The sequence below is a fragment of the Equus caballus genome, chromosome 29 (genome assembly GCF_041296265.1).
Source record: "Equus caballus isolate H_3958 breed thoroughbred chromosome 29, TB-T2T, whole genome shotgun sequence".
NCBI classification, from domain to species: domain Eukaryota; kingdom Metazoa; phylum Chordata; class Mammalia; order Perissodactyla; family Equidae; genus Equus; species Equus caballus.
In genome coordinates this window covers 5,211,247-5,756,410 of record NC_091712.1, presented here as the reverse complement: position 1 = coordinate 5,756,410, position 545,164 = coordinate 5,211,247, and positions in this window count along the sequence as shown.

The window sequence follows — 545,164 nt, the reverse complement described above, 5'->3', positions numbered from 1 at the left end:
CAGGGAGGTGGTACCGGTGAGTTGAGCAGGTGGTTCCGGCGTGCTCAGCAGGTGGTTCAGGCGGTTCTGGCAGGTGGTATCCGTCTGTTCGGGGTGTGGTTCCAGCATCTCATGCACATGGTTCTGGCACATCTGAGATGTGGTTCCGGCCGGCCCGACAGGTGTTTCCACAGTGTCCGCCAAGTGGTACTGGCGTAGTTGGCAGGTGATTTTGGCATGACCGGCAGGTGGTTCCAGCAAGCCCGGCAGGTGATTCCGAAGAGTTCCCCAACTGGTTGTGGCGTAGCCGGCAGGTGATCTTTGCGTGTCCGGCAGGTGGTTCTGGCGAGTCGAGCAGGTGGTTCCGGCGTGCTCGGCAGGTGCTTCCGGGGTCATTGGCACGTGGTTCTGGCATATCTGAGAGGTGGTTCCGGCATGCCCGGCAGGTGATTCCGGAGTGTCCGCCAAGTGGTTCTGGCATACCCAGCAGGTGATTTTGGCGTGTCAGGGAGGTGGTACCGGTGAGTCGAGCAGGTGGTTCCGGCGTGCTCAGCAGGTGGTTCAGGCGGTTCTGGCAGGTGGTATCCGTCTGTTCGGGGTGTGGTTCCAGCATCTCATGAACACGTTTCTGGCACGTCTGAGATGTGGTTCCAGCCGGCCCGAGAGGTGTTTCCGCAGTGTCCGCCAAGCGGTTCTGGCGTAGTTGGCAGGTGATTTTGGCATGACTGGCAGGTGATTCCAGCAAGCCTGGCAGGAGATTCCAAAGTGTTCACCAACTGGTTGTGGCGTAGCCGGCAGGTGATTTTTGCGTGATCGGCAGGTGGTTCTGGCGAGTCGAGCAGGTGGTTCCGGCGTGCTCGGCTGGTGCTTCCGGGGTCATTGGCACAGGGTTCCGGCATGTCTGAGAGGTGGTTCCTGCATGCCCGGCAAGTGATTCCGGAGTGTTCGCCAAGTGGTTCTGGCATAGTCGGCAGGTGATTTTGTCATGTCCGGCAGGTGCTTCAGGCGAGTTGAGCAGGTGGTTCCAACGTGCTTGGCAGGTGCTTCCGGCGTCTCCGGCACGTGTTTCTGGCACATCTGACAGGTGGTTCCGGCATGCCCGAAAGGTGATTCCGGTCTGTCCGGTAGGTGGCTCCAGCCGGGACGGCATGTGGTTCTGGTACGTCTCAGAGGTGGTTGCGCATGCCCAACAGGTGATTCCGGACTGTCCGCCACATGGTTCTGGCACGTCTGAGAGGTGGTTCCGGCATGCCCGGCAGGTCATCCCAGAGAGTCCTCCAAGTGGTTCTGGCATAACACGCAGGAGATTTTGGCGTGTCTGGCAGGTTGTTCCGTTGTGCTTGGCAGGTGGTTCAGGCTTGGCCGGCAGGTGGTTCCAGACTGTCCAGGACGTGTTTCCAGCTTCTCCGGCAGGTGGTTCTGGTACGTCTGAGAGGTGGTTCCGCCATGGCTGGCAGGTGATTCCGGACCGTCCCCCAGGTGGTTCTGGCATAGCCAGCAGTTGATATTGGCCTGTCCGGCAGGTGGTTCCAGCGAGTCGAACAGGTGGCTCCGGCGTGCTCGGCAGGTGGTTCCGGTCTGTCCGGGAGGTGATTCCGGCGTGTCCGGCACGTGCTTCCGGCACGTCTGAGAGGTGGTTCCGGCATGCGCGACAGGTGATTTCGGAGTGTCCGCCAGGTGGTTCTGGCGTACCCGGCAGGTGATTTTGGCGTGTCCGGCAGGTGTTTCTGGCGAGTCGAGCAGGTGGCTCCGGCATGCTCGGCAGGTGCTTCCGGCGTCTCCGGCACGTGGTTCTGGTGTGTCTGAGAGCTGGTTCCGGCATGTCCGGCAGATGATTCCGGAGTGTCCGCCAAGTGGTTCTGGCATACCCGGCTGGTGATTTGGGCATGTCAGGTAGGTGGTTCCGGCGAGTCGAGCAGGTGGCTCCGGCGTGCTCGGCAGGTTGTTCAGACGGGTCTGGCAGGTGTTTTCCGTCTGTTCGGGGTGTGGTTCCAGCATCTCATGCACATGGTTCTGGCACGTCTGAGAAGTGGTTCCGGCCGGCCCGACAGGTGTTTCCACAGTGTCCGCCAAGTGGTACTGGCGTAGTTTGCAGGTGATTTTGGCATGACCGGCAGGTGTTTCCAGCAAGCGTGGCAGGTGATTTCGATGTGTTCCCCAACTGGTTGTGGCGTAGCCGGCAGGTGATTTCTGCGTGTCCGGCAGGTGGTTCTGGCGAGTCGAGCAGGTGGTTCCGGCGTGCTCGGCAGGTGCTTCCGGGGTCATTGGCACGTGGTTCTGGCATATCTGAGAGGTGGTTCCGGCATGCCCGGCAGGTGATTCCGGAGTGTTCGCCAAGTGTTTCCGGCGTAGCCGGCAGGTGATTTTGCATGTCCAGCGGTCGTTCCGTCGGGTGGAGCCGGTGGTTCCGGCGTGTCCGGCAGGTGGTTCCGGTCTGTCCGGCAGGTGGTTCTGTGGTGTCCGGCACGAGGTTCAGTCTGAGGGGCTGTGCCGGCATGCCCCTCAAGTGATTCCGGCTTGTCCCCGAAGTGGTGCTGGTGTAGCGGGCAGGTGATTTTGGCGTGTCCGGCAGGTGGTTCAGGCGAGTTGAGCAGGTGGTTGCGACGTGCTCGGCAGGTGCTTCCGGCGTCTCCGGCACGTGTTTCTGGCACATCTGACTGGTGGTTCCAGCATGCCCAAAAGTTGATTCCGGTCTGTCCGGTAGGTGGTTCCGGCGTGCACGGCACGTGGTTCTGGTACGTCTCAGAGGTGGTTGCGTATGCCCAACAGGTGATTCCGGACTGTCCGCCACGTGCTTCTGGCACGTCTGAGAGGTGGTTCCAACATGCCCGGCAGGTCATTTCGGAGAGTCGTCCAAGTGGTTCTGGCGTAGCCCGCAGGTGATTTTGGCGTGTCCGGCAGGTGGTTCCGCCGTGCTCGGCAGGTGGTTCAGGCATGGCCGTCACGTGGTTCCAGTCGGTCCAGGACGTGTTTCCAGCTTCTCCGGCAGGTGGTTCTGGTACGTCTGAGAGGTGGTTCCGCCATGGCTGGCAGGTGATCCCGGACTGTCCCCCAGGTGGTTCTGGCATAGCCAGCAGTTGATATTGGCCTGTCCGGCAGGTGGTTCCAGCGAGTCGAACAGGTGGCTCCGGCGTTCTTGGCCGGTGGTTCCGGTCTGTCCGGTAGGTGTTTCCGGCGTGTCTGGCACGTGCTTCCGGCACGTCTGAGAGGTGGTTCCGTCATGCGCGATAGGTGATTCCGGAGTGACCGCCAGGTGGTTCTGGCGTACCCGGCAGGTGATTTTGGCGTGTCCGGCAGGTGTTTCTGGCGAGTCGAGCAGGTGGCTCCGGCATGCTCGGCAGGTGCTTCTGGCGTCTCCGGCACTTGGTTCTGGTGTATCTGAGAGCTGGTTCCGGCATGTCCGGCAGATGATTCCGGAGTGTCCGCCAAGTGGTTGTGGCATACCCAGCAGGTGATTTTGGCGTGTCAGGGAGGTGGTACCAGTGATTCGAGCAGGTGGTTCCGGCGTGCTCAGCAGGTGGTTCAGGCGGTTCTGGCAGGTGGTATCCGTCTGTTCGGGGTGTGGTTCCAGCATCTCATGAACACGTTTCTGGCACGTCTGAGATGTGGTTCCAGCCGGCCCGACAGGTGTTTCCGCAGTGTCCGCCAAGCGGTTCTGGCGTAGTTGGCAGGTGATTTTGGCATGACTGGCAGGTGGTTCCAGCAAGCCTGGCAGGTGATTCCAAAGTGTTCACCAACTGGTTGTGGCGTAGCCGGCAGGTGATTTTTGCGTGATCGGCAGGTGGTTCTGGCGAGTCGAGCAGGTGGTTCCGGAGTGCTCGGCTGGTGCTTCCGGGGTCATTGGCACGGGGTTCTGGCATGTCTGAGAGGTGGTTCCTGCATGCCCGGCAAGTGATTCCGGAGTGTTCGCCAGTGGTTCTGGCATAGTCGGCAGGTGATTTTGGCATGTCCGGCAGGTGGTTCAGGCGAGTTGAGCAGGTGGTTCCAACGTGCTTGGCAGGTGCTTCCGGCGTCTCCGGCACGTGTTTCTGGCACATCTGACAGGTGGTTCCGGCATGCCCGAAAGGTGATTCCGGTCTGTCCGGTAGGTGGCTCCAGCCGGCACGGCATGTGGTTCTGGTACGTCTCAGAGGTGGTTGCGCATGCCCAACAGGTGATTCCGGACTGTCCGCCACATGGTTCTGGCACGTCTGAGAGGTGGTTCCGGCATGCCCGGCAGGTCATCCCAGAGAGTCCTCCAAGTGGTTGTGGCATAACACGCAGGAGATTTTGGCGTGTCTGGCAGGTTGTTCCGTTGTGCTTGGCAGGTGGTTCAGGCTTGGCCGGCAGGTGGTTCCAGACTGTCCAGGACGTGTTTCCAGCTTCTCCGGCAGGTGGTTCTGGTACGTCTGAGAGGTGGTTCCGCCATGGCTGGCGGTGATCCCGGACTGTCCCCCAGGTGGTTCTGGCATAGACAGCAGTTGATATTGGCCTGTCCGGCAGGTGGTTCCAGCGATTCGAACAGGTGGCTCCGGCGTGCTCGGCAGGTGGTTGCGGTCTGTCCGGTAGGTGATTCCGGCGTGTCAGGCACGTGCTTCCGGCACGTCTGAGAGGTGGTTCCGGCATGCGCGACAGGTGATTTTGGAGTGTCCCCCAGGTGGTTCTGGCGTACCCGGCAGGTGATTTTGGCGTGTCCGGCAGGTGTTTCTGGCGAGTCGAGCAGGTGGCTCCGGCATGCTCGGCAGGTGCTTCCGGCGTCTCCGGCACTTGGTTCTGGTGTGTCTGAGAGCTGGTTCCGACATGTCCGGCAGATGATTCCGGAGTGTCCGCCAAGTGGTTGTGGCATACCCAGCAGGTGATTTTGGCGTGTCAGGGAGGTGGTACCGGTGAGTCGAGCAGGTGGTTCCGGCGTGCTCAGCAGGTGGTTCAGGCGGTTCTGGCAGGTGGTATCCGTCTGTTCGGGGTGTGGTTCCAGCATCTCATGAACACGTTTCTGGCACGTCTGAGATGTGGTTCCAGCCGGCCCGACAGGTGTTTCCGCAGTGTCCGCCAAGCGGTTCTGGCGTAGTTGGCAGGTGATTTTGGCATGACTGGCAGGTGGTTCCAGCAAGCCTGGCAGGTGATTCCAAAGTGTTCACCAACTGGTTGTGGCGTAGCCGGCAGGTGATTTTTGCGTGATCGGCAGGTGGTTCTGGCGAGTCGAGCAGGTGGTTCCGGCGTGCTCGGCTGGTGCTTCCGGGGTCATTGGCATGGGGTTCTGGCATGTCTGAGAGGTGGTTCCGGCATGCGCGACAGGTGATTTCGGAGTGTCCGCCAGGTGGTTCTGGCGTACCCGGCAGGTGAATTTGGCGTGTCCGGCAGGTGTTTCTGGCGAGTCGAGAGGTGGCTCCGGCATGCTCGGCAGGTGCTTCCGGCGTCTCCGGCACTTGGTTCTGGTGTGTCTGAGAGCTGGTTCCGGCATGTCCGGCAGATGATTCCGGAGTTTGCGCCAAGTGGTTCTGGCATACCCGGCTGGTGATTTGGGCATGTCAGGTAGGTGGTTCCGGCGAGTCGAGCAGGTGGCTCCGGCGTGCTCGGCAGGTTGTTCAGACGGGTCTGGCAGGTGTTTCCCGTCTGTTCGGGGTGTGGTTGAAGCATCTCATGCTCATGGTTCTGGCACGTCTGAGATGTGGTTCCGGCCGGCCCGACAGGTGTTTCCACAGTGTCCGCCAAGTGGTCCTGGCGTAGTTGGCAGGTGATTTTGGCATGACCGGCAGGTGGTTCCAGCAAGCCCGGCAGGTGATTCCGAAGTGTTCCCCAACTGGTTGTGGCGTAGCCGGCAGGTGATTTTTGCGTGTCCGGCGTGTGGTTCTGGCGAGTCGAGCAGGTGGTTCCGGCGTGCTCGGCAGGTGCTTCCGGGGTCATTGGCACCTGGTTCTGGCATATCTGAGAGGTGGTTCCGGCATGCCCGGCAGCTGATTCCGGAGTGTTCGCCAAGTGTTTCCGGCGTAGCCGGCAGGTGATTTTGCATGTCCAGCGGTCGTTCCGGCGGGTCGAGCCGGTGGTTCCGGCGTGTCCGGCAGGTGGTTCCGGTCTGTCCGGCAGGTGGTTCTGTGGTGTCCGGCACGAGGTTCAGTCTGAGGGGCTGTGCCGGCATGCCCCTCACGTGATTCCGGCTTGTCCCCGAAGTGGTGCTGGTGTAGCGGGCAGGTGATTTTGGCGTGTCCGGCAGGTGGTTCAGGCGAGTTGAGCAGGTGGTTGCGACGTGCTCGGCAGGTGCTTCCGGCGTCTCCGGCACGTGTTTCTGGCACATCTGACTGGTGGTTCGGGCATGCCCAAAAGTTGATTCCGGTCTGTCCGGTAGGTGGTTCCGGCGTGCACGGCACGTGGTTCTGGTACGTGTCAGAGGTGGTTGCGTATGCCCAACAGGTGATTCCGGACTGTCCGCCACGTGCTTCTGGCACGTCTGAGAGGTGGTTCCAACATGCCCGGCAGGTCATTTCGGAGAGTCGTCCAAGTGGTTCTGCCGTAGCCCGCCGGTGATTTTGGCGTGTCCGGCAGGTGGTTCCGCCGTGCTCGGCATGTGGTTCAGGCATGGACGTCACGTGGTTCCAGTCTTTCCAGGATATGCTTCCAGCTTCTCCGGCAGGTGGTTCTGGTACGTCTGAGAGGTGGTTCCGCCATGGCTGGCAGGTGATCCCGGACTGTCCCCCAGGTGGTACTGGCATAGCCAGCACTTGATATTGGCCTTTCTGGCAGGTGGTTCCAGCAAGTCGAACAGGTGGCTCGGGCGTTCTTGGCAGGTGGTTCCGGTCTGTCCGGTAGGTGTTTCCGGCGTGTCTGGCACGTGCTTCCGGCACGTCTGAGTAGTGGTTCCGTCATGCGCGGCAGATGATTCCGTAGTGTCCGCCAGGTTGTTCTGGCATACCCGGCATTTGATTTTGGCGTGTCCGGCAGGTGTTTCTGGCGAGTCAAGCAGTTGGCTCCGGCATGCTCGGCAGGTGCTTCCGGCGTCTCCGGCACTTGGTTCTGGTGTGTCTGAGAGCTGGTTCCGGCATGTCCGGCAGATGATTCCGGAGTGTCCGCCAAGTGGTTCTGCCATACCCAGCAGGTGATTTAGGTGTGTCAGGAAGGTGGTACCGGTGAGTCGAACAGGTGGTTCCGGCGTGCTAAGCAGATGGTTCACGCGGTTCTGGCAGGTGGTATCCGTCTGTTCGGGGTGTGGTTCCAGAATCTCATGAACACGTTTCTGGCACGTCTGAGATGTGGTTCCGGCCGGCCCGACAGGTGTTTCCGCAGTGTCCGCCATGCGTTTCTGGCGTAGTTGTCAGGTGATTTTGGCATGACTGGCAGGTGGTTCTAGCAAGCCTGGCAGGTGATTCCAAAGTGTTCACCAACTGGTTGTGGCGTAGCCGGCAGGTGATTTTTGCGTGATCGGCAGGTGGTTCTGGCGAGTGGAGCAGGTGGTTCCGGCGTGCTCGGCTGGTGCTTCCGGGGTCATTGGCACGGGGTTCTGTCATGTCTGAGAGGTGGTTCCTGCATGCCCGGCAAGTGATTCCCGAGTGTTCGCCAAGTGGTTCTGGCATAGTCGGCAGGTGATTTTGGCATGTCTGGCAGGTGGTTCAGGCGTGTTGAGCAGGTGGTTCCAACATGCTTGGCAGGTGCTTCCGGCGTCTCCGGCACGTGTTTCTGGCACATCTGACAGGTGGTTCCGGCATGCCCGAAAGGTGATTCCGGTCTGTCCGGTAGGTGGTTCCAGCCGGCACGGCATGTGGTTCCGGTACGTCTCAGAGGCGGTTGCGCATGCCCAACAGGTGATTCCGGACTGTCCGCCACATGGTTCTGGCACGTCTGAGAGGTGGTTCCGGCATGCCCGGCAGGTCATCCCAGATAGTCCTCCAAGTGGTTCTGGCATAACACGCAGGTGATTTTGGCGTGTCTGGCAGGTTGTTCCGTTGTGCTTGGCAGGTGGTTCAGGCTTGGCAGGCAGGTGGTTCCAGACTGTCCAGGACGTGTTTCCAGCTTCTCCGGCAGGTGGTTCTGGTACGTCTGAGAGGTGGTTCCGCCATGGCTGGCAGGTGATTCCGGACCGTCCCACAGGTGGTTCTGGCATAGCCAGAATTTGATATTGGCCTGTCCGGCACGTGGTTCCAGCGAGTCGAACAGGTGGCTCCGGCGTGCTCGGCAGGTGGTTCCGGTCTGTCCGGTAGGTGATTCCGGCGTGTCCGGCACGTGCTTCCGGCAAGTCTGAGAGGTGGTTCCGGCATGCGCGACAGGTGATTTCGGAGTGTCCGCCAGGTGGTTCTGGCGTACCCGGCAGGTGATTTTGGCGTGTCCGGAAGGTGTTTCTGGCGACTCGAGCAGGTGGCTCCGGCATGCTCGGCAGGTGCTTCCGGCGTCTCCGACACTTGGTTCTGGTGTGTCTGAGAGCTGGTTCCGGCATGTCCGGCAGATGATTCCGGAGTGTCCGCCAAGTGGTTCTGGCATACCCAGCAGGTGATTTTGCCGTGTCAGGGAGGTGGTACCGGTGAGTTGAGCAGGTGGTTCCGGCGTGCTCAGCAGGTGGTTCAGGCGGTTCTGGCAGGTGGTATCCGTCTGTTCGGGGTGTGGTTCCAGCATCTCATGCACATGGTTCTGGCACATCTGAGATGTGGTTCCGGCCGGCCCGACAGGTGTTTCCACAGTGTCCGCCAAGTGGTACTGGCGTAGTTGGCAGGTGATTTTGGCATGACCGGCAGGTGGTTCCAGCAAGCCCGGCAGGTGATTCCGAAGTGTTCCCCAACTGGTTGTGGCGTAGCCGGCAGGTGATCTTTGCGTGTCCGGCAGGTGGTTCTGGCGAGTCGAGCAGGTGGTTCCGGCGTGCTCGGCAGGTGCTTCCGGGGTCATTGGCACGTGGTTCTGGCATATCTGAGAGGTGGTTCCGGCATGCCCGGCAGGTGATTCCGGAGTGTTCGCCAAGTGTTTCCGGCGTAGCCGGCAGGTGATTTTGCATGTCCAGCGGTCGTTCCGGCGGGTCGAGCCGGTGGTTCCGGCGTGTCCGGCAGGTGGTTCCGGTCTGTCCGGCAGGTGGTTCTGTGGTGTCCGGCACGAGGTTCAGTCTGAGAGGCTGTGCCGGCATGCCCCTCACGTGATTCCGGCTTGTCCCCGAAGTGGTGCTGGTGTAGCGGGCAGGTGATTTTGGCGTGTCCGGCAGGTGGTTCAGGCGAGTTGAGCAGGTGGTTGCGACGTGCTCGGCAGGTGCTTCCGGCGTCTCCGGCACGTGTTTCTGGCACATCTGACTGGTGGTTCCAGCATGCCCAAAAGTTGATTCCGGTCTGTCCGGTAGGTGGTTCCGGCGTGCACGGCACGTGGTTCTGGTACGTGTCAGAGGTGGTTGCGTATGCCCAACAGGTGATTCCGGACTGTCCGCCACATGCTTCTGGCACGTCTGAGAGGTGGTTCCAACATGCCCGGCAGGTCATTTCGGAGAGTCGTCCAAGTGGTTCTGGCGTAGCCCGCAGGTGATTTTGGCGTGTCCGGCAGGTGGTTCCGCCGTGCTCGGCAGGTGGTTCAGGCATGGCCGTCACGTGGTTCCAGTCGGTCCAGGACGTGTTTCCAGCTTCTCCGGCAGGTGGTTCTGGTACGTCTGAGAGGTGGTTCCGCCATGGCTGGCAGGTGATCCCGGACTGTCCCCCAGGTGGTTCTGGCATAGCCAGCAGTTGATATTGGCCTGTCCGGCAGGTGGTTCCAGCGAGTCGAACAGGTGGCTCCGGCGTTCTTGGCCGGTGGTTCCGGTCTGTCCGGTAGGTGTTTCCGGCGTGTCTGGCACGTGCTTCCGGCACGTCTGAGAGGTGGTTCCGTCATGCGCCATAGGTGATTCCGGAGTGACCGCCAGGTGGTTCTGGCGTACCCGGCAGGTGATTTTGGCGTGTCCGGCAGGTGTTTCTGGCGAGTCGAGCAGGTGGCTCCGGCATGCTCGGCAGGTGCTTCCGGCGTCTCCGGCACTTGGTTCTGGTGTATCTGAGAGCTGGTTCCGGCATGTCCGGCAGATGATTCCGGAGTGTCCGCCAAGTGGTTGTGGCATACCCAGCAGGTGATTTTGGCGTGTCAGGGAGGTGGTACCAGTGATTCGAGCAGGTGGTTCCGGCGTGCTCAGCAGGTGGTTCAGGCGGTTCTGGCAGGTGGTATCCGTCTGTTCGGGGTGTGGTTCCAGCATCTCATGAACACGTTTCTGGCACGTCTGAGATGTGGTTCCAGCCGGCCCGACAGGTGTTTCCGCAGTGTCCGCCAAGCGGTTCTGGCGTAGTTGGCAGGTGATTTTGGCATGACTGGCAGGTGGTTCCAGCAAGCCTGGCAGGTGATTCCAAAGTGTTCCCCAACTGGTTGTGGCGTAGCCGGCAGGTGATTTTTGCGTGATCGGCAGGTGGTTCTGGCGAGTCGAGCAGGTGGTTCCGGCGTGCTCGGCTGGTGCTTCCGGGGTCATTGGCATGGGGTTCTGGCATGTCTGAGAGGTGGTTCCTGCATGCCCGGCAACTGATTCCGGAGTGTTCGCCAAGTGGTTCTGGCATAGTCGGCAGGTGATTTTGGCATGTCCGGCAGGTGGTTCAGGCGAGTTGAGCAGGTGGTTCCAACGTGCTTGTCAGGTGCTTGCGGTGTCTCCGGCACGTGTTTCTGGCACATCAGACAGGTGGTTCCGGCATGCCCGAAAGGTGATTCCGGTCTGTCCGGTAGGTGGTTCCAGCCTGCACGGCATGTGGTTCTGGTACGTCTCAGAGGTGGTTGCGCATGCCCAACAGGTGATTCCGGACTGTCCGCCACATGGTTCTGGCACGTCTGAGAGGTGGTTCCGGCATGCCCGGCAGGTCATCCCAGAGAGTCCTCCAAGTGGTTCTGGCATAACACGCAGGTGATTTTGGCGTGTCTGGCAGGTTGTTCCGTTGTGCTTGGCAGGTGGTTCAGGCTTGGCCGGCAGGTGGTTCCAGACTGTCCAGGACGTGTTTCCAGCTTCTCCGGCAGGTGGTTCTGGTACGTCTGAGAGGTGGTTCCGCCATGGATGGCAGGTGATTCCGGACCGTCCCCCAGGTGGTTCTGGCACAGCCAGCAGTTGATATGGGCCTGTCCGGCAGGTGGTTCCAGCGAGTCGAACAGGTGGCTCCGGCGTGCTCGGCAGGTGGTTCCGGTCTGTCCGGTAGGTGATTCCGGCGTGTCCGGCACGTGCTTCCGGCACGTCTGAGAGGTGGTTCCGGCATGCGCGACAGGTGATTTCAGAGTGTCCGCCAGGTGGTTCTGGCGTACCCGGCAGGTGATTTTGGCGTGTCCGGAAGGTGTTTCTGGCGAGTCGAGCAGGTGGCTCCGGCATGCTCGGCAGGTGCTTCCGGCGTCTCCGGCACGTGGTTCTGGTGTGTCTGAGAGCTGGTTCCGGCACGTCCGGCAGATGATTCCGGAGTGTCCGCCAAGTGGTTCTGGCATACCCAGCTGGTGATTTGGGCATGTCAGGTAGGTGGTTCCGGCGAGTCGAGCAGGTGGCTCCGGCGTGCTCGGCAGAGTGTTCAGACGGGTCTGGCAGGTGTTTTCCGTCTGTTCGGGGTGTGGTTCCAGAATCTCATGCACATGGTTCTGGCACATCTGAGATGTGGTTCCGGTCGGCCCGACAGGTGTTTCCACAGTGTCCGCCAAGTGGTACTGGCGTAGTTGGCAGGTGATTTTGGCATGACCGGCAGGTGGTTCCAGCAAGCCCGGCAGGTGATTCCGAAGTGTTCCCCAACTGGTTGTGGCGTAGCCGGCGGGTGATTTTTGCGTGTCCGGCAGGTGGTTCTGGCGAGTCGAGCAGGTGGTTCCGGCGTGCTCGGCAGGTGCTTCCGGGGTCATTGGCACGTGGTTCTGGCATATCTGAGAGGTGGTTCCGGCATGACCGGCAGGTGATTCCGGAGTGTTCGCCAAGTGTTTCCGGCGTAGCCGGCAGGTGATTTTGCATGTCCAGCGGTCGTTCCGGCGTGTCGCGCCGGTGGTCCCGGCATGTCCGACAGGTGGTTCCGGTCTGTCCGGCAGGTGGTTCTGTGGTGTCCGGCACGAGGTTCAGTCTCAGAGGCTGTGCCATCATGCCCCTCACGTGATTCCGGCTTGTCCCCGACGTGGTGCTGGTGTAGCGGGCAGGTGATTTTGGCGTGTCCGGCAGGTGGTTCAGGCGAGTTGAGCAGGTGTTTGCGACGTGCTCGGCAGGTGCTTCCGGCGTCTCCGGCACGTGTTTCTGGCACATCTGACTGGTGGTTCCGGCATGCCCAAAAGTTGATTCCGGTATGTCCCGTAGGTGGTTCCGGCGTGCACGGCACGTGGTTCTGGTACGTCTCAGAGGTGGTTGCGTATGCCCAACAGGTGATTCCGGACTGTCCGCCACGTGCTTCTGGCACGTCTGAGAGGTGGTTCCAACATGCCCGGCAGGTCATTTCGGAGAGTCGTCCAAGTGGTTCTGGCGTAGCCCGCCGGTGATTTTGGCGTGTCCGGCAGGTGGTTCCGCCGTGCTCGGCAGGTGGTTCAGGCATGGCCGTCACCTGGTTCCAGTCTGTCCAGGACGTGTTTCCAGCTTCTCCGGCAGGTGGTTCTGGTACGTCTGAGAGGTGGTTCCGCCATGGCTGGCAGGTGATTCCGGACCGTCCCCCAGGTGGGTCTGGCATAGCCAGCAGTTGATATTGGCCTGTCCGGCAGGTGGTTCCAGCGAGTCGAACAGGTGGCTCCGGCGTTTTTGGCAGGTGGTTCCGGTCTGTCCGGTAGGTGTTTCCGGCGTGTCTGGCACGTGCTTCTGGCACGTCTGAGAGGTGGTTCCGTCATGCGCGACAGGTGATTCCGGAGTGTCCGCCAGGTGGTTCTGGCGTACCCGGCAGGTGATTTTGGCGTGTCCGGCAGGTGTTTCTGGCGAGTCGAGCAGGTGGCTCCGGCATGCTCGGCAGGTGCTTCCGGCGTCTCCGGCACGTGGTTCTGGTGTGTCTGAGAGCTGGTTCCGGCATGTCCGGCAGATGATTCCGGAGTGTCCGCCAAGTGGTTCTGGCATACCCGGCTGGTGATTTGGGCTTGTCATGTAGGTGGTTCCGGCGAGTCGAGCAGGTGGCTCCGGCGTGCTCGGCAGGTTGTTCAGACGGGTCTGGCAGGTGTTTTCCGTCTGTTCGGGGTGTGGTTCCAGCATCTCATGCACATGGTTCTGGCACGTCTGAGATGTGGTTCCGGCCGGCCCGACAGGTGTTTCCACAGTGTCCGCCAAGCGGTTCTGGCGTAGTTGGCAGGTGATTTTGGCATGACTGGCAGGTGGTTCCAGCAAGCCTGGCAGGTGATTCCAAAGTGTGCCCCAACTGGTTGTGGCGTAGCCGGCAGGTGATTTTTGCGTGATCGGCAGGTGGTTCTGGCGAGTCGAGCAGGTGGTTCCGGCGTGCTCGGCTGGTGCTTCCGGGGTCATTGGCACGGGGTTCCGGCATGTCTGAGAGGTGGTTCCTGCATGCCCGGCAACTGATTCCGGAGTGTTCGCCAAGTGGTTCTGGCATAGTCGGCAGGTGATTTTGGCATGTCCGGCAGGTGGTTCAGGCGAGTTGAGCAGGTGGTTCCAACGTGCTTGGCAGGTGCTTCCGGTGTCTCCGGCACGTGTTTCTGGCACATCTGACAGGTGGTTCCGGCATGCCCGAAAGGTGATTCCGGTCTGTCCGGTAGGTGGTTCCAGCCGGCACGGCATGTGGTTCCGGTACGTCTCAGAGGCGGTTGCGCATGCCCAACAGGTGATTCCGGACTGTCCGCCACATGGTTCTGGCACGTCTGAGAGGTGGTTCCGGCATGCCCGGCAGGTCATCCCAGAGAGTCCTCCAAGTGGTTCTGGCATAACACGCAGGTGATTTTGGCGTGTCTGGCAGGTTGTTCCGTTGTGCTTGGCAGGTGGTTCAGGCTTGGCCGGCAGGTGGTTCCAGACTGTCCAGGACGTGTTTCCAGCTTCTCCGGCAGGTGGTTCTGGTACGTCTGAGAGGTGGTTCCGCCATGGCTGGCAGGTGATTCCGGACCGTCCCCCAGGTGGTTCTGGCATAGCCAGCAGTTGATATGGGCCTCTCCGGCAGGTGGTTCCAGCGAGTCGAACAGGTGGCTCCGGCGTGCTCGGCAGGTGGTTCCGGTCTGTCCGGTAGGTGATTCCGGCGTGTCCGGCACGTGCTTCCGGCACGTCTGAGAGGTGGTTCCGGCATGCGCGACAGGTGATTTCGGAGTGTCCGCCAGGTGGTTCTGGCGTACCCGGCAGGTGATTTTGGCGTGTCCGGCAGGTGTTTCTGGCGAGTCGAGCAGGTGGCTCCGGCATGCTCGGCAGGTGCTTCCGGCGTCTCCGGCACGTGGTTCTGGTGTGTCTGAGAGCTGGTACCGGCATGTCCGGCAGATGATTCCGGAGTGTCCGCCAAGTGGTTCTGGCATACCCGGCTGGTGATTTGGGCATGTCAGGTAGGTGGTTCCGGCGAGTCGAGCAGGTGGCTCCGGCGTGCTCGGCAGGTTGTTCAGACGGGTCTGGCAGGTGTTTTCCGTCTGTTCGGGGTGTGGTTCCAGCATCTCATGCACATGGTTCTGGCACGTCTGAGATGTGGTTCCGGCCGGCCCGACAGGTGTTTCCACAGTGTCCGCCAAGTGGTCCTGGCGTAGTTGGCAGGTGATTTTGGCATGACCGGCAGGTGGTTCCAGCAAGCCCGGCAGGTGATTCCGAAGTGTTCCCCAACTGGTTGTGGCGTAGCCGGCAGGTGATTTTTGCGTGTCCGGTAGGTGGTTCTGGCGAGTCGAGCAGGTGGTTCCGGCGTGCTCGGCAGGTGCTTCCGGGGTCATTGGCACGTGGTTCTGGCATATCTGAGAGGTGGTTCCGGCATGCCCGGCAGGTGATTCCGGAGTGTTCGCCAAGTGTTTCCGGCGTAGCCGGCAGGTGATTTTGCATGTCCAGCGGTCGTTCCGGAGGGTCGAGCCGGTGGTTCCGGCGTGTCAGGCAGGTGGTTCCGGTCTGTCCGGCAGGTGGTTCTGTGGTGTCCGGCACGAGGTTCAGTCTGAGAGGCTGTGCCGGCATGCCCCTCACGTGATTCCGGCTTGTCCCCGAAGTGGTGCTGGTGTAGCGGGCAGGTGATTTTGGCGTGTCCGGCAGGTGGTTCAGGCGAGTTGAGCAGGTGGTTGCGACGTGCTCGGCAGGTGCTTCCGGCGTCTCCGGCACGTGTTTCTGGCACATCTGACTGGTGGTTCCGGCATGCCCAAAAGTTGATTCCGGTCTGTCCGGTAGGTGGTTCCGGCGTGCACGGCACGTGGTTCTGGTACGTCTCAGAGGTGGTTGCGTATGCCCAACAGGTGATTCCGGACTGTCCGCCACGTGCTTCTGGCACGTCTGAGAGGTGGTTCCAACATGCCCGGCAGGTCATTTCGGAGAGTCGTCCAAGTGGTTCTGCCGTAGCCCGCCGGTGATTTTGGCGTGTCCGGCAGGTGGTTCCGCCGTGCTCGGCAGGTGGTTCAGGCATGGACGTCACGTCGTTCCAGTCTTTCCAGGATAAGCTTCCAGCTTCTCCGGCAGGTGGTTCTGGTACGTCTGAGAGGTGGTTCCGCCATGGCTGGCAGGTGATCCCGGACTGTCCCCCAGGTGGTACTGGCATAGCCAGCACTTGATATTGGCCTTTCTGGCAGGTGGTTCCAGCAAGTCGAACAGGTGGCTCGGGCGTTCTTGGCAGGTGGTTCCGGTCTGTCCGGTAGGTGTTTCCGGCGTGTCTGGCACGTGCTTCCGGCACGTCTGAGTAGTGGTTCCGTCATGCGCGGCAGATGATTCCGTAGTGTCCGCCAGGTTGTTCTGGCATACCCGGCATTTGATTTTGGCGTGTCCGGCAGGTGTTTCTGGCGAGTCGAGCAGTTGGCTCCGGCATGCTCGGCAGGTGCTTCCGGCGTCTCCGGCACTTGGTTCTGGTGTGTCTGAGAGCTGGTTCCGGCATGTCCGGCAGATGATTCCGGAGTGTCCGCCAAGTGGTTCTGGCATACCCAGCAGGTGATTTAGGCGTGTCAGGAAGGTGGTACCGGTGAGTCGAACAGGTGGTTCCGGCGTGCTCAGCAGATGGTTCACGCGGTTCTGGCAGGTGGTATCCGTCTGTTCGGGGTGTGGTTCCAGAATCTCATGAACACGTTTCTGGCACGTCTGAGATGTGGTTCCGGCCGGCCCGACAGGTGTTTCCACAGTGTCCGCCAAGCGGTTCTGGCGTAGTTGTCAGGTGATTTTGGCATGACTGGCAGGTGGTTCTAGCAAGCCTGGCAGGTGATTCCAAAGTGTTCACCAACTGGTTGTGGCGTAGCCGGCAGGTGATTTTTGCGTGATCGGCAGGTGGTTCTGGCGAGTGGAGCAGGTGGTTCCGGCGTGCTCGGCTGGTGCTTCCGGGGTCATTGGCACGGGGTTCTGTCATGTCTGAGAGGTGGTTCCTGCATGCCCGGCAAGTGATTCCAGAGTGTTCGCCAAGTGGTTCTGGCATAGTCGGCAGGTGATTTTGGCATGTCCGGCAGGTGGTTCAGGCGAGTTGAGCAGGTGGTTCCAACGTGCTTGGCAGGTGCTTCCGGCGTCTCCGGCACGTGTTTCTGGCACATCTGACAGGTGGTTCCGGCATGCCCGAAAGGTGATTCCGGTCTGTCCGGTAGGTGGTTCCAGCCGGCACGGCATGTGGTTCCGGTACGTCTCAGAGGCGGTTGCGCATGCCCAACAGGTGATTCCGGACTGTCCGCCACATGGTTCTGGCACGTCTGAGAGGTGGTTCCGGCATGCCCGGCAGGTCATCCCAGAGAGTCCTCCAAGTGGTTCTGGCATAACACGCAGGTGATTTTGGCGTGTCTGGCAGGTTGTTCCGTTGTGCTTGGCAGGTGGTTCAGGCTTGGCCGGCAGGTGGTTCCAGACTGTCCAGGACGTGTTTCCAGCTTCTCCGGCAGGTGGTTCTGGTACGTCTGAGAGGTGGTTCCGCCATGGCTGGCAGGTGATTCCGGACCGTCCCCCAGGTGGTTCTGGCATAGCCAGAATTTGATATTGGCCTGTCCGGCAGGTGGTTCCAGCGAGTCGAACAGGTGGCTCCGGCGTGCTCGGCAGGTGGTTCCGGTCTGTCCGGTAGGTGATTCCGGCGTGTCCGGCACGTGCTTCCGGCACGTCTGAGAGGTGGTTCCGGCATGCGCGACAGGTGATTTCGGAGTGTCCGCCAGGTGGTTCTGGCGTACCCGGCAGGTGATTTTGGCGTGTCCGGCAGGTGTTTCTGGCGAGTCGAGCAGGTGGCTCCGGCATGCTCGGCAGGTGCTTCCGGCGTCTCCGGCACTTGGTTCTGGTGTGTCTGAGAGCTGGTTCCGGCATGTCCGGCAGATGATTCCGGAGTGTCCGCCAAGTGGTTCTGGCATACCCAGCAGGTGATTTTGGCGTGTCAGGGAGGTGGTACCGGTGAGTCGAGCAGGTGGTTCCGGCGTGCTCAGCAGGTGGTTCAGGCGGTTCTGGCAGGTGGTATCCGTCTGTTCGGGGTGTGGTTCCAGCATCTCATGAACACGTTTCTGGCACGTCTGAGATGTGGTTCCAGCCGGCCCGACAGGTGTTTCCGCAGTGTCCGCCAAGCGGTTCTGGCGTAGTTGGCAGGTGATTTTGGCATGACTGGCAGGTGGTTCCAGCAAGCCTGGCAGGAGATTCCAAAGTGTTCCCCAACTGGTTGTGGCGTAGCCGGCAGGTGATTTTTGCGTGATCGGCAGGTGGTTCTGGCGAGTCGAGCAGGTGGTTCCGGCGTGCTCGGCTGGTGCTTCCTGGGTCATTGGCACAGGGTTCCGGCATGTCTGAGAGGTGGTTCCTGCATGCCCGGCAAGTGATTCCGGAGTGTTCGCCAAGTGGTTCTGGCATAGTCGGCAGGTGATTTTGGCATGTCCGGCAGGTGGTTCAGGCGAGTTGAGCAGGTGGTTCCAACGTGCTTGGCAGGTGCTTCCGGCGTCTCCGGCACGTGTTTCTGGCACCTCTGACAGGTGGTTCTGGCATGCCCGAAAGGTGATTCCGGTCTGTCCGGTAGGTGGCTCCAGCCGGCACGGCATGTGGTTCTGGTACGTCTCAGAGGTGGTTGCGCATGCCCAACAGGTGATTCCGGACTGTCCGCCACATGGTTCTGGCACGTCTGAGAGGTGGTTCCGGCATGCCCGGCAGGTCATCCCAGAGAGTCCTCCAAGTGGTTCTGGCATAACACGCAGGTGATTTTGGCGTGTCTGGCAGGTTGTTCCGTTGTGCTTGGCAGGTGGTTCAGGCTTGGCCGGCAGGTGGTTCCAGACTGTCCAGGACGTGTTTCCAGCTTCTCCGGCAGGTGGTTCTGGTACGTCTGAGAGGTGGTTCCGCCATGGCTGGCAGGTGATTCCGGACCGTCCCCCAGGTGGTTCTGGCATAGCCAGCAGTTGATATTGGCCTGTCCGGCAGGTGGTTCCAGCGAGTCGAACAGGTGGCTCCGGCGTGCTCGGCAGGTGGTTCCGGTCTGTCCGGTAGGTGATTCCGGCGTGTCCGGCACGTGCTTCCGGCACGTCTGAGAGGTGGTTCCGGCATGCGCGACAGGTGATTTCGGAGTGTCCGCCAGGTGGTTCTGGCGTACCCGGCAGGTGATTTTGGCGTGTCCGGCAGGTGTTTCTGGCGAGTCGAGCAGGTGGCTCCGGCATGCTCGGCAGGTGCTTCCGGCGTCTCCGGCACGTGGTTCTGGTGTGTCTGAGAGCTGGTTCCGGCATGTCCGGCAGATGATTCCGGAGTGTCCGCCAAGCGGTTCTGGCATACCCGGCTGGTGATTTGGGCATGTCAGGTAGGTGGTTCCGGCGAGTCGAGCAGGTGGCTCCGGCGTGCTCGGCAGGTTGTTCAGACGGGTCTGGCAGGTGTTTTCCGTCTGTTCGGGGTGTGGTTCCAGCATCTCATGCACATGGTCCTGCACGTCTGAGATGTGGTTCCGGCCGGGCCGACAGGTGTTTCCACAGTGTCCGCCAAGCGGTACTGGCGTAGTTGGCAGGTGATTTTGGCATGACCGGAAGGTGGTTCCAGCAAGCCCGGCAGGTGATTCCGAAGTGTTCCCCAACTGGTTGTGGCGTAGCCGGCAGGTGATCTTTGCGTGTCCGGCAGGTGGTTCTGGCGAGTCGAGCAGGTGGTTCCGGCGTGCTCGGCAGGTGCTTCCGGGGTCATTGGCACGTGGTTCTGGCATATCTGAGAGGTGGTTCCGGCATGCCCGGCAGGTGATTCCGGAGTGTTCGCCAAGTGTTTCCGGCGTAGCCGGCAGGTGATTTTGCATGTCCAGCGGTCGTTCCGGCGGGTCGAGCCGGTGGTTCCGGCGTGTCCGGCAGGTGGTTCCGGTCTGTCCGGCAGGTGGTTCTGTGGTGTCCGGCACGAGGTTCAGTCTGAGAGGCTGTGCCGGCATGCCCCTCACGTGATTCCGGCTTGTCCCCGAAGTGGTGCTGGTGTAGCGGGCAGGTGATTTTGGCGTGTCCGGCAGGTGGTTCAGGCGAGTTGAGCAGGTGGTTGCGACGTGCTCGGCAGGTGCTTCCGGCGTCTCCGGCACGTGTTTCTGGCACATCTGACAGGTTGTTCCGGCATGCCCGAAATGTGATTCCGGTCTGTCCGGTAGGTGGTTCCAGCCGGCACGGCATGTGGTTCTGGTACGTCTCAGACGTGGTTGCGCATGCCCAACAGGTGATTCCGGACTGTCCGCCACATGGTTCTGGCACGTCTGAGAGGTGGTTCCAACATGCCCGGCAGGTCATTTCGGAGAGTCGTCCAAGTGGTTCTGGCGTAGCCCGCAGGTGATTTTGGCGTGTCCGGCAGGTGGTTCCGCCGTGCTCGGCAGGTGGTTCAGGCATGGCCGTCACGTGTTTCCAGTCTGTCCAGGACATGTTTCCAGCTTCTCCGGCAGGTGGTTCTGGTACGTCTGAGATGTGGTTCCGCCATGGCTGGCAGGTGATCCCGGACTGTCCCCCAGGTGGTTCTGGCATAGCCAGCAGTTGATATTGGCCTGTCCGGCAGGTGGTTCCAGCGAGTCGAACAGGTGGCTCCGGCGTTCTTGGCAGGTGGTTCCGGTCTGTCCGGTAGGTGTTTCCGGCGTGTCCGGCACGTGCTTCCGGCACGTCTGAGAGGTGGTTCCGTCATGCGCGACAGGTGATTCCGGAGTGTCCGCCAGGTGGTTCTGGCGTACCCGGCAGGTGATTTTGGCGTGTCCGGCAGGTGTTTCTGGCGAGTCGAGCAGGTGGCTCCGGCATGCTCGGCAGGTGCTTCCGGCGTCTCCGGCACTTGGTTCTGGTGTGTCTGAGAGCTGGTTCCGGCATGTCCGGCAGAGGATTCCGGAGTGTCCGCCAAATGGTTGTGGCATACCCAGCAGGTGATTTTGGCGTGTCAGGGAGGTGGTACCGGTGAGTCGAGCAGGTGGTTCCGGCGTGCTCAGCAGGTGGTTCAGGCGGTTCTGGCAGGTGGTATCCGTCTGTTCGGGGTGTGGTTCCAGCATCTCATGAACACGTTTCTGGCACGTCTGAGATGTGGTTCCAGCCGGCCCGACAGGTGTTTCCGCAGTGTCCGCCAAGCGGTTCTGGCGTAGTTGGCAGGTGATTTTGGCATGACTGGCAGGTGGTTCCAGCAAGCCTGACAGGTGATTCCAAAGTGTTCAACAACTGGTTGTGGCGTAGCCGGCAGGTGATTTTTGCGTGATCGGCAGGTGGTTCTGGCGAGTCGAGCAGGTGGTTCCGGCGTGCTCGGCTGGTGCTTCCGGGGTCATTGGCACGGGGTTCTGGCATGTCTGAGAGGTGGTTCCGGCATGCGCGACAGGTGAGTTCGGAGTGTCCGCCAGGTGGTTCTGGCGTACCCGGCAGGTGAATTTGGCGTGTCCGGCAGGTGTTTCTGGCGAGTCGAGCAGGTGGCTCCGGCATGCTCGGCAGGTGCTTCCGGCGTCTCCGGCACTTGGTTCTGGTGTGTCTGAGAGCTGGTTCCGGCATGTCCGGCAGATGATTCCGGAGTGTGCGCCAAGTGGTTCTGGCATACCCGGCTGGTGATTTGGGCATGTCAGGTAGGTGGTTCCGGCGAGTCGAGCAGGTGGCTCCGGCGTGCTCGGCAGGTTGTTCAGACGGGTCTGGCAGGTGTTTTCCGTCTGTTCGGGGTGTGGTTGAAGCATCTCATGCTCATGGTTCTGGCACGTCTGAGATGTGGTTCCGGCCGGCCCGACAGGTGTTTCCACAGTGTCCGCCAAGTGGTCCTGGCGTAGTTGGCAGGTGATTTTGGCATGACCGGCAGGTGGTTCCAGCAAGCCCGGCAGGTGATTCCGAAGTGTTCCCCAACTGGTTGTGGCGTAGCCGGCAGGTGATTTTTGCGTGTCCGGCGTGTGGTTCTGGCGAGTCGAGCAGGTGGTTCCGGCGTGCTCGGCAGGTGCTTCCGGGGTCATTGGCACGTGGTTCTGGCATATCTGAGAGGTGGTTCCGGCATGCCCGGCAGGTGATTCCGGAGTGTTCGCCAAGTGTTTCCGGCGTAGCCGGCAGGTGATTTTGCACGTCCAGCGGTCGTTCCGGAGGGTCGAGCCGGTGGTTCCGGCGTGTCCGGCAGGTGGTTCCGGTCTGTCCGGCAGGTGGTTCTGTGGTGTCCGGCACGAGGTTCAGTCTGAGAGGCTGTGCCGGCATGCCCCTCACGTGATTCCGGCTTGTCCCCGAAGTGGTGCTGGTGTAGCGGGCAGGTGATTTTGGCGTGTCCGGCAGGTGGTTCAGGCGAGTTGAGCAGGTGGTTGCGACGTGCTCGGCAGGTGCTTCCGGCGTCTCCGGCACGTGTTTCTGGCACATCTGACTGGTGGTTCCGGCATGCCCAAAAGTTGATTCCGGTCTGTCCGGTAGGTGGTTCCGGCGTGCACGGCACGTGGTTCTGGTACGTCTCAGAGGTGGTTGCGTATGCCCAACAGGTGATTCCGGACTGTCCGCCACGTGCTTCTGGCACGTCTGAGAGGTGGTTCCAACATGCCCGGCAGGTCATTTCGGAGAGTCGTCCAAGTGGTTCTGCCGTAGCCCGCCGGTGATTTTGGCGTGTCCGGCAGGTGGTTCCGCCGTGCTCGGCAGGTGGTTCAGGCATGGCCGTCACGTGGTTCCAGTCTGTCCAGAACGTGTTTCCACCTTCTCTGGCAGGTGGTTCTGGTACGTCTGAGAGGTGGTTCCGCCATGGCTGGCAGTTGAACCCGGACTGTCCCCCAGGTGGTTCTGGCATAGCCAGCAGTTGATATTGGCCTGTCCGGCAGGTGGTTCCAGCGAGTCGAACAGGTGGCTCCGGCGTTCTTGGCAGGTGGTTCCGGTCTTTCCGGTAGGTGTTTCCGGCGTGTCTGGCACGTGCTTCCGGCACGTCTGAGAGGTGGTTCCGTCATGCGCGACAGGTGATTCCGGAGTGTCCGCCAGGTGGTTCTGGCGTACCCGGCAGGTGATTTTGGCGTGTCCGGCAGGTGTTTCTGGCGAGTCGAGCAGGTGGCTCCGGCATGCTCGGCAGGTGCTTCCGGCGTCTCCGGCACTTGGTTCTGGTGTGTCTGAGAGCTGGTTCCGGCATGTCCGGCAGATGATTCCGGAGTGTCCGCCAAGTGGTTCTGGCATACCCAGCAGGTGATTTTGGCGTGTCAGGGAGGTGGTACCGGTGAGTCGAGCAGGCGGTTCCGGCGTGCTCAGCAGGTGGTTCAGGCGGTTCTGGCAGGTGGTATCCGTCTGTTCGGGGTGTGGTTCCAGCATCTCATGAACACGTTTCTGGCACGTCTGAGATGTGGTTCCAGCCGGCCCGACAGGTGTTTCCGCAGTGTCCGCCAAGCGGTTCTGGCGTAGTTGGCAGGTGATTTTGGCATGACTGGCAGGTGGTTCCAGCAAGCCTGGCAGGTGATTCCAAAGTGTTCCCCAACTGGTTGTGGCGTAGCCGGCAGGTGATTTTGGCATGACCGGCAGGTGGTTCCAGCAAGCCTGGCAGGTGATTCCAAAGTGTTCACCAACTGGTTGTGGCGTAGCTGGCAGGTGATTTTTGCGTGATCGGCAGGTGGTTCTGGCGAGTCGAGCAGGTGGTTCCGGCGTGCTCGGCTGGTGCTTCCGGGGTCATTGGCACGGGGTTCTGGCATGTCTGAGAGGTGGTTCCTGCATGCCCGGCAAGTGATTCCGGAGTGTTCGCCAAGTGGTTCTGGCATAGTCGGCAGGTGATTTTGGCATGTCCGGCAGGTGGTTCAGGCGAGTTGAGCAGGTGGTTCCAACGTGCTTGGCAGGTGCTTCCGGCGTCTCCGGCACGTGGTTCTGCTGTGTCTGAGAGCTGGTTCCGGCATGTCCGGCAGATGATTCCGGAGTGTCCGCCAAGTGGTTCTGGCATACCCGGCTGGTGATTTGGGCATGTCAGGTAGGTGGTTCCGGCGAGTCAAGCAGGTGGCTCCGGCGTGCTCGGCAGGTTGTTCAGACGGGTCTGGCAGGTGTTTTCCGTCTGTTCGGGTTGTGGTTCCAGCATCTCATGCACATGGTTCTGGCACGTCTGAGATGTGGTTCCGGCCGGCCCGACAGGTGTTTCCACAGTGTCCGCCAAGTGGTACTGGCGTAGTTGGCAGGTGATTTTGGCATGATCGGCAGGTGGTTCCAGCAAGCCCGGCAGGTGATTCCGAAGTGTTCCCCAACTGGTTGTGGCATAGCCGGCAGCTGATTTTTGCGTGTCCGGCAGGTGGTTCTGGCGAGTCGAGCAGGTGGTTCCGGCGTGCTCGGCAGGTGCTTCCGGGGTCATTGGCACGTGGTTCTGGCATATCTGAGAGGTGGTTCCGGCATGCCCGGCAGGTGATTCCGGAGTGTTCGCCAAGTGTTTCCGGCGTAGCCGGCAGGTGATTTTGCATGTCCAGCGGTCGTTCCGGCGGGTCGAGCCGGTGGTTCCGGCGTGTCCGGCAGGTGGTTCCGGTCTGTCCGGCAGGTGGTTCTGTGGTGTCCGGCACGAGGTTCAGTCTGAGAGGCTGTGCCGGCATGCCCCTCACGTGATTCCGGCTTGTCCCCGAAGTGGTGCTGGTGTAGCGGGCAGGTGATTTTGGCGTGTCCGGCAGGTGGTTCAGGCGAGTTGAGCAGGTGGTTGCGACGTGCTCGGCAGGTGCTTCCGGCGTCTCCGGCACGTGATTCTGGCACATCTGACAGGTGGTTCCGGCATGCCCGAAAGTTGATTCCGGTCTGTCCGGTAGGTGGTTACAGCCGGCACGGCATGTGGTTCTGGTACGTCTCAGAGGTGGTTGCGCATGCCCAACAGGTGATTCCGGACTGTCCGCCACATGGTTCTGGCACGTCTGAGAGGTGGTTCCGGCATGCCCGGCAGGTCATCCCAGAGAGTCCTCCAAGTGTTTCTGGCATAACACGCAGGTGATTTTGGCGTGTCTGGCAGGTTGTTCCGTTGTGCTTGGCAGGTGGTTCAGGCTTGGCCGGCAGGTGGTTCCAGACTGTCCAGGACGTGTTTCCAGCTTCTCCGGCAGGTGGTTCTGGTACGTCTGAGAGGTGGTTCCGCCATGGCTGGCAGGTGATTCCGGACCGTCCCCCAGGTGGTTCTGGCATAGCCAGCAGTTGATATTGGCCTGTCCGGCAGGTGGTTCCAGCGAGTCGAACAGGTGGCTCCGACGTGCTCGGCAGGTGGTTCCGGTCTGTCCGGTAGGTGATTCCGGCGTGTCCGGCACGTGCTTCCGGCATGTCTGAGAGTTGGTTCCGGCATGCGCGACAGGCGATTTCGGAGTGTCCGCCAGGTGGTTCTGGCGTAGCCGGCAGGTGATTTTGGCGTGTCCGGCAGGTGTTTCTGGCGAGTCGAGCAGGTGGCTCCGGCATGCTCGGCAGGTGCTTCCGGCGTCTCCGGCACGTGGTTCTGGTGTGTCTGAGAGCTGGTTCCGGCATGTCCGGCAGATGATTCCGGAGTGTCCGCCAAGTGGTTCTGGCATACCCGGCTGGTGATTTGGGCATGTCAGGTAGGTGGTTCCGGCGAGTCGAGCAGGTGGCTCCGGCGTGCTCGGCACGTTGTTCAGACGGGTCTGGCAGGTGTTTTCCGTCTGTTCGGGGTGTGGTTCCAGCATCTCATGCACATGGTTCTGGCACGTCTGAGATGTGGTTCCGGCCGGCCCGACAGGTGTTTCCACAGTGTCCGCCAAGTGGTACTGGCGTAGTTGGCAGGTGATTTTGGCGTGACCGGCAGGTGGTTCCAGCAAGCCCGGCAGGTGATTCCGAAGTGTTCCCCAACTGGTTGTGGCGTAGCCGGCAGGTGATTTTTGCGTGTCCGGCAGGTGGTTCTGGCGAGTCGAGCAGGTGGTTCCGGCGTGCTCGGCAGGTGCTTCCGGGGTCATTGGCACGTGGTTCTGGCATATCTGAGAGGTGGTTCCGGCATGCCCGGCAGGTGATTCCGGAGTGTTCGCCAAGTGTTTCCGGCGTAGCCGGCAGGTGATTTTGCATGTCCAGCGGTCGTTCCGGCGGGTCGAGCCGGTGGTTCCGGCGTGTCCGGCAGGTGGTTCCGGTCTGTCCGGCAGGTGGTTCTGTGGTGTCCAGCACGAGGTTCAGTCTGAGAGGCTGTGCCGGCATGCCCCTCACGTGATTCCGGCTTGTCCCCGAAGTGGTGCTGGTGTAGCGGGCAGGTGATTTTGGCGTGTCCGGCAGGTGGTTCAGGCGAGTTGAGCAGGTGGTTGCGACGTGCTCGGCAGGTGCTTCCGGCGTCTCCGGCACGTGTTTCTGGCACATCTGACTGGTGGTTCCGGCATGCCCAAAAGTTGATTCCGGTCTGTCCGGTAGGTGGTTCCGGCGTGCACGGCACGTGGTTCTGGTACGTGTCAGAGGTGGTTGCGTATGCCCAACAGGTGATTCCGGACTGTCCGCCACGTGCTTCTGGCACGTCTGAGAGGTGGTTCCAACATGCCCGGCAGGTCATTTCGGAGAGTCGTCCAAGTGGTTCTGGCGTAGCCCGCAGGTGATTTTGGCGTGTCCGGCAGGTGGTTCCGCCGTGCTCGGCAGGTGGTTCAGGCATGGCCGTCACGTGTTTCCAGTCTGTCCAGGATATGTTTCCAGCTTCTCCGGCAGGTGGTTCTGGTACGTCTGAGAGGTGGTTCCGCCATGGCTGGCAGGTGATCCCGGACTGTCCCCCAGGTGGTTCTGGCATAGCCAGCAGTTGATATTGGCCTGTCCGGCAGGTGGTTCCAGCGAGTCGAACAGGTGGCTCCGGCGTTCTTGGCAGGTGGTTCCGGTCTGTCCGGTAGGTGTTTCCGGCGTGTCCGGCACGTGCTTCCGGCACGTCTGAGAGGTGGTTCCGTCATGCGCGACAGGTGATTCCGGAGTGTCCGCCAGGTGGTTCTGGCGTACCCGGCAGGTGATTTTGGCGTGTCCGGCAGGTGTTTCTGGCGAGTCGAGCAGGTGGCTCCGGCATGCTCGGCAGGTGCTTCCGGCGTCTCCGGCACTTGGTTCTGGTGTGTCTGAGAGCTGGTTCCGGCATGTCCGGCAGAGGATTCCGGAGTGTCCGCCAAATGGTTGTGGCATACCCAGCAGGTGATTTTGGCGTGTCAGGGAGGTGGTACCGGTGAGTCGAGCAGGTGGTTCCGGCGTGCTCAGCAGGTGGTTCAGGCGGTTCTGGCAGGTGGTATCCGTCTGTTCGGTGTGTGGTTCCAGCATCTCATGAACACGTTTCTGGCACGTCTGAGATGTGGTTCCAGCCGGCCCGACAGGTGTTTCCGCAGTGTCCGCCAAGCGGTTCTGGCGTAGTTGGCAGGTGATTTTGGCATGACTGGCAGGTGGTTCCAGCAAGCCTGACAGGTGATTCCAAAGTGTTCAACAACTGGTTGTGGCGTAGCCGGCAGGTGATTTTTGCGTGATCGGCAGGTGGTTCTGGCGAGTCGAGCAGGTGGTTCCGGCGTGCTCGGCTGGTGCTTCCGGGGTCATTGGCACGGGGTTCTGGCATGTCTGAGAGGTGGTTCCGGCATGCGCGACAGGTGAGTTCGGAGTGTCCGCCAGGTGGTTCTGGCGTACCCGGCAGGTGAATTTGGCGTGTCCGGCAGGTGTTTCTGGCGAGTCGAGCAGGTGGCTCCGGCATGCTCGGCAGGTGCTTCCGGCGTCTCCGGCACTTGGTTCTGGTGTGTCTGAGAGCTGGTTCCGGCATGTCCGGCAGATGATACCGGAGTGTGCGCCAAGTGGTTCTGGCATACCCGGCTGGTGATTTGGGCATGTCAGGTAGGTGGTTCCGGCGAGTCGAGCAGGTGGCTCCGGCGTGCTCGGCAGGTTGTTCAGACGGGTCTGGCAGGTGTTTTCCGTCTGTTCGGGGTGTGGTTGAAGCATCTCATGCTCATGGTTCTGGCACGTCTGAGATGTGGTTCCGGCCGGCCCGACAGGTGTTTCCACAGTGTCCGCCAAGTGGTCCTGGCGTAGTTGGCAGGTGATTTTGGCATGACCGGCAGGTGGTTCCAGCAAGCCCGGCAGGTGATTCCGAAGTGTTCCCCAACTGGTTGTGGCGTAGCCGGCAGGTGATTTTTGCGTGTCCGGCGTGTGGTTCTGGCGAGTCGAGCATGTGGTTCCGGCGTGCTCGGCAGGTGCTTCCGGGGTCATTGGCACGTGGTTCTGGCATATCTGAGAGGTGGTTCCGGCATGCCCGGCAGGTGATTCCGGAGTGTTCGCCAAGTGTTTCCGGCGTAGCCGGCAGGTGATTTTGCATGTCCAGCGGTCGTTCCGGAGGGTCGAGCCGGTGGTTCCGGCGTGTCAGGCAGGTGGTTCCGGTCTGTCCGGCAGGTGGTTCTGTGGTGTCCGGCACGAGGTTCAGTCTGAGAGGCTGTGCCGGCATGCCCCTCACGTGATTCCGGCTTGTCCCCGAAGTGGTGCTGGTGTAGCGGGCAGGTGATTTTGGCGTGTCCGGCAGGTGGTTCAGGCGAGTTGAGCAGGTGGTTGCGACGTGCTCGGCAGGTGCTTCCGGCGTCTCCGGCACGTGTTTCTGGCACATCTGACTGGTGGTTCCGGCATGCCCAAAAGTTGATTCCGGTCTGTCCGGTAGGTGGTTCCGGCGTGCACGGCACGTGGTTCTGGTACGTCTCAGAGGTGGTTGCGTATGCCCAACAGGTGATTCCGGACTGTCCGCCACGTGCTTCTGGCACGTCTGAGAGGTGGTTCCAACATGCCCGGCAGGTCATTTCGGAGAGTCGTCCAAGTGGTTCTGGCGTAGCCCACAGGTGATTTTGGCGTGTCCGGCAGGTGGTTCCGCCGTGCTCGGCAGGTGGTTCAGGCATGGCCGTCACGTGGTTCCAGTCGGTCCAGGACGTGTTTCCAGCTTCTCCGGCAGGTGGTTCTGGTACGTCTGAGAGGTGGTTCCGCCATGGCTGGCAGGTGATCCCGGACTGTCCCCCAGGTGGTTCTGGCATAGCCAGCAGTTGATATTGGCCTGTCCGGCAGGTGGTTCCAGCGAGTCGAACAGGTGGCTCTGGCGTTCTTGGCCGGTGGTTCCGGTCTGTCCGGTAGGTGTTTCCGGCGTGTCTGGCACGTGCTTCCGGCACGTCTGACAGGTGTTTCCGTCATGCGCGACAGGTGATTCCGTAGTGTCCGCCAGGTGGTTCTGGCGTACCCGGCAGGTGATTTTGGCGTGTCCGGCAGGTGTTTCTGGCGAGTCGAGCAGGTGGCTCCGGCATGCTCGGCAGGTGCTTCCGGCGTCTCCGGCACTTGGTTCTGGTGTGTCTGAGAGCTGGTTCCGGCATGTCCGGCAGATGATTCCGGAGTGTCCGCCAAGTGGTTCTGGCATACCCAGCAGGTGATTTTGGCGTGTCAGGGAGGTGGTACCGGTGAGTCGAGCAGGTGGTTCCGGCGTGCTCAGCAGGTGGTTCAGGCGGTTCTGGCAGGTGGTATCCGTCTGTTCGGGGTGTGGTTCCAGCATCTCATGAACACGTTTCTGGCACGTCTGAGATGTGGTTCCAGCCGGCCCGACAGGTGTTTCGGCCGTGTCCGCCAAGCGGTTCTGGCGTAGTTGGCAGGTGATTTTGGCATGACTGGCAGGTGGTTCCAGCAAGCCTGGCAGGTGATTCCAAAGTGTTCACCAACTGGTTGTGGCGTAGCCGGCAGGTGATTTTTGCGTGATCGGCAGGTGGTTCTGGCGAGTCGAGCAGGTGGTTCTGGCGTGCTCCGCTGGTGCTTCCGGGGTCATTGGCACGGGGTTCTGGCATGTCTGAGAGGTGGTTCCTGCATGCCCGGCAAGTGATTCCGGAGTGTTCGCCAAGTGGTTCTGGCATAGTCGGCAGGTGATTTTGGCATGTCCGGCAGGTGGTTCAGGCGGGTTGAGCAGGTGGTTCCAACGTTCTTGGCAGGTGCTTCCGGCGTCTCCGGCACGTGTTTCTGGCACATCTGACTGGTGGTTCTGGCATGCCCAAAAGTTGATTCCGGTATGTCCCGTAGGTGGTTCCGGCGTGCACGGCACGTGGTTCTGGTACGTCTCATAGGTGGTTGCGTATGCCCAACAGGTGATTCCGGACTGTCCGCCACGTGCTTCTGGCACGTCTGAGAGGTGGTTCCAACATGCCCGGCAGGTCATTTCAGAGAGTTGTCCAAGTGGTTCTGGCGTAGCCCGCATGAGATTTCGGCGTGTCCGGCAGGTGGTTCCGCCGTGCTCGGCAGGTGGTTCAGGCATGGCCGTCACGTGGTTCCAGTCTGTCCAGGACGTGTTTCCAGCTTCTCCGGCAGGTGGTTCTGGTACGTCTGAGAGGTGGTTCCGCCATGGCTGGCAGGTGATTCCGGACCGTCCCCCAGGTGGTTCTGGCATAGCCAGCAGTTGATATTGGCCTGTCCGGCAGGTGGTTCCAGCGAGTGGAACAGGTGGTTCCGGTGTGCTCGGCAGGTGGTTCCGGTCTGTCCGGTAGGTGATTCCGGCGTGTCCGACACGTGCTTCCGGCACGTCTGAGAGGTGGTTCCGGCATGCGCGACAGGTGATTTCGGAGTGTCAGCCAGGTTGTTCTGGCGTACCCGGCAGGTGATTTTGGCGTGTCCGGTATGTCTTTCTGGCGAGTCGAGCTGGTGGCTCCGGCATGCTCGGCAGGTGCTTCCGGCGTCTCCGGCACGTGGTTCTGGTGTGTCTGAGAGCTGGTTCCGGCATGTCCGGCAGATGATTCCGGAGTGTCCGCCAAGTGGTTCTGGCATACCCGGCTGGTGATTTGGGCATGTCAGGTAGGTGGTTCCGGCGAGTCGAGCAGGTGGCTCCGGCGTGCTCGGCACGTTGTTCAGACGGGTCTGGCAGGTGTTTTCCGTCTGTTCGGGGTGTGGTTCCAGCATCTCATGCACATGGTTCTGGCACGTCTGAGATGTGGTTCCGGCCGGCCCGACAGGTGTTTCCACAGTGTCCGCCAAGTGGTACTGGCGTAGTTGGCAGGTGATTTTGGCATGACCGGCAGGTGGTTCCAGCAAGCCCGGCAGGTGATTCCGAAGTGTTCCCCAACTGGTTGTGGCGTAGCCGGCAGGTGATTTTTGCGTGTCCGGCAGGTGGTTCTGGCGAGTCGAGCAGGTGGTTCCGGCGTGCTCGGCAGGTGCTTCCGGGGTCATTGGCACGTGGTTCTGGCATATCTGAGAGGTGGTTCCGGCATGCCCGGCAGGTGATTCCGGAGTGTTCGCCAAGTGTTTCCGGCGTAGCCGGCAGGTGATTTTGCATGTCCAGCGGTCGTTCCGGCGGGTCGAGCCGGTGGTTCCGGCGTGTCCGGCAGGTGGTTCCGGTCTGTCCGGCAGGTGGTTCTGTGGTGTCCGGCACGAGGTTCAGTCTGAGAGGCTGTGCCGGCATGCCCCTCACGTGATTCCGGCTTGTCCCCGAAGTGGTGCTGGTGTAGCGGGCAGGTGAATTTGGCGTGTCCGGCAAGTGGTTCAGGCGAGTTGAGCAGGTGGTTGCGACGTGCTCGGCAGGTGCTTCCGGCGTCTCCGGCACGTGTTTCTGGCACATCTGACTGGTGGTTCCGGCATTCCCAAAAGTTGATTCCGGTCTGTCCGGTAGGTGGTTCCGGCGTGCACGGCACGTGGTTCTGGTACGTCTCAGAGGTGGTTGCGTATGCCCAACAGGTGATTCCGGACTGTCCGCCACGTGCTTCTGGCACGTCTGAGAGGTGGTTCCAACATGCCCGGCAGGTCATTTCGGAGAGTCGTCCAAGTGGTTCTGGCATAGCCCGCAGGTGATTTTGGCGTGTCCGGCAGGTGGTTCCGCCGTGCTCGGCAGGTGGTTCAGGCATGGCCGTCACGTGGTTCCAGTCTGTCCAGGACGTGTTTCCAGCTTCTCCGGCAGGTGGTTCTGGTACGTCTGAGAGGTGGTTCCGCCATGGCTGGCAGGTGATCCCGGACTGTCCCCCAGGTGGTTCTGGCATAGCCACCAGTTGATATTGGCCTGTCCGGCAGGTGGTTCCAGCGAGTCGAAGAGGTGGCTCCGGCGTTCTTGGCAGGTGGTTCCGGTCTGTCCGGTAGGTGATTCCGGCGTGTCCGGCACGTGCTTCCGGCACGTCTGAGAGGTGGTTCCGGCATGCGCAACAGGTGATTTCGGAGTGTCCGCCAGGTGGTTCTGGCGTAGCCGGCAGGTGATTTTGGCGTGTCCGGCAGGTGTTTCTGGCGAGTCGAGCAGTCGGCTCCGGCATGCTCGGCAGGTGCTTCCGGCGTCTACAGCACGTGGTTCTGGTGTGTCTGAGAGCTGGTTCCGGCATGTCCGGCAGATGATTCCGGAGTGTCCGCCAAGTGGTTCTGGCATACCCGGCTGGTGATTTGGGCATGTCAGGTAGGTGGTTCCGGCGAGTCGAGCAGGGGGCTCCGGCGTGCTCGGCAGGTTGTTCAGACGGGTCTGGCAGGTGTTTTCCGTCTGTTCGGGGTGTGGTTCCAGCATCTCATGCACATGGTTCTGGCACGTCTGAGATGTGGTTCCGGCTGGCCCGACAGGTGTTTCCACAGTGTCCGCCAAGTGGTACTGGCGTAGTTGGCAGGTGATTTTGGCATGACCGGCAGGTGGTTCCAGCAAGCCCGGCAGGTGATTCCGAAGTGTTCCCCAACTGGTTGTGGCGTAGCCGGCAGGTGATTTTTGCGTGTCCGGCAGGTGGTTCTGGCGAGTCGAGCAGGTGGTTCCGGCGTGCTCGGCAGGTGCTTCCGGGGTCATTGGCACGTGGTTCTGGCATATCTGAGAGGTGGTTCCGGCATGCCCGGCAGGTGATTCCGGAGTGTTCGCCAAGTGTTTCCGGCGTAGCCGGCAGGTGATTTTGCATGTCCAGCGGTCGTTCCGGCGGGTCGAGCCGGTGGTTCCGGCGTGTCCGGCAGGTGGTTCCGGTCTGTCCGGCAGGTGGTTCTGTGGTGTCCGGCACGAGGTTCAGTCTGAGAGGCTGTGCCGGCATGCCCCTCACGTGATTCCGGCTTGTCCCCGAAGTGGTGCTGGTGTAGCGGGCAGGTGATTTTGGCGTGTCCGGCAGGTGGTTCAGGCGAGTTGAGCAGGTGGTTGCGACGTGCTCGGCAGGTGCTTCCGGCGTCTCCGGCACGTGTTTCTGGCACATCTGACTGGTGGTTCCGGCATGCCCAAAAGTTGATTCCGGTCTGTCCGGTAGGTGGTTCCGGCGTGCACGGCACGTGGTTCTGGTACGTCTCAGAGGTGGTTGCGTATGCCCAACAGGTGATTCCGGACTGTCCGCCACGTGCTTCTGGCACGTCTGAGAGGTGGTTCCAACATGCCCGGCAGGTCATTTCGGAGAGTCGTCCAAGTGGTTCTGGCCTAGCCCGCAGGTGATTTTGGCGTGTCCGGCAGGTGGTTCCGCCGTGCTCGGCAGGTGGTTCAGGCATGGCCGTCACGTGGTTCCAGTCGGTCCAGGACGTGTTTCCAGCTTCTCCGGCAGGTGGTTCTGGTACGTCTGAGAGGTGGTTCCGCCATGGCTGGCAGGTGATCCCGGACTGTCCCCCAGGTGGTTCTGGCATAGCCAGCAGTTGATATTGGCCTGTCCGGCAGGTGGTTCCAGCGAGTCGAACAGGTGGCTCCGGCGTTCTTGGCCGGTGGTTCCGGTCTGTACGGTAGGTGTTTCCGGCGTGTCTGGCACGTGCTTCCAGCACGTCTGACAGGTGGTTCCGTCATGCGCGACAGGTGATTCCGGAGTGTCCGCCAGGTGGTTCTGGCGTACCCGGCAGGTGATTTTGGCGTGTCCGGCAGGTGTTTCTGGCGAGTCGAGCAGGTGGCTCCGGCATGCTCGGCAGGTGCTTCCGGCGTCTCCGGCACTTGGTTCTGGTGTGTCTGAGAGCTGGTTCCGGCATGTCCGGCAGATGATTCCGAAGTGTCCGCCAAGTGGTTCTGGCATACCCAGCAGGTGATTTTGGCGTGTCAGGGAGGTGGTACCGGTGAGTCGAGCAGGTGGTTCCGGCGTGCTCAGCAGGTGGTTCAGGCGGTTCTGGCAGGTGGTATCCGTCTGTTCGGGGTGTGGTTCCAGCATCTCATGAACACGTTTCTGGCACGTCTGAGATGTGGTTCCAGCCGGCCCGACAGGTGTTTCCGCAGTGTCCGCCAAGCGGTTCTGGCGTAGTTGGCAGGTGATTTTGGCATGACTGGCAGGTGGTTCCAGCAAGCCTGGCAGGTGATTCCAAAGTGTTCCCCAACTGGTTGTGGCGTAGCCGGCAGGTGATTTTTGCGTGATCGGCAGGTGGTTCTGGCGAGTCGAGCAGGTGGTTCTGGCGTGCTCGGCTGGTGCTTCCGGGGTCATTGGCACGGGGTTCTGGCATGTCTGAGAGGTGGTTCCTGCATGCCCGGCAAGTGATTCCGGAGTGTTCGCCAAGTGGTTCTGGCATAGTCGGCAGGTGATTTTGGCATGTCCGGCAGGTGGTTCAGGCGAGTTGAGCAGGTGGTTCCAACGTGCTTGGCAGGTGCTTCCGGCGTCTCCGGCACGTGTTTCTGGCACATCTGACAGGTGGTTCCGGCATGCCCGAAAGGTGATTCCGGTCTGTCCGGTAGGTGGTTCCAGCCGGCACGGCATGTGGTTCTGGTACGTCTCACAGGTGGTTGCACATGCCCAACAGGTGATTCCGGACTGTCCGCCACATGGTTCTGGCACGTCTGAGAGGTGGTTCCGGCATGCCCGGCAGGTCATCCCAGAGAGTCCTCCAAGTGGTTCTGGCATAACACGCAGGTGATTTTGGCGTGTGTGGCAGGTTGTTCCGTTGTGCTTGGCAGGTGGTTCAGGCTTGGCCGGCAGGTGGTTCCAGACTGTCCAGGACGTGTTTCCAGCTTCTCCGGCAGGTGGTTCTGGTACGTCTGAGAGGTGGTTCCGCCATGGCTTTCAGGTGATTCCGGACCATCCTCTAGGTGGTTCTGGCATAGCCAGCAGTTGATATTGGCCTGTCCGGCAGGTGGTTCCAGCGAGTCGAACAGGTGGCTCCGGCGTGCTCGGCAGGTGGTTCCGGTCTGTCCGGTAGGTGATTCCGGCGTGTCCGGCACGTGCTTCCGGCACGTCTGAGAGGTGGTTCCGGCATGCGCGACAGGTGATTTCGGAGTGTGCGCCAGGTGGTTCTGGCGTACCAGGCAGGTGATTTTGGCGTGTCCGGCAGGTGTTTCTGGCGAGTCGAGCAGGTGGCTCCGGCATGCTCGGCAGGTGCTTCCGGCGTCTCCGGCACGTGGTTCTGGTGTGTCTGAGAGCTGGTTCCGGCATGTCCGGCAGATGATTCCGGAGTGTCCGCCAAGTGGTTCTGGCATACCCAGCAGGTGATTTTGGCGTGTCAGGGAGGTGGTACCGGTGAGTCGAACAGGTGGTTCCGGCGTGCTCAGCAGGTGGTTCAGGCGGTTCTGGCAGGTGGTATCCGTCTGTTCGGGGTGTGGTTCCAGCATCTCATGCACATGGTTCTGGCACGTCTGAGATGTGGTTCCGGCCGGCCCGACAGTTGTTTCCACAGTGTCCGCCAAGTGGTACTGGCGTAGTTGGCAGGTGATTTTGGCATGACCGGCAGGTGGTTCCAGCAAGCCCGGCAGGTGATTCCGAAGTGTTCCCCAACTGGTTGTGGCGTAGCCGGCAGGTGATTTTTGCGTGTCCGGCAGGTGGTTCTGGCGAGTCGAGCAGGTGGTTCCGGCGTGCTCGGCAGGTGCTTCCGGGGTCATTGGCACGTGGTTCTGGCATATCTGAGAGGTGGTTCCGGCATGCCCGGCAGGTGATTCCGGAGTGTTCGCCAAGTGGTTCCGGCGTAGCCGGCAGGTGATTTTGCATGTCCAGCGGTCGTTCCGGCGGGTCGAGCCGGTGGTTCCGGCGTGTCCGGCAGGTGGTTCCGGTCTGTCCGGCAGGTGGTTCTGTGGTGTCCGGCACGAGGTTCAGTCTGAGAGGCTGTGCCGGCATGCCCCTCACGTGATTCCGGCTTGTCCCCGAAGTGGTGCTGGTGTAGCGGGCAGGTGATTTTGGCACGTCCGGCAGGTGGTTCAGGTGAGTTGAGCAGGTGGTTGCGACGTGCTCGGCAGGTGCTTCCGGCGTCTCCGGCACGTGTTTCTGGCACATCTGACTGGTGGTTCCGGCATGCCCAAAAGTTGATTCCGGTCTGTCCGGTAGGTGGTTCCGGCGTGCACGGCACGTGGTTCTGGTACGTCTCAGAGGTGGTTGCGTATGGCCAACAGGTGATTCCGGACTGTCCGCCACGTGCTTCTGGCACGTCTGAGAGGTGGTTCCAACATGCCCGGCAGGTCATTTCGGAGAGTCGTCCAAGTGGTTCTGGCGTAGCCCGCAGGTGATTTTGGCGTGTCCGGCAGGTGGTTCCGCCGTGCTCGGCAGGTGGTTCAGGCATGGCCGTCACGTGGTTCCAGTCTGTCCAGGACGTGTTTCCAGCTTCTCCGGCAGGTGGTTCTGGTACGTCTGAGAGGTGGTTCCGCCATGGCTGGCAGGTGATTCCGGACCGTCCCCCAGGTGGTTCTGGCATAGCCAGCAGTTGATATTGGCCTGTCCGGCAGGTGGTTCCAGCGAGTCGAACAGGTGGCTCCGGCGTTCTTGGCAGGTGGTTCCGGTCAGTCCGGTAGGTGATTCCGGCGTGTCCGGCACGTGCTTCCGGCACGTCTGAGAGGTGGTTCCGGAATGCGCGACAGGTGATTTCGGAGTGTCCGCCAGGTGGTTCTGGCGTAGCCGGCAGGTGATTTTGGCGTGTCCGGCAGGTGTTTCTGGCGAGTCGAGCAGGTGGCTCCGGCATGCTCGGCAGGTGCTTCCGGCGTCTCCGGCACGTGGTTCTGGTGTGTCTGAGAGCTGGTTCCGGCGTGTCCGGTAGATGATTCCGGAGTGTCCGCCAAGTGGTTCTGGCATACCCGGCTGGTGATTTGGGCATGTCAGGTAGGTGGTTCCGGCGAGTCGAGCAGGTGGTTCCGGCGTGCTCAGCAGGTGGTTCAGGCGGTTCTGGCAGGTGGCATCCGTCTGTTCGGGGTGTGGTTCCAGCATCTCATGCACATGGTTCTGGCACGTCTGAGATGTGGTTCCGGCCGGCCCGACAGGTGTTTCCACAGTGTCCGCCAAGTGGTACTGGCGTAGTTGGCAGGTGATTTTGGCATGACCGGCAGGTGGTTCCAGCAAGCCCGGCAGGTGATTCCGAAGTGTTCCCCAACTGGTTGTGGCGTAGCCGGCAGGTGATTTTTGCGTGTCCGGCAGGTGGTTCTGGCGAGTCGAGCAGGTGGTTCCGGCGTGCTCGGCAGGTGCTTCCGGGGTCATTGGCACGTGGTTCTGGCATATCTGAGAGGTGGTTCCGGCATGCCCGGCAGGTGATTCCGGAGTGTTCGCCAAGTGTTTCCGGCGTAGCTGGCAGGTGATTTTGCATGTCCAGCGGTCATTCCGGCGGGTCGAGCCGGTGGTTCCGGCGTGTCCGGCAGGTGGTTCCGGTCTGTCCGGCAGGTGGTTCTGTGGTGTCCGGCACGAGGTTCAGTCTGAGAGGCTGTGCCGGCATGCCCCTCACGTGATTCCGGCTTGTCCCCGAAGTGGTGCTGGTGTAGCGGGCACGTGAATTTGGCGTGTCCGGCAGGAGGTTCAGGTGAGTTGAGCAGGTGGTTGCGACGTGCTCGGCAGGTGCTTCCGGCGTCTCCGGCACGTGTTTCTGGCACATCTGACTGGTGGTTCCGGCATGCCCAAAAGTTGATTCCGGTCTGTCCGGTAGGTGGTTCCGGCGTGCACGGCACGTGGTTCTGGTACGTGTCAGAGGTGGTTGCGTATGCCCAACAGGTGATTCCGGACTGTCCGCCACGTGCTTCTGGCACGTCTGAGAGGTGGTTCCAACATGCCCGGCAGGTCATTTCGGAGAGTCGTCCAAGTGGTTCTGGCGTAGCCCGCAGGTGATTTTGGCGTGTCCGGCAGGTGGTTCCGCCGTGCTCGGCAGGTGGTTCAGGCATGGCCGTCACGTGGTTCCAGTCTGTCCAGGACGTGTTTCCAGCTTCTCCGGCAGGTGGTTCTGGTACGTCTGAGAGGTGGTTCCGCCATGGCTGGCAGGTGATTCCGGACCGTCCCCCAGGTGGTTCTGGCATAGCCAGCAGTTGATATTGGCCTGTCCGGCAGGTGGTTCCAGCGAGTCGAGCAGGTGGCTCCGTCGTTCTTGGCAGGTGGTTCCGGTCTGTCCGGTAGGTGATTCCGGCGTGTCCGGCACGTGCTTCCGGCACGTCTGAGAGGTGGTTCCGGAATGCGCGACAGGTGATTTGGGAGTGTCCGCCAGGTGGTTCTGGCGTACCAGGCAGGTGATTTTGGCGTGTCCGGCAGGTGTTTCTGGCGAGTCGAGCAGGTGGCTCCGGCATGCTCGGCAGGTGCTTCCGGCGTCTCCGGCACGTGGTTCTGGTGTGTCTGAGAGCTGGTTCCGGCATGTCCGGCAGATGATTCCGGAGTGTCCGCCAAGTGGTTCTGGCATACCCGGCTGGTGATTTGGGCATGTCAGGTAGGTGGTTCCGGCGAGTCGAGCAGGTGGCTCCGGCGTGCTCAGCAGGTGGTTCAGGCGGTTCTGGCAGGTGGCATCCGTCTGTTCGGGGTGTGGTTCCAGCATCTCATGCACATGGTTCTGGCACGTCTGAGATGTGGTTCCGGCCGGCCCGACAGGTGTTTCCACAGTGTCCGCCAAGTGGTACTGGCGTAGTTGGCAGGTGATTTTGGCATGACCGGCAGGTGGTTCCAGCAAGCCCGGCAGGTGATTCCGAAGTGTTCCCCAACTGGTTGTGGCGTAGCCGGCAGGTGATCTTTGCGTGTCCGGCAGGTGGTTCTGGCGAGTCGAGCAGGTGGTTCCGGCGTGCTCGGCTGGTGCTTCCGGGGTCATTGGCACGTGGTTCTGGCATATCTGAGATGTGGTTCCGGCATGCCCGGCAGGTGATTCCGGAGTGTTCGCCAAGTGTTTCCGGCGTAGCCGGCAGGTGATTTTGCATGTCCAGCGGTCGTTCCGGCGGGTCGAGCCGGTGGTTCCGGCGTGTCCGGCAGGTGGTTCCGGTCTGTCCGCCAGGTGGTTCTGTGGTGTCCGGCACGAGGTTCAGTCTGAGAGGCTGTGCCGGCATGCCCCTCACGTGATTCCGGCTTGTCCCCGAAGTGGTGCTGGTGTAGCGGGCAGGTGAATTTGGCGTGTCCGGCAGGTGGTTCAGGCGAGTTGAGCAGGTGGTTGCGATGTGCTCGGCAGGTGCTTCCGGCGTCTCCGGCACGTGTTTCTGGCACATCTGACTGGTGGTTCCGGCATGCCCAAAAGCTGATTCCGGTCTGTCCGGTAGGTGGTTCCGGCGTGCACGGCACGTGGTTCTGGTACGTCTCAGAGGTGGTTGCGTATGCCCAACAGGTGATTCCGGACTGTCCGCCACGTGCTTCTGGCACGTCTGAGAGGTGGTTCCAACATGCCCGGCAGGTCATTTCGGAGAGTCGTCCAAGTGGTTCTGGCATAGCCCGCAGGTGATTTTGGCGTGTCCGGCAGGTGGTTCCGCCGTGCTCGGCAGGTGGTTCAGGCATGGCCGTCACGTGGTTCCAGTCTGTCCAGGACGTGTTTCCAGCTTCTCCGGCAGGTGGTTCTGGTACGTCTGAGAGGTGGTTCCGCCATGGCTGGCAGGTGATCCCGGACTGTCCCCCAGGTGGTTCTGGCATAGCCAGCAGTTGATATTGGCCTGTCCGGCAGGTGGTTCCAGCGAGTCGAACAGGTGGCTCCGGCGTTCTTGGCAGGTGGTTCCGGTCTGTCCGGTAGGTGTTTCCGGCGTGTCTGGCACGTGCTTCCGGCACGTCTGAGAGGTGGTTCCGTCATGTGCGAAAAGGTGATTCCGGAGTGTCTGCCAGGTGGTTCTGGCGTACCCGCAGGTGATTTTGGCGTGTCCGGCAGGTGTTTCTGGTGAGTCGAGCAGGTGGCTCCGGCATGCTCGGCAGGTGCTTCCGCCGTCTCCGCCACTTGGTTCTGGTGTGTCTGAGAGCTGGTTCCGGCATGTCCGGCAGATGATTCCGGAGTGTCCGCCAAGTGGTTCTGGCACACCCAGCAGGTGATTTTGGCGTGTCAGGGAGGTGGTACCGGTGAGTCGAGCAGGTGGTTCCGGCGTGCTCAGCAGGTGGTTCAGGCGGTTCTGGCAGGTGGTATCCTTCTATTCGGGTGTGGTTCCAGCATCTCATGAACACGTTTCTGGCACGTCTGAGATGTGGTTCCAGCCGGCCCGACAGGTGTTTCCGCAGTGTCCGCCAAGCGGTTCTGGCCTAGTTGGCAGGTGATTTTGGCATGACTGGCAGGTGGTTCCAGCAAGCCTGGCAGGTGATTCCAAAGTGTTCACCAACTGGTTGTGGCGTAGCCGGCAGGTGATTTTTGCGTGATCGGCAGGTGGTTCTGGCGAGTCGAGCAGGTGGTTCCGGCGTGCTCGGCTGGTGCTTCCGGGGTCATTGGCACGGGGTTCTGGCATGTCTGAGAGGTGGTTCCTGCATGCCCGGCAAGTGATTCCGGAGTGTTCGCCAAGTGGTTCTGGCATAGTCGGCAGGTGATTTTGGCATGTCCGGCAGGTGGTTCAGGCGAGTTGAGCAGGTGGTTCCAACGTGCTTGGCAGGTGCTTCCGGCGTCTCCGGCACGTGTTTCTGGCACATCTGACAGGTGGTTCCGGCATGCCCGAAAGGTGATTCCGGTCTGTCCGGTAGGTGGTTCCGGCGTGCACGGCACGTGGTTCTGGTACGTCTCAGAGGTGGTTGCGTATGCCCAACAGGTGATTCCGGACTGTCCGCCACGTGCTTCTGGCACGTCTGAGAGGTGGTTCCAACATGCCCGGCAGGTCATTTCGGAGAGTCGTCCAAGTGGTTCTGGCATAGCCCGCAGGTGATTTTGGCGTGTCCGGCAGGTGGTTCCGCCGTGCTCGGCAGGTGGTTCAGGCATGGCCGTCACGTGGTTCCAGTCTGTCCAGGACGTGTTTCCAGCTTCTCCGGCAGGTGGTTCTGGTACGTCTGAGAGGTGGTTCCGCCATGGCTGGCAGGTGATCCCGGACTGTCCCCCAGGTGGTTCTGGCATAGCCAGCAGTTGATATTGGCCTGTCCGGCAGGTGGTTCCAGCGAGTCGAACAGGTGGCTCCGGCGTTCTTGGCAGGTGGTTCCGGTCTGTCCGGTAGGTGTTTCCGGCGTGTCTGGCACGTGCTTCCGGCACGTCTGAGAGGTGGTTCCGTCATGTGCGAAAAGGTGATTCCGGAGTGTCTGCCAGGTGGTTCTGGCGTACCCGCAGGTGATTTTGGCGTGTCCGGCAGGTGTTTCTGGTGAGTCGAGCAGGTGGCTCCGGCATGCTCGGCAGGTGCTTCCGCCGTCTCCGCCACTTGGTTCTGGTGTGTCTGAGAGCTGGTTCCGGCATGTCCGGCAGATGATTCCGGAGTGTCCGCCAAGTGGTTCTGGCACACCCAGCAGGTGATTTTGGCGTGTCAGGGAGGTGGTACCGGTGAGTCGAGCAGGTGGTTCCGGCGTGCTCAGCAGGTGGTTCAGGCGGTTCTGGCAGGTGGTATCCTTCTATTCGGGTGTGGTTCCAGCATCTCATGAACACGTTTCTGGCACGTCTGAGATGTGGTTCCAGCCGGCCCGACAGGTGTTTCCGCAGTGTCCGCCAAGCGGTTCTGGCCTAGTTGGCAGGTGATTTTGGCATGACTGGCAGGTGGTTCCAGCAAGCCTGGCAGGTGATTCCAAAGTGTTCACCAACTGGTTGTGGCGTAGCCGGCAGGTGATTTTTGCGTGATCGGCAGGTGGTTCTGGCGAGTCGAGCAGGTGGTTCTGGCGTGCTCGGCTGGTGCTTCCGGGGTCATTGGCACGGGGTTCTGGCATGTCTGAGAGGTGGTTCCTGCATGCCCGGCAAGTGATTCCGGAGTGTTCGCCAAGTGGTTCTGGCATAGTCGGCAGGTGATTTTGGCATGTCCGGCAGGTGGTTCAGGCGAGTTGAGCAGGTGGTTCCAACGTGCTTGGCAGGTGCTTCCGGCGTCTCCGGCACGTGTTTCTGGCACATCTGACAGGTGGTTCCGGCATGCCCGAAAGGTGATTCCGGTCTGTCCGGTAGGTGGTTCCGGCGTGCACGGCACGTGGTTCTGGTACGTCTCAGAGGTGGTTGCGTATGCCCAACAGGTGATTCCGGACTGTCCGCCACGTGCTTCTGGCACGTCTGAGAGGTGGTTCCAACATGCCCGGCAGGTCATTTCGGAGAGTCGTCCAAGTGGTTCTGGCGTAGCCCGCAGGTGATTTTGGCGTGTCCGGCAGGTGGTTCCGCCGTGCTCGGCAGGTGGTTCAGGCATGGCCGTCACGTGGTTCCAGTCTGTCCAGGACGTGTTTCCAGCTTCTCCGGCAGGTGGTTCTGGTACGTCTGAGAGGTGGTTCCGCCATGGCTGGCAGGTGATCCCGGACTGTCCCCCAGGTGGTTCTGGCATAGCCAGCAGTTGATATTGGCCTGTCCGGCAGGTGGTTCCAGCGAGTCGAACAGGTGGCTCCGGCGTTCTTGGCCGGTGGTTCCGGTCTGTCCGGTAGGTGTTTCCGGCGTGTCTGGCACGTGCTTCCGGCACGTCTGAGAGGTGGTTCCGTCATGCGCGATAGGTGATTCCGGAGTGACCGCCAGGTGGTTCTGGCGTACCCGGCAGGTGATTTTGGCGTGTCCGGCAGGTGTTTCTGGCGAGTCGAGCAGGTGGCTCCGGCATGCTCGGCAGGTGCTTCTGGCGTCTCCGGCACTTGGTTCTGGTGTATCTGAGAGCTGGTTCCGGCATGTCCGGCAGATGATTCCGGAGTGTCCGCCAAGTGGTTGTGGCATACCCAGCAGGTGATTTTGGCGTGTCAGGGAGGTGGTACCAGTGATTCGAGCAGGTGGTTCCGGCGTGCTCAGCAGGTGGTTCAGGCGGTTCTGGCAGGTGGTATCCGTCTGTTCGGGGTGTGGTTCCAGCATCTCATGAACACGTTTCTGGCACGTCTGAGATGTGGTTCCAGCCGGCCCGACAGGTGTTTCCGCAGTGTCCGCCAAGCGGTTCTGGCGTAGTTGGCAGGTGATTTTGGCATGACTGGCAGGTGGTTCCAGCAAGCCTGGCAGGTGATTCCAAAGTGTTCACCAACTGGTTGTGGCGTAGCCGGCAGGTGATTTTTGCGTGATCGGCAGGTGGTTCTGGCGAGTCGAGCAGGTGGTTCCGGCGTGCTCGGCTGGTGCTTCCGGGGTCATTGGCACGGGGTTCTGGCATGTCTGAGAGGTGGTTCCTGCATGCCCGGCAAGTGATTCCGGAGTGTTCGCCAGTGGTTCTGGCATAGTCGGCAGGTGATTTTGGCATGTCCGGCAGGTGGTTCAGGCGAGTTGAGCAGGTGGTTCCAACGTGCTTGGCAGGTGCTTCCGGCGTCTCCGGCACGTGTTTCTGGCACATCTGACAGGTGGTTCCGGCATGCCCGAAAGGTGATTCCGGTCTGTCCGGTAGGTGGCTCCAGCCGGCACGGCATGTGGTTCTGGTACGTCTCAGAGGTGGTTGCGCATGCCCAACAGGTGATTCCGGACTGTCCGCCACATGGTTCTGGCACGACTGAGAGGTGGTTCCGGCATGCCCGGCAGGTCATCCCAGAGAGTCCTCCAAGTGGTTGTGGCATAACACGCAGGAGATTTTGGCGTGTCTGGCAGGTTGTTCCGTTGTGCTTGGCAGGTGGTTCAGGCTTGGCCGGCAGGTGGTTCCAGACTGTCCAGGACGTGTTTCCAGCTTCTCCGGCAGGTGGTTCTGGTACGTCTGAGAGGTGGTTCCGCCATGGCTGGCGATGATCCCGGACTGTCCCCCAGGTGGTTCTGGCATAGACAGCAGTTGATATTGGCCTGTCCGGCAGGTGGTTCCAGCGATTCGAACAGGTGGCTCCGGCGTGCTCGGCAGGTGGTTGCGGTCTGTCCGGTAGGTGATTCCGGCGTGTCAGGCACGTGCTTCCGGCACGTCTGAGAGGTGGTTCCGGCATGCGCGACAGGTGATTTTGGAGTGTCCCCCAGGTGGTTCTGGCGTACCCGGCAGGTGATTTTGGCGTGTCCGGCAGGTGTTTCTGGCGAGTCGAGCAGGTGGCTCCGGCATGCTCGGCAGGTGCTTCCGGCGTCTCCGGCACTTGGTTCTGGTGTGTCTGAGAGCTGGTTCCGACATGTCCGGCAGATGATTCCGGAGTGTCCGCCAAGTGGTTCTGGCATACCCAGCAGGTGATTTTGGCGTGTCAGGGAGGTGGTACCGGTGAGTCGAGCAGGTGGTTCCGGCGTGCTCAGCAGGTGGTTCAGGCGGTTCTGGCAGGTGGTATCCGTCTGTTCGGGGTGTGGTTCCAGCATCTCATGAACACGTTTCTGGCACGTCTGAGATGTGGTTCCAGCCGGCCCGACAGGTGTTTCCGCAGTGTCCGCCAAGCGGTTCTGGCGTAGTTGGCAGGTGATTTTGGCATGACTGGCAGGTGGTTCCAGCAAGCCTGGCAGGTGATTCCAAAGTGTTCACCAACTGGTTGTGGCGTAGCCGGCAGGTGATTTTTGCGTGATCGGCAGGTGGTTCTGGCGAGTCGAGCAGGTGGTTCCGGCGTGCTCGGCTGGTGCTTCCGGGGTCATTGGCATGGGGTTCTGGCATGTCTGAGAGGTGGTTCCGGCATGCGCGACAGGTGATTTCGGAGTGTCCGCCAGGTGGTTCTGGCGTACCCGGCAGGTGAATTTGGCGTGTCCGGCAGGTGTTTCTGGCGAGTCGAGAGGTGGCTCCGGCATGCTCGGCAGGTGCTTCCGGCGTCTCCGGCACTTGGTTCTGGTGTGTCTGAGAGCTGGTTCCGGCATGTCCGGCAGATGATTCCGGAGTTTGCGCCAAGTGGTTCTGGCATACCCGGCTGGTGATTTGGGCATGTCAGGTAGGTGGTTCCGGCGAGTCGAGCAGGTGGCTCCGGCGTGCTCGGCAGGTTGTTCAGACGGGTCTGGCAGGTGTTTTCCGTCTGTTCGGGGTGTGGTTGAAGCATCTCATGCTCATGGTTCTGGCACGTCTGAGATGTGGTTCCGGCCGGCCCGACAGGTGTTTCCACAGTGTCCGCCAAGTGGTCCTGGCGTAGTTGGCAGGTGATTTTGGCATGACCGGCAGGTGGTTCCAGCAAGCCCGGCAGGTGATTCCGAAGTGTTCCCCAACTGGTTGTGGCGTAGCCGGCAGGTGATTTTTGCGTGTCCGGCGTGTGGTTCTGGCGAGTCGAGCAGGTGGTTCCGGCGTGCTCGGCAGGTGCTTCCGGGGTCATTGGCACCTGGTTCTGGCATATCTGAGAGGTGGTTCCGGCATGCCCGGCAGCTGATTCCGGAGTGTTCGCCAAGTGTTTCCGGCGTAGCCGGCAGGTGATTTTGCATGTCCAGCGGTCGTTCCGGCGGGTCGAGCCGGTGGTTCCGGCGTGTCCGGCAGGTGGTTCCGGTCTGTCCGGCAGGTGGTTCTGTGGTGTCCGGCACGAGGTTCAGTCTGAGGGGCTGTGCCGGCATGCCCCTCACGTGATTCCGGCTTGTCCCCGAAGTGGTGCTGGTGTAGCGGGCAGGTGATTTTGGCGTGTCCGGCAGGTGGTTCAGGCGAGTTGAGCAGGTGGTTGCGACGTGCTCGGCAGGTGCTTCCGGCGTCTCCGGCACGTGTTTCTGGCACATCTGACTGGTGGTTCGGGCATGCCCAAAAGTTGATTCCGGTCTGTCCGGTAGGTGGTTCCGGCGTGCACGGCACGTGGTTCTGGTACGTGTCAGAGGTGGTTGCGTATGCCCAACAGGTGATTCCGGACTGTCCGCCACGTGCTTCTGGCACGTCTGAGAGGTGGTTCCAACATGCCCGGCAGGTCATTTCGGAGAGTCGTCCAAGTGGTTCTGCCGTAGCCCGCCGGTGATTTTGGCGTGTCCGGCAGGTGGTTCCGCCGTGCTCGGCATGTGGTTCAGGCATGGACGTCACGTGGTTCCAGTCTTTCCAGGATATGCTTCCAGCTTCTCCGGCAGGTGGTTCTGGTACGTCTGAGAGGTGGTTCCGCCATGGCTGGCAGGTGATCCCGGACTGTCCCCCAGGTGGTACTGGCATAGACAGCACTTGATATTGGCCTTTCTGGCAGGTGGTTCCAGCAAGTCGAACAGGTGGCTCGGGCGTTCTTGGCAGGTGGTTCCGGTCTGTCCGGTAGGTGTTTCCGGCGTGTCTGGCACGTGCTTCCGGCACGTCTGAGTAGTGGTTCCGTCATGCGCGGCAGATGATTCCGTAGTGTCCGCCAGGTTGTTCTGGCATACCCGGCATTTGATTTTGGCGTGTCCGGCAGGTGTTTCTGGCGAGTCAAGCAGTTGGCTCCGGCATGCTCGGCAGGTGCTTCCGGCGTCTCCGGCACTTGGTTCTGGTGTGTCTGAGAGCTGGTTCCGGCATGTCCGGCAGATGATTCCGGAGTGTCCGCCAAGTGGTTCTGGCATACCCAGCAGGTGATTTAGGCGTGTCAGGAAGGTGGTACCGGTGAGTCGAACAGGTGGTTCCGGCGTGCTAAGCAGATGGTTCACGCGGTTCTGGCAGGTGGTATCCGTCTGTTCGGGGTGTGGTTCCAGAATCTCATGAACACGTTTCTGGCACGTCTGAGATGTGGTTCCGGCCGGCCCGACAGGTGTTTCCGCAGTGTCCGCCATGCGTTTCTGGCGTAGTTGTCAGGTGATTTTGGCATGACTGGCAGGTGGTTCTAGCAAGCCTGGCAGGTGATTCCAAAGTGTTCACCAACTGGTTGTGGCGTAGCCGGCAGGTGATTTTTGCGTGATCGGCAGGTGGTTCTGGCGAGTGGAGCAGGTGGTTCCGGCGTGCTCGGCTGGTGCTTCCGGGGTCATTGGCACGGGGTTCTGTCATGTCTGAGAGGTGGTTCCTGCATGCCCGGCAAGTGATTCCCGAGTGTTCGCCAAGTGGTTCTGGCATAGTCGGCAGGTGATTTTGGCATGTCTGGCAGGTGGTTCAGGCGTGTTGAGCAGGTGGTTCCAACATGCTTGGCAGGTGCTTCCGGCGTCTCCGGCACGTGTTTCTGGCACATCTGACAGGTGGTTCCGGCATGCCCGAAAGGTGATTCCGGTCTGTCCGGTAGGTGGTTCCAGCCGGCACGGCATGTGGTTCCGGTACGTCTCAGAGGCGGTTGCGCATGCCCAACAGGTGATTCCGGACTGTCCGCCACATGGTTCTGGCACGTCTGAGAGGTGGTTCCGGCATGCCCGGCAGGTCATCCCAGATAGTCCTCCAAGTGGTTCTGGCATAACACGCAGGTGATTTTGGCGTGTCTGGCAGGTTGTTCCGTTGTGCTTGGCAGGTGGTTCAGGCTTGGCCGGCAGGTGGTTCCAGACTGTCCAGGACGTGTTTCCAGCTTCTCCGGCAGGTGGTTCTGGTACGTCTGAGAGGTGGTTCCGCCATGGCTGGCAGGTGATTCCGGACCGTCCCACAGGTGGTTCTGGCATAGCCAGAATTTGATATTGGCCTGTCCGGCACGTGGTTCCAGCGAGTCGAACAGGTGGCTCCGGCGTGCTCGGCAGGTGGTTCCGGTCTGTCCGGTAGGTGATTCCGGCGTGTCCGGCACGTGCTTCCGGCAAGTCTGAGAGGTGGTTCCGGCATGCGCGACAGGTGATTTCGGAGTGTCCGCCAGGTGGTTCTGGCGTACCCGGCAGGTGATTTTGGCGTGTCCGGAAGGTGTTTCTGGCGACTCGAGCAGGTGGCTCCGGCATGCTCGGCAGGTGCTTCCGGCGTCTCCGACACTTGGTTCTGGTGTGTCTGAGAGCTGGTTCCGGCATGTCCGGCAGATGATTCCGGAGTGTCCGCCAAGTGGTTCTGGCATACCCAGCAGGTGATTTTGGCGTGTCAGGGAGGTGGTACCGGTGAGTTGAGCAGGTGGTTCCGGCGTGCTCAGCAGGTGGTTCAGGCGGTTCTGGCAGGTGGTATCCGTCTGTTCGGGGTGTGGTTCCAGCATCTCATGCACATGGTTCTGGCACATCTGAGATGTGGTTCCGGCCGGCCCGACAGGTGTTTCCACAGTGTCCGCCAAGTGGTACTGGCGTAGTTGGCAGGTGATTTTGGCATGACCGGCAGGTGGTTCCAGCAAGCCCGGCAGGTGATTCCGAAGTGTTCCCCAACTGGTTGTGGCGTAGCCGGCAGGTGATCTTTGCGTGTCCGGCAGGTGGTTCTGGCGAGTCGAGCAGGTGGTTCCGGCGTGCTCGGCAGGTGCTTCCGGGGTCATTGGCACGTGGTTCTGGCATATCTGAGAGGTGGTTCCGGCATGCCCGGCAGGTGATTCCGGAGTGTCCGCCAAGTGGTTCTGGCATACCCAGCAGGTGATTTTGGCGTGTCAGGGAGGTGGTACCGGTGAGTCGAGCAGGTGGTTCCGGCGTGCTCAGCAGGTGGTTCAGGCGGTTCTGGCAGGTGGTATCCGTCTGTTCGGGGTGTGGTTCCAGCATCTCATGAACACGTTTCTGGCACGTCTGAGATGTGGTTCCAGCCGGCCCGACAGGTGTTTCCGCAGTGTCCGCCAAGCGGTTCTGGCGTAGTTGGCAGGTGATTTTGGCATGACTGGCAGGTGATTCTAGCAAGCCTGGCAGGAGATTCCAAAGTGTTCACCAACTGGTTGTGGCGTAGCCGGCAGGTGATTTTTGCGTGATCGGCAGGTGGTTCTGGCGAGTCGAGCAGGTGGTTCCGGCGTGCTCGGCTGGTGCTTCCGGGGTCATTGGCACAGGGTTCCGGCATGTCTGAGAGGTGGTTCCTGCATGCCCGGCAACTGATTCCGGAGTGTTCGCCAAGTGGTTCTGGCATAGTCGGCAGGTGATTTTGTCATGTCCGGCAGGTGCTTCAGGCGAGTTGAGCAGGTGGTTCCAACGTGCTTGGCAGGTGCTTCCGGCGTCTCCGGCACGTGTTTCTGGCACATCTGACAGGTGGTTCCGGCATGCCCGAAAGGTGATTCCGGTCTGTCCGGTAGGTGGCTCCAGCCGGGACGGCATGTGGTTCTGGTACGTCTCAGAGGTGGTTGCGCATGCCCAACAGGTGATTCCGGACTGTCCGCCACATGGTTCTGGCACGTCTGAGAGGTGGTTCCGGCATGCCCGGCAGGTCATCCCAGAGAGTCCTCCAAGTGGTTCTGGCATAACACGCAGGAGATTTTGGCGTGTCTGGCAGGTTGTTCCGTTGTGCTTGGCAGGTGGTTCAGGCTTGGCCGGCAGGTGGTTCCAGACTGTCCAGGACGTGTTTCCAGCTTCTCCGGCAGGTGGTTCTGGTACGTCTGAGAGGTGGTTCCGCCATGGCTGGCAGCTGATTCCGGACCGTCCCCCAGGTGGTTCTGGCATAGCCAGCAGTTGATATTGGCCTGTCCGGCAGGTGGTTCCAGCGAGTCGAACAGGTGGCTCCGGCGTGCTCGGCAGGTGGTTCCGGTCTGTCCGGGAGGTGATTCCGGCGTGTCCGGCACGTGCTTCCGGCACGTCTGAGAGGTGGTTCCGGCATGCGCGACAGGTGATTTCGGAGTGTCCGCCAGGTGGTTCTGGCGTACCCGGCAGGTGATTTTGGCGTGTCCGGCAGGTGTTTCTGGCGAGTCGAGCAGGTGGCTCCGGCATCCTCGGCAGGTGCTTCCGGCGTCTCCGGCACGTGGTTCTGGTGTGTCTGAGAGCTGGTTCCGGCATGTCCGGCAGATGATTCCGGAGTGTCCGCCAAGTGGTTCTGGCATACCCGGCTGGTGATTTGGGCATGTCAGGTAGGTGGTTCCGGCGAGTCGAGCAGGTGGCTCCGGCGTGCTCGGCAGGTTGTTCAGACGGGTCTGGCAGGTGTTTTCCGTCTGTTCGGGGTGTGGTTCCAGCATCTCATGCACATGGTTCTGGCACGTCTGAGAAGTGGTTCCGGCCGGCCCGACAGGTGTTTCCACAGTGTCCGCCAAGTGGTACTGGCGTAGTTTGCAGGTGATTTTGGCATGACCGGCAGGTGTTTCCAGCAAGCGTGGCAGGTGATTTCGATGTGTTCCCCAACTGGTTGTGGCGTAGCCGGCAGGTGATTTCTGCGTGTCCGGCAGGTGGTTCTGGCGAGTCGAGCAGGTGGTTCCGGCGTGCTCGGCAGGTGCTTCCGGGGTCATTGGCACGTGGTTCTGGCATATCTGAGAGGTGGTTCCGGCATGCCCGGCAGGTGATTCCGGAGTGTTCGCCAAGTGTTTCCGGCGTAGCCGGCAGGTGATTTTGCATGTCCAGCGGTCGTTCCGTCGGGTGGAGCCGGTGGTTCCGGCGTGTCCGGCAGGTGGTTCCGGTCTGTCCGGCAGGTGGTTCTGTGGTGTCCGGCACGAGGTTCAGTCTGAGGGGCTGTGCCGGCATGCCCCTCAAGTGATTCCGGCTTGTCCCCGAAGTGGTGCTGGTGTAGCGGGCAGGTGATTTTGGCGTGTCCGGCAGGTGGTTCAGGCGAGTTGAGCAGGTGGTTGCGACGTGCTCGGCAGGTGCTTCCGGCGTCTCCGGCACGTGTTTCTGGCACATCTGACTGGTGGTTCCAGCATGCCCAAAAGTTGATTCCGGTCTGTCCGGTAGGTGGTTCCGGCGTGCACGGCACGTGGTTCTGGTACGTCTCAGAGGTGGTTGCGTATGCCCAACAGGTGATTCCGGACTGTCCGCCACGTGCTTCTGGCACGTCTGAGAGGTGGTTCCAACATGCCCGGCAGGTCATTTCGGAGAGTCGTCCAAGTGGTTCTGGCGTAGCCCGCAGGTGATTTTGGCGTGTCCGGCAGGTGGTTCCGCCGTGCTCGGCAGGTGGTTCAGGCATGGCCGTCACGTGGTTCCAGTCGGTCCAGGACGTGTTTCCAGCTTCTCCGGCAGGTGGTTCTGGTACGTCTGAGAGGTGGTTCCGCCATGGCTGGCAGGTGATCCCGGACTGTCCCCCAGGTGGTTCTGGCATAGCCAGCAGTTGATATTGGCCTGTCCGGCAGGTGGTTCCAGCGAGTCGAACAGGTGGCTCCGGCGTTCTTGGCCGGTGGTTCCGGTCTGTCCGGTAGGTGTTTCCGGCGTGTCTGGCACGTGCTTCCGGCACGTCTGAGAGGTGGTTCCGTCATGCGCGATAGGTGATTCCGGAGTGACCGCCAGGTGGTTCTGGCGTACCCGGCAGGTGATTTTGGCGTGTCCGGCAGGTGTTTCTGGCGAGTCGAGCAGGTGGCTCCGGCATGCTCAGCAGGTGCTTCCGGCGTCTCCGGCACTTGGTTCTGGTGTATCTGAGAGCTGGTTCCGGCATGTCCGGCAGATGATTCCGGAGTGTCCGCCAAGTGGTTGTGGCATACCCAGCAGGTGATTTTGGCGTGTCAGGGAGGTGGTACCAGTGATTCGAGCAGGTGGTTCCGGCGTGCTCAGCAGGTGGTTCAGGCGGTTCTGGCAGGTGGTATCCGTCTGTTCGGGGTGTGGTTCCAGCATCTCATGAACACGTTTCTGGCACGTCTGAGATGTGGTTCCAGCCGGCCCGACAGGTGTTTCCGCAGTGTCCGCCAAGCGGTTCTGGCGTAGTTGGCAGGTGATTTTGGCATGACTGGCAGGTGGTTCCAGCAAGCCTGGCAGGTGATTCCAAAGTGTTCACCAACTGGTTGTGGCGTAGCCGGCAGGTGATTTTTGCGTGATCGGCAGGTGGTTCTGGCGAGTCGAGCAGGTGGTTCCGGCGTGCTCGGCTGGTGCTTCCGGGGTCATTGGCACGGGGTTCTGGCATGTCTGAGAGGTGGTTCCTGCATGCCCGGCAAGTGATTCCGGAGTGTTCGCCAGTGGTTCTGGCATAGTCGGCAGGTGATTTTGGCATGTCCGGCAGGTGGTTCAGGCGAGTTGAGCAGGTGGTTCCAACGTGCTTGGCAGGTGCTTCCGGCGTCTCCGGCACGTGTTTCTGGCACATCTGACAGGTGGTTCCGGCATGCCCGAAAGGTGATTCCGGTCTGTCCGGTAGGTGGCTCCAGCCGGCACGGCATGTGGTTCTGGTACGTCTCAGAGGTGGTTGCGCATGCCCAACAGGTGATTCCGGACTGTCCGCCACATGGTTCTGGCACGTCTGAGAGGTGGTTCCGGCATGCCCGGCAGGTCATCCCAGAGAGTCCTCCAAGTGGTTGTGGCATAACACGCAGGAGATTTTGGCGTGTCTGGCAGGTTGTTCCGTTGTGCTTGGCAGGTGGTTCAGGCTTGGCCGGCAGGTGGTTCCAGACTGTCCAGGACGTGTTTCCAGCTTCTCCGGCAGGTGGTTCTGGTACGTCTGAGAGGTGGTTCCGCCATGGCTGGCGGTGATCCCGGACTGTCCCCCAGGTGGTTCTGGCATAGACAGCAGTTGATATTGGCCTGTCCGGCAGGTGGTTCCAGCGATTCGAACAGGTGGCTCCGGCGTGCTCGGCAGGTGGTTGCGGTCTGTCCGGTAGGTGATTCCGGCGTGTCAGGCACGTGCTTCCGGCACGTCTGAGAGGTGGTTCCGGCATGCGCGACAGGTGATTTTGGAGTGTCCCCCAGGTGGTTCTGGCGTACCCGGCAGGTGATTTTGGCGTGTCCGGCAGGTGTTTCTGGCGAGTCGAGCAGGTGGCTCCGGCATGCTCGGCAGGTGCTTCCGGCGTCTCCGGCACTTGGTTCTGGTGTGTCTGAGAGCTGGTTCCGACATGTCCGGCAGATGATTCCGGAGTGTCCGCCAAGTGGTTGTGGCATACCCAGCAGGTGATTTTGGCGTGTCAGGGAGGTGGTACCGGTGAGTCGAGCAGGTGGTTCCGGCGTGCTCAGCAGGTGGTTCAGGCGGTTCTGGCAGGTGGTATCCGTCTGTTCGGGGTGTGGTTCCAGCATCTCATGAACACGTTTCTGGCACGTCTGAGATGTGGTTCCAGCCGGCCCGACAGGTGTTTCCGCAGTGTCCGCCAAGCGGTTCTGGCGTAGTTGGCAGGTGATTTTGGCATGACTGGCAGGTGGTTCCAGCAAGCCTGGCAGGTGATTCCAAAGTGTTCACCAACTGGTTGTGGCGTAGCCGGCAGGTGATTTTTGCGTGATCGGCAGGTGGTTCTGGCGAGTCGAGCAGGTGGTTCCGGCGTGCTCGGCTGGTGCTTCCGGGGTCATTGGCATGGGGTTCTGGCATGTCTGAGAGGTGGTTCCGGCATGCGCGACAGGTGATTTCGGAGTGTCCGCCAGGTGGTTCTGGCGTACCCGGCAGGTGAATTTGGCGTGTCCGGCAGGTGTTTCTGGCGAGTCGAGAGGTGGCTCCGGCATGCTCGGCAGGTGCTTCCGGCGTCTCCGGCACTTGGTTCTGGTGTGTCTGAGAGCTGGTTCCGGCATGTCCGGCAGATGATTCCGGAGTTTGCGCCAAGTGGTTCTGGCATACCCGGCTGGTGATTTGGGCATGTCAGGTAGGTGGTTCCGGCGAGTCGAGCAGGTGGCTCCGGCGTGCTCGGCAGGTTGTTCAGACGGGTCTGGCAGGTGTTTTCCGTCTGTTCGGGGTGTGGTTGAAGCATCTCATGCTCATGGTTCTGGCACGTCTGAGATGTGGTTCCGGCCGGCCCGACAGGTGTTTCCACAGTGTCCGCCAAGTGGTCCTGGCGTAGTTGGCAGGTGATTTTGGCATGACCGGCAGGTGGTTCCAGCAAGCCCGGCAGGTGATTCCGAAGTGTTCCCCAACTGGTTGTGGCGTAGCCGGCAGGTGATTTTTGCGTGTCCGGCGTGTGGTTCTGGCGAGTCGAGCAGGTGGTTCCGGCGTGCTCGGCAGGTGCTTCCGGGGTCATTGGCACCTGGTTCTGGCATATCTGAGAGGTGGTTCCGGCATGCCCGGCAGCTGATTCCGGAGTGTTCGCCAAGTGTTTCCGGCGTAGCCGGCAGGTGATTTTGCATGTCCAGCGGTCGTTCCGGCGGGTCGAGCCGGTGGTTCCGGCGTGTCCGGCAGGTGGTTCCGGTCTGTCCGGCAGGTGGTTCTGTGGTGTCCGGCACGAGGTTCAGTCTGAGGGGCTGTGCCGGCATGCCCCTCACGTGATTCCGGCTTGTCCCCGAAGTGGTGCTGGTGTAGCGGGCAGGTGATTTTGGCGTGTCCGGCAGGTGGTTCAGGCGAGTTGAGCAGGTGGTTGCGACGTGCTCGGCAGGTGCTTCCGGCGTCTCCGGCACGTGTTTCTGGCACATCTGACTGGTGGTTCGGGCATGCCCAAAAGTTGATTCCGGTCTGTCCGGTAGGTGGTTCCGGCGTGCACGGCACGTGGTTCTGGTACGTGTCAGAGGTGGTTGCGTATGCCCAACAGGTGATTCCGGACTGTCCGCCACGTGCTTCTGGCACGTCTGAGAGGTGGTTCCAACATGCCCGGCAGGTCATTTCGGAGAGTCGTCCAAGTGGTTCTGCCGTAGCCCGCCGGTGATTTTGGCGTGTCCGGCAGGTGGTTCCGCCGTGCTCGGCATGTGGTTCAGGCATGGACGTCACGTGGTTCCAGTCTTTCCAGGATATGCTTCCAGCTTCTCCGGCAGGTGGTTCTGGTACGTCTGAGAGGTGGTTCCGCCATGGCTGGCAGGTGATCCCGGACTGTCCCCCAGGTGGTACTGGCATAGCCAGCACTTGATATTGGCCTTTCTGGCAGGTGGTTCCAGCAAGTCGAACAGGTGGCTCGGGCGTTCTTGGCAGGTGGTTCCGGTCTGTCCGGTAGGTGTTTCCGGCGTGTCTGGCACGTGCTTCCGGCACGTCTGAGTAGTGGTTCCGTCATGCGCGGCAGATGATTCCGTAGTGTCCGCCAGGTTGTTCTGGCATACCCGGCATTTGATTTTGGCGTGTCCGGCAGGTGTTTCTGGCGAGTCAAGCAGTTGGCTCCGGCATGCTCGGCAGGTGCTTCCGGCGTCTCCGGCACTTGGTTCTGGTGTGTCTGAGAGCTGGTTCCGGCATGTCCGGCAGATGATTCCGGAGTGTCCGCCAAGTGGTTCTGGCATACCCAGCAGGTGATTTAGGCGTGTCAGGAAGGTGGTACCGGTGAGTCGAACAGGTGGTTCCGGCGTGCTAAGCAGATGGTTCACGCGGTTCTGGCAGGTGGTATCCGTCTGTTCGGGGTGTGGTTCCAGAATCTCATGAACACGTTTCTGGCACGTCTGAGATGTGGTTCCGGCCGGCCCGACAGGTGTTTCCGCAGTGTCCGCCATGCGTTTCTGGCGTAGTTGTCAGGTGATTTTGGCATGACTGGCAGGTGGTTCTAGCAAGCCTGGCAGGTGATTCCAAAGTGTTCACCAACTGGTTGTGGCGTAGCCGGCAGGTGATTTTTGCGTGATCGGCAGGTGGTTCTGGCGAGTGGAGCAGGTGGTTCCGGCGTGCTCGGCTGGTGCTTCCGGGGTCATTGGCACGGGGTTCTGTCATGTCTGAGAGGTGGTTCCTGCATGCCCGGCAAGTGATTCCCGAGTGTTCGCCAAGTGGTTCTGGCATAGTCGGCAGGTGATTTTGGCATGTCTGGCAGGTGGTTCAGGCGTGTTGAGCAGGTGGTTCCAACATGCTTGGCAGGTGCTTCCGGCGTCTCCGGCACGTGTTTCTGGCACATCTGACAGGTGGTTCCGGCATGCCCGAAAGGTGATTCCGGTCTGTCCGGTAGGTGGTTCCAGCCGGCACGGCATGTGGTTCCGGTACGTCTCAGAGGCGGTTGCGCATGCCCAACAGGTGATTCCGGACTGTCCGCCACATGGTTCTGGCACGTCTGAGAGGTGGTTCCGGCATGCCCGGCAGGTCATCCCAGATAGTCCTCCAAGTGGTTCTGGCATAACACGCAGGTGATTTTGGCGTGTCTGGCAGGTTGTTCCGTTGTGCTTGGCAGGTGGTTCAGGCTTGGCCGGCAGGTGGTTCCAGACTGTCCAGGACGTGTTTCCAGCTTCTCCGGCAGGTGGTTCTGGTACGTCTGAGAGGTGGTTCCGCCATGGCTGGCAGGTGATTCCGGACCGTCCCACAGGTGGTTCTGGCATAGCCAGAATTTGATATTGGCCTGTCCGGCACGTGGTTCCAGCGAGTCGAACAGGTGGCTCCGGCGTGCTCGGCAGGTGGTTCCGGTCTGTCCGGTAGGTGATTCCGGCGTGTCCGGCACGTGCTTCCGGCAAGTCTGAGAGGTGGTTCCGGCATGCGCGACAGGTGATTTCGGAGTGTCCGCCAGGTGGTTCTGGCGTACCCGGCAGGTGATTTTGGCGTGTCCGGAAGGTGTTTCTGGCGACTCGAGCAGGTGGCTCCGGCATGCTCGGCAGGTGCTTCCGGCGTCTCCGACACTTGGTTCTGGTGTGTCTGAGAGCTGGTTCCGGCATGTCCGGCAGATGATTTCGGAGTGTCCGCCAAGTGGTTCTGGCATACCCAGCAGGTGATTTTGGCGTGTCAGGGAGGTGGTACCGGTGAGTTGAGCAGGTGGTTCCGGCGTGCTCAGCAGGTGGTTCAGGCGGTTCTGGCAGGTGGTATCCGTCTGTTCGGGGTGTGGTTCCAGCATCTCATGCACATGGTTCTGGCACATCTGAGATGTGGTTCCGGCCGGCCCGACAGGTGTTTCCACAGTGTCCGCCAAGTGGTACTGGCGTAGTTGGCAGGTGATTTTGGCATGACCGGCAGGTGGTTCCAGCAAGCCCGGCAGGTGATTCCGAAGTGTTCCCCAACTGGTTGTGGCGTAGCCGGCAGGTGATCTTTGCGTGTCCGGCAGGTGGTTCTGGCGAGTCGAGCAGGTGGTTCCGGCGTGCTCGGCAGGTGCTTCCGGGGTCATTGGCACGTGGTTCTGGCATATCTGAGAGGTGGTTCCGGCATGCCCGGCAGGTGATTCCGGAGTGTTCGCCAAGTGTTTCCGGCGTAGCCGGCAGGTGATTTTGCATGTCCAGCGGTCGTTCCGGCGGGTCGAGCCGGTGGTTCCGGCGTGTCCGGCAGGTGGTTCCGGTCTGTCCGGCAGGTGGTTCTGTGGTGTCCGGCACGAGGTTCAGTCTGAGAGGCTGTGCCGGCATGCCCCTCACGTGATTCCGGCTTGTCCCCGAAGTGGTGCTGGTGTAGCGGGCAGGTGATTTTGGCGTGTCCGGCAGGTGGTTCAGGCGAGTTGAGCAGGTGGTTGCGACGTGCTCGGCAGGTGCTTCCGGCGTCTCCGGCACGTGTTTCTGGCACATCTGACTGGTGGTTCCAGCATGCCCAAAAGTTGATTCCGGTCTGTCCGGTAGGTGGTTCCGGCGTGCACGGCACGTGGTTCTGGTACGTGTCAGAGGTGGTTGCGTATGCCCAACAGGTGATTCCGGACTGTCCGCCACATGCTTCTGGCACGTCTGAGAGGTGGTTCCAACATGCCCGGCAGGTCATTTCGGAGAGTCGTCCAAGTGGTTCTGGCGTAGCCCGCAGGTGATTTTGGCGTGTCCGGCAGGTGGTTCCGCCGTGCTCGGCAGGTGGTTCAGGCATGGCCGTCACGTGGTTCCAGTCGGTCCAGGACGTGTTTCCAGCTTCTCCGGCAGGTGGTTCTGGTACGTCTGAGAGGTGGTTCCGCCATGGCTGGCAGGTGATCCCGGACTGTCCCCCAGGTGGTTCTGGCATAGCCAGCAGTTGATATTGGCCTGTCCGGCAGGTGGTTCCAGCGAGTCGAACAGGTGGCTCCGGCGTTCTTTGCCAGTGGTTCCGGTCTGTCCGGTAGGTGTTTCCGGCGTGTCTGGCACGTGCTTCCGGCACGTCTGAGAGGTGGTTCCGTCATGCGCCATAGGTGATTCCGGAGTGACCGCCAGGTGGTTCTGGCGTACCCGGCAGGTGATTTTGGCGTGTCCGGCAGGTGTTTCTGGCGAGTCGAGCAGGTGGCTCCGGCATGCTCGGCAGGTGCTTCCGGCGTCTCCGGAACTTGGTTCTGGTGTATCTGAGAGCTGGTTCCGGCATGTCCGGCAGATGATTCCGGAGTGTCCGCCAAGTGGTTGTGGCATACCCAGCAGGTGATTTTGGCGTGTCAGGGAGGTGGTACCAGTGATTCGAGCAGGTGGTTCCGGCGTGCTCAGCAGGTGGTTCAGGCGGTTCTGGCAGGTGGTATCCGTCTGTTCGGGGTGTGGTTCCAGAATCTCATGAACACGTTTCTGGCACGTCTGAGATGTGGTTCCAGCCGGCCCGACAGGTGTTTCCGCAGTGTCCGCCAAGCGGTTCTGGCGTAGTTGGCAGGTGATTTTGGCATGACTGGCAGGTGGTTCCAGCAAGCCTGGCAGGTGATTCCAAAGTGTTCACCAACTGGTTGTGGCGTAGCCGGCAGGTGATTTTTGCGTGATCGGCAGGTGGTTCTGGCGAGTCGAGCAGGTGGTTCCGGCGTGCTCGGCTGGTGCTTCCGGGGTCATTGGCACGGGGTTCTGGCATGTCTGAGAGGTGGTTCCTGCATGCCCGGCAAGTGATTCCGGAGTGTTCGCCAGTGGTTCTGGCATAGTCGGCAGGTGATTTTGGCATGTCCGGCAGGTGGTTCAGGCGAGTTGAGCAGGTGGTTCCAACGTGCTTGGCAGGTGCTTCCGGCGTCTCCGGCACGTGTTTCTGGCACATCTGACAGGTGGTTCCGGCATGCCCGAAAGGTGATTCCGGTCTGTCCGGTAGGTGGCTCCAGCCGGCACGGCATGTGGTTCTGGTACGTCTCAGAGGTGGTTGCGCATGCCCAACAGGTGATTCCGGACTGTCCGCCACATGGTTCTGGCACGTCTGAGAGGTGGTTCCGGCATGCCCGGCAGGTCATCCCAGAGAGTCCTCCAAGTGGTTGTGGCATAACACGCAGGAGATTTTGGCGTGTCTGGCAGGTTGTTCCGTTGTGCTTGGCAGGTGGTTCAGGCTTGGCCGGCAGGTGGTTCCAGACTGTCCAGGACGTGTTTCCAGCTTCTCCGGCAGGTGGTTCTGGTACGTCTGAGAGGTGGTTCCGCCATGGCTGGCGGTGATCCCGGACTGTCCCCCAGGTGGTTCTGGCATAGACAGCAGTTGATATTGGCCTGTCCGGCAGGTGGTTCCAGCGATTCGAACAGGTGGCTCCGGCGTGCTCGGCAGGTGGTTGCGGTCTGTCCGGTAGGTGATTCCGGCGTGTCAGGCACGTGCTTCCGGCACGTCTGAGAGGTGGTTCCGGCATGCGCGACAGGTGATTTTGGAGTGTCCCCCAGGTGGTTCTGGCGTACCCGGCAGGTGATTTTGGCGTGTCCGGCAGGTGTTTCTGGCGAGTCGAGCAGGTGGCTCCGGCATGCTCGGCAGGTGCTTCCGGCGTCTCCGGCACTTGGTTCTGGTGTGTCTGAGAGCTGGTTCCGACATGTCCGGCAGATGATTCCGGAGTGTCCGCCAAGTGGTTGTGGCATACCCAGCAGGTGATTTTGGCGTGTCAGGGAGGTGGTACCGGTGAGTCGAGCAGGTGGTTCCGGCGTGCTCAGCAGGTGGTTCAGGCGGTTCTGGCAGGTGGTATCCGTCTGTTCGGGGTGTGGTTCCAGCATCTCATGAACACGTTTCTGGCACGTCTGAGATGTGGTTCCAGCCGGCCCGACAGGTGTTTCCGCAGTGTCCGCCAAGCGGTTCTGGCGTAGTTGGCAGGTGATTTTGGCATGACTGGCAGGTGGTTCCAGCAAGCCTGGCAGGTGATTCCAAAGTGTTCACCAACTGGTTGTGGCGTAGCCGGCAGGTGATTTTTGCGTGATCGGCAGGTGGTTCTGGCGAGTCGAGCAGGTGGTTCCGGCGTGCTCGGCTGGTGCTTCCGGGGTCATTGGCATGGGGTTCTGGCATGTCTGAGAGGTGGTTCCGGCATGCGCGACAGGTGATTTCGGAGTGTCCGCCAGGTGGTTCTGGCGTACCCGGCAGGTGAATTTGGCGTGTCCGGCAGGTGTTTCTGGCGAGTCGAGAGGTGGCTCCGGCATGCTCGGCAGGTGCTTCCGGCGTCTCCGGCACTTGGTTCTGGTGTGTCTGAGAGCTGGTTCCGGCATGTCCGGCAGATGATTCCGGAGTTTGCGCCAAGTGGTTCTGGCATACCCGGCTGGTGATTTGGGCATGTCAGGTAGGTGGTTCCGGCGAGTCGAGCAGGTGGCTCCGGCGTGCTCGGCAGGTTGTTCAGACGGGTCTGGCAGGTGTTTTCCGTCTGTTCGGGGTGTGGTTGAAGCATCTCATGCTCATGGTTCTGGCACGTCTGAGATGTGGTTCCGGCCGGCCCGACAGGTGTTTCCACAGTGTCCGCCAAGTGGTCCTGGCGTAGTTGGCAGGTGATTTTGGCATGACCGGCAGGTGGTTCCAGCAAGCCCGGCAGGTGATTCCGAAGTGTTCCCCAACTGGTTGTGGCGCAGCCGGCAGGTGATTTTTGCGTGTCCGGCGTGTGGTTCTGGCGAGTCGAGCAGGTGGTTCCGGCGTGCTCGGCAGGTGCTTCCGGGGTCATTGGCACCTGGTTCTGGCATATCTGAGAGGTGGTTCCGGCATGCCCGGCAGCTGATTCCGGAGTGTTCGCCAAGTGTTTCCGGCGTAGCCGGCAGGTGATTTTGCATGTCCAGCGGTCGTTCCGGCGGGTCGAGCCGGTGGTTCCGGCGTGTCCGGCAGGTGGTTCCGGTCTGTCCGGCAGGTGGTTCTGTGGTGTCCGGCACGAGGTTCAGTCTGAGGGGCTGTGCCGGCATGCCCCTCACGTGATTCCGGCTTGTCCCCGAAGTGGTGCTGGTGTAGCGGGCAGGTGATTTTGGCGTGTCCGGCAGGTGGTTCAGGCGAGTTGAGCAGGTGGTTGCGACGTGCTCGGCAGGTGCTTCCGGCGTCTCCGGCACGTGTTTCTGGCACATCTGACTGGTGGTTCGGGCATGCCCAAAAGTTGATTCCGGTCTGTCCGGTAGGTGGTTCCGGCGTGCACGGCACGTGGTTCTGGTACGTGTCAGAGGTGGTTGCGTATGCCCAACAGGTGATTCCGGACTGTCCGCCACGTGCTTCTGGCACGTCTGAGAGGTGGTTCCAACATGCCCGGCAGGTCATTTCGGAGAGTCGTCCAAGTGGTTCTGCCGTAGCCCGCCGGTGATTTTGGCGTGTCCGGCAGGTGGTTCCGCCGTGCTCGGCATGTGGTTCAGGCATGGACGTCACGTGGTTCCAGTCTTTCCAGGATATGCTTCCAGCTTCTCCGGCAGGTGGTTCTGGTACGTCTGAGAGGTGGTTCCGCCATGGCTGGCAGGTGATCCCGGACTGTCCCCCAGGTGGTACTGGCATAGCCAGCACTTGATATTGGCCTTTCTGGCAGGTGGTTCCAGCAAGTCGAACAGGTGGCTCGGGCGTTCTTGGCAGGTGGTTCCGGTCTGTCCGGTAGGTGTTTCCGGCGTGTCTGGCACGTGCTTCCGGCACGTCTGAGTAGTGGTTCCGTCATGCGCGGCAGATGATTCCGTAGTGTCCGCCAGGTTGTTCTGGCATACCCGGCATTTGATTTTGGCGTGTCCGGCAGGTGTTTCTGGCGAGTCAAGCAGTTGGCTCCGGCATGCTCGGCAGGTGCTTCCGGCGTCTCCGGCACTTGGTTCTGGTGTGTCTGAGAGCTGGTTCCGGCATGTCCGGCAGATGATTCCGGAGTGTCCGCCAAGTGGTTCTGGCATACCCAGCAGGTGATTTAGGCGTGTCAGGAAGGTGGTACCGGTGAGTCGAACAGGTGGTTCCGGCGTGCTAAGCAGATGGTTCACGCGGTTCTGGCAGGTGGTATCCGTCTGTTCGGGGTGTGGTTCCAGAATCTCATGAACACGTTTCTGGCACGTCTGAGATGTGGTTCCGGCCGGCCCGACAGGTGTTTCCGCAGTGTCCGCCATGCGTTTCTGGCGTAGTTGTCAGGTGATTTTGGCATGACTGGCAGGTGGTTCTAGCAAGCCTGGCAGGTGATTCCAAAGTGTTCACCAACTGGTTGTGGCGTAGCCGGCAGGTGATTTTTGCGTGATCGGCAGGTGGTTCTGGCGAGTGGAGCAGGTGGTTCCGGCGTGCTCGGCTGGTGCTTCCGGGGTCATTGGCACGGGGTTCTGTCATGTCTGAGAGGTGGTTCCTGCATGCCCGGCAAGTGATTCCCGAGTGTTCGCCAAGTGGTTCTGGCATAGTCGGCAGGTGATTTTGGCATGTCTGGCAGGTGGTTCAGGCGTGTTGAGCAGGTGGTTCCAACATGCTTGGCAGGTGCTTCCGGCGTCTCCGGCACGTGTTTCTGGCACATCTGACAGGTGGTTCCGGCATGCCCGAAAGGTGATTCCGGTCTGTCCGGTAGGTGGTTCCAGCCGGCACGGCATGTGGTTCCGGTACGTCTCAGAGGCGGTTGCGCATGCCCAACAGGTGATTCCGGACTGTCCGCCACATGGTTCTGGCACGTCTGAGAGGTGGTTCCGGCATGCCCGGCAGGTCATCCCAGATAGTCCTCCAAGTGGTTCTGGCATAACACGCAGGTGATTTTGGCGTGTCTGGCAGGTTGTTCCGTTGTGCTTGGCAGGTGGTTCAGGCTTGGCCGGCAGGTGGTTCCAGACTGTCCAGGACGTGTTTCCAGCTTCTCCGGCAGGTGGTTCTGGTACGTCTGAGAGGTGGTTCCGCCATGGCTGGCAGGTGATTCCGGACCGTCCCACAGGTGGTTCTGGCATAGCCAGAATTTGATATTGGCCTGTCCGGCACGTGGTTCCAGCGAGTCGAACAGGTGGCTCCGGCGTGCTCGGCAGGTGGTTCCGGTCTGTCCGGTAGGTGATTCCGGCGTGTCCGGCACGTGCTTCCGGCAAGTCTGAGAGGTGGTTCCGGCATGCGCGACAGGTGATTTCGGAGTGTCCGCCAGGTGGTTCTGGCGTACCCGGCAGGTGATTTTGGCGTGTCCGGAAGGTGTTTCTGGCGACTCGAGCAGGTGGCTCCGGCATGCTCGGCAGGTGCTTCCGGCGTCTCCGACACTTGGTTCTGGTGTGTCTGAGAGCTGGTTCCGGCATGTCCGGCAGATGATTTCGGAGTGTCCGCCAAGTGGTTCTGGCATACCCAGCAGGTGATTTTGGCGTGTCAGGGAGGTGGTACCGGTGAGTTGAGCAGGTGGTTCCGGCGTGCTCAGCAGGTGGTTCAGGCGGTTCTGGCAGGTGGTATCCGTCTGTTCGGGGTGTGGTTCCAGCATCTCATGCACATGGTTCTGGCACATCTGAGATGTGGTTCCGGCCGGCCCGACAGGTGTTTCCACAGTGTCCGCCAAGTGGTACTGGCGTAGTTGGCAGGTGATTTTGGCATGACCGGCAGGTGGTTCCAGCAAGCCCGGCAGGTGATTCCGAAGTGTTCCCCAACTGGTTGTGGCGTAGCCGGCAGGTGATCTTTGCGTGTCCGGCAGGTGGTTCTGGCGAGTCGAGCAGGTGGTTCCGGCGTGCTCGGCAGGTGCTTCCGGGGTCATTGGCACGTGGTTCTGGCATATCTGAGAGGTGGTTCCGGCATGCCCGGCAGGTGATTCCGGAGTGTTCGCCAAGTGTTTCCGGCGTAGCCGGCAGGTGATTTTGCATGTCCAGCGGTCGTTCCGGCGGGTCGAGCCGGTGGTTCCGGCGTGTCCGGCAGGTGGTTCCGGTCTGTCCGGCAGGTGGTTCTGTGGTGTCCGGCACGAGGTTCAGTCTGAGAGGCTGTGCCGGCATGCCCCTCACGTGATTCCGGCTTGTCCCCGAAGTGGTGCTGGTGTAGCGGGCAGGTGATTTTGGCGTGTCCGGCAGGTGGTTCAGGCGAGTTGAGCAGGTGGTTGCGACGTGCTCGGCAGGTGCTTCCGGCGTCTCCGGCACGTGTTTCTGGCACATCTGACTGGTGGTTCCAGCATGCCCAAAAGTTGATTCCGGTCTGTCCGGTAGGTGGTTCCGGCGTGCACGGCACGTGGTTCTGGTACGTGTCAGAGGTGGTTGCGTATGCCCAACAGGTGATTCCGGACTGTCCGCCACATGCTTCTGGCACGTCTGAGAGGTGGTTCCAACATGCCCGGCAGGTCATTTCGGAGAGTCGTCCAAGTGGTTCTGGCGTAGCCCGCAGGTGATTTTGGCGTGTCCGGCAGGTGGTTCCGCCGTGCTCGGCAGGTGGTTCAGGCATGGCCGTCACGTGGTTCCAGTCGGTCCAGGACGTGTTTCCAGCTTCTCCGGCAGGTGGTTCTGGTACGTCTGAGAGGTGGTTCCGCCATGGCTGGCAGGTGATCCCGGACTGTCCCCCAGGTGGTTCTGGCATAGCCAGCAGTTGATATTGGCCTGTCCGGCAGGTGGTTCCAGCGAGTCGAACAGGTGGCTCCGGCGTTCTTTGCCGGTGGTTCCGGTCTGTCCGGTAGGTGTTTCCGGCGTGTCTGGCACGTGCTTCCGGCACGTCTGAGAGGTGGTTCCGTCATGCGCCATAGGTGATTCCGGAGTGACCGCCAGGTGGTTCTGGCGTACCCGGCAGGTGATTTTGGCGTGTCCGGCAGGTGTTTCTGGCGAGTCGAGCAGGTGGCTCCGGCATGCTCGGCAGGTGCTTCCGGCGTCTCCGGCACTTGGTTCTGGTGTATCTGAGAGCTGGTTCCGGCATGTCCGGCAGATGATTCCGGAGTGTCCGCCAAGTGGTTGTGGCATACCCAGCAGGTGATTTTGGCGTGTCAGGGAGGTGGTACCAGTGATTCGAGCAGGTGGTTCCGGCGTGCTCAGCAGGTGGTTCAGGCGGTTCTGGCAGGTGGTATCCGTCTGTTCGGGGTGTGGTTCCAGCATCTCATGAACACGTTTCTGGCACGTCTGAGATGTGGTTCCAGCCGGCCCGACAGGTGTTTCCGCAGTGTCCGCCAAGCGGTTCTGGCGTAGTTGGCAGGTGATTTTGGCATGACTGGCAGGTGGTTCCAGCAAGCCTGGCAGGTGATTCCAAAGTGTTCACCAACTGGTTGTGGCGTAGCCGGCAGGTGATTTTTGCGTGATCGGCAGGTGGTTCTGGCGAGTCGAGCAGGTGGTTCCGGCGTGCTCGGCTGGTGCTTCCGGGGTCATTGGCATGGGGTTCTGGCATGTCTGAGAGGTGGTTCCTGCATGCCCGGCAACTGATTCCGGAGTGTTCGCCAAGTGGTTCTGGCATAGTCGGCAGGTGATTTTGGCATGTCCGGCAGGTGGTTCAGGCGAGTTGAGCAGGTGGTTCCAACGTGCTTGTCAGGTGCTTGCGGTGTCTCCGGCACGTGTTTCTGGCACATCAGACAGGTGGTTCCGGCATGCCCGAAAGGTGATTCCGGTCTGTCCGGTAGGTGGTTCCAGCCTGCACGGCATGTGGTTCTGGTACGTCTCAGAGGTGGTTGCGCATGCCCAACAGGTGATTCCGGACTGTCCGCCACATGGTTCTGGCACGTCTGAGAGGTGGTTCCGGCATGCCCGGCAGGTCATCCCAGAGAGTCCTCCAAGTGGTTCTGGCATAACACGCAGGTGATTTTGGCGTGTCTGGCAGGTTGTTCCGTTGTGCTTGGCAGGTGGTTCAGGCTTGGCCGGCAGGTGGTTCCAGACTGTCCAGGACGTGTTTCCAGCTTCTCCGGCAGGTGGTTCTGGTACGTCTGAGAGGTGGTTCCGCCATGGATGGCAGGTGATTCCGGACCGTCCCCCAGGTGGTTCTGGCACAGCCAGCAGTTGATATGGGCCTGTCCGGCAGGTGGTTCCAGCGAGTCGAACAGGTGGCTCCGGCGTGCTCGGCAGGTGGTTCCGGTCTGTCCGGTAGGTGATTCCGGCGTGTCCGGTACGTGCTTCCGGCACGTCTGAGAGGTGGTTCCGGCATGCGCGACAGGTGATTTCAGAGTGTCCGCCAGGTGGTTCTGGCGTACCCGGCAGGTGATTTTGGCGTGTCCGGAAGGTGTTTCTGGCGAGTCGAGCAGGTGGCTCCGGCATGCTCGGCAGGTGCTTCCGGCGTCTCCGGCACGTGGTTCTGGTGTGTCTGAGAGCTGGTTCCGGCATGTCCGGCAGATGATTCCGGAGTGTCCGCCAAGTGGTTCTGGCATACCCAGCTGGTGATTTGGGCATGTCAGGTAGGTGGTTCCGGCGAGTCGAGCAGGTGGCTCCGGCGTGCTCGGCAGAGTGTTCAGACGGGTCTGGCAGGTGTTTTCCGTCTGTTCGGGGTGTGGTTCCAGAATCTCATGCACATGGTTCTGGCACGTCTGAGATGTGGTTCCGGTCGGCCCGACAGGTGTTTCCACAGTGTCCGCCAAGTGGTACTGGCGTAGTTGGCAGGTGATTTTGGCATGACCGGCAGGTGGTTCCAGCAAGCCCGGCAGGTGATTCCGAAGTGTTCCCCAACTGGTTGTGGCGTAGCCGGCGGGTGATTTTTGCGTGTCCGGCAGGTGGTTCTGGCGAGTCGAGCAGGTGGTTCCGGCGTGCTCGGCAGGTGCTTCCGGGGTCATTGGCACGTGGTTCTGGCATATCTGAGAGGTGGTTCCGGCATGCCCGGCAGGTGATTCCGGAGTGTTCGCCAAGTGTTTCCGGCGTAGCCGGCAGGTGATTTTGCATGTCCAGCGGTCGTTCCGGCGTGTCGCGCCGGTGGTCCCGGCATGTCCGACAGGTGGTTCCGGTCTGTCCGGCAGGTGGTTCTGTGGTGTCCGGCACGAGGTTCAGTCTCAGAGGCTGTGCCATCATGCCCCTCACGTGATTCCGGCTTGTCCCCGACGTGGTGCTGGTGTAGCGGGCAGGTGATTTTGGCGTGTCCGGCAGGTGGTTCAGGCGAGTTGAGCAGGTGTTTGCGACGTGCTCGGCAGGTGCTTCCGGCGTCTCCGGCACGTGTTTCTGGCACATCTGACTGGTGGTTCCGGCATGCCCAAAAGTTGAATCCGGTGTGTCCGGTAGGTGGTTCCGGCGTGCACGGCACGTGGTTCTGGTACGTCTCAGAGGTGGTTGCGTATGCCCAACAGGTGATTCCGGACTGTCCGCCACGTGCTTCTGGCACGTCTGAGAGGTGGTTCCAACATGCCCGGCAGGTCATTTCGGAGAGTCGTCCAAGTGGTTCTGGCGTAGCCCGCCGGTGATTTTGGCGTGTCCGGCAGGTGGTTCCGCCGTGCTCGGCAGGTGGTTCAGGCATGGCCGTCACCTGGTTCCAGTCTGTCCAGGACGTGTTTCCAGCTTCTCCGGCAGGTGGTTCTGGTACGTCTGAGAGGTGGTTCCGCCATGGCTGGCAGGTGATTCCGGACCGTCCCCCAGGTGGGTCTGGCATAGCCAGCAGTTGATATTGGCCTGTCCGGCAGGTGGTTCCAGCGAGTCGAACAGGTGGCTCCGGCGTTTTTGGCAGGTGGTTCCGGTCTGTCCGGTAGGTGTTTCCGGCGTGTCTGGCACGTGCTTCTGGCACGTCTGAGAGGTGGTTCCGTCATGCGCGACAGGTGATTCCGGAGTGTCCGCCAGGTGGTTCTGGCGTACCCGGCAGGTGATTTTGGCGTGTCCGGCAGGTGTTTCTGGCGAGTCGAGCAGGTGGCTCCGGCATGCTCGGCAGGTGCTTCCGGCGTCTCCGGCACGTGGTTCTGGTGTGTCTGAGAGCTGGTTCCGGCATGTCCGGCAGATGATTCCGGAGTGTCCGCCAAGTGGTTCTGGCATACCCGGCTGGTGATTTGGGCTTGTCATGTAGGTGGTTCCGGCGAGTCGAGCAGGTGGCTCCGGCGTGCTCGGCAGGTTGTTCAGACGGGTCTGGCAGGTGTTTTCCGTCTGTTCGGGGTGTGGTTCCAGCATCTCATGCACATGGTTCTGGCACGTCTGAGATGTGGTTCCGGCCGGCCCGACAGGTGTTTCCACAGTGTCCGCCAAGCGGTTCTGGCGTAGTTGGCAGGTGATTTTGGCATGACTGGCAGGTGGTTCCAGCAAGCCTGGCAGGTGATTCCAAAGTGTTCCCCAACTGGTTGTGGCGTAGCCGGCAGGTGATTTTTGCGTGATCGGCAGGTGGTTCTGGCGAGTCGAGCAGGTGGTTCCGGCGTGCTCGGCTGGTGCTTCCGGGGTCATTGGCACGGGGTTCCGGCATGTCTGAGAGGTGGTTCCTGCATGCCCGGCAACTGATTCCGGAGTGTTCGCCAAGTGGTTCTGGCATAGTCGGCAGGTGATTTTGGCATGTCCGGCAGGTGGTTCAGGCGAGTTGAGCAGGTGGTTCCAACGTGCTTGGCAGGTGCTTCCGGTGTCTCCGGCACGTGTTTCTGGCACATCTGACAGGTGGTTCCGGCATGCCCGAAAGGTGATTCCGGTCTGTCCGGTAGGTGGTTCCAGCCGGCACGGCATGTGGTTCCGGTACGTCTCAGAGGTGGTTGCGCATGCCCAACAGGTGATTCCGGACTGTCCGCCACATGGTTCTGGCACGTCTGAGAGGTGGTTCCGGCATGCCCGGCAGGTCATCCCAGAGAGTCCTCCAAGTGGTTCTGGCATAACACGCAGGTGATTTTGGCGTGTCTGGCAGGTTGTTCCGTTGTGCTTGGCAGGTGGTTCAGGCTTGGCCGGCAGGTGGTTCCAGACTGTCCAGGACGTGTTTCCAGCTTCTCCGGCAGGTGGTTCTGGTACGTCTGAGAGGTGGTTCCGCCATGGCTGGCAGGTGATTCCGGACCGTCCCCCAGGTGGTTCTGGCATAGCCAGCAGTTGATATGGGCCTCTCCGGCAGGTGGTTCCAGCGAGTCGAACAGGTGGCTCCGGCGTGCTCGGCAGGTGGTTCCGGTCTGTCCGGTAGGTGATTCCGGCGTGTCCGGCACGTGCTTCCGGCACGTCTGAGAGGTGGTTCCGGCATGCGCGACAGGTGATTTCGGAGTGTCCGCCAGGTGGTTCTGGCGTACCCGGCAGGTGATTTTGGCGTGTCCGGCAGGTGTTTCTGGCGAGTCGAGCAGGTGGCTCCGGCATGCTCGGCAGGTGCTTCCGGCGTCTCCGGCACGTGGTTCTGGTGTGTCTGAGAGCTGGTACCGGCATGTCCGGCAGATGATTCCGGAGTGTCCGCCAAGTGGTTCTGGCATACCCGGCTGGTGATTTGGGCATGTCAGGTAGGTGGTTCCGGCGAGTCGAGCAGGTGGCTCCGGCGTGCTCGGCAGGTTGTTCAGACGGGTCTGGCAGGTGTTTTCCGTCTGTTCGGGGTGTGGTTCCAGCATCTCATGCACATGGTTCTGGCACCTCTGAGATGTGGTTCCGGCCGGCCCGACAGGTGTTTCCACAGTGTCCGCCAAGTGGTCCTGGCGTAGTTGGCAGGTGATTTTGGCATGACCGGCAGGTGGTTCCTGGAAGCCCGGCAGGTGATTCCGAAGTGTTCCCCAACTGGTTGTGGCGTAGCCGGCAGGTGATTTTTGCGTGTCCGGCAGGTGGTTCTGGCGAGTCGAGCAGGTGGTTCCGGCGTGCTCGGCAGGTGCTTCCGGGGTCATTGGCACGTGGTTCTAGCATATCTGAGAGGTGGTTCCGGCATGCCCGGCAGGTGATTCCGGAGTGTTCGCCAAGTGTTTCCGGCGTGGCCGGCAGGTGATTTTGCATGTCCAGCGGTCGTTCCGGCGGGTCGAGCAAGTGGTTCCGGCGTGTCCGGCAGGAGGTTCCGGTCTGTCCGGCAGGTGGTTCTGTGGTGTCCGGCACGAGGTTCAGTCTGAGAGGCTGTGCCGGCATGCCCCTCACGTGATTCCGGCTTGTCCCCGAAGTGGTGTTGGTGTAGCGGGCAGGTGATTTTGGCGTGTCCGGCAGGTGGTTCAGGCGAGTTGAGCAGGTGGTTGCGACGTGCTCGGCAGGTGCTTCCGGCGTCTCCGGCACGTGTTTCTGGCACATCTGACTGGTGGTTCCGGCATGCCCAAAATTTGATTCCGGTCTGTCCGGTAGGTGGTTCCGGCGTGCACGGCACGTGGTTCTGGTACGTCTCAGAGGTGGTTGCGTATGCCCAACAGGTGATTCCGGACTGTCCGCCACGTGCTTCTGGCACGTCTTAGAGGTGGTTCCAACATGCCCGGCAGGTCATTTCGGAGAGTCGTCCAAGTGGTTCTGGCGTAGCCCGCAGGTGATTTTGGCGTGTCCGGCAGGTGGTTCCGCCGTGCTCGGCAGGTGGTTCAGGCATGGCCGTCACGTGTTTCCAGTCTGTCCAGGATATGTTTCCAGCTTCTCCGGCAGGTGGTTCTGGTACGTCTGAGAGGTGGTTCCGCCATGGCTGGCAGGTGATCCCGGACTGTCCCCCAGGTGGTTCTGGCATAGCCAGCAGTTGATATTGGCCTGTCCGGCAGGTGGTTCCAGCGAGTCGAACAGGTGGCTCCGGCGTTCTTGGCAGGTGGTTCCGGTCTGTCCGGTAGGTGTTTCCGGCGTGTCCGGCACGTGCTTCCGGCACGTCTGAGAGGTGGTTCCGTCATGCGCGACAGGTGATTCCGGAGTGTCCGCCAGGTGGTTCTGGCGTACCCGGCAGGTGATTTTGGCGTGTCCGGCAGGTGTTTCTGGCGAGTCGAGCAGGTGGCTCCGGCATGCTCGGCAGGTGCTTCCGTCGTCTCCGGCACTTGGTTCTGGTGTGTCTGAGAGCTGGTTCCGGCATGTCCGGCAGAGGATTCCGGAGTGTCCACCAAATGGTTGTGGCATACCCAGCAGGTGATTTTGGCGTGTCAGGGAGGTGGTACCGGTGAGTCGAGCAGGTGGTTCCGGCGTGCTCAGCAGGTGGTTCAGGCGGTTCTGGCAGGTGGTATCCGTCTGTTCGGGGTGTGGTTCCAGCATCTCATGAACACGTTTCTGGCACGTCTGAGATGTGGTTCCAGCCGGCCCGACAGGTGTTTCCGCAGTGTCCGCCAAGCGGTTCTGGCGTAGTTGGCAGGTGATTTTGGCATGACTGGCAGGTGGTTCCAGCAAGCCTGACAGGTGATTCCAAAGTGTTCAACAACTGGTTGTGGCGTAGCCGGCAGGTGATTTTTGCGTGATCGGCAGGTGGTTCTGGCGAGTCGAGCAGGTGGTTCCGGCGTGCTCGGCTGGTGCTTCCGGGGTCATTGGCACGGGGTTCTGGCATGTCTGAGAGGTGGTTCCGGCATGCGCGACAGGTGAGTTCGGAGTGTCCGCCAGGTGGTTCTGGCGTACCCGGCAGGTGAATTTGGCGTGTCCGGCAGGTGTTTCTGGCGAGTCGAGCAGGTGGCTCCGGCATGCTCGGCAGGTGCTTCCGGCGTCTCCGGCACTTGGTTCTGGTGTGTCTGAGAGCTGGTTCCGGCATGTCCGGCAGATGATTCCGGAGTGTGCGCCAAGTGGTTCTGGCTTACCCGGCTGGTGATTTGGGCATGTCAGGTAGGTGGTTCCGGCGAGTCGAGCAGGTGGCTCCGGCGTGCTCGGCAGGTTGTTCAGACGGGTCTGGCAGGTGTTTTCCGTCTGTTCGGGGTGTGGTTGAAGCATCTCATGCTCATGGTTCTGGCACGTCTGAGATGTGGTTCCGGCCGGCCCGACAGGTGTTTCCACAGTGTCCGCCAAGTGGTCCTGGCGTAGTTGGCAGGTGATTTTGGCATGACCGGCAGGTGGTTCCAGCAAGCCCGGCAGGTGATTCCGAAGTGTTCCCCAACTGGTTGTGGCGTAGCCGGCAGGTGATTTTTGCGTGTCCGGCGTGTGGTTCTGGCGAGTCGAGCAGGTGGTTCCGGCGTGCTCGGCAGGTGCTTCCGGGGTCATTGGCACGTGGTTCTGGCATATCTGAGAGGTGGTTCCGGCATGCCCGGCAGGTGATTCCGGAGTGTTCGCCAAGTGTTTCCGGCGTAGCTGGCAGGTGATTTTGCATGTCCAGCGGTCGTTCCGGAGGGTCGAGCCGGTGGTTCTGGCGTGTCAGGCAGGTGGTTCCGGTCTGTCCGGCAGGTGGTTCTGTGGTGTCCGGCACGAGGTTCAGTCTGAGAGGCTGTGCCGGCATGCCCCTCACGTGATTCCGGCTTGTCCCCGAAGTGGTGCTGGTGTAGCGGGCAGGTGATTTTGGCGTGTCCGGCAGGTGGTTCAGGCGAGTTGAGCAGGTGGTTGCGACGTGCTCGGCAGGTGCTTCCGGCGTCTCCGGCACGTGTTTCTGGCACATCTGACTGGTGGTTCCGGCATGCCCAAAAGTTGATTCCGGTCTGTCCGGTAGGTGGTTCCGGCGTGCACGGCACGTGGTTCTGGTACGTCTCAGAGGTGGTTGCGTATGCCCAACAGGTGATTCCGGACTGTCCGCCACGTGCTTCTGGCACGTCTGAGAGGTGGTTCCAACATGCCCGGCAGGTCATTTCGGAGAGTCGTCCAAGTGGTTCTGCCGTAGCCCGCCGGTGATTTTGGCGTGTCCGGCAGGTGGTTCCGCCGTGCTCGGCAGGTGGTTCAGGCATGGACGTCACGTCGTTCCAGTCTTTCCAGGATAAGCTTCCAGCTTCTCCGGCAGGTGGTTCTGGTACGTCTGAGAGGTGGTTCCGCCATGGCTGGCAGGTGATCCCGGACTGTCCCCCAGGTGGTCCTGGCATAGCCAGCACTTGATATTGGCCTTTCTGGCAGGTGGTTCCAGCAAGTCGAACAGGTGGCTCGGGCGTTCTTGGCAGGTGGTTCCGGTCTGTCCGGTAGGTGTTTCCGGCGTGTCTGGCACGTGCTTCCGGCACGTCTGAGTAGTGGTTCCGTCATGCGCGGCAGATGATTCCGTAGTGTCTGCCAGGTTGTTCTGGCATACCCGGCATTTGATTTTGGCGTGTCCGGCAGGTGTTTCTGGCGAGTCGAGCAGTTGGCTCCGGCATGCTCGGCAGGTGCTTCCGGCGTCTCCGGCACTTGGTTCTGGTGTGTCTGAGAGCTGGTTCCGGCATGTCCGGCAGATGATTCCGGAGTGTCCGCCAAGTGGTTCTGGCATACCCAGCAGGTGATTTAGGCGTGTCAGGAAGGTGGTACCGGTGAGTCGAACAGGTGGTTCCGGCGTGCTCAGCAGATGGTTCACGCGGTTCTGGCAGGTGGTATCCGTCTGTTCGGGGTGTGGTTCCAGAATCTCATGAACACGTTTCTGGCACGTCTGAGATGTGGTTCCGGCCGGCCCGACAGGTGTTTCCACAGTGTCCGCCAAGCGGTTCTGGCGTAGTTGTCAGGTGATTTTGGCATGACTGGCAGGTGGTTCTAGCAAGCCTGGCAGGTGATTCCAAAGTGTTCACCAACTGGTTGTGGCGTAGCCGGCAGGTGATTTTTGCGTGATCGGCAGGTGGTTCTGGCGAGTGGAGCAGGTGGTTCCGGCGTGCTCGGCTGGTGCTTCCGGGGTCATTGGCACGGGGTTCTGTCATGTCTGAGAGGTGGTTCCTGCATGCCCGGCAAGTGATTCCAGAGTGTTCGCCAAGTGGTTCTGGCATAGTCGGCAGGTGATTTTGGCATGTCCGGCAGGTGGTTCAGGCGAGTTGAGCAGGTGGTTCCAACGTGCTTGGCAGGTGCTTCCGGCGTCTCCGGCACGTGTTTCTGGCACATCTGACAGGTGGTTCCGGCATGCCCGAAAGGTGATTCCGGTCTGTCCGGTAGGTGGTTCCAGCCGGCACGGCATGTGGTTCCGGTACGTCTCAGAGGCGGTTGCGCATGCCCAACAGGTGATTCCGGACTGTCCGCCACATGGTTCTGGCACGTCTGAGAGGTGGTTCCGGCATGCCCGGCAGGTCATCCCAGAGAGTCCTCCAAGTGGTTCTGGCATAACACGCAGGTGATTTTGGCGTGTCTGGCAGGTTGTTCCGTTGTGCTTGGCAGGTGGTTCAGGCTTGGCCGGCAGGTGGTTCCAGACTGTCCAGGACGTGTTTCCAGCTTCTCCGGCAGGTGGTTCTGGTACGTCTGAGAGGTGGTTCCGCCATGGCTGGCAGGTGATTCCGGACCGTCCCCCAGGTGGTTCTGGCATAGCCAGAATTTGATATTGGCCTGTCCGGCAGGTGGTTCCAGCGAGTCGAACAGGTGGCTCCGGCGTGCTCGGCAGGTGGTTCCGGTCTGTCCGGTAGGTGATTCCGGCGTGTCCGGCACGTGCTTCCGGCACGTCTGAGAGGTGGTTCCGGCATGCGCGACAGGTGATTTCGGAGTGTCCGCCAGGTGGTTCTGGCGTACCCGGCAGGTGATTTTGGCGTGTCCGGCAGGTGTTTCTGGCGAGTCGAGCAGGTGGCTCCGGCATGCTCGGCAGGTGCTTCCGGCGTCTCCGGCACTTGGTTCTGGTGTGTCTGAGAGCTGGTTCCGGCATGTCCGGCAGATGATTCCGGAGTGTCCGCCAAGTGGTTCTGCCATACCCAGCAGGTGATTTTGGCGTGTCAGGGAGGTGGTACCGGTGAGTCGAGCAGGTGGTTCCGGCATGCTCAGCAGGTGGTTCAGGCGGTTCTGGCAGGTGGTATCCGTCTGTTCGGGGTGTGGTTCCAGCATCTCATGAACACGTTTCTGGCACGTCTGAGATGTGGTTCCAGCCGGCCCGACAGGTGTTTCCGCAGTGTCCGCCAAGCGGTTCTGGCGTAGTTGGCAGGTGATTTTGGCATGACTGGCAGGTGGTTCCAGCAAGCCTGGCAGGAGATTCCAAAGTGTTCCCCAACTGGTTGTGGCGTAGCCGGCAGGTGATTTTTGCGTGATCGGCAGGTGGTTCTGGCGAGTCGAGCAGGTGGTTCCGGCGTGCTCGGCTGGTGCTTCCTGGGTCATTGGCACAGGGTTCCGGCATGTCTGAGAGGTGGTTCCTGCATGCCCGGCAAGTGATTCCGGAGTGTTCGCCAAGTGGTTCTGGCATAGTCGGCAGGTGATTTTGGCATGTCCGGCAGGTGGTTCAGGCGAGTTGAGCAGGTGGTTCCAACGTGCTTGGCAGGTGCTTCCGGCGTCTCCGGCACGTGTTTCTGGCACCTCTGACAGGTGGTTCTGGCATGCCCGAAAGGTGATTCCGGTCTGTCCGGTAGGTGGCTCCAGCCGGCACGGCATGTGGTTCTGGTACGTCTCAGAGGTGGTTGCGCATGCCCAACAGGTGATTCCGGACTGTCCGCCACATGGTTCTGGCACGTCTGAGAGGTGGTTCCGGCATGCCCGGCAGGTCATCCCAGAGAGTCCTCCAAGTGGTTCTGGCATAACACGCAGGTGATTTTGGCGTGTCTGGCAGGTTGTTCCGTTGTGCTTGGCAGGTGGTTCAGGCTTGGCCGGCAGGTGGTTCCAGACTGTCCAGGACGTGTTTCCAGCTTCTCCGGCAGGTGGTTCTGGTACGTCTGAGAGGTGGTTCCGCCATGGCTGGCAGGTGATTCCGGACCGTCCCCCAGGTGGTTCTGGCATAGCCAGCAGTTGATATTGGCCTGTCCGGCAGGTGGTTCCAGCGAGTCGAACAGGTGGCTCCGGCGTGCTCGGCAGGTGGTTCCGGTCTGTCCGGTAGGTGATTCCGGCGTGTCCGGCACGTGCTTCCGGCACGTCTGAGAGGTGGTTCCGGCATGCGCGACAGGTGATTTCGGAGTGTCCGCCAGGTGGTTCTGGCGTACCCGGCAGGTGATTTTGGCGTGTCCGGCAGGTGTTTCTGGCGAGTCGAGCAGGTGGCTCCGGCATGCTCGGCAGGTGCTTCCGGCGTCTCCGGCACGTGGTTCTGGTGTGTCTGAGAGCTGGTTCCGGCATGTCCGGCAGATGATTCCGGAGTGTCCGCCAAGCGGTTCTGGCATACCCGGCTGGTGATTTGGGCATGTCAGGTAGGTGGTTCCGGCGAGTCGAGCAGGTGGCTCCGGCGTGCTCGGCAGGTTGTTCAGACGGGTCTGGCAGGTGTTTTCCGTCTGTTCGGGGTGTGGTTCCAGCATCTCATGCACATGGTCCTGCACGTCTGAGATGTGGTTCCGGCCGGGCCGACAGGTGTTTCCACAGTGTCCGCCAAGTGGTACTGGCGTAGTTGGCAGGTGATTTTGGCATGACCGGCAGGTGGTTCCAGCAAGCCCGGCAGGTGATTCCGAAGTGTTCCCCAACTGGTTGTGGCGTAGCCGGCAGGTGATCTTTGCGTGTCCGGCAGGTGGTTCTGGCGAGTCGAGCAGGTGGTTCCGGCGTGCTCGGCAGGTGCTTCCGGGGTCATTGGCACGTGGTTCTGGCATATCTGAGAGGTGGTTCCGGCATGCCCGGCAGGTGATTCCGGAGTGTTCGCCAAGTGTTTCCGGCGTAGCCGGCAGGTGATTTTGCATGTCCAGCGGTCGTTCCGGCGGGTCGAGCCGGTGGTTCCGGCGTGTCCGGCAGGTGGTTCCGGTCTGTCCGGCAGGTGGTTCTGTGGTGTCCGGCACGAGGTTCAGTCTGAGAGGCTGTGCCGGCATGCCCCTCACGTGATTCCGGCTTGTCCCCGAAGTGGTGCTGGTGTAGCGGGCAGGTGATTTTGGCGTGTCCGGCAGGTGGTTCAGGCGAGTTGAGCAGGTGGTTGCGACGTGCTCGGCAGGTGCTTCCGGCGTCTCCGGCACGTGTTTCTGGCACATCTGACAGGTTGTTCCGGCATGCCCGAAATGTGATTCCGGTCTGTCCGGTAGGTGGTTCCAGCCGGCACGGCATGTGGTTCTGGTACGTCTCAGACGTGGTTGCGCATGCCCAACAGGTGATTCCGGACTGTCCGCCACATGGTTCTGGCACGTCTGAGAGGTGGTTCCTGCATGCCCGGCAAGTGATTCCGGAGTGTTCGCCAAGTGGTTCTGGCATAGTCGGCAGGTGATTTTGGCATGTCCGGCAGGTGGTTCAGGCGAGTTGAGCAGGTGGTTCCAGCGTGCTTGGCAGGTGCTTCCGGCGTCGCCGGCACGTGTTTCTGGCACATCTGACAGGTGGTTCCGGCATGCCCGAAAGGTGATTCCGGTCTGTCCGGTAGGTGGTTCCAGCCGGCACGGCATGTGGTTCTGGTACGTCTCAGAGGTGGTTGCACATGCCCAACAGGTGATTCCGGACTGTCCGCCACATGGTTCTGGCACGTCTGAGAGGTGGTTCCGGCATGCCCGGCAGGTCATCCCAGAGAGTCCTCCAAGTGGTTCTGGCATAACACGCAGGTGATTTTGGCGTGTCCGGCAGGTGGTTCCGCCGTGCTCGGCAGGTGGTTCAGGCATGGCCGTCACGTGGTTCCAGTCTGTCCAGGACGTGTTTCCACCTTCTCTGGCAGGTGGTTCTGGTACGTCTGAGAGGTGGTTCCGCCATGGCTGGCAGTTGAACCCGGACTGTCCCCCATGTGGTTCTGGCATAGCCAGCAGTTGATATTGGCCTGTCCGGCAGGTGGTTCCAGCGAGTCGAACAGGTGGCTCCGGCGTTCTTGGCAGGTGGTTCCGGTCTTTCCGGTAGGTGTTTCCGGCGTGTCTGGCACGTGCTTCCGGCACGTCTGAGAGGTGGTTCCGTCATGCGCGACAGGTGATTCCGGAGTGTCCGCCAGGTGGTTCTGGCGTACCCGGCAGGTGATTTTGGCGTGTCCGGCAGGTGTTTCTGGCGAGTCGAGGAGGTGGCTCCGGCATGCTCGGCAGGTGCTTCCGGCGTCTCCGGCACTTGGTTCTGGTGTGTCTGAGAGCTGGTTCCGGCATGTCCGGCAGATGATTCCGGAGTGTCCGCCAAGTGGTTCTGGCATACCCAGCAGGTGATTTTGGCGTGTCAGGGAGGTGGTACCGGTGAGTCGAGCAGGTGCTTCCGGCGTGCTCAGCAGGTGGTTCAGGCGGTTCTGGCAGGTGGTATCCGTCTGTTCGGGGTGTGGTTCCAGCATCTCATGAACACGTTTCTGGCACGTCTGAGATGTGGTTCCAGCCGGCCCGACAGGTGTTTCCGCAGTGTCCGCCAAGCGGTTCTGGCGTAGTTGGCAGGTGATTTTGGCATGACTGGCAGGTGGTTCCAGCAAGCCTGGCAGGTGATTCCAAAGTGTTCCCCAACTGGTTGTGGCGTAGCCGGCAGGTGATTTTTGCGTGATCGGCAGGTGGTTCTGGCGAGTCGAGCAGGTGGTTCCGGCGTGCTCGGCTGGTGCTTCCGGGGTCATTGGCACGGGGTTCTGGCATGTCTGAGAGGTGGTTCCTGCATGCCCGGCAAGTGATTCCGGAGTGTTCGCCAAGTGGTTCTGGCATAGTCGGCAGGTGATTTTGGCATGTCCGGCAGGTGGTTCAGGCGAGTTGAGCAGGTGGTTCCAACGTGCTTGGCAGGTGCTTCCGGCGTCTCCGGCACGTGGTTCTGGTGTGTCTGAGAGCTGGTTCCGGCATGTCCGGCAGATGATTCCGGAGTGTCCGCCAAGTGGTTCTGGCATACCCGGCTGGTGATTTGGGCATGTCAGGTAGGTGGTTCCGGCGAGTCGAGCAGGTGGCTCCGGCGTGCTCGGCAGGTTGTTCAGACGGGTCTGGCAGGTGTTTTCCGTCTGTTCGGGTTGTGGTTCCAGCATCTCATGCACATGGTTCTGGCACGTCTGAGATGTGGTTCCGGCCGGCCCGACAGGTGTTTCCACAGTGTCCGCCAAGTGGTACTGGCGTAGTTGGCAGGTGATTTTGGCATGATCGGCAGGTGGTTCCAGCAAGCCCGGCAGGTGATTCCGAAGTGTTCCCCAACTGGTTGTGGCGTAGCCGGCAGGTGATTTCTGCGTGTCCGGCAGGTGGTTCTGGCGATTCGAGCAGGTGGTTCCGGCGTGCTCGGCAGGTGCTTCCGGGGTCATTGGCACGTGGTTCTGGCATATCTGAGAGGTGGTTCCGGCATGCCCGGCAGGTGATTCCGGAGTGTTCGCCAAGTGTTTCCGGCGTAGCCGGCAGGTGATTTTGCACCTCCAGCGGTCGTTTCGGCGGGTCGAGCCGGTGGTTCCGGCGTGTCCGGCAGGTGGTTCCGGTCTGTCCGGCAGGTGGTTCTGTGGTGTCCGGCACGAGGTTCAGTCTGAGAGGCTGTGCCGGCATGCCCCTCACGTGATTCCGGCTTGTCCCCGAAGTGGTGCTGGTGTAGCGGGCAGGTGAATTTGGCGTGTCCGGCAGGTGGTTCAGGCGAGTTGAGCAGGTGGTTGCGACGTGCTGGGCAGGTGCTTCCGGCGTCTCCGGCACGTGTTTCTGGCACATCTGACTGGTGGTTCCGGCATGCCCAAAAGTTGATTCCGGTCTGTCCGGTAGGTGGTTCCGGCGTGCACGGCACGTGGTTCTGGTACGTGTCAGAGGTGGTTGCGTATGCCCAACAGGTGATTCCGGACTGTCCGCCACGTGCTTCTGGCACGTCTGAGAGGTGGTTCCAACATGCCCGGCAGGTCATTTCGGAGAGTCGTCCAAGTGGTTCTGGCGTAGCCCGCAGGTGATTTTGGCGTGTCCTGCAGGTGGTTCCGCCGTGCTCGGCAGGTGGTTCAGGCATGGCCGTCACGTGGTTCCAGTCTGTCCAGAACGTGTTTCCACCTTCTCTGGCAGGTGGTTCTGGTACGTCTGAGAGGTGGTTCCGCCATGGCTGGCAGTTGAACCCGGACTGTCCCCCAGGTGGTTCTGGCATAGCCAGCAGTTGATATTGGCCTGTCCGGCAGGTGGTTCCAGCGAGTCGAACAGGTGGCTCCGGCGTTCTTGGCAGGTGGTTCCGGTCTTTCCGGTAGGTGTTTCCGGCGTGTCTGGCACGTGCTTCCGGCACGTCTGAGAGGTGGTTCCGTCATGCGCGACAGGTGATTCCGGAGTGTCCGCCAGGTGGTTCTGGCGTACCCGGCAGGTGATTTTGGCGTGTCCGGCAGGTGTTTCTGGCGAGTCGAGCAGGTGGCTCCGGCATGCTCGGCAGGTGCTTCCGGCGTCTCCGGCACTTGGTTCTGGTGTGTCTGAGAGCTGGTTCCGGCATGTCCGGCAGATGATTCCGGAGTGTCCGCCAAGTGGTTCTGGCATACCCAGCAGGTGATTTTGGCGTGTCAGGGAGGTGGTACCGGTGAGTCGAGCAGGCGGTTCCGGCGTGCTCAGCAGGTGGTTCAGGCGGTTCTGGCAGGTGGTATCCGTCTGTTCGGGGTGTGGTTCCAGCATCTCATGAACACGTTTCTGGCACGTCTGAGATGTGGTTCCAGCCGGCCCGACAGGTGTTTCCGCAGTGTCCGCCAAGCGGTTCTGGCGTAGTTGGCAGGTGATTTTGGCATGACTGGCAGGTGGTTCCAGCAAGCCTGGCAGGTGATTCCAAACTGTTCCCCAACTGGTTGTGGCGTAGCCGGCAGGTGATTTTTGCGTGATCGGCAGGTGGTTCTGGCGAGTCGAGCAGGTGGTTCCGGCGTGCTCGGCTGGTGCTTCCGGGGTCATTGGCACGGGGTTCTGGCATGTCTGAGAGGTGGTTCCTGCATGCCCGGCAAGTGATTCCGGAGTGTTCGCCAAGTGGTTCTGGCATAGTCGGCAGGTGATTTTGGCATGTCCGGCAGGTGGTTCAGGCGAGTTGAGCAGGTGGTTCCAACGTGCTTGGCAGGTGCTTCCGGCGTCTCCGGCACGTGGTTCTGCTGTGTCTGAGAGCTGGTTCCGGCATGTCCGGCAGATGATTCCGGAGTGTCCGCCAAGTGGTTCTGGCATACCCGGCTGGTGATTTGGGCATGTCAGGTAGGTGGTTCCGGCGAGTCGAGCAGGTGGCTCCGGCGTGCTCGGCAGGTTGTTCAGACGGGTCTGGCAGGTGTTTTCCGTCTGTTCGGGTTGTGGTTCCAGCATCTCATGCACATGGTTCTGGCACGTCTGAGATGTGGTTCCGGCCGGCCCGACAGGTGTTTCCACAGTGTCCGCCAAGTGGTCCTGGCGTAGTTGGCAGGTGATTTTGGCATGACCGGCAGGTGGTTCCAGCAAGCCCGGCAGGTGATTCCGAAGTGTTCCCCAACTGGTTGTGGCATAGCCGGCAGCTGATTTTTGCGTGTCCGGCAGGTGGTTCTGGCGAGTCGAGCAGGTGGTTCCGGCGTGCTCGGCAGGTGCTTCCGGGGTCATTGGCATGTGGTTCTGGCATATCTGAGAGGTGGTTCCGGCATGCCCGGCAGGTGATTCCGGAGTGTTCGCCAAGTGTTTCCGGCGTAGCCGGCAGGTGATTTTGCATGTCCAGCGGTCGTTCCGGCGGGTCGAGCCGGTGGTTCCGGCGTGTCCGGCAGGTGGTTCCGGTCTGTCCGGCAGGTGGTTCTGTGGTGTCCGGCACGAGGTTCAGTCTGAGAGGCTGTGCCGGCATGCCCCTCACGTGATTCCGGCTTGTCCCCGAAGTGGTGCTGGTGTAGCGGGCAGGTGATTTTGGCGTGTCCGGCAGGTGGTTCAGGCGAGTTGAGCAGGTGGTTGCGACGTGCTCGGCAGGTGCTTCCGGCGTCTCCGGCACGTGATTCTGGCACATCTGACAGGTGGTTCCGGCATGCCCGAAAGTTGATTCCGGTCTGTCCGGTAGGTGGTTACAGCCGGCACGGCATGTGGTTCTGGTACGTCTCAGAGGTGGTTGCGCATGCCCAACAGGTGATTCCGGACTGTCCGCCACATGGTTCTGGCACGTCTGAGAGGTGGTTCCGGCATGCCCGGCAGGTCATCCCAGAGAGTCCTCCAAGTGTTTCTGGCATAACACGCAGGTGATTTTGGCGTGTCTGGCAGGTTGTTCCGTTGTGCTTGGCAGGTGGTTCAGGCTTGGCCGGCAGGTGGTTCCAGACTGTCCAGGACGTGTTTCCAGCTTCTCCGGCAGGTGGTTCTGGTACGTCTGAGAGGTGGTTCCGCCATGGCTGGCAGGTGATTCCGGACCGTCCCCCAGGTGGTTCTGGCATAGCCAGCAGTTGATATTGGCCTGTCCGGCAGGTGGTTCCAGCGAGTCGAACAGGTGGCTCCGACGTGCTCGGCAGGTGGTTCCGGTCTGTCCGGTAGGTGATTCCGGCGTGTCCGGCACGTGCTTCCGGCATGTCTGAGAGTTGGTTCCGGCATGCGCGACAGGCGATTTCGGAGTGTCCGCCAGGTGGTTCTGGCGTAGCCGGCAGGTGATTTTGGCGTGTCCGGCAGGTGTTTCTGGCGAGTCGAGCAGGTGGCTCCGGCATGCTCGGCAGGTGCTTCCGGCGTCTCCGGCACGTGGTTCTGGTGTGTCTGAGAGCTGGTTCCGGCATGTCCGGCAGATGATTCCGGAGTGTCCGCCAAGTGGTTCTGGCATACCCGGCTGGTGATTTGGGCATGTCAGGTAGGTGGTTCCGGCGAGTCGAGCAGGTGGCTCCGGCGTGCTCGGCACGTTGTTCAGACGGGTCTGGCAGGTGTTTTCCGTCTGTTCGGGGTGTGGTTCCAGCATCTCATGCACATGGTTCTGGCACGTCTGAGATGTGGTTCCGGCCGGCCCGACAGGTGTTTCCACAGTGTCCGCCAAGTGGTACTGGCGTAGTTGGCAGGTGATTTTGGCGTGACCGGCAGGTGGTTCCAGCAAGCCCGGCAGGTGATTCCGAAGTGTTCCCCAACTGGTTGTGGCGTAGCCGGCAGGTGATTTTTGCGTGTCCGGCAGGTGGTTCTGGCGAGTCGAGCAGGTGGTTCCGGCGTGCTAGGCAGGTGCTTCCGGGGTCATTGGCACCTGGTTCTGGCATATCTGAGAGGTGGTTCCGGCATGCCCGGCAGGTGATTCCGGAGTGTTCGCCAAGTGTTTCCGGCGTAGCCGGCAGGTGATTTTGCATGTCCAGCGGTCGTTCCGGCGGGTCGAGCCGGTGGTTCCGGCGTGTCCGGCAGGTGGTTCCGGTCTGTCCGGCAGGTGGTTCTGTGGTGTCCAGCACGAGGTTCAGTCTGAGAGGCTGTGCCGGCATGCCCCTCACGTGATTCCGGCTTGTCCCCGAAGTGGTGCTGGTGTAGCGGGCAGGTGATTTTGGCGTGTCCGGCAGGTGGTTCAGGCGAGTTGAGCAGGTGGTTGCGACGTGCTCGGCAGGTGCTTCCGGCGTCTCCGGCACGTGTTTCTGGCACATCTGACTGGTGGTTCCGGCATGCCCAAAAGTTGATTCCGGTCTGTCCGGTAGGTGGTTCCGGCGTGCACGGCACGTGGTTCTGGTACGTGTCAGAGGTGGTTGCGTATGCCCAACAGGTGATTCCGGACTGTCCGCCACGTGCTTCTGGCACGTCTGAGAGGTGGTTCCAACATGCCCGGCAGGTCATTTCGGAGAGTCGTCCAAGTGGTTCTGGCGTAGCCCGCAGGTGATTTTGGCGTGTCCGGCAGGTGGTTCCGCCGTGCTCGGCAGGTGGTTCAGGCATGGCCGTCACGTGTTTCCAGTCTGTCCAGGACATGTTTCCAGCTTCTCCGGCAGGTGGTTCTGGTACGTCTGAGAGGTGGTTCCGCCATGGCTGGCAGGTGATCCCGGACTGTCCCCCAGGTGGTCCTGGCATAGCCAGCACTTGATATTGGCCTTTCTGGCAGGTGGTTCCAGCAAGTCGAACAGGTGGCTCGGGCGTTCTTGGCAGGTGGTTCCGGTCTGTCCGGTAGGTGTTTCCGGCGTGTCTGGCACGTGCTTCCGGCACGTCTGAGTAGTGGTTCCGTCATGCGCGGCAGATGATTCCGTAGTGTCCGCCAGGTTGTTCTGGCATACCCGGCATTTGATTTTGGCGTGTCCGGCAGGTGTTTCTGGCGAGTCGAGCAGTTGGCTCCGGCATGCTCGGCAGGTGCTTCCGGCGTCTCCGGCACTTGGTTCTGGTGTGTCTGAGAGCTGGTTCCGGCATGTCCGGCAGATGATTCCGGAGTGTCCGCCAAGTGGTTCTGGCATACCCAGCAGGTGATTTAGGCGTGTCAGGAAGGTGGTACCGGTGAGTCGAACAGGTGGTTCCGGCGTGCTCAGCAGATGGTTCACGCGGTTCTGGCAGGTGGTATCCGTCTGTTCGGGGTGTGGTTCCAGAATCTCATGAACACGTTTCTGGCACGTCTGAGATGTGGTTCCGGCCGGCCCGACAGGTGTTTCCACAGTGTCCGCCAAGCGGTTCTGGCGTAGTTGTCAGGTGATTTTGGCATGACTGGCAGGTGGTTCTAGCAAGCCTGGCAGGTGATTCCAAAGTGTTCCCCAACTGGTTGTGGCGTAGCCGGCAGGTGATTTTTGCGTGATCGGCAGGTGGTTCTGGCGAGTGGAGCAGGTGGTTCCGGCGTGCTCGGCTGGTGCTTCCGGGGTCATTGGCACGGGGTTCTGTCATGTCTGAGAGGTGGTTCCTGCATGCCCGGCAAGTGATTCCAGAGTGTTCGCCAAGTGGTTCTGGCATAGTCGGCAGGTGATTTTGGCATGTCCGGCAGGTGGTTCAGGCGAGTTGAGCAGGTGGTTCCAACGTGCTTGGCAGGTGCTTCCGGCGTCTCCGGCACGTGTTTCTGGCACATCTGACAGGTGGTTCCGGCATGCCCGAAAGGTGATTCCGGTCTGTCCGGTAGGTGGTTCCAGCCGGCACGGCATGTGGTTCCGGTACGTCTCAGAGGCGGTTGCGCATGCCCAACAGGTGATTCCGGACTGTCCGCCACATGGTTCTGGCACGTCTGAGAGGTGGTTCCGGCATGCCCGGCAGGTCATCCCAGAGAGTCCTCCAAGTGGTTCTGGCATAACACGCAGGTGATTTTGGCGTGTCTGGCAGGTTGTTCCGTTGTGCTTGGCAGGTGGTTCAGGCTTGGCCGGCAGGTGGTTCCAGACTGTCCAGGACGTGTTTCCAGCTTCTCCGGCAGGTGGTTCTGGTACGTCTGAGAGGTGGTTCCGCCATGGCTGGCAGGTGATTCCGGACCGTCCCCCAGGTGGTTCTGGCATAGCCAGAATTTGATATTGGCCTGTCCGGCAGGTGGTTCCAGCGAGTCGAACAGGTGGCTCCGGCGTGCTCGGCAGGTGGTTCCGGTCTGTCCGGTAGGTGATTCCGGCGTGTCCGGCACGTGCTTCCGGCACGTCTGAGAGGTGGTTCCGGCATGTGCGACAGGTGATTTCGGAGTGTCCGCCAGGTGGTTCTGGCGTACCCGGCAGGTGATTTTGGCGTGTCCGGCAGGTGTTTCTGGCGAGTCGAGCAGGTGGCTCCGGCATGCTCGGCAGGTGCTTCCGGCGTCTCCGGCACTTGGTTCTGGTGTGTCTGAGAGCTGGTTCCGGCATGTCCGGCAGATGATTCCGGAGTGTCCGCCAAGTGGTTCTGCCATACCCAGCAGGTGATTTTGGCGTGTCAGGGAGGTGGTACCGGTGAGTCGAGCAGGTGGTTCCGGCATGCTCAGCAGGTGGTTCAGGCGGTTCTGGCAGGTGGTATCCGTCTGTTCGGGGTGTGGTTCCAGCATCTCATGAACACGTTTCTGGCACGTCTGAGATGTGGTTCCAGCCGGCCCGACAGGTGTTTCCGCAGTGTCCGCCAAGCGGTTCTGGCGTAGTTGGCAGGTGATTTTGGCATGACTGGCAGGTGGTTCCAGCAAGCCTGGCAGGAGATTCCAAAGTGTTCCCCAACTGGTTGTGGCGTAGCCGGCAGGTGATTTTTGCGTGATCGGCAGGTGGTTCTGGCGAGTCGAGCAGGTGGTTCCGGCGTGCTCGGCTGGTGCTTCCGGGGTCATTGGCACGGGGTTCTGGCATGTCTGAGAGGTGGTTCCGGCATGCGCGACAGGTGAGTTCGGAGTGTCCGCCAGGTGGTTCTGGCGTACCCGGCAGGTGAATTTGGCGTGTCCGGCAGGTGTTTCTGGCGAGTCGAGCAGGTGGCTCCGGCATGCTCGGCAGGTGCTTCCGGCGTCTCCGGCACTTGGTTCTGGTGTGTCTGAGAGCTGGTTCCGGCATGTCCGGCAGATGATTCCGGAGTGTGCGCCAAGTGGTTCTGGCATACCCGGCTGGTGATTTGGGCATGTCAGGTAGGTGGTTCCGGCGAGTCGAGCAGGTGGCTCCGGCGTGCTCGGCAGGTTGTTCAGACGGGTCTGGCAGGTGTTTTCCGTCTGTTCGGGGTGTGGTTGAAGCATCTCATGCTCATGGTTCTGGCACGTCTGAGATGTGGTTCCGGCCGGCCCGACAGGTGTTTCCACAGTGTCCGCCAAGTGGTCCTGGCGTAGTTGGCAGGTGATTTTGGCATGACCGGCAGGTGGTTCCAGCAAGCCCGGCAGGTGATTCCGAAGTGTTCCCCAACTGGTTGTGGCGTAGCCGGCAGGTGATTTTTGCGTGTCCGGCGTGTGGTTCTGGCGAGTCGAGCAGGTGGTTCCGGCGTGCTCGGCAGGTGCTTCCGGGGTCATTGGCACGTGGTTCTGGCATATCTGAGAGGTGGTTCCGGCATGCCCGGCAGGTGATTCCGGAGTGTTCGCCAAGTGTTTCCGGCGTAGCCGGCAGGTGATTTTGCATGTCCAGCGGTCGTTCCGGAGGGTCGAGCCGGTGGTTCCGGCGTGTCAGGCAGGTGGTTCCGGTCTGTCCGGCAGGTGGTTCTGTGGTGTCCGGCACGAGGTTCAGTCTGAGAGGCTGTGCCGGCATGCCCCTCACGTGATTCCGGCTTGTCCCCGAAGTGGTGCTGGTGTAGCGGGCAGGTGATTTTGGCGTGTCCGGCAGGTGGTTCAGGCGAGTTGAGCAGGTGGTTGCGACGTGCTCGGCAGGTGCTTCCGGCGTCTCCGGCACGTGTTTCTGGCACATCTGACTGGTGGTTCCGGCATGCCCAAAAGTTGATTCCGGTCTGTCCGGTAGGTGGTTCCGGCGTGCACGGCACGTGGTTCTGGTACGTCTCAGAGGTGGTTGCGTATGCCCAACAGGTGATTCCGGACTGTCCGCCACGTGCTTCTGGCACGTCTGAGAGGTGGTTCCAACATGCCCGGCAGGTCATTTCGGAGAGTCGTCCAAGTGGTTCTGCCGTAGCCCGCCGGTGATTTTGGCGTGTCCGGCAGGTGGTTCCGCCGTGCTCGGCAGGTGGTTCAGGCATGGACGTCACGTCGTTCCAGTCTTTCCAGGATAAGCTTCCAGCTTCTCCGGCAGGTGGTTCTGGTACGTCTGAGAGGTGGTTCCGCCATGGCTGGCAGGTGATCCCGGACTGTCCCCCAGGTGGTCCTGGCATAGCCAGCACTTGATATTGGCCTTTCTGGCAGGTGGTTCCAGCAAGTCGAACAGGTGGCTCGGGCGTTCTTGGCAGGTGGTTCCGGTCTGTCCGGTAGGTGTTTCCGGCGTGTCTGGCACGTGCTTCCGGCACGTCTGAGTAGTGGTTCCGTCATGCGCGGCAGATGATTCCGTAGTGTCCGCCAGGTTGTTCTGGCATACCCGGCATTTGATTTTGGCGTGTCCGGCAGGTGTTTCTGGCGAGTCGAGCAGTTGGCTCCGGCATGCTCGGCAGGTGCTTCCGGCGTCTCCGGCACTTGGTTCTGGTGTGTCTGAGAGCTGGTTCCGGCATGTCCGGCAGATGATTCCGGAGTGTCCGCCAAGTGGTTCTGGCATACCCAGCAGGTGATTTAGGCGTGTCAGGAAGGTGGTACCGGTGAGTCGAACAGGTGGTTCCGGCGTGCTCAGCAGATGGTTCACGCGGTTCTGGCAGGTGGTATCCGTCTGTTCGGGGTGTGGTTCCAGAATCTCATGAACACGTTTCTGGCACGTCTGAGATGTGGTTCCGGCCGGCCCGACAGGTGTTTCCACAGTGTCCGCCAAGCGGTTCTGGCGTAGTTGTCAGGTGATTTTGGCATGACTGGCAGGTGGTTCTAGCAAGCCTGGCAGGTGATTCCAAAGTGTTCCCCAACTGGTTGTGGCGTAGCCGGCAGGTGATTTTTGCGTGATCGGCAGGTGGTTCTGGCGAGTGGAGCAGGTGGTTCCGGCGTGCTCGGCTGGTGCTTCCGGGGTCATTGGCACGGGGTTCTGTCATGTCTGAGAGGTGGTTCCTGCATGCCCGGCAAGTGATTCCAGAGTGTTCGCCAAGTGGTTCTGGCATAGTCGGCAGGTGATTTTGGCATGTCCGGCAGGTGGTTCAGGCGAGTTGAGCAGGTGGTTCCAACGTGCTTGGCAGGTGCTTCCGGCGTCTCCGGCACGTGTTTCTGGCACATCTGACAGGTGGTTCCGGCATGCCCGAAAGGTGATTCCGGTCTGTCCGGTAGGTGGTTCCAGCCGGCACGGCATGTGGTTCCGGTACGTCTCAGAGGCGGTTGCGCATGCCCAACAGGTGATTCCGGACTGTCCGCCACATGGTTCTGGCACGTCTGAGAGGTGGTTCCGGCATGCCCGGCAGGTCATCCCAGAGAGTCCTCCAAGTGGTTCTGGCATAACACGCAGGTGATTTTGGCGTGTCTGGCAGGTTGTTCCGTTGTGCTTGGCAGGTGGTTCAGGCTTGGCCGGCAGGTGGTTCCAGACTGTCCAGGACGTGTTTCCAGCTTCTCCGGCAGGTGGTTCTGGTACGTCTGAGAGGTGGTTCCGCCATGGCTGGCAGGTGATTCCGGACCGTCCCCCAGGTGGTTCTGGCATAGCCAGAATTTGATATTGGCCTGTCCGGCAGGTGGTTCCAGCGAGTCGAACAGGTGGCTCCGGCGTGCTCGGCAGGTGGTTCCGGTCTGTCCGGTAGGTGATTCCGGCGTGTCCGGCACGTGCTTCCGGCACGTCTGAGAGGTGGTTCCGGCATGCGCGACAGGTGATTTCGGAGTGTCCGCCAGGTGGTTCTGGCGTACCCGGCAGGTGATTTTGGCGTGTCCGGCAGGTGTTTCTGGCGAGTCGAGCAGGTGGCTCCGGCATGCTCGGCAGGTGCTTCCGGCGTCTCCGGCACTTGGTTCTGGTGTGTCTGAGAGCTGGTTCCGGCATGTCCGGCAGATGATTCCGGAGTGTCCGCCAAGTGGTTCTGCCATACCCAGCAGGTGATTTTGGCGTGTCAGGGAGGTGGTACCGGTGAGTCGAGCAGGTGGTTCCGGCATGCTCAGCAGGTGGTTCAGGCGGTTCTGGCAGGTGGTATCCGTCTGTTCGGGGTGTGGTTCCAGCATCTCATGAACACGTTTCTGGCACGTCTGAGATGTGGTTCCAGCCGGCCCGACAGGTGTTTCCGCAGTGTCCGCCAAGCGGTTCTGGCGTAGTTGGCAGGTGATTTTGGCATGACTGGCAGGTGGTTCCAGCAAGCCTGGCAGGAGATTCCAAAGTGTTCCCCAACTGGTTGTGGCGTAGCCGGCAGGTGATTTTTGCGTGATCGGCAGGTGGTTCTGGCGAGTCGAGCAGGTGGTTCCGGCGTGCTCGGCTGGTGCTTCCGGGGTCATTGGCACGGGGTTCTGGCATGTCTGAGAGGTGGTTCCGGCATGCGCGACAGGTGAGTTCGGAGTGTCCGCCAGGTGGTTCTGGCGTACCCGGCAGGTGAATTTGGCGTGTCCGGCAGGTGTTTCTGGCGAGTCGAGCAGGTGGCTCCGGCATGCTCGGCAGGTGCTTCCGGCGTCTCCGGCACTTGGTTCTGGTGTGTCTGAGAGCTGGTTCCGGCATGTCCGGCAGATGATTCCGGAGTGTGCGCCAAGTGGTTCTGGCATACCCGGCTGGTGATTTGGGCATGTCAGGTAGGTGGTTCCGGCGAGTCGAGCAGGTGGCTCCGGCGTGCTCGGCAGGTTGTTCAGACGGGTCTGGCAGGTGTTTTCCGTCTGTTCGGGGTGTGGTTGAAGCATCTCATGCTCATGGTTCTGGCACGTCTGAGATGTGGTTCTGGCCGGCCCGACAGGTGTTTCCACAGTGTCCGCCAAGTGGTCCTGGCGTAGTTGGCAGGTGATTTTGGCATGACCGGCAGGTGGTTCCAGCAAGCCCGGCAGGTGATTCCGAAGTGTTCCCCAACTGGTTGTGGCGTAGCCGGCAGGTGATTTTTGCGTGTCCGGCGTGTGGTTCTGGCGAGTCGAGCAGGTGGTTCCGGCGTGCTCGGCAGGTGCTTCCGGGGTCATTGGCACGTGGTTCTGGCATATCTGAGAGGTGGTTCCGGCATGCCCGGCAGGTGATTCCGGAGTGTTCGCCAAGTGTTTCCGGCGTAGCCGGCAGGTGATTTTGCATGTCCAGCGGTCGTTCCGTCGGGTGGAGCCGGTGGTTCCGGCGTGTCAGGCAGGTGGTTCCGGTCTGTCCGGCAGGTGGTTCTGTGGTGTCCGGCACGAGGTTCAGTCTGAGAGGCTGTGCCGGCATGCCCCTCACGTGATTCCGGCTTGTCCCCGAAGTGGTGCTGGTGTAGCGGGCAGGTGATTTTGGCGTGTCCGGCAGGTGGTTCAGGCGAGTTGAGCAGGTGGTTGCGACGTGCTCGGCAGGTGCTTCCGGCGTCTCCGGCACGTGTTTCTGGCACATCTGACTGGTGGTTCCGGCATGCCCAAAAGTTGATTCCGGTCTGTCCGGTAGGTGGTTCCGGCGTGCACGGCACGTGGTTCTGGTACGTCTCAGAGGTGGTTGCGTATGCCCAACAGGTGATTCCGGACTGTCCGCCACGTGCTTCTGGCACGTCTGAGAGGTGGTTCCAACATGCCCGGCAGGTCATTTCGGAGAGTCGTCCAAGTGGTTCTGCCGTAGCCCGCCGGTGATTTTGGCGTGTCCGGCAGGTGGTTCCGCCGTGCTCGGCAGGTGGTTCAGGCATGGACGTCACGTCGTTCCAGTCTTTCCAGGATAAGCTTCCAGCTTCTCCGGCAGGTGGTTCTGGTACGTCTGAGAGGTGGTTCCGCCATGGCTGGCAGGTGATCCCGGACTGTCCCCCAGGTGGTCCTGGCATAGCCAGCACTTGATATTGGCCTTTCTGGCAGGTGGTTCCAGCAAGTCGAACAGGTGGCTCGGGCGTTCTTGGCAGGTGGTTCCGGTCTGTCCGGTAGGTGTTTCCGGCGTGTCTGGCACGTGCTTCCGGCACGTCTGAGTAGTGGTTCCGTCATGCGCGGCAGATGATTCCGTAGTGTCCGCCAGGTTGTTCTGGCATACCCGGCATTTGATTTTGGCGTGTCCGGCAGGTGTTTCTGGCGAGTCGAGCAGTTGGCTCCGGCATGCTCGGCAGGTGCTTCCGGCGTCTCCGGCACTTGGTTCTGGTGTGTCTGAGAGCTGGTTCCGGCATGTCCGGCAGATGATTCCGGAGTGTCCGCCAAGTGGTTCTGGCATACCCAGCAGGTGATTTAGGCGTGTCAGGAAGGTGGTACCGGTGAGTCGAACAGGTGGTTCCGGCGTGCTCAGCAGATGGTTCACGCGGTTCTGGCAGGTGGTATCCGTCTGTTCGGGGTGTGGTTCCAGAATCTCATGAACACGTTTCTGGCACGTCTGAGATGTGGTTCCGGCCGGCCCGACAGGTGTTTCCACAGTGTCCGCCAAGCGGTTCTGGCGTAGTTGTCAGGTGATTTTGGCATGACTGGCAGGTGGTTCTAGCAAGCCTGGCAGGTGATTCCAAAGTGTTCCCCAACTGGTTGTGGCGTAGCCGGCAGGTGATTTTTGCGTGATCGGCAGGTGGTTCTGGCGAGTGGAGCAGGTGGTTCCGGCGTGCTCGGCTGGTGCTTCCGGGGTCATTGGCACGGGGTTCTGTCATGTCTGAGAGGTGGTTCCTGCATGCCCGGCAAGTGATTCCAGAGTGTTCGCCAAGTGGTTCTGGCATAGTCGGCAGGTGATTTTGGCATGTCCGGCAGGTGGTTCAGGCGAGTTGAGCAGGTGGTTCCAACGTGCTTGGCAGGTGCTTCCGGCGTCTCCGGCACGTGTTTCTGGCACATCTGACAGGTGGTTCCGGCATGCCCGAAAGGTGATTCCGGTCTGTCCGGTAGGTGGTTCCAGCCGGCATGGCATGTGGTTCCGGTACGTCTCAGAGGCGGTTGCGCATGCCCAACAGGTGATTCCGGACTGTCCGCCACATGGTTCTGGCACGTCTGAGAGGTGGTTCCGGCATGCCCGGCAGGTCATCCCAGAGAGTCCTCCAAGTGGTTCTGGCATAACACGCAGGTGATTTTGGCGTGTCTGGCAGGTTGTTCCGTTGTGCTTGGCAGGTGGTTCAGGCTTGGCCGGCAGGTGGTTCCAGACTGTCCAGGACGTGTTTCCAGCTTCTCCGGCAGGTGGTTCTGGTACGTCTGAGAGGTGGTTCCGCCATGGCTGGCAGGTGATTCCGGACCGTCCCCCAGGTGGTTCTGGCATAGCCAGAATTTGATATTGGCCTGTCCGGCAGGTGGTTCCAGCGAGTCGAACAGGTGGCTCCGGCGTGCTCGGCAGGTGGTTCCGGTCTGTCCGGTAGGTGATTCCGGCGTGTCCGGCACGTGCTTCCGGCACGTCTGAGAGGTGGTTCCGGCATGCGCGACAGGTGATTTCGGAGTGTCCGCCAGGTGGTTCTGGCGTACCCGGCAGGTGATTTTGGCGTGTCCGGCAGGTGTTTCTGGCGAGTCGAGCAGGTGGCTCCGGCATGCTCGGCAGGTGCTTCCGGCGTCTCCGGCACTTGGTTCTGGTGTGTCTGAGAGCTGGTTCCGGCATGTCCGGCAGATGATTCCGGAGTGTCCGCCAAGTGGTTCTGCCATACCCAGCAGGTGATTTTGGCGTGTCAGGGAGGTGGTACCGGTGAGTCGAGCAGGTGGTTCCGGCATGCTCAGCAGGTGGTTCAGGCGGTTCTGGCAGGTGGTATCCGTCTGTTCGGGGTGTGGTTCCAGCATCTCATGAACACGTTTCTGGCACGTCTGAGATGTGGTTCCAGCCGGCCCGACAGGTGTTTCCGCAGTGTCCGCCAAGCGGTTCTGGCGTAGTTGGCAGGTGATTTTGGCATGACTGGCAGGTGGTTCCAGCAAGCCTGGCAGGAGATTCCAAAGTGTTCCCCAACTGGTTGTGGCGTAGCCGGCAGGTGATTTTTGCGTGATCGGCAGGTGGTTCTGGCGAGTCGAGCAGGTGGTTCCGGCGTGCTCGGCTGGTGATTCCTGGGTCATTGGCACAGGGTTCCGGCATGTCTGAGAGGTGGTTCCTGCATGCCCGGCAAGTGATTCCGGAGTGTTCGCCAAGTGGTTCTGGCATAGTCGGCAGGTGATTTTGGCATGTCCGGCAGGTGGTTCAGGCGAGTTGAGCAGGTGGTTCCAACGTGCTTGGCAGGTGCTTCCGGCGTCTCCGGCACGTGTTTCTGGCACCTCTGACAGGTGGTTCTGGCATGCCCGAAAGGTGATTCCGGTCTGTCCGGTAGGTGGCTCCAGCCGGCACGGCATGTGGTTCTGGTACGTCTCAGAGGTGGTTGCGCATGCCAAACAGGTGATTCCGGACTGTCCGCCACATGGTTCTGGCACGTCTGAGAGGTGGTTCCGGCATGCCCGGCAGGTCATCCCAGAGAGTCCTCCAAGTGGTTCTGGCATAACACGCAGGTGATTTTGGCGTGTCTGGCAGGTTGTTCCGTTGTGCTTGGCAGGTGGTTCAGGCTTGGCCGGCAGGTGGTTCCAGACTGTCCAGGACGTGTTTCCAGCTTCTCCGGCAGGTGGTTCTGGTACGTCTGAGAGGTGGTTCCGCCATGGCTGGCAGGTGATTCCGGACCGTCCCCCAGGTGGTTCTGGCATAGCCAGCAGTTGATATTGGCCTGTCCGGCAGGTGGTTCCAGCGAGTCGAACAGGTGGCTCCGGCGTGCTCGGCAGGTGGTTCCGGTCTGTCCGGTAGGTGATTCCGGCGTGTCCGGCACGTGCTTCCGGCACGTCTGAGAGGTGGTTCCGGCATGCGCGACAGGTGATTTCGGAGTGTCCGCCAGGTGGTTCTGGCGTACCCGGCAGGTGATTTTGGCGTGTCCGGCAGGTGTTTCTGGCGAGTCGAGCAGGTGGCTCTGGCATGCTCGGCAGGTGCTTCCGGCGTCTCCGGCACGTGGTTCTGGTGTGTCTGAGAGCTGGTTCCGGCATGTCCGGCAGATGATTCCGGAGTGTCCGCCAAGCGGTTCTGGCATACCCGGCTGGTGATTTGGGCATGTCAGGTAGGTGGTTCCGGCGAGTCGAGCAGGTGGCTCCGGCGTGCTCGGCAGGTTGTTCAGACGGGTCTGGCAGGTGTTTTCCGTCTGTTCGGGGTGTGGTTCCAGCATCTCATGCACATGGTCCTGCACGTCTGAGATGTGGTTCCGGCCGGGCCGACAGGTGTTTCCACAGTGTCCGCCAAGTGGTACTGGCGTAGTTGGCAGGTGATTTTGGCATGACCGGCAGGTGGTTCCAGCAAGCCCGGCAGGTGATTCCGAAGTGTTCCCCAACTGGTTGTGGCGTAGCCGGCAGGTGATCTTTGCGTGTCCGGCAGGTGGTTCTGGCGAGTCGAGCAGGTGGTTCCGGCGTGCTCGGCAGGTGCTTCCGGGGTCATTGGCACGTGGTTCTGGCATATCTGAGAGGTGGTTCCGGCATGCCCGGCAGGTGATTCCGGAGTGTTCGCCAAGTGTTTCCGGCGTAGCCGGCAGGTGATTTTGCATGTCCAGCGGTCGTTCCGGCGGGTCGAGCCGGTGGTTCCGGCGTGTCTGGCAGGTGGTTCCGGTCTGTCCGGCAGGTGGTTCTGTGGTGTCCGGCACGAGGTTCAGTCTGAGAGGCTGTGCCGGCATGCCCCTCACGTGATTCCGGCTTGTCCCCGAAGTGGTGCTGGTGTAGCGGGCAGGTGATTTTGGCGTGTCCGGCAGGTGGTTCAGGCGAGTTGAGCAGGTGGTTGCGACGTGCTCGGCAGGTGCTTCCGGCGTCTCCGGCACGTGTTTCTGGCACATCTGACAGGTTGTTCCGGCATGCCCGAAATGTGATTCCGGTCTGTCCGGTAGGTGGTTCCAGCCGGCACGGCATGTGGTTCTGGTACGTCTCAGACGTGGTTGCGCATGCCCAACAGGTGATTCCGGACTGTCCGCCACATGGTTCTGGCACGTCTGAGAGGTGGTTCCTGCATGCCCGGCAAGTGATTCCGGAGTGTTCGCCAAGTGGTTCTGGCATAGTCGGCAGGTGATTTTGGCATGTCCGGCAGGTGGTTCAGGCGAGTTGAGCAGGTGGTTCCAGCGTGCTTGGCAGGTGCTTCCGGCGTCGCCGGCACGTGTTTCTGGCACATCTGACAGGTGGTTCCGGCATGCCCGAAAGGTGATTCCGGTCTGTCCGGTAGGTGGTTCCAGCCGGCACGGCATGTGGTTCTGGTACGTCTCAGAGGTGGTTGCACATGCCCAACAGGTGATTCCGGACTGTCCGCCACATGGTTCTGGCACGTCTGAGAGGTGGTTCCGGCATGCCCGGCAGGTCATCCCAGAGAGTCCTCCAAGTGGTTCTGGCATAACACGCAGGTGATTTTGGCGTGTCCGGCAGGTGGTTCCGCCGTGCTCGGCAGGTGGTTCAGGCATGGCCGTCACGTGTTTCCAGTCTGTCCAGGACGTGTTTCCACCTTCTCTGGCAGGTGGTTCTGGTACGTCTGAGAGGTGGTTCCGCCATGGCTGGCAGTTGAACCCGGACTGTCCCCCATGTGGTTCTGGCATAGCCAGCAGTTGATATTGGCCTGTCCGGCAGGTGGTTCCAGCGAGTCGAACAGGTGGCTCCGGCGTTCTTGGCAGGTGGTTCCGGTCTTTCCGGTAGGTGTTTCCGGCGTGTCTGGCACGTGCTTCCGGCACGTCTGAGAGGTGGTTCCGTCATGCGCGACAGGTGATTCCGGAGTGTCCGCCAGGTGGTTCTGGCGTACCCGGCAGGTGATTTTGGCGTGTCCGGCAGGTGTTTCTGGCGAGTCGAGGAGGTGGCTCCGGCATGCTCGGCAGGTGCTTCCGGCGTCTCCGGCACTTGGTTCTGGTGTGTCTGAGAGCTGGTTCCGGCATGTCCGGCAGATGATTCCGGAGTGTCCGCCAAGTGGTTCTGGCATACCCAGCAGGTGATTTTGGCGTGTCAGGGAGGTGGTACCGGTGAGTCGAGCAGGTGCTTCCGGCGTGCTCAGCAGGTGGTTCAGGCGGTTCTGGCAGGTGGTATCCGTCTGTTCGGGGTGTGGTTCCAGCATCTCATGAACACGTTTCTGGCACGTCTGAGATGTGGTTCCAGCCGGCCCGACAGGTGTTTCCGCAGTGTCCGCCAAGCGGTTCTGGCGTAGTTGGCAGGTGATTTTGGCATGACTGGCAGGTGGTTCCAGCAAGCCTGGCAGGTGATTCCAAAGTGTTCCCCAACTGGTTGTGGCGTAGCCGGCAGGTGATTTTTGCGTGATCGGCAGGTGGTTCTGGCGAGTCGAGCAGGTGGTTCCGGCGTGCTCGGCTGGTGCTTCCGGGGTCATTGGCACGGGGTTCTGGCATGTCTGAGAGGTGGTTCCTGCATGCCCGGCAAGTGATTCCGGAGTGTTCGCCAAGTGGTTCTGGCATAGTCGGCAGGTGATTTTGGCATGTCCGGCAGGTGGTTCAGGCGAGTTGAGCAGGTGGTTCCAACGTGCTTGGCAGGTGCTTCCGGCGTCTCCGGCACGTGGTTCTGGTGTGTCTGAGAGCTGGTTCCGGCATGTCCGGCAGATGATTCCGGAGTGTCCGCCAAGTGGTTCTGGCATACCCGGCTGGTGATTTGGGCATGTCAGGTAGGTGGTTCCGGCGAGTCGAGCAGGTGGCTCCGGCGTGCTCGGCAGGTTGTTCAGACGGGTCTGGCAGGTGTTTTCCGTCTGTTCGGGTTGTGGTTCCAGCATATCATGCACATGGTTCTGGCACGTCTGAGATGTGGTTCCGGCCGGCCCGACAGGTGTTTCCACAGTGTCCGCCAAGTGGTACTGGCGTAGTTGGCAGGTGATTTTGGCATGATCGGCAGGTGGTTCCAGCAAGCCCGGCAGGTGATTCCGAAGTGTTCCCCAACTGGTTGTGGCGTAGCCGGCAGGTGATTTCTGCGTGTCCGGCAGGTGGTTCTGGCGATTCGAGCAGGTGGTTCCGGCGTGCTCGGCAGGTGCTTCCGGGGTCATTGGCACGTGGTTCTGGCATATCTGAGAGGTGGTTCCGGCATGCCCGGCAGGTGATTCCGGAGTGTTCGCCAAGTGTTTCCGGCGTAGCCGGCAGGTGATTTTGCACCTCCAGCGGTCGTTTCGGCGGGTCGAGCCGGTGGTTCCGGCGTGTCCGGCAGGTGGTTCCGGTCTGTCCGGCAGGTGGTTCTGTGGTGTCCGGCACGAGGTTCAGTCTGAGAGGCTGTGCCGGCATGCCCCTCACGTGATTCCGGATTGTCCCCGAAGTGGTGCTGGTGTAGCGGGCAGGTGAATTTGGCGTGTCCGGCAGGTGGTTCAGGCGAGTTGAGCAGGTGGTTGCGACGTGCTGGGCAGGTGCTTCCGGCGTCTCCGGCACGTGTTTCTGGCACATCTGACTGGTGGTTCCGGCATGCCCAAAAGTTGATTCCGGTCTGTCCGGTAGGTGGTTCCGGCGTGCACGGCACGTGGTTCTGTTACGTGTCAGAGGTGGTTGCGTATGCCCAACAGGTGATTCCGGACTGTCCGCCACATGGTTCTGGCACGTCTGAGAGGTGGTTCCGGCATGCCCGGCAGGTCATCCCAGAGAGTCCTCCAAGTGTTTCTGGCATAACACGCAGGTGATTTTGGCGTGTCTGGCAGGTTGTTCCGTTGTGCTTGGCAGGTGGTTCAGGCTTGGCCGGCAGGTGGTTCCAGACTGTCCAGGACGTGTTTCCAGCTTCTCCGGCAGGTGGTTCTGGTACGTCTGAGAGGTGGTTCCGCCATGGCTGGCAGGTGATTCCGGACCGTCCCCCAGGTGGTTCTGGCATAGCCAGCAGTTGATATTGGCCTGTCCGGCAGGTGGTTCCAGCGAGTCGAACAGGTGGCTCCGGCGTGCTCGGCAGGTGGTTCCGGTCTGTCCGGTAGGTGATTCCGGCGTGTCCGGCACGTGCTTCCGGCACGTCTGAGAGTTGGTTCCGGCATGCGCGACAGGTGATTTCGGAGTGTCCGCCAGGTGGTTCTGGCGTAGCCGGCAGGTGATTTTGGCGTGTACGGCAGGTGTTTCTGGCGAGTCGAGCAGGTGGCTCCGGCATGCTCGGCAGGTGCTTCCGGCGTCTCCGGCACGTGGTTCTGGTGTGTCTGAGAGCTGGTTCCGGCATGTCCGGCAGATGATTCCGGAGTGTCCGCCAAGTGGTTCTGGCATACCCGTCTGGTGATTTGGGCATGTCAGGTAGGTGGTTCCGGCGAGTCGAGCAGGTGGCTCCGGCGTGCTCGGCACGTTGTTCAGACGGGTCTGGCAGGTGTTTTCCGTCTGTTCGGGGTGTGGTTCCAGCATCTCATGCACATGGTTCTGGCACGTCTGAGATGTGCTTCCGGCCGGCCCGACAGGTGTTTCCACAGTGTCCGCCAAGTGGTACTGGCGTAGTTGGCAGGTGATTTTGGCGTGACCGGCAGGTGGTTCCAGCAAGCCCGGCAGGTGATTCCGAAGTGTTCCCCAACTGGTTGTGGCGTAGCCGGCAGGTGATTTTTGCGTGTCCGGCAGGTGGTTCTGGCGAGTCGAGCAGGTGGTTCCGGCGTGCTCGGCAGGTGCTTCCGGGGTCATTGGCACGGGGTTCTGGCATGTCTGAGAGGTGGTTCCTGCATGCCCGGCAAGTGATTCCGGAGTGTTCGCCAAGTGGTTCTGGCATAGTCGGCAGGTGATTTTGGCATGTCCGGCAGGTGGTTCAGGCGAGTTGAGCAGGTGGTTCCAACGTGCTTGGCAGGTGCTTCCGGCGTCTCCGGCACGTGTTTCTGGCACATCTGACAGGTGGTTCCGGCATGCCCGAAAGGTGATTCCGGTCTGTCCGGTAGGTGGTTCCAGCCGGCACGGCATGTGGTTCTGGTACGTCTCAGAGGTGGTTGCACATGCCCAACAGGTGATTCCGGACTGTCCGCCACATGGTTCTGGCACGTCTGAGAGGTGGTTCCGGCATGCCCGGCAGGTCATCCCAGAGAGTCCTCCAAGTGGTTCTGGCATAACACGCAGGTGATTTTGGCGTGTCTGGCAGGTTGTTCCGTTGTGCTTGGCAGGTGGTTCAGGCTTGGCCGGCAGGTGGTTCCAGACTGTCCAGGACGTGTTTCCAGCTTCTCCGGCAGGTGGTTCTGGTACGTCTGAGAGGTGGTTCCGCCATGGCTGGCAGGTGATTCCGGACCATCCCCTAGGTGGTTCTGGCATAGCCAGCAGTTGATATTGGCCTGTCCGGCAGGTGGTTCCAGCGAGTCGAACAGGTGGCTCCGGCGTGCTCGGCAGGTGGTTCCGGTCTGTCCGGTAGGTGATTCCGGTGTGTCCGGCACGTGCTTCCGGCACGTCTGAGAGGTGGTTCCGGCATGCGCAACAGGTGATTTCGGAGTGTCCGCCAGGTGGTTCTGGCGTACCCGGCAGGTGATTTTGGCGTGTCCGGCAGGTGTTCCTGGCGAGTCGAGCAGGTGGCTCCGGCATGCTCGGCATGTGCTTCCGGCGTCTCCGGCACTTGGTTCTGGTGTGTCTGAGAGCTGGTTCCGGAATGTCCGGCAGATGATTCCGGAGTGTCCGCCAAGTGGTTCTGGCATACCCAGCAGGTGATTTTGGCGTGTCAGGGAGGTGGTACCGGTGAGTCGAGCAGGTGGTTCCGGCGTGCTCAGCAGGTGGTTCAGGCGGTTCTGGCAGGTGGTATCCGTCTGTTCGGGGTGTGGTTCCAGCATCTCATGCACATCGTTCTGGCACGTCTGAGATGTGGTTCCAGCCGGCCCGACAGGTGTTTCCACAGTGTCCGCCAAGTGGTACTGGCGTAGTTGGCAGGTGATTTTGGCATGACCGGCAGGTGGTTCCAGCAAGCCCGGCAGGTGATTCCGAAGTGTTCCCCAACTGGTTGTGGCGTAGCCGGCAGGTGATTTCTGCGTGTCCGGCAGGTGGTTCTGGCGATTCGAGCAGGTGGTTCCGGCGTGCTCGGCAGGTGCTTCCGGGGTCATTGGCACGTGGTTCTGGCATATCTGAGAGGTGGTTCCGGCATGCCCGGCAGGTGATTCCGGAGTGTTCGCCAAGTGTTTCCGGCGTAGCCGGCAGGTGATTTTGCACCTCCAGCGGTCGTTTCGGCGGGTCGAGCCGGTGGTTCCGGCGTGTCCGGCAGGTGGTTCCGGTCTGTCCGGCAGGTGGTTCTGTGGTGTCCGGCACGAGGTTCAGTCTGAGAGGCTGTGCCGGCATGCCCCTCACGTGATTCCGGCTTGTCCCCGAAGTGGTGCTGGTGTAGCGGGCAGGTGAATTTGGCGTGTCCGGCAGGTGGTTCAGGCGAGTTGAGCAGGTGGTTGCGACGTGCTGGGCAGGTGCTTCCGGCGTCTCCGGCACGTGTTTCTGGCACATCTGACTGGTGGTTCCGGCATGCCCAAAAGTTGATTCCGGTCTGTCCGGTAGGTGGTTCCGGCGTGCACGGCACGTGGTTCTGGTACGTGTCAGAGGTGGTTGCGTATGCCCAACAGGTGATTCCGGACTGTCCGCCACGTGCTTCTGGCACGTCTGAGAGGTGGTTCCAACATGCCCGGCAGGTCATTTCGGAGAGTCGTCCAAGTGGTTCTGGCGTAGCCCGCAGGTGATTTTGGCGTGTCCTGCAGGTGGTTCCGCCGTGCTCGGCAGGTGGTTCAGGCATGGCCGTCACGTGGTTCCAGTCTGTCCAGAACGTGTTTCCACCTTCTCTGGCAGGTGGTTCTGGTACGTCTGAGAGGTGGTTCCGCCATGGCTGGCAGTTGAACCCGGACTGTCCCCCAGGTGGTTCTGGCATAGCCAGCAGTTGATATTGGCCTGTCCGGCAGGTGGTTCCAGCGAGTCGAACAGGTGGCTCCGGCGTTCTTGGCAGGTGGTTCCGGTCTTTCCGGTAGGTGTTTCCGGCGTGTCTGGCACGTGCTTCCGGCACGTCTGAGAGGTGGTTCCGTCATGCGCGACAGGTGATTCCGGAGTGTCCGCCAGGTGGTTCTGGCGTACCCGGCAGGTGATTTTGGCGTGTCCGGCAGGTGTTTCTGGCGAGTCGAGCAGGTGGCTCCGGCATGCTCGGCAGGTGCTTCCGGCGTCTCCGGCACTTGGTTCTGGTGTGTCTGAGAGCTGGTTCCGGCATGTCCGGCAGATGATTCCGGAGTGTCCGCCAAGTGGTTCTGGCATACCCAGCAGGTGATTTTGGTGTGTCAGGGAGGTGGTACCGGTGAGTCGAGCAGGCGGTTCCGGCGTGCTCAGCAGGTGGTTCAGGCGGTTCTGGCAGGTGGTATCCGTCTGTTCGGGGTGTGGTTCCAGCATCTCATGAACACGTTTCTGGCACGTCTGAGATGTGGTTCCAGCCGGCCCGACAGGTGTTTCCGCAGTGTCCGCCAAGCGGTTCTGGCGTAGTTGGCAGGTGATTTTGGCATGACTGGCAGGTGGTTCCAGCAAGCCTGGCAGGTGATTCCAAAGTGTTCCCCAACTGGTTGTGGCGTAGCCGGCAGGTGATTTTGGCATGACCGGCAGGTGGTTCCAGCAAGCCTGGCAGGTGATTCCAAAGTGTTCACCAACTGGTTGTGGCGTAGCTGGCAGGTGATTTTTGCGTGATCGGCAGGTGGTTCTGGCGAGTCGAGCAGGTGGTTCCGGCGTGCTCGGCTGGTGCTTCCGGGGTCATTGGCACGGGGTTCTGGCATGTCTGAGAGGTGGTTCCTGCATGCCCGGCAAGTGATTCCGGAGTGTTCGCCAAGTGGTTCTGGCATAGTCGGCAGGTGATTTTGGCATGTCCGGCAGGTGGTTCAGGCGAGTTGAGCAGGTGGTTCCAACGTGCTTGGCAGGTGCTTCCGGCGTCTCCGGCACGTGGTTCTGCTGTGTCTGAGAGCTGGTTCCGGCATGTCCGGCAGATGATTCCGGAGTGTCCGCCAAGTGGTTCTGGCATACCCGGCTGGTGATTTGGGCATGTCAGGTAGGTGGTTCCGGCGAGTCGAGCAGGTGGCTCCGGCGTGCTCGGCAGGTTGTTCAGACGGGTCTGGCAGGTGTTTTCCGTCTGTTCGGGTTGTGGTTCCAGCATCTCATGCACATGGTTCTGGCACGTCTGAGATGTGGTTCCGGCCGGCCCGACAGGTGTTTCCACAGTGTCCGCCAAGTGGTACTGGCGTAGTTGGCAGGTGATTTTGGCATGATCGGCAGGTGGTTCCAGCAAGCCCGGCAGGTGATTCCGAAGTGTTCCCCAACTGGTTGTGGCATAGCCGGCAGCTGATTTTTGCGTGTCCGGCAGGTGGTTCTGGCGAGTCGAGCAGGTGGTTCCGGCGTGCTCGGCAGGTGCTTCCGGGGTCATTGGCATGTGGTTCTGGCATATCTGAGAGGTGGTTCCGGCATGCCCGGCAGGTGATTCCGGAGTGTTCGCCAAGTGTTTCCGGCGTAGCCGGCAGGTGATTTTGCATGTCCAGCGGTCGTTCCGGCGGGTCGAGCCGGTGGTTCCGGCGTGTCCGGCAGGTGGTTCCGGTCTGTCCGGCAGGTGGTTCTGTGGTGTCCGGCACGAGGTTCAGTCTGAGAGGCTGTGCCGGCATGCCCCTCACGTGATTCCGGCTTGTCCCCGAAGTGGTGCTGGTGTAGCGGGCAGGTGATTTTGGCGTGTCCGGCAGGTGGTTCAGGCGAGTTGAGCAGGTGGTTGCGACGTGCTCGGCAGGTGCTTCCGGCGTCTCCGGCACGTGATTCTGGCACATCTGACAGGTGGTTCCGGCATGCCCGAAAGTTGATTCCGGTCTGTCCGGTAGGTGGTTACAGCCGGCACGGCATGTGGTTCTGGTACGTCTCAGAGGTGGTTGCGCATGCCCAACAGGTGATTCCGGACTGTCCGCCACATGGTTCTGGCACGTCTGAGAGGTGGTTCCGGCATGCCCGGCAGGTCATCCCAGAGAGTCCTCCAAGTGTTTCTGGCATAACACGCAGGTGATTTTGGCGTGTCTGGCAGGTTGTTCCGTTGTGCTTGGCAGGTGGTTCAGGCTTGGCCGGCAGGTGGTTCCAGACTGTCCAGGACGTGTTTCCAGCTTCTCCGGCAGGTGGTTCTGGTACGTCTGAGAGGTGGTTCCGCCATGGCTGGCAGGTGATTCCGGACCGTCCCCCAGGTGGTTCTGGCATAGCCAGCAGTTGATATTGGCCTGTCCGGCAGGTGGTTCCAGCGAGTCGAACAGGTGGCTCCGACGTGCTCGGCAGGTGGTTCCGGTCTGTCCGGTAGGTGATTCCGGCGTGTCCGGCACGTGCTTCCGGCATGTCTGAGAGTTGGTTCCGGCATGCGCGACAGGCGATTTCGGAGTGTCCGCCAGGTGGTTCTGGCGTAGCCGGCAGGTGATTTTGGCGTGTCCGGCAGGTGTTTCTGGCGAGTCGAGCAGGTGGCTCCGGCATGCTCGGCAGGTGCTTCCGGCGTCTCCGGCACGTGGTTCTGGTGTGTCTGAGAGCTGGTTCCGGCATGTCCGGCAGATGATTCCGGAGTGTCCGCCAAGTGGTTCTGGCATACCCGGCTGGTGATTTGGGCATGTCAGGTAGGTGGTTCCGGCGAGTCGAGCAGGTGGCTCCGGCGTGCTCGGCACGTTGTTCAGACGGGTCTGGCAGGTGTTTTCCGTCTGTTCGGGGTGTGGTTCCAGCATCTCATGCACATGGTTCTGGCACGTCTGAGATGTGGTTCCGGCCGGCCCGACAGGTGTTTCCACAGTGTCCGCCAAGTGGTACTGGCGTAGTTGGCAGGTGATTTTGGCGTGACCGGCAGGTGGTTCCAGCAAGCCCGGCAGGTGATTCCGAAGTGTTCCCCAACTGGTTGTGGCGTAGCCGGCAGGTGATTTTTGCGTGTCCGGCAGGTGGTTCTGGCGAGTCGAGCAGGTGGTTCCGGCGTGCTCGGCAGGTGCTTCCGGGGTCATTGGCACGTGGTTCTGGCATATCTGAGAGGTGGTTCCGGCATGCCCGGCAGGTGATTCCGGAGTGTTCGCCAAGTGTTTCCGGCGTAGCCGGCAGGTGATTTTGCATGTCCAGCGGTCGTTCCGGCGGGTCGAGCCGGTGGTTCCGGCGTGTCCGGCAGGTGGTTCCGGTCTGTCCGGCAGGTGGTTCTGTGGTGTCCAGCACGAGGTTCAGTCTGAGAGGCTGTGCCGGCATGCCCCTCACGTGATTCCGGCTTGTCCCCGAAGTGGTGCTGGTGTAGCGGGCAGGTGATTTTGGCGTGTCCGGCAGGTGGTTCAGGCGAGTTGAGCAGGTGGTTGCGACGTGCTCGGCAGGTGCTTCCGGCGTCTCCGGCACGTGTTTCTGGCACATCTGACTGGTGGTTCCGGCATGCCCAAAAGTTGATTCCGGTCTGTCCGGTAGGTGGTTCCGGCGTGCACGGCACGTGGTTCTGGTACGTGTCAGAGGTGGTTGCGTATGCCCAACAGGTGATTCCGGACTGTCCGCCACGTGCTTCTGGCACGTCTGAGAGGTGGTTCCAACATGCCCGGCAGGTCATTTCGGAGAGTCGTCCAAGTGGTTCTGGCGTAGCCCGCAGGTGATTTTGGCGTGTCCGGCAGGTGGTTCCGCCGTGCTCGGCAGGTGGTTCAGGCATGGCCGTCACGTGTTTCCAGTCTGTCCAGGATATGTTTCCAGCTTCTCCGGCAGGTGGTTCTGGTACGTCTGAGAGGTGGTTCCGCCATGGCTGGCAGGTGATCCCGGACTGTCCCCCAGGTGGTTCTGGCATAGCCAGCAGTTGATATTGGCCTGTCCGGCAGGTGGTTCCAGCGAGTCGAACAGGTGGCTCCGGCGTTCTTGGCAGGTGGTTCCGGTCTGTCCGGTAGGTGTTTCCGGCGTGTCCGGCACGTGCTTCCGGCACGTCTGAGAGGTGGTTCCGTCATGCGCGACAGGTGATTCCGGAGTGTCCGCCAGGTGGTTCTGGCGTACCCGGCAGGTGATTTTGGCGTGTCCGGCAGGTGTTTCTGGCGAGTCGAGCAGGTGGCTCCGGCATGCTCGGCAGGTGCTTCCGGCGTCTCCGGCACTTGGTTCTGGTGTGTCTGAGAGCTGGTTCCGGCATGTCCGGCAGAGGATTCCGGAGTGTCCGCCAAATGGTTGTGGCATACCCAGCAGGTGATTTTGGCGTGTCAGGGAGGTGGTACCGGTGAGTCGAGCAGGTGGTTCCGGCGTGCTCAGCAGGTGGTTCAGGCGGTTCTGGCAGGTGGTATCCGTCTGTTCGGTGTGTGGTTCCAGCATCTCATGAACACGTTTCTGGCACGTCTGAGATGTGGTTCCAGCCGGCCCGACAGGTGTTTCCGCAGTGTCCGCCAAGCGGTTCTGGCGTAGTTGGCAGGTGATTTTGGCATGACTGGCAGGTGGTTCCAGCAAGCCTGACAGGTGATTCCAAAGTGTTCAACAACTGGTTGTGGCGTAGCCGGCAGGTGATTTTTGCGTGATCGGCAGGTGGTTCTGGCGAGTCGAGCAGGTGGTTCCGGCGTGCTCGGCTGGTGCTTCCGGGGTCATTGGCACGGGGTTCTGGCATGTCTGAGAGGTGGTTCCGGCATGCGCGACAGGTGAGTTCGGAGTGTCCGCCAGGTGGTTCTGGCGTACCCGGCAGGTGAATTTGGCGTGTCCGGCAGGTGTTTCTGGCGAGTCGAGCAGGTGGCTCCGGCATGCTCGGCAGGTGCTTCCGGCGTCTCCGGCACTTGGTTCTGGTGTGTCTGAGAGCTGGTTCCTGCATGTCCGGCAGATGATACCGGAGTGTGCGCCAAGTGGTTCTGGCATACCCGGCTGGTGATTTGGGCATGTCAGGTAGGTGGTTCCGGCGAGTCGAGCAGGTGGCTCCGGCGTGCTCGGCAGGTTGTTCAGACGGGTCTGGCAGGTGTTTTCCGTCTGTTCGGGGTGTGGTTGAAGCATCTCATGCTCATGGTTCTGGCACGTCTGAGATGTGGTTCCGGCCGGCCCGACAGGTGTTTCCACAGTGTCCGCCAAGTGGTCCTGGCGTAGTTGGCAGGTGATTTTGGCATGACCGGCAGGTGGTTCCAGCAAGCCCGGCAGGTGATTCCGAAGTGTTCCCCAACTGGTTGTGGCGTAGCCGGCAGGTGATTTTTGCGTGTCCGGCGTGTGGTTCTGGCGAGTCGAGCATGTGGTTCCGGCGTGCTCGGCAGGTGCTTCCGGGGTCATTGGCACGTGGTTCTGGCATATCTGAGAGGTGGTTCCGGCATGCCCGGCAGGTGATTCCGGAGTGTTCGCCAAGTGTTTCCGGCGTAGCCGGCAGGTGATTTTGCATGTCCAGCGGTCGTTCCGGAGGGTCGAGCCGGTGGTTCCGGCGTGTCAGGCAGGTGGTTCCGGTCTGTCCGGCAGGTGGTTCTGTGGTGTCCGGCACGAGGTTCAGTCTGAGAGGCTGTGCCGGCATGCCCCTCACGTGATTCCGGCTTGTCCCCGAAGTGGTGCTGGTGTAGCGGGCAGGTGATTTTGGCGTGTCCGGCAGGTGGTTCAGGCGAGTTGAGCAGGTGGTTGCGACGTGCTCGGCAGGTGCTTCCGGCGTCTCCGGCACGTGTTTCTGGCACATCTGACTGGTGGTTCCGGCATGCCCAAAAGTTGATTCCGGTCTGTCCGGTAGGTGGTTCCGGCGTGCACGGCACGTGGTTCTGGTACGTCTCAGAGGTGGTTGCGTATGCCCAACAGGTGATTCCGGACTGTCCGCCACGTGCTTCTGGCACGTCTGAGAGGTGGTTCCAACATGCCCGGCAGGTCATTTCGGAGAGTCGTCCAAGTGGTTCTGGCGTAGCCCACAGGTGATTTTGGCGTGTCCGGCAGGTGGTTCCGCCGTGCTCGGCAGGTGGTTCAGGCATGGCCGTCACGTGGTTCCAGTCGGTCCAGGACGTGTTTCCAGCTTCTCCGGCAGGTGGTTCTGGTACGTCTGAGAGGTGGTTCCGCCATGGCTGGCAGGTGATCCCGGACTGTCCCCCAGGTGGTTCTGGCATAGCCAGCAGTTGATATTGGCCTGTCCGGCAGGTGGTTCCAGCGAGTCGAACAGGTGGCTCTGGCGTTCTTGGCCGGTGGTTCCGGTCTGTCCGGTAGGTGTTTCCGGCGTGTCTGGCACGTGCTTCCGGCACGTCTGACAGGTGTTTCCGTCATGCGCGACAGGTGATTCTGGAGTGTCCGCCAGGTGGTTCTGGCGTACCCGGCAGGTGATTTTGGCGTGTCCGGCAGGTGTTTCTGGCGAGTCGAGCAGGTGGCTCCGGCATGCTCGGCAGGTGCTTCCGGCGTCTCCGGCACTTGGTTCTGGTGTGTCTGAGAGCTGGTTCCGGCATGTCCGGCAGATGATTCCGGAGTGTCCGCCAAGTGGTTCTGGCATACCCAGCAGGTGATTTTGGCGTGTCAGGGAGGTGGTACCGGTGAGTCGAGCAGGTGGTTCCGGCGTGCTCAGCAGGTGGTTCAGGCGGTTCTGGCAGGTGGTATCCGTCTGTTCGGGGTGTGGTTCCAGCATCTCATGAACACGTTTCTGGCACGTCTGAGATGTGGTTCCAGCCGGCCCGACAGGTGTTTCGGCAGTGTCCGCCAAGCGGTTCTGGCGTAGTTGGCAGGTGATTTTGGCATGACTGGCAGGTGGTTCCAGCAAGCCTGGCAGGTGATTCCAAAGTGTTCACCAACTGGTTGTGGCGTAGCCGGCAGGTGATTTTTGCGTGATCGGCAGGTGGTTCTGGCGAGTCGAGCAGGTGGTTCTGGCGTGCTCCGCTGGTGCTTCCGGGGTCATTGGCACGGGGTTCTGGCATGTCTGAGAGGTGGTTCCTGCATGCCCGGCAAGTGATTCCGGAGTGTTCGCCAAGTGGTTCTGGCATAGTCGGCAGGTGATTTTGGCATGTCCGGCATGTGGTTCAGGCGGGTTGAGCAGGTGGTTCCAACGTTCTTGGCAGGTGCTTCCGGCGTCTCCGGCACGTGTTTCTGGCACATCTGACTGGTGGTTCTGGCATGCCCAAAAGTTGATTCCGGTATGTCCCGTAGGTGGTTCCGGCGTGCACGGCACGTGGTTCTGGTACGTCTCATAGGTGGTTGCGTATGCCCAACAGGTGATTCCGGACTGTCCGCCACGTGCTTCTGGCACGTCTGAGAGGTGGTTCCAACATGCCCGGCAGGTCATTTCAGAGAGTTGTCCAAGTGGTTCTGGCGTAGCCCGCAGGAGATTTCGGCGTGTCCGGCAGGTGGTTCCGCCGTGCTCGGCAGGTGGTTCAGGCATGGCCGTCACGTGGTTCCAGTCTGTCCAGGACGTGTTTCCAGCTTCTCCGGCAGGTGGTTCTGGTACGTCTGAGAGGTGGTTCCGCCATGGCTGGCAGGTGATTCCGGACCGTCCCCCAGGTGGTTCTGGCATAGCCAGCAGTTGATATTGGCCTGTCCGGCAGGTGGTTCCAGCGAGTGGAACAGGTGGTTCCGGTGTGCTCGGCAGGTGGTTCCGGTCTGTCCGGTAGGTGATTCCGGCGTGTCCGACACGTGCTTCCGGCACGTCTGAGAGGTGGTTCCGGCATGCGCGACAGGTGATTTCGGAGTGTCAGCCAGGTTGTTCTGGCGTACCCGGCAGGTGATTTTGGCGTGTCCGGTATGTCTTTCTGGCGAGTCGAGCTGGTGGCTCCGGCATGCTCGGCAGGTGCTTCCGGTGTCTCCGGCACGTGGTTCTGGTGTGTCTGAGAGCTGGTTCCGGCATGTCCGGCAGATGATTCCGGAGTGTCCGCCAAGTGGTTCTGGCATACCCGTCTGGTGATTTGGGCATGTCAGGTAGGTGGTTCCGGCGAGTCGAGCAGGTGGCTCCGGCGTGCTCGGCACGTTGTTCAGACGGGTCTGGCAGGTGTTTTCCGTCTGTTCGGGGTGTGGTTCCAGCATCTCATGCACATGGTTCTGGCACGTCTGAGATGTGGTTCCGGCCGGCCCGACAGGTGTTTCCACAGTGTCCGCCAAGTGGTACTGGCGTAGTTGGCAGGTGATTTTGGCATGACCGGCAGCTGGTTCCAGCAAGCCCGGCAGGTGATTCCGAAGTGTTCCCCAACTGGTTGTGGCGTAGCCGGCAGGTGATTTTTGCGTGTCCGGCAGGTGGTTCTGGCGAGTCGAGCAGGTGGTTCCGGCGTGCTCGGCAGGTGCTTCCGGGGTCATTGGCACGTGGTTCTGGCATATCTGAGAGGTGGTTCCGGCATGCCCGGCAGGTGATTCCGGAGTGTTCGCCAAGTGTTTCCGGCGTAGCCGGCAGGTGATTTTGCATGTCCAGCGGTCGTTCCGGCGGGTCGAGCCGGTGGTTCCGGCGTGTCCGGCAGGTGGTTCCGGTCTGTCCGGCAGGTGGTTCTGTGGTGTCCGGCACGAGGTTCAGTCTGAGAGGCTGTGCCGGCATGCCCCTCACGTGATTCCGGCTTGTCCCCGAAGTGGTGCTGGTGTAGCGGGCAGGTGAATTTGGCGTGTCCGGCAAGTGGTTCAGGCGAGTTGAGCAGGTGGTTGCGACGTGCTCGGCAGGTGCTTCCGGCGTCTCCGGCACGTGTTTCTGGCACATCTGACTGGTGGTTCCGGCATGCCCAAAAGTTGATTCCGGTCTGTCCGGTAGGTGGTTCCGGCGTGCACGGCACGTGGTTCTGGTACGTCTCAGAGGTGGTTGCGTATGCCCAACAGGTGATTCCGGACTGTCCGCCACGTGCTTCTGGCACGTCTGAGAGGTGCTTCCAACATGCCCGGCAGGTCATTTCGGAGAGTCGTCCAAGTGGTTCTGGCATAGCCCGCAGGTGATTTTGGCGTGTCCGGCAGGTGGTTCCGCCGTGCTCGGCAGGTGGTTCAGGCATGGCCGTCACGTGGTTCCAGTCTGTCCAGGACGTGTTTCCAGCTTCTCCGGCAGGTGGTTCTGGTACGTCTGAGAGGTGGTTCCGCCATGGCTGGCAGGTGATCCCGGACTGTCCCCCAGGTGGTTCTGGCATAGCCACCAGTTGATATTGGCCTGTCCGGCAGGTGGTTCCAGCGAGTCGAAGAGGTGGCTCCGGCGTTCTTGGCAGGTGGTTCCGGTCTGTCCGGTAGGTGATTCCGGCGTGTCCGGCACGTGCTTCCGGCACGTCTGAGAGGTGGTTCCGGCATGCGCAACAGGTGATTTCGGAGTGTCCGCCAGGTGGTTCTGGCGTAGCCGGCAGGTGATTTTGGCGTGTCCGGCAGGTGTTTCTGGCGAGTCGAGCAGTCGGCTCCGGCATGCTCGGCAGGTGCTTCCGGCGTCTACAGCACGTGGTTCTGGTGTGTCTGAGAGCTGGTTCCGGCATGTCCGGCAGATGATTCCGAAGTGTCCGCCAAGTGGTTCTGGCATACCCAGCAGGTGATTTTGGCGTGTCAGGGAGGTGGTACCGGTGAGTCGAGCAGGTGGTTCCGGCGTGCTCAGCAGGTGGTTCAGGCGGTTCTGGCAGGTGGTATCCGTCTGTTCGGGGTGTGGTTCCAGCATCTCATGAACACGTTTCTGGCACCTCTGAGATGTGGTTCCAGCCGGCCCGACAGGTGTTTCCGCAGTGTCCGCCAAGCGGTTCTGGCGTAGTTGGCAGGTGATTTTGGCATGACTGGCAGGTGGTTCCAGCAAGCCTGGCAGGTGATTCCAAAGTGTTCCCCAACTGGTTGTGGCGTAGCCGGCAGGTGATTTTTGCGTGATCGGCAGGTGGTTCTGGCGAGTCGAGCAGGTGGTTCTGGCGTGCTCGGCTGGTGCTTCCGGGGTCATTGGCACGGGGTTCTGGCATGTCTGAGAGGTGGTTCCTGCATGCCCGGCAAGTGATTCCGGAGTGTTCGCCAAGTGGTTCTGGCATAGTCGGCAGGTGATTTTGGCATGTCCGGCAGGTGGTTCAGGCGAGTTGAGCAGGTGGTTCCAACGTGCTTGGCAGGTGCTTCCGGCGTCTCCGGCACGTGTTTCTGGCACATCTGACAGGTGGTTCCGGCATGCCCGAAAGGTGATTCCGGTCTGTCCGGTAGGTGGTTCCAGCCGGCACGGCATGTGGTTCTGGTACGTCTCACAGGTGGTTGCACATGCCCAACAGGTGATTCCGGACTGTCCGCCACATGGTTCTGGCACGTCTGAGAGGTGGTTCCGGCATGCCCGGCAGGTCATCCCAGAGAGTCCTCCAAGTGGTTCTGGCATAACACGCAGGTGATTTTGGCGTGTGTGGCAGGTTGTTCCGTTGTGCTTGGCAGGTGGTTCAGGCTTGGCCGGCAGGTGGTTCCAGACTGTCCAGGACGTGTTTCCAGCTTCTCCGGCAGGTGGTTCTGGTACGTCTGAGAGGTGGTTCCGCCATGGCTTTCAGGTGATTCCGGACCATCCTCTAGGTGGTTCTGGCATAGCCAGCAGTTGATATTGGCCTGTCCGGCAGGTGGTTCCAGCGAGTCGAACAGGTGGCTCCGGCGTGCTCGGCAGGTGGTTCCGGTCTGTCCGGTAGGTGATTCCGGCGTGTCCGGCACGTGCTTCCGGCACGTCTGAGAGGTGGTTCCGGCATGCGCGACAGGTGATTTCGGAGTGTGCGCCAGGTGGTTCTGGCGTACCAGGCAGGTGATTTTGGCGTGTCCGGCAGGTGTTTCTGGCGAGTCGAGCAGGTGGCTCCGGCATGCTCGGCAGGTGCTTCCGGCGTCTCCGGCACGTGGTTCTGGTGTGTCTGAGAGCTGGTTCCGGCATGTCCGGCAGATGATTCCGGAGTGTCCGCCAAGTGGTTCTGGCATACCCAGCAGGTGATTTTGGCGTGTCAGGGAGGTGGTACCGGTGAGTCGAGCAGGTGGTTCCGGCGTGCTCAGCAGGTGGTTCAGGCGGTTCTGGCAGGTGGTATCCGTCTGTTCGGGGTGTGGTTCCAGCATCTCATGCACATGGTTCTGGCACGTCTGAGATGTGGTTCCGGCCGGCCCGACAGTTGTTTCCACAGTGTCCGCCAAGTGGTACTGGCGTAGTTGGCAGGTGATTTTGGCATGACCGGCAGGTGGTTCCAGCAAGCCCGGCAGGTGATTCCGAAGTGTTCCCCAACTGGTTGTGGCGTAGCCGGCAGGTGATTTTTGCGTGTCCGGCAGGTGGTTCTGGCGAGTCGAGCAGGTGGTTCCGGCGTGCTCGGCAGGTGCTTCCGGGGTCATTGGCACGTGGTTCTGGCATATCTGAGAGGTGGTTCCGGCATGCCCGGCAGGTGATTCCGGAGTGTTCGCCAAGTGGTTCCGGCGTAGCCGGCAGGTGATTTTGCATGTCCAGCGGTCGTTCCGGCGGGTCGAGCCGGTGGTTCCGGCGTGTCCGGCAGGTGGTTCCGGTCTGTCCGGCAGGTGGTTCTGTGGTGTCCGGCACGAGGTTCAGTCTGAGAGGCTGTGCCGGCATGCCCCTCACGTGATTCCGGCTTGTCCCCGAAGTGGTGCTGGTGTAGCGGGCAGGTGATTTTGGCATGTCCGGCAGGTGGTTCAGGTGAGTTGAGCAGGTGGTTGCGACGTGCTCGGCAGGTGCTTCCGGCGTCTCCGGCACGTGTTTCTGGCACATCTGACTGGTGGTTCCGGCATGCCCAAAAGTTGATTCCGGTCTGTCCGGTAGGTGGTTCCGGCGTGCACGGCACGTGGTTCTGGTACGTCTCAGAGGTGGTTGCGTATGGCCAACAGGTGATTCCGGACTGTCCGCCACGTGCTTCTGGCACGTCTGAGAGGTGGTTCCAACATGCCCGGCAGGTCATTTCGGAGAGTCGTCCAAGTGGTTCTGGCGTAGCCCGCAGGTGATTTTGGCGTGTCCGGCAGGTGGTTCCGCCGTGCTCGGCAGGTGGTTCAGGCATGGCCGTCACGTGGTTCCAGTCTGTCCAGGACGTGTTTCCAGCTTCTCCGGCAGGTGGTTCTGGTACGTCTGAGAGGTGGTTCCGCCATGGCTGGCAGGTGATTCCGGACCGTCCCCCAGGTGGTTCTGGCATAGCCAGCAGTTGATATTGGCCTGTCCGGCAGGTGGTTCCAGCGAGTCGAACAGGTGGCTCCGGCGTTCTTGGCAGGTGGTTCCGGTCAGTCCGGTAGGTGATTCCGGCGTGTCCGGCACGTGCTTCCGGCACGTCTGAGAGGTGGTTCCGGAATGCGCGACAGGTGATTTCGGAGTGTCCGCCAGGTGGTTCTGGCGTAGCCGGCAGGTGATTTTGGCGTGTCCGGCAGGTGTTTCTGGCGAGTCGAGCAGGTGGCTCCGGCATGCTCGGCAGGTGCTTCCGGCGTCTCCGGCACGTGGTTCTGGTGTGTCTGAGAGCTGGTTCCGGCGTGTCCGGTAGATGATTCCGGAGTGTCCGCCAAGTGGTTCTGGCATACCCGGCTGGTGATTTGGGCATGTCAGGTAGGTGGTTCCGGCGAGTCGAGCAGGTGGTTCCGGCGTGCTCAGCAGGTGGTTCAGGCGGTTCTGGCAGGTGGCATCCGTCTGTTCGGGGTGTGGTTCCAGCATCTCATGCACATGGTTCTGGCACGTCTGAGATGTGGTTCCGGCCGGCCCGACAGGTGTTTCCACAGTGTCCGCCAAGTGGTACTGGCGTAGTTGGCAGGTGATTTTGGCATGACCGGCAGGTGGTTCCAGCAAGCCCGGCAGGTGATTCCGAAGTGTTCCCCAACTGGTTGTGGCGTAGCCGGCAGGTGATTTTTGCGTGTCCGGCAGGTGGTTCTGGCGAGTCGAGCAGGTGGTTCCGGCGTGCTCGGCAGGTGCTTCCGGGGTCATTGGCACGTGGTTCTGGCATATCTGAGAGGTGGTTCCGGCATGCCCGGCAGGTGATTCCGGAGTGTTCGCCAAGTGTTTCCGGCGTAGCTGGCAGGTGATTTTGCATGTCCAGCGGTCATTCCGGCGGGTCGAGCCGGTGGTTCCGGCGTGTCCGGCAGGTGGTTCCGGTCTGTCCGGCAGGTGGTTCTGTGGTGTCCGGCACGAGGTTCAGTCTGAGAGGCTGTGCCGGCATGCCCCTCACGTGATTCCGGCTTGTCCCCGAAGTGGTGCTGGTGTAGCGGGCACGTGAATTTGGCGTGTCCGGCAGGAGGTTCAGGTGAGTTGAGCAGGTGGTTGCGACGTGCTCGGCAGGTGCTTCCGGCGTCTCCGGCACGTGTTTCTGGCACATCTGACTGGTGGTTCCGGCATGCCCAAAAGTTGATTCCGGTCTGTCCGGTAGGTGGTTCCGGCGTGCACGGCACGTGGTTCTGGTACGTGTCAGAGGTGGTTGCGTATGCCCAACAGGTGATTCCGGACTGTCCGCCACGTGCTTCAGGCACGTCTGAGAGGTGGTTCCAACATGCCCGGCAGGTCATTTCGGAGAGTCGTCCAAGTGGTTCTGGCGTAGCCCGCAGGTGATTTTGGCGTGTCCGGCAGGTGGTTCCGCCGTGCTCGGCAGGTGGTTCAGGCATGGCCGTCACGTGGTTCCAGTCTGTCCAGGACGTGTTTCCAGCTTCTCCGGCAGGTGGTTCTGGTACGTCTGAGAGGTGGTTCCGCCATGGCTGGCAGGTGATTCCGGACCGTCCCCCAGGTGGTTCTGGCATAGCCAGCAGTTGATATTGGCCTGTCCGGCAGGTGGTTCCAGCGAGTCGAACAGGTGGCTCCGTCGTTCTTGGCAGGTGGTTCCGGTCTGTCCGGTAGGTGATTCCGGCGTGTCCGGCACGTGCTTCCGGCACGTCTGAGAGGTGGTTCCGGAATGCGCGACAGGTGATTTGGGAGTGTCCGCCAGGTGGTTCTGGCGTACCAGGCAGGTGATTTTGGCGTGTCCGGCAGGTGTTTCTGGCGAGTCGAGCAGGTGGCTCCGGCATGCTCGGCAGGTGCTTCCGGCGTCTCCGGCACGTGGTTCTGGTGTGTCTGAGAGCTGGTTCCGGCATGTCCGGCAGATGATTCCGGAGTGTCCGCCAAGTGGTTCTGGCATACCCGGCTGGTGATTTGGGCATGTCAGGTAGGTGGTTCCGGCGAGTCGAGCAGGTGGTTCCGGCGTGCTCAGCAGGTGGTTCAGGCGGTTCTGGCAGGTGGCATCCGTCTGTTCGGGGTGTGGTTCCAGCATCTCATGCACATGGTTCTGGCACGTCTGAGATGTGGTTCCGGCCGGCCCGACAGGTGTTTCCACAGTGTCCGCCAAGTGGTACTGGCGTAGTTGGCAGGTGATTTTGGCATGACCGGCAGGTGGTTCCAGCAAGCCCGGCAGGTGATTCCGAAGTGTTCCCCAACTGGTTGTGGCGTAGCCGGCAGGTGATCTTTGCGTGTCCGGCAGGTGGTTCTGGCGAGTCGAGCAGGTGGTTCCGGCGTGCTCGGCTGGTGCTTCCGGGGTCATTGGCACGTGGTTCTGGCATATCTGAGATGTGGTTCCGGCATGCCCGGCAGGTGATTCCGGAGTGTTCGCCAAGTGTTTCCGGCGTAGCCGGCAGGTGATTTTGCATGTCCAGCGGTCGTTCCGGCGGGTCGAGCCGGTGGTTCCGGCGTGTCCGGCAGGTGGTTCCGGTCTGTCCGCCAGGTGGTTCTGTGGTGTCCGGCACGAGGTTCAGTCTGAGAGGCTGTGCCGGCATGCCCCTCACGTGATTCCGGCTTGTCCCCGAAGTGGTGCTGGTGTAGCGGGCAGGTGAATTTGGCGTGTCCGGCAGGTGGTTCAGGCGAGTTGAGCAGGTGGTTGCGATGTGCTCGGCAGGTGCTTCCGGCGTCTCCGGCACGTGTTTCTGGCACATCTGACTGGTGGTTCCGGCATGCCCAAAAGCTGATTCCGGTCTGTCCGGTAGGTGGTTCCGGCGTGCACGGCACGTGGTTCTGGTACGTCTCAGAGGTGGTTGCGTATGCCCAACAGGTGATTCCGGACTGTCCGCCACGTGCTTCTGGCACGTCTGAGAGGTGGTTCCAACATGCCCGGCAGGTCATTTCGGAGAGTCGTCCAAGTGGTTCTGGCATAGCCCGCAGGTGATTTTGGCGTGTCCGGCAGGTGGTTCCGCCGTGCTCGGCAGGTGGTTCAGGCATGGCCGTCACGTGGTTCCAGTCTGTCCAGGACGTGTTTCCAGCTTCTCCGGCAGGTGGTTCTGGTACGTCTGAGAGGTGGTTCCGCCATGGCTGGCAGGTGATCCCGGACTGTCCCCCAGGTGGTTCTGGCATAGCCAGCAGTTGATATTGGCCTGTCCGGCAGGTGGTTCCAGCGAGTCGAACAGGTGGCTCCGGCGTTCTTGGCAGGTGGTTCCGGTCTGTCCGGTAGGTGTTTCCGGCGTGTCTGGCACGTGCTTCCGGCACGTCTGAGAGGTGGTTCCGTCATGTGCGAAAAGGTGATTCCGGAGTGTCTGCCAGGTGGTTCTGGCGTACCCGCAGGTGATTTTGGCGTGTCCGGCAGGTGTTTCTGGTGAGTCGAGCAGGTGGCTCCGGCATGCTCGGCAGGTGCTTCCGCCGTCTCCGCCACTTGGTTCTGGTGTGTCTGAGAGCTGGTTCCGGCATGTCCGGCAGATGATTCCGGAGTGTCCGCCAAGTGGTTCTGGCACACCCAGCAGGTGATTTTGGCGTGTCAGGGAGGTGGTACCGGTGAGTCGAGCAGGTGGTTCCGGCGTGCTCAGCAGGTGGTTCAGGCGGTTCTGGCAGGTGGTATCCTTCTATTCGGGTGTGGTTCCAGCATCTCATGAACACGTTTCTGGCACGTCTGAGATGTGGTTCCAGCCGGCCCGACAGGTGTTTCCGCAGTGTCCGCCAAGCGGTTCTGGCCTAGTTGGCAGGTGATTTTGGCATGACTGGCAGGTGGTTCCAGCAAGCCTGGCAGGTGATTCCAAAGTGTTCACCAACTGGTTGTGGCGTAGCCGGCAGGTGATTTTTGCGTGATCGGCAGGTGGTTCTGGCGAGTCGAGCAGGTGGTTCCGGCGTGCTCGGCTGGTGCTTCCGGGGTCATTGGCACGGGGTTCTGGCATGTCTGAGAGGTGGTTCCTGCATGCCCGGCAAGTGATTCCGGAGTGTTCGCCAAGTGGTTCTGGCATAGTCGGCAGGTGATTTTGGCATGTCCGGCAGGTGGTTCAGGCGAGTTGAGCAGGTGGTTCCAACGTGCTTGGCAGGTGCTTCCGGCGTCTCCGGCACGTGTTTCTGGCACATCTGACAGGTGGTTCCGGCATGCCCGAAAGGTGATTCCGGTCTGTCCGGTAGGTGGTTCCGGCGTGCACGGCACGTGGTTCTGGTACGTCTCAGAGGTGGTTGCGTATGCCCAACAGGTGATTCCGGACTGTCCGCCACGTGCTTCTGGCACGTCTGAGAGGTGGTTCCAACATGCCCGGCAGGTCATTTCGGAGAGTCGTCCAAGTGGTTCTGGCATAGCCCGCAGGTGATTTTGGCGTGTCCGGCAGGTGGTTCTGCCGTGCTCGGCAGGTGGTTCAGGCATGGCCGTCACGTGGTTCCAGTCTGTCCAGGACGTGTTTCCAGCTTCTCCGGCAGGTGGTTCTGGTACGTCTGAGAGGTGGTTCCGCCATGGCTGGCAGGTGATCCCGGACTGTCCCCCAGGTGGTTCTGGCATAGCCAGCAGTTGATATTGGCCTGTCCGGCAGGTGGTTCCAGCGAGTCGAACAGGTGGCTCCGGCGTTCTTGGCAGGTGGTTCCGGTCTGTCCGGTAGGTGTTTCCGGCGTGTCTGGCACGTGCTTCCGGCACGTCTGAGAGGTGGTTCCGTCATGTGCGAAAAGGTGATTCCGGAGTGTCTGCCAGGTGGTTCTGGCGTACCCGCAGGTGATTTTGGCGTGTCCGGCAGGTGTTTCTGGTGAGTCGAGCAGGTGGCTCCGGCATGCTCGGCAGGTGCTTCCGCCGTCTCCGCCACTTGGTTCTGGTGTGTCTGAGAGCTGGTTCCGGCATGTCCGGCAGATGATTCCGGAGTGTCCGCCAAGTGGTTCTGGCACACCCAGCAGGTGATTTTGGCGTGTCAGGGAGGTGGTACCGGTGAGTCGAGCAGGTGGTTCCGGCGTGCTCAGCAGGTGGTTCAGGCGGTTCTGGCAGGTGGTATCCTTCTATTCGGGTGTGGTTCCAGCATCTCATGAACACGTTTCTGGCACGTCTGAGATGTGGTTCCAGCCGGCCCGACAGGTGTTTCCGCAGTGTCCGCCAAGCGGTTCTGGCGTAGTTGGCAGGTGATTTTGGCATGACTGGCAGGTGGTTCCAGCAAGCCTGGCAGGTGATTCCAAAGTGTTCACCAACTGGTTGTGGCGTAGCCGGCAGGTGATTTTTGCGTGATCGGCAGGTGGTTCTGGCGAGTCGAGCAGGTGGTTCTGGCGTGCTCGGCTGGTGCTTCCGGGGTCATTGGCACGGGGTTCTGGCATGTCTGAGAGGTGGTTCCTGCATGCCCGGCAAGTGATTCCGGAGTGTTCGCCAAGTGGTTCTGGCATAGTCGGCAGGTGATTTTGGCATGTCCGGCAGGTGGTTCAGGCGAGTTGAGCAGGTGGTTCCAACGTGCTTGGCAGGTGCTTCCGGCGTCTCCGGCACGTGTTTCTGGCACATCTGACAGGTGGTTCCGGCATGCCCGAAAGGTGATTCCGGTCTGTCCGGTAGGTGGTTCCGGCGTGCACGGCACGTGGTTCTGGTACGTCTCAGAGGTGGTTGCGTATGCCCAACAGGTGATTCCGGACTGTCCGCCACGTGCTTCTGGCACGTCTGAGAGGTGGTTCCAACATGCCCGGCAGGTCATTTCGGAGAGTCGTCCAAGTGGTTCTGGCGTAGCCCGCAGGTGATTTTGGCGTGTCCGGCAGGTGGTTCCGCCGTGCTCGGCAGGTGGTTCAGGCATGGCCGTCACGTGGTTCCAGTCTGTCCAGGACGTGTTTCCAGCTTCTCCGGCAGGTGGTTCTGGTACGTCTGAGAGGTGGTTCCGCCATGGCTGGCAGGTGATCCCGGACTGTCCCCCAGGTGGTTCTGGCATAGCCAGCAGTTGATATTGGCCTGTCCGGCAGGTGGTTCCAGCGAGTCGAACAGGTGGCTCCGGCGTTCTTGGCCGGTGGTTCCGGTCTGTCCGGTAGGTGTTTCCGGCGTGTCTGGCACGTGCTTCCGGCACGTCTGAGAGGTGGTTCCGTCATGCGCGATAGGTGATTCCGGAGTGACCGCCAGGTGGTTCTGGCGTACCCGGCAGGTGATTTTGGCGTGTCCGGCAGGTGTTTCTGGCGAGTCGAGCAGGTGGCTCCGGCATGCTCGGCAGGTGCTTCTGGCGTCTCCGCCACTTGGTTCTGGTGTATCTGAGAGCTGGTTCCGGCATGTCCGGCAGATGATTCCGGAGTGTCCGCCAAGTGGTTGTGGCATACCCAGCAGGTGATTTTGGCGTGTCAGGGAGGTGGTACCAGTGATTCGAGCAGGTGGTTCCGGCGTGCTCAGCAGGTGGTTCAGGCGGTTCTGGCAGGTGGTATCCGTCTGTTCGGGGTGTGGTTCCAGCATCTCATGAACACGTTTCTGGCACGTCTGAGATGTGGTTCCAGCCGGCCCGACAGGTGTTTCCGCAGTGTCCGCCAAGCGGTTCTGGCGTAGTTGGCAGGTGATTTTGGCATGACTGGCAGGTGGTTCCAGCAAGCCTGGCAGGTGATTCCAAAGTGTTCACCAACTGGTTGTGGCGTAGCCGGCAGGTGATTTTTGCGTGATCGGCAGGTGGTTCTGGCGAGTCGAGCAGGTGGTTCCGGCGTGCTCGGCTGGTGCTTCCGGGGTCATTGGCACGGGGTTCTGGCATGTCTGAGAGGTGGTTCCTGCATGCCCGGCAAGTGATTCCGGAGTGTTCGCCAGTGGTTCTGGCATAGTCGGCAGGTGATTTTGGCATGTCCGGCAGGTGGTTCAGGCGAGTTGAGCAGGTGGTTCCAACGTGCTTGGCAGGTGCTTCCGGCGTCTCCGGCACGTGTTTCTGGCACATCTGACAGGTGGTTCCGGCATGCCCGAAAGGTGATTCCGGTCTGTCCGGTAGGTGGCTCCAGCCGGCACGGCATGTGGTTCTGGTACGTCTCAGAGGTGGTTGCGCATGCCCAACAGGTGATTCCGGACTGTCCGCCACATGGTTCTGGCACGACTGAGAGGTGGTTCCGGCATGCCCGGCAGGTCATCCCAGAGAGTCCTCCAAGTGGTTGTGGCATAACACGCAGGAGATTTTGGCGTGTCTGGCAGGTTGTTCCGTTGTGCTTGGCAGGTGGTTCAGGCTTGGCCGGCAGGTGGTTCCAGACTGTCCAGGACGTGTTTCCAGCTTCTCCGGCAGGTGGTTCTGGTACGTCTGAGAGGTGGTTCCGCCATGGCTGGCGATGATCCCGGACTGTCCCCCAGGTGGTTCTGGCATAGACAGCAGTTGATATTGGCCTGTCCGGCAGGTGGTTCCAGCGATTCGAACAGGTGGCTCCGGCGTGCTCGGCAGGTGGTTGCGGTCTGTCCGGTAGGTGATTCCGGCGTGTCAGGCACGTGCTTCCGGCACGTCTGAGAGGTGGTTCCGGCATGCGCGACAGGTGATTTTGGAGTGTCCCCCAGGTGGTTCTGGCGTACCCGGCAGGTGATTTTGGCGTGTCCGGCAGGTGTTTCTGGCGAGTCGAGCAGGTGGCTCCGGCATGCTCGGCAGGTGCTTCCGGCGTCTCCGGCACTTGGTTCTGGTGTGTCTGAGAGCTGGTTCCGACATGTCCGGCAGATGATTCCGGAGTGTCCGCCAAGTGGTTCTGGCATACCCAGCAGGTGATTTTGGCGTGTCAGGGAGGTGGTACCGGTGAGTCGAGCAGGTGGTTCCGGCGTGCTCAGCAGGTGGTTCAGGCGGTTCTGGCAGGTGGTATCCGTCTGTTCGGGGTGTGGTTCCAGCATCTCATGAACACGTTTCTGGCACGTCTGAGATGTGGTTCCAGCCGGCCCGACAGGTGTTTCCGCAGTGTCCGCCAAGCGGTTCTGGCGTAGTTGGCAGGTGATTTTGGCATGACTGGCAGGTGGTTCCAGCAAGCCTGGCAGGTGATTCCAAAGTGTTCACCAACTGGTTGTGGCGTAGCCGGCAGGTGATTTTTGCGTGATCGGCAGGTGGTTCTGGCGAGTCGAGCAGGTGGTTCCGGCGTGCTCGGCTGGTGCTTCCGGGGTCATTGGCATGGGGTTCTGGCATGTCTGAGAGGTGGTTCCGGCATGCGCGACAGGTGATTTCGGAGTGTCCGCCAGGTGGTTCTGGCGTACCCGGCAGGTGAATTTGGCGTGTCCGGCAGGTGTTTCTGGCGAGTCGAGAGGTGGCTCCGGCATGCTCGGCAGGTGCTTCCGGCGTCTCCGGCACTTGGTTCTGGTGTGTCTGAGAGCTGGTTCCGGCATGTCCGGCAGATGATTCCGGAGTTTGCGCCAAGTGGTTCTGGCATACCCGGCTGGTGATTTGGGCATGTCAGGTAGGTGGTTCCGGCGAGTCGAGCAGGTGGCTCCGGCGTGCTCGGCAGGTTGTTCAGACGGGTCTGGCAGGTGTTTTCCGTCTGTTCGGGGTGTGGTTGAAGCATCTCATGCTCATGGTTCTGGCACGTCTGAGATGTGGTTCCGGCCGGCCCGACAGGTGTTTCCACAGTGTCCGCCAAGTGGTCCTGGCGTAGTTGGCAGGTGATTTTGGCATGACCGGCAGGTGGTTCCAGCAAGCCCGGCAGGTGATTCCGAAGTGTTCCCCAACTGGTTGTGGCGTAGCCGGCAGGTGATTTTTGCGTGTCCGGCGTGTGGTTCTGGCGAGTCGAGCAGGTGGTTCCGGCGTGCTCGGCAGGTGCTTCCGGGGTCATTGGCACCTGGTTCTGGCATATCTGAGAGGTGGTTCCGGCATGCCCGGCAGCTGATTCCGGAGTGTTCGCCAAGTGTTTCCGGCGTAGCCGGCAGGTGATTTTGCATGTCCAGCGGTCGTTCCGGCGGGTCGAGCCGGTGGTTCCGGCGTGTCCGGCAGGTGGTTCCGGTCTGTCCGGCAGGTGGTTCTGTGGTGTCCGGCACGAGGTTCAGTCTGAGGGGCTGTGCCGGCATGCCCCTCACGTGATTCCGGCTTGTCCCCGAAGTGGTGCTGGTGTAGCGGGCAGGTGATTTTGGCGTGTCCGGCAGGTGGTTCAGGCGAGTTGAGCAGGTGGTTGCGACGTGCTCGGCAGGTGCTTCCGGCGTCTCCGGCACGTGTTTCTGGCACATCTGACTGGTGGTTCGGGCATGCCCAAAAGTTGATTCCGGTCTGTCCGGTAGGTGGTTCCGGCGTGCACGGCACGTGGTTCTGGTACGTGTCAGAGGTGGTTGCGTATGCCCAACAGGTGATTCCGGACTGTCCGCCACGTGCTTCTGGCACGTCTGAGAGGTGGTTCCAACATGCCCGGCAGGTCATTTCGGAGAGTCGTCCAAGTGGTTCTGCCGTAGCCCGCCGGTGATTTTGGCGTGTCCGGCAGGTGGTTCCGCCGTGCTCGGCATGTGGTTCAGGCATGGACGTCACGTGGTTCCAGTCTTTCCAGGATATGCTTCCAGCTTCTCCGGCAGGTGGTTCTGGTACGTCTGAGAGGTGGTTCCGCCATGGCTGGCAGGTGATCCCGGACTGTCCCCCAGGTGGTACTGGCATAGACAGCACTTGATATTGGCCTTTCTGGCAGGTGGTTCCAGCAAGTCGAACAGGTGGCTCGGGCGTTCTTGGCAGGTGGTTCCGGTCTGTCCGGTAGGTGTTTCCGGCGTGTCTGGCACGTGCTTCCGGCACGTCTGAGTAGTGGTTCCGTCATGCGCGGCAGATGATTCCGTAGTGTCCGCCAGGTTGTTCTGGCATACCCGGCATTTGATTTTGGCGTGTCCGGCAGGTGTTTCTGGCGAGTCAAGCAGTTGGCTCCGGCATGCTCGGCAGGTGCTTCCGGCGTCTCCGGCACTTGGTTCTGGTGTGTCTGAGAGCTGGTTCCGGCATGTCCGGCAGATGATTCCGGAGTGTCCGCCAAGTGGTTCTGGCATACCCAGCAGGTGATTTAGGCGTGTCAGGAAGGTGGTACCGGTGAGTCGAACAGGTGGTTCCGGCGTGCTAAGCAGATGGTTCACGCGGTTCTGGCAGGTGGTATCCGTCTGTTCGGGGTGTGGTTCCAGAATCTCATGAACACGTTTCTGGCACGTCTGAGATGTGGTTCCGGCCGGCCCGACAGGTGTTTCCGCAGTGTCCGCCATGCGTTTCTGGCGTAGTTGTCAGGTGATTTTGGCATGACTGGCAGGTGGTTCTAGCAAGCCTGGCAGGTGATTCCAAAGTGTTCACCAACTGGTTGTGGCGTAGCCGGCAGGTGATTTTTGCGTGATCGGCAGGTGGTTCTGGCGAGTGGAGCAGGTGGTTCCGGCGTGCTCGGCTGGTGCTTCCGGGGTCATTGGCACGGGGTTCTGTCATGTCTGAGAGGTGGTTCCTGCATGCCCGGCAAGTGATTCCCGAGTGTTCGCCAAGTGGTTCTGGCATAGTCGGCAGGTGATTTTGGCATGTCTGGCAGGTGGTTCAGGCGTGTTGAGCAGGTGGTTCCAACATGCTTGGCAGGTGCTTCCGGCGTCTCCGGCACGTGTTTCTGGCACATCTGACAGGTGGTTCCGGCATGCCCGAAAGGTGATTCCGGTCTGTCCGGTAGGTGGTTCCAGCCGGCACGGCATGTGGTTCCGGTACGTCTCAGAGGCGGTTGCGCATGCCCAACAGGTGATTCCGGACTGTCCGCCACATGGTTCTGGCACGTCTGAGAGGTGGTTCCGGCATGCCCGGCAGGTCATCCCAGATAGTCCTCCAAGTGGTTCTGGCATAACACGCAGGTGATTTTGGCGTGTCTGGCAGGTTGTTCCGTTGTGCTTGGCAGGTGGTTCAGGCTTGGCCGGCAGGTGGTTCCAGACTGTCCAGGACGTGTTTCCAGCTTCTCCGGCAGGTGGTTCTGGTACGTCTGAGAGGTGGTTCCGCCATGGCTGGCAGGTGATTCCGGACCGTCCCACAGGTGGTTCTGGCATAGCCAGAATTTGATATTGGCCTGTCCGGCACGTGGTTCCAGTGAGTCGAACAGGTGGCTCCGGCGTGCTCGGCAGGTGGTTCCGGTCTGTCCGGTAGGTGATTCCGGCGTGTCCGGCACGTGCTTCCGGCAAGTCTGAGAGGTGGTTCCGGCATGCGCGACAGGTGATTTCGGAGTGTCCGCCAGGTGGTTCTGGCGTACCCGGCAGGTGATTTTGGCGTGTCCGGAAGGTGTTTCTGGCGACTCGAGCAGGTGGCTCCGGCATGCTCGGCAGGTGCTTCCGGCGTCTCCGACACTTGGTTCTGGTGTGTCTGAGAGCTGGTTCCGGCATGTCCGGCAGATGATTCCGGAGTGTCCGCCAAGTGGTTCTGGCATACCCAGCAGGTGATTTTGGCGTGTCAGGGAGGTGGTACCGGTGAGTTGAGCAGGTGGTTCCGGCGTGCTCAGCAGGTGGTTCAGGCGGTTCTGGCAGGTGGTATCCGTCTGTTCGGGGTGTGGTTCCAGCATCTCATGCACATGGTTCTGGCACATCTGAGATGTGGTTCCGGCCGGCCCGACAGGTGTTTCCACAGTGTCCGCCAAGTGGTACTGGCGTAGTTGGCAGGTGATTTTGGCATGACCGGCAGGTGGTTCCAGCAAGCCCGGCAGGTGATTCCGAAGTGTTCCCCAACTGGTTGTGGCGTAGCCGGCAGGTGATCTTTGCGTGTCCGGCAGGTGGTTCTGGCGAGTCGAGCAGGTGGTTCCGGCGTGCTCGGCAGGTGCTTCCGGGGTCATTGGCACGTGGTTCTGGCATATCTGAGAGGTGGTTCCGGCATGCCCGGCAGGTGATTCCGGAGTGTCCGCCAAGTGGTTCTGGCATACCCAGCAGGTGATTTTGGCGTGTCAGGGAGGTGGTACCGGTGAGTCGAGCAGGTGGTTCCGGCGTGCTCAGCAGGTGGTTCAGGCGGTTCTGGCAGGTGGTATCCGTCTGTTCGGGGTGTGGTTCCAGCATCTCATGAACACGTTTCTGGCACGTCTGAGATGTGGTTCCAGCCGGCCCGACAGGTGTTTCCGCAGTGTCCGCCAAGCGGTTCTGGCGTAGTTGGCAGGTGATTTTGGCATGACTGGCAGGTGATTCTAGCAAGCCTGGCAGGAGATTCCAAAGTGTTCACCAACTGGTTGTGGCGTAGCCGGCAGGTGATTTTTGCGTGATCGGCAGGTGGTTCTGGCGAGTCGAGCAGGTGGTTCCGGCGTGCTCGGCTGGTGCTTCCGGGGTCATTGGCACAGGGTTCCGGCATGTCTGAGAGGTGGTTCCTGCATGCCCGGCAAGTGATTCCGGAGTGTTCGCCAAGTGGTTCTGGCATAGTCGGCAGGTGATTTTGTCATGTCCGGCAGGTGCTTCAGGCGAGTTGAGCAGGTGGTTCCAACGTGCTTGGCAGGTGCTTCCGGCGTCTCCGGCACGTGTTTCTGGCACATCTGACAGGTGGTTCCGGCATGCCCGAAAGGTGATTCCGGTCTGTCCGGTAGGTGGCTCCAGCCGGGACGGCATGTGGTTCTGGTACGTCTCAGAGGTGGTTGCGCATGCCCAACAGGTGATTCCGGACTGTCCGCCACATGGTTCTGGCACGTCTGAGAGGTGGTTCCGGCATGCCCGGCAGGTCATCCCAGAGAGTCCTCCAAGTGGTTCTGGCATAACACGCAGGTGATTTTGGCGTGTCTGGCAGGTTGTTCCGTTGTGCTTGGCAGGTGGTTCAGGCTTGGCCGGCAGGTGGTTCCAGACTGTCCAGGACGTGTTTCCAGCTTCTCCGGCAGGTGGTTCTGGTACGTCTGAGAGGTGGTTCCGCCATGGCTGGCAGGTGATTCCGGACCGTCCCCCAGGTGGTTCTGGCATAGCCAGCAGTTGATATTGGCCTGTCCGGCAGGTGGTTCCAGCGAGTCGAACAGGTGGCTCCGGCGTGCTCGGCAGGTGGTTCCGGTCTGTCCGGTAGGTGATTCCGGCGTGTCCGGCACGTGCTTCCGGCACGTCTGAGAGTTGGTTCCGGCATGCGCGACAGGTGATTTCGGAGTGTCCGCCAGGTGGTTCTGGCGTAGCCGGCAGGTGATTTTGGCGTGTACGGCAGGTGTTTCTGGCGAGTCGAGCAGGTGGCTCCGGCATGCTCGGCAGGTGCTTCCGGCGTCTCCGGCACGTGGTTCTGGTGTGTCTGAGAGCTGGTTCCGGCATGTCCGGCAGATGATTCCGGAGTGTCCGCCAAGTGGTTCTGGCATACCCGGCTGGTGATTTGGGCATGTCAGGTAGGTGGTTCCGGCGAGTCGAGCAGGTGGCTCCGGCGTGCTCGGCACGTTGTTCAGACGGGTCTGGCAGGTGTTTTCCGTCTGTTCGGGGTGTGGTTCCAGCATCTCATGCACATGGTTCTGGCACGTCTGAGATGTGGTTCCGGCCGGCCCGACAGGTGTTTCCACAGTGTCCGCCAAGTGGTACTGGCGTAGTTGGCAGGTGATTTTGGCATGACCGGCAGGTGGTTCCAGCAAGCCCGGCAGGTGATTCCGAAGTGTTCCCCAACTGGTTGTGGCGTAGCCGGCAGGTGATTTTTGCGTGTCCGGCAGGTGGTTCTGGCGAGTCGAGCAGGTGGTTCCGGCGTGCTCGGCAGGTGCTTCCGGGGTCATTGGCACGGGGTTCTGGCATGTCTGAGAGGTGGTTCCTGCATGCCCGGCAAGTGATTCCGGAGTGTTCGCCAAGTGGTTCTGGCATAGTCGGCAGGTGATTTTGGCATGTCCGGCAGGTGGTTCAGGCGAGTTGAGCAGGTGGTTCCAACGTGCTTGGCAGGTGCTTCCGGCGTCTCCGGCACGTGTTTCTGGCACATCTGACAGGTGGTTCCGGCATGCCCGAAAGGTGATTCCGGTCTGTCCGGTAGGTGGTTCCAGCCGGCACGGCATGTGGTTCTGGTACGTCTCAGAGGTGGTTGCACATGCCCAACAGGTGATTCCGGACTGTCCGCCACATGGTTCTGGCACGTCTGAGAGGTGGTTCCAGCATGCCCGGCAGGTCATCCCAGAGAGTCCTCCAAGTGGTTCTGGCATAACACGCAGGTGATTTTGGCGTGTCTGGCAGGTTGTTCCGTTGTGCTTGGCAGGTGGTTCAGGCTTGGCCGGCAGGTGGTTCCAGACTGTCCAGGACGTGTTTCCAGCTTCTCCGGCAGGTGGTTCTGGTACGTCTGAGAGGTGGTTCCGCCATGGCTGGCAGGTGATTCCGGACCATCCCCTAGGTGGTTCTGGCATAGCCAGCAGTTGATATTGGCCTGTCCGGCAGGTGGTTCCAGCGAGTCGAACAGGTGGCTCCGGCGTGCTCGGCAGGTGGTTCCGGTCTGTCCGGTAGGTGATTCCGGTGTGTCCGGCACGTGCTTCCGGCACGTCTGAGAGGTGGTTCCGGCATGCGCAACAGGTGATTTCGGAGTGTCCGCCAGGTGGTTCTGGCGTACCCGGCAGGTGATTTTGGCGTATCCGGCAGGTGTTCCTGGCGAGTCGAGCAGGTGGCTCCGGCATGCTCGGCATGTGCTTCCGGCGTCTCCGGCACTTGGTTCTGGTGTGTCTGAGAGCTGGTTCCGGAATGTCCGGCAGATGATTCCGGAGTGTCCGCCAAGTGGTTCTGGCATACCCAGCAGGTGATTTTGGCGTGTCAGGGAGGTGGTACCGGTGAGTCGAGCAGGTGGTTCCGGCGTGCTCAGCAGGTGGTTCAGGCGGTTCTGGCAGGTGGTATCCGTCTGTTCGGGGTGTGGTTCCAGCATCTCATGCACATGGTTCTGGCACGTCTGAGATGTGGTTCCAGCCGGCCCGACAGGTGTTTCCACAGTGTCCGCCAAGTGGTACTGGCGTAGTTGGCAGGTGATTTTGGCATGACCGGCAGGTGGTTCCAGCAAGCCCGGCAGGTGATTCCGAAGTGTTCCACAACTGGTTGTGGCGTAGCCGGCAGGTGATTTCTGCGTGTCCGGCAGGTGGTTCTGGCGATTCGAGCAGGTGGTTCCGGCGTGCTCGGCAGGTGCTTCCGGGGTCATTGGCACGTGGTTCTGGCATATCTGAGAGGTGGTTCCGGCATGCCCGGCAGGTGATTCCGGAGTGTTCGCCAAGTGTTTCCGGCGTAGCCGGCAGGTGATTTTGCACCTCCAGCGGTCGTTTCGGCGGGTCGAGCCGGTGGTTCCGGCGTGTCCGGCAGGTGGTTCCGGTCTGTCCGGCAGGTGGTTCTGTGGTGTCCGGCACGAGGTTCAGTCTGAGAGGCTGTGCCGGCATGCCCCTCACGTGATTCCGGCTTGTCCCCGAAGTGGTGCTGGTGTAGCGGGCAGGTGAATTTGGCGTGTCCGGCAGGTGGTTCAGGCGAGTTGAGCAGGTGGTTGCGACGTGCTGGGCAGGTGCTTCCGGCGTCTCCGGCACGTGTTTCTGGCACATCTGACTGGTGGTTCCGGCATGCCCAAAAGTTGATTCCGGTCTGTCCGGTAGGTGGTTCCGGCGTGCACGGCACGTGGTTCTGGTACGTGTCAGAGGTGGTTGCGTATGCCCAACAGGTGATTCCGGACTGTCCGCCACGTGCTTCTGGCACGTCTGAGAGGTGGTTCCAACATGCCCGGCAGGTCATTTCGGAGAGTCGTCCAAGTGGTTCTGGCGTAGCCCGCAGGTGATTTTGGCGTGTCCTGCAGGTGGTTCCGCCGTGCTCGGCAGGTGGTTCAGGCATGGCCGTCACGTGGTTCCAGTCTGTCCAGAACGTGTTTCCACCTTCTCTGGCAGGTGGTTCTGGTACGTCTGAGAGGTGGTTCCGCCATGGCTGGCAGTTGAACCCGGACTGTCCCCCAGGTGGTTCTGGCATAGCCAGCAGTTGATATTGGCCTGTCCGGCAGGTGGTTCCAGCGAGTCGAACAGGTGGCTCCGGCGTTCTTGGCAGGTGGTTCCGGTCTTTCCGGTAGGTGTTTCCGGCGTGTCTGGCACGTGCTTCCGGCACGTCTGAGAGGTGGTTCCGTCATGCGCGACAGGTGATTCCGGAGTGTCCGCCAGGTGGTTCTGGCGTACCCGGCAGGTGATTTTGGCGTGTCCGGCAGGTGTTTCTGGCGAGTCGAGCAGGTGGCTCCGGCATGCTCGGCAGGTGCTTCCGGCGTCTCCGGCACTTGGTTCTGGTGTGTCTGAGAGCTGGTTCCGGCATGTCCGGCAGATGATTCCGGAGTGTCCGCCAAGTGGTTCTGGCATACCCAGCAGGTGATTTTGGCGTGTCAGGGAGGTGGTACCGGTGAGTCGAGCAGGCGGTTCCGGCGTGCTCAGCAGGTGGTTCAGGCGGTTCTGGCAGGTGGTATCCGTCTGTTCGGGGTGTGGTTCCAGCATCTCATGAACACGTTTCTGGCACGTCTGAGATGTGGTTCCAGCCGGCCCGACAGGTGTTTCCGCAGTGTCCGCCAAGCGGTTCTGGCGTAGTTGGCAGGTGATTTTGGCATGACTGGCAGGTGGTTCCAGCAAGCCTGGCAGGTGATTCCAAACTGTTCCCCAACTGGTTGTGGCGTAGCCGGCAGGTGATTTTTGCGTGATCGGCAGGTGGTTCTGGCGAGTCGAGCAGGTGGTTCCGGCGTGCTCGGCTGGTGCTTCCGGGGTCATTGGCACGGGGTTCTGGCATGTCTGAGAGGTGGTTCCTGCATGCCCGGCAAGTGATTCCGGAGTGTTCGCCAAGTGGTTCTGGCATAGTCGGCAGGTGATTTTGGCATGTCCGGCAGGTGGTTCAGGCGAGTTGAGCAGGTGGTTCCAACGTGCTTGGCAGGTGCTTCCGGCGTCTCCGGCACGTGGTTCTGCTGTGTCTGAGAGCTGGTTCCGGCATGTCCGGCAGATGATTCCGGAGTGTCCGCCAAGTGGTTCTGGCATACCCGGCTGGTGATTTGGGCATGTCAGGTAGGTGGTTCCGGCGAGTCGAGCAGGTGGCTCCGGCGTGCTCGGCAGGTTGTTCAGACGGGTCTGGCAGGTGTTTTCCGTCTGTTCGGGTTGTGGTTCCAGCATCTCATGCACATGGTTCTGGCACGTCTGAGATGTGGTTCCGGCCGGCCCGACAGGTGTTTCCACAGTGTCCGCCAAGTGGTACTGGCGTAGTTGGCAGGTGATTTTGGCATGATCGGCAGGTGGTTCCAGCAAGCCCGGCAGGTGATTCCGAAGTGTTCCCCAACTGGTTGTGGCATAGCCGGCAGCTGATTTTTGCGTGTCCGGCAGGTGGTTCTGGCGAGTCGAGCAGGTGGTTCCGGCGTGCTCGGCAGGTGCTTCCGGGGTCATTGGCATGTGGTTCTGGCATATCTGAGAGGTGGTTCCGGCATGCCCGGCAGGTGATTCCGGAGTGTTCGCCAAGTGTTTCCGGCGTAGCCGGCAGGTGATTTTGCATGTCCAGCGGTCGTTCCGGCGGGTCGAGCCGGTGGTTCCGGCGTGTCCGGCAGGTGGTTCCGGTCTGTCCGGCAGGTGGTTCTGTGGTGTCCGGCACGAGGTTCAGTCTGAGAGGCTGTGCCGGCATGCCCCTCACGTGATTCCGGCTTGTCCCCGAAGTGGTGCTGGTGTAGCGGGCAGGTGATTTTGGCGTGTCCGGCAGGTGGTTCAGGCGAGTTGAGCAGGTGGTTGCGACGTGCTCGGCAGGTGCTTCCGGCGTCTCCGGCACGTGATTCTGGCACATCTGACAGGTGGTTCCGGCATGCCCGAAAGTTGATTCCGGTCTGTCCGGTAGGTGGTTACAGCCGGCACGGCATGTGGTTCTGGTACGTCTCAGAGGTGGTTGCGCATGCCCAACAGGTGATTCCGGACTGTCCGCCACATGGTTCTGGCACGTCTGAGAGGTGGTTCCGGCATGCCCGGCAGGTCATCCCAGAGAGTCCTCCAAGTGTTTCTGGCATAACACGCAGGTGATTTTGGCGTGTCTGGCAGGTTGTTCCGTTGTGCTTGGCAGGTGGTTCAGGCTTGGCCGGCAGGTGGTTCCAGACTGTCCAGGACGTGTTTCCAGCTTCTCCGGCAGGTGGTTCTGGTACGTCTGAGAGGTGGTTCCGCCATGGCTGGCAGGTGATTCCGGACCGTCCCCCAGGTGGTTCTGGCATAGCCAGCAGTTGATATTGGCCTGTCCGGCAGGTGGTTCCAGCGAGTCGAACAGGTGGCTCCGACGTGCTCGGCAGGTGGTTCCGGTCTGTCCGGTAGGTGATTCCGGCGTGTCCGGCACGTGCTTCCGGCATGTCTGAGAGTTGGTTCCGGCATGCGCGACAGGCGATTTCGGAGTGTCCGCCAGGTGGTTCTGGCGTAGCCGGCAGGTGATTTTGGCGTGTCCGGCAGGTGTTTCTGGCGAGTCGAGCAGGTGGCTCCGGCATGCTCGGCAGGTGCTTCCGGCGTCTCCGGCACGTGGTTCTGGTGTGTCTGAGAGCTGGTTCCGGCATGTCCGGCAGATGATTCCGGAGTGTCCGCCAAGTGGTTCTGGCATACCCGGCTGGTGATTTGGGCATGTCAGGTAGGTGGTTCCGGCGAGTCGAGCAGGTGGCTCCGGCGTGCTCGGCACGTTGTTCAGACGGGTCTGGCAGGTGTTTTCCGTCTGTTCGGGGTGTGGTTCCAGCATCTCATGCACATGGTTCTGGCACGTCTGAGATGTGGTTCCGGCCGGCCCGACAGGTGTTTCCACAGTGTCCGCCAAGTGGTACTGGCGTAGTTGGCAGGTGATTTTGGCGTGACCGGCAGGTGGTTCCAGCAAGCCCGGCAGGTGATTCCGAAGTGTTCCCCAACTGGTTGTGGCGTAGCCGGCAGGTGATTTTTGCGTGTCCGGCAGGTGGTTCTGGCGAGTCGAGCAGGTGGTTCCGGCGTGCTCGGCAGGTGCTTCCGGGGTCATTGGCACGTGGTTCTGGCATATCTGAGAGGTGGTTCCGGCATGCCCGGCAGGTGATTCCGGAGTGTTCGCCAAGTGTTTCCGGCGTAGCCGGCAGGTGATTTTGCATGTCCAGCGGTCGTTCCGGCGGGTCGAGCCGGTGGTTCCGGCGTGTCCGGCAGGTGGTTCCGGTCTGTCCGGCAGGTGGTTCTGTGGTGTCCAGCATGAGGTTCAGTCTGAGAGGCTGTGCCGGCATGCCCCTCACGTGATTCCGGCTTGTCCCCGAAGTGGTGCTGGTGTAGCGGGCAGGTGATTTTGGCGTGTCCGGCAGGTGGTTCAGGCGAGTTGAGCAGGTGGTTGCGACGTGCTCGGCAGGTGCTTCCGGCGTCTCCGGCACGTGTTTCTGGCACATCTGACTGGTGGTTCCGGCATGCCCAAAAGTTGATTCCGGTCTGTCCGGTAGGTGGTTCCGGCGTGCACGGCACGTGGTTCTGGTACGTGTCAGAGGTGGTTGCGTATGCCCAACAGGTGATTCCGGACTGTCCGCCACGTGCTTCTGGCACGTCTGAGAGGTGGTTCCAACATGCCCGGCAGGTCATTTCGGAGAGTCGTCCAAGTGGTTCTGGCGTAGCCCACAGGTGATTTTGGCGTGTCCGGCAGGTGGTTCCGCCGTGCTCGGCAGGTGGTTCAGGCATGGCCGTCACGTGGTTCCAGTCGGTCCAGGACGTGTTTCCAGCTTCTCCGGCAGGTGGTTCTGGTACGTCTGAGAGGTGGTTCCGCCATGGCTGGCAGGTGATCCCGGACTGTCCCCCAGGTGGTTCTGGCATAGCCAGCAGTTGATATTGGCCTGTCCGGCAGGTGGTTCCAGCGAGTCGAACAGGTGGCTCTGGCGTTCTTGGCCGGTGGTTCCGGTCTGTCCGGTAGGTGTTTCCGGCGTGTCTGGCACGTGCTTCCGGCACGTCTGAGAGGTGGTTCCGTCATGCGCGACAGGTGATTCCGGAGTGTCCGCCAGGTGGTTCTGGCGTACCCGGCAGGTGATTTTGGCGTGTCCGGCAGGTGTTTCTGGCGAGTCGAGCAGGTGGCTCCGGCATGCTCGGCAGGTGCTTCCGGCGTCTCCGGCACTTGGTTCTGGTGTGTCTGAGAGCTGGTTCCGGCATGTCCGGCAGATGATTCCGGAGTGTCCGCCAAGTGGTTCTGGCATACCCAGCAGGTGATTTTGGCGTGTCAGGGAGGTGGTACCGGTGAGTCGAGCAGGTGGTTCCGGCGTGCTCAGCAGGTGGTTCAGGCGGTTCTGGCAGGTGGTATCCGTCTGTTCGGGGTGTGGTTCCAGCATCTCATGAACACGTTTCTGGCACGTCTGAGATGTGGTTCCAGCCGGCCCGACAGGTGTTTCGGCAGTGTCCGCCAAGCGGTTCTGGCGTAGTTGGCAGGTGATTTTGGCATGACTGGCAGGTGGTTCCAGCAAGCCTGGCAGGTGATTCCAAAGTGTTCACCAACTGGTTGTGGCGTAGCCGGCAGGTGATTTTTGCGTGATCGGCAGGTGGTTCTGGCGAGTCGAGCAGGTGGTTCTGGCGTGCTCGGCTGGTGCTTCCGGGGTCATTGGCACGGGGTTCTGGCATGTCTGAGAGGTGGTTCCTGCATGCCCGGCAAGTGATTCCGGAGTGTTCGCCAAGTGGTTCTGGCATAGTCGGCAGGTGATTTTGGCATGTCCGGCAGGTGGTTCAGGCGGGTTGAGCAGGTGGTTCCAACGTTCTTGGCAGGTGCTTCCGGCGTCTCCGGCACGTGTTTCTGGCACATCTGACTGGTGGTTCTGGCATGCCCAAAAGTTGATTCCGGTATGTCCCGTAGGTGGTTCCGGCGTGCACGGCACGTGGTTCTGGTACGTCTCATAGGTGGTTGCGTATGCCCAACAGGTGATTCCGGACTGTCCGCCACGTGCTTCTGGCACGTCTGAGAGGTGGTTCCAACATGCCCGGCAGGTCATTTCGGAGAGTTGTCCAAGTGGTTCTGGCGTAGCCCGCAGGAGATTTCGGCGTGTCCGGCAGGTGGTTCCGCCGTGCTCGGCAGGTGGTTCAGGCATGGCCGTCACGTGGTTCCAGTCTGTCCAGGACGTGTTTCCAGCTTCTCCGGCAGGTGGTTCTGGTACGTCTGAGAGGTGGTTCCGCCATGGCTGGCAGGTGATTCCGGACCGTCCCCCAGGTGGTTCTGGCATAGCCAGCAGTTGATATTGGCCTGTCCGGCAGGTGGTTCCAGCGAGTGGAACAGGTGGTTCCGGTGTGCTCGGCAGGTGGTTCCGGTCTGTCCGGTAGGTGATTCCGGCCTGTCCGACACGTGCTTCCGGCACGTCTGAGAGGTGGTTCCGGCATGCGCGACAGGTGATTTCGGAGTGTCAGCCAGGTTGTTCTGGCGTACCCGGCAGGTGATTTTGGCGTGTCCGGCAGGTGTTTCTGGCGAGTCGAGCTGGTGGCTCCGGCATGCTCGGCAGGTGCTTCCGGCGTCTCCGGCACGTGGTTCTGGTGTGTCTGAGAGCTGGTTCCGGCATGTCCGGCAGATGATTCCGGAGTGTCCGCCAAGTGGTTCTGGCATACCCGGCTGGTGATTTGGGCATGTCAGGTAGGTGGTTCCGGCGAGTCGAGCAGGTGGCTCCGGCGTGCTCGGCACGTTGTTCAGACGGGTCTGGCAGGTGTTTTCCGTCTGTTCGGGGTGTGGTTCCAGCATCTCATGCACATGGTTCTGGCACGTCTGAGATGTGGTTCCGGCCGGCCCGACAGGTGTTTCCACAGTGTCCGCCAAGTGGTACTGGCGTAGTTGGCAGGTGATTTTGGCATGACCGGCAGGTGGTTCCAGCAAGCCCGGCAGGTGATTCCGAAGTGTTCCCCAACTGGTTGTGGCGTAGCCGGCAGGTGATTTTTGCGTGTCCGGCAGGTGGTTCTGGCGAGTCGAGCAGGTGGTTCCGGCGTGCTCGGCAGGTGCTTCCGGGGTCATTGGCACGTGGTTCTGGCATATCTGAGAGGTGGTTCCGGCATGCCCGGCAGGTGATTCCGGAGTGTTCGCCAAGTGTTTCCGGCGTAGCCGGCAGGTGATTTTGCATGTCCAGCGGTCGTTCCGGCGGGTCGAGCCGGTGGTTCCGGCGTGTCCGGCAGGTGGTTCCGGTCTGTCCGGCAGGTGGTTCTGTGGTGTCCGGCACGAGGTTCAGTCTGAGAGGCTGTGCCGGCATGCCCCTCACGTGATTCCGGCTTGTCCCCGAAGTGGTGCTGGTGTAGCGGGCAGGTGAATTTGGCGTGTCCGGCAAGTGGTTCAGGCGAGTTGAGCAGGTGGTTGCGACGTGCTCGGCAGGTGCTTCCGGCGTCTCCGGCACGTGTTTCTGGCACATCTGACTGGTGGTTCCGGCATGCCCAAAAGTTGATTCCGGTCTGTCCGGTAGGTGGTTCCGGCGTGCACGGCACGTGGTTCTGGTACGTCTCAGAGGTGGTTGCGTATGCCCAACAGGTGATTCCGGACTGTCCGCCACGTGCTTCTGGCACGTCTGAGAGGTGGTTCCAACATGCCCGGCAGGTCATTTCGGAGAGTCGTCCAAGTGGTTCTGGCATAGCCCGCAGGTGATTTTGGCGTGTCCGGCAGGTGGTTCCGCCGTGCTCGGCAGGTGGTTCAGGCATGGCCGTCACGTGGTTCCAGTCTGTCCAGGACGTGTTTCCAGCTTCTCCGGCAGGTGGTTCTGGTACGTCTGAGAGGTGGTTCCGCCATGGCTGGCAGGTGATCCCGGACTGTCCCCCAGGTGGTTCTGGCATAGCCACCAGTTGATATTGGCCTGTCCGGCAGGTGGTTCCAGCGAGTCGAAGAGGTGGCTCCGGCGTTCTGGCAGGTGGTTCCGGTCTGTCCGGTAGGTGATTCCGGCGTGTCCGGCACGTGCTTCCGGCACGTCTGAGAGGTGGTTCCGGCATGGGCAACAGGTGATTTCGGAGTGTCCGCCAGGTGGTTCTGGCGTAGCCGGCAGGTGATTTTGGCGTGTCCGGAAGGTGTTTCTGGCGACTCGAGCAGGTGGCTCCGGCATGCTCGGCAGGTGCTTCCGGCGTCTCCGACACTTGGTTCTGGTGTGTCTGAGAGCTGGTTCCGGCATGTCCGGCAGATGATTCCGGAGTGTCCGCCAAGTGGTTCTGGCATACCCAGCAGGTGATTTTGGCGTGTCAGGGAGGTGGTACCGGTGAGTTGAGCAGGTGGTTCCGGCGTGCTCAGCAGGTGGTTCAGGCGGTTCTGGCAGGTGGTATCCGTCTGTTCGGGGTGTGGTTCCAGCATCTCATGCACATGGTTCTGGCACATCTGAGATGTGGTTCCGGCCGGCCCGACAGGTGTTTCCACAGTGTCCGCCAAGTGGTACTGGCGTAGTTGGCAGGTGATTTTGGCATGACCGGCAGGTGGTTCCAGCAAGCCCGGCAGGTGATTCCGAAGTGTTCCCCAACTGGTTGTGGCGTAGCCGGCAGGTGATCTTTGCGTGTCCGGCAGGTGGTTCTGGCGAGTCGAGCAGGTGGTTCCGGCGTGCTCGGCAGGTGCTTCCGGGGTCATTGGCACGTGGTTCTGGCATATCTGAGAGGTGGTTCCGGCATGCCCGGCAGGTGATTCCGGAGTGTCCGCCAAGTGGTTCTGGCATACCCAGCAGGTGATTTTGGCGTGTCAGGGAGGTGGTACCGGTGAGTCGAGCAGGTGGTTCCGGCGTGCTCAGCAGGTGGTTCAGGCGGTTCTGGCAGGTGGTATCCGTCTGTTCGGGGTGTGGTTCCAGCATCTCATGAACACGTTTCTGGCACGTCTGAGATGTGGTTCCAGCCGGCCCGACAGGTGTTTCCGCAGTGTCCGCCAAGCGGTTCTGGCGTAGTTGGCAGGTGATTTTGGCATGACTGGCAGGTGATTCTAGCAAGCCTGGCAGGAGATTCCAAAGTGTTCACCAACTGGTTGTGGCGTAGCCGGCAGGTGATTTTTGCGTGATCGGCAGGTGGTTCTGGCGAGTCGAGCAGGTGGTTCCGGCGTGCTCGGCTGGTGCTTCCGGGGTCATTGGCACAGGGTTCCGGCATGTCTGAGAGGTGGTTCCTGCATGCCCGGCAAGTGATTCCGGAGTGTTCGCCAAGTGGTTCTGGCATAGTCGGCAGGTGATTTTGTCATGTCCGGCAGGTGCTTCAGGCGAGTTGAGCAGGTGGTTCCAACGTGCTTGGCAGGTGCTTCCGGCGTCTCCGGCACGTGTTTCTGGCACATCTGACAGGTGGTTCCGGCATGCCCGAAAGGTGATTCCGGTCTGTCCGGTAGGTGGCTCCAGCCGGGACGGCATGTGGTTCTGGTACGTCTCAGAGGTGGTTGCGCATGCCCAACAGGTGATTCCGGACTGTCCGCCACATGGTTCTGGCACGTCTGAGAGGTGGTTCCGGCATGCCCGGCAGGTCATCCCAGAGAGTCCTCCAAGTGGTTCTGGCATAACACGCAGGTGATTTTGGCGTGTCTGGCAGGTTGTTCCGTTGTGCTTGGCAGGTGGTTCAGGCTTGGCCGGCAGGTGGTTCCAGACTGTCCAGGACGTGTTTCCAGCTTCTCCGGCAGGTGGTTCTGGTACGTCTGAGAGGTGGTTCCGCCATGGCTGGCAGGTGATTCCGGACCGTCCCCCAGGTGGTTCTGGCATAGCCAGCAGTTGATATTGGCCTGTCCGGCAGGTGGTTCCAGCGAGTCGAACAGGTGGCTCCGGCGTGCTCGGCAGGTGGTTCCGGTCTGTCCGGTAGGTGATTCCGGCGTGTCCGGCACGTGCTTCCGGCACGTCTGAGAGTTGGTTCCGGCATGCGCGACAGGTGATTTCGGAGTGTCCGCCAGGTGGTTCTGGCGTAGCCGGCAGGTGATTTTGGCGTGTACGGCAGGTGTTTCTGGCGAGTCGAGCAGGTGGCTCCGGCATGCTCGGCAGGTGCTTCCGGCGTCTCCGGCACGTGGTTCTGGTGTGTCTGAGAGCTGGTTCCGGCATGTCCGGCAGATGATTCCGGAGTGTCCGCCAAGTGGTTCTGGCATACCCGGCTGGTGATTTGGGCATGTCAGGTAGGTGGTTCCGGCGAGTCGAGCAGGTGGCTCCGGCGTGCTCGGCACGTTGTTCAGACGGGTCTGGCAGGTGTTTTCCGTCTGTTCGGGGTGTGGTTCCAGCATCTCATGCACATGGTTCTGGCACGTCTGAGATGTGGTTCCGGCCGGCCCGACAGGTGTTTCCACAGTGTCCGCCAAGTGGTACTGGCGTAGTTGGCAGGTGATTTTGGCATGACCGGCAGGTGGTTCCAGCAAGCCCGGCAGGTGATTCCGAAGTGTTCCCCAACTGGTTGTGGCGTAGCCGGCAGGTGATTTTTGCGTGTCCGGCAGGTGGTTCTGGCGAGTCGAGCAGGTGGTTCCGGCGTGCTCGGCAGGTGCTTCCGGGGTCATTGGCACGGGGTTCTGGCATGTCTGAGAGGTGGTTCCTGCATGCCCGGCAAGTGATTCCGGAGTGTTCGCCAAGTGGTTCTGGCATAGTCGGCAGGTGATTTTGGCATGTCCGGCAGGTGGTTCAGGCGAGTTGAGCAGGTGGTTCCAACGTGCTTGGCAGGTGCTTCCGGCGTCTCCGGCACGTGTTTCTGGCACATCTGACAGGTGGTTCCGGCATGCCCGAAAGGTGATTCCGGTCTGTCCGGTAGGTGGTTCCAGCCGGCACGGCATGTGGTTCTGGTACGTCTCAGAGGTGGTTGCACATGCCCAACAGGTGATTCCGGACTGTCCGCCACATGGTTCTGGCACGTCTGAGAGGTGGTTCCAGCATGCCCGGCAGGTCATCCCAGAGAGTCCTCCAAGTGGTTCTGGCATAACACGCAGGTGATTTTGGCGTGTCTGGCAGGTTGTTCCGTTGTGCTTGGCAGGTGGTTCAGGCTTGGCCGGCAGGTGGTTCCAGACTGTCCAGGACGTGTTTCCAGCTTCTCCGGCAGGTGGTTCTGGTACGTCTGAGAGGTGGTTCCGCCATGGCTGGCAGGTGATTCCGGACCATCCCCTAGGTGGTTCTGGCATAGCCAGCAGTTGATATTGGCCTGTCCGGCAGGTGGTTCCAGCGAGTCGAACAGGTGGCTCCGGCGTGCTCGGCAGGTGGTTCCGGTCTGTCCGGTAGGTGATTCCGGTGTGTCCGGCACGTGCTTCCGGCACGTCTGAGAGGTGGTTCCGGCATGCGCAACAGGTGATTTCGGAGTGTCCGCCAGGTGGTTCTGGCGTACCCGGCAGGTGATTTTGGCGTATCCGGCAGGTGTTCCTGGCGAGTCGAGCAGGTGGCTCCGGCATGCTCGGCATGTGCTTCCGGCGTCTCCGGCACTTGGTTCTGGTGTGTCTGAGAGCTGGTTCCGGAATGTCCGGCAGATGATTCCGGAGTGTCCGCCAAGTGGTTCTGGCATACCCAGCAGGTGATTTTGGCGTGTCAGGGAGGTGGTACCGGTGAGTCGAGCAGGTGGTTCCGGCGTGCTCAGCAGGTGGTTCAGGCGGTTCTGGCAGGTGGTATCCGTCTGTTCGGGGTGTGGTTCCAGCATCTCATGCACATGGTTCTGGCACGTCTGAGATGTGGTTCCAGCCGGCCCGACAGGTGTTTCCACAGTGTCCGCCAAGTGGTACTGGCGTAGTTGGCAGGTGATTTTGGCATGACCGGCAGGTGGTTCCAGCAAGCCCGGCAGGTGATTCCGAAGTGTTCCACAACTGGTTGTGGCGTAGCCGGCAGGTGATTTCTGCGTGTCCGGCAGGTGGTTCTGGCGATTCGAGCAGGTGGTTCCGGCGTGCTCGGCAGGTGCTTCCGGGGTCATTGGCACGTGGTTCTGGCATATCTGAGAGGTGGTTCCGGCATGCCCGGCAGGTGATTCCGGAGTGTTCGCCAAGTGTTTCCGGCGTAGCCGGCAGGTGATTTTGCACCTCCAGCGGTCGTTTCGGCGGGTCGAGCCGGTGGTTCCGGCGTGTCCGGCAGGTGGTTCCGGTCTGTCCGGCAGGTGGTTCTGTGGTGTCCGGCACGAGGTTCAGTCTGAGAGGCTGTGCCGGCATGCCCCTCACGTGATTCCGGCTTGTCCCCGAAGTGGTGCTGGTGTAGCGGGCAGGTGAATTTGGCGTGTCCGGCAGGTGGTTCAGGCGAGTTGAGCAGGTGGTTGCGACGTGCTGGGCAGGTGCTTCCGGCGTCTCCGGCACGTGTTTCTGGCACATCTGACTGGTGGTTCCGGCATGCCCAAAAGTTGATTCCGGTCTGTCCGGTAGGTGGTTCCGGCGTGCACGGCACGTGGTTCTGGTACGTGTCAGAGGTGGTTGCGTATGCCCAACAGGTGATTCCGGACTGTCCGCCACGTGCTTCTGGCACGTCTGAGAGGTGGTTCCAACATGCCCGGCAGGTCATTTCGGAGAGTCGTCCAAGTGGTTCTGGCGTAGCCCGCAGGTGATTTTGGCGTGTCCTGCAGGTGGTTCCGCCGTGCTCGGCAGGTGGTTCAGGCATGGCCGTCACGTGGTTCCAGTCTGTCCAGAACGTGTTTCCACCTTCTCTGGCAGGTGGTTCTGGTACGTCTGAGAGGTGGTTCCGCCATGGCTGGCAGTTGAACCCGGACTGTCCCCCAGGTGGTTCTGGCATAGCCAGCAGTTGATATTGGCCTGTCCGGCAGGTGGTTCCAGCGAGTCGAACAGGTGGCTCCGGCGTTCTTGGCAGGTGGTTCCGGTCTTTCCGGTAGGTGTTTCCGGCGTGTCTGGCACGTGCTTCCGGCACGTCTGAGAGGTGGTTCCGTCATGCGCGACAGGTGATTCCGGAGTGTCCGCCAGGTGGTTCTGGCGTACCCGGCAGGTGATTTTGGCGTGTCCGGCAGGTGTTTCTGGCGAGTCGAGCAGGTGGCTCCGGCATGCTCGGCAGGTGCTTCCGGCGTCTCCGGCACTTGGTTCTGGTGTGTCTGAGAGCTGGTTCCGGCATGTCCGGCAGATGATTCCGGAGTGTCCGCCAAGTGGTTCTGGCATACCCAGCAGGTGATTTTGGCGTGTCAGGGAGGTGGTACCGGTGAGTCGAGCAGGCGGTTCCGGCGTGCTCAGCAGGTGGTTCAGGCGGTTCTGGCAGGTGGTATCCGTCTGTTCGGGGTGTGGTTCCAGCATCTCATGAACACGTTTCTGGCACGTCTGAGATGTGGTTCCAGCCGGCCCGACAGGTGTTTCCGCAGTGTCCGCCAAGCGGTTCTGGCGTAGTTGGCAGGTGATTTTGGCATGACTGGCAGGTGGTTCCAGCAAGCCTGGCAGGTGATTCCAAACTGTTCCCCAACTGGTTGTGGCGTAGCCGGCAGGTGATTTTTGCGTGATCGGCAGGTGGTTCTGGCGAGTCGAGCAGGTGGTTCCGGCGTGCTCGGCTGGTGCTTCCGGGGTCATTGGCACGGGGTTCTGGCATGTCTGAGAGGTGGTTCCTGCATGCCCGGCAAGTGATTCCGGAGTGTTCGCCAAGTGGTTCTGGCATAGTCGGCAGGTGATTTTGGCATGTCCGGCAGGTGGTTCAGGCGAGTTGAGCAGGTGGTTCCAACGTGCTTGGCAGGTGCTTCCGGCGTCTCCGGCACGTGGTTCTGCTGTGTCTGAGAGCTGGTTCCGGCATGTCCGGCAGATGATTCCGGAGTGTCCGCCAAGTGGTTCTGGCATACCCGGCTGGTGATTTGGGCATGTCAGGTAGGTGGTTCCGGCGAGTCGAGCAGGTGGCTCCGGCGTGCTCGGCAGGTTGTTCAGACGGGTCTGGCAGGTGTTTTCCGTCTGTTCGGGTTGTGGTTCCAGCATCTCATGCACATGGTTCTGGCACGTCTGAGATGTGGTTCCGGCCGGCCCGACAGGTGTTTCCACAGTGTCCGCCAAGTGGTACTGGCGTAGTTGGCAGGTGATTTTGGCATGATCGGCAGGTGGTTCCAGCAAGCCCGGCAGGTGATTCCGAAGTGTTCCCCAACTGGTTGTGGCATAGCCGGCAGCTGATTTTTGCGTGTCCGGCAGGTGGTTCTGGCGAGTCGAGCAGGTGGTTCCGGCGTGCTCGGCAGGTGCTTCCGGGGTCATTGGCATGTGGTTCTGGCATATCTGAGAGGTGGTTCCGGCATGCCCGGCAGGTGATTCCGGAGTGTTCGCCAAGTGTTTCCGGCGTAGCCGGCAGGTGATTTTGCATGTCCAGCGGTCGTTCCGGCGGGTCGAGCCGGTGGTTCCGGCGTGTCCGGCAGGTGGTTCCGGTCTGTCCGGCAGGTGGTTCTGTGGTGTCCGGCACGAGGTTCAGTCTGAGAGGCTGTGCCGGCATGCCCCTCACGTGATTCCGGCTTGTCCCCGAAGTGGTGCTGGTGTAGCGGGCAGGTGATTTTGGCGTGTCCGGCAGGTGGTTCAGGCGAGTTGAGCAGGTGGTTGCGACGTGCTCGGCAGGTGCTTCCGGCGTCTCCGGCACGTGATTCTGGCACATCTGACAGGTGGTTCCGGCATGCCCGAAAGTTGATTCCGGTCTGTCCGGTAGGTGGTTACAGCCGGCACGGCATGTGGTTCTGGTACGTCTCAGAGGTGGTTGCGCATGCCCAACAGGTGATTCCGGACTGTCCGCCACATGGTTCTGGCACGTCTGAGAGGTGGTTCCGGCATGCCCGGCAGGTCATCCCAGAGAGTCCTCCAAGTGTTTCTGGCATAACACGCAGGTGATTTTGGCGTGTCTGGCAGGTTGTTCCGTTGTGCTTGGCAGGTGGTTCAGGCTTGGCCGGCAGGTGGTTCCAGACTGTCCAGGACGTGTTTCCAGCTTCTCCGGCAGGTGGTTCTGGTACGTCTGAGAGGTGGTTCCGCCATGGCTGGCAGGTGATTCCGGACCGTCCCCCAGGTGGTTCTGGCATAGCCAGCAGTTGATATTGGCCTGTCCGGCAGGTGGTTCCAGCGAGTCGAACAGGTGGCTCCGACGTGCTCGGCAGGTGGTTCCGGTCTGTCCGGTAGGTGATTCCGGCGTGTCCGGCACGTGCTTCCGGCATGTCTGAGAGTTGGTTCCGGCATGCGCGACAGGCGATTTCGGAGTGTCCGCCAGGTGGTTCTGGCGTAGCCGGCAGGTGATTTTGGCGTGTCCGGCAGGTGTTTCTGGCGAGTCGAGCAGGTGGCTCCGGCATGCTCGGCAGGTGCTTCCGGCGTCTCCGGCACGTGGTTCTGGTGTGTCTGAGAGCTGGTTCCGGCATGTCCGGCAGATGATTCCGGAGTGTCCGCCAAGTGGTTCTGGCATACCCGGCTGGTGATTTGGGCATGTCAGGTAGGTGGTTCCGGCGAGTCGAGCAGGTGGCTCCGGCGTGCTCGGCACGTTGTTCAGACGGGTCTGGCAGGTGTTTTCCGTCTGTTCGGGGTGTGGTTCCAGCATCTCATGCACATGGTTCTGGCACGTCTGAGATGTGGTTCCGGCCGGCCCGACAGGTGTTTCCACAGTGTCCGCCAAGTGGTACTGGCGTAGTTGGCAGGTGATTTTGGCGTGACCGGCAGGTGGTTCCAGCAAGCCCGGCAGGTGATTCCGAAGTGTTCCCCAACTGGTTGTGGCGTAGCCGGCAGGTGATTTTTGCGTGTCCGGCAGGTGGTTCTGGCGAGTCGAGCAGGTGGTTCCGGCGTGCTCGGCAGGTGCTTCCGGGGTCATTGGCACGTGGTTCTGGCATATCTGAGAGGTGGTTCCGGCATGCCCGGCAGGTGATTCCGGAGTGTTCGCCAAGTGTTTCCGGCGTAGCCGGCAGGTGATTTTGCATGTCCAGCGGTCGTTCCGGCGGGTCGAGCCGGTGGTTCCGGCGTGTCCGGCAGGTGGTTCCGGTCTGTCCGGCAGGTGGTTCTGTGGTGTCCAGCATGAGGTTCAGTCTGAGAGGCTGTGCCGGCATGCCCCTCACGTGATTCCGGCTTGTCCCCGAAGTGGTGCTGGTGTAGCGGGCAGGTGATTTTGGCGTGTCCGGCAGGTGGTTCAGGCGAGTTGAGCAGGTGGTTGCGACGTGCTCGGCAGGTGCTTCCGGCGTCTCCGGCACGTGTTTCTGGCACATCTGACTGGTGGTTCCGGCATGCCCAAAAGTTGATTCCGGTCTGTCCGGTAGGTGGTTCCGGCGTGCACGGCACGTGGTTCTGGTACGTGTCAGAGGTGGTTGCGTATGCCCAACAGGTGATTCCGGACTGTCCGCCACGTGCTTCTGGCACGTCTGAGAGGTGGTTCCAACATGCCCGGCAGGTCATTTCGGAGAGTCGTCCAAGTGGTTCTGGCGTAGCCCACAGGTGATTTTGGCGTGTCCGGCAGGTGGTTCCGCCGTGCTCGGCAGGTGGTTCAGGCATGGCCGTCACGTGGTTCCAGTCGGTCCAGGACGTGTTTCCAGCTTCTCCGGCAGGTGGTTCTGGTACGTCTGAGAGGTGGTTCCGCCATGGCTGGCAGGTGATCCCGGACTGTCCCCCAGGTGGTTCTGGCATAGCCAGCAGTTGATATTGGCCTGTCCGGCAGGTGGTTCCAGCGAGTCGAACAGGTGGCTCTGGCGTTCTTGGCCGGTGGTTCCGGTCTGTCCGGTAGGTGTTTCCGGCGTGTCTGGCACGTGCTTCCGGCACGTCTGAGAGGTGGTTCCGTCATGCGCGACAGGTGATTCCGGAGTGTCCGCCAGGTGGTTCTGGCGTACCCGGCAGGTGATTTTGGCGTGTCCGGCAGGTGTTTCTGGCGAGTCGAGCAGGTGGCTCCGGCATGCTCGGCAGGTGCTTCCGGCGTCTCCGGCACTTGGTTCTGGTGTGTCTGAGAGCTGGTTCCGGCATGTCCGGCAGATGATTCCGGAGTGTCCGCCAAGTGGTTCTGGCATACCCAGCAGGTGATTTTGGCGTGTCAGGGAGGTGGTACCGGTGAGTCGAGCAGGTGGTTCCGGCGTGCTCAGCAGGTGGTTCAGGCGGTTCTGGCAGGTGGTATCCGTCTGTTCGGGGTGTGGTTCCAGCATCTCATGAACACGTTTCTGGCACGTCTGAGATGTGGTTCCAGCCGGCCCGACAGGTGTTTCGGCAGTGTCCGCCAAGCGGTTCTGGCGTAGTTGGCAGGTGATTTTGGCATGACTGGCAGGTGGTTCCAGCAAGCCTGGCAGGTGATTCCAAAGTGTTCACCAACTGGTTGTGGCGTAGCCGGCAGGTGATTTTTGCGTGATCGGCAGGTGGTTCTGGCGAGTCGAGCAGGTGGTTCTGGCGTGCTCGGCTGGTGCTTCCGGGGTCATTGGCACGGGGTTCTGGCATGTCTGAGAGGTGGTTCCTGCATGCCCGGCAAGTGATTCCGGAGTGTTCGCCAAGTGGTTCTGGCATAGTCGGCAGGTGATTTTGGCATGTCCGGCAGGTGGTTCAGGCGGGTTGAGCAGGTGGTTCCAACGTTCTTGGCAGGTGCTTCCGGCGTCTCCGGCACGTGTTTCTGGCACATCTGACTGGTGGTTCTGGCATGCCCAAAAGTTGATTCCGGTATGTCCCGTAGGTGGTTCCGGCGTGCACGGCACGTGGTTCTGGTACGTCTCATAGGTGGTTGCGTATGCCCAACAGGTGATTCCGGACTGTCCGCCACGTGCTTCTGGCACGTCTGAGAGGTGGTTCCAACATGCCCGGCAGGTCATTTCGGAGAGTTGTCCAAGTGGTTCTGGCGTAGCCCGCAGGAGATTTCGGCGTGTCCGGCAGGTGGTTCCGCCGTGCTCGGCAGGTGGTTCAGGCATGGCCGTCACGTGGTTCCAGTCTGTCCAGGACGTGTTTCCAGCTTCTCCGGCAGGTGGTTCTGGTACGTCTGAGAGGTGGTTCCGCCATGGCTGGCAGGTGATTCCGGACCGTCCCCCAGGTGGTTCTGGCATAGCCAGCAGTTGATATTGGCCTGTCCGGCAGGTGGTTCCAGCGAGTGGAACAGGTGGTTCCGGTGTGCTCGGCAGGTGGTTCCGGTCTGTCCGGTAGGTGATTCCGGCCTGTCCGACACGTGCTTCCGGCACGTCTGAGAGGTGGTTCCGGCATGCGCGACAGGTGATTTCGGAGTGTCAGCCAGGTTGTTCTGGCGTACCCGGCAGGTGATTTTGGCGTGTCCGGCAGGTGTTTCTGGCGAGTCGAGCTGGTGGCTCCGGCATGCTCGGCAGGTGCTTCCGGCGTCTCCGGCACGTGGTTCTGGTGTGTCTGAGAGCTGGTTCCGGCATGTCCGGCAGATGATTCCGGAGTGTCCGCCAAGTGGTTCTGGCATACCCGGCTGGTGATTTGGGCATGTCAGGTAGGTGGTTCCGGCGAGTCGAGCAGGTGGCTCCGGCGTGCTCGGCACGTTGTTCAGACGGGTCTGGCAGGTGTTTTCCGTCTGTTCGGGGTGTGGTTCCAGCATCTCATGCACATGGTTCTGGCACGTCTGAGATGTGGTTCCGGCCGGCCCGACAGGTGTTTCCACAGTGTCCGCCAAGTGGTACTGGCGTAGTTGGCAGGTGATTTTGGCATGACCGGCAGGTGGTTCCAGCAAGCCCGGCAGGTGATTCCGAAGTGTTCCCCAACTGGTTGTGGCGTAGCCGGCAGGTGATTTTTGCGTGTCCGGCAGGTGGTTCTGGCGAGTCGAGCAGGTGGTTCCGGCGTGCTCGGCAGGTGCTTCCGGGGTCATTGGCACGTGGTTCTGGCATATCTGAGAGGTGGTTCCGGCATGCCCGGCAGGTGATTCCGGAGTGTTCGCCAAGTGTTTCCGGCGTAGCCGGCAGGTGATTTTGCATGTCCAGCGGTCGTTCCGGCGGGTCGAGCCGGTGGTTCCGGCGTGTCCGGCAGGTGGTTCCGGTCTGTCCGGCAGGTGGTTCTGTGGTGTCCGGCACGAGGTTCAGTCTGAGAGGCTGTGCCGGCATGCCCCTCACGTGATTCCGGCTTGTCCCCGAAGTGGTGCTGGTGTAGCGGGCAGGTGAATTTGGCGTGTCCGGCAAGTGGTTCAGGCGAGTTGAGCAGGTGGTTGCGACGTGCTCGGCAGGTGCTTCCGGCGTCTCCGGCACGTGTTTCTGGCACATCTGACTGGTGGTTCCGGCATGCCCAAAAGTTGATTCCGGTCTGTCCGGTAGGTGGTTCCGGCGTGCACGGCACGTGGTTCTGGTACGTCTCAGAGGTGGTTGCGTATGCCCAACAGGTGATTCCGGACTGTCCGCCACGTGCTTCTGGCACGTCTGAGAGGTGGTTCCAACATGCCCGGCAGGTCATTTCGGAGAGTCGTCCAAGTGGTTCTGGCATAGCCCGCAGGTGATTTTGGCGTGTCCGGCAGGTGGTTCCGCCGTGCTCGGCAGGTGGTTCAGGCATGGCCGTCACGTGGTTCCAGTCTGTCCAGGACGTGTTTCCAGCTTCTCCGGCAGGTGGTTCTGGTACGTCTGAGAGGTGGTTCCGCCATGGCTGGCAGGTGATCCCGGACTGTCCCCCAGGTGGTTCTGGCATAGCCACCAGTTGATATTGGCCTGTCCGGCAGGTGGTTCCAGCGAGTCGAAGAGGTGGCTCCGGCGTTCTGGCAGGTGGTTCCGGTCTGTCCGGTAGGTGATTCCGGCGTGTCCGGCACGTGCTTCCGGCACGTCTGAGAGGTGGTTCCGGCATGCGCAACAGGTGATTTCGGAGTGTCCGCCAGGTGGTTCTGGCGTAGCCGGCAGGTGATTTTGGCGTGTCCGGCAGGTGTTTCTGGCGAGTCGAGCAGTCGGCTCCGGCATGCTCGGCAGGTGCTTCCGGCGTCTACAGCACGTGGTTCTGGTGTGTCTGAGAGCTGGTTCCGGCATGTCCGGCAGATGATTCCGGAGTGTCCGCCAAGTGGTTCTGGCATACCCGGCTGGTGATTTGGGCATGTCAGGTAGGTGGTTCCGGCGAGTCGAGCAGGGGGCTCCGGCGTGCTCGGCAGGTTGTTCAGACGGGTCTGGCAGGTGTTTTCCGTCTGTTCGGGGTGTGGTTCCAGCATCTCATGCACATGGTTCTGGCACGTCTGAGATGTGGTTCCGGCTGGCCCGACAGGTGTTTCCACAGTGTCCGCCAAGTGGTACTGGCGTAGTTGGCAGGTGATTTTGGCATGACCGGCAGGTGGTTCCAGCAAGCCCGGCAGGTGATTCCGAAGTGTTCCCCAACTGGTTGTGGCGTAGCCGGCAGGTGATTTTTGCGTGTCCGGCAGGTGGTTCTGGCGAGTCGAGCAGGTGGTTCCGGCGTGCTCGGCAGGTGCTTCCGGGGTCATTGGCACGTGGTTCTGGCATATCTGAGAGGTGGTTCCGGCATGCCCGGCAGGTGATTCCGGAGTGTTCGCCAAGTGTTTCCGGCGTAGCCGGCAGGTGATTTTGCATGTCCAGCGGTCGTTCCGGCGGGTCGAGCCGGTGGTTCCGGCGTGTCCGGCAGGTGGTTCCGGTCTGTCCGGCAGGTGGTTCTGTGGTGTCCGGCACGAGGTTCAGTCTGAGAGGCTGTGCCGGCATGCCCCTCACGTGATTCCGGCTTGTCCCCGAAGTGGTGCTGGTGTAGCGGGCAGGTGATTTTGGCGTGTCCGGCAGGTGGTTCAGGCGAGTTGAGCAGGTGGTTGCGACGTGCTCGGCAGGTGCTTCCGGCGTCTCCGGCACGTGTTTCTGGCACATCTGACTGGTGGTTCCGGCATGCCCAAAAGTTGATTCCGGTCTGTCCGGTAGGTGGTTCCGGCGTGCACGGCACGTGGTTCTGGTACGTCTCAGAGGTGGTTGCGTATGCCCAACAGGTGATTCCGGACTGTCCGCCACGTGCTTCTGGCACGTCTGAGAGGTGGTTCCAACATGCCCGGCAGGTCATTTCGGAGAGTCGTCCAAGTGGTTCTGGCCTAGCCCGCAGGTGATTTTGGCGTGTCCGGCAGGTGGTTCCGCCGTGCTCGGCAGGTGGTTCAGGCATGGCCGTCACGTGGTTCCAGTCGGTCCAGGACGTGTTTCCAGCTTCTCCGGCAGGTGGTTCTGGTACGTCTGAGAGGTGGTTCCGCCATGGCTGGCAGGTGATCCCGGACTGTCCCCCAGTTGGTTCTGGCATAGCCAGCAGTTGATATTGGCCTGTCCGGCAGGTGGTTCCAGCGAGTCGAACAGGTGGCTCCGGCGTTCTTGGCCGGTGGTTCCGGTCTGTACGGTAGGTGTTTCCGGCGTGTCTGGCACGTGCTTCCAGCACGTCTGACAGGTGGTTCCGTCATGCGCGACAGGTGATTCCGGAGTGTCCGCCAGGTGGTTCTGGCGTACCCGGCAGGTGATTTTGGCGTGTCCGGCAGGTGTTTCTGGCGAGTCGAGCAGGTGGCTCCGGCATGCTCGGCAGGTGCTTCCGGCGTCTCCGGCACTTGGTTCTGGTGTGTCTGAGAGCTGGTTCCGGCATGTCCGGCAGATGATTCCGAAGTGTCCGCCAAGTGGTTCTGGCATACCCAGCAGGTGATTTTGGCGTGTCAGGGAGGTGGTACCGGTGAGTCGAGCAGGTGGTTCCGGCGTGCTCAGCAGGTGGTTCAGGCGGTTCTGGCAGGTGGTATCCGTCTGTTCGGGGTGTGGTTCCAGCATCTCATGAACACGTTTCTGGCACCTCTGAGATGTGGTTCCAGCCGGCCCGACAGGTGTTTCCGCAGTGTCCGCCAAGCGGTTCTGGCGTAGTTGGCAGGTGATTTTGGCATGACTGGCAGGTGGTTCCAGCAAGCCTGGCAGGTGATTCCAAAGTGTTCCCCAACTGGTTGTGGCGTAGCCGGCAGGTGATTTTTGCGTGATCGGCAGGTGGTTCTGGCGAGTCGAGCAGGTGGTTCTGGCGTGCTCGGCTGGTGCTTCCGGGGTCATTGGCACGGGGTTCTGGCATGTCTGAGAGGTGGTTCCTGCATGCCCGGCAAGTGATTCCGGAGTGTTCGCCAAGTGGTTCTGGCATAGTCGGCAGGTGATTTTGGCATGTCCGGCAGGTGGTTCAGGCGAGTTGAGCAGGTGGTTCCAACGTGCTTGGCAGGTGCTTCCGGCGTCTCCGGCACGTGTTTCTGGCACATCTGACAGGTGGTTCCGGCATGCCCGAAAGGTGATTCCGGTCTGTCCGGTAGGTGGTTCCAGCCGGCACGGCATGTGGTTCTGGTACGTCTCACAGGTGGTTGCACATGCCCAACAGGTGATTCCGGACTGTCCGCCACATGGTTCTGGCACGTCTGAGAGGTGGTTCCGGCATGCCCGGCAGGTCATCCCAGAGAGTCCTCCAAGTGGTTCTGGCATAACACGCAGGTGATTTTGGCGTGTCTGGCAGGTTGTTCCGTTGTGCTTGGCAGGTGGTTCAGGCTTGGCCGGCAGGTGGTTCCAGACTGTCCAGGACGTGTTTCCAGCTTCTCCGGCAGGTGGTTCTGGTACGTCTGAGAGGTGGTTCCGCCATGGCTTTCAGGTGATTCCGGACCATCCTCTAGGTGGTTCTGGCATAGCCAGCAGTTGATATTGGCCTGTCCGGCAGGTGGTTCCAGCGAGTCGAACAGGTGGCTCCGGCGTGCTCGGCAGGTGGTTCCGGTCTGTCCGGTAGGTGATTCCGGCGTGTCCGGCACGTGCTTCCGGCACGTCTGAGAGGTGGTTCCGGCATGCGCGACAGGTGATTTCGGAGTGTGCGCCAGGTGGTTCTGGCGTACCAGGCAGGTGATTTTGGCGTGTCCGGCAGGTGTTTCTGGCGAGTCGAGCAGGTGGCTCCGGCATGCTCGGCAGGTGCTTCCGGCGTCTCCGGCACGTGGTTCTGGTGTGTCTGAGAGCTGGTTCCGGCATGTCCGGCAGATGATTCCGGAGTGTCCGCCAAGTGGTTCTGGCATACCCAGCAGGTGATTTTGGCGTGTCAGGGAGGTGGTACCGGTGAGTCGAGCAGGTGGTTCCGGCGTGCTCAGCAGGTGGTTCAGGCGGTTCTGGCAGGTGGTATCCGTCTGTTCGGGGTGTGGTTCCAGCATCTCATGCACATGGTTCTGGCACGTCTGAGATGTGGTTCCGGCCGGCCCGACAGTTGTTTCCACAGTGTCCGCCAAGTGGTACTGGCGTAGTTGGCAGGTGATTTTGGCATGACCGGCAGGTGGTTCCAGCAAGCCCGGCAGGTGATTCCGAAGTGTTCCCCAACTGGTTGTGGCGTAGCCGGCAGGTGATTTTTGCGTGTCCGGCAGGTGGTTCTGGCGAGTCGAGCAGGTGGTTCCGGCGTGCTCGGCAGGTGCTTCCGGGGTCATTGGCACGTGGTTCTGGCATATCTGAGAGGTGGTTCCGGCATGCCCGGCAGGTGATTCCGGAGTGTTCGCCAAGTGGTTCCGGCGTAGCCGGCAGGTGATTTTGCATGTCCAGCGGTCGTTCCGGCGGGTCGAGCCGGTGGTTCCGGCGTGTCCGGCAGGTGGTTCCGGTCTGTCCGGCAGGTGGTTCTGTGGTGTCCGGCACGAGGTTCAGTCTGAGAGGCTGTGCCGGCATGCCCCTCACGTGATTCCGGCTTGTCCCCGAAGTGGTGCTGGTGTAGCGGGCAGGTGATTTTGGCATGTCCGGCAGGTGGTTCAGGTGAGTTGAGCAGGTGGTTGCGACGTGCTCGGCAGGTGCTTCCGGCGTCTCCGGCACGTGTTTCTGGCACATCTAACTGGTGGTTCCGGCATGCCCAAAAGTTGATTCCGGTCTGTCCGGTAGGTGGTTCCGGCGTGCACGGCACGTGGTTCTGGTACGTCTCAGAGGTGGTTGCGTATGGCCAACAGGTGATTCCGGACTGTCCGCCACGTGCTTCTGGCACGTCTGAGAGGTGGTTCCAACATGCCCGGCAGGTCATTTCGGAGAGTCGTCCAAGTGGTTCTGGCGTAGCCCGCAGGTGATTTTGGCGTGTCCGGCAGGTGGTTCCGCCGTGCTCGGCAGGTGGTTCAGGCATGGCCGTCACGTGGTTCCAGTCTGTCCAGGACGTGTTTCCAGCTTCTCCGGCAGGTGGTTCTGGTACGTCTGAGAGGTGGTTCCGCCATGGCTGGCAGGTGATTCCGGACCGTCCCCCAGGTGGTTCTGGCATAGCCAGCAGTTGATATTGGCCTGTCCGGCAGGTGGTTCCAGCGAGTCGAACAGGTGGCTCCGGCGTTCTTGGCAGGTGGTTCCGGTCAGTCCGGTAGGTGATTCCGGCGTGTCCGGCACGTGCTTCCGGCACGTCTGAGAGGTGGTTCCGGAATGCGCGACAGGTGATTTCGGAGTGTCCGCCAGGTGGTTCTGGCGTAGCCGGCAGGTGATTTTGGCGTGTCCGGCAGGTGTTTCTGGCGAGTCGAGCAGGTGGCTCCGGCATGCTCGGCAGGTGCTTCCGGCGTCTCCGGCACGTGGTTCTGGTGTGTCTGAGAGCTGGTTCCGGCGTGTCCGGCAGATGATTCCGGAGTGTCCGCCAAGTGGTTCTGGCATACCCGGCTGGTGATTTGGGCATGTCAGGTAGGTGGTTCCGGCGAGTCGAGCAGGTGGTTCCGGCGTGCTCAGCAGGTGGTTCAGGCGGTTCTGGCAGGTGGCATCCGTCTGTTCGGGGTGTGGTTCCAGCATCTCATGCACATGGTTCTGGCACGTCTGAGATGTGGTTCCGGCCGGCCCGACAGGTGTTTCCACAGTGTCCGCCAAGTGGTACTGGCGTAGTTGGCAGGTGATTTTGGCATGACCGGCAGGTGGTTCCAGCAAGCCCGGCAGGTGATTCCGAAGTGTTCCCCAACTGGTTGTGGCGTAGCCGGCAGGTGATTTTTGCGTGTCCGGCAGGTGGTTCTGGCGAGTCGAGCAGGTGGTTCCGGCGTGCTCGGCAGGTGCTTCCGGGGTCATTGGCACGTGGTTCTGGCATATCTGAGAGGTGGTTCCGGCATGCCCGGCAGGTGATTCCGGAGTGTTCGCCAAGTGTTTCCGGCGTAGCTGGCAGGTGATTTTGCATGTCCAGCGGTCATTCCGGCGGGTCGAGCCGGTGGTTCCGGCGTGTCCGGCAGGTGGTTCCAGTCTGTCCAGCAGGTGGTTCTGTGGTGTCCGGCACGAGGTTCAGTCTGAGAGGCTGTGCCGGCATGCCCCTCACGTGATTCCGGCTTGTCCCCGAAGTGGTGCTGGTGTAGCGGGCACGTGAATTTGGCGTGTCCGGCAGGAGGTTCAGGTGAGTTGAGCAGGTGGTTGCGACGTGCTCGGCAGGTGCTTCCGGCGTCTCCGGCACGTGTTTCTGGCACATCTGACTGGTGGTTCCGGCATGCCCAAAAGTTGATTCCGGTCTGTCCGGTAGGTGGTTCCGGCGTGCACGGCACGTGGTTCTGGTACGTGTCAGAGGTGGTTGCGTATGCCCAACAGGTGATTCCGGACTGTCCGCCACGTGCTTCTGGCACGTCTGAGAGGTGGTTCCAACATGCCCGGCAGGTCATTTCGGAGAGTCGTCCAAGTGGTTCTGGCCTAGCCCGCAGGTGATTTTGGCGTGTCCGGCAGGTGGTTCCGCCGTGCTCGGCAGGTGGTTCAGGCATGGCCGTCACGTGGTTCCAGTCTGTCCAGGACGTGTTTCCAGCTTCTCCGGCAGGTGGTTCTGGTACGTCTGAGAGGTGGTTCCGCCATGGCTGGCAGGTGATTCCGGACCGTCCCCCAGGTGGTTCTGGCATAGCCAGCAGTTGATATTGGCCTGTCCGGCAGGTGGTTCCAGCGAGTCGAGCAGGTGGCTCCGTCGTTCTTGGCAGGTGGTTCCGGTCTGTCCGGTAGGTGATTCCGGCGTGTCCGGCACGTGCTTCCGGCACGTCTGAGAGGTGGTTCCGGAATGCGCGACAGGTGATTTCGGAGTGTCCGCCAGGTGGTTCTGGCGTAGCCGGCAGGTGATTTTGGCGTGTCCGGCAGGTGTTTCTGGCGAGTCGAGCAGGTGGCTCCGGCATGCTCGGCAGGTGCTTCCGGCGTCTCCGGCACGTGGTTCTGGTGTGTCTGAGAGCTGGTTCCGGCATGTCCGGCAGATGATTCCGGAGTGTCCGCCAAGTGGTTCTGGCATACCCGGCTGGTGATTTGGGCATGTCAGGTAGGTGGTTCCGGCGAGTCGAGCAGGTGGTTCCGGCGTGCTCAGCAGGTGGTTCAGGCGGTTCTGGCAGGTGGCATCCGTCTGTTCGGGGTGTGGTTCCAGCATCTCATGCACATGGTTCTGGCACGTCTGAGATGTGGTTCCGGCCGGCCCGACAGGTGTTTCCACAGTGTCCGCCAAGTGGTACTGGCGTAGTTGGCAGGTGATTTTGGCATGACCGGCAGGTGGTTCCAGCAAGCCCGGCAGGTGATTCCGAAGTGTTCCCCAACTGGTTGTGGCGTAGCCGGCAGGTGATCTTTGCGTGTCCGGCAGGTGGTTCTGGCGAGTCGAGCAGGTGGTTCCGGCGTGCTCGGCTGGTGCTTCCGGGGTCATTGGCACGTGGTTCTGGCATATCTGAGATGTGGTTCCGGCATGCCCGGCAGGTGATTCCGGAGTGTTCGCCAAGTGTTTCCGGCGTAGCCGGCAGGTGATTTTGCATGTCCAGCGGTCGTTCCGGCGGGTCGAGCCGGTGGTTCCGGCGTGTCCGGCAGGTGGTTCCGGTCTGTCCGCCAGGTGGTTCTGTGGTGTCCGGCACGAGGTTCAGTCTGAGAGGCTGTGCCGGCATGCCCCTCACGTGATTCCGGCTTGTCCCCGAAGTGGTGCTGGTGTAGCGGGCAGGTGAATTTGGCGTGTCCGGCAGGTGGTTCAGGCGAGTTGAGCAGGTGGTTGCGATGTGCTCGGCAGGTGCTTCCGGCGTCTCCGGCACGTGTTTCTGGCACATCTGACTGGTGGTTCCGGCATGCCCAAAAGCTGATTCCGGTCTGTCCGGTAGGTGGTTCCGGCGTGCACGGCACGTGGTTCTGGTACGTGTCAGAGGTGGTTGCGTATGCCCAACAGGTGATTCCGGACTGTCCGCCACGTGCTTCTGGCACGTCTGAGAGGTGGTTCCAACATGCCCGGCAGGTCATTTCGGAGAGTCGTCCAAGTGGTTCTGGCATAGCCCGCAGGTGATTTTGGCGTGTCCGGCAGGTGGTTCCGCCGTGCTCGGCAGGTGGTTCAGGCATGGCCGTCACGTGGTTCCAGTCTGTCCAGGACGTGTTTCCAGCTTCTCCGGCAGGTGGTTCTGGTACGTCTGAGAGGTGGTTCCGCCATGGCTGGCAGGTGATCCCGGACTGTCCTCCAGGTGGTTCTGGCATAGCCAGCAGTTGATATTGGCCTGTCCGGCAGGTGGTTCCAGCGAGTCGAACAGGTGGCTCCGGCGTTCTTGGCAGGTGGTTCCGGTCTGTCCGGTAGGTGTTTCCGGCGTGTCTGGCACGTGCTTCCGGCACGTCTGAGAGGTGGTTCCGTCATGTGCGAAAAGGTGATTCCGGAGTGTCTGCCAGGTGGTTCTGGCGTACCCGGCAGGTGATTTTGGCGTGTCCGGCAGGTGTTTCTGGTGAGTCGAGCAGGTGGCTCCGGCATGCTCGGCAGGTGCTTCCGCCGTCTCCGCCACTTGGTTCTGGTGTGTCTGAGAGCTGGTTCCGGCATGTCCGGCAGATGATTCCGGAGTGTCCGCCAAGTGGTTCTGGCACACCCAGCAGGTGATTTTGGCGTGTCAGGGAGGTGGTACCGGTGAGTCGAGCAGGTGGTTCCGGCGTGCTCAGCAGGTGGTTCAGGCGGTTCTGGCAGGTGGTATCCTTCTATTCGGGTGTGGTTCCAGCATCTCATGAACACGTTTCTGGCACGTCTGAGATGTGGTTCCAGCCGGCCCGACAGGTGTTTCCGCAGTGTCCGCCAAGCGGTTCTGGCCTAGTTGGCAGGTGATTTTGGCATGACTGGCAGGTGGTTCCAGCAAGCCTGGCAGGTGATTCCAAAGTGTTCACCAACTGGTTGTGGCGTAGCCGGCAGGTGATTTTTGCGTGATCGGCAGGTGGTTCTGGCGAGTCGAGCAGGTGGTTCTGGCGTGCTCGGCTGGTGCTTCCGGGGTCATTGGCACGGGGTTCTGGCATGTCTGAGAGGTGGTTCCTGCATGCCCGGCAAGTGATTCCGGAGTGTTCGCCAAGTGGTTCTGGCATAGTCGGCAGGTGATTTTGGCATGTCCGGCAGGTGGTTCAGGCGAGTTGAGCAGGTGGTTCCAACGTGCTTGGCAGGTGCTTCCGGCGTCTCCGGCACGTGTTTCTGGCACATCTGACAGGTGGTTCCGGCATGCCCGAAAGGTGATTCCGGTCTGTCCGGTAGGTGGTTCCAGCCGGCACGGCATGTGGTTCTGGTACGTCTCAGAGGTGGTTGCACATGCCCAACAGGTGATTCCGGACTGTCCGCCACATGGTTCTGGCACGTCTGAGAGGTGGTTCCGGCATGCCCGGCAGGTCATCCCAGAGAGTCCTCCAAGTGGTTCTGGCATAACACGCAGGTGATTTTGGCGTGTCTGGCAGGTTGTTCCGTTGTGCTTGGCAGGTGGTTCAGGCTTGGCCGGCAGGTGGTTCCAGACTGTCCAGGACGTGTTTCCAGCTTCTCCGGCAGGTGGTTCTGGTACGTCTGAGAGGTGGTTCCGCCATGGCTGGCTGGTGATTCCGGACCATCCCCCAGGTGGTTCTGGCATAGCCAGCAGTTGATATTGGCCTGTCCGGCAGGTGGTTCCAGCGAGTCGAACAGGTGGCTCCGGCGTGCTCGGCAGGTGGTTCCGGTCTGTCCGGTAGGTGATTCCGGCGTGTCCGGCACGTGCTTCCGGCACGTCTGAGAGGTGGTTCCGGCATGCGCGACAGGTGATTTCGGAGTGTCCGCCAGGTGGTTCTGGCGTACCCGGCAGGTGATTTTGGCGTGTCCGGCAGGTGTTTCTGGCGAGTCGAGCAGGTGGCTCCGGCATGCTCGGCATGTGCTTCCGGCGTCTCCGGCACGTGGTTCTGGTGTGTCTGAGAGCTGGTTCCGGAATGTCCGGCAGATGATTCCGGAGTGTCCGCCAAGTGGTTCTGGCATACCCAGCAGGTGATTTTGGCGTGTCAGGGAGGTGGTACCGGTGAGTCGAGCAGGTGGTTCCGGCGTGCTCAGCAGGTGGTTCAGGCGGTTCTGGCAGGTGGTATCCGTCTGTTCGGGGTGTGGTTCCAGCATCTCATGCACATGGTTCTGGCACGTCTGAGATGTGGTTCCAGCCGGCCTGACAGGTGTTTCCACAGTGTCCGCCAAGTGGTACTGGCGTAGTTGGCAGGTGATTTTGGCATGACCGGCAGGTGGTTCCAGCAAGCCCGGCAGGTGATTCCGAAGTGTTCCCCAACTGGTTGTGGCGTAGCCGGCAGGTGATTTTTGCATGTCCGGCAGGTGGTTCTGGCGAGTCGAGCAGGTGGTTCCGGCGTGCTCGGCAGGTGCTTCCGGGGTCATTGGCACGTGGTTCTGGCATATCTGAGAGGTGGTTCCGGCATGCCCGGCAGGTGATTCCGGAGTGTTCGCCAAGTGTTTCCGGCGTAGCCGGCAGGTGATTTTGCATGTCCAGCGGTCGTTCCGGCGGGTCGAGCCGGTGGTTCCGGCGTGTCCGGCAGGTGGTTCCGGTCTGTCCGGCAGGTGGTTCTGTGGTGTCCGGCACGAGGTTCAGTCTGAGAGGCTGTGCCGGCATGCCCCTCACGTGATTCCGGCTTGTCCCCGAAGTGGTGCTGGTGTAGCGGGCAGGTGATTTTGGCGTGTCCGGCAGGTGGTTCAGGCGAGTTGAGCAGGTGGTTGCGACGTGCTCGGCAGGTGCTTCCGGCGTCTCCGGCACGTGTTTCTGGCACATCTGACTGGTGGTTCCGGCATGCCCAAAAGTTGATTCCGGTCTGTCCGGTAGGTGGTTCCGGCATGCACGGCACGTGGTTCTGGTACGTCTCAGAGGTGGTTGCGTATGCCCAACAGGTGATTCCGGACTGTCCGCCACGTGCTTCTGGCACGTCTGAGAGGTGGTTCCAACATGCCCGGCAGGTCATTTCGGAGAGTCGTCCAAGTGGTTCTGGCGTAGCCCGCAGGTGATTTTGGCGTGTCCGGCAGGTGGTTCCGCCGTGCTCGGCAGGTGGTTCAGGCATGGCCGTCACGTGGTTCCAGTCGGTCCAGGACGTGTTTCCAGCTTCTCCGGCAGGTGGTTCTGGTACGTCTGAGAGGTGGTTCCGCCATGGCTGGCAGGTGATCCCGGACTGTCCCCCAGGTGGTTCTGGCATAGCCAGCAGTTGATATTGGCCTGTCCGGCAGGTGGTTCCAGCGAGTCGAACAGGTGGCTCCGGCGTTCTTGGCCGGTGGTTCCGGTCTGTACGGTAGGTGTTTCCGGCGTGTCTGGCACGTGCTTCCAGCACGTCTGACAGGTGGTTCCGTCATGCGCGACAGGTGATTCCGGAGTGTCCGCCAGGTGGTTCTGGCGTACCCGGCAGGTGATTTTGGCGTGTCCGGCACTTGGTTCTGGTGTGTCTGAGAGCTGGTTCCGGCATGTCCGGCAGATGATTCCGGAGTGTCCGCCAAGTGGTTCTGGCATACCCAGCAGGTGATTTTGGCGTGTCAGGGAGGTGGTACCGGTGAGTCGAGCAGGTGGTTCCGGCGTGCTCAGCAGGTGGTTCAGGCGGTTCTGGCAGGTGGTATCCGTCTGTTCGGGGTGTGGTTCCAGCATCTCATGAACACGTTTCTGGCACCTCTGAGATGTGGTTCCAGCCGGCCCGACAGGTGTTTCCGCAGTGTCCGCCAAGCGGTTCTGGCGTAGTTGGCAGGTGATTTTGGCATGACTGGCAGGTGGTTCCAGCAAGCCTGGCAGGTGATTCCAAAGTGTTCCCCAACTGGTTGTGGCGTAGCCGGCAGGTGATTTTTGCGTGATCGGCAGGTGGTTCTGGCGAGTCGAGCAGGTGGTTCTGGCGTGCTCGGCTGGTGCTTCCGGGGTCATTGGCACGGGGTTCTGGCATGTCTGAGAGGTGGTTCCTGCATGCCCGGCAAGTGATTCCGGAGTGTTCGCCAAGTGGTTCTGGCATAGTCGGCAGGTGATTTTGGCATGTCCGGCAGGTGGTTCAGGCGAGTTGAGCAGGTGGTTCCAACGTGCTTGGCAGGTGCTTCCGGCGTCTCCGGCACGTGTTTCTGGCACATCTGACAGGTGGTTCCGGCATGCCCGAAAGGTGATTCCGGTCTGTCCGGTAGGTGGTTCCAGCCGGCACGGCATGTGGTTCTGGTACGTCTCACAGGTGGTTGCACATGCCCAACAGGTGATTCCGGACTGTCCGCCACATGGTTCTGGCACGTCTGAGAGGTGGTTCCGGCATGCCCGGCAGGTCATCCCAGAGAGTCCTCCAAGTGGTTCTGGCATAACACGCAGGTGATTTTGGCGTGTCTGGCAGGTTGTTCCGTTGTGCTTGGCAGGTGGTTCAGGCTTGGCCGGCAGGTGGTTCCAGACTGTCCAGGACGTGTTTCCAGCTTCTCCGGCAGGTGGTTCTGGTACGTCTGAGAGGTGGTTCCGCCATGGCTTTCAGGTGATTCCGGACCATCCCCTAGGTGGTTCTGGCATAGCCAGCAGTTGATATTGGCCTGTCCGGCAGGTGGTTCCAGCGAGTCGAACAGGTGGCTCCGGCGTGCTCGGCAGGTGGTTCCGGTCTGTCCGGTAGGTGATTCCGGCGTGTCCGGCACGTGCTTCCGGCACGTCTGAGAGGTGGTTCCGGCATGCGCGACAGGTGATTTCGGAGTGTGCGCCAGGTGGTTCTGGCGTACCAGGCAGGTGATTTTGGCGTGTCCGGCAGGTGTTTCTGGCGAGTCGAGCAGGTGGCTCCGGCATGCTCGGCAGGTGCTTCCGGCGTCTCCGGCACGTGGTTCTGGTGTGTCTGAGAGCTGGTTCCGGCATGTCCGGCAGATGATTCCGGAGTGTCCGCCAAGTGGTTCTGGCATACCCAGCAGGTGATTTTGGCGTGTCAGGGAGGTGGTACCGGTGAGTCGAGCAGGTGGTTCCGGCGTTCTCAGCAGGTGGTTCAGGCGGTTCTGGCAGGTGGTATCCGTCTGTTCGGGGTGTGGTTCCAGCATCTCATGCACATGGTTCTGGCACGTCTGAGATGTGGTTCCGGCCGGCCCGACAGGTGTTTCCACAGTGTCCGCCAAGTGGTACTGGCGTAGTTGGCAGGTGATTTTGGCATGACCGGCAGGTGGTTCCAGCAAGCCCGGCAGGTGATTCCGAAGTGTTCCCCAACTGGTTGTGGCGTAGCCGGCAGGTGATCTTTGCGTGTCCGGCAGGTGGTTCTGGCGAGTCGAGCAGGTGGTTCCGGCGTGCTCGGCTGGTGCTTCCGGGGTCATTGGCACGTGGTTCTGGCATATCTGAGATGTGGTTCCGGCATGCCCGGCAGGTGATTCCGGAGTGTTCGCCAAGTGTTTCCGGCGTAGCCGGCAGGTGATTTTGCATGTCCAGCGGTCGTTCCGGCGGGTCGAGCCGGTGGTTCCGGCGTGTCCGGCAGGTGGTTCCGGTCTGTCCGCCAGGTGGTTCTGTGGTGTCCGGCACGAGGTTCAGTCTGAGAGGCTGTGCCGGCATGCCCCTCACGTGATTCCGGCTTGTCCCCGAAGTGGTGCTGGTGTAGCGGGCAGGTGAATTTGGCGTGTCCGGCAGGTGGTTCAGGCGAGTTGAGCAGGTGGTTGCGATGTGCTCGGCAGGTGCTTCCGGCGTCTCCGGCACGTGTTTCTGGCACATCTGACTGGTGGTTCCGGCATGCCCAAAAGCTGATTCCGGTCTGTCCGGTAGGTGGTTCCGGCGTGCACGGCACGTGGTTCTGGTACGTGTCAGAGGTGGTTGCGTATGCCCAACAGGTGATTCCGGACTGTCCGCCACGTGCTTCTGGCACGTCTGAGAGGTGGTTCCAACATGCCCGGCAGGTCATTTCGGAGAGTCGTCCAAGTGGTTCTGGCATAGCCCGCAGGTGATTTTGGCGTGTCCGGCAGGTGGTTCCGCCGTGCTCGGCAGGTGGTTCAGGCATGGCCGTCACGTGGTTCCAGTCTGTCCAGGACGTGTTTCCAGCTTCTCCGGCAGGTGGTTCTGGTACGTCTGAGAGGTGGTTCCGCCATGGCTGGCAGGTGATCCCGGACTGTCCCCCAGGTGGTTCTGGCATAGCCAGCAGTTGATATTGGCCTGTCCGGCAGGTGGTTCCAGCGAGTCGAACAGGTGGCTCCGGCGTTCTTGGCAGGTGGTTCCGGTCTGTCCGGTAGGTGTTTCCGGCGTGTCTGGCACGTGCTTCCGGCACGTCTGAGAGGTGGTTCCGTCATGTGCGAAAAGGTGATTCCGGAGTGTCTGCCAGGTGGTTCTGGCGTACCCGGCAGGTGATTTTGGCGTGTCCGGCAGGTGTTTCTGGTGAGTCGAGCAGGTGGCTCCGGCATGCTCGGCAGGTGCTTCCGCCGTCTCCGCCACTTGGTTCTGGTGTGTCTGAGAGCTGGTTCCGGCATGTCCGGCAGATGATTCCGGAGTGTCCGCCAAGTGGTTCTGGCACACCCAGCAGGTGATTTTGGCGTGTCAGGGAGGTGGTACCGGTGAGTCGAGCAGGTGGTTCCGGCGTGCTCAGCAGGTGGTTCAGGCGGTTCTGGCAGGTGGTATCCTTCTATTCGGGTGTGGTTCCAGCATCTCATGAACACGTTTCTGGCACGTCTGAGATGTGGTTCCAGCCGGCCCGACAGGTGTTTCCGCAGTGTCCGCCAAGCGGTTCTGGCCTAGTTGGCAGGTGATTTTGGCATGACTGGCAGGTGGTTCCAGCAAGCCTGGCAGGTGATTCCAAAGTGTTCACCAACTGGTTGTGGCGTAGCCGGCAGGTGATTTTTGCGTGATCGGCAGGTGGTTCTGGCGAGTCGAGCAGGTGGTTCTGGCGTGCTCGGCTGGTGCTTCCGGGGTCATTGGCACGGGGTTCTGGCATGTCTGAGAGGTGGTTCCTGCATGCCCGGCAAGTGATTCCGGAGTGTTCGCCAAGTGGTTCTGGCATAGTCGGCAGGTGATTTTGGCATGTCCGGCAGGTGGTTCAGGCGAGTTGAGCAGGTGGTTCCAACGTGCTTGGCAGGTGCTTCCGGCGTCTCCGGCACGTGTTTCTGGCACATCTGACAGGTGGTTCCGGCATGCCCGAAAGGTGATTCCGGTCTGTCCGGTAGGTGGTTCCAGCCGGCACGGCATGTGGTTCTGGTACGTCTCAGAGGTGGTTGCACATGCCCAACAGGTGATTCCGGACTGTCCGCCACATGGTTCTGGCACGTCTGAGAGGTGGTTCCGGCATGCCCGGCAGGTCATCCCAGAGAGTCCTCCAAGTGGTTGTGGCATAACACGCAGGTGATTTTGGCGTGTCTGGCAGGTTGTTCCGTTGTGCTTGGCAGGTGGTTCAGGCTTGGCCGGCAGGTGGTTCCAGACTGTCCAGGACGTGTTTCCAGCTTCTCCGGCAGGTGGTTCTGGTACGTCTGAGAGGTGGTTCCGCCATGGCTGGCTGGTGATTCCGGACCATCCCCCAGGTGGTTCTGGCATAGCCAGCAGTTGATATTGGCCTGTCCGGCAGGTGGTTCCAGCGAGTCGAACAGGTGGCTCCGGCGTGCTCGGCAGGTGGTTCCGGTCTGTCCGGTAGGTGATTCCGGCGTGTCCGGCACGTGCTTCCGGCACGTCTGAGAGGTGGTTCCGGCATGCGCGACAGGTGATTTCGGAGTGTCCGCCAGGTGGTTCTGGCATACCCGGCAGGTGATTTTGGCGTGTCCGGCAGGTGTTTCTGGCGAGTCGAGCAGGTGGCTCCGGCATGCTCGGCATGTGCTTCCGGCGTCTCCGGCACGTGGTTCTGGTGTGTCTGAGAGCTGGTTCCGGAATGTCCGGCAGATGATTCCGGAGTGTCCGCCAAGTGGTTCTGGCATACCCAGCAGGTGATTTTGGCGTGTCAGGGAGGTGGTACCGGTGAGTCGAGCAGGTGGTTCCGGCGTGCTCAGCAGGTGGTTCAGGCGGTTCTGGCAGGTGGTATCCGTCTGTTCGGGGTGTGGTTCCAGCATCTCATGCACATGGTTCTGGCACGTCTGAGATGTGGTTCCAGCCGGCCTGACAGGTGTTTCCACAGTGTCCGCCAAGTGGTACTGGCGTAGTTGGCAGGTGATTTTGGCATGACCGGCAGGTGGTTCCAGCAAGCCCGGCAGGTGATTCCGAAGTGTTCCCCAACTGGTTGTGGCGTAGCCGGCAGGTGATTTTTGCGTGTCCGGCAGGTGGTTCTGGCGAGTCGAGCAGGTGGTTCCGGCGTGCTCGGCAGGTGCTTCCGGGGTCATTGGCACGTGGTTCTGGCATATCTGAGAGGTGGTTCCGGCATGCCCGGCAGGTGATTCCGGAGTGTTCGCCAAGTGTTTCCGGCGTAGCCGGCAGGTGATTTTGCATGTCCAGCGGTCGTTCCGGCGGGTCGAGCCGGTGGTTCCGGCGTGTCCGGCAGGTGGTTCCGGTCTGTCCGGCAGGTGGTTCTGTGGTGTCCGGCACGAGGTTCAGTCTGAGAGGCTGTGCCGGCATGCCCCTCACGTGATTCCGGCTTGTCCCCGAAGTGGTGCTGGTGTAGCGGGCAGGTGATTTTGGCGTGTCCGGCAGGTGGTTCAGGCGAGTTGAGCAGGTGGTTGCGACGTGCTCGGCAGGTGCTTCCGGCGTCTCCGGCACGTGTTTCTGGCACATCTGACTGGTGGTTCCGGCATGCCCAAAAGTTGATTCCGGTCTGTCCGGTAGGTGGTTCCGGCATGCACGGCACGTGGTTCTGGTACGTCTCAGAGGTGGTTGCATATGCCCAACAGGTGATTCCGGACTGTCCGCCACGTGCTTCTGGCACGTCTGAGAGGTGGTTCCAACATGCCCGGCAGGTCATTTCGGAGAGTCGTCCAAGTGGTTCTGGCGTAGCCCGCAGGTGATTTTGGCGTGTCCGGCAGGTGGTTCCGCCGTGCTCGGCAGGTGGTTCAGGCATGGCCGTCACGTGGTTCCAGTCGGTCCAGGACGTGTTTCCAGCTTCTCCGGCAGGTGGTTCTGGTACGTCTGAGAGGTGGTTCCGCCATGGCTGGCAGGTGATCCCGGACTGTCCCCCAGGTGGTTCTGGCATAGCCAGCAGTTGATATTGGCCTGTCCGGCAGGTGGTTCCAGCGAGTCGAACAGGTGGCTCCGGCGTTCTTGGCCGGTGGTTCCGGTCTGTACGGTAGGTGTTTCCGGCGTGTCTGGCACGTGCTTCCAGCACGTCTGACAGGTGGTTCCGTCATGCGCGACAGGTGATTCCGGAGTGTCCGCCAGGTGGTTCTGGCGTACCCGGCAGGTGATTTTGGCGTGTCCGGCACTTGGTTCTGGTGTGTCTGAGAGCTGGTTCCGGCATGTCCGGCAGATGATTCCGGAGTGTCCGCCAAGTGGTTCTGGCATACCCAGCAGGTGATTTTGGCGTGTCAGGGAGGTGGTACCGGTGAGTCGAGCAGGTGGTTCCGGCGTGCTCAGCAGGTGGTTCAGGCGGTTCTGGCAGGTGGTATCCGTCTGTTCGGGGTGTGGTTCCAGCATCTCATGAACACGTTTCTGGCACCTCTGAGATGTGGTTCCAGCCGGCCCGACAGGTGTTTCCGCAGTGTCCGCCAAGCGGTTCTGGCGTAGTTGGCAGGTGATTTTGGCATGACTGGCAGGTGGTTCCAGCAAGCCTGGCAGGTGATTCCAAAGTGTTCCCCAACTGGTTGTGGCGTAGCCGGCAGGTGATTTTTGCGTGATCGGCAGGTGGTTCTGGCGAGTCGAGCAGGTGGTTCTGGCGTGCTCGGCTGGTGCTTCCGGGGTCATTGGCACGGGGTTCTGGCATGTCTGAGAGGTGGTTCCTGCATGCCCGGCAAGTGATTCCGGAGTGTTCGCCAAGTGGTTCTGGCATAGTCGGCAGGTGATTTTGGCATGTCCGGCAGGTGGTTCAGGCGAGTTGAGCAGGTGGTTCCAACGTGCTTGGCAGGTGCTTCCGGCGTCTCCGGCACGTGTTTCTGGCACATCTGACAGGTGGTTCCGGCATGCCCGAAAGGTGATTCCGGTCTGTCCGGTAGGTGGTTCCAGCCGGCACGGCATGTGGTTCTGGTACGTCTCACAGGTGGTTGCACATGCCCAACAGGTGATTCCGGACTGTCCGCCACATGGTTCTGGCACGTCTGAGAGGTGGTTCCGGCATGCCCGGCAGGTCATCCCAGAGAGTCCTCCAAGTGGTTCTGGCATAACACGCAGGTGATTTTGGCGTGTGTGGCAGGTTGTTCCGTTGTGCTTGGCAGGTGGTTCAGGCTTGGCCGGCAGGTGGTTCCAGACTGTCCAGGACGTGTTTCCAGCTTCTCCGGCAGGTGGTTCTGGTACGTCTGAGAGGTGGTTCCGCCATGGCTTTCAGGTGATTCCGGACCATCCCCTAGGTGGTTCTGGCATAGCCAGCAGTTGATATTGGCCTGTCCGGCAGGTGGTTCCAGCGAGTCGAACAGGTGGCTCCGGCGTGCTCGGCAGGTGGTTCCGGTCTGTCCGGTAGGTGATTCCGGCGTGTCCGGCACGTGCTTCCGGCACGTCTGAGAGGTGGTTCCGGCATGCGCGACAGGTGATTTCGGAGTGTGCGCCAGGTGGTTCTGGCGTACCAGGCAGGTGATTTTGGCGTGTCCGGCAGGTGTTTCTGGCGAGTCGAGCAGGTGGCTCCGGCATGCTCGGCAGGTGCTTCCGGCGTCTCCGGCACGTGGTTCTGGTGTGTCTGAGAGCTGGTTCCGGCATGTCCGGCAGATGATTCCGGAGTGTCCGCCAAGTGGTTCTGGCATACCCAGCAGGTGATTTTGGCGTGTCAGGGAGGTGGTACCGGTGAGTCGAGCAGGTGGTTCCGGCGTGCTCAGCAGGTGGTTCAGGCGGTTCTGGCAGGTGGTATCCGTCTGTTCGGGGTGTGGTTCCAGCATCTCATGCACATGGTTCTGGCACGTCTGAGATGTGGTTCCGGCCGGCCCGACAGTTGTTTCCACAGTGTCCGCCAAGTGGTACTGGCGTAGTTGGCAGGTGATTTTGGCATGACCGGCAGGTGGTTCCAGCAAGCCCGGCAGGTGATTCCGAAGTGTTCCCCAACTGGTTGTGGCGTAGCCGGCAGGTGATCTTTGCGTGTCCGGCAGGTGGTTCTGGCGAGTCGAGCAGGTGGTTCCGGCGTGCTCGGCAGGTGCTTCCGGGGTCATTGGCACGTGGTTCTGGCATATCTGAGAGGTGGTTCCGGCATGCCCGGCAGGTGATTCCGGAGTGTTCGCCAAGTGTTTCCGGCGTAGCCGGCAGGTGATTTTGCATGTCCAGCGGTCGTTCCGGCGGGTCGAGCCGGTGGTTCCGGCGTGTCCGGCAGGTGGTTCCGGTCTGTCCGGCAGGTGGTTCTGTGGTGTCCGGCACGAGGTTCAGTCTGAGAGGCTGTGCCGGCATGCCCCTCACGTGATTCCGGCTTGTCCCCGAAGTGGTGCTGGTGTAGCGGGCAGGTGATTTTGGCATGTCCGGCAGGTGGTTCAGGTGAGTTGAGCAGGTGGTTGCGACGTGCTCGGCAGGTGCTTCCGGCGTCTCCGGCACGTGTTTCTGGCACATCTGACTGGTGGTTCCGGCATGCCCAAAAGTTGATTCCGGTCTGTCCGGTAGGTGGTTCCGGCGTGCACGGCACGTGGTTCTGGTACGTCTCAGAGGTGGTTGCGTATGGCCAACAGGTGATTCCGGACTGTCCGCCACGTGCTTCTGGCACGTCTGAGAGGTGGTTCCAACATGCCCGGCAGGTCATTTCGGAGAGTCGTCCAAGTGGTTCTGGCGTAGCCCGCAGGTGATTTTGGCGTGTCCGGCAGGTGGTTCCGCCGTGCTCGGCAGGTGGTTCAGGCATGGCCGTCACGTGGTTCCAGTCTGTCCAGGACGTGTTTCCAGCTTCTCCGGCAGGTGGTTCTGGTACGTCTGAGAGGTGGTTCCGCCATGGCTGGCAGGTGATTCCGGACCGTCCCCCAGGTGGTTCTGGCATAGCCAGCAGTTGATATTGGCCTGTCCGGCAGGTGGTTCCAGCGAGTCGAACAGGTGGCTCCGGCGTTCTTGGCAGGTGGTTCCGGTCAGTCCGGTAGGTGATTCCGGCGTGTCCGGCACGTGCTTCCGGCACGTCTGAGAGGTGGTTCCGGAATGCGCGACAGGTGATTTCGGAGTGTCCGCCAGGTGGTTCTGGCGTACCCGGCAGGTGATTTTGGCGTGTCCGGCAGGTGTTTCTGGCGAGTCGAGCAGGTGGCTCCGGCATGCTCGGCAGGTGCTTCCGGCGTCTCCGGCACGTGGTTCTGGTGTGTCTGAGAGCTGGTTCCGGCGTGTCCGGCAGATGATTCCGGAGTGTCCGCCAAGTGGTTCTGGCATACCCGGCTGGTGATTTGGGCATGTCAGGTAGGTGGTTCCGGCGAGTCGAGCAGGTGGTTCCGGCGTGCTCAGCAGGTGGTTCAGGCGGTTCTGGCAGGTGGCATCCGTCTGTTCGGGGTGTGGTTCCAGCATCTCATGCACATGGTTCTGGCACGTCTGAGATGTGGTTCCGGCCGGCCCGACAGGTGTTTCCACAGTGTCCGCCAAGTGGTACTGGCGTAGTTGGCAGGTGATTTTGGCATGACCGGCAGGTGGTTCCAGCAAGCCCGGCAGGTGATTCCGAAGTGTTCCCCAACTGGTTGTGGCGTAGCCGGCAGGTGATTTTTGCGTGTCCGGCAGGTGGTTCTGGCGAGTCGAGCAGGTGGTTCCGGCGTGCTCGGCAGGTGCTTCCGGGGTCATTGGCACGTGGTTCTGGCATATCTGAGAGGTGGTTCCGGCATGCCCGGCAGGTGATTCCGGAGTGTTCGCCAAGTGTTTCCGGCGTAGCTGGCAGGTGATTTTGCATGTCCAGCGGTCATTCCGGCGGGTCGAGCCGGTGGTTCCGGCGTGTCCGGCATGTGGTTCCAGTCTGTCCGGCAGGTGGTTCTGTGGTGTCCGGCACGAGGTTCAGTCTGAGAGGCTGTGCCGGCATGCCCCTCACGTGATTCCGGCTTGTCCCCGAAGTGGTGCTGGTGTAGCGGGCACGTGAATTTGGCGTGTCCGGCAGGAGGTTCAGGTGAGTTGAGCAGGTGGTTGCGACGTGCTCGGCAGGTGCTTCCGGCGTCTCCGGCACGTGTTTCTGGCACATCTGACTGGTGGTTCCGGCATGCCCAAAAGTTGATTCCGGTCTGTCCGGTAGGTGGTTCCGGCGTGCACGGCACGTGGTTCTGGTACGTGTCAGAGGTGGTTGCGTATGCCCAACAGGTGATTCCGGACTGTCCGCCACGTGCTTCTGGCACGTCTGAGAGGTGGTTCCAACATGCCCGGCAGGTCATTTCGGAGAGTCGTCCAAGTGGTTCTGGCGTAGCCCGCAGGTGATTTTGGCGTGTCCGGCAGGTGGTTCCGCCGTGCTCGGCAGGTGGTTCAGGCATGGCCGTCACGTGGTTCCAGTCTGTCCAGGACGTGTTTCCAGCTTCTCCGGCAGGTGGTTCTGGTACGTCTGAGAGGTGGTTCCGCCATGGCTGGCAGGTGATTCCGGACCGTCCCCCAGGTGGTTCTGGCATAGCCAGCAGTTGATATTGGCCTGTCCGGCAGGTGGTTCCAGCGAGTCGAGCAGGTGGCTCCGTCGTTCTTGGCAGGTGGTTCCGGTCTGTCCGGTAGGTGATTCCGGCGTGTCCGGCACGTGCTTCCGGCACGTCTGAGAGGTGGTTCCGGAATGCGCGACAGGTGATTTCGGAGTGTCCGCCAGGTGGTTCTGGCGTACCCGGCAGGTGATTTTGGCGTGTCCGGCAGGTGTTTCTGGCGAGTCGAGCAGGTGGCTCCGGCATGCTCGGCAGGTGCTTCCGGGGTCTCCGGCACGTGGTTCTGGTGTGTCTGAGAGCTGGTTCCGGCATGTCCGGCAGATGATTCCGGAGTGTCCGCCAAGTGGTTCTGGCATACCCGGCTGGTGATTTGGGCATGTCAGGTAGGTGGTTCCGGCGAGTCGAGCAGGTGGTTCCGGCGTGCTCAGCAGGTGGTTCAGGCGGTTCTGGCAGGTGGCATCCGTCTGTTCGGGGTGTGGTTCCAGCATCTCATGCACATGGTTCTGGCACGTCTGAGATGTGGTTCCGGCCGGCCCGACAGGTGTTTCCACAGTGTCCGCCAAGTGGTACTGGCGTAGTTGGCAGGTGATTTTGGCATGACCGGCAGGTGGTTCCAGCAAGCCCGGCAGGTGATTCCGAAGTGTTCCCCAACTGGTTGTGGCGTAGCCGGCAGGTGATCTTTGCGTGTCCGGCAGGTGGTTCTGGCGAGTCGAGCAGGTCGTTCTGGCGTGCTCGGCTGGTGCTTCCGGGGTCATTGGCACGTGGTTCTGGCATATCTGAGATGTGGTTCCGGCATGCCCGGCAGGTGATTCCGGAGTGTTCGCCAAGTGTTTCCGGCGTAGCCGGCAGGTGATTTTGCATGTCCAGCGGTCGTTCCGGCGGGTCGAGCCGGTGGTTCCGGCGTGTCCGGCAGGTGGTTCCGGTCTGTCCGCCAGGTGGTTCTGTGGTGTCCGGCACGAGGTTCAGTCTGAGAGGCTGTGCCGGCATGCCCCTCACGTGATTCCGGCTTGTCCCCGAAGTGGTGCTGGTGTAGCGGGCAGGTGAATTTGGCGTGTCCGGCAGGTGGTTCAGGCGAGTTGAGCAGGTGGTTGCGATGTGCTCGGCAGGTGCTTCCGGCGTCTCCGGCACGTGTTTCTGGCACATCTGACTGGTGGTTCCGGCATGCCCAAAAGCTGATTCCGGTCTGTCCGGTAGGTGGTTCCGGCGTGCACGGCACGTGGTTCTGGTACGTGTCAGAGGTGGTTGCGTATGCCCAACAGGTGATTCCGGACTGTCCGCCACGTGCTTCTGGCACGTCTGAGAGGTGGTTCCAACATGCCCGGCAGGTCATTTCGGAGAGTCGTCCAAGTGGTTCTGGCGTAGCCCGCAGGTGATTTTGGCGTGTCCGGCAGGTGGTTCCGCCGTGCTCGGCAGGTGGTTCAGGCATGGCCGTCACGTGGTTCCAGTCTGTCCAGGACGTGTTTCCAGCTTCTCCGGCAGGTGGTTCTGGTACGTCTGAGAGGTGGTTCCGCCATGGCTGGCAGGTGATCCCGGACTGTCCCCCAGGTGGTTCTGGCATAGCCAGCAGTTGATATTGGCCTGTCCGGCAGGTGGTTCCAGCGAGTCGAACAGGTGGCTCCGGCGTTCTTGGCAGGTGGTTCCGGTCTGTCCGGTAGGTGTTTCCGGCGTGTCTGGCACGTGCTTCCGGCACGTCTGAGAGGTGGTTCCGTCATGTGCGAAAAGGTGATTCCGGAGTGTCTGCCAGGTGGTTCTGGCGTACCCGGCAGGTGATTTTGGCGTGTCCGGCAGGTGTTTCTGGTGAGTCGAGCAGGTGGCTCCGGCATGCTCGGCAGGTGCTTCCGCCGTCTCCGCCACTTGGTTCTGGTGTGTCTGAGAGCTGGTTCCGGCATGTCCGGCAGATGATTCCGGAGTGTCCGCCAAGTGGTTCTGGCACACCCAGCAGGTGATTTTGGCGTGTCAGGGAGGTGGTACCGGTGAGTCGAGCAGGTGGTTCCGGCGTGCTCAGCAGGTGGTTCAGGCGGTTCTGGCAGGTGGTATCCTTCTATTCGGGTGTGGTTCCAGCATCTCATGAACACGTTTCTGGCACGTCTGAGATGTGGTTCCAGCCGGCCCGACAGGTGTTTCCGCAGTGTCCGCCAAGCGGTTCTGGCCTAGTTGGCAGGTGATTTTGGCATGACTGGCAGGTGGTTCCAGCAAGCCTGGCAGGTGATTCCAAAGTGTTCACCAACTGGTTGTGGCGTAGCCGGCAGGTGATTTTTGCGTGATCGGCAGGTGGTTCTGGCGAGTCGAGCAGGTGGTTCTGGCGTGCTCGGCTGGTGCTTCCGGGGTCATTGGCATGGGGTTCTGGCATGTCTGAGAGGTGGTTCCTGCATGCCCGGCAAGTGATTCCGGAGTGTTCGCCAAGTGGTTCTGGCATAGTCGGCAGGTGATTTTGGCATGTCCGGCAGGTGGTTCAGGCGAGTTGAGCAGGTGGTTCCAACGTGCTTGGCAGGTGCTTCCGGCGTCTCCGGCACGTGTTTCTGGCACATCTGACAGGTGGTTCCGGCATGCCCGAAAGGTGATTCCGGTCTGTCCGGTAGGTGGTTCCAGCCGGCACGGCATGTGGTTCTGGTACGTCTCAGAGGTGGTTGCACATGCCCAACAGGTGATTCCGGACTGTCCGCCACATGGTTCTGGCACGTCTGAGAGGTGGTTCCGGCATGCCCGGCAGGTCATCCCAGAGAGTCCTCCAAGTGGTTCTGGCATAACACGCAGGTGATTTTGGCGTGTCTGGCAGGTTGTTCCGTTGTGCTTGGCAGGTGGTTCAGGCTTGGCCGGCAGGTGGTTCCAGACTGTCCAGGACGTGTTTCCAGCTTCTCCGGCAGGTGGTTCTGGTACGTCTGAGAGGTGGTTCCGCCATGGCTGGCTGGTGATTCCGGACCATCCCCCAGGTGGTTCTGGCATAGCCAGCAGTTGATATTGGCCTGTCCGGCAGGTGGTTCCAGCGAGTCGAACAGGTGGCTCCGGCGTGCTCGGCAGGTGGTTCCGGTCTGTCCGGTAGGTGATTCCGGCGTGTCCGGCACGTGCTTCCGGCACGTCTGAGAGGTGGTTCCGGCATGCGCGACAGGTGATTTCGGAGTGTCCGCCAGGTGGTTCTGGCGTACCCGGCAGGTGATTTTGGCGTGTCCGGCAGGTGTTTCTGGCGAGTCGAGCAGGTGGCTCCGGCATGCTCGGCATGTGCTTCCGGCGTCTCCGGCACGTGGTTCTGGTGTGTCTGAGAGCTGGTTCCGGAATGTCCGGCAGAGGATTCCGGAGTGTCCGCCAAGTGGTTCTGGCATACCCAGCAGGTGATTTTGGCGTGTCAGGGAGGTGGTACCGGTGAGTCGAGCAGGTGGTTCCGGCGTGCTCAGCAGGTGGTTCAGGCGGTTCTGGCAGGTGGTATCCGTCTGTTCGGGGTGTGGTTCCAGCATCTCATGCACATGGTTCTGGCACGTCTGAGATGTGGTTCCAGCCGGCCTGACAGGTGTTTCCACAGTGTCCGCCAAGTGGTACTGGCGTAGTTGGCAGGTGATTTTGGCATGACCGGCAGGTGGTTCCAGCAAGCCCGGCAGGTGATTCCGAAGTGTTCCCCAACTGGTTGTGGCGTAGCCGGCAGGTGATTTTTGCGTGTGCGGCAGGTGGTTCTGGCGAGTCGAGCAGGTGGTTCCGGCGTGCTCGGCAGGTGCTTCCGGGGTCATTGGCACGTGGTTCTGGCATATCTGAGAGGTGGTTCCGGCATGCCCGGCAGGTGATTCCGGAGTGTTCGCCAAGTGTTTCCGGCGTAGCCGGCAGGTGATTTTGCATGTCCAGCGGTCGTTTCGGCGGGTCGAGCGGGTGGTTCCGGCGTGTCCGGCAGGTGGTTCCGGTCTGTCCGGCAGGTGGTTCTGTGGTGTCCGGCACGAGGTTCAGTCTGAGAGGCTGTGCCGGCATGCCCCTCACGTGATTCCGGCTTGTCCCCGAAGTGGTGCTGGTGTAGCGGGCAGGTGATTTTGGCATGTCCGGCAGGTGGTTCAGGCGAGTTGAGCAGGTGGTTGCGACGTGCTCGGCAGGTGCTTCCGGCGTCTCCGGCACGTGTTTCTGGCACATCTGACTGGTGGTTCCGGCATGCCCAAAAGTTGATTCCGGTCTGTCCGGTAGGTGGTTCCGGCGTGCACGGTACGTGGTTCTGCTACGTGTCAGAGGTGGTTGCGTATGCCCAACAGGTGATTCCGGACTGTCCGCCACGTGCTTCTGGCACGTCTGAGACGTGGTCCCAACATGCCCGGCAGGTCATTTCGGAGGGTCGTCCAAGTGGTTCTGGCGTAGCCCGCAGGTGATTTTGGCGTGTCCGGCAGGTGGTTCCGCCGTGCTCGGCAGGTGGTTCAGGCATGGCCGTCACGTGGTTCCAGTCTGTCCAGGATATGCTTCCAGCTTCTCCGGCAGGTGGTTCTGGTACGTCTGAGAGGTGGTTCCACCATGGCTGGCAGGTGATCCCGGACTGTCCCCCAGGTGGTTCTGGCATAGCCAGCAGTTGATATTGGCCTGTCCGACAGGTGGTTCCAGCGAGTCGAACAGGTGGCTCCGGCGTTCTTGGCAGGTGGTTCCGGTCTGTCCGGTAGGTGTTTCCGGCGTGTCTGGCACGTGCTTCCGGCACGTCTGAGAGGTGGTTCCGTCATGCGCGACAGGTGATTCCGGAGTGTCCGCCAGGTGGTTCTGGCGTACCCGGCAGGTGATTTTGGCGTGTCCGGCAGGTGTTTCTGGCGAGTCGAGCAGGTGGCTCCGGCGTGCTCAGCAGGTGGTTCAGGCGGTTCTGGCAGGTGGTATCCGTCTTTTCGGGGTGTGGTTCCGGCATCTCATGAACACGTTTCTGGCACGTCTGAGATGTGGTTCCAGCCGGCCCGACAGGTGTTTCCGCAGTGTCCGCCAAGCGGTTCTGGCGTAGTTGGCAGGTGATTTTGGCATGACTGGCAGGTGGTTCCAGCAAGCCTGGCAGGTGATTCCAAAGTCTTCACCAACTGGTTGTGGCGTAGCCGGCAGGTGATTTTTGCATGATCGGCAGGTGGTTCTGGCGAGTCGAGCAGGTGGTTCCGGCGTGCTCGGCTGGTGCTTCCGGGGTCATTGGCACGGGGTTCTGGCATGTCTGAGAGGTGGTTCCTGCATGCCCGGCAAGTGATTCCGGAGTGTTCGCCAAGTGGTTCTGGCATAGTCGGCAGGTGATTTTGGCATGTCTGGCAGGTGGTTCAGGCGAGTTGAGCAGGTGGTTCCAACGTGCTTGGCAGGTGCTTCCGGCGTCTCCGGCACGTGTTTCTGGCACATCTGACAGGTGGTTCCGGCATGCCCGAAAGGTGATTCCGGGCTGTCCGGTAGGTGGTTCCAGCCGGCACGGCATGTGGTTCTGGTACGTCTCAGAGTTGGTTGCACATGCCCAACAGGTGATTCCGGACTGTCCGCCACATGGTTCTGGCACGTCTGAGAGGTGGTTCCGGCATGCCCGGCAGGTCATCCCAGAGAGTCCTCCAAGTGGTTCTGGCATAACACGCAGGTGATTTTGGCGTGTCTGGCAGGTTGTTCCGTTGTGCTTGGCAGGTGGTTCAGGCTTGGCCGGCAGGTGGTTCCAGACTGTCCAGGACGTGTTTCCAGCTTCTCCGGCAGGTGGTTCTGGTACGTCTGAGAGGTGGTTCCGCCATGGCTGGCAGGTGATTCCGGACCGTCCCCCAGGTGGTTCTGGCATAGCCAGCAGTTGATATTGGCCTGTCCGGCAGGTGGTTCCAGCGAGTCGAACAGGTGGCTCCGGCGTGCTCGGCAGGTGGTTCCGGTCTGTCCGGTAGGTGATTCCGGCGTGTCCGGCACGTGCTTCCGGCACGTCTGAGAGGTGGTTCCGGCATGCGCGACAGGTGATTTCGGAGTGTCCGCCAGGTGGTTCTGGCGCAGCCGGCAGGTGATTTTGGCGTGTCCGGCAGGTGTTTCTGGCGAGTCGAGCAGGTGGCTCCGGCATGCTCGGCAGGTGCTTCCGGCGTCTCCGGCACGTGGTTCTGGTGTGTCTGAGAGCTGGTTCCGGCATGTCCGGCAGAGGATTCCGGAGTGTCCGCCAAGTGGTTCTGGCATACCCGGCTGGTGATTTGGGCATGTCAGGTAGGTGGTTCCGGCGAGTCGAGCAGGTGGCTCCGGCGTGCTCGGCAGGTTGTTCAGACGGGTCTGGCAGGTGTTTTCCGTCTGTTCGGGGTGTGGTTCCAGCATCTCATGCACATGGTTCTGGCACGTCTGAGATGTGGTTCCGGTCGGCCCGACAGGTGTTTCCACAGTGTCCGCCAAGTGGTACTGGCGTAGTTGGCAGGTGATTTTGGCATGACCGGCAGGTGGTTCCAGCAAGCCCGGCAGGTGATTCCGAAGTGTTCCCCAACTGGTAGTGGCGTAGCCGGCAGGTGATTTTTGCGTGATCGGCAGGTGGTTCTGGCGAGTCGAGCAGGTGGTTCTGGCGTGCTCGGCAGGTGCTTCCGGGGTCATTGGCACGTGGTTCTGGCATATCTGAGAGGTGGTTCCGGCATGCCCGGCAGGTGATTCCAGAGTCTTCGCCAAGTGTTTCCGGCGTAGCCGGCAGGTGATTTTGCATGTCCAGCGGTCGTGCCGGCGGGTCGAGCCGGTGGTTCTGGCGTGTCCGGCAGGTGGTTCCGGTCTGTCCGGCAGGTGGTTCTGTGGTGTCCGGCACGAGGTTCAATCTGAGAGGCTGTGCCGGCATGCCCCTCACGTGATTCCGGCTTGTCCCCGAAGTGGTGCTGGTGTAGCGGGCAGGTGATTTTGGCGTGTCCGGCAGGTGGTTCAGGCGAGTTGAGCAGGTGGTTGCGACGTGCTCGGCAGGTGCTTCCGGCGTCTCCGGCACGTGTTTCTGGCACATCTGACTGGTGGTTCCGGCATGCCCAAGAGTTGATTCCGGTCTGTCCGGTAGGTGGTTCCGGCGTGCACGGCACCTGGTTCTGGTACGTCTCAGAGGTGATTGCGTATGCCCAACAGGTGACTCCGGACTGTCCGCCACGTGCTTCTGGCACGTCTGAGAGGTGGTTCCAACATGCCCGGCAGGTCATTTCGGAGAGTCGTCCAAGTGGTTCTGGCGTAGCCCGCAGGTGATTTTGGCGTGTCCGGCAGGTGGTTCCGCCGTGCTCGGCAGGTGGTTCAGGCATGGCCGTCACGTGGTTCCAGTCTGTCCAGGACGTGTTTCCAGCTTCTCCGGCAGGTGGTTCTGGTACGTCTGAGAGGTGGTTCCGCCATGGCTGGCAGGTGATCCCGGACTGTCCCCCAGGTGGTTCTGGCATAGCCAGCAGTTGATATTGGCCTGTCCGGCAGGTGGTTCCAGCGAGTCGAACATGTGGCTCCGGCGTTCTTGGCAGGTGGTTCCGGTCTGTCCGGTAGGTGTTTCCGGCGTGTCTGGCACGTGCTTCCGGCACGTCTGAGAGGTGGTTCCGTCATGCGCGACAGGTGATTCCGGAGTGTCCGCCAGGTGGTTCTGGCGTACCCGGCAGGTGATTTTGGCGTGTCCGGCAGGTGTTTCTGGCGAGTTGAGCAGGTGGCTCCGGCATGCTCGGCAGGTGCTTCCGGCGTCTCCGGCACTTGGTTCTGGTGTGTCTGAGAGCTGGTTCCGGCATGTCCGGCAGATGATTCCGGAGTGTCCGCCAAGTGGTTCTGGCATACCCAGCAGGTGATATTGGCGTGTCAGGGAGGTGGTACCGGTGAGTCGAGCAGGTGGTTCCGGCGTGCTCAGCAGGTGGTTCAGGCGGTTCTGGCAGGTGGTATCCGTCTGTTCGGGGTGTGGTTCCAGCATCTCATGAACGCGTTTCTGGCACGTCTGAGATGTGGTTCCAGCCGGCCCGACAGGTGTTTCCGCAGTGTCCGCCAAGCGGTTCTGGCGTAGTTGGCAGGTGATTTTGGCATGACTGGCAGGTGGTTCCAGCAAGCCTGGCAGGTGATTCCAAAGTCTTCACCAACTGGTTGTGGCGTAGCCGGCAGGTGATTTTTGCGTGATCGGCAGGTGGTTCTGGCGAGTCGAGCAGGTGGTTCCGGCGTGCTCGGCTGGTGCTTCTGGGGTCATTGGCACGGGGTTCTGGCATGTCTGAGAGGTGTTTCCTGCATGCCCGGCAAGTGATTCCGGAGTGTTCGCCAAGTGGTTCTGGCATAGTCGGCAGGTGATTTTGGCATGTCTGGCAGGTGGTTCAGGGGAGTTGAGCAGGTGGTTCCAACGTGCTTGGCAGGTGCTTCCGGCGTCTCCGGCACGTGTTTCTGGCACATCTGACAGGTGGTTCCGGCATGCCCGAAAGGTGATTCCGGTCTGTCCGGTAGGTGGTTCCAGCCGGCACGGCATGTGGTTCTGGTACGTCTCAGAGGTGGTTGCGCATGCCCAACAGGTGATTCCGGACTGTCCGCCACATGGTTCTGGCACGTCTGAGAGGTGGTTCCGGCATGCCCGGCAGGTCATCCCAGAGAGTCCTCCAAGTGGTTGTGGCATAACACGCAGGTGATTTTGGCGTGTCTGGCAGGTTGTTCCGTTGTGCTTGGCAGGTGGTTCAGGCTTGGCCGGCAGGTGGTTCCAGACTGTCCAGGACGTGTTTCCAGCTTCTCCGGCAGGTGGTTCTGGTACGTCTGAGAGGTGGTTCCGCCATGGCTGGCAGGTGATTCCGGACCGTCCCCCAGGTGGTTCTGGCATAGCCAGCAGTTGATATTGGCCTGTCCGGCAGGTGGTTCCAGCGAGTCGAACAGGTGGCTCCGGCGTGCTCGGCAGGTGGTTCCGGTCTGTCCGGGAGGTGATTCCGGCGTGTCCGGCACGTGCTTCCGGCACGTCTGAGAGGTGGTTCCGGCATGCGCGACAGGTGATTTCGGAGTGTCCGCCAGGTGGTTCTGGCGTAGCCGGCAGGTGATTTTGGCGTGTACGGCAGGTGTTTCTGGCGAGTCGAGCAGGTGGCTCTGGCCTGCTCGGCAGGTGCTTCCGGCGTCTCCGGCACGTGGTTCTGGTGTGTCTGAGAGCTGGTTCCGGCATGTCCGGCAGAGGATTCCGGAGTGTCCGCCAAGTGGTTCTGGCATACCCGGCTGGTGATTTGGGCATGTCAGGTAGGTGGTTCCAGCGAGTCGAGCAGGTGGCTCCGGCGTGCTCGGCAGGTTGTTCAGACGGGTCTGGCAGGTGTTTTCCGTCTGTTCGGGGTGTGGTTCCAGCATCTCATGCACATGGTTCTGGCACGTCTGAGATGTGGTTCTGGCCGGCCCGACAGGTGTTTCCACAGTGTCCGCCAAGTGGTACTGGCGTAGTTGGCAGGTGATTTTGGCATGACCGGCAGGTGGTTCCAGCAAGCCCGGCAGGTGATTCCGAAGGGTTCCCCAACTGGTTGTGGCGTAGCCGGCAGGTGATTTTTGCGTGTCCGGCAGGTGGTTCTGGCGAGTCGAGCAGGTGGTTCCGGCGTGCTCGGCAGGTGCTTCCGGGGTCATTGGCACGTGGTTCTGGCATATCTGAGAGGTGGTTCCGGCATGCCCGGCAGGTGATTCCGGAGTGTTCGCCAAGTGTTTCCGGCGTAGCCGGCAGGTGATTTTGCATGTCCAGCGGTCGTTCCGGCGGGTCGAGCCGGTGGTTCCGGCGTGTCCGGCAGGTGGTTCCGGTCTGTCCGGCAGGTGGTTCTGTGGTGTCCGGCACGAGGTACAGTCTGAGAGGCTGTGCCGGCATGCCCCTCACGTGATTCCGGCTTGTCCCCGAAGTGGTGCTGGTGTAGCGGGCAGGTGAATTTGGCGTGTCCGGCAGGTGGTTCAGGCGAGTTGAGCAGGTGGTTGCGACGTGCTCGGCAGGTGCTTCCGGCGTCTCCGGCACGTGTTTCTGGCACATCTGACTGGTGGTTCTGGCATGCCCAAAAGTTGATTCCGGTCTGTCCGGTAGGTGGTTCCGGCGTGCACGGCACGTGGTTCTGGTACGTCTCAGAGGTGGTTGCATATGCCCAACAGGTGATTCCGGACTGTCCGCCACGTGCTTCTGGCACGTCTGAGAGGTGGTTCCAACATGCCCGGCAGGTCATTTCGGAGGGTCGTCCAAGTGGTTCTGGCGTAGCCCGCAGGTGATTTTGGCGTGTCCGGCAGGTGGTTCCGCCGTGCTCGGCAGGTGGTTCTGGCATGGCCGTCACGTGGTTCCAGTCTGTCCAGGAAGTGTTTCCAGCTTCTCCGGCAGGTGGTTCTGGTACGTCTGAGAGGTGGTTCCGCCATGGCTGGCAGGTGATCGCGGACTGTCCCCCAGGTGGTTCTGGCATAGCCAGCAGTTGATATTGGCCTGTCCGGCAGGTGGTTCCAGCGAGTCGAACAAGTGGCTCCGACGTTCTTGGCAGGTGGTTCCGGTCTGTCCGGTAGGTGTTTCCGGCGTGTCTGGCACGTGCTTCCGGCACGTCTGAGAGGTGGTTCCGTCATGCGCGACAGGTGATTCCGGAGTGTCCGCCAGGTGGTTCTGGCGTACCCGGCAGGTGATTTTGGCGTGTCCGGCAGGTGTTTCTGGCGAGTCGAGCAGGTGGCTCCGGCATGCTCGGCAGGTGCTTCCGGCGTCTCCGGCACTTGGTTCTGGTGTGTCTGAGAGCTGGTTCCGGCATGTCCGGCAGATGATTCCGGAGTGTCCGCCAAGTGGTTCTGGCATACCCGGCTGGTGATTTTGGCGTGTCAGGGAGGTGGTACCGGTGAGTCGAGCAGGTGGGTCCGGCGTGCTCAGCAGGTGGTTCAGGCGGTTCTGGCAGGTGGTATCCGTCTGTTCGGGGTGTGGTTCCAGCATCTCATGAACGCGTTTCTGGCACGTCTGAGATGTGGTTCCAGCCGGCCCGACAGGTGTTTCCGCAGTGTCCGCCAAGCGGTTCTGGCGTAGTTGGCAGGTGATTTTGGCATGACTGGCAGGTGGTTCCAGCAAGCCTGGCAGGTGATTCCAAAGTCTTCACCAACTGGTTGTGGCGTAGCCGGCAGGTGATTTTTGCGTGATCGGCAGGTGGTTCTGGCAAGTCGAGCAGGTGGTTCCGGCGTGCTCGGCTGGTGCTTCTGGGGTCATTGGCACGGGGTTCTGGCATGTCTGAGAGGTGTTTCCTGCATGCCCGGCAAGTGATTCCGGAGTGTTCGCCAAGTGGTTCTGGCATAGTCGGCAGGTGATTTTGGCATGTCTGGCAGGTGGTTCAGGGGAGTTGAGCAGGTGGTTCCAACGTGCTTGGCAGGTGCTTCCGGCGTCTCCGGCACGTGTTTCTGGCACATCTGACAGGTGGTTCCGGCATGCCCGAAAGGTGATTCCGGTCTGTCCGGTAGGTGGTTCCAGCCGGCACGGCATGTGGTTCTGGTACGTCTCAGAGGTGGTTGCGCATGCCCAACAGGTGATTCCGGACTGTCCGCCACATGGTTCTGGCACGTCTGAGAGGTGGTTCCGGCATGCCCGGCAGGTCATCCCAGAGAGTCCTCCAAGTGGTTGTGGCATAACACGCAGGTGATTTTGGCGTGTCTGGCAGGTTGTTCCGTTGTGCTTGGCAGGTGGTTCAGGCTTGGCCGGCAGGTGGTTCCAGACTGTCCAGGACGTGTTTCCAGCTTCTCCGGCAGGTGGTTCTGGTACGTCTGAGAGGTGGTTCCGCCATGGCTGGCAGGTGATTCCGGACCGTCCCCCAGGTGGTTCTGGCATAGCCAGCAGTTGATATTGGCCTGTCCGGCAGGTGGTTCCAGCGAGTCGAACAGGTGGCTCCGGTGTGCTCGGCAGGTGGTTCCGGTCTGTCCGGGAGGTGATTCCGGCGTGTCCGGCACGTGCTTCCGGCACGTCTGAGAGGTGGTTCCGGCATGCGCGACAGGTGATTTCGGAGTGTCCGCCAGGTGGTTCTGGCGTAGCCGGCAGGTGATTTTGGCGTGTACGGCAGGTGTTTCTGGCGAGTCGAGCAGGTGGCTCTGGCCTGCTCGGCAGGTGCTTCCGGCGTCTCCGGCACGTGGTTCTGGTGTGTCTGAGAGCTGGTTCCGGCATGTCCGGCAGAGGATTCCGGAGTGTCCGCCAAGTGGTTCTGGCATACCCGGCTGGTGATTTGGGCATGTCAGGTAGGTGGTTCCAGCGAGTCGAGCAGGTGGCTCCGGCGTGCTCGGCAGGTTGTTCAGACGGGTCTGGCAGGTGTTTTCCGTCTGTTCGGGGTGTGGTTCCAGCATCTCATGCACATGGTTCTGGCACGTCTGAGATGTGGTTCTGGCCGGCCCGACAGGTGTTTCCACAGTGTCCGCCAAGTGGTACTGGCGTAGTTGGCAGGTGATTTTGGCATGACCGGCAGGTGGTTCCAGCAAGCCCGGCAGGTGATTCCGAAGGGTTCCCCAACTGGTTGTGGCGTAGCCGGCAGGTGATTTTTGCGTGTCCGGCAGGTGGTTCTGGCGAGTCGAGCAGGTGGTTCCGGCGTGCTCGGCAGGTGCTTCCGGGGTCATTGGCACGTGGTTCTGGCATATCTGAGAGGTGGTTCCGGCATGCCCGGCAGGTGATTCCGGAGTGTTCGCCAAGTGTTTCCGGCGTAGCCGGCAGGTGATTTTGCATGTCCAGCGGTCGTTCCGGCGGGTCGAGCCGGTGGTTCCGGCGTGTCCGGCAGGTGGTTCCGGTCTGTCCGGCAGGTGGTTCTGTGGTGTCCGGCACGAGGTACAGTCTGAGAGGCTGTGCCGGCATGCCCCTCACGTGATTCCGGCTTGTCCCCGAAGTGGTGCTGGTGTAGCGGGCAGGTGAATTTGGCGTGTCCGGCAGGTGGTTCAGGCGAGTTGAGCAGGTGGTTGCGACGTGCTCGGCAGGTGCTTCCGGCGTCTCCGGCACGTGTTTCTGGCACATCTGACTGGTGGTTCTGGCATGCCCAAAAGTTGATTCCGGTCTGTCCGGTAGGTGGTTCCGGCGTGCACGGCACGTGGTTCTGGTACGTCTCAGAGGTGGTTGCATATGCCCAACAGGTGATTCCGGACTGTCCGCCACGTGCTTCTGGCACGTCTGAGAGGTGGTTCCAACATGCCCGGCAGGTCATTTCGGAGGGTGGTCCAAGTGGTTCTGGCGTAGCCCGCAGGTGATTTTGGCGTGTCCGGCAGGTGGTTCCGCCGTGCTCGGCAGGTGGTTCTGGCATGGCCGTCACGTGGTTCCAGTCTGTCCAGGAAGTGTTTCCAGCTTCTCCGGCAGGTGGTTCTGGTACGTCTGAGAGGTGGTTCCGCCATGGCTGGCAGGTGATCGCGGACTGTCCCCCAGGTGGTTCTGGCATAGCCAGCAGTTGATATTGGCCTGTCCGGCAGGTGGTTCCAGCGAGTCGAACAGGTGGCTCCGACGTTCTTGGCAGGTGGTTCCGGTCTGTCCGGTAGGTGTTTCCGGCGTGTCTGGCACGTGCTTCCGGCACGTCTGAGAGGTGGTTCCGTCATGCGCGACAGGTGATTCCGGAGTGTCCGCCAGGTGGTTCTGGCGTACCCGGCAGGTGATTTTGGCGTGTCCGGCAGGTGTTTCTGGCGAGTCGAGCAGGTGGCTCCGGCATGCTCGGCAGGTGCTTCCGGCGTCTCCGGCACTTGGTTCTGGTGTGTCTGAGAGCTGGTTCCGGCATGTCCGGCAGATGATTCCGGAGTGTCCGCCAAGTGGTTCTGGCATACCCGGCTGGTGATTTTGGCGTGTCAGGGAGGTGGTACCGGTGAGTCGAGCAGGTGGGTCCGGCGTGCTCAGCAGGTGGTTCAGGCGGTTCTGGCAGGTGGTATCCGTCTGTTCGGGGTGTGGTTCCAGCATCTCATGAACGCGTTTCTGGCACGTCTGAGATGTGGTTCCAGCCGGCCCGACAGGTGTTTCCGCAGTGTCCGCCAAGCGGTTCTGGCGTAGTTGGCAGGTGATTTTGGCATGACTGGCAGGTGGTTCCAGCAAGCCTGGCAGGTGATTCCAAAGTCTTCACCAACTGGTTGTGGCGTAGCCGGCAGGTGATTTTTGCGTGATCGGCAGGTGGTTCTGGCAAGTCGAGCAGGTGGTTCCGGCGTGCTCGGCTGGTGCTTCTGGGGTCATTGGCACGGGGTTCTGGCATGTCTGAGAGGTGTTTCCTGCATGCCCGGCAAGTGATTCCGGAGTGTTCGCCAAGTGGTTCTGGCATAGTCGGCAGGTGATTTTGGCATGTCTGGCAGGTGGTTCAGGGGAGTTGAGCAGGTGGTTCCAACGTGCTTGGCAGGTGCTTCCGGCGTCTCCGGCACGTGTTTCTGGCACATCTGACAGGTGGTTCCGGCATGCCCGAAAGGTGATTCCGGTCTGTCCGGTAGGTGGTTCCAGCCGGCACGGCATGTGGTTCTGGTACGTCTCAGAGGTGGTTGCGCATGCCCAACAGGTGATTCCGGACTGTCCGCCACATGGTTCTGGCACGTCTGAGAGGTGGTTCCGGCATGCCCGGCAGGTCATCCCAGAGAGTCCTCCAAGTGGTTGTGGCATAACACGCAGGTGATTTTGGCGTGTCTGGCAGGTTGTTCCGTTGTGCTTGGCAGGTGGTTCAGGCTTGGCCGGCAGGTGGTTCCAGACTGTCCAGGACGTGTTTCCAGCTTCTCCGGCAGGTGGTTCTGGTACGTCTGAGAGGTGGTTCCGCCATGGCTGGCAGGTGATTCCGGACCGTCCCCCAGGTGGTTCTGGCATAGCCAGCAGTTGATATTGGCCTGTCCGGCAGGTGGTTCCAGCGAGTCGAACAGGTGGCTCCGGTGTGCTCGGCAGGTGGTTCCGGTCTGTCCGGTAGGTGATTCCGGCGTGTCCGGCACGTGCTTCCGGCACGTCTGAGAGGTGGTTCCGGCATGCGCGACAGGTGATTTCGGAGTGTCCGCCAGGTGGTTCTGGCGTAGCCGGCAGGTGATTTTGGCGTGTACGGCAGGTGTTTCTGGCGAGTCGAGCAGGTGGCTCTGGCCTGCTCGGCAGGTGCTTCCGGCGTCTCCGGCACGTGGTTCTGGTGTGTCTGAGAGCTGGTTCCGGCATGTCCGGCAGAGGATTCCGGAGTGTCCGCCAAGTGGTTCTGGCATACCCGGCTGGTGATTTGGGCATGTCAGGTAGGTGGTTCCAGCGAGTCGAGCAGGTGGCTCCGGCGTGCTCGGCAGGTTGTTCAGACGGGTCTGGCAGGTGTTTTCCGTCTGTTCGGGGTGTGGTTCCAGCATCTCATGCACATGGTTCTGGCACGTCTGAGATGTGGTTCCGGCCGGCCCGACAGGTGTTTCCACAGTGTCCGCCAAGTGTTCCTGGCGTAGTTGGCAGGTGATTTTGGCATGACCGGCAGGTGGTTCCAGCAAGCCCGGCAGGTGATTCCGAAGGGTTCCCCAACTGGTTGTGGCGTAGCCGGCAGGTGATTTTTGCGTGTCCGGCAGGTGGTTCTGGCGAGTCGAGCAGGTGGTTCCGGCGTGCTCGGCAGGTGCTTCCGGGGTCATTGGCACGTGGTTCTGGCATATCTGAGAGGTGGTTCCGGCATGCCCGACAGGTGATTCCGGAGTGTTCGCCAAGTGTTTCCGGCGTAGCCGGCAGGTGATTTTGCATGTCCAGCGGTCGTTCCGGCGGGTCGAGCCGGTGGTTCCGGCGTGTCCGGCAGGTGGTTCCGGTCTGTCCGGCAGGTGGTTCTGTGGTGTCCGGCACGAGGTACAGTCTGAGAGGCTGTGCCGGCATGCCCCTCACGTGATTCCGGCTTGTCCCCGAAGTGGTGCTGGTGTAGCGGGCAGGTGAATTTGGCGTGTCCGGCAGGTGGTTCAGGCGAGTTGAGCAGGTGGTTGCGACGTGCTCGGCAGGTGCTTCCGGCGTCTCCGGCACGTGTTTCTGGCACATCTGACTGGTGGTTCTGGCATGCCCAAAAGTTGATTCCGGTCTGTCCGGTAGGTGGTTCCGGCGTGCACGGCACGTGGTTCTGGTACGTCTCAGAGGTGGTTGCATATGCCCAACAGGTGATTCCGGACTGTCCGCCACGTGCTTCTGGCACGTCTGAGAGGTGGTTCCAACATGCCCGGCAGGTCATTTCGGAGGGTCGTCCAAGTGGTTCTGGCGTAGCCCGCAGGTGATTTTGGCGTGTCCGGCAGGTGGTTCCGCCGTGCTCGGCAGGTGGTTCTGGCATGGCCGTCACGTGGTTCCAGTCTGTCCAGGAAGTGTTTCCAGCTTCTCCGGCAGGTGGTTCTGGTACGTCTGAGAGGTGGTTCCGCCATGGCTGGCAGGTGATCCCGGACTGTCCCCCAGGTGGTTCTGGCATAGCCAGCAGTTGATATTGGCCTGTCCGGCAGGTGGTTCCAGCGAGTCGAACAGGTGGCTCCGACGTTCTTGGCAGGTGGTTCCGGTCTGTCCGGTAGGTGTTTCCGGCGTGTCTGGCACGTGCTTCCGGCACGTCTGAGAGGTGGTTCCGTCATGCGCGACAGGTGATTCCGGAGTGTCCGCCAGGTGGTTCTGGCGTACCCGGCAGGTGATTTTGGCGTGTCCGGCAGGTGTTTCTGGCGAGTCGAGCAGGTGGCTCCGGCATGCTCGGCAGGTGCTTCCGGCGTCTCCGGCACTTGGTTCTGGTGTGTCTGAGAGCTGGTTCCGGCATGTCCGGCAGATGATTCCGGAGTGTCCGCCAAGTGGTTCTGGCATACCCGGCTGGTGATTTTGGCGTGTCAGGGAGGTGGTACCGGTGAGTCGAGCAGGTGGTTCCGGCGTGCTCGGCTGGTGCTTCCGGGGTCATTGGCACGGGGTTCTGGCATGTGTGAGAGGTGGTTCCTGCATGCCCGGCAAGTGATTCCGGAGTGTTCGCCAAGTGGTTCTGGCATAGTCGGCAGGTGATTTTGGCATGTCCGGCAGGTGGTTCAGGCGAGTTGAGCAGGTGGTTCCAACGTGCTTGGCAGGTGCTTCCGGCGTCTCCGGCACGTGTTTCTGGCACATCTTACAGGTGGTTCCGGAATGACCGAAAGGTGATTCCGGTCTGTCCGGTATGTGGTTCCAGCCGGCACGGCATGTGGTTCTGGTACGTCTCAGAGGTGGTTGTGCATGCCCAACAGGTGATTCCAGACTGTCCGCCACATGGTTCTGGCACGTCTGAGAGGTGGTTCCGGCATGCCCGGCAGGTCATCCCAGAGAGTCCTCCAAGTGGTTGTGGCATAACACGCAGGTGATTTTGGCGTGCCTGGCAGGTTTTTCCGTTGTGCTTGGCAGGTGGTTCAGGCTTGGCCGGCAGGTGGTTCCAGACTGTCCAGGACGTGTTTCCAGCTTCTCCGGCAGGTGGTTCTGGTACGTCTGAGAGGTGGTTCCACCATGGCTGGCAGGTGATTCCGGACCGTCCCCCAGGTGGTTCTGGCATAGCCAGCAGTTGATATTGGCCTGTCCGGCAGGTGGTTCCAGCGAGTCGAACAGGTGGCTCCGGCGTGCTCGGCAGGTGGTTCCGGTCTGTCCGGTAGGTGATTCCGGCGTGTCCGGCACGTGCTTCCGGCACGTCTGAGAGGTGGTTCCGGCATGCGCGACAGGTGATTTCGGAGGGTCCGCCAGGTGGTTCTGGCGTAGCCGGCAGGTGATTTTGGCGTGTCCGGCAGGTGTTTCTGGCGAGTCGAGCAGGTGGTTCCGGCGTGCTCGGCAGGTGCTTCCGGGGTCATTGGCACGTGGTTCTGGCATATCTGAGAGGTGGTTCCGGCATGCCCGGCAGGTGATTCCGGAGTGTTCGCCAAGTGTTTCCGGCGTAGCCGGCAGGTGATTTTGCATGTCCAGCGGTCGTTCCGGCGGGTCGAGCCGGTGGTTCCGGCGTGTCCGGCAGGTGGTTCCGGTCTGTCCGGCAGGTGGTTCTGTGGTGTCCGGCACGAGGTTCAGTCTGAGAGGCTGTGCCGGCATGCCCCTCACGTGATTCCGGCTTGTCCCCGAAGTGGTGCTGGTGTAGCGGGCAGGTGAATTTGGCGTGTCCGGCAGGTGGTTCAGGCGAGTTGAGCAGGTGGTTGCGACGTGCTCGGCAGGTGCTTCCGGCGTCTCCGGCACGTGTTTCTGGCACATCTGACTGGTGGTTCTGGCATGCCCAAAAGTTGATTCCGGTCTGTCAGGTAGGTGGTTCCGGCGTGCACAGCACGTGGTTCTGGTACGTCTCAGAGGTGGTTGCGTATGCCCAACAGGTGATTCCGGACTGTCTGCCACGTGCTTCTGGCACGTCTGAGAGGTGGTTCCAACATGCCCGGCAGGTCATTTCGGAGGGTCGTCCAAGTGGTTCTGGCGTAGCCCGCAGGTGATTTTGGCGTGTCCGGCAGGTGGTTCCGCCGTGCTCGGCAGGTGGTTCAGGCATGGCCGTCACGTGGTTCCAGTCTGTCCAGGAAGTGTTTCCAGCTTCTCCGGCAGGTGGTTCTGGTACGTCTGAGAGGTGGTTCCGCCATGGCTGGCAGGTGATCCCGGACTGTCCCCCAGGTGGTTCTGGCATAGCCAGCAGTTGATATTGGCCTGTCCGGCAGGTGGTTCCAGCGAGTCGAACAGGTGGCTCCGGCGTTCTTGGCAGGTGGTTCCGGTCTGTCCAGTAGGTGTTTCCGGCGTGTCTGGCACGTGCTTCCGGCACGTCTGAGAGGTGGTTCCGTCATGCGTGACAGGTGATTCCGGAGTGTCCGCCAGGTGGTTCTGGCGTACCCGGCAGGTGATTTTGGCGTGTCCGGCAGGTGTTTCTGGCGAGTCGAGCAGGTGGCTCCGGCATGCTCGGCAGGTGCTTCCGGCGTCTCCGACACTTGGTTCTGGTGTGTCTGAGAGCTGGTTCCGGCATGTCCGGCAGATGATTCCGGAGTGTCCGCCAAGTGGTTCTGGCATACCCAGCAGGTGATTTTGGCGTGTCAGGGAGGTGGTACCGGTGAGTCGAGCAGGTGGTTCCGGCGTGCTCAGCAGGTGGTTCAGGCGGTTCTGGCAGGTGGTATCCGTCTGTTCGGGGTGTGGTTCCAGCATCTCATGAACACGTTTCTGGCACGTCTGAGATGTGGTTCCAGCCGGCCCGACAGGTGTTTCCGCAGTGTCCGCCAAGCGGTTCTGGCGTAGTTGGCAGGTGATTTTGGCATGACTGGCAGGTGGTTCCAGCAAGCCTGGCAGGTGATTCCAAAGTGTTCACCAACTGGTTGTGGCGTAGCCGGCAGGTGATTTTTGCGTGATCGGCAGGTGGTTCTGGCGAGTCGAGCAGGTGGTTCCGGCGTGCTCGGCTGGTGCTTCCGGGGTCATTGGCACGGGGTTCTGGCATGTCTGAGAGGTGGTTCCTGCATGCCCGGCAAGTGATTCCGGAGTGTTCGCCAAGTGGTTCTGGCATAGTCGGCAGGTGATTTTGGCATGTCCGGCAGGTGGTTCAGGCGAGTTGAGCAGGTGGTTCCAACGTGCTTGGCAGGTGCTTCCGGCGTCTCCGGCACGTGTTTCTGGCACATCTGACAGGTGGTTCCGGCATGCCCGAAAGGTGATTCCGGTCTGTCCGGTAGGTGGTTCCAGCCTGCACGGCATGTGGTTCTGGTACGTCTCAGAGGTGGTTGCGCATGCCAAACAGGTGATTCCGGACTGTCCGCCACATGGTTCTGGCACGTCTGAGAGGTGGTTCCGGCATGCCCGGCAGGTCATCCCAGAGAGTCCTCCAAGTGGTTGTGGCATAACACGCAGGTGATTTTGGCGTGTCTGGCAGGTTGTTCCGTTGTGCTTGGCAGGTGGTTCAGGCTTGGCCGGCAGGTGGTTCCAGACGGTCCAGGACGTGTTTCCAGCTTCTCCGGCAGGTGGTTCTGGTACGTCTGAGAGGTGGTTCCGCCATGGCTGGCAGGTGATTCCGGACCGTCCCCCAGGTGGTTCTGGCATAGTGAGCAGTTGATATTGGCCTGTCCGGCAGGTGGTTCCAGCGAGTCGAACAGGTGGCTCCGGCGTGCTCTGCAGGTGGTTCCGGTCTTTCCGGTAGGTGATTCCGGCGTGTCCGGCACGTGCTTCCGGCACGTCTGAGAGGTGGTTCCGGCATGCGCGACAGGTGATTTCGGAGTGTCCGCCAGGTGGTTCTGGCGTAGCCGGCAGGTGATTTTGGCGTGTCCGGCAGGTGTTTCTGGCGAGTCGAGCAGGTGGCTCCGGCATGCTCGGCAGGTGCTTCCGGCGTCTCCGGCACGTGGTTCTGGTGTGTCTGAGAGCTGGTTCCGGCATGTCCGGCAGATGATTCCGGAGTGTCCGCCAAGTGGTTCTGGCATACCCGGCTGGTGATTTGGGCATGTCAGGTAGGTGGTTCCGGCGAGTCGAGCAGGTGGCTCTGGCGTGCTCGGCAGGTTGTTCAGACGGGTCTGGCAGGTGTTTTCCGTCTGTTCGGGGTGTGGTTCCAGCATCTCATGCACATGGTTCTGGCACGTCTGAGATGTGGTTCCGGCCGGCCCGACAGGTGTTTCCACAGTGTCCGCCAAGCGGTTCTGGCGTAGTTGGCAGGTGATTTTGGCATGACTGGCAGGTGGTTCCAGCAAGCCTGGCAGGTGATTCCAAAGTCTTCACCAACTGGTTGTGGCGTAGCCGGCAGGTGATTTTTGCGTGATCGGCAGGTGGTTCTGGCGAGTCGAGCAGGTGGTTCCGGCGTGCTCGGCTGGTGCTTCTGGGGTCATTGGCACGGGGTTCTGGCATGTCTGAGAGGTGTTTCCTGCATGCCCGGCAAGTGATTCCGGAGTGTTCGCCAAGTGGTTCTGGCATAGTCGGCAGGTGATTTTGGCATGTCTGGCAGGTGGTTCAGGGGAGTTGAGCAGGTGGTTCCAACGTGCTTGGCAGGTGCTTCCGGCGTCTCCGGCACGTGTTTCTGGCACATCTGACAGGTGGTTCCGGCATGCCCGAAAGGTGATTCCGGTCTGTCCGGTAGGTGGTTCCAGCCGGCACGGCATGTGGTTCTGGTACGTCTCAGAGGTGGTTGCGCATGCCCAACAGGTGATTCCAGACTGTCCGCCACATGGTTCTGGCACGTCTGAGAGGTGGTTCCGGCATGCCCGGCAGGTCATCCCAGAGAGTCCTCCAAGTGGTTGTGGCATAACACGCAGGTGATTTTGGCGTGTCTGGCAGGTTGTTCCGTTGTGCTTGGCAGGTGGTTCAGGCTTGGCCGGCAGGTGGTTCCAGACTGTCCAGGACGTGTTTCCAGCTTCTCCGGCAGGTGGTTCTGGTACGTCTGAGAGGTGGTTCCGCCATGGCTGGCAGGTGATGCCGGACCGTCCCCCAGGTGGTTCTGGCATAGCCAGCAGTTGATATTGGCCTGTCCGGCAGGTGGTTCCAGCGAGTCGAACAGGTGGCTCCGGCGTGATCGGCAGGTGGTTCCGGTCTGTCCGGGAGGTGATTCCGGCGTGTCCGGCACGTGCTTCCGGCACGTCTGAGAGGTGGTTCCGGCATGCGCGACAGGTGATTTCGGAGTGTCCGCCAGGTGGTTCTGGCGTACCCGGCAGGTGATTTTGGCGTGTCCGGCAGGTGTTTCTGGCGAGTCGAGCAGGTGGCTCCGGCATGCTCGGCAGGTGCTTCCGGCGTCTCCGGCACTTGGTTCTGGTGTGTCTGAGAGCTGGTTCCGGCATCTCCGGCAGATGATTCCGGAGTGTCCGCCAAGTGGTTCTGGCATACCCGGCTGGTTATTTGGGCATGTCAGGTAGGTGGTTCCGGCGAGTCGAGCAGGTGGCTCCGGCGTGCTCGGCAGGTTGTTCAGACGGGTCTGGCAGGTGTTTTCCGTCTGTTCGGGGTGTGGTTCCATCATCTCATGCACATGGTTCTGGCATGTCTGAGATGTGGTTCCGGCCGGCCCGACAGGTGTTTCCACAGTGTCCGCCAAGTGGTACTGGCGTAGTTGGCAGGTGATTTTGGCATGACCGGCAGGTGGTTCCAGCAAGCCCGGCAGGTGATTCCGAAGTGTTCCCCAACTGGTTGTGGCGTAGCCGGCAGGTGATTTTTGCGTGTCCGGCAGGTGGTTCTGGCGAGTCGAGCAGTTGGTTCCGGCGTGCTCGGCAGGTGCTTCCGGGGTCATTGGCACGTGGTTCTGGCATATCTGAGAGGTGGTTCCAGCATGCCCGGCAGGTGACTCCGGAGTGTTCGCCAAGTGTTTCCGGCCTAGCCGGCAGGTGATTTTGCATGTCCAGCGGTCGTTCCGGCGGGTCGAGCCGGTGGTTCTGGCGTGTCCGGCAGGTGGTTCCGGTCTGTCCGGCAGGTGGTTCTGTGGTGTCCGGCACGAGGTTCAGTCTGAGAGGCTGTGCCGGCATGCCCCTCACGTGATTCCGGCTTGTCCCCGAAGTGGTGCTGGTGTAGCGGGCAGGTGATTTTGGCGTGTCCGGCAGGTGGTTCAGGCGAGTTGAGCAGGTGGTTGCGACGTGCTCGGCAGGTGCTTCCGGCGTCTCCGGCACGTGTTTCTGGCACATCTGACTGGTGGTTCCGGCATGCCCAAAAGTTGATTCCGGTCTGTCCGGTAGGTGGTTCCGGCGTGCACGGCACGTGGTTCTGGTACGTGTCAGAGGTGGTTGCGTATGCCAAACAGGTGATTCCGGACTGTCCGCCACGTGCTTCTGGCACGTCTGAGAGGTGGTTCCAACATGCCCGGCAGGTCATTTCGGAGGGTCGTCCAAGTGGTTCTGGCGTAGCCCGCAGGTGATTTTGGCGTGTCCGGCAGGTGGTTCCGCCGTGCTCGGCAGGTGGTTCTGGCATGGCCGTCACGTGGTTCCAGTCTGTCCAGGAAGTGTTTCCAGCTTCTCCGGCAGGTGGTTCTGGTACGTCTGAGAGGTGGTTCCGCCATGGCTGGCAGGTGATCCCGGACTGTCCCCCAGGTGGTTCTCGCATAGCCAGCAGTTGATATTGGCCTGTCCGGCAGGTGGTTCCAGCGAGTCGAACAGGTGGCTCCGGCGTTCTTGGCAGGTGGTTCCGGTCTGTCCGGTAGGTGTTTCCGGCGTGTCTGGCATGTGCTTCCGGCACGTCTGAGAGGTGGTTCCGTCATGCGTGACAGGTGATTCCGTAGTGTCCGCCAGGTGGTTCTGGCGTACCCGGCAGGTGATTTTGGCGTGTCCGGCAGGTGTTTCTGGCGAGTCGAGCAGGTGGCTCCGGCATGCTCGGCAGGTGCTTCCGGCGTCTCCGGCACTTGGTTCTGGTGTGTCTGAGAGCTGGTTCCGGCATGTCCGGCAGATGATTCCGGAGTGTCCGCCAAGTGGTTCTGGCATACCCAGCAGGTGATTTTGGCGTGTCAGGGAGGTGGTACCGGTGAGTCGAGCAGGTGGTTCCGGCGTGCTCAGCAGGTGGTTCAGGCGGTTCTGGCAGGTGGTATCCGTCTGTTCGGGGTGTGGTTCCAGCATCTCATGAACACGTTTCTGGCACGTCTGAGATGTGGTTCCAGCCGGCCCGACAGGTGTTTCGGCAGTGTCCGCCAAGCGGTTCTGGCGTAGTTGGCAGGTGATTTTGGCATGACTGGCAGGTGGTTCCAGCAAGCCTGGCAGGTGATTCCAAAGTGTTCACCAACTGGTTGTGGCGTAGCCGGCAGGTGATTTTTGCGTGATCGGCAGGTGGTTCTGGCGAGTCGAGCAGGTGGTTCCGGCGTGCTCGGCTGGTGCTTCCGGGGTCATTGGCACGGGGTTCTGGCATGTCTGAGAGGTGGTTCCTGCATGCCCGGCAAGTGATTCCGGAGTGTTCGCCAAGTGGTTCTGGCATAGTCGGCAGGTGATTTTGGCATGTCCGGCAGGTGGTTCAGGCGAGTTGAGCAGGTGGTTCCAACGTGCTTGGCAGGTGCTTCCGGCGTCTCCGGCACGTGTTTCTGGCACATCTGACAGGTGGTTCCGGCATGCCCGAAAGGTGATTCCGGTCTGTCCGGTAGGTGGTTCCAGCCTGCACGGCATGTGGTTCTGGTACGTCTCAGAGGTGGTTGCGCATGCCCAACAGGTGATTCCGGACTGTCCGCCACATGGTTCTGGCACGTCTGAGAGGTGGTTCCGGCATGCCCGGCAGGTCATCCCAGAGAGTCCTCCAATTGGTTCTGGCATAACACGCAGGTGATTTTGGCGTGTCTGGCAGGTTGTTCCGTTGTGCTTGGCAGGTGGTTCAGGCTTGGCCGGCAGGTGGTTCCAGACTGTCCAGGACGTGTTTCCAGCTTCTCCGGCAGGTGGTTCTGGTACGTCTGAGAGGTGGTTCCGCCATGGCTGGCAGGTGATTCCGGACCGTCCCCCAGGTGGTTCTGGCATAGCCAGCAGTTGATATTGGCCTGTCCGGCAGGTGGTTCCAGCGAGTCGAACAGGTGGCTCCGGCGTGCTCTGCAGGTGGTTCCGGTCTGTCCGGTAGGTGATTCCGGCGTGTCCGGCACGTGCTTCCGGCACGTCTGAGAGGTGGTTCCGGCATGCGCGACAGGTGATTTCGGAGTGTCCGCCAGGTGGTTCTGGCGTACCCGGCAGGTGATTTTGGCGTGTCCGGCAGGTGTTTCTGGCGAGTCGAGCAGGTGGCTCCGGCATGCTCGGCAGGTGCTTCCGGCGTCTCCGGCACGTGGTTCTGGTGTGTCTGAGAGCTGGTTCCGGCATGTCCGGCAGATGATTCCGGAGTGTCCGCCAAGTGGTTCTGGCATACCCGGCTGGTGATTTGGGCATGTCAGGTAGGTGGTTCCGGCGAGTCGAGCAGGTGGCTCCGGCGTGCTCGGCAGGTTGTTCAGACGGGTCTGGCAGGTGTTTTCCGTCTGTTCGGGGTGTGGTTCCAGCATCTCATGCACATGGTTCTGGCATGTCTGAGATGTGGTTCCGGCCGGCCCGACAGGTGTTTCCACAGTGTCCGCCAAGCGGTTCTGGCGTAGTTGGCAGGTGATTTTGGCATGACTGGCAGGTGGTTCCAGCAAGCCTGGCAGGTGATTCCAAAGTCTTCACCAACTGGTTGTGGCGTAGCCGGCAGGTGATTTTTGCGTGATCGGCAGGTGGTTCTGGCGAGTCGAGCAGGTGGTTCCGGCGTGCTCGGCTGGTGCTTCTGGGGTCATTGGCACGGGGTTCTGGCATGTCTGAGAGGTGTTTCCTGCATGCCCGGCAAGTGATTCCGGAGTGTTCGCCAAGTGGTTCTGGCATAGTCGGCAGGTGATTTTGGCATGTCTGGCAGGTGGTTCAGGGGAGTTGAGCAGGTGGTTCCAACGTGCTTGGCAGGTGCTTCCGGCGTCTCCGGCACGTGTTTCTGGCACATCTGACAGGTGGTTCCGGCATGCCCGAAAGGTGATTCCGGTCTGTCCGGTAGGTGGTTCCAGCCGGCACGGCATGTGGTTCTGGTACGTCTCAGAGGTGGTTGCGCATGCCCAACAGGTGATTCCAGACTGTCCGCCACATGGTTCTGGAACGTCTGAGAGGTGGTTCCGGCATGACCGGCAGGTCATCCCAGAGAGTCCTCCAAGTGGTTGTGGCATAACACGCAGGTGATTTTGGCGTGTCTGGCAGGTTGTTCCGTTGTGCTTGGCAGGTGGTTCAGGCTTGGCCGGCAGGTGGTTCCAGACTGTCCAGGACGTGTTTCCAGCTTCTCCGGCAGGTGGTTCTGGTACGTCTGAGAGGTGGTTCCGCCATGGCTGGCAGGTGATGCCGGACCGTCCCCCAGGTGGTTCTGGCATAGCCAGCAGTTGATATTGGCCTGTCCGGCAGGTGGTTCCAGCGAGTCGAACAGGTGGCTCCGGCGTGATCGGCAGGTGGTTCCGGTCTGTCCGGGAGGTGATTCCGGCGTGTCCGGCACGTGCTTCCGGCACGTCTGAGAGGTGGTTCCGGCATGCGCGACAGGTGATTTCGGAGTGTCCGCCAGGTGGTTCTGGCGTACCCGGCAGGTGATTTTGGCGTGTCCGGCAGGTGTTTCTGGCGAGTCGAGCAGGTGGCTCCGGCATGCTCGGCAGGTGCTTCCGGCGTCTCCGGCACTTGGTTCTGGTGTGTCTGAGAGCTGGTTCCGGCATCTCCGGCAGATGATTCCGGAGTGTCCGCCAAGTGGTTCTGGCATACCCGGCTGGTTATTTGGGCATGTCAGGTAGGTGGTTCCGGCGAGTCGAGCAGGTGGCTCCGGCGTGCTCGGCAGGTTGTTCAGACGGGTCTGGCAGGTGTTTTCCGTCTGTTCGGGGTGTGGTTCCATCATCTCATGCACATGGTTCTGGCATGTCTGAGATGTGGTTCCGGCCGGCCCGACAGGTGTTTCCACAGTGTCCGCCAAGTGGTACTGGCGTAGTTGGCAGGTGATTTTGGCATGACCGGCAGGTGGTTCCAGCAAGCCCGGCAGGTGATTCCGAAGTGTTCCCCAACTGGTTGTGGCGTAGCCGGCAGGTGATTTTTGCGTGTCCGGCAGGTGGTTCTGGCGAGTCGAGCAGTTGGTTCCGGCGTGCTCGGCAGGTGCTTCCGGGGTCATTGGCACGTGGTTCTGGCATATCTGAGAGGTGGTTCCAGCATGCCCGGCAGGTGACTCCGGAGTGTTCGCCAAGTGTTTCCGGCCTAGCCGGCAGGTGATTTTGCATGTCCAGCGGTCGTTCCGGCGGGTCGAGCCGGTGGTTCTGGCGTGTCCGGCAGGTGGTTCCGGTCTGTCCGGCAGGTGGTTCTGTGGTGTCCGGCACGAGGTTCAGTCTGAGAGGCTGTGCCGGCATGCCCCTCACGTGATTCCGGCTTGTCCCCGAAGTGGTGCTGGTGTAGCGGGCAGGTGATTTTGGCGTGTCCGGCAGGTGGTTCAGGCGAGTTGAGCAGGTGGTTGCGACGTGCTCGGCAGGTGCTTCCGGCGTCTCCGGCACGTGTTTCTGGCACATCTGACTGGTGGTTCCGGCATGCCCAAAAGTTGATTCCGGTCTGTCCGGTAGGTGGTTCCGGCGTGCACGGCACGTGGTTCTGGTACGTGTCAGAGGTGGTTGCGTATGCCCAACAGGTGATTCCGGATTGTCCGCCACGTGCTTCTGGCCCGTCTGAGACGTGGTCCCAACATGCCCGACAGGTCATTTCGGAGGGTCGTCCAAGTGGTTCTGGCGTAGCCCGCAGGTGATTTTGGCGTGTCCGGCAGGTGGTTCCGCCGTGCTCGGCAGGTGGTTCAGGCATGGCCGTCACGTGGTTCCAGTCTGTCCAGGAAGTGTTTCCAGCTTCTCCGGCAGGTGGTTCTGGTACGTCTGAGAGGTGGTTCCGCCATGGCTGGCAGGTGATCCCGGACTGTCCCCCAGGTGGTTCTGGCATAGCCAGCAGTTGATATTGGCCTGTCCGGCAGGTGGTTCCAGCGAGTCGAACAGGTGGCTCCGGCGTTCTTGGCAGGTGGTTCCGGTCTTTCCGGTAGGTGTTTCCGGCGTGTCTGGCACGTGCTTCCGACACGTCTGAGAGGTGGTTCCGTCATGCGCGAAAAGGTGATTCCGGAGTGTCCGCCAGGTGGTTCTGGCGTACCCGGCAGGTGATTTTGGCGTGTCCGGCAGGTGTTTCTGGCGAGTCGAGCAGGTGGCTCCGGCATGCTCGGCAGGTGCTTCCGGCGTCTCCGGCACTTGCTTCTGGTGTGTCTGAGAGCTGGTTCCGGCATGTCCGGCAGATGATTCCGGAGTGTCCGCCAAGTGGTTCTGGCATACCCAGCAGGTGATTTTGGCGTGTCAGGGAGGTGGTACCGGTGAGTCGAGCAGGTGGTTCCGGCGTGCTCAGCAGGTGGTTCAGGCGGTTCTGGCAGGTGGTATCCGTCTGTTCGGGGTGTGGTTCCAGCATCTCATGAACACGTTTCTGGCACGTCTGAGATGTGGTTCCAGCCGGCCCGACAGGTGTTTCCGCAGTGTCCGCCAAGCGGTTCTGGCGTAGTTGGCAGGTGATTTTGGCATGACTGGCAGGTGGTTCCAGCAAGCCTGGCAGGTGATTCCAAAGTCTTCACCAACTGGTTGTGGCGTAGCCGGCAGGTGATTTTTGCGTGATCGGCAGGTGGTTCTGGCGAGTCGAGCAGGTGGTTCCGGCGTGCTCGGCTGGTGCTTCCGGGGTCATTGGCACGGGGTTCTGGAATGTCTGAGAGGTGGTTCCTGCATGCCCGGCAAGTGATTCCGGAGTGTTCGCCAAGTGGTTCTGGCATAGTCGGCAGGTGATTTTGGCATGTCCGGCAGGTGGTTCAGGCGAGTTGAGCAGGTGGTTCCAACGTGCTTGGCAGGTGCTTCCGGCGTCTCCGGCACGTGTTTCTGGCACATCTGACAGGTGGTTCCGGCATGCCCGAAAGGTGATTCCGGTCTGTCCGGTAGGTGGCTCCAGCCGGCACGGCATGTGGTTCTGGTACGTCTCAGAGGTGGTTGCGCATGCCCAACAGGTGATTCCGGACTGTCTGCCACATGGTTCTGGCACGTCTGAGAGGTGGTTCCGGCATGCCCGGCAGGTCATCCCAGAGAGTCCTCCAAGTGGTTCTGGCATAACACGCAGGTGATTTTGGCGTGTCTGGCAGGTTGTTCCGTTGTGCTTGGCAGGTGGTTCAGGCTTGGCCGGCAGGTGGTTCCAGACTGTCCAGGACGTGTTTCCAGCTTCTCCGGCAGGTGGTTCTGGTACGTCTGAGAGGTGGTTCCGCCATGGCTGGCAGGTGATTCCGGACCGTCCCCCAGGTGGTTCTGGCATAGCCAGCAGTTGATATTGGCCTGTCCGGCAGGTGGTTCCAGCGAGTCGAACAGGTGGCTCCGGCGTGCTCGGCAGGTGGTTCCGGTCTGTCCGGTAGGTGATTCCGGCGTGTCCGGCACGTGCTTCCGGCACGTCTGAGAGGTGGTTCCGGCATTCGCGACAGGTGATTTCGGAGTGTCCGCCAGGTGGTTCTGGCGTACCCGGCAGGTGATTTCGGCGTGTCCGGCAGGTGTTTCTGGCGAGTCGAGCAGGTGGCTCCGGCATGCTCGGCAGGTGCTTCCGGCGTCTCCGGCACGTGGTTCTGGTGTGTCTGAGAGCTGGTTCCGGCATGTCCGGCAGATGATTCCGGAGTGTCCGCCAAGTGGTTCTGGCATACCCGGCTGGTGATTTGGGCATGTAAGGTAGGTGGTTCCGGCGAGTCGAGCAGGTGGCTCCGGCGTGCTCGGCAGGTTGTTCACACGGGTCTGGCAGGTGTTTTCCGTCTGTTCGGGGTGTGGTTCCAGCATCTCATGCACATGGTTCTGGCACGTCTGAGATGTGGTTCCGGCCGGCCCGACAGGTGTTTCCACAGTGTCCGCCAAGTGGTACTGGCGTAGTTGGCAGGTGATTTTGGCATGACCGGCAGGTGGTTCCAGCAAGCCCGGCAGGTGATTCCGAAGTGTTCCCCAACTGGTTGTGGCGTAGCCGGCAGGTGATCTTTGCGTGTCCGGCAGGTGGTTCTGGCGAGTCGAGCAGGTGGTTCCGGCGTGCTCGGCAGGTGCTTCCGGGGTCATTGGCACGTGGTTCTGGCATATCTGAGAGGTGGTTCCGGCATGCCCGGCAGGTGATTCCGGAGTGTTCGCCAAGTGTTTCCGGCGTAGCCGGCAGGTGATTTTGCATGTCCAGCGGTCGTTCCGGCGGGTCGAGCCGGTGGTTCCGGCGTGTCCGGCAGGTGGTTCCGGTCTGTCCGGCAGGTGGTTCTGTGGTGTCCGGCACGAGGTTCAGTCTGAGAGGCTGTGCCGGCATGCCCCTCACGTGATTCCGGCTTGTCCCCGAAGTGGTGCTGGTGTAGCGGGCAGGTGAATTTGGCGTGTCCGGCAGGTGGTTCAGGCGAGTTGAGCAGGTGGTTGCGACGTGCTCGGCAGGTGCTTCCGGCGTCTCCGGCACGTGTTTCTGGCACATCTGACTGGTGGTTCCGGCATGCCCAAAAGTTGATTCCGGTCTGTCCGGCAGGTGGTTCCGCCGTGCTCGGCAGGTGGTTCAGGCATGGCCGTCACGTGGTTCCAGTCTGTCCAGGAAGTGTTTCCAGCTTCTCCGGCAGGTGGTTCTGGTACGTCTGAGAGGTGGTTCCGCCATGGCTGGCAGGTGATCCCGGACTGTCCCCCAGGTGGTTCTGGCATAGCCAGCAGTTGATATTGGCCTGTCCGGCAGGTGGTTCCAGCGAGTCGAACAGGTGGCTCCGACGTTCTTGGCAGGTGGTTCCGGTCTGTCCGGTAGGTGTTTCCGGCGTGTCTGGCACGTGCTTCCGGCACGTCTGAGAGGTGGTTCCGTCATGCGCGACAGGTGATTCCGGAGTGTCCGCCAGGTGGTTCTGGCGTACCCGGCAGGTGATTTTGGCGTGTCCGGCAGGTGTTTCTGGCGAGTCGAGCAGGTGGCTCCGGCATGCTCGGCAGGTGCTTCCGGCGTCTCCGGCACTTGGTTCTGGTGTGTCTGAGAGCTGGTTCCGGCATGTCCGGCAGATGATTCCGGAGTGTCCGCCAAGTGGTTCTGGCATACCCGGCTGGTGATTTTGGCGTGTCAGGGAGGTGGTACCGGTGAGTCGAGCAGGTGGTTCCGGCGTGCTCAGCAGGTGGTTCAGGCGGTTCTGGCAGGTGGTATCCGTCTGTTCGGGGTGTGGTTCCAGCATCTCATGAACGCGTTTCTGGCACGTCTGAGATGTGGTTCCAGCCGGCCCGACAGGTGTTTCCGCAGTGTCCGCCAAGCGGTTCTGGCGTAGTTGGCAGGTGATTTTGGCATGACCGGCAGGTGGTTCCAGCAAGCCTGGCAGGTGATTCCAAAGTCTTCACCAACTGGTTTTGGCGTAGCCGGCAGGTGATTTTTGCGTGATCGGCAGGTGGTTCTGGCGAGTCGAGCAGGTGGTTCCGGCGTGCTCGGCTGGTGCTTCCGGGGTCATTGGCACGGGGTTCTGGCATGTCTGAGAGGTGGTTCCTGCATGCCCGGCAAGTGATTCCGGAGTGTTCGCCAAGTGGTTCTGGCATAGTCGGCAGGTGATTTTGGCATGTCCGGCAGGTGGTTCAGGCGAGTTGAGCAGGTGGTTCCAACGTGCTTGGCAGGTGCTTCCGGCGTCTCCGGCACGTGTTTCTGGCACATCTGACAGGTGGTTCCGGCATGCCCGAAAGGTGATTCCGGTCTGTCCGGTAGGTGGTTCCAGCCTGCACGGCATGTGGTTCTGGTACGTCTCAGAGGTGGTTGCGCATGCCCAACAGGTGATTCCGGACTGTCCGCCACATGGTTCTGGCACGTCTGAGAGGTGGTTCCGGCATGCCCGGCAGGTCATCCCAGAGAGTCCTCCAATTGGTTCTGGCATAACACGCAGGTGATTTTGGCGTGTCTGGCAGGTTGTTCCGTTGTGCTTGGCAGGTGGTTCAGGCTTGGCCGGCAGGTGGTTCCAGACTGTCCAGGACGTGTTTCCAGCTTCTCCGGCAGGTGGTTCTGGTACGTCTGAGAGGTGGTTCCGCCATGGCTGGCAGGTGATTCCGGACCGTCCCCCAGGTGGTTCTGGCATAGCCAGCAGTTGATATTGGCCTGTCCGGCAGGTGGTTCCAGCGAGTCGAACAGGTGGCTCCGGCGTGCTCGGCAGGTGGTTCCGGTCTGTCCGGTAGGTGATTCCGGCGTGTCCGGCACGTGCTTCCGGCACGTCTGAGAGGTGGTTCCGGCATGCGCGACAGGTGATTTCGGAGTGTCCGCCAGGTGGTTCTGGCGTACCCGGCAGGTGATTTTGGCGTGTCCGGCAGGTGTTTCTGGCGAGTCGAGCAGGTGGCTCCGGCATGCTCGGCAGGTGCTTCCGGCGTCTCCGGCACGTGGTTCTGGTGTGTCTGAGAGCTGGTTCCGGCATGTCCGGCAGATGATTCCGGAGTGTCCGCCAAGTGGTTCTGGCATACCCGGCTGGTGATTTGGGCATGTCAGGTAGGTGGTTCCGGCGAGTCGAGCAGGTGGCTCCGGCGTGCTCGGCAGGTTGTTCAGACGGGTCTGGCAGGTGTTTTCCGTCTGTTCGGGGTGTGGTTCCAGCATCTCATGCACATGGTTCTGGCACGTCTGAGATGTGGTTCCGGCCGGCCCGACAGGTGTTTCCACAGTGTCCGCCAAGTGGTACTGGCGTAGTTGGCAGGTGATTTTGGCATGACCGGCAGGTGGTTCCAGCAAGCCCGGCAGGTGATTCCGAAGTGTTCCCCAACTGGTTGTGGCGTAGCCGGCAGGTGATCTTTGCGTGTCCGGCAGGTGGTTCTGGCGAGTCGAGCAGGTGGTTCCGGCGTGCTCGGCAGGTGCTTCCGGGGTCATTGGCACGTGGTTCTGGCATATCTGAGAGGTGGTTCCGGCATGCCCGGCAGGTGATTCCGGAGTGTTCGCCAAGTGTTTCCGGCATAGCCGGCAGGTGATTTTGCATGTCCAGCGGTCGTTCCGGCGGGTCGAGCCGGTGGTTCCGGCGTGTCCGGCAGGTGGTTCCGGTCTGTCCGGCAGGTGGTTCTGTGGTGTCCGGCACGAGGTTCAGTCTGAGAGGCTGTGCCGGCATGCCCCTCACGTGATTCCGGCTTGTCCCCGAAGTGGTGCTGGTGTAGCGGGCAGGTGAATTTGGCGTGTCCGGCAGGTGGTTCAGGCGAGTTGAGCAGGTGGTTGCGACGTGCTCGGCAGGTGCTTCCGGCGTCTCCGGCACGTGTTTCTGGCACATCTGACTGGTGGTTCCGGCATGCCCAAAAGTTGATTCCGGTCTGTCCGGTAGGTGGTTCCGGCGTGCACGGCACGTGGTTCTGTTACGTGTCAGAGGTGGTTGCGTATGCCCAACAGGTGATTCCGGACTGTCTGCCACGTGCTTCTGGCACGTCTGAGAGGTGGTTCCAACATGCCCGGCAGGTCATTTCGGAGAGTCGTCCAAGTGGTTCTGGCGTAGCCCGCAGGTGATTTTGGCGTGTCCGGCAGGTGGTTCCGCCGTGCTCGGCAGGTGGTTCAGGCATGGCCGTCACGTGGTTCCAGTCTGTCCAGGACGTGTTTCCAGCTTCTCTGGCAGGTGGTTCTGGTACGTCTGAGTGGTGGTTCCGCCATGGCTGACAGTTGAACCCGGACTGTCCCCCAGGTGGTTCTGGCATAGCCAGCAGTTGATATTGGCCTGTCCGGCAGGTGGTTCCAGCGAGTCGAACAGGTGGCTCCGGCGTTCTTGGCAGGTGGTTCCGGTCTTTCCGGTAGGTGTTTCCGGCGTGTCTGGCACGTGCTTCCGACACGTCTGAGAGGTGGTTCCGTCATGCGCGAAAAGGTGATTCCGGAGTGTCCGCCAGGTGGTTCTGGCGTACCCGGCAGGTGATTTTGGCGTGTCCGGCAGGAGTTTCTGGCGAGTCGAGCAGGTGGCTCCGGCATGCTCGGCAGGTGCTTCCGGCGTCTCCGGCACTTGGTTCTGGTGTGTCTGAGAGCTGGTTCCGGCATGTCCGGCAGATGATTCCGGAGTGTCCGCCAAGTGGTTCTGGCATACCCAGCAGGTGATTTTGGCGTGTCAGGGAGGTGGTACCGGTGAGTCGAGCAGGTGGTTCCGGCGTGCTCAGCAGGTGGTTCAGGCGGTTCTGGCAGGTGGTATCCGTCTGTTCGTGGTGTGGTTCCAGCATCTCATGAACACGTTTCTGGCACGTCTGAGATGTGGTTCCAGCCGGCCCGACAGGTGTTTCCGCAGTGTCCGCCAAGCGGTTCTGGCGTAGTTGGCAGGTGATTTTGGCATGACTGGCAGGTGGTTCCAGCAAGCCTGGCAGGTGATTCCAAAGTGTTCACCAACTGGTTGTGGCGTAGCCGGCAGGTGATTTTTGCGTGATCGGCAGGTGGTTCTGGCGAGTCGAGCAGGTGGTTCCGGCGTGCTCGGCTGGTGCTTCCGGGGTCATTGGCACGGGGTTCTGGCATGTCTGAGAGGTGGTTCCTGCATGCCCGGCAAGTGATTCCGGAGTGTTCGCCAAGTGGTTCTGGCATAGTCGGCAGGTGATTTTGGCATGTCCGGCAGGTGGTTCAGGCGAGTTGAGCAGGTGGTTCCAACGTGCTTGGCAGGTGCTTCCGGCGTCTCCGGCACGTGTTTCTGGCACATCTGACAGGTGGTTCCGGCATGCCCGAAAGGTGATTCCGGTCTGTCCGGTAGGTGGCTCCAGCCGGCACGGCATGTGGTTCTGGTACGTCTCAGAGGTGGTTGCGCATGCCCAACAGGTGATTCCGGACTGTCCGCCACATGGTTCTGGCACGTCTGAGAGGTGGTTCCGGCATGCCCGGCAGGTCATCCCAGAGAGTCCTCCAAGTGGTTCTGGCATAACACGCAGGTGATTTTGGCGTGTCTGGCAGGTTGTTCCGTTGTGCTTGGCAGGTGGTTCAGGCTTGGCCGGCAGGTGGTTCCAGACTGTCCAGGACGTGTTTCCAGCTTCTCCGGCAGGTGGTTCTGGTACGTCTGAGAGGTGGTTCCGCCATGGCTGGCAGGTGATTCCGGACCGTCCCCCAGGTGGTTCTGGCATAGCCAGCAGTTGATATTGGCCTGTCCGGCAGGTGGTTCCAGCGAGTCGAACAGGTGGCTCCGGCGTGCTCGGCAGGTGGTTCCGGTCTGTCCGGTAGGTGATTCCGGCGTGTCCGGCACGTGCTTCCGGCACGTCTGAGAGGTGGTTCCGGCATGCGCGACAGGTGATTTCGGAGTGTCCGCCAGGTGGTTCTGGCGTACCCGGCAGGTGATTTCGGCGTGTCCGGCAGGTGTTTCTGGCGAGTCGAGCAGGTGGCTCCGGCATGCTCGGCAGGTGCTTCCGGCGTCTCCGGCACGTGGTTCTGGTGTGTCTGAGAGCTGGTTCCGGCATGTCCGGCAGATGATTCCGGAGTGTCCGCCAAGTGGTTCTGGCATACCCGGCTGGTGATTTGGGCATGTCAGGTAGGTGGTTCCGGCGAGTCGAGCAGGTGGCTCCGGCGTGCTCGGCAGGTGGTTCAGACGGGTCTGGCAGGTGTTTTCCGTCTGTTCGGGGTGTGGTTCCAGCATCTCATGCACATGGTTCTGGCACGTCTGAGATGTGGTTCCGGCCGGCCCGACAGGTGTTTCCACAGTGTCCGCCAAGTGGTACTGGCGTAGTTGGCAGGTGATTTTGGCATGACCGGCAGGTGGTTCCAGCAAGCCCGGCAGGTGATTCCGAAGTGTTCCCCAACTGGTTGTGGCGTAGCCGGCAGGTGATCTTTGCATGTCCGGCAGGTGGTTCTGGCGAGTCGAGCAGGTGGTTCCGGCGTGCTCGGCAGGTGCTTCCGGGGTCATTGGCACGTGGTTCTGGCATATCTGAGAGGTGGTTCCGGCATGCCCGGCAGGTGATTCCGGAGTGTTCGCCAAGTGTTTCCGGCGTAGCCGGCAGGTGATTTTGCATGTCCAGCGGTCGTTCCGGCGGGTCGAGCCGGTGGTTCCGGCGTGTCCGGCAGGTGGTTCCGGTCTGTCCGGCAGGTGGTTCTGTGGTGTCCGGCACGAGGTTCAGTCTGAGAGGCTGTGCCGGCATGCCCCTCACGTGATTCCGGCTTGTCCCCGAAGTGGTGCTGGTGTAGCGGGCAGGTGAATTTGGCGTGTCCGGCAGGTGGTTCAGGCGAGTTGAGCAGGTGGTTGCGACGTGCTCGGCAGGTGCTTCCGGCGTCTCCGGCACGTGTTTCTGGCACATCAGACTGGTGGTTCCGGCATGCCCAAAAGTTGATTCCGGTCTGTCCGGTAGGTGGTTCCGGCGTGCACGGCACGTGGTTCTGGTACGTGTCAGAGGTGGTTGCGTATGCCCAACAGTTGATTCCGGACTGTCCACCACGTGCTTCTGGCACGTCTGAGAGGTGGTTCCAACATGCCCGGCAGGTCATTTCGGAGAGTCGTCCAAGTGGTTCTGGCGTAGCCCGCAGGTGATTTTGGCGTGTCCGGCAGGTGGTTCCGCCGTGCTCGGCAGGTGGTTCAGGCATGGCCGTCACGTGGTTCCAGTCTGTCCAGGACGTGTTTCCAGGTTCTCCGGCAGGTGGTTCTGGTACGTCTGAGAGGTGGTTCCGCCATGGCTGGCAGGTGATTCCGGACCGTCCCCCAGGTGGTTCTGGCATAGCCAGCAGTTGATATTGGCCTGTCCGGCAGGTGGTTCCAGCGAGTCGAACAGGTGGCTCCGGCGTGCTCGGCAGGTGGTTCCGGTCTGTCCGGTAGGTGATTCCGGCGTGTCCGGCACGTGCTTCCGGCACGTCTGAGAGGTGGTTCCGGCATGCGCGACAGGTGATTTCGGAGTGTCCGCCAGGTGGTTCTGGCGTACCCGGCAGGTGATTTCGGCGTGTCCGGCAGGTGTTTCTGGCGAGTCGAGCAGGTGGCTCCGGCATGCTCGGCAGGTGCTTCCGGCGTCTCCGGCACGTGGTTCTGGTGTGTCTGAGAGCTGGTTCCGGCATGTCCGGCAGATGATTCCGGAGTGTCCGCCAAGTGGTTCTGGCATACCCGGCTGGTGATTTGGGCATGTCAGGTAGGTGGTTCCGGCGAGTCGAGCAGGTGGCTCCGGCGTGCTCGGCAGGTTGTTCAGACGGGTCTGGCAGGTGTTTTCCGTCTGTTCGGGGTGTGGTTCCAGCATCTCATGCACATGGTTCTGGCACGTCTGAGATGTGGTTCCGGCCGGCCCGACAGGTGTTTCCACAGCGTCCGCCAAGTGGTACTGGCGTAGTTGGCAGGTGATTTTGGCATGACCGGCAGGTGGTTCCAGCAAGCCCGGCAGGTGATTCCGAAGTGTTCCCCAACTGGTTGTGGCGTAGCCAGCAGGTGATCTTTGCGTGTCCGGCAGGTGGTTCTGGCGAGTCGAGCAGGTGGTTCCGGCGTGCTCGGCAGGTGCTTCCGGGGTCATTGGCACGTGGTTCTGGCATATCTGAGAGGTGGTTCCGGCATGCCCGGCAGGTGATTCCGGAGTGTTCGCCAAGTGTTTCCGGCGTAGCCGGCAGGTGATTTTGCATGTCCAGCGGTCGTTCCGGCGGGTCGAGCCGGTGGTTCCGGCGTGTCCGGCAGGTGGTTCCGGTCTGTCCGGCAGGTGGTTCTGTGGTGTCCGGCACGAGGTTCAGTCTGAGAGGCTGTGCCGGCATGCCCCTCACGTGATTCCGGCTTGTCCCCGAAGTGGTGCTGGTGTAGCGGGCAGGTGAATTTGGCGTGTCCGGCAGGTGGTTCAGGCGAGTTGAGCAGGTGGTTGCGACGTGCTCGGCAGGTGCTTCCGGCGTCTCCGGCACGTGTTTCTGGCACATCTGACTGGTCGTTCCGGCATGCCCAAAAGTTGATTCCGGTCTGTCCGGTAGGTGGTTCCGGCGTGCACGGCACGTGGTTCTGGTACGTGTCAGAGGTGGTTGCGTATGCCCAACAGGTGATTCCGGACTGTCCGCCACGTGCTTCTGGCACGTCTGAGAGGTGGTTCCAACATGCCCGGCAGGTCATTTCGGAGAGTCGTCCAAGTGGTTCTGGCGTAGCCCGCAGGTGATTTTGGCGTGTCCGGCAGGTGGTTCCGCCGTGCTCGGCAGGTGGTTCAGGCATGGCCGTCACGTGGTTCCAGTCTGTCCAGGACGTGTTTCCAGGTTCTCCGGCAGGTGGTTCTGGTACGTCTGAGAGGTGGTTCCCCCATGGCTGGCAGGTGATTCCGGACCGTCCCCCAGGTGGTTCTGGCATAGCCAGCAGTTGATATTGGCCTGTCCGGCAGGTGGTTCCAGCGAGTTGAACAGGTGGCTCCGGCGTGCTCGGCAGGTGGTTCCGGTCTGTCCGGTAGGTGATTCCGGCGTGTCCGGCACCTGCTTCCGGCACGTCTGAGAGGTGGTTCCGGCATGCGCGACAGGTGATTTCGGAGTGTCCGCCAGGTGGTTCTGGCGTACCCGGCAGGTGATTTTGGCGTGTCCGGCAGGTGTTTCTGGCGAGTCGAGCAGGTGGCTCCGGCATGCTCGGCAGGTGCTTCCGGCGTCTCCGGCACGTGGTTCTGGTGTGTCTGAGAGCTGGTTCCGGCATGTCCGGCAGATGATTCCGGAGTGTCCGCCAAGTGGTTCTGGCATACCCGGCTGGTGATTTGGGCATGTCAGGTAGGTGGTTCCGGCGAGTCGAGCAGGTGGCTCCGGCGTGCTCGGCAGGTTGTTCAGACGGGTCTGGCAGGTGTTTTCCGTCTGTTCGGGGTGTGGTTCCAGCATCTCATGAACACGTTTCTGGCACGTCTGAGATGTGGTTCCAGCCGGCCCGACAGGTGTTTCCGCAGTGTCCGCCAAGCGGTTCTGGCGTAGTTGGCAGGTGATTTTGGCATGACTGGCAGGTGGTTCCAGCAAGCCTGGCAGGTGATTCCAAAGTGTTCACCAACTGGTTGTGGCGTAGCCGGCAGGTGATTTTTGCGTGATCGGCAGGTGGTTCTGGCGAGTCGAGCAGGTGGTTCCGGCGTGCTCGGCTGGTGCTTCCGGGGTCATTGGCACGGGGTTCTGGCATGTCTGACAGGTGGTTCCTGCATGCCCGGCAAGTGATTCCGGAGTGTTCGCCAAGTGGTTCTGGCATAGTCGGCAGGTGATTTTGGCATGTCCGGCAGGTGGTTCAGGCGAGTTGAGCAGGTGGTTCCAACGTGCTTGGCAGGTGCTTCCGGCGTCTCCGGCACGTGTTTCTGGCACATCTGACAGGTGGTTCCGGCATGCCCGAAAGGTGATTCCGGTCTGTCCGGTAGGTGGCTCCAGCCGGCACGGCATGTGGTTCTGGTACGTCTCAGAGGTGGTTGCGCATGCCCAACAGGTGATTCCGGACTGTCCGCCACATGGTTCTGGCACGTCTGAGAGGTGGTTCCGGCATGCCCGGCAGGTCATCCCAGAGAGTCGTCCAAGTGGTTCTGGCGTAGCCCGCAGGTGATTTTGGCGTGTCCGGCAGGTGGTTCCGCCGTGCTCGGCAGGTGGTTCAGGCATGGCCGTCACGTGGTTCCAGTCTGTCCAGGACGTGTTTCCAGCTTCTCTGGCAGGTGGTTCTGGTACGTCTGAGTGGTGGTTCCGCCATGGCTGGCAGTTGAACCCGGACTGTCCCCCAGGTGGTTCTGGCATAGCCAGCAGTTGATATTGGCCTGTCCGGCAGGTGGTTCCAGCGAGTCGAACAGGTGGCTCCGGCGTTCTTGGCAGGTGGTTCCGGTCTTTCCGGTAGGTGTTTCCGGCGTGTCTGGCACGTGCTTCCGACACGTCTGAGAGGTGGTTCCGTCATGCGCGAAAAGGTGATTCCGGAGTGTCCGCCAGGTGGTTCTGGCGTACCCGGCAGGTGATTTTGGCGTGTCCGGCAGGTGTTTCTGGCGAGTCGAGCAGGTGGCTCCGGCATGCTCGGCAGGTGCTTCCGGCGTCTCCGGCACTTGGTTCTGGTGTGTCTGAGAGCTGGTTCCGGCATGTCCGGCAGATGATTCCGGAGTGTCCGCCAAGTGGTTCTGGCATACCCAGCAGGTGATTTTGGCGTGTCAGGGAGGTGGTACCGGTGAGTCGAGCAGGTGGTTCCGGCGTGCTCAGCAGGTGGTTCAGGCGGTTCTGGCAGGTGGTATCCGTCTGTTCGGGGTGTGGTTCCAGCATCTCATGAACACGTTTCTGGCACGTCTGAGATGTGGTTCCAGCCGGCCCGACAGGTGTTTCCGCAGTGTCCGCCAAGCGGTTCTGGCGTAGTTGGCAGGTGATTTTGGCATGACTGGCAGGTGGTTCCAGCAAGCCTGGCAGGTGATTCCAAAGTGTTCACCAACTGGTTGTGGCGTAGCCGGCAGGTGATTTTTGCGTGATCGGCAGGTGGTTCTGGCGAGTCGAGCAGGTGGTTCCGGCGTGCTCGGCTGGTGCTTCCGGGGTCATTGGCACGGGGTTCTGGCATGTCTGAGAGGTGGTTCCTGCATGCCCGGCAAGTGATTCCGGAGTGTTCGCCAAGTGGTTCTGGCATAGTCGGCAGGTGATTTTGGCATGTCCGGCAGGTGGTTCAGGCGAGTTGAGCAGGTGGTTCCAACGTGCTTGGCAGGTGCTTCCGGCGTCTCCGGCACGTGTTTCTGGCACATCTGACAGGTGGTTCCGGCATGCCCGAAAGGTGATTCCGGTCTGTCCGGTAGGTGGCTCCAGCCGGCACGGCATGTGGTTCTGGTACGTCTCAGAGGTGGTTGCGCATGCCCAACAGGTGATTCCGGACTGTCCGCCACATGGTTCTGGCACGTCTGAGAGGTGGTTCCGGCATGCCCGGCAGGTCATCCCAGAGAGTCCTCCAAGTGGTTCTGGCATAACACGCAGGTGATTTTGGCGTGTCTGGCAGGTTGTTCCGTTGTGCTTGGCAGGTGGTTCAGGCTTGGCCGGCAGGTGGTTCCAGACTGTCCAGGACGTGTTTCCAGCTTCTCCGGCAGGTGGTTCTGGTACGTCTGAGAGGTGGTTCCGCCATGGCTGGCAGGTGATTCCGGACCGTCCCCCAGGTGGTTCTGGCATAGCCAGCAGTTGATATTGGCCTGTCCGGCAGGTGGTTCCAGCGAGTCGAACAGGTGGCTCCGGCGTGCTCGGCAGGTGGTTCCGGTCTGTCCGGTAGGTGATTCCGGCGTGTCCGGCACGTGCTTCCGGCACGTCTGAGAGGTGGTTCCGGCATGCGCGACAGGTGATTTCGGAGTGTCCGCCAGGTGGTTCTGGCGTACCCGGCAGGTGATTTCGGCGTGTCCGGCAGGTGTTTCTGGCGAGTCGAGCAGGTGGCTCCGGCATGCTCGGCAGGTGCTTCCGGCGTCTCCGGCACGTGGTTCTGGTGTGTCTGAGAGCTGGTTCCGGCATGTCCGGCAGATGATTCCGGAGTGTCCGCCAAGTGGTTCTGGCATACCCGGCTGGTGATTTGGGCATGTCAGGTAGGTGGTTCCGGCGAGTCGAGCAGGTGGCTCCGGCGTGCTCGGCAGGTTGTTCAGACGGGTCTGGCAGGTGTTTTCCGTCTGTTCGGGGTGTGGTTCCAGCATCTCATGCACATGGTTCTGGCACGTCTGAGATGTGGTTCCGGCCGGCCCGACAGGTGTTTCCACAGTGTCCGCCAAGTGGTACTGGCGTAGTTGGCAGGTGATTTTGGCATGACCGGCAGGTGGTTCCAGCAAGCCCGGCAGGTGATTCCGAAGTGTTCCCCAACTGGTTGTGGCGTAGCCGGCAGGTGATCTTTGCGTGTCCGGCAGGTGGTTCTGGCGAGTCGAGCAGGTGGTTCCGGCGTGCTCGGCAGGTGCTTCCGGGGTCATTGGCACGTGGTTCTGGCATATCTGAGAGGTGGTTCCGGCATGTCCGGCAGGTGATTCCGGAGTGTTCGCCAAGTGTTTCCGGCGTAGCCGGCAGGTGATTTTGCATGTCCAGCGGTCGTTCCGGCGGGTCGAGCCGGTGGTTCCGGCGTGTCCGGCAGGTGGTTCCGGTCTGTCCGGCAGGTGGTTCTGTGGTGTCCGGCACGAGGTTCAGTCTGAGAGGCTGTGCCGGCATGCCCCTCACGTGATTCCGGCTTGTCCCCGAAGTGGTGCTGGTGTAGCGGGCAGGTGAATTTGGCGTGTCCGGCAGGTGGTTCAGGCGAGTTGAGCAGGTGGTTGCGACGTGCTCGGCAGGTGCTTCCGGCATCTCCGGCACGTGTTTCTGGCACATCTGACTGGTGGTTCCGGCATGCCCAAAAGTTGATTCCGGTCTGTCCGGTAGGTGGTTCCGGCGTGCACGGCACGTGGTTCTGTTACGTGTCAGAGGTGGTTGCGTATGCCCAACAGGTGATTCCGGACTGTCTGCCACGTGCTTCTGGCACGTCTGAGAGGTGGTTCCAACATGCCCGGCAGGTCATTTCGGAGAGTCGTCCAAGTGGTTCTGGCGTAGCCCGCAGGTGATTTTGGCGTGTCCGGCAGGTGGTTCCGCCGTGCTCGGCAGGTGGTTCAGGCATGGCCGTCACGTGGTTCCAGTCTGTCCAGGACGTGTTTCCAGCTTCTCTGGCAGGTGGTTCTGGTACGTCTGAGTGGTGGTTCCGCCATGGCTGGCAGTTGAACCCGGACTGTCCCCCAGGTGGTTCTGGCATAGCCAGCAGTTGATATTGGCCTGTCCGGCAGGTGGTTCCAGCGAGTCGAACAGGTGGCTCCGGCGTTCTTGGCAGGTGGTTCCGGTCTGTCCGGTAGGTGTTTCCGGCGTGTCTGGCACGTGCTTAAAGCACGTCTGACAGGTGGTTCCGTCATGCGCGACAGGTGATTCCGGAGTGTCCGCCAGGTGGTTCTGGCGTACCCGGCAGGTGATTTTGGCGTGTCCGGCAGGTGTTTCTGGCGAGTCGAGCAGGTGGCTCCGGCATGCTCGGCAGGTGCTTCCGGCGTCTCCGGCACTTGGTTCTGGTGTGTCTGAGAGCTGGTTCCGGCATGTCCAGCAGATGATTCCGGAGTGTCCGCCAAGTGGTTCTGGCATACCCAGCAGGTGATTTTGGCGTGTCAGGGAGGTGGTACCGGTGAGTCGAGCAGGTGGTTCCGGCGTGCTCAGCAGGTGGTTCAGGCGGTTCTGGCAGGTGGTATCCGTCTGTTCGGGGTGTGGTTCCAGCATCTCATGAACACGTTTCTGGCACGTCTGAGATGTGGTTCCAGCCGGCCCGACAGGTGTTTCCGCAGTGTCCGCCAAGCGGTTCTGGCGTAGTTGGCAGGTGATTTTGGCATGACTGGCAGGTGGTTCCAGCAAGCCTGGCAGGTGATTCCAAAGTGTTCACCAACTGGTTGTGGCGTAGCCGGCAGGTGATTTTTGCGTGATCGGCAGGTGGTTCTGGCGAGTCGAGCAGGTGGTTCCGGCGTGCTCGGCTGGTGCTTCCGGGGTCATTGGCACGGGGTTCTGGCATGTCTGAGTGGTGGTTCCTGCATGCCCGGCAAGTGATTCCGGAGTGTTCGCCAAGTGGTTCTGGCATAGTCGGCAGGTGATTTTGGCATGTCCGGCAGGTGGTTCAGGCGAGTTGAGCAGGTGGTTCCAACGTGCTTGGCAGGTGCTTCCGGCGTCTCCGGCACGTGTTTCTGGCACATCTGACAGGTGGTTCCGGCATGCCCGAAAGGTGATTCCGGTCTGTCCGGTAGGTGGTTCCAGCCGGCACGGCATGTGGTTCTGGTACGTCTCAGAGGTGGTTGCGCATGCCCAACAGGTGATTCCGGACTGTCCGCCACATGGTTCTGGCACGTCTGAGAGGTGGTTCCAGCATGCCCGGCAGGTCATCCCAGAGAGTCCTCCAAGTGGTTCTGGCATAACACGCAGGTGATTTTGGCGTGTCTGGCAGGTTGTTCCGTTGTGCTTGGCAGGTGGTTCAGGCTTGGCCGGCAGGTGGTTCCAGACTGTCCAGGACGTGTTTCCAGCTTCTCCGGCAGGTGGTTCTGGTACGTCTGAGAGGTGGTTCCGCCATGGCTGGCAGGTGATTCCGGACCGTCCCCCAGGTGGTTCTGGCATAGCCAGCAGTTGATATTGGCCTGTCTGGCAGGTGGTTCCAGCGAGTCGAACAGGTGGCTCCGGCGTGCTCGGCAGGTGGTTCCGGTCTGTCCGGTAGGTGATTCCGGCGTGTCCGGCACGTGCTTCCGGCACGTCTGAGAGGTGGTTCCGGCATGCGCGACAGGTGATTTCGGAGTGTCCGCCAGGTGGTTCTGGCGTAGCCGGCAGGTGATTTTGGCGTGTCCGGCAGGTGTTTCTGGCGAGTCGAGCAGGTGGCTCCGGCATGCTCGGCACGTGCTTCCGGCGTCTCCGGCACGTGGTTCTGGTGTGTCTGAGAGCTGGTTCCGGCATGTCCGGCAGATGATTCCGGAGTGTCCGCCAAGTGGTTCTGGCATACCCGGCTGGTGATTTGGGCATGTCAGGTAGGTGGTTCCGGCGAGTCGAACAGGTGGCTCCGGCGTGCTGAGCAGGTGGTTCCGGTCTGTCCGGTAGGTGACTCCGGCGTGTCCGGCACGTGCTTCCGGCACGTCTGAGAGTTGGTTCCGGCATGCCCGGCAGGTGATTCCGGAGTGTTCGCCAAGTGTTTCCGGCGTAGCCGGCAGGTGATTTTACATGTCCAGCGGTCGTTCCGGCGGGTCGAGCCAGTGGTTCCGGCGTGTCCGGCAGGTGGTTCCGGTCTGTCCGGCAGGTGGTTCTGTGGTGTCCGGCCCGAGGTTCAGTCTGAGAGGCTGTGCCGGCATGCCCCTCACGTGATTCCGGCTTGTCCCCGAAGTGGTGCTGGTGTAGCGGGCAGGTGATTTTGGCGTGTCCGGCAGGTGGTTCAGGCGAGTTGAGCAGGTGGTTGCGACGTGCTCGGCAGGTGCTTCCGGCGTCTCCGGCACGTGTTTCTGGCACATCTGACTGGTGGTTCCGGCATGCCCAAAAGTTGATTCCGGTCTGTCCGGTAGGTGGTTCCGGCGTGCACGGCACGTGGTTCTGGTACGTCTCAGAGGTGGTTGCGTATGCCCAACAGGTGATTCCGGACTGTCCGCCACGTGCTTCTGGCACGTCTGAGAGGTGGTTCCAACATGCCCGGCAGGTCATTTCGGAGAGTCGTCCAAGTGGTTCTGGCGTAGCCCGCAGGTGATTTTGGCGTGTCCGGCAGGTGGTTCCGCCGTGCTCGGCAGGTGGTTCAGGCATGGCCGTCACGTGGTTCCAGTCTGTCCAGGACGTGTTTCCAATTTCTCCGGCAGGTGGTTCCGGTACGTCTGAGAGGTGGTTCCGCCATGGCTGGCAGGTGATCCCGGACTGTCCCCCAGGTGGTTCTGGCATAGCCAGCAGTTGATATTGGCCTGTCCGGCAGGTGGTTCCAGCGAGTCGAACAGGTGGCTCCGGCGTTCTTGGCAGGTGGTTCCGGTCTGTCCGGTAGGTGTTTCCGGCGTGTCTGACACGTGCTTCTGGCACGTCTGAGAGGTGGTTCCGTCATGAGCGACAGGTGATTCCGGAGTGTCCGCCAGGTGGTTCTGGCGTACCCGGCAGGTGATTTTGGCGTGTCTGGCAGGTGTTTCTGGCGAGTCGAGCAGGTGGCTCCGGCATGCTCGGCAGGTGCTTCCGGCGTCTCCGGCACTTGGTTCTGGTGTGTCTGAGAGCTGGTTCCGGCATGTCCGGCAGATGATTCCGGAGTGTCCGCCAAGTGGATCTGGCATACCCAGCAGGTGATTTTGGCGTGTCAGGGAGGTGGTACCGGTGAGTCGAGCAGGTGGTTCCGGCGTGCTCAGCAGGTGGTTCAGTCGGTTCTGGCAGGTGGTATCCGTCTGTTCGGGGTGTGGTTCCAGCATCTCATGAACACGTTTCTGGCACGTCTGAGATGTGGTTCCAGCCGGCCCGACAGGTGTTTCCGCAGTGTCCGCCAAGCGGTTCTGGCGTAGTTGGCAGGTGATTTTGGCATGACTGGCAGGTGGTTCCAGCAAGCCCGGCAGGTGATTCCAAAGTGTTCACCAACTGGTTGTGGCGTAGCCGGCAGGTGATTTTTGCGTGTCCGGCAGGTGGTTCTGGCGAGTCGAGCAGGTGGTTCCGGCGTGCTCGGCTGGTGCTTCCGGGGTCATTGGCACGGGGTTCTGGCATGTCTGAGAGGTGGTTCCTGCATGCCCGGCAAGTGATTCCGGAGTGTTCGCCAAGTGGTTCTGGCATAGTCGGCAGGTGATTTTGGCATGTCCGGCAGGTGGTTCAGGCGAGTTGAGCAGGTGGTTCCAACGTGCTTGGCAGGTGCTTCCGGCGTCTCCGGCACGTGTTTCTGGCACATCTGACAGGTGGTTCCGGCATGCCCGAAAGGTGATTCCGGTCTGTCCGGTAGGTGGTTCCAGCCGGCACGGCATGTGGTTCTGGTACGTCTCAGAGGTGGTTGCGCATGCCCAACAGGTGATTCCGGACTGTCCGCCACATGGTTCTGGCACGTCTGAGAGGTGGTTCCGGCATGCCCGGCAGGTCATCCCAGAGAGTCCTCCAAGTGGTTCTGGCATAACACGCAGGTGATTTTGGCGTGTCTGGCAGGTTGTTCCGTTGTGCTTGGCAGGTGGTTCAGGCTTGGCCGGCAGGTGGTTCCAGACTGTCCAGGACGTGTTTCCAGCTTCTCCGGCAGGTGGTTCTGGTACGTCTGAGAGGTGGTTCCGCCATGGCTGGCAGGTGATTCCGGACCGTCCCCCAGGTGGTTCTGGCATAGCCAGAATTTGATATTGGCCTGTCCGGCAGGTGGTTCCAGCGAGTCGAACAGGTGGCTCCGGCGTGCTCGGCAGGTGGTTCCGGTCTGTCCGGTAGGTGATTCCGGCGTGTCCGGCACGTGCTTCCGGCACGTCTGAGAGGTGGTTCCGGCATGCGCGTCAGGTGATTTCAGAGTGTCCGCCAGGTGGTTCTGGCGTACCCGGCAGGTGATTTTGGCGTGTCCGGCAGGTGTTTGTGGCGAGTCGAGCAGGTGGCTCCGGCATGCTCGGCAGGTGCTTCCCGCGTCTCCGGCACGTGGTTCTGGTGTGTCTGAGAGCTGGTTCCGGCATGTCCGGCAGATGATTCCGGAGTGTCCGCCAAGTGGTTCTGGCATACCCGGCTGGTGATTTGGGCATGTCAGGTAGGTGGTTCCGGCGAGTCGAGCAGGTGGCTCCGGCGTGCTCGGCAGGTTGTTCAGACGGGTCTGGCAGGTGTTTTCCATCTTTTCGGGGTGTGGTTCCAGCATCTCATGCACATGGTTCTGGCACGTCTGAGATGTGGTTCCGGCCGGCCCGACAGGTGTTTCCACAGTGTCCGCCAAGTGGTCCTGTCGTAGTTGGCAGGTGATTTTGGCATGACCGGCAGGTGGTTCCAGCAAGCCCGGCAGGTGATTCCGAAGTGTTCCCCAACTGGTTGTGGCGTAGCCGGCAGGTGATTTTTGCGTGTCCGGCAGGTGGTTCTGGCGAGTCGAGCAGGTGGTTCCGGCGTGCTCGGCAGGTGCTTCCGGGGTCATTGGCACGTGGTTCTGGCATATCTGAGAGGTGGTTCCGGCATGCCCGGCAGGTGATTCCGGAGTGTTCGCCAAGTGTTTCCGGCGTGGCCGGCAGGTGATTTTGCATGTCCAGCGGTCGTTCCGGCGGGTCGAGCCGGTGGTTCCGGCGTGTCCGGCAGGTGGTTCCGGTCTGTCCAGCAGGTGGTTCTGTGGTGTCCGGCACGAGGTTCAGTCTGAGAGGCTGTGCCGGCATGCCCCTCACGTGATTCCGGCTTGTCCCCGAAGTGGTGCTGGTGTAGCGGGCAGGTGATTTTGGCGTGTCTGGCAGGTGGTTCAGGCGAGTTGAGCAGGTGGTTGCGACGTGCTCGGCAGGTGCTTCCGGCGTCTCCGGCACGTGTTTCTGGCACATCTGACTGGTGGTTCCGGCATGCCCAAAAGTTGATTCCGGTCTGTCCGGTAGGTGGTTCCGGCGTGCACGGCACGTGGTTCTGGTACGTGTCAGAGGTGGTTGCGTATGCCCAACAGGTGATTCCGGACTGTCCGCCACGTGCTTCTGGCACGTCTGAGAGGTGGTTCCAACATGCCCGGCAGGTCATTTCGGAGAGTCGTCCAAGTGGTTCTGGCGTAGGCCGCAGGTGATTTTGGCGTGTCCGGCAGGTGGTTCCGCCGTGCTCGGCAGGTGGTTCAGGCATGGCCGTCACGTGGTTCCAGTCTGTCCAGGACGTGTTTCCAGCTTCTCCGGGAGGTCGTTCGGGTACGTCTGAGAGGTGGTTCCACCATGGCTGGCAGGGGATCCCGGACTGTCCCCCAGGTGGTTCTGGCATAGCCAGCAGTTGATATTGGCCTGTCCGGCAGGTGGTTCCAGCGAGTCGAACAGGTGGCTCCGGCGTTCTTGGCAGGTGGTTCCGGTCTGTCCGGTAGGTGTTTTCGGCGTGTCTGGCACGTGCTTCCGGCACGTCTGAGAGGTGGTTCCGTCATGCGCGACAGGTGATTCCGGAGTGTCCGCCAGGTGGTTCTGGCGTACCCAGCAGGTGATTTTGGCGTGTCCGGCAGGTGTTTCTGGCGAGTCGAGCAGGTGGCTCCGGCATGCTCGGCAGGTGCTTCCGGCGTCTCCGGCACTTGCTTCTGGTGTGTCTGAGAGCTGGTTCCGGCATGTCCGGAAGATGATTCCGGAGTGTCCGCCAAGTGGTTCTGGCATACCCAGCAGGTGATTTTGGCGTGTCAGGGAGGTGGTACCGGTGAGTCGAGCAGGTGGTTCCGGCGTGCTCAGCAGGTGGTTCAGGCGGTTCTGGCAGGTGGTATCCGTCTGTTCGGGTTGTGGTTCCAGCATCTCATGAACACGTTTCTGGCACGTCTGAGATGTGGTTCCAGCCGGCCCGACAGGTGTTTCCGCAGTGTCCGCCAAGCGGTTCTGGCGTAGTTGGCAGGTGATTTTGGCATGACTGGCAGGTGGTTCCAGCAAGCCTGGCAGGTGATTCCAAAGTGTTCACCAACTGGTTGTGGCGTAGCCGGCAGGTGATTTTTGCGTGATCGGCAGGTGGTTCTGGCGAGTCGAGCAGGTGGTTCCGGCGTGCTCGGCTGGTGCTTCCGGGGTCATTGGCACGGGGTTCTGGCATGTCTGAGAGGTGGTTCCTGCATGCCCGGCAAGTGATTCCGGAGTGTTCGCCAAGTGGTTCTGGCATAGTCGGCAGGTGATTTGGCATGTCCGGCAGGTGGTTCAGGCGAGTTGAGCAGGTGGTTCCAACGTGCTTGGCAGGTGCTTCCGGCGTCTCCGGCACGTGTTTCTGGCACATCTGACAGGTGGTTCCGGCATGCCCGAAAGGTGATTCCGGTCTGTCCGGTAGGTGGTTCCAGCCTGCACGGCATGTGGTTCTGGTACGTCTCAGAGGTGGTTGCGCATGCCCAACAGGTGATTCCAGACTGTCCGCCACATGGTTCTGGCACGTCTGAGAGGTGGTTCCAGCATGCCCGGCAGGTCATCCCAGAGAGTCCTCCAAGTGGTTCTGGCATAACACGCAGGTGATTTCGGCGTGTCTGGCAGGTTGTTCCGTTGTGCTTGGCAGGTGGTTCAGGCTTGGCCGGCAGGTGGTTCCAGACTGTCCAGGACGTGTTTCCAGCTTCTCCGGCAGGTGGTTCTGGTACGTCTGAGAGGTGGTTCCGCCATGGCTGGCAGGTGATTCCAGACCGTCCCCCAGGTGGTTCTGGCATAGCCAGCAGTTGATATTGGCCTGTCCGGCAGGTGGTTCCAGCGAGTCGAACAGGTGGCTCCGGCGTGCTCGGCAGGTGGTTCCGGTCAGTCAGGTAGGTGATTCCGGCGTGTCCGGCACGTGCTTCCGGCACGTCTGAGAGGTGGTTCCGGCATGCGCGACAGGTGATTTCGGAGCGTCCGCCAGGTGGTTCTGGCGTACCCGGCAGGTGATTTTGGCGTGTCCGGCAGGTGTTTCTGGCGAGTCGAGCAGGTGGCTCCGGCATGCTCGGCAGGTGCTTCCGGCGTCTCCGGCACGTGGTTCTGGTGTGTCTGAGAGCTGGTTCCGGCATGTCCGGCAGATGATTCTGGAGTGTCCGCCAAGTGGTTCTGGCATACCCGGCTGGTGATTTGGGCATGTCAGGTAGGTGGTTCCGGCGAGTCGAGCAGGTGGCTCCGGCGTGCTCGGCAGGTTGTTCAGACGGGTCTGGCAGGTGTTTTCCGTCTGTTCGGGGTGTGGTTCCAGCATCTCATGCACATGGTTCTGGCACGTCTGAGATGTGGTTCCGGCCGGCCCGACAGGTGTTTCCAGAGTGTCCGCCAAGTGGTACTGGCGTAGTTGGCAGGTGATTTTGGCATGACCGGCAGGTGGTTCCAGCAAGCCCGGCAGGTGATTCCGAAGTGTTCCCCAACTGGTTGTGGCGTAGCCGGCAGGTGATTTTTGCGTGTCCGGCAGGTGGTTCTGGCGAGTCGAGCAGGTGGTTCCGGCGTGCTCGGCAGGTGCTTCCGGGGTCATTGGCACGTGGTTCTGGCATATCTGAGAGGTGGTTCCGGTATGCCCGGCAGGTGATTCCGGAGTGTTCGCCAAGTGTTTCCGGCGTAGCCGGCAGGTGATTTTGCATGTCCAGCGGTCGTTCCGGCGGGTCGAGCCGGTGGTTCCGGCGTGTCCGGCAGGTGGTTCCGGTCTGTCCGGCAGGTGGTTCTGTGGTGTCCGGCACGAGGTTCAGTCTGAGAGGCTGTGCCGGCATGCCCCTCACGTGATTCCGGCTTGTCCCCGAAGTGGTGCTGGTGTAGCGGGCAGGTGATTTTCGCGTGTCCGGCAGGTGGTTCAGGCGAGTTGAGCAGGTGGCTGCGAAGTGCTCGGCAGGTGCTTCCGGCGTCTCCGGCACGTATTTCTGGCACATCTGACTGGTGGTTCCGGCATGCCCAAAAGTTGATTCCGGTCTGTCCGGTAGGTGGTTCCGGCGTGCACGGCACGTGGTTCTGGTACGTGTCAGAGGTGGTTGCGTATGCCCAACAGGTGATTCCGGACTGTCCGCCACGTGCTTCTGGCACGTCTGAGAGGTGGTTCCAACATGCCCGGCAGGTCATTTCGGAGAGTCATCCAAGTGGTTCTGGCGTAGCCCGCAGGTGATTTTGGCGTGTCCGGCAGGTGGTTCCGCCGTGCTCGGCAGGTGGTTCAGGCATGGCCGTCACGTGGTTCCAGTCTGTCCAGGACGTGTTTCCAGGTTCTCCGGCAGGTGGTTCTGGTACGTCTGAGAGGTGGTTCCAACATGCCCGGCAGGTCATTTCGGAGAGTCGTCCAAGTGGTTCTGGTGTAGCGGGCAGGTGATTTTGGCGTGTCCGGCAGGTGGTTCAGGCGAGTTGAGCAGGTGGTTGCGACGTGCTCGGCAGGTGCTTCCGGCGTCTCCGGCACGTGTTTCTGGCACATCTGACTGGTGGTTCCGGCATGCCCAAAAGTTGATTCCGGTCTGTCCGGTAGGTGGTTCCGGCGTGCACGGCACGTGGTTCTGGTACGTCTCAGAGGTGGTTGCGCATGCCCAACAGGTGATTCCGGACTGTCCGCCACATGGTTCTGGCACGTCTGAGAGGTGGTTCCGGCATGCCCGGTAGGTCATCCCAGAGAGTCCTCCAAGTGGTTCTGGCATAACACGCAGGTGATTTTGGCGTGTCTGGCAGGTTGTTCCGTTGTGCTTGGCAGGTGGTTCAGGCTTGGCCGGCAGGTGGTTCCAGAGTGTCCAGGACGTGTTTCCAGCTTCTCCGGCAGGTGGTTCTGGGACGTCTGAGAGGTGGTTCCAACATGCCCGGCAGGTCATTTCGGAGAGTCCTCCAAGTGGTTCTGGCGTAGCCCGCAGGTGATTTTGCATGTCCAGCGGTCGTTCCGGCGGGTCGAGCCGGTGGTCCCGGCGTGTCCGGCAGGTGGTTCCGGTCTGTCCGGCAGGTGGTTCTGTGGTGTCCGGCACGAGTTTCAGTCTGAGAGGCTGTACCAGCATGCCCCTCACGTGATTCCGGCTTGTCCCCGAAGTGGTGCTGGTGTAGCGGGCAGGTGATTTTGGCGTGTCCGGCAGGTGGTTCAGGCGAATTGAGCAGGTGGTTGCGACGTGCTCGGCAGGTGCTTCCGGCGTCTCCGGCACGTGTTTCTGGCACATCTGACTGGTGGTTCCGGCATGCCCAAAAGTTGATTCCGGTCTGTCCGGTAGGTGGTTCCGGCGTGCACGGCACGTGGTTCTGGTACGTCTCAGAGGTGGTTGCGTATGCCCAACAGGTGATTCCGGACTGTCCGCCACGTGCTTCTGGCACGTCTGAGAGGTGGTTCCAACATGCCCGGCAGGTCATTTCGGAGAGTCGTCCAAGTGGTTCTGGCGTAGCCCGCAGGTGATTTTGGCGTGTCCGGCAGGTGGTTCCGCCGTGCTCGGCAGGTGGTTCTGGCATGGCCGTCACGTGGTTCCAGTCTGTCCAGGACGTGTTTCCAGCTTCTCCGGCAGGTGGTTCTGGTACGTCTGAGAGGTGGTTCCGCCATGGCTGGCAGGTGATCCCGGACTGTCCCCCAGGTTGTTCTGGCATAGCCAGCAGTTGATATTGGCCTGTCCGGCAGGTGGTTCCAGCGAGTCGAACAGGTGGCTCCGGCGTTCTTGGCAGGTGGTTCCGGTCTGTCCGGTAGGTGTTTCCGGCGTGTCTGCACGTGCTTCCGGCACGTCTGAGAGGTGGTTCCGTCATGCGCGACAGGTGATTCCGGAGTGTCCACCAGGTGGTTCTGGCATACCCGGCAGGTGATTTTGGCGTGTCCTGCACGTGTTTCTGGAGAGTCGAGCAGGTGGCTCCGGCATGCTCGGCAGGTGCTTCCGGCGTCTCCGGCACTTGGTTCTGGTGTGTCTAAGAGCTGGTTCCGGCATGTCCGGAAGAAGATTCCGGAGTGTCCGCCAAGTGGTTCTGGCATACCCAGCAGGTGATTTTGGCGTGTCAGGGAGGTGGTACCGGTGAGTCGAGCAGGTGGTTCCGGCGTGCTCAGCAGGTGGTTCAGGCGGTTCTGGCAGGTGGTATCCGTCTGTTCGGGGTGTGGTTCCAGCATCTCATGAACACGTTTCTGGCACGTCTGAGATGTGGTTCCAGCCGGCCCGACAGGTGTTTCCGCAGTGTCCGCCAGGCGGTTCTGGCGTAGTTGGCAGGTGATTTTGGCATGACTGGCAGGTGGTTCCAGCAAGCCTGGCAGGTGATTCCAAAGTGTTCACCAACTGGTTGTGGCGTAGCCGGCAGGTGATTTTTGCGTGATCGGCAGGTGGTTCTGGCGAGTCGAGCAGGTGGTTCCGGCGTGCTCGGCTGGTGCTTCCGGGGTCATTGGCACAGGGTTCTGGCATGTCTGAGAGGTGGTTCCTGCATACCCGGCAAGTGATTCCGGAGTGTTCGCCAAGTGGTTCTGGCATAGTCGGCAGGTGATTTTGGCATGTCCGTCAGGTGGTTCAGGCGAGTTGAGCAGGTGGTTCCAACGTGCTTGGCAGTTGCTTCCGGCGTCTCCGGCACGTGTTTCTGGCACATCTGACAGGTGGTTCCGGCATGCCCGAAAGGTGATTCCGGTCTGTCCGGTAGGTGGTTCCAGCCGGCACGGCATGTGGTTCTGGTACGTCTCAGAGGTGGTTGCGCATGCCCAACAGGTGATTCCGGACTGTCCGCCACATGGTTCTGGCACGTCTGAGAGGTGGTTCCGGCATGCCCGGCAGGTCATCCCAGAGAGTCCTCCAAGTGGTTCTGGCATAACACGCAGGTGATTTTGGCGTGTCTGGCAGGTTGTTCCGTTGTGCTTGGCAGGTGGTTCAGGCTTGGCCGGCAGGTGGTTCCAGACTGTCCAGGACGTGTTTCCAGCTTCTCCGGCAGGTGGTTCTGGTACGTCTGAGAGGTGGTTCCGCCATGGCTGGCAGGTGATTCCGGACCGTCCCCCAGGTGGTTCTGGCATAGCCAGCAGTTGATATTGGCCTGTCCGGCAGGTGGTTCCAGCGAGTCGAACAGGTGGCTCCGGCGTGCTCGGCAGGTGGTTCCGGTCTGTCCAGTAGGTGATTCCGGCGTGTCCGGCACGTGCTTCCGTCACGTCTGAGAGGTGGTTCCGGCATGCGCGACAGGTGATTTCGGAGTGTCCGCCAGGTGGTTCTGGCGTAGCCGGCAGGTGATTTTGGCGTGTCCGGCAGGTGTTTCTGGCGAGTCGAGCAGGTGGCTCCGGCATGCTCGGCAGGTGCTTCCGGCGTCTCCGGCACGTGGTTCTGGTGTGTCTGAGAGCTGGTTCCGGCATGTCCGGAAGATGTTTCCGGAGTGTGCGCCAAGTGGTTCTGGCATACCCGGCTGGTGATTTGGGCATGTCAGGTAGGTGGTTCAGGCGAGTTGAGCAGGTGGTTCCAACGTGCTTGTCAGGTGCTTGCGGCGTCTCCGGCACGTGTTTCTGGCACATCAGACAGGTGGTTCCGGCATGCCCGAAAGGTGATTCCGGTCTGTCCGGTAGGTGGTTCCAGCCGGCACGGCATGTGGTTCTGGTACGTCTCAGAGGTGGTTGCGCATGCCCAACAGGTGATTCCGGACTGTCCACCACATGGTTCTGGCACGTCTGAGAGGTGGTTCCGGCATGCCCGGCAGGTCATCCCAGAGAGTCCTCCAAGTGGTTGTGGCATAACACGCAGGTGATTTTGGCGTGTCTGGCAGGTTGTTCCGTTGTGCTTGGCAGGTGGTTCAGGCTTGGCCGGCAGGTGGTTCCAGACTGTCCAGGACGTGTTTCCAGCTTCTCCGGCAGGTGGTTCTGGTACGTCTGAGAGGTGGTTCCGCCATGGCTGGCAGGTGATTCCGGACCGTCCCCCAGGTGGTTCTGGCATAGCCAGCAGTTGATATGGGCCTGTCCGGCAGGTGGTTCCAGCGAGTCGAACAGGTGGCTCCGGCGTGCTCGGCAGGTGGTTCCGGTCTGTCCGGTAGGTGATTCCGGCGTGTCCGGCACGTGCTTCCGGCACGTCTGAGAGGTGGTTCCGGCATGCGCGACAGGTGATTTCGGAGTGTCCGCCAGGTGGTTCTGGCGTACCCGGCAGGTGATTTTGGCGTGTCCGGCAGGTGTTTCTGGCGAGTCGAGCAGGTGGCTCCGGCATGCTCGGCAGGTTGTTCAGACGGGTCTGGCAGGTGTTTTCCGTCTGTTCGGGGTGTGGTTCCAGCATCTCATGCACATGGTTCTGGCACGTCTGAGATGTGGTTCCGGCCGGCCCGACAGGTGTTTCCACAGTGTCCGCCAAGTGTTCCTGGCGTAGTTGGCAGGTGATTTTGGCATGACCGGCAGGTGGTTCCAGCAAGCCCGGCAGGTGATTCCGAAGTGTTCCCCAACTGGTTGTGGCGTAGCTGGCAGGTGATTTTTGCGTGATCGGCAGGTGGTTCTGGCGAGTCGAGCAGGTGGTTCCGGCGTGCTCGGCTGGTGCTTCCGGGGTCATTGGCACGGGGTTCTGGCATGTCTGAGAGGTGGTTCCGGCATGCCCGGCAGGTGATTCCGGAGTGTTCGCCAAGTGTTTCCGGCGTAGCCGGCAGGTGATTTTGCATGTCCAGCGGTCGTTCCGGCGGGTCGAGCCGGTGGTTCCGGCGTGTCCGGCAGGTGGTTCCGGTCTGTCCGGCAGGTGGTTCTGTGGTGTCCGGCACGAGGTTCAGTCTGAGAGGCTGTGCCGGCATGCCCCTCACGTGATTCCGGCTTGTCCCCGAAGTGGTGCTGGTGTAGCGGGCAGGTGATTTTGGCGTGTCCGGCAGGTGGTTCAGGCGAGTTGAGCAGGTGGTTGCGACGTGCTCGGCAGGTGCTTCCGGCGTCTCCGGCACGTGTTTCTGGCACATCTGACTGGTGGTTCCGGCATGCCCAAAAGTTGATTCCGGTCTGTCCGGTAGGTGGTTCCGGCGTGCACGGCACGTGGTTCTGGTACGTCTCAGAGGTGGTTGCGTATGCCCAACAGGTGATTCCGGACTGTCCGCCACGTGCTTCTGGCATGTCTGAGAGGTGGTTCCAACATGCCCGGCAGGTCATTTCGGAGAGTCATCCAAGTGGTTCTGGCGTAGCCCGCAGGTGATTTTGGCGTGTCCGGCAGGTGGTTCCGCCGTGCTCGGCAGGTGGTTCAGGCATGGCCGTCACGTGGTTCCAGTCTGTCCAGGACGTGTTTCCAGCTTCTCCGGCAGGTGGTTCTGGTACGTCTGAGAGGTGGTTCCGCCATGGCTGGCAGGTGATCCCGGACTGTCCCCCAGGTGGTTCTGGCATAGCCAGAAGTTGATATTGGCCTGTCCGCAGGTGGTTAGAGCGAGTCGAACAGGTGGCTCCGGCGTTCTTGGCAGGCGGTTCCGGTCTGTCCGGTAGGTGTTTCCGGCGTGTCTGGCACGTGCTTCCGGCACGTCTGAGAGGTGGTTCCGTCATGCGCGACAGGTGATTCCGGAGTGTCCGCCAGGTGGTTCTGGCATACCCGGCAGGTGATTTTGGCGTGTCCTGCAGGTGTTTCTGGAGAGTCGAGCAGGTGGCTCCGGCATGCTCGGCAGGTGCTTCCGGCGTCTCCGGCACGTGGTTCTGGTGTGTCTGAGAGCTGGTTCCGGCATGTCCGGAAGATGATTCCGGAGTGTCCGCCAAGTGGTTCTGGCATACCCAGCAGGTGATTTTGGCGTGTCAGGGAGGTGGTACCGGTGAGTCGAGCAGGTGGTTCCGGCGTGCTCAGCAGGTGGTTCAGGCGGTTCTGGCAGGTGGTATCCGTCTGTTCGGGGTGTGGTTCCAGCATCTCATGAACACGTTTCTGGCACGTCTGAGATGTGGTTCCAGCCGGCCCGACAGGTGTTTCCGCAGTGTCCGCCAAGCGGTTCTGGCGTAGTTGGCAGGTGATTTTGGCATGACTGGCAGGTGGTTCCAGCAAGCCTGGCAGGTGATTCCAAAGTGTTCACCAACTGGTTGTGGCGTAGCCGGCAGGTGATTTTTGCGTGATCGGCAGGTGGTTCTGGCGAGTCGAGCAGGTGGTTCCGGCGTGCTCGGCTGGTGCTTCCGGGGTCATTGGCACGGGGTTCTGGCATGTCTGAGAGGTGGTTCCTGCATGCCCGGCAAGTGATTCCGGAGTGTTCGCCAAGTGGTTCTGGCATAGTCGGCAGGTGATTTTGGCATGTCCGGCAGGTGGTTCAGGCGAGTTGAGCAGGTGGTTCCAACGTGCTTGGCAGGTGCTTCCGGCGTCTCCGGCACGTGTTTCTGGCACATCTGACAGGTGGTTCCGGCATGCCCGAAAGGTGATTCCGGTCTGTCCGGTAGGTGGTTCCAGCCGGCACGGCATGTGGTTCTGGTACGTCTCAGAGGTGGTTGCGCATGCCCAACAGGTGATTCCGGACTGTCCGCCACATGGTTCTGGCACGTCTGAGAGGTGGTTCCGGCATGCCCGGCAGGTCATCCCAGAGAGTCCTCCAAGTGGTTCTGGCATAACACGCAGGTGATTTTGGCGTGTCTGGCAGGTTGTTCCGTTGTGCTTGGCAGGTGGTTCAGGCTTGGCCGGCAGGTGGTTCCAGAGTGTCCAGGACGTGTTTCCAGCTTCTCCGGCAGGTGGTTCTGGTACGTCTGAGAGGTGGTTCCGCCATGGCTGGCAGGTGATTCCGGACCATCCCCCAGGTGGTTCTGGCATAGCCAGCAGTTGATATTGGCCTGTCCGGCAGGTGGTTCCAGCGAGTCGAACAGGTGGCTCCGGCGTGCTCGGCAGGTGGTTCCGGTCTGTCCGGTAGGTGATTCCGGCGTGTCCGGCACGTGCTTCCGGCACGTCTGAGAGGTGGTTCCGGCATGCGCGACAGGTGATTTCGGAGCGTCCGCCATGTGATTCTGGCGTACCCGGCAGGTGATTTTGGCGTGTCCGGCAGGTGTTTCTGGCGAGTCGAGCAGGTGGCTCCGGCATGCTCGGCAGGTGCTTCCGGCGTCTCCGGCACGTGGTTCTGGTGTGTCTGAGAGCTGGTTCCGGCATGTCCGGCAGATGATTCCGGAGTGTCCGCCAAGTGGTTCTGGCATACCCGGCTGGTGATTTGGGCATGTCAGGTAGGTGGTTCCGGCGAGTCGAGCAGGTGGCTCCGGCGTGCTCGACAGGTTGTTCAGACGTGTCTGGCAGGTGTTTTCCGTCTGTTCGGGGTGTGGTTCCAGCATCTCATGCACATGGTTCTGGCACGTCTGAGATGTGGTTCCGGCCGGCCCGACAGGTGTTTCCAAAATGTCCGCCAAGTGGTACTGGCGTAGTTGGCAGGTGATTTTGGCATGACCGGCAGGTGGTTCCAGCAAGCCCGGCAGGTGATTCCGAATTGTTCCCCAACTGGTTGTGGCGTAGCCGGCAGGTGATTTTTGCGTGTCCGGCAGGTGGTTCTGGCGAGTCGAGCAGGTGGTTCCGGCGTGCTCGGCAGGTGCTTCCGGGGTCATTGGCACGTGGTTCTGGCATATCTGAGAGGTGGTTCCGGCATGCCCGGCAGGTGATTCCGGAGTGTTCGCCAAGTGTTTCCGGCGTAGCCGGCTGGTGATTTTGCATGTTCAGCGGTCGTTCCGGAGGGTCGAGCCGGTGGTTCCGGCGTGTCCGGCAGTCGGTTCCGGTCTGTCCGGCAGGTGGTTCTGTGGTGTCCGGCACGAGGTTCAGTCTGAGAGGCTGTGCCGGCATGCCCCTCACGTGATTCCGGCTTGTCCCCGAAGTGGTGCTGGTGTAGCGGGCAGGTGATTTTGGCGTGTCCGGCAGGTGGTTCAGGCGAGTTGAGCAGGTGGTTGCGACGTGCTCGGCAGGTGCTTCCGGCGTCTCCGGCACGTGTTTCTGGCACATCTGACTGGTGGTTCCGGCATGCCCAAAAGTTGATTCCGGTCTGTCCGGTAGGTGGTTCCGGCGTGCACGGCACGTGGTTCTGGTACGTCTCAGAGGTGGTTGCGCATGCCCAACAGGTGATTCCGGACTGTCCGCCACATGGTTCTGGCACGTCTGAGAGGTGGTTCCGGCATGCCCGGCAGGTCATCCCAGAGAGTCCTCCAAGTGGTTCTGGCATAACACGCAGGTGATTTTGGCGTGTCTGGCAGGTTGTTCCGTTGTGCTTGGCAGGTGGTTCAGGCTTGGCCGGCAGGTGGTTCCAGAGTGTCCAGGACGTGTTTCCAGCTTCTCCGGCAGGTGGTTCTGGGACGTCTGAGAGGTGGTTCCAACATGCCCGGCAGGTCATTTCGGAGAGTCCTCCAAGTGGTTCTGGCGTAGCCCGCAGGTGATTTTGCATGTCCAGCGGTCGTTCCGGCGGGTCGAGCCGGTGGTCCCGGCGTGTCCGGCAGGTGGTTCCGGTCTGTCCGGCAGGTGGTTCTGTGGTGTCCGGCACGAGTTTCAGTCTGAGAGGCTGTACCAGCATGCCCCTCACGTGATTCCGGCTTGTCCCCGAAGTGGTGCTGGTGTAGCGGGCAGGTGATTTTGGCGTGTCCGGCAGGTGGTTCAGGCGAGTTGAGCAGGTGGTTGCGACGTGCTCGGCAGGTGCTTCCGGCGTCTCCGGCACGTGTTTCTGGCACATCTGACTGGTGGTTCCGGCATGCCCAAAAGTTGATTCCGGTCTGTCCGGTAGGTGGTTCCGGCGTGCACGGCACGTGGTTCTGGTACGTCTCAGAGGTGGTTGCGTATGCCCAACAGGTGATTCCGGACTGTCCGCCACGTGCTTCTGGCACGTCTGAGAGGTGGTTCCAACATGCCCGGCAGGTCATTTCGGAGAGTCGTCCAAGTGGTTCTGGCGTAGCCCGCAGGTGATTTTGGCGTGTCCGGCAGGTGGTTCCGCCGTGCTCGGCAGGTGGTTCTGGCATGGCCGTCACGTGGTTCCAGTCTGTCCAGGACGTGTTTCCAGCTTCTCCGGCAGGTGGTTCTGGTACGTCTGAGAGGTGGTTCCGCCATGGCTGGCAGGTGATCCCGGACTGTCCCCCAGGTGGTTTTGGCATAGCCAGCAGTTGATATTGGCCTGTCCGGCAGGTGGTTCCAGCGAGTCGAACAGGTGGCTCCGGCGTTCTTGGCAGGTGGTTCCGGTCTGTCCGGTAGGTGTTTCCGGCGTGTCTGCACGTGCTTCCGGCACGTCTGAGAGGTGGTTCCGTCATGCGCGACAGGTGATTCCGGAGTGTCCACCAGGTGGTTCTGGCATACCCGGCAGGTGATTTTGGCGTGTCCTGCACGTGTTTCTGGAGAGTCGAGCAGGTGGCTCCGGCATGCTCGGCAGGTGCTTCCGGCGTCTCCGGCACTTGGTTCTGGTGTGTCTGAGAGCTGGTTCCGGCATGTCCGGAAGAAGATTCCGGAGTGTCCGCCAAGTGGTTCTGGCATACCCAGCAGGTGATTTTGGCGTGTCAGGGAGGTGGTACCGGTGAGTCGAGCAGGTGGTTCCGGCGTGCTCAGCAGGTGGTTCAGGCGGTTCTGGCAGGTGGTATCCGTCTGTTCGGGGTGTGGTTCCAGCATCTCATGAACACGTTTCTGGCACGTCTGAGATGTGGTTCCAGCCGGCCCGACAGGTGTTTCCGCAGTGTCCGCCAGGCGGTTCTGGCGTAGTTGGCAGGTGATTTTGGCATGACTGGCAGGTGGTTCCAGCAAGCCTGGCAGGTGATTCCAAAGTGTTCACCAACTGGTTGTGGCGTAGCCGGCAGGTGATTTTTGCGTGATCGGCAGGTGGTTCTGGCGAGTCGAGCAGGTGGTTCCGGCGTGCTCGGCTGGTGCTTCCGGGGTCATTGGCACAGGGTTCTGGCATGTCTGAGAGGTGGTTCCTGCATACCCGGCAAGTGATTCCGGAGTGTTCGCCAAGTGGTTCTGGCATAGTCGGCAGGTGATTTTGGCATGTCCGTCAGGTGGTTCAGGCGAGTTGAGCAGGTGGTTCCAACGTGCTTGGCAGTTGCTTCCGGCGTCTCCGGCACGTGTTTCTGGCACATCTGACTGGTGGTTCCGGCATGCCCGAAAGGTGATTCCGGTCTGTCCGGTAGGTGCTTCCAGCCGGCACGGCATGTGGTTCTGGTACGTCTCAGAGGCGGTTGCGCATGCCCAACAGGTGATTCCGGACTGTCCGCCACATGGTTCTGGCACGTCTGAGAGGTGGTTCCGGCATGCCCGGCAGGTCATCCCAGAGAGTCCTCCAAGTGGTTCTGGCATAACACGCAGGTGATTTTGGCGTGTCTGGCAGGTTGTTCCGTTGTGCTTGGCAGGTGGTTCAGGCTTGGCCGGCAGGTGGTTCCAGACTGTCCAGGACGTGTTTCCAGCTTCTCCGGCAGGTGGTTCTGGTACGTCTGAGAGGTGGTTCCGCCATGGCTGGCAGGTGATTCCGGACCGTCCCCCAGGTGGTTCTGGCATAGCCAGCAGTTGATATTGGCCTGTCCGGCAGGTGGTTCCAGCGAGTCGAACAGGTGGCTCCGGCGTGCTCGGCAGGTGGTTCCGGTCTGTCCGGGAGGTGATTCCGGCGTGTCCGGCACGTGCTTCCGTCACGTCTGAGAGGTGGTTCCGGCATGCGCGACAGGTGATTTCGGAGTGTCCGCCAGGTGGTTCTGGCGTAGCCGGCAGGTGATTTTGGCGTGTCCGGCAGGTGTTTCTGGCGAGTCGAGCAGGTGGCTCCGGCATGCTCGGCAGGTGCTTCCGGCGTCTCCGGCACGTGGTTCTGGTGTGTCTGAGAGCTGGTTCCGGCATGTCCGGAAGATGTTTCCGGAGTGTGCGCCAAGTGGTTCTGGCATACCCGGCTGGTGATTTGGGCATGTCAGGTAGGTGGTTCCGGCGAGTCGAGCAGGTGGCTCCGGCGTGCTCGGCAGGTTGTTCAGACGGGTCTGGCAGGTGTTTTCCGTCTGTTCGGGGTGTGGTTCCAGCATCTCATGCACATGGTTCTGGCACGTCTGAGATGTGGTTCCGGCCGGCCCGACAGGTGTTTCCACAGTGTCCGCCAAGTGGTACTGGCGTAGTTGGCAGGTGATTTTGGCATGACCGGCAGGTGGTTCCAGCAAGCCCGGCAGGTGATTCCGAATTGTTCCCCAACTGGTTGTGGCGTAGCCGGCAGGTGATTTTTGCGTGTCCGGCAGGTGGTTCTGGCGAGTCGAGCAGGTGGTTCCGGCGTGCTCGGCAGGTGCTTCCGGGGTCATTGGCACGTGGTTCTGGCATATCTGAGAGGTGGTTCCGGCATGCCCGGCAGGTGATTCAGGAGTGTTCGCCAAGTGTTTCCGGCGTAGCCGGCAGGTGATTTTGCATGTCCAGCGGTCGTTCCGGCGGGTCGAGCCGGTCGTTCCGGCGTGTCCGGCAGGTGGTTCTGTGGTGTCCGGCACGAGGTTCAGTCTGAGAGGCTGTGCCGGCATGCCCCTCACGTGATTCCGGCTTGTCCCCGAAGTGGTGCTGGTGTAGCGGGCAGGTGATTTTGGCGTGTCCGGCAGGTGGTTCAGGCGATTTGAGCATGTGGTTGCGACGTGCTCGGCAGGTGCTTCCGGCGTCTCCGGCACGTGTTTCTGGCACATTTGACTGGTGGTTCCGGCATGCCCAAAAGTTGATTCCGGTGTGTCCGGTAGGTGGTTCCGGCGTGCACGGCACGTGGTTCTGGTACGTCTCAGAGGTGGTTGCGTATGCCCAACAGGTGATTCCGGACTGTCCGCCACGTGCTTCTGGCACGTCTGAGAGGTGGTTCCAACATGCCCGGCAGGTCATTTCGGAGAGTCGTCCAAGTGGTTCTGGCGTAGCCCGCCGGTGATTTTGGCGTGTCCGGCAGGTGGTTCCGCCGTGCTCGGCAGGAGGTTCAGGCATGGCCGTCACGTGGTTCCAGTCTGTCCAGGACGTGTTTCCAGCTTCTCCGGCAGGTGGTTCTGGTACGTCTGAGAGGTGGTTCCGCCATGGCTGGCAGGTGATTCCGGACCGTCCCCCAGGTGGTTCTGGCATAGCCAGCAGTTGATATTGGCCTGTCCGGCAGGTGGTTCCAGCGGGTCGAACAGGTGGCTCCGGCGTTTTTGGCAGGTGGTTCCGGTCTGTCCGGTAGGTGTTTCCGGCGTGTCTGGCACGTGCTTCCGGCACGTCTGAGAGGTGGTTCCGTCATGCGCGACAGGTGATTCCGGAGTGTCCGCCAGGTGGTTCTGGCGTACCTGGCAGGTGATTTTGGCGTGTCCGGCAGGTGTTTCTGGCGAGTCGAGCAGGTGGCTCCGGCATGCTCGGCAGGTGCTTCCGGCGTCTCCGGCACGTGGTTCTGGTGTGTCTGAGAGCTGGTTCCGGCATGTCCGGCAGAGGATTCCGGAGTGTCCGCCAAGTGGTTCTGGCATACCCGGCTGGTGATTTGGGCATGTCAGGTAGGTGGTTCCGGCGAGTCGAGCAGGTGGCTCCGGCGTGCTCGGCAGGTTGTTCAGACGGGTCTGGCAGGTGTTTTCCGTCTGTTCGGGGTGTGGTTGAAGCATCTCATGCTCATGGTTCTGGCACGTCTGAGATGTGGTTCCGGCCGGCCCGACAGGTGTTTCCACAGTGTCCGCCAAGTGGTCCTGGCGTAGTTGGCAGGTGATTTTGGCATGACCGGCAGATGGTTCCAGCAAGCCCGGCAGGTGATTCCGAAGTGTTCCCCAACTGGTTGTGGCGTAGCCGGCAGGTGATTTTTGCGTGTCCGGCGTGTGGTTCTGGCGAGTCGAGCAGGTGGTTCCGGCGTGCTCGGCAGGTGCTTCCGGGGTCATTGGCACATGGTTCTGGCATATCTGAGAGGTGGTTCCGGCATGCCCGGCAGGTGATTCCGGAGTGTTCGCCAAGTGTTTCCGGCGTAGCCGTCAGGTGATTTTGCATGTCCAGCGGTCGTTCCGGCGGGTCGAGCCGGTGGTTCCGGCGTGTCCGGCAGGTGGTTCCGGTCTGTCCGGCAGGTGGTTCTGTGGTGTCCGGCACGAGGTTCAGTCTGAGAGGCTGTGCCGGCATGCCCCTCACGTGATTCCGGCTTGTCCCCGAAGTGGTGCTGGTGTAGCGGGCAGGTGATTTTGGCGTGTCCGGCAGGTGGTTCAGGCGAGTTGAGCAGGTGGTTGCGACGTGCTCGGCAGGTGCTTCCGGCGTCTCCGGCACGTGTTTCTGGCACATCTGACTGGTGGTTCCGGCATGCCCAAATGTTGATTCCGGTCTGTCCGGTAGGTGGTTCCGGCGTGCACGGCACGTGGTTCTGGTACGTCTCAGAGGTGGTTGCGTATGCCCAAGAGGTGATTCCGGACTGTCCGCCACGTGCTTCTGGCACGTCTGAGAGGTGGTTCCAACATGCCCGGCAGGTCATTTCGGAGAGTCGTCCAAGTGGTTCTGGCGTAGCCCGCAGGTGATTTTGGCGTGTCCGGCAGGTGGTTCCGCCGTGCTCGGCAGGTGGTTCAGGCATGGACGTCACGTGGTTCCAGTCTTTCCAGGATATGCTTCCAGCTTCTCCGGCAGGTGGTTCTGGTACGTCTGAGAGTGGTTCCGCCATGGCTGGCAGGTGATCCTGGACTGTCCCCCAGGTGGTACTGGCATAGCCAGCAGTTGATATTGGCCTTTCTGGCAGGTGGTTCCAGCAAGTCAAACAGGTGGCTCGGGCGTTCTTGGCAGGTGGTTCCGGTCTGTCCGGTAGGTGTTTCCGGCGTGTCTGGCACGTGCTTCCGGCACGTCTGAGTAGTGGTTCCGTCATGCGCGGCAGATGATTCCGTAGTGTCCGCCAGGTTGTTCTGGCATACCCGGCATTTGATTTTGGCGTGTCCGGCAGGTGTTTCTGGCGAGTCGAGCAGTTGGCTCCGGCATGCTCGGCAGGTGCTTCCGGCGTCTCCGGCACTTGGTTCTGGTGTGTCTGAGAGCTGGTTCCGGCATGTCCGGCAGATGATTCCGGAGTGTCCGCCAAGTGGTTCTGGCATACCCAGCAGGTGATTTAGGCGTGTCAGGAAGGTGGTACCGGTGAGTCGAACAGGTGGTTCCGGCGTGCTCAGCAGATGGTTCACGCGGTTCTGGCAGGTGGTATCCGTCTGTTCGGGGTGTGGTTCCAGAATCTCATGAACACGTTTCTGGCACGTCTGAGATGTGGTTCCGGCCGGCCCGACAGGTGTTTCCGCAGTGTCCGCCAAGCGGTTCTGGCGTAGTTGTCAGGTGATTTTGGCATGACTGGCAGGTGGTTCCAGCAAGCCTGGCAGGTGATTCCAAAGTGTTCACCAACTGGTTGTGGCGTAGCCGGCAGGTGATTTTTGCGTGATCGGGAGGTGGTTCTGGCGAGTGGAGCAGGTGGTTCCGGCGTGCTCGGCTGGTGCTTCCGGGGTCATTGGCACGGGGTTCTGTCATGTCTGAGAGGTGGTTCCTGCATGCCCGGCAAGTGATTCCAGAGTGTTCGCCAAGTGGTTCTGGCATAGTCGGCAGGTGATTTTGGCATGTCCGGCAGGTGGTTCAGGCGAGTTGAGCAGGTGGTTCCAACGTGCTTGGCAGGTGCTTCCGGCGTCTCCGGCACGTGTTTCTGGCACATCTGACAGGTGGTTCCGGCATGCCCGAAAGGTGATTCCGGTCTGTCCGGTAGGTGGTTCCAGCCGGCACGGCATGTGGTTCCGGTACGTCTCAGAGGCGGTTGCGCATGCCCAACAGGTGATTCCGGACTGTCCGCCACATGGTTCTGGCACGTCTGAGAGGTGGTTCCGGCATGCCCGGCAGGTCATCCCAGAGAGTCCTCCAAGTGGTTCTGGCATAACACGCAGGTGATTCCGGCGTGTCCGGCACGTGCTTCCGGCACGTCTGAGAGGTGGTTCCGGCATGCGCGACAGGTGATTTCGGAGTGTCCGCCAGGTGGTTGTGGCGTACCCGGCAGGTGATTTTGGCGTGTCCGGAAGGTGTTTCTGGCGAGTCGAGCAGGTGGCTCCGGCATGCTCGGCAGGTGCTTCCGGCGTCTCCGGCACGTGGTTCTGGTGTGTCTGAGAGCTGGTTCCGGCATGTCCGGCAGAGGATTCCGGAGTGTCCGCCAAGTGGTTCTGGCATACCCGGCTGGTGATTTGGGCATGTCAGGTAGGTGGTTCCGGCGAGTCGAGCAGGTGGCTCCGGCGTGCTCGGCAGGTTGTTCAGACGGGTCTGGCAGGTGTTTTCCGTCTGTTCGGGGTGTGGTTCCAGCATCTCATGCACATGGTTCTGGCACGTCTGAGATGTGGTTCCGGCCGGCCCGACAGGTGTTTCCACAGTGTCCGCCAAGTGGTACTGGCGTAGTTGGCAGGTGATTTTGGCTTGACCGGCAGGTGGTTCCAGCAAGCCCGGCAGGTGATTCCGAAGTGTTCCCCAACTGGTTGTGGCGTAGCCGGCAGGTGATTTTTGCGTGTCCGGCAGGTGGTTCTGGCGAGTCGAGCAGGTGGTTCCGGCGTGCTCGGCAGGTGCTTCCGGGGTCATTGGCACGAGGTTCTGGCATATCTGAGAGGTGGTTCCGGCATGCCCGGCAGGTGATTCCGGAGTGTTCGCCAAGTGTTTCCGGCGTAGCCGGCAGGTGATTTTGCATGTCCAGCGGTCGTTCCGGCAGGTCGAGCCGGTGGTTCCGGCGTGTCCGGCAGGTGGTTCCGGTCTGTCCGGCAGGTGGTTCTGTGGTGTCCGGCACGAGGTTCAGTCTGAGAGGCTGTGCCGGCATGCCCCTCACGTGATTCCGGCTTGTCCCCGAAGTGGTGCTGGTGTAGCGGGCAGGTGATTTTGGCGTGTCCGGCAGGTGGTTCAGGCGAGTTGAGCAGGTGGTTGCGACGTGCTCGGCAGGTGCTTCCGGCGTCTCCGGCACGTGTTTCTGGCACATCTGACTGGTGGTTCCGGCATGCCCAAAAGTTGATTCCGGTCTGTCCGGTAGGTGGTTCCGGCGTGCACGGCACGTGGTTCTGGTACGTGTCAGAGGTGGTTGCGTATGCCCAACAGGTGATTCCGGACTGTCCGCCACGTGCTTCTGGCACGTCTGAGAGGTGGTTCCAACATGCCCGGCAGGTCATTTCGGAGAGTCGTCCAAGTGGTTCTGGCGTAGCCCGCAGGTGATTTTGGCGTGTCCGGCAGGTGGTTCCGCCATTCTCGGCAGGTGGTTCAGGCATGGCCGTCACGTGGTTCCAGTCTGTCCAGGACGTGTTTCCAGCTTCTCCGGCAGGTGGTTCTGGTACGTCTGAGAGGTGGTTCCGCCATGGCTGGCAGGTGATTCCGGACCGTCCCCCAGGTGGTTCTGGCATAGGCAGCAGTTGATATTGGCCTGTCCGGCAGGTGGTTCCAGCGAGTCGAACAGGTGGCTCCGGCGTGCTCGGTAGGTGGTTCCGGTCTGTCCGGTAGGTGATTCCGGCGTGTCCGGCACGTGCTTCCGGCACGTCTGAGAGGTGGTTCCGGCATGCGCGACAGGTGATTTCGGAGTGTCCGCCAGGTGGTTCTGGCGTACCCGGCAGGTGATTTTGGCGTGTCCGGCAGGTGTTTCTGGCGAGTCGAGCAGGTGGCTCCGGCATGCTCGGCAGGTGCTTCCGGCGTCTCCGGCACGTGGTTCTGGTGTGTCTGAGAGCTGGTTCCGGCATGTCCGGCAGATGATTCTGGAGTGTCCGCCAAGTGGTTCTGGCATACCCGGCTGGTGATTTGGGCATGTCAGGTAGGTGGTTCCGGCGAGTCGAGCAGGTGGCTCCGGCGTGCTTGGCAGGTTGTTCAGACGTGTCTGGCAGGTGTTTTCCGTCTGTTCGGGGTGTGGTTCCAGCATCTCATGCACATGGTTCTGGTACGTCTGAGATGTGGTTCCGGCCGGCCCGACAGGTGTTTCCACAGTGTCCGCCAAGTGGTACTGGCGTAGTTGGCAGGTGATTTTGGCATGACTGGCAGGTGGATCCAGCAAGCCCGGCAGGTGATTCCGAAGTGTTCCCCAACTGGTTGTGGCGTAGCCGGCAGGTGATTTTTGCGTGTCCGGCAGGTGGTTCTGGCGAGTCGAGCTGGTGGTTCCGGCGTGCTCGGCAGGTGCTTCTGGGGTCATTGGCACGTGGTTCTGGCATATCTGAGAGGTGGTTCCGGCATGCCCGGCAGGTGATTCCGGAGTGTTCGCCAAGTGCTTCCGGCGTAGCCGGCAGGTGATTTTGCATGTCCAGCGGTCGTTCCGGCGGGTCGAGCCGGTGGTTCCGGCGTGTCCGGCAGGTGGTTCCGGTCTGTCCGGCAGGTGGTTCTGTGATGTCTGGCACGAGGTTCAGTCTGAGAGGCTGTGCCGGCATGCCCCTCACGTGATTCCGGCTTGTCCCCGAAGTGGTGCTGGTGTAGCGGGCAGGTGATTTTGGCGTGTCCGGCAGGTGGTTCAGGCGAGTTGAGCAGGTGGTTGCGACGTGCTCGGCAGGTGCTTCCGGCGTCTCCGGCACGTGTTTCTGGCACATCTGACTGGTGGTTCCGGCATGCCCAAAAGTTGATTCCGGTCTGTCCGGTAGGTGGTTCCGGCGTGCACGGCACGTGGTTCTGGTACGTGTCAGAGGTGGTTGCGTATGCCCAACAGGTGATTCCGGACTGTCCGCCACGTGCTTCTGGCACGTCTGAGAGGTGGTTCCAACATGCCCGGCAGGTCATTTCGGAGAGTCGTCCAAGTGGTTCTGGCATAGCCCGCAGGTGATTTTGTCGTGTCCGGCAGGTGGTTCCGCCGTGCTCGGCAGGTGGTTCAGGCATGGCCGTCACGTGGTTCCAGTCTTTCCAGGATATGCTTCCAGCTTCTCCGGCAGGTGGTTCTGGTACGTCTGAGAGGTGGTTCCGCCATGGCTGGCAGGTGATCCCAGACTGTCCCCCAGGTGGTTCTGGCATAGCCAGCAGTTGATATTGGCCTGTCCGGCAGGTGGTTCCAGCGAGTCGAACAGGTGGCTCCGGCGTTCTTGGCAGGTGGTTCCGGTCTGTCCGGTAGGTGTTTCCGGCGTGTCTGGCACGTGCTTCCGGCACGTCTGAGAGGTTGTTCCGTCATGCGCGAAAAGGTGATTCCGGAGTGTCCGCCAGGTGTTTCTGGCGTACCCGGCAGGTGATTTTGGCGTGTCCGGCAGGTGTTTCTGGCGAGTCGAGCAGGTGGCTCCGGCATGATCGGCAGGTGCTTCCGGCGTCTCCGGCACTTGGTTCTGGTGTGTCTGAGAGCTGGTTCCGGCATGTCCGGCAGATGATTCCGGAGTGTCCGCCAAGTGGTTCTGGCATACCCAGCAGGTGATTTTGGCGTGTCAGGGAGGTGGTACCGGTGAGTCGAGCAGGTGGTTCCGGCGTGCTCAGCAGGTGGTTCAGGCGGTTCAGGCAGGTGGTATCCGTCTGTTCGGGGTGTGGTTCCAGCATCTCATGAACACGTTTCTGGCACGTCTGAGATGTGGTTCCAGCCGGCCCGACAGGTGTTTCCGCAGTGTCCGCCAAGCGGTTCTGGCGTAGTTGGCAGGTGATTTTGGCATGACTGGCAGGTGGTTCCAGCAAGCCTGGCAGGTGATTCCAAAGTGTTCCCCAACTGGTTGTGGCGTAGCCGGCAGGTGATTTTTGCGTGATCGGCAGGTGGTTCTGGCGAGTCGAGCAGGTGGTTCCGGCGTGCTCGGCTGGTGCTTCCGGGGTCATTGGCACGGGTTTCTGTCATGTCTGAGAGGTGGTTCCTGCATGCCCGGCAAGTGATTCCGGAGTGTTCGCCAAGTGGTTCTGGCATAGTCGGCAGGTGATTTTGGCATGTCCGGCAGGTGGTTCAGGCGAGTTGAGCAGGTGGTTCCAACGTGCTTGGCAGGTGCTTCCGGCGTCTCCGGCACGTGTTTCTGGCACATCTGACAGGTGGTTCCGGCATGCCCGAAAGGTGATTCCGGTCTGTCCAGTAGGTGGTTCCAGCCGGCATGGCATGTGGTTCCGGTACGTCTCAGAGGTGGTTGCGCATGCCCAACAGGTGATTCCGGACTGTCCGCCACATGGTTCTGGCACGTCTGAGAGGTGGTTCCGGCATGCCCGGCAGGTCATCCCAGAGAGTCCTCCAAGTGGTTCTGGCATGACACGCAGGTGATTTTGGCGTGTCTGGCAGGTTGTTCCGTTGTGCTTGGCAGGTGGTTCAGGCTTGGCCGGCAGGTGGTTCCAGACTGTCCAGGACGTGTTTCCAGCTTCTCCGGCAGGTGGTTCTGGTACGTCTGAGAGGTGGTTCCGCCATGGCTGGCAGGTGATTCCGGACCGTCCCCCAGGTGGTTCTGGCATAGCCAGCAGTTGATATTGGCCTGTCCGGCAGGTGGTTCCAGCGAGTCGAACAGGTGGCTCCGGCGTGCTCGGCAGGTGGTTCCGGTCTGTCCGGTAGGTGATTCCGGCGTGTCCGGCACGTGCTTCCGGCACGTCTGAGAGGTGGTTCCGGCATGCGCGACAGGTGATTTCGGAGTGTCCGCCAGGTGGTTCTGGCGTAGCCGGCAGGTGATTTTGGCGTGTCCGGCAGGTGTTTCTGGCGAGTCGAGCAGGTGGCTCCGGCATGCTCGGCAGGTGCTTCCGGCGTCTCCGGCACGTGGTTCTGGTGTGTCTGAGAGCTGGTTCCGGCATGTCCGGCAGATGATTCCGGAGTGTCCGCCAAGTGGTTCTGGCATACCCGGCTGGTGATTTGGGCATGTCAGGTAGGTGGTTCCGGCGAGTCGAGCAGGTGGCTCCGGCGTGCTCGGCAGGTTGTTCAGACGGGTCTGGCAGGTGTTTTCCGTCTGTTCGGGGTGTGGTTCCAGCATCTCATGCACATGGTTCTGGCACGTCTGAGATGTGGTTCCGGCCGGCCCGACAGGTGTTTCCACAGTGTCCGCCAAGTGGTACTGGCGTAGTTGGCAGGTGATTTTGGCATGACCGGCAGGTGGTTCCAGCAAGCCCGGCAGGTGATTCCGAAGTGTTCCCCAACTGGTTGTGGCGTAGCCGGCAGGTGATCTTTGCGTGTCCGGCAGGTGGTTCTGGCGAGTCGAGCAGGTGGTTCCGGCGTGCTCGGCAGGTGCTTCCGGGGTCATTGGCACGTGGTTCTGGCATATCTGAGGGGTGGTTCCGGCATGCCCGGCAGGTGATTCCGGAGTGTTCGCCAAGTGTTTCCGGCGTAGCCAGCAGGTGATTTTGCATGTCCAGCGGTCGTTCCGGCGGGTCGAGCCGGTGGTTCCGACGTGTCCGGCAGTTGGTTCCGGTCTGTCCGGCAGGTGGTTCTGTGGTGTCCGGCACGAGGTTCAGTCTGAGAGGCTGTGCCGGCATGCCCCTCACGTGATTCCGGCTTGTCCCCGAAGTGGTGCTGGTGTAGCGGGCAGGTGATTTTGGCGTGTCCGGCAGGTGGTTCAGGCGAGTTGAGCAGGTGGTTGCGACGTGCTCGGCAGGTGCTTCCGGCGTCTCCGGCACGTGTTTCTGGCACATCTGACTGGTGGTTCCGGCATGCCCAAAAGTTGATTCCGGTCTGTCCGGTAGGTGGTTCCGGCGTGCACGGCACGTGGTTCTGGTACGTGTCAGAGGTGGTTGCGTATGCCCAACAGGTGATTCCGGACTGTCTGCCACGTGCTTCTGGCACGTCTGAGAGGTGGTTCCAACATGCCCGGCAGGTCATTTCGGAGAGTCGTCCAAGTGGTTCTGGCGTAGCCCGCAGGTGATTTTGGCGTGTCCGGCAGGTGGTTCCGCCGTGCTCGGCAGGTGGTTCAGGCATGGCCGTCACGTGGTTCCAGTCTGTCCAGGACGTATTACCAGCTTCTCCGGCAGGTGGTTCTGGTACGTCTGAGAGGTGGTTCCGCCATGGCTGGCAGGTGATCCCAGACTGTCCCCCCGGTGGTTCTGGCATAGCCAGCAGTTGATATTGGACTGTCCGGCAGGTGGTTCCAGCGAGTCGAACAGGTGGCTCCGGCGTTCTTGGCAGGTGGTTCCGGTCTTTCCGGTAGGTGTTTCCGGCGTGTCTGGCACGTGCTTCCGGCACGTCTGAGAGGTGGTTCCGTCATGCGCGACAGGTGATTCCGGAGTGTCCGCCAGGTGATTCTGGCGTACCCGGCAGGTGATTTTGGCGTGTCCGGCAGGTGTTTCTGGCGAGTCGAGCAGGTGGCTCCGGCATGCTCGGCAGGTGCTTCCGGCGTCTCCGGCACTTGGTTCTGGTGTGTCTGAGAGCTGGTTCCGGCATGTCCGGCAGATGATTCCGGAGTGTCCGCCAAGTGGTTCTGGCATACCCAGCAGGTGATTTTGGCGTGTCAGGGAGGTGGTACCGGTGAGTCGAGCAGGTGGTTCCGGCGTGCTCAGCAGGTGGTTCAGGCGGTTCTGGCAGGTGGTATCCGTCTGTTCGGGGTGTGGTTCCAGCATCTCATGAACACGTTTCTGGCACGTCTGAGATGTGGTTCCAGCCGGCCCGACAGGTGTTTCCGCAGTGTCCGCCAAGCGGTTCTGGCGTAGTTGGCAGGTGATTTTGGCATGACTGGCAGGTGGTTCCAGCAAGCCTGGCAGGAGATTCCAAAGTGTTCACCAACTGGTTGTGGCGTAGCCGGCAGGTGATTTTTGCGTGATCGGCAGGTGGTTCTGGCGAGTCGAGCAGGTGGTTCCGGCGTGCTCGGCTGGTGCTTCCTGGGTCATTTGCACAGGGTTCCGGGATGTCTGAGAGGTGGTTCCTGCATGCCCGGCAAGTGATTCCGGAGTGTTCGCCAAGTGGTTCTGGCATAGTCGGCAGGTGATTTTGGCATGTCCGGCAGGTGGTTCAGGCGAGTTGAGCAGGTGGTTCCAACGTGCTTGGCAGGTGCTTCCGGCGTCTCCGGCACGTGTTTCTGGCACATCTGACAGGTGGTTCCGGCATGCCCGAAAGGTGATTCCGGTCTGTCCGGTAGGTGGCTCCAGCCGGCACGGCATGTGGTTCTGGTACGTCTCAGAGGTGGTTGCGCATGCCCAACAGGTGATTCCGGACTGTCCACCACATGGTTCTGGCACGTCTGAGAGGTGGTTCCGGCATGCCCGGCAGGTCATCCCAGAGAGTCCTCCAAGTGGTTCTGGCATAACACGCAGGTGATTTTGGCGTGTCTGGCAGGTTGTTCCGTTGTGCTTGGCAGGTGGTTCAGGCTTGGCCGGCAGGTGGTTCCAGACTGTCCAGGACGTGTTTCCAGCTTCTCCGGCAGGTGGCTGTGGTACGTCTGAGAGGTGGTTCCGCCATGGCTGGCAGGTGATCCCGGACCGTCCCCCAGGTGGTTCTGGCATAGCCAGCAGTTGATATTGGCCTGTCCGGCAGGTGGTTCCAGCGAGTCGAACAGGTGGCTCCGGCGTGCTCGGCAGGTGGTTCCGGTCTGTCTGGTAGGTGATTCCGGCGTGTCTGGCACGTGCTTCCGGCACGTCTGAGAGGTGGTTCCGGCATGCGCGACAGGTGATTTCGGAGTGTCCGCCAGGTGGTTCTGTGGTAGCCGGCAGGTGATTTTGGCGTGTCCGGCGGGTGTTTCTGGCGAGTCGAGCATGTGGCTCCGGACTGCTCGGCAGGTGCTTCCGGCGACTCCGGCACGTGGTCCTGGTGTGTCTGAGAGCTGGTTCCGGCATGTCCGGCAGAGGATTCCGGACTGTCCGCCAAATGGTTCTGGCACGTCTGAGAGGTGGTTCCGGCATGCCCGGCAGGTCATCCCAGAGAGTCCTCCAAGTGGTTCTGGCATAACACGCAGGTGATTTTGGCGTGTCTGGCAGGTTGTTCCGTTGTGCTTGGCAGGTGGTTCAGGCTTGGCCGGCAGGTGGTTCCAGACTGTCCAGGACGTGTTTCCAGCTTCTCCGGCACGTGGTTCTGGTGTGTCTGAGAGCTGGTTCCGGCATGTCCGGCAGATGATTCCGGAGTGGCCGCCAAGTGGTTCTGGCATACCCAGTAGGTGATTTTGGCGTGTCAGGGAGGTGGTACCGGTGAGTCGAGCAGGTGGTTCCGGCGTGCTCAGCAGGTGGTTGAGGCGGTTCTGGCAGGTGGTATCCGTCTGTTCGGGGTGTGGTTCCAGCATCTCATGCACATGGTTCTGGCACGTCTGAGATGTGGTTCCGGCCGGCCCGACAGGTGTTTCCACAGTGTCCGCCAAGTGGTACTGGCGTAGTTGGCAGGTGATTTTGGCATGACCGGCAGGTGGTTCCAGCAAGCCCGGCAGGTGATTCCGAAGTGTTCCCCAACTGGTTGTGGCGTAGCCGGCAGGTGATTTTTGCGTGTCCGGCAGGTGGTTCTGGCGAGTCGAGCAGGTGGTTCCGGCGTGCTCGGCAGGTGCTTCCGGGGTCATTGGCACGTGGTTCTGGCATATCTGAGAGGTGGTTCCGGCATGCCCGGCAGGTGATTCCGGAGTGTTCGCCAAGTGTTTCCGGCGTAGCCGGCAGGTGATTTTGCATGTCCAGCGGTCGTTCCGGCGTTTCGAGCCGGTGGTTCCGGGGTGTCCGGCAGGTGGTTCCGGTCTGTCCGGCAGGTGGTTCTGTGGTGTCCGGCACGAGGTTCAGTCTGAGAGGCTGTGCCGGCATGCCCCTCACGTGATTCCGGCTTGTCCCCGAAGTGGTGCTGGTGTAGCGGACAGGTGAATTTGGCGTGTCCGGCAGGTGGTTCAGGCGAGTTGAGCAGGTGGTTGCGACGTGCTCGGCAGGTGCTTCCGGCGTCTCCGGCACGTGTTTCTGGCACATCTGACTGGTGGTTCCGGCATGCCCAAAAGTTGATTCCGGTCTGTCCGGTAGGTGGTTCCGGCGTGCACGGCACGTGGTTCTGGTACGTCTCAGAGGTGGTTGCGTATGCCCAACAGGTGATTCCAGACTGTCCGCCACGTGCTTCTGGCACGTCTGAGAGGTGGTTCCAACATGCCAGGCAGGTCATTTCGGAGAGTCGTCCAAGTGGTTCTGGCGTAGCCCGCAGGTGATTTTGGCATGTCCGGCAGGTGGTTCAGGCATGGCCGTCACGTGGTTCCAGTCTGTCCAGGACGTGTTTCCAGCTTCTCCGGCAGGTGGTTCTGGTACGTCTGAGAGGTGGTTCCGCCATGGCTGGCAGGTGATTCCGGACCGTCCCCCAGGTGGTTCTGGCATAGCCAGCAGTTGATATTGGCCTGTCCGGCAGGTGGTTCCAGCGAGTCGAACAGGTGGCTCCGGCGTGCTCGGCAGGTGGTTCCGGTCTGTCCGGTAGGTGATTCCGTCGTGTCCGGCACGTGCTTCCGGCACGTCTGAGAGGTGGTTCCGGCATGCGCGACAGGTGATTTCGGAGTGTCCGCCAGGTGGTTCTGGCGTAGCCGGCAGGTGATTTTGGCGTGTCCGGCAGGTGTTTCTGGCGAGTCGAGCAGGTGGCTCCGGCATGCTCGGCAGGTGCTTCCGGCGTCTCCGGCACGTGGTTCTGGTGTGTCTGAGAGCTGGTTCCGGCATGTCCGGCAGATGATTCCGGAGTGTCCGCCAAGTGGTTCTGGCATACCCGGCTGGTGATTTGGGCATGTCAGGTAGGTGGTTCCGGCGAGTCGAGCAGGTGGCTCCGGCGTGCTCGGCGGGTTGTTCAGACGGGTCTGGCAGGTGTTTTCCGTCTGTTCGGGGTGTCGTTCCAGCATCTCATGCACATGGTTCTGGCACGTCTGAGATGTGGTTCCGGCCGGCCCGACAGGTGTTTCCACAGTGTCCGCCAAGTGGTACTGGCGTAGTTGGTAGGTGATTTTGGCATGACCGGCAGGTGGTTCCAGCAAGCCCGGCAGGTGATTCCGAAGTGTTCCCCAACTGGTTGTGGCGTAGCCGGCAGGTGATTTTTGCGTGTCCGGCAGGTGTTTCTGGCAAGTCGAGCAGGTGGCTCCGGCATGATCGGCAGGTGCTTCCGGCGTCTCCGGCACTTGGTTCTGGTGTGTCTGAGAGCTGGTTCCGGCATGTCCGGCAGATGATTCCGGAGTGTCCGCCAAGTGGTTCTGGCATACCCAGCAGGTGATTTTGGTGTGTCAGGAAGGTGGTACCGGTGAGTCGAGCAGGTGGTTCCGGCGTGCTCAGCAGGTGGTTCAGGCGGTTCTGGCAGGTGGTATCCGTGTGTTCGGGGTGTGGTTCCAGCATCTCATGAACTCGTTTCTGGCACGCCTGAGATGTGGTTACAGCCGGCTCGACAGGTGTTTCCGCAGTGTCCGCCAAGCGGTTCTGGCGTAGTTGGCAGGTGATTTTGGCATGACTGGCAGGTGGCTCCAGCAAGCCTGGCAGGTGATTCCAAAGTGTTCACCAACTGGTTGTGGCGTAGCCGGCAGGTGATTTTTGCGTGATCGGCAGGTGGTTCTGGCGAGTCGAGCAGGTGGTTCCGGCGTGCTCGGCTGGTGCTTCCGGGGTCATTGGCACGGGGTTCTGGCATGTCTGAGAGGTGGTTCCTGCATGCCCGGCAAGTGATTCCGGAGTGTTCGCCAAGTGGTTCTGGCATAGTCGGCAGGTGATTTTGGCATGTCCGGCAGGTGGTTCAGGCGAGTTGAGCAGGTGGTTCCAACGTGCTTGGCAGGTGCTTCTGGCGTCTCCGGCACGTGTTTCTGGCACATCTGACAGGTGGTTCCGGCATGCCCGAAAGGTGATTCCGGTCTGTCCGGTAGGTGGTTCCAGCCGGCACGGCATTTGGTTCTGGTACGTCTCAGAGGTGGTTGCACATGCCCAACAGTTGATTCCGGACTGTCCGCCACATGGTTCTGGCACGTCTGAGAGGTGGTTCCGGCATGCCCGGCAGGTCATCCCAGAGAGTCCTCCAAGTGTTTCTGGCATAACACGCAGGTGATTTTGGCGTGTCTGGCAGGTTGTTCCGTTGTGCTTGGCAGGTGGTTCAGGCTTGGCCGGCAGGTGGTTCCAGACTGTCCAGGACGTGTTTCCAGCTTCTCCGGCAGGTGGTTCTGGTACGTCTGAGATTTGGTTCCGCCATGGCTGGCAGGTGATTCCGGACCGTCCCCCAGGTGGTTCTGGCATAGCCAGCAGTTGATATTGGCCTGTCCGGCAGGTGGTTCCAGCGAGTCGAACAGGTGGCTCCGGCGTGCTCGGCAGGTGGTTCCGGTCTGTCCGGTAGGTGATTCCGGCGTGTCCGGCACGTGCTTCCGGCACGTCTGAGAGGTGGTTCCGGCATGCGCAACAGGTGATTTCGGAGTGTCCGCCAGGTGGTTCTGGCGTACCCGGCAGGTGATTTTGGCGTGTCCGGCAGGTGTTTCTGGCGAGTCGAGCAGGTGGCTCCGGCATGCTCGGCAGGTGCTTCCGGCGTCTCCGGCACGTGGTTCTGGTGTGTCTGAGAGCTGGTTCCGGAATGTCCGGCAGATGATTCCGGAGTGTCCGCCAAGTGGTTCTGGCATACCCAGCAGGTGATTTTGGCGTGTCAGGGAGGTGGTACCGGTGAGTCGAGCAGGTGGTTCCGGCGTGCTCAGCAGGTGGTTCAGGCGGTTCTGGCAGGTGGTATCCGTCTGTTCGGGGTGTGGTTCCAGCATCTCATGCACATGGTTCTGGCACGTCTGAGATGTGGTTCCGGCCGGGCCGACAGGTGTTTCCACAGTGTCCGCCAAGTGGTACTGGCGTAGTTGGCAGGTGATTTTGGCATGACCGGCAGGTGGTTCCAGCAAGCCCGGCAGGTGATTCCGAAGTGTTCCCCAACTGGTTGTGGCGTAGCCGGCAGGTGATTTTTGCGTGTCCGGCAGGTGGTTCTGGCGAGTCGAGCAGGTGGTTCCGGCGTGCTCGGCAGGTGCTTCCGGGGTCATTGGCACGTGGTTCTGGCATATCTGAGAGGTGGTTCCGGCATGCCCGGCAGGTGATTCCGGAGTGTTCGCCAAGTGTTTCCGGCGTAGCCGGCAGGTGATTTTGCATGTCCAGCGGTCGTTCCGGCGTTTCGAGCCGGTGGTTCCGGGGTGTCCGGCAGGTGGTTCCGGTCTGTCCGGCAGGTGGTTCTGTGGTGTCCGGCACGAGGTTCAGTCTGAGAGGCTGTGCCGGCATGCCCCTCACGTGATTCCGGCTTGTCCCCGAAGTGGTGCTGGTGTAGCGGGCAGGTGAATTTGGCGTGTCCGGCAGGTGGTTCAGGCGAGTTGAGCAGGTGGTTGCGACGTGCTCGGCAGGTGCTTCCGGCGTCTCCGGCACGTGTTTCTGGCACATCTGACTGGTGGTTCCGGCATGCCCAAAAGTTGATTCCGGTCTGTCCGGTAGGTGGTTCCGGCGTGCACGGCACGTGGTTCTGGTACGTCTCAGAGGTGGTTGCGTATGCCCAACAGGTGATTCCGGACTGTCCGCCACGTGCTTCTGGCACGTCTGAGAGGTGGTTCCAACATGCCCGGCAGGTCATTTCGGAGAGTCGTCCAAGTGGTTCTGGCGTAGCCCGCAGGTGATTTTGGCGTGTCCGGCAGGTGGTTCCGCCGTGCTGGGCAGGTGGTTCAGGCATGGCCGTCACGTGGTTCCAGACTGTCCAGGACGTGTTTCCAGCTTCTCCGGCAGGTGGTTCTGGTACGTCTGAGAGGTGGTTCCGCCATGGCTGGCAGGTGATTCCGGACCGTCCCCCAGGTGGTTCTGGCATAGCCAGCAGTTGATATTGGCCTGTCCGGCAGGTGGTTCCAGCGAGTCGAACAGGTGGCTCCGGCGTGCTCGGCAGGTGGTTCCGGTCTGTCCGGTAGGTGATTCCGGCGTGTCCGGCACGTGCTTCCGGCACGTCTGAGAGGTGGTTATGTCATGAGTGACAGGTGATTCCGGAGTGTACTCCAGGTGGTTCTGGCGTACCCGGCAGGTGATTTTGGCGTGTCCGGCAGGTGTTTCTGGCGAGTCGAGCAGGTGGCTCCGGCATGCTCGGCAGGTGCTTCCGGCGTCTCCGGCACGTGGTTCTGGTGTGTCTGAGAGCTGGTTCCGGCATGTCCGGCAGATCATTCCGGAGTGTCCGCCAAGTGGTTCTGGCATACCCGGCTGGTGATTTGGGCATGTCAGGTAGGTGGTTCCGGCGAGTCGAGCAGGTGGCTCCGGCGTGCTCGGCAGGTTGTTCAGACGGGTCTGGCAGGTGTTTTCCGTCTGTTCGGGGTGTGGTTCCAGCATCTCATGCACATGGTTCTGGCTCGTCTGAGATGTGGTTCCGGCCGGCCCGACAGGTGTTTCCACAGTGTCAGCCAAGAGGTAGTGGCGTAGTTGGCAGGTGATTTTGGCATGACCGGCAGGTGGTTCCAGCAAGCCCGGCAGGTGATTCCGAAGTGTTCCCCAACTGGTTGTGGCGTAGCCGGCAGGTGATTTTTGCGTGTCCGGCAGGTGGTTCTGGCGAGTCGAGCAGGTGGTTCCGGCGTGCTCGGCAGGTGCTTCCGGGGTCATTGGCACGTGGTTCTGGCATATCTGAGAGGTGGTTCCGGCATGCCCGGCAGGTGATTCCGGAGTGTTCGCCAAGTGTTTCCGGCGTAGCCGGCAGGTGATTTTGCATGTCCAGCGGTCGTTCCGGCGGGTCGAGCCGGTGGTTCCGGCGTGTCCGGCAGGTGGTTCCGGTCTGTCCGGCAGGTGGTTCTGTGGTGTCTGGCACGAGGTTCAGTCTGAGAGGCTGTGCCGGCATGCCCCTCACGTGATTCCGGCTTGTCCCCGAAGTGGTGCTGGTGTAGCGGGCAGGTGAATTTGGCGTGTCCGGCAGGTGGTTCAGGCGAGTTGAGCAGGTGGTTGCGACGTGCTCGGCAGGTGCTTCCGGCGTCTCCGGCACGTGTTTCTGGCACATCTGACTGGTGGTTCCGGCATGCCCAAAAGTTGATTCCGGTCTGTCCGGTAGGTGGTTCCGGCGTGCACGGCACGTGGTTCTGTTACGTGTCAGAGGTGGTTGCGTATGCCCAACAGGTGATTCCGGACTGTCCGCCACGTGCTTCTGGCACGTCTGAGAGGTGGTTCCAACATGCCCGGCAGGTCATTTCGGAGAGTCGTCCAAGTGGTTCTGGCGTAGCCCGCAGGTGATTTTGGCGTGTCCGGCAGGTGGTTCCGCCGTGCTCGGCAGGTGGTTCAGGCATGGCCGTCACGTGGTTCCAGTCTGTCCAGGACGTGTTTCCAGGTTCTCCGGCAGGTGGTTCTGGTACGTCTGAGAGGTGGTTCCGCCATGGCTGGCAGGTGATTCCGGACCGTCCCCCAGGTGGTTCTGGCATAGCCAGCAGTTGATATTGGCCTGTCCGGCAGGTGGTTCCAGCGAGTCCAACAGGTGGCTCCGGCGTTCTTGGCAGGTGGTTCCGGTCTGTCCGGTAGGTGATTCCGGCGTGTCCGGCACGTGCTTCCGGCACGTCTGAGAGGTGGTTCCGGCATGCGCGACAGGTGATTTCGGAGTGTCCGCCAGGTGGTTCTGGCGTAGCCGGCAGGTGATTTTGGCGTGTCCGGCAGGTGTTTCTGGCGAGTCGAGCAGGCGGCTCCGGCATGCTCGGCAGGTGCTTCCGGCGTCTACAGCACGTGGTTCTGGTGTGTCTGAGAGCTGGTTCCGGCATGTCCGGCAGATGATTCCGGAGTGTCCGCCAAGTGGTTCTGGCATACCCGGCTGGTGATTTGGGCATGTCAGGTAGGTGGTTCCGGCGAGTCGAGCAAGTGGCTCCGGCGTGCTCGGCAGGTTGTTCAGACGGGTCTGGCAGGTGTTTTCCGTCTGTTCGGGGTGTGGTTCCAGCATCTCATGCACATGGTTCTGGCACGTCTGAGATGTGGTTCCGGCCGGCCCGACAGGTGTTTCCACAGTGTCCGCCAAGTGGTACTGGCGTAGTTGGCAGGTGATTTTGGCATGACCGGCAGGTGGTTCCAGCAAGCCCGGCAGGTGATTCCGAAGTGTTCCCCAACTGGTTGTGGCGTAGCCGGCAGGTGATTTTTGCGTGTCCGGCAGGCGGTTCTGGCGAGTCGAGCAGGTGGTTCCGGCGTGCTCGGCAGGTGCTTCCGGGGTCATTGGCACGTGGTTCTGGCATATCTGAGAGGTGGTTCCGGCATGCCCGGCAGGTGATTCCGGAGTGCTCGCCAAGTGTTTCCGGCGTAGCCGGCAGGTGATTTTGCATGTCCAGCGGTCGTTCCGGCGGGTCGAGCCGGTGGTTCCGGCGTGTCCGGCAGGTGGTTCCGGTCTGTCCGGCAGGTGGTTCTGTGGTGTCCGGCACGAGGTTCAGTCTGAGAGGCTGTGCCGGCATGCCCCTCACGTGATTCCGGCTTGTCCCCGAAGTGGTGCTGGTGTAGCGGGCAGGTGATTTTGGCGTGTCCGGCAGGTGGTTCAGGCGAGTTGAGCAGGTGGTTGCGACGTGCTCGGCAGGTGCTTCCGGCGTCTCCGGCACGTGTTTCTGGCACATCTGACTGGTGGTTCCGGCATGCCCAAAAGTTGATTCCGGTCTGTCCGGTAGGTGGTTCCGGCGTGCACGGCACGTGGTTCTGGAACGTGTCAGAGGTGGTTGCGTATGCCCAACAGGTGATTCCGGACTGTCCGCCATGTGCTTCTGGCACGTCTGAGAGGTGGTTCCGGCATGCCCGGCAGGTCATCCCAGAGAGTCCTCCAAGTGGTTCTGGCATAACACGCAGGTGATTTTGGCGTGTCTGGCAGGTTGTTCCGTTGTGCTTGGCAGGTGGTTCAGGCTTGGCCGGCAGGTGGTTCCAGACTGTCCAGGACGTGTTTCCAGCTTCTCCGGCACGTGGTTCTGGTGTGTCTGAGAGCTGGTTCCGGCATGTCCGGCAGATGATTCCGGAGTGTCCGCCAAGTGGTTCTGGCATACCCGGCTGGTGATTTGGGCATGTCAGGTAGGTGGTTCCGGCGAGTCGAGCAGGTGGCTCCGGCGTGCTCGGCAGGTTGTTCAGACGCGTCTGGCAGGTGTTTTCCGTCTGTTCGGGGTGTGGTTCCAGCATCTCATGCACATGGTTCTGGCACGTCTGAGATGTGGTTCCGGCCGGCCCGACAGGTGTTTCCACAGTGTCCGCCAAGTGGTACTGGCGTAGTTGGCAGGTGATTTTGGCTTGACCGGCAGGTGGTTCCAGCAAGCCCGGCAGGTGATTCCGAAGTGTTCCCCAACTGGTTGTGGCGTAGCCGGCAGGTGATTTTTGCGTGTCCGGCAGGTGTTTCTGGCGAGTCGAGCAGGTGGCTCCGGCATGATCGGCAGGTGCTTCCGGCGTCTCCGGCACTTGGTTCTGGTGTGTCTGAGAGCTGGTTCCGGCATGTCCGGCAGATGATTCCGGAGTGTCCGCCAAGTGGTTCTGGCATACCCAGCAGGTGATTTTGGTGTGTCAGGGAGGTGGTACCGGTGAGTCGAGCAGGTGGTTCCGGCGTGCTCAGCAGGTGGTTCAGGCGGTTCTGGCAGGTGGTATCCGTGTGTTCAGGGTGTGGTTCCAGCATCTCATGAACACGTTTCTGGCACGCCTGAGATGTGGTTACAGCCGGCTTGACAGGTGTTTCCGCAGTGTCCGCCAAGCGGTTCTGGCGTAGTTGGCAGGTGATTTTGGCATGACTGGCAGGTGGTTCCAGCAAGCCTGGCAGGTGATTCCAAAGTGTTCACCAACTGGTTGTGGCGTAGCCGGCAGGTGATTTTTGCGTGATCGGCAGGTGGTTCTGGCGAGTCGAGCAGGTGGTTCCGGCGTGCTCGGCTGGTGCTTCCGGGGTCATTGGCACGGGGTTCTGGCATGTCTGAGAGGTGGTTCCTGCATGCCCGGCAAGTGATTCCGGAGTGTTCGCCAAGTGGTTCTGGCATAGTCGGCAGGTGATTTTGGCATGTCCGGCAGGTGGTTCAGGCGAGTTGAGCAGGTGGTTCCAACGTGCTTGGCAGGTGCTTCCGGCGTCTCCGGCACGTGTTTCTGGCACATCTGACAGGTGGTTCCGGCATGCCCGAAATGTGATTCCGGTCTGTCCGGTAGGTGGTTCCAGCCGGCACGGCATTTGGTTCTGGTACGTCTCAGAGGTGGTTGCACATGCCCAACAGGTGATTCCGGACTGTCCGCCACATGGTTCTGGCACGTCTGAGAGGTGGTTCCGGCATGCCCGGCAGGTCATCCCAGAGAGTCCTCCAAGTGGTTCTGGCATAACACGCAGGTGATTTTGGCGTGTCTGGCAGGTTGTTCCGTTGTGCTTGGCAGGTGGTTCAGGCTTGGCCGGCAGGTGGTTCCAGACTGTCCAGGACGTGTTTCCAGCTTCTCCGGCAGGTGGTTCTGGTACGTCTGAGATTTGGTTCCGCCATGGCTGGCAGGTGATTCCGGACCGTCCCCCAGGTGGTTCTGGCATAGCCAGCAGTTGATATTGGCCTGTCCGGCAGGTGGTTCCAGCGAGTCGAACAGGTGGCTCCGGCGTGCTCGGCAGGTGGTTCCGGTCTGTCCGGTAGGTGATTCCGGCGTGTCCGGCACGTGCTTCCGGCACGTCTGAGAGGTGGTTCCGGCATGTGCAACAGGTGATTTCAGAGTGTCCGCCAGGTGGTTCTGGCGTACCCGGCAGGTGATTTTGGCGTGTCCGGCAGGTGTTTCTGGCGAGTCGAGCAGGTGGCTCCGGCATGCTCGGCAGGTGCTTCCGGTGTCTCCGGCACGTGGTTCTGGTGTGTCTGAGAGCTGGTTCCGGAATGTCGGGCAGATGATTCCGGAGTGTCCGCCAAGTGGTTCTGGCATACCCAGCAGGTGATTTTGGCGTGTCAGGGAGGTGGTACCGGTGAGTCGAGCAGGTGGTTCCGGCGTGCTCAGCAGGTGGTTCAGGCGGTTCTGGCAGGTGGTATCCGTCTGTTCGGGGTGTGGTTCCAGCATCTCATGCACATGGTTCTGGCACGTCTGAGATGTGGTTCCGGCCGGCCCGACAGGTGTTTCCACAGTGTCCGCCAAGTGGTACTGGCGTAGTTGGCAGGTGATTTTGGCATGACCGGCAGTTGGTTCCAGCAAGCCCGGCAGGTGATTCCGAAGTGTTCCACAACTGGTTGTGGCGTAGCCGGCAGGTGATTTTTGCGTGATCGGCAGGTGGTTCTGGCGAGTCGAGCAGGTGGTTCCGGCGTGCTCGGCAGGTGCTTCCGGGGTCATTGGCACGGGGTTCTGGCATGTCTGAGAGGTGGTTCCTGCATGCCCGGCAAGTGATTCCGGAGTGTTCGCCAAGTGGTTCTGGCATAGTCGGCAGGTGATTTTGGCATGTCCGGCAGGTGGTTCAGGCGAGTTGAGCAGGTGGTTCCAACGTGCTTGGCAGGTGCTTCCGGCGTCTCTGGAACGTGCTTCTGGCACATCTGACAGGTGGTTCCGGCATGCCCGAAAGGTGATTCCGGTCTGTCCGGTAGGTGGTTCCAGCCGGCACGGCATGTGGTTCTGGTACGTCTCAGAGGTGGTTGCGCATGCCCAACAGGTGATTCCGGACTGTCCGCCACATGGTTCTGGCACGTCTGAGAGGTGGTTCCGGCATGCCCGGCAGGTCATCCCAGAGAGTCCTCCAAGTGTTTCTGGCACAACACGCAGGTGATTTTGGCGTGTCTGGCAGGTTGTTCCGTTGTGCTTGGCAGGTGGTTCAGGCTTGGCCGGCAGGTGGTTCCAGACTGTCCAGGACGTGTTTCCAGCTTCTCCGGCAGGTGGTTCTGGTACGTCTGAGAGGTGGTTCCGCCATGGCTGGCAGGTGATTCCGGACCGTCCCCCAGGTGGTTCTGGCATAGCCAGCAGTTGATATTGGCCTGTCCGGCAGGTGGTTCCAGCGAGTCGAACAGGTGGCTCCGGCGTGCTCGGCAGGTGGTTCCGGTCTGTCCGGTAGGTGATTCCGGCGTGTCCGGCACGTGCTTCCGGCACGTCTGAGAGGTGGTTCCGGCATGCGCGACAGGTGATTTCAGAGTGTCCGCCAGGTGGTTCTGGCGTAGCCGGCAGGTGATTTTGGCGTGTCCGGCAGGTGTTTCTGGCGAGTCGAGCAGGTGGCTCCGGCATGCTCGGCAGGTGCTTCCGGCGTCTCCGGCACGTGGTTCTGGTGTGTCTGAGAGCTGGTTCCGGCATGTCCGGCAGATGATTCCGGAGTGTCCGCCAAGTGGTTCTGGCATACCCGGCTGGTGATTTGGGCATGTCAGGTAGGTGGTTCCGGCGAGTCGAGCAGGTGGTTCCGGCGTGCTCAGCAGGTGGTTCAGGCGGTTCTGGCAGGTGGTATCCGTCTGTTCGGGGTGTGGTTCCAGCATCTCATGCACATGGTTCTGGCACGTCTGAGATGTGGTTCCGGCCGGGCCGACAGGTGTTTCCACAGTGTCCGCCAAGTGGTACTGGCGTAGTTGGCAGGTGATTTTGGCATGACCGGCAGGTGGTTCCAGCAAGCCCGGCAGGTGATTCCGAAGTGTTCCCCAACTGGTTGTGGCGTAGCCGGCAGGTGATTTTTGCGTGTCCGGCAGGTGGTTCTGGCGAGTCGAGCAGGTGGTTCCGGCGTGCTCGGCAGGTGCTTCCGGGGTCATTGGCACGTGGTTCTGGCATATCTGAGAGGTGGTTCCGGCATGCCCGGCAGGTGATTCCGGAGTGTTCGCCAAGTGTTTCCGGCGTAGCCGGCAGGTGATTTTGCATGTCCAGCGGTCGTTCCGGCGTTTCGAGCCGGTGGTTCCGGGGTGTCCGGCAGGTGGTTCCGGTCTGTCCGGCAGGTGGTTCTGTGGTGTCCGGCACGAGGTTCAGTCTGAGAGGCTGTGCCGGCATGCCCCTCACGTGATTCCGGCTTGTCCCCGAAGTGGTGCTGGTGTAGCGTCAGGTGAATTTGGCGTGTCCGGCAGGTGGTTCAGGCGAGTTGAGCAGGTGGTTGCGACGTGCTCGGCAGGTGCTTCCGGCGTCTCCGGCACGTGTTTCTGGCACATCTGACTGGTGGTTCCGGCATGCCCGAAAGTTGATTCCGGTCTGTCCGGTAGGTGGTTCCGGCGTGCACGGCACGTGGTTCTGGTACGTGTCAGAGGTGGTTGCGTATGCCCAACAGGTGATTCCGGACTGTCCGCCACGTGCTTCTGGCACGTCTGAGAGGTGGTTCCAACATGCCCGGCAGGTCATTTCAGAGAGTCGTCCAAGTGGTTCTGGCGTAGCCCGCAGGTGATTTTGGCGTGTCCGGCAGGTGGTTCCGCCGTGCTCGGCAGGTGGTTCAGGCATGGCCGTCACGTGGTTCCAGTCTGTCCAGGACGTGTTTCCAGCTTCTCCGGCAGGTGGTTCTGGTACGTCTGAGAGGTGGTTCCGCCATGGCTGGCAGGTGATTCCGGACCGTCCCCCAGGTGGTTCTGGCATAGCCAGCAGTTGATATTGGCCTGTCCGGCAGGTGGTTCCAGCGAGTCGAACAGGTGGCTCCGGCGTGCTCGGCAGGTGGTTCCGGTCTGTCCGGTAGGTGATTCCGGCGTGTCCGGCACGTGCTTCCGGCACGTCTGAGAGGTGGTTCCGTCATGCGCGACAGGTGATTCCGGAGTGTCCGCCAGGTGATTCTGGCGTACCCGGCAGGTGATTTTGGCGTGTCCGGCAGGTGTTTCTGGCGAGTCGAGCAGGTGGCTCCGGCATGCTCGGCAGGTGCTTCCGGCGTCTCCGGCACTTGGTTCTGGTGTGTCTGAGAGCTGGTTCCGGCATGTCCGGCAGATGATTCCGGAGTGTCCGCCAAGTGGTTCTGGCATACCCAGCAGGTGATTTTGGCGTGTCAGGGAGGTGGTACCGGTGAGTCGAGCAGGTGGTTCCGGCGTGCTCAGCAGGTGGTTCAGGCGGTTCTGGCAGGTGGTATCCGTCTGTTCGGGGTGTGGTTCCAGCATCTCATGAACACGTTTCTGGCACGTCTGAGATGTGGTTCCAGCCGGCCCGACAGGTGTTTCCGCAGTGTCCGCCAAGCGGTTCTGGCGTAGTTGGCAGGTGATTTTGGCATGACTGGCAGGTGGTTCCAGCAAGCCTGGCAGGAGATTCCAAAGTGTTCACCAACTGGTTGTGGCGTAGCCGGCAGGTGATTTTTGCGTGATCGGCAGGTGGTTCTGGCGAGTCGAGCAGGTGGTTCCGGCGTGCTCGGCTGGTGCTTCCTGGGTCATTTGCACAGGGTTCCGGGATGTCTGAGAGGTGGTTCCTGCATGCCCGGCAAGTGATTCCGGAGTGTTCGCCAAGTGGTTCTGGCATAGTCGGCAGGTGATTTTGGCATGTCCGGCAGGTGGTTCAGGCGAGTTGAGCAGGTGGTTCCAACGTGCTTGGCAGGTGCTTCCGGCGTCTCCGGCACGTGTTTCTGGCACATCTGACAGGTGGTTCCGGCATGCCCGAAAGGTGATTCCGGTCTGTCCGGTAGGTGGCTCCAGCCGGCACGGCATGTGGTTCTGGTACGTCTCAGAGGTGGTTGCGCATGCCCAACAGGTGATTCCGGACTGTCCACCACATGGTTCTGGCACGTCTGAGAGGTGGTTCCGGCATGCCCGGCAGGTCATCCCAGAGAGTCCTCCAAGTGGTTCTGGCATAACACGCAGGTGATTTTGGCGTGTCTGGCAGGTTGTTCCGTTGTGCTTGGCAGGTGGTTCAGGCTTGGCCGGCAGGTGGTTCCAGACTGTCCAGGACGTGTTTCCAGCTTCTCCGGCAGGTGGCTGTGGTACGTCTGAGAGGTGGTTCCGCCATGGCTGGCAGGTGATCCCGGACCGTCCCCCAGGTGGTTCTGGCATAGCCAGCAGTTGATATTGGCCTGTCCGTCAGGTGGTTCCAGCGAGTCGAACAGGTGGCTCCGGCGTGCTCGGCAGGTGGTTCCGGTCTGTCTGGTAGGTGATTCCGGCGTGTCTGGCACGTGCTTCCGGCACGTCTGAGAGGTGGTTCCGGCATGCGCGACAGGTGATTTCGGAGTGTCCGCCAGGTGGTTCTGTGGTAGCCGGCAGGTGATTTTGGCGTGTCCGGCGGGTGTTTCTGGCGAGTCGAGCATGTGGCTCCGGACTGCTCGGCAGGTGCTTCCGGCGTATCCGGCACGTGGTCCTGGTGTGTCTGAGAGCTGGTTCCGGCATGTCCGGCAGAGGATTCCGGAGTGTCCGCCAAGTGGTTCTGGCATACCCGGCTGGTGATTTGGGCATGTCAGGTAGATGGTTCTGGCGAGTCGAGCAGGTGGCTCCGGCGTGCTCGGCAGGTTGTTCAGACGGGTCTGGCAGGTGTTTTCCGTCTGTTCGGGGTGTGGTTCCAGCATCTCATGCACATGGTTCTGGCACGTCTGAGATGTGGTTCCGGCCGGCCCGACAGGTGTTTCCACAGTGTCCGCCAAGTGGTACTGGCGTAGTTGGCAGGTGATTTTGGCATGACCGGCAGGTGGTTCCAGCAAGCCCGGCAGGTGATTCCGAAGTGTTCCCCAACTGGTTGTGGCGTAGCCGGCAGGTGATTTTTGCGTGTCCGGCAGGTGGTTCTGGCGAGTCGAGCAGGTGGTTCCGGCGTGCTCGGCAGGTGCTTCCGGGGTCATTGGCACGTGGTTCTGGCATATCTGAGAGGTGGTCCCGGCATGCCCGGCTGGTGATTCCGGAGTGTTCGCCAAGTGTTTCCGGCGTAGCCGGCAGGTGATTTTGCATGTCCAGCGGTCGTTCCAGCGGGTCGAGCCGGTGGTTCCAGCGTGTCCGGCAGGTGGTTCCGGTCTGTCCGGCAGGTGGTTCTGTGGTGTCCGGCACGAGGTTCAGTCTGAGAGGCTGTGCCGGCATGCCCCTCACGTGATTCCGGCTTGTCCCCGAAGTGGTGCTGGTGTAGCGGGCAGGTGATTTTGGCGTGTCCGGCAGGTGGTTCAGGCGAGTTGAGCAGGTGGTTGCGACGTGCTCGGCAGGTGCTTCCGGCGTCTCCGGCACGTGATTCTGGCACATCTGACAGGTGGTTCCGGCATGCCCGAAAGGTGATTCCGGTCTGTCCGGTAGGTGGTTCCAGCCGGCACGGCATGTGGTTCTGGTACGTCTCAGAGGTGGTTGCGCATGCCCAACAGGTGATTCCGAACTGTCCGCCACGTGCTTCTGGCACGTCTGAGAGGTGGTTCCAACATGCCCGGCAGGTCATTTCGGAGAGTCGTCCAAGTGGTTCTGGCATAGCCCGCAGGTGATTTTGGCGTGTCCGGCAGGTGGTTCCGCCGTGCTCGGCAGGTGGTTCAGGCATGGCCGTCACGTGGTTCCAGTCGGTCCAGGACGTGTTTCCAGCTTCTCCGGCAGGTGGTTCTGGTACGTCTGAGAGGTGGTTCCGCCATGCCTGGCAGGTGATCCCGGACTGTCCCCCAGGTGGTTCTGGCATAGCCAGCAGTTGATATTGGCCTGTCCGTCAGGTGGTTCCAGCGAGTCGAACAGGTGGCTCCGGCGTTCTTGGCAGGTGGTTCCGGTCTGTCCGGTAGGTGTTTCGGGCGTGTCTGGCACGTGCTTCCAGCACGTCTGACAGGTGGTTCCGTCATGCGCGACAGGTGATTCCGGAGTGTCCGCCAGGTGGTTCTGGCGTACCCGGCAGGTGATTTTGGCGTGTCCGGCAGGTGTTTCTGGCGAGTCGAGCAGGTGGCTCCGGCATGCTCGGCAGGTGCTTCCGGCGTCTCCGGCACTTGCTTCTGGTGTGTCTGAGAGCTGGTTCCGGCATGTCCGGCAGATGATTCCGGAGTGTCCGCCAAGTGGTTCTGGCATACCCAGCAGGAGATTTTGGCGTGTCAGGGAGGTGGTACCGGTGAGTCGAGCAGGTGGTTCCGGCGTGCTCAGCAGGTGGTTCAGGCGGTTCTGGCAGGTGGTATCCGTCTGTTCGGGGTGTGGTTCCAGCATCTCATGAACACGTTTCTGGCACGTCTGAGATGTGGTTCCAGCCGGCCCGACAGGTGTTTCCGCAGTGTCCGCCAAGCGGTTCTGGCGTAGTTGGCAGGTGATTTTGGCATGACTGGCAGGTGGTTCCAGCAAGCCTGGCAGGTGATTCCAAAGTGTTCCCCAACTGGTTGTGGCGTAGCCGGCAGGTGATTTTTGCGTGATCGGCAGGTGGTTCTGGCGAGTCGAGCAGGTGGTTCTGGCGTGCTCGGCTGGTGCTTCCGGGGTCATTGGCACGGGGTTCTGGCATGTCTGAGAGGTGGTTCCTGCATGCCCGGCAAGTGATTCCGGAGTGTTCGCCAAGTGGTTCTGGCATAGTCGGCAGGTGATTTTGGCATGTCCGGCAGGTGGTTCAGGCGAGTTGAGCAGGTGGTTCCAACGTGCTTGGCAGGTGCTTCCGGCGTCTCCGGCACGTGTTTCTGGCACATCTGACAGGTGGTTCCGGCATGCCCGAAAGGTGATTCCGGTCTGTCCGGTAGGTGGTTCCAGCCGGCACGGCATGTGGTTCTGGTACGTCTCAGAGGTGGTTGCACATGCCCAACAGGTGATTCCGGACTGTCCGCCACATGGTTCTGGCACGTCTGAGAGGTGTTTCCGGCATGCCCGGCAGGTCATCCCAGAGAGTCCTCCAAGTGGTTCTGGCATAACACGCAGGTGATTTTGGCGTGTCTGGCAGGTTGTTCCGTTGTGCTTGGCAGGTGGTTCAGGCTTGGCCGGCAGGTGGTTCCAGACTGTCCAGGACGTGTTTCCAGCTTCTCCGGCACGTGGTTCTGGTGTGTCTGAGAGCTGGTTCCGGCATGTCCGGCAGATGATTCCGGAGTGTCCGCCAAGTGGTTCTGGCATACCCAGTAGGTGATTTTGGCGTGTCAGGGAGGTGGTACCGGTGAGTCGAGCAGGTGGTTCCGGCGTGCTCAGCAGGTGGTTGAGGCGGTTCTGGCAGGTGGTATCCGTCTGTTCGGGGTGTGGTTCCAGCATCTCATGCACATGGTTCTGGCACGTCTGAGATGTGGTTCCGGCCGGCCCGACAGGTGTTTCCACAGTGTCCGCCAAGTGGTACTGGCGTAGTTGGCAGGTGATTTTGGCATGACCGGCAGGTGGTTCCAGCAAGCCCGGCAGGTGATTCCGAAGTGTTCCCCAACTGGTTGTGGCGTAGCCGGCAGGTGATTTTTGCGTGTCCGGCAGGTGGTTCTGGCGAGTCGAGCAGGTGGTTCCGGCGTGCTCGGCAGGTGCTTCCGGGGTCATTGGCACGTGGTTCTGGCATATCTGAGAGGTGGTTCCGGCATGCCCGGCAGGTGATTCCGGAGTGTTCGCCAAGTGTTTCCGGCGTAGCCGGCAGGTGATTTTGCATGTCCAGCGGTCGTTCCGGCGGGTCGAGCCGGTGGTTCCGGCGTGTCCGGCAGGTGGTTCCGGTCTGTCCGGCAGGTGGTTCTGTGGTGTCCGGCACGAGGTTCAGTCTGAGAGGCTGTGCCGGCATGCCCCTCACGTGATTCCGGCTTGTCCCCGAAGTGGTGCTGGTGTAGCGGACAGGTGAATTTGGCGTGTCCGGCAGGTGGTTCAGGCGAGTTGAGCAGGTGGTTGCGACGTGCTCGGCAGGTGCTTCCGGCGTCTCCGGCACGTGTTTCTGGCACATCTGACTGGTGGTTCCGGCATGCCCAAAAGTTGATTCCGGTCTGTCCGGTAGGTGGTTCCGGCGTGCACGGCACGTGGTTCTGGTACGTCTCAGAGGTGGTTGCGTATGCCCAACAGGTGATTCCGGACTGTCCGCCACGTGCTTCTGGCACGTCTGAGAGGTGGTTCCAACATGCCAGGCAGGTCATTTCGGAGAGTCGTCCAAGTGGTTCTGGCGTAGCCCGCAGGTGATTTTGGCATGTCCGGCAGGTGGTTCAGGCATGGCCGTCACGTGGTTCCAGTCTGTCCAGGACGTGTTTCCAGCTTCTCCGGCAGGTGGTTCGGGTACGTCTGAGAGGTGGTTCCGCCATGGCTGGCAGGTGATTCCGGACCGTCCCCCAGGTGGTTCTGGCATAGCCAGCAGTTGATATTGGCCTGTCCGGCAGGTGGTTCCAGCGAGTCGAACAGGTGGCTCCGGCGTGCTCGGCAGGTGGTTCCGGTCTGTCCGGTAGGTGATTCCGGCGTGTCCGGCACGTGCTTCCGGCACGTCTGAGAGGTGGTTCCGGCATGCGCGACAGGTGATTTCGGAGTGTCCGCCAGGTGGCTCTGGCGTAGCCGGCAGGTGATTTTGGCGTGTCCGGCAGGTGTTTCTGGCGAGTCGAGCAGGTGGCTCCGGCATGCTCGGCAGGTGCTTCCGGCGTCTCCGGCACGTGGTTCTGGTGTGTCTGAGAGCTGGTTCCGGCATGTCCGGCAGATGATTCCGGAGTGTCCGCCAAGTGGTTCTGGCATACCCGGCTGGTGATTTGGGCATGTCAGGTAGGTGGTTCCGGCGAGTCGAGCAGGTGGCTCCGGCGTGCTCGGCGGGTTGTTCAGACGGGTCTGGCAGGTGTTTTCCGTCTGTTCGGGGTGTCGTTCCAGCATCTCATGCACATGGTTCTGGCACGTCTGAGATGTGGTTCCGGCCGGCCCGACAGGTGTTTCCACAGTGTCCGCCAAGTGGTACTGGCGTAGTTGGCAGGTGATTTTGGCATGACCGGCAGGTGGTTCCAGCAAGCCCGGCAGGTGATTCCGAAGTGTTCCCCAACTGGTTGTGGCGTAGCCGGCAGGTGATTTTTGCGTGTCCGGCAGGCGGTTCTGGCGAGTCGAGCAGGTGGTTCCGGCGTGCTCGGCAGGTGCTTCCGGGGTCATTGGCACGTGGTTCTGGCATATCTGAGAGGTGGTTCCGGCATGCCCGGCAGGTGATTCCGGAGTGCTCGCCAAGTGTTTCCGGCGTAGCCGGCAGGTGATTTTGCATGTCCAGCGGTCGTTCCGGCGGGTCGAGCCGGTGGTTCCGGCGTGTCCGGCAGGTGGTTCCGGTCTGTCCGGCAGGTGGTTCTGTGGTGTCCGGCACGAGGTTCAGTCTGAGAGGCTGTGCCGGCATGCCCCTCACGTGATTCCGGCTTGTCCCCGAAGTGGTGCTGGTGTAGCGGGCAGGTGATTTTGGCGTGTCCGGCAGGTGGTTCAGGCGAGTTGAGCAGGTGGTTGCGACGTGCTCGGCAGGTGCTTCCGGCGTCTCCGGCACGTGTTTCTGGCACATCTGACTGGTGGTTCCGGCATGCCCAAAAGTTGATTCCGGTCTGTCCGGTAGGTGGTTCCGGCGTGCACGGCACGTGGTTCTGGAACGTGTCAGAGGTGGTTGCGTATGCCCAACAGGTGATTCCGGACTGTCCGCCACGTGCTTCTGGCACGTCTGAGAGGTGGTTCCGGCATGCCCGGCAGGTCATCCCAGAGAGTCCTCCAAGTGGTTCTGGCATAACACGCAGGTGATTTTGGCGTGTCTGGCAGGTTGTTCCGTTGTGCTTGGCAGGTGGTTCAGGCTTGGCCGGCAGGTGGTTCCAGACTGTCCAGGACGTGTTTCCAGCTTCTCCGGCACGTGGTTCTGGTGTGTCTGAGAGCTGGTTCCGGCATGTCCGGCAGATGATTCCGGAGTGTCCGCCAAGTGGTTCTGGCATACCCAGCAGGTGATTTTGGTGTGTCAGGAAGGTGGTACCGGTGAGTCGAGCAGGTGGTTCCGGCGTGCTCAGCAGGTGGTTCAGGCGGTTCTGGCAGGTGGTATCCGTGTGTTCGGGGTGTGGTTCCAGCATCTCATGAACACGTTTCTGGCACGCCTGAGATGTGGTTACAGCCGGCTCGACAGGTGTTTCCGCAGTGTCCGCCAAGCGGTTCTGGCGTAGTTGGCAGGTGATTTTGGCATGACTGGCAGGTGGCTCCAGCAAGCCTGGCAGGTGATTCCAAAGTGTTCACCAACTGGTTGTGGCGTAGCCGGCAGGTGATTTTTGCGTGATCGGCAGGTGGTTCTGGCGAGTCGAGCAGGTGGTTCCGGCGTGCTCGGCTGGTGCTTCCGGGGTCATTGGCACGGGGTTCTGGCATGTCTGAGAGGTGGTTCCTGCATGCCCGGCAAGTGATTCCGGAGTGTTCGCCAAGTGGTTCTGGCATAGTCGGCAGGTGATTTTGGCATGTCCGGCAGGTGGTTCAGGCGAGTTGAGCAGGTGGTTCCAACGTGCTTGGCAGGTGCTTCCGGCGTCTCCGGCACGTGTTTCTGGCACATCTGACAGGTGGTTCCGGCATGCCCGAAAGGTGATTCCGGTCTGTCCGGTAGGTGGTTCCAGCCGGCACGGCATTTGGTTCTGGTACGTCTCAGAGGTGGTTGCACATGCCCAACAGGTGATTCCGGACTGTCCGCCACATGGTTCTGGCACGTCTGAGAGGTGGTTCCGCCATGGCTGGCAGGTGATTCCGGACCGTCCCCCAGGTGGTTCTGGCATAGCCAGCAGTTGATATTGGCCTGTCCGGCAGGTGGTTCCAGCGAGTCGAACAGGTGGCTCCGGCGTGCTCGGCAGGTGGTTCCGGTCTGTCCGGTAGGTGATTCCGGCGTGTCCGGCACGTGCTTCCGGCACGTCTGAGAGGTGGTTCCGGCATGCGCGACAGGTGATTTCGGAGTGTCCGCCAGGTGGCTCTGGCGTAGCCGGCAGGTGATTTTGGCGTGTCCGGCAGGTGTTTCTGGCGAGTCGAGCAGGTGGCTCCGGCATGCTCGGCAGGTGCTTCCGGCGTCTCCGGCACGTGGTTCTGGTGTGTCTGAGAGCTGGTTCCGGCATGTCCGGCAGATGATTCCGGAGTGTCCGCCAAGTGGTTCTGGCATACCCGGCTGGTGATTTGGGCATGTCAGGTAGGTGGTTCCGGCGAGTCGAGCAGGTGGCTCCGGCGTGCTCGGCGGGTTGTTCAGACGGGTCTGGCAGGTGTTTTCCGTCTGTTCGGGGTGTCGTTCCAGCATCTCATGCACATGGTTCTGGCACGTCTGAGATGTGGTTCCGGCCGGCCCGACAGGTGTTTCCACAGTGTCCGCCAAGTGGTACTGGCGTAGTTGGCAGGTGATTTTGGCATGACCGGCAGGTGGTTCCAGCAAGCCCGGCAGGTGATTCCGAAGTGTTCCCCAACTGGTTGTGGCGTAGCCGGCAGGTGATTTTTGCGTGTCCGGCAGGCGGTTCTGGCGAGTCGAGCAGGTGGTTCCGGCGTGCTCGGCAGGTGCTTCCGGGGTCATTGGCACGTGGTTCTGGCATATCTGAGAGGTGGTTCCGGCATGCCCGGCAGGTGATTCCGGAGTGCTCGCCAAGTGTTTCCGGCGTAGCCGGCAGGTGATTTTGCATGTCCAGCGGTCGTTCCGGCGGGTCGAGCCGGTGGTTCCGGCGTGTCCGGCAGGTGGTTCCGGTCTGTCCGGCAGGTGGTTCTGTGGTGTCCGGCACGAGGTTCAGTCTGAGAGGCTGTGCCGGCATGCCCCTCACGTGATTCCGGCTTGTCCCCGAAGTGGTGCTGGTGTAGCGGGCAGGTGATTTTGGCGTGTCCGGCAGGTGGTTCAGGCGAGTTGAGCAGGTGGTTGCGACGTGCTCGGCAGGTGCTTCCGGCGTCTCCGGCACGTGTTTCTGGCACATCTGACTGGTGGTTCCGGCATGCCCAAAAGTTGATTCCGGTCTGTCCGGTAGGTGGTTCCGGCGTGCACGGCACGTGGTTCTGGAACGTGTCAGAGGTGGTTGCGTATGCCCAACAGGTGATTCCGGACTGTCCGCCACGTGCTTCTGGCACGTCTGAGAGGTGGTTCCGGCATGCCCGGCAGGTCATCCCAGAGAGTCCTCCAAGTGGTTCTGGCATAACACGCAGGTGATTTTGGCGTGTCTGGCAGGTTGTTCCGTTGTGCTTGGCAGGTGGTTCAGGCTTGGCCGGCAGGTGGTTCCAGACTGTCCAGGACGTGTTTCCAGCTTCTCCGGCACGTGGTTCTGGTGTGTCTGAGAGCTGGTTCCGGCATGTCCGGCAGATGATTCCGGAGTGTCCGCCAAGTGGTTCTGGCATACCCGGCTGGTGATTTGGGCATGTCAGGTAGGTGGTTCCGGCGAGTCGAGCAGGTGGCTCCGGCGTGCTCGGCAGGTTGTTCAGACGGGTCTGGCAGGTGTTTTCCGTCTGTTCGGGGTGTGGTTCCAGCATCTCATGCACATGGTTCTGGCACGTCTGAGATGTGGTTCCGGCCGGCCCGACAGGTGTTTCCACAGTGTCCGCCAAGTGGTACTGGCATAGTTGGCAGGTGATTTTGGCATGACCGGCAGGTGGTTCCAGCAAGCCCGGCAGGTGATTCCGAAGTGTTCCCCAACTGGTTGTGGCGTAGCCGGCAGGTGATTTTTGCGTGTCCGGCAGGTGTTTCTGGCGAGTCGAGCAGGTGGCTCCGGCATGATCGGCAGGTGCTTCCGGCGTCTCCGGCACTTGGTTCTGGTGTGTCTGAGAGCTGGTTCCGGCATGTCCGGCAGATGATTCCGGAGTGTCCGCCAAGTGGTTCTGGCATACCCAGCAGGTGATTTTGGTGTGTCAGGGAGGTGGTACCGGTGAGTCGAGCAGGTGGTTCCGGCGTGCTCAGCAGGTGGTTCAGGCGGTTCTGGCAGGTGGTATCCGTGTGTTCGGGGTGTGGTTCCAGCATCTCATGAACACGTTTCTGGCACGCCTGAGATGTGGTTACAGCCGGCTCGACAGGTGTTTCCGCAGTGTCCGCCAAGCGGTTCTGGCGTAGTTGGCAGGTGATTTTGGCATGACTGGCAGGTGGCTCCAGCAAGCCTGGCAGGTGATTCCAAAGTGTTCACCAACTGGTTGTGGCGTAGCCGGCAGGTGATTTTTGCGTGATCGGCAGGTGGTTCTGGCGAGTCGAGCAGGTGGTTCCGGCGTGCTCGGCTGGTGCTTCCGGGGTCATTGGCACGGGGTTCTGGCATGTCTGAGAGGTGGTTCCTGCATGCCCGGCAAGTGATTCCGGAGTGTTCGCCAAGTGGTTCTGGCATAGTCGGCAGGTGATTTTGGCATGTCCGGCAGGTGGTTCAGGCGAGTTGAGCAGGTGGTTCCAACGTGCTTGGCAGGTGCTTCCGGCGTCTCCGGCACGTGTTTCTGGCACATCTGACAGGTGGTTCCGGCATGCCCGAAAGGTGATTCCGGTCTGTCCGGTAGGTGGTTCCAGCCGGCACGGCATTTGGTTCTGGTACGTCTCAGAGGTGGTTGCACATGCCCAACAGGTGATTCCGGACTGTCCGCCACATGGTTCTGGCACGTCTGAGAGGTGGTTCCGGCATGCCCGGCAGGTCATCCCAGAGAGTCCTCCAAGTGTTTCTGGCATAACACGCAGGTGATTTTGGCGTGTCTGGCAGGTTGTTCCGTTGTGCTTGGCAGGTGGTTCAGGCTTGGCCGGCAGGTGGTTCCAGACTGTCCAGGACGTGTTTCCAGCTTCTCCGGCAGGTGGTTCTGGTACGTCTGAGATTTGGTTCCGCCATGGCTGGCAGGTGATTCCGGACCGTCCCCCAGGTGGTTCTGGCATAGCCAGCAGTTGATATTGGCCTGTCCGGCAGGTGGTTCCAGCGAGTCGAACAGGTGGCTCCGGCGTGCTCGGCAGGTGGTTCCGGTCTGTCCGGTAGGTGATTCCGGCGTGTCCGGCACGTGCTTCCGGCACGTCTGAGAGGTGGTTCCGGCATGCGCAACAGGTGATTTCAGAGTGTCCGCCAGGTGGTTCTGGCGTACCCGGCAGGTGATTTTGGCGTGTCCGGCAGGTGTTTCTGGCGAGTCGAGCAGGTGGCTCCGGCATGCTCGGCAGGTGCTTCCGGCGTCTCCGGCACGTGGTTCTGGTGTGTCTGAGAGCTGGTTCCGGCATGTCCGGCAGATGATTCCGGAGTGTCCGCCAAGTGGTTCTGGCATACCCAGCAGGAGATTTTGGCGTGTCAGGGAGGTGGTACCGGTGAGTCGAGCAGGTGGTTCCGGCGTGCTCAGCAGGTGGTTCAGGCGGTTCTGGCAGGTGGTATCTGTCTGTTCGGGGTGTGGTTCCAGCATCTCATGAACACGTTTCTGGCACGTCTGAGATGTGGTTCCAGCCGGCCCGACAGGTGTTTCCGCAGTGTCCGCCAAGCGGTTCTGGCGTAGTTGGCAGGTGATTTTGGCATGACTGGCAGGTGGTTCCAGCAAGCCTGGCAGGTGATTCCAAAGTGTTCCCCAACTGGTTGTGGCGTAGCCGGCAGGTGATTTTTGCGTGATCGGCAGGTGGTTCTGGCGAGTCGAGCAGGTGGTTCTGGCGTGCTCGGCTGGTGCTTCCGGGGTCATTGGCACGGGGTTCTGGCATGTCTGAGAGGTGGTTCCTGCATGCCCGGCAAGTGATTCCGGAGTGTTCGCCAAGTGGTTCTGGCATAGTCGGCAGGTGATTTTGGCATGTCCGGCAGGTGGTTCAGGCGAGTTGAGCAGGTGGTTCCAACGTGCTTGGCAGGTGCTTCCGGCGTCTCCGGCACGTGTTTCTGGCACATCTGACAGGTGGTTCCGGCATGCCCGAAAGGTGATTCCGGTCTGTCCGGTAGGTGGTTCCAGCCGGCACGGCATGTGGTTCTGGTACGTCTCAGAGGTGGTTGCACATGCCCAACAGGTGATTCCGGACTGTCCGCCACATGGTTCTGGCACGTCTGAGAGGTGTTTCCGGCATGCCCGGCAGGTCATCCCAGAGAGTCCTCCAAGTGTTTCTGGCATAACACGCAGGTGATTTTGGCGTGTCTGGCAGGTTGTTCCGTTGTGCTTGGCAGGTGGTTCAGGCTTGGCCGGCAGGTGGTTCCAGACTGTCCAGGACGTGTTTCCAGCTTCTCCGGCACGTGGTTCTGGTGTGTCTGAGAGCTGGTTCCGGCATGTCCGGCAGATGATTCCGGAGTGTCCGCCAAGTGGTTCTGGCATACCCAGTAGGTGATTTTGGCGTGTCAGGGAGGTGGTACCGGTGAGTCGAGCAGGTGGTTCCGGCGTGCTCAGCAGGTGGTTGAGGCGGTTCTGGCAGGTGGTATCCGTCTGTTCGGGGTGTGGTTCCAGCATCTCATGCACATGGTTCTGGCACGTCTGAGATGTGGTTCCGGCCGGCCCGACAGGTGTTTCCACAGTGTCCGCCAAGTGGTACTGGCGTAGTTGGCAGGTGATTTTGGCATGACCGGCAGGTGGTTCCAGCAAGCCCGGCAGGTGATTCCGAAGTGTTCCCCAACTGGTTGTGGCGTAGCCGGCAGGTGATTTTTGCGTGTCCGGCAGGTGGTTCTGGCGAGTCGAGCAGGTGGTTCCGGCGTGCTCGGCAGGTGCTTCCGGGGTCATTGGCACGTGGTTCTGGCATATCTGAGAGGTGGTTCCGGCATGCCCGGCAGGTGATTCCGGAGTGTTCGCCAAGTGTTTCCGGCGTAGCCGTCAGGTGATTTTGCATGTCCAGCGGTCGTTCCGGCGGGTCGAGCCGGTGGTTCCGGCGTGTCCGGCAGGTGGTTCCGGTCTGTCCGGCAGGTGGTTCTGTGGTGTCCGGCACGAGGTTCAGTCTGAGAGGCTGTGCCGGCATGCCCCTCACGTGATTCCGGCTTGTCCCCGAAGTGGTGCTGGTGTAGCGGACAGGTGAATTTGGCGTGTCCGGCAGGTGGTTCAGGCGAGTTGAGCAGGTGGTTGCGACGTGCTCGGCAGGTGCTTCCGGCGTCTCCGGCACGTGTTTCTGGCACATCTGACTGGTGGTTCCGGCATGCCCAAAAGTTGATTCCGGTCTGTCCGGTAGGTGGTTCCGGCGTGCACGGCACGTGGTTCTGGTACGTCTCAGAGGTGGTTGCGTATGCCCAACAGGTGATTCCGGACTGTCCGCCACGTGCTTCTGGCACGTCTGAGAGGTGGTTCCAACATGCCAGGCAGGTCATTTCGGAGAGTCGTCCAAGTGGTTCTGGCGTAGCCCGCAGGTGATTTTGGCATGTCCGGCAGGTGGTTCAGGCATGGCCGTCACGTGGTTCCAGTCTGTCCAGGACGTGTTTCCAGCTTCTCCGGCAGGTGGTTCGGGTACGTCTGAGAGGTGGTTCCGCCATGGCTGGCAGGTGATTCCGGACCGTCCCCCAGGTGGTTCTGGCATAGCCAGCAGTTGATATTGGCCTGTCCGGCAGGTGGTTCCAGCGAGTCGAACAGGTGGCTCCGGCGTGCTCGGCAGGTGGTTCCGGTCTGTCCGGTAGGTGATTCCGGCGTGTCCGGCACGTGCTTCCGGCACGTCTGAGAGGTGGTTCCGGCATGCGCGACAGGTGATTCCGGAGTGTCCGCCAGGTGGTTCTGGCGTACCCGGCAGGTGATTTTGGCGTGTCCGGCAGGTGTTTCTGGCGAGTCGAGCAGGTGGCTCCGGCATGCTCGGCAGGTGCTTCCGGCGTCTCCGGCACTTGCTTCTGGTGTGTCTGAGAGCTGGTTCCGGCATGTCCGGCAGATGATTCCGGAGTGTCCGCCAAGTGGTTCTGGCATACCCAGCAGGTGATTTTGGTGTGTCAGGGAGGTGGTACCGGTGAGTCGAGCAGGTGGTTCCGGCGTGCTCAGCAGGTGGTTCAGGCGGTTCTGGCAGGTGGTATCCGTGTGTTCGGGGTGTGGTTCCAGCATCTCATGAACACGTTTCTGGCACGCCTGAGATGTGGTTACAGCCGGCTCGACAGGTGTTTCCGCAGTGTCCGCCAAGCGGTTCTGGCGTAGTTGGCAGGTGATTTTGGCATGACTGGCAGGTGGCTCCAGCAAGCCTGGCAGGTGATTCCAAAGTGTTCACCAACTGGTTGTGGCGTAGCCGGCAGGTGATTTTTGCGTGATCGGCAGGTGGTTCTGGCGAGTCGAGCAGGTGGTTCCGGCGTGCTCGGCTGGTGCTTCCGGGGTCATTGGCACGGGGTTCTGGCATGTCTGAGAGGTGGTTCCTGCATGCCCGGCAAGTGATTCCGGAGTGTTCGCCAAGTGGTTCTGGCATAGTCGGCAGGTGATTTTGGCATGTCCGGCAGGTGGTTCAGGCGAGTTGAGCAGGTGGTTCCAACGTGCTTGGCAGGTGCTTCCGGCGTCTCCGGCACGTGTTTCTGGCACATCTGACAGGTGGTTCCGGCATGCCCGAAAGGTGATTCCGGTCTGTCCGGTAGGTGGTTCCAGCCGGCACGGCATTTGGTTCTGGTACGTCTCAGAGGTGGTTGCACATGCCCAACAGTTGATTCCGGACTGTCCGCCACATGGTTCTGGCACGTCTGAGAGGTGGTTCCGGCATGCCCGGCAGGTCATCCCAGAGAGTCCTCCAAGTGTTTCTGGCATAACACGCAGGTGATTTTGGCGTGTCTGGCAGGTTGTTCCGTTGTGCTTGGCAGGTGGTTCAGGCTTGGCCGGCAGGTGGTTCCAGACTGTCCAGGACGTGTTTCCAGCTTCTCCGGCAGGTGGTTCTGGTACGTCTGAGATTTGGTTCCGCCATGGCTGGCAGGTGATTCCGGACCGTCCCCCAGGTGGTTCTGGCATAGCCAGCAGTTGATATTGGCCTGTCCGGCAGGTGGTTCCAGCGAGTCGAACAGGTGGCTCCGGCGTGCTCGGCAGGTGGTTCCGGTCTGTCCGGTAGGTGATTCCGGCGTGTCCGGCACGTGCTTCCGGCACGTCTGAGAGGTGGTTCCGGCATGCGCAACAGGTGATTTCGGAGTGTCCGCCAGGTGGTTCTGGCGTAGCCGGCAGGTGATTTTGGCGTGTCCGGCAGGTGTTTCTGGCGAGTCGAGCAGGTGGCTCCGGCATGCTCGGCAGGTGCTTCCGGCGTCTCCGGCACTTGCTTCTGGTGTGTCTGAGAGCTGGTTCCGGCATGTCCGGCAGATGATTCCGGAGTGTCCGCCAAGTGGTTCTGGCATACCCAGCAGGAGATTTTGGCGTGTCAGGGAGGTGGTACCGGTGAGTCGAGCAGGTGGTTCCGGCGTGCTCAGCAGGTGGTTCAGGCGGTTCTGGCAGGTGGTATCCGTCTGTTCGGGGTGTGGTTCCAGCATCTCATGAACACGTTTCTGGCACGTCTGAGATGTGGTTCCAGCCGGCCCGACAGGTGTTTCCGCAGTGTCCGCCAAGCGGTTCTGGCGTAGTTGGCAGGTGATTTTGGCATGACTGGCAGGTGGTTCCAGCAAGCCTGGCAGGTGATTCCAAAGTGTTCCCCAACTGGTTGTGGCGTAGCCGGCAGGTGATTTTTGCGTGATCGGCAGGTGGTTCTGGCGAGTCGAGCAGGTGGTTCTGGCGTGCTCGGCTGGTGCTTCCGGGGTCATTGGCACGGGGTTCTGGCATGTCTGAGAGGTGGTTCCTGCATGCCCGGCAAGTGATTCCGGAGTGTTCGCCAAGTGGTTCTGGCATAGTCGGCAGGTGATTTTGGCATGTCCGGCAGGTGGTTCAGGCGAGTTGAGCAGGTGGTTCCAACGTGCTTGGCAGGTGCTTCCGGCGTCTCCGGCACGTGTTTCTGGCACATCTGACAGGTGGTTCCGGCATGCCCGAAAGGTGATTCCGGTCTGTCCGGTAGGTGGTTCCAGCCGGCACGGCATGTGGTTCTGGTACGTCTCAGAGGTGGTTGCACATGCCCAACAGGTGATTCCGGACTGTCCGCCACATGGTTCTGGCACGTCTGAGAGGTGTTTCCGGCATGCCCGGCAGGTCATCCCAGAGAGTCCTCCAAGTGGTTCTGGCATAACACGCAGGTGATTTTGGCGTGTCTGGCAGGTTGTTCCGTTGTGCTTGGCAGGTGGTTCAGGCTTGGCCGGCAGGTGGTTCCAGACTGTCCAGGACGTGTTTCCAGCTTCTCCGGCACGTGGTTCTGGTGTGTCTGAGAGCTGGTTCCGGCATGTCCGGCAGATGATTCCGGAGTGTCCGCCAAGTGGTTCTGGCATACCCAGTAGGTGATTTTGGCGTGTCAGGGAGGTGGTACCGGTGAGTCGAGCAGGTGGTTCCGGCGTGCTCAGCAGGTGGTTCAGGCGGTTCTGGCAGGTGGTATCCGTCTGTTCGGGGTGTGGTTCCAGCATCTCATGCACATGGTTCTGGCACGTCTGAGATGTGGTTCCGGCCGGCCCGACAGGTGTTTCCACAGTGTCCGCCAAGTGGTACTGGCGTAGTTGGCAGGTGATTTTGGCATGACCGGCAGGTGGTTCCAGCAAGCCCGGCAGGTGATTCCGAAGTGTTCCCCAACTGGTTGTGGCGTAGCCGGCAGGTGATTTTTGCGTGTCCGGCAGGTGGTTCTGGCGAGTCGAGCAGGTGGTTCCGGCGTGCTCGGCAGGTGCTTCCGGGGTCATTGGCACGTGGTTCTGGCATATCTGAGAGGTGGTTCCGGCATGCCCGGCAGGTGATTCCGGAGTGTTCGCCAAGTGTTTCCGGCGTAGCCGGCAGGTGATTTTGCATGTCCAGCGGTCGTTCCGGCGGGTCGAGCCGGTGGTTCCGGCGTGTCCGGCAGGTGGTTCCGGTCTGTCCGGCAGGTGGTTCTGTGGTGTCCGGCACGAGGTTCAGTCTGAGAGGCTGTGCCGGCATGCCCCTCACGTGATTCCGGCTTGTCCCCGAAGTGGTGCTGGTGTAGCGGACAGGTGAATTTGGCGTGTCCGGCAGGTGGTTCAGGCGAGTTGAGCAGGTGGTTGCGACGTGCTCGGCAGGTGCTTCCGGCGTCTCCGGCACGTGTTTCTGGCACATCTGACTGGTGGTTCCGGCATGCCCAAAAGTTGATTCCGGTCTGTCCGGTAGGTGGTTCCGGCGTGCACGGCACGTGGTTCTGGTACGTCTCAGAGGTGGTTGCGTATGCCCAACAGGTGATTCCGGACTGTCCGCCACGTGCTTCTGGCACGTCTGAGAGGTGGTTCCAACATGCCAGGCAGGTCATTTCGGAGAGTCGTCCAAGTGGTTCTGGCGTAGCCCGCAGGTGATTTTGGCATGTCCGGCAGGTGGTTCAGGCATGGCCGTCACGTGGTTCCAGTCTGTCCAGGACGTGTTTCCAGCTTCTCCGGCAGGTGGTTCTGGTACGTCTGAGAGGTGGTTCCGCCATGGCTGGCAGGTGATTCCGGACCGTCCCCCAGGTGGTTCTGGCATAGCCAGCAGTTGATATTGGCCTGTCCGGCAGGTGGTTCCAGCGAGTCGAACAGGTGGCTCCGGCGTGCTCGGCAGGTGGTTCCGGTCTGTCCGGTAGGTGATTCCGGCGTGTCCGGCACGTGCTTCCGGCACGTCTGAGAGGTGGTTCCGGCATGCGCGACAGGTGATTCCGGAGTGTCCGCCAGGTGGTTCTGGCGTACCCGGCAGGTGATTTTGGCGTGTCCGGCAGGTGTTTCTGGCGAGTCGAGCAGGTGGCTCCGGCATGCTCGGCAGGTGCTTCCGGCGTCTCCGGCACTTGCTTCTGGTGTGTCTGAGAGCTGGTTCCGGCATGTCCGGCAGATGATTCCGGAGTGTCCGCCAAGTGGTTCTGGCATACCCAGCAGGAGATTTTGGCGTGTCAGGGAGGTGGTACCGGTGAGTCGAGCAGGTGGTTCCGGCGTGCTCAGCAGGTGGTTCAGGCGGTTCTGGCAGGTGGTATCCGTCTGTTCGGGGTGTGGTTCCAGCATCTCATGAACACGTTTCTGGCACGTCTGAGATGTGGTTCCAGCCGGCCCGACAGGTGTTTCCGCAGTGTCCGCCAAGCGGTTCTGGCGTAGTTGGCAGGTGATTTTGGCATGACTGGCAGGTGGTTCCAGCAAGCCTGGCAGGTGATTCCAAAGTGTTCCCCAACTGGTTGTGGCGTAGCCGGCAGGTGATTTTTGCGTGATCGGCAGGTGGTTCTGGCGAGTCGAGCAGGTGGTTCTGGCGTGCTCGGCTGGTGCTTCCGGGGTCATTGGCACGGGGTTCTGGCATGTCTGAGAGGTGGTTCCTGCATGCCCGGCAAGTGATTCCGGAGTGTTCGCCAAGTGGTTCTGGCATAGTCGGCAGGTGATTTTGGCATGTCCGGCAGGTGGTTCAGGCGAGTTGAGCAGGTGGTTCCAACGTGCTTGGCAGGTGCTTCCGGCGTCTCCGGCACGTGTTTCTGGCACATCTGACAGGTGGTTCCGGGTTGCCCGAAAGGTGATTCCGGTCTGTCCGGTAGGTGGTTCCAGCCGGCACGGCATGTGGTTCTGGTACGTCTCAGAGGTGCTTGCACATGCCCAACAGGTGATTCCGGACTGTCCGCCACATGGTTCTGGCACGTCTGAGAGGTGTTTCCGGCATGCCCGGCAGGTCATCCCAGAGAGTCCTCCAAGTGGTTCTGGCATAACACGCAGGTGATTTTGGCGTGTCTGGCAGGTTGTTCCGTTGTGCTTGGCAGGTGGTTCAGGCTTGGCCGGCAGGTGGTTCCAGACTGTCCAGGACGTGTTTCCAGCTTCTCCGGCACGTGGTTCTGGTGTGTCTGAGAGCTGGTTCCGGCATGTCCGGCAGATGATTCCGGAGTGTCCGCCAAGTGGTTCTGGCATACCCAGTAGGTGATTTTGGCGTGTCAGGGAGGTGGTACCGGTGAGTCGAGCAGGTGGTTCCGGCGTGCTCAGCAGGTGGTTGAGGCGGTTCTGGCAGGTGGTATCCGTCTGTTCGGGGTGTGGTTCCAGCATCTCATGCACATGGTTCTGGCACGTCTGAGATGTGGTTCCGGCCGGCCCGACAGGTGTTTCCACAGTGTCCGCCAAGTGGTACTGGCGTAGTTGGCAGGTGATTTTGGCATGACCGGCAGGTGGTTCCAGCAAGCCCGGCAGGTGATTCCGAAGTGTTCCCCAACTGGTTGTGGCGTAGCCGGCAGGTGATTTTTGCATGTCCGGCAGGTGGTTCTGGCGAGTCGAGCAGGTGGTTCCGGCGTGCTCGGCAGGTGCTTCCGGGGTCATTGGCACGTGGTTCTGGCATATCTGAGAGGTGGTTCCGGCATGCCCGGCAGGTGATTCCGGAGTGTTCGCCAAGTGTTTCCGGCGTAGCCGGCAGGTGATTTTGCATGTCCAGCGGTCGTTCCGGCGGGTCGAGCCGGTGGTTCCGGCGTGTCCGGCAGGTGGTTCCGGTCTGTCCGGCAGGTGGTTCTGTGGTGTCCGGCACGAGGTTCAGTCTGAGAGGCTGTGCCGGCATGCCCCTCACGTGATTCCGGCTTGTCCCCGAAGTGGTGCTGGTGTAGCGGACAGGTGAATTTGGCGTGTCCGGCAGGTGGTTCAGGCGAGTTGAGCAGGTGGTTGCGACGTGCTCGGCAGGTGCTTCCGGCGTCTCCGGCACGTGTTTCTGGCACATCTGACTGGTGGTTCCGGCATGCCCAAAAGTTGATTCCGGTCTGTCCGGTAGGTGGTTCCGGCGTGCACGGCACGTGGTTCTGGTACGTCTCAGAGGTGGTTGCGTATGCCCAACAGGTGATTCCGGACTGTCCGCCACGTGCTTCTGGCACGTCTGAGAGGTGGTTCCAACATGCCAGGCAGGTCATTTCGGAGAGTCGTCCAAGTGGTTATGGCGTAGCCCGCAGGTGATTTTGGCATGTCCGGCAGGTGGTTCAGGCATGGCCGTCACGTGGTTCCAGTCTGTCCAGGACGTGTTTCCAGCTTCTCCGGCAGGTGGTTCTGGTACGTCTGAGAGGTGGTTCCGCCATGGCTGGCAGGTGATTCCGGACCGTCCCCCAGGTGGTTCTGGCATAGCCAGCAGTTGATATTGGCCTGTCCGGCAGGTGGTTCCAGCGAGTCGAACAGGTGGCTCCGGCGTGCTCGGCAGGTGGTTCCGGTCTGTCCGGTAGGTGATTCCGGCGTGTCCGGCACGTGCTTCCGGCACGTCTGAGAGGTGGTTCCGGCATGCGCGACAGGTGATTTCGGAGTGTCCGCCAGGTGGTTCTGGCGTAGCCGGCAGGTGATTTTGGCGTGTCCAGCAGGTGTTTCTGGCGAGTCGAGCAGGTGGCTCCGGCATGCTCGGCAGGTGCTTCCGGCGTCTCCGGCACGTGGTTCTGGTGTGTCTGAGAGCTGGTTCCGGCATGTCCGGCAGATGATTCCGGAGTGTCCGCCAAGTGGTTCTGGCATACCCGGCTGGTGATTTGGGCATGTCAGGTAGGTGGTTCCGGCGAGTCGAGCAGGTGGCTCCGGCGTGCTCGGCGGGTTGTTCAGACGGGTCTGGCAGGTGTTTTCCGTCTGTTCGGGGTGTCGTTCCAGCATCTCATGCACATGGTTCTGGCACGTCTGAGATGTGGTTCCGGCCGGCCCGACAGGTGTTTCCACAGTGTCCGCCAAGTGGTACTGGCGTAGTTGGCAGGTGATTTTGGCATGACCGGCAGGTGGTTCCAGCAAGCCCGGCAGGTGATTCCGAAGTGTTCCCCAACTGGTTGTGGCGTAGCCGGCAGGTGATTTTTGCGTGTCCGGCAGGCGGTTCTGGCGAGTCGAGCAGGTGGTTCCGGCGTGCTCGGCAGGTGCTTCCGGGGTCATTGGCACGTGGTTCTGGCATATCTGAGAGGTGGTTCCGGCATGCCCGGCAGGTGATTCCGGAGTGCTCGCCAAGTGTTTCCGGCGTAGCCGGCAGGTGATTTTGCATGTCCAGCGGTCGTTCCGGCGGGTCGAGCCGGTGGTTCCGGCGTGTCCGGCAGGTGGTTCCGGTCTGTCCGGCAGGTGGTTCTGTGGTGTCCGGCACGAGGTTCAGTCTGAGAGGCTGTGCCGGCATGCCCCTCACGTGATTCCGGCTTGTCCCCGAAGTGGTGCTGGTGTAGCGGGCAGGTGATTTTGGCGTGTCCGGCAGGTGGTTCAGGCGAGTTGAGCAGGTGGTTGCGACGTGCTCGGCAGGTGCTTCCGGCGTCTCCGGCACGTGTTTCTGGCACATCTGACTGGTGGTTCCGGCATGCCCAAAAGTTGATTCCGGTCTGTCCGGTAGGTGGTTCCGGCGTGCACGGCACGTGGTTCTGGAACGTGTCAGAGGTGGTTGCGTATGCCCAACAGGTGATTCCGGACTGTCCGCCACGTGCTTCTGGCACGTCTGAGAGGTGGTTCCGGCATGCCCGGCAGGTCATCCCAGAGAGTCCTCCAAGTGGTTCTGGCATAACACGCAGGTGATTTTGGCGTGTCTGGCAGGTTGTTCCGTTGTGCTTGGCAGGTGGTTCAGGCTTGGCCGGCAGGTGGTTCCAGACTGTCCAGGACGTGTTTCCAGCTTCTCCGGCACGTGGTTCTGGTGTGTCTGAGAGCTGGTTCCGGCATGTCCGGCAGATGATTCCGGAGTGTCCGCCAAGTGGTTCTGGCATACCCGGCTGGTGATTTGGGCATGTCAGGTGGTGGTTCCGGCGAGTCGAGCAGGTGGCTCCGGCGTGCTCGGCAGGTTGTTCAGACGGGTCTGGCAGGTGTTTTCCGTCTGTTCGGGGTGTGGTTCCAGCATCTCATGCACATGGTTCTGGCACGTCTGAGATGTGGTTCCGGCCGGCCCGACAGGTGTTTCCACAGTGTCCGCCAAGTGGTACTGGCATAGTTGGCAGGTGATTTTGGCATGACCGGCAGGTGGTTCCAGCAAGCCCGGCAGGTGATTCCGAAGTGTTCCCCAACTGGTTGTGGCGTAGCCGGCAGGTGATTTTTGCGTGTCCGGCAGGTGTTTCTGGCGAGTCGAGCAGGTGGCTCCGGCATGATCGGCAGGTGCTTCCGGCGTCTCCGGCACTTGGTTCTGGTGTGTCTGAGAGCTGGTTCCGGCATGTCCGGCAGATGATTCCGGAGTGTCCGCCAAGTGGTTCTGGCATACCCAGCAGGTGATTTTGGTGTGTCAGGGAGGTGGTACCGGTGAGTCGAGCAGGTGGTTCCGGCGTGCTCAGCAGGTGGTTCAGGCGGTTCTGGCAGGTGGTATCCGTGTGTTCGGGGTGTGGTTCCAGCATCTCATGAACACGTTTCTGGCACGCCTGAGATGTGGTTACAGCCGGCTCGACAGGTGTTTCCGCAGTGTCCGCCAAGCGGTTCTGGCGTAGTTGGCAGGTGATTTTGGCATGACTGGCAGGTGGCTCCAGCAAGCCTGGCAGGTGATTCCAAAGTGTTCACCAACTGGTTGTGGCGTAGCCGGCAGGTGATTTTTGCGTGATCGGCAGGTGGTTCTGGCGAGTCGAGCAGGTGGTTCCGGCGTGCTCGGCTGGTGCTTCCGGGGTCATTGGCACGGGGTTCTGGCATGTCTGAGAGGTGGTTCCTGCATGCCCGGCAAGTGATTCCGGAGTGTTCGCCAAGTGGTTCTGGCATAGTCGGCAGGTGATTTTGGCATGTCCGGCAGGTGGTTCAGGCGAGTTGAGCAGGTGGTTCCAACGTGCTTGGCAGGTGCTTCCGGCGTCTCCGGCACGTGTTTCTGGCACATCTGACAGGTGGTTCCGGCATGCCCGAAAGGTGATTCCGGTCTGTCCAGTAGGTGGTTCCAGCCGGCACGGCATTTGGTTCTGGTACGTCTCAGAGGTGGTTGCACATGCCCAACAGGTGATTCCGGACTGTCCGCCACATGGTTCTGGCACGTCTGAGAGGTGGTTCCGGCATGCCCGGCAGGTCATCCCAGAGAGTCCTCCAAGTGTTTCTGGCATAACACGCAGGTGATTTTGGCGTGTCTGGCAGGTTGTTCCGTTGTGCTTGGCAGGTGGTTCAGGCTTGGCCGGCAGGTGGTTCCAGACTGTCCAGGACGTGTTTCCAGCTTCTCCGGCAGGTGGTTCTGGTACGTCTGAGATTTGGTTCCGCCATGGCTGGCAGGTGATTCCGGACCGTCCCCCATGTGGTTCTGGCATAGCCAGCAGTTGATATTGGCCTGTCCGGCAGGTGGTTCCAGCGAGTCGAACAGGTGGCTCCGGCGTGCTCGGCAGGTGGTTCCGGTCTGTCCGGTAGGTGATTCCGGCGTGTCCGGCACGTGCTTCCGGCACGTCTGAGAGGTGGTTCCGGGATGCGCAACAGGTGATTTCGGAGTGTCCGCCAGGTGGTTCTGGCGTACCCGGCAGGTGATTTTGGCGTGTCCGGCAGGTGTTTCTGGCGAGTCGAGCAGGTGGCTCCGGCATGCTCGGCAGGTGCTTCCGGCGTCTCCGGCACGTGGTTCTGGTGTGTCTGAGAGCTGGTTCCGGCATGTCCGGCAGATGATTCCGGAGTGTCCGCCAAGTGGTTCTGGCATACCCAGCAGGAGATTTTGGCGTGTCAGGGAGGTGGTACCGGTGAGTCGAGCAGGTGGTTCCGGCGTGCTCAGCAGGTGGTTCAGGCGGTTCTGGCAGGTGGTATCTGTCTGTTCGGGGTGTGGTTCCAGCATCTCATGAACACGTTTCTGGCACGTCTGAGATGTGGTTCCAGCCGGCCCGACAGGTGTTTCCGCAGTGTCCGCCAAGCGGTTCTGGCGTAGTTGGCAGGTGATTTTGGCATGACTGGCAGGTGGTTCCAGCAAGCCTGGCAGGTGATTCCAAAGTGTTCCCCAACTGGTTGTGGCGTAGCCGGCAGGTGATTTTTGCGTGATCGGCAGGTGGTTCTGGCGAGTCGAGCAGGTGGTTCTGGCGTGCTCGGCTGGTGCTTCCGGGGTCATTGGCACGGGGTTCTGGCATGTCTGAGAGGTGGTTCCTGCATGCCCGGCAAGTGATTCCGGAGTGTTCGCCAAGTGGTTCTGGCATAGTCGGCAGGTGATTTTGGCATGTCCGGCAGGTGGTTCAGGCGAGTTGAGCAGGTGGTTCCAACGTGCTTGGCAGGTGCTTCCGGCGTCTCCGGCACGTGTTTCTGGCACATCTGACAGGTGGTTCCGGCATGCCCGAAAGGTGATTCCGGTCTGTCCGGTAGGTGGTTCCAGCCGGCACGGCATGTGGTTCTGGTACGTCTCAGAGGTGGTTGCACATGCCCAACAGGTGATTCCGGACTGTCCGCCACATGGTTCTGGCACGTCTGAGAGGTGTTTCCGGCATGCCCGGCAGGTCATCCCAGAGAGTCCTCCAAGTGGTTCTGGCATAACACGCAGGTGATTTTGGCGTGTCTGGCAGGTTGTTCCGTTGTGCTTGGCAGGTGGTTCAGGCTTGGCCGGCAGGTGGTTCCAGACTGTCCAGGACGTGTTTCCAGCTTCTCCGGCACGTGGTTCTGGTGTGTCTGAGAGCTGGTTCCGGCATGTCCGGCAGATGATTCCGGAGTGTCCGCCAAGTGGTTCTGGCATACCCAGTAGGTGATTTTGGCGTGTCAGGGAGGTGGTACCGGTGAGTCGAGCAGGTGGTTCTGGCGTGCTCAGCAGGTGGTTGAGGCGGTTCTGGCAGGTGGTATCCGTCTGTTCGGGGTGTGGTTCCAGCATCTCATGCACATGGTTCTGGCACGTCTGAGATGTGGTTCCGGCCGGCCCGACAGGTGTTTCCACAGTGTCCGCCAAGTGGTACTGGCGTAGTTGGCAGGTGATTTTGGCATGACCGGCAGGTGGTTCCAGCAAGCCCGGCAGGTGATTCCGAAGTGTTCCCAACTGGTTGTGGCGTAGCCGGCAGGTGATTTTTGCGTGTCCGGCAGGTGGTTCTGGCGAGTCGAGCAGGTGGTTCCGGCGTGCTCGGCAGGTGCTTCCGGGGTCATTGGCACGTGGTTCTGGCATATCTGAGAGGTGGTTCCGGCATGCCCGGCAGGTGATTCCGGAGTGTTCGCCAAGTGTTTCCGGCGTAGCCGGCAGGTGATTTTGCATGTCCAGCGGTCGTTCCGGCGGGTCGAGCCGGTGGTTCCGGCGTGTCCGGCAGGTGGTTCCGGTCTGTCCGGCAGGTGGTTCTGTGGTGTCCGGCACGAGGTTCAGTCTGAGAGGCTGTGCCGGCATGCCCCTCACGTGATTCCGGCTTGTCCCCGAAGTGGTGCTGGTGTAGCGGACAGGTGAATTTGGCGTGTCCGGCAGGTGGTTCAGGCGAGTTGAGCAGGTGGTTGCGACGTGCTCGGCAGGTGCTTCCGGCGTCTCCGGCACGTGTTTCTGGCACATCTGACTGGTGGTTCCGGCATGCCCAAAAGTTGATTCCGGTCTGTCCGGTAGGTGGTTCCGGCGTGCACGGCACGTGGTTCTGGTACGTCTCAGAGGTGGTTGCGTATGCCCAACAGGTGATTCCGGACTGTCCGCCACGTGCTTCTGGCACGTCTGAGAGGTGGTTCCAACATGCCAGGCAGGTCATTTCGGAGAGTCGTCCAAGTGGTTCTGGCGTAGCCCGCAGGTGATTTTGGCACGTCCGGCAGGTGGTTCAGGCATGGCCGTCACGTGATTCCAGTCTGTCCAGGACGTGTTTCCAGCTTCTCCGGCAGGTGGTTCTGGTACGTCTGAGAGGTGGTTCCGCCATGGCTGGCAGGTGATTCCGGACCGTCCCCCAGGTGGTTCTGGCATAGCCAGCAGTTGATATTGGCCTGTCCGGCAGGTGGTTCCAGCGAGTCGAACAGGTGGCTCCGGCGTGCTCGGCAGGTGGTTCCGGTCTGTCCGGTAAGTGATTCCGGCGTGTCCGGCACGTGCTTCCGGCACGTCTGAGAGGTGGTTCCGGCATGCGCGACAGGTGATTTCGGAGTGTCCGCCAGGTGGTTCTGGCGTAGCCGGCAGGTGATTTTGGCGTGTCCGGCAGGTGTTTCTGGCGAGTCGAGCAGGTGGCTCCGGCATGCTCGGCAGGTGCTTCCGGCGTCTCCGGCACGTGGTTCTGGTGTGTCTGAGAGCTGGTTCCGGCATATCCGGCAGATGATTCCGGAGTGTCCGCCAAGTGGTTCTGGCATACCCGGCTGGTGATTTGGGCATGTCAGGTAGGTGGTTCCGGCGAGTCGAGCAGGTGGCTCCGGCGTGCTCGGCGGGTTGTTCAGACGGGTCTGGCAGGTGTTTTCCGTCTGTTCGGGGTGTCGTTCCAGCATCTCATGCACATGGTTCTGGCACGTCTGAGATGTGGTTCCGGCCGGCCCGACAGGTGTTTCCACAGTGTCCGCCAAGTGGTACTGGCGTAGTTGGCAGGTGATTTTGGCATGACCGGCAGGTGGTTCCAGCAAGCCCGGCAGGTGATTCCGAAGTGTTCCCCAACTGGTTGTGGCGTAGCCGGCAGGTGATTTTTGCGAGTCCGGCAGGCGGTTCTGGCGAGTCGAGCAGGTGGTTCCGGCGTGCTCGGCAGGTGCTTCCGGGGTCATTGGCACGTGGTTCTGGCATATCTGAGAGGTGGTTCCGGCATGCCCGGCAGGTGATTCCGGAGTGCTCGCCAAGTGTTTCCGGCGTAGCCGGCAGGTGATTTTGCATGTCCAGCGGTCGTTCCGGCGGGTCGAGCCGGTGGTTCCGGCGTGTCCGGCAGGTGGTTCCGGTCTGTCCGGCAGGTGGTTCTGTGGTGTCCGGCACGAGGTTCAGTCTGAGAGGCTGTGCCGGCATGCCCCTCACGTGATTCCGGCTTGTCCCCGAAGTGGTGCTGGTGTAGCGGGCAGGTGATTTTGGCGTGTCCGGCAGGTGGTTCAGGCGAGTTGAGCAGGTGGTTGCGACGTGCTCGGCAGGTGCTTCCGGCGTCTCCGGCACGTGTTTCTGGCACATCTGACTGGTGGTTCCGGCATGCCCAAAAGTTGATTCCGGTCTGTCCGGTAGGTGGTTCCGGCGTGCACGGCACGTGGTTCTGGAACGTGTCAGAGGTGGTTGCGTATGCCCAACAGGTGATTCCGGACTGTCCGCCACGTGCTTCTGGCACGTCTGAGAGGTGGTTCCGGCATGCCCGGCAGGTCATCCCAGAGAGTCCTCCAAGTGGTTCTGGCATAACACGCAGGTGATTTTGGCGTGTCTGGCAGGTTGTTCCGTTGTGCTTGGCAGGTGGTTCAGGCTTGGCCGGCAGGTGGTTCCAGACTGTCCAGGACGTGTTTCCAGCTTCTCCGGCACGTGGTTCTGGTGTGTCTGAGAGCTGGTTCCGGCATGTCCGGCAGATGATTCCGGAGTGTCCGCCAAGTGGTTCTGGCATACCCGGCTGGTGATTTGGGCATGTCAGGTAGGTGGTTCCGGCGAGTCGAGCAGGTGGCTCCGGCGTGCTCGGCAGGTTGTTCAGACGGGTCTGGCAGGTGTTGTCCGTCTGTTCGGGGTGTGGTTCCAGCATCTCATGCACATGGTTCTGGCACGTCTGAGATGTGGTTCCGGCCGGCCCGACAGGTGTTTCCACAGTGTCCGCCAAGTGGTACTGGCATAGTTGGCAGGTGATTTTGGCATGACCGGCAGGTGGTTCCAGCAAGCCCGGCAGGTGATTCCGAAGTGTTCCCCAACTGGTTGTGGCGCAGCCGGCAGGTGATTTTTGCGTGTCCGGCAGGTGTTTCTGGCGAGTCGAGCAGGTGGCTCCGGCATGATCGGCAGGTGCTTCCGGCGTCTCCGGCACTTGGTTCTGGTGTGTCTGAGAGCTGGTTCCGGCATGTCCGGCAGATGATTCCGGAGTGTCCGCCAAGTGGTTCTGGCATACCCAGCAGGTGATTTTGGTGTGTCAGGGAGGTGGTACCGGTGAGTCGAGCAGGTGGTTCCGGCGTGCTCAGCAGGTGGTTCAGGCGGTTCTGGCAGGTGGTATCCGTGTGTTCGGGGTGTGGTTCCAGCATCTCATGAACACGTTTCTGGCACGCCTGAGATGTGGTTACAGCCGGCTCGACAGGTGTTTCCGCAGTGTCCGCCAAGCGGTTCTGGCGTAGTTGGCAGGTGATTTTGGCATGACTGGCAGGTGGCTCCAGCAAGCCTGGCAGGTGATTCCAAAGTGTTCACCAACTGGTTGTGGCGTAGCCGGCAGGTGATTTTTGCGTGATCGGCAGGTGGTTCTGGCGAGTCGAGCAGGTGGTTCCGGCGTGCTCGGCTGGTGCTTCCGGGGTCATTGGCACGGGGTTCTGGCATGTCTGAGAGGTGGTTCCTGCATGCCCGGCAAGTGATTCCGGAGTGTTCGCCAAGTGGTTCTGGCATAGTCGGCAGGTGATTTTGGCATGTCCGGCAGGTGGTTCAGGCGAGTTGAGCAGGTGGTTCCAACGTGCTTGGCAGGTGCTTCCGGCGTCTCCGGCACGTGTTTCTGGCACATCTGACAGGTGGTTCCGGCATGCCCGAAAGGTGATTCCGGTCTGTCCGGTAGGTGGTTCCAGCCGGCACGGCATTTGGTTCTGGTACGTCTCAGAGGTGGTTGCACATGCCCAACAGGTGATTCCGGACTGTCCGCCACATGGTTCTGGCACGTCTGAGAGGTGGTTCCGGCATGCCCGGCAGGTCATCCCAGAGAGTCCTCCAAGTGTTTCTGGCATAACACGCAGGTGATTTTGGCGTGTCTGGCAGGTTGTTCCGTTGTGCTTGGCAGGTGGTTCAGGCTTGGCCGGCAGGTGGTTCCAGACTGTCCAGGACGTGTTTCCAGCTTCTCCGGCAGGTGGTTCTGGTACGTCTGAGATTTGGTTCCGCCATGGCTGGAAGGTGATTCCGGACCGTCCCCCAGGTGGTTCTGGCATAGCCAGCAGTTGATATTGGCCTGTCCGGCAGGTGGTTCCAGCGAGTCGAACAGGTGGCTCCGGCGTGCTCGGCAGGTGGTTCCGGTCTGTCCGGTAGGTGATTCCGGCGTGTCCGGCACGTGCTTCCGGCACGTCTGAGAGGTGGTTCCGGCATGCGCAACAGGTGATTTCGGAGTGTCCGCCAGGTGGTTCTGGCGTACCCGGCAGGTGATTTTGGCGTGTCCGGCAGGTGTTTCTGGCGAGTCGAGCAGGTGGCTCCGGCATGCTCGGCAGGTGCTTCCGGCGTCTCCGGCACGTGGTTCTGGTGTGTCTGAGAGCTGGTTCCGGAATGTCCGGCAGATGATTCCGGAGTGTCCGCCAAGTGGTTCTGGCATACCCAGCAGGTGATATTGGCGTGTCAGGGAGGTGGTACCGGTGAGTCGAGCAGGTGGTTCCGGCGTGCTCAGCAGGTGGTTCAGGCGGTTCTGGCAGGTGGTATCCGTCTGTTCGGGGTGTGGTTCCAGCATCTCATGCACATGGTTCTGGCACGTCTGAGATGTGGTTCCGGCCGGGCCGACAGGTGTTTCCACAGTGTCCGCCAAGTGGTACTGGCGTAGTTGGCAGGTGATTTTGGCATGACCGGCAGGTGGTTCCAGCAAGCCCGGCAGGTGATTCCGAAGTGTTCCCCAACTGGTTGTGGCGTAGCCGGCAGGTGATTTTTGCGTGTCCGGCAGGTGGTTCTGGCGAGTCGAGCAGGTGGTTCCGGCGTGCTCGGCAGGTGCTTCCGGGGTCATTGGCACGTGGTTCTGGCATATCTGAGAGGTGGTTCCGGCATGCCCGGCAGGTGATTCCGGAGTGTTCGCCAAGTGTTTCCGGCGTAGCCGGCAGGTGATTTTGCATGTCCAGCGGTCGTTCCGGCGTTTCGAGCCGGTGGTTCCGGGGTGTCCGGCAGGTGGTTCCGGTCTGTCCGGCAGGTGGTTCTGTGGTGTCCGGCACGAGGTTCAGTCTGAGAGGCTGTGCCGGCATGCCCCTCACGTGATTCCGGCTTGTCCCCGAAGTGGTGCTGGTGTAGCGGGCAGGTGAATTTGGCGTGTCCGGCAGGTGGTTCAGGCGAGTTGAGCAGGTGGTTGCGACGTGCTCGGCAGGTGCTTCCGGCGTCTCCGGCACGTGTTTCTGGCACATCTGACTGGTGGTTCCGGCATGCCCAAAAGTTGATTCCGGTCTGTCCGGTAGGTGGTTCCGGCGTGCACGGCACGTGGTTCTGGTACGTCTCAGAGGTGGTTGCGTATGCCCAACAGGTGATTCCGGACTGTCCGCCACGTGCTTCTGGCACGTCTGAGAGGTGGTTCCAACATGCCCGGCAGGTCATTTCGGAGAGTCGTCCAAGTGGTTCTGGCGTAGCCCGCAGGTGATTTTGGCGTGTCCGGCAGGTGGTTCCGCCGTGCTGGGCAGGTGGTTCAGGCATGGCCGTCACGTGTTTCCAGACTGTCCAGGACGTGTTTCCAGCTTCTCCGGCAGGTGGTTCTGGTACGTCTGAGAGGTGGTTCCGCCATGGCTGGCAGGTGATTCCGGACCGTCCCCCAGGTGGTTCTGGCATAGCCAGCAGTTGATATTGGCCTGTCCGGCAGGTGGTTCCAGCGAGTCGAACAGGTGGCTCCGGCGTGCTCGGCAGGTGGTTCCGGTCTGTCCGGTAGGTGATTCCGGCGTGTCCGGCACGTGCTTCCGGCACGTCTGAGAGGTGGTTCTGTCATGAGTGACAGGTGATTCCGGAGTGTACTCCAGGTGGTTCTGGCGTACCCGGCAGGTGATTTTGGCGTGTCCGGCAGGTGTTTCTGGCGAGTCGAGCAGGTGGCTCCGGCATGCTCGGCAGGTGCTTCCGGCGTCTCCGGCACGTGGTTCTGGTGTGTCTGAGAGCTGGTTCCGGCATGTCCGGCAGATGATTCCGGAGTGTGCGCCAAGTGGTTCTGGCATACCCGGCTGGTGATTTGGGCATGTCAGGTAGGTGGTTCCGGCGAGTCGAGCAGGTGGCTCCGGCGTGCTCGGCAGGTTGTTCAGACGGGTCTGGCAGGTGTTTTCCGTCTGTTCGGGGTGTGGTTCCAGCATCTCATGCACATGGTTCTGGCTCGTCTGAGATGTGGTTCCGGCCGGCCCGACAGGTGTTTCCACAGTGTCCGCCAAGTGGTAGTGGCGTAGTTGGCAGGTGATTTTGGCATGACCGGCAGGTGGTTCCAGCAAGCCCGGCAGGTGATTCCGAAGTGTTCCCCAACTGGTTGTGGCGTAGCCGGCAGGTGATTTTTGCGTGTCCGGCAGGTGGTTCTGGCGAGTCGAGCAGGTGGTTCCGGCGTGCTCGGCAGGTGCTTCCGGGGTCATTGGCACGTGGTTCTGGCATATCTGAGAGGTGGTTCCGGCATGCCCGGCAGGTGATTCCGGAGTGTTCGCCAAGTGTTTCCGGCGTAGCCGGCAGGTGATTTTGCATGTCCAGCGGTCGTTCCGGCGGGTCGAGCCGGTGGTTCCGGCGTGTCCGGCAGGTGGTTCCGGTCTGTCTGGCAGGTGGTTCTGTGGTGTCCGGCACGAGGTTCAGTCTGAGAGGCTGTGCCGGCATGCCCCTCACGTGATTCCGGCTTGTCCCCGAAGTGGTGCTGGTGTAGCGGGCAGGTGAATTTGGCGTGTCCGGCAGGTGGTTCAGGCGAGTTGAGCAGGTGGTTGCGACGTGCTCGGCAGGTGCTTCCGGCGTCTCCGGCACGTGTTTCTGGCACATCTGACTGGTGGTTCCGGCATGCCCAAAAGTTGATTCCGGTCTGTCCGGTAGGTGGTTCCGGCGTGCACGGCACGTGGTTCTGTTACGTGTCAGAGGTGGTTGCGTATGCCCAACAGGTGATTCCGGACTGTCCGCCACGTGCTTCTGGCACGTCTGAGAGGTGGTTCCAACATGCCCGGCAGGTCATTTCGGAGAGTCGTCCAAGTGGTTCTGGCGTAGCCCGCAGGTGATTTTGGCGTGTCCGGCAGGTGGTTCCGCCGTGCTCGGCAGGTCGTTCAGGCATGGCCGTCACGTGGTTCCAGTCTGTCCAGGACGTGTTTCCAGGTTCTCCGGCAGGTGGTTCTGGTACGTCTGAGAGGTGGTTCCGCCATGGCTGGCAGGTGATTCCGGACCGTCCCCCAGGTGGTTCTGGCATAGCCAGCAGTTGATATTGCCCTGTCCGGCAGGTGGTTCCAGCGAGTCCAACAGGTGGCTCCGGCGTTCTTGGCAGGTGGTTCCGGTCTGTCCGGTAGGTGATTCCGGCGTGTCCGGCACGTGCTTCCGGCACGTCTGAGAGGTGGTTCCGGCATGCGCGACAGGTGATTTCGGAGTGTCCGCCAGGTGGTTCTGGCGTAGCCGGCAGGTGATTTTGGCGTGTCCGGCAGGTGTTTCTGGCGAGTCGAGCAGGCGGCTCCGGCATGCTCGGCAGGTGCTTCCGGCGTCTACAGCACGTGGTTCTGGTGTGTCTGAGAGCTGGTTCCGGCATGTCCGGCAGAGGATTCCGGAGTGTCCGCCAAGTGGTTCTGGCATACCCGGCTGGTGATTTGGGCATGTCAGGTAGGTGGTTCCGGCGAGTCGAGCAGGTGGCTCCGGCGTGCTCGGCAGGTTGTTCAGACGGGTCTGGCAGGTGTTTTCCGTCTGTTCGGGGTGTGGTTCCAGCATCTCATGCACATGGTTCTGGCACGTCTGAGATGTGGTTCCGGCCGGCCCGACAGGTGTTTCCACAGTGTCCGCCAAGTGGTACTGGCGTAGTTGGCAGGTGATTTTGGCATGACCGGCAGGTGGTTCCAGCAAGCCCGGCAGGTGATTCCGAAGTGTTCCCCAACTGGTTGTGGCGTAGCCGGCAGGTGATTTTTGCGTGTCCGGCAGGCGGTTCTGGCGAGTCGAGCAGGTGGTTCCGGCGTGCTCGGCAGGTGCTTCCGGGGTCATTGGCACGTGGTTCTGGCATATCTGAGAGGTGGTTCCGGCATGCCCGGCAGGTGATTCCGGAGTGCTCGCCAAGTGTTTCCGGCGTAGCCGGCAGGTGATTTTGCATGTCCAGCGGTCGTTCCGGCGGGTCGAGCCGGTGGTTCCGGCGTGTCCGGCAGGTGGTTCCGGTCTGTCCGGCAGGTGGTTCTGTGGTGTCCGGCACGAGGTTCAGTCTGAGAGGCTGTGCCGGCATGCCCCTCACGTGATTCCGGCTTGTCCCCGAAGTGGTGCTGGTGTAGCGGGCAGGTGATTTTGGCGTGTCCGGCAGGTGGTTCAGGCGAGTTGAGCAGGTGGTTGCGACGTGCTCGGCAGGTGCTTCCGGCGTCTCCGGCACGTGTTTCTGGCACATCTGACTGGTGGTTCCGGCATGCCCAAAAGTTGATTCCGGTCTGTCCGGTAGGTGGTTCCGGCGTGCACGGCACGTGGTTCTGGAACGTGTCAGAGGTGGTTGCGTATGCCCAACAGGTGATTCCGGACTGTCCGCCACGTGCTTCTGGCACGTCTGAGAGGTGGTTCCGGCATGCCCGGCAGGTCATCCCAGAGAGTCCTCCAAGTGGTTCTGGCATAACACGCAGGTGATTTTGGCGTGTCTGGCAGGTTGTTCCGTTGTGCTTGGCAGGTGGTTCAGGCTTGGCCGGCAGGTGGTTCCAGACTGTCCAGGACGTGTTTCCAGCTTCTCCGGCACGTGGTTCTGGTGTGTCTGAGAGCTGGTTCCGGCATGTCCGGCAGATGATTCCGGAGTGTCCGCCAAGTGGTTCTGGCATACCCGGCTGGTGATTTGGGCATGTCAGGTAGGTGGTTCCGGCGAGTCGAGCAGGTGGCTCCGGCGTGCTCGGCAGGTTGTTCAGACGGGTCTGGCAGGTGTTTTCCGTCTGTTCGGGGTGTGGTTCCAGCATCTCATGCACATGGTTCTGGCACGTCTGAGATGTGGTTCCGGCCGGCCCGACAGGTGTTTCCACAGTGTCCGCCAAGTGGTACTGGCATAGTTGGCAGGTGATTTTGGCATGACCGGCAGGTGGTTCCAGCAAGCCCGGCAGGTGATTCCGAAGTGTTCCCCAACTGGTTGTGGCGTAGCCGGCAGGTGATTTTTGCGTGTCCGGCAGGTGTTTCTGGCGAGTCGAGCAGGTGGCTCCGGCATGATCGGCAGGTGCTTCCGGCGTCTCCGGCACTTGGTTCTGGTGTGTCTGAGAGCTGGTTCCGGCATGTCCGGCAGATGATTCCGGAGTGTCCGCCAAGTGGTTCTGGCATACCCAGCAGGTGATTTTGGTGTGTCAGGGAGGTGGTACCGGTGAGTCGAGCAGGTGGTTCCGGCGTGCTCAGCAGGTGGTTCAGGCGGTTCTGGCAGGTGGTATCCGTGTGTTCGGGGTGTGGTTCCAGCATCTCATGAACACGTTTCTGGCACGCCTGAGATGTGGTTACAGCCGGCTTGACAGGTGTTTCCGCAGTGTCCGCCAAGCGGTTCTGGCGTAGTTGGCAGGTGATTTTGGCATGACTGGCAGGTGGTTCCAGCAAGCCTGGCAGGTGATTCCAAAGTGTTCCCCAACTGGTTGTGGCGTAGCCGGCAGGTGATTTTTGCGTGATCGGCAGGTGGTTCTGGCGAGTCGAGCAGGTGGTTCCGGCGTGCTCGGCTGGTGCTTCCGGGGTCATTGGCACGGGGTTCTGGCATGTCTGAGAGGTGGTTCCTGCATGCCCGGCAAGTGATTCCGGAGTGTTCGCCAAGTGGTTCTGGCATAGTCGGCAGGTGATTTTGGCATGTCCGGCAGGTGGTTCAGGCGAGATGAGCAGGTGGTTCCAACGTGCTTGGCAGGTGCTTCCGGCGTCTCCGGCACGTGTTTCTGGCACATCTGACAGGTGGTTCCGGCATGCCCGAAATGTGATTCCGGTCTGTCCGGTAGGTGGTTCCAGCCGGCACGGCATTTGGTTCTGGTACGTCTCAGAGGTGGTTGCACATGCCCAACAGGTGATTCCGGACTGTCCGCCACATGGTTCTGGCACGTCTGAGAGGTGGTTCCGGCATGCCCGGCAGGTCATCCCAGAGAGTCCTCCAAGTGGTTCTGGCATAACACGCAGGTGATTTTGGCGTGTCTGGCAGGTTGTTCCGTTGTGCTTGGCAGGTGGTTCAGGCTTGGCCGGCAGGTGGTTCCAGACTGTCCAGGACGTGTTTCCAGCTTCTCCGGCAGGTGGTTCTGGTACGTCTGAGATTTGGTTCCGCCATGGCTGGCAGGTGATTCCGGACCGTCCCCCAGGTGGTTCTGGCATAGCCAGCAGTTGATATTGGCCTGTCCGGCAGGTGGTTCCAGCGAGTCGAACAGGTGGCTCCGGCGTGCTCGGCAGGTGGTTCCGGTCTGTCCGGTAGGTGATTCCGGCGTGTCCGGCACGTGCTTCCGGCACGTCTGAGAGGTGGTTCCGGCATGTGCAACAGGTGATTTCGGAGTGTCCGCCAGGTGGTTCTGGCGTACCCGGCAGGTGATTTTGGCGTGTCCGGCAGGTGTTTCTGGCGAGTCGAGCAGGTGGCTCCGGCATGCTCGGCAGGTGCTTCCGGTGTCTCCGGCACGTGGTTCTGGTGTGTCTGAGAGCTGGTTCCGGAATGTCCAGCAGATGATTCCGGAGTGTCCGCCAAGTGGTTCTGGCATACCCAGCAGGTGATTTTGGCGTGTCAGGGAGGTGGTACCGGTGAGTCGAGCAGGTGGTTCCGGCGTGCTCAGCAGGTGGTTCAGGCGGTTCTGGCAGGTGGTATCCGTCTGTTCGGGGTGTGGTTCCAGCATCTCATGCACATGGTTCTGGCACGTCTGAGATGTGGTTCCGGCCGGCCCGACAGGTGTTTCCACAGTGTCCGCCAAGTGGTACTGGCGTAGTTGGCAGGTGATTTTGGCATGACCGGCAGTTGGTTCCAGCAAGCCCGGCAGGTGATTCCGAAGTGTTCCCCAACTGGTTGTGGCGTAGCCGGCAGGTGATTTTTGCGTGATCGGCAGGTGGTTCTGGCGAGTCGAGCAGGTGGTTCCGGCGTGCTCGGCAGGTGCTTCCGGGGTCATTGGCACGTGGTTCTGGCATATCTGAGAGGTGGTTCCGGCATGCCCGGCATGTGATTCCGGAGTGTTCGCCAAGTGTTTCCGGCGTGGCCGGCAGGTGATTTTGCATGTCCAGCGGTCGTTCCGGCGGGTCGAGCCGGTGGTTCCGGCGTGTCCGGCAGGTGGTTCCGGTCTGTCCGGCAGGTGGTTCTGTGGTGTCCGGCACGAGGTTCAGTCTGAGAGGCTGTGCCGGCATGCCCCTCACGTGATTCCGGCTTGTCCCCGAAGTGGTGCTGGTGTAGCGGGCAGGTGATTTTGGCATTTCCGGCAGGTGGTTCAGGCGAGTTGAGCAGGTGGTTGCGACGTGCTCGGCAGGTGCTTCCGGCGTCTCCGGCACGTGTTTCTGGCACATCTGACTGGTGGTTCCGGCATGCCCAAAAGTTGATTCCGGTCTGTCCGGTAGGTGGTTCCGGCGTGCACGGCACGTGGTTCTGTTACGTGTCAGAGGTGGTTGCGTATGCCCAACAGGTGATTCCGGACTGTCCGCCACGTGCTTCTGGCACGTCTGAGAGGTGGTTCCAACATGCCCGGCAGGTCATTTCGGAGAGTCGTCCAAGTGGTTCTGGCGTAGCCCGCAGGTGATTTTGGCGTGTCCGGCAGGTGGTTCCGCCGTGCTCGGCAGGTGGTTCAGGCATGGCCGTCACGTGGTTCCAGTCTGTCCAGGACGTGTTTCCAGCCTCTCCGGCAGGTGGTTCTGGTACGTCTGAGATGTGGTTCCGCCATGGCTGGCAGGTGATCCCGGACTGTCCCCCAGGTGGTTCTGGCATAGCCAGCAGTTGATATTGGCCTGTCCGGCAGGTGGTTCCAGCGAGTCGAACAGGTGGCTCCGGCGTTCTTGGCAGGTGGTTCCGGTCTGTCCGGTAGGTGTTTCCGGCGTGTCTGGCACGTGATTCCGGCACGTCTGAGAGATGGTTCCGTCAGGCGCGACAGGTGATTCCGGAGTGTCCGCCAGGTGGTTCTGGCGTACCCGTCAGGTGATTTTGGCGTGTCCGGCAGGTGTTTCTGGCGAGTCGAGCAGGTGGCTCCGGCATGCTCGGCAGGTGCTTCCGGCGTCTCCGGCACTTGGTTCTGGTGTGTCTGAGAGCTGGTTCCGGCATGTCCGGCAGATGATTCCGGAGTGTCCGCCAAGTGGTTCTGGCATACCCAGCAGGTGATTTTGGCGTGTCAGGGAGGTGGTACCGGTGAGTCGAGCAGGTGGTTCCGGCGTGCTCAGCAGGTGGTTCAGGCGGTTCTGGCAGGTGGTATCCGTCTGTTCGGGGTGTGGTTCCAGCATCTCATGAACACGTTTCTGGCACCTCTGAGATGTGGTTCCAGCCGGCCCGACAGGTGTTTCCGCAGTGTCCGCCAAGCGGTTCTGGCGTAGTTGGCAGGTGATTTTGGCATGACCGGCAGGTGGTTCCAGCAAGCCCGGCAGGTGATTCCGAAGTGTTCCACAACTGGTTGTGGCGTAGCCGGCAGGTGATTTTTCGTGTCCGGCAGGTGGTTCTGGCGAGTCGAGCAGGTGGTTCTGGCGTGCTCGGCTGGTGCTTCCGGGGTCATTGGCACGGGGTTCTGGCATGTCTGAGAGGTGGTTCCTGCATGCCCGGCAAGTGATTCCGGAGTGTTCGCCAAGTGGTTCTGGCATAGTCGGCAGGTGATTTTGGCATGTCCGGCAGGTGGTTCAGGCGAGTTGAGCAGGTGGTTCCAACGTGCTTGGCAGGTGCTTCCGGCGTCTCCGGCACATGTTTCTGGCACATCTGACAGGTGGTTCCGGCATGCCCGAAAGGTGATTCCGGTCTGTCCGGTAGGTGGTTCCAGCCGGCACGGCATGTGGTTCTGGTACGTCTCAGAGGTGGTTGCGCATGCCCAACAGGTGATTCCGGACTGTCCGCCACATGGTCCTGGCACGTCTGAGAGGTGGTTCCGGCATGCCCGGCAGGTCATCCCAGAGAGTCCTCCAAGAGGTTCTGGCATAACACGCAGGTGATTTTGGCGTGTCGGGCAGGTGGTTCCGCCGTGCTCGGCAGGTGGTTCAGGCATGGCCGGCAGGTGGTTCCAGACTGTCCAGGACGTGTTTCCAGCTTCTCCGGCAGGTGGTTCTGGTACGTCTGAGAGGTGGTTCCGCCATGGCTGGCAGTTGAACCCGGACTGTCCCCCAGGTGGTTCTGGCATAGCCAGCAGTTGATATTGGCCTGTCCGGCAGGTGGTTCCAGCGAGTCGAACAGGGGGCTCCGGCGTTCTTGGCAGGTGGTTCCGGTCTTTCCGGTAGGTGTTTCCGGCGTGTCTGGCACGTGCTTCCGGCACGTCTGAGAGGTGGTTCCGTCATGCGCGACAGGTGATTCCGGAGTGTCCGCCAGGTGGTTCTGGCGTACCCGGCAGGTGATTTTGGCGTGTCCGGCAGGTGTTTCTGGCGAGTCGAGCAGGTGGCTCCGGCATGCTCGGCAGGTGCTTCCGGCGTCTCCGGCACTTGGTTCTGGTGTGTCTGAGAGCTGGTTCCGGCATGTCCGGCAGATGATTCCGGAGTGTCCGCCAAGTGGTTCTGGCATACCCAGCAGGTGATTTTGGCGTGTCAGGGAGGTGGTACCGGTGAGTCGAGCAGTTGGTTCCGGCGTGCTCAGCAGGTGGTTCAGGCGGTTCAGGCAGGTGGTATCCGTCTGTTCGGGGTGTGGTTCCAGCATCTCATGAACACGTTTCTGGCACGTCTGAGATGTGGTTCCAGCCGGCCCGACAGGTGTTTCCGCAGTGTCCGCCAAGCGGTTCTGGCGTAGTTGGCAGGTGATTTTGGCATGACTGGCAGGTGGTTCCAGCAAGCCCGGCAGGTGATTCCAAAGTGTTCACCAACTGGTTGTGGCGTAGCCGGCAGGTGATTTTTGCGTGATCGGCAGGTGGTTCTGGCGAGTCGAGCAGGTGGTTCCGGCGTGCTCGGCTGGTGCTTCCGGGGTCATTGGCACGGGGTTCTGGCATGTCTGAGAGGTGGTTCCTGCATGCCCGGCAAGTGATTCCGGAGTGTTCGCCAAGTGGTTCTGGCATAGTCAGCAGGTGATTTTGGCATGTCCGGCAGGTGGTTCAGGCGAGTTTAGCAGGTGGTTCCACTGTGCTTGGCAGGTGCTTCCGGCGTCTCCGGCACGTGTTGCTGGCACATCTGACAGGTGGTTCCGGCATGCCCAAAAGTGGATTCCGGTCTGTCCGGTAGGTGGTTCCGGCGTGCACGGCACGTGGTTCTGCTACGTCTCAGAGGTGGTTGCGTATGCCCAACAGGTGATTCCGGACTGTCCGCCACGTGCTTCTGGCACGTCTGAGAGGTGGTTCCGGCATGCCCGGCAGGTCATCCCAGAGAGTGCTCCAAGTGGTTCTGGCATAACACGCAGGTGATTTTGGCGTGTCTGGCAGGTTGTTCCGTTGTGCTTGGCAGGTGGTTCAGGCTTGGCCGGCAGGTGGTTCCAGACTGTCCAGGACGTGTTTCCAGCTTCTCCGGCAGGTGGTTCTGGTACGTCTGAGATTTGGTTCCGCCATGGCTGGCAGGTGATTCCGGACCGTCCCCCAGGTGGTTCTGGCATAGCCAGCAGTTGATATTGGCCTGTCCGGCAGGTGGTTCCAGCGAGTCGAACAGGTGGCTCCGGCGTGCTCGGCAGGTGGTTCCGGTCTGTCCGGTAGGTGATTCCGGCGTGTCCGGCACGTGCTTCCGGCACGTCTGAGAGGTGGTTCCGGCATGTGCAACAGGTGATTTCGGAGTGTCCGCCAGGTGGTTCTGGCGTACCCGGCAGGTGATTTTGGCGTGTCCGGCAGGTGTTTCTGGCGAGTCGAGCAGGTGGCTCCGGCATGCTCGGCAGGTGCTTCCGGCGTCTCCGGCACGTGGTTCTGGTGTGTCTGAGAGCTGGTTCCGGCATGTCCGGCAGATGATTCCGGAGTGTCTGCCAAGTGGTTCTGGCATACCCAGCAGGTGATTTTGGCGTGTCAGGGAGGTGGTACCGGTGAGTCGAGCAGGTGGTTCCGGCGTGCTCAGCAGGTGGTTCAGGCGGTTCTGGCAGGTGGTATCCGTCTGTTCGGGGTGTGGTTCCAGCATCTCATGCACATGGTTCTGGCACGTCTGAGATGTGGTTCCGGCCGGCCCGACAGGTGTTTCCACAGTGTCCGCCAAGTGGTACTGGCGTAGTTGGCAGGTGATTTTGGCATGACCGGCAGGTGGTTCCAGCAAGCCCGGCAGGTGATTCCGAAGTGTTCCACAACTGGTTGTGGCGTAGCCGGCAGGTGATTTTTGCGTGATCGGCAGGTGGTTCTGGCGAGTCGAGCAGGTGGTTCCGGCGTGCTCGGCAGGTGCTTCCGGGGTCATTGGCACGGGGTTCTGGCATGTCTGAGAGGTGGTTCCTGCATGCCCGGCAAGTGATTCCGGAGTGTTCGCCAAGTGGTTCTGGCATAGTCGGCAGGTGATTTTGGCATGTCCGGCAGGTGGTTCAGGCGAGTTGAGCAGGTGGTTCCAACGTGCTTGGCAGGTGCTTCCGGCGTCTCCGGCACGTGTTTCTGGCACATCTGACAGGTGGTTCCGGCATGCCCGAAAGGTGATTCCGGTCTGTCCGGTAGGTGGTTCCAGCCGGCACGGCATGTGGTTCTGGTACGTCTCAGAGGTGGTTGCGCATGCCCAACAGGTGATTCCGGACTGTCCGCCACATGGTTCTGGCACGTCTGAGAGGTGGTTCCGGCATGCCCGGCAGGTCATCCCAGAGAGTCCTCCAAGTGTTTCTGGCATAACACGCAGGTGATTTTGGCGTGTCTGGCAGGTTGTTCCGTTGTGCTTGGCAGGTGGTTCAGGCTTGGCCGGCAGGTGGTTCCAGACTGTCCAGGACGTGTTTCCAGCTTCTCCGGCAGGTGGTTCTGGTACGTCTGAGAGGTGGTTCCGCCATGGCTGGCAGGTGATTCCGGACCGTCCCCCAGGTGGTTCTGGCATAGCCAGCAGTTGATATTGGCCTGTCCGGCAGGTGGTTCCAGCGAGTCGAACAGGTGGCTCCGGCGTGCTCGGCAGGTGGTTCCGGTCTGTCCGGTAGGTGATTCCGGCGTGTCCGGCATGTGCTTCCGGCACGTCTGAGAGGTGGTTCCGGCATGCGCGACAGGTGATTTCAGAGTGTCCGCCAGGTGGTTCTGGCGTACCCGGCAGGTGATTTTGGCGTGTCCGGCAGGTGTTTCTGGCGAGTCGAGCAGGTGGCTCCGGCATGCTCGGCAGGTGCTTCCGGCGTCTCCGGCACGTGGTTCTGGTGTGTCTGAGAGCTGGTTCCGGCATGTCCGGCAGATGATTCCGGAGTGTCCGCCAAGTGGTTCTGGCATACCCGGCTGGTGATTTGGGCATGTCAGGTAGGTGGTTCCGGCGAGTCGAGCAGGTGGTTCCGGCGTGCTCAGCAGGTGGTTCAGGCGGTTCTGGCAGGTGGTATCCGTCTGTTCGGGGTGTGGTTCCAGCATCTCATGCACATGGTTCTGGCACGTCTGAGATGTGGTTCCGGCCGGGCCGACAGGTGTTTCCACAGTGTCCGCCAAGTGGTACTGGCGTAGTTGGCAGGTGATTTTGGCATGACCGGCAGGTGGTTCCAGCAAGCCCGGCAGGTGATTCCGAAGTGTTCCCCAACTGGTTGTGGCGTAGCCGGCAGGTGATTTTTGCGTGTCCGGCAGGTGGTTCTGGCGAGTCGAGCAGGTGGTTCCGGCGTGCTCGGCAGGTGCTTCCGGGGTCATTGGCACGTGGTTCTGGCATATCTGAGAGGTGGTTCCGGCATGCCCGGCAGGTGATTCCGGAGTGTTCGCCAAGTGTTTCCGGCGTGGCCGGCAGGTGATTTTGCATGTCCAGCGGTCGTTCCGGCGGGTCGAGCCGGTGGTTCCGGCGTGTCCGGCAGGTGGTTCCGGTCTGTCCGGCAGGTGGTTCTGTGGTGTCCGGCACGAGGTTCAGTCTGAGAGGCTGTGCCGGCATGCCCCTCACGTGATTCCGGCTTGTCCCCGAAGTGGTGCTGGTGTAGCGGGCAGAGGATTTTGGCATTTCCGGCAGGTGGTTCAGGCGAGTTGAGCAGGTGGTTGCGACGTGCTCGGCAGGTGCTTCCGGCGTCTCCGGCACGTGTTTCTGGCACATCTGACTGGTGGTTCCGGCATGCCCAAAAGTTGATTCCGGTCTGTCCGGTAGGTGGTTCCGGCGTGCACGGCACGTGGTTCTGTTACGTGTCAGAGGTGGTTGCGTATGCCCAACAGGTGATTCCGGACTGTCCGCCACGTGCTTCTGGCACGTCTGAGAGGTGGTTCCAACATGCCCGGCAGGTCATTTCGGAGAGTCGTCCAAGTGGTTCTGGCGTAGCCCGCAGGTGATTTTGGCGTGTCCGGCAGGTGGTTCCGCCGTGCTCGGCAGGTGGTTCAGGCATGGCCGTCACGTGGTTCCAGTCTGTCCAGGACGTGTTTCCAGCCTCTCCGGCAGGTGGTTCTGGTACGTCTGAGAGGTGGTTCCGCCATGGCTGGCAGGTGATCCCGGACTGTCCCCCAGGTGTTTCTGGCATAGCCAGCAGTTGATATTGGCCTGTCCGGCAGGTGGTTCCAGCGAGTCGAACAGGTGGCTCCGGCGTTCTTGGCAGGTGGTTCCGGTCTGTCCGGTAGGTGTTTCCGGCGTGTCTGGCACGTGTTTCCGGCACGTCTGAGAGATGGTTCCATCAGGCGCGACAGGTGATTCTGGAGTGTCCGCCAGGTGGTTCTGGCGTACCCGTCAGGTGATTTTGGCGTGTCCGGCAGGTGTTTCTGGCGAGTCGAGCAGGTGGCTCCGGCATGCTCGGCAGGTGCTTCCGGCGTCTCCGGCACTTGGTTCTGGTGTGTCTGAGAGCTGGTTCCGGCATGTCCGGCAGATGATTCCGGAGTGTCCGCCAAGTGGTTCTGGCATACCCAGCAGGTGATTTTGGCGTGTCAGGGAGGTGGTACCGGTGAGTCGAGCAGGTGGTTCCGGCGTGCTCAGCAGGTGGTTCAGGCGGTTCTGGCAGGTGGTATCCGTCTGTTCGGGGTGTGGTTCCAGCATCTCATGAACACGTTTCTGGCACCTCTGAGATGTGGTTCCAGCCGGCCCGACAGGTGTTTCCGCAGTGTCCGCCAAGCGGTTCTGGCGTAGTTGGCAGGTGATTTTGGCATGACTGGCAGGTGGTTCCAGCAAGCCCGGCAGGTGATTCCGAAGTGTTCCACAACTGGTTGTGGCGTAGCCGGCAGGTGATTTTTGCGTGTCCGGCAGGTGGTTCTGGCGAGTCGAGCAGGTGGTTCTGGCGTGCTCGGCTGGTGCTTCCGGGGTCATTGGCACGGGGTTCTGGCATGTCTGAGAGGTGGTTCCTGCATGCCCGGCAAGTGATTCCGGAGTGTTCGCCAAGTGGTTCTGGCATAGTCGGCAGGTGATTTTGGCATGTCCGGCAGGTGGTTCAAGCGAGTTGAGCAGGTGGTTCCAACGTGCTTGGCAGGTGCTTCCGGCGTCTCCGGCACGTGTTTCTGGCACATCTGAAAGGTGGTTCCGGCATGCCCGAAAGGTGATTCCGGTCTGTCCGGTAGGTGGTTCCAGCCGGCACGGCATGTGGTTCTGGTAAGTCTCAGAGGTGGTTGCGCATGCCCAACAGGTGATTCCGGACTGTCCGCCACATGGTTCTGGCACGTCTGAGAGGTGGTTCCGGCATGCCCGGCAGGTCATCCCAGAGAGTCCTCCAAGAGGTTCTGGCATAACACGCAGGTGATTTTGGCGTGTCGGGCAGGTGGTTCCGCCGTGCTCGGCAGGTGGTTCAGGCATGGCCGTCTCGTGCTTCCAGTCTGTCCAGGACGTGTTTCCAGCTTCTCCGGCAGGTGGTTCTGGTACGTCTGAGAGGTGGTTCCGCCATGGCTGGCAGTTGAACCCGGACTGTCCCCCAGGTGGTTCTGGCATAGCCAGCAGTTGATATTGGCCTGTCCGGCAGGTGGTTCCAGCGAGTCGAACAGGGGGCTCCGGCGTTCTTGGCAGGTGGTTCCGGTCTTTCCGGTAGGTGTTTCCGGCGTGTCTGGCACGTGCTTCCGGCACGTCTGAGAGGTGGTTCCGTCATGCGCGACAGGTGATTCCGGAGTGTCCGCCAGGTGGTTCTGGCGTACCCGGCAGGTGATTTTGGCGTGTCCGGCAGGTGTTTCTGGCGAGTCGAGCAGGTGGCTCCGGCATGCTCGGCAGGTGCTTCCGGCGTCTCCGGCACTTGGTTCTGGTGTGTCTGAGAGCTGGTTCCGGCATGTCCGGCAGATGATTCCGGAGTGTCCGCCAAGTGGTTCTGGCATACCCAGCAGGTGATTTTGGCGTGTCAGGGAGGTGGTACCGGTGAGTCGAGCAGGTGGTTCCGGCGTGCTCAGCAGGTGGTTCAGGCGGTTCTGGCAGGTGGTATCCGTCTGTTCGGGGTGTGGTTCCAGCATCTCATGAACACGTTTCTGGCACCTCTGAGATGTGGTTCCAGCCGGCCCGACAGGTGTTTCCGCAGTGTCCGCCAAGCGGTTCTGGCGTAGTTGGCAGGTGATTTTGGCATGACTGGCAGGTGGTTCCAGCAAGCCCGGCAGGTGATTCCGAAGTGTTCCACAACTGGTTGTGGCGTAGCCGGCAGGTGATTTTTGCGTGTCCGGCAGGTGGTTCTGGCGAGTCGAGCAGGTGGTTCTGGCGTGCTCGGCTGGTGCTTCCGGGGTCATTGGCACGGGGTTCTGGCATGTCTGAGAGGTGGTTCCTGCATGCCCGGCAAGTGATTCCGGAGTGTTCGCCAAGTGGTTCTGGCATAGTCGGCAGGTGATTTTGGCATGTCCGGCAGGTGGTTCAAGCGAGTTGAGCAGGTGGTTCCAACGTGCTTGGCAGGTGCTTCCGGCGTCTCCGGCACGTGTTTCTGGCACATCTGAAAGGTGGTTCCGGCATGCCCGAAAGGTGATTCCGGTCTGTCCGGTAGGTGGTTCCAGCCGGCACGGCATGTGGTTCTGGTAAGTCTCAGAGGTGGTTGCGCATGCCCAACAGGTGATTCCGGACTGTCCGCCACATGGTTCTGGCACGTCTGAGAGGTGGTTCCGGCATGCCCGGCAGGTCATCCCAGAGAGTCCTCCAAGAGGTTCTGGCATAACACGCAGGTGATTTTGGCGTGTCGGGCAGGTGGTTCCGCCGTGCTCGGCAGGTGGTTCAGGCATGGCCGTCTCGTGCTTCCAGTCTGTCCAGGACGTGTTTCCAGCTTCTCCGGCAGGTGGTTCTGGTACGTCTGAGAGGTGGTTCCGCCATGGCTGGCAGTTGAACCCGGACTGTCCCCCAGGTGGTTCTGGCATAGCCAGCAGTTGATATTGGCCTGTCCGGCAGGTGGTTCCAGCGAGTCGAACAGGGGGCTCCGGCGTTCTTGGCAGGTGGTTCCGGTCTTTCCGGTAGGTGTTTCCGGCGTGTCTGGCACGTGCTTCCGGCACGTCTGAGAGGTGGTTCCGTCATGCGCGACAGGTGATTCCGGAGTGTCCGCCAGGTGGTTCTGGCGTACCCGGCAGGTGATTTTGGCGTGTCCGGCAGGTGTTTCTGGCGAGTCGAGCAGGTGGCTCCGGCATGCTCGGCAGGTGCTTCCGGCGTCTCCGGCACTTGGTTCTGGTGTGTCTGAGAGCTGGTTCCGGCATGTCCGGCAGATGATTCCGGAGTGTCCGCCAAGTGGTTCTGGCATACCCAGCAGGTGATTTTGGCGTGTCAGGGAGGTGGTACCGGTGAGTCCAGCAGGTGGTTCCGGCGTGCTCAGCAGGTGGTTCAGGCGGTTCAGGCAGGTGGTATCCGTCTGTTCGGGGTGTGGTTCCAGCATCTCATGAACACGTTTCTGGCACGTCTGAGATGTGGTTCCAGCCGGCCGGACAGGTGTTTCCGCAGTGTCCGCCAAGCGGTTCTGGCGTAGTTGGCAGGTGATTTTGGCATGACTGGCAGGTGGTTCCAGCAAGCCTGGCAGGTGATTCCAAAGTGTTCACCAACTGGTTGTGGCGTAGCCGGCAGGTGATTTTTGCGTGATCGGCAGGTGGTTCTGGCGAGTCGAGCAGGTGGTTCCGGCGTGCTCGGCTGGTGCTTCCGGGGTCATTGGCACGGGGTTCTGGCATGTCTGAGAGGTGGTTCCTGCATGCCCGGCAAGTGATTCCGGAGTGTTCGCCAAGTGGTTCTGGCATAGTCAGCAGGTGATTTTGGCATGTCCGGCAGGTGGTTCAGGCGAGTTGAGCAGGTGGTTCCACTGTGCTTGGCAGGTGCTTCCGGCGTCTCCGGCACGTGTTTCTGGCACATCTGACAGGTGGTTCCGGCATGCCCGAAAGGTGATTCCGGTCTGTCCGGTAGGTGGTTCCAGCCGGCACGGCATGTGGTTCTGTTACGTCTCAGAGGTGGTTGCGCATGCCCAACAGGTGATTCCGGACTGTCCGCCACATGGTTCTGGCACGTCTGAGAGGTGGTTCCGGCATGCCCGGCAGGTCATCCCAGAGAGTCCTCCAAGTGGTTCTGGCATAACACGCAGGTGATTTTGGCGTGTCTGGCAGGTTGTTCCGTTGTGCTTGGCAGGTGGTTCAGGCTTGGCCGGCAGGTGGTTCCAGACTGTCCAGGACGTGTTTCCAGCTTCTCCGGCAGGTGGTTCTGGTACGTCTGAGAGGTGGTTCCGTCATGGCTGGCAGGTGATTCCGGACCGTCCCCAAGGTGGTTCTGGCATAGCCAGCAGTTGATATTGGCCTGTCCGGCAGGTGGTTCCAGCGAGTCGAACAGGTGGCTCCGGCGTGCTCGGCAGGTGGTTCCGGTCTGTCCGGTAGGTGATTCAGGCGTGTCTGGCATGTGCTTCAGGCACGTCTGAGAGGTGGTTCCGGCATGCGCGACAGGTGATTTCGGAGTGTCCGCCAGGTGGTTCTGTCGTAGCCGGCAGGTGATTTTGGCGTGTCAGGCGGGTGTTTCTGGCGAGTCGAGCATGTGGCTCCGGACTGCTCGGCAGGTGCTTCCGGCGTCTCCGGCACGTGGTCCTGGTGTGTCTGAGAGCTGGTTCCGGCATGTCCGGCAGAGGATTCCGGAGTGTCCGCCAAGTGGTTCTGGCATACCCGGCTGGTGATTTGGGCATGTCAGGTAGATGGTTCCGGCGAGTCGAGCAGGTGGCTCCGGCGTGCTCGGCAGGTTGTTCAGACGGGTCTGGCAGGTGTTTTCCGTCTGTTCGGGGTGTGGTTCCAGCATCTCATGCACATGGTTCTGGCACGTCTGAGATGTGGTTCCGGCCGGCCCGACAGGTGTTTCCACAGTGTCCGCCAAGTGGTACTGGCGTAGTTGGCAGGTGATTTTGGCATGACCGGCAGGTGGTTCCAGCAAGCCCGGCAGGTGATTCCGAAGTGTTCCCCAACTGGTTGTGGCGTAGCCGGCAGGTGATTTTGGCGTGTCCGGCAGGTGTTTCTGGCGAGTCGAGCAGGTGGCTCCGGCATGCTCGGCAGGTGCTTCCGGCGTCTCCGGCACTTGCTTCTGGTGTGTCTGAGAGCTGGTTCCGGCATGTCCGGCAGATGATTCCGGAGTGTCCGCCAAGTGGTTCTGGCATACCCAGCAGGTGATTTTGGCGTGTCAGGCAGGTGGTACCGGTGAGTCGAGCAGGTGGTTCCGGCGTGCTCAGCAGGTGGTTCAGGCGGTTCTGGCAGGTGGTATCCGTCTGTTCGGGGTGTGGTTCCAGCATCTCATGAACACGTTTCTGGCACGTCTGAGATGTGGTTCCAGCCGGCCCGACAGGTGTTTCTGCAGTGTCCGCCAAGCGGTTCTGGCGTAGTTGGCAGGTGATTTTGGCATGACTGGCAGGTGGTTCCAGCAAGCCTGTCAGGTGATTCCAAAGTGTTCACCAACTGGTTGTGGCGTAGCCAGCAGGTGATTTTTGCGTGATCGGCAGGTGGTTCTGGCGAGTCGAGCAGGTGGTTCCGGCGTGCTCGGCTGGTGCTTCCGGGGTCATTGGCACGGGGTTCTGGCATGTCTGAGAGGTGGTTCCTGCATGCCCGGCAAGTGATTCCGGAGTGTTCGCCAAGTGGTTCTGGCATAGTCGGCAGGTGATTTTGGCATGTCCGGCAGGTGGTTCAGGCGAGTTGAGCAGGTGGTTCCAACGTGCTTGGCAGGTGCTTCCGGCGTCTCCGGCACGTGTTTCTGGCACATCTGACAGGTGGTTCCGGCATGCCCGAAAGGTGATTCCGGTCTGTCCGGTAGGTGGTTCCAGCCTGCACGGCATGTGGTTCTGGTACGTCTCAGAGGTGGTTGCGCATGCCCAACAGGTGATTCCGGACTGTCCGCCACATGGTTCTGGCACGTCTGAGAGGTGGTTCCAGCATGCCCGGCAGGTCATCCCAGAGAGTCCTCCAAGTGGTTCTGGCATAACACGCAGGTGATTTTGGCGTGTCTGGCAGGTTGTTCCGTTGTGCTTGGCAGGTGGTTCAGGCTTGGCCGGCAGGTGGTTCCAGACTGTCCAGGACGTGTTTCCAGCTTCTCCGGCAGGTGGTTCTGGTACGTCTGAGAGGTGGTTCCGCCATGGCTGGCAGGTGATTCCGGACCGTCCCCCAGGTGGTTCTGGCATAGCCAGCAGTTGATATTGGCCTGTCCGGCAGGTGGTTCCAGCGAGTCGAACAGGTGGCTCCGGCGTGCTCGGCAGGTGGTTCCGGTCAGTCAAGTAGGTGATTCCGGGGTGTCCGGCACGTGCTTCCGGCACGTCTGAGAGGTGGTTCCGGCATGCGCGACAGGTGATTTCGGAGTGTCCGCCAGGTGGTTCTGGCGTACCCGGCAGGTGATTTTGGCGTGTCCGGCAGGTCTTTCTGGCGAGTCGAGCAGGTGGCTCCGGCATGCTCGGCAGGTGCTTCCGGCGTCTCCGGCACGTGGTTCTGGTGTGTCTGAGAGCTGGTTCCGGCATGTCCGGCAGATGATTCTGGAGTGTCCGCCAAGTGGTTCTGGCATACCCGGCTGGTGATTTGGGCATGTCAGGTAGGTGGTTCCGGCGAGTCGAGCAGGTGGCTCCGGCGTGCTCGGCAGGTTGTTCAGACGGGTCTGGCAGGTGTTTTCCGTCTGTTCGGGGTGTGGTTCCAGCATCTCATGCACATGGTTCTGGCACGTCTGAGATGTGGTTCCGGCCGGCCCGACAGGTGTTTCCACAGTGTCCGCCAAGTGGTACTGGCATAGTTGGCAGGTGATTTTGGCATGACCGGCAGGTGGTTCCAGCAAGCCCGGCAGGTGATTCCGAAGTGTTCCCCAACTGGTTGTGGCGTAGCCGGCAGGTGATTTTTGCGTGTCCGGCAGGTGGTTCTGGCGAGTCGAGCAGGTGGTTCCGGCGTGCTCGGCAGGTGCTTCCGGGGTCATTGGCACGTGGTTCTGGCATATCTGAGAGGTGGTTCCGGCATGCCCGGCAGGTGATTCCGGAGTGTTCGCCAAGTGTTTCCGGCGTAGCCGGCAGGTGATTTTGCATGTCCAGCGGTCGTTCCGGCGGGTCGAGCCGGTGGTTCCGGCGTGTCCGGCAGGTGGTTCCGGTCTGTCCGGCAGGTGGTTCTGTGGTGTCCGGCACGAGGTTCAGTCTGAGAGGCTGTGCCGGCATGCCCCTCACGTGATTCCGGCTTGTCCCCGAAGTGGTGCTGGTGTAGCGGGCAGGTGAATTTGGCGTGTCCGGCAGGTGGTTCAGGCGAGTTGAGCAGGTGGTTGCGACGTGCTCGGCAGGTGCTTCCGGCGTCTCCGGCACGTGTTTCTGGCACATCTGACTGGTGGTTCCGGCATGCCCAAAAGTTGATTCCGGTCTGTCCGGTAGGTGGTTCCGGCGTGCACGGCACGTGGTTCTGGTACGTGTCAGAGGTGGTTGCGTATGCCCAACAGGTGATTCCGGACTGTCCGCCACGTGCTTCTGGCACGTCTGAGAGGTGGTTCCAACATGCCCGGCAGGTCATTTCGGAGAGTCGTCCAAGTGGTTCTGGCGTAGCCCGCAGGTGATTTTGGCGTGTCCGGCAGGTGGTTCCGCCGTGCTCGGCAGGTGGTTCAGGCATGGCCGTCACGTGGTTCCAGTCTGTCCAGGACTTGTTTCCAGCTTCTCCGGCAGGTGGTTCTGGTACGTCTGAGAGGTGGTTCCGCCATGGCTGGCAGGTGATCCCGGACTGTCCCCCAGGTGGTTCTGGCATAGCCAGCAGTTTATATTGGCCTGTCCGGCAGGTGGTTCCAGGAAGTCGAACAGGTGGCTCCGGCGTTCTTGGCAGGTGGTTCCGGTCTGTCTGGTAGGTGTTTCCGGCGTCTCTGGCACGTGCTTCCGGAACGTCTGAGAGGTGGTTCCGGCATGCGCGGCAGGTGATTCCGTAGTGTCCGCCAGGTGGTTCTGGCATACCCGGCAGGTGATTTTGGCGTGTCCGGCAGGTGTTTCTGGCGAGTCGAGCAGGTGGCTCCGGCATGCTCAGCAGGTGCTTCCGGCGTCTCCGGCACTTGGTTCTGGTGTGTCTGAGAGCTGGTTCCGGCATGTCCGGCAGATGATTCCGGAGTGTCCGCCAAGTGGTTCTGGCATACCCAGCAGGTGATTTTGGCGTGTCAGGGAGGTGGTACCGGTGAGTCGAGCAGGTTGTTCCGTTGTGCTTGGCAGGTGGTTCAGGCTTGGCCGGCAGGTGGTTCCAGACTGTCCAGGACGTGTTTAGAGCTTCTCCGGCAGGTGGTTGTGGTACGTCTGAGAGGTGGTTCCGCCGTGGCTGGCCGGCGATTCCGGACCGTCCCCCAGGTGGTTCTGGCATAGCCAGCAGTTGATATTGGCCTGTCCGGCAGGTGGTTCCAGCGATTCGAACAGGTGGCTCCGGCGTGCTCGGCAAGTGGTTCCGGTCTGTCCGGTAGGTGATTCCGGCGTGTCCGGCACGTACTTCCGGCACGTCTGAGACGTGGTTCCGGCATGCACGACAGGTGTTTTCGGAGTGTCCGCCAGGTGGTTCTGGCGTACCCGGCAGGTGATTTTGGCGTGTCCGGCAGGTGTTTGTGGCGGGTCGAGCAGGTGGCTCCGGCATCCTCGGCGGATGCTTCCGGCGTCTCTGGCACGTGGTTCTGGTGTGTCTGAGAGCTGGTTCCGGCATGTCCGGCACATGATTCCGGAGTGTCTGCCAAGTGATTCTGGCATACCCGGCTGGTGATTTGGGCATGTCAGGTAGGTGGTTCCGGCGAGTCGAGCAGGTGGCTCCGGCGTGCTCGGCAGGTTGTTCAGACGGGTGTGGCAGGTGTTTTCCGTCTGTTCGGGGTGTGGTTCCAGCATCTCATGCACATGGTTCTGGCACGTCTGAGATGTGGTTCCGGCCGGCCCGACTGGTGTTTCCACAGTGTCGGCCAAGTGGTACTGGCGTAGTTGGCAGGTGATTTTGGCATGACCGGCAGGTGGTTCCAGCAAGCCCGGCAGGGGATTCCGAAGTGTTCCCCAACTGGTTGTGGCGTAGCCGGCAGGTGATTTTTGCGTGTCCGGCAGGTGGTTCTGGCGAGTCGAGCAGGTGGTTCCGGCGTGCTCGGCAGGTGCTTCCGGGGTCATTGGCACGGGTTTCTGGCATGTCTGAGAGGTGGTTCCTGCATGCCCGGCAAGTGATTCCGGAGTGTTCGCCAAGTGGTTCTGGCATACTCGGCAGATGATTTTGGCATGTCCGGCAGGTGGTTCCGGTCTGTCCGGCAGGTTGTTCTGTGGTGTCCGGCACGAGGTTCAGTCTGAGAGGCTGTGCCGGCATGCCCCTCACGTGATTCCGGCTTGTCCCCGAAGTGGTGCTGGTGTAGCGGGCAGGTGATTTTGGCGTGTCCGGCAGGTGGTTCAGGCGAGTTGAGCAGGTGGTTGCGACGTGCTCGGCAGGTGCTTCCGGCGTCTCCGGCACGTGTTTCTGGCACATCTGACTGGTGGTTCCGGCATGCCCAAAAGCTGATTCTGGTCTGTCCGGTAGGTGGTTCCGGCGTGCACGGCACGTGGTTCTGGTACGTGTCAGAGGTGGTTGCGTATGCCCAACAGGTGATTCCGGACTGTCCGCCACGTGCTTCTGGCACGTCTGAGAGGTGGTTCCAACATGCCCGGCAGGTCATTTCGGAGAGTCATCCAAGTGGTTCTGGCGTAGCCCGCAGGTGATTTTGGCGTGTCCGGCAGGTGGTTCCGCCGTGCTCGGCAGGTGGTTCAGGCATGGCCGTCACGTGGTTCCAGTCTGTCCAGGACGTGCTTCCAGCTTCTCCGGCAGGTGGTTCTGGTACGTCTGAGAGGTGGTTCCGCCATGGCTGGCAGGTGATCCCGGACTGTCCCCCAGGTGGTTCTGGCATAGCCAGCAGTTGATATTGGCCTGTCCGGCAGGTGGTTCCAGGGACTCGAACAGGTGGCTCCGGCGTTCTTGGCAGGTGGTTCCGGTCTGTCCGGTAGGTGTTTCCGGCATGTCTGGCACGTGCTTCCGGCACGTCTGAGAGGTGGTTCCGGCATGCGCGGCAGGTGATTCCGTAGTGTCCGCCAGGTGGTTCTGGCATACCCGGCAGGTGATTTTGGCGTGTCCGGCAGGTGTTTCTGGCGAGTCGAGCAGGTGGCTCCGGCATGCTCGGCAGGTGCTTCCGGCGTCTCCGGCACTTGGTTCTGGTGTGTCTGAGAGCTGGTTCCGGCATGTCCTGCAGATGATTCCGGAGTGTCCGCCAAGTGGTTCTGGCATACCCAGCAGGTGATTTTGGCGTGTCAGGGAGGTGGTACAGGTGAGTCGAGCAGGTGGTTCCGGCGTGCTCAGCAGGTGGTTCAGGCGGTTCTGCCAGGTGGTATCCGTCTGTTCGCGGTGTGGTTCCAGCATCTCATGAACACGTTTCTGGCACGTCTGAGATGTGGTTCCAGCCGGCCCGACAGGTGTTTCCGCAGTGTCCGCCAAGCGGTTCTGGCGTAGTTGGCAGGTGATTTTGGCATGACTGGCAGGTGGTTCCAGCAAGCCTGGCAGGTGATTCCAAAGTGTTCACCAACTGGTTGTGGCGTAGCCGGCAGGTAACTTTTGCGTGATCGGCAGGTGGTTCTGGCGAGTCGGGCAGGTGGTTCCGGCGTGCTCGGCTGGTGCTTCCGGGGTCATTGGCACGGGGTTCTGGCATGTCTGAGAGGTGGTTCCTGCATGCCCGGCAAGTGATTCCGGAGTGTTCGCCAAGTGGTTCTGGCATAGTCGGCAGGTGATTTTGGCATGTCCGGCAGGTGGTTCAGGCGAGTTGAGCAGGTGGTTCCAACGTGCTTGGCAGGTGCTTCCGGCGTCTCCGGCACGTGTCTCTGGCACATCTGACAGGTGGTTCCGGCATGCCCGAAAGGTGATTCCGGTCTGTCCGGTAGGTGGTTCCAGCCAGCCCGGCATGTGGTTCTGGTACGTCTCAGAGGTGGTTGCGCATGCCCAACAGGTGATTCCGGACTGTCCGCCACATGGTTCTGGCACGTCTGAGAGGTGGTTCCGGCATGCCCGGCAGGTCATCCCAGAGAGTCCTCCAAGTGGTTCTGGCATAACACGCAGGTGATTTTGGCGTGTCTGGCAGGTTGTTCCGTTGTGCTTGGCAGGTGGTTCAGGCTTGGCCGGCAGGTGGTTCCAGACTGTCCAGTACGTGTTTCCAGCTTCTCCGGGAGGTGGTTCTGGTACGTCTGAGAGGTGGTTCCGCCATGGCTGGCAGGCGATTCCGGACCGTCCCCCAGGTGGTTCTGGCATAGCCAGCAGTTGATATTGGCCTGTCCGGCAGGTGGTTCCAGCGAGTCGAACAGGTGGCTCCGGCGTGCTCGGCAGGTGGTTCCGGTCTGTCCGGTAGGTGATTCCGGCGTGTCCGGCACGTGCTTCCGGCACGTCTGAGAGGTGGTTCCGGCATGCGCGACAGGTGATTTCGGAGTGTCCGCCAGGTGGTTCTGGCGTACCCGGCAGGTGATTTTGGCGTGTCCGGCAGGTGTTTCTGGCGAGTCGAGCAGGTGGCTCCGGCATGCTCGGCAGGTGCTTCCGGCGTCTCCGGCACGTGGTTCTGGTGTGTCTGAGAGCTGGTTCCGGCATGTCCGGCAGATGATTCCGGAGTGTCCGCCAAGAGGTTCTGGAATACCCGGCTGGTGATTTTGGCATGTCAGGTAGGTGGTTCCGGCGAGTCGAGCAGGTGGCTCCGGCGTGCTCGGCAGGTTGTTCAGACGGGTCTGGCAGGTGTTTTCCGTCTGTTCGGGGTGTGGTTCCAGCATCTCATGCACATGGTTCTGGCACGTCTGAGATGTGGTTCCGGCCGGCCCGACAGGTGTTTCCACAGTGTCCGCCAAGTGGTACTGGCGTAGTTGGCAGGTGATTTTGGCATGACCGGCAGGTGGTTCCAGCAAGCCCGGATGGTGATTCCGAAGTGTTCCCCAACTGGTTGTGGAGTAGCCGGCAGGTGATTTTTGCGTGTCTGGCAGGTGGTTCTGGCGAGTCGAGCAGGTGTTTCCGGCGTGCTCGGCAGGTGCTTCCGGGGTCATTGGCACGTGGTTCTGGCATATCTGTGAGGTGGTTCCGGCATGCCCGGCAGGTGATTCCGGAGTGTTCGCCAAGTGTTTCCGGCATGGCCGGCAGGTGATTTTGCATGTCCAGCGGTCGTTCCGGCGGGTCGAGCCGGTGGTACCGGCGTGTCCGGCAGGTGGTTCCGGTCTGTCCGGCAGGTGGTTCTGTGGTGTCCGGCACGAGGTTCAGTCTGAGAGGCTGTGCCGGCATGCCCCTCACGTGATTCTGGCTTGTCCCCGAAGTGGTGCTGGTGTAGCGGGCAGGTGATTTTGGCGTGTCCGGCAGGTGGTTCAGGCGAGTTGAGCAGGTGGTTGCGACGTGCTCGGCAGGTGCTTCCGGCGTCTCCGGCACGTGTTTCTGGCACATCTGACTGGTGGTTCCGGCATGCCCAAAAGCTGATTCCGGTCTGTTCGGTAGGTGGTTCCGGCGTGCACGGCACGTGGTTCTGGTACGTGTCAGAGGTGGTTGCGTATGCCCAACAGGTGATTCCGGACTGTCCGCCACGTGCTTCTGGCACGTCTGAGAGGTGGTTCCAACATGCCCGGCAGGTCATTTCGGAGAGTCGTCCAAGTGGTTCTGGCGTAGCCCGCAGGTGATTTTGGCGTGTCCGGCAGGTGGTTCCGCCGTGCTCGGCAGGTGGTTCAGGCATGGACGTCACGTGGTTCCAGTCTGTCCAGGACGTGTTTCCAGCTTCTCCGGCAGGTGGTTCTGGTACGTCTGAGAGGTGGTTCCGCCATGGCTGACAGGTGATCCCTGACTGTCCCCCAGGTGGTTCTGGCATAGCCAGCAGTTGATATTGGCCTGTCCGGCAGGTGGTTCCAGGGAGTCGAACAGGTGGCTCCGGCGTTCTTGGCAGGTGGTTCCGGTCTGTCCGGTAGGTGTTTCCGGCATGTCTGTCACGTGCTTCCTTCACGTCTGAGAGGTGGTTCCGGCATGCGCGGCAGGTGATTCCGTAGTGTCCGCCAGGTGGTTCTGGCATACCCGGCAGGTGATTTTGGCGTGTCAGGGAGGTGGTACAGGTGAGTCGAGCAGGTGGTTCCGGCGTGCTCAGCAGGTGGTTCAGGCGGTTCTGGCAGGTGGTATCCGTCTGTTCGCGGTGTGGTTCCAGCATCTCATGAACACGTTTCTGGCACGTCTGAGATGTGGTTCCAGCCGGCCCTACAGGTGTTTCCGCAGTGTCCGCCAAGCGGTTCTGGCGTAGTTGGCAGGTGATTTTGGCATGACTGGCAGGTGGTTCCAGCAAGCCTGGCAGGTGATTCCAAAGTGTTCACCAACTGGTTGTGGCGTAGCCGGCAGGTAACTTTTGCGTGATCGGCAGGTGGTTCTGGCGAGTCGAGCAGGTGGTTCCGGCGTGCTCGGCTGGTGCTTCCGGGGTCATTGGCACGGGGTTCTGGCATGTCTGAGAGGTGGTTCCTGCATGCCCGGCAAGTGATTCCGGAGTGTTCGCCAAGTGGTTCTGGCATAGTCGGCAGGTGATTTTGGCATGTCCGGCAGGTGGTTCAGGCGAGTTGAGCAGGTGGTTCCAACGTGCTTGGCAGGTGCTTCCGGCGTCTCCGGCACGTGTTTCTGGCACATCTGACAGGTGGTTCCGGCATGCCCGAAAGGTGATTCCGGTCTGTCCGGTAGGTGGTTCCAGCCTGCACGGCATGTGGTTCTGGTACGTCTCAGAGGTGGTTGCGCACGCCCAACAGGTGATTCCGGACTGTCCGCCACATGGTTCTGGCACGTCTGAGAGGTGGTTCCGGCATGCCCGGCAGGTCATCCCAGAGAGTCCTCCAAGTGGTTCTGGCATAACACGCAGGTGATTTTGGCGTGTCTGGCAGGTTGTTCCGTTGTGCTCGGCAGGTGGTTCAGGCTTGGCCGGCAGGTGGTTCCAGACTGTCCAGGACGTGTTGCCAGCTTCTCCGGCAGGTGGTTCTGGTACGTCTGAGAGGTGGTTCCGGCATGCCCGGCAGGTCATCCAAGAGAGTCCTCCAAGCGGTTCTGGCATACCCGGCTGGTGATTTTGGCATGTCAGGTAGGTGGTTCCAGCGAGTCGAGCAGGTGGCTCCGGCGTGCTCGGCAGGTTGTTCAGACGGGTCTGGCAGGTGTTTTCCGTCTGTTCGGGGTGTGGTTCCAGCATCTCATGCACATGGTTCTGGCACGTCTGAGATGTGGTTCCGGCCGGCCCGACAGGTGTTTCCACAGTGTCCGCCAAGTGGTACTGGCGTAGTTGGCAGGTGATTTTGGCATGACCGGCAGGTGGTTCCAGCAAGCCCGGCAGGTGATTCTGAAGTGTTCACCAACTGGTTGTGGCGTAGCCGGCAGGTGATTTTTGCGTGATCGGCAAGTGGTTCTGGCGAGTCGAGCAGTTGGCTCAGGCATGCTCGGCAGGTGCTTCCGGCGTCTCCGGCACTTGGTTCTGGGATGTCTGAGAGCTGGTTCCAGCCTGTCCGACAGATGATTCCGTAGTGTCCGCCAAGTGGTTCTGGCATACCCAGCAGGTGATTTTGGCGTGTCAGGGAGGTGGTACCAGTGAGTCGAGCAGGTGGTTCCGGCGTGCTCATCAGGTGGTTCAGGCGGTTCTGGCATGTGGTATCCGTCTGTTCGGGGTGTGGTTCCAGCATCTCATGAACACGTTTCTGGCACGTCTGAGATGTGGTTCCAGCCGGCCCGACAGGTGTTTCCGCAGTGTCCGCCAAGCGGTTCTGGCGTAGTTGGCAGGTGATTTTGGCATGACCGGCAGAGGGTTACAGCAAGCCCGGCAGGTGATTCCGAAGTGTTCCCCAACTGGTTCCGCCGTGCTCGGCAGGTGCTTTGGGGGTCATTGGCACGTGGTTCTGGCATATCTGAGAGGTGGTTCCGGCATGCCCGGCAGGTGATTCCGGAGTGTTTGCCAAGTGTTTCCGGCGTAGCCGGCAGGTGATTTGGCATGTCCAGCGGTCGTTCTGGTGGGTCGAGCCGGTGGTTCCGGCGTGTCCGGCAGGTGGCTCCAGTCTGTCCGGCAGGTGGTTCTGTGGTGTCCGGCACGAGGTTCAGTCTGAGAGGCTGTGCCGGCATGCCCCTCACGTGATTCCGGCTTGTCCCCGAAGTGGTGCTGGTGTAGCGGGCAGGTGATTTTGGCGTGTCCGGCAGGTGGTTCAGGCGAGTAGAGCAGGTGGTTCCAACGTGCTTGGCAGGTGCTTCCGGCGTCTCCGGCACGTGACTCTGGCACATCTGACAGGTGGTTCCGGCATGCCCGAAAGGTGATTCCGGTCTGTCCGGTAGGTGGTTCCAGCCTGCACGGCACGTGGTTCTTTTACGTCTCAGAGGTGGTTGCGCATGCCCAACAGGTGATTCCGGACTGTGCGCCACATGGTTCTGGCACGTCTGAGAGGTGGTTCCGGCATGCCCGGCAGGTCATCCCAGAGAGTCCTCCAAGTGGTTCTGGCATAACACGCAGGTGATTTTGGCGTGTCTGGCAGGTTGTTCCGTTGTGCTTGGCAGGTGGTTCAGGCTTGGCCGGCAGGTGGTTCCTGACTGTCCAGGACGTGTTTCCAGCTTCTCCGGGAGGTGGTTCTGGCACGTCTGAGAGGTGGTTCCAACATGCCCGGCAGGTCATTTCGGAGAGTCGTCCAAGTGGTTCTGGCGTAGCCCGCAGGTGATTTTGGCGTGTCCGGCAGGTGGTTCCGCCGTGCTCGGCAGGTCGTTCAGGCATGGCCGTCACGTGGTTCCAGTCTGTCCAGGACGTGTTTCCAGGTTCTCCGGCAGGTGGTTCTGGTACGTCTGAGAGGTGGTTCCGCCATGGCTGGCAGGTGATTCCGGACCGTCCCCCAGGTGGTTCTGGCATAGCCAGCAGTTGATATTGCCCTGTCCGGCAGGTGGTTCCAGAGAGTCCAACAGGTGGCTCCGGCGTTCTTGGCAGGTGGTTCCGGTCTGTCCGGTAGGTGATTCCGGCGTGTCCGGCACGTGCTTCCGGCACGTCTGAGAGGTGGTTCCGGCATGCGCGACAGGTGATTTCGGAGTGTCCGCCAGGTGGTTCTGGCGTAGCCGGCAGGTGATTTTGGCGTGTCCGGCAGGTGTTTCTGGCGAGTCGAGCAGGCGGCTCCGGCATGCTCGGCAGGTGCTTCCGGCGTCTACAGCACGTGGTTCTGGTGTGTCTGAGAGCTGGTTCCGGCATGTCCGGCAGATGATTCCGGAGTGTCCGCCAAGTGGTTCTGGAATACCCGGCTGGTGATTTGGGCATGTCAGGTAGGTGGTTCCGGCGAGTCGAGCAGGTGGCTCCGGCGTGCTCGGCAGGTTGTTCAGACGGGTCTGGCAGGTGTTTTCCGTCTGTTCGGGGTGTGGTTCCAGCATCTCATGCACATGGTTCTGGCACGTCTGAGATGTGGTTCCGGCCGGCCCGACAGGTGTTTCCACAGTGTCCGCCAAGTGGTACTGGCGTAGTTGGCAGGTGATTTTGGCATGACCGGCAGGTGGTTCCAGCAAGCCCGGCAGGTGATTCCGAAGTGTTCCCCAACTGGTTGTGGCGTAGCCGGCAGGTGATTTTTGCGTGTCCGGCAGGCGGTTCTGGCGAGTCGAGCAGGTGGTTCCGGCGTGCTCGGCAGGTGCTTCCGGGGTCATTGGCACGTGGTTCTGGCATATCTGAGAGGTGGTTCCGGCATGCCCGGCAGGTGATTCCGGAGTGCTCGCCAAGTGTTTCCGGCATAGCCGGCAGGTGATTTTGCATGTCCAGCGGTCGTTCCGGCGGGTCGAGCCGGTGGTTCCGGCGTGTCCGGCAGGTGGTTCCGGTCTGTCCGGCAGGTGGTTCTGTGGTGTCCGGCACGAGGTTCAGTCTGAGAGGCTGTGCCGGCATGCCCCTCACGTGATTCCGGCTTGTCCCCGAAGTGGTGCTGGTGTAGCGGGCAGGTGATTTTGGCGTGTCCGGCAGGTGGTTCAGGCGAGTTGAGCAGGTGGTTGCGACGTGCTCGGCAGGTGCTTCCGGCGTCTCCGGCACGTGTTTCTGGCACATCTGACTGGTGGTTCCGGCATGCCCAAAAGTTGATTCCGGTCTGTCCGGTAGGTGGTTCCGGCGTGCACGGCACGTGGTTCTGGAACGTGTCAGAGGTGGTTGCGTATGCCCAACAGGTGATTCCGGACTGTCCGCCACGTGCTTCTGGCACGTCTGAGAGGTGGTTCCGGCATGCCCGGCAGGTCATCCCAGAGAGTCCTCCAAGTGGTTCTGGCATAACACGCAGGTGATTTTGGCGTGTCTGGCAGGTTGTTCCGTTGTGCTTGGCAGGTGGTTCAGGCTTGGCCGGCAGGTGGTTCCAGACTGTCCAGGACGTGTTTCCAGCTTCTCCGGCACGTGGTTCTGGTGTGTCTGAGAGCTGGTTCCGGCATGTCCGGCAGATGATTCCGGAGTGTCCGCCAAGTGGTTCTGGCATACCCGGCTGGTGATTTGGGCATGTCAGGTAGGTGGTTCCGGCGAGTCGAGCAGGTGGCTCCGGCGTGCTCGGCAGGTTGTTCAGACGGGTCTGGCAGGTGTTTTCCGTCTGTTCGGGGTGTGGTTCCAGCATCTCATGCACATGGTTCTGGCACGTCTGAGATGTGGTTCCGGCCGGCCCGACAGGTGTTTCCACAGTGTCCGCCAAGTGGTACTGGCATAGTTGGCAGGTGATTTTGGCATGACCGGCAGGTGGTTCCAGCAAGCCCGGCAGGTGATTCCGAAGTGTTCCCCAACTGGTTGTGGCGTAGCCGGCAGGTGATTTTTGCGTGTCCGGCAGGTGTTTCTGGCGAGTCGAGCAGGTGGCTCCGGCATGATCGGCAGGTGCTTCCGGCGTCTCCGGCACTTGGTTCTGGTGTGTCTGAGAGCTGGTTCCGGCATGTCCGGCAGATGATTCCGGAGTGTCCGCCAAGTGGTTCTGGCATACCCAGCAGGTGATTTTGGTGTGTCAGGGAGGTGGTACCGGTGAGTCGAGCAGGTGGTTCCGGCGTGCTCAGCAGGTGGTTCAGGCGGTTCTGGCAGGTGGTATCCGTGTGTTCGGGGTGTGGTTCCAGCATCTCATGAACACGTTTCTGGCACGCCTGAGATGTGGTTACAGCCGGCTTGACAGGTGTTTCCGCAGTGTCCGCCAAGCGGTTCTGGCGTAGTTGGCAGGTGATTTTGGCATGACTGGCAGGTGGTTCCAGCAAGCCTGGCAGGTGATTCCAAAGTGTTCCCCAACTGGTTGTGGCGTAGCCGGCAGGTGATTTTTGCGTGATCGGCAGGTGGTTCTGGCGAGTCGAGCAGGTGGTTCCGGCGTGCTCGGCTGGTGCTTCCGGGGTCATTGGCACGGGGTTCTGGCATGTCTGAGAGGTGGTTCCTGCATGCCCGGCAAGTGATTCCGGAGTGTTCGCCAAGTGGTTCTGGCATAGTCGGCAGGTGATTTTGGCATGTCCGGCAGGTGGTTCAGGCGAGTTGAGCAGGTGGTTCCAACGTGCTTGGCAGGTGCTTCCGGCGTCTCCGGCACGTGTTTCTGGCACATCTGACAGGTGGTTCCGGCATGCCCGAAATGTGATTCCGGTCTGTCCGGTAGGTGGTTCCAGCCGGCACGGCATTTGGTTCTGGTACGTCTCAGAGGTGGTTGCACATGCCCAACAGGTGATTCTGGACTGTCCGCCACATGGTTCTGGCACGTCTGAGAGGTGGTTCCGGCATGCCCGGCAGGTCATCCCAGAGAGTCCTCCAAGTGGTTCTGGCATAACACGCAGGTGATTTTGGCGTGTCTGGCAGGTTGTTCCGTTGTGCTTGGCAGGTGGTTCAGGCTTGGCCGGCAGGTGGTTCCAGACTGTCCAGGACGTGTTTCCAGCTTCTCCGGCAGGTGGTTCTGGTACGTCTGAGATTTGGTTCCGCCATGGCTGGCAGGTGATTCCGGACCGTCCCCCAGGTGGTTCTGGCATAGCCAGCAGTTGATATTGGCCTGTCCGGCAGGTGGTTCCAGCGAGTCGAACAGGTGGCTCCGGCGTGCTCGGCAGGTGGTTCCGGTCTGTCCGGTAGGTGATTCCGGCGTGTCCGGCACGTGCTTCCGGCACGTCTGAGAGGTGGTTCCGGCATGTGCAACAGGTGATTTCGGAGTGTCCGCCAGGTGGTTCTGGCGTACCCGGCAGGTGATTTTGGCGTGTCCGGCAGGTGTTTCTGGCGAGTCGAGCAGGTGGCTCCGGCATGCTCGGCAGGTGCTTCCGGTGTCTCCGGCACGTGGTTCTGGTGTGTCTGAGAGCTGGTTCCGGAATGTCCGGCAGATGATTCCGGAGTGTCCGCCAAGTGGTTCTGGCATACCCAGCAGGTGATTTTGGCGTGTCAGGGAGGTGGTACCGGTGAGTCGAGCAGGTGGTTCCGGCGTGCTCAGCAGGTGGTTCAGGCGGTTCTGGCAGGTGGTATCCGTCTGTTCGGGGTGTGGTTCCAGCATCTCATGCACATGGTTCTGGCACGTCTGAGATGTGGTTCCGGCCGGGCCGACAGGTGTTTCCACAGTGTCCGCCAAGTGGTACTGGCGTAGTTGGCAGGTGATTTTGGCATGACCGGCAGGTGGTTCCAGCAAGCCCGGCAGGTGATTCCGAAGTGTTCCCCAACTGGTTGTGGCGTAGCCGGCAGGTGATTTTTGCGTGTCCGGCAGGTGGTTCTGGCGAGTCGAGCAGGTGGTTCCGGCGTGCTCGGCAGGTGCTTCCGGGGTCATTGGCACGTGGTTCTGGCATATCTGAGAGGTGGTTCCGGCATGCCCGGCAGGTGATTCCGGAGTGTTCGCCAAGTGGTTCTGGCATAGTCGGCAGATGATTTTGGCATGTCCGGCAGGTGGTTCCGGTCTGTCCGGCAGGTTGTTCTGTGGTGTCCGGCACGAGGTTCAGTCTGAGAGGCTGTGCCGGCATGCCCCTCACGTGATTCCGGCTTGTCCCCGAAGTGGTGCTTGTGTAGCGGGCAGGTGATTTTGGCGTGTCCGGCAGGTGGTTCAGGCGAGTTGAGCAGGTGGTTGCGACGTGCTCGGCAGGTGCTTCCGGCGTCTCCGGCACGTGTTTCTGGCACATCTGACAGGTGGTTCCGGCATGCCCAAAAGCTGATTCCGGTCTGTTCGGTAGGTGGTTCCGGCGTGCACGGCACGTGGTTCTGGTACGTGTCAGAGGTGGTTGCGTATGCCCAACAGGTGATTCCGGACTGTCCGCCACGTGCTTCTGGCACGTCTGAGAGGTGGTTCCAACATGCCCGGCAGGTCATTTCGGAGAGTCGTCCAAGTGGTTCTGGCGTAGCCCGCAGGTGATTTTGGCGTGTCCGGCAGGTGGTTCCGCCGTGCTCGGCAGGTGGTTCAGGCATGGACGTCACGTGGTTCCAGTCTGTCCAGGACGTGTTTCCAGCTTCTCCGGCAGGTGGTTCTGGTACGTCTGAGAGGTGGTTCCGCCATGGCTGACAGGTGATCCCTGACTGTCCCCCAGGTGGTTCTGGCATAGCCAGCAGTTGATATTGGCCTGTCCGGCAGGTGGTTCCAGGGAGTCGAACAGGTGGCTCCGGCGTTCTTGGCAGGTGGTTCCGGTCTGTCCGGTAGGTGTTTCCGGCATGTCTGTCACGTGCTTCCTTCACGTCTGAGAGGTGGTTCCGGCATGCGCGGCAGGTGATTCCGTAGTGTCCGCCAGGTGGTTCTGGCATACCCGGCAGGTGATTTTGGCGTGTCAGGGAGGTGGTACAGGTGAGTCGAGCAGGTGGTTCCGGCGTGCTCAGCAGGTGGTTCAGGCGGTTCTGGCAGGTGGTATCCGTCTGTTCGCGGTGTGGTTCCAGCATCTCATGAACACGTTTCTGGCACGTCTGAGATGTGGTTCCAGCCGGCCCTACAGGTGTTTCCGCAGTGTCCGCCAAGCGGTTCTGGCGTAGTTGGCAGGTGATTTTGGCATGACTGGCAGGTGGTTCCAGCAAGCCTGGCAGGTGATTCCAAAGTGTTCACCAACTGGTTGTGGCGTAGCCGGCAGGTAACTTTTGCGTGATCGGCAGGTGGTTCTGGCGAGTCGAGCAGGTGGTTCCGGCGTGCTCGGCTGGTGCTTCCGGGGTCATTGGCACGGGGTTCTGGCATGTCTGAGAGGTGGTTCCTGCATGCCCGGCAAGTGATTCCGGAGTGTTCGCCCAGTGGTTCTGGCATAGTCGGCAGGTGATTTTGGCATGTCCGGCAGGTGGTTCAGGCGAGTTGAGCAGGTGGTTCCAACGTGCTTGGCAGGTGCTTCCGGCGTCTCCGGCACGTGTTTCTGGCACATCTGACAGGTGGTTCCGGCATGCCCGAAAGGTGATTCCGGTCTGTCCGGTAGGTGGTTCCAGCCTGCACGGCATGTGGTTCTGGTACGTCTCAGAGGTGGTTGCGCACGCCCAACAGGTGATTCCGGACTGTCCGCCACATGGTTCTGGCACGTCTGAGAGGTGGTTCCGGCATGCCCGGCAGGTCATCCCAGAGAGTCCTCCAAGTGGTTCTGGCATAACACGCAGGTGATTTTGGCGTGTCTGGCAGGTTGTTCCGTTGTGCTCGGCAGGTGGTTCAGGCTTGGCCGGCAGGTGGTTCCAGACTGTCCAGGACGTGTTGCCAGCTTCTCCGGCAGGTGGTTCTGGTACGTCTGAGAGGTGGTTCCGGCATGCCCGGCAGGTCATCCAAGAGAGTCCTCCAAGCGGTTCTGGCATACCCGGCTGGTGATTTTGGCATGTCAGGTAGGTGGTTCCAGCGAGTCGAGCAGGTGGCTCCGGCGTGCTCGGCAGGTTGTTCAGACGGGTCTGGCAGGTGTTTTCCGTCTGTTCGGGGTGTGGTTCCAGCATCTCATGCACATGGTTCTGGCACGTCTGAGATGTGGTTCCGGCCGGCCCGACAGGTGTTTCCACAGTGTCCGCCAAGTGGTACTGGCGTAGTTGGCAGGTGATTTTGGCATGACCGGCAGGTGGTTCCAGCAAGCCCGGCAGGTGATTCTGAAGTGTTCACCAACTGGTTGTGGCGTAGCCGGCAGGTGATTTTTGCGTGATCGGCAAGTGGTTCTGGCGAGTCGAGCAGTTGGCTCAGGCATGCTCGGCAGGTGCTTCCGGCGTCTCCGGCACTTGGTTCTGGGATGTCTGAGAGCTGGTTCCAGCCTGTCCGACAGATGATTCCGGAGTGTCCGCCAAGTGGTTCTGGCATACCCAGCAGGTGATTTTGGCGTGTCAGGGAGGTGGTACCAGTGAGTCGAGCAGGTGGTTCCGGCGTGCTCATCAGGTGGTTCAGGCGGTTCTGGCAGGTGGTATCCGTCTGTTCGGGGTGTGGTTCCAGCATCTCATGAACACGTTTCTGGCACGTCTGAGATGTGGTTCCAGCCGGCCCGACAGGTGTTTCCGCAGTGTCCGCCAAGCGGTTCTGGCGTAGTTGGCAGGTGATTTTGGCATGACCGGCAGAGGGTTACAGCAAGCCCGGCAGGTGATTCCGAAGTGTTCCCCAACTGGTTCCGGCGTGCTCGGCAGGTGCTTTGGGGGTCATTGGCACGTGGTTCTGGCATATCTGAGAGGTGGTTCCGGCATGCCCGGCAGGTGATTCCGGAGTGTTTGCCAAGTGTTTCCGGCGTAGCCGGCAGGTGATTTGGCATGTCCAGCGGTCGTTCTGGTGGGTCGAGCCGGTGGTTCCGGCGTGTCCGGCAGGTGGCTCCAGTCTGTCCGGCAGGTGGTTCTGTGGTGTCCGGCACGAGGTTCAGTCTGAGAGGCTGTGCCGGCATGCCCCTCACGTGATTCCGGCTTGTCCCCGAAGTGGTGCTGGTGTAGCGGGCAGGTGATTTTGGCGTGTCCGGCAGGTGGTTCAGGCGAGTAGAGCAGGTGGTTCCAACGTGCTTGGCAGGTGCTTCCGGCGTCTCCGGCACGTGTCTCTGGCACATCTGACAGGTGGTTCCGGCATGCCCGAAAGGTGATTCCGGTCTGTCCGGTAGGTGGTTCCAGCCTGCACGGCACGTGGTTCTTTTACGTCTCAGAGGTGGTTGCGCATGCCCAACAGGTGATTCCGGACTGTGCGCCACATGGTTCTGGCACGTCTGAGAGGTGGTTCCGGCATGCCCGGCAGGTCATCCCAGAGAGTCCTCCAAGTGGTTCTGGCATAACACGCAGGTGATTTTGGCGTGTCTGGCAGGTTGTTCCGTTGTGCTTGGCAGGTGGTTCAGGCTTGGCCGGCAGGTGGTTCCTGACTGTCCAGGACGTGTTTCCAGCTTCTCTGGGAGGTGGTTCTGGTACATCTGAGAGGTGGTTCCGCCATGGCTGGCACGCGATTCCGGACCGTCCCCCAGGTGGTTCTGGCATAGCCAGCAGTTGATATTGGCCTGTCCGGCAGGTGGTTCCAGCGAGTCGAACAGGTGGCTCCGGCGTGCTCGGCAGGTGGTTCCGGTCTGTCCGGTAGGTGATTCCGGCGTGTCCGGCACGTGCTTCCGGCACGTCTGAGAGGTGGTTCCGGCATGCGCGACAGGTGATTTCGGAGTGTCCGCCAGGTGGTTCTGGCGTACCCGGCAGGTGATTTTGGCGTGTCCGGCAGGTGTTTCTGGCGAGTCGAGCAGGTGGCTCTGGCATGCTCGGCAGGTGCTTCCGGCGTCTCCGGCACTTGCTTCTGGAGTGTCTGAGAGCTGGTTCCGGCATGTCCGGCAGATGATTCCGGAGTGTCCGCCAAGTGGTTCTGGCATACCCAGCAGGTGATTTTGGCGTGTCAGGGAGGTGGTACCGGTGAGTCGAGCAGGTGGTTCCGGCGTGCTCAGCAGGTGGTTCAGGCGGTTCTGGCAGGTGGTATCCGTCTGTTCGGGGTCTGGTTCCAGCATCTCATGAACACGTTTCTGGCACGTCTGAGATGTGGTTCCAGCCGGCCCGACAGGTGTTTCCGCAGTGTCCGCCAAGCGGTTCTGGCGTAGTTGGCAGGTGATTTTGGCATGACTGGCAGGTGGTTCCAGCAAGCCTGGCAGGTGATTCCAAAGTGTTCACCAACTGGTTGTGGCGTAGCCGGCAGGTGATTTTTGCGTGATCGGCAGGTGGTTCTGGCGAGTCGAGCAGGTGGTTCCGGCGTGCTCGGCTGGTGCTTCCGGGGTCATTGGCACGGGGTCCTGGCATGTCTGAGAGGGGGTTCCTGCATGCCCGGCAAGTGATTCCGGAGTGTTCGCCAAGTGGTTCTGGCATAGTCGGCAGGTGATTTTGGCATGTCCGGCAGGTGGTTCAGGCGAGTTGAGCAGGTGGTTCCAACGTGCTTGGCAGGTGCTTCCGGCGTCTCCGGCACGTGTTTCTGGCACATCTGACAGGTGGTTCCGGCATGCCCGAAAGGTGATTCCGGTCTGTCCGGTAGGTGGTTCCAGCCTGCACGGCATGTGGTTCTGGTACGTCTCAGAGGTGGTTGCGCATGCCCAACAGGTGATTCCGGACTGTCCGCCACATGGTTCTGGCACGTCTGAGAGGTGGTTCCAGCATGCCCGGCAGGTCATCCCAGAGAGTCCTCCAAGTGGTTCTGGCATAACACGCAGGTGATTTTGGCGTGTCTGGCAGGTTGTTCCGTTGTGCTTGGCAGGTGGTTCAGGCTTGGCCGGCAGGTGGTTCCAGACTGTCCAGGACGTGTTTCCAGCTTCTCCGGCAGGTGGTTCTGGTACGTCTGAGAGGTGGTTCCGCCATGGCTGGCAGGTGATTCCGGACCCTCCCCCAGGTGGTTCTGGCATAGCCAGCAGTTGATATTGGCCTGTCCGGCAGGTGGTTCCAGCGAGTCGAACAGGTGGCTCCGGCGTGCTCGGCAGGTGGTTCCGGTCTGTCCGGTAGGTGATTCCGGCGTGTCCGGCACGTGCTTCCGGCACGTCTGTGAGGTGGTTCCGGCATGCGCGACAGGTGATTTCGGAGTGTCCGCCAGGTGGTTCTGGCGTAGCCGGCAGGTGATTTTGGCGTGTCCGGCAGGTGTTTCTGGCGAGTCGAGCAGGTGGCTCCGGCATGCTCGGCAGGTGCTTCCGGCGTCTCCGGCACGTGGTTCTGGTGTGTCTGAGAGCTGGTTCCGGCATGTCCGGCAGAGGATTCCGGAGTGTCCGCCAAGTGGTTCTGGCATACCCGGCTGGTGATTTGGGAATGTCAGGTAGATGGTTCCGGCGAGTCTAGCAGGTGGCTCCGGCGTGCTCGGCAGGTTGTTCAGACGGGTCTGGCAGGTGGTATCCGTCTGTTCGGGGTGTGGTTCCAGCATCTCATGCACATGGTTATGGCACGTCTGAGATGTGGTTCCGGCCGGCCCGACAGGTGTTTCCACAGTGTCCGCCAAGTGGTACTGGCGTAGTTGGCCGTTGATTTTGGCATGACCGGCAGGTGGTTCCAGCAAGCCCGGCAGGTGATTCCGAAGTGTTCCCCAACTGGTTGTGGCGTAGCCGGCAGGTGATTTTTGCGTGTCCGGCAGGTGGTTCTGGCGAGTCGAGCAGGTGGTTCCGGCGTGCTCGGCAGGTGCTTCCGGGGTCATTGGCACGTGGTTCTGGCATATCTGGGAGGTGGTTCCGGCATGCCCGGCAGGTGATTCCGGAGTGTTCGCCAAGTGTTTCCGGCGTGGCCGGCAGGTGATTTTGCATGTCCAGCGGTCGTTCCGGCGGGTCGAGCCGGTGGTTCCGGCGGGTCCGGCAGGTGGTTCCGGTCTGTCCGGCAGGTGGTTCTGTGGTGTCCGGCACGAGGTTCAGTCTGAGAGGCTGTGCCGGCATGCCCCTCACGTGATTCCATCTTGTCCCCGAAGTGGTGCTGGTGTAGCGGGCAGGTGATTTTGGCGTGTCCGGCAGGTGGTTCAGGCGAGTTGAGCAGGTGGTTGCGACGTGCTCGGCAGGTGCTTCCGGCGTCTCCGGCACGTGTTTCTGGCACATCTGACTGGTGGTTCTGGCATGCCCAAAAGTTGATTCCGGTCTGTCCGGTAGGTGGTTCCGGCGTGCACGGCATATGGTTCTGGTACGTCTCAGAGGTGGTTGCGCATGCCCAACAGGTGATTCCGGACTGTCCGCCACATGGTTCTGGCACGTCTGAGAGGTGGTTCCGGCATGCCCGGCAGGTCATCCCAGAGAGTCCTCCAAGTGGTTCTGGCATAACACGCAGGTGATTTTGGCGTGTCTGGCAGGTTGTTCCGTTGTGCTTGGCAGGTGGTTCAGGCTTGGCCGGCAGGTGGTTCCAGACTGTCCAGGACGTGTTTCCAGCTTCTCCGGCAGGTGGTTCTGGTACGTCTGAGAGGTGGTTCCGCCATGGCTGGCAGGCGATTCCGGACCGTCCCCCAGGTGGTTCTGGCATAGCCAGCAGTTGATATTGGCCTGTCCGACAGGTGGTTCCAGCGAGTCGAACAGGTGGCTCCGGCGTGCTCGGCAGGTGGTTCCGGTCTGTCCGGTAGGTGATTCCGGCGTGTCCGGCACGTGCTTCCGGCACGTCTGAGAGGTGGTTCCGGCATGCGCGACAGGTGATTTCGGAGTGTCCGCCAGGTGGTTCTGGCGTACCCGGCAGGTGATTTTGGCGTGTCCGGCAGGTGTTTCTGGCGAGTCGAGCAGGTGGCTCCGGCATGCTCGGCAGGTGCTTCCGGCGTCTCCGGCACGTGGTTCTGGTGTGTCTGAGAGCTGGTTCCGGCATGTCCGGCAGATGATTCCGGAGTGTCCGCCAAGAGGTTCTGGAATACCCGGCTGGTGATTTTGGCATGTCAGGTAGGTGGTTCCGGCGAGTCGAGCAGGTGGCTCCGGCGTGCTCGGCAGGTTGTTCAGACGGGTCTGGCAGGTGTTTTCCGTCTGTTCGGGGTGTGGTTCCAGCATCTCATGCACATGGTTCTGGCACGTCTGAGATGTGGTTCCGGCCGGCCCGACAGGTGTTTCCACAGTGTCCGCCAAGTGGTACTGGCGTAGTTGGCAGGTGATTTTGGCATGACCGGCAGGTGGTTCCAGCAAGCCCGGCAGGTGATTCCGAAGTTTTCCCCAACTGGTTGTGGAGTAGCCGGCAGGTGATTTTTGCATGTCCGGCAGGTGGTTCTGGCGAGTCGAGCAGGTGGTTCCGGCATGCTCGGCAGGTGCTTCCGGGGTCATTGGCACGTGGTTCTGGCATATCTGAGAGGTGGTTCCGGCATGCCCGGCAGGTGATTCCGGAGTGTTCGCCAAGTGTTTCCGGCGTGGCCGGCAGGTGATTTTGCATGTCCAGCGGTCGTTCCGGCGGGTCGAGCCGGTGGTACCGGCGTGTCCGGCAGGTGGTTCCGGTCTGTCCGGCAGGTGGTTCTGTGGTGTCCGGCACGAGGTTCAGTCTGAGAGGCTGTGCCGGCATGCCCCTCACGTGATTCCGGCTTGTCCCCGAAGTGGTGCTGGTGTAGCGGGCAGGTGATTTTGGCGTTTCCGGCAGGTGGTTCAGGCGAGTTGAGCAGGTGGTTGCGACGTGCTCGGCAGGTGCTTCCGGCGTCTCCGGCACGTGTTTCTGGCACATCTGACTGGTGGTTCCGGCATGCCCAAAAGTTGATTCCGGTCTGTCCGGTAGGTGGTTCCGGCGTGCACGGCACGTGGTTCTGGTACGTGTCAGAGGTGGTTGCGTATGCCCAACAGGTGATTCCGGACTGTCCGCCACGTGCTTCTGGCACGTTTGAGAGCTGGTTCCAACATGCCCGGCAGGTCATTTCGGAGAGTCGTCCAAGTGGTTCTGGCGTAGCCCGCAGGTGATTTTGGCGTGTCCAGCAGGTGGTTCCGCCGTGCTCGGCAGGTGGTTCAGGCATGGCCGTCACATGGTTCCAGTCTGTCCAGGACGTGTTTCCAGCTTCTCCAGCAGGTGGTTCTGGTATGTCTGAGAGGTGGTTCCGCCATGGCTGGCAGGTGATCCCGGACTGTCCCCCAGGTGGTTCTGGCATAGCCAGCAGTTGATATTGGCCTGTCCGGCAGGTGGTTCCAGCGAGTCGAACAGGTGGCTCCGGCGTTCTTGGCAGGTGGTTCCGGTCTGTCCGGTAGGTGTTTCCGGCGTGTCTGGCACGTGCTTCCGGCACGTCTGAGAGGTGGTTGCGGCATGCGCGGTAGGTGATTCCGTAGTGTCCGCCAGGTGGTTCTGGCATACCCGGCAGGTGATTTTGGCGTGTCCGGCAGGTGTTTCTGGCGAGTCGAGCAGGTGGCTCCGGCATGCTCGGCAGGTGCTTCCGGCGTCTCCGGCACTTGGTTCTGGTGTGTCTGAGAGCTGGTTCCGGCATGTCAGGCAGAAGATTCCGGAGTGTCCGCCAAGTGGTTCTGGCATACCCAGCAGGTGATTTTGGCGTGTCAGGGAGGTGGTACCGGTGAGTCGAGCAGGTGGTTCCGGCGTGCTCCGCAGGTGGTTCAGGCGGTTCTGGCAGGTGGTATCTGTCTGTTTGGGGTGTGGTTCCGGCATCTCATGAACACGTTTCTGGCACGTCTGAGATGTGGTTCCAGCTGGGCTGACAGGTGTTTCCGCAGTGTCCCCCAAGCGGTTCTGGCGTAGTTGGCAGGTGATTTTGGCATGACTGGCAGGTGGTTCCAGCAAGCCTGGCAGGTGATTCCAAAGTGTTCACCAACTGGTTGTGGCGTAGCCGGCAGGTGATTTTTGCGTGATCGGCAGGTGGTTCTGGCGAGTCGAGCAGGTGGTTCCGGCGTGCTCGGCTGGTGCTTCCGGGCTCATTGGCACGGGGTTCTGGCATGTCTGAGAGGTGGTTCCTGCATGCCCGGCAAGTGATTCCGGAGTGTTCGCCAAGTGGTTCTGGCATAGTCAGCAGGTGATTTTGGCATGTCCGACAGGTGGTTCAGGCGAGTTGAGCAGGTGGTTCCAACGTGCTTGGCAGGTGCTTCCGGCGTCTCCGGGACGTGTCTCTGGCACATCTGACAGGTGGTTCCGGCATGCCCTAAAGGTGATTCCGGTCTGTCCGGTAGGTGGTTCCAGCCTGCACGGCATGTGGTTCTGGTACGTCTCAGAGGTGGTTGCGCACGCCCAACAGGTGATTCCGGACTGTCCGCCACATGGTTCTGGCACGTCTGAGAGGTGGTTCCGGCATGCCCGGCAGGTCATCCCAGAGAGTCCTCCAAGTGGTTCTGGCATAACACGCAGGTGATTTTGGCGTGTCTGGCAGGTTGTTCCGTTGTGCTTGGCAGGTGGTTCAGGCTTGGCCGGCAGGTGGTTCCAGACTGTCCAGGACGTGTTTCCAGCTTCTCCGGCAGGTGGTTCTGGTACGTCTGAGAGGTGGTTCCGCCATGGCTGGCAGGCGATTCCGGACCGTCCCCCAGGTGGTTCTGGCATAGCCAGCAGTTGATATTGGCCTGTCCGGCAGGTGGTTCCAGCGAGTCGAACAGGTGGCTCCGGCGTGCTCGGCAGGTGGTTCTGGTCTGTCCGGTAGGTGATTCCGGCGTGTCCGGCACGTGCTTCCGGCACGTCTGAGAGGTGTTTCCGGCATGCGCGACAGGTGATTTCGGAGTGTCGGCCAGGTGGTTCTGGCGTACCCGGCAGGTGATTTTGGCGTGTCCGGCAGGTGGCTCCGGCATGCTCGGAAGGTGCTTCCGGCGTCTCCGGCACGTGGTTCTGGTGTGTCTGAGAGCTGGTTCCGGCATGTCCGGCAGATGATTCCGGAGTGTCCGCCAAGTGGTTCTGGAATACCCGGCTGGTGATTTTGGCATGTCTGGTAGGTGGTTCCGGCGAGTCGAGCAGGTGGCTCCGGCGTGCTCGGCAGGTTGTTCAGACGGGTCTGGCAGGTGTTTTCCGTCTGTTCGGGGTGTGGTTCCAGCATCTCATGCACATGGTTCTGGCACGTCTGAGATGTGCTTCCGGCCGGGCCGACAGGTGTTTCCACAGTGTCCGCCAAGTGGTACTGGCGTAGTTGGCAGGTGATTTTGGCATGACCGGCAGGTGGTTCCAGCAAGCCCGGCAGGTGATTCCGAAGTGTTCCCCAACTGGTTGTGGCGTAGCCGGCAGGTGATTTTTGCGTGTCCGGCAGGTGGTTCAGGCGAGTCGAACAGGTGGTTCCGGCGTGCTCGGCAGGTGCTTCCGGGGTCATTGGCACGTGGTTCTGGCATGTCTGAGAGGTGGTTCCGGCATGCCCGGCAGGTGATTCCGGAGTGTTCGCCAAGTGTTTCCGGCGTGGCCGGCAGGTGATTTTGCATGTCCAGCGGTCGTTCCGGCGGGTCGAGCCGGTGGTTCCGGCGTGTCCGGCAGGTGGTTCCGGTCTGTCCGGCAGGTGGTTCTGTGGTGTCCGGCACGAGGTTCAGTCTGAGAGGCTGTGCCGGCATGCCCCTCACGTGATTCCGGCTTGTCCCCGTAGTGGTGCTGGTGTAGCGGGCAGGTGATTTTGGCGTGTCCGGCAGGTGGTTCAGGCGAGTTGAGGAGGTGGTTGCGACGTGCTCGGCAGGTGCTACCGGCGTCTCCGGCACGTGTTTCTGGCACATCTGACTGGTGGTTCCGGCATGCCCAAAAGTTGATTCCGGTCTGTCCGGTAGGTGGTTCCGGCGTGCACGGCACGTGGTTCTGGTACGTGTCAGAGGTGGTTGCGTATGCCCAACAGGTGATGCCGGACTGTCCGTCACGTGCTTCTGGCACGTCTGAGAGGTGGTTCCAACATGCCCGGCAGGTCATTTCGGAGAGTCGTCCAAGTGGTTCTGGCGTAGCCCGCAGGTGATTTTGGCGTGTCCGGCAGGTGGTTCCGCCGTGCTCGGCAGGTGGTTCAGGCATGGCCGTCACGTGGTTCCAGTCTGTCCAGGACGTGTTTCCAACTTGTCCGGCAGGTGGTTCTGGTACGTCTGAGAGGTGGTTCCGCCATGGCTGACAGGTGATCCCGGACTGTCGCCCAGGTGGTTCTGGCATAGCCAGCAGTTGATATTGGCCTGTCCGGCAGGTGGTTCCAGCGAGTCGAACAGGTGGCTCCGGCGTGCTCGGCAGCTGGTTCCGGTCTGTCCGGTAGGTGATTCCGGCGTGTCCGGCACGTGCTTCCGGCACGTCTGAGAGGTGGTTCCGGCATGCGCGACAGGTGATTTCGGAGTGTCGGCCAGGTGGTTCTGGCGTACCCGGCAGGTGATTTTGGCGTGTCCAGCAGGTGTTTCTGGCGAGTCGAGCAGGTGGCTCCGGCATGCTCGGCAGGTGCTTCCGGCGTCTCCGGCACTTGGTTCTGGTGTGTCTGAGAGCTGGTTCCGGCATGTCCGGCAGATGATTCCGGAGTGTCCGCCAAGTGGTTGTGGCATACCCAGCAGGTGATTTTGGCGTGTCAGGGAGGTGGTACCGGTGAGTCGAGCAGGTGGTTCCGGCGTGCTCAGCAGGTGGTTCAGGCGGTTCTGGCAGGTGGTATCCGTCTGTTCGGGGTCTGGTTCCAGCATCTCATGAACACGTTTCTGGCACGTCTGAGATGTGGTTCCAGCCGGCCTGACAGGTGTTTCCGCAGTGTCCGCCAAGCGGTTCTGGCGTAGTTGGCAGGTGATTTTGGCATGACTGGCAGGTGGTTCCAGCAAGCCTGGCAGGTGATTCCAAAGTGTTCACCAACTGGTTGTGGCGTAGCCGGCAGGTGATTTTTGCGTGATCGGCAGGTGTTTCTGGCGAGTCGAGCAGGTGGCTCCGGCATGCTCGGCAGGTGCTTCCGGCGTCTCCGGCACTTGGTTCTGGTGTGTCTGAGAGCTGGTTCCGGCATGTCCGGCAGATGATTCCGGAGTGTCCGCCAAATGGTTCTGGCATATCCGGCTGGTGATTTGGGCGTGTCAGGTAGGTGGTTCCGGCGAGTCGAGCAGATGTCTCTGGCATGCTCGGCAGGTGCTTCCGGCGTCTCCGGCACTTGGTTCTGGTGTGTCTGAGAGCTGGTTCCGGCATGTCCGGCAGATGATTCCGGAGTGTCCGCCAAGTGGTTCTGGCATACCCAGCAGGTGATTTTGGCGTGTCAGGGAGGTGGTACCGGTGAGTCGAGCAGGTGGTTCCGGCGTGCTCATCAGGTGGTTCAGGCGGTTCTGGCAGGTGGTATCCGTCTGTTCGTGGTGTGGTTCCAGCATCTCATGAACACGTTTCTGGCACGTCTGAGATGTGGTTCCGGCTGGCCCGGCAGGTGTTTCCGCAGTGTCCGCCAAGCGGTTCTGGCGTAGTTGGCAGGTGATTTTGGCATGACCGGCAGGTGGTTCCAGCAAGCCCGGCAGGTGATTCCTAAGTGTTGCCCAACTGGTTGTGGCGTAGCCGGCAGGTGATTTCTGCGTGTCCGGCAGGTGGTTCTGGCGAGTCGATCAGGTGGTTCCGGCGTGCTCGGCAGGTGCTTCCGGGGTCATTGGCACGGGGTTCTGGCATGTCTGAGAGGTGGTTCCTGCATGCCCGGCAAGTGATTCCGGAGTGTTCGCCAAGTGGTTCTGGCATAGTCGGCAGGTGATTTTGGCATGTCCGGCAGGTGGTTCAGGCGAGTTGAGCATGTGGTTCCAACGTGCTTGGCAGGTGCTTCCGGCGTCTCCGGCACGTGTTTCTGGCACATCTGACAGGTGGTTCCGGCATGCCCGAAAGGTGATTCCGGTCTGTCCGGTAGGTGGTTCCAGCCTGCACGGCATGTGGTTCTGGTTCGTCTCAGAGGTGGTTGCGCATGCCCAACAGGTGATTCCGGACTGTCCGCCACATGGTTCTGGCACGTCTGAGAGGTGGTTCCGGCATGCGCGGCAGGTCATCCCAGAGAGTCCTCCAAGTGGTTCTGGCATAACACGCAGGTGATTTTGGCGTGTCTGGCAGGTTGTTCCGTTGTGCTTGGCAGGTGGTTCAGGCTTGGCCGGCAGGTGGTTCCAGACTGTCCAGGACGTGTTTCCAGCTTCTCCGGCAGGTGGTTCTGGTACGTCTGAGAGGTGGTTCCGGCATGCCCGGCAGGTCATCCAAGAGAGTCCTCCAAGCGGTTCTGGCATACCCGGCTGGTGATTTTGGCATGTCAGGTAGGTGGTTCCAGCGAGTCGAGCAGGTGGCTCCGGCGTGCTCGGCAGGTTGTTCAGACGGGTCTGGCAGGTGTTTTCCGTCTGTTCGGGGTGTGGTTCCAGCATCTCATGCACATGGTTCTGGCACGTCTGAGATGTGGTTCCGGCCGGCCCGACAGGTGTTTCCACAGTGTCCGCCAAGTGGTACTGGCGTAGTTGGCAGGTGATTTTGGCATGACCGGCAGGTGGTTCCAGCAAGCCCGGCAGGTGATTCCGAAGTGTTCACCAACTGGTTGTGGCGTAGCCGGCAGGTGATTTTTGCGTGATCGGCAGGTGGTTCTGGCGAGTCGAGCAGTTGGCTCAGGCATGCTCGGCAGGTGCTTCCGGCGTCTCCGGCACTTGGTTCTGGTGTGTCTGAGAGCTGGTTCCAGCCTGTCCGACAGATGATTCCGGAGTGTCCGCCAAGTGGTTTTGGCATACCCAGCAGGTGATTTTGGCGTGTCAGGGAGGTGGTACCAGTGAGTCAAGCAGGTGGTTCCGGCGTGCTCATCAGGTGGTTCAGGCGGTTCTGGCAGGTGGTATCCGTCTGTTCGGGGTGTGGTTCCAGCATCTCATGAACACGTTTCTGGCACGTCTGAGATGTGGTTCCAGCCGGCCCGACAGGTGTTTCCGCAGTGTCCGCCAAGCGGTTCTGGCGTAGTTGGCAGGTGATTTTGGCATGACCGGCAGGTGGTTACAGCAAGCCCGGCAGGTGATTCCGAAGTGTTCCCCAACTGGTTCCGGCGTGCTCGGCAGGTGCTTCCGGGGTCATTGGCACGTGGTTCTGGCATATCTGAGAGGTGGTTCCGGCATGCCCGGCAGGTGATTCCGGAGTGTTTGCCAAGTGTTTCTGGCGTAGCCGGCAGGTGATTTTGCATGTCCAGCGGTCGTTCTGGTGGGTCGAGCCGGTGGTTCCGGCGTGTCCGGCAGGTGGCTCCAGTCTGTCCGGCAGGTGGTTCTGTGGTGTCCGGCACGAGGTTCAGTCTGAGAGGCTGTGCCGGCATGCCCCTCACGTGATTCCGGCTTGTCCCCGAAGTGGTGCTGGTGTAGCGGGCAGGTGATTTTGGCGTGTCCGGCAGGTGGTTCAGGCGAGTAGAGCAGGTGGTTCCAACGTGCTTGGCAGGTGCTTCCGGCGTCTCCGGCACGTGTCTCTGGCACATCTGACAGGTGGTTCCGGCATGCCCGAAAGGTGATTCCGGTCTGTCCGGTAGGTGGTTCCAGCCTGCACGGCACGTGGTTCTTTTACGTCTCAGAGGTGGTTGCGCATGCCCAACAGGTGATTCCGGACTGTGCGCCACATGGTTCTGGCACGTCTGAGAGGTGGTTCCGGCATGCCCGGCAGGTCATCCCAGAGAGTCCTCCAAGTGGTTCTGGCATAACACGCAGGTGATTTTGGCGTGTCTGGCAGGTTGTTCCGTTGTGCTTGGCAGGTGGTTCAGGCTTGGCCGGCAGGTGGTTCCTGACTGTCCAGGACGTGTTTCCAGCTTCTCCGGGAGGTGGTTCTGGTACATCTGTGAGGTGGTGCCGCCATGGCTGGCAGGCGATTCCGGACCGTCCCCCAGGTGGTTCTGGCATAGCCAGCAGTTGATATTGGCCTGTCCGGCAGGTGGTTCCAGCGAGTCGAACAGGTGGCTCCGGCGTGCTCGGCAGGTGGTTCCGGTCTGTCCGGTAGGTGATTCCGGCGTGTCCGGCACGTGCTTCCGGCACGTCTGAGAGGTGGTTCCGGCATGCGCGACAGGTGATTTCGGAGTGTCCGCCAGGTGGTTCTGGCGTACCCGGCAGGTGATTTTGGCGTGTCCGGCAGGTGTTTCTGGCGAGTCGAGCAGGTGGCTCCGGCATGCTCGGCAGGTGCTTCCGGCGTCTCCGGCACGTGGTTCTGGTGTGTCTGAGAGCTGGTTCCGGCATGTCCGGCAGATGATTCCGGAGTGTCCGCCAAGTGGTTCTGGCATACCCGGCTGGTGATTTGGGCATGTCAGGTACGTGGTTCCGGCGAGTCGAGCAGGTGGCTCCGGCGTGCTCCGCAGGTGGTTCAGACGGGTCTGGCAGGTGTTTTCCGTCTGTTCGGGGTGTGGTTCCAGCATCTCATGCACATGGTTCTGGCTCGTCTGAGATGTGGTTCCGGCTGGCCCGACAGGTGTTTCCACAGTGTCCGCCAATTGGTACTGGCGTAGTTGGCAGGTGATTTTGGCATGACCGGCAGGTGGTTCCAGCAAGCCCGGCAGGTGATTCCGAAGTGTTCCCCAACTGGTTGTGGCGTAGCCGGCAGGTGATTTCGGCGTGTCCGGCAGGTGGTTCTGGCGAGTCGAGCAGGTGGTTCCGGCGTGCTCGGCAGTTGCTTCCGGGGTCATTGGCACGTGGTTCTGGCATATCTGAGAGGTGGTTCCGGCATGCCCGGCAGGTGATTCCGGAGTGTTCGCCAAGTGTTTCCGGCGTAGCCGGCAGGTGATTTTGCATGTCCAGCGGTCGTTCCGGCGGGTCTAGCCGGTGGTTCCGGCGTGTCCGGCAGGTGGTTCCGGTCTGTCCGGCAGGTTGTTCTGTGGTGTCCGGCACGAGGTTCAGTCTGAGAGGCTGTGCCGGCATGCCCCTCACGTGATTCCGGCTTGTCCCCGAAGTGGTGCTGGTGTAGCGGGCAGGTGATTTTGGCGTGTCCGGCAGGTGGTTCAGGCGAGTTGAGCAGGTGGTTGCGACGTGCTCGGCAGGTGCTTCCGGCGTCTCCGGCACGTGTTTCTGGCACATCTGACTGGTGGTTCCGGCATGCCCAAAAGCTGATTCCGGTCTGTCCGGTAGGTGGTTCCGGCGTGCACGGCACGTGGTTATGGTACGTGTCAGAGGTGGTTGCGTATGCCCAACAGGTGATTCCGGACTGTCCGCCACGTGCTTCTGGCACGTCTGAGAGGTGGTTCCAACATGCCCGGCAGGTCATTTCGGAGAGTCGTCCAAGTGGTTCTGGCGTAGCCCGCAGGTGATTTTGGCGTGTCCGGCAGGTGGTTCCGCCGTGCTCGGCAGGTGGTTCAGGCATGGCCGTCACGTGGTTCCAGTCTGTCCAGGACGTGTTTCCAGCTTCTCCGGCAGGTGGTTCTGGTACGTCTGAGAGGTGGTTCCGCCATGGCTGGCAGGTGATCCCGGACTGTCCCCCAGGTGGTTCTGGCATAGCCAGCAGTTGATATTGGCCTGTCCGGCATGTGGTTCCAGGGAGTCGAACAGGTGGCTCCGCCATTCTTGGCAGGTGGTTCCGGTCTGTCCGGTAGGTGTTTCCGGCATGTCTGGCACGTGCTTCCGGCACGTCTGAGAGGTGGTTCCGGCATGCGCGGCAGGTGATTCCGTAGTGTCCCCCAGGTGGTTCTGGCATACCCGGCAGGTGATTTTGGCGTGTCCGGCAGGTGTTTCTGGCGAGTCGAGCAGGTGGCTCCGGCATGCTCGGCAGGTGCTTCCGGCGTCTCCGGCACTTGGTTCTGGTGTGTCTGAGAGCTGGTTCCGGCATGTCCTGCAGATGATTCCGGAGTGTCCGCCAAGTGGTTCTGGCATACCCAGCAGGTGATTTTGGCGTGTCAGGGAGGTGGTACAGGTGAGTCGAGCAGGTGGTTCTGGCGTGCTCAGCAGGTGGTTCAGGCGGTTCTGGCAGGTGGTATCCGTCTGTTCGCGGTGTGGTTCCAGCATCTCATGAACACGTTTCTGGCACGTCTGAGATGTGGTTCCAGCCGGCCCGACAGGTGTTTCCGCAGTGTCCGCCAAGCGGTTCTGGCGTAGTTGGCAGGTGATTTTGGCATGACTGGCAGGTGGTTCCAGCAAGCCTGGCAGGTGATTCCAAATTGTTCACCAACTGGTTGTGGCGTAGCCGGCAGGTGATTTTTGCGTGATCGGCAGGTGGTTCTGGCGAGTCGAGCATGTGGTTCCGGCGTGCTCGGCTGGTGCTTCCGGGGTCATTGGCACGGGGTTCTGGCATGTCTGAGAGGTGGTTCCTGCATGCCCGGCAAGAGATTCCGGAGTGTTCGCCAAGTGGTTCTGGCATAGTCGGCAGGTGATTTTGGCATGTCCGGCAGGTGGTTCAGGCGAATTCAGCAGGTGGTTCCAACGTGCTTGGCAGGTGCTTCCGGCGTCTCCGGCACGTGTTTCTGGCACATCTGACAGGTGGTTCCGGCATGCCCGAAAGGTGATTCCGGTCTGTCCGGTAGGTGGTTCCAGCCGGCACGGCATGTGGTTCTGGTACGTCTCAGAGGTGGTTGCGCATGCCCAACAGGTGATTCCGGACTGTCCGCCACATGGTTCTGGCACGTCTGAGAGGTGGTTCCGGCATGCCCGGCAGGTCATCCCAGAGAGTCCTCCAAGTGGTCCTGGCACAACACGCAGGTGATTTTGGCGTGTCTGGCAGGTTGTTCCGTTGTGCTTGGCAGGTGGTTCAGGCTTGGCCGGCAGGTGGTTCCAGACTGTCCAGGACGTGTTTCCAGCTTCTCCGGCAGGTGGTTCTGGTATGTCTGAGAGGTGGTTCCGCCATGGCTGGCAGGTGATTCCGGACCCTCCCCCAGGTGGTTCTGGCATAGCCAGCAGTTGATATTGGCCTGTCCGGCAGGTGGTTCCAGCGAGTCGAACAGGTGGCTCCGGCGTGCTCGGCAGGTGGTTCCGGTCTGTCCGGTAGGTGATTCCGGCGTGTCCGGCACGTGCTTCCGGCACGTCTGTGAGGTGGTTCCGGCATGCGCGACAGGTGATTTCGGAGTGTCCGCCAGGTGGTTCTGGCGTAGCCGGCAGGTGATTTTGGCGTGTCCGGCAGGTGTTTCTGGCGAGTCGAGCAGGTGGCTCCGGCATGCTCGGCAGGTGCTTCCGGCGTCTCCGGCACGTGGTTCTGGTGTGTCTCAGAGCTGGTTCCGGCATGTCCGGCAGAGGATTCCGGAGTGTCCGCCAAGTGGTTCTGGCATACCCGGCTGGTGATTTGGGAATGTCAGGTAGATGGTTCCGGCGAGTCGAGCAGGTGGCTCCGGCGTGCTCGGCAGGTTGTTCAGACGGGTCTGGCAGGTGGTATCCGTCTGTTCGGGGTGTGGTTCCAGCATCTCATGCACATGGTTATGGCACGTCTGAGATGTGGTTCCGGCCGGCCCGACAGGTGTTTCCACAGTGTCCGCCAAGTGGTACTGGCGTAGTTGGCCGTTGATTTTGGCATGACCGGCAGGTGGTTCCAGCAAGCCCGGCAGGTGATTCCGAAGTTTTCCCCAACTGGTTGTGGCGTAGCCGGCAGGTGATTTTTGCGTGTCCGGCAGGTGGTTCTGGCGAGTCGAGCAGGTGGTTCCGGCGTGCTCGGCAGGTGCTTCCGGGGTCATTGGCACGTGGTTCTGGCATATCTGGGAGGTGGTTCCGGCATGCCCGGCAGGTGATTCCGGAGTGTTCGCCAAGTGTTTCCGGCGTGGCCGGCAGGTGATTTTGCATGTCCAGCGGTCGTTCCGGCGGGTCGAGCCGGTGGTTCCGGCGGGTCCGGCAGGTGGTTCCGGTCTGTCCGGCAGGTGGTTCTGTGGTGTCCGGCACGAGGTTCAGTCTGAGAGGCTGTGCCGGCATGCCCCTCACGTGATTCCATCTTGTCCCCGAAGTGGTGCTGGTGTAGCGGGCAGGTGATTTTGGCGTGTCCGGCAGGTGGTTCAGGCGAGTTGAGCAGGTGGTTGCGACGTGCTCGGCAGGTGCTTCCGGCGTCTCCGGCACGTGTTTCTGGCACATCTGACTGGTGGTTCTGGCATGCCCAAAAGTTGATTCCGGTCTGTCCGGTAGGTGGTTCCGGCGTGCACGGCATATGGTTCTGGTACGTCTCAGAGGTGGTTGCGCATGCCCAACAGGTGATTCCGGACTGTCCGCCACATGGTTCTGGCACGTCTGAGAGGTGGTTCCGGCATGCCCGGCAGGTCATCCCAGAGAGTCCTCCAAGTGGTTCTGGCATAACACGCAGGTGATTTTGGCGTGTCTGGCAGGTTGTTCCGTTGTGCTTGGCAGGTGGTTCAGGCTTGGCCGGCAGGTGGTTCCAGACTGTCCAAGACGTGTTTCCAGCTTCTCCGGCAGGTGGTTCTGGTACGTCTGAGAGGTGGTTCCGCCATGGCTGGCAGGCGATTCCGGACCGTCCCCCAGGTGGTTCTGGCATAGCCAGCAGTTGATATTGGCCTGTCCGGCAGGTGGTTCCAGCGAGTCGAACAGGTGGCTCCGGCGTGCTCGGCAGGTGGTTCCGGTCTGTCCGGTAGGTGATTCCGGCGTGTCCGGCACGTGCTTCCGGCACGTCTGAGAGGTGGTTCCGGCATGCGCGACAGGTGATTTCGGAGTGTCCGCCAGGTGGTTCTGGCGTACCCGGCAGGTGATTTTGGCGTGTCCGGCAGGTGTTTCTGGCGAGTCGAGCAGGTGGCTCCGGCATGCTCGGCAGGTGCTTCCGGCGTCTCCGGCACGTGGTTCTGGTGTGTCTGAGAGCTGGTTCCGGCATGTCCGGCAGATGATTCCGGAGTGTCCGCCAAGAGGTTCTGGAATACCCGGCTGGTGATTTTGGCATGTCAGGTAGGTGGTTCCGGCGAGTCGAGCAGGTGGCTCCGGCGTGCTCGGCAGGTTGTTCAGACGGGTCTGGCAGGTGTTTTCCGTCTGTTCGGGGTGTGGTTCCAGCATCTCATGCACATGGTTCTGGCACGTCTGAGATGTGGTTCCGGCCGGCCCGACAGGTGTTTCCACAGTGTCCGCCAAGTGGTACTGGCGTAGTTGGCAGGTGATTTTGGCATGACCGGCAGGTGGTTCCAGCAAGCCCGGCAGGTGATTCCGAAGTTTTCCCCAACTGGTTGTGGAGTAGCCGGCAGGTGATTTTTGCATGTCCGGCAGGTGGTTCTGGCGAGTCGAGCAGGTGGTTCCGGCATGCTCGGCAGGTGCTTCCGGGGTCATTGGCACGTGGTTCTGGCATATCTGAGAGGTGGTTCCGGCATGCCCGGCAGGTGATTCCGGAGTGTTCGCCAAGTGTTTCCGGCGTGGCCGGCAGGTGATTTTGCATGTCCAGCGGTCGTTCCGGCGGGTCGAGCCGGTGGTACCGGCGTGTCCGGCAGGTGGTTCCGGTCTGTCCGGCAGGTGGTTCTGTGGTGTCCGGCACGAGGTTCAGTCTGAGAGGCTGTGCCGGCATGCCCCTCACGTGATTCCGGCTTGTCCCCGAAGTGGTGCTGGTGTAGCGGGCAGGTGATTTTGGCGTTTCCGGCAGGTGGTTCAGGCGAGTTGAGCAGGTGGTTGCGACGTGCTCGGCAGGTGCTTCCGGCGTCTCCGGCACGTGTTTCTGGCACATCTGACTGGTGGTTCCGGCATGCCCAAAAGTTGATTCCGGTCTGTCCGGTAGGTGGTTCCGGCGTGCACGGCACGTGGTTCTGGTACGTGTCAGAGGTGGTTGCGTATGCCCAACAGGTGATGCCGGACTGTCCGTCACGTGCTTCTGGCACGTCTGAGAGGTGGTTCCAACATGCCCGGCAGGTCATTTCGGAGAGTCGTCCAAGTGGTTCTGGCGTAGCCCGCAGGTGATTTTGGCGTGTCCGGCAGGTGGTTCCGCCGTGCTCGGCAGGTGGTTCAGGCATGGCCGTCACGTGGTTCCAGTCTGTCCAGGACGTGTTTCCAACTTGTCCGGCAGGTGGTTCTGGTACGTCTGAGAGGTGGTTCCGCCATGGCTGACAGGTGATCCCGGACTGTCGCCCAGGTGGTTCTGGCATAGCCAGCAGTTGATATTGGCCTGTCCGGCAGGTGGTTCCAGCGAGTCGAACAGGTGGCTCCGGCGTGCTCGGCAGCTGGTTCCGGTCTGTCCGGTAGGTGATTCCGGCGTGTCCGGCACGTGCTTCCGGCACGTCTGAGAGGTGGTTCCGGCATGCGCGACAGGTGATTTCGGAGTGTCGGCCAGGTGGTTCTGGCGTACCCGGCAGGTGATTTTGGCGTGTCCAGCAGGTGTTTCTGGCGAGTCGAGCAGGTGGCTCCGGCATGCTCGGCAGGTGCTTCCGGCGTCTCCGGCACTTGGTTCTGGTGTGTCTGAGAGCTGGTTCCGGCATGTCCGGCAGATGATTCCGGAGTGTCCGCCAAGTGGTTGTGGCATACCCAGCAGGTGATTTTGGCGTGTCAGGGAGGTGGTACCGGTGAGTCGAGCAGGTGGTTCCGGCGTGCTCAGCAGGTGGTTCAGGCGGTTCTGGCAGGTGGTATCCGTCTGTTCGGGGTCTGGTTCCAGCATCTCATGAACACGTTTCTGGCACGTCTGAGATGTGGTTCCAGCCGGCCTGACAGGTGTTTCCGCAGTGTCCGCCAAGCGGTTCTGGCGTAGTTGGCAGGTGATTTTGGCATGACTGGCAGGTGGTTCCAGCAAGCCTGGCAGGTGATTCCAAAGTGTTCACCAACTGGTTGTGGCGTAGCCGGCAGGTGATTTTTGCGTGATCGGCAGGTGTTTCTGGCGAGTCGAGCAGGTGGCTCCGGCATGCTCGGCAGGTGCTTCCGGCGTCTCCGGCACTTGGTTCTGGTGTGTCTGAGAGCTGGTTCCGGCATGTCCGGCAGATGATTCCGGAGTGTCCGCCAAATGGTTCTGGCATATCCGGCTGGTGATTTGGGCGTGTCAGGTAGGTGGTTCCGGCGAGTCGAGCAGATGTCTCTGGCATGCTCGGCAGGTGCTTCCGGCGTCTCCGGCACTTGGTTCTGGTGTGTCTGAGAGCTGGTTCCGGCATGTCCGGCAGATGATTCCGGAGTGTCCGCCAAGTGGTTCTGGCATACCCAGCAGGTGATTTTGGCGTGTCAGGGAGGTGGTACCAGTGAGTCGAGCAGGTGGTTCCGGCGTGCTCATCAGGTGGTTCAGGCGGTTCTGGCAGGTGGTATCCGTCTGTTCGTGGTGTGGTTCCAGCATCTCATGAACACGTTTCTGGCACGTCTGAGATGTGGTTCCGGCTGGCCCGGCAGGTGTTTCCGCAGTGTCCGCCAAGCGGTTCTGGCGTAGTTGGCAGGTGATTTTGGCATGACCAGCAGGTGGTTCCAGCAAGCCCGGCAGGTGATTCCTAAGTGTTGCCCAACTGGTTGTGGCGTAGCCGGCAGGTGATTTCTGCGTGTCCGGCAGGTGGTTCTGGCGAGTCGATCAGGTGGTTCCGGCGTGCTCGGCAGGTGCTTCCGGGGTCATTGGCACGGGGTTCTGGCATGTCTGAGAGGTGGTTCCTGCATGCCCGGCAAGTGATTCCGGAGTGTTCGCCAAGTGGTTCTGGCATAGTCGGCAGGTGATTTTGGCATGTCCGGCAGGTGGTTCAGGCGAGTTGAGCATGTGGTTCCAACGTGCTTGGCAGGTGCTTCCGGCGTCTCCGGCACGTGTTTCTGGCACATCTGACAGGTGGTTCCGGCATGCCCGAAAGGTGATTCCGGTCTGTCCGGTAGGTGGTTCCAGCCTGCACGGCATGTGGTTCTGGTTCGTCTCAGAGGTGGTTGCGCATGCCCAACAGGTGATTCCGGACTGTCCGCCACATGGTTCTGGCACGTCTGAGAGGTGGTTCCGGCATGCGCGGCAGGTCATCCCAGAGAGTCCTCCAAGTGGTTCTGGCATAACACGCAGGTGATTTTGGCGTGTCTGGCAGGTTGTTCCGTTGTGCTTGGCAGGTGGTTCAGGCTTGGCCGGCAGGTGGTTCCAGACTGTCCAGGACGTGTTTCCAGCTTCTCCGGCAGGTGGTTCTGGTACGTCTGAGAGGTGGTTCCGGCATGCCCGGCAGGTCATCCAAGAGAGTCCTCCAAGCGGTTCTGGCATACCCGGCTGGTGATTTTGGCATGTCAGGTAGGTGGTTCCAGCGAGTCGAGCAGGTGGCTCCGGCGTGCTCGGCAGGTTGTTCAGACGGGTCTGGCAGGTGTTTTCCGTCTGTTCGGGGTGTGGTTCCAGCATCTCATGCACATGGTTCTGGCACGTCTGAGATGTGGTTCCGGCCGGCCCGACAGGTGTTTCCACAGTGTCCGCCAAGTGGTACTGGCGTAGTTGGCAGGTGATTTTGGCATGACCGGCAGGTGGTTCCAGCAAGCCCGGCAGGTGATTCCGAAGTGTTCACCAACTGGTTGTGGCGTAGCCGGCAGGTGATTTTTGCGTGATCGGCAGGTGGTTCTGGCGAGTCGAGCAGTTGGCTCAGGCATGCTCGGCAGGTGCTTCCGGCGTCTCCGGCACTTGGTTCTGGTGTGTCTGAGAGCTGGTTCCAGCCTGTCCGACAGATGATTCCGGAGTGTCCGCCAAGTGGTTTTGGCATACCCAGCAGGTGATTTTGGCGTGTCAGGGAGGTGGTACCAGTGAGTCAAGCAGGTGGTTCCGGCGTGCTCATCAGGTGGTTCAGGCGGTTCTGGCAGGTGGTATCCGTCTGTTCGGGGTGTGGTTCCAGCATCTCATGAACACGTTTCTGGCACGTCTGAGATGTGGTTCCAGCCGGCCCGACAGGTGTTTCCGCAGTGTCCGCCAAGCGGTTCTGGCGTAGTTGGCAGGTGATTTTGGCATGACCGGCAGGTGGTTACAGCAAGCCCGGCAGGTGATTCCGAAGTGTTCCCCAACTGGTTCCGGCGTGCTCGGCAGGTGCTTCCGGGGTCATTGGCACGTGGTTCTGGCATATCTGAGAGGTGGTTCCGGCATGCCCGGCAGGTGATTCCGGAGTGTTTGCCAAGTGTTTCTGGCGTAGCCGGCAGGTGATTTTGCATGTCCAGCGGTCGTTCTGGTGGGTCGAGCCGGTGGTTCCGGCGTGTCCGGCAGGTGGCTCCAGTCTGTCCGGCAGGTGGTTCTGTGGTGTCCGGCACGAGGTTCAGTCTGAGAGGCTGTGCCGGCATGCCCCTCACGTGATTCCGGCTTGTCCCCGAAGTGGTGCTGGTGTAGCGGGCAGGTGATTTTGGCGTGTCCGGCAGGTGGTTCAGGCGAGTAGAGCAGGTGGTTCCAACGTGCTTGGCAGGTGCTTCCGGCGTCTCCGGCACGTGTCTCTGGCACATCTGACAGGTGGTTCCGGCATGCCCGAAAGGTGATTCCGGTCTGTCCGGTAGGTGGTTCCAGCCTGCACGGCACGTGGTTCTTTTACGTCTCAGAGGTGGTTGCGCATGCCCAACAGGTGATTCCGGACTGTGCGCCACATGGTTCTGGCACGTCTGAGAGGTGGTTCCGGCATGCCCGGCAGGTCATCCCAGAGAGTCCTCCAAGTGGTTCTGGCATAACACGCAGGTGATTTTGGCGTGTCTGGCAGGTTGTTCCGTTGTGCTTGGCAGGTGGTTCAGGCTTGGCCGGCAGGTGGTTCCTGACTGTCCAGGACGTGTTTCCAGCTTCTCCGGGAGGTGGTTCTGGTACATCTGTGAGGTGGTGCCGCCATGGCTGGCAGGCGATTCCGGACCGTCCCCCAGGTGGTTCTGGCATAGCCAGCAGTTGATATTGGCCTGTCCGGCAGGTGGTTCCAGCGAGTCGAACAGGTGGCTCCGGCGTGCTCGGCAGGTGGTTCCGGTCTGTCCGGTAGGTGATTCCGGCGTGTCCGGCACGTGCTTCCGGCACGTCTGAGAGGTGGTTCCGGCATGCGCGACAGGTGATTTCGGAGTGTCCGCCAGGTGGTTCTGGCGTACCCGGCAGGTGATTTTGGCGTGTCCGGCAGGTGTTTCTGGCGAGTCGAGCAGGTGGCTCCGGCATGCTCGGCAGGTGCTTCCGGCGTCTCCGGCACGTGGTTCTGGTGTGTCTGAGAGCTGGTTCCGGCATGTCCGGCAGATGATTCCGGAGTGTCCGCCAAGTGGTTCTGGCATACCCGGCTGGTGATTTGGGCATGTCAGGTACGTGGTTCCGGCGAGTCGAGCAGGTGGCTCCGGCGTGCTCCGCAGGTGGTTCAGACGGGTCTGGCAGGTGTTTTCCGTCTGTTCGGGGTGTGGTTCCAGCATCTCATGCACATGGTTCTGGCTCGTCTGAGATGTGGTTCCGGCTGGCCCGACAGGTGTTTCCACAGTGTCCGCCAATTGGTACTGGCGTAGTTGGCAGGTGATTTTGGCATGACCGGCAGGTGGTTCCAGCAAGCCCGGCAGGTGATTCCGAAGTGTTCCCCAACTGGTTCTGGCGTACCCGGCAGGTGATTTTGGCGTGTCCGGCAGGTGGTTCAGGCGAGTTGAGCAGGTGGTTGCGACGTGCTCGTCAGGGGCTTCCGGCGTCTCCGGCACGTGTTTCTGGCACATCTGACTGGTGGTTCCGGCATGCCCAAAAGTTGATTCCGGTCTGTCCGGTAGGTGGTTCCGGCGTGCACGGCACGTGGTTCTGGCACGTGTCAGAGGTGGTTGCGTATGCCCAACAGGTGATTCCGGACTGTCTGCCACGTGCTTCTGGCACGTCTGAGAGGTGTTCCAACATGCCCGGCAGGTCATTTCGGAGAGTCGTCCAAGTGGTTCTGGTGTGGCCCGCAGGTGATTTTGGCGTGTCTGGCAGGTTGTTCCGTTGTGCTTGGCAGGTGGTTCAGGCTTGGCCGGCAGGTGGTTCCAGACTGTCCAGGACGTGTTTCCAGCTTCTCCGGCAGGTGGTTCTGGTACGTCTGAGAGGTGGTTCCGCCATGGCTGGCAGGTGATCCCAGACTGTCCCCCAGGTGGTTCTGGCATAGCCAGCAGTTGATATTGGCCTGTCCGGCAGGTGGTTCCAGCGAGTCGAACAGGTGGCTCCGGGGTTCTTGGCAGGTGGTTCCGGTCTGTCAGGTAGGTGTTTCCGGCGTGTCTGGCACGTGCTTCCGGCACGTCTGAGAGGTGGTTGCGGCATGCGCGGCAGGTGATTCCGTAGTGTCCGCCAGGTGGTTCTGGCATACCCGGCAGGTGATTTTGGCGTGTCCGGCAGGTGTTTCTGGCGAGTCGAGCAGGTGGCTCCGGCATGCTCGGCAGGTGCTTCCGGCGTCTCCGGCACTTGGTTCTGGTGTGTCTGAGAGCTGGTTCCGGCATGTCCGGCAGATGATTCCGGAGTGTCCACCAAGTGGTTCTGGCATACCCAGCAGGTGATTTTGGCGTGTCAGGGAGGTGGTACCGGTGAGTCGAGCAGGTGGTTCCGGCGTGCTCCGCAGGTGGTTCAGGCGGTTCTGGCAGGTGGTATCTGTCTGTTTGGGGTGTGGTTCCGGCATCTCATGAACACGTTTCTGGCACGTCTGAGATGTGGTTCCAGCTGGGCTGACAGGTGTTTCCGCAGTGTCCGCCAAGCGGTTCTGGCGTAGTTGGCAGGTGATTTTGGCATGACTGGCAGGTGGTTCCAGCAAGCCTGGCAGGTGATTCCAAAGTGTTCACCAACTGGTTGTGGCGTAGCCGGCAGGTGATTTTTGCGTGATCGGCAGGTGGTTCTGGCGAGTCGAGCAGGTGGTTCCGGCGTGCTCGGCTGGTGCTTCCGGGCTCATTGGCACGGGGTTCTGGCATGTCTGAGAGGTGGTTCCTGCATGCCCGGCAAGTGATTCCGGAGTGTTCGCCAAGTGGTTCTGGCATAGTCGGCAGGTGATTTTGGCATGTCCGGCAGGTGGTTCAGGCGAGTTGAGCAGGTGGTTCCAACGTGCTTGGCAGGTGCTTCCGGCGTCTCCGGCACGTGTCTCTGGCACATCTGACAGGTGGTTCCGGCATGCCCGAAAGGTGATTCCGGTCTGTCCGGTAGGTGGTTCCAGCCTGCACGGCATGTGGTTCTGGTACGTCTCAGAGGTGGTTGCGCACGCCCAACAGGTGATTCCGGACTGTCCGCCACATGGTTCTGGCAAGTCTGAGAGGTGGTTCCGGCATGCCCGGCAGGTCATCCCAGAGAGTCCTCCAAGTGGTTCTGGCATAACACGCAGGTGATTTTGGCGTGTCTGGCAGGTTGTTCCGTTGTGCTTGGCAGGTGGTTCAGGCTTGGCCGGCAGGTGGTTCCAGACTGTCCAGGACGTGTTTCCAGCTTCTCCGGCAGGTGGTTCTGGTACGTCTGAGAGGTGGTTCCGCCATGGCTGGCAGGCGATTCCGGACCGTCCCCCAGGTGGTTCTGGCATAGCCAGCAGTTGATATTGGCCTGTCCGGCAGGTGGTTCCAGCGAGTCGAACAGGTGGCTCCGGCGTGCTCGGCAGGTGGTTCCGGTCTGTCCGGTAGGTGATTCCGGCATGTCCGGCACGTGCTTCCGGCACGTCTGAGAGGTGGTTCCGGCATGCGCGACAGGTGATTTCGGAGTGTCCGCCAGGTGGTTCTGGCGTACCCGGCAGGTGATTTTGGCGTGTCCGGCAGGTGTTTCTGGCGAGTCGAGCAGGTGGCTCCGGCATGCTCGGCAGGTGCTTCCGGCGTCTCCGGCACGTGGTTCTGGTGTGTCTGAGAGCTGGTTCCGGCATGTCCGGCAGATGATTCCGGAGTGTCCGCCAAGAGGTTCTGGAATACCCGGCTGGTGATTTGGGCATGTGAGGTAGGTGGTTCCGGCGAGTCGAGCAGGTGGCTCCGGCGTGCTCGGCAGGTTGTTCAGACGGGTCTGGCAGGTGTTTTCCGTCTGTTCGGGGTGTGGTTCCATCATCTCATGCACATGGTTCTGGCACGTCTGAGATGTGGTTCCGGCCGGCCCGACAGGTGTTTCCACAGTGTCCGCCAAGTGGTACTGGCGTAGTTGGCAGGTGATTTTGGCATGACCGGCAGGTGGTTCCAGCAAGCCTGGCAGGTGATTCCGAAGTGTTCCCCAACTGGTTGTGGCGTAGCCGGCAGGTGATTTCTGCGTGTCCGGCAGGTGGTTCTGGCGAGTCGAGCAGGTGGTTCCGGCGTGCTCGGCAGTTGCTTCCGGGGTCATTGGCACGTGGTTCTGGCATATCTGAGAGGTGGTTCCGGCATGCCCGGCAGGTGATTCCGGAGTGTTCGCCAAGTGTTTCCGGCGTAGCCGGCAGGTGATTTTGCATGTCCAGCGGTCGTTCCGGCGGGTCTAGCCGGTGGTTCCGGCGTGTCCGGCAGGTGGTTCCGGTCTGTCCGGCAGGTGGTTCTGTGGTGTCCGGCACGAGGTTCAGTCTGAGAGGCTGTGCCGGCATGCCCCTCACGTGATTCCGGCTTGTCCCCGAAGTGGTGCTGGTGTAGCGGGCAGGTGATTTTGGCGTGTCCGGCAGGTGGTTCAGGCGAGTTGAGCAGGTGGTTGCGACGTGCTCGGCAGGTGCTTCCGGCGTCTCCGGCACGTGTTTCTGGCACATCTGACTGGTGGTTCCGGCATGCCCAAAAGCTGATTCCGGTCTGTCCGGTAGGTGGTTCCGGCGTGCACGGCACGTGGTTATGGTACGTGTCAGAGGTGGTTGCGTATGCCCAACAGGTGATTCCGGACTGTCCGCCACGTGCTTCTGGCACGTCTGAGAGGTGGTTCCAACATGCCCGGCAGGTCATTTCGGAGAGTCGTCCAAGTGGTTCTGGCGTAGCCCGCAGGTGATTTTGGCGTGTCCGGCAGGTGGTTCCGCCGTGCTCGGCAGGTGGTTCAGGCATGGCCGTCACGTGGTTCCAGTCTGTCCAGGACGTGTTTCCAGCTTCTCCGGCAGGTGGTTCTGGTACGTCTGAGAGGTGGTTCCGCCATGGCTGGCAGGTGATCCCGGACTGTCCCCCAGGTGGTTCTGGCATAGCCAGCAGTTGATATTGGCCTGTCCGGCATGTGGTTCCAGGGAGTCGAACAGGTGGCTCCGCCATTCTTGGCAGGTGGTTCCGGTCTGTCCGCTAGGTGTTTCCGGCATGTCTGGCACGTGCTTCCGGCACGTCTGAGAGGTGGTTCCGGCATGCGCGGCAGGTGATTCCGTAGTGTCCGCCAGGTGGCTCTGGCATACCCGGCAGGTGATTTTGGCGTGTCCGGCAGGTGTTTCTGGCGAGTCGAGCAGGTGGCTCCGGCATGCTCGGCAGGTGCTTCCGGCGTCTCCGGCACTTGGTTCTGGTGTGTCTGAGAGCTGGTTCCGGCATGTCCTGCAGATGATTCCGGAGTGTCCGCCAAGTGGTTCTGGCATACCCAGCAGGTGATTTTGGCGTGTCAGGGAGGTGGTACAGGTGAGTCGAGCAGGTGGTTCCGGCGTGCTCAGCAGGTGGTTCAGGCGGTTCTGGCAGGTGGTATCCGTCTGTTCGCGGTGTGGTTCCAGCATCTCATGAACACGTTTCTGGCACGTCTGAGATGTGGTTCCAGCCGGCCCGACAGGTGTTTCCGCAGTGTCCGCCAAGCGGTTCTGGCGTAGTTGGCAGGTGATTTTGGCATGACTGGCAGGTGGTTCCAGCAAGCCTGGCAGGTGATTCCAAATTGTTCACCAACTGGTTGTGGCGTAGCCGGCAGGTGATTTTTGCGTGATCGGCAGGTGGTTCTGGCGAGTCGAGCAGGTGGTTCCGGCGTGCTCGGCTGGTGCTTCCGGGGTCATTGGCACGGGGTTCTGGCATGTCTGAGAGGTGGTTCCTGCATGCCCGGCAAGAGATTCCGGAGTGTTCGCCAAGTGGTTCTGGCATAGTCGGCAGGTGATTTTGGCATGTCCGGCAGGTGGTTCAGGCGAATTCAGCAGGTGGTTCCAACGTGCTTGGCAGGTGCTTCCGGCGTCTCCGGCACGTGTTTCTGGCACATCTGACAGGTGGTTCCGGCATGCCCGAAAGGTGATTCCGGTCTGTCCGGTAGGTGGTTCCAGCCGGCACGGCATGTGGTTCTGGTACGTCTCAGAGGTGGTTGCGCATGCCCAACAGGTGATTCCGGACTGTCCGCCACATGGTTCTGGCACGTCTGAGAGGTGGTTCCGGCATGCCCGGCAGGTCATCCCAGAGAGTCCTCCAAGTGGTCCTGGCACAACACGCAGGTGATTTTGGCGTGTCTGGCAGGTTGTTCCGTTGTGCTTGGCAGGTGGTTCAGGCTTGGCCGGCAGGTGGTTCCAGACTGTCCAGGACGTGTTTCCAGCTTCTCCGGCAGGTGGTTGTGGTACGTCTGAGAGGTGGTTCCGCCGTCGCTGGCCGGCGATTCCGGACCGTCCCCCAGGTGGTTCTGGCATAGCCAGCAGTTGATATTGGCCTGTCCGGCAGGTGGTTCCAGCGAGTCGAACAGGTGGCTCCGGCGTTCTTGGCAGGTGGTTCCGGTCTGTCCGGTAGGTGTTTCCGGCGTGTCTGGCACGTGCTTCCAGCACGTCTTAGAGGTGGTTCCGGCATGTGCGGCAGGTGATTCCGTAGTGTCCCCCAGGTGGTTCTGGCATACCCGGCAGGTGATTTTGGCGTGTCCGGCAGGTGTTTCTGGCGAGTCAAGCAGGTGGCTCCGGCATGCTCGGCAGGTGCTTCCGGCGTCTCCGGCACTCGTTCTGGTGTGTCTGAGAGCTGGTTCCGGCATGTCCGGCAGATGATTCCGGAGTGTCCGCCAAGTGGTTCTGGCATACCCAGCAGATGATTTTGGCGTGTCAGGGAGGTGGTACCGGTGAGTCGAGCAGGTGGTTCCGGCGTGCTCAGCAGGTGGTTCAGGCGGTTCTGGCAGGTGGTATCCGTCTGTTCGGGGTGTGGTTCCAGCATCTCATGAACACGTTTCTGACACGTCTGAGATGTGTTTCCAGCCGGCCCGACAGGTGTTTCCGCAGTGTCCGCCAAGCGGTTCTGGCGTAGTTGGCAGGTGATTTTGGCATGACTGGCAGGTGGTTCCAGCAAGCCTGGCAGGTGATTCCAAAGTGTTCACCAACTGGTTGTGGCGTAGCCGGCAGGTGATTTTTGCGTGATCGTCAGGTGGTTCTGGCGAGTCGAGCAGGGGGTTCCGGCGTGCTCGGCAGGTGCTTCCGGCGTCTCCGGCACGTGTTTCTGGCACATCTGACTGGTGCTTCCGGCATGCCCAAAAGTTGATTCCGGTCTGTCCGGTAGGTTGTTCCGGCGTGCACGGCACGTGGTTCTGGCACGTGTCAGAGGTGGTTGCGTATGCCCAACAGGTGATTCCGGACTGTCCGCCACGTGCTTCTGGCACGTCTGAGAGGTGTTCCAAAATGCCCGGCAGGTCATTTCGGAGAGTCGTCCAAGTGGTTCTGGTGTGGCCCGCAGGTGATTTTGGCGTGTCTGGCAGGTTGTTCCGTTGTGCTTGGCAGGTGGTTCAGGCTTGGCCGGCAGGTGGTTCCAGACTGTCCAGGACGTGTTTCCAGCTTCTCCGGCAGGTGGTTCTGGTACGTCTGAGAGGTGGTTCCGCCATGGCTGGCAGGTGATCCCGGACTGTCCCCCAGGTGGTTCTGGCATAGCCAGCAGTTGATATTGGCCTGTCCGGCAGGTGGTTCCAGCGAGTCGAACAGGTGGCTCCGGCGTTCTTGGCAGGTGGTTCCGGTCTGTCCGGTAGGTGTTTCCGGCGTGTCTGGCACGTGCTTCCGGCACGTCTGAGAGGTGGTTGCGGCATGCGCTGCAGGTGATTCCGTAGTGTCCGCCAGGTGGTTCTGGCATACCCGGCAGGTGATTTTGGCGTGTCCGGCAGGTGTTTCTGGCGAGTCGAGCAGGTGGCTCCGGCATGCTCGGCAGGTGCTTCCGGCGTCTCCGGCACTTGGTTCTGGTGTGTCTGAGAGCTGGTTCCGGCATTTCCGGCAGATGATTCCGGAGTGTCCGCCAAGTGGTTCAGGCATACCCAGCAGGTGATTTTGGCGTGTCAGGGAGGTGGTACCGGTGAGTCGAGCAGGTGGTTCCGGCGTGCTCAGCAGGTGGTTCAGGGGGTTCTGGCAGGTGGTATCCGTCTGTTCGCGGTGTGGTTCCAACATCTCATGAACACGTTTCTGGCACGTCTGAGATGTGGTTCCAGCCGGCCCGACAGGTGTTTCCGCAGTGTCCGCCAAGCGGTTCTGGCGTAGTTGGCAGGTGATTTTGGCATGACTGGCAGGTGGTTCCAGCAAGCCTGGCAGGTGATTCCAAAGTGTTCACCAACTGGTTGTGGCGTACCGGCAGGTGACTTTTGCGTGATCGGCAGGTGGTTCTGGCGAGTCGAGCAGGTGGTTCCGGCGTGCTCGGCTGGTGCTTCCGGGCTCATTGGCACGGGGTTCTGGCATGTCTGAGAGGTGGTTCCTGCATGCCCGGCAAGTGATTCCGGAGTGTTCGCCAAGTGGTTCTGGCATAGTCGGCAGGTGATTTTGGCATGTCCGGCAGGTGGTTCAGGCGAGTTGAGCAGGTGGTTCCAACGTGCTTGGCAGTTGCTTCCGGCGTCTCCGGCACGTGTTTCTGGCACATCTGACAGGTGGTTCCGGCATGCCCGAAAGGTGATTCCAGTCTGTCCGGAAGGTGGTTCCAGCCTGCACGGCATGTGGTTCTGGTACGTCTCAGAGGTGGTTGCGCATGCCCAACAGGTGATTCCGGACTGTCCGCCACATGGTTCTGGCACGTCTGAGAGGTGGTTCCGGCATGCCCGGCAGGTCATCCCACAGAGTCCTCCAAGTGGTTCTGGCATAACACGCAGGTGATTTTGGCGTGTCTGGCAGGTTGTTCCGTTGTGCTTGGCAGGTGGTTCAGGCTTGGCCGGCAGGTGGTTCCAGACTGTCCAGGACGTGTTTCCAGCTTCTCCGGCAGGTGGTTGTGGTACGTCTGAGAGGTGGTTCCGCCATGGCTGGCAGGCGATTCCGGACCGTCCCCCAGGTGGTTCTGGCATAGCCAGCAGTTGATATTGGCCTGTCCGGCAGGTGGTTCCAGCGAGTCGAACAGGTGGCTCCGGCGTGCTCGGCAGGTGGTTCCGGTCTGTCCGGTAGGTGATTCCGGTGTGTCCGGCACGTGCTTCCGGCACGTCTGAGAGGTGGTTCCGGCATGCGCGACAGGTGATTTCGGAGTGTCCGCCAGGTGGTTCTGGCGTACCCGGCAGGTGATTTTGGCGTGTCCGGCAGGTGTTTCTGGCGGGTCGAGCAGGTGGCTCCGGCATCCTCGGCGGATGCTTCCGGCGTCTCTGGCACGTGGTTCTGGTGTGTCTGAGAGCTGGTTCCGGCATGTCCGGCAGATGATTCCGGAGTGTCTGCCAAGTGATTCTGGCATACCCGGCTGGTGATTTTGGCATGTCAGGTAGGTGGTTCCGGCGAGTCGAGCAGGTGGCTCCGGCGTGCTCGGCAGGTTGTTCAGACGGGTCTGGCAGGTGTTTTCCGTCTGTTCGGGGTGTGGTTCCAGCATCTCATGCACATGGTTCTGGCACGTCTGAGATGTGGTTCCGGCCGGCCCGACTGGTGTTTCCACAGTGTCCGCCAAGTGGTACTGGCGTAGTTGGCAGGTGATTTTCGCATGACCGGCAGGTGGTTCCAGCAAGCCCGGCAGGGGATTCCGAAGTGTTCCCCAACTGGTTGTGGCGTAGCCGGCAGGTGATTTCTGCGTGTCCGGCAGGTGGTTCTGGCGAGTCGAGCAGGTGGCTCCGGCATGCTCGGCAGGTGCTTCCGGCATCTCCGGCACGTGGTTCTGGTGTGTCTGAGAGCTGGTTCCGGCATGTCCGGCAGATGATTCGGGAGTGTTCGCCAAGTGTTTCCGGCGTAGCCGGCAGGTGATTTTGCATGTCCAGCGGTCGTTCCGGCGGGTCTAGCCGGTGGTTGCGGCGTGTCCGGCAGGTGGTTCCGGTCTGTCCGTCAGGTGGTTCTGTGGTGTCCGGCACGAGGTTCAGTCTGAGAGGCTGTGCCGGCATGCCCCTCACGTGATTCTGGCTTGTCCCCGAAGTGGTGCTGGTGTAGCGGGCAGGTGATTTTGGCGTGTCCGGCAGGTGGTTCAGGCGAGTTGAGCAGGTGTTTGCGACGTGCTCGGCAGGTGCTTCCGGCGTCTCCGGCACGTGTTTCTGGCACATCTGACTGGTGGTTCCGGCATGCCCAAAAGTTGATTCCGGTCTGTCCGGTAGGTGGTTCCGGCGTGCACGGCACGTGGTTCTGGTACGTGTCAGAGGTGGTTGCGTATGCCCAACAGGTGATTCCGGACTGTCCGCCACGTGCTTCTGGCACGTCTGAGAGGTGTTGCAACATGCCCGGCAGGTCATTTCGGAGAGTCGTCCAAGTGGTTCTGGCGTAGCCCGCAGGTGATTTTGGCGTGTCCGGCAGATGGTTCCGCCGTGCTCGGCAGGTGTTTCAGGCATGGCCGTCACGTGGTTCCAGTCTGTCCAGGACGTGTTTCCAGCTTCTCCGGCAGGTGGTTCTGGTACGTCTGAGAGGTGGTTCCGCCATGGCTGGCAGGTGATCCCGGACTGTCCCCCAGGTGGTTCTGGCATAGCCAGCAGTTGATATTGGCCTGTCCGGCAGGTGGTTCCAGCGAGTCGAGCAGGTGGCTCCAGCGTTCTTGGCAGGTGGTTCCTGTTTGTCCGGTAGGTGTTTCCGGCGTGTCTGGCACGTGCTTCCGGCACGTCTGAGAGGTGGTTCCGGAATGCGCGGCAGGTGATTCCGTAGTGTCCGCCAGGTGGTTCTGGCGTACCCGGCAGGTGATTTTGGCGTGTCCGGCAGGTGTTTCTGGCGAGTCGAGCAGGTGGCTCCGGCATGCTCGGCAGGTGCTTCCGGCGTCTCCGGCACTTGGTTCTGGTGTGTCTGAGAGCTGGTTCCGGCATTTCCGGCAGATGATTCCGGAGTGTCCGCCAAGTGGTTGTGGCATACCCAGCAGGTGATTTTGGCGTGTCAGGGAGGTGGTACCGGTGAGTCGAGCAGGTGGTTCCGGCGTGCTCAGCAGGTGGTTCAGGCGGTTCTGGCAGGTGGTATCCGTCTGTTCGGGGTGTGGTTCCAGCATCTCATGAACACGTTTCTGGCACGTCTGAGATGTGGTTCCACCCGGCCCGACAGGTGTTTCCACAGTGTCCGCCAAGCGGTTCTGGCGTAGTTGGCAGGTGATTTTGGCATGACTGGCAGGTGGTTCCAGCAAGCCTGGCAGGTGATTCCAAAGTGTTCACCAACTGGTTGTGGCGTAGCCGGCAGGTGATTTTTGCGTGATCGGCAGATGGTTCTGGCGAGTCGAGCAGGTGGTTCCGGCGTGCTCGGCAGGTGCTTCCGGGGTCATTGGCACGGGGTTCTGGCATGTCTGAGAGGTGGTTCCTGCATGCCCGGCAAGTGATTCCGGAGTGTTCGCCAAGTGGTTCTGGCATAGTCGGCAGATGATTTTGGCATGTCCGGCAGGTGGTTCCGGTCTGTCCGGCAGGTGGTTCTGTGGTGTCCGGCACGAGGTTCAGTCTGAGAGGCTGTGCCGGCATGCCCCTCACGTGATTCCGGCTTGTCCCCGAAGTGGTGCTGGTGTAGCGGGCAGGTGATTTTGGCGTGTCCGGCAGGTGGTTCAGGCGAGTTGAGCAGGTGGTTGCGACGTGCTCGGCAGGTGCTTCCGGCGTCTCCGGCACGTGTTTCTGGCACATCTGACTGGTGGTTCCGGCATGCCCAAAAGCTGATTCCGGTCTGTCCGGTAGGTGGTTCCGGCGTGCACGGCACGTGGTTCTGGTACGTGTCAGAGGTGGTTGCGTATGCCCAACAGGTGATTCCGGACTGTCCGCCACGTGCTTCTGGCACGTCTGAGAGGTGGTTCCAACATGCCCGGCAGGTCATTTCGGAGAGTCGTCCAAGTGGTTCTGGCGTAGCCCGCAGGTGATTTTGGCGTGTCCGGCAGGTGGTTCCGCCGTGCTCGGCAGGTGGTTCAGGCATGGCCGTCACGTGGTTCCAGTCTGTCCAGGACGTGTTTCCAGCTTCTCCGGCAGGTGGTTCTGGTACGTCTGAGAGGTGGTTCCGCCATGGCTGGCAGGTGATCCCGGACTGTCCCCCAGGTGGTTCTGGCATAGCCAGCAGTTGATATTGGCCTGTCCGGCAGGTGGTTCCAGGGAGTCGAACAGGTGGCTCCGGCGTTCTTGGCAGGTGGTTCCGGTCTGTCCGGTAGGTGTTTCCGGCATGTCTGGCACGTGCTTCCGGCATGTCTGAGAGGTGGTTCCGGCATGCGCGGCAGGTGATTCCGTAGTGTCCGCCAGGTGGTTCTGGCATACCCGGCAGGTGATTTTGGCGTGTCCGGCAGGTGTTTCTGGCGAGTCGAGCAGGTGGCTCCGGCATGCTCGGCAGGTGCTTCCGGCGTCTCCGGCACTTGGTTCTGGTGTGTCTGAGAGCTGGTTCCGGCATGTCCTGCAGATGATTCCGGAGTGTCCGCCAAGTGGTTCTGGCATACCCAGCAGGTGATTTTGGCGTGTCAGGGAGTTGGTACCGGTGAGTCGAGCAGGTGGTTCCGGCGTGCTCAGCAGGTGGTTCAGGCGGTTCTGGCAGGTGGTATCCGTCTGTTCGGGGTGTGGTTCCAGCATCTCATGAACACGTTTCTGGCACGTCTGAGATGTGGTTCCAGCCGGCCCGACAGGTGTTTCCGCAGTGTCCGCCAAGCGGTTCTGGCGTAGTTGGCAGGTGATTTTGGCATGACTGGCAGGTGGTTCCAGCAAGCCTGGCAGGTGATTCCAAAGTGTTCACCAACTGGTTGTGGCGTAGCCGGCAGGTGATTTTTGCGTGATTGGCAGGTGGTTCTGGCGAGTCGAGCAGGTGGTTCCGGCGTGCTCGGCTGGTGCTTCCGGGCTCATTGGCACGGGGTTCTGGCATGTCTGAGAGGTGGTTCCTGCATGCCCGGCAAGTGATTCCGGAGTGTTCGCCAAGTGGTTCTGGCATAGTCGGCAGGTGATTTTGGCATGTCCGGCAGGTGGTTCAGGCGAATTCAGCAGGTGGTTCCAACGTGCTTGGCAGGTGCTTCCGGCGTCTCCGGCACGTGTTTCTGGCACATCTGACAGGTGGTTCCGGCATGCCCGAAAGGTGATTCCGGTCTGTCCGGTAGGTGGTTCCAGCCGGCACAGCATGTGGTTCTGGTACGTCTCAGAGGTGGTTGCGCATGCCCAACAGGTGATTCCGGACTGTCCGCCACATGGTTCTGGCACGTCTGAGAGGTGGTTCCGGCATGCCCGGCAGGTCATCCCAGAGAGTCCTCCAAGTGGTCCTGGCACAACACGCAGGTGATTTTGGCGTGTCTGGCAGGTTGTTCCGTTGTGCTTGGCAGGTGGTTCAGGCTTGGCCGGCAGGTGGTTCCAGACTGTCCAGGACGTGTTTCCAGCTTCTCCGGCAGGTGGTTGTGGTACGTCTGAGAGGTGGTTCCGCCGTGGCTGGCCGGCGATTCCGGACCGTCCCCCAGGTGGTTCTGGCATAGCCAGCAGTTGATATTGGCCTGTCCGGCAGGTGGTTCCAGCGAGTCGAACAGGTGGCTCCGGCGTTCTTGGCAGGTGGTTCCGGTCTGTCCGGTAGGTGTTTCCGGCGTGTCTGGCACGTGCTTCCAGCACGTCTTAGAGGTGGTTCCGGCATGTGCGGCAGGTGATTCCGTAGTGTCCCCCAGGTGGTTCTGGCATACCCGGCAGGTGATTTTGGCGTGTCCGGCAGGTGTTTCTGGCGAGTCGAGCAGGTGGCTCCGGCATGCTCGGCAGGTGCTTCCGGCGTCTCCGGCACTTGTTCTGGTGTGTCTGAGAGCTGGTTCCGGCATGTCCAGCAGATGATTCCGGAGTGTCCGCCAAGTGGTTCTGGCATACCCAGCAGATGATTTTGGCGTGTCAGGGAGGTGGTACCGGTGAGTCGAGCAGGTGGTTCCGGCGTGCTCAGCAGGTGGTTCAGGCGGTTCTGGCAGGTGGTATCCGTCTGTTCGGGGTGTGGTTCCAGCATCTCATGAACACGTTTCTGACACGTCTGAGATGTGTTTCCAGCCGGCCCGACAGGTGTTTCCGCAGTGTCCGCCAAGCGGTTCTGGCGTAGTTGGCAGGTGATTTTGGCATGACTGGCAGGTGGTTCCAGCAAGCCTGGCAGGTGATTCCAAAGTGTTCACCAACTGGTTGTGGCGTAGCCGGCAGGTGATTTTTGCGTGATCGTCAGGTGGTTCTGGCGAGTCGAGCAGGGGGTTCCGGCGTGCTCGGCAGGTGCTTCCGGCGTCTCCGGCACGTGTTTCTGGCACATCTGACTGGTGCTTCCGGCATGCCCAAAAGTTGATTCCGGTCTGTCCGGTAGGTGGTTCCGGCGTGCACGGCACGTGGTTCTGGCACGTGTCAGAGGTGGTTGCGTATGCCCAACAGGTGATTCCGGACTGTCCGCCACGTGCTTCTGGCACGTCTGAGAGGTGTTCCAACATGCCCGGCAGGTCATTTCGGAGAGTCGTCCAAGTGGTTCTGGTGTGGCCCGCAGGTGATTTTGGCGTGTCTGGCAGGTTGTTCCGTTGTGCTTGGCAGGTGGTTCAGGCTTGGCCGGCAGGTGGTTCCAGACTGTCCAGGACGTGTTTCCAGCTTCTCCGGCAGGTGGTTCTGGTACGTCTGAGAGGTGGTTCCGCCATGGCTGGCAGGTGATCCCGGACTGTCCCCCAGGTGGTTCTGGCATAGCCAGCAGTTGATATTGGCCTGTCCGGCAGGTGGTTCCAGCGAGTCGAACAGGTGGCTCCGGCGTTCTTGGCAGGTGGTTCCGGTCTGTCCGGTAGGTGTTTCCGGCGTGTCTGGCACGTGCTTCCGGCACGTCTGAGAGGTGGTTGCGGCATGCGCTGCAGGTGATTCCGTAGTGTCCGCCAGGTGGTTCTGGCATACCCGGCAGGTGATTTTGGCGTGTCCGGCAGGTGTTTCTGGCGAGTCGAGCAGGTGGCTCCGGCATGCTCGGCAGGTGCTTCCGGCGTCTCCGGCACTTGGTTCTGGTGTGTCTGAGAGCTGGTTCCGGCATTTCCGGCAGATGATTCCGGAGTGTCCGCCAAGTGGTTCAGGCATACCCAGCAGGTGATCTTGGCGTGTCAGGGAGGTGGTACCGGTGAGTCGAGCAGGTGGTTCCGGCGTGCTCAGCAGGTGGTTCAGGGGGTTCTGGCAGGTGGTATCCGTCTGTTCGCGGTGTGGTTCCAACATCTCATGAACACGTTTCTGGCACGTCTGAGATGTGGTTCCAGCCGGCCCGACAGGTGTTTCCGCAGTGTACGCCAAGCGGTTCTGGCGTAGTTGGCAGGTGATTTTGGCATGACTGGCAGGTGGTTCCAGCAAGCCTGGCAGGTGATTCCAAAGTGTTCACCAACTGGTTGTGGCGTACCGGCAGGTGACTTTTGCGTGATCGGCAGGTGGTTCTGGCGAGTCGAGCAGGTGGTTCCGGCGTGCTCGGCTGGTGCTTCCGGGGTCATTGGCACGGGGTTCTGGCATGTCTGAGAGGTGGTTCCTGCATGCCCGGCAAGTGATTCCGGAGTGTTCGCCAAGTGGTTCTGGCATAGTCGGCAGGTGATTTTGGCATGTCCGGCAGGTGGTTCAGGCGAGTTGAGCAGGTGGTTCCAACGTGCTTGGCAGTTGCTTCCGGCGTCTCCGGCACGTGTTTCTGGCACATCTGACAGGTGGTTCCGGCATGCCCGAAAGGTGATTCCAGTCTGTCCGGAAGGTGGTTCCAGCCTGCACGGCATGTGGTTCTGGTCCGTCTCAGAGGTGGTTGCGCATGCCCAACAGGTGATTCCGGACTGTCCGCCACATGGTTCTGGCACGTCTGAGAGGTGGTTCCGGCATGCCCGGCAGGTCATCCCACAGAGTCCTCCAAGTGGTTCTGGCATAACACGCAGGTGATTTTGGCGTGTCTGGCAGGTTGTTCCGTTGTGCTTGGCAGGTGGTTCAGGCTTGGCCGGCAGGTGGTTCCAGACTGTCCAGGACGTGTTTCCAGCTTCTCCGGCAGGTGGTTGTGGTACGTCTGAGAGGTGGTTCCGCCATGGCTGGCAGGCGATTCCGGACCGTCCCCCAGGTGGTTCTGGCATAGCCAGCAGTTGATATTGGCCTGTCCGGCAGGTGGTTCCAGCGAGTCGAACAGGTGGCTCCGGCGTGCTCGGCAGGTGGTTCCGGTCTGTCCGGTAGGTGATTCCGGTGTGTCCGGCACGTGCTTCCGGCACGTCTGAGAGGTGGTTCCGGCATGCGCGACAGGTGATTTCGGAGTGTCCGCCAGGTGGTTCTGGCGTACCCGGCAGGTGATTTTGGCGTGTCCGGCAGGTGTTTCTGGCGGGTCGAGCAGGTGGCTCCGGCATCCTCGGCGGATGCTTCCGGCGTCTCTGGCACGTGGTTCTGGTGTGTCTGAGAGCTGGTTCCGGCATGTCCGGCAGATGATTCCGGAGTGTCTGCCAAGTGATTCTGGCATACCCGGCTGGTGATTTTGGCATGTCAGGTAGGTGGTTCCGGCGAGTCGAGCAGGTGGCTCCGGCGTGCTCGGCAGGTTGTTCAGACGGGTCTGGCAGGTGTTTTCCGTCTGTTCGGGGTGTGGTTCCAGCATCTCATGCACATGGTTCTGGCACGTCTGAGATGTGGTTCCGGCCGGCCCGACTGGTGTTTCCACAGTGTCCGCCAAGTGGTACTGGCGTAGTTGGCAGGTGATTTTGGCATGACCGGCAGGTGGTTCCAGCAAGCCCGGCAGGGGATTCCGAAGTGTTCCCCAACTGGTTATGGCGTAGCCGGCAGGTGATTTCTGCGTGTCCGGCAGGTGGTTCTGGCGAGTCGAGCAGGTGGCTCCGGCATGCTCGGCAGGTGCTTCCGGCATCTCCGGCACGTGGTTCTGGTGTGTCTGAGAGCTGGTTCCGGCATGTCCGGCAGATGATTCCGGAGTGTTCGCCAAGTGTTTCCGGCGTAGCCGGCAGGTGATTTTGCATGTCCAGCGGTCGTTCCGGCGGGTCTAGCCGGTGGTTGCGGCGTGTCCGGCAGGTGGTTCCGGTCTGTCCGGCAGGTGGTTCTGTGGTGTCCGGCACGAGGTTCAGTCTGAGAGGCTGTGCCGGCATGCCCCTCACGTGATTCTGGCTTGTCCCCGAAGTGGTGCTGGTGTAGCGGGCAGGTGATTTTGGCGTGTCCGGCAGGTGGTTCAGGCGAGTTGAGCAGGTGTTTGCGACGTGCTCGGCAGGTGCTTCCGGCGTCTCCGGCACGTGTTTCTGGCACATCTGACTGGTGGTTCCGGCATGCCCAAAAGTTGATTCCGGTCTGTCCGGTAGGTGGTTCCGGCGTGCACGGCACGTGGTTCTGGTACGTGTCAGAGGTGGTTGCGTATGCCCAACAGGTGATTCCGGACTGTCCGCCACGTGCTTCTGGCACGTCTGAGAGGTGTTGCAACATGCCCGGCAGGTCATTTCGGAGAGTCGTCCAAGTGGTTCTGGCGTAGCCCGCAGGTGATTTTGGCGTGTCCGGCAGATGGTTCCGCCGTGCTCGGCAGGTGTTTCAGGCATGGCCGTCACGTGGTTCCAGTCTGTCCAGGACGTGTTTCCAGCTTCTCCGGCAGGTGGTTCTGGTACGTCTGAGAGGTGGTTCCGCCATGGCTGGCAGGTGATCCCGGACTGTCCCCCAGGTGGTTCTGGCATAGCCAGCAGTTGATATTGGCCTGTCCGGCAGGTGGTTCCAGCGAGTCGAGCAGGTGGCTCCAGCGTTCTTGGCAGGTGGTTCCTGTTTGTCCGGTAGGTGTTTCCGGCGTGTCTGGCACGTGCTTCCGGCACGTCTGAGAGGTGGTTCCGGCATGCGCGGCAGGTGATTCCGTAGTGTCCGCCAGGTGGTTCTGGCGTACCCGGCAGGTGATTTTGGCGTGTCCGGCAGGTGTTTCTGGCGAGTCGAGCAGGTGGCTCCGGCATGCTCGGCAGGTGCTTCCGGCGTCTCCGGCACTTGGTTCTGGTGTGTCTGAGAGCTGGTTCCGGCATGTCCGGCAGATGATTCCGGAGTGTCCGCCAAGTGGTTGTGGCATACCCAGCAGGTGATTTTGGCGTGTCAGGGAGGTGGTACCGGTGAGTCGAGCAGGTGGTTCCGGCGTGCTCAGCAGGTGGTTCAGGCGGTTCTGGCAGGTGGTATCCGTCTGTTCGGGGTGTGGTTCCAGCATCTCATGAACACGTTTCTGGCACGTCTGAGATGTGGTTCCACCCGGCCCGACAGGTGTTTCCACAGTGTCCGCCAAGCGGTTCTGGCGTAGTTGGCAGGTGATTTTGGCATGACTGGCAGGTGGTTCCAGCAAGCCTGGCAGGTGATTCCAAAGTGTTCACCAACTGGTTGTGGCGTAGCCGGCAGGTGATTTTTGCGTGATCGGCAGATGGTTCTGGCGAGTCGAGCAGGTGGTTCCGGCGTGCTCGGCTGGTGCTTCCGGGGTCATTGGCACGGGGTTCTGGCATGTCTGAGAGGTGGTTCCTGCATGCCCGGCAAGTGATTCCGGAGTGTTCGCCAAGTGGTTCTGGCATAGTCGGCAGATGATTTTGGCATGTCCGGCAGGTGGTTCCGGTCTGTCCGGCAGGTTGTTCTGTGGTGTCCGGCACGAGGTTCAGTCTGAGAGGCTGTGCCGGCATGCCCCTCACGTGATTCCGGCTTGTCCCCGAAGTGGTGCTGGTGTAGCGGGCAGGTGATTTTGGCGTGTCCGGCAGGTGGTTCAGGCGAGTTGAGCAGGTGGTTGCGACGTGCTCGGCAGGTGCTTCCGGCGTCTCCGGCACGTGTTTCTGGCACATCTGACTGGTGGTTCCGGCATGCCCAAAAGCTGATTCCGGTCTGTCCGGTAGGTGGTTCCGGCGTGCACGGCACGTGGTTCTGGTACGTGTCAGAGGTGGTTGCGTATGCCCAACAGGTGATTCCGGACTGTCCGCCACGTGCTTCTGGCACGTCTGAGAGGTGGTTCCAACATGCCCGGCAGGTCATTTCGGAGAGTCGTCCAAGTGGTTCTGGCGTAGCCCGCAGGTGATTTTGGCGTGTCCGGCAGGTGGTTCCGCCGTGCTCGGCAGGTGGTTCAGGCATGGCCGTCACGTGGTTCCAGCCTGTCCAGGACGTGTTTCCAGCTTCTCCGGCAGGTGGTTCTGGTACGTCTGAGAGGTGGTTCCGCCATGGCTGGCAGGTGATCCCGGACTGTCCCCCAGGTGGTTCTGGCATAGCCAGCAGTTGATATTGGCCTGTCCGGCAGGTGGTTCCAGGGAGTCGAACAGGTGGCTCCGGCGTTCTTGGCAGGTGGTTCCGGTCTGTCCGGTAGGTGTTTCCGGCATGTCTGGCACGTGCTTCCGGCACGTCTGAGAGGTGGTTCCGGCATGCGCGGCAGGTGATTCCGTAGTGTCCGCCAGGTGGTTCTGGCATACCCGGCAGGTGATTTTGGCGTGTCCGGCAGGTGTTTCTGGCGAGTCGAGCAGGTGGCTCCGGCATGCTCGGCAGGTGCTTCCGGCGTCTCCGGCACTTGGTTCTGGTGTGTCTGAGAGCTGGTTCCGGCATGTCCTGCAGATGATTCCGGAGTGTCCGCCAAGTGGTTCTGGCATACCCAGCAGGTGATTTTGGCGTGTCAGGGAGGTTGTACAGGTGAGTCGAGCAGGTGGTTCCGGCGTGCTCAGCAGGTGGTTCAGGCGGTTCTGGCAGGTGGTATCCGTCTGTTCGCGGTGTGGTTCCAGCATCTCATGAACACGTTTCTGGCACGTCTGAGATGTGGTTCCAGCCGGCCCGACAGGTGATTCCGCAGTGTCCGCCATGCGGTTCTGGCGTAGTTGGCAGGTGATTTTGGCATGACTGGCAGGTGGTTCCAGCAAGCCTGGCAGGTGATTCCAAAGTGTTCACCAACTGGTTGTGGCGTAGCCGGCAGGTAACTTTTGCGTGATCGGCAGGTGGTTCTGGCGAGTCGAGCAGGTGGTTCCGGTGTGCTCGGCTGGTGCTTCCGGGGTCATTGGCACGGGGTTCTGGCATGTCTGAGAGGTGGTTCCTGCATGCCCGGCAAGTGATTCCGGAGTGTTCGCCAAGTGGTTCTGGCATAGTCGGCAGGTGATTTTGGCATGTCCGGCAGGTGGTTCAGGCGAGTTGAGCAGGTGGTTCCAACGTGCTTGGCAGGTGCTTCCGGCGTCTCCGGCACGTGTTTCTGGCACATCTGACAGGTGGTTCCGGCATGCCCGAAAGGTGATTCCGGTCTGTCCGGTAGGTGGTTCCAGCCTGCACGGCATGTGGTTCTGGTACGTCTCAGAGGTGGTTGCGCATGCCCAACAGGTGATTCCGGACTGTCCGCCACATGGTTCTGGCACGTCTGAGAGGTGGTTCCGGCATGCCCGGCAGGTCATCCCAGAGAGTCCTCCAAGTGGTTCTGGCATAACACGCAGGTGATTTTGGCGTGTCTGGCAGGTTGTTCCGTTGTGCTTGGCAGGTGGTGCAGGCTTTGCCGGCAGGTGGTTCCAGACTGTCCAGGACGTGTTTCCAGCTTCTCCGGCAGGTGGTTCTGGTACGTCTGAGAGGTGGTTCCGCCATGGCTGGCAGGCGATTCCGGACCGTCCCCCAGGTGGTTCTGGCATAGCCAGCAGTTGATATTGGCCTGTCCGGCAGGTGGTTCCAGCGAGTCGAACAGGTGGCTCCGGCGTGCTCGGCAGGTGGTTCCAGTCTGTCCGGTAGGTGATTCCGGCGTGTCCGGCACGTGCTTCCGGCACATATGAGAGGTGGTTCCGGCATGCGCGACAGGTGATTTCGGAGTGTCCGCCAGGTGGTTCTGGCGTACCCAGCAGGTGATTTTGGCGTGTCCGGCAGGTGTCTCTGGCGAGTCGAGCAGGTGGCTCCGGCATGCTCGGCAGGTGCTTCCGGTGTCTCCGGCACGTGGTTCTGGTGTGTCTGAGAGCTGGTTCCGGCATGTCCGGCAGATGATTCCGGAGTGTCCGCCAAGAGGTTCTGGAATACCCGGCTGGTGATTTTGGCATGTCAGGTAGGTGGTTCCGGCGAGTCGAGCAGGTGGCTCCGGCGTGCTCGGCAGGTTGTTCAGACGGGTCTGGCAGGTGTTTTCCGTCTGTTCGGGGTGTGGATCCAGCATCTCATGCACATGGTTCTGGCACAACTGAGATGTGGGTCCGGCCGGCCCGACAGGTGTTTCCACAGTGTCCGCCAAGTGGTACTGGCGTAGTTGGCAGGTGATTTTCCATGACCGGCAGGTGGTTCCAGAAATCCCGGCAGGTGATTCCGAAGTGTTCCCCAACTGGTTGTGGCGTGTCCGGCAGGAGTTTCTGGCGAGTCGAGCAGGTGGCTCCGGCATGCTCGGCAGGTGCTTCCGGCGTCTCCGGCACGTGGTTCTGGTGTGTCTGAGAGCTGGTTCCGGCATGTCCGGCAGATGATTCCGGAGTGTCCGCCAAGAGGTTCTGGAATACCCGGCTGGTGATTTTGGCATGTCAGGTAGGTGGTTCCGGCGAGTCGAGCAGGTGGCTCCGGCGTGCTCGGCAGGTTGTTCAGACGGGTCTGGCAGGTGTTTTCCGTCTGTTCGGGGTGTGGTTCCAGCATCTCATGCACATGGTTCTGGCACGTCTGAGATGTGGTTCCGGCCGGCCCGACAGGTGTTTCCACAGTGTCCGCCAAGTGGTACTGGCGTAGTTGGCAGGTGATTTTGGCATGACCGGCAGGTGGTTCCAGCAAGCCCGGCAGGTGATTCCGAAGTGTTCCCCAACTGGTTGTGGCGTAGCCGGCAGGTGATTTTTGCGTGTCCGGCAGGTGGTTCTGGCGAGTCGAGCAGGTGGTTCCGGCGTGCTCAGCAGGTGCTTCCGGGGTCATTGGCACGTGGTTCTGGCATATCTGAGAGGTGGTTCCGGCATGCCCGGCAGGTGATTCCGGAGTGTTCGGCAAGTGTTTCCGGCGTGGCCGGCAGGTGATTTTGCATGTCCAGCGGTCGTTCCGGCGGGTCGAGCCGGTGGTTCCGGCGTGTCCGGCAGGTGGTTCCGGTCTGTCCGGCAGGTGGTTCTGTGGTGTCCGGCACGAGGTTCAGTCTGAGAGGCTGTGCCGGCATGCCCCTCACGTGATTCCGGCTTGTCCCCGAAGTGGTGCTGGTGTAGCGGGCAGGTGATTTTGGCGTGTCCGGCAGGTGGTTCAGGCGAGTTGAGCAGGTGGTTGCGACGTGCTCGGCAGGTGCTTCCGGCGTCTCCGGCACGTGTTTCTGGCACATCTGACTGGTGGTTCCGGCATGCCCAAAAGTTGATTCCGGTCTGTCCGGTAGGTGGTTCCGGCGTGCACGGCACGTGGTTCTGGTACGTGTCAGAGGTGGTTGCGTATGCCCAACAGGTGATTCCGGACTGTCCGCCACGTGCTTCTGGCACGTCTGAGAGGTGGTTCCAACATGCCCGGCAGGTCATTTCGGAGAGTCGTCCAAGTGGTTCTGGCGTAGCCCGCAGGTGATTTTGGCGTGTCCGGCAGGTGGTTCCGCCGTGCTCGGCAGGTGGTTCAGGCATGGCCGTCACGTGGTTCCAGTCTGTCCAGGACTTGTTTCCAGCTTCTCCGGCAGGTGGTTCTGGTACGTCTGAGAGGTGGTTCCGCCATGGCTGGCAGGTGATCCCGGACTGTCCCCCAGGTGGTTCTGGCATAGCCAGCAGTTGATATTGGCCTGTCCGGCAGGTGGTTCCAGGGAGTCGAACAGGTGGCTCCGGCGTTCTTGGCAGGTGGTTCCGGTCTGTCTGGTAGGTGATTCCGGCGTGTCTGGCACGTGCTTCCGGAACGTCTGAGAGGTGGTTCCGGCATGCGCGGCAGGTGATTCCCTAGTGTCCGCCAGGTGGTTCTGGCATACCCGGCAGGTGATTTTGGCGTGTCCGGCAGGTGTTTCTGGCGAGTCGAGCAGGTGGCTCCGGCATGCTCGGCAGGTGCTTCCGGCGTCTCTGGCACTTGGTTCTGGTGTGTCTGAGAGCTGGTTCCGGCATGTCCGGCAGATGATTCCGGAGTGTCCGCCAAGTGGTTCTGGCATACCCAGCAGGTGATTTTGGCGTGTCAGGGAGGTGGTACCGGTGAGTCGAGCAGGTGGTTCCGGCGTGCTCAGCAGGTGGTTCAGGCGGTTCTGGCAGGTGGTATCCGTCTGTTTGGGGTGTGGTTCCGGCATCTCATGAACACGTTTCTGGCACGTCTGAGATGTGTTTCCAGCCGGCCCGACAGGTGTTTCCGCAGTGTCCGCCAAGCGGTTCTGGCGTAGTTGGCAGGTGATTTTGGCATGACTGGCAGGTGGTTCCAGCAAGCCTGGCAGGTGATTCCAAAGTGTTCACCAACTGGTTGTGGCGTAGCCAGCAGGTGATTTTTGCGTGATCGGCAGGTGGTTCTGGCGAGTCGAGCACGTGGTTCCGGCGTGCTCGGCTGGTGCTTCCGGGGTCATTGGCACGGGGTTCTGGCATGTCTGAGAGGTGGTTCCTGCATGCCCGGCAAGTGATTCCGGAGTGTTCGCCAAGTGGTTCTGGCATAGTCGGCAGGTGATTTTGGCATGTCCGGCAGGTGGTTCAGGCGAATTGAGCAGGTGGTTCCAACGTGCTTTGCAGGTGCTTCCGGCGTCTCCGGCACGTGTTTCTGGCACATCTGACAGGTGGTTCCGGCATGCCCGAAAGGTGATTCCGGTCTGTCCGGTAGGTGGTTCCAGCCTGCACGGCATGCGGTTCTGGTACGTCTCAGAGGTGGTTGCGCATGCCCAACAGGTGATTCCGGACTGTCCGCCACATGGTTCTGGCACGTCTGAGAGGTGGTTCCGGCATGTCCGGCAGGTCATCCCAGAGAGTCCTCCAAGTGGTCCTGGCACAACACGCAGGTGATTTTGGCGTGTCTGGCAGGTTGTTCCGTTGTGCTTGGCAGGTGGTTCAGGCTTGGCCGGCAGGTGGTTCCAGACTGTCCAGGACGTGTTTCCAGCTTCTCCGGCAGGTGGTTGTGGTACGTCTGAGAGGTGGTTCCGCCGTGGCTGGCCGGCGATTCCGGACCGTCCCCCAGGTGGTTCTGGCATAGCCAGCAGTTGATATTGGCCTGTCCGGCAGGTGGTTCCAGCGAGTCGAACAGGTGGCTCCGGCGTGCTCGGCAAGTGGTTCCGGTCTGTCCGGTAGGTGATTCCGGCGTGTCCGGCACGTGCTTCCGGCACGTCTGAGAGGTGGTTCCGGCATGCACGACAGGTGTTTTCGGAGTGTCCGCCATGTGGTTCTGGCGTACCCGGCAGGTGATTTTGGTGTGTCCGGCAGGTGTTTCTGGCGGGTCGAGCAGGTGGCTCCGGCATCCTCGGCGGATGCTTCCGGCGTCTCTGGCACGTGGTTCTGGTGTGTCTGAGAGCTGGTTCCGGCATGTCCGGCAGATGATTCCGGAGTGTCTGCCAAGTGATTCTGGCATACCCGGCTGGTGATTTTGGCATGTCAGGTAGGTGGTTCCGGCGAGTCGAGCAGGTGGCTCCGGCGTGCTCGGCAGGATGTTCAGACGGGTCTGGCAGGTGTTTTCCGTCTGTTCGGGGTGTGGTTCCAGCATCTCATGCACATGGTTCTGGCACGTCTGAGATGTGGTTCCGGCCGGCCCGACTGGTGTTTCCACAGTGTCCGCCAAGTGGTACTGGCGTAGTTGGCAGGTGATTTTGGCATGACCGGCAGGTGGTTCCAGCAAGCCCGGCAGGGGATTCCGAAGTGTTCCCCAACTGGTTGTGGCGTAGCCGGCAGGTGATTTCTGCGTCTCCGGCAGGTGGTTCTGGCGAGTCGAGCAGGTGGTTCCGGCGTGCTCGGCAGGTGCTTCCCGGGTCATTGGCACGTGGTTCTGGCATATCTGAGAGGTGGTTCCGGCATGCCCGGCAGGTGATTCCGGAGTGTTCGCCAAGTGTTTCCGGCGTGGCCGGCAGGTGATTTTGCATGTCCAGCGGTCGTTCCGGCGGGTCGAGCCGGTGGTTCCGGCGTGTCCGGCAGGTGGTTCCGGTCTGTCCGGCAGGTGGTTCTGTGGTGTCCGGCACGAGGTTCAGTCTGAGAGGCTGTGCCGGCATGCCCCTCACGTGATTCCGGCTTGTCCCCGAAGTGGTGCTGGTGTAGCGGGCAGGTGATTTTGGCGTGTCCGGCAGGTGGTTCAGGCGAGTTGAGCAGGTGGTTGCGACGTGCTCGGCAGGTGCTTCCGGCGTCTCCGGCACGTGTTTCTGGCACATCTGACTGGTGGTTCCGGCATGCCCAAAAGTTGATTCCGGTCTGTCCGGTAGGTGGTTCCGGTGTGCACGGCACGTGGTTCTGGTACGTGTCAGAGGTGGTTGCGTATGCCCAACAGGTGATTCCGGACTGTCCGCCACGTGCTTCTGGCACGTCTGAGAGGTGGTTCCAACATGCCCGGCAGGTCATTTCGGAGAGTCGTCCAAGTGGTTCTGGCGTAGCCCGCAGGTGATTTTGGCGTGTCCAGCAGGTGGTTCCGCCGTGCTCGGCAGGTGGTTCAGGCATGGCCGTCACATGGTTCCAGTCTGTCCAGGACGTGTTTCCAGCTTCTCCAGCAGGTGGTTCTGGTACGTCTGAGAGGTGGTTCCGCCATGGCTGGCAGGTGATCCCGGACTGTCCCCCAGGTGGTTCTGGCATAGCCAGCAGTTGATATTGGCCTGTCCGGCAGGTGGTTCCAGCGAGTCGAACAGGTGGCTCCGGCGTTCTTGGCAGGTGGTTCCGGTCTGTCCGGTAGGTGTTTCCGGCGTGTCTGGCACGTGCTTCCGGCACATCTGAGAGGTGGTTGCGGCATGCGCGGTAGGTGATTCCGTAGTGTCCGCCAGGTGGTTCTGGCATACCCGGCAGGTGATTTTGGCGTGTCCGGCAGGTGTTTCTGGCGAGTCGAGCAGGTGGCTCCGGCATGCTCGGCAGGTGCTTCCGGCGTCTCCGGCACTTGGTTCTGGTGTGTCTGAGAGCTGGTTCCGGCATGTCCGGCAGATGATTCCGGAGTGTCCGCCAAGTGGTTCTGGCATACCCAGCAGGTGATTTTGGCGTGTCAGGGAGGTGGTACCGGTGAGTCGAGCAGGTGGTTCCGGCGTGCTCCGCAGGTGGTTCAGGCGGTTCTGGCAGGTGGTATCTGTCTGTTTGGGGTGTGGTTCCGGCATCTCATGAACACGTTTCTGGCACGTCTGAGATTGGTTCCAGCTGGGATGACAGGTGTTTCCGCAGTGTCCGCCAAGCGGTTCTGGCGTAGTTGGCAGGTGATTTTGGCATGACTGGCAGGTGGTTCCAGCAAGCCTGGCAGGTGATTCCAATGTTTTCACCAACTGGTTGTGGCGTAGCCGGAAGGTGATTTTTGCGTGATCGGCAGGTGGTTCTGGCGAGTTGAGCAGGTGGTTCCGGCGTGCTCGGCTGGTGCTTCCGGGGTCATTGGCACGGGGTTCTGGCATGTCTGAGAGGTGGTTCCTGCATGCCCGGCAAGTGATTCCGGAGTGTTCGCCAAGTGGTTCTGGCATAGTCGGCAGGTGATTTTGGCATGTCCGGCAGGTGGTTCAGGCGAGTTGAGCAGGTGGTTCCAACGTGCTTGGCAGGGGCTTCCGGCGTCTCCGGCACGTGTCTCTGGCACATCTGACAGGTGGTTCCGGCATGCCCGAAAGGTGATTCCGGTCTGTCCGGTAGGTGGTTCCAGCCTGCACGGCATGTGGTTCTGGTACGTCTCAGAGGTGGTTGCGCATGCCCAACAGGTGATTCCGGACTGTCCGCCAAATGGTTCTGGCACGTCTGAGAGGTGGTTCCGGCATGCCCGGCAGGTCATCCCAGAGAGTCCTCCAAGTGGTTCTGGCATAACACGCAGGTGATTTTGGCGTGTCTGGCAGGTTGTTCCGTTGTGCTTGGCAGGTGGTTCAGGCTTGGCCGGCAGGTGGTTCCAGACTGTCCAGGAGGTGTTTCCAGCTTCTCCGGCAGGTGGTTCTGGTACGTCTGAGAGGTGGTTCCGCCATGGCTGGCAGGTGATTCCGGACCGTCCCCCAGGTGGTTCTGGCATAGCCAGCAGTTGATATTGGCCTGTCCGGCAGGTGCTTCCAGCGAGTCGAACAGGTGGCCCCGGCGTGCTCGGCAGGTGGTTCCGGTCTGTCCGGTAGGTGATTCCGGCGTGTCCGGCACGTGCTTCCGGCACATCTGAGAGGTGGTTCCGGCATGCGCGACAGGTGATTTCGGCGTGTCTGCCAGGTGCTTCTGGCGTACCCGGCAGGTGCTTTTGGCGTGTCCGGCAGGTGTTTCTGGCGAGTCGAGCAGGTGGCTCCGGCATGCTCGGCAGGTGCTTCCGGCGTCTCCGGCACGTGGTTCTGGTGTGTCTGAGAGCTGGTTCCGGCATGTCCGGCAGATGATTCCGGAGTGTCCGCCAAGTGGTTCTGGCATACCCAGCAGGTGATTTTGGCGTGTCAGGGAGGTTGTACCCGTCAGTCGAACAGGTGGTTCCGGCGTGCTCAGCAGGTGGTTCAGGCGGTTCTGGCAGGTGGCATCCGTCTGTTCGGGGTGTGGTTCCAGCATCTCATGAACACGTTTCTGGCACGTCTGAGATGTGGTTCCGGCCGGCCCTACAGGTGTTTCCGCAGTGTCCGCCAAGGGGTTCTGGCGTAGTCGGCAGGTGATTTTGTCATGACCGGCAGGTGGTTCCAGCAAGCCTGTCAGGTGATTCCAAAGTGTTCACCAACTGGTTGTGGCGTAGCCGGCAGGTGATTTTTGCGTGATCGGCAGTTGGTTCTGGCGAGTCGAGCAGGTGGTTCCGGCGTGCTCGGCTGGTGCTTCCGGGGTCATTGGCACGGGGTTCTGGCATATCTGAGAGGTGGTTCCTGCATGCCCGGCAAGTGATTCCAGAGTGTTCGCCAAGTGGTTCTGGCATAGTCGGCAGGTGATTTTGGCATGTCCGGCAGGTGGTTCAGGCGAGTTGAGCAGGTGGTTCCAACGTGCTTGGCAGGTGCTTCCGGCGTCTCCGGCACGTGTTTCTGGCACATCTGACAGGTGGTTCCGGCATGCCCGAAAGGTGATTCCGGTCTGTCCGGTAGGTGGTTCCAGCCTGCACGGCATGTGGTTCTGGTACGTCTCAGAGGTGGTTGCGCATGCCCAACAGGTGATTCCGGACTGTCCGCCACATGGTTCTGGCACGTCTGAGAGGTGGTTCCGGCATGCCCGGCAGGTCATCCCAGAGAGTCCTCCAAGTGGTTCTGGCATAACACGCAGGTGATTTTGGCGTGTCTGGCAGGTTGTTCCGTTGTGCTTGGCAGGTGGTTCAGGCTTGGCCGGCAGGTGGTTCCAGACTGTCCAGGAGGTGTTTCCAGCTTCTCCGGCAGGTGGTTCGGGTACGTCTGAGAGGTGGTTCCGCCATGGCTGGCAGGTGATTCCGGACCGTCCCACAGGTGGTTCTGGCATAGCCAGCAGTTGATATTGGCCTGTCCGGCAGGTGGTTCCAGAGAGTCGAACAGGTGGCTCCGGCGTGCTCGGCAGGTGGTTCTGGTCTGTCCGGTAGGTGATTCCGGCGTGTCCGGCACGTGCTTCCGGCACGTCTGAGAGGTGGTTCCGGCATGCGCAACAGGTGATTTCAGAGTGTCCGCGAGGTGGTTCTGGCGTACCCGGCAGGTGATTTTGCATGTCCAGCGGTCGTTCCGGCGGGTCGAGCCGGTGGTTCCGGCGTGTCCGGCAGGTGGTTCCGGTCTGTCCGGCAGGTGGTTCTGTGGTGTCCGACACGAGGTTCAGTCAGAGAGGCTGTGCCGGCATGCCCCTCACGTGATTCCGGCTTGTCCCCGAAGTGGTGCTGGTGTAGCGGGCAGGTGATTTTGGCGTGTCAGGCAGGTGGTTCAGGCGAGTTGAGCAGATGGTTGCGACGTGCTCGGCAGGTGCTTCCGGCGTCTCCGGCACGTGTTTCTGGCACATCTGACAGGTGGTTCCGGCATGCCCAAAAGTTGATTCCGGTCTGTCCGGTAGGTGGTTCCGGCGTGCACGGCACGTGGTTCTGGTACGTGTCAGAGGTGGTTGCGTATGCCCAACAGGTGATTCCGGACTGTCCGCCACGTGCTTCTGGCACGTCTGAGAGGTGGTTCCAACATGCCCGGCAGGTCATTTCGGAGAGTCGTCCAAGTGGTTCTGGCGTAGCCCGCAGGTGATTTTGGCGTGTCCGGCAGGTGGTTCCGCCGTGCTCGGCAGGTGGTTCAGGCATGGCCGTCACGTGGTTCCAGTCTGTCCAGGACTTGTTTCCAGCTTCTCCGGCAGGTGGTTCTGGTACGTCTGAGAGGTGGTTCCGCCATGGCTGGCAGGTGATCCCGGACTGTCCCCCAGGTGGTTCTGGCATAGCCAGCAGTTGATATTGGCCTGTCCGGCAGGTGGTTCCAGGGAGTCGAACAGGTGGCTCCGGCGTTCTTGGCAGGTGGTTCCGGTCTGTCTGGTAGGTGATTCCGGCGTGTCTGGCACGTGCTTCCGGAACGTCTGAGAGGTGGTTCCGGCATGCGCGGCAGGTGATTCCCTAGTGTCCGCCAGGTGGTTCTGGCATACCCGGCAGGTGATTTTGGCGTGTCCGGCAGGTGTTTCTGGCGAGTCGAGCAGGTGGCTCCGGCATGCTCGGCAGGTGCTTCCGGCGTCTCTGGCACTTGGTTCTGGTGTGTCTGAGAGCTGGTTCCGGCATGTCCGGCAGATGATTCCGGAGTGTCCGCCAAGTGGTTCTGGCATACCCAGCAGGTGATTTTGGCGTGTCAGGGAGGTGGTACCGGTGAGTCGAGCAGGTGGTTCCGGCGTGCTCAGCAGGTGGTTCAGGCGGTTCTGGCAGGTGGTATCCGTCTGTTTGGGGTGTGGTTCCGGCATCTCATGAACACGTTTCTGGCACGTCTGAGATGTGTTTCCAGCCGGCCCGACAGGTGTTTCCGCAGTGTCCGCCAAGCGGTTCTGGCGTAGTTGGCAGGTGATTTTGGCATGACTGGCAGGTGGTTCCAGCAAGCCTGGCAGGTGATTCCAAAGTGTTCACCAACTGGTTGTGGCGTAGCCAGCAGGTGATTTTTGCGTGATCGGCAGGTGGTTCTGGCGAGTCGAGCACGTGGTTCCGGCGTGCTCGGCTGGTGCTTCCGGGGTCATTGGCACGGGGTTCTGGCATGTCTGAGAGGTGGTTCCTGCATGCCCGGCAAGTGATTCCGGAGTGTTCGCCAAGTGGTTCTGGCATAGTCGGCAGGTGATTTTGGCATGTCCGGCAGGTGGTTCAGGCGAATTGAGCAGGTGGTTCCAACGTGCTTTGCAGGTGCTTCCGGCGTCTCCGGCACGTGTTTCTGGCACATCTGACAGGTGGTTCCGGCATGCCCGAAAGGTGATTCCGGTCTGTCCGGTAGGTGGTTCCAGCCTGCACGGCATGCGGTTCTGGTACGTCTCAGAGGTGGTTGCGCATGCCCAACAGGTGATTCCGGACTGTCCGCCACATGGTTCTGGCACGTCTGAGAGGTGGTTTCGGCATGTCCGGCAGGTCATCCCAGAGAGTCCTCCAAGTGGTCCTGGCACAACACGCAGGTGATTTTGGCGTGTCTGGCAGGTTGTTCCGTTGTGCTTGGCAGGTGGTTCAGGCTTGGCCGGCAGGTGGTTCCAGACTGTCCAGGACGTGTTTCCAGCTTCTCCGGCAGGTGGTTGTGGTACGTCTGAGAGGTGGTTCCGCCGTGGCTGGCCGGCGATTCCGGACCGTCCCCCAGGTGGTTCTGGCATAGCCAGCAGTTGATATTGGCCTGTCCGGCAGGTGGTTCCAGCGAGTCGAACAGGTGGCTCCGGCGTGCTCGGCAAGTGGTTCCGGTCTGTCCGGTAGGTGATTCCGGCGTGTCCGGCACGTGCTTCCGGCACGTCTGAGAGGTGGTTCCGGCATGCACGACAGGTGTTTTCGGAGTGTCCGCCATGTGGTTCTGGCGTACCCGGCAGGTGATTTTGGTGTGTCCGGCAGGTGTTTCTGGCGGGTCGAGCAGGTGGCTCCGGCATCCTCGGCGGATGCTTCCGGCGTCTCTGGCACGTGGTTCTGGTGTGTCTGAGAGCTGGTTCCGGCATGTCCGGCAGATGATTCCGGAGTGTCTGCCAAGTGATTCTGGCATACCCGGCTGGTGATTTTGGCATGTCAGGTAGGTGGTTCCGGCGAGTCGAGCAGGTGGCTCCGGCGTGCTCGGCAGGTTGTTCAGACGGGTCTGGCAGGTGTTTTCCGTCTGTTCGGGGTGTGGTTCCAGCATCTCATGCACATGGTTCTGGCACGTCTGAGATGTGGTTCCGGCCGGCCCGACTGGTGTTTCCACAGTGTCCGCCAAGTGGTACTGGCGTAGTTGGCAGGTGATTTTGGCATGACCGGCAGGTGGTTCCAGCAAGCCCGGCAGGGGATTCCGAAGTGTTCCCCAACTGGTTGTGGCGTAGCCGGCAGGTGATTTCTGCGTGTCCGGCAGGTGGTTCTGGCGAGTCGAGCAGGTGGTTCCGGCGTGCTCGGCAGGTGCTTCCCGGGTCATTGGCACGTGGTTCTGGCATATCTGAGAGGTGGTTCCGGCATGCCCGGCAGGTGATTCCGGAGTGTTCGCCAAGTGTTTCCGGCGTGGCCGGCAGGTGATTTTGCATGTCCAGCGGTCGTTCCGGCGGGTCGAGCCGGTGGTTCCGGCGTGTCCGGCAGGTGGTTCCGGTCTGTCCGGCAGGTGGTTCTGTGGTGTCCGGCACGAGGTTCAGTCTGAGAGGCTGTGCCGGCATGCCCCTCACGTGATTCCGGCTTGTCCCCGAAGTGGTGCTGGTGTAGCGGGCAGGTGATTTTGGCGTGTCCGGCAGGTGGTTCAGGCGAGTTGAGCAGGTGGTTGCGACGTGCTCGGCAGGTGCTTCCGGCGTCTCCGGCACGTGTTTCTGGCACATCTGACTGGTGGTTCCGGCATGCCCAAAAGTTGATTCCGGTCTGTCCGGTAGGTGGTTCCGGTGTGCACGGCACGTGGTTCTGGTACGTGTCAGAGGTGGTTGCGTATGCCCAACAGGTGATTCCGGACTGTCCGCCACGTGCTTCTGGCACGTCTGAGAGGTGGTTCCAACATGCCCGGCAGGTCATTTCGGAGAGTCGTCCAAGTGGTTCTGGCGTAGCCCGCAGGTGATTTTGGCGTGTCCAGCAGGTGGTTCCGCCGTGCTCGGCAGGTGGTTCAGGCATGGCCGTCACATGGTTCCAGTCTGTCCAGGACGTGTTTCCAGCTTCTCCAGCAGGTGGTTCTGGTACGTCTGAGAGGTGGTTCCGCCATGGCTGGCAGGTGATCCCGGACTGTCCCCCAGGTGGTTCTGGCATAGCCAGCAGTTGATATTGGCCTGTCCGGCAGGTGGTTCCAGCGAGTCGAACAGGTGGCTCCGGCGTTCTTGGCAGGTGGTTCCGGTCTGTCCGGTAGGTGTTTCCGGCGTGTCTGGCACGTGCTTCCGGCACATCTGAGAGGTGGTTGCGGCATGCGCGGTAGGTGATTCCGTAGTGTCCGCCAGGTGGTTCTGGCATACCCGGCAGGTGATTTTGGCGTGTCCGGCAGGTGTTTCTGGCGAGTCGAGCAGGTGGCTCCGGCATGCTCGGCAGGTGCTTCCGGCGTCTCCGGCACTTGGTTCTGGTGTGTCTGAGAGCTGGTTCCGGCATGTCCGGCAGATGATTCCGGAGTGTCCGCCAAGTGGTTCTGGCATACCCAGCAGGTGATTTTGGCGTGTCAGGGAGGTGGTACCGGTGAGTCGAGCAGGTGGTTCCGGCGTGCTCCGCAGGTGGTTCAGGCGGTTCTGGCAGGTGGTATCTGTCTGTTTGGGGTGTGGTTCCGGCATCTCATGAACACGTTTCTGGCACGTCTGAGATTGGTTCCAGCTGGGATGACAGGTGTTTCCGCAGTGTCCGCCAAGCGGTTCTGGCGTAGTTGGCAGGTGATTTTGGCATGACTGGCAGGTGGTTCCAGCAAGCCTGGCAGGTGATTCCAATGTTTTCACCAACTGGTTGTGGCGTAGCCGGAAGGTGATTTTTGCGTGATCGGCAGGTGGTTCTGGCGAGTTGAGCAGGTGGTTCCGGCGTGCTCGGCTGGTGCTTCCGGGGTCATTGGCACGGGGTTCTGGCATGTCTGAGAGGTGGTTCCTGCATGCCCGGCAAGTGATTCCGGAGTGTTCGCCAAGTGGTTCTGGCATAGTCGGCAGGTGATTTTGGCATGTCCGGCAGGTGGTTCAGGCGAGTTGAGCAGGTGGTTCCAACGTGCTTGGCAGGGGCTTCCGGCGTCTCCGGCACGTGTCTCTGGCACATCTGACAGGTGGTTCCGGCATGCCCGAAAGGTGATTCCGGTCTGTCCGGTAGGTGGTTCCAGCCTGCACGGCATGTGGTTCTGGTACGTCTCAGAGGTGGTTGCGCATGCCCAACAGGTGATTCCGGACTGTCCGCCAAATGGTTCTGGCACGTCTGAGAGGTGGTTCCGGCATGCCCGGCAGGTCATCCCAGAGAGTCCTCCAAGTGGTTCTGGCATAACACGCAGGTGATTTTGGCGTGTCTGGCAGGTTGTTCCGTTGTGCTTGGCAGGTGGTTCAGGCTTGGCCGGCAGGTGGTTCCAGACTGTCCAGGAGGTGTTTCCAGCTTCTCCGGCAGGTGGTTCTGGTACGTCTGAGAGGTGGTTCCGCCATGGCTGGCAGGTGATTCCGGACCGTCCCCCAGGTGGTTCTGGCATAGCCAGCAGTTGATATTGGCCTGTCCGGCAGGTGCTTCCAGCGAGTCGAACAGGTGGCCCCGGCGTGCTCGGCAGGTGGTTCCGGTCTGTCCGGTAGGTGATTCCGGCGTGTCCGGCACGTGCTTCCGGCACATCTGAGAGGTGGTTCCGGCATGCGCGACAGGTGATTTCGGCGTGTCTGCCAGGTGCTTCTGGCGTACCCGGCAGGTGCTTTTGGCGTGTCCGGCAGGTGTTTCTGGCGAGTCGAGCAGGTGGCTCCGGCATGCTCGGCAGGTGCTTCCGGCGTCTCCGGCACGTGGTTCTGGTGTGTCTGAGAGCTGGTTCCGGCATGTCCGGCAGATGATTCCGGAGTGTCCGCCAAGTGGTTCTGGCATACCCAGCAGGTGATTTTGGCGTGTCAGGGAGGTTGTACCCGTCAGTCGAACAGGTGGTTCCGGCGTGCTCAGCAGGTGGTTCAGGCGGTTCTGGCAGGTGGCATCCGTCTGTTCGGGGTGTGGTTCCAGCATCTCATGAACACGTTTCTGGCACGTCTGAGATGTGGTTCCGGCCGGCCCTACAGGTGTTTCCGCAGTGTCCGCCAAGGGGTTCTGGCGTAGTCGGCAGGTGATTTTGTCATGACCGGCAGGTGGTTCCAGCAAGCCTGTCAGGTGATTCCAAAGTGTTCACCAACTGGTTGTGGCGTAGCCGGCAGGTGATTTTTGCGTGATCGGCAGTTGGTTCTGGCGAGTCGAGCAGGTGGTTCCGGCGTGCTCGGCTGGTGCTTCCGGGGTCATTGGCACGGGGTTCTGGCATATCTGAGAGGTGGTTCCTGCATGCCCGGCAAGTGATTCCAGAGTGTTCGCCAAGTGGTTCTGGCATAGTCGGCAGGTGATTTTGGCATGTCCGGCAGGTGGTTCAGGCGAGTTGAGCAGGTGGTTCCAACGTGCTTGGCAGGTGCTTCCGGCGTCTCCGGCACGTGTTTCTGGCACATCTGACAGGTGGTTCCGGCATGCCCGAAAGGTGATTCCGGTCTGTCCGGTAGGTGGTTCCAGCCTGCACGGCATGTGGTTCTGGTACGTCTCAGAGGTGGTTGCGCATGCCCAACAGGTGATTCCGGACTGTCCGCCACATGGTTCTGGCACGTCTGAGAGGTGGTTCCGGCATGCCCGGCAGGTCATCCCAGAGAGTCCTCCAAGTGGTTCTGGCATAACACGCAGGTGATTTTGGCGTGTCTGGCAGGTTGTTCCGTTGTGCTTGGCAGGTGGTTCAGGCTTGGCCGGCAGGTGGTTCCAGACTGTCCAGGACGTGTTTCCAGCTTCTCCGGCAGGTGGTTCGGGTACGTCTGAGAGGTGGTTCCGCCATGGCTGGCAGGTGATTCCGGACCGTCCCACAGGTGGTTCTGGCATAGCCAGCAGTTGATATTGGCCTGTCCGGCAGGTGGTTCCAGAGAGTCGAACAGGTGGCTCCGGCGTGCTCGGCAGGTGGTTCCGGTCTGTCCGGTAGGTGATTCCGGCGTGTCCGGCACGTGCTTCCGGCACGTCTGAGAGGTGGTTCCGGCATGCGCAACAGGTGATTTCAGAGTGTCCGCGAGGTGGTTCTGGCGTACCCGGCAGGTGATTTTGCATGTCCAGCGGTCGTTCCGGCGGGTCGAGCCGGTGGTTCCGGCGTGTCCGGCAGGTGGTTCCGGTCTGTCCGGCAGGTGGTTCTGTGGTGTCCGGCACGAGGTTCAGTCAGAGAGGCTGTGCCGGCATGCCCCTCACGTGATTCCGGCTTGTCCCCGAAGTGGTGCTGGTGTAGCGGGCAGGTGATTTTGGCGTGTCAGGCAGGTGGTTCAGGCGAGTTGAGCAGATGGTTGCGACGTGCTCGGCAGGTGCTTCCGGCGTCTCCGGCACGTGTTTCTGGCACATCTGACAGGTGGTTCCGGCATGCCCAAAAGTTGATTCCGGTCTGTCCGGTAGGTGGTTCCGGCGTGCACGGCACGTGGTTCTGGTACGTGTCAGAGGTGGTTGCGTATGCCCAACAGGTGATTCCGGACTGTCCGCCACGTGCTTCTGGCACGTCTGAGAGGTGGTTCCAACATGCCCGGCAGGTCATTTCGGAGAGTCGTCCAAGAGGTTCTGGCGTAGCCCGCAGGTGCTTCCGGCGTCTCCGGCACGTGGTTCAGGTGTGTCTGAGTGCTGGTTCCGGCATGTCCGGCAGATGATTCCGGAGTGTCCGCCAAGTGGTTCTGGCATACCCAGCAGGTGATTTTGGCGTGTCAGGGAGGTGGTTCTGGCGAGTCGAGCAGGTGGCTCCGGCGTGCTCGGCAGGTTGTTCAGACGGGTCTGGCAGGTGTTTTCCGTCTGTTCGGGGTGTGGTTCCAGCATCTCATGCACATGGTTCTGGCACGTCTGAGATGTGGTTCCGGCCGGCCCGACAGGTGTTTCCACAGTGTCTGCCAAGTGGTACTGGCGTAGTTGGCAGGTGATTTTGGCATGACCGGCAGGTGGTTCCAGCAAGCCCGGCAGGTGATTCCGAAGTGTTCCCCAACTGGTTGTGGCGTAGCCGGCAGGTGATTTTTGCGTGTCCGGCAGGGGGTTCCGGCGAGTCGAGCAGATGGTTCCTGCGTGCTCGGCAGGTGCTTCCGGGGTCATTGGCACGTGGTTCTGGCATATCTGAGAGGTGGTTCCGGCATGCCCGGCAGGTGATTCCGGAGTGTTCGCCAAGTGTTTCCGGCGTAGCCGGCAGGTGATTTTGCATGTCCAGCGCTCGTTCCGGCGGGTTGAACCGGAGGTTCCGGCGTGTCCGGCAGGTGGTTCCGGTCTGTCCGGCAGGTGGTTCTGTGGTGTCCGGCACGAGGTTCAGTCTGAGAGGCTGTGCCGGCATGCCCCTCACGTGATTCCGGCTTGTCCCCTAAGTGATGCTGGTGTAGCGGGCAGGTGATTTTGGCGTGTCCGGCAGGTGGTTCAGGCGAGTTGAGCAGCTGGTTGCGACGTGCTCGACAGGTGCTTCCGGCGTCTCCGACACGTGTATCCGGCACATCTGACAGGTGGTTCCGGCATGCCCGAAAGGTGATTCCGGTCTGTCCGGTAGGTGGTTCCAGCCTGCACGGCATGTGGTTCTGGTACGTCTCAGAGGTGGTTGCGCATGCCCAACAGGTGATTCCGGACTGTCCGCCACATGGTTCTGGCACGTCTGAGAGGTGGTTCCGGCATGCCCGGCAGGTCATCCCAGAGAGTCCTCCAAGTGGTTCTGGCATAACACGCAGGTGATTTTGGCGTGTCTGGCAGGTTGTTCCGTTGTGCTTGGCAGGTGGTTCAGGCTTGGCCGGCAGGTGGTTCCAGACTGTCCAGGACGTGTTTCCAGCTTCTCCGGCAGGTGGTTCGGGTACGTCTGAGAGGTGGTTCCGCCATGGCTGGCAGGTGATTCCGGACCGTCCCCCAGGTGGTTCTGGCATAGCCAGCAGTTGATATTGGCCTGTCCGGCATGTGGTTCCAGCGAGTCGAACAGGTGGCTCCGGCGTGCTGGGCAGGTGGTTCCGGTCTGTCCAGTAGGTGATTCCGGCGTGTCCGGCACGTGCTTCCGGCACGTCTGAGAGGTGGTTCCAGCATGCGCGACAGGTGGCTTCGGAGTGTCCGCCAGGTGGTTCTGGCGTACCCGGCAGGTTATTTTGGCGTGTCCGGCAGGTGTTTCTGGCGAGTCGAGCAGGTGGCTCCGGCATGCTTGGCAGGTGCTTCCGGCGTCTCCGGCACGTGGTTCTGGTGTGTCTGAGAGCTGGTTCAGGCATGTCCGGCAGATGATTCCGGAGTGTCCGCCAAGTGGTTCTGGCATACCCGGCTGGTGATTTGGGCATGTCAGGTAGGTGGTTCCGGCGAGTCGAGCAGGTGGCTCCGGCGTGCTCGGCAGGTTGTTCAGACGGGTCTGGCAGGTGTTTTCCGTCTGTTCGGGGTGTGGTTCCAGCATCTCATGCACATGGTTCTGGCACGTCTGAGATGTGGTTCCGGCCGGCCCGACAGGTGTTTCCACAGTGTCCGCCAAGTGGTACTGGCCTAGTTGGCAGGTGATTTTGGCATGACCGGCAGGTGGTTCCAGGGAGCCCGGCAGGTGATTCCGAAGTGTTCCCCAACTGGTTGTGGCGTAGCCGGCAGGTGATTTCTGCGTGTCCGGCAGGTGGTTCTGGCGAGTCGAGCAGGTGGTTCCGGCGTGCTCGGCAGGTGCTTCCGGGGTCATTGGCACGTGGTTCTGGCATATCTGAGAGGTGGTTCCGGCATGCCCGGCAGGTGATTCCGGATTGTTCGCCAAGTGTTTCCGGCATAGCCGGCAGGTGATTTTGCATGTCCAGTGGTCGTTCCGGCGGGTCGAGCCGGTGGTTCCGGCGTGTCCGGCAGGTGGTTCCGGTCTGTCCGGCAGGTGGTTCTGTGGTGTCCGGCACGAGGTTCAGTCTGAGAGGCTGTGCCGGCATGCCCCTCACGTGATTCCGGCTTGTCCCCGAAGTGGTGCTGGTGTAGCGGTCAGGTGATTTTGGCGTGTCCGGCAGGTGGTTCAGGCGAGTTGAGCAGGTGGTTGCGACGTGCTCGGCAGGTGCTTCCGGCGTCTCCGGCACGTGTTTCTGGCACATCTGACTGGTGGTTCCATCATGCCCAAAAGTTGATTCCGGTCTGTCCGGTAGGTGGTTCCGGCGTGCACGGCACGTGGTTCTGGTACGTGTCAGAGGTGGTTGCGTATGCCCAACAGGAGATTCCGGACTGTCCGCCACGTGCTTCTGGCACGTCTGAGAGGTGGTTCCAACATGCCCGGCAGGTCATTTCGGAGAGTCGTCCAAGTGGTTCTGGCCTAGACCGCAGGTGATTTTGGCGTGTCCGGCAGGTGGTTCCGCCGTGCTCGGCAGGTGGTTCAGGCATGGCCGTCACGTGGTTCCAGTCTGTCCAGGACGTGTTTCCAGCTTCTCCGGCAGGTGGTTCTGGTACGTCTGAGAGGTGGTTCCGCCATGGCTGGCAGGTGATCCCGGACTGTCCCCCAGGTGGTTCTGGCATAGCCAGCAGTTGATATTGGCCTGTCCGGCAGGTGGTTCCAGCGAGTCGAACAGGTGGCTCCGGCGTTCTTGGCAGGTGGTTCCGGTCTGTCCGGTAGGTGTTTCCGGCGTGTCTGGCACGTGCTTCCGGCACGTCTGAGAGGTGGTTCCGGCATGCGCGGCAGGTGATTCCGTAGTGTCCGCCAGGTGGTTCTGGCGTACCCGGCAGGTGATTTTGGAGTGTCCGGCAGGTGATTCTGGCGAGTCGAGCAGGTGGCTCCGGCATGCTCGGCAGGTGCTTCCGGCGTCTCCGGCACTTGGTTCTGGTGTGTCTGAGAGCTGGTTCCGGCATGTCCGGCAGATGATTCCGGAGTGTCCGCCAAGTGGTTCTGGCATACCCAGCAGGTGATTTTGGCGTGTCAGGGAGGTGGTACCGGTGAGTCGAACAGGTGGTTCCGGCGTGCTCAGCAGGTGGTTCAGGCGGTTCTGGCAGGTGGCATCCGTCTGTTCGGGGTGTGCTTCCAGCATCTCATGAACACGTTTCTGGCACGTCTGAGATGTGGTTCCGGCCGGCCCGACAGGTGTTTCCGCAGTGTCCGCCAAGCGGTTCTGGCGTAGTCGGCAGGTGATTTTGTCATGACCGGCAGGTGGTTCCAGCAAGCCTGGCAGGTGATTCCAAAGTGTTCACCAACTGGTTGTGGCGTAGCCGGCAGGTGATTTTTGCGTGATCGGCAGGTGGTTCTGGCGAGTCGAGCAGGTGGTTCCGGCGTGCTCGGCTGGTGCTTCTGGGGTCATTGGCACGGGGTTCTGGCATGTCTGAGAGGTGGTTCCTGCATGCCCGGCAAGTGATTCCGCAGTGTTCGCCAAGTGGTTCTGGCATAGTCGGCAGGTGATTTTGGCATGTCCGGCAGGTGGTTCAGGCGAGTTGAGCAGGTGGTTCCAACGTGCTTGGCAGGTGCTTCCGGCGTCTCCGGCACGTGTTTCTGGCACATCTGACAGGTGGTTCCGGCATGCCCGAAAGGTGATTCCGGTCTGTCCGGTAGGTGGTTCCAGCCTGCACGGCATGTGGTTCTGGTACGTCTCAGAGGTGGTTGCGCATGCCCAACAGGTGATTCCGGACTGTCCGCCACATGGTTCTGGCACGTCTGAGAGGTGGTTCCGGCATGCCCGGCAGGTCATCCCAGAGAGTCCTCCAAGTGGTTCTGGCATAACACGCAGGTGATTTTGGCGTGTCTGGCAGGTTGTTCCGTTGTGCTTGGCAGGTGGTTCAGGCTTGGCCGGCAGGTGGTTCCAGACTGTCCAGGACGTGTTTCCAGCTTCTCCGGCAGGTGGTTCGGGTACGTCTGAGAGGTGGTTCCGCCATGGCTGGCAGGTGATTCCGGACCGTCCCCCAGGTGGTTCTGGCATAGCCAGCAGTTGATATTGGCCTGTCCGGCAGGTGGTTCCAGCGAGTCGAACAGGTGGCTCCGGCGTGCTCGGCAGGTGGTTCCGGTCTGTCCGGTAGGTGATTCCGGCGTGTCCGGCACGTGCTTCCGGCACGTCTGAGAGGTGGTTCCGGCATGCGCAACAGGTGATTTCGGAGTGTCCGCGAGGTGGTTCTGGCATACCCGGCTGGTGATTTGGGCATGTCAGGTAGGTGGTTCCGGCGAGTCGAGCAGTTGGCTCCGGCGTGCTCGGCAGGTTGTTCAGACGGGTCTGGCAGGTGTTTTCCGTCTGTTCGGGCTGTGGTTCCAGCATCTCATGCACATGGTTCTGGCACGTCTGAGATGTGGTTCCGGCCGGCCCAACAGGTGTTTCCACAGTGTCCGCCAAGTGGTACTGGCGTAGTTGGCAGGTGATTTTGGCATGACCGGCAGGTGGTTCCAGCAAGCCCGGCAGGTGATTCCGAAGTGTTCCCCAACTGGTTGTGGCGTAGCCGGCAGGTGATTTTTGCGTGTCCGGCAGGTGGTTCTGGCGAGTCGAGCAGGTGGTTCCGGGGTCATTGGCACGTGGTTCTGGCATATCTGAGAGGTGGTTCCGGCATGCCCGGCAGGTGATTCCGGAGTGTTCGCCAAGTGTTTCGGCGTAGCCGGCAGGTGATTTTGCATGTGCAGCGGTCGTTCCGGCGGGTCGAGCCGGTGGTTCCGGCGTGTCCGGCAGGTGGTTCCGGTCTGTCCGGCAGGTGGTTCTGTGGTGTCCGGCACGAGGTTCAGTCAGAGAGGCTGTGCCGGCATGCCCCTCACGTGATTCCGGCTTGTCCCCGAAGTGGTGCTGGTGTAGCGGGCAGGTGATTTTGGCGTGTCCGGCAGGTGGTTCAGGCGAGTTGAGCAGGTGGTTGCGACGTGCTCGGCAGGTGCTTCCGGCGTCTCCGGCACGTGTTTCTGGCACATCTGACAGGTGGTTCCGGCATGCCCAAAAGTTGATTCCGGTCTGTCCGGTAGGTGGTTCCGGCGTGCACGGCACGTGGTTCTGGTACGTGTCAGAGGTGGTTGCGTATGCCCAACAGGTGATTCCGGACTGTCCGCCACGTGCTTCTGGCACGTCTGAGAGGTGGTTCCAACATGCCCGGCAGGTCATTTCGGAGAGTCGTCCAAGAGGTTCTGGCGTAGCCCGCAGGTGCTTCCGGCGTCTCCGGCACGTGGTTCTGGTGTGTCTGAGTGCTGGTTCCGGCATGTCCGGCAGATGATTCCGGAGTGTCCGCCAAGTGGTTCTGGCATACCCAGCAGGTGATTTTGGCGTGTCAGGGAGGTTGTTCTGGCGAGTCGAGCAGGTGGCTCCGGCGTGCTCGGCAGGTTGTTCAGACGGGTCTGGCAGGTGTTTTCCGTCTGTTCGGGGTGTGGTTCCAGCATCTCATGCACATGGTTCTGGCACGTCTGAGATGTGGTTCCGGCCGGCGCGACAGGTGTTTCCACAGTGTCTGCCAAGTGGTACTGGCGTAGTTGGCAGGTGATTTTGGCATGACCGGCAGGTGGTTCCAGCAAGCCCGGCAGGTGATTCCGAAGTGTTCCCCAACTGGTTGTGGCGTAGCCGGCAGGTGATTTTTGCGTGATCGGCAGGGGGTTCTGGCGAGTCGAGCAGGTGGTTCCTGCGTGCTCGGCAGGTGCTTCCGGGGTCATTGGCACGTGGTTCTGGAATATCTGAGAGGTGGTTCCGGCATGCCCGAAAGGTGATTCCGGTCTGTCCGGTAGGTGGTTCCAGCCTGCACGGCATGTGGTTCTGGTACGTCTCAGAGGTGGTTGCGCATGCCCAACAGGGGATTCCGGACTGTCCGCCACATGGTTCTGGCACGTCTGAGAGGTGGTTCCGGCATGCCCGGCAGGTCATCCCAGAGAGTCCTCCAAGTGGTTCTGGCATAACACGCAGGTGATTTTGGCGTGTCTGGCAGGTTGTTCCGTTGTGCTTGGCAGGTGGTTCAGGCTTGGCCGGCAGGTGGTTCCAGACAGTCCAGGACGTGTTTCCAGCTTCTCCGGCAGGTGGTTCGGGTACGTCTGAGAGGTGGTTCCGCCATGGCTGGCAGGTGATTCCGGACCGTCCCCCAGGTGGTTCTGGCATAGCCAGCAGTTGATATTGGCCTGTCCGGCAGGTGGTTCCAGCGAGTCGAACAGGTGGCTCCGGCGTGCTCGGCAGGTGGTTCCGGTCTGTCCGGTAGGTGATTCCGGCGTGTCCGGCACGTGCTTCCGGCACGTCTGAGAGGTGGTTCCGGCATGCGCAACAGGTGATTTCGGAGTGTCCGCGAGGTGGTTCTGGCATACCAGGCTGGTGATTTGGGCATGTCAGGTAGGTGGTTCCGGCGAGTCGAGCAGGTGGCTCCGGCGTGCTCGGCAGGTTGTTCAGACGGGTCTGGCAGGTGTTTTCCGTCTGTTCGGGGTGTGGTTCCAGCATCTCATGCACATGGTTCTGGCACGTCTGAGATGTGGTTCCGGCCGGCCCAACAGGTGTTTCCACAGTGTCCGCCAAGTGGTACTGGCGTAGTTGGCAGGTGATTTTGGCATGACCGGCAGGTGGTTCCAGCAAGCCCGGCAGGTGATTCCGAAGTGTTCCCCAACTGGTTGTGGCGTAGCCGGCAGGTGATTTTTGCGTGTCCGGCAGGTGGTTCTGGCGAGTCGAGCAGGTGGTTCCGGGGTCATTGGCACGTGGTTCTGGCATATCTGAGAGGTGGTTCCGGCATGCCCGGCAGGTGATTCCGGAGTGTTCGCCAAGTGTTTCCGGCGTAGCCGGCAGGTGATTTTGCATGTGCAGCGGTCGTTCCGGCGGGTCGAGCCGGTGGTTCCGGCGTGTCCGGCAGGTGGTTCCGGTCTGTCCGGCAGGTGGTTCTGTGGTGTCCGGCACGAGGTTCAGTCAGAGAGGCTGTGCCGGCATGCCCCTCACGTGATTCCGGCTTGTCCCCGAAGTGGTGCTGGTGTAGCGGGCAGGTGATTTTGGCGTGTCCGGCAGGTGGTTCAGGCGAGTTGAGCAGGTGGTTGCGACGTGCTCGGCAGGTGCTTCCGGCGTCTCCGGCACGTGTTTCTGGCACATCTGACAGGTGGTTCCGGCATGCCCAAAAGTTGATTCCGGTCTGTCCGGTAGGTGGTTCCGGCGTGCACGGCACGTGGTTCTGGTACGTGTCAGAGGTGGTTGCGTATGCCCAACAGGTGATTCCGGACTGTCCGCCACGTGCTTCTGGCACGTCTGAGAGGTGGTTCCAACATGCCCGGCAGGTCATTTCGGAGAGTCGTCCAAGAGGTTCTGGCGTAGCCCGCAGGTGCTTCCGGCGTCTCCGGCACGTGGTTCTGGTGTGTCTGAGTGCTGGTTCCGGCATGTCCGGCAGATGATTCCGGAGTGTCCGCCAAGTGCTTCTGGCATACCCAGCAGGTGATTTTGGCGTGTCAGGGAGGCTGTTCTGGCTAGTCGAGCAGGTGGCTCCGGCGTGCTCGGCAGGTTGTTCAGACGGGTCTGGCAGGTGTTTTCCGTCTGTTCGGGGTGTGGTTCCAGCATCTCATGCACATGGTTCTGGCACGTCTGAGATGTGGTTCCGGCCGGCGCGACAGGTGTTTCCACAGTGTCTGCCAAGTGGTACTGGCGTAGTTGGCAGGTGATTTTGGCATGACCGGCAGGTGGTTCCAGCAAGCCCGGCAGGTGATTCCGAAGTGTTCCCCAACTGGTTGTGGCGTAGCCGGCAGGTGATTTTTGCGTGTCCGGCAGGGGGTTCTGGCGAGTCGAGCAGGTGGTTCCTGCGTGCTCGGCAGGTGCTTCCGGGGTCATTGGCACGTGGTTCTGGCATATCTGAGAGGTGGTTCCGGCATGCCCGAAAGGTGATTCCGGTCTGTCCGGTAGGTGGTTCCAGCCTGCACGGCATGTGGTTCTGGTACGTCTCAGAGGTGGTTGCGCATGTCCAACAGGTGATTCCGGACTGTCCGCCACATGGTTCTGGCACGTCTGAGATGTGGTTCCGGCATGCCCGGCAGGTCATCCCAGAGAGTCCTCCAAGTGGTTCTGGCATAACACGCAGGTGATTTTGGCGTGTCTGGCAGGTTGTTCCGTTGTGCTTGGCAGGTGGTTCAGGCTTGGCCGGCAGGTGGTTCCAGACTGTCCAGGACGTGTTTCCAGCTTCTCCGGCAGGTGGTTCGGGTACGTCTGAGAGGTGGTTCTGCCATGGCTGGCAGGTGATTCCGGACCGTCCCCCAGGTGGTTCTGGCATAGCCAGCAGTTGATATTGGCCTGTCCGGCATGTGGTTCCAGCGAGTCGAACAGGTGGCTCCGGCGTGCTGGGCAGGTGGTTCCGGTCTGTCCAGTAGGTGATTCCGGCGTGTCCGGCATGTGCTTCCGGCACGTCTGAGAGGTGGTTCCGGCATGCGCGACATGTGGTTTCGGAGTGTCCGCCAGGTGGTTCTGGCGTACCCGGCAGGTGATTTTGGCGTGTCCGGCAGGTGTTTCTGGCGAGTCGAGCAGGTGGCTCCGGCATGCTCGGCAGGTGCTTCCGGCGTCTCCGGCACGTGGTTCTGGTGTGTCTGAGAGCTGGTTCCGGCATGTCCGGCAGATGATTCCGGAGTGTCCGCCAAGTGGTTCTGGCATACCCGGCTGGTGATTTGGGCATGTCAGGTAGGTGGTTCCGGCGAGTCGAGCAGGTGGCTCCGGCGTGCTCGGCAGGTTGTTCAGACGGGTCTGGCAGGTGTTTTCCGTCTGTTCGGGGTGTGGTTCCAGCATCTCATGCACATGGTTCTGGCACGTCTGAGATGTGGTTCCGGCCGGCCCGACAGGTGTTTCCACAGTGTCCGCCAAGTGGTACTGGCGTAGTTGGCAGGTGATTTTGGCATGACCGGCAGGTGGTTCCAGGGAGCCCGGCAGGTGATTCCGAAGTGTTCCCCAACTGGTTGTGGCGTAGCCGGCAGGTGACTTTTGCGTGTCCGGCAGGTGTTTCTGGCGAGTCGAGCAGGTGGTTCCGGCGTGCTCGGCAGGTGCTTCCGGGCTCATTGGCACGTGGTTCTGGCATATCTGAGAGGTGGTTCCGGCATGCCCGGCAGGTGATTCCGGATTGTTCGCCAAGTGTTTCCGGCATAGCCGGCAGGTGATTTTGCATGTCCAGTGGTCGTTCCGGCGGGTCGAGCCGGTGGTTCCGGCGTGTCCGGCAGGTGGTTCCGGTCTGTCCGGCAGGTGGTTCTGTGGTGTCCGGCACGAGGTTCAGTCTGAGAGGCTGTGCCGGCATGAACCTCACGTGATTCCGGCTTGTCCCCGAAGTGCTGCTGGTGTAGCGGTCAGGTGATTTTGGCGTGTCCGGCAGGTGGTTCAGGCGAGTTGAGCAGGTGGTTGCGACGTGCTCGGCAGGTGCTTCCGGCGTCTCCGGCACGTGTTTCTGGCACATCTGACTGGTGGTTCCATCATGCCCAAAATTTGATTCCGGTCTGTCCGGTAGGTGGTTCCGGCGTGCACGGCACGTGGTTCTGGTACGTGTCAGAGGTGGTTGCGTATGCCCAAATGGTGATTCCGGACTGTCCGCCACGTGCTTCTGGCACGTCTGAGAGGTGGTTCCAACATGCCCGGCAGGTCATTTCGGAGAGTCGTCCAAGTGGTTCTGGCCTAGACCGCAGGTGATTTTGGCGTGTCCGTCAGGTGGTTCCGCCGTGCTAGGCAGGTGGTTCAGGCATGGCCGTCACGTGGTTCCAGTCTGTCCAGGACGTGTTTCCAGCTTCTCCGGCAGGTGGTTCTGGTACGTCTGAGAGGTGGTTCCGCCATGGCTGGCAGGTGATCCCGGACTGTCCCCCAGGTGGTTCTGGCATAGCCAGCAGTTGATATTGGCCTGTCCGGCAGGTGGTTCCAGCGAGTCGAACAGGTGGCTCCGGCGTTCTTGGCAGGTGGTTCCGGTCTGTCCGGTAGGTGTTTCCGGCGTGTCTGGCACGTGCTTCCGGCACGTCTGAGAGGTGGTTCAGGCATGCGCGGCAGGTGATTCCGTAGTGTCCGCCAGGTGGTTCTGGCGTACCCGGCAGGTGATTTTGGAGTGTCCGGCAGGTGATTCTGGCGAGTCGAGCAGGTGGCTCCGGCATGCTCGGCAGGTGCTTCCGGCGTCTCCGGCACTTGGTTCTGGTGTGTCTGAGAGCTGGTTCCGGCATGTCCGGCAGATGATTCCGGAGTGTCCGCCAAGTGGTTCTGGCATACCCAGCAGGTGATTTTGGCGTGTCAGGGAGGTGGTACCGGTGAGTCGAACAGGTGGTTCCGGCGTGCTCAGCAGGTGGTTCAGGCGGTTCTGGCAGGTGGCATCCGTCTGTTCGGGGTGTGGTTCCAGCATCTCATGAACACGTTTCTGGCACGTCTGAGATGTGGTTCCGGCCGGCCCGATAGGTGTTTCCACAGTGTCCGCCAAGTGGTACTGGCGTAGTTGGCAGGTGATTTTGGAATGACCGGCAGGTGGTTCCAGCAAGCCCGGCAGGTGATTCCGAAGTGTTCCCCAACTGGTTGTGGCGTAGCCGGCAGGTGATTTTTGCGTGTCCGGCAGGTGGTTCTGGCGAGTCGAGCAGGTGGTTCCGGCGTGCTCGGCAGGTGCTTCCGGGGTCATTGGCACGGGGTTCTGGCATATCTGAGAGGTGGTTCCGGCATGCCCGGCAGGTGATTCCGGAGTGTTCGCCAAGTGTTTCCGGCGTAGCCGGCAGGTGATTTTGCATGTGCAGCGGTCGTTCCGGCGGGTCGAGCCGGTGGTTCCGGAGTGTCCGGCAGGTGGTTCCGGTCTGTCCGGCAGGTGGTTCTGTGGTGCCCAGCACGAGGTTCAGTCTGAGAGGCTGTGCCGGCATGCCCCTCACGTGATTCCGGCTTGTCCCCGAAGTGGTGCTGGTGTAGCGTGCAGGGGATTTTGGCGTGTCCGGCAGGTGGTTCAGGCGAGTTGAGCAGGTGGTTGCGACGTGCTCGGCAGGTGCTTCCGGCGTCTCCGGCACGTGTTTCTGGCACATCTGACAGGTCGTTACGGCATGCCCAAAAGTTGATTCCGGTCTGTCCGGTAGGTGGTTCCGGCGTGCACGGCACGTGGTTCTGGTACGTGTCAGAGGTGGTTGCGTATGCCCAACAGGTGATTCCGGACTGTCCGCCACGTGCTTCTGGCACGTCTGAGAGATGGTTCCAACATGCCCGGCAGGTCATTTCGGAGAGTCGTCCAAGAGGTTCTGGCGTAGCCCGCAGGTGCTTCCGGCGTCTCCGGCACGTGGTTCTGGTGTGTTGAGTGCTGGTTCCGGCATGTCCGGCAGATGATTCCGGAGTGTCCGCCAAGTGGTTCTGGCATACCCAGCAGGTGATTTCGGCGTGTCAGGGAGGTGGTACCGGTGAGTCGAGCAGTTGGTTCCCGCATGCTCAGCAAGTGGTTCAGGCGGTTCTGGCAGGTGGTATCAGTCTGTTCGGGGTGTGGTTCCAGCATCTCATGAACACGTTTCCGGCACGTCTGAGATGTGGTTCCGGCCGGCCCGACAGGTGTTTCCGCAGTGTCCGCCAAGCGGTTCTGGCGTAGTTGGCAGGTGATTTTGGCATGACCAGCAGGTGGTTCCAGCAAGCCTGGCAGGTGATTCCAAAGTGTTCACCAACTGGTTGGGGCGTAGCCGGCAGGTGATTTTTGCGTGATCGGCAGGTGGTTCTGGCGAGTCGAGCAGGTGGTTCCGGCGTGCTCGGCTGGTGATTCCGAGGTCATTGGCACGGGGTTCTGGCATGTCTGAGAGCTGGTTCCTGCATGCCCGGCAAGTGATTCCGGAGTGTTCGCCAAGTGGTTCTGGCATGGTCGGCAGGTGATTTTGGTATTTCCGGCAGGTGGTTCAGGCGAGTTGAGCAGGTGGTTCCAACGTGCTTGGCAGGTGCTTCCGGCGTCTCCGGCACGTGTTTCTGGCACATCTGACAGGTGGTTCCGCCATGCCCGAAAGGTGATTCCGGTCTGTCCGGTAGGTGGTTCCAGCCTGCACGGCATGTGGTTCTGTTACGTCTCAGAGGTGGTTGCGCATGCCCAAAAGGTGATTCCGGACTGTCCGCCACATGGTTCTGGCACGTCTGAGAGGTGGTTCCGGCATGCCCGGCAGGTCATCCCAGAGAGTCCTCCAAGTGGTTCTGGCATAACACGCAGGTGATTTTGGCGTGTCTGGCAGGTTGTTCCGTTGTGCTTGGCAGGTGGTAAGGCTTGGCAGTCAGGTGGTTCCAGACTGTCCAGGACGTGTTTCCAGCTTCTCCGGCAGGTGGTTCTGGTACGTCTGAGAGGTGGTTCCGCCATGGCTGGCAGGTGATTCCGGACCGTCCCCCAGGTGGTTCTGGCATAGCCAGCAGTTGATATTGGCCTGTCCGGCAGGTGGTTCCAGCGAGTCGAACAGGTGGCTCCGGCGTGCTCGGCAGGTGGTTCCGGTCTGTCCGGTAGGTGATTCCGGCGTGTCCGGCACGTGCTTCCGGCACGTCTGAGAGGTGGTTCCGGCATGCGCGGCAGGTGATTTCGGAGTGTCCGCCAGGTGGTTCTGGCGTACCCGGCAGGTGATTTTGGCGTGTCCGGCAGGTGTTTCTGGCGAGTCGAGCAGGTGGCTCCGGCATGCTCGGCAGGTGCTTCCGGCGTCTCCGGCTCGTGGTTCTGGTGTGTCTGAGAGCTGGTTCCGGCATGTCCGGCAGATGATTCCGGAGTGTCCGCCAAGTGGTTCTGGCATACCCGGCTGGTGATTTTGGCATGTAAGGTAGGTGGTTCCGGCGAGTCGAGCTGGTGGCTCCGGCGTGCTCGGCAGGTTGTTCAGACGGGTCTGGCAGGTGTTTTCCGTCTGTTCGGGGTGTGGTTCCAGCATCTCATGAACACGTTTCTGGCACGTCTGAGATGTGGTTCCGGCTGGCCCCACAGGTGTTTCCGCAGTGTCCGCCAAGCGGTTCTGGCGTAGTTGGCAGGTGATTTTGTCATGACCGGCAGGTGGTTCCAGCAAGCCTGGCAGGTGATTCCAAAGTGTTCACCAACTGGTTGTGGCGTAGCCGGCAGGTGATTTTTGCGTGATCGGCAGGTGGTTCTGGCGAGTCGAGCAGGTGGTTCCGGCGTGCTCGGCTGGTGCTTCCGGGGTCATTGGCACGGGGTTCTGGCATGTCTGAGAGGTGGTTCCTGCATGCCCGGCAAGTGATTCCGGAGTGTTCGCCAAGTGGTTCTGGCATAGTCGGCAGGTGATTTTGGCATGTCCGGCAGGTGGTTCAGGCGAGTTGAGCAGGTGGTTCCAACGTGCTTGGCAGGTGCTTCCGGCGTCTCCGGCACGTGTTTCTGGCACATCTGACAGGTGGTTCCGGCATGCCCGAAAGGTGATTCCGGTCTTTCCGGTAGGTGGTTCCAGCCTGCACGGCATGTGGTTCTGGTACGTCTCAGAGGTGGTTACGCATGCCCAACAGGTGATTCCGGACTGTCCGCCAAATGGTTCTGGCACGTCTGAGAGGTGGTTCCGGCATGCCCGGCAGGTCATCCCAGAGAGTCCTCCAAGTGGTTCTGGCATAACACGCAGGTGATTTTGGCGTGTCTGGCAGGTTGTTCCGTTGTGCTTGGCAGGTGGTTCAGGCTTGGCCGGCAGGTGGTTCCAGACTGTCCAGGAGGTGTTTCCAGCTTCTCCGGCAGGTGGTTCTGGTACGTCTGAGAGGTGGTTCCGCCATGGCTGGCAGGTGATGCCGGACCATCCCCCAGGTGGTTCTGGCATAGCCAGCAGTTGATATTTGCCTGTCCGGCAGGTGCTTCCAGCGAGTCGAACAGGTGGCTCCGGCGTGCTCGGCAGGTGGTTCCGGTCTGTCCGGTAGGTGATTCCGGCGTGTCCGGCACGTGCTTCCGGCACGTCTGAGAGGTGGTTCCGGCATGCGCGACAGGTGATTTCGGCGTGTCTGCCAGGTGCTTATGGCGTACCCGGCAGGTGATTTTGGCGTGTCCGGCAGGTGTTTCTGGCGAGTCGAGCAGGTGGCTCCGGCATGCTCGGCAGGTGCTTCCGGCGTCTCCGGCACGTGGTTCTGGTGTGTCTGAGAGCTGGTTCCGGCATGTCCGGCAGATGATTCCAGAGTGTCCGCCAAGTGGTTCTGGCATACCCAGCTGGTGATTTGGGCATGTCAGGTAGGTGGTTCCGGCGAGTCGTATAGGTGGCTCCGGCGTGCTCGACAGGTTGTTCAGACGGGTCTGGCAGGTGATTTCCGTCTGTTCGGGGTGTGGTTCCAGCATCTCATGCACATGGTTCTGGCACGTCTGAGATGTGGTTCCGGCCGGCCCGACAGGTGTTTACACAGTGTCCGCCAAGTGGTACTGGCGTAGTTGGCAGGTGATTTTGGCATGACCGGCAGGTGGTTCCAGCAAGCCCGGCAGGTGATTCCGAAGTGTTCCCCAACTGGTTGTGGCGTAGCCGGCAGGTGATTTTTGCGTGTCCGGCAGGTGGTTCTGGCGAGTCGAGCAGGTGGTTCCGGCGTGCTCGGCAGGTGCTTCCGGGGTCATTGGCACGTGGTTCTGGCATATCTGAGAGGTGGTTCCGGCATGCCCGGCAGGTGATTCCGGAGTGTTCGCCAAGTTTTTCCGGCGTAGCCGGCAGGTGATTTTGCATGTGCAGCGGTCGTTCCGGCGGGTCGAGCCGGTGGTTCCGGCGTGTCCGGCAGGTGGTTCCGGTCTGTCCGGCAGGTGGTTCTGTGGTGCCCGGCACGAGGTTCAGTCTGAGAGGCTGTGCCGGCATGCCCCTCACGTGATTCCGGCTTGTCCCCGAAGTGGTGCTGGTGTAGCGGGCAGGGGATTTTGGCGTGTCCGGCAGGTGGTTCAGGCGAGTTGAGCAGGTGGTTGCGACGTGCTCGGCAGGTGCTTCCGGCGTCTCCGGCACGTGTTTCTGGCACATCTGACAGGTGGTTCCGGCATGCCCAAAAGTTGATTCCGGTCTGTCCGGTAGGTGGTTCCGGCGTGCACGGCACGTGGTTCTGGTCCGTGTCAGAGGTGGTTGCGTATGCCCAACAGGTGATTCCGGACTGTCCGCCACGTGCTTCTGGCACGTCTGAGAGATGGTTCCAACATGCCCGGCAGGTCATTTCGGAGAGTCGTCCAAGAGGTTCTGGCGTAGCCCGCAGGTGCTTCCGGCGTCTCCGGCACGTGGTTCTGGTGTGTCTGAGTGCTGGTTCCGGCATGTCCGGCAGATGATTCCGGAGTGTCCGCCAAGTGGTTCTGGCATACCCAGCAGGTGATTTTGGCGTGTCAGGGAGGTGGTACCGGTGAGTCGAGCAGTTGGTTCCCGCGTGCTCAGCAGGTGGTTCAGGCGGTTCTGGCAGGTGGTATCAGTCTGTTCGGGGTGTGGTTCCAGCATCTCCTGAACACGTTTCCGGCACGTCTGAGATGTGGTTCCGGCCGGCCCGACAGGTGTTTCCGCAGTGTCCGCCAAGCGGTTCTGGCGTAGTTGGCAGGTGATTTTGGCATGACCAGCAGGTGGTTCCAGCAAGCCTGGCAGGTGATTCCAAAGTGTTCACCAACTGGTTGTGGCGTAGCCGGCAGGTGATTTTTGCGTGATCGGCAGGTGGTTCTGGCGAGTCGAGCAGGTGGTTCCGGCGTGCTCGGCTGGTGCTTCCGGGGTCATTGGCACGGGGTTCTGGCATGTCTGAGAGGTGGTTCCTGCATGCCCGGCAAGTGATTCCGGAGTGTTCGCCAAGTGGTTCCGGCATAGTCGGCAGGTGATTTTGGCATGTCCGGCAGGTGGTTCAGGCGAGTTGAGCAGGTGGTTCCAACGTGCTTGGCAGGTGCTTCCGGCGTCTCCGGCACGTGTTTCTGGCACATCTGACAGGTGGTTCCGGCATGCCCGAAAGGTGATTCCGGTCTGTCCGGTAGGTGGTTCCAGCCTGCACGGCATGTGGTTCTGGTACGTCTCAGAGGTGGTTGCACATGCCCAACAGGTGATTCCGGACTGTCCGCCACATGGTTCTGGCACGTCTGAGAGGTGGTTCCGGCATGCCCGGCAGGTCATCCCAGAGAGTCCTCCAAGTGGTTCTGGCATAACACGCAGGTGATTTTGGCGTGTCTGGCAGGTTGTTCCGTTGTGCTTGGCAGGTGGTTCAGGCTTGGCCGGCAGGTGGTTCCAGACTGTCCAGGACGTGTTTCCAGCTTCTCCGGCAGGTGGTTCTGGTACGTCTGAGAGGTGGTTCCGCCATGGCTGGCAGGTGATTCCGGACCGTCCCCCAGGTGGTTCTGGCATAGCCAGCAGTTGATATTGGCCTGTCCGTCAGGTGGTTCCAGCGAGTCAAACAGGTGGCTCCGGCGTGCTCGGCAGGTGGTTCCGGTCTGTCCGGTCGGTGATTCCGGCGTGTCCGGCACGTGCTTCCGGCACGTCTGAGAGGTGGTTCCGGCATGCGCAACAGGTGATTTCGGAGTGTCCGCGAGGTGGTTCTGGCATACCCGGCTGGTGATTTGGGCATGTCAGGTAGGTGGTTCCGGCGGTTCGAGCAGGTGGCTCCGGCGTGCTTGGCAGGTTGTTCAGACGGGTCTGGCAGGTGTTTTCCGTCTGTTCGGGGTGTGGTTCCAGCATCTCATGCACATGGTTCTGGCACGTCTGAGATGTGGTTCCGGCCGGCCCCACAGGTGTTTCCACAGTGTCCGCCAAGTGGTACTGGCGTAGTTGGCAGGTGATTTTGGCATGACCGGCAGGTGGTTCAGGCAAGTTTAGCAGGTGGTTGCGACGTGCTCGGCAGGTGCTTCCGGCGTCTCCGGCACGTGTTTCTGGCACATCTGACTGGTGGTTCCGGCATGCCCAAAAGTTGATTCCGGTCTGTCCGGTAGGTGGTTCCGGCGTGCACGGCACGTGGTTCTGGTACGTGTCAGAGGTGGTTGCGTATGCCCAACAGGTGATTCCGGACTGTCCGCCACATGCTTCTGGCACGTCTGAGAGGTGGTTCCAACATGCCCGGCAGGTCATTTCGGAGAGTCGTCCAAGTGGTTCTAGCGTAGCCCGCAGGTGATTTTGGCGTGTCCGGCAGGTGGTTCCGCCGTGCTCGGCAGGTGGTTCAGGCATGGCCGTGACGTGGTTCCAGTCTGTGCAGGACGTGTTTCCAGCTTCTCCGGCAGGTGGTTCTGGTACGTCTGAGAGGTGGTTCCGCCATGGCTGGCAGGTGATCCCAGACTGTCCCCCAGGTGGTTCTCGCATAGCCAGCAGTTGATATTGGCCTGTCCGGCAGGTGGTTCCAGCGAGTCGAACAGGTGGCTCCGGCGTTCTTGGCAGGTTGTTCCGGTCTGTCCGTTAGGTGTTTCCGGCGTGTCTGGCACGTGCTTCCGGCACGTCTGAGAGGTGGTTCCGGCATGCGCAGCAGGTGATTCCGTAGTGTCTGCCAGGTGTTTCTGGCATACCCGGCAGGTGAATTTGGCGTGTCCGGCAGGTGTTTCTGGCGAGTCGAGCAGGTGGCTCCGGCATGCTCGGCAGGTGTTTCCTGCGTCTCCGGCTCGTGGTTCTGGTGTGTCTGAGAGCTGGTTCCGGCATGTCCGGCAGATGATACCGGAGTGTCCGCCAAGTGGTTCTGGCATACCCGGCAGTTGATTTTGGCATGTCAGGTAGGTGGTTCCGGCGAGTCGAGCAGGTGGCTCCGGCGTGCTCGGCAGGTTGTTCAGAGGGGTCTTGCGGGTGTTTTCCGTCTGTTCGGGGTGTGGTTCCAGCATCTCATGCACATGGTTCTAGCACGTCTGAGATGTGGTTCCGGCCGGCCCGACAGGTGTTTCCACAGTGTCCGCCAAGTGGTACTGGCGTTGTTGGCAGGTGATTTTGACATGACCGGCAGGTGGTTCCAGCAAGCCCGGCAGGTGATTCCGAAGTGTTCCCCAACTGGTTGTGGCGTGGCCGGCAGGTGATTTTTGCGTGTCCGGCAGGTGGTTCTGGCGAGTCGAGCAGGTGGTTCCGGCGTGCTCGGCAGGTGCTTCCGGGGTCTCCGGCACGTGTTTCTGGCACATCTGACTGGTGGTTCCGGCATGCCCGGCAGGTCATCCCAGAGAGTCCTCCAAGTGGTTCTGGCATAACACGCAGGTGATTTTGGCATGTCTGGCAGGTTGTTCCGTTGTGCTTGGCAGGTGGTTCAGGCTTGGCCGGCAGGTGGTTCCAGACTGTCCAGGACGTGTTTCCAGCTTCTCCGGCAGGTGGTTCTGGTACGTGTGAGAGGTGGTTCCGCCATGGCTGGCAGGTTATCCCGGACCGTCCCCCAGGTGGTTCTGGCATAGCCAGCAGTTAATATTGGCCTGTCCGGCAGGTGTTTCTGGCGAGTCGAACAGGTGGCTCGGGCATGCTCGGCAGGTGCTTCCGGCGTCTCCGGCACGTGTTGCTGGCACATCTGACTGGTGGTTCCGGCATGCCCAAAAGTGGATTCCGGTCTGTCCAGTAGGTGGTTCCGGCGTGCACGGCACGTGGTTCTGGTACGTCTCAGAGGTGGTTGCGTATGCCCAACAGGTGATTCCGGACTGTCCGCCACGTGCTTCTGGCACGTCTGAGAGGTGGTTCCAACATGCCCGGCAGGTCATTTCGGAGAGTCGTCCAAGTGGTTCTGGCGTAGCCCGCAGGTGATTTTGGCGTGTCCGGCAGGTGGTTCCGCCGTGCTCGGCAGGTGGTTCAGGCATGGCCGTCACGTGGTTCCAGTCTGTCCAGGACGTGTTTCCATCTTCTCCGGCAGGTGGTTCTGGTACGTCTGAGAGGTGGTTCCGTCATGGCTGGCAGGTGATCCCGGACTGTCCCCCAGGTGGTTCTGGCATAGCCAGCAGTTGATATTGGCCTGTCCGGCAGGTGGTTCCAGCGAGTCGAACAGGTGGCTCCGGCGTTCTTGGCAGGTGGTTCCGGTCTGTCCGGTAGGTGTTTCCGGCGTGTCTGGCATGTGCTTCCGGCACGTCTGAGAGGTGGTTCCGGCATGCGCGGCAGGTGATTCCGTAGTGTCCGCCAGGTGGTTCTGGCATACCCGGCAGGTGATTTTGGCGTGTCCGGCAGGTGTTTCTGGCGAGTCGAGCAGGTGGCTCCGGCATGCTCGGCAGGTGCTTCCGGCGTCTCCGGCACGTGGTTCTGGTGTGTCTGACAGCTGGTTCCGCCATGTCCGGCAGATGATTCCGGAGTGTCCGCCAAGTGGTTCTGGCATACCTGGCTGGTGATTTGGGCATGTCAGGTAGGTGGTTCCGGCGAGTCGAGCAGGTGGCTCCGGCGTGCTCGGCAGGTTGTTCAGACGGGTCTGGCAGGTGTTTTCCGTCTGTTCGGGGTGTGGTTCCAGCATCTCATGCACATGGTTCTGGCACGTCTGAGATGTGGTTCCGGCCGGCCCGACAGGTGTTTCCGCAGTGTCCGCCAAGCGGTTCTGGCGTAGTTGGCAGGTGATTTTGGCATGATTGGCAGGTGGTTCCAGCAAGCCTGGCAGGTGATTCCAAAGTGTTCACCAACTGGTTGTGGTGTAGCCGGCACGTGATTTTTGCGTGATCGGCAGGTGGTTCTGGCGAGTCGAGCAGGTGGTTCCGGCGTGCTCGGCTGGTGCTTCTGTGGTCATTGGCACGGGGTTCTGGCATGTCTGAGAGGTGGTTCCTGCATGCCCGGCAAGTGATTCTGGAGTGTTCGCCAAGTGGTTCTGGCATAGTCGGCAGGTGATTTTGGCATGTCCGGCAGGTGGTTCAGGCGAGTTGAGCAGGTGGTTGCGACGTGATCGGCAGGTGCTTCCGGCGTCTCCGGCACGTGTTTCTGGCACATCTGACAGGTGGTTCTGGCATGCCCAAAAGTGGATTCCGGTCTGTCCGGTAGGTCGTTCCGGCGTGCACGGCACGTGGTTCTGGTACGTCTCAGAGGTGGTTGCATATGCCCAACAGGTGATTCCGGACTGTCCGCCACGTGCTTCTGGCACGTCTGAGAGGTGGTTCCAACATGCCCGGCAGGTCATTTTGGAGAGTCGTCCAAGTGGTTCTGGCGTAGCCCTCAGGTGATTTTGGCGTGTCCGGCAGGTGGTTCCGCCGTGCTCGGCAGGTGGTTCAGGCATGGCCGTCATGTGGTTCCAGTCTGTCCAGGACGTGTTTCCAGCTTCTCCGGCAGGTGGTTCTGGTACGTCTGAGAGGTGGTTCCGCCATGGCTGGCAGGTGATCCCGGACTGTCCCCTAGGTGGTTCTGGCATAGGAAGCAGTTGATATTGGCCTGTCCGGCAGCTGGTTCCAGCCAGTCGAACAGGTGGCTCCGGCGTGCTCGGCAGGTCGTTCCGGTCTGTCCGGTATGTGATTCCAGCGTGTCCGGCACGTGCTTCCGGCACGTCTGAGAGGTGGTGCCGGCATGCGTGATAGTTGATTTCGGAGTGTCCGACAGGTGGTTCTGGCATACCCGGCAGGTGATTTTGGCGTGTCCGGCAGGTGTTTCTGGCGAGTCGAGCAGGTGGCTCCGGCATGCTCGGCTGGTGCTTCCGGCGTCTCCGGCACGTGGTTCTGGTGTGTCTGAGAGCTGGTTCCGGCATGTCCGGCAGGTGATTCCGGAGTGTCCGCCAAGTGGTTCTATAGTACCTGGCTGGTGATTTGGGCATGTCAGGGAGTTGGTACCGGTGAGTCGAGCAGGTGGTTCCGGCGTGCTCAGCACGTGGTTCAGGCGGTTCTGGCAGGTGGTATCCGTCTGTTCGGGGTGTGGTTCCAGCATCTCATGAACACGTTTCTGGCACGTCTGAGATGTGGTTCCGGCCGGCCCGACAGGTGTTTCCGCAGTGTCCGCCAAGCGGTTCTGGCGTAGTTGGCAGGTGATTTTGGCATGACCGGTAGGTGGTTCCAGCAAGCCTGGCAGGTGATTCCAAAGTGTTCACCAACTGGTTGTGGCGTAGCCGGCAGGTGATTTTTGCGTGATCGGCAGGTGGTTCTGGCGAGTCGAGCAGGTGGTTCCGGTGTGCTCGGCTGGTGCTTCCGGGGTCATTGGCACGGGGTTCTGGCATGTCTGAGATGTGGTTCCTGCATGCCCGGCAAGTGATTCCGGAGTGTTCGCCAAGTGGTTCTGGCATAGTCGGCAGGTGATTTTGGCATGTCCGGCAGGTGGTTCAGGCGAGTTGAGCAGGTGGTTCCAACGTGCTTGGCAGGTGCTTCCGGCGTCTCCGGCACGTGTTTCTGGCACATCTGACAGGTGGTTCCGGCATGCCCGAAAGGTGATTCCGGTCTGTCCGGTAGGTGGTTCCAGACTGCACGGCATGTGGTTCTGGTACGTCTCAGAGGTGGTTGCGCATGCCCAACAGGTGATTCCGGACTGTCCGCCACATGGTTCTGGCACGTCTGAGAGGTGGTTCCGGCATGCCCGGCAGGTCATCCCAGAGAGTCCTCCAAGTGGTTCTGGCATAACACGCAGGCGATTATGGCGTGTCTGGCAGGTTGTTCCGTTGTGCTTGGCAGGTGGTTCAGGCTTGGCAGGCAGGTGGTTCCAGACTGTCCAGGACGTGTTTCCAGCTTCTCCGGCAGGTGGTTCTGGTAGGTCTGAGAGGTGGTTCCGCCATGGCGGACAGGTGATTCCGGACCGTCCCCCAGGTGGTTCTGGCATAGCCAGCAGTTGATATTGGCCTGTCCGGCAGGTGGTTCCAGCGAGTCGAACAGGTGGCTCCGGCGTGCTCGGCAGGTGGTTCCGGTCTGTCCGGTAGGTGATTCCGGCATGTCCGGCACGTGCTTCCGGCACGTCTGAGAGGTGGTTCCGGCATGCGCGACAGGTGATTTCGGAGTGTCCGCCAGGTGGTTCTGGCGTACCCGGCTGGTGATTTTGGCGTGTCCGGCAGGTGTTTCCGGCAAGTCGAGCAGGTGGCTCCGGCATGCTCGGCAGGTGCTTCCGGCGTCTCCGGCACGCGGTTCTGGTGTGTCTGAGAGCTGGTTCCGGCATGTCCGGCAGATGATTCCGGAGTGTCCGCCAAGTGGTTCTGGCATACCCGGCTGGTGATTTGGGCATGTCAGGTAGGTGGTTCCTGCGAGTCGAGCAAGTGGCTCCGGCGTGCTCGGCAGGTTGTTCAGACGGGTCTGGCAGGTGTTTTCCGTCTGTTCGGGGTGTGGTTCCAGCATCTCATGCACATGGTTCTGGCACGTCTGAGATGTGGTTCCGGCCGGCCCGACAGGTGTTTCCACAGTGTCCGCCAAGTGGTACTGGCGTAGTTGGCAGGTGATTTTGGCATGACCGGCAGGTGGTTCCAGCAAGCCAGGCAGGTGATTCCGAAGTGTTCCCCAACTGGTTGTGGCGTAGCCGGCAGGTGATTTTTGCGTGTCCGGCAGGTGGTTCTGGCGAGTCGAGCAGGTGGTTCCGGCGTGCTCGGCAGGTGCTTCCGGGGTCATTGGCACGTGGTTCTGGCATATCTGAGAGGTGGTTCCGGCATGCCCGGCAGGTGATTCCGGAGTGTTCGCCAAGTGTTTCCGGCGTAGCCGGCAGGTGATTTTGCATGTCCAGCGGTCGTTCCGGCGGGTCGAGCCGGTGGTTCCGGCGTGTCGGGCAGGTGGTTCCGGTCTGTCCGGCAGGTGGTTCTGTGGTGTCCGGCACGAGGTTCAGTCTGAGAGGCTGTGCCGGCATGCCCCTCACGTGATTCCGGCTTGTCCCCGAAGTGGTGCTGGTGTAGCGGGCAGGTGATTTTGGCGTGTCCGGCAGGTGGTTCAGGCGAGTTGAGCAGGTGGTTGCGACGTGCTCGGCACGTGCTTCCGGCGTCTCCGGCACGTGTTTCTGGCACATCTGACTGGTGGTTCCGGCATGCCCAAAAGTTGATTCCGGTCTGTCCGGTAGGTGGTTTCGGCGTGCACGGCACGTGGTTCTGGTGCGTGTCAGAGGTGGTTGCATATGCCCAACAGGTGATTCCGGACTGTCCGCCACGTGCTTCTGGCACGTCTGAGAGGTGCTTCCAACATGCCCGGCAGGTCATTTCGGAGAGTCGTCCAAGTGGTTCTGGCGTAGCCCGCAGGTGATTTTGGCGTGTCCGGCAGGTGGTTCCGCCGTGCTCGGCAGGTGGTTCAGGCATGGCCGTCACGTGGTTCCAGTCTGTCCAGGACGTGTTTCCAGCTTCTCCGGCAGGTGGTTCTGGTACGTCTGAGAGGTGGTTCCGCCATGGCTGGCAGGTGATCCCGGACTGTCCCCCAGGTGGTTCTGGCATAGCCAGCAGTTGATATTGGCCTGTCCGGCAGGTGGTTCCAGCGAGTCGAACAGGTGGCTCCGGCGTTATTGGCAGGTGGTTCCGGTCTGTCCGGTAGGTGTTTCCGGCGTGTCTGGCACGTGCTTCCGGCACGTCTGAGAGGTGGTTCCGGCATGCGCGGCAGGTGATTCCGTAGTGTCCGCCAGGTGGTTCTGGCATACCCGGCAGGTGATTTTGGCGTGTCCGGCAGGTGTTTCTGGCGAGTCGAGCAGGTGGCTCCGGCATGCTCGGCAGGTGCTTCCGGCGTCTCCGGCACTTGGTTCTGGTGTGTCTGAGAGCTGGTTCCGGCATGTCCGGCAGATGATTCCGGAGTGTCCGCCAAGTGGTTCTGGCATACCCAGTAGGTGATTTTGGCGTGTCAGGGAGGTGGTACCGGTGAGTCGAGCAGGTGGTTCCGGCGTGCTCAGCAGGTGGTTCAGGCGGTTCTGGCAGGTGGTATCCGTCTGTTGGGGGTGTGGTTCCAGCATCTCATGAACACGTTTCTGGCACGTCTGAGATGTGGTTCCTGCCGGCCCGACAGGTGTTTCCGCAGTGTCCGCCAAGCGGTTCTGGCGTAGTTGGCAGGTGATTTTGTCATGACCGGCAGGTGGTTCCAGCAAGCCTGGCAGGTGATTCCAAAGTGTTCACCAACTGGTTGTGGCGTAGCCGGCAGGTGATTTTTGCGTGATCGGCAGGTGGTTCTGGCGAGTCGAGCAGGTGGTTCCGGCGTGCTCGGCTGGTGCTTCCGGGGTCATTGGCACGGGGTTCTGGCATGTCTGAGAGGTGGTTCCTGCATGCCCGGCAAGTGATTCCGGAGTGTTCGCCAAGTGGTTCTGGCATAGTCGGCAGGTGATTTTGGCATGTCCGGCAGGTGGTTCAGGCGAGTTGAGCAGGTGGTTCCAACGTGCTTGGCAGGTGCTTCCGGCGTCTCCGGCACGTGTTTCTGGCACATCTGACAGGTGGTTCCGGCATGCCCGAAAGGTGATTGCGGTCTGTCCGGTAGGTGGTTCCAGCCGGCACGTCTCAGAGTTGGTTGCGCATGCCCAACAGGTGATTCCGGACTGTCCGCCACATGGTTCTGGCACGTCTGAGAGGTGGTTCCGGCATGCCCGGCAGGTCATCCCAGAGAGTCCTCCAAGTGGTTCTGGCATAACACGCAGGTGATTTTGGCGTGTCTGGCAGGTTGTTCCGTTGTGCTTGGCAGGTGGTTCAGGCTTGGCCGGCAGGTGGTTCCAGACTGTCCAGGACGTGTTTCCAGCTTCTCCGGCAGGTGGTTCTGGTACGTCTGAGAGGTGGTTCCGCCATGGCTGGCAGGCGATGCCGGACCGTCCCCCAGGTGGTTCTGGCATAGCCAGCAGTTGATATTGGCCTGTCCGGCAGGTGGTTCCAGCGAGTCGAACAGGTGGCTCCGGCGTGCTCGGCAGGTGGTTCCGGTCTGTCCGGTAGGTGATTCCGGCATGTCCGGCACGTGCTTCCGGCACGTCTGAGAGGTGGTTCCGGCATGCGCGACAGGTGATTTCGGAGTGTCCGCAAGGTGGTTCTGGCGTACCCGGCTGGTGATTTTGGCGTGTCCGGCAGGTGTTTCCGGCAAGTCGAGCAGGTGGCTCCGGCATGCTCGGCAGGTGCTTCCGGCGTCTCCGGCACGCGGTTCTGGTGTGTCTGAGAGCTGGTTCCGGCATGTCCGGCAGATGATTCCGGAGTGTCCGCCAAGTGGGTCTGGCATACCCGGCTGGTGATTTGGGCATGTCAGGTAGGTGGTTCCAGCGAGTCGAGCAGGTGGCTCCGGCGTGCTCGGCAGGTTGTTCAGACGGGTCTGGCAGGTGTTTTCCGTCTGTTCGGGGTGTGGTTCCAGCATCTCATGCACATGGTTCTGGCACGTCTGAGATGTGGTTCCGGCCGGCCCGATAGGTGTTTCCACAGTGTCCGCCAAGTGGTACTGGCATAGTTGGCAGGTGATTTTGGCATGACCGGCAGGTGGTTCCAGCAAGCCCGGCAGGTGATTCCGAAGTGTTCCCCAACTGGTTGTGGCGTAGCCGGCAGGTGATTTTTGCGTGTCCGGCAGGTTGTTCTGGCGAGTCGAGCAGGTGGTTCCGGCGTGCTCGGCAGGTGCTTCCGGGGTCATTGGCACGTGGTTCTGGCATATCTGAGAGGTGGTTCCGGCATGCCCGGCAGGTGATTCCGGAGTGTTCGCCAAGTGTTTCCGGCGTAGCCGGCAGGTGATTTTGCACGTACAGCGGTCGTTCTGGCGGGTCGAGCCGGTGGTTCCGGCGTGTCCGGCAGGTGGTTCCGGTCTGTCCGGCAGGTGGTTCTGTGGTGTCCGGCACGAGGTTCAGTCTGAGAGGCTGTGCCGGCATGCCCCTCACGTGATTCCGGCTTGTCCCCGAAGTGGTGCTGGTGTCGCGGGCAGGTGATTTTGGCGTGTCCGGCAGGTGGTTCAGGCGAGTTGAGCAGGTGGTTGCGACGTGCTCGGCAGGTGCTTCCGGCGTCTCCGGCACGTGTTTCTGGCACATCTGACTGGTGGTTCCGGCATGCCCAAAAGTTGATTCCGGTCTGTCCGGTAGATGGTTTCGGCGGGCACGGCACGTGGTTCTGGTACGTGTCAGAGGTGGTTGCATATGCCCAACAGGTGATTCCGGACTGTCCGCCACGTGCTTCTGGCACGTCTGAGAGGTGGTTCCAACATGCCCGGCAGGTCATTTCGGAGAGTCGTCCAAGTGGTTCTGGCGTAGCCCGCAGGTGATTTTGGCGTGTCCTGCAGGTGGTTCCGCCATGCTCGGCAGGTGGTTCAGGCATGGCCGTCACGTGGTTCCAGTCTGTCCAGGACGTGTTTCCAGCTTCTCCGGCAGGTGGTTCTGGTACTTCTGAGAGGTGGTCCGCCATGGCTGGCAGATGATCCCGGACTGTCCCCCAGATGGTTCTGGCATAGCCAGCAGTTGATATTGGCCTGTCCGGCAGGTGGTTCCAGCGAGTCGAACAGGTGGCTCCGGTCTGTCTGGTAGGTGTTTCCGGCGTGTCTGGCACGTGCTTCCGGCACGTCTGAGAGGTGGTTCCGGCATGCGCGGCAGGTGATTCCGTAGTGTCCGCCAGGTGGTTCTGGCATACCCGGCAGGTGATTTTGGCGTGTCCGGCAGGTGGTTCTGGCGAGTCGAGCAGGTGGCTCCGGAGTGCTCGGCAGGTGCTTCCGGGGTCACTGGCACGTGGTTCTGGCATATCTGAGAGGTGGTTCCGGCATGCCCGGCAGGTGATTCCGGAGTGTTCGAAAAGTGTTTCCGGCGTAGCCGGCAGGTGATTTTGCATGTCCAATGGTAGTTCCGGCGGATCGAGCCGGTGATTCCGGCGTGTCCGGCAGGTTGTTACGGTCTGTCCGGTAGGTGATTCCGGCGTGTCCGGCACGTGCTTCCGGCACGTCTGAGAGGTGGTTCCGGCATGCGCGACAGGTGATTTCGGAGTGTCCTCCAGGTGGTTCTCGCGTACCCGGCAGGTGATTTTTGCGTGATCGGCAGGTGGTTCTGGCGAGTCGAGCAGGTGGTTCCGGCGTGCTCGGCTGGTGCTTCCGGGGTCATTGGCACGGGGTTCTGGCATGTCTGAGAGGTGGTTCCTGCATGCCCGGCAAGTGATTCCGGAGTGTTCGCCAAGTGGTTCTGGCATAGTCGGCAGGTGATTTTGGCATGTCCGGCAGGTGGTTCAGGCGAGTTGAGCAGGTGGTTCCAACGTGCTTGGCAGGTGCTTCCGGCGTCTCCGGCACGTGTTTCTGGCACATCTGACAGGTGGTTCCGGCATGCGCGAAAGGTGATTCCGGTCTGTCCGGTAGGTGGTTCCAGCCTGCACGGCATGTGGTTCTGGTACGTCTCAGAGGTGGTTGCGCATGCCCAACAGGTGATTCCGGACTGTCCGCCACATGGTTCTGGCACGTCTGAGAGGTGGTTCCGGCATGCCCGGCAGGTCATCCCAGAGAGTCCTCCAAGTGGTTCTGGCATAACACGCAGGTGATTTTGGCGTGTCTGGCAGGTTGTTCCGTTGTGCTTGGCAGGTGGTTCAGGCTTGGCCGGCAGGTGGTTCCAGACTGTCCAGGACGTGTTTCCAGCTTCTCCGGCAGGTGGTTCTGCTACGTCTGAGAGGTGGTTCCGCCATGGCTGGCAGGCGATTCCGGACCGTCCCCCAGGTGGTTCTGGCATAGCCAGCAGTTGATATTGGCCTGTCCGGCAGGTGGTTCCAGCGAGTCGAACAGGTGGCTCCGGCGTGCTCGGCAGGTGGTTCCGGGCTGTCCGGTAGGTGATTCCGGCGTGTCCGGCATGTGCTTCCGGCACGTCTGAGAGGTGGTTCCGGCATGCGCGACAGGTGATTTCGGAGTGTCCGCCAGGTGGTTCTGGCGTACCCGGAAGGTGATTTTGGCATGTCCGGCAGGTGTTTCTGGCGAGTCGAGCAGGTGGCTCCGGCATGCTCGGCAGGTGCTTCCACGTCTCCGGCACGCGGTTCTGGTGTGTCTGAGAGCTGGTTCCGGCATGTCCGGCAGATGATTCCGGAGTGTCCGCCAAGTGGTTCTGGCATACCCGGCTGGTGGTTTGGGCATGTCAGGTAGGTGGTTCCGGCGAGTCGAGCAGGTGGCTCCGGCGTGCTCGGCAGGTTGTTCAGACGGGTCTGGCAGGTGTTTTCCGTCTGTTCGGGGTGTGGTTCCAGCATCTCATGCACATGGTTCTGGCACGTCTGAGTTTTGGTTCCGGCCGGCCCGACAGGTGTTTCCACAGTGTCCGCCAAGTGGTACTGGCGTAGTTGGCAGGTGATTTTGGCATGACCGGCAGGTGGTTCCAGCAAGCACGGCAGGTGATTCCGAAGTGTTCCCCAACTGGTTGTGGCGTAGCCGGCAGGTGATTTTTGCGTGTCCGGCAGGTGGTTCTGGCGAGTCGAGCAGGTGGTTCCGGCGTGCTCGGCAGGTGCTTCCGGGGTCATTGGCACGTGGTTCTGGCATATCTGAGAGGTGGTTCCGGCATGCCCGGCAGGTGATTCCGGAGTGTTCGCCAAGTGTTTCCGGCGTAGCCGGCAGGTGATTTTGCATGTGCAGCGGTCGTTCCGGCGGGTCGAGCCGGTGGTTCCGGCGTGTCCGGCAGGTGGTTCCGGTCTGTCCGGCAGGTGGTTCCGTGGTGTCCGGCACGAGGTTCAGTCTGAGAGGCTGTGCCGGCATGCCCCTCACGTGATTCCAGCTTGTCCCCGAAGTGGTGCTGGTGTAGCGGGCAGGTGATTTTGGCGTGTCCGGCATGTGGTTCAGGCGAGTTGAGCAGGTGGTTGCGACGTGCTCGGCAGGTGCTTCCGGCGTCTCCGGCACGTGTTTCTGGCACATCTAACAGGTGGTTCCGGCATGCCCGAAAGGTGATTCCGGTCTGTCCGGTAGGTGGTTCCAGCCGGCACGGCACGTGGTTCTGGTACGTCTCAGAGGTGGTTGCACATGTCCAACAGGTGATTCCGGACTGTCCGCCACATGGTTCTGGCACGTCTGAGAGGTGGTTCCAACATGCCCGGCAGGTCATTTCGGAGATTCGTCCAAGTGGTTCTGGCGTAGCCCGCAGCTGATTTTGGCGTGTCCAGCAGGTGGTTCCGCCGTGCTCGGAAGGTGGTTCAGGCATGGCCGTCACGTGGTTCCAGTCTGTCCAGGACGTGTTTCCAGCTTCTCCGGCAGGTGGTTCTGGTACGTCTGAGAGGTGGTTCCGCCATGGCTGGCAGGTGATCCCGGACTGTCCCCCAGGTGGTTCTGGCATAGCCAGCAGTTGATATTGGCCTGTCCGGCAGGTGGTTCCAGCGAGCCGAACAGGTGGCTCCGGCGTTCTTGGCAGGTGGTTCCGGTCTGTCCGGTAGGTGATTCCGGCGTGTCTGGCACGTGCTTCCGGCACGTCTGAGAGGTGGTTCCGGCATGCGCGGCAGGTGATTCCGTAGTGTCCGCCAGGTGGTTCTGGCATACCCGGCAGGTGATTTTGGCGTGTCCGGCAGGTGTTTCTGGCGAGTCGAGCAGGTGGCTCCGGCATGCTCGGCAGGTGCTTCCGGCGTCTCCGGCACTTGGTTCTGGTGTGTCTGAGAGCTGGTTCCGGCATGTCCGGCAGATGATTCCGGAGTGTCCGCCAAGTGGTTCTGGCATACCCAGCAGGTGATTTTGGCGTGTCAGGGAGGTGGTACTGGTGAGTCGAGCAGGTGGTTCTGGCGTGCTCAGCAGGTGGTTCAGGCGGTTCTGGCAGGTGGTATCCGTCTGTTCGGGGTGTGGTTCCAGCATCTCATGAACACGTTTCTGGCACATTTGAGATGTGGTTCCGGCCGGACCGACAGGTGTTTCCACAGTGTCCGCCAAGGGGTTCTGGCGTAGTTGGCAGGTTATTTTGTCATGACCGGCAGGTGGTTCCAGCAAGCCTGGCAGGTGATTCCAAAGTGTTCACCAACTGGTTGTGGCGTAGCCGGCAGGTGATTTTTGCGTGATCGGCAGCTGGTTCTGGCGAGTCGAGCAGGTGGTTCCGGCGTGCTCGGCTGGTGCTTCCGGGGTCATTGGCACTGGGTTCTGGCATGTCTGAGAGGTGGTTCCTGCATGCCCGGCAAGTGATTCCGGAGTGTTCGCCAAGTGGTTCTGGCATAGTCGGCAGGTGATTTTGGCATGTCCGGCAGGTGGTTCAGGCGAGTTGAGCAGGTGGTTCCAACGTGCTTGGCAGGTGCTTCCGGCGTCTCCGGCACGTGTTTCTGGCACATCTGACAGGTGGTTCCGGCATGCCCGAAAGGTGATTCCGGTCTGTCCGGTAGGTGGTTCCAGCCGGCACGGCATGTGGTTCTGGTACGTCTCAGAGGTGGTTGCGCATGCCCAACAGGTGATTCCGGACTGTCCGCCACACGGTTCTGGCACGTCTGAGAGGTGGTTCCGGCATGCCCGGCAGGTCATCCCAGAGAGTCCTCCAAGTGGTTCTGGCATAACACGAAGGTGATTTTGGCGTGTCTGGCAGGTTGTTCCGTTGTGCTTGGCAGGTGGTTCAGGCTTGGCCGGCACGTGGTTCCAGACTGTCCAGGACGTGTTTCCAGCTTCTCCGGCAGGTGGTAGTGGTACGTCTGAGAGGTGGTTCCGCCATGGCTGGCAGGTGATTCCGGACCGTTCCCCAGGTGGTTCAGGCATAGCCAGCAGTTGATATTGGCCTGTCCGGCAGGTGGTTCCAGCGAGTCGAACAGGTGGCTCCGGCGTGTCCGGCACGTGCTTCCGGCACGTCTGAGAGGTGGTTCCGGCATGCGCGACAGGTGATTTTGGAGTGTCCGCCAGGTGGTTCTGGCGTACCCGGCTGGTGATTTTGGCGTGTCCGGCAGGTGTTTCTGGCGAGTCGAGCAGATGGCTCCGGCATGCTCGGCAGGTGCTTCCGGCGTCTCCGGCACGTGGTTCTGGTGTGTCTGAGAGCTGGTTCAGGCATGTCCGGCAGATGGTTCCGGAGTGTCCGCCAAGTGGTTCTGGCATACCCGGCAGGTGATTTTGGCATGTCAGGTAGGTGGTTCCGGCGAGTCAAGCAGGTGGCTCCAGCGTGCTCGGCAGGTTGTTCAGACGGGTCTGGCAGGTGTTTTCCGTCTGTTCGGGGTGTGGTTCCAGCATCTCATGCACATGGTTCTGGCACGTCTGAGATGTGGTTCCGGCCGGCCCGACAGGTGTTTCCACAGTGTCCGCCAAGTGGTACTGGCGTAGTTGGCAGGTGATTTTGGCATGCCCGGCAGGTGGTTCCAGCAAGCACGGCAGGTGATTCCGAATTGTTCCCCAACTGGTTGTGGCGTAGCCGGCAGGTGATATTTGCGTGTCCGGCAGGTGGTTCTGGCGAGCCGAGCAGGTGGTTCCGGCGTGCTCGGCAGGTGCTTCCGGGGTCATTGGCACCTGGTTCTGGCATATCTGAGAGGTGGTTCCGGCCTGACCGGCAGGTGATTCCGGAGTGTTCGCCAAGTGTTTCCGGCGTAACCGGCATGTGATTTTGCATGTCCAGCGGTCGTTCCGGCGGGTCGAGCCGGTGGTTCCGGCGTGTCCGGCAGGTGGTTCTGGTCTGGCCGGCACGAGGTTCAGTCTGAGAGGCTGTGCCGGCATGCCCCTCACGTGATTCCGGCTTGTCCCCGAAGTGGTGCTGGTGTAGCGGGCAGGTGATTTTGGCGTGTCCGGCAGGTGGTTCAGGCGAGTTGAGCAGGTGGTTGCGATGTGCTCGGAAGGTGCTTCCGGCGTCTCCGGCACGCGGTTCTGGTGTGTCTGAGAGCTGGTTCCGGCATGTCCGGCAGATGATTCCGGAGTGTCCGCCAAGTGGTTCTGGCATACCCGGCTGGTGATTTGGGCATGTCAGGTAGGTGGTTCCGGCGAGTCGAGCAGGTGGCTCCGGCGTGCTCGGCAGGTTGTTCAGACGGGTCTGGCAGGTGTTTTCCGTCTGTTCGGGGTGTGGTTCCAGCATCTCATGCACATGGTTCTGGCACGTCTGAGATGTGGTTCCGGCCGGCCCGACAGGTGTTTCCACAGTGTCCGCCAAGTGGTACTGGCGTACTTGGCAGGTGATTTTGGCATGACCGGCAGGGGGTTCCAGCAAGCCCGGCAGGTGATTCCGAAGTGTTCCCCAACTGGTTGTGGCGTAGCCGGCAGGTGATTTTTGCGTGTCCGGCAGGTGGTTCTGGCGAGTCGAGCAGGTGGTTCCGGCGTGCTCGGCAGGTGCTTCCGGGGTCATTGGCACGTGGTTCTGGCATATCTGAGAGGTGGTTCCGGCATGCCCGGCAGGTGATTCCGGAGTGTTCGCCAAGTGTTTCCGGCGTAGCCGGCAGGTGATTTTGCATGTGCAGCGGTCGTTCCGGCGGGTCGAGCCGGTGGTTCCGGCGTGTCCTGCAGGTGGTTCCGGTCTGTCCGGCAGGTGGTTCTGTGGTGTCCGGCACGAGGTTCAGTCTGAGAGGCTGTGCCGGCATGCTCCTCATGTGATTCCGGCTTGTCCCCGAAGTGGTGCTGGTGTAGCGGGCAGGTGATTTTGGCGTGTCCGGCAGGTGGTTCAGGCGAGTTGAGCAGGTGGTTGCGACGTGCTCGGCACGTGCTTCCGGCGTCTCCGACACGTGTTTCTGGCACATCTGACTGGTGGTTCCGGCATGCCCAAAAGTTGATTCCGGTCTGTCCGGTAGGTGGTTCCGGCGTGCACGGCACGTGGTTGTGGTACGTGTCAGAGGTGGTTGCGTATGCCCAACAGGTGATTCCGGACTGTCCGCCACGTGCTTCTGGCACGTCTGAGAGGTGGTTCCAACATGGCCGGCAGGTCATTTCGGAGAGTCGTCCAAGTGGTTCTGGCATAGCCCGCAGGTGATTTTGGCGTGTCCGGCAGGTGGTTCCGCCGTGCTTGGCAGGTGGTTCAGGCATGGCCGTCACGTGGCTCCAGTCAGTCCAGGACGTGTTTCCAGCTTCTCCGGCAGGTGGTTCTGGTACGTCTGAGAGGTGTTCCGCCATGGCTGGCAGGTGATCCCGGACTGTCCCCCATATGGTTCTGGCATAGCCAGCAGTTGATATTGGCCTGTCCGGCAGGTGGTTCCAGCGAGTCGAACAGGTGGCTCCGGTCTGTCTGGTAGGTGTTTCCGGCGTGTCTGGCACGTGCTTCCGGCACGTCTGAGAGGTTGCTCCGGCATGCGCGGCAGGTGATTCCGTAGTGTCCGCCAGGTGGTTCTGGCATACCCGGCAGGTGATTTTGGCGTGTCCGGCAGGTGTTTCTGGCGAGTCGAGCAGGTGGCTCCGGCATGCTCGGCAGGTGCTTCCGGCGTCTCCGGCACTTGGTTCTGGTGTGTCTGAGAGCTGGTTGCGGCATGTCCGGCAGATGATTCCGGAGTGTCCGCCAAGTGGTTCTGGCATACCCAGCAGGTGATTTTGGCGTGTCAGGGAGGTGGTACCGGTGAGTCGAGCAGGTGGTTCCGGCGTGCTCAGCACGTGGTTCAGGCGGTTCTGGCAGGTGGTATCCGTCTGTTCGGGGTGTGGTTCCAGCATCTCATGAACACGTTTCTGGCACGTCTGAGATGTGGTTCCGGCCGGCCCCACAGGTGTTTCCGCAGTGTCCGCCAAGCGGTTCTGGCGTAGTTGGCAGGTGATTTTGGCATGACTGGCAGGTGGTTCCAGCAAGCCTGGCAGGTGATTCCAAAGTGTTCCCCAACTGGTTGTGGCGTAGCCGGCAGGTGATTTTCGCGTGTCCGGCAGGTGGTTCTGGCGAGTCGAGCATGTGGTTCCGGCGTGCTCGGCAGGTGCTTCCGGGGTCACTGGCACGTGGTTCTGGCATATCTGAGAGGTGGTTCCGGCATGCCCGGCAGGTGATTCCGGAGTGTTCGAAAAATGTTTCCGGCGTAGCCGGCAGGTGATTTTGCATGTCCAATGGTAGTTCCGGCGGATCGAGCCGGTGATTCCGGCGTGTCCAGCAGGTTGTTACGGTCTGTCCGGTAGGTGATTCCGGCGTGTCCGGCACGTGCTTCCGGCACGTCTGAGAGGTGGTTCCGGCATGCGCGACAGGTGATTTCGGAGTGTCCTCCAGGTGGTTCTGGCGTACCCGGCAGGTGATTTTTGCGTGATCGGCAGGTGGTTCTGGCGAGTCGAGCAGGTGGTTCCGGCGTGCTCGGCTGGTGCTTCCGGGGTCATTGGCACGGGGTTCTGGCATGTCTGAGAGGTGGTTCCTGCATGCCCGGCAAGTGATTCCGGAGTGTTCGCCAAGTGCTTCTGGCATAGTCGGCAGGTGATTTTGGCATGTCCGGCAGGTGGTTCAGGCGAGTTGAGCAGGTGGTTCCAACGTGCTTGGCAGGTGCTTCCGGCGTCTCCGGCACGTGTTTCTGGCACATCTGACAGGTGGTTCCGGCATGCGCGAAAGGTGATTCCGGTCTGTCCGGTAGGTGGTTCCAGCCTGCACGGCATGTGGTTCTGGTACGTCTCAGAGGTGGTTGCGCATGCCCAACAGGTGATTCCGGACTGTCCGCCACATGGTTCTGGCACGTCTGAGAGGTGGTTCCGGCATGCCCGGCAGGTCATCCCAGAGAGTCCTCCAAGTGGTTCTGGCATAACACGCAGGTGATTTTGGCGTGTCTGGCAGGTTGTTCCGTTGTGCTTGGCAGGTGGTTCAGGCTTGGCCGGCAGGTGGTTCCAGACTGTCCAGGACGTGTTTCCAGCTTCTCCGGCAGGTGGTTCTGGTACGTCTGAGAGGTGGTTCCGCCATGGCTGGCAGGCGATTCCGGACCGTCCCCCAGGTGGTTCTGGCATAGCCAGCAGTTGATATTGGCCTGTCCGGCAGGTGGTTCCAGCGAGTCGAACAGGTGGCTCCGGCGTGCTCGGCAGGTGGTTCCGGTCTGTCCGGTAGGTGATTCCGGCGTGTTCGGCATGTGCTTCCGGCACGTCTGAGAGGTGGTTCCGGCATGCGCGACAGGTGATTTCGGAGTGTCCGCCAGGTGGTTCTGGCGTACCCGGCAGGTGATTTTGGCATGTCCGGCAGGTGTTTCTGGCGAGTCGAGCAGGTGGCTCCGGCATGCTCGGCAGGTGCTTCCACGTCTCCGGCACGCGGTTCTGGTGTGTCTGAGAGCTGGTTCCGGCATGTCCGGCAGATGATTCCGGAGTGTCCGCCAAGTTGTTCTGGCATACCCGGCTGGTGATTTGGGCATGTCAGGTAGGTGGTTCCGGCGAGTCGAGCAGGTGGCTCCGGCGTGCTCGGCAGGTTGTTCAGACGGGTCTGGCAGGTGTTTTCCGTCTGTTCGGGGTGTGGTTCCAGCATCTCATGCACATGGTTCTGGCACGTCTGAGATGTGGTTCCGGCCGGCCCGACAGGTGTTTCCACAGTGTCCGCCAAGTGGTACTGGCGTAGTTGGCAGGTGATTTTGGCATGACCGGCAGGTGGTTCCAGCAAGCCCGGCAGGTGATTCCGAAGTGTTCCCCAACTGGTTGTGGCGTAGCCGGCAGGTGATTTTTGCGTGTCCGGCAGGTGGTTCTGGCGAGTCGAGCAGGTGGTTCCGGCGTGCTCGGCAGGTGCTTCCGGGGTCATTGGCACGTGGTTCTGGCATATCTGTGAGGTGGTTCCGGCATGCCCGGCAGGTGATTCCGGAGTGTTCGCCAAGTGTTTCCGGCGTAGCCGGCAGGTGAATTTGCATGTCCAGCGGTCGTTCCGGCGGGTCGAGCCGGTGGTTCCGGCGTGTCCGGCAGGTGGTTCTGGTCTGGCCGGCACGAGGTTCAGTCTGAGAGGCTGTGCCGGCATGCCCCTCACGTGATTCCGGCTTGTCCCCGAAGTGGTGCTGGTGTAGCGGGCAGGTGATTTTGGCGTGTCCGGCAGGTGGTTCAGGCGAGTTGAGCAGGTGGTTGCAACGTGCTCGGCAGGTGCTTCCGGCGTCTCCGGCACGTGTTTCTGGCACATCTGACTGGTGGTTCCGGCATGCCCAAAAGTTGATTCCGGTCTGTCCGGTAGGTGGTTCCGGCGTGCACGGCACGTGGTTCTGGTACATGTCAGAGGTGGTTGCGTATGCCCAACAGGTGATTCCGGACTGTCCGCCACGTGCTTCTGGCACGTCTGAGAGGTGGTTCCAACATGCCCGGCAGGTCATTTCGGAGAGTCGTCCAAGTGGTTCTGGCGTAGCCCGCAGGTGATTTTGGCGTGTCCGGCAGGTGGTTCCGCCGTGCTCGGCAGGTGGTTCAGGCATGGCCGTCACGTGGTTCCAGTCTGTCCAGGACGTGTTTCCAGCTTCTCCGGCAGGTGGTTCTGGTACGTCTGAGAGGTGGTTCCGCCATGGCTGGCAGGTGATCCCGGACTGTCCCCCAGGTGGTTCTGTCATAGCCAGCAATTGATATTGGCCTGTGCTGGCAGGTGGTTCCAGCGAGTTGAACAGGTGGCTCCGGAGTTCTTGGCAGGTGGTTCCGGTCTGTCCGGTAGGTGTTTCCGGCGTGTCTGGCACGTGCTTCCGGCACGTCTGAGAGGTGGTTCCGGCATGCGCGGCAGGTGATTCCGTAGTGTCCGCCAGGTGGTTCTGGCATACCCGGCAGGTGATTTTGGTGTGTCCGGCAGGTGTTTCTGGCGAGTCGAGCAGGTGGCTCCGGCATGCTCGGCAGGTGCTTCCGGCGTCTCCGGCACTTGGTTCTGGTGTGTCTGAGAGCTGGTTCCGGCATGTCCGGCAGATGATTCCGGAGTGTCCGCCAAGTGGTTCTGGCATACCCAGTAGGTGATTTTGGCGTGTCAGGGAGGTGGTACCGGTGAGTCGAGCAGGTGGTTCCGGCGTGCTCAGCAGGTGGTTCAGGCGGTTCTGGCAGGTGGTATCCGTCTGTTGGGGGTGTGGTTCCAGCATCTCATGAACACGTTTCTGGCACGTCTGAGATGTGGTTCCTGCCGGCCCGACAGGTGTTTCCGCAGTGTCCGCCAAGCGGTTCTGGCGTAGTTGGCAGGTGATTTTGTCATGACCGGCAGGTGGTTCCAGCAAGCCTGGCAGGTGATTCCAAAGTGTTCACCAACTGGTTGTGGCGTAGCCGGCAGGTGATTTTTGCGTGATCGGCAGGTGGTTCTGGCGAGTCGAGCAGGTGGTTCCGGCGTGCTCGGCTGGTGCTTCCGGGGTCATTGGCACGGGGTTCTGGCATGTCTGAGAGGTGGTTCCTGCATGCCCGGCAAGTGATTCCGGAGTGTTCGCCAAGTGGTTCTGGCATAGTCGGCAGGTGATTTTGGCATGTCCGGCAGGTGGTTCAGGCGAGTTGAGCAGGTGGTTCCAACGTGCTTGGCAGGTGCTTCCGGCGTCTCCGGCACGTGTTTCTGGCACATCTGACAGGTGGTTCCGGCATGCCCGAAAGGTGATTGCGGTCTGTCCGGTAGGTGGTTCCAGCCGGCACGTCTCAGAGTTGGTTGCGCATGCCCAACAGGTGATTCCGGACTGTCCGCCACATGGTTCTGGCACGTCTGAGAGGTGGTTCCGGCATGCCCGGCAGGTCATCCCAGAGAGTCCTCCAAGTGGTTCTGGCATAACACGCAGGTGATTTTGGCGTGTCTGGCAGGTTGTTCCGTTGTGCTTGGCAGGTGGTTCAGGCTTGGCCGGCAGGTGGTTCCAGACTGTCCAGGACGTGTTTCCAGCTTCTCCGGCAGGTGGTTCTGGTACGTCTGAGAGGTGGTTCCGCCATGGCTGGCAGGCGATGCCGGACCGTCCCCCAGGTGGTTCTGGCATAGCCAGCAGTTGATATTGGCCTGTCCGGCAGGTGGTTCCAGCGAGTCGAACAGGTGGCTCCGGCGTGCTCGGCAGGTGGTTCCGGTCTGTCCGGTAGGTGATTCCGGCGTGTCCGGCACGTGCTTCCGGCACGTCTGAGAGGTGGTTCCGGCATGCGCGACAGGTGATTTCGGAGTGTCCGCAAGGTGGTTCTGGCGTACCCGGCTGGTGATTTTGGCGTGTCCGGCAGGTGTTTCCGGCAAGTCGAGCAGGTGGCTCCGGCATGCTCGGCAGGTGCTTCCGGCGTCTCCGGCACGCGGTTCTGGTGTGTCTGAGAGCTGGTTCCGGCATGTCCGGCAGATGATTCCGGAGTGTCCGCCAAGTGGGTCTGGCATACCCGGCTGGTGATTTGGGCATGTCAGGTAGGTGGTTCCAGCGAGTCGAGCAGGTGGCTCCGGCGTGCTCGGCAGGTTGTTCAGACGGGTCTGGCAGGTGTTTTCCGTCTGTTCGGGGTGTGGTTCCAGCATCTCATGCACATGGTTCTGGCACGTCTGAGATGTGGTTCCGGCCGGCCCGATAGGTGTTTCCACAGTGTCCGCCAAGTGGTACTGGCATAGTTGGCAGGTGATTTTGGCATGACCGGCAGGTGGTTCCAGCAAGCCCGGCAGGTGATTCCGAAGTGTTCCCCAACTGGTTGTGGCGTAGCCGGCAGGTGATTTTTGCGTGTCCGGCAGGTTGTTCTGGCGAGTCGAGCAGGTGGTTCCGGCGTGCTCGGCAGGTGCTTCCGGGGTCATTGGCACGTGGTTCTGGCATATCTGAGAGGTGGTTCCGGCATGCCCGGCAGGTGATTCCGGAGTGTTCGCCAAGTGTTTCCGGCGTAGCCGGCAGGTGATTTTGCACGTACAGCGGTCGTTCTGGCGGGTCGAGCCGGTGGTTCCGGCGTGTCCGGCAGGTGGTTCCGGTCTGTCCGGCAGGTGGTTCTGTGGTGTCCGGCACGAGGTTCAGTCTGAGAGGCTGTGCCGGCATGCCCCTCACGTGATTCCGGCTTGTCCCCGAAGTGGTGCTGGTGTCGCGGGCAGGTGATTTTGGCGTGTCCGGCAGGTGGTTCAGGCGAGTTGAGCAGGTGGTTGCGACGTGCTCGGCAGGTGCTTCCGGCGTCTCCGGCACGTGTTTCTGGCACATCTGACTGGTGGTTCCGGCATGCCCAAAAGTTGATTCCGGTCTGTCCGGTAGATGGTTTCGGCGGGCACGGCACGTGGTTCTGGTACGTGTCAGAGGTGGTTGCATATGCCCAACAGGTGATTCCGGACTGTCCGCCACGTGCTTCTGGCACGTCTGAGAGGTGGTTCCAACATGCCCGGCAGGTCATTTCGGAGAGTCGTCCAAGTGGTTCTGGCGTAGCCCGCAGGTGATTTTGGCGTGTCCGGCAGGTGGTTCCGCCATGCTCGGCAGGTGGTTCAGGCATGGCCGTCACGTGGTTCCAGTCTGTCCAGGACGTGTTTCCAGCTTCTCCGGCAGGTGGTTCTGGTACTTCTGAGAGGTGGTCCGCCATGGCTGGCAGATGATCCCGGACTGTCCCCCAGATGGTTCTGGCATAGCCAGCAGTTGATATTGGCCTGTCCGGCAGGTGGTTCCAGCGAGTCGAACAGGTGGCTCCGGTCTGTCTGGTAGGTGTTTCCGGCGTGTCTGGCACGTGCTTCCGGCACGTCTGAGAGGTGGTTCCGGCATGCGCGGCAGGTGATTCCGTAGTGTCCGCCAGGTGGTTCTGGCATACCCGGCAGGTGATTTTGGCGTGTCCGGCAGGTGGTTCTGGCGAGTCGAGCAGGTGGCTCCGGAGTGCTCGGCAGGTGCTTCCGGGGTCACTGGCACGTGGTTCTGGCATATCTGAGAGGTGGTTCCGGCATGCCCGGCAGGTGATTCCGGAGTGTTCGAAAAGTGTTTCCGGCGTAGCCGGCAGGTGATTTTGCATGTCCAATGGTAGTTCCGGCGGATCGAGCCGGTGATTCCGGCGTGTCCGGCAGGTTGTTACGGTCTGTCCGGTAGGTGATTCCGGCGTGTCCGGCACGTGCTTCCGGCACGTCTGAGAGGTGGTTCCGGCATGCGCGACAGGTGATTTCGGAGTGTCCTCCAGGTGGTTCTCGCGTACCCGGCAGGTGATTTTTGCGTGATCGGCAGGTGGTTCTGGCGAGTCGAGCAGGTGGTTCCGGCGTGCTCGGCTGGTGCTTCCGGGGTCATTGGCACGGGGTTCTGGCATGTCTGAGAGGTGGTTCCTGCATGCCCGGCAAGTGATTCCGGAGTGTTCGCCAAGTGGTTCTGGCATAGTCGGCAGGTGATTTTGGCATGTCCGGCAGGTGGTTCAGGCGAGTTGAGCAGGTGGTTCCAACGTGCTTGGCAGGTGCTTCCGGCGTCTCCGGCACGTGTTTCTGGCACATCTGACAGGTGGTTCCGGCATGCGCGAAAGGTGATTCCGGTCTGTCCGGTAGGTGGTTCCAGCCTGCACGGCATGTGGTTCTGGTACGTCTCAGAGGTGGTTGCGCATGCCCAACAGGTGATTCCGGACTGTCCGCCACATGGTTCTGGCACGTCTGAGAGGTGGTTCCGGCATGCCCGGCAGGTCATCCCAGAGAGTCCTCCAAGTGGTTCTGGCATAACACGCAGGTGATTTTGGCGTGTCTGGCAGGTTGTTCCGTTGTGCTTGGCAGGTGGTTCAGGCTTGGCCGGCAGGTGGTTCCAGACTGTCCAGGACGTGTTTCCAGCTTCTCCGGCAGGTGGTTCTGCTACGTCTGAGAGGTGGTTCCGCCATGGCTGGCAGGCGATTCCGGACCGTCCCCCAGGTGGTTCTGGCATAGCCAGCAGTTGATATTGGCCTGTCCGGCAGGTGGTTCCAGCGAGTCGAACAGGTGGCTCCGGCGTGCTCGGCAGGTGGTTCCGGGCTGTCCGGTAGGTGATTCCGGCGTGTCCGGCATGTGCTTCCGGCACGTCTGAGAGGTGGTTCCGGCATGCGCGACAGGTGATTTCGGAGTGTCCGCCAGGTGGTTCTGGCGTACCCGGAAGGTGATTTTGGCATGTCCGGCAGGTGTTTCTGGCGAGTCGAGCAGGTGGCTCCGGCATGCTCGGCAGGTGCTTCCACGTCTCCGGCACGCGGTTCTGGTGTGTCTGAGAGCTGGTTCCGGCATGTCCGGCAGATGATTCCGGAGTGTCCGCCAAGTGGTTCTGGCATACCCGGCTGGTGGTTTGGGCATGTCAGGTAGGTGGTTCCGGCGAGTCGAGCAGGTGGCTCCGGCGTGCTCGGCAGGTTGTTCAGACGGGTCTGGCAGGTGTTTTCCGTCTGTTCGGGGTGTGGTTCCAGCATCTCATGCACATGGTTCTGGCACGTCTGAGTTTTGGTTCCGGCCGGCCCGACAGGTGTTTCCACAGTGTCCGCCAAGTGGTACTGGCGTAGTTGGCAGGTGATTTTGGCATGACCGGCAGGTGGTTCCAGCAAGCACGGCAGGTGATTCCGAAGTGTTCCCCAACTGGTTGTGGCGTAGCCGGCAGGTGATTTTTGCGTGTCCGGCAGGTGGTTCTGGCGAGTCGAGCAGGTGGTTCCGGCGTGCTCGGCAGGTGCTTCCGGGGTCATTGGCACGTGGTTCTGGCATATCTGAGAGGTGGTTCCGGCATGCCCGGCAGGTGATTCCGGAGTGTTCGCCAAGTGTTTCCGGCGTAGCCGGCAGGTGATTTTGCATGTGCAGCGGTCGTTCCGGCGGGTCGAGCCGGTGGTTCCGGCGTGTCCGGCAGGTGGTTCCGGTCTGTCCGGCAGGTGGTTCCGTGGTGTCCGGCACGAGGTTCAGTCTGAGAGGCTGTGCCGGCATGCCCCTCACGTGATTCCAGCTTGTCCCCGAAGTGGTGCTGGTGTAGCGGGCAGGTGATTTTGGCGTGTCCGGCATGTGGTTCAGGCGAGTTGAGCAGGTGGTTGCGACGTGCTCGGCAGGTGCTTCCGGCGTCTCCGGCACGTGTTTCTGGCACATCTAACAGGTGGTTCCGGCATGCCCGAAAGGTGATTCCGGTCTGTCCGGTAGGTGGTTCCAGCCGGCACGGCACGTGGTTCTGGTACGTCTCAGAGGTGGTTGCACATGTCCAACAGGTGATTCCGGACTGTCCGCCACATGGTTCTGGCACGTCTGAGAGGTGGTTCCAACATGCCCGGCAGGTCATTTCGGAGATTCGTCCAAGTGGTTCTGGCGTAGCCCGCAGCTGATTTTGGCGTGTCCAGCAGGTGGTTCCGCCGTGCTCGGAAGGTGGTTCAGGCATGGCCGTCACGTGGTTCCAGTCTGTCCAGGACGTGTTTCCAGCTTCTCCGGCAGGTGGTTCTGGTACGTCTGAGAGGTGGTTCCGCCATGGCTGGCAGGTGATCCCGGACTGTCCCCCAGGTGGTTCTGGCATAGCCAGCAGTTGATATTGGCCTGTCCGGCAGGTGGTTCCAGCGAGCCGAACAGGTGGCTCCGGCGTTCTTGGCAGGTGGTTCCGGTCTGTCCGGTAGGTGATTCCGGCGTGTCTGGCACGTGCTTCCGGCACGTCTGAGAGGTGGTTCCGGCATGCGCGGCAGGTGATTCCGTAGTGTCCGCCAGGTGGTTCTGGCATACCCGGCAGGTGATTTTGGCGTGTCCGGCAGGTGTTTCTGGCGAGTCGAGCAGGTGGCTCCGGCATGCTCGGCAGGTGCTTCCGGCGTCTCCGGCACTTGGTTCTGGTGTGTCTGAGAGCTGGTTCCGGCATGTCCGGCAGATGATTCCGGAGTGTCCGCCAAGTGGTTCTGGCATACCCAGCAGGTGATTTTGGCGTGTCAGGGAGGTGGTACTGGTGAGTCGAGCAGGTGGTTCTGGCGTGCTCAGCAGGTGGTTCAGGCGGTTCTGGCAGGTGGTATCCGTCTGTTCGGGGTGTGGTTCCAGCATCTCATGAACACGTTTCTGGCACATTTGAGATGTGGTTCCGGCCGGACCGACAGGTGTTTCCACAGTGTCCGCCAAGGGGTTCTGGCGTAGTTGGCAGGTTATTTTGTCATGACCGGCAGGTGGTTCCAGCAAGCCTGGCAGGTGATTCCAAAGTGTTCACCAACTGGTTGTGGCGTAGCCGGCAGGTGATTTTTGCGTGATCGGCAGCTGGTTCTGGCGAGTCGAGCAGGTGGTTCCGGCGTGCTCGGCTGGTGCTTCCGGGGTCATTGGCACTGGGTTCTGGCATGTCTGAGAGGTGGTTCCTGCATGCCCGGCAAGTGATTCCGGAGTGTTCGCCAAGTGGTTCTGGCATAGTCGGCAGGTGATTTTGGCATGTCCGGCAGGTGGTTCAGGCGAGTTGAGCAGGTGGTTCCAACGTGCTTGGCAGGTGCTTCCGGCGTCTCCGGCACGTGTTTCTGGCACATCTGACAGGTGGTTCCGGCATGCCCGAAAGGTGATTCCGGTCTGTCCGGTAGGTGGTTCCAGCCGGCACGGCATGTGGTTCTGGTACGTCTCAGAGGTGGTTGCGCATGCCCAACAGGTGATTCCGGACTGTCCGCCACACGGTTCTGGCACGTCTGAGAGGTGGTTCCGGCATGCCCGGCAGGTCATCCCAGAGAGTCCTCCAAGTGGTTCTGGCATAACACGAAGGTGATTTTGGCGTGTCTGGCAGGTTGTTCCGTTGTGCTTGGCAGGTGGTTCAGGCTTGGCCGGCACGTGGTTCCAGACTGTCCAGGACGTGTTTCCAGCTTCTCCGGCAGGTGGTAGTGGTACGTCTGAGAGGTGGTTCCGCCATGGCTGGCAGGTGATTCCGGACCGTTCCCCAGGTGGTTCAGGCATAGCCAGCAGTTGATATTGGCCTGTCCGGCAGGTGGTTCCAGCGAGTCGAACAGGTGGCTCCGGCGTGTCCGGCACGTGCTTCCGGCACGTCTGAGAGGTGGTTCCGGCATGCGCGACAGGTGATTTTGGAGTGTCCGCCAGGTGGTTCTGGCGTACCCGGCTGGTGATTTTGGCGTGTCCGGCAGGTGTTTCTGGCGAGTCGAGCAGATGGCTCCGGCATGCTCGGCAGGTGCTTCCGGCGTCTCCGGCACGTGGTTCTGGTGTGTCTGAGAGCTGGTTCAGGCATGTCCGGCAGATGGTTCCGGAGTGTCCGCCAAGTGGTTCTGGCATACCCGGCAGGTGATTTTGGCATGTCAGGTAGGTGGTTCCGGCGAGTCAAGCAGGTGGCTCCAGCGTGCTCGGCAGGTTGTTCAGACGGGTCTGGCAGGTGTTTTCCGTCTGTTCGGGGTGTGGTTCCAGCATCTCATGCACATGGTTCTGGCACGTCTGAGATGTGGTTCCGGCCGGCCCGACAGGTGTTTCCACAGTGTCCGCCAAGTGGTACTGGCGTAGTTGGCAGGTGATTTTGGCATGCCCGGCAGGTGGTTCCAGCAAGCACGGCAGGTGATTCCGAATTGTTCCCCAACTGGTTGTGGCGTAGCCGGCAGGTGATATTTGCGTGTCCGGCAGGTGGTTCTGGCGAGCCGAGCAGGTGGTTCCGGCGTGCTCGGCAGGTGCTTCCGGGGTCATTGGCACCTGGTTCTGGCATATCTGAGAGGTGGTTCCGGCCTGACCGGCAGGTGATTCCGGAGTGTTCGCCAAGTGTTTCCGGCGTAACCGGCAGGTGATTTTGCATGTCCAGCGGTCGTTCCGGCGGGTCGAGCCGGTGGTTCCGGCGTGTCCGGCAGGTGCTTCTGGTCTGGCCGGCACGAGGTTCAGTCTGAGAGGCTGTGCCGGCATGCCCCTCACGTGATTCCGGCTTGTCCCCGAAGTGGTGCTGGTGTAGCGGGCAGGTGATTTTGGCGTGTCCGGCAGGTGGTTCAGGCGAGTTGAGCAGGTGGTTGCGATGTGCTCGGAAGGTGCTTCCGGCGTCTCCGGCACGCGGTTCTGGTGTGTCTGAGAGCTGGTTCCGGCATGTCCGGCAGATGATTCCGGAGTGTCCGCCAAGTGGTTCTGGCATACCCGGCTGGTGATTTGGGCATGTCAGGTAGGTGGTTCCGGCGAGTCGAGCAGGTGGCTCCGGCGTGCTCGGCAGGTTGTTCAGACGGGTCTGGCAGGTGTTTTCCGTCTGTTCGGGGTGTGGTTCCAGCATCTCATGCACATGGTTCTGGCACGTCTGAGATGTGGTTCCGGCCGGCCCGACAGGTGTTTCCACAGTGTCCGCCAAGTGGTACTGGCGTACTTGGCAGGTGATTTTGGCATGACCGGCAGGGGGTTCCAGCAAGCCCGGCAGGTGATTCCGAAGTGTTCCCCAACTGGTTGTGGCGTAGCCGGCAGGTGATTTTTGCGTGTCCGGCAGGTGGTTCTGGCGAGTCGAGCAGGTGGTTCCGGCGTGCTCGGCAGGTGCTTCCGGGGTCATTGGCACGTGGTTCTGGCATATCTGAGAGGTGGTTCCGGCATGCCCGGCAGGTGATTCCGGAGTGTTCGCCAAGTGTTTCCGGCGTAGCCGGCAGGTGATTTTGCATGTGCAGCGGTCGTTCCGGCGGGTCGAGCCGGTGGTTCCGGCGTGTCCTGCAGGTGGTTCCGGTCTGTCCGGCAGGTGGTTCTGTGGTGTCCGGCACGAGGTTCAGTCTGAGAGGCTGTGCCGGCATGCTCCTCATGTGATTCCGGCTTGTCCCCGAAGTGGTGCTGGTGTAGCGGGCAGGTGATTTTGGCGTGTCCGGCAGGTGGTTCAGGCGAGTTGAGCAGGTGGTTGCGACGTGCTCGGCACGTGCTTCCGGCGTCTCCGACACGTGTTTCTGGCACATCTGACTGGTGGTTCCGGCATGCCCAAAAGTTGATTCCGGTCTGTCCGGTAGGTGGTTCCGGCGTGCACGGCACGTGGTTCTGGTACGTCTCAGAGGTGGTTGCGTATGCCCAACAGGTGATTCCGGACTGTCCGCCACGTGCTTCTGGCACGTCTGAGAGGTGGTTCCAACATGGCCGGCAGGTCATTTCGGAGAGTCGTCCAAGTGGTTCTGGCATAGCCCGCAGGTGATTTTGGCGTGTCCGGCAGGTGGTTCCGCCGTGCTTGGCAGGTGGTTCAGGCATGGCCGTCACGTGGCTCCAGTCAGTCCAGGACGTGTTTCCAGCTTCTCCGGCAGGTGGTTCTGGTACGTCTGAGAGGTGTTCCGCCATGGCTGGCAGGTGATCCCGGACTGTCCCCCATATGGTTCTGGCATAGCCAGCAGTTGATATTGGCCTGTCCGGCAGGTGGTTCCAGCGAGTCGAACAGGTGGCTCCGGTCTGTCTGGTAGGTGTTTCCGGCGTGTCTGGCACGTGCTTCCGGCACGTCTGAGAGGTTGCTCCGGCATGCGCGGCAGGTGATTCCGTAGTGTCCGCCAGGTGGTTCTGGCATACCCGGCAGGTGATTTTGGCGTGTCCGGCAGGTGTTTCTGGCGAGTCGAGCAGGTGGCTCCGGCATGCTCGGCAGGTGCTTCCGGCGTCTCCGGCACTTGGTTCTGGTGTGTCTGAGAGCTGGTTGCGGCATGTCCGGCAGATGATTCCGGAGTGTCCGCCAAGTGGTTCTGGCATACCCAGCAGGTGATTTTGGCGTGTCAGGGAGGTGGTACCGGTGAGTCGAGCAGGTGGTTCCGGCGTGCTCAGCAGGTGGTTCAGGCGGTTCTGGCAGGTGGTATCCGTCTGTTCGGGGTGTGGTTCCAGCATCTCATGAACACGTTTCTGGCACGTCTGAGATGTGGTTCCGGCCGGCCCCACAGGTGTTTCCGCAGTGTCCGCCAAGCGGTTCTGGCGTAGTTGGCAGGTGATTTTGGCATGACTGGCAGGTGGTTCCAGCAAGCCTGGCAGGTGATTCCAAAGTGTTCCCCAACTGGTTGTGGCGTAGCCGGCAGGTGATTTTCGCGTGTCCGGCAGGTGGTTCTGGCGAGTCGAGCATGTGGTTCCGGCGTGCTCGGCAGGTGCTTCCGGGGTCACTGGCACGTGGTTCTGGCATATCTGAGAGGTGGTTCCGGCATGCCCGGCAGGTGATTCCGGAGTGTTCGAAAAATGTTTCCGGCGTAGCCGGCAGGTGATTTTGCATGTCCAATGGTAGTTCCGGCGGATCGAGCCGGTGATTCCGGCGTGTCCAGCAGGTTGTTACGGTCTGTCCGGTAGGTGATTCCGGCGTGTCCGGCACGTGCTTCCGGCACGTCTGAGAGGTGGTTCCGGCATGCGCGACAGGTGATTTCGGAGTGTCCTCCAGGTGGTTCTGGCGTACCCGGCAGGTGATTTTTGCGTGATCGGCAGGTGGTTCTGGCGAGTCGAGCAGGTGGTTCCGGCGTGCTCGGCTGGTGCTTCCGGGGTCATTGGCACGGGGTTCTGGCATGTCTGAGAGGTGGTTCCTGCATGCCCGGCAAGTGATTCCGGAGTGTTCGCCAAGTGCTTCTGGCATAGTCGGCAGGTGATTTTGGCATGTCCGGCAGGTGGTTCAGGCGAGTTGAGCAGGTGGTTCCAACGTGCTTGGCAGGTGCTTCCGGCGTCTCCGGCACGTGTTTCTGGCACATCTGACAGGTGGTTCCGGCATGCGCGAAAGGTGATTCCGGTCTGTCCGGTAGGTGGTTCCAGCCTGCACGGCATGTGGTTCTGGTACGTCTCAGAGGTGGTTGCGCATGCCCAACAGGTGATTCCGGACTGTCCGCCACATGGTTCTGGCACGTCTGAGAGGTGGTTCCGGCATGCCCGGCAGGTCATCCCAGAGAGTCCTCCAAGTGGTTCTGGCATAACACGCAGGTGATTTTGGCGTGTCTGGCAGGTTGTTCCGTTGTGCTTGGCAGGTGGTTCAGGCTTGGCCGGCAGGTGGTTCCAGACTGTCCAGGACGTGTTTCCAGCTTCTCCGGCAGGTGGTTCTGGTACGTCTGAGAGGTGGTTCCGCCATGGCTGGCAGGCGATTCCGGACCGTCCCCCAGGTGGTTCTGGCATAGCCAGCAGTTGATATTGGCCTGTCCGGCAGGTGGTTCCAGCGAGTCGAACAGGTGGCTCCGGCGTGCTCGGCAGGTGGTTCCGGTCTGTCCGGTAGGTGATTCCGGCGTGTTCGGCATGTGCTTCCGGCACGTCTGAGAGGTGGTTCCGGCATGCGCGACAGGTGATTTCGGAGTGTCCGCCAGGTGGTTCTGGCGTACCCGGCAGGTGATTTTGGCATGTCCGGCAGGTGTTTCTGGCGAGTCGAGCAGGTGGCTCCGGCATGCTCGGCAGGTGCTTCCACGTCTCCGGCACGCGGTTCTGGTGTGTCTGAGAGCTGGTTCCGGCATGTCCGGCAGATGATTCCGGAGTGTCCGCCAAGTTGTTCTGGCATACCCGGCTGGTGATTTGGGCATGTCAGGTAGGTGGTTCCGGCGAGTCGAGCAGGTGGCTCCGGCGTGCTCGGCAGGTTGTTCAGACGGGTCTGGCAGGTGTTTTCCGTCTGTTCGGGGTGTGGTTCCAGCATCTCATGCACATGGTTCTGGCACGTCTGAGATGTGGTTCCGGCCGGCCCGACAGGTGTTTCCACAGTGTCCGCCAAGTGGTACTGGCGTAGTTGGCAGGTGATTTTGGCATGACCGGCAGGTGGTTCCAGCAAGCCCGGCAGGTGATTCCGAAGTGTTCCCCAACTGGTTGTGGCGTAGCCGGCAGGTGATTTTTGCGTGTCCGGCAGGTGGTTCTGGCGAGTCGAGCAGGTGGTTCCGGCGTGCTCGGCAGGTGCTTCCGGGGTCATTGGCACGTGGTTCTGGCATATCTGTGAGGTGGTTCCGGCATGCCCGGCAGGTGATTCCGGAGTGTTCGCCAAGTGTTTCCGGCGTAGCCGGCAGGTGAATTTGCATGTCCAGCGGTCGTTCCGGCGGGTCGAGCCGGTGGTTCCGGCGTGTCCGGCAGGTGGTTCTGGTCTGGCCGGCACGAGGTTCAGTCTGAGAGGCTGTGCCGGCATGCCCCTCACGTGATTCCGGCTTGTCCCCGAAGTGGTGCTGGTGTAGCGGGCAGGTGATTTTGGCGTGTCCGGCAGGTGGTTCAGGCGAGTTGAGCAGGTGGTTGCGACGTGCTCGGCAGGTGCTTCCGGCGTCTCCGGCACGTGTTTCTGGCACATCTGACTGGTGGTTCCGGCATGCCCAAAAGTTGATTCCGGTCTGTCCGGTAGGTGGTTCCGGCGTGCACGGCACGTGGTTCTGGTACATGTCAGAGGTGGTTGCGTATGCCCAACAGGTGATTCCGGACTGTCCGCCACGTGCTTCTGGCACGTCTGAGAGGTGGTTCCAACATGCCCGGCAGGTCATTTCGGAGAGTCGTCCAAGTGGTTCTGGCGTAGCCCGCAGGTGATTTTGGCGTGTCCGGCAGGTGGTTCCGCCGTGCTCGGCAGGTGGTTCAGGCATGGCCGTCACGTGGTTCCAGTCTGTCCAGGACGTGTTTCCAGCTTCTCCGGCAGGTGGTTCTGGTACGTCTGAGAGGTGGTTCCGCCATGGCTGGCAGGTGATCCCGGACTGTCCCCCAGGTGGTTCTGTCATAGCCAGCAATTGATATTGGCCTGTGCTGGCAGGTGGTTCCAGCGAGTTGAACAGGTGGCTCCGGAGTTCTTGGCAGGTGGTTCCGGTCTGTCCGGTAGGTGTTTCCGGCGTGTCTGGCACGTGCTTCCGGCACGTCTGAGAGGTGGTTCCGGCATGCGCGGCAGGTGATTCCGTAGTGTCCGCCAGGTGGTTCTGGCATACCCGGCAGGTGATTTTGGTGTGTCCGGCAGGTGTTTCTGGCGAGTCGAGCAGGTGGCTCCGGCATGCTCGGCAGGTGCTTCCGGCGTCTCCGGCACTTGGTTCTGGTGTGTCTGAGAGCTGGTTCCGGCATGTCCGGCAGATGATTCCGGAGTGTCCGCCAAGTGGTTCTGGCATACCCAGTAGGTGATTTTGGCGTGTCAGGGAGGTGGTACCGGAGAGTCCAGCAGGTGGTTCCGGCGTGCTCAGCAGGTGGTTCAGGCGGTTCTGGCAGGTGGTATCCGTCTGTTCGGGGTGTGGTTCCAGCATCTCATGAACACGTTTCTGGCACGTCTGAGATGTGGTTCCAGCCGGCCCGACAGGTGTTTCCGCAGTGTCCGCCAAGCGGTTCTGGCGTAGTTGGCAGGTGATTTTGGCATGACTGGCAGTTGGTTCCAGCAAGCCCGGCAGGTGATTCCAAAGTGTTCACCAACTGGTTGTGGCGTAGCCGGCAGGTGATTTTTGCGTGATCGGCAGGTGGTTCTGGCGAGTCGAGCAGGTGGTTCCGGCGTGCTCGGCTGGTGCTTCCGGGGTCATTGGCACGGGGTTCTGGCATGTCTGAGAGGTGGTTCCGGCATGCCCGAAAGGTGATTGCGGTCTGTCCGGTAGGTGATTCCGGCGTGTCCGGCACGTGCTTCCGGCACGTCTGAGAGGTGGTTCCAACATGCCCGGCAGGTCATTTCGGAGAGTCGTCCAAGTGGTTCTGGCGTAGCCCGCAGGTGATTTTGTCGTGTCCGGCAGGTGGTTCCGGCGAGCTCGGCAGGTGCTTCCGGGGTCATTGGCACGTGGTTCTGGCATATCTGAGAGGTGGTTCCGGCATGCCCGGCAGGTTATTCCGGAGTGTTCGCCAAGTGTTTCCGGCGTAGCCGGCAGGTGAGTTTGCATGTCCAGCGGTCGTTCCGGCGGGTCGAGCCGGTGGTTCCGGCGTGTCCGGCATGTGTTTCCTGTGTGTCCGGCAGGTGGTTCTGTGGGTCCGGCACGAGGTTCAGTCTGAGAGCCTGTGCCGGCATGCGCCTCACGTGATTCCGGCTTGTTCCCGAAGTGGTGCTGGTGTAGCGGGCCGGTGATTTTCGCGTGTCCAGCAGGTGGTTCAGGCGAGTTGAGCAGGTGGTTCAAACGTGCTTGGCAGGTGCTTCCGGCGTCTCCGGCACGTGTTTCTGGCACATCTGACTGGTGGTTCCGGCATGCCCGAAAGGTGATTCCGCTCTGTCCGGTAGGTGGTTCCAGCTGGCACGGCATGTGGTTCTGGTACGTCTCAGAGGTGGTTGCGCATGCCCAACAGGTGATTCCGGACTGTCCGCCACATGGTTCTGGCACGTCTGAGAGGTGGTTCCGGCATGCCCGGCAGGTCATCCCAGAGAGTCCTCCAAGTGGTTCTGGCATAACACGCAGGTGATTTTGGCGTGTCTGGCAGGTTGTTCCGTTGTGCTTGGCAGGTGGTTCAGGCTTGGCCGGCAGGTGGTTCCAGACTGTCCAGGACGTGTTTCCAGCTTCTCCGGCAGGTGGTTGTGGTACGTCTGAGAGGTGGTTCCGCCATGGCTGGCAGGTGATACCGGACCGTCCCCCAGGTGGTTCTGGCATAGCCAGCAGTTGATATTGGCCTGTCCGGCAGGTGGTTCCAGCGAGTCGGACAGGTGGCTCCGGCGTGCTCAGCAGGTGGTTCCGGTCTGTCCGGTAGGTGATTCCGGTGTGTCCGGCACGTGCTTCCGGCACGTCTGAGAGGTGGTTCGGGCATGCGCGACAGGTGATTTCGGAGTGTCCGCCAGGTGGTTCTGGCGTACCCGGCAGGTGATTTTGGCGTGTGCGGCTGGTGGTTCCGGCGATTCGAGCAGGTCCCTCAGGCGTGCTCGGCAGGTTGTTCAGACGGGTCTGGCAGGTGTTTTCCGTCTGTTCGGGGTGTGGTTCCAGCATCTGATGCACATGGTTCTGGCACGTCTGAGTTTTGGTTCCGGCCAGCCCGACAGGTGTTTCCGAATGTTTCCCCAACTGGTTGTGGCGTAGCCGGCAGGTGATTTTTGCGTGTCCGGCAGGTCGTTCTGGCGAGTGGAGCAGGTGGTTCCGGCGTGCTCGGCAGGCGCTTCCGGGGTCATTGGCACGTGGTTCTGGCATATCTGAGAGGTGGTTCCGGCATGCCCGGCAGGTGATTCCGGAGTGTTCGCCAAGTGTTTCCGGCGTAGCCGGCAGGTGATTTTGCATGTCCAGCGGTCGTTCCGGCGGGTCGAGCCGGTGGTTCCGGCGTGTCCGGCAGGTGGTTCCGGTCTGTCCGGCAGGTGGTCCTGTGGTGTCCGGCACGAGGTTCAGTCTGAGAGGCTGTGCCGGCATGCCCCTCACGTGATTCCGGCTTGTCCCCGAAGTGGTGCTGGTGTAGCGGGCAGGTGATTTTGGCGTGTCCGGCAGGTGGTTCAGGCGAGTTGAGCAAGTGGTTGCGACGTGCTCGGCAGGTGCTTCCGGCGTCTCCGGCACGTGTTTCTGGCACATCTGACTGGTGGTTCCGGCATGCCCAAAAGTTGATTCCGGTCTGTCCGGTAGGTGGTTCCTGCGTGCACGGCACGTGGTTCTGGTACGTGTCAGAGGTGGTTGCGTATGCCCAACAGGTGATTCCGGACTGTCCGCCACGTGCTTCTGGCACGTCGGAGAGGTGGTTCCAACATGCCCGGCAGGTCATTTCGGAGAGTCGTCCAAGTGGTTCTGGCGTAGCCCGCAGGTGATTTTGGCGTGTCAGGCAGGTGGTTCCGCCGTGCTCGGCAGGTGGTTCAGGGATGGCCGTCACGTGGTTCCAGTCTGTCCAGGACGTGTTTCCAGCTTCTCCGGCAGGTGGTTCTGGTACGTCTGAGAGGTGGTTCCGCCATGGCTGGCAGGTGATCCCGGACTGTCCCCCAGGTGGTTCTGTCATAGCCAGCACTTGATATTGGCCTGTGCGGCAGGTGGTTCCAGCGAGTTGAACAGGTGGCTCCGGAGTTCTTGGCAGGTGGTTCCGGTCTGTCCGGTAGGTGTTTCCGGCGTGTCTGGCACGTGCTTCCGGCACGTCTGAGAGGTGGTTCCGGCATGCGCGGCAGGTGATTCCGTAGTGTCCGCCAGGTGGTTCTGGCATACCCGGCAGGTGATTTTGGCGTGTCCGGAAGGTGTTTCTGGCGAGTCGAGCAGGTGGCTCCGGCATGCTCGGCAGGTGCTTCCGGCGTCTCCGGCACTTGGTTCTGGTGTGTCTGAGAGCTGGTTCCGGCATGTCCGGCAGATGATTCCGGAGTGTCCGCCAAGTGGTTCTGGCATACCCAGCAGGTGATTTTGGCGTGTCAGGGAGGTGGTACCGGTGAGTCGAGCAGGTGGTTCCGGCGTGCTCAGCAGGTGGTTCAGGCGGTTCTGGCAGGTGGTATCCGTCTGTTCGGGGTGTGGTTCCAGCATCTCATGAACACGTTTCTGGCACGTCTGAGATGTGGTTCCAGCCGGCCCGACAGGTGTTTCCGCAGTGTCCGCCAAGCGGTTCTGGCGTAGTTGGCAGGTGATTTTGGCATGACTGGCAGGTGGTTCCAGCAAGCCTGGCAGGTGATTCCAAAGTGTTCACCAACTGGTTGTGGCGTAGCCGGCAGGTGATTTTTGCGTGATCGGCAGGTGGTTCTGGCGAGTCGAGCATGTGGTTCCGGCGTGCTCGGCTGATGCTTCCGGGGTCATTGGCACGGGGTTCTGGCATGTCTGAGAGGTGGTTCCTGCATGCCCGACAAGTGATTCCGGAGTGTTCGCCAAGTGGTTCTGGCATAGTCGGCAGGTGATTTTGGCATGTCCGGCAGGTGGTTCAGGCGAGTTGAGCAGGTGGTTCCAACGTGCTTGGCAGGTGCTTCCGGCGTCTCCGGCACGTGTTTCTGGCACATCTGACAGGTGGTTCCGGCATGCCCGAAAGGTGATTCCGGTCTGTCTGGTAGGTGGTTCCAGCCTGCACGGCATGTGGTTCTGGTACGTCTCAGAGGTGGTTGCGCATGCCCAACAGGTGATTCCGGACTGTCCGCCACATGGTTCTGGCACGTCTGAGAGGTGGTTCCGGCATGCCCGGCAGGTCATCCCAGAGAGTCCTCCAAGTGGTTCTGGCATAACACGCAGGTGATTTTGGCGTGTCCGGCAGGTTGTTCCGTTGTGCTTGGCAGGTGGTTCAGGCTTGGCCGGCAGGTGGTTCCAGACTGTCCAGGACGTGTTTCCAGCTTCTCCGGCAGGTGGTTCTGGTACGTCTGAGAGGTGGTTCCGCCATGGCTGGCAGGCGATTCCGGACCGTCCCCCAGGTGGTTCTGGCATAGCCAGCAGTTGATAATGGCCTGTCCGGCAGGTGGTTCCAGCGAGTCGAACAGGTGGCTCCGGTGTGCTCAGCAGGTGGTTCCGGTCTGTCCGGTAGGTGATTCCGGCGTGTCCGGCACGTGCTTCCGGCACGTCTGAGAGGTGGTTGCGGCATGCGCGACAGGTGATTTCGGAGTGTCCGCCAGGTGGTTCTGGCGTACCCGGCAGGTGATTTTGGCGTGTCCGGCAGGTGTTTGTGGCGAGTCGAGCAGGTGGCTCCGGCATGCTCGGCAGGTGCTTCCGGCGTCTCCGGCACGTGGTTCTGGTGTGTCTGAGAGCAGGTTCCAGCATGTCCGGCAGATGATTCCGGAGTGTCCGCCAAGTGGTTCTGGCATACCCTGCTGGTGATTTTGGCATGTCAGCTAGGTGGTTCCGGCGAGTCGAGCAGGTGGCTCCGGCGTGCTCGGCAGGTTGTTCAGACGGGTCTGGCAGGTGTTTTCCGTCTGTTCGGGGTGTGGTTCCAGCATCTCATGCACATGGTTCTGGCACGTCTGAGATGTGGTTGCGGCCGGCCCGACAGGTGTTTCCACAGTGTCCGCCAAGTGGTACTGGCGTAGTTGGCAGGTTATTTTGGCATGACCACAAGGTGGTTCCAGCAAGCCCGGCAGGTGATTCCGAATGTTTCCCCAACTGGTTGTGGCGTAGCCGGCAGGTGATTTTTGCGTGTCCGGCAGGTGGTTCTGGCGAGTCGAGCAGGTGGTTCCGGCGTGCTCGGCAGGTGCTTCCGGGGTCATTGGCACGTGGTTCTGGCATATCTGAGAGGTGGTTCCGGCATGCCCGGCAGGTGATTCCGGAGTGTTCGCCAAGTGTTTCCGGCGTAGCCGGCAGGTGATTTTGCATGTCCAGCCGTTGTTCCGGCGGGTCGAGCCGGTGGTTCCGGCGTGTCCGGCAGGTGGTTCCGGTCTGTCCGGCAGGTGGTTCTGTGGTGTCCGGCACGAGGTTCAGTCTGAGAGGCTGTGCCGGCATGCCCCTCACGTGATTCCGGCTTGTCCCCGAAGTGGTGCTGGTGTAGCGGGCAGGTGATTTTGGCGTGTCCGGCAGGTGGTTCCGGCGAGTTGAGCAGGTGGTTGCGACGTGCTCGGCAGGTGCTTCCGGCGTCTCCGGCACGTGTTTCTGGCACATCTGACTGGTGGTTCCGGCATGCCCAAAAGTTGATTCCGGTCTGTCCGGTAGGTGGTTCCGGCGTGCACGGCACGTGGTTCTGGTACATGTCAGAGGTGGTTGCGTATGCCCAACAGGTGATTCCGGACTGTCCGCCACGTGCTTCTGGCACATCTGAGAGGTGGTTCCAACATGCCCGGCAGGTCATTTCGGAGAGTCGTCCAAGTGGTTCTGGCGTAGCCCGCAGGTGATTTTGGCGTGTCCGGCAGGTGGTTCCGCCGTGCTCGGCAGGTGGTTCAGGGATGGCCGTCACGTGGTTCCAGTCTGTCCAGGACGTGTTTCCAGCTTCTCCGGCAGGTGGTTCTGGTACGTCTGAGAGGTGGTTCCGCCATGGCTGGCAGGTGATCCCGGACTGTCCCCCAGGTGGTTCTGTCATAGCCAGCACTTGATATTGGCCTGTGCTGGCAGGTGGTTCCAGCGAGTTGAACAGGTGGCTCCGGAGTTCTTGGCAGGTGGTTCCGGTCTGTCCGGTAGGTGTTTCCGGCGTGTCTGGCACGTGCTTCCGGCACGGCTGAGAGGTGGTTCCGGCATGCGCGGCAGGTGATTCCGTAGTGTCCGCCAGGTGGTTCTGGCATACCCGGCAGGTGATTTTGGCGTGTCCGGCAGGTGTTTCTGGCGAGTCGAGCAGGTGGCTCCGGCATGCTCGGCAGGTGCTTCCGGCGTCTCCGGCACTTGGTTCTGGTGTGTCTGAGAGCTGGTTCCGGCATGTCCGGCAGATGATTCCGGAGTGTCCGCCAAGTGGTTCTGGCATACCCAGTAGGTGATTTTGGCGTGTCAGGGAGGTGGTACCGGAGAGTCCAGCAGGTGGTTCCAGCGTGCTCAGCAGGTGATTCAGGCGGTTCTGGCAGGTGGTATCCGTCTGTTCGGGGTGTGGTTCCAGCATCTCATGAACACGTTTCTGGCACGTCTGAGATGTGGTTCCAGCCGGCCCGACAGGTGTTTCCGCAGTGTCCGCCAAGCGGTTCTGGCGTAGTTGGCAGGTGATTTTGGCATGACTGGCAGGTGGTTCCAGCAAGCCCGGCAGGTGATTCCAAAGTGTTCACCAACTGGTTGTGGCGTAGCCGGCAGGTGATTTTTGCGTGATCGGCAGGTGGTTCTGGCGAGTCGAGCAGGTGGTTCCGGCGTGCTCGGCTGGTGCTTCCGGGGTCATTGGCACGGGGTTCTGGCATGTCTGAGAGGTGGTTCCTGCATGCCCGGCAAGTGATTCCGGAGTGTTCGCCAAGTGGTTCTGGCATAGTCGGCAGGTGATTTTGGCATGTCCGGCAGGTGGTTCAGGCGAGTTGAGCAGGTGGTTCCAACGTGCTTGGCAGGTGCTTCCGGCGTCTCCGGCACGTGTTTCTGGCACATCTGACTGGTGGTTCCGGCATGCCCGAAAGGTGATTCCGGTCTGTCCGGTAGGTGGTTCCAGCCTGCACGGCATGTGGTTCTGGTACGTCTCAGAGGTGGTTGCGCATGCCCAACAGGTGATTCCGGACTGTCCGCCACATGGTTCTGGCACGTCTGAGAGGTGGTTCCGGCATGCCCGGCAGGTCATCCCAGAGAGTCCTCCAAGTGGTTCTGGCATAACACGCAGGTGATTTTGGCGTGTCTGGCAGGTTGTTCCGTTGTGCTTGGCAGGTGGTTCAGGCTTGGCCGGCAGGTGGTTCCAGACTGTCCAGGACGTGTTTCCAGCTTCTCCGGCAGGTGGTTCTGGTACGTCTGAGAGGTGGTTCCGCCATGGCTGGCAGGCGATTCCGGACCGTCCCCCAGGTGGTTCTGGCATAGCCAGCAGTTGATAATGGCCTGTCCGGCAGGTGGTTCCAGCGAGTCGAACAGGTGGCTCCGGTGTGCTCAGCAGGTGGTTCCGGTCTGTCCGGTAGGTGATTCCGGCGTGTCCGGCACGTGCTTCCGGCACGTCTGAGAGGTGGTTGCGGCATGCGCGACAGGTGATTTTGGAGTGTCCGCCAGGTGGTTATGGCGTTCCCGGCAGGTGATTTTGGCGTGTCCGTCAGGTGTTTCTGGGGAGTCGAGCAGGTGGCTCCGGCATGCTCGGCAGGTGCTTCCGGCGTCTCAGGCACGTGGTTCTGGTGTGTCTGAGAGCTGGTTCCGGCATGTCCGGCAGATGATTCCGGAGTGTCCGCCAAGTGGTTCTGGCATACCCGGCTGGTGATTTGGGCATGTCAGGTAGGTGGTTCCGGCGAGTCGATCAGGTGGCTCCGGCGTGCTCGGCAGGTTGTTCAGACGGGTCTGGCAGGTGTTTTCCGTCTGTTCGGGGTGTGGTTCCAGCATATCATGAACACGTTTCTGGCACGTCTGAGATGTGGTTGCGGCCGGCCCGACAGGTGTTTCCACAGTGTCCGCCAAGTGGTACTGGCGTAGTTGGCAGGTGATTTTGGCATGACTGGCAGGTGGTTCCAGCAAGCCTCCAGGTGATTCCAAAGTGTTCACCAATTGGTTGTGGCGTAGCCGGCAGGTGATTTTTGCGTGACCGGCAGGTGGTTCTGGCGAGTCGAGGAGGTGGTTCCGGCGTGCTCGGCTGGTGCTTCCGTTGTCATTGGCACGGGGTTCTGGCATGTCTGAGAGGTGGTTCCTGCATGCCCGGCAAGTGATTCCGGAGTGTTCGCCAAGTGGTTCTGGCATAGTCGGCAGGTGATTTTGGCATGTCCGGCAGGTGGTTCAGGCGAGTTGAGCAGGTGGTTGCGACGTGCTCGGCAGGTGCCTCCGGCGTCTCCGGCACGTGTTTCTGGCACATCTGACAGGTGGTTCTGGCATGCCCAAAAGTGGATTCCGGTCTGTCCGGTAGGTCGTTCCGGCGTGCACGGCACGTGGTTCTGGTACGTCTCAGAGGTGGTTGCATATGCCCAACAGGTGATTCCGGACTGTCCGCCACGTGCTTCTGGCACGTCTGAGAGGTGGTTCCAACATGCCCGGCAGGTCATTTTGGAGAGTCGTCCAAGTGGTTCTGGCGTAGCCCTCAGGTGATTTTGGCGTGTCCGGCAGGTGGTTCCGCCGTGCTCGGCAGGTGGTTCAGGCATGGCCGTCACGTGTTTCCAGTCTGTCCAGGACGTGTTTCCAGCTTCCCCGGCCGGTGGTTCTGGTACGTCTGAGAGGTGGTTCCGCCATGGCTGGCAGGTGATCCCGGACTGTCCCCTAGGTGGTTCTGGCATAGCAAGCAGTTGATATTGGCCTGTCCGGCAGGTGGTTCCAGCGAGTCGAACAGGTGGCTCCGGCGTGCTCGGCAGGTGGTTCCGGTCTGTCCGGTAGGTGATTCCGGCGTGTCCGGCACGTGCTTCCGGCACGTCTGAGAGGTGGTTCCGGCATGCGTGACAGGTGATTTCGGAGTGTCCGCCATGTGGTTCTGGCATACCCGGCAGGTGATTTTTGCGTGTCCGGCAGGTGGTTCTGGCGAGTCGAGCAGGTGGTTCCGGCGTGCTCGGCAGGTGCTTCCGGGGTCATTGGCACGTGGTTCTGGCATATCTGAGAGGTGGTTCCGGCATGCCCGGCAGGTGATTCCGGAGTGTTCGCCAAGTGTTTCCGGCGTAGCCGGCAGGTGATTTTGCATGTCCAGCGGTCGTTCCGGCGGGTCGAGCCGGTGGCTCCGGCGTGTCCGGCAGGTGGTTCCGGTCTGTCCGGCAGGTGGTTCTGTGGTGTCCGGCACGAGGTTCAGTCTGAGAGGCCGTGCCGGCATGCCCCTCACGTTATTCCGGCTTGTCCCCGAAGTGGTGCTGGTGTAGCGGGCAGGTGATTTTGGCGTGTCCGGCAGGTGGTTCAGGCGAGTTGAGCAGGTGGTTCCGGCGTGCTCGGCTGGTGCTTCCGGGGTCCTTGGCACGGGGTTCTAGCATGTCTGAGAGGTGGTTCCTGCATGCCCGGCAAGTGATTCCGGAGTGTTCGCCAAGTGGTTCTGGCATAGTCGGCAGGTGATTTTGGCATGTCCGGCAGGTGGTTCAGGCGAGTTGAGCAGGTGGTTCCAACGTGCTTGGCAGGTGCTTCCGGCGTCTCCGGCACGTGTTTCTGGCACATCTGACAGGTGGTTCCGGCATGCCCGAAAGGTGATTCCGGTCTGTCCGGTAGGTGGTTCCAGCCTGCACGGCATGTGGTTCTGGTACGTCTCAGAGGTGGTTGCGCATGCCCAACAGGTGATTCCGGACTGTCCGCCACATGGTTCTGGCACGTCTGAGAGGTGGTTCCGGCATGCCCGGCAGGTAATCCCAGAGAGTCCTCCAAGTGGTTCTGGCATAACACGCAGGTGATTTTGGCGTGTCTGGCAGGTTGTTCCGTTGTGCTTGGCAGGTGGTTCAGGCTTGGCCGGCAGGTGGTTCCAGACTGTCCAGGACGTGTTTCCAGCTTCTCCGGCAGGTGGTTCTGGTACGTGTGAGAGGTGGTTCCGCCATGGCTGGCAGGTGATCCCGGACCGTCCCCCAGGGGATTCTGGCATAGCCAGCAGTTAATATTGGCCTGTCCGACAGGTGTTTCTGGCGAGTCGAACAGGTGGCTCGGGCGTGCTCGGCAGGTGCTTCCGGCGTCTCCGGCACGTGTTGCTGGCACATCTGACTGGTGGTTCCGGCATGCCCAAAAGTGGATTCCGGTCTGTCCGGTAGGTGGTTCCGGCGTGCACGGCACGTGGTTCTGCTACGTCTCAGAGGTGGTTGCGTATGCCCAACAGGTGATTCCGGACTGTCCGCCACATAGTTCTGGCACGTCTGAGAGGTGGTTCCGGCATGCCCGGCAGGTCATCCCAGAGAGTGCTCCAAGTGGTTCTGGCATAACACGCAGGTGATTTTGGCGTGTCTGGCAGGTTGTTCCGTTGTGCTTGGCAGGTGGTTCAGGCTTGGCCGGCAGGTGGTTCCAGACTGTCCAGGACGTGTTTCCAGCTTCTCCGGCAGGTGGTTCTGGTACGTGTGAGAGATGGTTCCGCCATGGCTGGCAGGTGATTCCGGACTGTCCCCCAGGTGGTTCTGGCATAGCCAGCAGTTAATATTGGCCGGTCCGGCAGGTGTTTCTGGCGAGTCGAGCAGGTGGCTCCGGCATGCTCGGCAGGTGCTTCCGGCGTCTCCGGCACGTGGTTCTGGTGTGTCTGAGAGCTGGTTCCGGCATGTCCGGCAGATGATACCGGAGTGTCCGCCAAGTGGTTCTGGCATACCCGGCAGGTGATTTTGGCATGTCAGGTAGGTGGTTCCGGCGAGTCGAGCATGTGGCTCCGGCGTGCTCGGCAGCTTGTTCAGACGGGTCTTGCGGGTGTTTTCCGTCTGTTCGGGGTGTGGTTCCAGCATCTCATGCACATGGTTCTGGCACGTCTGAGATGTGGTTCCGGCCGGCCCCACAGGTGTTTCCACAGTGTCCGCCAAGTGGTACTGGCGTAGTTGGCAGGTGATTTTGGCATGACCGGCAGGTGGTTCCAGCAAGCCCGGCAGGTGATTCCGAAGTGTTCCCCAACTGGTTGTGGCGTAGCCGGCAGGTGATTTTTGCGTGTCCGGCAGGTGGTTCTGGCGAGTCGAGCAGGTGGTTCCGGCGTGCTCGGCAGGTGCTTCCGGGGTCATTGGCACGTGGTTCTGGCATATCTGAGAGGTGGTTCCGGCATGCCCGGCAGGTGATTCCGGAGTGTTCGCCAAGTGTTTCCGGCGTAGCCGGCAGGTGATTTTGCACGTCCAGCGGTCGTTCCGGCGGTTCGAGCCGGTGGTTCCGGCGTGTCCGGCAGGTGGTTCCATTCGGTCCGGCAGGTGGTTCTGTGGTGTCCGGCACGAGGTTCAGTCTGAGAGGCTGTGCCGGCATGCCCCTCACGTGATTCTGGCTTGTCCCCGAAGTGGTGCTGGTGTAGCGGGCAGGTGATTTTGGCGTGTCCGGCAGGTGGTTCAGGCGAGTTGAGCAGGTGGTTGCGACGTGCTCGGCAGGTGCTTCCGGCGTCTCCGGCACGTGTTGCTGGCACATCTGACTGGTGGTTCCGGCATGCCCAAAAGTTGATTCCGGTCTGTCCGGTAGGTGGTTCCGGCGTGCACGGCACGTGGTTCTGGTACGTCTCAGAGGTGGTTGCGTATGCCCAACAGGTGATTCCGGACTGTCCGCCACGTGCTTCTGGCACGTCTGAGAGGTGGTTCCAACATGCCCGGCAGGTCATCTCGGAGAGTCGTCCAAGTGGTTCTGGCGTAGCCCGCAGGTGATTTTGGCGTGTCCGGCAGGTGGTTCCGCCGTGCTCGGCAGGTGGTTCAGAAATGGCCGTCACGTGGTTCCAGTCTGTCCAGGACGTGTTTCCAGCTTCTCCGGCAGGTGGTTCTGGTACGTCTGAGAGGTGGTTCCGCCATGGCTGGCAGGTGATCCCGGACTGTCCCCCAGGTGGTTCTGGCATAGCCAGCAGTTGATATTGGCCTGTCCAGCAGTTGGTTCCAGCGAGTCGAACAGGTGGCTCCGGCGTTCTTGGCAGGTGGTTTCGGTCTGTCCGGTAGGTGTTTCCGGCGTGTCTGGCACGTGCTTCCGGCACGTCTGAGAGGTGGTTCCGGCATGCGCGGCAGGTGATTCCGTAGTGTCCGCCAGGTGGTTCTGGCGTACCCGGCAGGTGATTTTGGCGTGTCCGGGAGGTGTTTCTGGCGAGTCGAGCAGGTGGCTCCGGCATGCTCGACAGGTGCTTCCGGTGTCTCCGGCACTTGGTTCTGGAGTGTCTGAGAGCTGGTTCCGGCATGTCCGGCAGATGATTCCGGAGTGTCCGCCAAGTGGTTGTGGCATACCCGGCTGGTGATTTTGGCATGTCAGGTAGGTGGTTCCGGCGAGTCGAGCAGGTGGCTCCGGCGTGCTCGGCAGGTTGTTCAGACGGGTCTGGCAGGTGTTTTCCGTCTGTTCGGGGTGTGGTTCCAGCATCTCATGCACATGGTTCTGGCACGTCTGAGATGTGGTTCCGGCCGGCCCCACAGGTGTTTCCACAGTGTCCGCCAAGTGGTACTGGCGTAGTTGGCAGGTGATTTTGGCGTGTCCGGCAGGTGGTTCAGGCGAGTTGAGCAGGTGGTTCCGGCGTGCTCGGCTGGTGCTTCCGGGGTCATTGGCACGGGGTTCTGGCATGTCTGAGAGGTGGTTCCTGCATGCCCGGCAAGTGATTCCGGAGTGTTCGCCAAGTGGTTCTGGCATAGTCGGCAGGTGATTTTGGCATGTCCGGCAGGTGGTTCAGGCGAGTTGAGCAGGTGGTTCCAACGTGCTTGGCAGGTGCTTCCGGCGTCTCCGGCACGTGTTTCTGGCACATCTGACAGGTGGTTCCGGCATGCCCGAAAGGTGATTCCGGTCTGTCCGGTAGGTGGTTCCAGCCTGCACGGCATGTGGTTCTGGTACGTCTCAGAGGTGGTTGCGCATGCCCAACAGGTGATTCCGGACTGTCCGCCACATGGTTCTGGCACGTCTGAGAGGTGGTTCCGGCATGCCCGGCAGGTAATCCCAGAGAGTCCTCCAAGTGGTTCTGGCATAACACGCAGGTGATTTTGGCGTGTCTGGCAGGTTGTTCCGTTGTGCTTGGCAGGTGGTTCAGGCTTGGCCGGCAGGTGGTTCCAGACTGTCCAGGACGTGTTTCCAGCTTCTCCGGCAGGTGGTTCTGGTACGTGTGAGAGGTGGTTCCGCCATGGCTGGCAGGTGATCTCGGACCGTCCCCCAGGGGATTCTGGCATAGCCAGCAGTTAATATTGGCCTGTCCGACAGGTGTTTCTGGCGAGTCGAACAGGTGGCTCGGGCGTGCTCGGCAGGTGCTTCCGGCGTCTCCGGCACGTGTTGCTGGCACATCTGACTGGTGGTTCCGGCATGCCCAAAAGTGGATTCCGGTCTGTCCGGTAGGTGGTTCCGGCGTGCACGGCACGTGGTTCTGCTACGTCTCAGAGGTGGTTGCGTATGCCCAACAGGTGATTCCGGACTGTCCGCCACATAGTTCTGGCACGTCTGAGAGGTGGTTCCGGCATGCCCGGCAGGTCATCCCAGAGAGTGCTCCAAGTGGTTCTGGCATAACACGCAGGTGATTTTGGCGTGTCTGGCAGGTTGTTCCGTTGTGCTTGGCAGGTGGTTCAGGCTTGGCCGGCAGGTGGTTCCAGACTGTCCAGGACGTGTTTCCAGCTTCTCCGGCAGGTGGTTCTGGTACGTGTGAGAGATGGTTCCGCCATGGCTGGCAGGTGATTCCGGACTGTCCCCCAGGTGGTTCTGGCATAGCCAGCAGTTAATATTGGCCGGTCCGGCAGGTGTTTCTGGCGAGTCGAGCAGGTGGCTCCGGCATGCTCGGCAGGTGCTTCCGGCGTCTCCGGCACGTGGTTCTGGTGTGTCTGAGAGCTGGTTCCGGCATGTCCGGCAGATGATACCGGAGTGTCCGCCAAGTGGTTCTGGCATACCCGGCAGGTGATTTTGGCATGTCAGGTAGGTGGTTCCGGCGAGTCGAGCATGTGGCTCCGGCGTGCTCGGCAGCTTGTTCAGACGGGTCTTGCGGGTGTTTTCCGTCTGTTCGGGGTGTGGTTCCAGCATCTCATGCACATGGTTCTGGCACGTCTGAGATGTGGTTCCGGCCGGCCCCACAGGTGTTTCCACAGTGTCCGCCAAGTGGTACTGGCGTAGTTGGCAGGTGATTTTGGCATGACCGGCAGGTGGTTCCAGCAAGCCCGGCAGGTGATTCCGAAGTGTTCCCCAACTGGTTGTGGCGTAGCCGGCAGGTGATTTTTGCGTGTCCGGCAGGTGGTTCTGGCGAGTCGAGCAGGTGGTTCCGGCGTGCTCGGCAGGTGCTTCCGGGGTCATTGGCACGTGGTTCTGGCATATCTGAGAGGTGGTTCCGGCATGCCCGGCAGGTGATTCCGGAGTGTTCGCCAAGTGTTTCCGGCGTAGCCGGCAGGTGATTTTGCACGTCCAGCGGTCGTTCCGGCGGTTCGAGCCGGTGGTTCCGGCGTGTCCGGCAGGTGGTTCCATTCGGTCCGGCAGGTGGTTCTGTGGTGTCCGGCACGAGGTTCAGTCTGAGAGGCTGTGCCGGCATGCCCCTCACGTGATTCTGGCTTGTCCCCGAAGTGGTGCTGGTGTAGCGGGCAGGTGATTTTGGCGTGTCCGGCAGGTGGTTCAGGCGAGTTGAGCAGGTGGTTGCGACGTGCTCGGCAGGTGCTTCCGGCGTCTCCGGCACGTGTTGCTGGCACATCTGACTGGTGGTTCCGGCATGCCCAAAAGTGGATTCCGGTCTGTCCGGTAGGTGGTTCCGGCGTGCACGGCACGTGGTTCTGGTACGTCTCAGAGGTGGTTGCGTATGCCCAACAGGTGATTCCGGACTGTCCGCCACGTGCTTCTGGCACGTCTGAGAGGTGGTTCCAACATGCCCGGCAGGTCATCTCGGAGAGTCGTCCAAGTGGTTCTGGCGTAGCCCGCAGGTGATTTTGGCGTGTCCGGCAGGTGGTTCCGCCGTGCTCGGCAGGTGGTTCAGAAATGGCCGTCACGTGGTTCCAGTCTGTCCAGGACGTGTTTCCAGCTTCTCCGGCAGGTGGTTCTGGTACGTCTGAGAGGTGGTTCCGCCATGGCTGGCAGGTGATCCCGGACTGTCCCCCAGGTGGTTCTGGCATAGCCAGCAGTTGATATTGGCCTGTCCGGCAGTTGGTTCCAGCGAGTCGAACAGGTGGCTCCGGCGTTCTTGGCAGGTGGTTTCGGTCTGTCCGGTAGGTGTTTCCGGCGTGTCTGGCACGTGCTTCCGGCACGTCTGAGAGGTGGTTCCGGCATGCGCGGCAGGTGATTCCGTAGTGTCCGCCAGGTGGTTCTGGCGTACCCGGCAGGTGATTTTGGCGTGTCCGGCAGGTGTTTCTGGCGAGTCGAGCAGGTGGCTCCGGCATGCTCGACAGGTGCTTCCGGTGTCTCCGGCACTTGGTTCTGGAGTGTCTGAGAGCTGGTTCCGGCATGTCCGGCAGATGATTCCGGAGTGTCCGCCAAGTGGTTGTGGCATACCCGGCTGGTGATTTTGGCATGTCAGGTAGGTGGTTCCGGCGAGTCGAGCAGGTGGCTCCGGCGTGCTCGGCAGGTTGTTCAGACGGGTCTGGCAGGTGTTTTCCGTCTGTTCGGGGTGTGGTTCCAGCATCTCATGCACATGGTTCTGGCACGTCTGAGATGTGGTTCCGGCCGGCCCCACAGGTGTTTCCACAGTGTCCGCCAAGTGGTACTGGCGTAGTTGGCAGGTGATTTTGGCATGACCGGCAGGTGGTTCCAGCAAGCCCGGCAGGTGATTCCGAAGTGTTCCCCAACTGGTTGTGGCATAGCCGGCAGGTGATTTTTGCGTGTCCGGCAGGTGGTTCTGGCGAGTCGAGCAGGTGGTTCCGGCGTGCTCGGCAGGTGCTTCCGGGGTCATTGGCACGTGGTTCTGGCACATCTGAGAGGTGGTTCCGGCATGCCCGGCAGGTGATTCCGGAGTGTTGGACAAGTGTTTCCGGCGAAGCCGGCAGGTGATTTTGCATGTGCAGCGGTCGTTCCGGCGGGTCGAGCCGGTGGTTCCGGCGTGTCCGGCAGGTGGTTCCATTTTGTCCGGCAGGTGGTTCTGTGGTGTCCGGCACGAGGTTCAGTCTGAGAGGCTGTGCCGGCATGCCCCTAACGTGATTCCGGCTTGTCCCCGAAGTGGTGCTGGTGTAGCGGGCAGGTGATTTTGGCGTGTCCGGCAGGTGGTTCAGGCGAGTTGAGCAGGTGGTTGCGACGTGCTCGGCAGGTGCTTCCGGCGTCTCCGGCACGTGTTTCTGGCACATCTGACTGGTCGTTCCGGCATGCCCGGCAGGTCATCCCAGAGAGTCCTCCAAGTGGTTCTGGCATAACACGCAGGTGACTTTGGCGTGCCTGGCAGGTTGTTCCGTTGTGCTTGGCAGGTGGTTCAGGCTTGGCCGGCAGGTGGTTCCAGACTGTCCAGGACGTGTTTCCAGCTTCTCCGGCAGGTGGTTCTGGTACGTCTGAGAGGTGGTTCCGCCATGGCTGGAAGGTGATCCCGGACCGTCCCCCAGGTGGTTCTGGCATAGCCAGCAGTTAATATTGGCCTGTCCGGCAGGTGTTTCTGGCGAGTCGAACAGGTGGCTCGGGCATGCTCGACAGTTGCTTCCGGCGTCTCCGGCACGTGTTGCTGGCACATCTGACTGGTGGTTCCGGCATGCCCAAATGTGGATTCCGGTCTGTCCGGTAGGTGGTTCCGGCGTGCACGGCACGTGGTTCTGGTACGTCTCAGAGGTGGTTGCGTATGCCCAACAGGTGATTCCGGACTGTCCGCCACGTGCTTCTGGCACGTCTGAGAGGTGGTTCCAACATGCCCGGCAGGTCATTTTGGAGAGTCGTCCAAGTGGTTCTGGCGTAGCCCTCAGGTGATTTTGGCGTGTCCGGCAGGTGGTTCCGCCGTGCTCGGCAGGTGGTTCAGGCATGGCCGTCACGTGGTTCCAGTCTGTCCAGGACGTGTTTCCAGCTTCTCCGGCAGGTGGTTCTGGTACGTCTGAGAGGTGGTTCCGCCATGGCTGGCAGGTGATCCCGGACTGTCCCCTAGGTGGTTCTGGCATAGCAAGCAGTTGATATTGGCCTGTCCGGCAGCTGGTTCCAGCCAGTCGAACAGGTGGCTCCGGCGTGCTCGGCAGGTGGTTCCGTCTGTCCGGTAGGTGATTCCAGCGTGTCCGGCACGTGCTTCCGGCACGTCTGAGAGGTGGTTCCGGCATGCGTGATAGTTGATTTCGGAGTGTCCGCCAGGTGGTTCTGGCATACCCGGCAGGTGATTTTGGCGTGTCCGGCAGGTGTTTCTGGCGAGTCGAGCAGGTGGCTCCGGCATGCTCGGCAGGTGCTTCCGGCGTCTCCGGCACGTGGTTCTGGTGTGTCTGAGAGCTGGTTCCGGCATGTCCGGCAGGTGATTCCGGAGTGTCCGCCAAGTGGTTCTATCATACCTGGCTGGTGATTTGGGCATGTCAGGTAGGTGGTTCCGGCGAGTCGAGCAGGTGGCTCCGGCGTGCTCGGCAGGTTGTTCAGACGGGTCTGGCAGGTGTTTTCCGTCTGTTCGGGGTGTGGTTCCAGCATCTCATGCGCATGGTTCTGGCACGTCTGGGATGTGGTTCCGGCCGGCCCGACAGGTGTTTCCACAGTGTCCGCCAAGTGGTACTGGCGTAGTTGGCAGGTGATTTTGGCATGACCGGCAGGTGGTTCCAGCAAGCCCGGCAGGTGATTCCGAAGTGTTCCCCAACTGGTTGTGGCGTAGCCGGCAGGTGATTTTTGCGTGTCCGGCAGGTGGTTCTGGCGAGTCGAGCAGGTGGTTCCGGCGTGCTCGGCAGGTGCTTCCGGGGTCATTGGCACGTGGTGCTGGCATATCTGAGAGGTGGTTCCGGCATGCCCGGCAGGTGATTCCGGAGTGTTCGCCAAGTGTTTCCGGCGTAGCCGGCAGGTGATTTTGCATGTGCAGCGGTCGTTCCGGCGGGTCGAGCCGGTGGTTCCGGCGTGTCCGGCAGGTGGTTCCGGTCTGTCCGGCAGGTGGTTCTGTGGTGTCCGGCACGATGTTCAGTCTGAGAGGCTGTGCCGGCATGCCCCTAACGTGATTCCGGCTTGTCCCCGAAGTGGTGCTGGTGTAGCGGGCAGGTGATTTTGGCGTGTCCGGCAGGTGGTTCAGGCGAGTTGAGCAGGTGCTTCCGGCGTGCTCGGCTGGTGCTTCCGGGGTCATTGGCACGGGGTTCTGGCATGTCTGAGAGGTGGTTCCTGCATGCCCGGCAAGTGATTCCGGAGTGTTCGCCAAGTGGTTCTGGCATAGTCGGCAGGTGATTTTGGCATGTCCGGCAGGTGGTTCAGGCGAGTTGAGCAGGTGGTTCCAACGTGCTTGGCAGGTGCTTCCGGCGTCTCCGGCACGTGTTTCTGGCAAATATGACAGGTGGTTCCGGCATGCCCGAAAGGTGATTCCGGTCTGTCCGGTAGGTGGTTCCAGCCTGCACGGCATGTGGTTCTGGTATGTCTCAGAGGTGGTTGCGCATGCCCAACAGGTGATTCCGGACTGTCCGCCACATGGTCCTGGCACGTCTGAGAGGTGGTTCCAACATGCCCGGCATGTCATTTCGGAGAGTCGTCCAAGTGTTTCTGGCGTAGCCCGCAGGTGATTTTGGCGTGTCCGGCAGGTGGTTCCGCCGTGCTCGGCAGGTGGTTCAGGCATGGCCGTCACGTGGTTCCAGTCTGTCCAGGACGTGTTTCCATCTTCTCCGGCAGGTGGTTCTGGTACGTCTGAGAGGTGGTTCCGCCATGGCTGGCAGGTGATCCCGGACTGTCCCGCAGGTGGTTTTGGCATAGCCAGCAGTTGATATTGGCCTGTCCGGCAGGTGGTTCCAGCGAGTCGAACAGGTCTCGCCGGCGTTCTTGGCAGGTGGTTCCGGTCTGTCCGGTAGGTGTTTCCGGCGTGTCTGGCACGTGCTTCAGGCACGTCTGAGAGGTGGTTCCGGCATGCGCGGCAGGTGATTCCGGAGTGTCCGCCAGGTGGTTCTGGCATACCCGGCAGGTGATTTTTGCGTGTCCGGCAGGTGTTTCTGGCGAGTCGAGCAGGTGGCTCCGGCATGCTCGGCAGGTGCTTCCGGCGTCTCCGGCACTTGGTTCTGGTGTGTCTGAGAGCTGGTTCCGGCATGTCCGGCAGATGATTCCGGAGTGTCCGCCAAGTGGTTCTGGCATACCCAGCAGGTGATTTTGGCGTGTCAGGGAGGTGGTACCGGTGAGTCGAGCAGGTGGTTCCGGCGTGCTCAGCAGGTGGTTCAGGCGGTTCTGGCAGGTGGTATCCGTCTCTTCGGGGTGTGGTTCCAGCATCTCATGAACACGTTTCTGGCACGTCTGAGATGTGGTTCCAGCCGGCCCGACAGGTGTTTCCGCAGTGTCCGCCAAGCGGTTCTGGCGTAGTTGGCAGGTGATTTTGGCATGACCGGTAGGTGGTTCCAGCAAGCCTGGCAGGTGATTCCAAAGTGTTCACCAACTGGTTGTGGCGTAGCCGGCAGGTGATTTTTGCGTGATCGGCAGGTGGTTCTGGCGAGTCGAGAAGGTGGTTCCGGTGTGCTCGGCTGGTGCTTCCGGGGTCATTGGCACGGGGTTCTGGCATGTCTGAGAGGTGGTTCCTGCATGCCCGGCAAGTGATTCCGGAGTGTTCGCCAAGTGGTTCTGGCATAGTCGGCAGGTGATTTTGGCATGTCCGGCAGGTGGTTCAGGCGAGTTGAGCAGGTGGTTCCAACGTGCTTGGCAGGTGCTTCCGGCGTCTCCGGCACGTGTTTCTGGCACATCTGACAGGTGGTTCCGGCATGCTTGAAAGGTGATTCCGGTCTGTCCGGTAGGTGGTTCCAGACTGCACGGCATGTGGTTCTGGTACGTCTCAGAGGTGGTTGCGCATGCCCAACAGGTGATTCCGGACTGTCCGCCTCATGGTTCTGGCACGTCTGAGAGGTGGTTCCGGCATGCCCGGCAGGTCATCCCAGAGAGTCCTCCAAGTGGTTCTGGCATAACACGCCAGCGATTTTGGCATGTCTGGCAGGTTGTTCCTTTGTGCTTGGCAGGTGGTTCAGGCTTGGCAGGCAGGTGGTTCCAGACTGTCCAGGAGGTGTTTCCAGCTTCTCCGGCAGGTGGTTCTGGTAGGTCTGAGAGGTGGTTCCGCCATGGCGGACAGGTGATTCCGGATCGTCCCCCAGGTGGTTCTGGCATAGCCAGCAGTTGATATTGGCCTGTCCGGCAGGTGGCTCCAGCGAGTCGAACAGGTGGCTCCGGCGTGCTCGGCAGGTGGTTCCGGTCTGTCCGGTAGGTGATTCCGGCGTGTCCGGCACGTGCTTCCGGCACGTCTGAGAGGTGGTTCCGGCATGCGCGACAGGTGATTTCGGAGTGTCCGCCAGGTGGTTCTGGCGTACCCGGCAGGTGATTTTGCCGTGTCCGGCAGGTGGTTCTGGCGAGTCGAGCAGGTGGCTCCGGCATGCTCGGCAGGTGCTTCCGGCGTCTCCGGCACGTGGTTCTGGTGTGTCTGAGAGCTGGTTCCGGCATGTCCGGCAGATGATTCCGGAGTGCCCGCCAAGTGGTTCTGGCATACCTGGCTGGAGATTTGGGCATGTCAGGTAGGTGGTTCCGGCGAGTCGAGCAGGTAGCTCCGGCGTGCTCGGCAGGTTGTTCAGACGGGTCTGGGAGGTGTTTTCCGTCTGTTCGGGGTGTGGTTCCAGCATCTCATGCACATGGTTCTGGCACGTCTGAGATGTGGCTCCGGCCGGCCCGACAGGTGTTTCCACAGTGTCCGCCAAGTGGTACTGGCGTAGTTGGCAGGTGATTTTGGCATGGCCGGCAGGTGGTTCCAGCAAGCCCGGCAGGTGATTCCGAAGTGTTCCCCACCTGGTTGTGGCGTAGCCGGCAGGTGATTTTTGCGTGTCCGGCAGGGGGTTCTGGCGAGTCGAGCAGGTGGTTCCGGCGTGCTCGGCAGGTGCTTCCGGGGTCATTGGCACGTGGTTCTGGCATATCTGAGAGGTGGTTCCGGCATGCCCGGCAGGTGATTCCGGAGTGTTCGCCAAGTGTTTCCGGTGTAGCCGGCAGGTGATTTTGCATGTCCAGCGGTCGTTCCGGCTGGTCGAGCCGGTGGTTCCGGCGTGTCCGGCAGGTGGTTCCGGTCTGTCCGTCAGGTGGTTCTGTGGTGTCCGGCACGAGGTTCAGTCTGAGAGGCTGTGCCGGCATGCCCCTCACGTGATTCCGGCTTGTCCCCGAAGTGGTGCTGGTGTCGCGGGCAGGTGATTTTGGCGTGTCCGGCAGGTGGTTCAGGCGAGTTGAGCAGGTGGTTGCGACGTGCTCGGCAGGTGCTTCCGGCGTCTCCGGCACGTGTTTCTGGCACATCTGACTGGTGGTTCCGGCATGCCCAAAAGTGGATTCCGGTCTGTCCGGTAGGTGGTTCCGGCGTGCAGGGCACGTGTTTCTGGTACGTCTCAGAGGTGGTTGCGTATGCCCAACAGGTGATTCCGGACTGTCCGCCACGTGCTTCTGGCACGTCTGAGAGGTGCTTCCAACATGCCCGGCAGGTCATTTCGGAGAGTCGTCCAAGTGGTTCTGGCGTAGCCCGCAGGTGATTTTGGCGTGTCCGGCAGGTGGTTCCGCCGTGCTCGGCAGGTGGTTCAGGCATGGCCGTCACGTGGTTCCAGTCTGTCCAGGACGTGTTTCCAGCTTCTCCGGCAGGTGGTTCTGGTACGTCTGAGAGGTGGTTCCGCCATGGCTGGCAGGTGATCCCGGACTGTCCCCCAGGTGGTTCTGGCATAGCCAGCAGTTGATATTGGCCTGTCCGGCAGGTGGTTCCAGTGAGTCGAACAGGTGGCTCCGGCGTTCTTGGCAGGTGGTTCCGGTCTGTCCGGTAGGTTTTTCCGGCGTGTCTGGCACGTGCTTCCGGCACGTCTGAGAGGTGGTTCCGGCATGCGCGGCAGGTGATTCCGTAGTGTCCGCCAGGTGGTTCTGGCGTACCCGGCAGGTGATTTTGGCGTGTCCGGCAGGTGTTTCTGGCGAGTCGAGCAGGTGGCTCCGGCATGCTCGGCAGGTGCTTCCGGCGTCTCCGGCACTTGGTTCTGGTGTGTCTGAGAGCTGGTTCCGGCATGTCCGGCAGATGATTCCGGAGTGTCCGCCAAGTGGTTCTGGCATACCCAGTAGGTGATTTTGGCGTGTCAGGGAGGTGGTACCGGTGAGTCGAGCAGGTGGTTCCGGCGTGCTCAGCAGGTGGTTCAGGCGGTTCTGGCAGGTGGTATCCGTCTGTTGGGGGTGTGGTTCCAGCATCTCATGAACACGTTTCTGGCACGTCTGAGATGTGGTTCCGGCCGGCCCGAGAGGTGTTTCCGCAGTGTCCGACAAGGGGTTCTGGCGTAGTTGGCAGGTGATTTTGTCATGACCAACAGGTGGTTCCAGCAAGCCTGGCAGGTGATTCCAAAGTGTTCACCAACTGGTTGTGGCGTAGCCGGCAGGTGATTTTTGCGTGATCGGCAGGTGGTTCTGGCGAGTCGAGCAGGTGGTTCCGGCGTGCTCGGCTGGTGCTTCCGGGGTCATTGGCACGGGGTTCTGGCATGTCTGAGAGGTGGTTCCTGCATGCCCGGCAAGTGATTCCGGAGTATTCGCCAAGTGGTTCTGGCATAGTCGGCAGGTGATTTTGGCATGTCCGGCAGGTGGTTCAGGCGAGTTGAGCAGGTGGTTCCAACGTGCTTGGCAGGTGCTTCCGGCGTCTCCGGCACGTGTTTCTGGCACATCTGACAGGTGGTTCCGGCATGCCCGAAAGGTGATTGCGGTCTGTCCGGTAGGTGGTTCCAGCCGGCACGTCTCAGAGGTGGTTGCGCATGCCCAACAGGTGATTCCGGACTGTCCGCCACATGGTTCTGGCACGTCTGAGAGGTGGTTCCGGCATGCCCGGCAGGTCATCCCAGAGAGTCCTCCAAGTGGTTCTGGCATAACACGCAGGTGATTTTGGCGTGTCTGGCAGGTTGTTCCGTTGTGCTTGGCAGGTGGTTCAGGCTTGGCCGGCAGGTGGTTCCAGACTGTCCAGGACGTGTTTCCAGCTTCTCCGGCAGGTGGTTCTGGTACGTCTGAGAGGTGGTTCCGCCATGGCTGGCAGGTGATTCCGGACCGTCCCCCAGGTGGTTCTGGCATAGCCAGCAGTTGATATTGGCCTGTCCGGCAGGTGGTTCCAGCGAGTCGAACAGGTGGCTCCGGCGTGCTCGGCAGGTGGTTCCGGTCTGTCCGGTAGGTGATTCCGGCGTGTCCGGCACGTGCTTCCGGCACGTCTGAGAGGTGGTTCCGGCATGCGCGACAGGTGATTTCGGAGTGTCCGCCAGGTGGTTCTGGCGTACCCGGCTGGTGATTTTGGCGTGTCCGGCAGGTGTTTCCGGCAAGTCGAGCAGGTGGCTCCGGCATGCTCGGCAGGTGCTTCCGGCGTCTCCGGCACGCGGTTCTGGTGTGTCTGAGAGCTGGTTCCGGCATGTCCGGCAGATGATTCCGGAGTGTCCGCCAAGTGGTTCTGGCATACCCGGCTGGTGATTTGGGCATGTCAGGTAGGTGGTTCCGGCGAGTCGAGCAGGTGGCTCCGGCGTGCTCGGCAGGTTGTTCAGACGGGTCTGGCAGGTGTTTTCCGTCTGTTCGGGGTGTGGTTCCAGCATCTCATGCACATGGTTCTGGCACGTCTGAGATGTGGTTCCGGCCGGCCCAACAGGTGTTTCCACAGTGTCCGCCAAGTGGTACTGGCGTAGTTGGCAGGTGATTTTGGCATGACCGGCAGGTGGTTCCAGCAAGCCCGGCAGGTGATTCCGAAGTGTTCCCCAACTGGTTGTGGCGTAGCCGGCAGGTGATTTTTGCGTGTCCGGCAGGTGGTTCTGGCGAGTCGAGCAGGTGGTTCCGGCGTGCTCGGCAGGTGCTTCCGGGGTCATTGGCACGTGGTTCTGGCATATCTGAGAGGTGGTTCCGGCATGCCCGGCAGGTGATTCCGGAGTGTTCGCCAAGTGTTTCCGGCGTAGCCGGCAGGTGATTTTGCATGTCCAGCGGTCGTTCTGGCGGGTCGAGCCGGTGGTTCCGGCGTGTCCGGCAGGTGGTTCCGGTCTGTCCGGCAGGTGGTTCTGTGGTGTCCGGCACGAGGTTCAGTCTGAGAGGCTGTGCCGGCATGCCCCTCACGTGATTCCGGCTTGTCCCCGAAGTGGTGCTGGTGTAGCGGGCAGGTGATTTTGGCGTGTCCGGCAGGTGGTTCAGGCGAGTTGAGCAGGTGGTTGCGACGTGCTCGGCAGGTGCTTCCGGCGTCTCCGGCACGTGTTTCTGGCACATCTGACTGGTGGTTCCGGCATGCCCAAAAGTTGATTCCGGTCTGTCCGGTAGGTGGTTTCGGCGTGCACGGCACGTGGTTCTGGTACGTGTCAGAGGTGGTTGCATATGCCCAACAGGTGATTCCGGACTGTCCGCCACGTGCTTCTGGCACGTCTGAGAGGTGCTTCCAACATGCCCGGCAGGTCATTTCGGAGAGTCGTCCAAGTGGTTCTGGCGTAGCCCGCAGGTGATTTTGGCGTGTCCGGCAGGTGGTTCCGCCGTGCTCGGCAGGTGGTTCAGGCATGGCCGTCACGTGGTTCCAGTCTGTCCAGGACGTGTTTCCAGCTTCTCCGGCAGGTGGTTCTGGTACGTCTGAGAGGTGGTTCCGCCATGGCTGGCAGGTGATCCCGAACTGTCCCCCAGGTGGTTCTGTCATAGCCAGCAGTTGATATTGGCCTGTCCGGCAGGTGGTTCCAGCGAGTCGAACAGGTGGCTCCGGCGTTCTTGGCAGGTGGTTCCGGTCTGTCCGGTAGGTGTTTCCGGCGTGTCTGGCACGTGCTTCCGGCACGTCTGAGAGGTGGTTCCGGCATGCGCGGCAGGTGATTCCGTAGTGTCCGCCAGGTGGTTCTGGCATACCCGGCAGGTGATTTTGGCGTGTCCGGCAGGTGTTTCTGGCGAGTCGAGCAGGTGGCTCCGGCATGCTCGGCAGGTGCTTCCGGCGTCTCCGGCACTTGGTTCTGGTGTGTCTGAGAGCTGGTTCCGGCATGTCCGGCAGATGATTCCGGAGTGTCCGCCAAGTGGTTCTGGCATACCCAGTAGGTGATTTTGGCGTTTCAGGGAGGTGGTACCGGTGAGTCGAGCAGGTGGTTCCGGCGTGCTCAGCAGGTGGTTCAGGCGGTTCTGGCAGGTGGTATCCGTCTGTTGGGGGTGTGGTTCCAGCATCTCATGAACACGTTTCTGGCACGTCTGAGATGTGGTTCCGGCCGGCCCGACAGGTGTTTCCGCAGTGTCCGACAAGGGGTTCTGGCGTAGTTGGCAGGTGATTTTGTCATGACCGGCAGGTGGTTCCAGCAAGCCTGGCAGGTGATTCCAAAGTGTTCACCAACTGGTTGTGGCGTAGCCGGCAGGTGATTTTTGCGTGATCGGCAGGTGGTTCTGGCGAGTCGAGCAGGTGGTTCCGGCGTGCTCGGCTGGTGCTTCCGGGGTCATTGGCACGGGGTTCTGGCATGTCTGAGAGGTGGTTCCTGCATGCCCGGCAAGTGATTCCGGAGTATTCCCCAAGTGGTTCTGGCATAGTCGGCAGGTGATTTTGGCATGTCCGGCAGGTGGTTCAGGCGAGTTGAGCAGGTGGTTCCAACGTGCTTGGCAGGTGCTTCCGGCGTCTCCGGCACGTGTTTCTGGCACATCTGACAGGTGGTTCCGGCATGCCCGAAAGGTGATTGCGGTCTGTCCGGTAGGTGGTTCCAGCCGGCACGTCTCAGAGGTGGTTGCGCATGCCCAACAGGTGATTCCGGACTGTCCGCCACATGGTTCTGGCACGTCTGAGAGGTGGTTCCGGCATGCCCGGCAGGTCATCCCAGAGAGTCCTCCAAGTGGTTCTGGCATAACACGCAGGTGATTTTGGCGTGTCTGGCAGGTTGTTCCGTTGTGCTTGGCAGGTGGTTCAGGCTTGGCCGGCAGGTGGTTCCAGACTGTCCAGGACGTGTTTCCAGCTTCTCCGGCAGGTGGTTCTGGTACGTCTGAGAGGTGGTTCCGCCATGGCTGGCAGGTGATTCCGGACCGTCCCCCAGGTGGTTCTGGCATAGCCAGCAGTTGATATTGGCCTGTCCGGCAGGTGGTTCCAGCGAGTCGAACAGGTGGCTCCGGCGTGCTCGGCAGGTGGTTCCGGTCTGTCCGGTAGGTGATTCCGGCGTGTCCGGCACGTGCTTCCGGCACGTCTGAGAGGTGGTTCCGGCATGCGCGACAGGTGATTTCAGAGTGTCCGCCAGGTGGTTCTGGCGTACCCGGCTGGTGATTTTGGCGTGTCCGGCAGGTGTTTCCGGCAAGTCGAGCAGGTGGCTCCGGCATGCTCGGCAGGTGCTTCCGGCGTCTCCGGCACGCGGTTCTGGTGTGTCTGAGAGCTGGTTCCGGCATGTCCGGCAGATGATTCCGGAGTGTCCGACAAGTGGTTCTGGCATACCCGGCTGGTGATTTGGGCATGTCAGGTAGGTGGTTCCGGCGAGTCGAGCAGGTGGCTCCGGCGTGCTCGGCAGGTTGTTCAGACGGGTCTGGCAGGTGTTTTCCGTCTGTTCGTGGTGTGGTTCCAGCATCTCATGCACATGGTTCTGGCACGTCTGAGATGTGGTTCCGGCCGGCCCGACAGGTGTTTCCACAGTGTCCGCCAAGTGGTACTGGCGTAGTTGGCAGGTGATTTTGGCATGACCGGCAGGTGGTTCCAGCAAGCCCGGCAGGTGATTCCGAAGTGTTCCCCAACTGGTTGTGGCGTAGCCGGCAGGTGATTATTGCGTGTCCGGCAGGTGGTTCTGGCGAGTCGAGCAGGTGGTTCCGGCGTGCTCGGCAGGTGCTTCCGGGGTCATTGGCACGTGGTTCTGGCATATCTGAGAGGTGGTTCCGGCATGCCCGGCAGGTGATTCCGGAGTGTTCGCCAAGTGTTTCCGGCGTAGCCGGCAGGTGATTTTGCATGTACAGCGGTCGTTCTGGCGGGTCGAGCCGGTGGTTCCGGCGTGTCCGGCAGGTGGTTCCGGTCTGTCCGGCAGGTGGTTCTGTGGTGTCCGGCACGAGGTTCAGTCTGAGAGGCTGTGCCGGCATGCCCCTCACGTGATTCCGGCTTGTCCCCGAAGTGGTGCTGGTGTAGCGGGCAGGTGATTTTGGCGTGTCCGGCAGGTGGTTCAGGCGAGTTGAGCAGGTGGTTGCGACGTGCTCGGCTGGTGCTTCCGGCGTCTCCGGCACGTGTTTCTGGCACATCTGACTGGTGGTTCCGGCATGCCCAAAAGTTGATTCCGGTCTGTCCGGTAGGTGGTTTCGGCGTGCACGGCACGTGGTTCTGGTACGTGTCAGAGGTGGTTGCATATGCCCAACAGGTGATTCCGGACTGTCCGCCACGTTCTTCTGGCACGTCTGAGAGGTGGTTCCAACATGCCCGGCAGGTCATTTCGGAGAGTCGTCCAAGTGGTTCTGGCGTAGCCCGCAGGTGATTTTGGCGTGTCCGGCAGGTGGTTCCGCCGTGCTCGGCAGGTGGTTCAGGCATGGCCGTCACGTGGTTCCAGTCTGTCCAGGACGTGTTTCCAGCTTCTCCGGCAGGTGGTTCTGGTACGTCTGAGAGGTGGTTCCGCCATGGCTGGCAGGTGATCCCGAACTGTCCCCCAGGTGGTTCTGTCATAGCCAGCAGTTGATATTGGCCTGTTCGGCAGGTGGTTCCAGCGAGTCGAACAGGTGGCTCCGGCGTTCTTGGCAGGTGGTTCCGGTCTGTCCGGTAGGTGTTTCCGGCGTGTCTGGCACGTGCTTCCGGCACGTCTGAGAGGTGGTTCCGGCATGCGCGGCAGGTGATTCCGTAGTGTCCACCAGGTGGTTCTGGCATACCCGGCAGGTGATTTTGGCGTGTCCGGCAGGTGTTTCTGGCGAGTCGAGCAGGTGGCTCCGGCATGCTCGGCAGGTGCTTCCGGCGTCTCCGGCACTTGGTTCTGGTGTGTCTGAGAGCTGGTTCCGGCATGTCCGGCAGATGATTCCGGAGTGTCCGCCAAGTGGTTCTGGCATACCCAGTAGGTGATTTTGGCGTGTCAGGGAGGTGGTACCGGTGAGTCGAGCAGGTGGTTCCGGCGTGCTCAGCAGGTGGTTCAGGCGGTTCTGGCAGGTGGTATCCGTCTGTTGGGGGTGTGGTTCCAGCATCTCATGAACACGTTTCTGGCACGTCTGAGATGTGGTTCCGGCCGGCCCGACAGGTGTTTCCGCAGTGTCCGACAAGGGGTTCTGGCGTAGTTGGCAGGTGATTTTGTCATGACCAACAGGTGGTTCCAGCAAGCCTGGCAGGTGATTCCAAAGTGTTCACCAACTGGTTGTGGCGTAGCCGGCAGGTGATTTTTGCGTGATCGGCAGGTGGTTCTGGCGAGTCGAGCAGGTGGTTCCGGCGTGCTCGGCTGGTGCTTCCGGGGTCATTGGCACGGGGTTCTGGCATGTCTGAGAGGTGGTTCCTGCATGCCCGGCAAGTGATTCCGGAGTATTCGCCAAGTGGTTCTGGCATAGTCGGCAGGTGATTTTGGCATGTCCGGCAGGTGGTTCAGGCGAGTTGAGCAGGTGGTTCCAACGTGCTTGGCAGGTGCTTCCGGCGTCTCCGGCACGTGTTTCTGGCACATCTGACAGGTGGTTCCGGCATGCCCGAAAGGTGATTGCGGTCTGTCCGGTAGGTGGTTCCAGCCGGCACGTCTCAGAGGTGGTTGCGCATGCCCAACAGGTGATTCCGGACTGTCCGCCACATGGTTCTGGCACGTCTGAGAGGTGGTTCCGGCATGCCCGGCAGGTCATCCCAGAGAGTCCTCCAAGTGGTTCTGGCATAACACGCAGGTGATTTTGGCGTGTCTGGCAGGTTGTTCCGTTGTGCTTGGCAGGTGGTTCAGGCTTGGCCGGCAGGTGGTTCCAGACTGTCCAGGACGTGTTTCCAGCTTCTCCGGCAGGTGGTTCTGGTACGTCTGAGAGGTGTTCCGCCATGGCTGGCAGGTGATCCCGGACCGTCCCCCAGGGGATTCTGGCATAGCCAGCAGTTAATATTGGCCTGTCCGACAGGTGTTTCTGGCGAGTCGAACAGGTGGCTCGGGCGTGCTCGGCAGGTGCTTCCGGCGTCTCCGGCACGTGTTGCTGGCACATCTGACTGGTGGTTCCGGCATGCCCAAAAGTGGATTCCGGTCTGTCCGGTAGGTGGTTCCGGCGTGCACGGCACGTGGTTCTGCTACGTCTCAGAGGTGGTTGCGTATGCCCAACAGGTGATTCCGGACTGTCCGCCACATAGTTCTGGCACGTCTGAGAGGTGGTTCCGGCATGCCCGGCAGGTCATCCCAGAGAGTGCTCCAAGTGGTTCTGGCATAACACGCAGGTGATTTTGGCGTGTCTGGCAGGTTGTTCCGTTGTGCTTGGCAGGTGGTTCAGGCTTGGCCGGCAGGTGGTTCCAGACTGTCCAGGACGTGTTTCCAGCTTCTCCGGCAGGTGGTTCTGGTACGTGTGAGAGATGGTTCCGCCATGGCTGGCAGGTGATTCCGGACTGTCCCCCAGGTGGTTCTGGCATAGCCAGCAGTTAATATTGGCCGGTCCGGCAGGTGTTTCTGGCGAGTCGAGCAGGTGGCTCCGGCATGCTCGGCAGGTGCTTCCGGCGTCTCCGGCACGTGGTTCTGGTGTGTCTGAGAGCTGGTTCCGGCATGTCCGGCAGATGATACCGGAGTGTCCGCCAAGTGGTTCTGGCATACCCGGCAGGTGATTTTGGCATGTCAGGTAGGTGGTTCCGGCGAGTCGAGCATGTGGCTCCGGCGTGCTCGGCAGCTTGTTCAGACGGGTCTTGCGGGTGTTTTCCGTCTGTTCGGGGTGTGGTTCCAGCATCTCATGCACATGGTTCTGGCACGTCTGAGATGTGGTTCCGGCCGGCCCCACAGGTGTTTCCGCAGTGTCCGCCAAGTGGTACTGGCGTAGTTGGCAGGTGATTTTGGCATGACCGGCAGGTGGTTCCAGCAAGCCCGGCAGGTGATTCCGAAGTGTTCCCCAACTGGTTGTGGCGTAGCCGGCAGGTGATTTTTGCGTGTCCGGCAGGTGGTTCTGGCGAGTCGAGCAGGTGGTTCCGGCGTGCTCGGCAGGTGCTTCCGGGGTCATTGGCACGTGGTTCTGGCATATCTGAGAGGTGGTTCCGGCATGCCCGGCAGGTGATTCCGGAGTGTTCGCCAAGTGTTTCCGGCGTAGCCGGCAGGTGATTTTGCACGTCCAGCGGTCGTTCCGGCGGTTCGAGCCGGTGGTTCCGGCGTGTCCGGCAGGTGGTTCCACTCGGTCCGGCAGGTGGTTCTGTGGTGTCCGGCACGAGGTTCAGTCTGAGAGGCTGTGCCGGCATGCCCCTCACGTGATTCTGGCTTGTCCCCGAAGTGGTGCTGGTGTAGCGGGCAGGTGATTTTGGCGTGTCCGGCAGGTGGTTCAGGCGAGTTGAGCAGGTGGTTGCGACGTGCTCGGCAGGTGCTTCCGGCGTCTCCGGCACGTGTTGCTGGCACATCTGACTGGTGGTTCCGGCATGCCCAAAAGTGGATTCCGGTCTGTCCGGTAGGTGGTTCCGGCGTGCACGGCACGTGGTTCTGGTACGTCTCAGAGGTGGTTGCGTATGCCCAACAGGTGATTCCGGACTGTCCGCCACGTGCTTCTGGCACGTCTGAGAGGTGGTTCCAACATGCCCGGCAGGTCATCTCGGAGAGTCGTCCAAGTGGTTCTGGCGTAGCCCGCAGGTGATTTTGGCGTGTCCGGCAGGTGGTTCCGCCGTGCTCGGCAGGTGGTTCAGAAATGGCCGTCACGTGGTTCCAGTCTGTCCAGGACGTGTTTCCAGCTTCTCCGGCAGGTGGTTCTGGTACGTCTGAGAGGTGGTTCCGCCATGGCTGGCAGGTGATCCCGGACTGTCCCCCAGGTGGTTCTGGCATAGCCAGCAGTTGATATTGGCCTGTCCGGCAGGTGGTTCCAGCGAGTCGAACAGGTGGCTCCGGCGTTCTTGGCAGGTGGTTTCGGTCTGTCCGGTAGGTTTTTCCGGCGTGTCTGGCACGTGCTTCCGGCACGTCTGAGAGGTGGTTCCGGCATGCGCGGCAGGTGATTCCGTAGTGTCCGCCAGGTGGTTCTGGCGTACCCGGCAGGTGATTTTGGCGTGTCCGGGAGGTGTTTCTGGCGAGTCGAGCAGGTGGCTCCGGCATGCTCGACAGGTGCTTCCGGTGTCTCCGGCACTTGGTTCTGGAGTGTCTGAGAGCTGGTTCCGGCATGTCCGGCAGATGATTCCGGAGTGTCCGCCAAGTGGTTGTGGCATACCCGGCTGGTGATTTTGGCATGTCAGGTAGGTGGTTCCGGCGAGTCGAGCATGTGGCTCCGGCGTGCTCGGCAGCTTGTTCAGACGGGTCTTGCGGGTGTTTTCCGTCTGTTCGGGGTGTGGTTCCAGCATCTCATGCACATGGTTCTGGCACGTCTGAGATGTGGTTCCGGCCGGCCCCACAGGTGTTTCCACAGTGTCCGCCAAGTGGTACTGGCGTAGTTGGCAGGTGATTTTGGCATGACCGGCAGGTGGTTCCAGCAAGCCCGGCAGGTGATTCCGAAGTGTTCCCCAACTGGTTGTGGCATAGCCGGCAGGTGATTTTTGCGTGTCCGGCAGGTGGTTCTGGTGAGTCGAGCAGGTGGTTCCGGCGTGCTCGGCAGGTGCTTCCGGGGTCATTGGCACGTGGTTCTGGCACATCTGAGAGGTGGTTCCGGCATGCCCGGCAGGTGATTCCGGAGTGTTGGACAAGTGTTTCCGGCGAAGCCGGCAGGTGATTTTGCATGTGCAGCGGTCGTTCCGGCGGGTCGAGCCGGTGGTTCCGGCGTGTCCGGCAGGTGGTTCCATTTTGTCCGGCAGGTGGTTCTGTGGTGTCCGGCACGAGGTTCAGTCTGAGAGGCTGTGCCGGCATGCCCCTAACGTGATTCCGGCTTGTCCCCGAAGTGGTGCTGGTGTAGCGGGCAGGTGATTTTGGCGTGTCCGGCAGGTGGTTCAGGCGAGTTGAGCAGGTGGTTGCGACATGCTCGGCAGGTGCTTCCGGCGTCTCCGGCACGTGTTTCTGGCACATCTGACTGGTCGTTCCGGCATGCCCGGCAGGTCATCCCAGAGAGTCCTCCAAGTGGTTCTGGCATAACACGCAGGTGACTTTGGCGTGTCTGGCAGGTTGTTCCGTTGTGCTTGGCAGGTGGTTCAGGCTTGGCCGGCAGGTGGTTCCAGACTGTCCAGGACGTGTTTCCAGCTTCTCCGGCAGGTGGTTCTGGTACGTCTGAGAGGTGGTTCCGCCATGGCTGGAAGGTGATCCCGGACCGTCCCCCAGGTGGTTCTGGCATAGCCAGCAGTTAATATTGGCCTGTCCGGCAGGTGTTTCTGGCGAGTCGAACAGGTGGCTCGGGCATGCTCGACAGTTGCTTCCGGCGTCTCCAGCACGTGTTGCTGGCACATCTGACTGGTGGTTCCGGCATGCCCAAATGTGGATTCCGGTCTGTCCGGTAGGTGGTTCCGGCGTGCACGGCACGTGGTTCTGGTACGTCTCAGAGGTGGTTGCGTATGCCCAACAGGTGATTCCGGACTGTCCGCCACGTGCTTCTGGCACGTCTGAGAGGTGGTTCCAACATGCCCGGCAGGTCATTTTGGAGAGTCGTCCAAGTGGTTCTGGCGTAGCCCTCAGGTGATTTTGGCGTGTCCGGCAGGTGGTTCCGCCGTGCTCGGCAGGTGGTTCAGGCATGGCCGTCACGTGGTTCCAGTCTGTCCAGGACGTGTTTCCAGCTTCTCCGGCAGGTGGTTCTGGTACGTCTGAGAGGTGGTTCCGCCATGGCTGGCAGGTTATCCCGGACTGTCCCCTAGGTGGTTCTGGCATAGCAAGCAGTTGATATTGGCCTGTCCGGCAGCTGGTTCCAGCCAGTCGAACAGGTGGCTCCGGCGTGCTCGGCAGGTGGTTCCGTCTGTCCGGTAGGTGATTCCAGCGTGTCCGGCACGTGCTTCCGGCACGTCTGAGAGGTGGTTCCGGCATGCGTGATAGTTGATTTCGGAGTGTCCGCCAGGTGGTTCTGGCATACCCGGCAGGTGATTTTGGCGTGTCCGGCAGGTGTTTCTGGCGAGTCGAGCAGGTGGCTCCGGCATGCTCGGCAGGTGCTTCCGGCGTCTCCGGCACGTGGTTCTGGTGTGTCTGAGAGCTGGTTCCGGCATGTCCGGCAGGTGATTCCGGAGTGTCCGCCAAGTGGTTCTATCATACCTGGCTGGTGATTTGGGCATGTCAGGTAGGTGGTTCCGGCGAGTCGAGCAGGTGGCTCCGGCGTGCTCGGCAGGTTGTTCAGACGGGTCTGGCAGGTGTTTTCCGTCTGTTCGGGGTGTGGTTCCAGCATCTCATGCGCATGGTTCTGGCACGTCTGGGATGTGGTTCCGGCCGGCCCGACAGGTGTTTCCACAGTGTCCGCCAAGTGGTACTGGCGTAGTTGGCAGGTGATTTTGGCATGACCGGCAGGTGGTTCCAGCAAGCCCGGCAGGTGATTCCGAAGTGTTCCCCAACTGGTTGTGGCGTAGCCGGCAGGTGATTTTTGCGTGTCCGGCAGGTGGTTCTGGCGAGTCGAGCAGGTGGTTCCGGCGTGCTCGGCAGGTGCTTCCGGGGTCATTGGCACGTGGTGCTGGCATATCTGAGAGGTGGTTCCGGCATGCCCGGCAGGTGATTCCGGAGTGTTCGCCAAGTGTTTCCGGCGTAGCCGGCAGGTGATTTTGCATGTGCAGCGGTCGTTCCGGCGGGTCGAGCCGGTGGTTCCGGCGTGTCCGGCAGGTGGTTCCGGTCTGTCCGGCAGGTGGTTCTGTGGTGTCCGGCACGATGTTCAGTCTGAGAGGCTGTGCCGGCATGCCCCTAACGTGATTCCGGCTTGTCCCCGAAGTGGTGCTGGTGTAGCGGGCAGGTGATTTTGGCGTGTCCGGCAGGTGGTTCAGGCGAGTTGAGCAGGTGCTTCCGGCGTGCTCGGCTGGTGCTTCCGGGGTCATTGGCACGGGGTTCTGGCATGTCTGAGAGGTGGTTCCTGCATGCCCGGCAAGTGATTCCGGAGTGTTCGCCAAGTGGTTCTGGCATAGTCGGCAGGTGATTTTGGCATGTCCGGCAGGTGGTTCAGGCGAGTTGAGCAGGTGGTTCCAACGTGCTTGGCAGGTGCTTCCGGCGTCTCCGGCACGTGTTTCTGGCAAATATGACAGGTGGTTCCGGCATGCCCGAAAGGTGATTCCGGTCTGTCCGGTAGGTGGTTCCAGCCTGCACGGCATGTGGTTCTGGTATGTCTCAGAGGTGGTTGCGCATGCCCAACAGGTGATTCCGGACTGTCCGCCACATGGTCCTGGCACGTCTGAGAGGTGGTTCCAACATGCCCGGCATGTCATTTCGGAGAGTCGTCCAAGTGTTTCTGGCGTAGCCCGCAGGTGATTTTGGCGTGTCCGGCAGGTGGTTCCGCCGTGCTCGGCAGGTGGTTCAGGCATGGCCGTCACGTGGTTCCAGTCTGTCCAGGACGTGTTTCCATCTTCTCCGGCAGGTGGTTCTGGTACGTCTGAGAGGTGGTTCCGCCATGGCTGGCAGGTGATCCCGGACTGTCCCGCAGGTGGTTTTGGCATAGCCAGCAGTTGATATTGGCCTGTCCGGCAGGTGGTTCCAGCGAGTCGAACAGGTCTCGCCGGCGTTCTTGGCAGGTGGTTCCGGTCTGTCCGGTAGGTGTTTCCGGCGTGTCTGGCACGTGCTTCAGGCACGTCTGAGAGGTGGTTCCGGCATGCGCGGCAGGTGATTCCGGAGTGTCCGCCAGGTGGTTCTGGCATACCCGGCAGGTGATTTTTGCGTGTCCGGCAGGTGTTTCTGGCGAGTCGAGCAGGTGGCTCCGGCATGCTCGGCAGGTGCTTCCGGCGTCTCCGGCACTTGGTTCTGGTGTGTCTGAGAGCTGGTTCCGGCATGTCCGGCAGATGATTCCGGAGTGTCCGCCAAGTGGTTCTGGCATACCCAGCAGGTGATTTTGGCGTGTCAGGGAGGTGGTACCGGTGAGTCGAGCAGGTGGTTCCGGCGTGCTCAGCAGGTGGTTCAGGCGGTTCTGGCAGGTGGTATCCGTCTCTTCGGGGTGTGGTTCCAGCATCTCATGAACACGTTTCTGGCACGTCTGAGATGTGGTTCCAGCCGGCCCGACAGGTGTTTCCGCAGTGTCCGCCAAGCGGTTCTGGCGTAGTTGGCAGGTGATTTTGGCATGACCGGTAGGTGGTTCCAGCAAGCCTGGCAGGTGATTCCAAAGTGTTCACCAACTGGTTGTGGCGTAGCCGGCAGGTGATTTTTGCGTGATCGGCAGGTGGTTCTGGCGAGTCGAGAAGGTGGTTCCGGTGTGCTCGGCTGGTGCTTCCGGGGTCATTGGCACGGGGTTCTGGCATGTCTGAGAGGTGGTTCCTGCATGCCCGGCAAGTGATTCCGGAGTGTTCGCCAAGTGGTTCTGGCATAGTCGGCAGGTGATTTTGGCATGTCCGGCAGGTGGTTCAGGCGAGTTGAGCAGGTGGTTCCAACGTGCTTGGCAGGTGCTTCCGGCGTCTCCGGCACGTGTTTCTGGCACATCTGACAGGTGGTTCCGGCATGCTTGAAAGGTGATTCCGGTCTGTCCGGTAGGTGGTTCCAGACTGCACGGCATGTGGTTCTGGTACGTCTCAGAGGTGGTTGCGCATGCCCAACAGGTGATTCCGGACTGTCCGCCTCATGGTTCTGGCACGTCTGAGAGGTGGTTCCGGCATGCCCGGCAGGTCATCCCAGAGAGTCCTCCAAGTGGTTCTGGCATAACACGCCAGCGATTTTGGCATGTCTGGCAGGTTGTTCCTTTGTGCTTGGCAGGTGGTTCAGGCTTGGCAGGCAGGTGGTTCCAGACTGTCCAGGACGTGTTTCCAGCTTCTCCGGCAGGTGGTTCTGGTAGGTCTGAGAGGTGGTTCCGCCATGGCGGACAGGTGATTCCGGACCGTCCCCCAGGTGGTTCTGGCATAGCCAGCAGTTGATATTGGCCTGTCCGGCAGGTGGCTCCAGCGAGTCGAACAGGTGGCTCCGGCGTGCTCGGCAGGTGGTTCCGGTCTGTCCGGTAGGTGATTCCGGCGTGTCCGGCACGTGCTTCCGGCACGTCTGAGAGGTGGTTCCGGCATGCGCGACAGGTGATTTCGGAGTGTCCGCCAGGTGGTTCTGGCGTACCCGGCAGGTGATTTTGCCGTGTCCGGCAGGTGGTTCTGGCGAGTCGAGCAGGTGGCTCCGGCATGCTCGGCAGGTGCTTCCGGCGTCTCCGGCACGTGGTTCTGGTGTGTCTGAGAGCTGGTTCCGGCATGTCCGGCAGATGATTCCGGAGTGTCCGCCAAGTGGTTCTGGCATACCCAGTAGGTGATTTTGGCGTGTCAGGGAGGTGGTACCGGTGAGTCGAGCAGGTGGTTCCGGCGTGCTCAGCAGGTGGTTCAGGCGGTTCTGGCAGGTGGTATCCGTCTGTTGGGGGTGTGGTTCCAGCATCTCATGAACACGTTTCTGGCACGTCTGAGATGTGGTTCCGGCCGGCCCGACAGGTGTTTCCGCAGTGTCCGACAAGGGGTTCTGGCGTAGTTGGCAGGTGATTTTGTCATGACCAACAGGTGGTTCCAGCAAGCCTGGCAGGTGATTCCAAAGTGTTCACCAACTGGTTGTGGCGTAGCCGGCAGGTGATTTTTGCGTGATCGGCAGGTGGTTCTGGCGAGTCGAGCAGGTGGTTCCGGCGTGCTCGGCAGGTGCTTCCGGGGTCATTGGCACGTGGTTCTGGCATATCTGAGAGGTGGTTCCGGCATGCCCGGCAGGTGATTCCGGAGTGTTCGCCAAGTGTTTCCGGCGTAGCCGGCAGGTGATTTTGCATGTCCAGCGGTCGTTCTGGCGGGTCGAGCCGGTGGTTCCGGCGTGTCCGGCAGGTGGTTCCGGTCTGTCCGGCAGGTGGTTCTGTGGTGTCCGGCACGAGGTTCAGTCTGAGAGGCTGTGCCGGCATGCCCCTCACGTGATTCCGGCTTGTCCCCGAAGTGGTGCTGGTGTAGCGGGCAGGTGATTTTGGCGTGTCCGGCAGGTGGTTCAGGCGAGTTGAGCAGGTGGTTGCGACGTGCTCGGCTGGTGCTTCCGGCGTCTCCGGCACGTGTTTCTGGCACATCTGACTGGTGGTTCCGGCATGCCCAAAAGTTGATTCCGGTCTGTCCGGTAGGTGGTTTCGGCGTGCACGGCACGTGGTTCTGGTACGTGTCAGAGGTGGTTGCATATGCCCAACAGGTGATTCCGGACTGTCCGCCACGTGCTTCTGGCACGTCTGAGAGGTGCTTCCAACATGCCCGGCAGGTCATTTCGGAGAGTCGTCCAAGTGGTTCTGGCGTAGCCCGCAGGTGATTTTGGCGTGTCCGGCAGGTGGTTCCGCCGTGCTCGGCAGGTGGTTCAGGCATGGCCGTCACGTGGTTCCAGTCTGTCCAGGACGTGTTTCCAGCTTCTCCGGCAGGTGGTTCTGGTACGTCTGAGAGGTGGTTCCGCCATGGCTGGCAGGTGATCCCGAACTGTCCCCCAGGTGGTTCTGTCATAGCCAGCAGTTGATATTGGCCTGTCCGGCAGGTGGTTCCAGCGAGTCGAACAGGTGGCTCCGGCGTTCTTGGCAGGTGGTTCCGGTCTGTCCGGTAGGTGTTTCCGGCGTGTCTGGCACGTGCTTCCGGCACGTCTGAGAGGTGGTTCCGGCATGCGCGGCAGGTGATTCCGTAGTGTCCGCCAGGTGGTTCTGGCATACCCGGCAGGTGATTTTGGCGTGTCCGGCAGGTGTTTCTGGCGAGTCGAGCAGGTGGCTCCGGCATGCTCGGCAGGTGCTTCCGGCGTCTCCGGCACTTGGTTCTGGTGTGTCTGAGAGCTGGTTCCGGCATGTCCGGCAGATGATTCCGGAGTGTCCGCCAAGTGGTTCTGGCATACCCAGTAGGTGATTTTGGCGTTTCAGGGAGGTGGTACCGGTGAGTCGAGCAGGTGGTTCCGGCGTGCTCAGCAGGTGGTTCAGGCGGTTCTGGCAGGTGGTATCCGTCTGTTGGGGGTGTGGTTCCAGCATCACATGAACACGTTTCTGGCACGTCTGAGATGTGGTTCCGGCCGGCCCGACAGGTGTTTCCGCAGTGTCCGACAAGGGGTTCTGGCGTAGTTGGCAGGTGATTTTGTCATGACCGGCAGGTGGTTCCAGCAAGCCTGGCAGGTGATTCCAAAGTGTTCACCAACTGGTTGTGGCGTAGCCGGCAGGTGATTTTTGCGTGATCGGCAGGTGGTTCTGGCGAGTCGAGCAGGTGGTTCCGGCGTGCTCGGCTGGTGCTTCCGGGGTCATTGGCACGGGGTTCTGGCATGTCTGAGAGGTGGTTCCTGCATGCCCGGCAAGTGATTCCGGAGTATTCCCCAAGTGGTTCTGGCATAGTCGGCAGGTGATTTTGGCATGTCCGGCAGGTGGTTCAGGCGAGTTGAGCAGGTGGTTCCAACGTGCTTGGCAGGTGCTTCCGGCGTCTCCGGCACGTGTTTCTGGCACATCTGACAGGTGGTTCCGGCATGCCCGAAAGGTGATTGCGGTCTGTCCGGTAGGTGGTTCCAGCCGGCACGTCTCAGAGGTGGTTGCGCATGCCCAACAGGTGATTCCGGACTGTCCGCCACATGGTTCTGGCACGTCTGAGAGGTGGTTCCGGCATGCCCGGCAGGTCATCCCAGAGAGTCCTCCAAGTGGTTCTGGCATAACACGCAGGTGATTTTGGCGTGTCTGGCAGGTTGTTCCGTTGTGCTTGGCAGGTGGTTCAGGCTTGGCCGGCAGGTGGTTCCAGACTGTCCAGGACGTGTTTCCAGCTTCTCCGGCAGGTGGTTCTGGTACGTCTGAGAGGTGGTTCCGCCATGGCTGGCAGGTGATTCCGGACCGTCCCCCAGGTGGTTCTGGCATAGCCAGCAGTTGATATTGGCCTGTCCGGCAGGTGGTTCCAGCGAGTCGAACAGGTGGCTCCGGCGTGCTCGGCAGGTGGTTCCGGTCTGTCCGGTAGGTGATTCCGGCGTGTCCGGCACGTGCTTCCGGCACGTCTGAGAGGTGGTTCCGGCATGCGCGACAGGTGATTTCAGAGTGTCCGCCAGGTGGTTCTGGCGTACCCGGCTGGTGATTTTGGCGTGTCCGGCAGGTGTTTCCGGCAAGTCGAGCAGGTGGCTCCGGCATGCTCGGCAGGTGCTTCCGGCGTCTCCGGCACGCGGTTCTGGTGTGTCTGAGAGCTGGTTCCGGCATGTCCGGCAGATGATTCCGGAGTGTCCGCCAAGTGGTTCTGGCATACCCGGCTGGTGATTTGGGCATGTCAGGTAGGTGGTTCCGGCGAGTCGAGCAGGTGGCTCCGGCGTGCTCGGCAGGTTGTTCAGACGGGTCTGGCAGGTGTTTTCCGTCTGTTCGGGGTGTGGTTCCAGCATCTCATGCACATGGTTCTGGCACGTCTGAGATGTGGTTCCGGCCGGCCCGACAGGTGTTTCCACAGTGTCCGCCAAGTGGTACTGGCGTAGTTGGCAGGTGATTTTGGCATGACCGGCAGGTGGTTCCAGCAAGCCCGGCAGGTGATTCCGAAGTGTTCCCCAACTGGTTGTGGCGTAGCCGGCAGGTGATTATTGCGTGTCCGGCAGGTGGTTCTGGCGAGTCGAGCAGGTGGTTCCGGCGTGCTCGGCAGGTGCTTCCGGGGTCATTGGCACGTGGTTCTGGCATATCTGAGAGGTGGTTCCGGCATGCCCGGCAGGTGATTCCGGAGTGTTCGCCAAGTGTTTCCGGCGTAGCCGGCAGGTGATTTTGCATGTCCAGCGGTCGTTCTGGCGGGTCGAGCCGGTGGTTCCGGCGTGTCCGGCAGGTGGTTCCGGTCTGTCCGGCAGGTGGTTCTGTGGTGTCCGGCACGAGGTTCAGTCTGAGAGGCTGTGCCGGCATGCCCCTCACGTGATTCCGGCTTGTCCCCGAAGTGGTGCTGGTGTAGCGGGCAGGTGATTTTGGCGTGTCCGGCAGGTGGTTCAGGCGAGTTGAGCAGGTGGTTGCGACGTGCTCGGCTGGTGCTTCCGGCGTCTCCGGCACGTGTTTCTGGCACATCTGACTGGTGGTTCCGGCATGCCCAAAAGTTGATTCCGGTCTGTCCGGTAGGTGGTTTCGGCGTGCACGGCACGTGGTTCTGGTACGTGTCAGAGGTGGTTGCATATGCCCAACAGGTGATTCCAGACTGTCCGCCACGTGCTTCTGGCACGTCTGAGAGGTGGTTCCAACATGCCCGGCAGGTCATTTCGGAGAGTCGTCCAAGTGGTTCTGGCGTAGCCCGCAGGTGATTTTGGCGTGTCCGGCAGGTGGTTCCGCCGTGCTCGGCAGGTGGTTCAGGCATGGCCGTCACGTGGTTCCAGTCTGTCCAGGACGTGTTTCCAGCTTCTCCGGCAGGTGGTTCTGGTACGTCTGAGAGGTGGTTCCGCCATGGCTGGCAGGTGATCCCGAACTGTCCCCCAGGTGGTTCTGTCATAGCCAGCAGTTGATATTGGCCTGTCCGGCAGGTGGTTCCAGCGAGTCGAACAGGTGGCTCCGGCGTTCTTGGCAGGTGGTTCCGGTCTGTCCGGTAGGTGTTTCCGGCGTGTCTGGCACGTGCTTCCGGCACGTCTGAGAGGTGGTTCCGGCATGCGCGGCAGGTGATTCCGTAGTGTCCGCCAGGTGGTTCTGGCATACCCGGCAGGTGATTTTGGCGTGTCCGGCAGGTGTTTCTGGCGAGTCGAGCAGGTGGCTCCGGCATGCTCGGCAGGTGCTTCCGGCGTCTCCGGCACTTGGTTCTGGTGTGTCTGAGAGCTGGTTCCGGCATGTCCGGCAGATGATTCCGGAGTGTCCGCCAAGTGGTTCTGGCATACCCAGTAGGTGATTTTGGCGTGTCAGGGAGGTGGTACCGGTGAGTCGAGCAGGTGGTTCCGGCGTGCTCAGCAGGTGGTTCAGGCGGTTCTGGCAGGTGGTATCCGTCTGTTGGGGGTGTGGTTCCAGCATCTCATGAACACGTTTCTGGCACGTCTGAGATGTGGTTCCGGCCGGCCCGACAGGTGTTTCCGCAGTGTCCGACAAGGGGTTCTGGCGTAGTTGGCAGGTGATTTTGTCATGACCAACAGGTGGTTCCAGCAAGCCTGGCAGGTGATTCCAAAGTGTTCACCAACTGGTTGTGGCGTAGCCGGCAGGTGATTTTTGCGTGATCGGCAGGTGGTTCTGGCGAGACGAGCAGGTGGTTCCGGCGTGCTCGGCTGGTGCTTCCGGGGTCATTGGCACGGGGTTCTGGCATGTCTGAGAGGTGGTTCCTGCATGCCCGGCAGGTGATTCCGGAGTGTTCGCCAAGTGTTTCCGGCGTAGCCGGCAGGTGATTTTGCATGTCCAGCGGTCGTTCCGGCGGGTCGAGCCGGTGGCTCCGGCGTGTCCGGCAGGTGGTTCCGGTCTGTCCGGCAGGTGGTTCTGTGGTGTCCGGCACGAGGTTCAGTCTGAGAGGCTGTGCCGGCATGCCCCTCACGTGATTCCGGCTTGTCCCCGAAGTGGTGCTGGTGTAGCGGGCAGGTGATTTTGGCGTGTCCGGCAGGTGGTTCAGGCGAGTTGAGCAGGTGGTTGCGACGTGCTCGGCACGTGCTTCCGGCGTCTCCGGCACGTGTTTCTGGCACATCTGACTGGTGGTTCCGGCATGCCCAAAAGTTGATTCCGGTCTGTCCGGTAGGTGGTTTCAGCGTGCACGGCACGTGGTTCTGGTACGTGTCAGAGGTGGTTGCATATGCCCAACAGGTGATTCCGGACTGTCCGCCACGTGCTTCTGGCACGTCTGAGAGGTGGTTCCAACATGCCCGGCAGGTCATTTCGGAGAGTCGTCCAAGTGGTTCTGGCGTAGCCCGCAGGTGATTTTGGCGTGTCCGGCAGGTGGTTCCGCCGTGCTCGGCAGGTGGTTCAGGCATGGCCGTCACGTGGTTCCAGTCTGTACAGGACGTGTTTCCAGCTTCTCCGGCAGGTGGTTCTGGTACGTCTGAGAGGTGGTTCCGCCATGGCTGGCAGGTGATCCCGAACTGTCCCCCAGGTGGTTCTGTCATAGCCAGCAGTTGATATTGGCCAGTCCGGCAGGTGGTTCCAGCGAGTCGAACGGGTGGCTCCGGCGTTCTTGGCAGGTGGTTCCGGTCTGTCCGGTAGGTGTTTCCGGCGTGTCTGGCACGTGCTTCCGGCACGTCTGAGAGGTGGTTCCGGCATGCACGGCAGGTGATTCCGTAGTGTCCGCCAGGTGGTTCTGGCATACCCGGCAGGTGATTTTGGCGTGTCCGGCAGGTGTTTCTGGCGAGTCGAGCAGGTGGCTCCGGCATGCTCGGCAGGTGCTTCCGGCGTCTCCGGCACTTGGTTCTGGTGTGTCTGAGAGCTGGTTCCGGCATGTCCGGCAGATGATTCCGGAGTGTCCGCCAAGTGGTTCTGGCATACCCAGTAGGTGATTTTGGCGTGTCAGGGAGGTGGTACCGGTGAGTCGAGCAGGTGGTTCCGGCGTGCTCAGCAGGTGGTTCAGGCGGTTCTGGCAGGTGGTATCCGTCTGTTGGGGGTGTGGTTCCAGCATCTCATGAACACGTTTCTGGCACGTCTGAGATGTGGTTCCGGCCGGCCCGACAGGTGTTTCCGCAGTGTCCGACAAGGGGTTCTGGCGTAGTTGGCAGGTGATTTTGTCATGACCAACAGGTGGTTCCAGCAAGCCTGGCAGGTGATTCCAAAGTGTACACCAACTGGTTGTGGCGTAGCCGGCAGGTGATTTTTGCGTGATCGGCAGGTGGTTCTGGCGAGACGAGCAGGTGGTTCCGGCGTGCTCGGCTGGTGCTTCCGGGGTCATTGGCACGGGGTTCTGGCATGTCTGAGAGGTGGTTCCTGCATGCCCGGCAGGTGATTCCGGAGTGTTCGCCAAGTGTTTCCGGCGTAGCCGGCAGGTGATTTTGCATGTCCAGCGGTCGTTCCGGCGGGTCGAGCCGGTGGTTCCGGCGTGTCCGGCAGGTGGTTCCGGTCTGTCCGGCAGGTGGTTCTGTGGTGTCCGGCACGAGGTTCAGTCTGAGAGGCTGTGCCGGCATGCCCCTCACGTGATTCCGGCTTGTCCCCGAAGTGGTGCTGGTGTAGCGGGCAGGTGATTTTGGCGTGTCCGGCAGGTGGTTCAGGCGAGTTGAGCAGGTGGTTGCGATGTGCTCGGCACGTGCTTCCGGCGTCTCCGGCACGTGTTTCTGGCACATCTGACTGGTGGTTCCGGCATGCCCAAAAGTTGATTCCGGTCTGTCCGGTAGGTGGTTTCGGCGTGCACGGCACGTGGTTCTGGTACGTGTCAGAGGTGGTTGCATATGCCCAACAGGTGATTCCGGACTGTCCGCCACGTGCTTCTGGCACGTCTGAGAGGTGCTTCCAACATGCCCGGCAGGTCATTTCGGAGAGTCGTCCAAGTGGTTCTGGCGTAGCCCGCAGGTGATTTTGGCGTGTCCGGCAGGTGGTTCCGCCGTGCTCGGCAGGTGGTTCAGGCATGGCCGTCACGTGGTTCCAGTCTGTCCAGGACGTGTTTCCAGCTTCTCCGGCAGGTGGTTCTGGTACGTCTGAGAGGTGGTTCCGCCATGGCTGGCAGGTGATCCCGGACTGTCCCCCAGGTGGTTCTGGCATAGCCAGCAGTTGATATTGGCCTGTCCGGCAGGTGGTTCCAGCGAGTCGAACAGGTGGCTCCGGCGTTCTTGGCAGGTGGTTCCGGTCTGTCCGGTAGGTGTTTCCGGCGTGTCTGGCACGTGCTTCCGGCACGTCTGAGAGGTGGTTCCGGCATGCGCGGCAGGTGATTCCGTAGTGTCCGCCAGGTGGTTCTGGCGTACCCGGCAGGTGATTTTGGCGTGTCCGGCAGGTGTTTCTGGCGAGTCGAGCAGGTGGCTCCGGCATGCTCGGCAGGTGCTTCCGGCGTCTCCGGCACTTGGTTCTGGTGTGTCTGAGAGCTGGTTCCGGCATGTCCGGCAGATGATTCCGGAGTGTCCGCCAAGTGGTTCTGGCATACCCAGTAGGTGATTTTGGCGTGTCAGGGAGGTGGTACCGGTGAGTCGAGCAGGTGGTTCCGGCGTGCTCAGCAGGTGGTTCAGGCGGTTCTGGCAGGTGGTATCCGTCTGTTGGGGGTGTGGTTCCAGCATCTCATGAACACGTTTCTGGCACGTCTGAGATGTGGTTCCGGCCGGCCCGACAGGTGTTTCCGCAGTGTCCGACAAGGGGTTCTGGCGTAGTTGGCAGGTGATTTTGTCATGACCGGCAGGTGGTTCCAGCAAGCCTGGCAGGTGATTCCAAAGTGTTCACCAACTGGTTGTGGCGTAGCCGGCAGGTGATTTTTGCGTGATCGGCAGGTGGTTCTGGCGAGTCGAGCAGGTGGTTCCGGCGTGCTCGGCTGGTGCTTCCGGGGTCATTGGCACGGGGTTCTGGCATGTCTGAGAGGTGGTTCCTGCATGCCCGGCAAGTGATTCCGGAGTATTCGCCAAGTGGTTCTGGCATAGTCGGCAGGTGATTTTGGCATGTCCGGCAGGTGGTTCAGGCGAGTTGAGCAGGTGGTTCCAACGTGCTTGGCAGGTGCTTCCGGCGTCTCCGGCACGTGTTTCTGGCACATCTGACAGGTGGTTCCGGCATGCCCGAAAGGTGATTGCGGTCTGTCCGGTAGGTGGTTCCAGCCGGCACGTCTCAGAGGTGGTTGCGCATGCCCAACAGGTGATTCCGGACTGTCCGCCACATGGTTCTGGCACGTCTGAGAGGTGGTTCCGGCATGCCCGGCAGGTCATCCCAGAGAGTCCTCCAAGTGGTTCTGGCATAACACGCAGGTGATTTTGGCGTGTCTGGCAGGTTGTTCCGTTGTGCTTGGCAGGTGGTTCAGGCTTGGCCGGCAGGTGGTTCCAGACTGTCCAGGACGAGTTTCCAGCTTCTCCGGCAGGTGGTTCTGGTACGTCTGAGAGGTGGTTCCGCCATGGCTGGCAGGCGATTCCGGACCGTCCCCCAGGTGGTTCTGGCATAGCCTGCAGTTGATATTGGCCTGTCCGGCAGGTGGTTCCAGCGAGTCGAACAGGTGGCTCCGGCGTGCTCGGCAGGTGGTTCCGGTCTGTCCGGTAGGTGATTCCGGCGTGTCCGGCACGTGCTTCCGGCACGTCTGAGAGGTGGTTCCGGCATGCGCGACAGGTGATTTCGGAGTGTCCGCCAGGTGGTTCTGGCGTACCCGGCTGGTGATTTTGGCGTGTCCGGCAGGTGTTTCCGGCAAGTCGAGCAGGTGGCTCCGGCATGCTCGGCAGGTGCTTCCGGCGTCTCCGGCACGCGGTTCTGGTGTGTCTGAGAGCTGGTTCCGGCATGTCCGGCAGATGATTCCGGAGTGTCCGCCAAGTGGTTCTGGCATACCCGGCTGGTGATTTGGGCATGTCAGGTAGGTGGTTCCGGCGAGTCGAGCAGGTGGCTCCGGCGTGCTCGGCAGGTTGTTCAGACGGGTCTGGCAGGTGTTTTCCATCTGTTCGGGGTGTGGTTCCAGCATCTCATGCACATGGTTCTGGCACGTCTGAGATGTGGTTCCGGCCGGCCCGACAGGTGTTTCCACAGTGTCCGCCAAGTGGTACTGGCGTAGTTGGCAGGTGATTTTGGCATGACCGGCAGGTGGTTCCAGCAAGCCCGGCAGGTGATTCCGAAGTGTTCCCCAACTGGTTGTGGCGTAGCCGGCAGGTGATTTTTGCGTGTCCGGCAGGTGGTTCTGGCGAGTCGAGCAGGTGGTTCCGGCGTGCTCGGCAGGTGCTTCCGGGGTCATTGGCACGTGGTTCTGGCATATCTGAGAGGTGGTTCCGGCATGCCCGGCAGGTGATTCCGGAGTGTTCGCCAAGTGTTTCCGGCGTAGCCGGCAGGTGATTTTGCATATCCAGCGGTCGTTCTGGCGGGTCGAGCCGGTGGTTCCGGCGTGTCCGGCAGGTGGTTCCGGTCTGTCCGGCAGGTGGTTCTGTGGTGTCCGGCACGAGGTTCAGTCTGAGAGGCTGTGCCGGCATGCCCCTCACGTGATTCCGGCTTGTCCCCGAAGTGGTGCTGGTGTAGCGGGCAGGTGATTTTGGCGTGTCCGGCAGGTGGTTCAGGCGAGTTGAGCAGGTGGTTGCGACGTGCTCGGCAGGTGCTTCCGGCGTCTCCGGCACGTGTTTCTGGCACATCTGACTGGTGGTTCCGGCATGCCCAAAAGTTGATTCCGGTCTGTCCGGTAGGTGGTTTCGGCGTGCACGGCACGTGGTTCTGGTACGTGTCAGAGGTGGTTGCATATGCCCAACAGGTGATTCCGGACTGTCCGCCACGTGCTTCTGGCACGTCTGAGAGGTGCTTCCAACATGCCCGGCAAGGTCATTTCGGAGAGTCGTCCAAGTGGTTCTGGCGTAGCCCGCAGGTGATTTTGGCGTGTCCGGCAGGTGGTTCCGCCGTGCTCGGCAGGTGGTTCAGGCATGGCCGTCACGTGGTTCCAGTCTGTCCGGGACGTGTTTCCAGCTTCTCCGGCAGGTGGTTCTGGTACGTCTGAGAGGTGGTTCCGCCATGGCTGGCAGGTGATCCCGAACTGTCCCCCAGGTGGTTCTGTCATAGCCAGCAGTTGATATTGGCCTGTCCGGCAGGTGGTTCCAGCGAGTCGAACAGGTGGCTCCGGCGTTCTTGGCAGGTGGTTCCGGTCTGTCCGGTAGGTGTTTCCGGCGTGTCTGGCACGTGCTTCCGGCACGTCTGAGAGGTGGTTCCGGCATGCGCGGCAGGTGATTCCGTAGTGTCCGCCAGGTGGTTCTGGCATACCCGGCAGGTGATTTTGGCGTGTCCGGCAGGTGTTTCTGGCGAGTCGAGCAGGTGGCTCCGGCATGCTCGGCAGGTGCTTCCGGCGTCTCCGGCACTTGGTTCTGGTGTGTCTGAGAGCTGGTTCCGGCATGTCCGGCAGATGATTCCGGAGTGTCCGCCAAGTGGTTCTGGCATACCCAGTAGGTGATTTTGGCGTGTCAGGGAGGTGGTACCGGTGAGTCGAGCAGGTGGTTCCGGCGTGCTCAGCAGGTGGTTCAGGCGGTTCTGGCAGGTGGTATCCGTCTGTTGGGGGTGTGGTTCCAGCATCTCATGAACACGTTTCTGGCACGTCTGAGATGTGGTTCCGGCCGGCCCGACAGGTGTTTCCGCAGTGTCCGACAAGGGGTTCTGGCGTAGTTGGCAGGTGATTTTGTCATGACCAACAGGTGGTTCCAGCAAGCCTGGCAGGTGATTCCAAAGTGTTCACCAACTGGTTGTGGCGTAGCCGGCAGGTGATTTTTGCGTGATCGGCAGGTGGTTCTGGCGAGTCGAGCAGGTGGTTCCGGCGTGCTCGGCTGGTGCTTCCGGGGTCATTGGCACGGGGTTCTGGCATGTCTGAGAGGTGGTTCCTGCATGCCCGGCAAGTGATTCCGGAGTGTTCGCCAAGTGATTCTGGCATAGTCGGCAGGTGATTTTGGCATGTCCGGCAGGTGGTTCAGGCGAGTTGAGCAGGTGGTTCCAACGTGCTTGGCAGGTGCTTCCGGCGTCTCCGGCACGTGTTTCTGGCACATCTGACAGGTGGTTCCGGCATGCCCGAAAGGTGATTGCGGTCTGTCCGGTAGGTGGTTCCAGCCGGCACGTCTCAGAGGTGGTTGCGCATGCCCAACAGGTGATTCCGGACTGTCCGCCACATGGTTCTGGCACGTCTGAGAGGTGGTTCCGTCATGCCCGGCAGGTCATCCCAGAGAGTCCTCCAAGTGGTTCTGGCATAACACGCAGGTGATTTTGGCGTGTCTGGCAGGTTGTTCCGTTGTGCTTGGCAGGTGGTTCAGGCTTGGCCGGCAGGTGGTTCCAGACTGTCCAGGACGTGTTTCCAGCTTCTCCGGCAGGTGGTTCTGGTACGTCTGAGAGGTGGTTCCGCCATGGCTGGCAGGCGATTCCGGACCGTCCCCCAGGTGGTTCTGGCATAGCCAGCAGTTGATATTGGCCTGTCCGGCAGGCGGTTCCAGCGAGTCGAACAGGTGGCTCCGGCGTGCTCGGCAGGTGGTTCCGGTCTGTCCGGTAGGTGATTCCGGCATGTCCGGCACGTGCTTCCGGCACGTCTGAGAGGTGGTTCCGGCATGCGCGACAGGTGATTTCGGAGTGTCCGCCAGGTGGTTCTGGCATACCCGGCTGGTGATTTTGGCGTGTCCGGCAGGTGTTTCCGGCAAGTCGAGCAGGTGGCTCCGGCATGCTCGGCAGGTGCTTCCGGCGTCTCCGGCACGCGGTTCTGGTGTGTCTGAGAGCTGGTTCCGGCATGTCCGGCAGATGATTCCGGAGTGTCCGCCAAGTGGTTCTGGCATACCCGGCTGGTGATTTGGGCATGTCAGGTAGGTGGTTCCGGCGAGTCGAGCAGGTGGCTCCGGCGTGCTCGGCAGGTTGTTCAGACGGGTCTGGCAGGTGTTTTCCGTCTGTTCGGGGTGTGGTTCCAGCATCTCATGCACATGGTTCTGGCACGTCTGAGATGTGGTTCCGGCCGGCAAGATAGGTGTTTCCACAGTGTCCGCCAAGTGGTACTGGCGTAGTTGGCAGGTGATTTTGGCATGACCGGCAGGTGGTTCCAGCAAGCCCGGCAGGTGATTCCGAAGTGTTCCCCAACTGGTTGTGGCGTAGCCGGCAGGTGATTTTTGCGTGTCCGGCAGGTGGTTCTGGCGAGTCGAGCAGGTGGTTCCGGCGTGCTCGGCAGGTGCTTCCGGGGTCATTGGCACGTGGTTCTGGCATATCTGAGAGGTGGTTCCGGCATGCCCGGCAGGTGATTCCGGAGTGTTCGCCAAGTGTTTCCGGCGTAGCCGGCAGGTGATTTTGCATGTCCAGCGGTCGTTCTGGCGGGTCGAGCCGGTGGTTCCGGCGTGTCCGGCAGGTGGTTCCGGTCTGTCCGGCAGGTGGTTCTGTGGTGTCCGGCACGAGGTTCAGTCTGAGAGGCTGTGCCGGCATGCCCCTCACGTGATTCCGGCTTGTCCCCGAAGTGGTGCTGGTGTAGCGGGCAGGTGATTTTGGCGTGTCCGGCAGGTGGTTCAGGCGAGTTGAGCAGGTGGTTGCGACGTGCTCGGCAGGTGCTTCCGGCGTCTCCGGCACGTGTTTCTGGCACATCTGACTGGTGGTTCCGGCATGCCCAAAAGTTGATTCCGGTCTGTCCGGTAGGTGGTTTCGGCGTGCACGGCATGTGGTTCTGGTACGTGTCAGAGGTGGTTGCATATGCCCAACAGGTGATTCCGGACTGTCCGCCACGTGCTTCTGGCACGTCTGAGAGGTGGTTCCAACATGCCCGGCAGGTCATTTCGGAGAGTCGTCCAAGTGGTTCTGGCGTAGCCCGCAGGTGATTTTGGCGTGTCCGGCAGGTGGTTCCGCCATGCTCGGCAGGTGGTTCAGGCATGGCCGTCACGTGGTTCCAGTCTGTCCAGGACGTGTTTCCAGCTTCTCCGGCAGGTGGTTCTGGTACGTCTGAGAGGTGTTCCGCCATGGCTGGCAGATGATCCCGGACTGTCCCCCAGATCGTTCTGGCATAGCCAGCAGTTGATATTGGCCTGTCCGGCAGGTGGTTCCAGCGAGTCGAACAGGTGGCTCCGGTCTGTCTGGTAGGTGTTTCCGGCGTGTCTGGCACGTGCTTCCGGCACGTCTGAGAGGTTGTTCCGGCATGCGCGGCAGGTGATTCCGTAGTGTCCGCCAGGTGGTTCTGGCATACCCGGCAGGTGATTTTGGCGTGTCCGGCAGGTGGTTCTGGCTAGTCGAGCAGGTGGCTCCGGCGTGCTCGGCAGGTGCTTCCGGGGTCACTGGCACGTGGTTCTGGCATATCTGAGAGGTGGTTCCGGCATGCCCGGCAGGTGATTCCGGAGTGTTCGAAAAGTGTTTCCGGCGTAGCCGGCAGGTGATTTTGCATGTCCAATGGTAGTTCCGGCGGATCGAGCCGGTGATTCCGGCGTGTCAGGCAGGTTGTTACGGTCTGTCCGGTAGGTGATTCAGGCGTGTCCGGCACGTGCTTCCGGCACGTCTGAGAGGTGGTTCCGGCATGCGCGACAGGTGATTTCGGAGTGTCCTCCAGGTGGTTCTGGCGTACCCGGCAGGTGATTTTTGCGTGATCGGCAGGTGGTTCTGGCGATTCGAGCAGGTGGTTCCGGCGTGCTCGGCTGGTGCTTCCGGGGTCATTGGCACGGGGTTCTGGCATGTCTGAGAGGTGGTTCCTGCATGCCCGGCAAGTGATTCCGGAGTGTTCGCCAAGTGGTTCTGGCATAGTCGGCAGGTGATTTTGGCATGTCCGGCAGGTGGTTCAGGCGAGTTGAGCAGGTGGTTCCAACGTGCTTGGCAGGTGCTTCCGGCGTCTCCGGCACGGGTTTCTGGCACATCTGACAGGTGGTTCCGGCATGCCCGAAAGGTGATTGCGGTCTGTCCGGTAGGTGGTTCCAGCCTGCACGGCATGTGGTTCTGGTACGTCTCAGAGGTGGTTGCGCATGCCCAACAGGTGATTCCGGACTGTCCGCCACATGGTTCTGGCACGTCTGAGAGGTGGTTCCGGCATGCCCGGCAGGTCATCCCAGAGAGTCCTCCAAGTGGTTCTGGCATAACACGCAGGTGACTTTGGCGTGTCTTGCAGGTTGTTCCGTTGTGCTTGGCAGGAGGTTCATGCTTGGCCGGCAGGTGGTTCCAGACTGTCCAGGACGTGTTTCCAGCTTCTCCGGCAGGTGGTTCTGGTACGTCTGAGAGGTGGTTCCGCCATGGCTGGCAGGCGATTCCGGACCGTCCCCCAGGTGGTTCAGGCATAGCCAGCAGTTGATATTGGCCTGTCCGGCAGGTGGTTCCAGCGAGTCGAACAGGTGGCTCCGGCGTGCTCGGCAGGTGGTTCCGGGCTGTCCGGTAGGTGATTCCGGCGTGTCCGGCATGTGCTTCCGGCACGTCTGAGAGGTGGTTCCGGCATGCGCGACAGGTGATTTCGGAGTGTCCGCCAGGTGGTTCTGTCGTACCCGGCAGGTGATTTTGGCATGTCCGGCAGGTGTTTATGGCGAGTCGAGCAGGTGGCTCCGGCATGCTCGGCAGGTGCTTCCACGTCTCCGGCACGCGGTTCTGGTGTGTCTGAGAGCTGGTTCCGGCATGTCCGGCAGATGATTCCGGAGTGTCCGCCAAGTGGTTCTGGCATACCCGGCTGGTGATTTGGGCATGTCAGGTAGGTGGTTCCGGCGAGTCAAGCAGGTGGCTCCGGCGTGCTCGGCAGGTTGTTCAGACGGGTCTGGCAGGTGTTTTCCGTCTGTTCGGGGTGTGGTTCCAGCATCTCATGCACATGGTTCTGGCACGTCTGAGATGTGGTTCCGGCCGGCCCGACAGGTGTTTCCACAGTGTCCGCCAAGTGGTACTGGCGTAGTTGGCAGGTGATTTTGGCATGACCGGCAGGTGGTTCCAGCAAGCCCGGCAGGTGATTCCGAAGTGTTCCCCAACTGGTTGTGGCGTAGCCGGCAGGTGATTTTTGCGTGTCCGGCAGGTGGTTCTGGCGAGTCGAGCAGGTGGTTCCGGCGTGCTCGGCAGGTGCTTCCGGGGTCATTGGCACGTGGTTCTGGCATATCTGTGAGGTGGTTCCGGCATGCCCGGCAGGTGATTCCGGAGTGTTCGCCAATTGTTTCCGGCGTAGCCGGCAGGTGATTTTGCATGTCCAGCAGTCGTTCCGGCTGGTCGAGCCGGTGGTTCCGGCGTGTCCGGGAGGTGGTTCCGGTCTGTCCGGCAGGTGGTTCTGTGGTGTCCGGCACGAGGTTCAGTCTGAGAGGCTGTGCCGGCATGCCCCTCACGTGATTCCGGCTTGTCCACGAAGTGGTGCTGGTGTAGCGGGCAGGTGATTTTGGCGTATCCGGCAGGTGGTTCAGGCGAGTTGAGCAGGTGGTTGCGACGTGCTCGGCAGGTGCTTCCGGCGTCTCCGGCACGTGTTTCTGGCACATCTGACTATTGGTTCCGGCATGCCCAAAAGTTGATTCCGGTCTGTCCGGTAGGTGGTTCCGGCGTGCACGGCACGTGGTTCTGGTACGTGTCAGAGGTGGTTGCGTATGCCCAACAGGTGATTCCGGACTGTCCGCCACGTGCTTCTGGCACGTCTGAGAGGTGGTTCCAACATGCCCGGCAAGGTCATTTCGGAGAGTCGTCCAAGTGGTTCTGGCGTAGCCCGCAGGTGATTTTGGCGTGTCCGGCAGGTGGTTCCGCCGTGCTCGGCAGGTGGTTCAGGCATGGCCGTCACGTGGTTCCAGTCTGTCCAGGACGTGTTTCCAGCTTCTCCGGCAGGTGGTTCTGGTACGTCTGAGAGGTGGTTCCGCCATGGCTGGCAGGTGATCCCGGACTGTCCCCCAGGTGGTTCTGGCATAGCCAGCAGTTGATATTGGCCGGTCCGGCAGGTGGTTCCAGCGAGTCGAACAGGTGGCTCAGGCGTTCTCGGCAGGTGGTTCCGGTCTGTCCGGCAGGTGTTTCCGGCGTGTCTGGCACGTGCTTCCGGCACGTATGAGAGGTGGTTCCGGCATGCGCGGCAGGTGATTCCGTAGTGTCCGCCAGGTGGTTCTGGCATACCCGGCAGGTGATTTTGGCGTGTCCGGCAGGTGTTTCTTGCGAGTCGAGCAGGTGGCTCCGGCATGCTCGGCAGGTGCTTCCGGCGTCTCAGGCACTTGGTTCGGGTGTGTCTGAGAGCTGGTTCCGGCATGTCCGGCAGATGATTCAGGAGTGTCCGTCAAGTGGTTCTGGCATACCCAGCAGGTGATTTTGGCGTGTCCGGCAGGTGTTTCTTGCGAGTCGAGCAGGTGGCTCCGGCATGCTCGGCAGGTGCTTCCGGCGTCTCCGGCACTTGGTTCTGGTGTGTCTGAGAGCTGGTTCCGGCATGTCCGGCAGATGATTCCGGAGTGTCCGCCAAGTGGTTCTGGCATACCCAGTAGGTGATTTTGGCGTGTCAGGGAGGTGGTACCGGTGAGTCGATCAGTTGGTTCCGGCGTGCTCAGCAGGTGGTTCAGGCGGTTCTGGCAGGTGGTATCCGTCTGTTGGGGGTGTGGTTCCAACATCTCATGAACACGTTTCTGGCACGTCTGAGATGTGGTTCCGGCCGGCCCGACAGGTGTTTCCGCAGTGTCCGACAAGGGGTTCTGGCGTAGTTGGCAGGTGATTTTGTCATGACCGGCAGGTGGTTCCAGCAAGCCTGGCAGGTGATTCCAAAGTGTTCACCAACTGGTTGTGGCGTAGCCGGCAGGTGATTTTTGCGTGATCGGCAGGTGGTTCTGGCGAGTCGAGCAGGTGGTTCCGGCGTGCTCGGCTGGTGCTTCCGGGGTCATTGGCACGGGGTTCTGGCATGTCTGAGAGGTGGTTCCTGCATGCCCGGCAAGTGATTCCGGAGTGTTCGCCAAGTGGTTCTGGCATAGTCGGCAGGTGATTTTGGCATGTCCGGCAGGTGGTTCAGGCGAGTTGAGCAGCTGGTTGCGACGTGCTCGACAGGTGCTTCCGGCGTCTCCGACACGTGTATCCGGCACATCTGACAGGTGGTTCCGGCATGCCCGAAAGGTGATTGCGGTCTGTCCGGTAGGTGGTTCTGTGGTGTCCGGCACGAGGTTCAGTCTGAGAGGCTGTGCCGGCATGCCCCTCACGTGATTCCGGCTTGTCCACGAAGTGGTGCTGGTGTAGCGGGCAGGTGATTTTGGCGTATCCGGCAGGTGGTTCAGGCGAGTTGAGCAGGTGGTTGCGACGTGCTCGGCAGGTGCTTCCGGCGTCTCCGGCACGTGTTTCTGGCACATCTGACTATTGGTTCCGGCATGCCCAAAAGTTGATTCCGGTCTGTCCGGTAGGTGGTTCCGGCGTGCACGGCACGTGGTTCTGGTACGTGTCAGAGGTGGTTGCGTATGCCCAACAGGTGATTCCGGACTGTCCGCCACGTGCTTCTGGCACGTCTGAGAGGTGGTTCCAACATGCCCGGCAAGGTCATTTCGGAGAGTCGTCCAAGTGGTTCTGGCGTAGCCCGCAGGTGATTTTGGCGTGTCCGGCAGGTGGTTCCGCCGTGCTCGGCAGGTGGTTCAGGCATGGCCGTCACGTGGTTCCAGTCTGTCCAGGACGTGTTTCCAGCTTCTCCGGCAGGTGGTTCTGGTACGTCTGAGAGGTGGTTCCGCCATGGCTGGCAGGTGATCCCGGACTGTCCCCCAGGTGGTTCTGGCATAGCCAGCAGTTGATATTGGCCGGTCCGGCAGGTGGTTCCAGCGAGTCGAACAGGTGGCTCAGGCGTTCTCGGCAGGTGGTTCCGGTCTGTCCGGCAGGTGTTTCCGGCGTGTCTGGCACGTGCTTCCGGCACGTATGAGAGGTGGTTCCGGCATGCGCGGCAGGTGATTCCGTAGTGTCCGCCAGGTGGTTCTGGCATACCCGGCAGGTGATTTTGGCGTGTCCGGCAGGTGTTTCTTGCGAGTCGAGCAGGTGGCTCCGGCATGCTCGGCAGGTGCTTCCGGCGTCTCAGGCACTTGGTTCGGGTGTGTCTGAGAGCTGGTTCCGGCATGTCCGGCAGATGATTCAGGAGTGTCCGTCAAGTGGTTCTGGCATACCCAGCAGGTGATTTTGGCGTGTCCGGCAGGTGTTTCTTGCGAGTCGAGCAGGTGGCTCCGGCATGCTCGGCAGGTGCTTCCGGCGTCTCCGGCACTTGGTTCTGGTGTGTCTGAGAGCTGGTTCCGGCATGTCCGGCAGATGATTCCGGAGTGTCCGCCAAGTGGTTCTGGCATACCCAGTAGGTGATTTTGGCGTGTCAGGGAGGTGGTACCGGTGAGTCGATCAGTTGGTTCCGGCGTGCTCAGCAGGTGGTTCAGGCGGTTCTGGCAGGTGGTATCCGTCTGTTGGGGGTGTGGTTCCAACATCTCATGAACACGTTTCTGGCACGTCTGAGATGTGGTTCCGGCCGGCCCGACAGGTGTTTCCGCAGTGTCCGACAAGGGGTTCTGGCGTAGTTGGCAGGTGATTTTGTCATGACCGGCAGGTGGTTCCAGCAAGCCTGGCAGGTGATTCCAAAGTGTTCACCAACTGGTTGTGGCGTAGCCGGCAGGTGATTTTTGCGTGATCGGCAGGTGGTTCTGGCGAGTCGAGCAGGTGGTTCCGGCGTGCTCGGCTGGTGCTTCCGGGGTCATTGGCACGGGGTTCTGGCATGTCTGAGAGGTGGTTCCTGCATGCCCGGCAAGTGATTCCGGAGTGTTCGCCAAGTGGTTCTGGCATAGTCGGCAGGTGATTTTGGCATGTCCGGCAGGTGGTTCAGGCGAGTTGAGCAGCTGGTTGCGACGTGCTCGACAGGTGCTTCCGGCGTCTCCGACACGTGTATCCGGCACATCTGACAGGTGGTTCCGGCATGCCCGAAAGGTGATTGCGGTCTGTCCGGTAGGTGGTTCCAGCCTGCACGGCATGTGGTTCTGGTACGTCTCAGAGGTGGTTGCGCATGCCCAACAGGTGATTCCAGACTGTCCGCCACACGGTTCTGGCACGTCTGAGAGGTGGTTCCGGCATGCCCGGCAGGTCATCCCAGAGAGTCCTCCAAGTGGTTCTGGCATAACACGCAGGTGATTTTGGCGTGTCTGGCAGGTTGTTCCGTTGTGCTTGGCAGGTGGTTCAGGCTTGGCCGGCAGGTGGTTCCAGACTGTCCAGGATGTGTTTCCAGCTTCTCCGGCAGGTGGTAGTGGTACGTCTGAGAGGTGGTTCCGCCATGGCTGGCAGGTGATTCCGGACCGTCCCCCAGGTGGTTCAGGCATAGCCAGCAGTTGATATTGGCCTGTCCGGCAGGTGGTTCCAGCGAGTCGAACAGGTGGCTCCGGCGTGCTCGGCAGGTGGTTCCGGTCTGTCCGGTAGGTGATTCCGGCGTGTCCGGCACGTGCTTCCGGCACGTCTGAGAGGTGGTTCCGGCATGCGCGACAGGTGATTTCGGAGTGTCCGCCAGGTGGTTCTGGCGTACCCGGCAGGTGATTTTGGCGTGTCCGGCAGGTGTTTCTGGCGAGTCGAGCAGGTGGCTCCGGCATGCTCGGCAGGTGCTTCCGGCGTCTCCGGCACGTGGTTCTGGTGTGTCTGAGAGCTGGTTCAGGCATGTCCGGCAGATGATTCCGGAGTGTCCGCCAAGTGGTTCTGGCATACCCGGCTGGTGATTTTGGCATGTCAGGTAGGTGGTTCCGGCGAGTCAAGCAGGTGGCTCCAGCGTGCTCGGCAGGTTGTTCAGACGGGTCTGGCAGGTGTTTTCCGTCTGTTCGGGGTGTGGTTCCAGCATCTCATGCACATGGTTCTGGCACGTCTGAGATGTGGTTCCGGCCGGCCCGACAGGTGTTTCCACAGTGTCCGCCAAGTGGTACTGGCGTAGTTGGCAGGTGATTTTGGCATGCCCGGCAGGTGGTTCCAGCAAGCCCGGCAGGTGATTCCGAAGTGTTCCCCAACTGGTTGTGGCGTAGCCGGCAGGTGATATTTGCGTGTCCTGCAGGTGGTTCTGGCGAGTCGAGCAGGTGGTTCCGGCGTGCTCGGCAGGTGCTTCCGGGGTCATTGGCACGTGGTTCTGGCATATCTGAGAGGTGGTTCCGGCATGCCCGGCAGGTGATTCCGGAGTGTTCGCCAAGTGTTTCCGGCGTAACCGGCAGGTGATTTTGCATGTCCAGCGGTCGTTCCGGCGGGTCGAGCCGGTGGTTCCGGCGTGTCCGGCAGGTGGTTCTGGTCTGGCCGGCACGAGGTTCAGTCTGAGAGGCTGTGCCGGCATGCCCCTCACGTGATTCCGGCTTGTCCCCGAAGTGGTGCTGGTGTAGCGGGCAGGTGATTTTGGCGTGTCCGTCAGGTGGTTCAGGCGAGTTGAGCAGGTGGTTGCGATGTGCTCGGAAGGTGCTTCCGGCGTCTCCGGCACGCGGTTCTGGTGTGTCTGAGAGCTGGTTCCGGCATGTCCGGCAGATGATTCCGGAGTGTCCGCCAAGTGGTTCTGGCATACCCGGCTGGTGATTTGGGCATGTCAGGTAGGTGGTTCCGGCGAGTCGAGCAGGTGGCTCCGGCGTGCTCGGCAGGTTGTTCAGACGGGTCTGGCAGGTGTTTTCCGTCTGTTCGGGGTGTGGTTCCAGCATCTCATGCACATGGTTCTGGCACGTCTGAGATGTGGTTCCGGCCGGCCCGACAGGTGTTTCCACAGTGTCCGCCAAGTGGTACTGGCGTAGTTGGCAGGTGATTTTGGCATGACCGGCAGGTGGTTCCAGCAAGCCCGGCAGGTGATTCCGAAGTGTTCCCCAACTGGTTGTGGCGTAGCCGGCAGGTGATTTTTGCGTGTCCGGCAGGTGGTTCTGGCGAGTCGAGCAGGTGGTTCCGGCGTGCTCGGCAGGTGCTTCCGGGGTCATTGGCACGTGGTTCTGGCATATCTGAGAGGTGGTTCCGGCATGCCCGGCAGGTGATTCCGGAGTGTTCGCCAAGTGTTTCCGGCGTAGCCGGCAGGTGATTTTGCATGTCCAGCGGTCGTTCCGGCGGGTCGAGCCGGTGGTTCCGGCGTGTCCGGCAGGTGGTTCCGGTCTGTCCGGCAGGTGGTTCTGTGGTGTCCGGCACGAGGTTCAGTCTGAGAGGCTGTGCCGGCATGCCCCTCACGTGATTCCGGCTTGTCCCCGAAGTGGTGCTGGTGTAGCGGGCAGGTGATTTTGGCGTGTCCGGCAGGTGGTTCAGGCGAGTTGAGCAGGTGGTTGCGACGTGCTCGGCAGGTGCTTCCGGCGTCTCCGGCACGTGTTTCTGGCACATCTGACTGGTGGTTCCGGCATGCCCAAAAGTTGATTCCGGTCTGTCCGGTAGGTGGTTTCAGCGTGCACGGCACGTGGTCTGGTACGTGTCAGAGGTGGTTGCATATGCCCAACAGGTGATTCCGGACTGTCAGCCACGTGCTTCTGGCACGTCTGAGAGGTGGTTCCAACATGCCCGGCAGGTCATTTCGGAGAGCCGTCCAAGTGGTTCTGGCGTAGCCCGCAGGTGATTTTGGCGTGTCCGGCAGGTGGTTCCGCCGTGCTCGGCAGGTGGTTCAGGCATGGCCGTCACGTGGTTCCAGTCTGTCCAGGACGTGTTTCCAGCTTCTCCGGCAGGTGGTTCTGGTACGTCTGAGAGGTGGTTCCGCCATGGCTGGCAGGTGATCCCGGACTGTCCCCCAGGTGGTTCTGTCATAGCCAGCACTTGATATTGGACTGTCCGGCAGGTGGTTCCAGCGAGTCGAACGGGTGGCTCCGGCGTTCTTGGCAGGTGGTTCCGGTCTGTCCGGTAGGTGTTTCCGGCGTGTCTGGCACGTGCTTCCGGCACGTCTGAGAGGTGGTTCCGGCATGCGCGGCAGGTGATTCCGTATTGTCCGCCAGGTGGTTCTGGCATACCCGGCAGGTGATTTTGGCGTGTCCGGCAGGTGTTTCTGGCGAGTCGAGCAGGTGGCTCCGGCATGCTCGGCAGGTGCTTCCGGCGTCTCCGGCACTTGGTTCTGGTGTGTCTGAGAGCTGGTTCCGGCATGTCCGGCAGATGATTCCGGAGTGTCCGCCAAGTGGTTCTGGCATACCCAGTAGGTGATTTTGGCGTGTCAGGGAGGTGGTACCGGTGAGTCGAGCAGGTGGTTCCGGCGTGCTCAGCAGGTGGTTCAGGCGGTTCTGGCAGGTGGTATCCGTCTGTTGGGGGTGTGGTTCCAGCATCTCATGAACACGTTTCTGGCACGTCTGAGATGTGGTTCCGGCCGGCCCGACAGGTGTTTCCGCAGTGTCCGACAAGGGGTTCTGGCGTTGTTGGCAGGTGATTTTGTCATGACCGGCAGGTGGTTCCAGCAAGCCTGGCAGGTGATTCCTAAGTGTTCACCAACTGGTTGTGGCGTAGCCGGCAGGTGATTTTTGCGTGATCGGCAGGTGGTTCTGGCGAGTCGAGCAGGTGGTTCCGGCGTGCTCGGCTGGTGCTTCCGGGGTCATTGGCACTGGGTTCTGGCATGTCTGAGAGGTGGTTCCTGCATGCCCGGCAAGTGATTCCGGAGTGTTCGCCAAGTGGTTCTGGCATAGTCGGCAGGTGATTTTGGCAAGTCCGGCAGGTGGTTCAGGCGAGTTGAGCAGGTGGTTCCAACGTGCTTGGCAGGTGCTTCCGGCGTCTCCGGCACGTGTTTCTGGCACATCTGACATGTGGTTCCGGCATGCCCGAAAGGTGATTGCGGTCTGTCCGGTAGGTGGTTCCAGCCGGCACGTCTCAGAGGTGGTTGCGCATGCCCAACAGGTGATTCCGGACTGTCCGCCACATGGTTCTGGCACGTCTGAGAGGTGGTTCCAACATGCCCGGCAGGTCATTTCGGAGAGTCGTCCAAGAGGTTCTGGCGTAGCCCGCAGGTGATTTTGGCGTGTCCGGCAGGTGGTTCCGCCGTGCTAGGCAGGTGGTTCAGGCATGGCCGTCACGTGGTTCCAGTCTGTCCAGGACGTGTTTCCAGCTTCTCCGGCAGGTGGTTCTGGTACGTCTGAGAGGTGGTTCCGCCATGGCTGGCAGGTGATTCCGGACCGTCCCCCAGGTGGTTCTGGCATAGCCAGCAGTTGATATTGGCCTGTCCGGCAGGTGGTTCCAGCGAGTCGAACAGGTGGCTCCGGCGTGCTCGGCAGGTGGTTCCGGTCTGTCCGGTAGGTGATTCCGGCGTGTCCGGCACGTGCTTCCGGCACGTCTGAGAGGTGGTTCCGGCATGCGCGACAGGTGATTTCAGAGTGTCCGCCAGGTGGTTCTGGCGTACCCGGCTGGTGATTTTGGCGTGTCCGGCAGGTGTTTCCGGCAAGTCGAGCAGGTGGCTCCGGCATGCTCGGCAGGTGCTTCCGGCGTCTCCGGCACGCGGTTCTGGTGTGTCTGAGAGCTGGTTCCGGCATGTCCGGCAGATGATTCCGGAGTGTCCGCCAAGTGGTTCTGGCATACCCGGCTGGTGATTTGGGCATGTCAGGTAGGTGGTTCCGGCGAGTCGAGCAGGTGGCTCCGGCGTGCTCGGCAGGTTGTTCAGACGGGTCTGGCAGGTGTTTTCCGTCTGTTCGGGGTGTGGTTCCAGCATCTCATGCACATGGTTCTGGCACGTCTGAGATGTGGTTCCGGCCGGCCCGACAGGTGTTTCCACAGTGTCCGCCAAGTGGTACTGGCGTAGTTGGCAGGTGATTTTGGCATGACCGGCAGGTGTTTCCAGCAAGCCCGGCAGGTGATTCCGAAGTGTTCCCCAACTGGTTGTGGCGTAGCCGGCAGGTGATTTTGGCGTGTCCGGCAGGTGGTTCTGGCGAGTCGAGCAGGTGGTTCCGGCGTGCTCGGCAGGTGCTTCCGGGGTCATTGGCACGTGGTTCTGGCATATCTGAGAGGTGGTTCCGGCATGCCCGGCAGGTGATTCCGGAGTGTTCGCCAAGTGTTTCCGGCGTAGCCGGCAGGTGATTTTGCATGTCCAGCGGTCGTTCCGGCGGGTCGAGCCGGTGGTTCCGGCGTGTCCGGCAGGTGGTTCCGGTCTGTCCGGCAGGTGGTTCTGTGGTGTCCGGCACGAGGTTCAGTCTGAGAGGCTGTGCCGGCATGCTCCTCATGTGATTCCGGCTTGTCCCCGAAGTGGTGCTGGTGTAGCGGGCAGGTGATTTTGGCGTGTCCGGCAGGTGGTTCAGGCGAGTTGAGCAGGTGGTTGCGACGTGCTCGGCACGTGCTTCCGGCGTCTCCGGCACGTGTTTCTGGCACATCTGACTGGTGGTTCCGGCATGCCCAAAAGTTGATTCCGGTCTGTCCGGTAGGTGGTTCCGGCGTGCACGGCACGTGGTTCTGGTACGTGTCAGAGGTGGTTGCGTATGCCCAACAGGTGATTCCGGACTGTCCGCCACGTGCTTCTGGCACGTCTGAGAGGTGGTTCCAACATGGCCGGCAGGTCATTTCGGAGAGTCGTCCAAGTGGTTCTGGCATAGCCCGCAGGTGATTTTGGCGTGTCCGGCAGGTGGTTCCGCCGTGCTTGGCAGGTGGTTCAGGCATGGCCGTCACGTGGCTCCAGTCAGTCCAGGACGTGTTTCCAGCTTCTCCGGCAGGTGGTTCTGGTACGTCTGAGAGGTGTTCCGCCATGGCTGGCAGGTGATCCCGGACTGTCCCCCATATGGTTCTGGCATAGCCAGCAGTTGATATTGGCCTGTCCGGCAGGTGGTTCCAGCGAGTCGAACAGGTGGCTCCGGTCTGTCTGGTAGGTGTTTCCGGCGTGTCTGGCACGTGCTTCAGGCACGTCTGAGAGGTTGTTCCGGCATGCGCGGCAGGTGATTCCGTAGTGTCCGCCAGGTGGTTCTGGCATACCCGGCAGGTGATTTTGGCGTGTCCGGCAGGTGTTTCTTGCGAGTCGAGCAGGTGGCTCCGGCATGCTCGGCAGGTGCTTCCGGCGTCTCCGGCACTTGGTTCTGGTGTGTCTGAGAGCTGGTTCCGGCATGTCCGGCAGATGATTCCGGAGTGTCCGTCAAGTGGTTCTGGCATTCCCAGCAGGTGATTTTGGCGTGTCCGGCAGGTGTTTCTTGCGAGTCGAGCAGGTGGCTCCGGCATGCTCGGCAGGTGCTTCCGGCGTCTCCGGCACTTGGTTCTGGTGTGTCTGAGAGCTGGTTCCGGCATGTCAGGCAGATGATTCCGGAGTGTCCGCCAAGTGGTTCTGGCATACCCAGTAGGTGATTTTGGCGTGTCAGGAAGGTGGTACCGGTGAGTCGAGCAGTTGGTTCCGGCGTGCTCAGCAGGTGGTTCAGGCGGTTCTGGCAGGTGGTATCCGTCTGTTGGGGGTGTGGTTCCAGCATCTCATGAACACGTTTCTGGCACGTCTGAGATGTGGTTCCGGCCGGCCTGACAGGTGTTTCCGCAGTGTCCGACAAGGGGTTCTGGCGTAGTTGGCAGGTGATTTTGTCATGACCGGCAGGTGGTTCCAGCAAGCCTGGCAGGTGATTCCAAAGTGTTCACCAACTGGTTGTGGCGTAGCCGGCAGGTGATTTTTGCGTGATCGGCAGGTGGTTCTGGCGAGTCGAGCAGGTGGTTCCGGCGTGCTCGGCTGGTGCTTCCGGGGTCATTGGCACGGGGTTCTGGCATGTCTGAGAGGTGGTTCCTGCATGCCCGGCAAGTGATTCCGGAGTGTTCGCCAAGTGGTTCTGGCATAGTCGGCAGGTGATTTTGGCATGTCCGGCAGGTGGTTCAGGCGAGTTGAGCAGGTGGTTCCAACGTGCTTGGCAGGTGCTTCCGGCGTCTCCGGCACGTGTTTCTGGCACATCTGACAGGTGGTTCCGGCATGCCCGAAAGGTGATTGCGGTCTGTCCGGTAGGTGGTTCCAACCGGCACGGCATGTGGTTCTGGTACGTCTCAGAGGTGGTTGCGCATGCCCAAAAGGTGATTCCGGACTGTCCGCCACATGGTTCTGGCATGCCTGAGAGGTGGTTCCGGCATGGCTGGCAGGTGATTCCGGACCGTCCCCCAGGTGGTTCTGGCATAGCCAGCAGTTGATATTGGCCTGTCCGGCAGCTGGTTCCAGCGAGTCGAACAGGTGGCTCCGGCGTGCTCGGCAGGTGGTTCCGCTCTGTCCGGTAGGTGATTCCGGCTTGTCCGGCACGTGCTTCCGGCACGTCTCAGAGGTGGTTCCGGCATGCGCGACAGGTGATTTCGGAGTGTCCGCCAGGTGGTTCTGGCGTACCCGGCAGGTGATTTTGGCGTGTCCGGCAGGTGTTTCTGGCGAGTCGAGCAGGTGGCTCCGGCATGCTCGGCAGGTGCTTCCGGCGTCTCCGGCACGTGGTTCTGGTGTGTTTGAGAGCTGGTTCCGGCATGTCCGGCAGATGATTCCGGAGTGTCCGCCAAGTGGTTCTGGCATACCCGGCTGGTGATTTGGGCATGTCAGGTAGGTGGTTCCGGCGAGTCGAGCAGGTGGCTCCGGCGTGCTCGGCAGGTTGTTCAGACGGGTCTGGCAGGTGTTTTCCGTCTGTTCGGGGTGTGGTTCCAGCATCTCATGCACATGGTTCTGGCTCGTCTGAGTTTTGGTTCCGGCTGGCCCGACAGGTGTTTCCACAGTGTCCGCCAAGTGGTACTGGCGTAGTTGGCAGGTGATTTTGGCATGACCGGCACGTGGTTCCAGCAAGCACGGCAGGTGATTCCGAAGTGTTCCCCAACTGGTTGTGGCGTAGCCGGCAGGTGATTTTTGCGTGTCCGGCAGGTGGTTCTGGCGAGTCGAGCAGGTGGTTCCGGCGTGCTCGGCAGGTGCTTCCGGGGTCATTGGCACGTGGTTCTGGCATATCTGAGAGGTGGTTCCGGCATGCCCGGCAGGTGATTCCGGAGTGTTCGCCAAGTGTTTCCGGCGTAGCCGGCAGGTGATTTTGCATGTCCAGCGGTCGTTCCGGCGGGTCGAGCCGGTGGTTCCGGCGTGTCCGGCAGGTGGTTCCGGTCTGTCCGGCAGGTGCTTCTGTGGTGTCCGGCACGAGGTTCAGTCTGAGAGGCTGTGCCGGCATGCCCCTCACGTGATTCCAGCTTGTCCCCGAAGTGGTGCTGGTGTAGCGGGCAGGTGATTTTGTCGTGTCCGGCAGGTGGTTCAGGCGATTGAGCAGGTGGTTGCGACGTGCTCGGCAGGTGCTTCCGGCGTCTCCGGCACGTGTTTCTGGCACATCTGACTGGTGGTCCGGCATGCCCGAAAGGTGATTCCGGTCTGTCCGGTAGGTGGTTCCAGCTGGCACGGCACGTGGTTCTGGTACGTCTCAGAGGTGGTTGCACATGTCCAACAGGTGATTCCGGACTGTCCGCCACATGGTTCTGGCACGTCTGAGAGGTGGTTCCAACATGCCCGGCAGGTCATTTCGGAGATTCGTCCAAGTGGTTCTGGCGTAGCCCGCAGGTGATTTTGGCGTGTCCAGCAGGTGGTTCCGCCGTGCTCTGCAGGTGGTTCAGGCATGGCCGTCACGTGGTTCCAGTCTGTCCAGGACGTGTTTCCAGCTTCTCCGGCAGGTGGTTCTGGTACGTCTGAGAGGTGGTTCCGCCATGGCTGGCAGGTGATCCCGGACTGTCCCCCAGGTGGTTCTGGCATAGCCAGCAGTTGATATTGGCCTGTCCGGCAGGTGGTTCCAGCGAGTCGAACAGGTGGATCCGGCGTTCTTGGCAGGTGGTTCCGGTCTGTCCGGTAGGTGATTCCAGCGTGTCTGGCACGTGCTTCCGGCACGTGTGAGAGGTGGTTCCGGCATGCGTGGCAGGTGATTCCGTAGTGTCCGCCAGGTGGTTCTGGCATACCCGGCAGGTGATTTTGGCGTGTCCGGCAGGTGTTTCTGGCGAGTCGAGCAGGTGGCTCCGGCATGCTCGGCAGGTGCTTCCGGCGTCTCCGGCACTTGGTTCTGGTGTGTCTGAGAGCTGGTTCCGGCATGTCCGGCAGATGATTCCGGAGTGTCCGCCAAGTGGTTCTGGCATACCCAGTATGTGATTTTGGCGTGTCAGGGAGGTGGTACCGGTGAGTCGAGCAGGTGGTTCCGGCGTGCTCAGCAGGTGGTTCAGGCGGTTCTGGCAGGTGGTATCCGTCTGTTGGGGGTGTGGTTCCAGCATCTCATGAACACGTTTCTGGCACGTCTGGATGTGGTTCTGGCCGGCCCGACAGGTGTTTCCGCAGTGTCCTCCAAGGGATTCTGGCGTAGTTGGCAGGTGATTTTGTCATGACCGGCAAGTGGTTCCAGCAAGCCTGGCAGGTGATTCCAAAGTGTTCCCCAACTGGTTGTGGCGTAGCCGGCAGGTGATTTTTGCGTGATCGGCAGGTGGTTCCGGCGTGCTCGGCTGGTGCTTCCGGGGTCATTGGCACGGGGTTCTGGCATGTCTGAGAGGTGGTTCCTGCATGCCCGGCAAGTGATTCCGGAGTGTTCGCCAAGTGGTTCTGGCATAGTCGGCAGGTGATTTTGGCATGTCCGGCAGGTGGTTCAGGCGAGTTGAGCAGGTGGTTCCAACGTGCTTGGCAGGTGCTTCCGGCGTCTCCGGCACGTGTTTCTGGCACATCTGACAGGTGGTTCCGGCATGCCCGAAAGGTGATTGCGGTCTGTCCGGTAGGTGTTTCCAGCCGGCACGGCATGTGGTTCTGGTACGTCTCAGAGGTGGTTGCGCATGCCCAACAGGTGGTTCTGGACTGTCCGCCACACGGTTCTGGCACGTCTGAGAGGTGGTTCCGGCATGCCCGGCAGGTCATCCCAGAGAGTCCTCCAAGTGGTTCTGGCATAACACGCAGGTGATTTTGGCGTGTCTGGCAGGTGGTTCCGTTGTGCTTGGCAGGTGGTTCAGGCTTGGCCGGCAGGTGGTTCCAGACTGTCCAGGACGTGTTTCCAGCTTCTCCGGCAGGTGGTTGTGGTACGTCTGAGAGGTGGTTCCGCCATGGCTGGCAGGTGATTCCGGACCGTCCCCCAGGTGGTTCAGGCATAGCCAGCAGTTGATATTGGCCTGTCCGGCAGGTGGTTCCAGCGAGTCGAACAGGTGGCTCCGGCGTGCTCGGCAGGTGGTTCCGGTCTGTCCGGTAGGTGATTCCGGCGTGTCTGGCACGTGCTTCCGGCACGTCTGAGAGGTGGTTCCGGCATGCGCGGCAGGTGATTCCGTAGTGTCCGCCAGGTGGTTCTGGCATACCCGGCAAGTGATTTTGGCGTGTCCGGCAGGTGTTTCTTGCGAGTCGAGCAGGTGGCTCCGGCATGCTCGGCAGGTGCTTCCAGCGTCTCCGGCACTTGGTTCTGGTGTGTCTGAGAGCTGGTTCCGGCATGTCCGGCAGATGATTCCGGAGTGTCCGTCAAGTGGTTCTGGCATACCCAGCAGGTGATTTTGGCGTGTCCGGCAGGTGTTTCTTGCGAGTCGAGCAGGTGGCTCCGGCATGCTCGGCAGGTGCTTCCGGCGTCTCCGGCACTTGGTTCTGGTGTGTCTGAGAGCTGGTTCCGGCATGTCCGGCAGATGATTCCGGAGTGTCCGCCAAGTGGTTCTGGCATACCCAGTAGGTGATTTTGGCGTGTCAGGGAGGTGGTACCGGTGAGTCGAGCAGTTGGTTCCGGCGTGCTCAGCAGGTGGTTCAGGCGGTTCTGGCAGGTGGTATCCGTCTGTTGGGGGTGTGGTTCCAGATTCTCATGAACACGTTTCTGGCACGTCTGAGAGGTGGTTCCGGCATGCCCGGCAGGTCATCCCAGAGAGTTCTACAAGTGGTTCTGGCATAACACGCAGGTGATTTTGGCGTGTCTGGCAGGTTGTTCCGTTGTGCTTGGCAGGTGGTTCAGACTTGGCCGGCAGGTGGTTCCAGACTGTCCAGGACGTGTTTCTAGCAGTCCGGCAGGTGGTTGTGGTACGTCTGAGAGGTGGTTCCGCCATGGCTGGCAGGTGATTCCGGACCGTCCCCCAGGTGGTTCTGGCATAGCCAGCAGTTGATATTGGCCTGTCCGGCAGGTGGTTCCAGCGAGTCGAACAGGTGGCTCCGGCATGCTCGGCAGGTGGTTCCGGTCTGTCCGGTAGGTGATTCCGGCGTGTCCGGCACGTGCTTCCGGCACGTCTGAGAGGTGGTTCCGGCATGCGCGACAGGTGATTTCGGAGTGTCCGCCAGGTGGTTCTGGCGTACCCGGCAGGTGATTTTGGCGTGTCCGGCAGGTGTTTCTGGCGAGTCGAGCAGGTGGCTCCGGCATGCTCGGCAGGTGCTTCCGGCGTCTCCGGCACTTGGTTCTGGTGTGTCTGAGAGCTTGTTCCGGCATGTCCGGCAGATGATTCCGGAGTGTCCGCCAAGTGGTTCTGGCATACCCAGTAGGTGATTTTGGCGTGTCAGGGAGGTGGTACCGGTGAGTCGAGCAGGTGGTTCCGGCGTGCTCAGCCGGTGGTTCAGGCGGTTCTGGCAGGTGGTATCCGTCTGTTGGGGGTGTGGTTCCAGCATCTCATGAACACGTTTCTGGCACGTCTGAGATGTGGTTCCGGCCGGCCCGACAGGTGTTTCCGCAGTGTCCGACAAGGGGTTCTGGCGTTGTTGGCAGGTGATTTTGTCATGACCGGCAGGTGGTTCCAGCAAGCCTGGCAGGTGATTCCTAAGTGTTCACCAACTGGTTGTGGCGTAGCCGGCAGGTGATTTTTGCGTGATCGGCAGGTGGTTCTGGCGAGTCGAGCAGGTGGTTCCGGCGTGCTCGGCTGGTGCTTCCGGGGTCATTGGCACTGGGTTCTGGCATGTCTGAGAGGTGGTTCCTGCATGCCCGGCAAGTGATTCCGGAGTGTTCGCCAAGTGGTTCTGGCATAGTCGGCAGGTGATTTTGGCAAGTCCGGCAGGTGGTTCAGGCGAGTTGAGCAGGTGGTTCCAACGTGCTTGGCAGGTGCTTCCGGCGTCTCCGGCACGTGTTTCTGGCACATCTGACATGTGGTTCCGGCATGCCCGAAAGGTGATTGCGGTCTGTCCGGTAGGTGGTTCCAGCCGGCACGTCTCAGAGGTGGTTGCGCATGCCCAACAGGTGATTCCGGACTGTCCGCCACATGGTTCTGGCACGTCTGAGAGGTGGTTCCAACATGCCCGGCAGGTCATTTTGGAGAGTCGTCCAAGAGGTTCTGGCGTAGCCCGCAGGTGATTTTGGCGTGTCCGGCAGGTGGTTCCGCCGTGCTAGGCAGGTGGTTCAGGCATGGCCGTCACGTGGTTCCAGTCTGTCCAGGACGTGTTTCCAGCTTCTCCGGCAGGTGGTTCTGGTACGTCTGAGAGGTGGTTCCGCCATGGCTGGCAGGTGATTCCGGACCGTCCCCCAGGTGGTTCTGGCATAGCCAGCAGTTGATATTGGCCTGTCCGGCAGGTGGTTCCAGCGAGTCGAACAGGTGGCTCCGGCGTGCTCGGCAGGTGGTTCCGGTCTGTCCGGTAGGTGATTCCGGCGTGTCCGGCACGTGCTTCCGGCACGTCTGAGAGGTGGTTCCGGCATGCGCGACAGGTGATTTCAGAGTGTCCGCCAGGTGGTTCTGGCGTACCCGGCTGGTGATTTTGGCGTGTCCGGCAGGTGTTTCCGGCAAGTCGAGCAGGTGGCTCCGGCATGCTCGGCAGGTGCTTCCGGCGTCTCCGGCACGCGGTTCTGGTGTGTCTGAGAGCTGGTTCCGGCATGTCCGGCAGATGATTCCGGAGTGTCCGCCAAGTGGTTCTGGCATACCCGGCTGGTGATTTGGGCATGTCAGGTAGGTGGTTCCGGCGAGTCGAGCAGGTGGCTCCGGCGTGCTCGGCAGGTTGTTCAGACGGGTCTGGCAGGTGTTTTCCGTCTGTTCGGGGTGTGGTTCCAGCATCTCATGCACATGGTTCTGGCACGTCTGAGATGTGGTTCCGGCCGGCCCGACAGGTGTTTCCACAGTGTCCGCCAAGTGGTACTGGCGTAGTTGGCAGGTGATTTTGGCATGACCGGCAGGTGTTTCCAGCAAGCCCGGCAGGTGATTCCGAAGTGTTCCCCAACTGGTTGTGGCGTAGCCGGCAGGTGATTTTGGCGTGTCCGGCAGGTGGTTCTGGCGAGTCGAGCAGGTGGTTCCGGCGTGCTCGGCAGGTGCTTCCGGGGTCATTGGCACGTGGTTCTGGCATATCTGAGAGGTGGTTCCGGCATGCCCGGCAGGTGATTCCGGAGTGTTCGCCAAGTGTTTCCGGCGTAGCCGGCAGGTGATTTTGCATGTCCAGCGGTCGTTCCGGCGGGTCGAGCCGGTGGTTCCGGCGTGTCCGGCAGGTGGTTCCAGTCTGTCCGGCAGGTGGTTCTGTGGTGTCCGGCACGAGGTTCAGTCTGAGAGGCTGTGCCGGCATGCTCCTCATGTGATTCCGGCTTGTCCCCGAAGTGGTGCTGGTGTAGCGGGCAGGTGATTTTGGCGTGTCCGGCAGGTGGTTCAGGCGAGTTGAGCAGGTGGTTGCGACGTGCTCGGCACGTGCTTCCGGGGTCTCCGACACGTGTTTCTGGCACATCTGACTGGTGGTTCCGGCATGCCCAAAAGTTGATTCCGGTCTGTCCGGTAGGTGGTTCCGGCGTGCACGGCACGTGGTTCTGGTACGTGTCAGAGGTGGTTGCGTATGCCCAACAGGTGATTCCGGACTGTCCGCCACGTGCTTCTGGCACGTCTGAGAGGTGGTTCCAACATGGCCGGCAGGTCATTTCGGAGAGTCGTCCAAGTGGTTCTGGCATAGCGCGCAGGTGATTTTGGCGTGTCCGGCAGGTGGTTCCGCCGTGCTTGGCAGGTGGTTCAGGCATGGCCGTCACGTGGCTCCAGTCAGTCCAGGACGTGTTTCCAGCTTCTCCGGCAGGTGGTTCTGGTACGTCTGAGAGGTGTTCCGCCATGGCTGGCAGGTGATCCCGGACTGTCCCCCATATGGTTCTGGCATAGCCAGCAGTTGATATTGGCCTGTCCGGCAGGTGGTTCCAGCGAGTCGAACAGGTGGCTCCGGTCTGTCTGGTAGGTGTTTCCGGCGTGTCTGGCACGTGCTTCCGGCACGTCTGAGAGGTTGTTCCGGCATGCGCGGCAGGTGATTCCGTAGTGTCCGCCAGGTGGTTCTGGCATAGCCAGCAGTTGATATTGGCCTGTCCGGCAGGTGGTTCCAGCGAGTCGAACAGGTGGCTCAGGCGTTCTCGGCAGGTGGTTCCGGTCTGTCCGGCAGGTGTTTCCGGCGTGTCTGGCACGTGCTTCCGGCACGTCTGAGAGGTGGTTCCGGCATGCGCGGCAGGTGATTCCGTAGTGTCCGCCAGGTGGTTCTGGCATACCCGGCAGGTGATTTTGGCGTGTCCGGCAGGTGTTTCTTGCGAGTCGAGCAGGTGGCTCCGGCATGCTCGGCAGGTGCTTCCGGCGTCTCCGGCACTTGGTTCTGGTGTGTCTGAGAGCTGGTTCCGGCATGTCCGGCAGATGATTCCGGAGTGTCCGTCAAGTGGTTCTGGCATTCCCAGCAGGTGATTTTGGCGTGTCCGGCAGGTGTTTCTTGCGAGTCGAGCAGGTGGCTCCGGCATGCTCGGCAGGTGCTTCCGGCGTCTCCGGCACTTGGTTCTGGTGTGTCTGAGAGCTGGTTCCGGCATGTCAGGCAGATGATTCCGGAGTGTCCGCCAAGTGGTTCTGGCATACCCAGTAGGTGATTTTGGCGTGTCAGGAAGGTGGTACCGGTGAGTCGAGCAGTTGGTTCCGGCGTGCTCAGCAGGTGGTTCAGGCGGTTCTGGCAGGTGGTATCCGTCTGTTGGGGGTGTGGTTCCAGCATCTCATGAACACGTTTCTGGCACGTCTGAGATGTGGTTCCGGCCGGCCTGACAGGTGTTTCCGCAGTGTCCGACAAGGGGTTCTGGCGTAGTTGGCAGGTGATTTTGTCATGACCGGCAGGTGGTTCCAGCAAGCCTGGCAGGTGATTCCAAAGTGTTCACCAACTGGTTGTGGCGTAGCCGGCAGGTGATTTTTGCGTGATCGGCAGGTGGTTCTGGCGAGTCGAGCAGGTGGTTCCGGCGTGCTCGGCTGGTGCTTCCGGGGTCATTGGCACGGGGTTCTGGCATGTCTGAGAGGTGGTTCCTGCATGCCCGGCAAGTGATTCCGGAGTGTTCGCCAAGTGGTTCTGGCATAGTCGGCAGGTGATTTTGGCATGTCCGGCAGGTGGTTCAGGCGAGTTGAGCAGGTGGTTCCAACGTGCTTGGCAGGTGCTTCCGGCGTCTCCGGCACGTGTTTCTGGCACATCTGACAGGTGGTTCCGGCATGCCCGAAAGGTGATTGCGGTCTGTCCGGTAGGTGTTTCCAGCCGGCACGGCATGTGGTTCTGGTACGTCTCAGAGGTGGTTGCGCATGCCCAACAGGTGGTTCTGGACTGTCCGCCACACGGTTCTGGCACGTCTGAGAGGTGGTTCCGGCATGCCCGGCAGGTCATCCCAGAGAGTCCTCCAAGTGGTTCTGGCATAACACGCAGGTGATTTTGGCGTGTCTGGCAGGTGGTTCCGTTGTGCTTGGCAGGTGGTTCAGGCTTGGCCGGCAGGTGGTTCCAGACTGTCCAGGACGTGTTTCCAGCTTCTCCGGCAGGTGGTTGTGGTACGTCTGAGAGGTGGTTCCGCCATGGCTGGCAGGTGATTCCGGACCGTCCCCCAGGTGGTTCAGGCATAGCCAGCAGTTGATATTGGCCTGTCCGGCAGGTGGTTCCAGCGAGTCGAACAGGTGGCTCCGGCGTGCTCGGCAGGTGGTTCCGGTCTGTCCGGTAGGTGATTCCGGCGTGTCTGGCACGTGCTTCCGGCACGTCTGAGAGGTGGTTCCGGCATGCGCGGCAGGTGATTCCGTAGTGTCCGCCAGGTGGTTCTGGCATACCCGGCAAGTGATTTTGGCGTGTCCGGCAGGTGTTTCTTGCGAGTCGAGCAGGTGGCTCCGGCATGCTCGGCAGGTGCTTCCAGCGTCTCCGGCACTTGGTTCTGGTGTGTCTGAGAGCTGGTTCCGGCATGTCCGGCAGATGATTCCGGAGTGTCCGTCAAGTGGTTCTGGCATACCCAGCAGGTGATTTTGGCGTGTCCGGCAGGTGTTTCTTGCGAGTCGAGCAGGTGGCTCCGGCATGCTCGGCAGGTGCTTCCGGCGTCTCCGGCACTTGGTTCTGGTGTGTCTGAGAGCTGGTTCCGGCATGTCCGGCAGATGATTCCGGAGTGTCCGCCAAGTGGTTCTGGCATACCCAGTAGGTGATTTTGGCGTGTCAGGGAGGTGGTACCGGTGAGTCGAGCAGTTGGTTCCGGCGTGCTCAGCAGGTGGTTCAGGCGGTTCTGGCAGGTGGTATCCGTCTGTTGGGGGTGTGGTTCCAGATTCTCATGAACACGTTTCTGGCACGTCTGAGAGGTGGTTCCGGCATGCCCGGCAGGTCATCCCAGAGAGTTCTACAAGTGGTTCTGGCATAAAACGCAGGTGATTTTGGCGTGTCTGGCAGGTTGTTCCGTTGTGCTTGGCAGGTGGTTCAGACTTGGCCGGCAGGTGGTTCCAGACTGTCCAGGACGTGTTTCTAGCAGTCCGGCAGGTGGTTGTGGTACGTCTGAGAGGTGGTTCCGCCATGGCTGGCAGGTGATTCCGGACCGTCCCCCAGGTGGTTCTGGCATAGCCAGCAGTTGATATTGGCCTGTCCGGCAGGTGGTTCCAGCGAGTCGAACAGGTGGCTCCGGCATGCTCGGCAGGTGGTTCCGGTCTGTCCGGTAGGTGATTCCGGCGTGTCCGGCACGTGCTTCCGGCACGTCTGAGAGGTGGTTCCGGCATGCGCGACAGGTGATTTTGGAGTGTCCGCCAGGTGGTTCTGGCGTACCCGGCAGGTGATTTTGGCGTGTCCGGCAGGTGTTTCTGGCGAGTCGAGCAGGTGGCTCCGGCATGCTCGGCAGGTGCTTCCGGCGTCTCCGGCACGTGGTTCTGGTGTGTCTGAGAGCTGGTTCTGGCATGTCCGGCAGATGATTCCGGAGTGTCCGCCAAGTGGTTCTGGCATACCCGGCTGGTGATTTTGGCATGTCAGGTAGGTGGTTCCGGCGAGTCGAGCAGGTGGCTCCAGCGTGCTCGGCAGGTTGTTCAGACGGGTCTGGCAGGTGTTTTCCGTCTGTTCGGGGTGTGGTTCCAGCATCTCATGCTCATGGTTCTGGCACGTCTGAGATGTGGTTCCGGCCGGCCCGACAGGTGTTTCCACAGTGTCCGCCAAGTGGTACTGGCGTAGTTGGCAGGTGATTTTGGCATGACCGGCAGGTGGTTCCAGCAAGCACGGCAGGTGATTCCGAAGTGTTCCCCAACTGGTTGTTGCGTAGCCGGCAGGTGATATTTGCGTGTCCGGCAGGTGGTTCTGGCGAGTCGAGCAGGTGGTTCCGGCGTACTCGGCAGGTGCTTCCGGGGTCATTGGCACCTGGTTCTGGCATATCTGAGAGGTGGTTCCGGCATGACCGGCAGGTGATTCCGGAGTGTTCGCCAAGTGTTTCCGGCGTAGCCGGCAGGTGAATTTGCATGTCCAGCGGTCGTTCCGGCGGGTCGAGCCGGTGGTCCGGCGTGTCCGGCAGGTGGTTCTGGTCTGGCCGGCACGAGGTTCAGTCTGAGAGGCTGTGCCGGCATGCCCCTCACGTGATTCCGGCTTGTCCCCGAAGTGGTGCTGGTGTAGCGGGCAGGTGATTTTGGCGTGTCCGGCAGGTGGTTCAGGCGAGTTGAGCAGGTGGTTGCGATGTGCTCGGAAGGTGCTTCCGGCGTCTCCGGCACGTGTTTCTGGCACATCTGACTGGTGGTTCCGGCATGCCCAAAAGTTGATTCCGGTCTGTCCGGTAGGTGGTTCCGGCGTGCACGGCACGTGGTTCTGGTACGTGTCAGAGGTGGTTGCGTATGCCCAACAGGTGATTCCGGACTGTCCGCCACGTGCTTCTGGCACGTCTGAGAGGTGCTTCCAACATGCCCGGCAGGTCATTTCGGAGAGTCGTCCAAGTGGTTCTGGCGTAGCCCGCAGGTGATTTTGGCGTGTCCGGCAGGTGGTTCTGACGTGCTCGGCAGGTGGTTCAGGCATGGCCATCACGTGGTTCCGGTCTGTCCAGGACGTGTTTCCAGCTTCTCCGGCAGGTGGTTCTGGTACGTCTGAGAGGTGGTTCCGCCATGGCTGGCAGGTGATCCCGGACTGTCCCCCAGGTGGTTCTGGCATAGCCAGCAGTTGATATTGGCCTGTCCGGCAGGTGGTTCCAGCGAGTCGAACAGGTGGCTCCGGCGTTCTTGGCAGGTGGTTCCGGTCTGTCCGGTAGGTGTTTCCGGCGTGTCTGGCACGTGCTTCCGGCACGTCTGAGAGGTGGTTCCGGCATGCGCGGCAGGTGATTCCGTAGTGTCCGCCAGGTGGTTCTGGCATACCCGGCAGGTGATTTTGGCGTGTCCGGCAGGTGTTTCTGGCAAGTCAAGCTGGTGGCTCCGGCATGCTCGGCAGGTGCTTCCGGCGTCTCCGGCACTTGGTTCTGGTGTGTCTGAGAGCTGGTTCCGGCATGTCCGGCAGATGATTCCGGAGTGTCCGCCAAGTGGTTCTGGCATACCCAGTAGGTGATTTTGGCGTGTCAGGGAGGTGGTACCAGTGAGTCGAGCAGGTGGTTCCGGCGTGCTCAGCAGGAGGTTCAGGCGGTTCTGGCAGGTGGTATCCGTCTGTTGGGGGTGTGGTTCCAGCATCTCATGAACACGTATCTGGCACGTTTGAGATGTGGTTCCGGCCGGCCCGACAGGTGTTTCCACAGTGTCCGCCAAGGGGTTCTGGTGTAGTTGGCAGGTGATTTTGTCATGACCGGTAGGTGGTTCCAGAAAGCCTGGCAGGTGATTCCAAAGTGTTCACCAACTGGTTGTGGCGTAGCCGGCAGGTGATTTTTGCGTGATCGGCACGTGGTTCTGGCGAGTCGAGCAGGTGGTTCCAGCGTGCTCGGCTGGTGCTTCCGGGGTCATTGGCACGGGGTTCTGGCATGTCTGAGAGGTGGTTCCTGCATGCCCGGCAAGTGATTTCGGAGTGTTCGCCAAGTGGTTCTGGCATAGTCGGCAGGTGATTTTGGCATGTCCGGCAGGTGGTTCAGGCGAGTTGAGCAGGTGGTTCCAACGTGCTTGGCAGGTGCTTCCGGCGTCTCCGGCGCGTGTTTCTGGCACATCTGACAGGTGGTTCCGGCATGCCCGAAAGGTGATTGCGGTCTGTGCGGTAGGTGGTTCCAGCCGGCACGGCATGTGGTGCTGGTACGTCTCAGAGGTGGTTGCGCATGCCCAACAGGTGATTCCGGACTGTCCGCCACATGGTTCTGGCACGTCTGAGAGGTGGTTCCGGCATGCCCGGCAGGTCATCCCAGAGAGTCCTCCAAGTGGTTCTGGCATAACACGCAGGTGATTTTGGTGTGTCTGGCAGGTTGTTCCGTTGTGCTTGGCAGGTGGTTCAGGCTTGGCCGGCAGGTGGTTGTCGTACGTCTGAGAGGTGGTTCCGCCATGGCTTGCAGGTGATTCCTGACCGTCCCCAAGGTGGTTCTGGCATAGCCAGCAGTTGATATTGGCCTGTCCGGCAGGTGGTTCCAGCGAGTCGAACAGGTGACTCCGGCGTGCTCGGCAGGTGGTTCCGGTCTGTCCGGTAGGTGATTCCGGCTTGTCCGGCACATGCTTCCGGCACGTCTGAGTGGTGGTTCCGGCATGCGCGACAGGTGATTTCAGAGTGTCCGCCAGGTGGTTCTGGCATACCCGGCAGGTGATTTTGGCGTGTCCGGCAGGTGTTTCTGGCGAGTCGAGCAGGTGGCTCCGGCATGCTCGGCAGGTGCTTCCGGCGTCTCCGAACGCGGTTCTGGTGTGTCTGAGAGCTGGTTCCGGCATGTCCGGCAGATGATTCCGGAGTGTCCGCCAAGTGGTTCTGGCATACCCGGCTGGTGATTTAGGCATGTCAGGTAGGTGCTTCCGGCGATTCGAGCAGGTGGCTCCGGCGTGCTCGGCAGGTTGTTCAGACGGGTCTGGCAGGTGTTTTCCGTCTGTTCGGGGTGTGGTTCCAGCATCTCATGCACATGGTTCTGGCACGTCTGAGATGTGGTTCCGGCCGGCCCGACAGGTGTTTCCACAGTGTCCGCCAAGTGGTACTGGCGTAGTTGGAAGGTGATTTTGGCATGACCGGCAGGTGGTTCCAGCAAGCCCGGCAGGTGATTCTGAAGTGTTCCCCAACTGGTTGTGGCGTAGCCGGCAGGTGATATTTGCGTGTCCGGCAGGTGGTTCTGGCGAGTCGAGCAGGTGGTTCCGGCGTGCTCGGCAGGTGCTTCTGGGGTCATTGGCACGTGGTTCTGGCATATCTGAGAGGTGGTTCCGGCATGCCCGGCAGGTGATTCCGGAGTGTTCGCCAAGTGTTTCCGGCGTAGCCGGCAGGTGATTTTGCATGTCCAGCGGTCGTTCCGGCGGGTCGAGCCGGTGGTTCTGGCGTGTCCGGCAGGTGGTTCCGGTCTGTCCGGCACGAGGTTCAGTCTGAGAGGCTGTGCCGGCATGCCCCTCACGTGATTCCGGCTTGTCCCCGAAGTGGTGCTGGTGTAGCGGGCAGGTGATTTTGGCGTGTCCGGCAGGTGGTTCAGGCGAGTTGAGCAGGTGGTTGCGATGTGCTCGGCAGGTGCTTCCGGCGTCTCCGGCACGTGTTTCTGGCACATCTGACAGGTGGTTCCGGCATGCCCGAAAGGTGATTGCGGTCTGTCCGGTAGGTGGTTCCAGCCGGCACGTCATGTGGTTCTGGTACGTCTCAGAGGTGGTTGCGCATGCCCAACAGGTGATTCCGGACTGTCCGCCACATGGTTCTGGCACGTCTGAGAGGTGGTTCCGGCATGCCCGGCAGGTCATCCCAGAGAGTCCTCCAAGTGGTTCTGGCATAACACGCAGGTGATTTTGGCGTGTCTGGCAGGTTGTTCCGTTGTGCTTGGCAGGTGGTTCAGGCTTGGACGTCAGGTGGTTCCAGACTGTCCAGGACGTGTTTCCAGCTTCTCTGGCAGGTGGTTCTGGTACGTCTGAGAGGTGGTTCCGCCATGGCTGGCAGGTGATCCCGGACCATCCCCCAGGTGGTTCTGGCATAGCCAGCAGTTGATATTGGCCTGTCCGGGAGGTGGTTCCAGCGAGTCGAACAGGTGGCTCCGTCGTGCTCGGCAGGTGGTTCCGGTCTGTCCGGTAGGTGATTGCGGCGTGTCCGTCACGTGCTTCCGGCACGTCTGAGAGGTGGTTCCTGCATGCGCGACAGGTGGTTTCGGAGTGTCCGCCTGGTGGTTCTGGCATACCCGGCAGGTGATTTTGGCGTGTCCGGCAGGTGTTTCTGGCGAGTCGAGCAGGTGGCTCCGGCATGCTCGGCAGGTGCTTCCGGCGTCTCCGGCACGTGGTTCTGGTGTGTCTGAGAGCTGGTTCCGGCATGTCCGGCAGATGATTCCGGAGTGTCCGCCAAGTGGTTCTGGCATACCCGGCTGGTGATTTGGGCATGTCAGGTAGGTGGTTCCGGCGAGTCGAGCAGGTGGCTCCGGCGTGCTCGGCAGGTTGTTCAGACGGGTCTGGCAGGTGTTTTCCTTCTGTTCGGGGTGTGGTTCCAGCATCTCATGCACATGGTTCTGGCACGTCTGAGATGTGGTTCCGGCCGGCCCAACAGGTGTTTCCACAGTGTCCGCCAAGTGGTACTGGCGTAGTTGGCAGGTGATTTTGGCATGACCGGCAGGTGGTTCCAGCAAGCCCGGCAGGTGATTCCGAAGTGTTCCCCAACTGGTTGTGGCGTAGCCGGCAGGTGATTTTTGCGTGTCCGGCAGGTGGTTCTGGCGAGTCGAGCAGGTGGTTCCGGCGTGCTCGGCAGGTGCTTCCGGCGTCTCCGGCACGTGTTTCTGGCACATCTGACTGGTGGTTCCGGCATGCCTGAAAGGTGATTCCGGTCTGTCCGGTAGGTGGTTCCAGCCGGCACGGCATGTGGTTCTGGTACGTGTCAGAGGTGGTTGCGCATGCCCAACAGGTGATTCCGGACTGTCCGCCACATGGTTCTGGCACTTCTGAGAGGTGGTTCCGGCATGCCCGGCAGGTCATCCCAGAGAGTCCTCCAAGTGGTTCTGGCATAACACGCAGGTGATTTTGGCGTGTCTGGCAGGCTGTTCCGTTGTGCTTGGCAGGTGGTTCAGGCTTGGCCGCCAGGTGGTTCCAGACTGTCCAGGACGTGTTTCCAGCTTCTCCGGCAGGTGGTTGTGGTACGTCTGAGAGGTGGTTCCGCCATGGCTGGCAGGTGATTTCGGACCGTCCCCCAGGTGGTTCTGGCATAGCCAGCAGTTGATATTGGCCTGTCCGGCAGGTGGTTCCAGCGAGTCGAACAGGTGGCTTCGGGGTGCTCGGCAGGTGGTTCCGGTCTTTCCGGTAGGTGATTCCGGCGTGTCCGGCACGTGCTTCTGGCACGTCTGAGAGGTGGTTCCGGCATGCGCGACAGGTGATTTCGGAGTGTCCGCCAGGTGGTTCTGGCGTACCCGGCAGGTGATTTTGGCGTGTCCGGCAGTTGTTTCTGGCGACTCGAGCAGGTGGCTCCGGCATGCTCGGCAGGTGCTTCCGGCGTCTCCGAACGCGGTTCTGGTGTGTCTGAGAGCTGGTTCCGGCATGTCCGGCAGATGATTCCGGAGTGTCCGCCAAGTGGTTCTGGCATACCCGGCTGGTGATGATGTCAGGTAGGTGGTTCCGGCGAGTCGAGCAGGTGGCTCCGGCGTGCTCGCCAGGTTGTTCAGACGGGTCTGGCAGGTGTTTTCCGTCTGTTCGGGGTGTGGTTCCAGCATCTCATGCACATGGTTCTGGCACGTCTGAGATGTGGTTGCGGCCGGCCCGACAGGTGTTTCCACAGTGTCCGCCAAGTGGTACTGGCGTAGTTGGCAGGTGATTTTGGCATGACCACAAGGTGGTTTCAGCAAGCCCGGCAGGTGATTCCGAATGTTTCCCCAACTGGTTGTGGCGTAGCCGGCAGGTGATTTTTGCGTGTCCGGCAGGTGGTTCTGGCGAGTCGAGCAGGTGGTTCCGGCGTGCTCGGCAGGTGCTTCCGGGGTCATTGGCACGTGGTTCTGGCATATCTGAGAGGTGGTTCCGGCATGCCCGGCAGGTGATTCCGGAGTGTTCGCCAAGTGTTTCCGGCGTAGCCGGCAGGTGATTTTGCATGTCCAGCCGTCGTTCCGGCGGGTCGAGCCGGTGGTTCCGGCGTGTCCGGCAGGTGGTTCTGGTCTGTCCGGCAGGTGGTTCTGTGGTGTCCGGCACGAGGTTCAGTCTGAGAGGCTGTGCCGGCATGCCCCTCACGTGATTCCGGCTTGTCCCAAAAGTGGTGCTGGTGTAGCGGGCAGGTGATTTTGGCGTGTCCGGCAGGTGGTTCCGGCGAGTTGAGCAGGTGGTTGCGACGTGCTCGGCAGGTGCTTCCGGCGTCTCCGGCACGTGTTTCTGGCACATCTGACTGGTGGTTCCGGCATGCCCAAAAGTTGATTCCGGTCTGTCCGGTAGGTGGTTCCGGCGTGCACGGCACGTGGTTCTGGTACATGTCAGAGGTGGTTGCGTATGCCCAACAGGTGATTCCGGACTGTCCGCCACGTGCTTCTGGCACGTCTGAGAGGTGGTTCCAACATGCCCGGCAGGTCATTTCGGAAAGTCGTCCAAGTGGTTCTGGCGTAGCCCGCAGGTGATTTTGGCGTGTCCGGCAGGTGGTTCCGCCGTGCTCGGCAGGTGGTTCAGGGATGGCCGTCACGTGGTTCCAGTCTGTCCAGGACGTGTTTCCAGCTTCTCCGGCAGGTGGTTCTGGTACGTCTGAGAGGTGGTTCCGCCATGGCTGGCAGGTGATCCCGGACTGTCCCCCAGGTGGTTCTGGCATAGCCAGCAATTGATATTGGCCTGTGCTGGCAGGTGGTTCCAGCGAGTTGAACAGGTGGCTCCGGAGTTCTTGGCAGGTGGTTCCGGTCTGTCCGGTAGGTGTTTCCGGCGTGTCTGGCACGTGCTTCCGGCACGTCTGAGAGGTGGTTCCGGCATGCGCGGCAGGTGATTCCGTAGTGTCCGCCAGGTGGTTCTGGCATACCCGGCAGGTGATTTTGGCGTGTCCGGCAGGTGTTTCTGGCGAGTCGAGCAGGTGGCTCCGGCATGCTCGGCAGGTGCTTCCGGCGTCTCCGGCACTTGGTTCTGGTGTGTCTGAGAGCTGGTTCCGGCATGTCCGGCAGATGATTCCGGAGTGTCCGCCAAGTGGTTCTGGCATACCCAGTAGGTGATTTTGGCGTGTCAGGGAGGTGGTACCGGAGAGTCCAGCAGGTGGTTCCGGCGTGCTCAGCAGGTGGTTCAGGCGGTTCTGGCAGGTGGTATCCGTCTGTTCGGGGTGTGGTTCCAGCATCTCATGAACACGTTTCTGGCACGTCTGAGATGTGGTTCCAGCCGGCCCGACAGGTGTTTCCGCAGTGTCCGCCAAGCGGTTCTGGCGTAGTTGGCAGGTGATTTTGGCATGACTGGCAGTTGGTTCCAGCAAGCCCGGCAGGTGATTCCAAAGTGTTCACCAACTGGTTGTGGCGTAGCCGGCAGGTGATTTTTGCGTGATCGGCAGGTGGTTCTGGCGAGTCGAGCAGGTGGTTCCGGCGTGCTCGGCTGGTGCTTCCGGGGTCATTGGCACGGGGTTCTTTCATGTCTGAGAGGTGGTTCCTGCATGCTCGGCAAGTGATTCCGGAGTGTTCGCCAAGTGGTTCTGGCATAGTCGGCAGGTGATTTTGGCATGTCTGGCAGGTGGTTCAGGCGAGTTGAGCAGGTGGCTCCGGCATGCTCGGCAGGTGCTTCCGGCGTCTCCGGCACGTGGTTCTGGTGTGTCTGAGAGCTGGTTCCGGCATGTCCGGCAGATGATTCCGGAGTGTCCGCCAAGTGGTTCTGGCATACCCTGCTGGTGATTTTGGCATGTCAGGTAGGTGGTTCCGGCAAGTCGAGCAGGTGGCTCCGGCGTGCTCGCCAGGTTGTTCAGACGGGTCTGGCAGGTGTTTTCCGTCTGTTCGGGGTGTGGTTCCAGCATCTCATGCACATGGTTCTGGCACGTCTGAGATGTGGTTGCGGCCGGCCCGACAGGTGTTTCCACAGTGTCCGCCAAGTGGTACTGGCGTAGTTGGCAGGTGATTTTGGCATGACCACAAGGTGGTTCCAGCAAGCCCGGCAGGTGATTCCGAATGTTTCCCCAACTGGTTGTGGCGTAGCCGGCACGTGATTTTTGCGTGTCCGGCAGGTGGTTCTGGCGAGTCGAGCAGGTGGTTCCGGCGTGCTCGACATGTGCTTCCGGGGTCATTGGCACGTGGTTCTGGCATATCTGAGAGGTGGTTCCGGCATGCCCGGCAGGTGATTCCGGAGTGTTCGCCAAGTGTTTCCGGCGTAGCCGGCAGGTGATTTTGCATGTCCAGCGGTCGTTCCGGCGGGTCGAGCCGGTGGTTCCGGCGTGTCCGGCAGGTGGTTCCGGTCTGTCCGGCAGGTGGTTCTGTGGTGTCCGGCACGAGGTTCAGTCTGAGAGGCTGTGCCGGCAGGCCCCTCACGTGTTTCCGGCTTGTCCCCGAAGTGGTGCTGGTGTAGCGGGCAGGTGATTTTGGCGTGTCCGGCAGGTGGTTCAGGCGAGTTGAGCAGGTGGTTCCGGCGTGCTCGGCTGGTGCTTCCGGGGTCATTGGCACAGGGTTCTGGCATGTCTGAGAGGTGGTTCCTGCATGCCCGGCAAGTGATTCCGGAGTGTTCGCCAAGTGGTTCTGGCATAGTCGGCAGGTGATTTTGGCATGTCCGGCAGGTGGTTCAGGCGAGTTGAGCAGGTGGTTCCAACGTGCTTGGCAGGTGCTTCCGGCGTCTCCGGCACGTGTTTCTGGCACATCTGACAGGTGGTTCCGGCATGCCCGAAAGGTGATTCCGGTCTGTCCGGTAGGTGGTTCCAGCCTGCACGGCATGTGGTTCTGGTACGTCTCAGAGGTGGTTGCGCATGCCCAACAGGTGATTCCGGACTGTCCGCCACATGGTTCTGGCACGTCTGAGAGGTGTTTCCGGCATGCCCGGCAGGTCATCCCAGAGAGTCCTCCAAGTGGTTCTGGCATAACACGCAGGTGATTTTGGCGTTTCTGGCAGGTTGTTCCGTTGTGCTTGGCAGGTGGTTCAGGCTTGGCCGGCAGGTGGTTCCAGACTGTCCAGGACGTGTTTCCAGCTTCTCCGGCAGGTGGTTCTGGTACGTCTGAGAGGTGGTTCCGCCATGGCTAGCAGGTGATCCCGGACTGTCCCCCACGTGGTTCTGGCATAGCCAGCAGTTAATATTGGCCTGTCCGGCAGGTGGTTCCAGACAGTCGAACAGGTGGCTCCGGCGTGCTCGGCAGGTGGTTCCGGTCTGTCCGCTAGGTGATTCCGGCGTGTCCGGCACGTGCTTCCGGCACGTCTGAGAGGTGGTTCCGGCATGCGCGACAGGTGATTTCGGAGTGTCCGCCAGGTGGTTCTGGCGTACCCGGCAGGTGATTTTGGCGTGTCCGGCAGGTGTTTCTGGCGAGTCGAGCAGGTGGCTCCGGCATGCTCGGCAGGTGCTTCCGGCGTCTCCGGCACGTGGTTCTGGTGTGTCTGACAGCTGGTTCCGGCATGTCTGACAGATGATTCCGGAGTGTCCGCCAAGTGGTTCTGGCATACCCGGCTGGTGATTTGGGCATGTCAGGTAGGTGGTTCCGGCGAGTCGAGCAGGTGGCTCCGGCGTGCTCGGCAGGTTGTTCAGACGGGTCTGGCAGGAGTTTTCCGTCTGTTCGGGGTGTGGTTCCAGCATCTCATGCACATGGTTCTGGCACGTCTGAGATGTGGTTCCGGCCGGCCCGACAGGTGTTTCCACAGTGTCCGCCAAGTGGTACTGGCGTAGTTGGCAGGTGATTTTGGCATGACCGGCAGGTGGTTCCAGCAAGCCCGGCAGGTGATTCCGAAGTGTTCCCCAACTGGTTGTGGCGTAGCCGGCAGGTGATTTTGGCGTGTCCGGCAGGTGGTTCTGGCGAGTCGAGCAGGTGGTTCCGGCGTGCTCGGCAGGTGCTTCCGGGGTCATTGGCACGTGGTTCTGGCATATCTGAGAGGTGGTTCCGGCATGCCCGGCAGGTGATTCCGGAGTGTTCGCCAAGTGTTTCCGGCGTAGCCTGCAGGTGATTTTGCATGTCCAGCGGTCGTTCCGGCGGGTCGAGCCGGTGGTTCCGGCGTGTCCGGCAGGTGTTTCCGGTCTGTCCGGCATGTGGTTCTGTGGTGTCCGGCACGAGGTTCAGTCTGAGAGGCTGTGCCGGCATGCCCCTCACGTGATTCCGGCTTGTCCCCGAAGTGGTGCTAGTGTAGCGGGCAGGTGATTTTGGCGTGTCCGGCAGGTGGTTCAGGCGAGTTGAGCAGGTGGTTGCGACGTGCTCGGCAGGTGCTTCCGGCGTCTCCGGCACGTGTTTCTGGCACATCTGACTGGTGGTTCCGGCATGCCCAAAAGTGGATTCCGGTCTGTCCGGTAGGTGGTTCTGGCGTGCACGGCACATGGTTGTGGTACGTCTCAGAGGTGGTTGCGTATGCCCAACAGGTGATTCCGGACTGTCCGCCACGTGCTTCTGGCACGTCTGAGAGGTGGTTCCAACATGCCCGGCAGGTCATTTCGGAGAGTCGTCCAAGTGCTTCTGGCGTAGCCCGCAGGTGATTTTGGCGTGTCCGGCAGGTGGTTCCGCCGTGCTCGGCAGGTGGTTCAGGCATGGCCGTCACGTGGTTCCAGTCTGTCCAGGACGTGTTTCCATCTTCTCCGGCAGGTGGTTCTGGTACGTCTGAGAGGTGGTTCCGCCATGGCTGGCAGGTCATCCCGGACTGTCCCGCAGGTGGTTTTGGCATAGCCAGCAGTTGATATTGGCCTGTCCGGCAGGTGGTTCCAGCGAGTCGAACAGGTCTCTCCGGCGTTCTTGGCAGGTGGTTCCGGTCTGTCCGCTAGGTGATTCCGGCGTGTCCGGCACGTGCTTCCGGCACGTCTGAGAGGTGGTTCCGGCATGCGCGACAGGTGATTTCGGAGTGTCCGCCAGGTGGTTCTGGCGTACCCGGCAGGTGATTTTGGCGTGTCCGGCAGGTGTTTCTGGCGAGTCGAGCAGGTGGCTCCGGCATGCTCGGCAGGTGCTTCCGGCGTCTCCGGCACGTGGTTCTGGTGTGTCTGACAGCTGGTTCCGGCATGTCCGACAGATGATTCCGGAGTGTCCGCCAAGTGGTTCTGGCATACCCGGCTGGTGATTTGGGCATGTCAGGTAGGTGGTTCCGGCGAGTCGAGCAGGTGGCTCCGGCGTGCTCGGCAGGTTGTTCAGACGGGTCTGGCAGGTGTTTTCCGTCTGTTCGGGGTGTGGTTCCAGCATCTCATGCACATGGTTCTGGCACGTCTGAGATGTGGTTCCGGCCGGCCCGACAGGTGTTTCCACAGTGTCCGCCAAGTGGTACTGGCGTAGTTGGCAGGTGATTTTGGCATGACCGGCAGGTGGTTCCAGCAAGCCCGGCAGGTGATTCCGAAGTGTTCCCCAACTGGTTGTGGCGTAGCCGGCAGGTGATTTTGGCGTGTCCGGCAGGTGGTTCTGGCGAGTCGAGCAGGTGGTTCCGGCGTGCTCGGCAGGTGCTTCCGGGGTCATTGGCACGTGGTTCTGGCATATCTGAGAGGTGGTTCCGGCATGCCCGGCAGGTGATTCCGGAGTGTTCGCCAAGTGTTTCCGGCGTAGCCGGCAGGTGATTTTGCATGTCCAGCGGTCGTTCCGGCGGGTCGAGCCGGTGGTTCCGGCGTGTCCGGCAGGTGGTTCCGGTCTGTCCGGCAGGTGGTTCTGTGGTGTCCGGCACGAGGTTCAGTCTGAGAGGCTGTGCCGGCATGCCCCTCACGTGATTCCGGCTTGTCCCCGAAGTGGTGCTGGTGTAGCGGGCAGGTGATTTTGGCGTGTCCGGCATGTGGTTCAGGCGAGTTGAGCAGGTGGTTGCGACGTGCTCGGCAGGTGCTTCCGGCGTCTCCGGCACGTGTTTCTGGCACATCTGACTGGTGGTTCCGGCATGCCCAAAAGTGGATTCCGGTCTGTCCGGTAGGTGGTTCTGGCGTGCACGGCACATGGTTCTGGTACGTCTCAGAGGTGGTTGCGTATGCCCAACAGGTGATTCCGGACTGTACGCCACGTGCTTCTGGCACGTTTGAGAGGTGGTTCCAACATGCCCGGCATGTCATTTCGGAGAGTCGTCCAAGTGTTTCTGGCGTAGCCCTCAGGTGATTTTGGCGTGTCCGGCAGGTGGTTCCGCCGTGCTCGGCAGGTGGTTCAGGCATGGCCGTCACGTGGTTCCAGTCTGTCCAGGACGTGTTTCCAGCTTCTCCGGCAGGTGGTTCTGGTACGTCTGAGAGGTGGTTCCGCCATGGCTGGCAGGTGATCCCGGACTGTCCCCCAGGTGGTTCTGGCATAGCCAGCAGTTGATATTGGCCTGTCCGGCAGGTGGTTCCAGCGAGTCGAACAGGTGGCTCCGGCGTTCTTGGCAGGTGGTTCCGGTCTGTCCGGTAGGTGTTTCCGGCGTGTCTGGCACGTGCTTCCGGCACGTCTGAGAGGTGGTTCCGGCATGCGCGGCAGGTGATTCCGTAGTGTCCGCCAGGTGGTTCTGCCATACCCGGCAGGTGATTTTGGCGTGTCCGGCAGGTGTTTTTGGCGAGTCGAGCAGGTGGCTCCGGCATGCTCGGCAGGTGCTTCCGGCGTCTCCGGCACTTGGTTCTGGTGTGTCTGAGAGCTGGTTCCGGCATGTCCGGCAGATGATTCCGGAGTGTCCGCCAAGTGGTTCTGGCATACCCAGTAGGTGATTTTGGCGTGTCAGGGAGGTGGTACCGGTGAGTCGAGCAGGTGGTTCCGGCGTGCTCAGCCGGTGGTTCAGGCGGTTCTGGCAGGTGGTATCCGTCTGTTGGGGGTGTGGTTCCAGCATCTCATGAACACGTTTCTGGCACGTCTGAGATGTGGTTCTGGCCGGCCCAACAGGTGTTTCCGCAGTGTCCGCCAAGGGGTTCTGGCGTAGTTGGCAGGTGATTTTGTCATGACCGGCAGGTGGTTCCAGAAAGCCTGGCAGGTGATTCCAAAGTGTTCACCAACTGGTTGTGGCGTAGCCGGCAGGTGATTTTTGCGTGATCGGCAGGTGGTTCTGGCGAGTCGAGCAGGTGGTTCCGGCGTGCTCGGCTGGTGCTTCTGGGGTCATTGGCACGGGGTTCTGGCATGTCTGAGAGGTGGTTCCTGCATGCCCGGCAAGTGATTCCGGAGTGTTCGCCAAGTGGTTCTGGCATAGTCGGCAGGTGATTTTGGCATGTCCGGCAGGTGGTTCAGGCGAGTTGAGCAGGTGGTTCCAACGTGCTTGGCAGGTGCTTCCGGCGTCTCCGGCACGTGTTTCTGGCACATCTGACAGGTGGTTCCGGCATGCCCGAAAGGTGATTGCGGTCTGTCCGGTAGGTGGTTCCAGCCGGCACGTCATGTGGTTCTGGTACGTCTCAGAGGTGGTTGCGCATGCCCAACAGGTGATTCCGGACTGTCCGCCACATGGTTCTGGCACGTCTGAGAGGTGGTTCCGGCATGCCCGGCAGGTCATCCCAGAGAGTCCTCCAAGTGGTTCTGGCATAACACGCAGGTGATTTTGGCGTGTCTGGCAGGTTGTTCCGTTGTGCTTGGCAGGTGGTTCAGGCTTGGACGTCAGGTGGTTCCAGACTGTCCAGGACGTGTTTCCAGCTTCTCTGGCAGGTGGTTCTGGTACGTCTGAGAGGTGGTTCCGCCATGGCTGGCAGGTGATCCCGGACCATCCCCCAGGTGGTTCTGGCATAGCCAGCAGTTGATATTGGCCTGTCCGGCAGGTGGTTCCAGCGAGTCGAACAGGTGGCTCCGTCGTGCTCGGCAGGTGGTTCCGGTCTGTCCGGTAGGTGATTGCGGCGTGTCCGTCACGTGCTTCCGGCACGTCTGAGAGGTGGTTCCTGCATGCGCGACAGGTGATTTCGGAGTGTCCGCCTGGTGGTTCTGGCATACCCGGCAGGTGATTTTGGCGTGTCCGGCAGGTGTTTCTGGCGAGTCGAGCAGGTGGCTCCGGCATGCTCGGCAGGTGCTTCCGGCGTCTCCGGCACGTGGTTCTGGTGTGTCTGAGAGCTGGTTCCGGCATGTCCGGCAGATGATTCCGGAGTGTCCGCCAAGTGGTTCTGGCATACCCGGCTGGTGATTTGGGCATGTCAGGTAGGTGGTTCCGGCGAGTCGAGCAGGTGGCTCCGGCGTGCTCGGCAGGTTGTTCAGACGGGTCTGGCAGGTGTTTTCCTTCTGTTCGGGGTGTGGTTCCAGCATCTCATGCACATGGTTCTGGCACGTCTGAGATGTGGTTCCGGCCGGCCCAACAGGTGTTTCCACAGTGTCCGCCAAGTGGTACTGGCGTAGTTGGCAGGTGATTTTGGCATGACCGGCAGGTGGTTCCAGCAAGCCCGGCAGGTGATTCCGAAGTGTTCCCCAACTGGTTGTGGCGTAGCCGGCAGGTGATTTTTGCGTGTCCGGCAGGTGGTTCTGGCGAGTCGAGCAGGTGGTTCCGGCGTGCTCGGCAGGTGCTTCCGGCGTCTCCGGCACGTGTTTCTGGCACATCTGACTGGTGGTTCCGGCATGCCTGAAAGGTGATTCCGGTCTGTCCGGTAGGTGGTTCCAGCCGGCACGGCATGTGGTTCTGGTACGTGTCAGAGGTGGTTGCGCATGCGCAACAGGTGATTCCGGACTGTCCGCCACATGGTTCTGGCACTTCTGAGAGGTGGTTCCGGCATGCCCGGCAGGTCATCCCAGAGAGTCCTCCAAGTGGTTCTGGCATAACACGCAGGTGATTTTGGCGTGTCTGGCAGGCTGTTCCGTTGTGCTTGGCAGGTGGTTCAGGCTTGGCCGCCAGGTGGTTCCAGACTGTCCAGGACGTGTTTCCAGCTTCTCCGGCAGGTGGTTGTGGTACGTCTGAGAGGTGGTTCCGCCATGGCTGGCAGGTGATTTCGGACCGTCCCCCAGGTGGTTCTGGCATAGCCAGCAGTTGATATTGGCCTGTCCGGCAGGTGGTTCCAGCGAGTCGAACAGGTGGCTCCGGGGTGCTCGGCAGGTGGTTCCGGTCTTTCCGGTAGGTGATTCCGGCGTGTCTGGCACGTGCTTCTGGCACGTCTGAGAGGTGGTTCCGGCATGCGCGACAGGTGATTTCGGAGTGTCCGCCAGGTGGTTCTGGCGTACCCGGCAGGTGATTTTGGCGTGTCCGGCAGTTGTTTCTGGCGACTCGAGCAGGTGGCTCCGGCATGCTCGGCAGGTGCTTCCGGCGTCTCCGAACGCGGTTCTGGTGTGTCTGAGAGCTGGTTCCGGCATGTCCGGCAGATGATTCCGGAGTGTCCGCCAAGTGGTTCTGGCATACCCGGCTGGTGATGATGTCAGGTAGGTGGTTCCGGCGAGTCGAGCAGGTGGCTCCGGCGTGCTCGCCAGGTTGTTCAGACGGGTCTGGCAGGTGTTTTCCGTCTGTTCGGGGTGTGGTTCCAGCATCTCATGCACATGGTTCTGGCACGTCTGAGATGTGGTTGCGGCCGGCCCGACAGGTGTTTCCACAGTGTCCGCCAAGTGGTACTGGCGTAGTTGGCAGGTGATTTTGGCATGACCACAAGGTGGTTTCAGCAAGCCCGGCAGGTGATTCCGAATGTTTCCCCAACTGGTTGTGGCGTAGCCGGCAGGTGATTTTTGCGTGTCCGGCAGGTGGTTCTGGCGAGTCGAGCAGGTGGTTCCGGCGTGCTCGGCAGGTGCTTCCGGGGTCATTGGCACGTGGTTCTGGCATATCTGAGAGGTGGTTCCGGCATGCCCGGCAGGTGATTCCGGAGTGTTCGCCAAGTGTTTCCGGCGTAGCCGGCAGGTGATTTTGCATGTCCAGCCGTCGTTCCGGCGGGTCGAGCCGGTGGTTCCGGCGTGTCCGGCAGGTGGTTCTGGTCTGTCCGGCAGGTGGTTCTGTGGTGTCCGGCACGAGGTTCAGTCTGAGAGGCTGTGCCGGCATGCCCCTCACGTGATTCCGGCTTGTCCCAAAAGTGGTGCTGGTGTAGCGGGCAGGTGATTTTGGCGTGTCCGGCAGGTGGTTCCGGCGAGTTGAGCAGGTGGTTGCGACGTGCTCGGCAGGTGCTTCCGGCGTCTCCGGCACGTGTTTCTGGCACATCTGACTGGTGGTTCCGGCATGCCCAAAAGTTGATTCCGGTCTGTCCGGTAGGTGGTTCCGGCGTGCACGGCACGTGGTTCTGGTACATGTCAGAGGTGGTTGCGTATGCCCAACAGGTGATTCCGGACTGTCCGCCACGTGCTTCTGGCACGTCTGAGAGGTGGTTCCAACATGCCCGGCAGGTCATTTCGGAAAGTCGTCCAAGTGGTTCTGGCGTAGCCCGCAGGTGATTTTGGCGTGTCCGGCAGGTGGTTCCGCCGTGCTCGGCAGGTGGTTCAGGGATGGCCGTCACGTGGTTCCAGTCTGTCCAGGACGTGTTTCCAGCTTCTCCGGCAGGTGGTTCTGGTACGTCTGAGAGGTGGTTCCGCCATGGCTGGCAGGTGATCCCGGACTGTCCCCCAGGTGGTTCTGGCATAGCCAGCAATTGATATTGGCCTGTGCTGGCAGGTGGTTCCAGCGAGTTGAACAGGTGGCTCCGGAGTTCTTGGCAGGTGGTTCCGGTCTGTCCGGTAGGTGTTTCCGGCGTGTCTGGCACGTGCTTCCGGCACGTCTGAGAGGTGGTTCCGGCATGCGCGGCAGGTGATTCCGTAGTGTCCGCCAGGTGGTTCTGGCGTACCCGGCAGGTGATTTTGGCGTGTCCGGCAGGTGTTTCTGGCGAGTCGAGCAGGTGGCTCCGGCATGCTCGGCAGGTGCTTCCGGCGTCTCCGGCACTTGGTTCTGGTGTGTCTGAGAGCTGGTTCCGGCATGTCCGGCAGATGATTCCGGAGTGTCCGCCAAGTGGTTCTGGCATACCCAGTAGGTGATTTTGGCGTGTCAGGGAGGTGGTACCGGAGAGTCCAGCAGGTGGTTCCGGCGTGCTCAGCAGGTGGTTCAGGCGGTTCTGGCAGGTGGTATCCGTCTGTTCGGGGTGTGGTTCCAGCATCTCATGAACACGTTTCTGGCACGTCTGAGATGTGGTTCCAGCCGGCCCGACAGGTGTTTCCGCAGTGTCCGCCAAGCGGTTCTGGCGTAGTTGGCAGGTGATTTTGGCATGACTGGCAGTTGGTTCCAGCAAGCCCGGCAGGTGATTCCAAAGTGTTCACCAACTGGTTGTGGCGTAGCCGGCAGGTGATTTTTGCGTGATCGGCAGGTGGTTCTGGCGAGTCGAGCAGGTGGTTCCGGCGTGCTCGGCTGGTGCTTCCGGGGTCATTGGCACGGGGTTCTTTCATGTCTGAGAGGTGGTTCCTGCATGCTCGGCAAGTGATTCCGGAGTGTTCGCCAAGTGGTTCTGGCATAGTCGGCAGGTGATTTTGGCATGTCTGGCAGGTGGTTCAGGCGAGTTGAGCAGGTGGCTCCGGCATGCTCGGCAGGTGCTTCCGGCGTCTCCGGCACGTGGTTCTGGTGTGTCTGAGAGCTGGTTCCGGCATGTCCGGCAGATGATTCCGGAGTGTCCGCCAAGTGGTTCTGGCATACCCTGCTGGTGATTTTGGCATGTCAGGTAGGTGGTTCCGGCAAGTCGAGCAGGTGGCTCCGGCGTGCTCGCCAGGTTGTTCAGACGGGTCTGGCAGGTGTTTTCCGTCTATTCGGGGTGTGGTTCCAGCATCTCATGCACATGGTTCTGGCACGTCTGAGATGTGGTTGCGGCCGGCCCGACAGGTGTTTCCACAGTGTCCGCCAAGTGGTACTGGCGTAGTTGGCAGGTGATTTTGGCATGACCACAAGGTGGTTCCAGCAAGCCCGGCAGGTGATTCCGAATGTTTCCCCAACTGGTTGTGGCGTAGCCGGCACGTGATTTTTGCGTGTCCGGCAGGTGGTTCTGGCGAGTCGAGCAGGTGGTTCCGGCGTGCTCGACATGTGCTTCCGGGGTCATTGGCACGTGGTTCTGGCATATCTGAGAGGTGGTTCCGGCATGCCCGGCAGGTGATTCCGGAGTGTTCGCCAAGTGTTTCCGGCGTAGCCGGCAGGTGATTTTGCATGTCCAGCGGTCGTTCCGGCGGGTCGAGCCGGTGGTTCCGGCGTGTCCGGCAGGTGGTTCCGGTCTGTCCGGCAGGTGGTTCTGTGGTGTCCGGCACGAGGTTCAGTCTGAGAGGCTGTGCCGGCAGGCCCCTCACGTGTTTCCGGCTTGTCCCCGAAGTGGTGCTGGTGTAGCGGGCAGGTGATTTTGGCGTGTCCGGCAGGTGGTTCAGGCGAGTTGAGCAGGTGGTTCCGGCGTGCTCGGCTGGTGCTTCCGGGGTCATTGGCACGGGGTTCTGGCATGTCTGAGAGGTGGTTCCTGCATGCCCGGCAAGTGATTCCGGAGTGTTCGCCAAGTGGTTCTGGCATAGTCGGCAGGTGATTTTGGCATGTCCGGCAGGTGGTTCAGGCGAGTTGAGCAGGTGGTTCCAACGTGCTTGGCAGGTGCTTCCGGCGTCTCCGGCACGTGTTTCTGGCACATCTGACAGGTGGTTCCGGCATGCCCGAAAGGTGATTCCGGTCTGTCCGGTAGGTGGTTCCAGCCTGCACGGCATGTGGTTCTGGTACGTCTCAGAGGTGGTTGCGCATGCCCAACAGGTGATTCCGGACTGTCCGCCACATGGTTCTGGCACGTCTGAGAGGTGTTTCCGGCATGCCCGGCAGGTCATCCCAGAGAGTCCTCCAAGTGGTTCTGGCATAACACGCAGGTGATTTTGGCGTGTCTGGCAGGTTGTTCCGTTGTGCTTGGCAGGTGGTTCAGGCTTGGCCGGCAGGTGGTTCCAGACTGTCCAGGACGTGTTTCCAGCTTCTCCGGCAGGTGGTTCTGGTACGTGTTAGAGGTGGTTCCGCCATGGCTGGCAGGTGATCCCGGACTGTCCCCCACGTGGTTCTGGCATAGCCAGCAGTTAATATTGGCCTGTCCGGCAGGTGGTTCCAGACAGTCGAACAGGTGGCTCCGGCGTGCTCGGCAGGTGGTTCCGGTCTGTCCGCTAGGTGATTCCGGCGTGTCCGGCACGTGCTTCCGGCACGTCTGAGAGGTGGTTCCGGCATGCGCGACAGGTGATTTCGGAGTGTCCGCCAGGTGGTTCTGGCGTACCCGGCAGGTGATTTTGGCGTGTCCGGCAGGTGTTTCTGGCGAGTCGAGCAGGTGGCTCCGGCATGCTCGGCAGGTGCTTCCGGCGTCTCCGGCACGTGGTTATGGTGTGTCTGACAGCTGGTTCCGGCATGTCTGACAGATGATTCCGGAGTGTCCGCCAAGTGGTTCTGGCATACCCGGCTGGTGATTTGGGCATGTCAGGTAGGTGGTTCCGGCGAGTCGAGCAGGTGGCTCCGGCGTGCTCGGCAGGTTGTTCAGACGGGTCTGGCAGGAGTTTTCCGTCTGTTCGGGGTGTGGTTCCAGCATCTCATGCACATGGTTCTGGCACGTCTGAGATGTGGTTCCGGCCGGCCCGACAGGTGTTTCCACAGTGTCCGCCAAGTGGTACTGGCATAGTTGGCAGGTGATTTTGGCATGACCGGCTGGTGGTTCCAGCAAGCCCGGCAGGTGATTCCGAAGTGTTCCCCAACTGGTTGTGGCATAGCCGGCAGGTGATTTTGGCGTGTCCGGCAGGTGGTTCTGGCGAGTCGAGCAGGTGGTTCCGGCGTGCTCGGCAGGTGCTTCCGGGGTCATTGGCACGTGGTTCTGGCATATCTGAGAGGTGGTTCCGGCATGCCCGGCAGGTGATTCCGGAGTGTTCGCCAAGTGTTTCCGGCGTAGCCTGCAGGTGATTTTGCATGTCCAGCGGTCGTTCCGGCGGGTCGAGCCGGTGGTTCCGGCGTGTCCGGCAGGTGGTTCCGGTCTGTCCGGCAGGTGGTTCTGTGGTGTCCGGCACGAGGTTCAGTCTGAGAGGCTGTGCCGGCATGCCCCTCACGTGATTCCGGCTTGTCCCCGAAGTGGTGCTAGTGTAGCGGGCAGGTGATTTTGGCGTGTCCGGCAGGTGGTTCAGGCGAGTTGAGCAGGTGGTTGCAACGTGCTCGGCAGGTGCTTCCGGCGTCTCCGGCACGTGTTTCTGGCACATCTGACTGGTGGTTCCGGCATGCCCAAAAGTGGATTCCGGTCTGTCCGGTAGGTGGTTCTGGCGTGCACGGCACATGGTTGTGGTACGTCTCAGAGGTGGTTGCGTATGCCCAACAGGTGATTCCGGACTGTCCGCCACGTGCTTCTGGCACGTCTGAGAGGTGGTTCCAACATGCCCGGCAGGTCATTTCGGAGAGTCGTCCAAGTGCTTCTGGCGTAGCCCGCAGGTGATTTTGGCGTGTCCGGCAGGTGGTTCCGCCGTGCTCGGCAGGTGGTTCAGGCATGGCCGTCACGTGGTTCCAGTCTGTCCAGGACGTGTTTCCATCTTCTCCGGCAGGTGGTTCTGGTACGTCTGAGAGGTGGTTCCGCCATGGCTGGCAGGTCATCCCGGACTGTCCCGCAGGTGGTTTTGGCATAGCCAGCAGTTGATATTGGCCTGTCCGGCAGGTGGTTCCAGCGAGTCGAACAGGTCTCTCCGGCGTTCTTGGCAGGTGGTTCCGGTCTGTCCGCTAGGTGATTCCGGCGTGTCCGGCACGTGCTTCCGGCACGTCTGAGAGGTGGTTCCGGCATGCGCGACAGGTGATTTCGGAGTGTCCGCCAGGTGGTTCTGGCGTACCCGGCAGGTGATTTTGGCGTGTCCGGCAGGTGTTTCTGGCGAGTCGAGCAGGTGGCTCCGGCATGCTCGGCAGGTGCTTCCGGCGTCTCCGGCACGTGGTTCTGGTGTGTCTGACAGCTGGTTCCGGCATGTCCGACAGATGATTCCGGAGTGTCCGCCAAGTGGTTCTGGCATACCCGGCTGGTGATTTGGGCATGTCAGGTAGGTGGTTCCGGCGAGTCGAGCAGGTGGCTCCGGCGTGCTCGGCAGGTTGTTCAGACGGGTCTGGCAGGTGTTTTCCGTCTGTTCGGGGTGTGGTTCCAGCATCTCATGCACATGGTTCTGGCACGTCTGAGATGTGGTTCCGGCCGGCCCGACAGGTGTTTCCACAGTGTCCGCCAAGTGGTACTGGCGTAGTTGGCAGGTGATTTTGGCATGACCGGCAGGTGGTTCCAGCAAGCCCGGCAGGTGATTCCGAAGTGTTCCCCAACTGGTTGTGGCGTAGCCGGCAGGTGATTTTGGCGTGTCCGGCAGGTGGTTCTGGCGAGTCGAGCAGGTGGTTCCGGCGTGCTCGGCAGGTGCTTCCGGGGTCATTGGCACGTGGTTCTGGCATATCTGAGAGGTGGTTCCGGCATGCCCGGCAGGTGATTCCGGAGTGTTCGCCAAGTGTTTCCGGCGTAGCCGGCAGGTGATTTTGCATGTCCAGCGGTCGTTCCGGCGGGTCGAGCCGGTGGTTCCGGCGTGTCCGGCAGGTGGTTCCGGTCTGTCCGGCAGGTGGTTCTGTGGTGTCCGGCACGAGGTTCAGTCTGAGAGGCTGTGCCGGCATGCCCCTCACGTGATTCCGGCTTGTCCCCGAAGTGGTGCTGGTGTAGCGGGCAGGTGATTTTGGCGTGTCCGGCAGGTGGTTCAGGCGAGTTGAGCAGGTGGTTGCGACGTGCTCGGCAGGTGCTTCCGGCGTCTCCGGCACGTGTTTCTGGCACATCTGACTGGTGGTTCCGGCATGCCCAAAAGTGGATTCCGGTCTGTCCGGTAGGTGGTTCTGGCGTGCACGGCACATGGTTGTGGTACGTCTCAGAGGTGGTTGCGTATGCCCAACAGGTGATTCCGGACTGTCCGCCACGTGCTTCTGGCACGTCTGAGAGGTGGTTCCAACATGCCCGGCAGGTCATTTCGGAGAGTCGTCCAAGTGCTTCTGGCGTAGCCCGCAGGTGATTTTGGCGTGTCCGGCAGGTGGTTCCGCCGTGCTCGGCAGGTGGTTCAGGCATGGCCGTCACGTGGTTCCAGTCTGTCCAGGACGTGTTTCCATCTTCTCCGGCAGGTGGTTCTGGTACGTCTGAGAGGTGGTTCCGCCATGGCTGGCAGGTCATCCCGGACTGTCCCGCAGGTGGTTTTGGCATAGCCAGCAGTTGATATTGGCCTGTCCGGCAGGTGGTTCCAGCGAGTCGAACAGGTCTCTCCGGCGTTCTTGGCAGGTGGTTCCGGTCTGTCCGCTAGGTGATTCCGGCGTGTCCGGCACGTGCTTCCGGCACGTCTGAGAGGTGGTTCCGGCATGCGCGACAGGTGATTTCGGAGTGTCCGCCAGGTGGTTCTGGCGTACCCGGCAGGTGATTTTGGCGTGTCCGGCAGGTGTTTCTGGCGAGTCGAGCAGGTGGCTCCGGCATGCTCGGCAGGTGCTTCCGGCGTCTCCGGCACGTGGTTCTGGTGTGTCTGACAGCTGGTTCCGGCATGTCCGACAGATGATTCCGGAGTGTCCGCCAAGTGGTTCTGGCATACCCGGCTGGTGATTTGGGCATGTCAGGTAGGTTTTTCCGGCGAGTCGAGCAGGTGGCTCCGGCGTGCTCGGCAGGTTGTTCAGATGGGTCTGGCAGGTGTTTTCCGTCTGTTCGGGGTGTGGTTCCAGCATCTCATGCACATGGTTCTGGCACGTCTGAGATGTGGTTCCGGCCGGCCCGACAGGTGTTTCCACAGTGTCCGCCAAGTGGTACTGGCGTAGTTGGCAGGTGATTTTGGCATGACCGGCAGGTGGTTCCAGCAAGCCCGGCAGGTGATTCCGAAGTGTTCCCCAACTGGTTGTGGCGTAGCCGGCAGGTGATTTTGGCGTGTCCGGCAGGTGGTTCTGGCGAGTCGAGCAGGTGGTTCCGGCGTGCTCGGCAGGTGCTTCCGGGGTCATTGGCACGTGGTTCTGGCATATCTGAGAGGTGGTTCCGGCATGCCCGGCAGGTGATTCCGGAGTGTTCGCCAAGTGTTTCCGGCGTAGCCGGCAGGTGATTTTGCATGTCCAGCGGTCGTTCCGGCGGGTCGAGCCGGTGGTTCCGGCGTGTCCGGCAGGTGGTTCCGGTCTGTCCGGCATGTGGTTCTGTGGTGTCCGGCACGAGGTTCAGTCTGAGAGGCTGTGCCGGCATGCCCCTCACGTGATTCCGGCTTGTCCCCGAAGTGGTGCTGGTGTAGCGGGCAGGTGATTTTGGCGTGTCCGGCAGGTGGTTCAGGCGAGTTGAGCAGGTGGTTGCGACGTGCTCGGCAGGTGCTTCCGGCGTCTCCGGCACGTGTTTCTGGCACATCTGACTGGTGGTTCCGGCATGCCCAAAAGTGGATTCCGGTCTGTCCGGTAGGTGGTTCTGGCGTGCACGGCACATGGTTCTGGTACGTCTCAGAGGTGGTTGCGTATGCCCAACAGGTGATTCCGGACTGTACGCCACGTGCTTCTGGCACGTTTGAGAGGTGGTTCCAACATGCCCGGCATGTCATTTCGGAGAGTCGTCCAAGTGTTTCTGGCGTAGCCCTCAGGTGATTTTGGCGTGTCCGGCAGGTGGTTCCGCCGTGCTCGGCAGGTGGTTCAGGCATGGCCGTCACGTGGTTCCAGTCTGTCCAGGATGTGTTTCCATCTTCTCCGGCAGGTGGTTCTGGTACGTCTGAGAGGTGGTTCCGCCATGCCTGGCAGCTGATCCCGGACTGTCCCGCAGGTGGTTTTGGCATAGCCAGAAGTTGATATTGGCCTGTCCAGCAGGTGGTTCCAGTGAGTCGAACAGGTGGCTCCGGCGTTCTTGGCAGGTGGTTCCGGTCTGTCCGGTAGGTGTTTCCGGCATGTCTGGCACGTGCTTCAGGCACGTCTGAGAGGTGGTTCCGGCATGCGCGGCAGGTGATTCCGGAGTGTCCGCCAGGTGGTTCTGGCGTACCCGGCAGGTGATTTTGGCGTGTCCGGCAGGTGTTTCTGGCGAGTCGGGCAGGTGGCTCCGGCATGCTCGGCAGGTGCTTCCGGCGTCTCCGGCACTTGGTTCTGGTGTGTCTGAGAGCTGGTTCCGGCATGTCCGGCAGATGATTCCGGAGTGTCCGCCAAGTGGTTCTGGCATACCCAGCAGGTCTTTTTGGCGTGTCAGGGAGGTGGTACCGGTGAGTCGAGCAGGTGGTTCCGGCGTGCTCAGCAGGTGGTTCAGGCGGTTCTGGCAGGTGGTATCCGTCTGTTCGGGGTGTGGTTCCAGCATCTCATGAACACGTTTCTGGCACGTCTGAGATGTGGTTCCAGCCGGCCCGACAGGTGTTTCCGCAGTGTCCGCCAACCGGTTCTGGCGTAGTTGGCAGGTGATTTAGGCATGATTGGCAGGTGGTTCCAGCAAGCCTGGCAGGTGATTCCAAAGTGTTCACCAACTGGTTGTGGTGTAGCCGGCACGTGATTTTTGCGTGATCGGCAGGTGGTTCTGGCGAGTCGAGCAGGTGGTTCCGGCGTGCTCGGCTGGTGCTTCCGTTGTCATTGGCACGGGGTTCTGGCATGTCTGAGAGGTGGTTCCTGCATGCCCGGCAAGTGATTCCGGAGTGTTCGCCAAGTGGTTCTGGCATAGTCGGCAGGTGATTTTGGCATGTCCGGCAGGTGGTTCAGGCGAGTTGAGCAGGTGGTTGCGACGTGCTCGTCAGGTGCCTCCGGCGTCTCCGGCACGTGTTTCTGGCACATCTGACAGGTGGTTCTGGCATGCCCAAAAGTGGATTCCGGTCTGTCCGGTAGGTCGTTCCGGCGTGCACGGCACGTGGTTCTGGTACGTCTCAGAGGTGGTTGCATATGCCCAACAGGTGATTCCGGACTGTCCGCCACGTGCTTCTGGCACGTCTGAGAGGTGGTTCCAACATGCCCGGCAGGTCATTTTGGAGAGTCGTCCAAGTGGTTCTGGCGTAGCCCTCAGGTGATTTTGGCGTGTCCGGCAGGTGGTTCCGCCGTGCTCGGCAGGTGGTTCAGGCATGGCCGTCACGTGTTTCCAGTCTGTCCAGGACGTGTTTCCAGCTTCCCCGGCCGGTGGTTCTGGTACGTCTGAGAGGTGGTTCCGCCATGGCTGGCAGGTGATCCCGGACTGTCCCCTAGGTGGTTCTGGCATAGCAAGCAGTTGATATTGGCCTGTCCGGCAGGTGGTTCCAGCCAGTCGAACAGGTGGCTCCGGCGTGCTCGGCAGGTGGTTCCGGTCTGTCCGGTAGGTGATTCCGGCGTGTCCGGCACGTGCTTCCGGCACGTCTGAGAGGTGGTTCCGGCATGCGTGACAGGTGATTTCGGAGTGTCCGCCAGGTGGTTCTGGCATACCCGGCAGGTGATTTTTGCGTGTCCGGCAGGTGGTTCTGGCGAGTCGAGCAGGTGGTTCCGGCGTGCTCGGCAGGTGCTTCCGGGGTCATTGGCACGTGGTTCTGGCATATCTGAGAGGTGGTTCCGGCATGCCCGGCAGGTGATTCCGGAGTGTTCGCCAAGTGTTTCCGGCGTAGCCGGCAGGTGATTTTGCATGTCCAGCGGTCGTTCCGGCGGGTCGAGCCGGTGGCTCCGGCGTGTCCGGCAGGTGGTTCCGGTCTGTCCGGCAGGTGGTTCTGTGGTGTCCAGCACGAGGTTCAGTCTGAGAGGCTGTGCCGGCATGCCCCTCACGTGATTCCGGCTTGTCCCCGAAGTGGTGCTGGTGTAGCGGGCAGGTGATTTTGGCGTGTCCGGCAGGTGGTTCAGGCGAGTTGAGCAGGTGGTTCCGGCGTGCTCGGCTGGTGCCTCCGGGGTCATTGGCACGGGGTTCTGTCATGTCTGAGAGGTGGTTCCTGCATGCCCGGCAAGTGATTCCGGAGTGTTCGCCAAGTGGTTCTGGCATAGTCGGCAGGTGATTTTGGCATGTCCGGCAGGTGGTTCAGGCGAGTTGAGCAGGTGGTTCCAACGTGCTTGGCAGGTGCTTCCGGCGTCTCCGGCACGTGTTTCTGGCACATCTGACAGGTGGTTCCGGCATGCCCGAAAGGTGATTCCGGTCTGTCCGGTAGGTGGTTCCAGCCTGCATGGCATGTGGTTCTGGTATGTCTCAGAGGTGGTTGCGCATGCCCAACAGGTGATTCCGGACTGTCCGCCACATGGTCCTGGCACGTCTGAGAGGTGTTTCCGGCATGCCCGGCAGGTCATCCCAGAGAGTCCTCCAAGTGGTTCTGGCATAACACGCAGGTGATTTTGGCGTGTCTGGCAGGTTGTTCCGTTGTGCTTGGCAGGAGGTTCAGGCTTGGCCGGCAGGTGGTTCCAGACTGTCCAGGACGTGTTTCCAGCTTCTCCGGCAGGTGGTTCTGGTACGTGTTAGAGGTGGTTCCGCCATGGCTGGCAGGTGATCCCGGACTGTCCCCCACGTGGTTCTGGCATAGCCAGCAGTTAATATTGGCCTGTCCGTCAGGTGGTTCCAGCGAGTCGAACAGGTGGCTCCGGCGTGCTCGGCAGGTGGTTCCGGTCTGTCCGCTAGGTGATTCCGGCGTGTCCGGCACGTGCTTCCGGCACGTCTGAGAGGTGGTTCCGGCATGCGCGACAGGTGATTTCGGAGTGTCCGCCAGGTGGTTCTGGCGTACCCGGCTGGTGATTTTGGCGTGTCCGGCAGGTGTTTCTGGCGAGTCGAGCAGGTGGCTCCGGCATGCTCGACAGGTGCTTCCGGCGTCTCCGGCACGTGGTTCTGGTGTGTCTGAGAGCTGGTTCCGGCATGTCCGACAGATGATTCCGGAGTGTCCGCCAAGTGGTTCTGGCATACCCGGCTGGTGATTTGGGCATGTCAGGTAGGTGGTTCCGGCGAGTCGAGCAGGTGGCTCCGGCGTGCTCGGCAGGTTGTTCAGACGGGTCTGGCAGGTGTTTTCCGTCTGTTCGGGGTGTGGTTCCAGCATCTCATGCACATGGTTGTGGCACGTCTGAGATGTGGTTCCGGCCGGCCCGACAGGTGTTTCCACAGTGTCTGCCAAGTGGTACTGGCGTAGTTGGCAGGTGATTTTGGCATGACCGGCAGGTGGTTCCAGCAAGCCCGGCAGGTGATTCCGAAGTGTTCCCCAACTGGTTGTGGCGTAGCCGGCAGGTGATTTTTGCGTGTCCGGCAGGTGGTTCTGGCGAGTCGAGCAGGTGGTTCCGGCGTGCTCGGCAGGTGCTTCCGGGGTCATTGGCACGTGGTTCTGGCATATCTGAGAGGTGGTTCCGGCATGCCCGGCAGGTGATTCCGGAGTGTTCGCCAAGTGTTTCCGGCGTAGCCTGCAGGTGATTTTGCATGTCCAGCGGTCGTTCCGGCGGGTCGAGCCGGTGGTTCCGGCGTGTCCGGCAGGTGGTTCCGGTCTGTCCGGCAGGTGGTTCTGTGGTGTCCGGCACGAGTTTCAGTCTGAGAGGCTGTGCCGGCATGCCCCTCACGTGATTCCGGCTTGTCCCCGATGTGGTGCCAGTGTAGCGGGCAGGTGATTTTGGAGTGTCCGGCAGGTGGTTCAGGCGAGTTGAGCAGGTGGTTGCGACGTTCTCGGCAGGTGCTTCCGGCGTCTCCGGCACGTGTTTCTGGCACATCTGACTGGTGGTTCCGGCATGCCCAAAAGTGGATTCCGGTCTGTCCGGTAGGTGGTTCTGGCGTGCACGGCACATGGTTCTGGTACGTCTCAGAGGTGGTTGCGTATGCCCAACAGGTGATTCCGGACTGTCCGCCACGTGCTTCTGGCACGTCTGAGAGGTGGTTCCAACATGCCCGGCAGGTCATTTCGGAAAGTCGTCCAAGTGGTTCTGGCGTAGCCCGCAGGTGATTTTGGCGTGTCCGGCAGGTGGTTCCGCCGTGCTCGGCAGGTGGTTCAGGGATGGCCGTCACGTGGTTCCAGTCTGTCCAGGACGTGTTTCCAGCTTCTCCGGCAGGTGGTTCTGGTACGTCTGAGAGGTGGTTCCGCCATGGCTGGCAGGTGATCCCGGACTGTCCCCCAGGTGGTTCTGGCATAGCCAGCAATTGATATTGGCCTGTGCTGGCAGGTGGTTCCAGCGAGTTGAACAGGTGGCTCCGGAGTTCTTGGCAGGTGGTTCCGGTCTGTCCGGTAGGTGTTTCCGGCGTGTCTGGCACGTGCTTCCGGCACGTCTGAGAGGTGGTTCCGGCATGCGCGGCAGGTGATTCCGTAGTGTCCGCCAGGTGGTTCTGGCATACCCGGCAGGTGATTTTGGCGTGTCCGGCAGGTGTTTCTGGCGAGTCGAGCAGGTGGCTCCGGCATGCTCGGCAGGTGCTTCCGGCGTCTCCGGCACTTGGTTCTGGTGTGTCTGAGAGCTGGTTCCGGCATGTCCGGCAGATGATTCCGGAGTGTCCGCCAAGTGGTTCTGGCATACCCAGTAGGTGATTTTGGCGTGTCAGGGAGGTGGTACCGGAGAGTCCAGCAGGTGGTTCCGGCGTGCTCAGCAGGTGGTTCAGGCGGTTCTGGCAGGTGGTATCCGTCTGTTCGGGGTGTGGTTCCAGCATCTCATGAACACGTTTCTGGCACGTCTGAGATGTGGTTCCAGCCGGCCCGACAGGTGTTTCCGCAGTGTCCGCCAAGCGGTTCTGGCGTAGTTGGCAGGTGATTTTGGCATGACTGGCAGTTGGTTCCAGCAAGCCCGGCAGGTGATTCCAAAGTGTTCACCAACTGGTTGTGGCGTAGCCGGCAGGTGATTTTTGCGTGATCGGCAGGTGGTTCTGGCGAGTCGAGCAGGTGGTTCCGGCGTGCTCGGCTGGTGCTTCCGGGGTCATTGGCACGGGGTTCTTTCATGTCTGAGAGGTGGTTCCTGCATGCTCGGCAAGTGATTCCGGAGTGTTCGCCAAGTGGTTCTGGCATAGTCGGCAGGTGATTTTGGCATGTCTGGCAGGTGGTTCAGGCGAGTTGAGCAGGTGGCTCCGGCATGCTCGGCAGGTGCTTCCGGCGTCTCCGGCACGTGGTTCTGGTGTGTCTGAGAGCTGGTTCCGGCATGTCCGGCAGATGATTCCGGAGTGTCCGCCAAGTGGTTCTGGCATACCCTGCTGGTGATTTTGGCATGTCAGGTAGGTGGTTCCGGCAAGTCGAGCAGGTGGCTCCGGCGTGCTCGCCAGGTTGTTCAGACGGGTCTGGCAGGTGTTTTCCGTCTGTTCGGGGTGTGGTTCCAGCATCTCATGCACATGGTTCTGGCACGTCTGAGATGTGGTTGCGGCCGGCCCGACAGGTGTTTCCACAGTGTCCGCCAAGTGGTACTGGCGTAGTTGGCAGGTGATTTTGGCATGACCACAAGGTGGTTCCAGCAAGCCCGGCAGGTGATTCCGAATGTTTCCCCAACTGGTTGTGGCGTAGCCGGCACGTGATTTTTGCGTGTCCGGCAGGTGGTTCTGGCGAGTCGAGCAGGTGGTTCCGGCGTGCTCGACATGTGCTTCCGGGGTCATTGGCACGTGGTTCTGGCATATCTGAGAGGTGGTTCCGGCATGCCCGGCAGGTGATTCCGGAGTGTTCGCCAAGTGTTTCCGGCGTAGCCGGCAGGTGATTTTGCATGTCCAGCGGTCGTTCCGGCGGGTCGAGCCGGTGGTTCCGGCGTGTCCGGCAGGTGGTTCCGGTCTGTCCGGCAGGTGGTTCTGTGGTGTCCGGCACGAGGTTCAGTCTGAGAGGCTGTGCCGGCAGGCCCCTCACGTGTTTCCGGCTTGTCCCCGAAGTGGTGCTGGTGTAGCGGGCAGGTGATTTTGGCGTGTCCGGCAGGTGGTTCAGGCGAGTTGAGCAGGTGGTTCCGGCGTGCTCGGCTGGTGCTTCCGGGGTCATTGGCACTGGGTTCTGGCATGTCTGAGAGGTGGTTCCTGCATGCCCGGCAAGTGATTCCGGAGTGTTCGCCAAGTGGTTCTGGCATAGTCGGCAGGTGATTTTGGCATGTCCGGCAGGTGGTTCAGGCGAGTTGAGCAGGTGGTTCCAACGTGCTTGGCAGGTGCTTCCGGCGTCTCCGGCACGTGTTTCTGGCACATCTGACAGGTGGTTCCGGCATGCCCGAAAGGTGATTCCGGTCTGTCCGGTAGGTGGTTCCAGCCTGCACGGCATGTGGTTCTGGTACGTCTCAGAGGTGGTTGCGCATGCCCAACAGGTGATTCCGGACTGTCCGCCACATGGTTCTGGCACGTCTGAGAGGTGTTTCCGGCATGCCCGGCAGGTCATCCCAGAGAGTCCTCCAAGTGGTTCTGGCATAACACGCAGGTGATTTTGGCGTGTCTGGCAGGTTGTTCCGTTGTGCTTGGCAGGTGGTTCAGGCTTGGCCGGCAGGTGGTTCCAGACTGTCCAGGACGTGTTTCCAGCTTCTCCGGCAGGTGGTTCTGGTACGTGTGAGAGGTGGTTCCGCCATGGCTGGCAGGTGATCCCGGACTGTCCCCCACGTGGTTCTGGCATAGCCAGCAGTTAATATTGGCCTGTCCGGCAGGTGGTTCCAGACAGTCGAACAGGTGGCTCCGGCGTGCTCGGCAGGTGGTTCCGGTCTGTCCGCTAGGTGATTCCGGCGTGTCCGGCACGTGCTTCCGGCACGTCTGAGAGGTGGTTCCGGCATGCGCGACAGGTGATTTCGGAGTGTCCGCCAGGTGGTTCTGGCGTACCCGGCAGGTGATTTTGGCGTGTCCGGCAGGTGTTTCTGGCGAGTCGAGCAGGTGGCTCCGGCATGCTCGGCAGGTGCTTCCGGCGTCTCCGGCACGTGGTTCTGGTGTGTCTGACAGCTGGTTCCGGCATGTCCGGCAGATGATTCCGGAGTGTCCGCCAAGTGGTTCTGGCATACCCGGCTGGTGATTTGGGCATGTCAGGTAGGTGGTTCCGGCGAGTCGAGCAGGTGGCTCCGGCGTGCTCGGCAGGTTGTTCAGACGGGTCTGGCAGGTGTTTTCCGTCTGTTCGGGGTGTGGTTCCAGCATCTCATGCACATGGTTCTGGCACGTCTGAGATGTGGTTCCGGCCGGCCCGACAGGTGTTTCCACAGTGTCCGCCAAGTGGTACTGGCGTAGTTGGCAGGTGATTTTGGCATGACCGGCAGGTGGTTCCAGCAAGCCCGGCAGGTGATTCCGAAGTGTTCCCCAACTGGTTGTGGCGTAGCCGGCAGGTGATTTTTGCGTGTCCGGCAGGTGGTTCTGGCGAGTCGAGCAGGTGGTTCCGGCGTGCTCGGCAGGTGCTTCCGGGGTCATTGGCACGTGGTTCTGGCATATCTGAGAGGTGGTTCCGGCGTGCCCGGCAGGTGATTCCCGATTGTTCGCCAAGTGTTTCCGGCATAGCCGGCAGGTGATTTTGCATGTCCAGTGGTCGTTCCGGCGTGTCCGGCAGGTGGTTCCGGTCTGTCCGGCAGGTGGTTCTGTGGTGTCCGGCACGAGGTTCAGTCTGAGAGGCTGTGCCGGCATGCCCCTCACGTGATTCCGGCTTGTCCCCGAAGTAGTGCTGGTGTAGCGGGCAGGTGATTTTGGCGTGTCCGGCAGGTGGTTCAGGCGAGTTGATCAGGTGGTTGCGACGTGCTTGGCAGGTGGTTCCGGCGTCTCCGGCACGTGTATCCGGCACATCTGACAGGGGGTTCCGGCATGCCCGAAAGGTGATTCCGGTCTGTCCGGTAGGTGGTTCCAGCCTGCACGGCATGTGGTTCTGGTACGTCTCAGAGGTGGTTGCGCATGCCCAACAGGTGATTCCGGACTGTCCGCCACATGGTTCTGGCACGTCTGAGAGGTGGTTCCGGCATGCCCGGCAGGTCATCCCAGAGAGTCCTCCAAGTGGTTCTGGCATAACACGCAGGTGATTTTGGCGTGTCTGGCAGGTTGTTCCGTTGTGCTTGGCAGGTGGTTCAGGCTTGGCCGGCAGGTGGTTCCAGACTGTCCAGGACGTGTTTCCAGCTTCTCCGGCAGGTGGTTCTGGTACGTCTGAGAGGTGGTTCCGCCATGGCTGGCAGGTGATTCCGGACCGTCCCCCAGGTGGTTCTGGCATAGCCAGCAGTTGATATTGGCCTGTCCGGCAGGTGGTTCCAGCGAGTCGAACAGGTGGCTCCGGCGTGCTCGGCAGGTGGTTCCGGTCTGTCCGGTAGGTGATTCCGGCGTGTCCGACACGAGCTTCCGGCACGTCTGAGAGGTGGTTCCGGCATGCGCGACAGGTGGTTTCGGAGTGTCCGCCAGGTGGTTCTGGCGTACCCGGCAGGTGATTTTGTCGTGTCCGGCAGGTGTTTCTGGCGAGTCGAGCAGGTGGCTCCGGCATGCTCGGCAGGTGCTTCCGGCGTCTCCGGCACGTGGTTCTGGTGTGTCTGAGAGCTGGTCCCGGCATGTCCGGCAGATGATTCCGGAGTGTCCGCCAAGTGGTTCTGGCATACCCGGCTGGTGATTTGGGCATGTCAGGTAGGTGGTTCCGGCGAGTCGAGCAGGTGGCTCCGGCGTGCTCGGCAGGTTGTTCAGACGGGTCTGGCAGGTGTTTTCCGTCTGTTCGGGGTGTGGTTCCAGCATCTCATGCACATGGTTCTGGTACGTCTGAGATGACGTTCCGGCCGGCCCGACAGGTGTTTCCACAGTGTCCGCCAAGTGGTACTGGCGTAGTTGGCAGGTGATTTTGGCATGACCGGCAGGTGGTTCCAGCAAGCCCGGCAGGTGATTCCGAAGTGTTCCCCAACTGGTTGTGGCGTAGCCGGCAGGTGATTTTTGCGTGTCCGGCAGGTGGTTCTGGCGAGTCGAGCAGGTGGTTCCGGCGTGCTCGGCAGGTGCTTCCGGGGTCATTGGCACGTGGTTCTGGCATATCTGAGAGGTGGTTCCGGCATGCCCGGCAGGTGATTCCGGAGTGTTCGCCAAGTGTTTCCGGCGTAGCCGACAGGTGATTTTGCATGTCCAGCGGTCGTTCCGGCGGGTCGAGCCGTTGGTTCCGGCGTGTCCGGCAGGTGGTTCCGGTCTGTCCGGCAGGTGGTTCTGTGGTGTCCGGCACGAGGTTCAGTCTGAGAGGCTGTGCCGGCATGCCCCTCACGTGATTCCGCCTTGTCCCCGAAGTGGTGCTGGTGTAGCGGGCAGGTGATTTTGGCGTGTCCGGCAGGTGGTTCAGGCAAGTTTAGCAGGTGGTTGCGACGTGCTCGGCAGGTGCTTCCGGCGTCTCCGGCACGTGTTTCTGGCACATCTTACAGGTGGTTCCGGCATGCCCTAAAGTTGATTCCGGTCTGTCCGGTAGGTGGTTCCGGCGTGCACGGCACGTGGTTCTGGTACGTGTCAGACGTGGTTGCGTATGCCCAACAGGTGATTCCGGACTGTCCGCCACGTGCTTCTGGCACGTCTGAGAGGTGGTTCCGACATGCCCGGCAGGTCATTTCGGAGAGTCGTCCAAGTGGTTCTGGCGTAGCCCGCAGGTGATTTTGGCGTGTCCGGCAGGTGGTTCCGCCGTGCTCGGCAGGTGGTTCAGGCATGGCCGTCACGTGGTTCCAGTCTGTCCAGGACGTGTTTCCAGCTTCTCCGGCAGGTGGTTCTGGTACGTCTGAGAGGTGGTTCCGCCATGGCTGGCAGGTGATCCCGGACTGTCCCCCAGGTGGTTCTCGCATAGCCAGCAGTTGATATTGGCCTGTCCGGCAGGTGGTTCCAGCGAGTCGAACAGGTGGCTCCGGCGTTCTTGGCAGGTTGTTCCGGTCTGTCCGTTAGGTGTTTCCGGCGTGTCTGGCACGTGCTTCCGGCACGTCTGAGAGGTGGTTCCGGCATGCGCGGCAGGTGATTCCGTAGTGTCTGCCAGGTGGTTCTGGCATACCCGGCAGGTGAATTTGGCGTGTCCGGCAGGTGTTTCTGGCGAGTCGAGCAGGTGGCTCCGGCATGCTCGACAGGTGCTTCCGGTGTCTCCGGCACTTGGTTCTGGTGTGTCTGAGAGCTGTTTCCGGCATGTCCGGCAGATGATTCCGGAGTGTCCGCCAAGTGGTTCTGGCATACCCAGCAGGTGATTTTGGCATGTCAGGGAGGTGGTACCGGTGAGTCGAGCAGGTGGTTCTGGCGTGCTCAGCAGGTGGTTCAGGCGGTTCTGGCAGGTGGCATCCGTCTGTTCGGGGTGTGGTTCCAGCATCTCATGAACACGTTTCTGGCACGTCTGAGATGTGGTTCCGGCTGGCCCCACAGGTGTTTCCGCAGTGTCCGCCAAGCGGTTCTGGCGTAGTCGGCAGGTGATTTTGTCATGACCGGCAGGTGGTTCCAGCAAGCCTGGCAGGTGATTCCAAAGTGTTCACCAACTGGTTGTGGCGTAGCCGGCAGGTGATTTTTGCGTGATCGGCAGGTGGTTCTGGCAAGTCGAGCAGGTGGTTCCGGCGTGCTCGGCTGGTGCTTCCGGGGTCATTGGCACGGGGTTCTGGCATGTCTGAGAGGTGGTTCCTGCATGCCCGGCAAGTGATTCCGGAGTGTTCGCCAAGTGGTTCTGGCATAGTCGGCAGGTGATTTTGGCATGTCCGGCAGGTGGTTCAGGCGAGTTGAGCAGGTGGTTCCAACGTGCTTGGCAGGTGCTTCCGGCGTCTCCGGCACGTGTTTCTGGCACATCTGACAGGTGGTTCCGGCATGCCCGAAAGGTGATTCCGGTCTGTCCGGTAGGTGGTTCCAGCCTGCACGGCATGTGGTTCTGGTACGTCTCAGAGGTGGTTGCGCATGCCCAACAGGTGATTCCGGACTGTCCGCCAAATGGTTCTGGCACGTCTGAGAGGTGGTTCCGGCATGCCCGGCAGGTCATCCCAGAGAGTCCTCCAAGTGGTTCTGGCATAACACGCAGGTGATTTTGGCGTGTCTGGCAGGTTGTTCCGTTGTGCTTGGCAGGTGGTTCAGGCTTGGCCGGCAGGTGGTTCCAGACTGTCCAGGAGGTGTTTCCAGCTTCTCCGGCAGGTGGTTCTGGTACGTCTGAGAGGTGGTTCCGCCATGGCTGGCAGGTGATGCCGGACCGTCCCACAGGTGGTTCTGGCATAGCCAGCAGTTGATATTGGCCTGTCCGGCAGGTGCTTCCAGCGAGTCGAACAGGTGGCCCCGGCGTGCTCGGCAGGTGGTTCCGGTCTTTCCGGTAGGTGATTCCGGCGTGTCCGGCACGTGCTTCCGGCACGTCTGAGAGGTGGTTCCGGCATGCGCGACAGGTGATTTCGGCGTGTCTGCCAGGTGCTTCTGGCGTACCCGGCAGGTGATTTTGGCGTGTCCGGCAGGTGTTTCTGGCGAGTCGAGCAGGTGGCTCCGGCATGCTCGGCAGGTGCTTCCGGCGTCTCCGGCACGTGGTTCTGGTGTGTCTGAGAGCTGGTTCCGGCATCTCCGGCAGATGATTCCGGAGTGTCCGCCAAGTGGTTCTGGCATACCCAGCAGGTGATTTTGGCGTGTCAGGGAGGTTGTACCGGTCAGTCGAACAGGTGGTCCCGGCGTGCTCAGCAGGTGGTTCAGGCGGTTCTGGCAGGTGGCATCCGTCTGTTCGGGGTGTGGTTCCAGCATCTCATGAACACGTTTCTGGCACGTCTGAGATGTGGTTCCGGCCGGCCCTACAGGTGTTTCCGCAGTGTCCGCCAAGGGGTTCTGGCGTAGTCGGCAGGTGATTTTGTCATGACCGGCAGGTGGTTCCAGCAAGCCTGTCAGGTGATTCCAAAGTGTTCACCAATTGGTTGTGGCGTAGCCGGCAGGTGATTTTTGCGTGATCGGCAGTTGGTTCTGGCGAGTCGAGCAGGTGGTTCCGGCGTGCTCGGCTGGTGCTTCCAGGGTCATTGGCACGGGGTTCTGGCATATCTGAGAGGTGGTTCCTGCATGCCCGGCAAGTGATTCCAGAGTGTTCGCCAAGTGGTTATGGCATAGTCGGCAGGTGATTTTGGCATGTCCGGCAGGTGGTTCAGGCGAGTTGAGCAGGTGGTTCCAACGTGCTTGGCAGGTGCTTCCGGCGTCTCCGGCACGTGTTTCTGGCACATCTGACAGGTGGTTCCGGCATGCCCGAAAGGTGATTCCGGTCTGTCCGGTAGGTGGTTCCAGCCTGCACGGCATGTGGTTCTGGTACGTCTCAGAGGTGGTTGCGCATGCCCAACAGGTGATTCCGGACTGTCCGCCACATGGTTCTGGCACGTCTGAGAGGTGGTTCCGGCATGCCCGGCAGGTCATCCCAGAGAGTCCTCCAAATGGTTCTGGCATAACACGCAGGTGATTTTGGCGTGTCTGGCAGGTTGTTCCGTTGTGCTTGGCAGGTGGTTCAGGCTTGGCCGGCAGGTGGTTCCAGACTGTCCAGGACGTGTTTCCAGCTTCTCCGGCAGGTGGTTCGGGTACGTCTGAGAGGTGGTTCCGCCATGGCTGGCAGGTGATTCCGGACCGTCCCCCAGGTGGTTCTGGCATAGCCAGCAGTTGATATTGGCCTGTCCGGCAGGTGGTTCCAGAGAGTCGAACAGGTGGCTCCGGCGTGCTCGGCAGGTGGTTCCGGTCTGTCCGGTAGGTGATTCCGGCGTGTCCGGCACGTGCTTCCGGCACGTCTGAGAGGTGGTTCCGGCATGCGCAACAGGTGATTTCAGAGTGTCCGCGAGGTGGTTCTGGCGTACCCGGCAGGTGATTTTGCATGTCCAGCGGTCGTTCCGGCGGGTCGAGCCGGTGGTTCCGGCGTGTCCGGCAGGTGGTTCCGGTCTGTCCGGCAGGTGGTTCTGTGGTGTCCGGCACGAGGTTCAGTCAGAGAGGCTGTGCCGGCATGCCCCTCACGTGATTCCGGCTTGTCCCCGAAGTGGTGCTGGTGTAGCGGGCAGGTGATTTTGGCGTGTCCGGCAGGTGGTTCAGGCGAGTTGAGCAGATGGTTGCGACGTGCTCGGCAGGTGCTTCCGGCGTCTCCAGCACGTGTTTCTGGCACATCTGACAGGTGGTTCCGGCATGCCCAAAAGTTGATTCCGGTCTGTCCGGTAGGTGGTTCCGGCGTGCACGGCACGTGGTTCTGGTACATGTCAGAGGTGGTTGCGTAGGCCCAACAGGTGATTCCGGACTGTCCGCCACGTGCTTCTGGCACGTCTGAGAGGTGGTTCCAACATGCCCGGCAGGTCATTTCGGAGAGTCGTCCAAGAGGTTCTGGCGTAGCCCGCAGGTGCTTCCGGCGTCTCCGGCACGTGGTTCTGGTGTGTCTGAGTGCTGGTTCCGGCATGTCCGGCAGATGATTCCGGAGTGTCCGCCAAGTGGTTCTGGCATACCCAGCAGGTGATTTTGGCGTGTCAGGGAGGTGGTTCTGGCGAGTCGAGCAGGTGGCTCCGGCGTGCTCGGCAGGTTGTTCAGACGGGTCTGGCAGGTGTTTTCCGTCTGTTCGGGGTGTGGTTCCAGCATCTCATGCACATGGTTCTGGCACGTCTGAGATGTGGTTCCGGCCGGCCACACAGGTGTTTCCACAGTGTCTGCCAAGTGGTACTGGCGTAGTTGGCAGGTGATTTTGGCATGACCGGCAGGTGGTTCCAGCAAGCCCGGCAGGTGATTCCGAAGTGTTCCCCAACTGGTTGTGGCGTAGCCGGCAGGTGATTTTTGCGTGTCCGGCAGGGGGTTCCGGCGAGTCGAGCAGATGGTTCCTGCGTGCTCGGCAGGTGCTTCCGGGGTCATTGGCACGTGGTTCTGGCATATCTGAGAGGTGGTTCCGGCATGCCCGGCAGGTGATTCCGGAGTGTTCGCCAAGTGTTTCCGGCGTAGCCGGCAGGTGATTTTGCATGTCCAGCGCTCGTTCCGGCGGGTTGAACCGGAGGTTCCGGCGTGTCCGGCAGGTGGTTCCGGTCTGTCCGGCAGGTGGTTCTGTGGTGTCCGGCACGAGGTTCAGTCTGAGAGGCTGTGCCGGCATGCCCCTCACGTGATTCCGGCTTGTCCCCTAAGTGATGCTGGTGTAGCGGGCAGGTGATTTTGGCGTGTCCGGCAGGTGGTTCAGGCGAGTTGAGCAGCTGGTTGCGACGTGCTCGACAGGTGCTTCCGGCGTCTCCGACACGTGTATCCGGCACATCTGACAGGTGGTTCCGGCATGCCCGAAAGGTGATTGCGGTCTGTCCGGTAGGTGGTTCCAGCCTGCACGGCATGTGGTTCTGGTACGTCTCAGAGGTGGTTGCGCATGCCCAACAGGTGATTCCGGACTGTCCGCCACATGGTTCTGGCACGTCTGAGAGGTGGTTCCGGCATGCCCGGCAGGTCATCCCAGAGAGTCCTCCAAGTGGTTCTGGCATAACACGCAGGTGATTTTGGCGTGTCTGGCAGGTTGTTCCGTTGTGCTTGGCAGGTGGTTCAGGCTTGGCCGGCAGGTGGTTCCAGACTGTCCAGGACGTGTTTCCAGCTTCTCCGGCAGGTGGTTCGGGTACGTCTGAGAGGTGGTTCCGCCATGGCTGGCAGGTGATTCCGGACCGTCCCCCAGGTGGTTCTGGCATAGCCAGCAGTTGATATTGGCCTGTCCGGCAGGTGGTTCCAGCGAGTCGAACAGGTGGCTCCGGCGTGCTGGGCAGGTGGTTCCGGTCTGTCCAGTAGGTGATTCCGGCGTGTCCGGCACGTGCTTCCGGCACGTCTGAGAGGTGGTTCCGGCATGCGCGACAGGTGGTTTCGGAGTGTCCGCCAGGTGGTTCTGGCGTACCCGGCAGGTTATTTTGGCGTGTCCGGCAGGTGTTTCTGGCGAGTCGAGCAGGTGGCTCCGGCATGCTCGGCAGGTGCTTCCGGCGTCTCCAGCACGTGGTTCTGGTGTGTCTGAGAGCTGGTTCAGGCATGTCCGGCAGATGATTCCGGAGTGTCCGCCAAGTGGTTCTGGCATACCCGGCTGCTGATTTGGGCATGTCAGGTAGGTGGTTCCGGCGAGTCGAGCAGGTGGCTCCGGCGTGCTCGGCAGGTTGTTCAGACGGGTCTGGCAGGTGTTTTCCGTCTGTTCGGGGTGTGGTTCCAGCATCTCATGCACATGGTTCTGGCACGTCTGAGATGTGGTTCCGGCCGGCCCGACAGGTGTTTCCACAGTGTCTGCCAAGTGGTACTGGCGTAGTTGGCAGGTGATTTTGGCATGACCGGCAGGTGGTTCCAGCAAGCCCGGCAGGTGATTCCGAAGTGTTCCCCAACTGGTTGTGGCGTAGCCGGCAGGTGATTTTTGCGTGTCCGGCAGGGGGTTCCGGCGAGTCGAGCAGATGGTTCCTGCGTGCTCGGCAGGTGCTTCCGGGGTCATTGGCACGTGGTTCTGGCATATCTGAGAGGTGGTTCCGGCATGCCCGGCAGGTGATTCCGGAGTGTTCGCCAAGTGTTTCCGGCGTAGCCGGCAGGTGATTTTGCATGTCCAGCGCTCGTTCCGGCGGGTTGAACCGGAGGTTCCGGCGTGTCCGGCAGGTGGTTCCGGTCTGTCCGGCAGGTGGTTCTGTGGTGTCCGGCACGAGGTTCAGTCTGAGAGGCTGTGCCGGCATGCCCCTCACGTGATTCCGGCTTGTCCCCTAAGTGATGCTGGTGTAGCGGGCAGGTGATTTTGGCGTGTCCGGCAGGTGGTTCAGGCGAGTTGAGCAGCTGGTTGCGACGTGCTCGACAGGTGCTTCCGGCGTCTCCGACACGTGTATCCGGCACATCTGACAGGTGGTTCCGGCATGCCCGAAAGGTGATTCCGGTCTGTCCGGTAGGTGGTTCCAGCCTGCACGGCATGTGGTTCTGGTACGTCTCAGAGGTGGTTGCGCATGCCCAACAGGTGATTCCGGACTGTCCGCCACATGGTTCTGGCACGTCTGAGAGGTGGTTCCGGCATGCCCGGCAGGTCATCCCAGAGAGTCCTCCAAGTGGTTCTGGCATAACACGCAGGTGATTTTGGCGTGTCTGGCAGGTTGTTCCGTTGTGCTTGGCAGGTGGTTCAGGCTTGGCCGGCAGGTGGTTCCAGACTGTCCAGGACGTGTTTCCAGCTTCTCCGGCAGGTGGTTCGGGTACGTCTGAGAGGTGGTTCCGCCATGGCTGGCAGGTGATTCCGGACCGTCCCCCAGGTGGTTCTGGCATAGCCAGCAGTTGATATTGGCCTGTCCGGCAGGTGGTTCCAGCGAGTCGAACAGGTGGCTCCGGCGTTCTTGGCAGGTGGTTCCGGTCTGTCCGGTAGGTGTTTCCGGCGTGTCTGGCACGTGCTTCCGGCGCGTCTGAGAGGTGGTTCCGGCATGCGCGGCAGGTGATTCCGTAGTGTCCGCCAGGTGGTTCTGGCGTACCCGGCAGGTGATTTTGGAGTGTCCGGCAGGTGATTCTGGCGAGTCGAGCAGGTGGCTCCGGCATGCTCGGCAGGTGCTTCCGGCGTCTCCGGCACTTGGTTCTGGTGTGTCTGAGAGCTGGTTCCGGCATGTCCGGCAGATGATTCCGGAGTGTCCGCCAAGTGGTTCTGGCATACCCAGCAGGTGATTTTGGCGTGTCAGGGAGGTGGTACCGGTGAGTCGAGCAGGTGGTTCCGGCGTGCTCAGCAGGTGGTTCAGGCGGTTCTGGCAGGTGGCATCCGTCTGTTCGGGGTGTGGTTCCAGCATCTCATGAACACGTTTCTGGCACGTCTGAGATGTGGTTCCGGCCGGCCCGACAGGTGTTTCGGCAGTGTCCGCCAAGGGGTTCTGGCGTAGTTGGCAGGTGATTTTGTCATGACCGGCAGGTGGTTCCAGCAAGCCTGGCAGGTGATTCCAAAGTGTTCACCAACTGGTTGTGGCGTAGCCGGCAGGTGATTTTTGCGTGATCGGCAGGTGGTTCTGGCGAGTCGAGCAGGTGGTTCCGGCGTGCTCGGCTGGTGCTTCTGGGGTCATTGGCACGGGGTTCTGGCATGTCTGAGAGGTGGTTCCTGCATGCCCGGCAAGTGATTCCGGAGTGTTCGCCAAGTGGTTCTGGCATAGTCGGCAGGTGATTTTGGCATGTCCGGCAGGTGGTTCAGGCGAGTTGAGCAGGTGGTTCCAACGTGCTTGGCAGGTGCTTCCGGCGTCTCCGGCACGTGTTTCTGGCACATCTGACAGGTGGTTCCGGCATGCCCGAAAGGTGATTCCGGTCTGTCCGGTAGGTGGTTCCAGCCTGCACGGCATGTGGTTCTGGTACGTCTCAGAGGTGGTTGCGCATGCCCAACAGGTGATTCCGGACTGTCCGCCACATGGTTCTGGCACGTCTGAGAGGTGGTTCCGGCATGCCCGGCAGGTCATCCCAGAGAGTCCTCCAAGTGGTTCTGGCATAACACGCAGGTGATTTTGGCGTGTCTGGCAGGTTGTTCCGTTGTGCTTGGCAGGTGGTTCAGGCTTGGCCGGCAGGTGGTTCCAGACTGTCCAGGACGTGTTTCCAGCTTCTCCGGCAGGTGGTTCGGGTACGTCTGAGAGGTGGTTCCGCCATGGCTGGCAGGTGATTCCGGACCGTCCCCCAGGTGGTTCTGGCATAGCCAGCAGTTGATATTGGCCTGTCCGGCAGGTGGTTCCAGCGAGTCGAACAGGTGGCTCCGGCGTGCTCGGCAGGTGGTTCCGGTCTGTCCGGTAGGTGATTCCGGCATGTCCGGCACGTGCTTCCGGCACGTCTGAGAGGTGGTTCCGGCATGCGCAACAGGTGATTTCGGAGTGTCCGCGAGGTGGTTCTGGCATACCCGGCTGGTGATTTGGGCATGTCAGGTAGGTGGTTCCGGCGAGTCGAGCAGGTGGCTCCGGCGTGCTCGGCAGGTTGTTCAGACGGGTCTGGCAGGTGTTTTCCGTCTGTTCGGGGTGTGGTTCCAGCATCTCATGCACATGGTTCTGGCACGTCTGTGATGTGGTTCCGGCCGGCCCAACAGGTGTTTCCACAGTGTCCGCCAAGTGGTACTGGCGTAGTTGGCAGGTGATTTTGGCATGACCGGCAGGTGGTTCCAGCAAGCCCGGCAGGTGATTCCGAAGTGTTCCCCAACTGGTTGTGGCGTAGCCGGCAGGTGATTTTTGCGTGTCCGGCAGGTGGTTCTGGCGAGTCGAGCAGGTGGTTCCGGGGTCATTGGCACGTGGTTCTGGCATATCTGAGAGGTGGTTCCGGCATGCCCGGCAGGTGATTCCGGAGTGTTCGCCAAGTGTTTCCGGCGTAGCCGGCAGGTGATTTTGCATGTGCAGCGGTCGTTCCGGCGGGTCGAGCCGGTGGTTCCGGCGTGTGCGGCAGGTGGTTCCGGTCTGTCCGGCAGGTGGTTCTGTGGTGTCCGGCACGAGGTTCAGTCAGAGAGGCTGTGCCGGCATGCCCCTCACGTGATTCCGGCTTGTCCCCGAAGTGGTGCTGGTGTAGCGGGCAGGTGATTTTGGCGTGTCCGGCAGGTGGTTCAGGCGAGTTGAGCAGGTGGTTGCGACGTGCTCGGCAGGTGCTTCCGGCGTCTCCGGCACGTGTTTCTGGCACATCTGACAGGTGGTTCCGGCATGCCCAAAAGTTGATTCCGGTCTGTCCGGTAGGTGGTTCCGGCGTGCACGGCACGTGGTTCTGGTACGTGTCAGAGGAGGTTGCGCATGCCCAACAGGTGATTCCGGACTGTCCGCCACGTGCTTCTGGCACGTCTGAGAGGTGGTTCCAACATGCCCGGCAGGTCATTTCGGAGAGTCGTCCAAGAGGTTCTGGCGTAGCCCGCAGGTGCTTCCGGCGTCTCCGGCACGTGGTTCTGGTGTGTCTGAGTGCTGGTTCCGGCATGTCCGGCAGATGATTCCGGAGTGTCCTCCAAGTGGTTCTGGCATAACACGCAGGTGATTTTGGCGTGTCTGGCAGGTTGTTCCGTTGTGCTTGGCAGGTGGTTCAGGCTTGGCCGGCAGGTGGTTCCAGACTGTCCAGGACGTGTTTCCAGCTTCTCCGGCAGGTGGTTCGGGTACGTCTGAGAGGTGGTTCTGCCATGGCTGGCAGGTGATCCCGGACCGTCCCCCAGGTGGTTCTGGCATAGCCAGCAGTTGATATTGGCCTGTCCGGCATGTGGTTCCAGCGAGTCGAACAGGTGGCTCCGGCGTGCTGGGCAGGTGGTTCCGGTCTGTCCAGTAGGTGATTCCGGCGTGTCCGGCACGTGCTTCCGGCACGTCTGAGAGGTGGTTCCGGCATGCGCGACAGGTGGTTTCGGAGTGTCCGCCAGGTGGTTCTGGCGTACCCGGCAGGTTATTTTGGCGTGTCCGGCAGGTGTTTCTGGCGAGTCGAGCAGGTGGCTCCGGCATGCTCGGCAGGTGCTTCCGGCGTCTCCGGCACCTGGTTCTGGTGTGTCTGAGAGCTGGTTCCGTCATGTCCGGCAGATGATTCCGGAGTGTCCGCCAAGTGGTTCTGGCATACCCAGCAGGTGATTTTGGCGTGTCAGGGAGGTGGTACCGGTGAGTCGAACAGGTGGTTCCGGCGTGCTCAGCAGGTGGTTCAGGCGGTTCTGGCAGGTGGCATCCGTCTGTTCGGGGTGTGGTTCCAGCATCTCATGAACACGTTTCTGGCACGTCTGAGATGTGGTTCCGGCCGGCCCGACAGGTGTTTCCACAGTGTCCGCCAAGTGGTACTGGCGTAGTTGGCAGGTGATTTTGGAATGACCGGCAGGTGGTTCCAGCAAGCCCGGCAGGTGATTCCGAAGTGTTCCCCAACTGGTTGTGGCGTAGCCGGCAGGTGATTTTTGCGTGTCCGGCAGGTGGTTCTGGCGAGTCGAGCAGGTGGTTCCGGCGTGCTCGGCAGGTGCTTCCGGGGTCATTGGCACGGGGTTCTGGCATATCTGAGAGGTGGTTCCGGCATGCCCGGCAGGTGATTCCGGAGTGTTCGCCAAGTGTTTCCGGCGTAGCCGGCAGGTGATTTTGCATGTGCAGCGGTCGTTCCAGCGGGTCGAGCCGGTGGTTCCGGCGTGTCCGGCAGGTGGTTCCGGTCTGTCCGGCAGGTGGTTCTGTGGTGCCCAGCACGAGGTTCAGTCTGAGAGGCTGTGCCGGCATGCCCCTCACGTGATTCCGGCTTGTCCCCGAAGTGGTGCTGGTGTAGCGTGCAGGTGATTTTGGCGTGTCCGGCAGGTGGTTCAGGCGAGTTGAGCAGGTGGTTGCGACGTGCTCGGCAGGTGCTTCCGGCGTCTCCGGCACGTGTTTCTGGCACATCTGACAGGTCGTTACGGCATGCCCAAAAGTTGATTCCGGTCTGTCCGGTAGGTGGTTCCGGCGTGCACGGCACGTGGTTCTGGTACGTGTCAGAGGTGGTTGCGTATGCCCAACAGGTGATTCCGGACTGTCCGCCACGTGCTTCTGGCACGTCTGAGAGATGGTTCCAACATGCCCGGCAGGTCATTTCGGAGAGTCGTCCAAGAGGTTCTGGCGTAGCCCGCAGGTGCTTCCGGCGTCTCCTGCAGGTGGTTCTGGTGTGTCTGAGTGCTGGTTCCGGCATGTCCGGCAGATGATTCCGGAGTGTCCGCCAAGTGGTTCTAGCATACCCAGCAGGTGATTTCGGCGTGTCAGGGAGGTGGTACCGGTGAGTCGAGCAGTTGGTTCCCGCGTGCTCAGCAAGTGGTTCAGGCGGTTCTGGCAGGTGGTATCAGTCTGTTCGGGGTGTGGTTCCAGCATCTCATGAACACGTTTCCGGCACGTCTGAGATGTGGTTCCGGCCGGCCCGACAGGTTTTTCCGCAGTGTCCGCCAAGCGGTTCTGGCGTAGTTGGCAGGTGATTTTGGCATGACCAGCAGGTGGTTCCAGCAAGCCTGGCAGGTGATTCCAAAGTGTTCACCAACTGGTTGTGGCGTAGCCGGCAGGTGATTTTTGCGTGATCGGCAGGTGGTTCTGGCGAGTCGAGCAGGTGGTTCCGGCGTGCTCGGCTGGTGCTTCCGGGGTCATTGGCACGGGGTTCTGGCATGTCTGAGAGGTGGTTCCTGCATGCCCGGCAAGTGATTCCGGAGTGTTCGCCAAGTGGTTCTGGCATAGTCGGCAGGTGATTTTGGCATGTCCGGCAGGTGGTTCAGGCGAGTTGAGCAGGTGGTTCCAACGTGCTTGGCAGGTGCTTCCGGCGTCTCCGGCACGTGTTTCTGGCACATCTGACAGGTGGTTCCGGCATGCCCGAAAGGTGATTCCGGTCTTTCCGGTAGGTGGTTCCAGCCTGCACGGCATGTGGTTCTGGTACGTCTCAGAGGTGGTTGCGCATGCCCAACAGGTGATTCCGGACTGTCCGCCAAATGGTTCTGGCACGTCTGAGAGGTGGTTCCGGCATGCCCGGCAGGTCATCCCAGAGAGTCCTCCAAGTGGTTCTGGCATAACACGCAGGTGATTTTGGCGTGTCTGGCAGGTTGTTCCGTTGTGCTTGGCAGGTGGTTCAGGCTTGGCCGGCAGGTGGTTCCAGACTGTCCAGGAGGTGTTTCCAGCTTCTCCGGCAGGTGGTTCTGGTACGTCTGAGAGGTGGTTCCGCCATGGCTGGCAGGTGATGCCGGACCGTCCCCCAGGTGGTTCTGGCATAGCCAGCAGTTGATATTTGCCTGTCCGGCAGGTGCTTCCAGCGAGTCGAACAGGTGGCTCCGGCGTGCTCGGCAGGTGGTTCCGGTCTGTCCGGTAGGTGATTCCGGCGTGTCCGGCACGTGCTTCCGGCACGTCTGAGAGGTGGTTCCAGCATGCGCGACAGGTGATTTCGGAGTGTCCGCCTGGTGGTTCTGGCATACCCGGCAGGTGATTTGGCGTGTCCGGCAGGTGTTTCTGGCGAGTCGAGCAGGTGGCTCCGGCATGCTCGGCAGGTGCTTCCGGCGTCTCCGGCACGTGGTTCTGGTGTGTCTGAGAGCTGGTTCCGGCATGTCCGGCAGATGATTCCAGAGTGTCCGCCAAGAGGTTCTGGCATACCCAGCTGGTGATTTTGGCATGTCAGGTAGGTGGTTCCGGCGAGTCGTGCAGGTGGCTCCGGCGTGCTCGACAGGTTGTTCAGACGGGTCTGGCAGGTGATTTCCGTCTGTTCGGGGTGTGGTTCCAGCATCTCATGCACATGGTTCTGGCACGTGTGAGATGTGGTTCCGGCCGGCCCGACAGGTGTTTACACAGTGTCCGCCAAGTGGTACTGGCGTAGTTGGCAGGTGATTTTGGCATGACCGGCAGGTGGTTCCAGCAAGCCCGGCAGGTGATTCCGAAGTGTTCCCCAACTGGTTGTGGCGTAGCCGGCAGGTGATTTTTGCGTGTCCGGCAGGTGGTTCTGGCGAGTCGAGCAGGTGGTTCCGGCGTGCTCGGCAGGTGCTTCCGGGGTCATTGGCACGTGGTTCTGGCATATCTGAGAGGTGGTTCCGGCATGCCCGGCAGGTGATTCCGGAGTGTTCGCCAAGTGTTTCCGGCGTAGCCGGCAGGTGATTTTGCATGTCCAGCGGTCGTTCCGGCGGGTCGAGCCGGTGGTTCCGGCGTGTCCGGCAGGTGGTTCCGGTCTGTCCGGCAGGTGGTTCTGTGGTGCCCGGCACGAGGTTCAGTCTGAGAGGCTGTGCCGGCATGCCCCTCACGTGATTCCGGCTTGTCCCCGAAGTGGTGCTGGTGTAGCGGGCAGGGGATTTTGGCGTGTCCGGCAGGTGGTTCAGGCGAGTTGAGCAGGTGGTTGCGACGTGCTCGGCAGGTGCTTCCGGCGTCTCCGGCACGTGTTTCTGGCACATCTGACAGGTGGTTCCGGCATGCCCAAAAGTTGATTCCGGTCTGTCCGGTAGGTGGTTCCGGCGTGCACGGCACGTGGTTCTGGTACGTGTCAGAGGTGGTTGCGTATGCCCAACAGGTGAATCCGGACTGTCCGCCACGTGCTTCTGGCACGTCTGAGAGATGGTTCCAACATGCCCGGCAGGTCATTTCGGAGAGTCGTCCAAGAGGTTCTGGCGTAGCCCGCAGGTGCTTCCGGCGTCTCCGGCACGTGGTTCTGGTGTTTCTGAGTGCTGGTTCCGGCATGTCCGGCAGATGATTCCGGAGTGTCCGCCAAGTGGTTCTGGCATACCCAGCAGGTGATTTTGGCGTGTCAGGGAGGTGGTACCGGTTGGTCGAGCAGTTGGTTCCCGCGTGCTCAGCAGGTGGTTCAGGCGGTTCTGGCAGGTGGCATCAGTCTGTTCGGGGTGTGGTTCCAGCATCTCCTGAACACGTTTCCGGCACGTCTGAGATGTGGTTCCGGCCGGCCCGACAGGTGTTTCCGCAGTGTCCGCCAAGCGGTTCTGGCGTAGTTGGCAGGTGATTTTGGCATGACCAGCAGGTGGTTCCAGCAAGCCTGGCAGGTGATTCCAAAGTGTTCACCAACTGGTTGTGGCGTAGCCGGCAGGTGATTTTTGCGTGATCGGCAGGTGGTTCTGGCGAGTCGAGCAGGTGGTTCCGGCGTGCTCGGCTGGTGCTTCCGGGGTCATTGGCACGGGGTTCTGGCATGTCTGAGAGGTGGTTCCTGCATGCCCGGCAAGTGATTCCGGAGTGTTCGCCAAGTGGTTCCGGCATAGTCGGCAGGTGATTTTGGCATGTCCGGCAGGTGGTTCAGGCGAGTTGAGCAGGTGGTTCCAACGTGCTTGGCAGGTGCTTCCGGCGTCTCCGGCACGTGTTTCTGGCACATCTGACAGGTGGTTCCGGCATGCCCGAAAGGTGATTCCGGTCTGTCCGGTAGGTGGTTCCAGCCTGCACGGCATGTGGTTCTGGTACGTCTCAGAGGTGGTTGCGCATGCCCAACAGGTGATTCCGGACTGTCCGCCACATGGTTCTGGCACGTCTGAGAGGTGGTTCCGGCATGCCCGGCAGGTCATCCCAGAGAGTCCTCCAAGTGGTTCTGGCATAACACGCAGGTGATTTTGGCGTGTCTGGCAGGTTGTTCCGTTGTGCTTGGCAGGTGGTTCAGGCTTGGCCGGCAGGTGGTTCCAGACTGTCCAGGACGTGTTTCCAGCTTCTCCGGCAGGTGGTTCGGGTACGTCTGAGAGGTGGTTCCGCCATGGCTGGCAGGTGATTCCGGACCGTCCCCCAGGTGGTTCTGGCATAGCCAGCAGTTGATATTGGCCTGTCCGGCAGGTGGTTCCAGCGAGTCAAACAGGTGGCTCCGGCGTGCTCGGCAGGTGGTTCCGGTCTGTCCGGTCGGTGATTCCGGCGTGTCCGGCACGTGCTTCCGGCACGTCTGAGAGGTGGTTCCGGCATGCGCAACAGGTGATTTCGGAGTGTCCGCGAGGTGGTTCTGGCATACCCGGCTGGTGATTTGGGCATGTCAGGTAGGTGGTTCCGGCGGGTCGAGCAGGTGGCTCCGGCGTGCTTGGCAGGTTGTTCAGACGGGTCTGGCAGGTGTTTTCCGTCTGTTCGGGCTGTGGTTCCAGCATCTCATGCACATGGTTCTGGCACGTCTGAGATGTGGTTCCGGCCGGCCACACAGGTGTTTCCACAGTGTCCGCCAAGTGGTACTGGCGTAGTTGGCAGGTGATTTTGGCATGACCGGCAGGTGGTTCCAGCAAGCCCGGCAGGTGATTCCGAAGTGTTCCCCAACTGGTTGTGGCGTAGCCGGCAGGTGATTTTTGCGTGTCCGGCAGGTGGTTCTGGCGAGTCGAGCAGGTGGTTCCGGCGTGCTCGGCAGGTGCTTCCGGGGTCATTGGCACGGGGTTCTGGCATATCTGAGAGGTGGTTCCGGCATGCCCGGCAGGTGATTCCGGAGTGTTCGCCAAGTGTTTCCGGCATAGCCGGCAGGTGATTTTGCATGTCCAGCGGTCGTTCCGGCGGGTCGAGCCGGTGGTTCCGGCGTGTCCGGCAGGTGGTTCCGGTCTGTCCGGCAGGTGGTTCTGTGGTGTCCGGCACGAGGTTCAGTCAGAGAGGCTGTGCCGGCATGCCCCTCACGTGATTCCGGCTTGTCCCCGAAGTGGTGCTGGTGTAGCGGTCAGGTGATTTTGGCGTGTCCGGCAGGTGGTTCAGGCGAGTTGAGCAGGTGGTTGCGACGTGCTCGGCAGGTGCTTCCGGCGTCTCCGGCACGTGTTTCTGGCACATCTGACAGGTGGTTCCGGCATGCCCAAAAGTTGATTCCGGTCTGTCCGGTAGGTGGTTCCGGCGTGCACGGCACGTGGTTCTGGTACGTGTCAGAGGTGGTTGCGTATGCCCAACAGGTGATTCCGGACTGTCCGCCACGTGCTTCTGGCACGTCTGAGAGGTGGTTCCAACATGCCCGGCAGGTCATTTCGGAGACACGTCCAAGTGGTTCTGGCCTAGACCGCAGGTGATTTTGGCGTGTCCGGCAGGTGGTTCCGCCGTGCTCGGCAGGTGGTTCAGGCATGGCCGTCACGTGGTTCCAGTCTGTCCAGGACGTGTTTCCAGCTTCTCCGGCAGGTGGTTCTGGTACGTCTGAGAGGTGGTTCCGCAATGGCTGGCAGGTGATCCCGGACTGTCCCCCAGGTGGTTCTGGCATAGCCAGCAGTTGATATTGGCCTGTCCGGCAGGTGGTTCCAGCGAGTCGAACAGGTGGCTCCGGCGTTCTTGGCAGGTGGTTCCGGTCTGTCCGGTAGGTGTTTCCGGCGTGTCTGGCACGTGCTTCCGGCACGTCTGAGAGGTGGTTCCGGCATGCGCGGCAGGTGATTCCGTAGTGTCCGCCAGGTGGTTCTGGCGTACCCGGCAGGTGATTTTGGAGTGTCCGGCAGGTGATTCTGGCGAGTCGAGCAGGTGGCTCCGGCATGCTCGGCAGGTGCTTCCGGCGTCTCCGGCACTTGGTTCTGGTGTGTCTGAGAGCTGGTTCCGGCATGTCCGGCAGATGATTCCGGAGTGTCCGCCAAGTGGTTCTGGCATACCCAGTAGGTGATTTTGGCGTGTCAGGGAGGTGGTACCGGTGAGTCGAACAGGTGGTTCCGGCGTGCTCAGCAGGTGGTTCAGGCGGTTCTGGCAAGTGGCATCCGTCTGTTCGGGGTGTGGTTCCAGCATCTCATGAACACGTTTCTGGCACGTCTGAGATGTGGTTCCGGCCGGCCCGACAGGTGTTTCCGCAGTGTCCGCCAAGGGGTTCTGGCGTAGTTGGCAGGTGATTTTGTCATGACCGGCAGGTGGTTCCAGCAAGCCTGGCAGGTGATTCCAAAGTGTTCACCAACTGGTTGTGGCGTAGCCGGCAGGTGATTTTTGCGTGATCGGCAGGTGGTTCTGGCGAGTCGAGCAGGTGGTTCCGGCGTGCTCGGCTGGTGCTTCCGGGGTCATTGGCACGGGGTTCTGGCATGTCTGAGAGGTGGTTCCTGCATGCCCGGCAAGTGATTCCGGAGTGTTCGCCAAGTGGTTCTGGCATAGTCGGCATGTGATTTTGGCATGTCCGGCAGGTGGTTCAGGCGAGTTGAGCAGGTGGTTCCAACGTGCTTGGCAGGTGCTTCCGGCGTCTCCGGCACGTGTTTCTGGCACATCTGACTGGTGGTTCCGGCATGCCCAAAAGTTGATTCCGGTCTGTCCGGTAGGTGGTTCCGGCGTGCACGGCACGTGGTTCTGGTACGTGTCAGAGGTGGTTGCGTATGCCCAACAGGTGATTCCGGACTGTCCGTCACGTGCTTCTGGCACGTCTGAGAGGTGGTTCCAACATGCCCGGCAGGTCATTTCGGAGAGTCGTCCAAGTGGTTCTGGCATAGCCCGCAGGTGATTTTGGCGTGTCCGGCAGGTGGTTCTGCCGTGCTCGGCAGGTGGTTCAGGCATGGCCGTCACGTGGTTCCAGTCTGTCCAGGACGTGTTTCCAGCTTCTCCGGCAGGTGGTTCTGGTACGTCTGAGAGGTGGTTCCGCCATGGCTGGCAGGTGATCCCGGACTGTACCCCAGGTGGTTCTGGCATAGCCAGCAGTTGATATTGGCCTGTCCGTCAGGTGGTTCCAGCGAGTCGAACAGGTGGCTCCTTCGTTCTTGGCAGGTGGTTCCGGTCTGTCCGGTAGGTGTTTCCGGCGTGTCTGGCACGTGCTTCCGGCACGTCTGAGAGGTGGTTCCGGCATGCGCGGCAGGTGATTCCGTAGTGTCCGCCAGGTGGTTCTGGCGTACCCGGCAGGTGATTTTGGCGTGTCCGGCAGGTGTTTCTGGTGAGTCGAGCAGGTGGCTCCGGCATGCTCGGCAGGTGCTTCCGGCGTCTCCGGCACTTGGTTCTGGTGTGTCTGAGAGCTGGTTCCGGCATGTCCGGCAGATGATTCTGGAGTGTCCGCCAAGTGGTTCTGGCATACCCAGCAGGTGATTTTGGCGTGTCAGGGAGGTGGTACCGGTGAGTCGAGCAGGTGGTTCCCGCGTGCTCAGCAGGTGGTTCAGGCGGTTCTGGCAGGTGGCATCCGTCTGTTCTGGGTGTGGTTCCAGCATCTCATGAACACGTTTCTGGCACGTCTGAGATGTGTTTCCGGCCGGCCCGACAGGTGTTTCCACAGTGTCCGCCAAGTGGTACTGGCGTAGTTGGCAGGTGATTTTGGCATGACCGGCAGGTGGTTCCAGC